General features: G+C 45.7%; 10 protein-coding genes, 1 long non-coding RNA gene, 1 other non-coding gene and 2 pseudogenes across 30 annotated transcripts; 9 read left to right on the top strand and 5 right to left on the bottom strand.

Annotated features, from left to right (window-relative positions):
• The first annotated feature begins 17,353 nt into the window (after positions 1-17,353).
• LOC125629955 (uncharacterized) lies at positions 17,354-22,680 on the top strand. Its single transcript, XM_048835314.2, has 2 exons — positions 17,354-18,896; positions 21,725-22,680. Exons 1-2 carry the CDS (start codon positions 17,880-17,882, stop codon positions 22,127-22,129), a joined length of 1,422 nt encoding a protein of 473 aa, XP_048691271.2. The 5' UTR covers positions 17,354-17,879; the 3' UTR covers positions 22,130-22,680.
• Positions 22,681-49,976: 27,296 nt separating this feature from the next.
• On the bottom strand, positions 49,977-52,161 carry LOC142071233 (heat shock 70 kDa protein 12A-like; annotated as a pseudogene).
• Positions 52,162-57,899: 5,738 nt separating this feature from the next.
• On the top strand, positions 57,900-75,076 carry LOC142070540 (uncharacterized). Of its 2 annotated transcripts, XM_075124241.1 has the most exons (9): positions 57,904-58,232; positions 61,904-61,969; positions 65,160-65,225; positions 67,419-67,484; positions 71,347-71,439; positions 71,969-72,158; positions 73,203-73,313; positions 73,847-73,936; positions 74,753-75,076. In XM_075124241.1, exons 1-9 carry the CDS (start codon positions 58,132-58,134, stop codon positions 75,005-75,007), a joined length of 1,038 nt encoding a protein of 345 aa, XP_074980342.1. In that variant the 5' UTR covers positions 57,904-58,131; the 3' UTR covers positions 75,008-75,076. The 2 variants fall into 2 exon arrangements, with proteins under 2 accessions (XP_074980343.1, XP_074980342.1); XM_075124242.1 differs by lacking the exon at positions 71,347-71,439 and having other exon boundaries at positions 57,900-58,232.
• A 16,006-nt stretch (positions 75,077-91,082) lies between these two features.
• On the top strand, positions 91,083-102,860 carry LOC142070538 (uncharacterized). Of its 2 annotated transcripts, none has more exons than XM_075124240.1 (7): positions 91,083-91,336; positions 92,811-92,900; positions 93,372-93,434; positions 98,752-98,947; positions 100,735-100,845; positions 101,379-101,468; positions 102,536-102,860. In XM_075124240.1, exons 1-7 carry the CDS (start codon positions 91,236-91,238, stop codon positions 102,788-102,790), a joined length of 906 nt encoding a protein of 301 aa, XP_074980341.1. In that variant the 5' UTR covers positions 91,083-91,235; the 3' UTR covers positions 102,791-102,860. The 2 variants fall into 2 exon arrangements, with proteins under 2 accessions (XP_074980341.1, XP_074980340.1); XM_075124239.1 differs by having other exon boundaries at positions 92,796-92,900.
• Positions 102,504-109,591, bottom strand: LOC142070539 (uncharacterized). Of its 2 annotated transcripts, XR_012666393.1 has the most exons (4): positions 109,259-109,591; positions 109,060-109,114; positions 108,605-108,805; positions 102,504-105,161 (listed from the first exon to the last, which is right to left on the bottom strand). It is a non-coding gene; the product is annotated as an uncharacterized LOC142070539 (long non-coding RNA). The 2 variants fall into 2 exon arrangements; XR_012666392.1 differs by having other exon boundaries at positions 109,060-109,591.
• Positions 109,592-122,580: 12,989 nt separating this feature from the next.
• LOC142070698 (U12 minor spliceosomal RNA) lies at positions 122,581-122,730 on the bottom strand. Its single transcript, XR_012666657.1, has one exon. It is a non-coding gene; the product is annotated as a U12 minor spliceosomal RNA (small nuclear RNA).
• Positions 122,731-123,038: 308 nt separating this feature from the next.
• On the top strand, positions 123,039-146,314 carry POLDIP3 (DNA polymerase delta interacting protein 3). Of its 2 annotated transcripts, none has more exons than XM_075124238.1 (9): positions 123,039-123,198; positions 126,415-126,808; positions 131,630-131,704; positions 135,214-135,309; positions 136,510-136,692; positions 137,381-137,458; positions 138,557-138,686; positions 140,036-140,102; positions 140,600-146,314. In XM_075124238.1, exons 1-9 carry the CDS (start codon positions 123,092-123,094, stop codon positions 140,772-140,774), a joined length of 1,305 nt encoding a protein of 434 aa, XP_074980339.1. In that variant the 5' UTR covers positions 123,039-123,091; the 3' UTR covers positions 140,775-146,314. The 2 variants fall into 2 exon arrangements, with proteins under 2 accessions (XP_074980339.1, XP_074980338.1); XM_075124237.1 differs by having other exon boundaries at positions 131,627-131,704.
• A 1,368-nt stretch (positions 146,315-147,682) lies between these two features.
• On the top strand, positions 147,683-155,697 carry RRP7A (ribosomal RNA processing 7 homolog A). Of its 2 annotated transcripts, XM_075124235.1 has the most exons (7): positions 147,683-147,812; positions 149,033-149,175; positions 151,715-151,840; positions 152,097-152,220; positions 153,269-153,366; positions 154,143-154,341; positions 155,154-155,697. In XM_075124235.1, exons 1-7 carry the CDS (start codon positions 147,749-147,751, stop codon positions 155,237-155,239), a joined length of 840 nt encoding a protein of 279 aa, XP_074980336.1. In that variant the 5' UTR covers positions 147,683-147,748; the 3' UTR covers positions 155,240-155,697. The 2 variants fall into 2 exon arrangements, with proteins under 2 accessions (XP_074980336.1, XP_074980337.1); XM_075124236.1 differs by lacking the exon at positions 151,715-151,840.
• Positions 155,698-156,943: 1,246 nt separating this feature from the next.
• Positions 156,944-179,174, bottom strand: SERHL2 (serine hydrolase like 2). Of its 8 annotated transcripts, none has more exons than XM_075124225.1 (13): positions 179,064-179,174; positions 176,126-176,189; positions 175,039-175,188; positions 174,843-174,956; positions 170,763-170,804; positions 169,314-169,333; positions 169,007-169,081; positions 167,118-167,230; positions 166,449-166,528; positions 166,015-166,049; positions 164,085-164,161; positions 160,196-160,286; positions 156,944-157,564 (listed from the first exon to the last, which is right to left on the bottom strand). In XM_075124225.1, the coding sequence occupies exons 1-13, from the start codon at positions 179,172-179,174 to the stop codon at positions 157,445-157,447; spliced, it is 1,092 nt and encodes a 363-aa protein (XP_074980326.1). In that variant the 3' UTR covers positions 156,944-157,444. The 8 variants fall into 8 exon arrangements, with proteins under 8 accessions (XP_074980326.1, XP_074980327.1, XP_074980332.1 ...); XM_075124226.1 differs by having other exon boundaries at positions 156,944-157,555; XM_075124231.1 differs by having other exon boundaries at positions 179,069-179,088.
• Positions 178,781-230,891, top strand: LOC142070533 (suppressor of cytokine signaling 1-like). 3 transcript variants are annotated; one of them, XM_075124223.1, is made up of 5 exons: positions 178,781-178,870; positions 179,162-179,291; positions 182,561-182,656; positions 186,324-188,332; positions 188,921-189,490. In XM_075124223.1, exons 4-5 carry the CDS (start codon positions 187,738-187,740, stop codon positions 189,439-189,441), a joined length of 1,116 nt encoding a protein of 371 aa, XP_074980324.1. In that variant the 5' UTR covers positions 178,781-178,870; positions 179,162-179,291; positions 182,561-182,656; positions 186,324-187,737; the 3' UTR covers positions 189,442-189,490. The 3 variants fall into 3 exon arrangements, with proteins under 3 accessions (XP_074980324.1, XP_074980323.1, XP_074980325.1); XM_075124222.1 differs by lacking the exon at positions 178,781-178,870 and adding an exon at positions 178,916-179,001; XM_075124224.1 differs by lacking the exons at positions 178,781-178,870; positions 186,324-188,332; positions 188,921-189,490 and adding an exon at positions 224,459-230,891 and having other exon boundaries at positions 179,188-179,291.
• A 7,302-nt stretch (positions 230,892-238,193) lies between these two features.
• NFAM1 (NFAT activating protein with ITAM motif 1) lies at positions 238,194-268,079 on the top strand. Of its 2 annotated transcripts, none has more exons than XM_075124233.1 (7): positions 238,194-238,420; positions 245,206-245,559; positions 246,373-246,485; positions 255,841-255,978; positions 259,594-259,680; positions 263,307-263,402; positions 264,863-268,079. In XM_075124233.1, exons 1-7 carry the CDS (start codon positions 238,354-238,356, stop codon positions 264,917-264,919), a joined length of 912 nt encoding a protein of 303 aa, XP_074980334.1. In that variant the 5' UTR covers positions 238,194-238,353; the 3' UTR covers positions 264,920-268,079. The 2 variants fall into 2 exon arrangements, with proteins under 2 accessions (XP_074980334.1, XP_074980335.1); XM_075124234.1 differs by lacking the exon at positions 238,194-238,420 and adding an exon at positions 242,499-242,715.
• A 16,107-nt stretch (positions 268,080-284,186) lies between these two features.
• Positions 284,187-495,330, top strand: TCF20 (transcription factor 20). Of its 4 annotated transcripts, none has more exons than XM_075124218.1 (6): positions 284,187-284,439; positions 419,315-424,945; positions 472,011-472,104; positions 481,727-481,776; positions 485,805-485,932; positions 494,027-495,330. In XM_075124218.1, the coding sequence occupies exons 2-5, from the start codon at positions 419,351-419,353 to the stop codon at positions 485,886-485,888; spliced, it is 5,823 nt and encodes a 1,940-aa protein (XP_074980319.1). In that variant the 5' UTR covers positions 284,187-284,439; positions 419,315-419,350; the 3' UTR covers positions 485,889-485,932; positions 494,027-495,330. The 4 variants fall into 4 exon arrangements, with proteins under 4 accessions (XP_074980319.1, XP_074980320.1, XP_074980318.1 ...); XM_075124219.1 differs by lacking the exon at positions 284,187-284,439 and adding an exon at positions 375,337-375,490; XM_075124217.1 differs by lacking the exon at positions 284,187-284,439 and adding an exon at positions 389,093-389,283.
• LOC142071228 (metallo-beta-lactamase domain-containing protein 1-like) lies at positions 314,209-314,944 on the bottom strand (annotated as a pseudogene).
• Positions 495,331-519,088: 23,758 nt separating the features above from the next.
• LOC142070530 (cytochrome P450 2D14-like) lies at positions 519,089-540,042 on the top strand. The gene is made up of 9 exons (XM_075124216.1): positions 519,089-519,407; positions 523,444-523,615; positions 524,861-525,013; positions 526,478-526,638; positions 526,770-526,943; positions 529,748-529,889; positions 530,904-531,091; positions 532,129-532,270; positions 538,639-540,042. Exons 1-9 carry the CDS (start codon positions 519,195-519,197, stop codon positions 538,815-538,817), a joined length of 1,524 nt encoding a protein of 507 aa, XP_074980317.1. The 5' UTR covers positions 519,089-519,194; the 3' UTR covers positions 538,818-540,042.
• The last annotated feature ends 5,621 nt before the right edge of the window (positions 540,043-545,663 follow it).

The raw sequence follows: 545,663 nt of genomic DNA, 5'->3' as shown, positions 1-545,663 counted from the left end.
TCTCTTCTGTTCCCTCCTGTTTGGAAGAGACATTTGCTATTTTAATAAAAGCATGGAGCAAAGCACTTTGCCTAAGCCTGGCAGAGCTTGGCCAAACACTTCACTAGATCTCAGAAGAGACCTGCAGATACGGACGAGTAGCGGGAACTCAGTGGGTAATCACAGCAGTTTAATAGCAGCTCTAAGTTTCTGTTTAAAAATAGTTGTGAAACTCTCATGCAGAGTTCTTCCTGTTGCCAGTGTTTGCAGCCAGAAACTGCATCTTTTTTTTTTTTTACTAATATTTGCAAATTTCAGTCCAGAATGACTAACGCTGTTATTTGCAACCAAAATGACAAGATACTGCACTTCCCTTACCCTCCCCCTGTATGAAATTTTAAAGTTCCTTGATTTTGCCCCTGTTGGAAAATTGCTGTTTTTGTTTCAAGTGCAAAATGATTGTTCCCGCACATACTGCGAAGGGAGAACAGGGTTTGCTTTTTCACTGACCACTGCTGAACTTGACCTTTTCTGCTCATTTGAGTTCACCCGCAGCCACACACACATGCACCCTGAATCATCCCATGGTCAGCTGTAAAAGCTTGGCCAGTATGTGTTTGTGCAGTAAGTGTTAACTACAGATGGAGCGAAGCTGCACAGTTCGGCTCCATAGCTGGACTTCCCTAAAATCTGGGGATATTTGGATCTGGAGTTTTGGGTCCGATCATTGTACAGATGGAGCAAGCTCAAGCTGCACAGTTTGGATCCTGTTTCAGTTTCAGAAGAGAGGTTTTCAACAGTAGTGATACCCAGTAAAGAGCCAGAGAACTGCTCCTTCTGCTAATATTAAACAGCAATTCATAAGCCAGTGGTGGTGTTGAAGCTACAGTCTCACTGAAGGGTATCATGGGTTTCATCTTTGTAGTTTATTTCATCATCTCCGACCCTAGAAGAGAATTATGGACTTGTGGTTACCACTGGCCCTTGGCTCCTGCATCCTTTATCTAAGGGGAAGGGGTGTCAGATCCTTCCTCAGTCATTAATTGAATTGAACATCTTGAACCTACACAACTCAGCTGGAAGTCTCTCCAGAACAATATTTATCATGTATGGTCCCGGGAAGAACCAGGAAATACAGAAGCACCCATGAAACTGAAAAATATGTTTATAATGTTACAGCCTGCTTTCTTCTTTCTCCTTCTGTAACTGGGATGCTCCAAAATAAAAGTGTCTTTTAAAAAAAATGAAAGCTGGTTTAAGCAAAATAACTAGCTAGATTTTTTCCAACCTCTGAAATGGTTTTAGGTTCAGTTTGAGTTTTGTGTAGTGAGTTCTTATTTTATCTTGCCTAGTTCATCCTTCCCCAGTGATTATTACTATCATTTATCTTTCAGTCTTAGGGTTTTATACTGCCACCCATCATGGCTGTGCCTGAGCACCTTCCACATAAAATCAGTAGCAGTAGTGAAGTCTTGAGTGGATTTAATGGAGTCTCTGGCACATGACTCTCTTTGGGGTAAAAGCTCTGGTTGGGGTAGGATTTTTGTTTTGATTTTTTTAGTTTTTATTTATTTCCTTTTTTTCTTTGATATGGGTTTACTGGGTAGAAGAAGGTATCAGTATTGTTGCTGTTATGTTGGAAAAGCTTCTAATGAGTTATCTCTCCTCCCTAAAAGCTCTGTGCCCCACAGAGGTGAAATTGAGGCTCCACAGGGCAAGCTCACAAATTTGGATGGAACCGATATGGACCCATTGGTGAAATATGTGGAAGACAAATTTGAGTAAGTTTGGTGATCTGAAATTTTATTCCATTTTAGACCCCTACCCCTGAGACCAAACAGTTGTTCATTTTCCTAACGGATCCCTGAGGATTGCACCTTATTGTCTTTTGTCCTCCTTGCCTTTGATTCAGACACCAGCATCTTTTTTTGGCTAGAGGGACAATGTGTGGCCCTCCTTGTCTCCAGATGTCTGCCTTTGCACCATTCCTGAGTCCTAGAAAAAGAGAAGGAGAGAGTGACTAAGATCATCACAGGTCTCCCATATGGCAGGGCAGAGCAGTGGGCTCTAAGCCACCAGGCAAAGCAGATATGTTTTTAACCATATAAGTAAGGTGAAACAATATGATAACTCTATTTTCCTTTCCAAATAATTTTCTGAATAGGTAATACCCCCTTGCGCATCAGCAGGACAGAGGATAAAGTCACCCATCTTGATACAGAAAGGGCAGGTGGTAAACTTATATTTGGCAGAGACTGTGAGTGCAGCTGCCAGGGTAGCATACTCTGTTCCTGCAGCTAGAGGGAAGGGAGAAGCTTGCCTCTCTTAACAGTGACCTCTTAACAACTAATTAAGGGGTAGCAATGACAAGCTCTGAAAGGGAAGGGTGGCAGCTGGGATGCTGATGAGCATGGAAAGGGGTAAAGTGTGGGGGGAGACAAAAGAAGAAGTACCCTAAAGATGCAATTTACGTGGATAAACGCTAAAATGAATTCTCCTAAAAGATCAAGAATAGTGATGAGCAAATTTCAAACAGTTTGGTTCCAAAAGTAAAGTTATTTTTTTCAGCCTCATCTGAACTTCATATAACTGGGCTGGAAATTCGATAAGAACAGGCTTTAGTGTGAGATTTCCTGCAACTTCTGCTGCTGGTCATAATGGGATTACAAAGACAGCAGCCTGTATCCGTGGCATTTTGGAGCTTCCAATCCCAGCTAGACACAGGAATTACAGAGGCAGCCAGGATGGTGGGAGGGGGCAGAGGAGGGGGGATGACTGGAAATAGCTAATCAACCTTTTTCAAACCTGAAACGTTTTTCTTAGATTTTTTTTTTCAAACTCAAGACTTGGTTGATATAGGACAAAGTGATATAGGACTAGAAAGTGATCCATGATACAGAGATTAGAGCTAGATCCAAATTTTACCCCCAATGCAGGTCAGTTTGAATCCAGAGATTTTGTTCAACCAAGTACAATAGGCTAGCTGCAAAGGCCAGATCTAGATCTGGATCTGAACTTCTCCACAGTTCAGATTTCTGGGTTTTGATTTGTTCCCATCTGTGTTTCTTTTATCCAAATTGGTTTGTCCCATCTCTAGTCAGGAAGCAGCAAGCAGGATCAATTACAGGTAGTCCTCAGACTTATGATGTTCTACTTAAGTCGAATGGCACTTATGATGCTTCTAGATTGACTCCCTGATTCGACTTACGACTGTAGGTTTCGAGTTTACAATGCTCGGTCCCACAATGTAGTAGATTTGTGGTTCCAAGATACAATGTTCCGATTTATGATGCAATTGTAAGGAACCAATTGTGTCATAAATCTGAGGGCTGTCTGTACTGTGGTTCCAGATCACAGGAGGCCACCAACAAGAGTCAGAGCTTCACTCAGAGGTGAGTGTTGTGTATTTTTGTTGCTGTTGTGTTGCTATTCTTCACCTGGGGCCAGTAACCCTTCTGCCATCTGTACAGTACATCTGTCACCTTTGAACTTTTTGGGACTCTACAGACACAACATTTCTAGCAAAAAACATAAAGGTGTGTGAAGATAGTAGCCCATGCTTCGGTGCTGAGAGAAAAGGGGATTGTCAGGAGAGAGGGACAAGCAGTGTTGCTTCTCCTTCAAAAGACGTTTATTACCCAAGATTTTGACACACGGGACCTGAACCTGCTCTTATTAAAGTCAACAGGAGTTTTGATATTGACGTCAGTGGATGCTGGATCAGACCATAGTTTGCAATACACATGATCTTTCTCCTAAGTATATATATGTGGGCTAGCGAATCTCTGCACTATCTAAATGAATCCCGTCTAGTGCCTTTATGTATTCAACCTGTGGGATAAATAATCATGTCATGACATTGCATCATTGTATGACCACATTGCATCCTCCCACCACAATGCAACAACACTGCATTTGGCAGCAGCAGCATCACAATGTTGCAAGACCATAAATACATCTGGGACAATAACTGTCCTGTGAGTTGGGCTTGCAGAATAGACCTGTGAGAAGCTGTGACTGTCTCATAACTTCTGGAATGGGTGGCTAACCCTCGTCTTGCATTGTGCATCTTTGCATGGTGGATGATATTTATTTTGTTCATGAATCTGTTTTAGGGAGCTTTCCAGACTGGTCAGTGCAGAACAAATTCATCAGAAGAAAGAAGAGTGTGAAAAGCTGAAGAAAGAGAAAAGACTCTTAGAGGAAAGGTAGGGTATTTGTAAATATTTCCTATAGAGCTTATCTTTCTACAAAGAGCCTGATCCTTCTCCCAACACTGTAACCCTTCTATGCCATCTCAGCAGCTGGAGTATCCCCTTCCCAGATCCTCAGCCTCCATGGGGCAGGTGTACTACTGACCACTGTGAGCTGGGTAATGTGATCCTAGGAAGGGAACTATGGCAGCTCTGTGTCTTTCCCAGTATCCAAGTGCAGATGAAAGAGGCAAGCTCTTAAGGAAAAGTCCAAGTGCTGTTTAGATCATGCAAGGTGCTACTTGTGGAATATTGCTGTGAAAGTGATATTTTTCCAGACAGAAGCTGGCACACCCAGATGCTTACTGGTCAGGGGAAAATCAGTTTGGGGTTGGGAAGTGCAGAGTGGAGGTTGTGTGCTTGTGAACTGCATGGCAATTCGTAACGTATTTCTGGGTTATTATTGATTGTCCCTTAATGAACTAAAGTCCCATTATTCTTTGTGTTTTTCCTTTGTATCTAGCTCTTTCCCTTTTAAAATGAACTTTTTTAAACCCCTCTTCTGGCCCTAGACTGGAGAATATCTTGGCCAATGCAGTGAGAAGCCATAAGTTCTCTGAGAATGACCCCTATCAAGAATCAGCTGTGCTGGAGATGTACGACAGGCCCAGGACACATGAGTGAGAGAAATTCAGATGTACTCCACGTAGCTTCGCCTTCCCAATGACGTATGAAAATAGTAGCACCATAATTAAGGTTTGGCATATTCATATCCTACAACTCAAATATATAAAGTATGGAAAAAATAGTAGCACTGTCAGAGCCAATCTAATGACCTGCCATTTAGTACTTGATCAAGCAGGAAACTAGGTGTGACCCAAGGACCTCTTGATGCCAACTGGGAGAGGGAATCTGGGTACAGGGCTCCCCTGCTTCATTAAAATAATATTATGTATGGTCTCTAATGAAAGCCTGTGGCACACTTGTCATAATAATCATTGTAAAAGGACTGTATGGAGAATATGTGAGGAGTTAAGTATATCTGCTGAAAATTAGTTTCTGTAGAACTTGTAGTTGAAGGCTGGTCACTCAAAGGCAATACACCTTGAGACAAACTCTCCAGACAGGTGGAGAGAGATACTTATCTCTCTGGTAGACCATTGTGTGTCTTAAAATAGAATTCTATTCCCATACTGAGTCAAATGCTCATTAAGAGTTTGCAGAAACGTCAGAAGGAGATTGACAGAGAGAAACAGCGGGGAGAGCTCTGTTTTCACATGAAGATCAAAGGTCTGGCCTGATATATCTGGAGGTGCAGAGGGATGCTCTGGCATCCTTCAGTCTGTGAAGAGAAGCTGCCAGCTGGCTTGATCTTATGAAAGGGGGATCTCAGCCATCGTGGTTGAAAATGCTGGGAAAAGGACTTGGAGGAAGCTATTCTGTAAGAGACAGGGGAATGTCTTCTGCAGTGTTGTGTAGCCAAGACGATTCCAGTATATTAGAGAGAGAAGGTGGGTGAGGTAATATCTTTTATTGGACCAACTTCTGCTGGTGAGTAAGACGAGGTTTTGAGCTTACACAGAGCTCTTCTTCAGATCAGGAAAACTTATTCAGAGTGTCGCCTCTAAATACAAAATGGAACAGATTGTTTAATATAAGTAGTTAACACATATTTCAAGGGACCATTCAAGGTAAAATGGCCCATTAACACCCCTTCAATCATAAGGGAGAAAAGGGGATGGAAGCAACTGTTGGTAGTTGTTAATGGGTTATAGGTTGTTCTAATAAGCCATAAATCCAGTGTCTCTATTCAGTCCATGATTTTTACTGTCTAGCAAAGTTATGAATTTAAGCTCCCAGGCTCATCTTTTGAAAGCGTTGTACAGGTTTCCTTTGAAGCTGAGGACAGATAGGTCAGATATAAAGTGAGTTTAATTTAGGCTCTAGCAGGCATGTTATGTTTTTGTTTTCTATGTAATTATTTGTTTCCAATATTCTTACTTGTCTGTGTTTTGATAAAAATACATATTCTTGTTTCATTATCCATGTATCTAAGTGCTGTGTGTTTAGCAGATTGATGATCCTGAGTTGACTCTAGTAAGCTGGTGTGTCCTGGGAGCAGAGAATTGAGAATTCTAAGAGTGTTCAGTGAATTAGAGGCTGGACGCTCCAGAGGGATGCGTGGAAGACTTGGGGGTTGGTATTTGCCTCTTGCTAACCTGTACAGAGAAGTGAGGCCTAAGGAGGCCTGGAAGGCAGAGCTTCTGTTGCCAGAGTCTGGTGGAGTCGGGGAGCTGACCCACAGCAGGCACAGACAAGATGTCCTCACACTAAGTGCAGGTGGTAAGTGAGATGCCTGGGTAACCTTTGGGAGTGTCACACTTGGGTCGGCTTTACTCAGTTGTTAGCTCTTATCTTCCAGCCCAGCATGGCCTATGGAATGCCATGGAGACTAACTTAATGGTGCTGCACAGTCCTGGCATTCAGACGAGCAGGTTCAATTCCTCGTTGCCATTTCTCAATCCAACTAGGCATTAGCTGAGAGTGTTGCAGCATCTTGTCTGGTTTCCTTGTGACTAGTGCTCTGCTGTGCCACATAGGAGATCTAGCTTTGATTTCTAATTTTTGCTCCGAGTCTGGGTGTATTGGAGAAAAAAATCATCTATTTATAATTAAGAGGACAGCACAGGTGCACAGAAATGCAGTGACTGCTGTCAGAAATGTCTGCACCGATTGTGCAGTGGGAGGTGCCCACCCTAGCAATCACTGAATTGAGGGTTTAATCTCTAGAAATTACTGAGATAATTTAAATCCCTGACTGTTTAAGCATTTTTGCAGGTGGATTCAAGGGGCATTTCTGTCAGTTGAGGGATGTTACCATTGATTGATCTCTCTATTGCACATGAGGCATACATCTTATATGTACTGCACCATGCTTCTAATTTGTTCCTCATCAGAATTTACAGTGCTCTGTTGTTACTTTGCACTGCAGACTGTGTTTTCCATATGTGAAGAAGAGATGTCACAAAGACTGGAGCAAATTTTTGAACTCCTTGAGATTTCATTTTCAAAGGAAACCACAAGCCTCTTTGACAGCCAACAGGTATTTAACATTACAGCACAGTAGGACTTGGAAGCTGGGTAACCTCTTCTGATCTGTCACCTCTCTACAGCCTTATGCACAAGAGGGAAATATCTCAAGTGTACCACAGTTGCAAAAGCTGTTTCAGCTCCACCAGTGGGAGCGATGCTGGAAGCCCTAACGTAGACAGGCAGCTACAATGGAAATAATCTGAGCTAAATTGTGAGCTGTGTGCGACAGGCAGAGCAGAGGGGAGAACTGTGATTCCTTTATGTTTGTATCTGGTGTGACAGGAGAATGGCTGAGTCATATGTAGTGTGGTAGGTCACATGACTGAGAGACACTAATCCTGTCATTGACTGGCTGGAATGCACTTACGAGAGATAGAAACCTCCTTCAAACCCCATGCCCCAGTCTGGGCATTTGCTCAAACCCTGGGAGTTGGAAGTTTCCCAATCACTGTTTGGAAACATTTGTCTCCCAAACAAGGCCGATAATGCGGAAATGGATTATTCCCATTTCATGTTGGCTAACTCAGACTGTTTTGTTTTTTGTTTGGTTTGTAGCTGCCCCTGGGTTTGTAAGAGAGAGAAAGAATCACCTTAAAAATCTCTATTTTAACTATGGAGAAGACTCTTGCCAAGCCACAAGTCTGGTGAGTAAGTACAAGGCCTGGGAAGGGGGGTCCGTTTCCAAACATGTCTATGAAACATGTCAGAAATTTGACATTTCAGTGTTTAATGAAGGCTGAATAAACAGTTGCTTTGTTTCTTCCTAAAATGGAAGTTTACTGACTGCCTTGCCCCGAAACATGGGAGTTTCCAACCCTCTCCTCTGCCAATGCCCAGCACTACTTTTGCTTTCCTTTTCCCTGAAACTGTGTTTCTGAAGAGAAAACACCAGAGGAGGAAATGTTAATGTTTACAGTTTGGGGAATTTCCACTGCTGGGGAAATTCATAATTTGAGTTCAGATTAAGTTTGACAGATTAACCTATTTTATGGTTAGGAGCCAAGACTCAAATGTTGGCTCTCTGAATTCACCATTAATGGCTGGGATGAGTGCTTGGGGAAGGGGATGACGGAGCCACTTAGGCAAGGTAGCATACCCAGAAAATGTCAAAGCAGGGGCTTTGGCACCTTCCATAAAGCTGTGCACACTTCGTTATTTCACTCTACATCCTCCTTCCATTGGGGGACCTCTGGGAATTGTTGGGCCCCTGAGATCACATGGTCCATAGGCAGTTTGGGAGGCCAACTCGATACAAAGGCATAGCAACTGTGAGCGCCAAATCTCAGGTCAGACTGTCAGAAACAGGGCAGACACCCCAAACTGGTGGTTTATTTATAACCAGATTTCATTAATCCAGTAACAAACGTGAACTCCTGGATCACTATATTAATCTTACCACGGAGTCATAGAAAATCCCCTTAGACTCTCCAGCCTATCTTGCCACCTAGACAAACTGGACTTTGTGATAATGGTCACTATACCAAATATCACATCACATTAGTTTATTCCCAATCCCAAAGGATCAGTCACTTACCCCAGACAAATTGGTACTCTGGATCTTACCCAAAAGAATGCTGGCAAGCAATTTTCTAATAAACTAACTGAAGATTTATCAGCTAAGAAAAAGAAATGAGAGGTTAAAGCAGCTAAAATACATTAACAGGTGAGTAAAATTTTGTAAGTCCAAAATGATAGCAGAGATGTAGTCATCTGCTAGTTTTCCAAGGTTACCCAGAATGACTCTGGGGATCTCCGACTCAGTCTTCTTGTTCAGATATTCCACCCTGTTAGAATCCAAAAAGTCCAGAGATGAAGGATCATTCCATTGAATCAATATTTATATCATCTTTCCTCAGATAACAATCTGACCAGTATTTTTACTCATGCCCTGGCCCCTTGCTTTGAAATTAGCATTTCTTATTTCAGGGATATACATCATGTAAATGCCTGCCATTACATTATAATAGGAATAGATAAAGTGAGAATAATACAAGTAACATTCCATTAGTTTTCATGAAGTTCTCACCACCTGAATACACTCTTCATTTATATGCACTTTGATCTAGAGTTATCTAATTACAGGGTATATGTAAGAGCAAACAATAGGATATAGATTGGGAAAACCTATTAACACATGATGAATTAGTCTATACATACTATTACACGTAACATTTCTTTGATAGTCACACACAAGTGAACTGGCCTGATTACACTACAATACCTTTGACACGCCTTTGATTTCTATTTCTGTACTGCAGGCTACAGTAAATTAGCCTGCAGCCCTGTCCTGAGCTCGCACCTGGGTAGACAGTAACATAACATAGGTAATTTTGGAGGCCAACCCCTACACAGACGCATAAACACTCATAGCTGGAATCCTAGAAGCAGCAGCCTAATGGAGGAGCTGGATGAAGACCAGGAGATGACTTGAACCAGCTGAGGATTTGTGAGAGGAGGGACTCTCCACACAAGGTGCAGTGGTGGTTGTTCACAGTGTTAGCTCATTATTTTACTCTATTTGCTGGAAGGGGAGGGAAAATAAATTGGGCTTCTGGAGCCTCTAATGTTCTTGTGCAGGTAAGGATGGGTGTTGCCATCCCAAGCTCCTCCATGACTACTTCTCTCCAAACTAGCATGACAAAATTAATCCCCATTCTATGACACAGGCTTGACATCCTGTGATAAGTTTCCCACCTATGCCATGAACCCACTTTCCAATTACTACTGGGATTGTTATTGTCTGAGTGGGGCTGGCTATCTGTCAGGGTGCATGTAACCAAGATACCCATTCCTATTGGCTTCCATAGCTCACTGTGGACGGCCTCTACATGGTACCCAAACTCTGCCAAGTTTATTAAAGTAAAAAAACAGGCAGTATTAAAACCAAATCTTTTACTGCATTAAACCCTGTAAGTGTCACCACTGGCCAAGGTTGTAAGGTCCCAATTCAGCTCCCATTGCCATCAGTGTGAAGATTTCCATACACTTAAATGCAAGACAGACCAGGCCCTAAATTAGTTGTCCCTATAATGGGCCCATGTCTGTCGGTGGGTGAAGTCAGGACAGATTCTGAGCCCAGATCACCAAAACTCTTGGCTGCCCACTTCTCTAGTATTACAGCTAAATTCTGGCCTAGTCTACGCTACAGAGTTACATCGATGTAAGGCAGCTTATGTTGACCTAACTCTGTAAGCCTCTACCCTAAAAGGTAGTTCCCACCAATGTAAGTTGCCCACTACCTCGACTTAATAACTCCATCTCCATGAGAGGCGTAGTGCTTAGCACAATGTAGTTAGGGCAAGGCAGTGTCTGTATAGACACTGCATTACTTACATAGGTTGTCGGCTGTCAGACCAACGGGGGTGGGGGGGTCTCCACCTGTGAGCACTGCATGAGATTGACAGCTCTGCCTGTCAGCCTAGGAGCTGTGGGTCTCCAGCTGTCAGTGCCCTACAATGCCCCACACAGTTAAGTCAGTGGAAGTGTTCCTGGTGAAGACATGCACCACCAACAGAAGGGGCATAGTGTGGACATGAAAAACCACAGTAATTACTGTGGTGGCTGTATGTCAACCTAACTTAGGTCGATTTAATTTTGTAGTGTTGATTTGCCCTCTGTCTGGGTCACTACTTATCTAGCTCCTATCACCATAGTATCTGAGTGTTTCCTGAGTATTGTAAACTAGAAATAGCAATAATAATCTCTCTCTCTTCTTTTCCTAGCTGTAGGAGAAAAAAGCAAGATCAGCTTGTAGGCTTTGTGTTTGTTGGCTTGCTTGTGTTGGTGGGTGTGACTGAGGAGCAGTGTTGTATGTAGAACAGAGCAAATTTTCACAGGAAACTTTTTCTTTTTTTGGAAACTTTTTTTTTTTAACCTCTTCTATTTTAGGAGTGGGGTGGCTAACCCCACTCCTAAAATAGAAGAGGTTAAAAGCAGCCCTGGAGAGGGCTGTGGCTGGGGATGGCTGATTGGGGAAGCAGCCGCAGCTGGGCCACACCCCAATCAGGCCACAGCGGGCCCTATAAAGGGCTGTCAGCCAGGAGCTAGAGGGAGACTCCTCTAGCTCTGGAGGGAGATGATCCTTGCTGCCTGAAAGCTGAGGGTAGAGCAATGCTGGGAAAGGAGCAGGCTGAGGTATGGAGCTCAGGCCTGGTGACCTAACAGGCTGCAGCCTGATAGCAAGGCCTAAAAAGGTACTGGGTAAGGCAGCAGGTCCAGAACCTCCCTTGCCTATGATGACTGGCTTTTACACTGCAGTCTGTCCCAGGGAGCGGGGGCTTGATGCTGACTGGCAGTAGCCGTGGACTGAAGCAAGGTGGGGATAGTGGGTTGGAGGTTCCCTGGGGAGGGGAGACCCAGAGACTGCGAGGATACTGCTGGGGCAGAACCCCAGGATAAAGAGGCACCGGGGGTCTGGGAGGGACACGGGGCCAGTGGCAAGCGGTACGGCGACCAGCAGAGGGTGCTCCGGTGGCTGGTGAGCTAATTCCCTGTACATCCAGCAGGAGACACCGCAGGGGTGAGTCCCACCCCACTACAGGGGCAATAAACAAAAAAATTTGGCAACAGCCAAACATTTGCGAATACATGTGAATTTTGCCACTTTAATTTTGAATTTTTTAAATCAAGCTCAAAAATTCCAAATGGAGTGTATTAATATTTTCTAACCAAAGAATTCTGATGGATTAGTTTGAAACAACTTTGTTTCATTTAATTTTATTTTTAAATGTAAAAGTCCAAATCAAAATAAAACATTTTGATTTTGTTGAAACAAAACATTTCAATGGAGCCAAAATGAAATTTACTTTTTATTGGTTCATCTTTGAATTTTCAATTTGCTGAAAATGTTGAAGAATTTCATTTTGAACTGGAACAATTTTTTTAATTGTGAAATTTCCCACAAGCCAAAAAATGCATTTTTCACCTGGCTCTACTATGAAGACTCCCATTTACTTCAGTAGAAATTGGATCGTGTCCGAAATCAAGGTTCCACTGCCAGGGCAGCAAATCTCTTGGCCTTCTACTCTGTTTTTGAAAATAGATTCTGTCTGTCCACTTCTCTGGATACCATCAACACATTTAAACACCTCCCACATATTTAAAACTATAAATAGCAATAATGGTCTCTTTTTCAGCCTGCAGGAGATCTGCATTAAACTGTTTATAGAATGGGGAAGTGTGAGTGGGTGAAGGAGGGCACTGTACAAATAGACTATCGTAAGAAAGTGAAGTCAAAGAAATTAGTTTTGTATTCGGTGTGGAAAGTTTGGAAGAGACATTTGCTATTTTAATAGAAGCATGGAGCAAAGCACTTTGCTTAAGCCAGGCACAGCTCGGCCAGAGGTTTCACAGTGCAAGGAGCTAGGTGACAGAAGGAGGGCTTCAGAAGACATCAGCAGGTATGCTGGGCAATGGGAAGTCAGTGGGTAATCAGAACATGTTTAGTAGGAGCTCTAAGGGCTTGTCTACACTGGCAAGTTTTGTTGCCAAAAACTGCCTTTTGACAACAAAACAGCAATAACATACACACTGCAATGTGACTTTTTTTGAAAAAAATGCCTAGATTTGGCAAAAAAAACCTTCCACGCCTGCAAGAGACGTTTGTCTTTGCCCCTTCCTTTATTGTCGACAAGCCGCCAGTGTAGACACCACAGCTTTTTTATTTTATTGGCCTCCAGAAAGTATCCCACAATTCCCATGCTGCCACTCTGGTAAGTGGTTTGAACTCTGCTGCCCTGCAGCCAACCCGCCCCTCCCCCTTGCAAGCTCCTGGAATTTTGTAAGGTTGTCCAGCTTTGGAGCTAAACTGCGCAGCTCCATTCCATCCATAGTTAAGATTTTTTTTCCTTGTTGATATTAGTTTCATCAACAAAACTTGCCAGTGTAGACAAGCCCTGTCAAGGTTCCTCCCCCACTCTGAACTCTAGGGTACAGATGTGGGGACCTGCATGAAAAACCTCCTAAGCTTATCTTTACCAGCTTAGGTCAAAACTTCCCCAAGGTACAAAATATTCCACCCGTTGTCCTTGGATTGGCCGCTACCACCACCAAACTAATACTGGTTACTGGGGAAGAGCTGTTTGGATGCGTCTTTCCCCCCAAAATACTTCCCAAAACCTTGCACCCCACTTCCTGGACAAGGTTTGGTAAAAAGCCTCACCAATTTGCCTAGGTGACTACAGACCCAGACCCTTGGATCTTAAGAACAATGAACAATCCTCCCAACACTTGCACCCCCCCCTTTCCTGGGAAATGTTGGATAAAAAGCCTCACCAATTTGCATAGGTGACCACAGACCCAAACCCTTGAATCTGAGAACAATGAAAAAGCATTCAGTTTTCTTACAAGAAGACTTTTAATAAAAATAGAAGTAAATAGAAATAAAGAAATCCCCCCCTGTAAAATCAGGATGGTAGATATCTTACAGGGTAATTAGATTAAAAAACATAGAGAACCCCTCTAGGCAAAACCTTAAGTTACAAAAAAGATACACAGACAGAAATAGTTATTCTATTCAGCACAATTCTTTTCTCAGCCATTTAAAGAGATCATAATCTAACACATACCTAGCTAGATTACTTACTAAAAGTTCTAAGACTCCATTCCTGGTCTATCCCCGGCAGAAACCAGCATATAGACAGACACACAGACCCTTTGTTTCTCTCCCTCCTCCCAGCTTTTGAAAGTATCTTGTCTCCTCATTGGTCATTTTGGTCAGGTGCCAGCGAGGTTACCTTTAGCTTCTTAACCCTTTACAGGTGAGAGGAGCTTTCCCCTGGCCAGGAGGGATTTCAAAGGGATTTACCCTTCCCTTTATATTTATGACAAGCCCTAAGCTTCTGTTTAAAAATAGTTGTGAAACTCTCATGCAGAGTTCTTCCATTTTTGTGTAAAGTGGTTTCACTGCAAAAAAAAAAAAAAAAAAAAATCCGCCCTTCTCCCCCCCACATACTGCAAGGGGAGAATAGTATTTGCTTTTTTACTGACCACTGCTGAATTTGACCTTTTCTGCTCATTCAAGTTCACCCGCAGTGTCACACACGTGCATCCTGAATCATCTCATGGTCAGCTGCAAAAGCTTGGCCAGCACATGTGTTTGTGCAGTAAGTCTTAACTATGGATGGAGCGGAGCTGCGCAGTTTAGCTCCAAAGCTGGACTTCCCTAAAATTCGGGGGTGTTCGGATCAGGAGGTTTGGGAAACACCGAAGTATCCATGAAACTGAAAAAACATCTTTATGATGCTACAACCTATTTCCTTCTTTCTCCTTCTCTAACTGGGACTCTTCATAATAAAAGGTTTCAGAGGAACAGCCGTGTTAGTCTGTATTCGCAAAAAGAAAAGGAGTACTTGTGGCACCTTAGAGACTAACCAATTTATTTGAGCATGAGCTTTCGTGAAGTGAGCTGTAGCTCACGAAAGCTCATGCTCAAATAAATTGGTTAGTCTGTAAGGTGCCACAAGTACTCCTTTTCTTTTTTCATAATAAAAGTATGTTTAAAAAATGAATCTGCTTTAAGTAAAATAACTAGCTAGATTTTTTCCCCAACATCTGAAATGTTTTTAGATTCAGTTTAAGTTTTGTGTAGTGAGTTCTTATTTTATCTTGCTCAGTTCCCCAGTGATTATTGCTATCATTTATCTTTCAATCTTAGGGTTTTATATACAGTAATATCTGAGCACCTTCCACATAAAATCAGTAGCAATAGTGAAGTCTCATGTGGATTCATGGAGTCTCTGGCACTTCTTTCTTTTTGGGATAAAAGCTCTGCTTACGATAGGTTTTTTTTATTTGATTTAATTAGTTTTTATTAATGTCCTGTTTGTTTTTTTTCTTTGATGGTATGGGTTTATTGCAGTGGTGCTCCAACTTTTTCAGTCATGCCCCCCCACCTTACCATTAATAGAATCTGTCCAATTCCCCCTTCTCCCCACCCCAGCTGCTCAGCTAAGAATTCCTCAGCAGTGGAGCTTGGACTGGGGGCAGAACTGGGGATAGGGGAGGAGCTGGGGCTAGCAGCGGAGCTGGTCTGGGGATGGTGAGGGAATGAGGGCTGGGCTGGGTTCAGAGCAGGGGATGGTGTGAAGCTGTAGATGGGGTGGGAGCTGGTGTGGGGGTGGAGACAGAGTGAGGGCAGAGCTTGGCCTGGAGGCAGAGCAGGATGGGGCACTGAATGGGGTTGGAGGAGGAGCGAGGCTGGGGACGGAGCTGGTCTGGGGGCAGAGAGGGGCTGAAAGCATGGTGCTCCCTCCCTGTTCCCTGTGGGGGCTTGCCCTGGCACCGCTGTGCATCAGTTTGGGGACCACTGGTTTATTGGGTAGAAGGTGGTGTCCGTATTGTCACTCTTACGTTGGAAAGACTTCTAATGAGTTATCGGTCATCCCCAATAGCTCTGTGCCATTGAAAGTGAGGCTGCACAGGGCAAGCTCACAAATTTGGATGGAACCAAGATGGAACAACAGGTGAAAGCTGTGGAAGACAAACTCAGGTAAGTTTGGTGATATGAAATTTTATTCCATTTCACACCCTACCTCTGGGGCCAAACAGTTGTTTGTGTTCCTAATGGATCCCTGAGGTTCACATCATTCTTGTCATTTGTCCTCCTTGCCCTTTATTGAGACACCAGCCCCTTCTTTGGCTAGAGGGACAATATGTGGCCCTCTTTGTCTCCAGAGGCTCAGTGCTCTGCCTTGGCACCATTCCTGAGTCCTACAGAAAGGGACAGAGAGAGGGTGGCTAAGATCATCACAGGTCTCCCACATGGCACGGCAGAGCAGTGATCTCTGAGCCATCAGGGCAAGCAGATATGTTTTTAGCCATATAAATCTTGGCTGTTTAGGTTTTTTTTTCTGGAAGGCTGACTAAGAATTTTGGAAGGGGCTTTAACTTTTGTAGATGTTATTACTTTATGGATATTTTATTAAATCTAATCCCTTTGCATCATTCTCTGCTCGACAGAAGTGAAATGAGTGCTGAACTTGAAAGTGAAAGAAACAACAACTGTTTCTGGAAGAAAAATCAGGTAAGTGGGGAGGTGGTGGTGATGATGATGAAAAATATTGTAATTCTTTCTCAAGTATCTACCATACTAAAGAAGTCTTGAACATTTCCAAATGGGTTTTTCTCCTCGCCAAGTTTACAGAGTGCTTGTAGGTGTTGATACTAAAAGATCAACATGCTCAGTCATTGGACCTAGCACCATTTCTCCTGCTTGGCATCTCTCTACGTGGGTCAGGTCTTGAGGCTGCCACCAACTTCAGTTTGTCCTGAAATGCAAATCTGACAGTGTGATGTAACATCTCACCCTTACTATGCCATGTGATGGCATTCTGAAATCGTGTCATGTTGTGAAACAATATGATGCCTTTTATTTCCATTCCAGATAGTTTACTGAATAGGTAATACCCCCTGATGCTTTATCAGGACACAAGATAAAGCCACCCATCCTAATATAGAAAGGGCAGGTGGTAAGTATGTCTACACTACTGCTTATGTTGGTATAACTTGTGTCGCTCAGGGGTGTGAAAAAGCCACCCACCTTAGCGACATATGTTACACTGACCTAAGTGCCAGTGTGGACAGTGCTATGTTGGCGGGAGAGGTTCTCCTGCTGACATAGCTACCACTGCTCAGGGGGCTGGAGTAACTAAGCTGATGGGAGAACTCTCTCCTGTCAGCTTAGAGTGGCTACATTAGAGACCTTACAGCTGTGCAGCTGCATCGATGCAACTGCACCACTGTAAGCTCTCTACTGTATTCATAGTTATACTTGGCAGGGACTGTGAGTGCAGGTGCTGTGGTAGCATTAGGAGTGCTGGAAAAATGTGCATTGTGGGGGTGCTGAGAGCCATTGAACCAGACTTTAAACCCTGTATGTGATGGAAACCACTTCAAGTCTGGGGGTATGGCAGCAATCCCAGCACCATTAGGCCTTGTCTACACTACACACTTTTGTCAACAAAAGTCAGCAGTGGAGATGTACACACTGAAATGCTCCTCCCTCCGGTGTAACTCCCCTGCTACTCTGATATAATAACACCACCTTGACGAGAGGCATAGGGCTTTTTGCAACGTAGTCAGAGCAACGCAGCATCAGTGTAGACACGGCTGAAGGGTTAATGTTTAGCTAGTCCACCTAGAAGCAGGCGGGGCACACCCTGACTGTTTCGTAGAAGCAATGCACACATTGCTCTATCCAAGGACAAGGGCTAGATATGAACCATGAGAACTTGATAGTTTGGACAGTAATTGTGGGAGGCTTTCTTAGCCTGGGCTCAAGGCCTGAGAACCAGGATTGTAGTATATAAAAGATGCAACTAAGTATATTAATCAACGTCATACATTCCTTTGTGTATCTTTTTGCGGTAGCAGTGTGTAATGCTTAGGGGGGAGAAATATAATAAAAGGAGAAGGTGGAAGGCGGGGGGGCAGAGAACGCCCATCTCAGCTGACCAGCCTGCCTGCTTGCAAAAAGCTGTGTTCTGTCTCATCACTGAACCGCCACAACTGGCGCCCAACGTGGGGCCCTCAGCACTCACCTCGCCCGGCAAGGGTTTCAGACGCGTCACTCATCCGCTTCGCGGATCCCGGTGAGTATTTTTCATTGTGGTAAGTATGGGAAGCTCCCTCTCTGCTTTGCAAGTGCAACACCGCAATGAGCTGCAGTATTTGCTGCGTAAGGCTCAGCATGACTGCCCGGCTCGAGCACTTACTCTCCTGCTACAGGAGGTGTGTGCCAAGTGCCCGTGGTATCCTGAAGCCGGAAGCCTTAAGCTAGCAGACTGGGAGCGATTGGGCCAGACATTGCACAAAGAGCCTCGGGCGCCCGTGCAGGCTTTACATGCCTGGCACCTCTGCCGCAATGTGGTACAGCGTGTCGCCTCCGACAGGCCCTCCCTCGCGAGGATGGTGATCTCACCACGCCCGTCTGCTCCTGCAGCCATCCCCCCTCCTGGCGATGCGACACAGAGTGTCGCCTCGGAAAGGCCCTCTCCAGCACCAACAGAGGGGCTGCCGATCCCGCCGCCCCCATCTGCTCCTGCAGCCATCCCCCCTCCTGGCGATGCGACACAGCGTGTCGCCTCGGAAAGGCCCTCTCCAGCACCAACAGAGGGGCTGCCGATCCCGCCGCCCCCGTCCGCTCCTGCAGCCATCCCTCCCCCTGCTTCACCCCCAGTGCCTCTATTACCACCGCCTCCCTGGCCTTCCCCACCGGAGCCGGTGTGTGATCACCCTCCCCCCGTGGGGCCCCCCGGAGGGTCATCTGCATCTGCTCAGAAGCTTTCGCTGGTGCAACAAATGGTTCACGCAGCGAAAGCTCGATCAGATCTTACAGCGGAGGAGCTGGCTGATCTGGTCTCAGTTTGCCCGGTGACCTGGCAGAATGATGACCAGGGCAACCCCGTGGGCACCTGGACCACTTTGTCATACTCGGTGGTTAGAGAGGTGAGGAAAGCAATTCGTGAGTTTGGCCTGACTAGCACCTTTGTGCGTGGTCTCGTTGAAGGGATAGGTACTGGGTACTCCCTAATCCCTGAGGATTGGAAAACGCTGCTGCGCATGATGTTGTCACCCAGTCAGTATGTTATTTGGCTTAGTGAGTATCGGCAGATGGCAGAACGCCAAGCTCAGGTACATGCAGCGCACGGTATCATTTATGAGCAATTGGCAGGGGAGGGCCCGTTTGCTACTATTCAGATGCAGTCTCAACTCCCTCAGGCCGTCTTCCCCATTATTTCCACCTGTGCCCAGCATGCTTTCAAGAAGGTCCCGGATTCAGGCAAGCCTACCAAAAGCTTTGTCAGTATCCGTCAGGGTGCCTCAGAGTCCTTTTTGGATTTTACCAACAGATTGCATGAGGCTATCCTCCGGCAGGTGGATAACACTGAGGCAGCTCACAAGCTCCTGTTAAAATTGGCAGTTGAAAATGCAAATGAGGATTGCCGCCGTGCTCTCCAGGCAGCACAAGCCTCTGGTATTTTAGAGCTCTCAGACATGCTGCGGGCGTGCCAGAACATTGGCACACAAGCCCACAAGGCTGGAGTTCTGGCTGCCGCCCTCAGAAAAACTGGGAAGGAGGGGAAGCGTTGTTACCGCTGTGGTAAGGAGGGTCATTTTCAGCGGGAGTGCCACTCATCTAAGGCACCAGCCCGACCCTCAAAGAAGTGCCCCAAGTGTGGGAAAGGTTATCACTGGGCTAATCAGTGTTGTAGCGGGTCGGGAAACCGCGCGACGGGTCCCCCCCGAACCCAGGGCCAAACGGGGGTGTTTCCTACTCAGGCAATCGCTCCTCTGCCTTGGAATCCGTAGACTCTATGAGGGCGGCGACTGCTGGAAGTGCAGGGCTTGATTTGATCATGCAGGAGGACACTGACTTTCGGCTGCCAGGGGAGGTCTGTGCCATACCTACACAGGTGACGGGACCTCTCCCTGCCGGCTTTGTAGGTCTTGTTCTCCCTCGCTCACATGCTGGGAAACAGGGCTTTTTTGTCATTCCAGGGGTCATTGATGCTGATTACACTGGCATTATTAAGGTTCAGGTGTGGACTCATCTTCCACAATCGCTCCCGCGTGGACGGTCAATTGCACAATTGATTTTAGTCCCCTATCAGGTGCCAGCTGCCGAGGATCAAACTCGGGGCGGAGGCGGCTTTGGATCGACGTTGTCTCACTCGCCGTCTCACAGCGCGTCTTCTCCACTTGTTGCTCTGACAATGTCAGTCCGCCCCTCGAAGCCTCAGCTAACACTTCTCTTAGATGATGTTCCTTTTACAGGGCTGGTGGACACTGGAGCTGACGTTACGGTGATTCGTGATCTGGAGTGGCCAGTTAATTGGCCTACGGTTCCTTCTAAAGAATTGTGGGGGATCGGGGGTAGTAAACCCGGGCGCCAAAGTTTGTCTTGGGTCACGGTCTCTAAACCGGGAGGCCATACCCTTGCTACTATCCGCCCTTTTGTGCTCCCTGTCCACCTCAATATTTGGGGCCGTGATTTACTTACAAAGTTAGACACCACCCTCGATATTAACATCTGATGGCCCAAAACCCTCCCTCACCCACCGTGCCCTCCGCCTTACCCTTGGTATGGCACTCCTTAGAGCCCGTATGGATTGATCAGTGGCCCCTCCCTCTAAAAAAGCTAAAAGCACTTCATTCGCTTGTGCAGCAGCATTTGCAAGCACAGCGACTGGAGAGCTCCACTAGTCCCTGGAACACCCCGGTGTTTGTTATTAAGAAAAAATCGGGTGCTTGGCGTCTGTTACATGATTTAAGGGAAATAAATAAACGCATCCAACCTATGGGCCCCTTGCAATTTGGCTTGCCAAATCCAAATTTAATTCCTCAAACCGATCAACTTTGTGTGTTAGATTTAAAAGATTGTTTTTTTTACCATCCCCCGTTGCCCTCAGAATTAGCTGCTGTTATTTTGGCCTTTCAACCTTTTGCTGATTGTCCCTTTAATTTAATTGTGGATACCTATTATGTTTATTAGGTAATTGATCATTTACCCCTTGCCCTCATTACCCCTCAGGTTGATGCAGACCTCCTTCGCCTGTTTTTGTTTTTGCAGCACCTTTTTGCCACTTGTCATTTCCCTTATTTTGTTGCTCATATTTGCAGTCATACCCCTCTGCCTGGGCCACTCACTGAGGGCAATGCACGTGCCGGTCGCGCGTTGCGTGGTCAGGTAAATTCCCTTTTTTCTGACCCCATTGAAAGCCAGGCCTTTTTTCATCAGTCTGCCTCTGTTTTGGCCCGGCAGTTTCACATTCCTGCTGATCATGCACGTTCCATTGTTCGTTCCTGCCCCCACTGTGCTGCTGCTGCTTCTACTTTTTCTTATGCCGTTAACCCCCGAGGTACCGCAGCAAATCAGCTGTGGCAGATGGATGTTACTCATGTGCCACAATTCCGCCCCTATTTGTTTTTACATGTTTCCGTTAATATGTATTTAAGTTTTTTTTTGGGCTTCCCCACAACGTGGGGAAGCCACTAACAAAGTTATTCACCATTTGCTGGCCTGCCTTTTTGTTATGGGTCGCCCCTGCCAAATTAAAACAGATATGCCCCAGCCTACTGCTCTGCAGCCCTCCCCACCTTTTGTGCCCGCTGGGACGTCCGTCTTACACACGGAATCCCTTATAATTTCACGGGCCAAGCCATTGTTGAACGTGCCAATCGCACACTCAAAACCTTGCTAGATAAACAATTAAAACAAGGGGAGCTGCGTCTCCGAACCTTAGGAGACATTTAACAACAAATGCATATCCTCTTGTTTACTTTAAATAAGTTAACACTGAATGCAGATCAGCAGACCCCTGCGGATCGGCATTTTCACAAATCTGAGGTACTGGAAAGACCACGTGTCTATTACTGTCAGCTGCCCGATCCACAGTGACTGGGCCCAGTACCTCTAATCACTTGGGGTCGGGGATATGCTGCTGTGTCTCTCCCTGCAGGACCGTTGTGGGTTCCAGCTCGGTGTGTGCGACCAGCACTTAAACAACATGGCATGGCACCAGGGACTGTCGAATCCCATACCAGAGTTTCAGCTGACCTTGGAGGAGACCGCGTTGCCCCCCGAGTCGACAACGACGGGACGGAAACGGAGGAGGCGTAGCGTCCCAAGCCAGCCCGTAACATGGGGAGCAGTAAAAGCATTGGTCGCCGCGGCTCAACGAAGACTGGCAGCAGATCAACAGCCAGAGACTCCTGAGACTTTGTTTGTGGCGATTCTCGCCCAAATCACTGCTAATTCTGTGATGATTGTGTGCCTTTTGTGCCTGCTATTTTCTAAAAGAAGTGTACCCCTTTTAGATGATTATATTGCAGATGTTGAGCTTTTGGTTATTTTGTGTTTGTAATCATTGGGCTTACTTTTTGCTGCTGCTGTATACAATGTATTCTTTCCTTGTTAAGATTTTGTAAAATTTTGCCCTGGAAAGCTCCCCAGGTTATGTCCTTGTCTGTCTGGGAGTTAAATAGCATGACAAAACAAATTGACGGCTACCATGAGATGGCCAAATATTAATAAATAAAAAACGGGGAGATGAAGGGTTAATGTTTAGCTAGTCCACCTAGAAGCAGGCGGGGCACACCCTGACTGTTTCGTAGAAGCAATGCACACATTGCTCTATCCAAGGACAAGGGCTAGATATGAACCATGAGAACTTGATTGTTTGGACAGTAATTGTGGGAGGCTTTCTTAGCCTGGGCTCAAGGCCTGAGAACCAGGATTGTAGTATATAAAAGATGCAACTAAGTATATTAATCAACGTCATACATTCCTTTGTGTATCTTTTTGCGGTAGCAGTGTGTAATGCTTAGGGGGGAGAAATATAATAAAAGGAGAAGGTGGAAGGCGGGGGGGCAGAGAACGCCCATCTCAGCTGACCAGCCTGCCTGCTTGCAAAAAGCTGTGTTCTGTCTCATCACTGAACCGCCACACACGGCGCTTGGTTATGTTGTGCTAATTCGCCTCTGGGAGATGTCCCACAATGCCCATCCTGACCACTCTGGTCAGCCATTTGAACTCTGCTGCCTTGAAGGTACACAGGTATGCGCCTCTCCCCCATTTAAAGGCCTGGGAATTTTTGAAATTCCTCTTCCTGTTTGCTCAGCTTGCAGAGTTCACACAGCATCTTCCCAGCTGACCATGCCTTTTTTCTGCAGCAGACGCACTCCTGCACAGAGTATACTGGAGCTGTTGGATCTGCTGGGTCTGTGGGGAGAGGAGGCTGTGCAGTTGCAGCTTCACTCCAGGGTAGGAACTTTGATGCCCACGAGCAGATTGTTAGTGGCTTGGAGGGGCATGAAAGGGACACACAGCAGTGCCATGCTAAGATCAATGAGCTGAGGCAGGTGTACCAGAAGGCAAGGGAGGCCAGTCATCGCTCTGGTGTAATGCCAAAGACATGCTGCTTCTATAAGGAGCTGCATGCCATCCTCGGTGGTGACCCCACCTACACCACCAAGAGACCCATGGCTACTTCAGTGGGCTGGAGGCAGCAGACTCAACCCCGAGGGCGAAGTGGTGGATGAGGAAGTGGAGCTGGAGGACGATGTGGCACACACGACAGGATCGTCCAGTGGCACAGCAAGTTAGGACCTCTTTTTGACTCCAGAGGAGTCTAGCCGGTCCAAGCCCTTCAGCTCCAGCACGTATTGTTGGATCATATTAAAGAAGTTCTGTATTAAAATCACAAATGAGTTTGATTCCCCAGAGTTTAATCCCAGGGTATTACTAATTAAGAGGTCTCTTGGTTTTTGGTACTGTTTCTCTCCCTCTATGTGTGAAACCTGCAAGCTGCTAATTGTGTTAGTACATTCTAAGACAGAGTCTGTTCTCAAAGCAATTCTTTGTAACAACAACTACTCACACAGAGAGAGACTCAAAGCAATACTCTGTAATAACAGAAACAGCACCCAGAAACTCCCCACCCTTTTGTTGTATTCATCTTGCTTTGTTAACAATTGTGATTAAAATAGTGATGGAGGATGTATGTGGATGGATGCTTGGTGTGGATAATAACTGAATGATCAGGGAGGTGCCAGACTAAGAATCCAGTGCCCATCAGCTGAAGAAGGCGTCAAGTGGAAATAACCAGAGGACCCCCCCCCCCCCGGAGGGCAGACTGGAATCCACCCAACAGCCTCAAGGATGGGAGAACCGAAGAACAAGATAACATCTGGCAGCATGGAGCTGTCAGGAATGTGCCATCTGCTGATTGATTCAGCAACAGCATGATGAAGCAATTCCCATAGACTGGCATAGGAATAAATTCCTATAAAAATGTGCTCTAGAAAGTGAGAACTTTGGGGTCTGATTCTGCAAACCAACTTCCAGGAGCATCAGATGTGCATCTGACAAGGCCCTGCTCCCTCCTCATGTCCAGGCCACCTGGCCAGTGGCTTGGCATGAGCAACTCTAAGGCTGGTAACTATGATAACAACCTTGCAGAACCTGTGTGTGTGTGTGTGTGTTTGTATGAATGAATGTGTGAATAAATATGAGATTGAATGGAATGTTATAACTATAACTGCTTACTATGATTCTTTCTGTATTCACAATAAATGTGGTATTTTGCCTTTTCCCCTTTAATAAGATCCTGCTGGTTTTTATTTTATTGGTATAACATTTTGGTGGAGAAATGCGAAAGGGGGAATATTGGTAAAAAACCTCAGTTATTGTAAATATTGGTGTGCACACCGCCAGCTCTAGTGAGCTAGGCATTTCTATTAGGTTAACCAGACCTGCTGGCCTCCAAGAAGGTAGCAGGGAAGAACAGGTTAACTGGACCTGCTGGCCTCTGGAAAGGTAGCGGGGCACCTGCTGGCCTCTGGAAAGGTAGCGGGGGACAAACGCATAGATTAAGCTATGATTTCAGAATCTAGGCTGTGTCACTTGCTAAGTAATACCAGCAGTGACAAAGAGATTGAAATATCCATGTTAAGATGTTTAAAAGAAAACAGGGTAAGCCAGTACCAGAGGCAGCAATGGAGTCAGAAGGAACTCCAACCTCACCTTTTGTTAAAGAAATTACACCTTTTAAACAAATCCTTCAAAAATGTGGGCACAGTCCTTGGACTAAACAAGCCCTAGCTGGTGTCTGCACTATTTCGGACCTAGAGGATAGATTGGCTCAGTATATCCTCATATACAAACCTTCTAGTGCTGCCAAAAGAGATGCAGCAGCAATTTGGTTGTTGTGGGAGGCATGTAAGGATTCTTCCCTCTGCTTGTCTTCATGTAAAGAGGAAAAGGCACAAACGGAAAAGGGAGCAGACAATTGGAAGGTGCTGGCTACAAATACCCAAAGCCAGCTGAAAATAGTGAAAGAGGCACTCCAGGAATACAAAAAGAGTGAAAAAGTTAACTCTGCAGAGGCTGGAGGGAGGCAGGTAAAGGGGGAGAAGGTCCTATGTACGGCACCCCCAGGCATAATTACAAAGAGAAAAGAGAGTAAAAAAAAAAAAAAGTTAACTCTGCAGAGGCTGGAGGGAATTAAGCAGTTAAACTTTGTATTTCACCCAAACAACTTTTAACCGAAAATGTTAAAAAGGAAAAGTGTTAGAGAAAGAGCATTCTTGGTTTCTTTGCAGCCATTCTGAAAGAAAAATGGGCCCTTTTCCAAAGGAATGTCTGTAAATTAGCCAGGCAAAAATAAACTATCTGATTAAAATCATTTGACTGGACAATTTAGTCAAATTTGATAAAAGAACATAAGAGGGTTCTATTGGAACTTAACTGCCTCAAATGTATAAAAGGAATGTAAGATGTAAAAAACAGAGCAGTGTGGAAGGGATGTTAAGAAAAAGAAAACGTGTATGTATCTGTCTGTGTGTGTGTAAATATGTAAAGTTCTAAGGACCAGTTAGTTTTGTTTTTGTTTTAAATAATGCCACTAAAAATCCATTTGACTCTTTAATTCAAAGTTGCAAAACTGACAGACCTTTTTGCTAGACACAGGTAATTAGTGTTGTTTGGCTTTGGGATTTGGCATTTAACCCTTAAAAGGTAACTCAATGCTTTACAAAATTTAAAATGTTTTTAAGTTGTGGCTGCAGCAGGGCAGTCAAAATCAGGAGAATATAAAAAAAAAATTTGGATTCTTTTTGTTTGTTTGTTGTTTGTTTGTTTTTTGTAACAAAAGAGCAGATGAGAGTTGTAGTAAAAAAAAAAAATTAAAAAAAGACAGTGCCTCTCTGAAGCAACAGCAGGGGTGAGGTGCACAAAACAAAAAGAAGCAATGTTAGAAACACTGAGTCTTAAAATGGCTCTGAGTAATCAGACTGTCACTTTGATAAAGGTACATGAAAACTCTGTAAGCAAAAAAAGAAATAGTGACACCTTATGTAAAAATGGATCTGGATAATGTTATAGAAGTTAAACTATGGAAGGAATGTGCATTTGCCCCAGAACATGTGCAGGGTATATTGTAGAAGGGTCAAAAGAAATGCAAACATACCATGCTACTTAATTAAAATGCTATTAGGGCTCCAAAGGGAGCCACAGTAGGTTGGGTTTTCTTTTTCAGATTGCTGTGTGTTTTGGAAGCAGAAGTTAAAAGTAATCAAAACTCTGGTGAAAGTTGATTGTGTCCCTTTTAAGATAGTCTCTGAGCTGCTGATGGCTTTAAATCCAAAAGCAGGAAGTGTCTGTGAAAATGCAAATTACCTAAATGATAAAGGAAGGAAAGAACTAGCATCATAAAGGAGCTGCAGATAAAGGACACACCTGGTCAGCAAACAAATTGTCTAAATAAAAGGCATGGTATCACAAGATAATTTTAATAAATTTAATGATAATAAGTATCCCTGTAACAACGTATAGTGTGTATGATTTTTGGAAAAATCCTTTAAGGTCGTATGGTAACGATGCTTCTCGGTTATTACCTGTAAATAAAACTTAAAGCTTAACACAGCAGGAAAAACATTATAAACTTGGTCTGCTGTATAAGAAGGAAAATTCAGGGATTTAATGACTAAACAGTGGGATAATTTCCCCATAACCCTTAAAAGATAAAAGCCATTGAAACCTGGCCTGCCTATAGAACAAAAACAGGAAAATGTGGGAGCAATTTCTCTGTTTTGCCTGCAATCAGCAAGGGTGTTTGTAAAAGAAATATTTTAAGCAATAATCTGCCACCCCAAAAGGGGTAGAAATATGTTCTTTTTGTCTTTCAGAAAATCAGGAAAAGCTGATGCCAGCTGAAAAGCAACCCAATACCATGAATCTACTGTCACAATAGAAATTGTGTTCTGTGTTCTATGTTTTGTCTTGTGTTTTGTCTTGTTGCTAGCACTGTTGTGTGTTTAAAAAAAAAATACTGAAGACCTGCAGGAACTTAAAAATAAATTAAGCTTTCTGTCCCAGCTACAGGACAGCCTGATACAAAAACAAGTACATGCCAATGTAGACTTGGTCCAAATTGGTCTGGGTAACCTAAAAGGCCGATGGAATCTTTAGTAATGGCTTAATACTACCACATGGCTTATCCATAAGAAAAAAAAATATTAGAAATAGGAAACTACACAGCCATAGCTATGGGAGGCACTGAAATGCAGATACTTGCACTAGCTACTTTGGAACACAAAATGTTCTGGGTCATATTGGGAAATATTAAGGGTTTGATGCATTTCTTAAAAAAGAAAGAGATCATTGTTTGACACTTATCAATATGAATGGATGCAATATGTTTCCAGTATTGTAAACCAGACTTGTTAATGGGAGAAATTGTTGTCAAAATTGCACACCAACAGTCCCTGGAGGCAAAGGTATTGAAGGTTAACCCACTCCCCATATTACACATGGGATACTTTTGGCTACCCTGGACCTTGAGCCAGTGGGCTGGGGAGGGAGGGAAGCTATTGGACACTAGAGGTTGTACCGAATGGACTCCTCAAAAGTGGGTGTGCCTCACCTTGCCTGTTGCCCCAGAACCTTGTAGTAAAGATACATCACTAGGATCATGTATGTGGCATGAATTGGAATCACAAACTCAAATTGCCTCACAGTACTTTCTCTTTAATAGGCTACATAGAAAGTGACACTGACTATTATAAATCTTAGTGTCAAAAGGGGGATTATGTTGGATCATATTAAAGAAGTTCTGTATTAAAATCACAAATGAGTTTGATTCCCCAGAGTTTAAATTCCAGGGTATTACTAATTAAGAGGTCTCTTGGTTTTTGGTACTGTTTCTCTCCCTCTATATGTGAAACTTGCAAGCTGCTAATTGTGTTAGTACATTCTAAGACAGAGTCTGTTCTCAAAGCAATTCACAGAGAGAGAGACTCAAACCAATACTCTGTAACAACAGAAACAGCACCCAGAGACTCCCCGCCCTTTTGTTGTATTAACAATTGTGATTAAAATAGAGATAGAGGATGTATGTGGATGGATGCTTGGTGTGGATAATAAGTGAATGATCAGGGAGGTGCCAGCCTAAGAATCCAGTGTCCATCGGCTGAAGAAGGCGTCAAGTGGAAATAACCAGAGGACCCCCCCCCTCCCCCCCCCCCCCGGAGGGCAGACTGGAATCCACCCAACAGCCTCAAGAATGGGAGAACCAAAGAACAAGATAACATCTTGGAGCCGTCAGGAATGTGCTATCTGCTGATTGATTCAGCAACAGCATGATGAAGCAATTCCCATAGACTGGCATAGGAAGAAATTCCTATAAAAATAGACTCTAAAAAGTGAGAACTTTGGGGTCTGATTCTGCAACCCAACTTCCAGGAGCATCAGATGTGCATCTGACAAGGCCCTGCTCCCTCCTCATGTCCAGGCCACCTGGCCAGTGGCTTGGCATGAGCAACTCTAAGGCTGGTAACTATGATAACAACCTTGCAGAACCTGTGTGTGTGTGTGTGTGTTTGTATGAATGAATGTGTGAATAAATATGAGATTGAATGGAATGTTATAACTATAACTGCTTACTATGATTCTTTCTGTATTCACAATAAATGTGGTATTTTGCCTTTTCCCCTTTAATAAGATCCTGCTGGTTTTTATTTTATTGGTATAACAGTATGAAGCAGGAGAGGGGAGCTCTGGTGAGTGCTCATTTTTCTTTGATACTGCATGGTGAGAAGAGATTGAGCTCTCATGTACTTTGTTATATGGTAGAGGCGGGATAAGGGACAGAAATTAACAACAGAGCCTGTGCAGCTACATAGTGAGGGTCCAGCAGAAAAGTTTGTTAATGTACATGAGGATGTCTCGAGAACCCTCCATAGAGATCTCTAGGAAACTTTCCTGTAGGTGTTCTGCAATCCTCCGCTGTAGGTTCCTTGGCAGAGCTGCCTTGTTTCTCCCACTGCTGTAGGAAACTTGGCCAGAGCAAGTCAGGGGCCCGAGGTGGCAAGAGCACAGTAGGGTGGGAGCGGGGGTCGGTCCCTGGAGTGAGGCAGGGGCAAGCACTCCAAGATCTCTTTCTTGATGGGTAACAGCTAGTTTAGGCCCCATCATTTTACACGTATAGTTGGGATTATAGTTTGCCATGTGCATTACTTTGCATTTAACATTGAATTTCATCTGCCATTTTTTTGCCAAGTCACCCAGTTTTGTGAGATCCCTTTGTAGCTCTTTGCAGTCTGCTTTGGACTTAACAACCTTGAGTAATTTTGTATCATCTGCAAATTTTGGCACCTCACTGTTTACCCCTTTTTGCAGATCATTTATGAATATGTTGAACAGCACCGGTCCCAATACAGACCCCTGGGTGACAATACCATTTACTTCTCTTCATTCTGAAAATGGACCATTTATTCCTACCCTTTGTTTCCTATCATGTAACTGGGGTGCCTGGGAATGCTTTCAGGATCATCTAAAGATCCTTAATTTAATTTAATGACAAGCCTTTTGTTATCTTAATTACCCCGCCTCTGTTTATAAAAAGAACAGGAGTACTTGTGGCACCTTAGAGACTAACAAATTTATTTGAGCATGAGCTTTCGTGGGCTACAGCCCACTTCATCAGATGCATGCAGTAGAACATATAGTAAGAAGATATTTATACATACAGAGAACATGAAAAGGAGGAAGTACCCATACCAGCTGTAAGAGGCTAATTAATTAAGAGGAGCTATTATCAGCAGGGGGGGAAAAAACTTTTGAAGTGATAATCAAGATGGCCCATTTCGCACAGTTGTCACAAAGGTGTGAGGATACTTAACATGGGGAAATAGATTCAATTAGTGTAATGACTGAGCCATTGCCAGTCTCTGTTCAAACCTAAGTTAATGGTATCTAGTTTGCATATTAATTCCAGTTCAGCAGCTTCTTGTTGGAGTCTGTTTTTGAAGCTTTTCTGTTGCAAAATTGCCACCTTTAAGTCTGTCACTGAGTGATTAGAGAGGTTGAAGTGTTCTACTGGTTTTTGGATGTTATGATTCCTGATGTCAGATTTGTGTCCGTTTATTCTTTTGCATAGAGACTGTCCAGTTTGGCCAATGTACATGGCAGAGGGGCATTGCTGGCACATGATGGCATATATCACATTGGTAGATGTACAGGTGAACGAGCCCCTGATGGTGTGGCTGATGTGATTGGTCCTATGGTGGTGTCACTTGAATAGATATGTGGACAGAGTTGGCATAGGGCTTTGTTGCAAGGATAGGTTCCTGGGTTAGTGTTTTTGTTGTGTGGTTGCTGGTGAGTATTTGCTTCAGGTTGGGGAGCTGTCTGTAAGTGGGGACTGGTCTGTCTCCCAAGATCTGTGAGAGTGAGGGATCATCTTTCAGGATAGGTTGTAGATCTTTGATGTGCTGGAGAGGATTTAGTTGGGGGCTGAAGGTGACGGCTAGTGGCGTTCTGTTATTTTCTTTGTTGGGCCTGTCCTGTAGTAGGTGACTTCTGGGTACTCTTCTGGCTCTGTCAATCTGTTTTTTCACTTCAGCAGGTGGGTATTGTAGTTTTAAGAATGCTTGATAGAGATCTTGTAGGTGTTTGTCTCTGTCTGAGGGATTGGGGCAAATGCAGTTGTATCTTAGAGCTTGGCTGTAGACAATAGATCGTGTGGTGTGTCCTGGATGGAAGCTGGAGGCATGTAGGTAAGTATAGCAGTCAGTAGGTTTCCAGTATAGGGTGGTGGTTATGGGACAGTCGCTTATTAGCTCAGTAGTGTCCAGGAAATTGACCGCTTGTGTGGACTGGTCTCGGCTGAGGTTGATGGTGGGATGGAAATTGTTGAAATCATGGTGGAATTCCTCAAGGGCTTCTTTTCCATGGGTCCAGAGGATGCAGATGTCATCAGTGTGTAGCGCAGGTAGAGTAGGGGCATTAGGGGACGAGAGCTAAAGAAGCGTTGTTCTAAGTCAGCCATAAAAATGTTGGCATAGTGTGGGGCCATGCAGGTACCCATAGCAGTGCCGCTGACTTGAAGGTATATATTGTCCCCAAATGTGAAATAGTTGTGGGTGGGGACACAGTCACAAAGTTCAGCCATCAGGTTTGCCATGACATTATCGGGGATCCTGTTCCTGATGGCTTGTAGTCCATCTTTGTGTGGAATGTTGGTGTAGAGGGCTTCTACATCCATAGTGGCCAGGATGGTGTTTTCAGGAAGATCACTGATGGATTGTAGTTTCCTCAGGAAGTCAGTGGTGTCTCGAAGATAGCTAGGAGTGCTGGTAGCGTAGGGCCTGAGGAGAGAGTCCACATAGACAGACAATCCTGCTGTTAGGGTGTCGATGCCTGAGATGATGGGGCGTCCAGGATTTCCAGGTTTATGGACCTTGGGTAGCAAATAGAATACCCCTGGTCGGGGTTCTAGGCATGTGTCTGTACAGATCTGTTCCTGTGCTTTTTCAGGGAGTTTCTGGAGCAGATGGTGTAGTTTCTTTTGGTAATCGTCAGTGGGATCAGAGGATAATGGCCTGTAGAATGTGGAGTTAGAGAGCTGCCTGACAGCCTCTTGTTCATATTCCAACTTATTCATGATGACGACAGCACCTCCTTTGTCCGCCTTTTTGATTATGATGTCAGAGTTGTTCCTTAGGACAAAGGCTGACAAAGGAGGTGCTGTCAGTGGCACTGCTGTGGGGCTGACCGCCCCAACCTGCTGTGTTCTTGTCCCTGGCCCCTGCCTCTCTCCAGCTGGGGACCAATCCTCCCCCCCAACCCACTGTGCTTCTCCCTGGCCCCTGCCACACTCCGGGGACTGATTTGCGCAGCCCCCTTAAAACCCAGCCTTGGGCTCCCATGCAGTGCTGCCGGTGCCCCTCACTGCAGACCCACATCCCCCTGCTAGCCCAGCCCTGAGCTCCCCCAACACTTTGCCAGTGCCCCCACTCCCAACCCGTAGCCCCTTGCCAGCCCAGCCCTTTCATTTTATTTCTGCACTGAAGTCATTGACAGTAAGACTCATGGTGTCACACTGTCAGTGGCGTATGTGTGTGTGCACGCACTGCAGTCTACTGAAGGCACGGGTGAGGTGCAGAGCGAGAGACTATAAACACAGGAGAACGAAGAAGTCCAAGTGGTAAAGAAAATAATGATGTAAAAACACTGAAGTGGCACTCAGAAACAGAGGGATAAAGCAGAAGTTAAAGATCAGAATGCAAAACTGCGTCGCTTGAGCAGTTACTTCATTAATAACCATAGAGAGACTCTTGGTGATACTACTAATACTACCAGTAGTATTAGTAATGATGATGAGCGTGTAATTGATGATACTAGTATGGCAGCAGGTCCAGTCTACATTGATCATGGCTCTGAAGAACATGCTGATTCTTCTGATGAAATCCTTTTGCCAAATAAAGAACACAGTGATAACCTGCTGCCGCAAAACACACCAGTACCATTACCTTGCTTCGATGCTGCCCTGTGGACTGTTGATGCGCTCACCCAACAGTACTACGTAGACATGGGCCCCAATTTCTGACAAAATCGTGATGGAAAATATGCAATGTCATCAAGACAAGATAAGGACAGAACAAGGTAATCATAACTTTTTTACGCTTTTTTTTATACATTACTTGAGTTTTAGAAGATCAACTTTTTCCAGCAAGAGTTGACAACTATTAATTTTGTGAGACAATTGAAATAAACATATTTTTATTGTCTAAATGTAAAAATGTACATTCTAGGTTGTTCACTACTACACTATGAGCTGCTTACTCTCTTAATGTGCCACAAGTGTGCCTATATTCATCACAAGGTGTATGCGTTAATATTAAAAAGTATTGTTATTTTAGGAAACTCTGTGATACAGCCTTCAATCAAGTGTCCCCAAATGGTGAAACTATTGAAAGGCCCTCACTCATACACTCACCATCGACTGGCTATGTCTTCTGTTTTGTGTGCAAAGTGTTTTCTCCGAACAGCACATCTGCACTAGCCAAGAGAAGATTTGATTCATGGGATCACATTGGCAGACTTGGTGACCATGAAAGTTCTACTGAGCACCAACAAGCTCTCACCACTTATATAATGTGTTTATCGAAGATTCAAACCCTTGATCAACATATAGCAGATGGATATATTAAAGAAAAAAATTACTGGACAGAAGTATTGAAGTGAGTCATATCAGCAATAAAATTTCTGACAACATGAAGTCTGGCGTTTAAAAGGACTAATGAAACCTTTGGCAATCTTAATAATAGCACCTTCCATGGGTGCTTAGAGTTCTTAGCAGAGTATGACCCTTTCCTGGCCTGCCACATTGACAAGTATGGGAATGCTGGTCATGGCACAACTTCATATCTATCATCAACAATCTGTGAAGAGTTCATCAAATTCATGGCTGACAAAGTAAAGCAGGACATTGTGGATGAGCTAAAATTGACTAAGTACTTTTCCTTCAGTGTTGATTCTACGCCAGACATTAGTCATACCAATCAGCTGACATTTGCTGTGTGCTCAGTGTTGAATAACTGTACACCTGTGCAATGCTTCTTGAATTTTGTTCCAGTTACATCGCATACAGTTCTTCATCTGTTTATTGTTATCAATGAAACTCTCTAAGCGACAACCTAAATATCGATTTAAAGGACTGCAGAGGCCAAACATACAACAATGTTACTAGCATGTCTGTAACTTATTCTGGTGTGCAAACTTGGGTAATTGCAGTCAACGAGAAAGAAGTGTACATCCTATGCATGACCCACTCGCTTAACCTATGTGGTGTTGCTGCTGCAGAGTCATGCAGTAATGCAATTACATTTTTTGGCTTTGTCCAAAAACTGTGTGTTTCTCAGAATCAACTTATCGCTGGGGTCTATTGCAAGATTCTCTGAACGAGGAGACATCTAAGGCCAGTCAGAGAAAACTTTTCCCAAAGCACCTGAGTGACACAAGATGGTCAGCTCGAGTGGATGCACTTCACAGTTTATCATGCAACTACAAAAGCTACAAATCTGTGCTTCGGGCTCTTGGTGCAGACACTCTGCAGAATAGCAACACATGAGCAGAGGCAAACTCATTAGTTGAAATGGATCGGTGGGAGATTGCATTTATGACAACATTTTGGAGTAGTATCCTTACAAGAATAAACAAAAGAAGTCAGCTCCTGCAGTCTGAAACAATGGACTTAGGCACAGCTGTGAAACTGCTGAAGTCACTATCTGAGTTTATGGCAGCACAACAGAGAATTTTTGTGGAATACCATGAATCTGCAATGTCTTAAGTTCTACAGCTAATTTTCAGTTAAAGTGGCAACATCATCCAAAGCGTATGGCTGACAATAGTGAAGACCTTTCTGTTGTGCTAACTGGTGAAGAGAAGTTCAAAGTTGAATCATTCTACACCATAGTTGACTCACTTTGTGATGGTGCACCCCATAAGGCTTTATGGAAATATGCTTATGAATGTGTGTGTGTGTATATATATATATGACATAACTGAAATATGTTTTATGCTACATATGCCATGTAACACATCTCTGTAAAGGTTATGATCTACTGAATCTATTCATCCTATTTGTATGCAGGTGTCATTATTGTATTCGATGTTATGAATATTGGCAGTGTACTTGCTTGATTTCTAAGTAGCCTTAGTAAAGCATTCGGTCAGCTTCTTGAGAAAGGAATGTGCAAATTAAGTGTGCAATCAAGAAACACTTAAAGGACAATGAATCTTGGAAGGCTCCAATCCACATAAGAAGTCTACCTGAGGATGTTCAAGGTAGCATGTAAACAATGGCTGCTGCCTGTAAAAACTGAGTCATGCGTGGGCATGTGACTTGCCCATATGACTCCAAAACTCCATCTTTGAGCTGGACTTTGCATAGGAGAGAGGAGGGGGTCTCCACCCACAAGAGAGAGTCTATTTAAGCCCAAGGGAGACTCCTCCATTTTGTCTTCAGCTGGCTCAAGAGAGAGCCTCTCCACCCCCAAAGGATACCTGAAAGAAACTGGGACAAAGGACAGTAACTACAGGGGGTGTGAGTGAGTGATTGGACCCAGACTAGAAGGAGACTAGTCTGTAAAAGGAAGCTTACTGGAACACCTCTGAGGGTGAGGTTTTATCTGTATTCAGTTTTCTTACTGTATTAGGCATAGACTTGCGGGCTTTATTTTACTTGGTAATTCACTTTGTTCTGTCTGTTACTACTTGGAACCACTTAAATCCTACTTTCTGTATTTAATAAAATCACTTTTTACTTATTAATTAACCCAGAGTATGTATTAATACCTGGGGTGGGGGCAAACAGCTGTGCATATCTCTCTATCAGTGTTATAGAGGGCGAACACTTGGATGAAAAGCGCTATGGAAGTATCTACCTATGTATTCCTAAAACAGTTTTATCAGAGTGCACAAAGAAAAAAGCACTCTTTTTACTGAAAGCGTTGTACTATTCATTTCTTCAGTGAATCTGCCATTTCTTACCAAGACTTTTGTCCCCTTTGACTTTGCTGGAGAAAATTTTGCCACATTCTGCAGTAGCCATTTTTGCTGGATGTGCACAACCAATGTAATTAAAGTGGCTTATTGTCGATGTAACTTGAGTCGACTGAACTCTATAGTGTAGACATGGCCCTAGTTCCAGCACCTATGGGTAGCATAGTCTGCTCCTCGGGCTAGCAAGAAGGGAGAGTCTTTCATTACTTAACAGTGACCTCTTAAGAGCTAATTAAGGGGCAGCATTCACAAACTCCAAAAGGGAACGATGGCAGCTCAGATTCTGATGAGGTGGGAAAGGGGTAAACTGTTGGGGAGGGAAAAGAGGCGGTACCCTGAAGATAGAATTTACATGCATAAAATGCCAAAATGAATCCTCCTAAAACATCAAGAGTAATGATCAAATTTCAAACAGTTTGGTTCCAATAAACACCCAAATGTAAGGATGTTTTTGAGTCTTATCTAAACCCCGTATCATCGTCGTCAGCAGCAGCAGCAATCCCTCAAGGTTGAGGATGATCTTTTTCACAGGCTTTATTTTTCATGGCTCCTTAGGTAGCTGAGGAGTCTGATCCTTGAGTCACAGGCTCATTGGCAGACATTGCAGGTGGTGTTGGAAGACAGGGTTGGGCCATGATTGCTGCATGACAGTTGTCTTTCCTTTCTTTTCTGGCATTTTTCTGAGACCAGGGCAAGGTGATTTTCCTCAAAGTGGATGTTCCCGCTCTGACAAGCCTTCACCAGTTATCCCTATCCTGGGCTGCTGTCTCCCAGTATGTGGTGTCGATGCCACATCTCTTGATGTTTATGTTGAAGGTGTCTTTAAAGCACTTCTTTTGGCCTCCCATTTCCTTTCTCCTTTGGTGTGTTGGGCATACAGTGATTGTTTTGGTAAGCATACATCAGGCGGGCGCACACAGTGCCCGCTCCACCTCAGCTGATGCTGGATAATCAGGGTCTCCACACTGAAGATGTTGGCTTCTGTGAGGACATTGACATTAGTGCAATGATCCTTCCACTTTATGTTGAGGATCTTCTGAAGAAAATGCTGGTACCGACGTTCCAGGTTTTTCAGGTGTTTTCTATAGGTCACCCAAGTCTCACAGCCGTAGAGGAGACTTGGGATTACCACTGCTTTATAAACTAAAAGTCTAGTATGTGTTCTAATGTTGTGATTGTTGGACACAAGGTGAGACAGTCTGCCAAAGGCAAGACTGGCACAGCGAATTCTGTGCTGAATCTCGAAGTCTAAGGCTGCCCTCTGTGAGAGATGGCTGCCAAGATAGGCAAAGTAGACTACATTTTCCAGTCTTCTTTGTTGATATAGATGTTCCTTGCTGGGTCTGATTGACCGGGGACTGGCTGGTGGAGAACTTTTGTTTTGCTGTTGTTCAGAGTTAGCCCTAGGCTTTTGTAAGCTTCAGAGAAGCAATTAAGAGCTATTTGTAGATCCTCCTTTGAGTGTGCAACTACAGCACAATCATCTGCCTACTGGAGTTTGGTTATTGTTGCTGATATTACTTTTGTTCTGGCACGGAGATGAGAAAGGTTGAATACCCTCCACATCCAATTGTTCAATAAGTCATTTAGCACTTTCATCAGTGCATATGCACCAACTCTTGACACTGAAGAAGAACAGAAAGAATCCTTCTACACTGACCTTGGATAAAATGTTATCATCCATTCCAAAAACAGATAAGATAATTGTTAGGATATAGGTATTCAGGCCTGTCTGTAAAGGCCTATACTCTAAGAATTTAGGTGTATTCTTATCACTTAGCTAGTTATAGAGGTATAAAAGAGAGAATCAAAATCACTGTCTGCCGGTGTAAGGGCCTTCTCTTACTGTGACAGTCTGAGGCCCTGTGCTTAGGCTAAGATCTTTGGCTAAGCAGCAGAGGCAGCCATAAGCTGGAAAGCGAACAGTCACATCCTTACATTCCAAACTAGTCACATTAAAATAAGGAGCTATTGGGCTGTTAAGCATTATCAGTACAGGATTGTATTCCTATCACCTCCAGAGAAAGGGAAGTGCCTAGAAGATGTGAAAGGAAACTTAGTTTGATAGCATCCTGTCTGGCAAGAACTCACTTATCAATAGCTGGGATGTGAAATCCAAAATTCTGTATTGTTTTGTCATTATAGCTCCACTTTGCTATTGTTTGTCTGTATAATCTCTGTCTGGTTCTGTGATTGTTCCTGTCTGCTGTGTAATTAATTTTTCTGGGTGTAAACTAATTAAGGTGGTGGGATATAATTGGTTACATAATCATGTTACAATATGTTAGGATTGGTTAGTTTAAATTTCAGGAAAATAATTGGTTAAGGTATAGTAGCTAAGCAGAACTCAAGTTTTATTATATAGTCTGCAGTCAATCAGGAAGTGGGTAGGGGTGTGGGAAATGGGAACAGGGAATGGGGGTGGGGAAATTGGAATCATGTTTGGCTGAGGGCAGGAATGGGAAGAAGGACACAGGTGTAAGGCTCTGTGGTATCAGAGCTGGGAAGGGGGACACTAAGGAAGGAAACTGGAATCATGCTTGCTGGAAGTTCACCCCAATAAACATCGAATTGTTTGCACCTTTGGACTTCGGGTATTGTTGCTCTCTGTTCATGCGAGAAGGACCAGGGAAGGAAGTGGTGAAGGAATAAGCCCCCTAACAATAATCCTCTTAGGGGACTTTAATGCAAGAGTTGGACGAGATTCTAATGTATGGAGTAGCACCACTGGGAAGGAAGGAGTGGGCAAGACCAATTCCAATGGCATCCTTCTACTCAGCAAATGTGCAGAGCATGACCTTGTGATCACAAACACAATCTTCAGACAAAGCAACAAGAACAAAACAACTTGGCAACACCCCAGCTCAAATCAGGGGCACCTCCTAGACTATGTCATTGTAAGAACACAGGATCTAAGAGATGTCCAAATCACCTGTGTCATGAGAGGAGCAGATGACTTCTGAACCGACCACCACCTGGTGAGGTCAGTCATGTCCATCAGGATTGCATCGAAACATAGAAAGCAATCCAAATCACACAGACGGCAATACAACATCCAAAGATTTCAATCCTCAGTGCACCAAGGGAACTTCCAAACACTTCTCAGTGAAAAACTGGCCATATGCACACCTGGAAATGACAACACAAGTGTCAAAGAAGACTAGGAAGCCCTAAAACAGACCATCCATGAGGTTTGCAAGGAATCCATTGGCCTTGCTACCCGCCACCATCAGGACTGGTTTGACAACAACAACATTGTGATTACAGCCCTTTTGGACTAGAAGAGAAAAGCTTTCTGAGACTGGCAAAACCAACCACTATCTAGTCAGAAGCAGAGCTCTTTCAATCAGCTCAAAGCTGAAATTCAAAGGAGGATCCGAGAAATCAAAAACAAATGGTGGGAGGACAAAGCAAAAGAAATCCAAACATTTGCTGACAGACATGATATGCTGAGCTTTTTATGTGAGACAAAGACCCTGTACGGACCAAGCTCATGCAGCCTCACACCTCTGAGATCTGAAGATGGCAGTACCCTTCTTAAAGATTAATAAATCCATCAAAGAGCTCTGGAAGGAACACTACCAAAAAGCTTCTAAATTGAGAATTGACTGTGATTGACGACACCATTGATTCCATCCCTCAGCACCCAATCTGGGAAACTCTTGCCAACCCACCAACACCTGAGAAGGTCTTCAAAGCAATTAAACGAATGAAGAACAATAAAGCACCAGGCCCTGATGGCATACCAGCTGAAGTACTGAAAGTGGGGACCGAAACACTGACTAACAAGCTTCACTTGGTGCTCCTCAAAGTCTGGCGCACCGAAGAAATCCCTGCTGACTTACGTAATGCTAACATCATCACCATTTTCAAAAAAGGAGACAGGGCCGACTGTGGCAACTATCAAGGCATTGTCCTCCTCTCCATCACTGGGAAGATCAATCACATCAAAGTTTGGCTGCCCAAGCAAATTTATCACCATTGTAAGACTCCTCCATGGCCTGATGACTGCCTCCATCCTGTGCAGTGGCTCTACCTCTGAGCCCTTTGTCATCCGAACTGCCGTAACACAAGGTTGTGTACTGGCATCCAGCCATTTCTCTGCCTTCTTATCAGCTACGAAAACATTAACCTGAGACCATCTAACACAGGGCACTGGCATCCAATATCAGATTGACGGCAACCTCTTCAACCTTTCTCGTCTCCGTGCCAGAATTAAAGTAATATCGGCAACAATAACCATGTAAACCCCATATAACTGGGCTGGAAATACTGTGAGAACAGGCTTTAGTGTGAGATTTCCGGCAACTTCTCTTCCTGGTCATGATGGGATTACAATGAAATCATTCTCTCACCATGGCATTTTGAAGCTTCCAACCCCAGCCAGAAAAAAGAATTGCAGAGGCAGCTGGGTTTGCAGAATGGACAGGTGAGAAGCTGGGAGTAATGCTAGACTTGTCTTGTTCACATCTGATGGATGATGATGATATCTGTGAATCTGTTTCAGGGAGCTTTTTAGAATGGTCAGTACAGAAAAGTTTCATCAGAAGGAGGAAGTGTGTGAAAAGCTGAAGGAAAAGAAAAGCATCTAGAGGAAAGATAGGGTATTTGTAAATATTTCCTCCAGAGCTTATCCTTCTCCCAATGCTGTAACCCCTCTATACCACCCCGGCAGCCGAAGTGTCCCCTCCCCAGATTCTCAGCCTCCATGGAGCATGTGTCCTACTGTCCACTGTGAGATGGGTAATGTTATCCTAGGAAGGATGTGGCAGCTTCGTGTCTGTCCCAGCACCCAAGTGCAGATGAGAGAAGCAAGCTCTCAAGGAAAAGCCCAAGTACTGATTAGATCACACTAGCTGCCACTTGCAGATTCTTGCTGTGAGTGATATTTTTCCAGACAGAAGCTGGCACACCTGAATGCTTACTGGTGATGCTTCTGAATTGCATGGCAATTCATAAAGAATTTCTGGTTTTATTATTAATTGTCCCTTTATTAATTAAAACCCCATTTTTCTTGACGTTTCTTCTTTGTATTTAGCTCTTTCCCGTTTTAAAATGAACTTTTTAATCTCCTTCTAGCCTTAGAGATTGGAGCCTGTCTGGTCAATGCAATGAGAAGCCACACATTCTCTGAGAACCTGAATGACCCTTGTCAAGAATTGGCTGTGCTGGAGATATACAACAGACTCAGACAAGTGTGCTGCAAGTGGCTCTGCCTTCCCAATGACGTATAAAAAAATTAGCACCATAACTAAGATTTGTTCGTATTCATATCCTAGAACTCTGTCACGCTGCAGGGGGTGGCTCACAGCTGAGAGTGCTAGACTGTCAGAAAACAGGGCAGACACCCCAAACTGGTGGTATAGTCCATAATTAGATTTCGCCAAGCCAGTAGCAAAAGTACACTCCTGGATTACTATGTTAGCCTTATCATGAAGTATTGCAGTATCATGTGGTTTCCTTGTGATTAGCGCTCTGCCATGCCACATAGGAAATCTAGCTTTGATTGATAATTTATTGCTCCAAGGCTGGGTGTATTGGGGGAAAAATCATTATTGTACAATTAAGAAGACAGGACAGGTGCACAGAAATGGAGTGTCTGCTGTCAGAAATGTCTGCACCGATTGTGCAGTGGGAGGTGCTCACCCTGGCACTCAATTGAGGGTTTATCTCTAGAAATTAATGAGAACTTCAATCCCTGATAGCTGCCTGAAGCATTTTTGCACCTGGATTTAAGGTGTATTTTTGTCAGTTGAAGGATGTTACAGTCTCTCTAATGCAGATGAGTCATATGTGTTAAGTGTACTGCACCATGCTTCTTGTTTGGTCCTCTTCATTATTTACAGTGATCTGTTGTTATCTTTGCACCACTGGCTGTGTTTGCCAAATGTGAAGAAGAGCTATTACAAAAAATGCATCAGATCTTTGAACTTCTTGAGATTCCAGTTTCGAAGGAAACCACAAGCCTCTTTGGTAGCCAACAGATATTTAACATTACCACACAGGAGCACTTGAGTAGCTGCAGGAAGCTAGCTAAACTGTTTAGGTCTGCCACTTCTTTACAGTCTTATACACACAAGGGAAATTTTTCCAAGTCCCACTGTTGCTAAAGCTGGTTCAGCTCCATCAGTGTGAGCGATGCTGGAAATCCTAACATAGACAGGCAGCTACAATGGAAATGACCTGAGCTAAATTGTGAGCTGTGAAGGGCCGGGCATGCCAGACAGAGCGGAGGGGAGAACTGTGATCCCTTTATGTTTGTAAGTGGTGTGACAGGAGAATGGCTGAGTCATATGTAGTGTGGTAGGTCACATGACTAAGGGACACTAATCGTCTCATTGATTGGCTGGAATGCATTTACAAGAGTTAGAATCATAGAATATCAGGGTTGGAAGGGACTTCAGGAGGTCATCTAGTCCAATCCCCTGCTCAAAGTAGGACCAATCCCCAACTAAATCATCCCAGGCAGGGCTTTATCAAGCCTGACCTTAAAAACCTCTAAGGAAGGAGATTCCACCACCTCCCTAGGTAACCCATTCCAGTGCTTCACCACCCTCCTAGTGAAAAAGTTTTTCCTAATATTCAACCTAAACCTCCCTCACTGCAACTTGAGACCATTACTCCTTATTCTATCATCTACTACCACTGAGAATAGTCTAGATCCATCCTCTTTGGAACCCCCTTTCAGGTAGTTGAAAGCAGCTATCAAATCCCCCCTGTGACAGGGTGGATCGGCCCCGCACTGGTACCGTGGGGGTTAACCCTTCCCTCCTAGCAGAGGAAGCCCTGCCCCTAAGGCTCTGCTGGGCATGCTCCAACGGGAAGTCAGGTATAAAAGCCTGCAGAGCTGCTCAGTCAGGGCTGACTGCCAAGGAGGTAGGATGCTTGGCAGAGACTCCAGCCCAGGAACTGCTACAGCCTTACCTACGAGAGCTGAAGAGCCAGAAACTTGAACCAGAGGCCTGACACTACCGGAAGCCCAGGGAGTGACGGGTGCTGAGGAGCCTGGAGATCCTGGAGCTGAAAAGCCAGAAACCTGGACCAGAGGCTTGCAGCTTCTGGAACCCCAGGGAGTGTCTGGTGCTGGGGAACCTGGAGACACAGATGCCATATGGACTACTGCTACTGGAGAACTGGTAGGAAGTGACCCAGGGAAGGTAAGGGAGTGGTACATCCCACCATTATGAGGTCAGCGTGTTTCGGTAGGATTCCTCGCTGACCCCATGGTGGACCACTCCAACATTGGCAGGGCCCTGGGTCGGGGCCCGGTGAAGTCGGGTGGGTCTGGGCCTCCCTGCCAGGGGCCACTGCCCCCTTGCTACAGCCCCAGTTACCTGACCCCTGTTTTGCCTCTGAAGGGGGCAGCATGGACTCTGGCCACTAGGCTGAGCTATCCCACCAAGGGAGGGGGAATTAGTTGGACTCTGGCCATTGGGCCACACTGCCCGAGGGGCACATTGCATGGTCTCTGGCCACTAAGCCACATTACCCCCTTCGGGGAGAGGCACTATATGGATCCTGGCCATTGGGCCACACTGTGCTGACTATGGGGGGAGGGTGTAAAAACAGACGTAGGTGTAGAGAGGCAGGGTTACCACACGCTCCCCCCTGACTCAAGGGGTCGACAAGGTACAAAACCTGCCACACACCCCCATTCTTCTCTTCTGCAGACTAAATAATCCCAATTCCCTCAGCATCTCCTCATAAGCATGTGCTCCAGCCCCCTAATCATTTTTGTTGCCCTCTGCTGGACTCTTTCCAATTTTTCCACATCCTCCTTGTAGTGTGGGGCCCCAAACTGGACACAGTACTCCAGATGAGGCCTCATCAATGTCGAATAGAGGGGAACGATCATGTCCCTCGATCTGCTGGCAATGCTCCTACTTATACACCCCAAAATGCCGCTAGCTTTCTTGGCAACAAGGGCACACTGTTGACTCATATCCAGTTTCTCATCCACCATAACCCCTACATCCTTTTCTGCAGAACTGCTGCCTAGCCACTCAGTCCCTAGTCTGTAGCAGTGAATGGGATTCTTCCATGCTAAGTGCAGGACTCTGCATTTGCCCTTGCTGAACCTCATCAGATTTCTTTTGGCCCAATCCTCTAATTTGTCTAGGTCCCTCTGTATCCTATCCCTACCCTCCGGCATATCTACCACTCCTCCCAGTTTAGTGTCATCTGCAAACTTGCTGAGGGTGCAATCCACGCCATTCTCCAGATCATCAATGAAGATATTGAACAAAACCGACCCTTGGGGCACTCTACTTGATACCGGCTGCCAACTAGACATGGAGTAATTGATCACTACCCGTTAAGCCTGATGATCTAGCCAGCTTTCTATCCACCTTATAGTCCATTCATCTAGCCCATACTACTTTAACTTGCTGGCAAGAATACTGTGGGAGACCGTATCAAAAGCTTTGCTAAAGTTAAGGAATAACATGTCCACTGCTTTCCCCTCATCCACAGAGCCAGTTATCTCATCATAGAAGGCAATTAGGTTAGTCAGGCATGACTTGCCCTTGGTGAATCCATGCTGACTTTCCGGATCGCTTTCCTCTCCTCTAAGTGCTTCAAAATTGATTCCTTGAGGACCTTCTCCATGACTTTTCCAGGGACTGAGGTGAGGTTGACTGGCCGGTAGTACCCCGGATCCTCCTCCTTCCATTTTTTAAAAGATGGGCACTGCATTAGCCTTTTTCTAGTCATCTGGGACCTCCCCCGATCGCCATGAGTTTTCAAAGATAATGGCCAATGACTCTGCAATCACATTCGCCAACTCCTTTAGCACCCTTGGATGCAGTGCATCCGGCCCCATGGACTTGTGCTCGTCTAGCTTTTCTAAATAGTCCCAAACCACTTCTTTCTCCACAGAGGGCTGGTCACCTCCTCCCCATGCTGTGCTGCCCAGTGCAGTAGTCTGGGAGTTGACCTTGTTCGTGAAGACAGAGGCAAAAAAAGCATTGAGTACATTAGCTTTTTCCACATCCTCTGTCACTAGGTTGCCTCCCCCATTCAGTAAGGGGCCCACACTTTCCTTGACTTCCTTCTTGTTACTAACATACCTGTAGAAACCCTTCTTGTTACTCTTAACATCCCTTGCTAGCTGCAACTCCAGGTGTGATTTGGCCTTCCTGATTTCACTCCTGCATGCCTGAGCAATATTTTTATACTCCTCCCTGGTCATTTGTCCAATCTTCCACTTCTTGTAAGCTTCTTTTTTGTGTTTAAGATCAGCAAGGATTTCACTGTTAAGCCAAGCTGGTCACCTGCCATATTTACTATTCTTTCTACACATCGGGATGGTTTGTTCCTGCAACCTCAATAAGGATTCTTTAAAATACAGCCAGCTCTCCTGGAGTCCTTTCTCCTCACGTTATTCTCCCAGGGGATCCTGCCCATCAGTTCCCTGAGGGTGTCAAAGTCTGCTTTTCTGAAGTCCAGGGTCTGTATTCTGCTGCTCTCCTTTCTTCCTTGTGTCAGGATCCTGAACTCGACCATCTCATGGTCACTGCCTCCCAGGTTCCCATCCACTTTGCCTTCCCCTAGTTAGAAACCTCCTTCCAACCCATGTCCCAGTCTGGGCATTTGCTTGGAGCTGGAAGTTTCCAAATCACTGTTTGATTTCATATCGGCTAACTCAGACTGTTTTTTTCTGTTTGGTTTCTAGGTTCCCCCTGGGCTGGCAAGAGAGATAAAGAATCACCTTCATCTCTATTTTAACTATGGAGAAGACCTTTTCCAAGACATGATTCTGGTGAGTAAATACCAAGCCTGGGAAGGAGGTTCTGTTTCCAAACATGTCTGTGAAACTCATGGTATTAAAAGACACAACACTGAGTTCTGTGTTGTATTGTCCACTTCTACCAGGGGGCTTGGATTCTCTAGAACCCAAGGATCTTCTTGTCCAACCCCTTCCTCTTTCTTCTCTTTCTGTCCCTCTCAAAGCGGTATATTGTGAAAACCCCTTTGGGTGAGAAGGTCTAGGTGCTCCTCCCTTCACACTCCACGATACCACTCCTTATATGGGTGAGAAGGGGCTGATAGACTGTGTATGTCTGACTTCCATGTTGGGCCATGAGAGGTGGATGTATATTACCTTGTGTTATGTGGAACTAGGACAACAGTAAGTGGGTAAAACCCAAGTTTCAATAACCATATTCTAATGCTACAAGACCAGACTCTGTCCTGTTTCTTGTGGTAAATGTCTTAAAAAGAGCTGCAATGGAGCTGCTTCATCTCTTTGCAGGTGATTGGGCATTTCAAAAAAGTTCTGATTTCTCTGGTCTCCTGCAAAACTGTTTGGATATGGGGGAGAAAAGGTAGAACATGGCAACTGGAATAATGGCAGACTTCTGGCATGCTGAGCCTCAAAACCTAGAACCTTTGTGATGGGAGGTCAGAGAAAATTAAAGATCCTGAGACATGCCTCTCCCTCTACCATCAGTTCTGGCTTAGGAATTCCATTAGTGGTGTTAATCCATATTTTAGAAGCGGCAAAGTGAGTCAAAGGGTGGTGATAGTCTGCTTAGAAATTATCATAACAGCGTCAGAGCATCTAAGATGATAACCACTGTCCTCACTTTTTTTTCAGCCTGCTCTTTCACAGGGAGGACACTGGCTGCTGGTTACTTCTGGCAGCAGGCAGTGCTCCCCGCTACTCCCAACCCACCCACGATAGTAATGAAGAACCATTATGCTGCCCTGGCAATGAGCGATGAGAAATTCCCACAAATGTGCAGGAGAAACTATGTATCCACAAGGCTGGGAGGATCACAGCCACCGCTCCCAGGAGGAAATGTAGGGTAGTGGTGGTTGGTGACTCCCTTCTGTGCGGGACAGATGCACCCATATGTCGGCTTGACATGGCATTCCGGGAGGTATGCTGCCTGCCAAGGGCCCGTATCTGAGACGTTACGGAGGATTGTTGAGGATCATCCAGCCCTCTGACTACTACCCCATGCTACTCATCCATGTGGGCATTGATGATACTGCAAGGTATGACCCTCAGCAGATCAGAAGTGACTACAGGGCTCTGGGAGTACGGGTGAAGGACCTGGGGGCACAGGTGGTGGTCTCTTCGATCCTTCCGGTCAAGGGTAGGGGCCCAGGCAGAAACAGATGCATCCTGGAGATGAATGTCTGGCTGCAAAGATGGTGTTGCCAGAAGGGCTTCAGCTTCCTTGATCATGGGATGCTGTTCCAGGAAGAAGGACTGCTACGCAGAGATGGGGTCCACCTATTGAGGAAGGAGAAGAGCATATTTGGATACAGACTGGCTAACCTAGTGAGGAGGGCTTTAAACTAGGTTCAACGGGGGCAGGAAACAAAAGCCCACAGGTAAGTCCAAAACATGGAGACTTGGGAGAAGAGTCAGAATCTGGGGGGAGCATGAACTGTTATAGCAGGGATAAGGGAGAACATAAGAGGAAATCAAATCAGTATCTTAGATGTCTGTATACTAATGTGAGAAGTGTGGGGAATAAGCAGGAAGAACTAGAAATGCTAGTTTAATAAACCAACTGTGACATAGCTGGCATCAGTGGCAATAACACACATGATTGGAATATTGGTGTAGAAGAATACAGTTTGCTCAGGAAGGACAGGCAGGGAAAAAAGGGAGGAGGTGTTGCCTTATATATAAAAAATGTATACACTTGGACTGATGTTAAGATGAATATAGGAGACCGACTTATTGAAAGTCTCTGGGTAAGGATAAAAGCTGTAAAAAGCAAGGGCGATGTCATGGTAGGGCTCTACTACAGACCACCTAACCAGGAAGAAGAGGTGGATGAGGTGTGTGTGTGTTTTGTTTTTTTTTTTAAAACAAGTAACAAAATCATCTAAAGCACAGGACTTGGTGGTGATGGGGGACTTCAACTACCCACACTTCTGTTGGGAGAAATAACATGGCAGGGCACAGATTATCCAACAAGTTCTTGGAATGTATTGGAGACAATTTTTCATTTCAGAATGTTGAGGAAGCTACTGGGGAAAGGCTGTTCTAGATTTGATTTTGACTGATAGGGAGGAACTGATTGAGAATTTGAAGTGGAAGGCAACTTGGGTGAAAGTGATCATGAAAAGATAGAGTTCATGATTCTAAAGAATGGTAGAAGGGAAAACAGCACAATAAAGATACTGGATTTCAAGAAGGCTGACTTTAGCAAACTCAGGGAGTTGGTAGGTAAGATCCCATGGGAATCAAGTCAAAGGGGAAAAACACCTCAAGAGAGTTGGCAGTTTTTAAAGAGACATTAAGGGCACAAGAGCAAACTATCCCACTGCATAGGAAAGATAAGAAGTATAGCAAAAGACCACCCTGGCTTACCCAGGAGATCTTCAATGATCTGAAACTCAAAAAAAAGTCCTACAAAAAACATAAAGTAGGTCAAATGACAAAGGATGACTATAACACAAGTATGTAGGGACAAAATTAGAAAGGCCAAGGCACAAAACGAGATTAAACTAGTTAGAGATATAAAGGGTAACAAGAAAACATTCTACAAATACATTTGAAGCAAGAGGAAGACCAAGGACAGGGTAGGCCTGTTACTCAATGGGAGGGGGAGACAATAACAGAAAATGTGGAAATGGCAGAAGTGTTAAATGACATTCTGGTTTCAGTTGTCACCAAAAAAGGTTAGTAGCGATTGGACATCAAACATAGTGAATGCCAGTGAGAATAAGGTATAATCACAGGTTAAAATAGGGCAAGAACAAGTTAAAAATTACTTAGACAAGTACATCCTAGAATATTCAAGGAGCTGACTGAGGAGATATCTGAGCTATTAGCGATTATCTATAAAAAGTCATGGAAGACGAGAAATTCCAGAAAAGGGAAAATATAGTGCCAATTATAAAAAGGGAAATAAGAACAAAGTGGGGAATCACAGAGCAGTCATCTTAACGTCAGTACCTGGAAAGATAATGGATCAAATAATTAAGCAATCAATTTGCAGACACCTAGAAGATAATAAGGAGGTAAGTAACAATCAGCATGGATTTGTCAAAAAACATCATGTTAAACCACCCTAACAACTTTCTTTGACAGGGTAACAAGCCTTGTGGGTGTGGGGGAAGCGGTAGATGTGGTATATCTTGACTTTAGTAAGGCTTTTGATACTGTCTTGCATGACCTTCTTATAAACTAGGGAAATAAAACCTAGATGGAGTTTGTCATAAAAATAAAGGGAAGGGTAACCACCTTTCTGTATACAGTGCTATAAAATCACTCCTAGCCAGAGGCAAAACCCTTTCACCTGTAAAGGGTTAAGAAGCTAAGATAACCTTGCTGACACCTGACCAAAATGACCAATGAGGAGACAAGATACTTTCAAATCGGGAGGGGGGGGAACAAAGGGTTGTCTGTCTGTGTGATGCTTTTGCCGGGAACAGATCAGGATTGCAGTCTCAGAACTTCTGTTAGTAAGTAATCTAGCTAGAAATGCGTTAGATTTCCTTTTGTTTAATGGCTGGTAAAATAAGCTGTGCTGAATGGAATGTATATTCCTGTTTTTGTGTCTTTTTGTAACTTAAGGTTTTGCCTAGAGGGATTCTCTGTTTTGAATCTGATTACCCTGTAAGGTATTTACCATCCTGATGTTACAGAGGTGATTCTTTTACCTTTTCTTTAATTAAAATTTTTCTTTTAAGAACCTCATTGATTTTTCATTGTTCTTAAGATCCAAGGGTTTGGGTCTGTGTTCACCTATGCAAATTGGTGAGGATTTTTATTAAGCCTTCCCCAGGAAAGGGGGTGTAGGGCTTGGGGGAGATATTTTGGGGGAAGATGTCTCCAAGTGGGCTCTTTCCCTGTTCTTTGTTCACCACGCTTGGTGGTGGCAGCATAGGGTTCAAGGACAAGGCAAAATTTGTACCTTGGGGAAGTTTTTAACCTAAGCTGGTCAGAATAAGCTTAGGAGGTCTTTCATGCAGGTCCCCACATCTGTACCCTAGAGTTCAGAGTGGGGAAGGAACCATGACAGAGTTGTTATCAGGTGGGTGCATAACAGATTGGATGACTAAATGGGTGACTAGTCTGGTCTAGTCTGGGAAGAGGCAGGATTATTAAATTAGACCAAAGATCCCCAAACTGTGGGGCACGTCCCACTGAGGGGGGGCGTAGAGGAATATTTGGGGGGGCATGGTTTGGGCCCGGGCCCGGGCCAGCCCTGATGGGGCAGGGAGGGAGTGCCACCCGGCTGCTGGCCCCAGATTCCAGCCCCATGCCTGGCCTAGGGCCCCAGCTGCTGACCTGCGCTCGGGGCCCCAGCTGCCAGCCCTGAGTTCAGGGCTCCGCTCCTGGCCCCACACCCGGAATCCTGGCTGCTGGCCCCGTGCCCAGAGCTGTATGCCCAGTCCTAAGTCCCCAGCCCCACCCACGCTCCCCAGCTCACAGTACAGGAGCGGAGCATTTTCAGCCCTTCGTCATCTACATACTTCACATCCTTCTTTTCTGTGCAATAGAAATTAAAAGTCACACTTGTCTTATCTGGTTCTGTAGGAGTGAAAATATAACTGGCAACCTCATCTACCTCTACCAAATCCCCAATTCCCACCAACTTCTTGAAGAGATCTGTGCAATACAGCTCTCAAAAATACTTATCAGCTTTTGAGACTTTCTTTTTCTGTATATCATGGACAGCAATATCAAAAGCCTCAGATATCTTTACTCCATATGTCAGAGCGCTGATTCTCGAGGCAACAATTTGTGGATTGTGCCCAAATAAAATGGTTCCGTTTGCAATAGCTGCCTGAGCTTCCAGTGGACACAGGATATGGTACTGCTCCCTAAAGATCTGATAGATCTCGTCCCTCAGGATAATGCTGGAAGCAAAGCCCCCAACCACTAAAATATATTGGACCTTGGCCATCTCAGCTTGTTGAGGATTTCCTGCAAGGCACCAATGGTTTGTCTGACACTGTAGGCAAAAAAGCTCTTCATTTTCTCATATGTAATTATGATAGTCCTATTGCACCACAGAGCTCCCTCCACACCCTCAAAGAAGAGGGAAATGTCTTTTTGTTTGCATTCTGCCACTTTTGTTAGGTTGTGGTAGCAGTGTATGTAGACCTCATCTCTGCTGGAAGAGCATTTCTGAAGGCCAAAGTCGTACATCATTTGATGGCATTCTGCTGGGTGATTCTGTGCATATTCCTCCCATGCTCCATCTTGGAAGATCTCCTTCGGGAACTCTTTGAAGTTTTCATCCACTGTGCTGCCTCCCCATCCTCCTCCTGATGCCCTATGAAATTCTTTCAGGGATTGGTTCTCTTGGATTTCATGTACTGTGATGTCGATGGTACCACCTAAGCCCCCCAAAATGAGTAAAATTAGTTAATTTTTAAAAAGAAGTTATTGCCTTCACTTTAGCTGAATAAAAGGCTGCTTTTGAAAGAGTCCTTATCTTTACAAAAGTAAAAAAAATCTCACAATTGGCAAATGTGCTCTGCAAATTGGGATACAGAGCTGCCCATTCTTTAGCTTATAATCTTTCCTTGCCCACGGATTCTTAGACTTTGTCTACACTACCACTTTTGTCTGTCGGGGTGTGAAAAAACCCTCCCTCCGACTGACATAAGTTTCACTAGCAAAAGTGCTGGCGGGGACAGCGCTCTGTTGGCAGGAGAGGCTCTTCTGCCCGCATAGCTAACGCTGCTCTTTGGGGGTGGTTTAATTATGCTGGCAGGAGAGCTCTCACCTGCTGACAGAGTGGCTCCACAGAAGACCTTAGAGCAGCACAGTTGTGGCGGCACAGCTGTACCGCCACAAGGTCCCTAGTGTAGACACAGCCTTAATTTCTGCATGCTGTGCAGCAGTGGTTCTCAGCCTTTCCACACTACTGTACCCCTTTCAAGAGTCAGATTTGTCTTGCATACCCCAAGTTTCTTCTCACTTAAAAATGACTTGCTTACAAAATCAGACACACAAATACAGAAGTGTCACAGCCACACTGTTACTGAAAAATTGCTTCCTTTCTCATTTTGTCTGTACGAAATTTTAGTTTGTACTGACTTTGCTATTGCTTTTGATGTAGCCTGTTGTAAAACTAGGCAAATGTCTAGATGAGTTGATACAATACCAAGCACACTGTTGGTGTCCAATAAATAGTTTACTCAAACCCAGCCCAAAGTTGGTAATAGCTGTGAGATATTACTATCTGCTGGAAGTTCAGTGGCCTGTAGGAAATGAGTTGGTAGGTCTCAGTCTAGTACCCAATGGCCAAGTCCCTTCTGAGTAGTCTGCTGAGATGTCAGAACTGAATGTGTGTGAAAACTGACATCTTGTGATACCCACACTCTCTGGCCGAGTTGGGGCACAATGCTGAGCATAGGGTGTCTGTAGGAAGCTTGCACTGCCTCTGCCCATCCTGAATTTGTTCTGCGAGAAACACAGACTTCTGTCTCCCAGGGATGTCAGTCTGTCCTCAGCACTAAGTTCACGTTACACCACATTAAAACGGCTCCCACACCATGCTCGGACGCATCTGTGGTTACTAGGAACGGTCTGTCAAAGTCTGGGGGCCTTAACACAGGGTCAGACATGAGTGTCGCTTTAAACTGGTTAAAGGTCTTCTGACATTCTTCGGCCCACTGAACGGCATTTGCTGGGGGTTTTTTGGTTAGGTCTGTCAGTGGGGTGGTGATTTGGCTGTATTGCGGTACAAATCGCCTGTAATATCTGGCCAAGCCTAAGAAGGATTGGACCTGTTTCTTTGACTTTGGGACAGGCCACTTTTGGAGAGCATCCACTTTGGCCTGTAGGGGGTTGATAGTTCCTTGACCCACCAGGTATCCAAGGTAAGTCACTCTGTTTAGGCCTATTTGACACTTCTTAGCCTTAACAGTTAGTCCTGCTTCCCTTATGCGCTCAAAGACTTTTTGTAGATGTTCCAGGTGTTCTGCCCAGGAATCCAAAACTATATCCACATCGTCAAGGTAGGTGACTACATTTTCTCCCAGTCCCGCTAGGAGACCATCTACAAGACTTTGGAAGGTGGCAGGTGCATTCCGCAGCCTGAAAGGGAGTACATTAAATTCATACAGCCCAACATGTGTGGTGAAGGCTGACCTTTCTTTGGCAGATTCATCTAGCGGTACCTGCCAGTACCCCTTGGTTAAGTCCAAGGTAGAGATGAACTGGGCCCGTCCCAGTTTGTCCAATAGTTCATCTGTGCGTGGCATTGGACAGTTGTCTGGGTGAGTTACAGCATTTAGCTTACGGTAGTCCACGCAGAAACATATCTCCCCATCTGGTTTGGGAACTAGAACCACTGGAGATGCCCATGCACTGCCAGAGGGGCAGATTACCCCCATCTGTAGCATATCCTGGATCTCCCGTTCTATAGCAGTTTTAGCTTGAGGAGACACCCGGTAAGGTTGGTCTTTAATTGGGTGAGCATTACCTGTGTCAATGGAGTGGTATGCCCGTTCAGTCAGTCCTGGGGTGGCTGAGAACGTCGGCACATAGCTAGTGCACAGCTCCTTGATCTGCTGTCGCTGCATACGCCCAAGGGTCATGGAGAGGTTCACCTCTTCCATGCCACCATCGCTTTTCCCTTCGTAGTAGACACCTTCACGCCACTCAGCGTCATCTCCTCCCTGGGCTGTAAACTGATAAACCTTTAATTCTCTGGAATAAAAGGGTTTTAGAGAATTAATATGGTAGACCTTAGGCTTTCGGTTGGAGGTGGGGAATGCTATGAGATAATGAACAGCTCCCAGGCGCTCCTGGACCGTGAATGGCCCTTCCCTCGACGCTTCCATTTTATGGGCCTGGAGCACTTTTAAGACCATGACCTGGTCCCCTACTTTGAAGGAACGCTCTCTGGCATGTTTATCATACCAGGCTTTTTGCTCTTTTTGAGCATCCTTTAGGTTTTCTTTAGCAAGGGCTAAAGAGGTTTGGAGGGTGTTTTGTAGGTTGGTTACAAAGTCCAGAATGTTAGTTCCTGGAGAAGGTGTAAACCCCTCCCATTGCTGCTTCACCAACTGTAATGGCCCCTTAACCTCGCAGCCATATACAAGTTCAAATGGTGAAAACCCTAAACTGGGATGTGGTACAGCTCTGTAGGCAAAGAGCAACTGCTGCAACACTAGGTCCCAATCATTGGAGTGCTCATTTATGAATTTATGTATCATGGCCCCCAAAGTTCCATTAAATTTCTCCACCAGGCCATTTGTTTGATGATGGTAAGGGGTGGCATCCAAGTGATTCACCCCATGAGTTTCCCAAAGGCTTTCCATAGTTCCTGCCAGGAAATTAGTTCCTGCATCTGTGAGGATGTCGGAGGGCCAACCTACCGTGGCAAAAATGTCTGCTAGTGCCTGGCACGCACTTTTAGCCTTGGTGTTGCTTAGAGCTACTGCTTCCGGCCATCAGGTGGCAAAATCCATGAAAGTCAGTATGTACTACTTTCCTCTGGGTGTCTCTTTCGGAAAAGGACCCAGAATATCGACAGCTACTCGCTGAAATGGAACCTCAATGATGGGGAGTGGCTGGAGAGGGGCTTTGACCTGGTCTTGGGGTTTTCCCACTCTTTGGCACACCTCACAAGACCCGACATAGGTAGAAACATCCTTGCCCATTCCCTCCCAGTCAAACGACTTTCCCAAATGGTCTTTGGTTCTGTTCACCCTGGCATGGCCACTAGGATGATCGTGGGCTAAGCTTAATAGCTTTACCTGGTACTTAGTTGGAACTACCAACTGTCTCTGAGGATGCCAGTCTTCCTGGTGTCCACCAGAAAGAGTTTCCTTGTATAAAAGTCCTCTTTATACCACAAACCTGGATTGATTAGAAGAGCTGAGAGGCAGTGGGTTGCTCCGGGCCACCGTCCAAGCTCTCTGGAGGCTTTCATCTGCTTCCTGTTCAGTCTGGAACTGTTCCCTTGAGGCTGGAGACATCAGTTCCTCATTGGATTGTGGACCTAGGCTTGGTCCCTCTGGAAGCAATGTAGGGGATGGGGCTGTTTCCATTGACTGTGAACTACCCTTCCCCTGGTGCACTATGTTGGGGTTCAGGCTCCGGCTGAGCCTCTTGTGTAGGGTTATCTGCTGCTGCCGGTTCAGGTTCGGTGGGGCCCTCTGGTGTTGGGGTTGCAAGTACTGGATTCAGTGCTGGCAATGGTTCAGGTGCTGGTTGTTCCGCCAGTTCCGGTTCTGGGACTGGTTCCGTCTGGGTCTCTGGGATTGGATCCACTGCTGCTGTTGCAGACGTTGGCCTGGGGTCCGGTTCCATCACCTCTGACCGAGTCCTGGTAGAAGTTTCCAGAACAGAGCTAGGCGTGCTTATCCTGGCTGCGGGTGACCATTCCCACCCTCTCGGCTAGTTTCACATGATTGGCCAAGTCTTCCCCCAACAGCATGGGGATGGGATAATCATCATAGACTGCAAAAGTCCACGTTCCTGACCAGCCCTTGTACTGGACAGGCAACTTGGCTGTAGGCAAATTGAAAGAGTTGGACTTGAAGGGCTGAATTGTCACTTGGATCTCTGGGCCGATTAAATTGGGGTCCACTAAGGAAGCCTGGATAGCCGACACTTGCGCTCCATTGTCCCTCCTTGCAGTGGCCTTCTTCCCGCCCACACTCAGTTTCCCTCCGCTCCAAGGGTATCTGGGAGGTATCTGGGCCTGAGGACCTCTGGTGTGATTCCGGTGCAATGAACTGTAATCTGTTGGGGTTCTTGGGGCAGTTGGCCTTTACATGCCCCGGCTCGTTACATTTAAAACATCGTCCAGCTGACGGGTCACTGGGGCGAGGTGGGTTGCTGGAGAATGGTGTGGCAGGACGATAAGGTGTCTGGAGTATTCCCTGGTGTGTAGTTGGGGCCTTGGGCTGCCCCCGGTAGTAGGGTGTGGTCTGAGGGTGTCCCTTCTGGTATCCGCTCCAACTGCGACCAGGGTTGTTCCTCTCTCCTCCCTCCACCCATTTTGTTCCGGCTTGCCCCACCTCTCTGGCAGTCTGGGACTGCTCATATCGATCAGCATAAGAAGCAAGACTTTCTGCTGAGTCCATTTCCTTATCCCATAAACACTGTTTTATTTCCTCCTTGGACATATTCAGGAATTGCTCCTGAGCTATCAAATCATACATTCCGTTAAAGCTAGTGACACCCCTTCCTTGAACCCATTTATCTAACAGATCCTTCATCTTGTTTAGATAAGGCACATTACTTAGTTCAGGCCCTCTCTTAAGGATTCGAAATTTTACTCTGTACGTTTCAGATGTAATTTGAAATTGCTTTAAAACCAAATCCTTGAACTTATTATAGTCAGAAGCCGCATCAATAGGCATCTTATTGAATATGTCCAGAGCTCTTCCAGTCAATTTTGCAACCAATGTGGTCATCTTGTGAGCTTCAGGAATTTTATGGAGAGTGCACAATCTCTCAAAGGTTAGAAAATATTCAGCAATATCACTGGATTCATCATACTGTGGACATAGTCACTCCCATTTGTGGATTGTTGGGGAAGGATGGTTAGGGTTATCCAGTAGATTCCACTCAGCCTTTGCCTTCTCCTTCTCCGCCTCAGCATGTTTCCTCTCTTTTTCCTTCTCCGCCTCAGCATGTTTCCTCTCTTTTTCCTTCTCCGCCTCAGCATGCTTCCTCTCTTTTTCCTTTTCCTCCAGTTCTTTTTCCTTTGCCTCCATAGCTCTCCTGTGGGCAGCCTCTTGGGCTTTTTCCTTTTCCTCCACTGCTTTTTCCTTTGCCTCCAGGCAAATAGGCAGAAAAACCCTCTAGTTGCTCTTAGCTAAAAAAAAACCCACCTCTTCAGGTCTGTGAAGAACTTGTGAATTTCCCTGCAGGAGGTTAACTACACTGCCTTTAGGTAGAGAAAACTCCAGCTCACAAAAGCAAGCTCCCTTTTGTCTCTGCTCTGGCTCCCAGACAGAGACAAAAAAAACTCTAACTGCTTTCAGCTTAAAACCTGTTTCCAAGCAGCCCAAAGGAAAGAAAAAAAATGTCCTTTTAAAATCTGTGCATCTGGTTCAAAAAATCTCAAATTGATCTCAAAATAATCCCCCCCCAAAATCTCAAATTGATCCCACCTCTGCCACCATCTCAAGGTTCCTTCCCCACTCTGAACTCTAGGGTACAGATGTGGGGACCTGCATGAAAAAACCCCTAAGCTTATTTTTACCATCTTAGGTTAAAACTTCCCCAAGGTACAAACTATTTTACCTTTTGTCCCTGGACCTTATTGCTGCCACCACCAAGCGTCTAACAAAAATAACAGGGGAAGTGCCCACTTGGAAACGTCTCCCCCCCCAAAAAGCACTACACCCCCTTTCCTGGGGAAGGCTTGATAAAAATCCTCACCAATTTGCAAAGGTGAACACAGACCCAAACCCTTGGAACTTAAGAACAATGAAAAAACAATCAGGTTCTTAAAAGAGAATTTTAATTAAAGAAAAAGTAAAAGAATCACTTCTGTAAAATCAGGATGGTAAATACCTTACAGGGTAATCAGATTCAAAACAGAGAATCCCTCTAGGCAAAACCTTAAGTTACAAAAAGACACAAAAGCAGGAATATATATTCCATTCAGCACAACTTATTTTATCAGCCATTTAAACAAAACAGAATCTAACGCATATCTAACTAGATTGCTTACTAACTCTTTACAGGAGTTCTGACCTGCATTCCTGCTCTGGTCCCAGCAAAAGCATCACACAGACAAAGAGGACCCTTTGTTTTCCTCCCCCCGCTCCAGATTTTAAAGTATCCTGTCTCCTCATTGATCATTTTGGTCAGGTGCCAGCGAGGTTATCTTAGCTTCTTAGCCCTTTACAGGTAAAAGGACTTTGCCTCTGGCCAGGAGGGATTTTATAGCACTGTATACAGAAAGATGGATACCCTTCCCTTTATATTTATGACAGCACCCATTGCTGATGTAGCAGGGCAGTGTACAGTGGAGTGGTGTACTCATCAGTGGGGTACAGTAGCACCCTAGGAGCCGTAGTCATGGACCAGGGTCCCTTTGTGCTTCGTACTGTGCAAACAGAGCAAAATGATGATCCATGCGTGTCGCAAGAGAAAAGCAGTAGCCACTGTAAGATGTGCTAAAATCAATGGCAACAATAAACAAGGACTTGCTTGCCTTGCTCATGAACTTGAGAGAGGGAGAGACTCATACACAGCCAGTTAGAACAGACTACTGAAAGTGAAACAGTTTTACAGTTAACTCTGCAGTATGAAACCCTACCCCTACTTTTCAATTGGCTGGGTGATCACTGCAGACTCTGATGTGGGGGAGGGGGAGAGCCAGGGCTCTCTGCATAAATTCTCCAAGGAGGAGTCAGCCTAACTCTATTGAGGTTTTGAGCTGCAAAGGATCTTGAAAGCACCAAGGACCTAGTTGGGGCTGCTTTCCCTGCTTGTTTGTGCAAGCAAGAACGTGCTTGATACTTGGAGCTCTTCCCCACACTCCTGTGGATCAGCTTCCATACAACTCCTCTCTCTTCTGTCCCCTCCTGTTTGGAAGACACATTTGCTATTTTAATAGGAGCATGGATCAAATCAAGTTGACTAAGCCTGGCAGAGCTCATGCAGATACTTCACACTTGAAGAACCAACAACAAAGAAGAAAGGCTTCAGAGGAGATCTGCAGGTATGTTGTGGAATGGGAATTCAGTGGGTAATCGCAGCATGTTTAATAGGAGCTCTAATTTTCTGTTTAAAAATACTTGTGAAACTTGCATGCAGAAGAAACTGCATGTTTTTGTTTGCTAATATTTGCACATTTCAATCTGGGATAGAAGAACACAGATTTGCAACCAAAATGACAAGATGCTGCACTTCCCCTGCCCTCCCCCTGTATGAAACCTTAAAGTGCCTTGATTTTGCCCCCGTTGGAAAATTGACATTTTTGTTTAAAGTGGTTTCACTGCAAAATGATTGTTCCCGCACATACTGCGAGGGGAGAACAGGGTTTGCTTTTTCACTGACCACTGCTGAACTTGACCTTTTCTGCTCATTTGAGTTCACCCGCAGGCACCACATACATGCATCCTGTATCATCCCATGGTCAGCTGCAAAAGTTTGGCCAGTATGTGTTTGTGCAGTAAGTCTTAACTATGGATGGAGCGAAGCTGCATGGTTCAGTGCCAAAGCTGGACTTCCCCTAAAATTTGAGAGTATTTGGATCTGGAGTTTTGGCTCTGATCATTGTACGATGGAGCAAGCTCAAGCTGCACAGTTTGGATCCTGTTTCAGTTTTAAAAGAGAGATTTTTCAACAGCAGTGACACCCAGTGAAAAGCCAGAGAACTGCTCCTTCCGTTAATATTAAACAGTAGTTCATAAGCCAGTGGTGATGTTGAACCTACAGTCTCATTGAAGAGTATCATTGTTTTCATCCTTGTGTTTTGTTTTATCTCTGAACCCTAGTGGAGAATTATAGACTTGTGGTTCCAACTGGCCCCTGGCTCCCTCATGCTTTATATGGGGGCGAGGGGTTTCAGATCCTTGCTCAGTAGTAAACTTGTATTTGGCAGGGACTGTAAGTGAAGGTGCCGTGGTAGTATACACTGCACTTGGGGCTAGAGGGAAAAGAGAATCTTGTATACAGTGCCCTCCTAACAGTTAAATAAGCTACTTAAAGGTAGGGTGTCAGCTGGGATTCCGGTGAGGGTGGAAAGGGGTGAACTGTGGGGGAGAGAAAAGAGGCGGTACCCTAGACACGCAGTTCACAAGCATAAAATGCCAAAATGAATCCTCCAAAAAGATCTAGAATAGTGATCAGAAGTGTGTATTGTGTATTTTCATTCCTATTCTGTAAATTGCCTCTTTACCTGGGGCCAATCACCCTCCTCCCATCTGTCTAGTGCATCTGTCACCTTTGAACTTGTTGGTACTCTACAAACACAATATTTCTAACAAAATGCATCAAGCTGCATTTATATGGGGGCAAGGGGTGTCAGATCCTTGCTCAGTCATTAACTGAATTGCAGGAACATCTTGAACCTATAAACCTGAGCTGGAAATCGCTCCAGAACAATATTGGCATTTCTGCTCCTAGGAAGAACCAGGAAACTGAGAAGCATCCATGAAACTGAAAAATATCTTTGTAATGTTACAACCTATTTCCTCCTTTCTCCTTCTCTAAATGGGATTCTACAAAATAAAAAAAAGTGCCTTTAACGAAAAAGAAATCCGCTTTGAGCAAAACAGCTAGACAGATTTCTTTTCCATAACTGAAATGGTTTTAGTGTCAGTTTGAGTTTTGTGTAGTGAGTTCTTATTTTATCTTGCCCAGTTCATCCTGCCCCAGTGATTATTGCTAGCATTAACCTATTTTAAGATTCTATCCTGCCACCCATCATGGTAGTATCTTAGCACTTTCCACATAAAAATGAGTCGCAATAGCGAAGTCTTGAGTGGATTTCATGGAGACTCGGGCACTTCTCTTTTTGGGTAACTTTGCTTGGGGTAGGGTTTTTTATTTTTTTATATATATGTTTTATTAACTTCCTCTTCTTTTCTGTGATGGTACGGGTTTACTGGGTAGAAGGTGGTGTTGGTGCTGCCGCTCTTATGTTGGGAAGGCTTCTAATGAGTTAACTGTCAGCCCTGATACATCTGTGCCCTACAAAGGTGAAAGTGAGGCTCCCCAGGGCAAGCTCACAAATTTGGATGGAACCAAGAAGGAACAATTGGTGAAATCTGTGGAAGACAAACTTAGATAAGTTTGGTGATATGAAATTTTATTCCATTTTAGACCCCTACCCTTGGGGCCTACAACCAATTGTTCATGTTCGTAATGGATCCCTGAGGTTTGCACCGTTCTTGTCATTTGTCCTCCTTGCCCTTTACTGAGACGCGAGCCCCTTCTTTGCCTAGAGGGACAATGTGTGGCCCTCCTTGTCTCCAGAGGCTCCGTGCTATGCCTTGGCGCCATTTCTTGGTGCTGACCCAGTGATGAGCTGTCAAAATCTTAACAACCGGTTCCCTCCTCACCCCACAAGGGGGTCGTTGCCCACCCCCGCCCCCCGGGACTCCTGCCCCATCCAACCCCCCCATGTTCCTTAACACCCTCCCCAGAACCCCTGTCCCCTGACTGTCCCCAGAACCGGGCAGGAGGGTCTCGTGGGCCACCGTAGTGGGTGCCAACCCCACCCCTAAGAGCCAGAGGCGGGGGTGAGGTGGGGAGTCCCGGCGGTGCTTACCTGGGGCAACTCCCAGGAAGCATCCAACAGGTCCCTCTGGCTCCTAGGGGCGGGGGAGCGTAGCTAGGGGGGGAGTGGCCCCTCCCCCAACTGATCACATCAAAAGTGGCGCCTTAGGTGCCAGCTCCCTGGGTGCTCTGGGGCTGGAGCACCCACCGGCAGCTCCCCACCCCACGCCCGGCCCCAGCTCACCTCTGCTTCGCCTCCTCCGCTGAAGCCACCGCCCCGCTCTGCTTCTCCGCGCCCCGCTCTGCTTCTCCGCGCCCCGCTCTGCTTCTCCGCACCTCCCGGGCTTCCCGTGAATCAGCTGTTCGGCAGGAAGCCGGGGAGGACTGAGAAGCAGGCCGCGGCTTCCCACTCAGGCCGAGGGTGGCGGAGGTGAACTGGGGTGAGGAGCGGTCCCCCTGCACGCCCCTCTCCACGGGTTATCTGCTGCGGCGTGGGCTGCCCTCCTCGCGCCCCCCCCTCCCCCAGCTCACCTCTGCCTCCCTGGGCCTGAGCGGGAAGCTGCCGCTTGCTTCTCAGCCTGCCCCGGCTTCCTGCAGGAATAGCTGATTCGCGGGAAGCCTGGGGGGGGTTCAGAAGCAGAGCGGGGCGGCATGTTCAGGGGAGGAGGAGGAGCGGAGGTGAGCTGGGGTTGGGGGTGGGGCGGGGAGCTGCTGGTGGGTGCTCTGCACCCACCAAATTTTCCCCTTGCGTGCTCCAGGGCTGGAGCACCCGTGGAGACGGCGCCTAATGCGCCACTTTTGGCCGGTTAAATTTAGAAGCCCTTTTAGAACCGGTTGTCCCTCGCGGAACAACCGATTCTAAAAGGGCTTCTAAATTTAACAACCGGTTCTAGCGAACCAGCTCCAGCTCACCACTGTGCTGACCCCTAGAGAAAGAGACAGAGAGAGGGTGGCTAAGATCATCACAGGTCTCCCACAGGGCAGGGCAGAGCAGTGATCTCTAAGCCACCAGCCCAAGCAGATATGTTTTTAACCATATAAGTCTTGGCTGTTTCGTTTTTTTGCTGAAGGGCTGACTAATAATTTAGCTTTTGCTTTTGCAGATGTTATTACTTTTATGGACATTTTATTAACTCTAATCCCTTTTCATTATTCTCTGCCCAACAGAAGTGAAACAGAGCCTCTATTTGAAGATATGGGGAAACACCTACAGTTTTTGGAAGAAAGCTTCAGGTAAGTGGGGAGATTCAGGCCTTGATGACAGTGAAAATATTGTGACTCCTTAAATATCTACTATAGAAAAGAAATCTTGAAAGTTTCCAATTGTGGTTTTCTCTTCACCAAGTTTACAGAGTGCTTGTGGGTGTTGATACTAAAATATCAACATGCCCAGTGGCGGGACTAGCTCCATTTCTGCTGCTGGGTGGAATGCCTGCACGGTTGTTGTATGGTTCTTTCCACCAGTCCAGGGAGTGTTTGACACTGGAGGGTCAGGTCCAGAGGCTGCCACCAACTTCAACTTGTCTTGAAGGGCAAATCTGACAGTGTGATGTAACATCACAGCCTTATTTTGAAATGTGATTGGCATCTTGAAATCATGTCATGGTGTGAGGCAATATGATGACTTTTATTTCCATTCCAAAGAATTTTCTAGGTAAGTAATACCCCCTTGCACATCAGCAGGACAGAGGATAAAGCCACCCAGTCTGTTACAGTAAGGGCAGGTAGCAAACTTATTTTTGGCAGGGACTGTGAGTGTAGCTGCCGTGGTACCTGTCAAGGTTCCTCCCCCACTCTGAACTCTAGGGTACAGATGTGGGGACCTGCATGAAAACCTCCTAAGCTGACTTTTACCAGCTTAGGTTAAAACTTCCCCAAGGTACAAATTAATTTTACCCTTTGCCCTTGGAATTTCCACTGCCACCACCAAACTTTAACTGGGTTTGCTGGGAAACATAGTTTGGACACGTCTTTCCCCCCAAAATCCTCCCAACCCTTGCACCCCACTTCCTGGGGAAGGTTTGGTAACAATCCTCACCAATTTGCATAGGTGACCACAGACCCAAACCCTTGGATCTTAGAACAATGAAAAAGCATTCAGTTTTCTTACAAGAAGACTTTTAATAGAAGTAAAGGAATCACCTCTGTAAAATCAGGATGGTAGATACCTTACAGGGTAATTAGATTCAAAACATAGAGAATCCCTCTAGGCAAAACCTTAAGTTACAAAAAAGACACACAGACAGGGATAGTCAGGGATATTCAGCACAGTTTTTTTCTCAGCCATTTAAAGAAATCATAATCTAACACATACCTAGCTAGATTACTTACTAAAAGTTCTAAGACTCCATTCCTGTTCTGTCCCTGGCAAAAGCAGCATACAGACAGACACAGACCCTTAGTTTCTCTCCCTTGTGGAAGTATAATATTGTATAAGGCGACATGCTGGATATATTGTATATGAGAGGGCATGCCAAAACATGTTACAAAGTATCTGAGGGAGCACACGTAGGGACAGTTAGCTTTTGAATGGAGAAGCAATTAAGATAGAGCCAGCACATCTAAGAAGCTGGTCTCAGGGATCTCAAAGGGTGGTGACTAAAATCTTTTTCTTCTTTTGTCTGTAACTTCTCTGTAACTTGTTCTCCAAAAAACTGTATAAATTAAGACACAAGCCCCACTCGGGGGGCTCACTTCTAAATGTATTAGCAGAGCAGCTTTGCTAATAAAACAGAGTGGTCTGATAAATTGTGAGTCTGAGTCAAACTTTGACACCCTCCTCCCAGCTTTTGAAAGTATCTTGTCTCCTCTTTGGTCATTTTGGTCAGGTACCAGCGAGGTTACCTTTAGCTTCTTAACCCTTTACAGGTGAGAGGATTTTTCCTCTGGCCAGGAGGAATTTTAAAGGGGTTTACCCTTCCCTTTATATTTATGACAGTACCATACACTGCTCTTGGGGCTAGAGGGAAGGGAGAATCTTGTATACAGTGCCCTCCTAACAGTTAATTAAGGGGTGGCTTGGACAAGCTGCTAAAGGGAAGGGTGTCAGCTGGGATTCTGGTGAGGGTGGAAAGGGGTGAACTGTGGGGGAGAGAAGAGAGGCGGTACCCTAGACACACTGGTCACAAGCATAAAATGCCAAAATGAATCCTCCAAAAAGATCTAGAATAGTGATCAGAAGTGTGTATTGTGTATTTTCCTTGCTATTCTGTAAATTGCCTCTTCATCTGGGGCCAGTCACCCTCCTCCCATCTGTCTGGTGCTTCTGTCACCTTTGAACTTGTTGGGACTCTACAAACACAATATTTCTAACAAAATGCATCAAGCTGCATTTATATGGGGGTGAGGGGTGTCGGATCCTTGCTCAGTCATTAACTGAATTGCAGGAGCATCTTGAACCTATAAACCTGAGCTGGAAATCGCTCCAGAACAATATTGGCATTTCTGCTCCTAGGAAGAACCAGGAAACTGAGAAGCATCCATGAAACTGAAAAATATCTTTGTAATGTTACAACCTATTTCCTCCTTTCTCCTTCTCTAAATGGGATTCTACAAAATAAAAAAAAGTGCCTTTAACGAAAAAGAAATCCGCTTTGAGCAAAACAGCTAGACAGATTTCTTTTCCATAACTGAAATGGTTTTAGTGTCAGTTTGAGTTTTGTGTAGTGAGTTCTTATTTTATCTTGCCCAGTTCATCCTGCCCCAGTGATTATTGCTAGCATTAACCTATTTTAAGATTCTATCCTGCCACCCATCATGGTAGTATCTTAGCACTTTCCACATAAAAATGAGTCGCAATAGCGAAGTCTCGAGTGGATTTCATGGAGACTCAGGCACTTCTCTTTTTGGGTAACTTTGCTTGGGGTAGGGTTTTTTATTTTTTTATATATATATGTTTTATTAACTTCTTCTTTTCTGTGATGGTACGGGTTTACTGGGTAGAAGGTGGTGTTGGTGCTGCTTAAGTTTGGTGATATGAAATATTATTCCATTTTAGACCCCTACCCTTGGGGTCTCCAAACAATTGTTCATGTTCCGAATGGATCCCTGAGGTTTGCACCATTCTTGTCATTTGTCCTCCTTGCCCTTTACTGAGACGCGAGCCCCTTCTTTGCCTAGAGGGACAATGTGTGGCCCTCCTTGTCTCCAGAGGCTCCGTGCTGTGCCTTGGCGCCATTGCTTGGCGCTAACTCCTAGATAAAGAGACAGAGAGAGGGTGGCTCAGATCATCACAGGTCTCCCGCAGGGCAGAGCAGTGATCTCTAAGCCACCAGCCCAAGCAGATATGTTTTTAACCATATAAGTCTTAGCTGTTTCGTTATTTTGCTGAAGGGCTGACTAATAATTTAGCTTTTGCAGATGTTATTACTTTTATGGATATTTTATTAACTCTAATCCCTTTTCATTATTCTCTGCCCAACAGAAGTAACATGATTGCTCTAGATAAATCTATGGCGGATCGCCTAGAGGCTTTGGAAGGAAGATTCAGGTAAGTGGGGAGGTTCAGGCCTCGATGACAGTGAAAAATATTGTGACTCCTTCTTAAATATCTACTATAGAAAAGAAGTCTTGAAAGTTTCCAATTGTGGTTTTCTCTTCACCAAGTTTAGAGTGCTTGTGGGTGTTGATACTAAAATATCAACATGCCCAGTGGCGGGACTAGCTCCATTTCTGCTGCTGGGTGGAATGCCTGCACGGTTGTTGTATGGTTCTTTCCACCAGTCCAGGGAGTGTTTGACACTGGAGGGTCAGGTCCAGAGGCTGCTACCAACTTCAATTTGTCTTGAAGGGCAAATCTGACAGTGTGATGTAACACCACAGCCTTATTTTGCCATATGATTGGCATCTTGAAATCATGTCATGGTATGACGCAATATGATGACTTTGATTTCCACTCCAAAGAATTTTCTAAGTAAGTAATACCGCCTTGCACATCAGCAGGACAGAGGATAAAGCCACCCAGTCTGTTACAGTAAGGGCAGGTAGTAAACTTATTTTTGGTAGGGACTGTGAGTGCAGCTGCTGTGGTACCATACACTGCTCTTGGGGCTAGAGGGAAGAGAGAATCTTGTATACAGTGCCCTCCTAACAGTTAATTAAGGGGTGGCTTGGACAAGCTTCTAAAGGGAAGGGTGTCAGCTAGGATTCTGGTGAGGGTGAAAAGGGGTGAACTGTGGGGGGAGAAGAGAGGCGGTATCCTAGACATGCAGTTCACAAGCATAAAATGCCAAAATGAATCCTCCGAAAAGATCTAGAATAGTGATCAGAAGTGTGAATTGTGTATTTTCCTTGCTATTCTGTAAATTGCCTCTTCACCTGGGGCCAGTCACCCTCCTCCCATCTGTCTGGTGCATCTGTCACCTTTGAACTTGTTGGGACTCTACAAACACAATATTTCTAACAAAATGCATCAAGCTGCATTTATATGGGGGTGAGGGGTGTCGGATCCTTGCTCAGTCATTAACTGAATTGCAGGAGCATCTTGAACCTATAAACCTGAGCTGGAAATCGCTCCAGAACAATATTGGCATTTCTGCTCCTAGGAAGAACCAGGAAACTGAGAAGCATCCATGAAACTGAAAAATATCTTTGTAATGTTACAACCTATTTCCTCCTTTCTCCTTCTCTAAATGGGATTCTACAAAATAAAAAAAAGTGCCTTTAACGAAAAAGAAATCTGCTTTGAGCAAAACAGCTAGACAGATTTCTTTTCCATAACTGAAATGGTTTTAGTGTCAGTTTGAGTTTTGTGTAGTGAGTTCTTATTTTATCTTGCCCAGTTCATCCTGCCCCAGTGATTATTGCTAGCATTAACCTATTTTAAGATTCTATCCTGCCACCCATCATGGTAGTATCTTAGCACTTTCCACATAAAAATGAGTCGCAATAGCGAAGTCTTGAGTGGATTTCATGGAGACTCGGGCACTTCTCTTTTTGGGTAACTTTGCTTGGGGTAGGGTTTTTTATTTTTTTATATATATGTTTTATTAACTTCCTCTTCTTTTCTGTGATGGTACGGGTTTACTGGGTAGAAGGTGGTGTTGGTGCTGCCACTCTTATGTTGGGAAGGCTTCTAATGAGTTAACTGTCAGCCCCGATACATCTGTGCCCTACAAAGGTGAAAGTGAGGCTCCCCAGGGCAAGCTCACAAATTTGGATGGAACCAAGAAGGAACAATTGGTGAAATCTGTGGAAGACAAACTTAGATAAGTTTGGTGATATGAAATTTTATTCCATTTTAGACCCCTACCCTTGGGGCCTACAACCAATTGTTCATGTTCATAATGGATCCCTGAGGTTTGCACCGTTCTTGTCATTTGTCCTCCTTGCCCTTTACTGAGACGCGAGCCCCTTCTTTGCCTAGAGGGACAATGTGTGGCCCTCCTTGTCTCCAGAGGCTCCGTGCTGTGCCTTAGCGCCAAGCAATGGCGCCAACTCCTAGATAAAGAGACAGAGAGAGGGTGGCTCAGATCATCACAGGTCTCCCGCAGAGCAGTGATCTCTAAGCCACCAGCCCAAGCAGATATGTTTTTAACCATATAAGTCTTGGCTGTTTTGTTTTTTTGCTGAAGGGCTGACTAATAATTTTGGAAGGGGCTTTAGCTTTTGCTTTTGCAGATGTTATTACTTTTATGGATATTTTATTAACTCTAATCCCTTTTCATTATTCTCTGCCCAACAGAAGTAACATGAATGCTCTAGTTAAACGTATGGCGGATCGCCAAGAGGTTTTGGAAGGAAGATTCAGGTAAGTGGGGAGGTTCAGGCCTCGATGACAGTGAAAAATATTGTGACCCTTTTCTTAAATATGTACTATAGAAAAGAAGTCTTGAAAGTTTCCAATTGTGCTTTTCTCTTCACCAAGTTTACAGAGTGCTTGTGGGTGTTGATACTAAAATATTGACATGCCCAGTGATTGGACTAGCTCCATTTCTCCTGCTGGGTATCTCTCTCCGTCAATGGGGGTTGTGCGAACGGAAAGCCTGCTCAGTTGTTGTGTGGTTCTTTCCACCAGTCCAGGGAATGTTTGACACTGGAGGGTCAGGTCCAGAGCTGCCACCAACTTCAATTTGTTTTGAAGGGCAAATCTGACAATGTGTTGTAACACCACAGCCTTATTTTGCCATGTGATTGGCATCTTGAAATCATGTCATGGTGTGACGCAATATGATGACTTTGATTTCCATTCCAAAGAATTTTCTAAGTAAGTAATACCCCCTTGCACATCAGCAGGACAGAGGATAAAGCCACCCAGTCTGTTACAGTAAGGGCAGGTAGTAAACTTATTTTTGGCAGGGACTGTGAGTGCAGCTGTTGTGGTACCGTACACTGCTCTTGGGGCTAGAGGGAAGGGAGTATCTTTTATACAGTGCCCTCCTAACAGTTAATTAAGGGGTGGCTTGGACAAGTTCCTAAAGGGAAGGGTGTCAGCTAGGATTCTGGTGAGGGTGGAAAGGGGTGAATTGTGGGGGAGAGGAGAGAGGCGGTATCCTAGAGACACAGTTCACAAGCATAAAATGCCAAAATGAATCCTCCGAAAAGATCAAGAATAGTGATGAGCAAATTTCAAACAGGTTGGTTCCAATAAACACTCAAAAATAAAGATGTTTTTTGAGCCTTATCTGAACCCCATATAACTGGGTTGGAAATTCTGTGAGAACAGGTTTTGGTGTGAGATTTCCTGCAACTTCTGTGCCTGCTGAGGATGGCATTACAGTGATAGCAGCCTCTCTCCATATCATTTTGGAGCTTTCAATCCCAGCTAGAAAAAGGAAATACAGAGGCAGCCAGGATGAGGGAAATAGCTAATGAATCTTTTTCAAACATGAAAGATTTTCTTAGAATTTTGTCAACTCAAGACTTGATTGATGTAGGACAAAGGTTCAGGTTGTTAACAGAAAGTGATCCATGATACAGAGATTGGAGCTCGATCCAAATTTTCCCCCAATTTCAGACCAATTTGGACAGGGGCCCCATCAGTGGCAGATTAAGCTTTGGTGGGGCCCTGGGCCAGACCAAGTGGGAACTCCCCACCCCTTCCTCCTGCAGTCCCCTGCCCCTCCTGCCAGGGAAATTCGGGCTCTCCCCGCTCCCCCCACAGGAGCGCTAGGCAAGTGGAGCATGTCGGGGCGTAGGTGTGCCCCTTTTTCCAGGGCCCCCCAATTGGCCAGAGCCCCTGGGCGTGGGTCCCCTTGCCCCAGTGGCTAATCTGCCAGTGGGCACCATTTAAAGGGAGAAGGGAGGGCTTCTGCTCCTCCTCCCCCCCCCCCCAGGTGTTGCTCCCAGCTTGTGCCCCTGGGGCAGGGAGTCAGTATTTTGTTTACAAACAGAGGCAAGATTAAGATAAGAAAGGGCTGGTGATTAGATCAAGGATCTGGAAGTCATTAATGAGCCTGTCAAACAGGAATCCCTCGGCAGGGGGTGTTGAAGAGAGAATGCAGGGGTCTCAGAAGAAATACAGTGAAGCCCTCTGAGCCAAGTTTACATTCAGAAAAGAGGGAAATTTGAGGGACGTATGTGAAAAGCAGGGGTCAAAACCCAGGGAAGGGATAGCAGTGTGGTATGGAGAAGTTTTCACTCTACCTGTGGTACTTATGTGGCCCCATCACCATAGTATCTGAGCACCTCACAATGTCTAACCTATTTCTCCTCATAGCCCTGGTGAGGTAGAGCAGTGCTGTTATCCCCATTGTACAGATCGGGCACTGAGGTCTTGTTTGGTCGGCAAAAGTTATGCCGCTTTAATTAAAACTGCTGTTGCATGTCCACACTAGCTCCTTGTGTCGATAGAGTGCATCCACACTTGGAACTCTTGCATCGACACAGAGCAGTGCACTATGGGTAGCTATCCCACTATGCACTATGGGTAGCGATCCCCCAGGCCCCAGCAAGTCTAAGCCAGTCCAGGCGACCCCATTAAATTGGGGTCACGACCCACTTTGGGGTCCTGACCCACAGTTAGAGAACTGCTAATCTAGTACATCTGTCACCTTTGAACTTGTTCGGAATCTACAAACACAACCTTTTGAACAACATCCATGAAGGTGCATAAAGACAGCAGCACAGAGGTCAGTGCTCAGGGAAAAGGGGATTGTCAGGAGGGAGGGACAAGCAATGTTGCTTGTCCATCAAATGATGTTTATTACCCAAGGTTATGACACACAGGACCTGAACCTGCTCCTAACAAAGTCAATGGGAGTTTTGATGTTGACATCAGTGGATGCTGGATCAGACCGCAGTTTATAATACACATTATCTTTCTCCTATATATCTGGGCTAGCAAATTCCTGTAGTATCTAAATGAATCCCATCTTGTGCCTTGTGAGACAAATAATCATGTCATGACGTTACATCATTGTACGACAACATTGCATCCTTCTACTACAATGCAACAACATCACGTGAGGTGGCAGCAGCATCACAGCGTTGCAAGGCCATAAATACATCTGGGACAATAACTGTCATAAGAAAGGCCATACTGGGTCAGACCAAAGGTCCATCCAGCCCAGTATCCTGTCTACCGACAGTGTCCAATGCCAGGTGCCCCAGAGGGAGTGAACCTAACAGGTAATGATCAAGTGATCTCTCTCCTGCCATCCATCTCCACCCTCTGACAAACAGAGGCTAGGGACACCATTCCTTACCCATCCTGGCTAACAGCCATTAATGGACTTAACCCCCATGAATTTATCCAGTTCTCTTTTAACCCCTGTTATAGTCCTAGCCTTCACAACCTCCTCAGGCAAGGAGTTCCACAGGTTGACTGTGCGCTGCGTGAAGAAGAACTTCCTTTTATTTTTTTTAAACCTGCTGCCCATTAATTTCATTTGGTGGCCCCTAGTTCTTATATTATGGGAACAAGTAAATAACTTTTCCTTATTCACTTTCTCCACACCACTCATGATTTTATATACCTCTATTATATCCCCCCTGAGTCTCCTCTTTTCCAAGCTGAAAAGTCCTAGCCTCTTTAATCTCCTCTCATATGGGACCCGTTCCAAACCTCTAATCATTTTAGTTGCTCTTCTCTGCACCTTTTCTAATGCCAGTATATCTTTTTTGAGATGAGGAGACCACATCTGTATGCAGTATTCAAGATGTGGGCGTACCATGGATTTATATAAGGGCAATAAGATATTCTACGACTTAGTCTCTATCCCTTTTTTAATGATTCCTAACATCCTGTTTGCTTTTTTGACTGCCGCTGCACGCTGTGTGGACATCTTCAGAGAACTATCCACGATGACTCCAAGATCGTTTTCCTGATTAGTTGTAGCTAAATTAGCCCCCATCATATTATATATGTAGTTGGGGTTATTTTTTCCATTGTTCATTACTTTACATTTATCCACATTAAATTTCATTTGCCATTTTGTTGCCCAATCACTTAGTTTTTTGAGATTTTTTGAAGTTCTTCACAGTCTATTTTGGTCTTAACTATCTTGAGCAGTTTAGTATCATCTGCAAACTTTGCCATGCTGTGAGCTGGGCTTGAAGAAAAGTTGGGACTATCTCATAACTTGATTCTGGAATGGGTGGCTAACCCTAGTCTTGCCTTGTGCATCATTGGTTGGTTGGTGATATTTATTTTGTCCGTGAATCAATTCCAGGGAACTTCCCAGAATGGTCAGCGCAGAAGAGTTTCATCAGAAGGAGGAAGAATGTGAAAAACTGAAGGAACAGAAAGGAGTCTTGGAGCAAAAGTAGGGGATTTGTAAATATTTCCTCCAGAGCTCATCTTTCTACAAAGAGCCTGATCCTTCTCCCAATGCTATAACCCCTCTGTGCCACCTTGGCAGCCGAAGTATCCCCTCCCCAGATTCTCAGCCTCCCTGGGGCATGTGTACTATTGGCTACAGTGAGATGGGGGATTATGGCAGTTCTGTGTCTGTCCCCGTGTCCAAGTGCAGATGAAAGAGGCAAGCTCTCAAGACAAAACCAAGTGCTGTTTAGATCATGCTAGCTGCCACATGTGGAATATCGCTGTGAGAGTGATATTTTTCCAGACAGAAGCTGGCACACCCGGATGCTTACTGGTCAGGGGAATATGAGTTTGGGGTTGGGAAGTGCAGAGTGGAGGTTGTGTGCTTGTGAATTACATGGCAATTCTTAAAGTATTTCAGGCTTATTATTAGTTATCTATGAATTAAAAGCCCATTAGTCTTGGTATGTGTCCTTTGTACCTAGCACTTTCATTTTAAAATGAAGTTTTTAACTCCCTTCTGGCCCTAGATTGGACCTTGTCTTGGCCAATGCAATGGGAACCCATAAGTTCTCTGAGAATCTGAATGACCCCTGTCGATTATCAGCTGTGCTGGAGATGTACGACAAGCTCAGGACACATGAATGGGAGAAAGTCAAATGTGCTGCACGTGTCTCCACCTTTCCAATGACGTATGAAGACGGTAGCACCATAATTAAGGTTTGTTCCTGTTCATATCCTAGAACTCAAATGTATAAAGTCTTGAAAAAATAATAGCACTGTAGGAAACTAGATATGACCCAAGCACCTCTTGATGCCAACTGGCTGAGGATATAGGGGTACAGGGATCCCCTGGGTTCATCAAAAGAATGTCATGTATGGTCTCTAATGAAAGCCTGTCACGTGACACGTGACATCAGAATCATTGTAAAAGGTATGTATGGAGAATGTGTGAGGAGTTAAGTATATCTGCTGAAAATTAGGTTCTGTAGGACTGGTAGTTGAAGGCAGGTCACTCAAATGTAGCGCACCATGAGACAAACTGTCCAGACAGGAGGAAGGAGATACTTACCTGTCCAGTTTTCAAATTAATTCCAGTATCATCAGTAGCAGACTCCACTCCGAAGCCTCCCTGAACAGGTGATTCATGCTCCCCCCGTGTTGACTACTCAGTTGTTAGCTCTTATTTTCCAGCCCAGCAGGGCCTATGGAATGCCATGGAGACCAACCTAATGGTGCTGCACAGTCCTGGCATTCAGACGAGCAGGTTCAATTTCTCGTTGCCATTTCTCAATCCAACTAGGCATCAGCTGAGAGTGTTGCAGCATCTTGTCTGGTTTCCTTGTGACTAGTGCTCTGCCGTGCCACTTAGGAGACCTAGCTTTGATTTCTAATTATTGCTCCAACGCTGGGTGTATTGGGGAAAAATCATCACTGAGCAATTAAGAGGACAGCACAGGTGCACAGAAATGGAGTGACTGCTGTCCGAAATGTCTGCACTGCTTGTGCCAGTGGGAGGTGCCCACACTGGCCCTCACTTAATTGATTAACCTCCACAGATGACTGCGATAGTTTCAATCCCTGACAGCTGTCTGAAGCATTTTTGCACATGGATTCAAGTTGCATTTTTACTGATTAAGGGATGTTGCAGTCGAATGACCTCTCTACTGCAGATGAGGTTTAAGTCTTGTACGTACTGCACCATGCTTCTAATTTGATCCTCATCGGTATTTACAGTGATCTATTGTTATCTTTGCACTGCAGGCTGTTTTTTCCAAATGTGAAGAAGAGCTGCCACAAAGAACAGATCAAATCTTTGAACTCCTTGAGATTCCAGTTTCAAAGAAAACTACAAGCTTCTTTGACAGCCAACAGGTATTTAACATTATAGGGCAGTAGGACTTGGGTAGCAGCGGGAAGCTGGGTAACCTGTTTAGATCTGCCACCTCTCTACCGCCTTATTCACAAAAGGGAAATATATCAAGTGTCCCACAGTTGCTCAACCTGGTTCAGTGCCACCAGTGTGAGAGATGCTGGAAGCCCTAACGTAGACAGGCAGCTACAATGGAAATAACCTGAGCTAAATTGTGAGATGTGCAGGACAGGCAGAGCAGAGGGGAGAACTGTGATTCCTTTATATTTGTAATTGGTGTGATAGAAGAATGGCTGAGTCATATGTAGTGTGGTAGGTCACATGACTGAGAGACACTAATTCTGTCATTGACTGGCTGGAATGCACTTACAAGAGTTAAAAATGTCCTTTCAACCCCATGTCCCAGTCTGGACATTTGCCCGAACCCTTGGTGCTGGAAGTTTCCAAATCACAGTTGGGCCAATAACCAGGAAGTGGATTATTCCCATTTCATATCAGCTAACTCAGGCTGTTTTGTTCTTTGTTTGGTTTGTAGTTGACCCCTGGGCTGACAGGAGAGATAAAGAATCACCTTAAAAATCTCTATTTTAACTATGGAGAAGACTGTTACCGAGACAAGATTCGCGTGAGTAAATACCAAGCCTGGGAAGGGGGTTCCATTTCCAAACATGTCTGTGAAACTCACGGTATTAAAAGTCACACCACTGAGTTCTGTGCTGTATCGTTCACTTCTACCATGGGGGAGGGATTCACCAAACCCCAAGAATTTTCCTGTCCAGCTTCTCCCTTTTACTCCTCTTTCCACCCCCCCTCAAAGCTGACATTGTGGAAACCTCTTTGGCTGAGGAGCTCTGGATGTTCCTCCCTTCACACCCCACTGATACCACTCCTTACATCAGTCAGAAGGGGCTCATAGACTGTCTATATGTGGTTTCCATGTTGGGTCATGAGAGGTGGACATATACTACCTTGTGTTATGTGGAACTGGGAAAGCAGTAAGTGGGTGGAACCCAAGTTTCAATAACCATATTCCAACTCTACAAAACCAGACTCTGTCCTGTTTCTTGTGGTAAAAGTCTATGTGGGCTGCAATGGAGCTGCTGCAATCACTTTGCAGCTCTTCTTTCTCCCGCTGCCTGCAAAGCTCTGCTTGGATATGGGGATCAAAGGCAGCCCATGGCTACTGGAATTATGCCAGGCCTCTGGTATGCTGAGCCCCAGAACCTAGAACTTCTCCGGATGGGAGATCAGAGAAAATAAAGGATCCTCAGACATGCCTTTCCCACTACCATCAGTTCTGGCTTAGGAATTCAGTTACTGATATTAATCCATATTTAGAAGCGGCAAAGTGAGTTAAAGGGTGGTGGTAGAGTCTGTTTAACAATTATCATAACACCACAGAGCACATAAGATGATAATCACTGTCCTTGCTTTATTTCAGCCTGCTCTTTCTCCTGATCAACAGATGTTTCAGCCACTTGTAAAGTTCACAGCAGAGTGCTACAAAATTTACTGTTTGTTGCTTCTTCAGAACCCGCCCATTAAAGCTGAGTGGCCCACAGAGGAAAGAATCCCAATCTCTTGCATGCAGCATGTGGACAATAAAAACATGGAGGATGGGATGCCATTAAACTTTCTGTGGCCGAAGCTGGTCTGTGGGGAAGAGCTAATTAGAAAGGGTGTAATCTATAATTAAAAGTAATGGCTGTTTGGAGTCAAATTATACCCCTGTGTCAAAAAGCAATAAAAAGCAAGTAAATCTGCAGCCTGGTGGTATGTGTCTTTTTTTTATCCAGCAAATGCCTGGGTTTCAGCTCTTGTAATTTAGCTTGGGGGGGGAAGGGACACACAGGAGAGTGTAGGATTTACAAATAGGGTATTAAATGTTTCCAGATATCTCATGGAAAACATTTTTCTTAGACATACTTTTGCTCCTGCCTGTCTCAAATTGTAGGTACTTTTCATCCCTGATTACTTCCAAGTGTCATTTGCATGAAAACATAATCTCCCATTTTTAAATTATCTGCTGCTTATTCTCCATGGTTGGGAGTCACAGTCCACTGCATGTGACATTATCACAATGTATCTCTACAATAAACAGGATCATGCCTTCTGCTGGAGAATAAGCAGTGGGAGGAGATAAAGATGAGCTGTTAAGGAGCAAGTTTCTTGTTTGCATGAAAATGTCTTTAGTAATTAAGAATGAGGAAAGGGAAATATAAAGTTCCAGGACTCACTGAACTCACCAGGATCACAGAGATCAAAGGCTGAATATACATAAGTGACCAGTTGTAGTAGGTTTCAGAGTAACAGCCGTGTTAGTCTGTATTCACAAAAAGAAAAGGAGTACTTGTGGCACCTTAGAGACTAGTCTCTAAGGTGCCACAAGTACTCCTTTTCAGTTGTAGTAGATGTCAAAGGGTGATTGGAGCCCAGTAGAAATGCAGCCTCACCTCCTATCCGCCCATTACAGCCTAGCTGCTTCTCATGAAGTGCTAGGTTTAACTAATCCTTCCACCATCTGTAACATTTGGTCCCCTATTCCTCAAAAAGAAAAGGAGGACTTGTGGCATCTTAGAGACTAACAAATTTATTTGAGCATAAGCTTTCATGAGTCTATAATTTGTTAGTCTCTAAGGTGCTACAAGTCCTCCTTTTCTTTTTGCGGATACAGACTAACACGGCTACTACTCTGTCCCCTATTCCTGCCTCTCTTCTTCATCCCCAGATTAGATAGGCTGGGCAGAGAGGAGAGTGCGGCTGCAAAGCTGCTATTATAAAGGCACAAACAATGCTCTCAGACCCACCGGCAGAAATAAAAAGTCACAAGGAGTTTCTGTAAAAGTTGTATTTTTTACTAATAGGGGGCGTACTGAGGGGAAAAACGGGGGTGTGGGAGGAGTAAGAGTGTGTGTGTGTGTGTATCAGAGAGAGAGAATCTCATAGCCCAGCCTCATCTCCCTGATCCAAAAGGGCAATATCCCACCAATGCTCTGGAGACCCTGCCAATATACCCGAGGGTCTTCCTAATCCCCAAATTGTGCTGACAGTTTAGCTCTGTGTTTGTGAGTAAGAATTTACCATCGTTAAGCAGCATTTGTACCAGAGTGACAAGTCAGGCCAAGTTCAATGTGTGGTGTGGTTTTTAAATAATTAAATCTAATTTATTCAATCATTTCAACCTTATTAAGAACAACATTCTGATTAATTCTAGGTCCTCCCTCCACAGCAATCAGCAACACTCAGTTGTCCCCTAAGAATCTGAACAGAGTCTGAGGTTACAAGAGGAAAATATATAATGGTTTGTACTCCTACTGCAGTGGATGGGTACCTAAGCCATGAGGTAAGTGGAGAAGTGGGATACCGGGAGGAAACACAAGGAGGAGGGTGCAACAGGAGAGGCCTCCCAATTCATACTGAGAAAGTAGGGCAATCGGCTAGTTATCATAGAATCATAAAATATCAGGGTTCAAAGGGACCTCAGGAGGTCATCTAGTCCAACCCCCTGCTCAAAGTGGGACCAATGCCCAATTAAATCATCCCAGCCAGGGCTTTGTCAAGCCTGACCTTAAAAACCTCTAAGGAAGGAGATATCACCACCTCCCTAGGTAACGCATTCTAGTGCTTCACCACCCTCCTAGTGAAAAAGTTTTTCCTAATATCCAACCTAAACCTCCCCCAGTGCAACTTGAGACCATTACTCCTTGTTCTGTCATCAGCTACCACTGAGAACAGTCTAGATCCATCCTCTTTGGAACCCACTTTCAGGTAGTTGAAAGCAACTATCAAATCCCCCCTCATTCTTCTTTTCTGCAGACTAAATAATTCCAGTTCCCTCAGCCTCTCCTTATAAATCATGTGCTCCAGCCCCCTAATAATTTTTCTTGCCCTCCGCTGGACTCTTTCCAATTTTTCCACATCCTTCTTGTAGTGTGGGGCCCAAAACTGGACACAGTACTCCAGATGAGGCCTCACCAATGCCGAATAGAGGGGAATGATCACGTCCCTCGATCTGCTGGCAATGCTGCTACTTATACAGCCCAAAATGCCAATAGCCTTCTTGGCAACAAGGGCACACTGTTGACTCATATCCAGCTTCTTGTCCACTGTAACCCCTAGGTCCTTCTCTGCAGAACTGCTGCCTAGCCATTTGGTCCCTAGTCTGTAGCGGTGCATGGGATTCTTTCATCCTAAGTGCAGGACTCTGCACTTGTCCTTGTTGAACCTCATCAGCTTTCTTTTGGCCCAATCCTCTAATTTGTCTAGGTCCCTCTGTTATGCTTATATAAAGCACACGAGATCTTTTATAGGGGAGAAGGCAACACGTCACATTTATTGAGAATATAGCAGTTAGCATATGCTTTTCAGTCACACATACACACACCATGCACACTGTCCCGCCCGTCGATGTTATAGTTACCAGTCCGGATCAACCTAGTGGCCAGCTAGGTTGATCAGTGGTAGGGAGGAGCCGGATTCCATTGGTCGTGACACGATGCTCCAGCGAAGTCTTGGCAGGACGAACCCAAAGTTTCATGGCAAGGCACCCGGTTTATATAGTGATTTTCCTTCACTGGGCAATGAGTTTTGCTCCGTCCTGCTGTAATCAATTGTTGTTTGACGAGTGCTTGTTTTCTTTATCACAGTTATCTTGTCCCCATTGATAGGTGCCTGTCTCATCTTTAGAGTCGTCTATCTGCCCTCCTCTAACACTTCAATAGAAGCATGTTGCAGCCTCCTGGTGCTCTTGCGTTTGTCTCTGGTTCCTCCCTCATACATCTGGTTCAGTGATGGCCTTCACATTTATCTCTTAACATGTACATTCCTCATTCACACACAAAACAGAATTAATTTACACAGAACAATTTGAACAGGAACATCAAATTGCAGTGAAAAAGAAAGACAATCATTGCATTCTTTTACTTACTTTAAAATGCTAAACATACAACAAATTGGTGACCTTCAAAGGTCTGTGTCTGCCTTGAAATCAGTCCAGACACAGATTCTGGCTGATGTATTTCTACCAATGGCCCATTAGGCCGTTCCTTTCTGTTGTTCGAAAAGGGTGGCTGGCAGGATATGATCAAATCATACACCAATACATTTAATACATGCTACATTATTATTCTTTATCCTTCATTCTAAATTATATTAATACAAACATAAAATCTTACTACTACACCTCTGTATCCTATCCCTACCCTCCAGCATATCTACCACTCCTCCCAGTTTAGTGTCATCTGCAAACTTGCTGAGGGTGCAATCCATGCCATCCTCCAGATCATTAATGAAGATATTGAATAAAACCGGCCCCAGGACTGACCCTTGGGGCACTCCGCTTGATACCGGCTGCCAACTAGACATGGAGCCATTGATCACTACCCCTTGAGCCTGATGATCTAGCCAGCTTTCTATCCACCTTATAGTCCATTCATCCAGCCCATACTTCTTTAACTTGCTGGCAAGAATACTGTGGGAGACCGTATCAAAAGCTTTGCTAAAGTCAAGGAATAAGACGTCCACTGCTTTCCCCTCATCCACAAAGCCAGTTATCTCAGCATAGAAGGCAATTAGGTTAGTCAGGCATGACTTGCTCTTGGTGAGTCCATGCTAACTCTTCCTGATCACTTTCCTTTCCTCTAAGTGCTTCAAAATGGATTCCTTGAGGACCTGCTCCATGATTTATCTTAGGTGCCTGTACATGAATGCAAGAAGCCTGGGAAACAAGCCAGGAAGAATTGGAAGTCCTGGCACAGTCAAGGAACTATGATATGATTGAAATAACAGAGACTGGGAGGGGTAACTCACATGACTGGAGCACTGTCATGGATGGGTATAAACTGTTCAGGAAGGACAGGTAGGGGGGAAAAGTTGGAGGAGTTGCACTGTATGTAAGAGAGCAGTATGATTGCTCAGAGCTCCAGTATGAAACTGGAGAAAAGCCTGTTGAGAGTCTTTTTGGGTTAAGTTTAGAGGCGAGAGCAACAAGGATGATGTCGTGGTGGGCATCCAGTATAGACCACCAGACCAGGAGAAGGAGGTAGACGAGGCTTTCTTTGGACAACTAACAGAAGTTTCCAGATCACAGGCCCTGGTTCTCATGGGGGATTTCAATCACCCTGACATCTGCTGGGAGAGCAATACAGCCGTGCACAAACAATCCAGGAAGTTGTTGGAGTGTGTTGGGGACAACTTCCTGGTGCACGTTCTGGAGGAACCAACTAGGGGCCATGCTCCTCTTGACCTACTACTCACAAACAGGGAAGAATTGGTAGGGGAAGTAGAAATGGGTGGCAACCTGGGCAGCAGTGACCATGAGATGGTCAAGTTCAGGATTCTGACAAAAGGAAGAAAGGAGAGCAGCAGAATATGGACTCTGGACTTCAGAAATGCAGACTTTGACTCCCTCAGGGACTGATGGGAAGGATCCCCCGGGAGGCTAATCTGAGGGGGAAAGGAGTCCAAGAGAGCTGACTGTATTTTAAAGACGCCTTTTTGAGGGCACAGGAACAAACCATCCCGGTGTGCAGAAATAATAGCAAATATGGCAGGCAACCAGCTTGGCTTAACAGAGAAATCTTTGGTGAGCTTAAACACAAAAAGGAAGTTTACAAGAAGTGTAAACTTGGACAGATGACTAGGGAGGAGTATAAAAATATTGCTCAAGCATCCAGGGGTGTAATCAGGAAGGCCAAAGCACAATTGGAGTTGCAACTAGTAGGGGATGTGAAGGGTGACAAGAAGGGTATCTACAGGTATGTTAGCAACAAGAAGGTGGTCAGAGAAAGTGTGGGAGCCTTACTGAATGGGGGAGGCAACCTAGTGACAGAAGATGAGGAAAAAGCTGAAGTACTTAATCCTTTTTTTGCCTTGGTCTCCTGAGGTCTCTTCCAACGCTAATCTTCTATGATCCTAAACAATCCAATGGCTTCATCCAAGCATTCCAGAGTGCTCCTCAGAGATTAATGAACTAAACATCACAAATACCGCTCTGAGGTAAATATTCTCCACGTTTTACTGATGGGAAGCTGCACCAGAGAGTGATAAATGCCCAGGGCCAAAACTTTCAAACTTGGGTACCTAAAATTAGGCAAAGCAGTGCACAATTAGGCACCTAAGTGGCTTGATTTTCAATGTTGCTGTGCATCTATAACTCCTGCTGCGCCAATATGAGCTGTGGGAACTCCGCACCACTGAAAATGTTAGATGGCTAAATATAGATTCAGATGCCTAACCTTGGGTATGCACATTAGAGAATTTTGGTTGTGGTGACTTTGTATCAGGTCACACAGATCTTCTGACTTTCACTTTTGGGCATTAACCAGGGGCGCCATTTCAGATTTTGAGGGGGGAGGGGGGGCAACTTTAACCTTGATTCCTGGGGCTATTTTCTACTGCATCTAGTCCACAGTCACTTAAAAACTAGCCCCAAAGTAGCCCAATCTATTTATTTAAATAATTTTTTTTATCAACACTAAGGTCTATACCAGGGGTTGGCAACCTATGGCATGCGTGCCAAAAACGGCATGGGAGCTGATTTTTAGTGGCACGCTGCTGCCTGCCGGGTCCCAGCCCCCGGCCCTGCTCAGCCCGCTGTGGACCCCGGCAGGCAGCAGCGAGCCATTAAAAATCCTGCCCCTCCCCCCCCCCTCCCCCCGCGGGAGCAGGGTGAAGAAGCTTGGTCCTGCTGGCTGTTGCTGCAGGGCAGGCAAGCTCCCCGCTCCCGCGCCTCTTCCCCCAGCATGCTGGGTTCCTGCCCCACCTCCTCTCCCTCCCTGCCGCCAGTCAGCTGATGGCCCTTGCGGGGCAGGGGGAGAAGCAGAGTCGCAGCGCGCTCACTGCTCGGGGAGGAGGTGGAGAAGAGGAGGGGACGGGGCCTTGGGGAAGGGGGGTGGAATCAGGGCATATCCACTCCAGCCCCCTGCCGTGAGCCACTCTGGGCAGGGGACTGGGAGCACCCCCATGACCCTAGCCCACACCCCCCTGCCCTGACCCCTGCACCCCCCCACACACCCCAGCCCTCTGCCCTGATCTCTGCACCCCCTCACACACACACCCAGCCCTCTGCCCTGATCACTGTGCTGCCCCCACACACAGTCCTCTGCCCTTACCCCTGCACCCCCCACACACCCCAGGCTCCTGCCCTGACCCCTGCATCCCCCCACGACCCCAGCCCTGACTCCTGCACCTCCTCACACACCCAGCCCCCCTACACCCTGTGCCCTGACTCTTGCACCCCCCACATTCCCACCCCCACCCTGAGCACCAAACGGGAGCTCCTGCACCCCTCCCACACACATTCCCACCTGCGCCCTCGCACCAAATGGGAGCTGCCCAGGTAAGCACTCCACACCCAAACCTCCTGCCCCAACCCTAAGCCCCCTCCCTCATTCTAGCTCCTGGCCAGACCCTGCACCCCAGCCTACTCCTTCACCCCCAGCCCTGTGCTCAGTGCACTCCCACCCTCAGCTCAATGCAGAGAGAGAGGAAGAGAATGGGCTAGAACCAGGGAGAAGGTAGGTACCCACTCTATGTGGGCAGGGCTGGGATCCCAGACTGGCAGCGGGCTGAGTGGCGGCATAAGATCAGCATTTTAATTTAATTTTCAATGAAGCTTCTTAAACATTTTGAAAACCTTGTTTACTTTACATATGACAATAGTTTAGTTATATAATATATAGACTTATAGAGAGAGACCTTCTAAAAAATGTTAAAATGTATTACTGACATGCGAAACCTTAAATTAAAGTGAATAAATGAAGACTTGGCACACCACTTCTGAAAGGTTGCCGACCCCTGGTCTATACCTTTAAAAAGAATCACTACCTAGAGTATAATTAAATGATGGATGTTAGAAGCATAGATCTATAACAAACAAATTTTGGCAGCCAAATCTTACAAATTGTTCACATTGGCTTAGGTTTATGTTCACTGAAGAGTTTATACAAATAATTATGATAAATACAAAGGATTAAGTTGGAAGGAGGTTTCTAGTGTGTTGCTGTAAGGATTTGATAGACTAAACATCACCTCCATGAAATTCACTGATCGTACTCAAGTTTCTGAGATCTCTGCCACCCTCAGAAATACTAAACAGTAAGTACAAAGGAGATAAGAATATTTACCAGCTGGAAGAGGAGATACAGCAGAAAGCAGCAAGATGGCTGCTTGAGGGGCAGCAGCTCCTCAAAAGTTGTTCTGGGAAAAAGGTCCTAGAAAAATGCAACCCTGGGGAGATTTGGTAAAATCAGAGCATTCACAGAGGAATCAGCACAAGCATTTATGTAACAGTCTATATGGCCCTACCTGTTAACCTGACCCCAAACCCATTGTAGACAAAGGAAAGACTCACATAGAATAAATGGCCATGCTGGGGTATTACCATTCCCCCAGAATATAGAGTTGGGGAAAAATGGGAACATTTTAAGTGTAATTTAAACAATATTTGTGATGTGACAGCACATTTTTGTTTCTTGACAGCAGGGAACGATCTCAGATGGTCATTCTCCAGCACTGCTCCTGCAGCCTGAAACTTCCAAAGCTGGTGTCTGTCTGTCTGTGGGGATAGTTATTTCCTGAACGTGCCTGGGACAGCAGCCCCCTCCCCCTCCTGAGCAGCCCTGTCCTGAGTAGCCATGTGTCTACTGGTGTCGCACAAGGGGCTTGCTCCTGCGTTTGTAACATGTAACCATGTGAAGGTGAATAGCAGATCATGATGAAATCTTCAGCAAGCATCTTCTAGCCTAAGCCCAGGGCTTCCTTACCCCCATGACTCCCCCTGAGCCTGTTTGTTTCAGGAAAATGAATTTGAAAAAAGTGCTGCAGAAGCTCCCAGACCTGCTATTCGCTCTGCCAGATACACCTTGTTAGGATATAGATATTCAGGCCTGTCTATGAAGGCCTATACTCTAAGAATTTTGGTGTATCCTTATCACTTGGCTAGTTACAGAGGTATAAAAGAGAGAATCAAAATCACTGTCTGCCGGTGTAAGGGCCTTCTCTTACTGTGACAGTCTGAGGCCCTGTTCTGAGGTGAAGGCCTTTGGCTAGGCAGCAGAGGCAGCCATAAGCTGGGAAGCGACCGGTCACATCCTCACATTCCAACCTAGTCACATGGAAATAAGGTGCTATTGGGCTGTTAGGAATACAATCCTGTCCTGATAATGCCTATCATCTCCAGAGAAAGGGAAGTGCCTAGAAAATGTAAAAGGAAACTTAGTTTGATAGCATTCTGTCTGGCAAGAACTCACTTATCAATAGCTGGGATGTGAAATCCTCACTTCTGTATTGTTTTGTCATTATAGTTCCCACTTTGCTATTGTTTGTCTGTATAATCTGTGTCTGGTTCTGTGATTGTTCCTGTCTGCTGTACAATTAATTTTGCTGGGTGTAAACTAATTAAGGTGGTGGGATATAATTGGTTAAATAATCCTGTTACAATATGTTAGGACTGGTTAGTTAACCAATCATTTTACTGAAATTTAAGGTATAGCTAAGCAGAACTCAAGTTTTACTATATAGTCTGCAGTCAGTCAGGAAGTGGGGGGAAATGGAAACAGGGAATGGGGGTGGGGAAATTGGAATCATGTTTTGCTAAGGGGGGGAACAGGAACAGGGACACAGGTAAGGCTCTGTGATGTCAGAGATGGGAAGGGGGACACTAAGGAAGGAAATCATGCTTGCTGGAAGTTCACCCCAATAAACATCGAATTGTTTGCACCTTTGGACTTCGGGTATTTTTGCTCTCTGTTCATGCGAGAAGGACCAGGGAAGTAAGTGGGTGAAGGAATAAGCCCCCTAACACACCTCTGCATTCCTATTGGCTGAGCAAGGAATAGCCAGTCCAGGGAGGGGAGCGGGGAGAAGAGTGAGCCACATTGCTCCTGGCTGGTGATGGGAGGGTGGGGGAGAGGAGTAAGTGACACAAGCTGCTTGCGTCTCACTCCCGGCTGGGGGGGAGAGAAGTAAGCAGTGTTGCTCCCAGATAGGGTACGAAACGCGAGGGGGGGCTGAAGCCCCTCCTCTGCCCTCCCTAAATGGCGCCCTTGGCATTAACCCTCCAAGTCCTGTGTCTATTGTATTTGCTTGCACAGAAAGCTGGCGTTCCTAGGGCTAGAGTACATTGATGTATCTGAGCTATTTTATTACTTTTTTTATTACAGTGGGACGTGACTACGAACATCCCCTGGTGCCCTAGACATCAGTGTTATCCACTGGTTAAAACAGAAATTCTTTAGGTGTTCAGATACTACAGTGATAAGGGCAGTATACGGGCTTGTCTACACAGGGGTTTAGTTTGCATTGAATTGATGCACTGTATAAGCTGGCTAATAGTGTACCCATGGGACAGCTGTGTCCTTTTTCAGTTCGCATCATTGTGTACACATGGTGGGGTCTTGGTACTCATTAAGGATGTGGCATTTCAGGTGTGTATCCTGTGATGGGTTGGACCCCCCTTCCAGGGTGCCACCTGATGTACTGGGGTCCCACGAGCCCGTCCGTTCAACCAGCGTTGGCTCCCTCACCCAGTCCTGCTGTGCCAGGCCCTCAAGCTTCCTCTAACGCGCGCACACAGGTAGGGACACACCAAGCTGCAAAGGCACACAGACACTGAGATCAACTCTGTGTGGGAAGACTCAGCTCGGGGATTGCCTAGCACTCAAGTACACACCTCCTTTGGAGTGCAAACCCAAAATTATATTGTCTTGCGCTGCCCAGAAAACTGTACAGTGTATGCTCATGAAATTCGCTCCCTCCCTCAATGTGGAGGAAGATTTGCACAGCTTTTCCCCCTCCCCGTTATGAATTGCACAAACTGAGTTTTAGAAAACAAAACAAGTTTATTAACTACGAAGGATAAATGTTAAGTGATTATAAGGGATAGCAAACAGATCAAAGCAGATTACTGAGTAAATAAAACAAAACACAAAAACTAAGCTTAGTACACTAAAGTAACTGGTTAATAGTAGCAAATTCTCACCATAAGTGTTGTTTTAGGCAGATTGCAAAGTTTCTTGAAGGTAAACTGCACTGCTTGCAGCTTCGATCTCCAGGAATTCCTTTCACAGGCTAGATCTTTCTTGCCTGGACTCAGCCCCTGTCCCCCTCCCCCTTTGTTTGTTGAGGTGTTTTCAGAAGTCTTTCTTCTTGGGCGGGGAGAGAATAGAGAAGAACCAAGATTAACTCATTCCCCAGCCTTAAATACGATTTACATATGGTGGGAATCCTTTGTTTTGATTTCTCCCCACCTCCTCCCAGTGGAAAAATACCAGAAGTCCAAGATGGAATTCAGTACCAGGTGACATGATCACATGACCCTGCAATGTCAAAGCAGCATCCCAGGAAGCTTCTCAGGAAGGAGGGAGATTAGCATCTTCAAAGTCCTATTGTTCTCCCTAATGACCCATTCCAGGCTGATTGGATTCTGTCTGGTAGGCAATCCTCAGGTGCAAACACATTTGTAATGGTTATATAGTCAATATTCCTAACTTCAGATACAGAAATGATACGGGCATACAAATAGGATCATCGTATCCAGTAAATCGTAACTTTTCCAATGGTACCTCACGTGACCCATCTTGCATAAAACACATCTTAGTTATGCCATGTTCATATCATAACAATATTTCTGTGAAGAGTATGGGGAGTAGTGTTACATATCCCATGGTCCTCACTTGGTTGCTGAGCTGTGCACATGCTGGGATTTTTCTTGCAGTGCATTGTGGGATACATAGTGGAAGCGAGTGGTATTCTGGGACTGGAGTTAAATTCCACAAATCCCATAAATCTGCTCTCTCCTTCCCATGCTTCCTCTCTTTCTGGGCAAGTTAGTGCCATTTTCGAATTGCTGTCAGCCAGCATGGATGCAACAGTATGTTGTGCTGCTCTACCACCAATACGCAGAGGCTGAGTGGACTTTATATGAGCTCTTGGCAGTGAGTGGCTTTGGTTTTGGATTTCAGCTAAAGCAGCAGCTGCGGGAGGAGGAGGAGGAAGAGGACGACATTGAGCTGTGCCTGGAGCAGCTTCACAAAGTGCTGCACTGTTTCTGGGCTTCAGAAACCAGCATTGACTAGTGGGAGAGAATCATTCTCAGACCTGGCATGACGAGCAGTGGCAAAAGTACAACTCCCAGTTACAAGGCATATGTTCCTCAGCCAGGAGCAGTAGCCTTACTGCCTTTATGGGCATGCAGTGTCTGTGCCTACGTCTGCCACTTGTGAACTGTGAATATTAATCAAACTTTTTTTTCCTATAACAACTATCTCAAACTTTTGAATTCCACACAACTATATAGTATCATTATTTGATTCTGCTGCATTATGGGAGGAAAAGGATGCGGCTGTGCTTGCACCGTATGGCTACCATTTTGAGCATGTGAATGGGGTTAGGGCAAGGGTGGCACTCACCAGGCTGGAGAGATGTGGGAAGGGAGAAGGAAATTGGCAGATGGATATGTGCCCCCTGTGGGATGGGTTTGTAGAGAGCTGATGGCCAAGGATTCAGTATGAGATAGAAGTCCATTGCCCAGCTAGTCCAGCAGCCATTTTGAAAATATTTTCAGGGGTGAAAACTAATGGCATTGGTGAGGGAAGGTGGGACTAGAGTTGCCAGGCATCTGGTTTTTGACTGGAATGCCCAGTCAAAAAGGCACCCTGTCGGCTCCGGTCAGCACTACTGACTACTGCACCCCTTGGCCCTACTCCAGAGCCCACACCCCTAGCCGAAGCCCTCACCCCCTCCTACACCCAAACCCCCTGCCCCAGCCCAGTGAAAATGAGCAAGGATGGGGGAGAGTGAGTGACAGAAGGGGGGGGGGGTGGAGTGAGCATGGGCATGGCCTCTGTGAAGGGGCGTGGCAAGGGTTTCCATTTTCTGCAATCAGAAAGTTGGCATCCCTAAGTGGGGCCTGAAGAATGGAAATGCTTCTAGCTCACATCCACCAAAAATGGTAGCAGTGGAACCAGGCAGGTAAACAGAAAAGCTAGTCATCGATGTCCGCAAAACAGTGTGGTATAGCAGTTGGAGGACTACCAAAGTAATTCATAGCAACAACGTGTACATGAATAGACTGAACTAATGCAATTCACACCAAACTTAGTCCACTTTAAAAGAGGACACCAGAATTCACACCAAATAGAGAGTTGGTGTGCTTTATGGGGTTGCAATGTGTACACACAGGCATTTTTAATCCATACTAATGTGCATTAGCACAGAATAACACCTCCCACCCCCTATGTAGACAAGTCATAAGAACCTGAATAACACTGAGTGCCTTTAAAAGACTTAATCCCAGGCACACACTTCCAGGGGTGTCAGTGACCTCCATAAGTGACCACTCTCCCTTAGACCTATTAAGGAATGGATTTCATGGGCTGGGACACCTAAAATGTGCGGGTGGGGGGAGGAATGGGGAAAGAGATGCAAAATAATAAGAGCCCTTCTGCCTTGCTGCTCCCACAGCACCAATCAAAATAGAATGAGCCTCAAGCAAAGGGCAGCAGGAATGTGACATTTCAGTGTTTAACAAACTGAATAAGCAGTTGCTTTGTTTCTTCCTAAATTAGAAGTTGACTGACTCTCTCGCCCCAAAACATGGGAGTTTCCAACCCTCTCCTCTGCCAAAGCCCATGTGATAAATGAAAGGCGGGGGGGGTCAGCCAGCCAGTTAGCTATAAAATCCCTCTTAGTAGCTGTTAAATTACTTGCTTTACCTGTAAAGGGTTAAAAAGTCTCCCTGTGATGTACAGGTAAAAGGAAGGGAGTGGGCACCTGACCAAAAGAGCCAATGGGAAGGCTAGAACTTTTTAAAACTGGGGAAAAATCTTCCCGTTTGTCTGTCTGTGGTTGTTCTCAGGAGAGGCAGACAGGAAGTAACTATGCTTTAAGAAGCTTGGGGCCAGATATGAAAAATCATTGGTATCATACCTAGAAACTACTCATTTGAAACCCCAGATATGTAAGTAGATCAGGAAATATCTAGGAAGACGTGATTAGGTTTATCTCTTTTTTTATTTCTTTAGGGCTTGTGGACTCCTCTGTGCTAACCCCAAATGTTTTTGTTTTGCTTGTAACCTTTAAGCTGGACCTCAAGAAAGTTATTCTTGATGCTTAATCCTTATAAGTGGTTGTTTTTTTTAAAATCTTGCAATAGCCTGAGTTTCCAGATGTATTTTCTTTCTTTTTGTTTTTAATAAAATTTACCTTTTTTAAGAACGGGATTGGATTTTGTGTCCTAAGAGGTTTGTGCACATGTTGTTTAATTAGCTGGTGGCAACAGCTGATTTCCTTTGTTTTTCTTTCTTTGCTCTTCCCCGGAAGGGAGGGGAAAGGGCTTGAGGTACCCCACAAGTGCGCCTTCCTGGGTTCTCAAAGGGGTTTTGCACTTGGGTCCTGGCAGCACCTACCCATCCAAGGTCAGAGAAAAGCTGTAACCTTGGGAGTTTAATATAAGCCTGGAGTGGCCAATATTAATTTTTAGCATCCTTGCAGGCCCCCACCTTCTGCACTTGAAATGCCAGAGTGGGGAATCAGCCTTGACACCCCAACACTACTTTTGCTTTCCTTTCCCCTGACATTGTGTTTCTGAAGAGAAAGAGAGGAGGAAATGTTAATGTTTGCAGTTTACAGAATTTCCACTTCTGGGGAAATTCATAATTTGGGTTCAGATTAAGTGTAACTGATTAACCTTTTTATGGCTCGGAACTAAGACTCAGATGTTGGCTCCCTGCATTCAGTGATATCTTGGATGAATGCTGGGGGAAGGGGATGATGGAGCCACTTAAACAAGGTAGCAAATCCAGAAAAATGTCAACGCAGGGGCTTTGGCACCTTCCATACGTCTGTGCCCACTTCACTATTGCACTCTTCATCCTGCTTCCATTGGGGGACCTCTGGGAATTGTTGGGCCCCTGAGATCCCATGGTCCATAGGTAGTTTTGGAGGCCAATCCTGCACAAAGGCATAGCAACTGTGAGCGCCAATCTAAGGTCAGAGTGTCAGAAACAGGGCAGACACCCCAAACTGGTGGTATATTCTATAATCAGATTTCACCAATCCAGTAACAAACATGAACTCCTGGATCACTACATTAGTCTTACCATGGAGTCACAGCCAGTCCCCTTAGACTCTCTAGCCTATCTTGCCACAAAGATAAACCGGACTTTGTGATAATGGTCACTATACTAAATATCACATCACATTAGGTTACTCCCAATCCCAAAGACCAGTTGCTTACCTCAGACCAGTTGCTACTCTAGATGTTACCAAAAACAATGCTGGCAGCCAATTCTCTAGTAAACTAACTAAAGATTTGTCAACTAAGAAAAAGAAATGAGAAGGTAAAGCAGGTAAAATACATTAATAAATGAGTCAAATTTTGTAAGTCCAGAACGACAGCAGAGCTGTAGCAATCTGCTAGTTTTCCAAAAGTCCCTCAAGGTCACTACCGGGTTTACAATGGCTCTGGTGGCACCATGGCACCAGGCCCACACTTGGAAGAGGCCCACAAAGGGTTAATCCAGCCCTGGCCACACCTCAGCAATGTGAAGGGTCAGCAACTTCCCAGCGATGGCTAAAACACTCAGCAGCCCTGCTCAGAGTTACCCAGAAAATCAAAAAACCAAACAGTATTAAACTCTAAACTCTATAAGTATCACGGCTGGCCAAGCCAGTAAGGTCCCAATTCAGCTCACACTGATGGCAGTGTGAAGATTTCCAGTGACTTAAATGGGAGTTGGATCAGGTCCTAAATCAGTTATCCCTCTCATGGGTCTATGACTGTTGGTGGCTGAGGTCAGGGCAGATTCTGAGCCCAGATAAGGATTTATTTTGGATTTAATGCTTCTCCAGCCTCCCGCTGCTGGATCATCGGAACTCTTGGCTGCCCACTTCTCTAGCATTACAACTAGATTCTGTCTAGTCCACTACTTAGCTAGCCCCTGTTGCCGTAGTATCTGAGCATCTCCTGAGTATTTTAAACTAGAAATAGCAATAAAAAACTCTCTCTCGTCCTTTCCTGGCTGTAGGAGAAAAAGCTCGATCAGGCTATAGGCTTTGTGTTTGTTGGCTTGCTTCTGTTGGTGGGTGTGACTGAGGAGGGGTGTTGTATATAGAGCTGAGCAAATTTTCACAGAAAACTTTTTTGGGGCAATAAACACCAAAAAATTTGGCAACAGCCAAACATCCGCAAATTCATGTCAGTTTTGCCACATTTTTCATTTTGAGTTTTTTACGTCAAGCTGAAAAATGCCAAATGGACTGTTTCAATATTTTTCTGACCAAAGAATTTTGATAGTTTAGTTGGAAACAACTTTGTTTCAAATGTTCATTTCATTTTATTTTTAAATGTAACAGCTCAAATCAAAATAAAACATTTCAATTTTGTGGAAACAAAACATTTCAATCGAGCCAAAATGAGACTTACTTTTTGTTGATTTATTTTTGAATTTTCAATTTGCTGAAAATGTTCAAGATTTACATTTTCATTTTGAACTGTAACATTTTTTTTTGAATTGTGAAATTTCCAACAAGCCAAAAAATCAATTTTTCACTCAGTTCTACTGTGAAGACTCCCATTTACTTCAATAGAAATTGGATTGTGTCCGAAATCAAGCTCCCACTACCAAGGCAGGAAATCTCTTGGCCTTCTACTCTGGTTTTGCAAAGAGATTGTCTGTCCACTGCTCTGGATACCATCAACACATTTAAACACCTCCCACATATTTAAAACTATAAATAGCAATAATAGTTTCTTTTTCAGGCTGCAGGAGCGCTGCATTAAATTGCTTATAGGTCAGGGGAGTGTGAGTGGGCGAAGGGGGACAGCGTACAAACAGACTATCATAAGAAAGCGAAGTCAAAGAAATTAGTTTTGCATTCGGTGTGGAAAGTTTGGAAGAGACATTTGCTATTTTCATAGAAGCATGGAGCAAAGCGCTTTGCCTAAGCCAGGCACAGCTCGGCCAGAGGTTTCACAGTGCAAGGAGTTGGATCGCAGAACAGGGGCTTCAGAAGAGACCACCAGGTATGCTGGGCAATGAGAACTCAGTGGGTAATCACAGCATGTGTAATACGAGCTCTAAGTTTCTGTTTAAAAATGGTTGTGAAACTCTCACGCAAAGTTCTTCCTGTTGTCAGTGTTTGCAGGCAGAGACAGCATCATTTATTTTTTTTTAATCTGAGCATTTGCAAATTTCAATCCAGGTTGAAGACCACAGATATTTGCAACCAAAAATGACAAAATTCTGCACGTCCCCTATCCTCCCCCTGAATGAAATCTTAAAGTGCCTTGATTTTCCCCCAGTTAGAAAATTGCCATTTTTGTTGAAAGTAGTTTCACTGCAAAATGATTGTTCCCGCACATACTGTGAGGGGAGAACAGGGTTTGCTTTTTCACTGACCACTGCTGAACTTGACCTTTTCTGCTCATTTGGGTTCACCCACAGGCACCACACACACACACATCCTGAATCATCCCATGGTCAGCTGCAAAAGCTTGGCCAGTATGTGTTTGTGCAGTAAGTCTTAACTATAGATGGAGTGGAGCTGCACAATTCAGCTCCAAAGCTGGACTTCCCCTAAAATTTGGGGTTATTTGAATCTGGAGTTTTGGGTCCGATCATTGTACAGATGGAGCAAGCTCAAGCTGCACAGTTTGGAACCTGTTTCAGTTTCAAAAGAGAGGTTTTCTACCGCAGTGACACCCAGTGAAGAACCAGAGAACTGCTCCTTCCGTTAATATTAGACAGCAGTTCATGAGCCAGCCTTAGAAGAGAATTATAGACTTGCAGTTACCAATGGTCCCTCATCCTTTATCTGACACTGGGGTTCAGTGGCAGGGGGTCAGATCCTTACTCAGTCAATAACTGAATTGCAGGAATATCTTGAACCTGCAAAACTGAGCTGGAAATCTCTCCAGAACAATATTGGCATTTCTGGTCCTTGGAAGAACCAGGAAACAGAGAAGCATCCATGAAACTGAAAAATATCTTTAGAATGCTACAACCTATTTCCATCTTTCTCTTTTTCTAACTGACGCTCTCTAAAATAAAGGTATCTTTAAAATACTGAAGACTGGGTTTAAGCAAAATAGCAAGCCAGATTTTTTTTCCAACCTCTGAAATGGTTTTAGATTCAGTTTAAGTTTTGTGTGGTGAGTTCTTATTTTATCTTGCCCAGTTCATCCTGCCCTAGTGATTATTGCTAATCTGTCTATTTTAGGGTTTTATACTGTCTCCCATCCCTTCCACATAAAATCAGTAGTAATGGTGAAGTCTTGAGTGGATTTCACGGAGACCCTGGCACTTCACTCTTTTTGGGGTAAAACATCTGCTTGGGGTAGGGTTTTTTGTTTTGACATTTTTAGATTGTATTTGTTTCCTCTTTTTTCTGTGATGGTACGGGTTTACTGGATAGAAGTGTTGTTAGTGTTGTCACTCTTATGTTGGAAAGACTTCTAGTGAGTTATCGGTCATCCTCAGTAGCTCTCTGCCTTCCAGAGGTGAAAGTGAGGCTCCACAGGATGAGCTCACAAATTTGGATGAAACCAAGATGGAACAACGGGTGAAATCTGTGGAAGACAAACTCAGGTAAGTTTGGTGATCTGAAATTATATTCCATTTTAGACGCCTACACCTGGGGCCAAACTAGTGTTCATGTTCCTAATGGATCCCTGAGGTTCACACTGTTCTTGTCATTTGTCCTCCTTGCCTTTTATTGAGACGCTGTTCCCTTCTTTGGCTAGAGAGATAATGTGTGGCCCTTCTTGTCTCCAGAGGCTCAGTGATCTGCCTTGGCACCATTGCTTGGCGCTGACTCCTGAGAAAGAGGCAGAGAGAGGGTGGCTAAGATCATCACAGGTCTCCCACATGGCAGGTCAGAGCCATGGCCACCCAGCTAGGCAGACATGTTTTTAGCCATATAAGTCTTGACTTTTTCAATTTTTTTGCTGACGGGCTGACTAAGAATTTTGGGAGGGGCTTCAGCTTTTGCAGATGTTATTATTTTATGGATATTTTATTAACTCTAATCCCTTTGCATCATTCTTTGCCTGACGGAAGGGAAATGAATGCTCGATTTGAAGGCGCAGAGAAACGACTAGAGATTTTGCAAGAACGGCTCAGGTAAGTGGGGAGGGTCAGGCCTCAATGAGAGTGAAAAATATTGTGATTCTTTCTCAAGAATCTACCATATCAAAGAAGTCTTGTATGTTTCCATGTGGACTTTCTCCTTGCTTGTGGGTGTTGATACTAAAATATCAACATGCCTAGTGATTGGACCAGCTACAGTTCTCTGACTTGGCATCGCTGTCCATGGTCAGGTCCTGAGGCTGCTACCAACTTCAGTTTGTCTTGCAATGCAAATCTGACAGTGTGATGTAACACCACGGCCTTATAATGCTGTGTGATTTCCATCTTGAAATCATGTCATGTCGTGAAACACTATCATGAATTTTAGCTCCATTCCAAATCATTTTCTGAATAGGTAATAACCCCTTGTGCATCAGCGGGACACAGGATAAAGCCACCCTTCCTGATATAGAAAGGGCAGGTGGTAAACTTATACTTGGCAGGACTGTGAGTGCAGCTGCCATGACATACTCTGCTCCTAGAGGAAAGGGAGAGTCCTGCATTACTTAGCAGTGACATCTTAACAGCTATTTAAGGGGTGGCTTTGACAAGCTCCTAAAGGAAGGGTGGCAGCTGGGATTCTGGTGAGGGTGGAAAGGGGTGAACTGTGGGGGAGAGAAGAGAGGCAGCACCCTAGAGATGCAATTCACAAGCATAAAATGCCAAAATGAATCCTCCAAAAAGATCAAGAATAGTGATGAGCAAATTTCAAACAGGTTGGTTCCAATTAACACACAAAAGTAAGGATTTTCTTTAGCCTTATCTGAGTCCCATATAACTGGGCTGGAAATTGGATAAGAACAGGCTTTAGTGTGAGATTTCCTGCAACTTCTGTGCCTGGTCAGGATGGCATTACAATGACAACAGCCTCTCTCCATGGCATTTTGGAGTTTCCAATCCCAGCTAGAAAAAGGAAATATAGAGGCAGCCAAGATAAGGGGAAGGGATAGCTCAGTGGTTTGAGCATTGGCATGCTAAACCCACGGTTGTGAGTTCAATCGTTGAGGGGGTCATTTAGGGATTTGGGGCAAAAATTGGGGATTGACCGTGCTTTGAGAGGGGGTTTGGACTAGATGACCTCCTGAGGTCCCTTCCGATCCTGATATTCTATGATAAGGGAACAGAGGAACAGCCGTGTTAGTCTGTATTCGCAAAAAGAAAAGGAGTACTTGTGGCACCTTAGAGACTAACCAATTTATTTGAGCATGAGCTTTCGTGAGCTACAGCTCACTTCATCAGATGTATACCGTGGAAACTGCAGCAGACTTTATATACACACAGAGAATATGAAACAATACCTCCTCCCACCCCACTGTCCAGCAGGACAGTGGGGTGGGAGGAGGTATTGTTTCATATTCTCTGTGTGTATATAAAGTCTGCTGCAGTTTCCACGGTATACATCTGATGAAGTGAGCTGTAGCTCACGAAAGCTCATGCTCAAATAAATTGGTTAGTCTCTAAGGTGCCACAAGTACTCCTTTTCTTTTTATGATAAGGGAAATAGCTAAGCAATCTTTTTCAAACCTGAAAGGTTTTTCTTAGAATTTTGTCAAACTCAAGACTTGGTTGATGTAGGACAAAGGTTCAGGTTGTTAACAGAAAGTGATCCATGATACAGAGATTGGAGCTAGATCCAAATTTCCCCTCAGGGGCACCATCAATGGCAGATTAAGCTTTTGTGGGGCGCTGGCCAGAGCAAGTAGGGCCCCTCCACTCCTTCCTCCTGCAGTCCCCCCACCCTCCTGCTGGGAAAATAGGGGCAGGAGCGCTGGGTGGGCAGAGCATGTCAGGGTGTGGGGGTGTCCCTTTTTCTGGGGCTCCCCAATTGGCTGGGGTCCCTGGGCACAGGCCCCCTTGCCTTAGTGGCTAATCTGCCAGTGGGCACCATTTAAGGGGAGCAGAGCGGGGGGGCTCTTGCCACACACACACACCCCTGCCCAAGTTTAATACAGGAGGTTTCTTGTTCCCTGGAGAAGCTCTTCACTGCAGCAGAGCATGTGTGTGGAATGTAGGTTCTTCAGAGGAGGGGGGCTGCTCCCAGCTTGTGCCCCTGGGGCAGGGAGTCAGTATTTTGTTTACAAACAGAGGCAGGGGATTAAGATAAGAAAGGGGAGGTGATTTAAATCAAGGATCTGGAAGTCATTAATGAGCCTGTAAAACAGGAATCCCTCTGCAGGGGGTGTTGAAGAGAGAATGCAGAAGAAACTCAGAAGAAAGACAGTGAAGCCCTCTGAGCCAAGGTTACATTCAGAAAAGAGGGAGATGTGAGGGATGTAGGTGAAAAGAAGGGGCCAAACCGCAGGGAAGGGATAGCAGTGTGGTATAGAGAAGTTCCCACTCTACCTGTGGTACTTATGTGGCCCCATCACCATAGTATCTGAGCGCCTCACAATGTCTAACCTATTTCTCCTCACAGCCCTGGTGAGGTAGAGCAGTGCTGTTATCCCCATTGTACAGATGGGGGCACTGAGGCCTTGTCTACACTACAAAGTTTGGTCAGCAAAAGTTAAAACTGCTGTTGCATGTCCACACTAGCTCCTTGTATCGGCAGAGTGCATCCACACTAGTAGCTGTTGCATCAATACAGAGAGCAGTGCACTGTGGGTAGCTATCCCACTGTGCAACTGGCCTCAGGGTGCTTTGGGGAGGGTTTGCAATGCCTCATGGGACAGGTACAGTGTTTTTCTTAGAATTTTGTCAAACTCAAGACTTGGTTGATGTAGGACAAAGGTTCAAGTTGTTAACAGAAAGTGATCCATGATACAACGATTGGGGCTAGATCCAAATTCCCCCTCAAATTCAGACCAAGTTGGATCCAGAGATTTTGTTCAACCAAGTGCAGTAGGCTAGTTGTAAAGGCCAGATCCGGATCTGGATCTGGATCTGAACTTCTCCAAAGTTCAGTTTTCTGGGTTTATTCCCATCTGCGTTTTTTTTTCTGGGTTTATTCCCATCGGCATTTTTTATTCAACATTGTTTGTCTCATCTGTAGTCAAGAAGCAGCAAGTGAGACTGATTGCTGTGAGTATTGTGTATTTTTGTTGCTATTCTGTGAATTGCCTCTTCACCTGGGGCCAGTGATCCTCCTCCCATCTGTCTAGTACATCTGTCACCTGTGAACTTGTTGGGACTCTACAAATACAACCTTGTGAACAAACTTCATGAAGGTGCATGAAGACATCAGCACACATGTCAGTGCTCAGGGAAAAGGGGATTTTTGGGAGTTAGGGACAAGCAACGTTGCTTGTCCATCAAAAGATGTTTATTACCCAAGGTTTTGACACACTGGACCTGAACCTGCTCTTATCAAAGTCAGTGGGAGTTTTGATATTGACTTCAGTGCGTGCTGGATCAGATCATAGTTTGTAATACACATTAACTTCCTCCTAAGTATAAATATCTGGGCTAGCAAATCCCTGCAGTATCTAAATGAATCCTATTAAGTGCCTTGGTGTATTCAACCTGTGAAACAAGAAATCATGTCATGACATTGTGTCACTGTATGACAACATTACATCCTGCCTCCACAGTGTAACAACACTGCATTTGGCAGTGGCAGCATCACAACATTGCAAGGCCATAAATACATCTGGGACAATAACTGTCCTGTGAGTTGGGCTTTCAGAATAGATGGGTGAGAAGCTGGGACTGTCTCATAACTTCTGGAATGGGTGGCTAACCCTCGTCTTCTCATGTGCATCATTGGTTGGTTGGTGATATTTATTTTGTCCATGAATCTGTTTCATGGAGCTTCCCAGAATGGTCAGTGCAGAAAAGTTTCATCAGAAGGAGGAAGAATGTGAAAAGCTGAAGAAAGAAAAAAGAGTCTTCGAGCAAATGTAGAGGATTTGTAAATATTTCCTCCAGAGCTTATCTTTCTACAAAGAGCCTGATCCTTTTCCCAACACTGTAAAGCAGAGGTGGGCAAACAATGGCCTGCGGGTCACATCCGGCCCACGGGACCCTTCTGCCCGGCCCCTGAGCTCCTGGCCTGGGAGGCTCGCCCCCGGCCCCTCTCCTGCTGTTCCCCCTCCCCCACAGCCTCAGCTCACTGCGCTGCCGGCGCAATGCTCTGGGCGGCAGGGCTGCGAGCTCCTGGGGCAGCGCAGCTGCAGAGCCCGGCCTGACCGGGTGCTCGGTGCTGCGCGGTGGCATGGCTGGCTCCAGCCAGGCGGCGCAGCTCTAGCTGCGCCAGTCACCGGTGCTCCAGGCAGCGCAGTAAGGGGGCACGGAGCAGGGGAGTTCGGGGGGGGGGTGGATAGGGGGCAGGGTGGTCAGAGGGGGGTTGAATGGGAGCAGGGTTCCCGGGGGGACAGTCAGGAAGGAGAGGGGGTTGGATGGGTCGGTGGGGGTTCCGGGGGCAGTCAGGGGACAGGGAGAAGGGGGTTTGGATGGGGCAGGTGTCCCGGGGGGGGTGGTAAGTCAGGACAGAGAGGGGGGTTGGATGGGGGGCTAGGGGGCAGTCAGGGGTAGGGGTCCCGGAGGCAGTCAGGGGACAGGAAGAAGGGGGGTTGGATAGGGCAGAGGTCCTGGGGGGGCTGTCAGGAATGAGAGAAGGCGTTGGATGAGACAGCGGGGTCAGTCAGGGGCGGGGTTTCCGGGGGCAGTCAGGGGACAGTGAGTGGGGGGGGGTATGGATGGGGCAGAGGTCCTGGGAGGGCTGACAGGGAACATGGGGGGATGGATGGGGCAGGAGTCCCGGGGGGCATCAGGGGGTGAGAAGCAGGGAGGGGATAGGGGGCAGAAGCCGGGCCACGCCTGGCTGTTTGAGGAGGCACAGCCTCCCCTAACCGGCCCTCCGTACAATTTCTGAAACCCGATGTGGCCCTCAGGCCAAAAAGTTTGCCCGCCCCTGCTGTAACGCCTCTATGCCATCTTGGCAGCTGAAGTGTCCCCTCCCCAGATGCTCAGCCTCCATGGAGCCTGTGTGCTACTGGCTACAGTGAGATGGGCGACTATGGCAGCTCTGCGTCTGCCCCAATACCCAAGTGCAGATGAAAGAGGCAAGCTCTCGAGACAAAACCCAAGTGCTGTTTAGATCATGGTAGCTGCCACGTGCGGAATATCGCTGTGAGAGTGATATTTTTCCAAGCAGAATCTGGCACACCCGGATGCTCCCTGGTCAGGCAGATATCAGTTTAGGTTTGGGAAGTGCAGAGTAGAGGCTGTGTCTTGTGAATTGTATGGCAATTCATAAAGTATTTCCAGATTATTATTAGTTATCCCTTTATGAATATCCCTTTATTCTTGATGTTTCTCCTTTGTATCTAGCACTTTCATTTTAAAATGAACTTTTTAACCCGCCTTTTAGCCCTGGATTGGAGCCTGTCTTGGCCGATGCAATGGGAAGCCATAAGTTCTCTGAGAACCTGAATGACCCTTGTCAAGAATCAGATGTGCTGGAGATGTACCAAAGGCTCAGGACACATGAATGGGAGAAAGCCAAATGTGCTGCAGATGGCTCTGCCTTCCCAATGACGTATGAAGACGGTAGCACCATAATTAAGGTTTGTTTCTGTTCATATCCTAGAACTCAAATGTATAAAGTCTTGGAAAAAATAATAGCACTGTAGGAGCCAGTCTAATGACTGGCATTTAGGACTTGCACGCTCAAGCAGGAAACTAGATGTGACCTAAGCACCTCTTGATGCCAACTGGCCGAGGACATAGAGGTACGGGGATCCGCTGGTTTCATCAAAAGAATGTCAGGTGTGGTCTCTAATGAAAGCCTGTGTCACACATGACATCATAATCATTGTAAAAGGAATGTATGGAGAATACGTGAGGAGTTAAGTGTATCTGCTGAAAATTCGGCTCTGTGGGACTGGTAGTTGAAGGCAGGTCACTGAAATGTAGTGCATCATGAGACAAACTGTCCAGACAGGAGGAGGGCGATACTTATCTCTTTGGTGGGCCGTTATGTGTCTTACAATAGAATTCTATTCCCATACTGAGTCAAATGCTCATTAAGAGTTTGCGGAGACTTCAGAAGGAATTTAACTGAAAGAGATAAACAGGCAAGGGAGCCCTCTTTTCAGGTGAAGATCACAGGTCTGTCCTGGTATACCTGGGGGGTGCAGGGAGATGCTCTGGCATCCTTCAGTCTGTGAAGACAAGTTTCCAGCTGGCTTGATTTTATGAAAGGGGGATTTCAGCCATCTTGGTTGAAAATGCTGGGGAAAAGCCTGGGAGTAAACTCTCCTGTAAGAGACAGGGGAATACCTTGTGAGTTTAGCTTAGGCTGTAACAAGCATGTTATGGTTTATATGTAACCAGTATTGTTACTTACTATCATTTGAATCTCTGCATTTTGATAAAAAAAAGCCTTATTCTTGTTTCACTATCCATGTATCTAAGTGCTGTATGTTAAGTGGAGTGGTGATCCTGAGTTGACTCTAGTAAGCTGGTGTGTCCTGGGTGCAGAAAATCTGAGAGTTCTAAGAGTGTTCAATGAATTAGAGGCTGGATGCTCCAGGGGGACACACAGAGGACTCAGGAGTTGTTGGGTTTCTCTTGCTAACCTGTACAGAGAAGTGAGGCCTGCAGAGGCCTGGAAAGCAGGGCTTGTGTTGCCAGAGTCTGGGGGAGTCGGGGAGCTGACGCACAGCAGGTAGAGACAAGACGTCCTCATGCTAAGAGCCAGTGGTAGCGAGATGCCTCACAACCCTGCATGCCCCTGGGAAGTGTCCCACTCGTGTCAGCTACTAAGTTGTTAGCTCTTATTTTCCAGCCCAGCAGGGCCTATGGAATGCCATGGAGACCAACCTAATGGTGCTGCACAGTCCTGGCATTCAGACGAGCAGGTTCAATTTCTCGTTGCCATTTCTCAATCCAACTAGGCATCAGCTGAGAGTGTTGCAGCATCTTGTCTGGTTTCCTTGTGATTCCTTGTGCCGAGCCACATAGGAGATCTAATTTTGATTTTTAATTATTGCTTCAAGGCTGGGTGTATTGGGGAAAAAATTATCACTGTGCAATTAAGAGGACAGCACAGGTGCACAGAAATGGAGTGACTGCTGTCTGAAATGTCTGCACCGATTGTGCAGTGGGAGGTGCCCACACTGGCACTCACTTAATTGATTAACTTATAGCTATTAGTGAGATAACTTCAATCCCTGACAGCTGCCTGAAGCATTTTTGCACATGGATTCAAGTTGCATTTTTACTGATTAAGGGATGTTGCAGTCGAATGACCTCTCTACTGCAGATGAGGCTTAAGTCTCATATGTACTGCACCATGACTCTTGAGCCTCATCAGAATTTACAGTGCTCTGTTGTTACCTTTGCACTGCAGACTGTGTTTTCCAAATGTGAAGAAGAGCTGTCACAAAGACTGGAGCGAATTTTTGAACTCCTTGAGATTCCAGTTTCAAAGAAAACTACACGCATCTTTGACAGCCAACAGGTATTTAACATTATAGGGCAGTAGGACTTGGGTAGCAGCGGGAAGCTGGGTAACCTGTTTAGATCTGCCACCTCTCTACCGCCTTATTCACAAAAGGGAAATATATCAAGTGTCCCACAGTTGCTCAACCTGGTTCAGTGCCACCAGTGTGAGAGATGCTGGAAGCCCTAACGTAGACAGGCAGCTACAATGGAAATAACCTGAGCTAAATTGTGAGATGTGCAGGACAGGCAGAGCAGAGGGGAGAACTGTGATTCCTTTATATTTGTAATTGATGTGATAGAAGAATGGCTGAGTCATATGTAGTGTGGTAGGTCACATGACTGAGAGACACTAATTCTGTCATTGACTGGCTGGAATGCACTTACAAGAGTTAAAAATGTCCTTTCAACCCCATGTCCCAGTCTGGACATTTGCCCAAACCCTTGGCGCTGGAAGTTTTCAAATCACAGTTGGGCCAATAACCAGGAAGTGGATTATTCCCATTTCATATCGGCTAACTCAGGCTGTTTTGTTCTTTGTTTGGTTTGTAGTTGCCTCCTGGGCTGGCAAGAGAGATAAAGAATCACCTTAAAAATCTCTATTTTAACTATGGAGAAGACTATTACCAAGACAAGATTGGGGTGAGTAAATGCCAACCCTGGGAAGGGGGTTCCATTTCCAAACATGTCTGTGAAACTCACAGTATTAAAAGTCACACCACTGAGTTCTGTGTTGTATTGTCCACTTCTACCATGGGGGTGGGATTCACCAAACCCCAAGAATTTTCCTGTCCAGCCCCCCCCTTTCCACCACCACCCCCCAAAGGGCAGGTCTACACGTAAAACACTGCAGCGGTGCAACTGTAGCGCTTCAGTGAAGATGCTACTACACCTACAGAAGAAATCCCTCTATGAGAGGAAGTAGCTATGTTGACAGGAGAAGCCCTTCTGTCGACCTAGCACTGACTACACGGGGGGGCTAGGTTGGTATAAATGCATTTCTCGGGGAGTGGATTTTTCACACCCCCTCAGGGATGTAGTTAAAATGCCAGAAGTATGTTTGTAGTGTAGCTGCATATCATGGTAATGCCTCTGGCTGAAGAGCTCTAGATGCTCCTCCCTTCACACCCTGTTGATGCCACACCTTCCATCAGCCAGAAGGGGCTGATAGAGAATGTGCGTCTGGCTTCTGTGCTTTTCCATGAGAGCTGGGCATACATTACGTTGTGCTATGTGGAACTGGGACAACAGTATGTGGGTGAAACCCTGATTTCAATACCTATATTTCAGTTCTATAAAACCAGATTCTGTCCGGTTTCTTGTGGTAAATGTCTATCAGGGCTGAAATGGAGCTGTGTGGTCAGCCTGCAATTTGGACATTTCAAAAATCTCTGGTTTCTCTGGTCTCCAGAAAGGCTTTGTTTGGATATGTGGGAGAAAAGACAGCCCATGAATTTTGTCAGGCCTCTGGCAGGCTGAGTCCCATAACCTAGAACTTCTCCTGATGGGGAGATCAGACTAAATAAAACCCTGGATGTGTCTCTCTCACTACTATCAGTTCTGGCTTATGAATTCCATTACTGATGTTAGTTACTTCATATTTATAAGCTGCAAACTGAGTCAAAGGGTGGTGGTAGAATCTGCTTAACAATTAGCATAAGAACATTGCAAAACCCCTACGATACTCACTGTTCTCACTTTATTTTCAGCCTTCACTTTCTCCTGATCTACAGACGTTTCAGCCACTTGTACATTTCACAGCAGAGTGCTACAAAATTTACTGTTTGTTGCTTCTTCAGAACCCGCCCATTAAAGCTGTGTGGCCCACAGAGGAAAGAATCCCAATCTCTTGCATACAGCATGTGGACAATAAAAACGTGGAGGATAGGATGCCATTAAACTTTCTGTGGCCCGTACTGGCATGTGGGAGACTAGTGTACAAGAAAGCTGTAATCTATGATTAAATGGAATGGTGTTTGGAATTCAATTATACCTCTGTGTTATAAAACAATAAAAAAAAATAGTGAAACAGCAGCCTTGCAGTTTGTCTTTTTTAGTCAGGAAATGCTCAGGTTTTAGCTCTTGTAGCATATGATCTGGAAGGGGATGACACACAGAGACCACTGGTACCTGCTGGCAAAGGGTTCACTGCCTTATAGCAGCAATCCTAACAGGCTTGACAAGCTCACTATACTTTGCACATAGCTTTCATAGTAGTTATCCATAAAGAATGCCATGAGAGATCTCAAATTAAAACCAGGGTTGCACTGGTCATTAATAGGGTTGTGAAATGTATGTACAGATATTATGTGAGGAGTTATGTGCCTGTACTGGAAATATGTTTAGATTCGGTATCAAGGTATGAGTCACCAACCAAGAGGAAGGCAGGTTTTCTTTCAGAAAGGAGATAATGTGTCTTTCTCTGCCAAAATGTAAATTAAGATTGTAATCTAGCACAGTGGAATCCCCATCTACAAAGGAAGTCAACAGAGACATGTGAAGTCAATAGAGAAGAACACACTGGAAAAAAACAAGTGATACCGCCCCTAACTAGAGACAATGAACTTTGGGAGATACAGGGAAAAGACAAAAACACACCCTTTTATCCTGCACCTAGGAAGTAAATCAACAGTAGTTTACATTTGTGAAAACAGGATCTCAACCAAATTTCGCTGAAAAGCTGCAGAAAAGGCTTTGGGTAAAATAAACTTCTTTAGAAACGGGTTTGGCTTGTGAACTTAAGTTTAGTCTCTAGAAAGCATGTATTAATTTTCTTGTATATGTAACCATTCTGTTTCCATTAGCCTTACTCACTAATCATTTGAATCTCTCTGTTCTTTGTTAATAGTTAATAGTTTAAGAGCTTAGTCTTGTTTTTACTATAAATATATCTAAGTGCTGTGGTGTTAAGCAAAGCAGGAATCCTCAGATAAATCATTCAAGTTAGTATGTGCACTGTCCTTTTGAGGACAGCAGGCCTGGTATTTCTGTGAGCGTTCAGTGGATAACGTGCTGGACACTACAGGGGAATGCCTCAAAGGGGCTTGGGCATTTGGGTACACCTATTGCTAACCTGCAAGATTTGGGTGGTTAAAAGGCTACTGGTATTAAGGAGCTGACACCCAGCTAAGCACAAGTAAGTTTCCCTCTCACTGGAGGTGGGGGATGGGGGAATAACATGGTGACTCACAGTCCTAGGCTTTTGCAACAGATCAGCCCCTTCAGTTATACAAATGCTACACATAGTAGGAGGCCCGGTTCTTTTATTTTGTAGCATCATCTGCGTAGGAGACATTTGATTGCTTGTTCCTGGTTAAGACCACTGGGACGAAAATGTTGCATTCCTGCCCTTCCATCAATAACTATGAATGAATGGCCCTGATCCAGCAATCCTTTCTCAGGCAAAACTTGTATTGACTTCAATAGGAGTTTTGCCCAGCTATGTACAGCAGGACTGGGCCCCAGATCATTTAAACACTGGACTTACAATGGATGGTAATGATAAAGGGCCTGAAAAAATCATGTATCTGCTCCAATCAGACAATTAGGGCAACAAAAATGATTAGGAGTCTAGAACACATGACTTATGAGGAGAGGCTGAGGGAGCTGGGATTGTTTAGTCTGCAGAAGAGAAGAATGAGGGGGGATTTGATAGCTGCTTTCAACTACCTGAAAGGGGGTTCCAAAGAGGATGGCTCTAGACTGTTCTCAATGGTAGCAGATGACAGAACGAGGAGTAATTGTCTCAAGTTGCAGTGGGGGAGGTTTAGATTGGATATTAGGAAAAACTTTTTCACTATGAGGGTGGTGAAACGCTGGAATGCGTTACCTAGGGAGGTGGTAGAATCTCCTTCCTTAGAGGTTTTTAAGGTCAGGCTTGACAAAGCCCTGGCTGGGATGATTTAACTGGGAATTGGTCCTGCTTCGAGCAGGGGGTTGGACTAGATGACCTTCTGGGGTCCCTTCCAACCCTGATATTCTATGATTCTATGATTAAGTCAGAGAGTCCTCTTCCCCCCAGAAATGCTCTCCCTCCTATGCAGGTTTCTCAGCATGTGCTCATAAGCTTGGAGATCTGGCTTGGGAAGGCAGTTTATGAAATCCAATGCGAGGAACTAAATGAAAGTGACCAATCTCACTTGTTTGTCTTGTTACTGAAGGGCTGGTAAACGATCGGATTCCCTTTTAATATTCCTCAGCGGGTGCTTGGCTTCTCTGCATGCTCTCTGGGGGAAATTCTTCAACATCCACTTCCAGGAACTGAAATATGCCATCCAGCTCCTTGTCAAAATGCTTTCTAGTAGACATGCTGCTTACAGAAGATACAATCCAGATCTGAAAGAGAACAGAAACATTGGGATGGGAAAGGCCCGAGATTTAAATCTGGATGGGGATAGGCATGGACAAACTGACCTGCAAACCGTCATAACAAACACCATATCTACTGCAATGCCTAGAAGGTTGTGAGAACGCATGGCTATTATGGTTTGGTTTCTCATTTCTGTTCGCCCTGTCACACCTTTCTACTCCTGGAATGCAAAACATGGACACAGTATTATCCACTCAAATTGACCTATTAATTTCTGCATCTAACTTTGGACTCGCCAAGATTCCCATCTTCAAACAAATTATCTAGCATCTGATCTTAGAATTATAAGACAGGACAAGAGTACAATTTCCAAGCCAACACAATGTGCTATTTATTGTGGTGTAACATGCCTTGGTTAATAAAACATAAAATGAAAATAAAGAGGCTGAAGGTTAATCCAAGTTACATTGTTCTTTTCTATTCGATCAGTCAATATAACAACACAGTGACTATTTGTATTTATAAAGCACCTCTCCCCCAAAGTACTACACATTTTAGTGTCATTTAAAAATAGTCAGGGAGGAGCTAAAACAAATCTCAAGGAAGAGTGACTTCCAGAAGATCACCCAAGTGAGAATAAAAATGCCCACCACCTGGTCTGTAGTGGAGGGATCCCTGAAAAGCTGGTGACTTCAGAATATAAATATAACCCAGAGAAAAAGGCTCCAGAATGAGATCTTGAATCTGGCCAGGGTCTGTACCATTAAGAACCCAGATCCCCAGCTGTTGTCAATTGTTGCAGCTCCACTGATGTAATGGAGCAACAATGATTTACACCAGCTGGGAAGCTGACCTAAAATCTTTTAAAAAACTATCTGGGCCAAATTAAACTCCAGCTCCTGCTTTGCAGCGAGTCAGTGTAAAGAGTGCAGGGTGTGCCTAACATGATCATAGCTGCCAACAGCCTTGACCAACAAAAAGTGAAATGGGTAATACCTCAGAAAGACAAGAGGTCCATAAGCCAGTTCAGTCCCCAACATAAGCTGGAGCAGCTCCAAAGTCTGGTCTAACTTATGTCCGAGCAGCAGCTGTCCCCGAGGAACCATTCAGACGCTCAACATAACATAAGAATTAGGGCTGTTAAGCGATTAAAAAACTTAATTGTGATTAATTGCACTGTTAAATAATAGAATACCATTTATTTAAATATTTTTGGATGTTTTCTACATTTTCAGATATATTGATTTCAATTACAACACAGAATACTAAGTGTACAGTGCTCACTTTATATTTATTTTTGATTACAAGTATTTGCACTGTAAACAAAATAAATGCTATTTTTCAATTCACCTCATACAAGTACTGTAGTGCAATCTTTTTATCAAAAAAGTTAAACTTGCAAATGTAGAAAAAAACTGCATTCAAAAATAAAACAATGTAAAATTTTAGAGCCTACAAGTCCACTCAGTCCTACTTCTTGTTCAGTCAGTCACTCAGACAAATAAGTTTGTTTACATTTGCAGGAGATAATGCTGTCTGCTTCTTGTTTACAATGTCACCTGAAAGTGCGAACAGGCGGTCACATGGCACTGTTGTAGCCGGCAAGATATTTACTTGCCAGTTGTGCTAAAGATTCACATGTCCCTTCATGCTTCAACCACCATTCCAGAGGACATGCCTCCATGCTGATGATGGGTTCTGCTCCATAACAATCCAAAGCAATGCAGACTGACGCATGTTCATTTTCATTATCTAAGTTAGATGCCACTAGCAGAAGGTTGATTTTCCTTTTTGGTGGTTCGGGTTCTGTAGTTTCTGCATTGGCGTGTTGCTCTTTTAAGACTTCTGAAAGCATGCTCCACACCTCGTCCCTCTCAGATTTTGGAAGGCACTTCAGATTCTTAAACCTTGTGTTGAGTGATGTAGCTATCTTTAGAAATCTCACATTGGTACCTTTTTTGCATTTTGTCAAATCTGCAGGGAAAGTGTTCTTAAAATGAACAACATGTGCTGGGTCATCATCCGATACTGCTATAACATGAAATATATGGCAGAATGTGGGTAAAACAGAGCAGGGGACATACGATTCTCCTCCAGGGAGTTCAGTCACAAATTTAATTAACACACTGTTTTTTTAATGAGCGTCATCATCATGAAAGCATGTCCTCTGGAATGCTTGAAGGAGCATACGAATGTTTAGTATATCTGGCACATAAATACCTTGCAATGCCAGCTACAAACGTGCCATTGAAATGCCTGTTCTCACTTTCTGGTGACATTGTAAATAAGAAGCAGGCAGCATTATCTCCTATAAATGTAAACAAACTTGTTTGTCTTAGCGATTGGCTGAACAAGAAGTAGGACTGAGTGGACTTGTAGGCTCTGAAGTTTTATATTGTTTTGTTTTTGAGTGCAGTTATGTAATAAAAATAATCTATATTTGTAAGTTGCACTTTCACAATAAAGAGATTGCACTATAATACTTGAATGAGGTGAACTGAAAAATACTATTTCTTTATCATTTTTACAGTGCAAATATTTGTAATGAAAAATATACACTTTGATTTCAATTACAAGACAGAATACAACATATATGAAAATGTAGAAAAACATCCAAAATATTTAATACATTTTCAATTGGTATTCTATTAAGTGCAATTAATCGCGATTAATTTTTTAAATTGTGATTAATTTTGTTGAGTTAATTGCGTGAGTTAACTACGATTAATCAACAGCCCTAATAAGAATATAAGAACATCTATACTGGGTCAGACCACAGGTTCATGTAGCCCAGTAGCCTGTCTTCCGACAGTGGCCAATGCCAGGTGCCCCAGAGGGAATGAACAGAACAGGTAATCATCAAGGGATCTATCCCCCGTCACCCATTCCCAGCTTCTGGCAAACAGAGGCTAGGGACACCACCTCTGCCCATCCTGGCTAATAGCCATTGATGGATCTATCCTCATGAACTTACTAGTTCTTTTTTGAACCTTGTTATAGTCTTGGCCTTACAACATCCTCTGGCAAAGAGTGCCACAGGTTGACTGTGCATTGTATGAAAAAATACTTCCTTTTGTTTGTTTTAAACCTGTTGCCTATTAATTTCATTTAGTGACCCCTAGTTCTTGTGTTATGAGAAGGAATAAATAAATAACACTTCCTTTTTACTTTCTACATACCAGTTATGAGTTCTGCAGCCATACCCACTCCCTCTCCCCACATGTCTCTTCCCTCCCCCGGCACAATATGAAACTTGGGGCTGCAAATGGGAAGCAGTAAAGGCCCATTCTGCAGGCCCTATGCCACTAGCGAATCCGTCTTACACTGGGTTGGTGGAAGCAGATTCCCCAGCGAGAAGATCTGTTTGGTTTTCATCCTCTTTGCTCTGCAGGAGCAGTGTAAAGGAGCCACACAGCAGCCCAGAATCACAGCCCAAGTGTGCCTTGCTACCGTGCACAGGACTCATTACCTTTCCAGCAGATGCCACATCTTCAGAGATATATTTTGACAGACCAGGAAACAACATCTCTGTCATCTCATTTCTCTTTCGTAGGCCTTTGTTCATAACATTAATCTCCTTCCAGAATGTTTTCACTTTTGAAATCACCATCTGGATTCTGGTTAAATGCTTGGATACCTCTTTCAAGTGCTTTATTGTCCCCTAGAGTAGCTAGTGAACAATATGCAAACATAAGCCATTTCAGCAAACAATGATTTGCATAAACATCTCTCTCTTATGGAAAAATAATTATTGAATAGCTAGTTAAAGCTATCCTATCTATACATTTTTTTTATAGGAGAGATCTCATTCTCTACTGCAATTTTTAGGTTTTCAAAGTAATTTTCTATGAAACTTTATGGTTACATTCTTATTAAATTCTGTAGGACTTTTCCATAAGGTACTAAAACAAAATCAGTTCTTACCTATTTGGTGACCCAGCATGCTTTGCAGGAAAGCAGAAAAGAGAGCATTTTGCACCTTTATGAAAAAGAAAAAGAAACAAACAAAGCTGCAAACTAGAGATGTTGTACTAAATGTTAGAGACACAGTCAGTCAATTTAGGGCAGGTAAATCTCATTGCATCAAACTTATTTTAAACTGCATTACAAATAGATGTGTTACCATTACGTTAGATATCAAAGATGAAGCGTCTTCTTTAACTTTAACTCTTCTCTTGCAATGCTGGAAATGCTGGGCTAGAACTTGCCAGCCAGAAAGTGAGACTAACTAGGAAGAAATGTGAGACAGTGATAGATAGCTGGGCCTGAGCAAAAGGAACAAATGGGCAGGGGACATGTCTGACTGAAGCATGTGGTGTAGGTATGGCACTTGTATCAGACAAGACTTGTTTTTTGTGAGCTGCACTTGGTTATTCTAGGACAGGGGCGGGCAAACTTTTTGGCCTGAGGGCCGCATTGGGTTTTGGAAATTGTATGGAGGGCTGGTTAGGGGAGGGGGTCGTGGCCTGGCCCCCCACTTCCTATCCGCCCCCCCCGGACTCCTGCCCCATCCAACCCCCCCCCACCCCGTTCCCTGACAGCCCCCCTGGGACACCTGCCCTATCCGCACCACTCCGCTCCCTGTCCCCTGACTGCCCCCAGACCCCCACCCCTAACTGCCCTCCACCACACCATTCAACCCCTCCTCTCATTCCTGACTGCCCCCCCAGGACCCCTGTCCCATCCAACCACCCCTTCTCCCTGACCGCCCCCGGACCCCTCGCCCCTAACTGGCCCCCCCTGCGACTCTTGCCCCATCCACCCCCCCCGATCCCTGTCACCTGACTGCCCCCCGCCGCCCCATCCAACTCCTCCTCTCATTCCTGACTGCCCCTCAGGACCCCTGCCCCATCCAACCACCCCTTCTCACTGTCCCCTGACTGTCCCCAGAACCCCTGCCCCTGACTGCCCCCTGCTGCCCCATCCAACCCCCCCTCCTTTCTCACTGCCCTCCCCTGGGACCCTGCCCCCACTCAACCCCCTGTTTCCGCCCCGACCCCTATCCACACCCCCTCCCTCTGACCACCACCCCAAACTCCCCTGCCCTCTATCCAACCCCCGCTCCCTGCCCCCTTACCGCGCTGCCTGGAGCACTGGTGGCTGGCGGCGTCATGCTGCCGCCGCCACCACACAGCACAGAGCACCGGGCCAGGCTGGGCTCCGTAGCTGCGCTGCCCAGGAGCTCCCAGCACAGCCGCCCCGAGCGTTGCACCAGTGGCGGAGCCAGGTGAGGCTGTGGGGGAGGGGGAACAGCAGGGGAGGGGCCGGGGGACAGCCTCCAGGGACAGGAGCTCAGGGGCTGGGCAGGAGGGTCCTGCGGGCCAGATGTGGCCCGCGGGCCGTAATTTGCCCACCTCTGTTATAGGACTTGGCAGCTGCAGCTGCCATTTTGAAAGCCTTGTATGGAAGTGTTCTTTCTGATAGAGACTTTACTTCACTCTGCTTTGCATTGTGCAATCCCCCCTAGCAGAGATGTGCTGTAAAAAGTGACTTACCCCAGTATAGATTACCCTGGTGGCAGTACCTGTAGCTACATCTGTGAAGCGACCACATTGCCAAACACATTTGTGTAGCCAAGTCCTGAGCATGGTGTTACTCCTTGGGGAATTCTGCACCAAAAAATTTAAAATTCTGCACACATTATTTGAAAATTCTGCAAAATTCTGTATATTTTATTTGTCACAATAACACATGCCAGTTTCAATTATTTTGGTAATTTATTTCAAAATAATCTGTCAGCAAGTATGTCTGTAACAATACAGAGCAAAAAAAAAAAAAAAGATTCTGGTAATTATTTTTTGGCAAATAGCTTCCTTACTAGGCATGTTAATGCAGAACTTTGAGTACTTCATTTAAATTAAAATACAGAACTGTATTTCCTGCACCTGTCAGAGGTAGTGCAAAGGCTTGGGGGAGTCAGGGGTAATGGAGGCGCTGAAGGAGAGGAAAGGAGCCTAGGAGTGAATCTGGAGGGTGTTCGGTGGGAGAAGGTTTTTTGAGGGGGAGGGGGGATTGTTAGGAAGTTGGGAAGCCTCCCCTATGCAGACCCTGGCTGACCCCAAGCTTCTCCCATTCAGCCAGGCACGTCTGCCCCTGTCCCCACACTCCGCATCCCCATCTATGATGAACTTCTACTCCCCATCCCCAGGGGTCTCTGCAGCCCCCCTCTGCCATCCCCAGGGTCAGCGCTGTCACCCCACTAGCTCCTGAGCCCATGCCCCAGTCTGGCCCCCCATTAGCTGTTCTGAACCCCAGTCTGTGATTCATGCGTCCTGCTGTTCTGGTGCCGTAGCGGCCTCTGGTGGGGAAAACGTGGAACTGCAGCACTTCGTGGGCAAAATGTATTTTAGGCGGGAAAATACAAAATTATTCGGGACAGAAGAATTCTGCGCGTCCGCTGATGCGCAGAATTCCCCCAGGAGTAATGGTGTGCTTGGGACGTGCCCCTACTTCTACACCCTTTCAGGGGCTGCAGCAAACCCAGCTTGCATGGCCAGAGGGTGTAGAGGAGGGAATGGGGCCATGACACTGCTTCAGCCCTTCTTTCTGTGCATCCCTGAGAAATCTGGAGGGAACGCTCCCTCATTTGCAGGGACTACAGTTGTGCCAGACCCTTAAATAGACTCCTTATGACCCCCTCACCCACACTTCCCACACACACACATACTCACGTAAGGGCCAGAAGCAATCTGACCCTAATGCATTTTAAAACTAGCCATGATGGTGGGGGAAGAGGAGATCATAAGAGCAAAGAGAGAAAGTAATGGGTGGAGATGAAATAAGGGGCTAGGCTCCTTGAGCCCCCTGTTCTTTTCTTGTCTGTCCTTTCTTCCTGCCCTTCTCCTGTACTTGCGTTCATGCTCAGTTTGGAGATGTCAGTCTGTTTCTCACATTCCTTCCTCAGGTCAGAGAAGCTGAAATACAAATGTGGCTTCTGGTGAAGCAAATATTGAGCAAGCACTTAAATAAGCAGCTAAAGAAGCAGTGGTGGGACTATTTAGGACAGGGCGAAGCAGTGATGAGCTGCCAAAATCTTAACAACCGGTTCCCTATAAAAAGTTCTGATTTAAGGGATGTACCCCAGTACGTATTTTTTGTACCAACAGGGTTATCATATGTCCTGGACGGCGATTTAAGAACCAAAAAGCCTGACCTGTCTGGGAAAATATTGATATATGTTAACCCTGCTTAAAGTTCTTTTTTTAAAAGATGGGCCTGAACTAGAAATGAGCTCCGTTTCACATGTGTGCTAGGGTGACCAGGTGTCCCGATTTTATAGGGACAGTCCTGATTTTGGGGTCTTTTTCTTATATAGGCTCCTATTACCCCCCACCCCCTGTCCTGATTTTTCACACTTGCTGTCTGGTCACCCTAGGGTGTGCACATGTGTGGGTCCCAGCTGCTCCCTGCCCCCCTCATTGAAGCAGGTGTGCAGGGTTACTGCCCTGGGAACTGCAGGACACCAGTGGATGTGGGGCCAGCTGCAGACAGGGGCATGGGGCAGGGCTAGCTGGAGGCAGGGGGTGCAGGGCTGGCTGTGGGCAGGGCAGGGGGTGTGGAGCTGGCTGGAGACAGGAGGGTGCGGGGTTGGCTGGAGGCAAGGGGGTGTGAGGCTGGCTGGAAACAGGGCAGGGGCTGACTGGAGGTAGGGGCTGGCTGCGGGCAGGACAGGGGGTGCGGCAGGGGCTGGAGGCAGGGTAGGGGGTGGCTGGAGACGGGGGCTGGCTGCAGGCAGGGGGTGTGGCAGGGGCTAGCTGGCGGCAGGGCAGGAGGTGCAGGGGTGGCTGGAGGCAGGGGCTGGCTGCAGGCAGGGCAGGGAGTGCGGGGGTGGCTGGAGACGGGGGCTGGCTGCGGGCAGGGGGTGCGGCAGGGGCTGGCTGCGGGCAGCATGGTGGGTACTCATGGGGAGAGCAGCAGGAGGCAGCCCAGGCCCAGCAGAGCAGCCGGGGACCCACCAGGCAGCATCAGGAGCCCCAGGGCCAGGGGAGCAGCAGCAGCAACAGGGCTCGTGTCCAGGGCCAGGCGGCAGCCCACGTGCCTCCCACAGCGCAGCACCCCCAGCGGCCGGAGGAGGAATTACATCACTTCCCAGCCAGAGCCCATCAAAGCCTCAGCGTCCCGTGCAGGGAAGCAGGTTAACAACCGGTTCTAAAACTGCTTCAAAATTTAACAATTGGTTTGCGTGAACCGGTGCGAACCGGCTCCAGTTCACCACTGGGGTGAAGTATTCAAAACTCTTCATGCACCTAACATGGCTGGTTCAGGGGTATTAAACCCAAGCCTGCTACAGTGTGAGGTGAGGGACAAAGGACCAGATTTTTAAAGGTGCTTAAAGATCCAGAGCGGCACCTAGGCCAGATCCTCACAGATATTTAGGCGCTGAACCTACATTGCTTTCAATTGGCGTTAGGCACCTAAATGCCTTGAGGATCTAGGCCATAGTGGGATTTCCAAAAGCACCTCCAAGGTGCCCTCTAAGCACCTATCTCCATCTTTAGGTGCCTTAATACCTTTAAATGTTTGGCCCTAAATGACTTACTAGACTTGTCTCTCATCCAGCTGATTCACTGCCAAAAGTTTCTAGAGAAAAAGAGCTTACTTTTTCCCCCATCTTCTCCACATCTTGCAGGAAATCTTGGCTCCAGCTGTCCAGCTTATCAAGAACTGATTTTGCCATCTCTATCTCATTGACTTTTATTGCTCTCCTGAGCACAGGAAATAGGGAAGAAATAATGTTCTGGGTAGTTATTGCATGCTATACCGGGGGCGGGTGGGAGGAGGGTTGAGCTCCCAGCAGCAGCATTAGAAGTCAGCTCCTTGTGTAAGCAATACTCATGGTTCAGGATGTAGAACAATCATCTCCAGGAAGGACAAAGAGTTCCTCTCACTGCATCATGATACTGCATGGTGATACTCATTATGATGTTTTTTTAAAATACCTTGAGTTTTTAAATACCACATGGAAAGATCCATATAAAATACAACTCACGTACAAAAGAAGAAGAGACGAAACACTTCAACTGCACATACAGGCAACAATGTAGCTACAACTCTCCTATCCCAGCAGTACCAACTTTCTGAATAAAAACACATATATGTTTATTGCAGTTTCTGTATAGCTCAGAAGCTTGTCTCTTTCACCAACAAACGTTGGTCCAATAAAAGATATTTCCTCATCCACCTTGTCTCTCATATATATTTATGAAATATGCTTCATTTATATGTGTCTGTCTGTCCTCCCAGAGTGTGGCAGCACTGTCTTCTACTGGCTAGAATCCCAGACGTGCTCAAATGGGTTTGAGCCTTTTCCCTAACATAGCTAAAAGTTACACTAACTACAGCGGTGACTTGTCCATAGTGTATTATCATGTTGCCCTCTAGTGATTGCAGCTAGAATTGCAGATAGGCTATAAACCCCATGTTGGAATTATTAATAATATTTGAAATTATTAATATGGGAAACCACCAAAGACTATTTTAAACACAAATTCCTTTATAAAATCCAAAGACCACATGGTACTTATACAATTGCTCTAGACATGCCTAAAAAGCCTAGCTAATAAGCAATTTACTACAGTCAAACAGTAACAAAACATTTATAATCACTTTTTCAAGATAGTTACAAATGGCCTAAGCCAAGGGGTGCTCAGACAGCGTCAATGTGGTCAGGCAGGGATTCACAATGAACCCTTTAAGACTTTACTTTTTATACCCTTTAACAAGCAAGTGATGGCATTTTCAATTATTGACTTCATCTAAAAACCAATTTGAGACAGCTCACCCTTATTTCCAGTTTTAATGCAACTAAAAACTACCACCTGCTGTCTTCCCCAGGCCTTTCCTCCCCTCCTTCTTACGTCCCTACAGTTTTCCCATTGCACCTGGGCTCACATAGGCTTTAACATAGGAAAGGTTGTGTTGCCTCATTTTAAGACTGATTCTTTTTGTTTTATTTAAAACCATGTGCACTCATCCCTACTGGTCAGAGACCTTCTTTTTAGAAACTTCCTCTTATCTCATCTGTTATTCTTTCAACCAGACAGCTGCCCTACTTCATTCCTTCTGGCCTTATCACTTATTATTTTCAAGGCTTTACTTCTACTTGGTAGTCAGAGCCATTTTTTACAAAACATATATATACTTAACCAAACTCTAATTCTTTAATTTCATATTTATCCTACCATGCTATTACTTATACCATTGTGATTATCTACTTTGACCACCTGGATATCACAGATCATAGGACTTCCCTGAATTAATTCTTGTTTGAACTAGAGCATATCTTTTAGAAAACATCCAATCTTGATTCAAAAATTTCCAGTGATCAGGGATGCTGGGACAATTTGTAGAGTGGGGGGTGCTGAGAGTCATTGAACTAAACTGTAAACCCTGCGTATGATGAAAACCACTTCAAGCCAGAGGTGCGGCAGCACCCCTTCCACCCCAAGTTCCAGAAGTTATGCCAGTGATGAAGAATCCACCATGACCCTTGGTAAGTTGTTCCAATGGTTAATTATCCTCACTGTTAAATATTTGCCCTTCATTTCTAGTCTGAATGTATCTAGCTTCAACTTCATAGAATCATAGAATATCAGGGTTGGAAGGGACCTCAGGAGGTCATCTAGTCCAACCCCCTGCTCAAAGCAGGACCAATCCCCAACTAAATCATCCCAGCCAGGGCTTTGTCAAGCCTGACCTTAAAAATATCTAAGGAAGGAGATTCCACCACCTCCCTAGGTAACGCATTCCAGTGTTTCACCACCCTCCTAGTGAAAAAGCTTTTCCTAATATCCAACCTAAACCTCCCCCACTGCAACTTGAGACCATTACTCCTTGTTCTGTCATCAGCTACCACTGAGAACAGTCTAGATCCATCCTCTTGGGAACCCCCTTTTCAGGTAGTTGAAAGCAGCTATCAAATCCCCCCTTATTCTTCTCTTCCGCAGACAAAACAATCCCAGTTCCCTCAGCCTCTCCTCATAACTCATGTGTTCCAGTCTCCTAATCATTTTTGTTCCTCTCCACTGGACTCTTTCCAATTTTTCCACATCCTTCTTGTAGTGTGGGGCCCAAAACTGGACACAGTACTCCAGATGAGGCCTCACCAATGTCGAATAGAGGGGAACGATCACGTCCCTCGATCTGCTGGCAATACCCCTACTTATACATCCCAAAATGCCATTGGCCTTCTTGGCAACAAGGGCACACAGTTTACTCATATCCAGCTTCTCGTCCACTGTCACCCCTAGGTCCTTTTCTGGAGAACTGCTGCCGAGCCATTCGGTCCCTAGTCTGTAGCGGTGCATGGGATTCTTCCGTCCTAAGTGCAGGGCTCTGCACTTGTCCTTGTTGAAGCTCATCAGCTTTCTTTTGGCCCAATCCTCTAATTTGTCTAGGGCCCTCTGTATCCTATCTCTACCCTCCAGCGTATCTACCTCTCCTCCCAGTTTAGTGTCATCTGCAAACTTGCTGAGGGTGCAATCCACACCATCCTCCAGATCATTTATGAAGATATTAAACAAAACCGGCCCCAGGACCGACCCTTGGGGCACTCCACTTGATACCGGCTGCCAACTAGACATGGAGCCATTGATCACTACCCGTTGAGCCCGATGATCTAGCCAACTTTCTATCCACCTTATAGTCCATTCATCCAGCCCATACTTCTTTAACTTGCTGGCAAGAATACTGTGGGAGACCGTGTCAAAAGCTTTGCTAAAGTCAAGGAACAACACGTCCACCGCTTTCCCCTCATCCACAGAGCCAGTTATCTCGTCATAGAAGGCAATTAGATTAGTCAGGCATGACTTGCCCTTGGTGAATCCATGCTGACTGTTCCTGATCACTTGCCTCTCCTCTAAGTGCTTCAGAATTGATTCCTTGAGGACTTGCTCCATGATTTTTCCAGGGACTGAGGTGAGGCTGACTGGCCTGTAGTTCCCAGGATCCTCCTTCTTCCCTTTTTTGAAGATGGGCACTACATTAGCCTTTTTCCAGACGTCCAGGACTTCCCCCGATCGCCATGAGTTTTCAAAGATAATGGCCAATGGCTCTGCAATCACATCTGCCAACTCCTTTAGCACCCTTTGATGCATCGCATCCGGCCCCATGGACTTGTGCACGTCCAGCTTTTCTAAATAGTCCCAAACCACTTCTTTCTCCACAGAGGGCTGGTCACCTCCTCCCCATGCTGTGTTGCCCAGTGCAGTAGTCTGGGAGCTGACCTTGTTCGTGAAGACAGAGGCAAAAAAAAGCATTGAGTACATTAGCTTTTTCCACATTCTCTGTCACTTTTTCCACATTCTCTGTCCCTCATTCAGTAAGGGGCCCACACTTTTCTTGACTTTCTCCTTGTTGCTAACATACCTGAAGAAACCCTTCTTGTTACTCTTAACAGCTCTTGCTAGCTGCAACTCCAGGTGTGATTTGGCCTTCCTGATTTCACTCCTGCATGCCTGAGCAATATTTTTATACTCTTCCCTGGTCATTTGTCCAATCTTCCACTTCTTGTAAGCTTCTTTTTTGTGTTTAAGATCAGCAAGGATTTCACTGTTAAGCCAAGCTGGTCACCTGCCATATTTACTATTCTTTCTACACATCGGGATGGTTTGTCCCTGTAACCTCAATAAGGATTCTTTAAAATACAGCCAGCTCTCCTGGACTCCTTTCCCCCTCATGTTATTCTCCCAGGGGATCCTGCCCATCAGTTCCCAGAGGGAGTCAAAGTCTGCTTTTCTGAAGTCCAGGGTCCATATTCTGCTGCTCTTCTTTCTTCCCTGTATCAGGATCCTGAACTCGACCATCTCATGGTCACTGCCTCCCAGGTTCCCATCCACTTTAGCTTCCCCTACTAATTCTTCCCAGTTTGTGAGCAGCAGGTCAAGAAGAGCTCTGCCCCTAGTTGGTTCCTCCAGCACTTGCACCAGGAAACTTCCAGCCATTGGATCTTGTTACATCTTTGTCAGCCAGGCTGAAGAGCCCATTATCACATTTCTGTTCCTCATGGTCTGTGATCAAGTCAGCTCTTAACCTTCTCTTTGATAAATAAATAGATTGAGCTCCTCAAATCTTTTTCATATTTTCCAATCCTCTCATCATTCTCGTGGCTCTTCTCTGAACCTGCTTCAATTTTGCAACATTCTTCTTGAATTGTGGGCACCTAAACTTGACCCACTATTCCAGTAGTGGTTGCACCAGTATCAAATACAGAAGTAGAATAACCTCTGCACTACTCCAGATTCCCCTGTTTATACGTCCAAGGATTGCCTTAGCCTTTTTGGCCACAGTGTTGCACTGGGAGTTTATGTTCAGCTGATTATCCAACACAATCCCCAAGTCTTTTTCAGAATAGACTGAATAGACTGTTTTCCAGAATAGAGTTTCCCATCCCTTAAGTATGGCCTGTATTCTTTGTTCCTGGCTGCATGCCTTTACATTTGGCCTTATTGAAATACCTATTGTTTGCTTGCACCCAGTTTACTAAGGGCAGGTCCACACTAGAAACTTTCCACACCAATGCAGCTGTGCTACTGTAGCATTTCTGGTAAAGATGCTCTAAGCCAGTGGTCTCCACCCTTTTTATGCCCAAGATTACTTTTTGAATTTAAGGGCAACCCAGGATCTACCCCACCCCTTCCCCGAAGCCCTGTCCTGCTCACTCCCCCCCCCCCCCCCACTGTCGCTTGCTCTCCCCACCCTCACTCACTTTCATGGGGTTGGGGCAGGAGGTTGGAGTTCGGGAGGGGGTGTGGGCTCTGGGCTGGGGGGGGTGGGGATTGTAGTGTCTGGGGCAGGAGTTTGGGGTGCAGGAGGGGGTGAGGGGTGTGGGCTCTGGGAGGGAGTTTGGGTGCAAGAGGGGGCTCTGGGCTAGGGCAGAGTGTTGAGGTGCAGGAGGAGGTATGCGGTGTGGGCTCTGGGAGGGAGCTCAGGGCTCGGGATTGGGGTGCTGCGGACTCCCACCAGGTGGCACTTACCTCGGGTGGCAGCGCAGTGGGGATAAGGCAGGCTCCCTGCCTGCCCCAGCCCGACACCACTCTTGGAAGGGGTCAACACACCCCTGCGGTCTCTGGTGGGGGCACGTGGCCGCGCACTCTCCCTCTCTGCAGGCACCACCTCTGCAGCTCCCATTGGCCACAGTTACGCATTCCTGGCCAATGGGAACTGCAGAGGCAGTGCTTGCAGGCAGGAGCAGTGCGCAGAGACCCCTGCTCCCCCTCCCCCGGGCCCGTGGGGGAGTGCTGGCCACTTCTGGGAGTGGTGTGGGCCCAGGGCAGGCAGGGACCCTGCCTTAGAGGCAGCAGGCACCCCACTACACCATCAGAGATCACGATCAACTGGGAGAGTCTTCAGGATTGACCAGTCAAACACGATAGACCGGTTGGTGACCACTGCTCTAAGCGGATGGGACAAAGTTTTCCCATTGGCTTAATAACTCCACCTCTCTGAGAGGTGGTAGCCATGTTGGCAGGAGAAGCTCTCCCCCCGACATAGCACTGTCTGCACAGGGGGTTAAGGTTGGTATAACTACGTGACTCAGGGGTGTGGACTTTTCAACCCCTGAGCAATGTAGTTATACTGAAGTAAGCATGTAGTGTAGACCTGACCTAAGTGAGCCAGATTATTCTGCATTTAATGATCTGTCCTCTTCATTATTTACCACTCCTTCAATCTTTGTGTCATCTGCAAACTTTATGAGTAATGATTTTATGTTTTCTTCCAGTCATTAATAAAAATGTCAAATAACATAGGACCAAGAACCAATCCATGCAACACCCCACTAGAAACATATCCATCTGATGATGATTCTCCCTTTACAATTACATTTTAAGACTCATCAGTCAGCTAGTATTTAATCCATTTAATATGTACCATGTTGATTTTGTTTGTCTAGTTTTGTAATCAAAATGTCAAGCAGTACCAAGTCAAATGCATTACAGAAGTCTAATTATATTACAGCAACACTTTTTTATCAGCCAAACGTGTGGTCTTATCATAAAAAGATATTAAGTTAGTTTGACAAGATCTAGTTTTCAGAGACCCATACTGCTTGGCATTAATTATATTAACCTCTTTTAGTTCTTTATGAAGTCCTGTATCAGCCATTCCACTATTTTCTCCAGGAGTGATGTCAGATTGACAGCCTATAATTATCTGAATCATCCCATTTACCTTCTTAAAATATTGGCACAACATTAGCTTTCTTACTGTCCTTTGGAGCTTCACCATTGTGCCAAGACTTACTGAAAATCAACATTAATGGTCCAGAGATCTCATTGGCCAGTACTTTTAAAATTCTTGGATGCAAATTATCTGGACTGACTGATTTAAAAATATCTACCTTTAGTTGATGCTGTTTAATATCCTCTTGAGCTACTGTTGGAATGAAAAGTATTTCTGCACCATATAGGAATAATATAATTATTTATTACTTGTATTACCATAGCACCTAACAGAGACCGACCAGGACCCCATGTGCGAGGTGCTACACAAACACAGAACAAAAAGACGGTCCCTGCCCCCAAAGAGTCTATAAGTTAAGTAATACATCAGCTGGCTTCTTCCCAAACACAGAACAAAAATACATATTGAACATTTTTGCCTTTTATACATTATTGTTGGCAATTCTATCATTTCCAGCTAGTAACTGACCAATACTATTGTTAGGATTATTTTGTTCCTAATATACTAAAAATCTTCTTATTGTCTCCATGTGTCCTTTTGTTTCCATTACCAATTTTCTACAATTCCTAGCTTTTAAATTACATTAATAGCTATCAGAATCCCTCTATGTATTTATTTATTTATTTGAATAGCTGCTTTCACTTCCCACTAAGGCAGGTTGGCTTTTTAACCAGTGTATTCTTCTTTCTTTATTGTGGGAGTGTGGGTTGGCTCTGCATATTTAAAGGACCAGCCTCAGAAAGGCACGATGGGAAGAAAAATGTTCCTGTAAGAGAGTGACTCTGCTCTGGAAAGAGTTAGCAGAAAGCAGAAAGTCACCAAGGAAGATGTTCTAAGGAAGAGGCACCTTTGGTGCTGTGCCTGTCATCACTCTCTCCCATGGAGCATAGGGGGATGAAACTTCAGAAATGAGAGGAGTTGTGGAGGGGACATCTCCTACATGATTTCTGAGGACTGTGGGACTGATCCCACTGAAATGTAACAAAGCAGGGTAAACACCCAGAGCAGAAGCTGACCCGGGGGCTTTAGAGACCCCTGCAGCTTCTAATAAACACTGGGGAAGGAAACCTCAGCAAGGTCAGGCTCATAATTCTCCTGTAAGGGCTTGCTGACCAGGCTCCAGCAGAGCCCACTGGTGAAGCACACAGCCATCTCCGCACAGCTCACCTCATCAGCCCCTGAATCTGCAAATTCTAAGAGAACAGCTGGACACAAGTTTTTCTAAGACTCTTAGGAGTGAAAGATCATGTGTCATTGGAAATGCAATGTCTCCTAGACTTACGATAAAAGCTTGCAGAGTTTGGATTTACATTTATGCTTTGCACAGTTATCTCCTTTTTTGTCTGATTGTGAGTGGTTCCTCTCCCCCACAACTTCCCCAAAAATATTTAAAAGTTTATATTGCATCCATTAATGTTTTGCAGTATCTTTCTAGCTGCTGTAACTTATTGTAGCCTGGCTTGCCTAGACACATTGTACAACCAAAAAATCCACACAGCATAGGTGCTGGAACTAAGGGTGCTGGGGGTGCTGCCACCCCCCCTGGCTTGATGTGGTTTCCATTATATAGAGGGTTTACAGTTTGGTTTAATAGCTATCAGCCACCCCCACACACTGTACAAATTGTTCCAGCACCTGTGCCCCACATAACTTATTTTTTCTCTCTCTTTCTTCCTTTCTGGGGGAGCCCTGAGTTTGTACCAATAGGGTCTGTAGGTTATTGATGTATAGACTGAAAATGCTAGGGCTGAATTTAGTATTTTGTTGGCATGTTGTTTATTGTATTTGACAGACTGGGACATAGATTTCATTATATTAGGTTTCCCACTAATACCTCTTGGTTTGAAGTTCAGTCCGTGGAGAAGGCAAATGGAACTGAAACACTTTTAACTGGCAGGCAAAGATCTTCTCCTGCTTTGCTCATTGATCTGTTTCACGAGACTCACACAACACTGGCGTTCATATATAAAACGGGACAGGTCTGTTCATGTATTTTTTTCTTTTTTGTGCTGCAAAATTTTGCAGCGCAGCCCCGGCGGGGGTCCGTGCCCGGATACGAGGGAGCCGAGATAACGAGTTCGCTTCGTTGGCCCCCTAGCCAGAAAGCGCCCGGACCGGAGAACGAAACAGCTTTATGCAGCGCCGTGCCCAACCCTGCGCTCCGCCGCCGCCGCACTGAACCACGAGCGCTCCCTGCAGCGAGCAGCTTGGGCAGCGCGGACGCGCAGCTGTTTTGTCTTTGCCACATCAGTAGGGGGGTGAGATCGGGCAGATCACGGCACCCGGGCATCTCGCTAAGTAGGCGAGTCACCCTGGGGGCGACCTGTGCCCGCGCAAAAATTCTTCTCACATTAGCAGTGAGGACCCGGGCGTCACCCCGGATCGTTATTTTCCTTACTCATAAGTTTAAGGCATACCGAAAATGCGGAGCGGCCGGACGGGGGAGCCGAGAGGGAAGCTTTAACAGTCAGGGTGAGCACGGTGGCAGTTCCACCCCGGATCCAGGTCAAGCCAGGCCGCGGTCGTAGACCCTCCTGAGGCTTCCACTCGTGTCTCCTTTTAGCGGGAGCGTTGTTTTCCAGGTATAAATCCGCCATGGTAACCGGCCCCTTGTATGCAAATGACGAGGCTTCGGCCGCACAGGATCGTGGGAACCGCGGGCCTTTCCTTCTCTCCCTTTTTTGCGGCGCGCGCGCGCCCAGGAAGGGTCGCGCGACGCACCGCCGTGGCCGCGCGGAGCTGGGAGGGGAAGCGGAAGCGGAAGCAGTTTAGTCTCATGTCCGGGCCTCGCTCGCTGCGTCTGGTCTCTGGGCCCCGCGACAAGATGGCGGACCTGTCCCTGGACGAGCTCATCCGGAAGCGCGGCGTGACTGTGAAGGGGAGGTGAGCGCGGCCGGGGGCCCGGGTCGCAGCGCGCCGGGGCGGGGAGCCACCGGCGGGACCCCGAGCCCCACTATCGCCCCGGCCCCGGCCTGTTCCCTCAGCACCCGCCTCCTCCGACTTCTCATTGGCTGAGTCGCTCTCCCCTGGGACTCCTATCTTGATGCTAATTAGCTGGCCTTGCTGTCAGTCAGGGCCGGATGGGGGGATGGAGAATCGGGGCGGGGGCAGCCTGGGGCCGTGCTGCGGGGGGGGGAGGGCGGCAGCTTCTTCGCCGGCACCCCGGGGTACAGCACCCCACCCCCCCGCGCGCGGAACCGGCCTCTCCTGTCTGGGGCCGGCAGCCTGGCCGTGGCTGTGCCGTGGGGGCCACTGAGCCCCTGGCGCGGGGGGCTGCGCCCTCGGGCGAGAGGCGGAGGCTGCCACGGGGTGCTTTGGGGTGCCCTGCCCTCTCCCAGTGCCCACCTAGGCTCTCCTCCAGCTTCCTGCCTCCGCCTGGGCAAGCCCCCTCCCCGCCAGGGCAAAGGGCTTTGCTTGGGGCTTTTATCCCCTGCTGACACTGCTGATCCGATGCTTTCCTCGTCTCTCAGCCTCCGCTACTTCGGCGAGAACTGAACCAGGCTAAGCATAAAGGGTTCAGCAAGTCCACACTAGCTTTGCCTTGCAGCCACACCTGCATACACTGCTTTACGTGTAGGACTTGACATGTACAGTGTTCTTGGGTACCCTGCCTGTCGTTCCCAGCACAGCTCCCAGAAGCAGTGTGACAGTAATGGAAGGACTAGTTTAACCATTTGGGCTAGTCTGCACCCACACTGGCAGGAGTTCAGGCTGAAATGATTCAGACTAAACCGATATTTAGATCTGAAAAATCATAGTCTCCTTCGTATATTTGGTAGCACATATGCAAAACTATTCAGAGTACTTGTGGATGTGAAGTGTGTTATAAGGTAGTTAAGAGGTGAGAATGATTCTTAGCATAGAAAGTTTCAGAGTAGCAGCCGTGTTAATCTGTATCCACAAAAAGAAAAGGAGGACTTGTGGCACCTTAGAGACTAACAAATTTATTTGCTCAAATAAATTTGTTAGTCTCTAAGGTGCCACAAGTCCTCCTTTTCTTTTAGTATAGCAAGTATATCTAGTATAGACAAGACCTATGTGCCCTCTCGATTCTCCTGCCCTATGTGCCCTCTCGATTCTCCTGCCCAGCTACCTTCTTCTCTGGCAGCTTTTGACCTTCCTCTTTGCCTCAGACACTTGATGCCCCTCAAGACCCTGTCCATGACTCTCTTCTCTCTCTCTGTGCTCTTCCTAGGCAATCCAATCTACTTCCATGGTTTTAGTTTGGGGAGAGGTTAGATTTGAACATGTGCTAAGGTGGATGAGTTAAAGTCTACTTTGTCTTGTCTAGCATCATCTTCTAAAACAGGTTAGCTTACACACATTGACTAGTGCAGAGTTTCTCAACCCGTGGGTTGGGTTGCAAGAAATTGGGCTCTCCTCCCTGCTCCAGGCACTACAACCTCTGGGGTCACAATGCCGCTCAGGTTTGGTCCAGATGTCATGATGACGAGAGCCTCAATAGGCCAAATTTGAGTGAGTCGCACTGTAAACCCATGAGCCAGGTCAGAATTCTACTCACAAATTTGGTTCAGTCAGGGGAGTGGGAGCAAACCTGAGCAGCGCTGCAACCCCAGAGGTAGCAATGCCTGGGGCGGAGAGCCAAGCCCAGCCAGCCCAACAGCACAGGAGCTGCCACTGTGCTGTGAGTACTGGGCAGGACCCGACACCCCCTCCCTCCCCCCCCGTGCAGTCAGGATCTGACTGAAACCACCAGAATATTTACTGGGGTGCGACAGGTTATAAACATTTACAGTTGGATCCTGAGCCCCAAAAGATTGAGAACTACTGGGATAGTATATTTTAACACACTTTTAAATCCTAATCTAGCCAAAGCCTTGGCTTTGTCCCTTCATTAATGCTTTCCTGCATGCTCGGAACAGTCTTATGCTGTTTATTACACCAAGCACTTCCTCTCTCTTTCAAAACCCTTCTTAACAGGAATCCTTACAATCTTCATTTGCTCAGCAGTAATCTGTCAACAGCATCCCTTACTTGAACATTTGTGCCTTATCTATTTCTTGTTCATGGTGTCTGACGTAGATGGTAAACTCTCTGATCCAGCTAATATGCCTTACTTGGTATTTGGCAAGCAGAAGAAATTTGTATTACTATATAATGCTGTTCAATAATACAGCCTTGCAAGATTGTCATGAAAATTAAAAAATCTAGGCATAAAATCTGCTTGCCCACTCAAACATTATGAAAGCGATAACTCTTATTTTATTTGTCACAATCAAGCTGTTAAGTAGAAGTTGTAATAACAGGAACAGAGTTATATGGAGTGATGTGGTTACTGGTTTCTCCTGTATTAGGGCATCATTCAATGACTACAGGAGTGATTCTCTACAGAAAAGTGACAGTCATTATACCACCTCCTTTTTTTTTAAATCATTGCTCTCTTGAAAACACTGATTTAACTTAATCCTCAGTACAGAGAATCCTGACTGATTTCAACAGCGTTAAGTAGATAGCAGTCTGTATAATTCTGCTCAGATGCTAACACTGGAATTGGGTGAATTGAAGTGAGAATGGCATAAGCCACTCACACATCCTAACATCTGAGGGTCATGCACTTCAAGAAAACGTAACTTGTGTCTGTCTGACAGGAATTCTTGAAAAGATGTCAATACAGGTTAATCTTGTTTTCTTCCTACCAGGGCATATTGTGTTACAAAGAACATATTGAAGGACAAGCTGAATCCAAAAGCATGGAAAACTGTTTCTGTCCTTTTGGTCCTTGCATGGTTCCCCCAAAATAAACAACCCTTGAAGTCATAAGGGCTTCGATGGGAGCTGCTGTATGCTCAGCATTTATAGCTGCCTAAGTATGGACTTAGGAACCCGTTTTTAAAAATCTTGTCGTTTTGCCTTTTGCATTTCATATATATATTTATATATATAGTTTATAAATCATCTTATAAAACACCTAGGATCTTTAGATTAAATAGATTATTGGAATATCACTCTGCTGCTGTTCTGTATATGCACGTGCATATGCAAGGTTCTGTTTGGGAATACAGAGTTTTGTTTGCACCCACAGAAATGCTTCCATTAATGTTATAACCCACTTTATCAGTCCGAAATTTCTTTTTCCAGACTGAACACCAGGCCAGTATTTGGAGGCATTCGATCTCGAATTGGGATCCAGCAAACTCTTCTAAGTAGACCAACGCCAACCATCAGCTTCCAACGGACATTTGATGCCCGGCAAAAGATTGGCCTCACTGATGCCCGACACAAACTGGGAGTTAAAGATGCTCGGGAGAAACTGCTTCAGAAAGATGCTCGGTTCAAAATCAAAGGGAAAGTGCAGGATGCCCGGGAAATGCTGAATTCCCGCAAGCAGCAGAGCATGCCTGCTGAGAAGGTGACCAAAGTGATAGATGCCAGAGAGAAGATCAGCTTGAAAAGGAGTGCTCCTAGTGCTGCAATTGTAAGTCCAGCTGTGGGGACAGTGACCCCGGCCATGAAGATCACCAAAACAATTCAGGTAGGTAGTTACTGCTATCCTATCACTTGATCCCCACCATCTGTGCTATGACAGGCCAGTTACAATGATAACGGTTGGATAGATGAATCCAAATGATTAGAGAGGAGGAGTGTGGGAACCATAGTGATGAATTTTAACCCAGACACTGAAATAGGCATGCCTGGTTTTATGATGTCTGTGGATTTTTGGTATTCAGAGTGTTTTCTGCAAAATATGAGCTTTCATGTAAGCAAAAGTGATTCTAGTCCTTCTAGTTGCTAACAAAACCTTCTACATGTGACTAAGGCTGTGTTCTGAGTCTTCAGACAGACTGAAGTAGTAACACTGAGAGGTATGAAGCATCCCCATCTTGCCCAGAAAAAGTCTGAGGAAAATATAAGTATCGTCATTAACTTCTACACTGCTGATCATCATAGCAAAACACCCATCTGGACAGCGTGCTTGGATGTTCTGTTAATTGGATAGGACTGTCCGCAAGAATAAGATTACAAGTTAGAATATGCAGTTATTTGCATTTATAGCAGATATCTACATTTTTGGTCTTCATTTCCCCCGTCTACTCTTCTATTCTAGCCCTTTTCCAGCACAAGCTGATGGTGACCTGTTTTAGCAGGAAAGTTCTCGTTTTCAGGAAGTGGCCTAGTTACTTGACAAATGATGAAACTAAGGTTTTGTCCCAGTTTCAATATAACCAACTGATTGGCTTGCCATCTTTCCTCTGCACATTGAACTCTGACTTTACCCCCTTGCCATGGGAACAACCTTTCCCATCCACCCTCAGGCAGAGATGGATTAAGATTTATTGGGGCTCTGGGCACAAAGAACATTTGGGCCCCCCATGCTGCTCCCTGCTAAGGGGCTCTCTGCCTCATGGTCCTCCCTTTCCCCCCCAAGGCCCTGTAGCCTGGCTGGAAGCCAGGCTGCTGTGGGGAGTCCTGGCCCCCCTGCCCAGGGTAAGTGAAGAGTCCAGGACACCCCACAGCTGCCCAGGCTCCCTGGGTGGCTCTTCGTACAGCCTAGGGTGATCATACATCCCATTTTGGCTGGGCCAGTCCCATTTTTAAGACCTGCCCTGGATGTCCTGAGGTGTGTTGTTGTTGGTGGTTTTTTTTTTTTTTTTTTTTTGGCAAAACTGGGCATTTGTCCCATTTTTTCTTGCCAACTGATGATCAGTTGGCAAGAGTAAATGGGATAAATGGCCAGTTTTGACAAAAAGGGACGGAGTGGTGGAGTGGCAGTATTTGGGGGTGAGCAGCAGGGCCCGGGCCAGCCTCGCCCAGAGAGGCAGTGGGGAATTTGCTCATTGGGCTTTGGCTGCCAGCCTGGCCAGCTGGCGGGGCCTCGGGAAAGAGGAGGAGCAGGGTGGCAGGACCCTGGAGGGAGAGGAGAAGCAGGGGGCAGGGCCAGAGTTCCGGTGCTCCTCCGGAGGCCCCCAAATTGGCCGGGGCTTCTGGGCACAGGCCCTCTGGGCCTGTGTGGTAATTGACCACTGCCCTAAGGTAACTTGAATCTCAGCTAACTCTGCTGGACCCCAGTGCCACCTGTCACCTACCAGGCTCCCCAGTGAACTACATGTGTACTGAGTGCAGTGAGTAGACCCAGATGTCACTGTAAAGGAAGTGAGGATGTTGGACAGCTAAAAGGAAAGGAGCTGGAGGAGAGCAGCAAACCACCCCACATGTACATAATAACTGGCACTTACAACCTGATCCTGACCCCTTCTGTCTGCTAAACTGTCATCCTCCCTAGGATGAGCACCACAGCTACCAAAACCTTTTGCTGAATCTCTTACCTGACCACTCTTCTCAACTGCTTCCCATGACTGCTAGGAAAAGCCATTTTCCCCTTGAATTTGGAGGACTGAATAGGACTCTTTTTGGAGCCCATTGATCTGGCTCTTTTCTCAGCTACAGGTTTTGCTTCAGAGCATCCTAACATGCTGCTTCCTTAGAAAGACCAGCGAAATTGCATATTACCTCTGCAGAGTTCCTAGTCCTTGCCAGCCTGGGGAGTGAGAGACTGGACCAAAGAATAGAAGCTGGCTCTCTCACATGATAGTGTGATGCATTAATTACAGTACAGTAAAACTTCCCATAGTCTTTGATTATTCAGATAGTTGACACTTACAGCAATCCTTAACAGTTAAGGTAAAGGAATGTGTACAGAGCTCTCAGCTGTGAGGCATTAGACTCTTGCAGCTGTAAGATTTAAGTGGCTTCTGAAAACTTGGTCTACTTTAATGACTTTACTGATATTTTTGACTGACTCCTCTTGCCCTACAGAGCTATCTGATATTCAGACTAAGTAGCAGTGCAGCGGTTCTCAAACTTCATTGCACTGTGATCCCCTTATGACAACAAAATTACTACATGACCTCGGGGGTGGGAGGGGTGGAGCCTGAGCCCTGCTGCCCCGTGTGTGTGTGTGTGTGTGCGCGCGCGCGGGAGCGGGGGGGAGGAGCTTAGACTTCAGCTTTAGCCCTAGGTCCCAGCAAGTCTAATGTTGGCCCTGGTGACCCCATTAAAATGGGGTTGCAACCCACTTTGGGGTCCCGACCCACAATTTGAGAACCACTGGAATTTTGCATAGTAGAGTTAAAAACTGAACATAAAATCATCATAACTAAAACCACAGAGGAAATCCTACATGTGGTCTAAGATTCTTCACAGGTTTTGCCAAAATTCCTGGCTGTTTGCAAACGCCCCTGCTCACAACCACAAACTAAACTGTCCTGTTCCCATCAGACAGACAGCCATGTTGCCTTGGGATGCAGTCTTGTCAGATCTCCGAAATGAATGGAAGATTGATCATTACCTGAATGAGAGGCCTCCAAGGAAACCTCAAGGTGCTGCAGGAAGTGGTGGTGGTGGTTTAGTAGGAAAGACATTCTCTCTGAATCTGAATCAGTGGTAGAGTATGGAGCTAGAGGGAGCTGTGCTGTTGGAGATGCTCCCTTCTAGAAATGCAAAACTGAGGCTCTGACTGGTTGTGATTATTAAAAGTTCCCATGCTAATTTTGCAAGAGGAGTATTAGCCGCACTGTCCTGGACAAGTTACATACTGCTCTCAAGATGGCTGCTAAACTGTTAAGAGACCCAGGATTCCAGAAAAGGAACCTTCAGTTGTTATAGCAATAAAATAAAAAACAGTAGGATCTTATTAGAGGGGAAAAGGCAAAATGCCACATTTATTGTGAATACAGAAAGAATCATAGTAAGCAGTTAGTTACAGCTATAAACATTCCATTCAATTTCATATTTATTCACACATTCATTCATATATACACACACACACACAGGTTCTGCAAGGTTATTATCATAGTTACCAGCCTTAGAGTTGCTAGTGCCAAGCCACTGGCCAGGTGGCCTGGACATGAGGAGGGAGCAGGGCCTTGTCAGATGCTCATCTGTTGCTCCTGGAAGTTGGTTTGCAGAATCAGACCCCAAAGTTCTCACTTTCTAGAGTCCATTTTTATAGGAATTGATTCCTGTGCCAGTCTATGGGAATTGCTTCATGCTGCTGCTGCTGAATCAATCAGCAGATGTCACATTCCTGACGGCTCCGTGCTGCCAGATGTTATCTTGTTCTTCAGTTCTCCCATCCTTGAGGCTGTTGGGTGGATTCCAGTCTGCCCTCCGGGGGTCCTCTGGTTGTTTCCACTTGACGCCTTCTTCCGCAGATCGACACTGGATTCTTAGGCTGGCACCTCCCTGATCATTCAGTTATTATCCGCACCAAGCATCCATCCACATACATCCTCTATCTCTATTTTAATCACAATTGTTAACAAAGAGAGATAAATACAACAAAAGGGCGGGGAGTCTCTGTGTTCTGTTTCTGTTGTTACAAAGTATTGCTTTGAGAACAGACACTGTCTTAGGATGTACTTACACAATTAGCAGCCAAAAACCAAGAGACCTTCCTCTCAATTAGTAATACCCTGGAATTTAAACTATGGGGAATCAAACTCATTTGTGATTTTATTTCAGAACTTCTTTAATATGATCCAACACAGTTATGGAACGGTGACGTTGTAGACCCTGGGTTTATTCCAGTCTCACAGGGTAACTGGTCAGACTGCTGAAAGGACAAGCTTTACCATCTTGTGCAGTATTAGATTCAAGAAAAACTTCATACTAGAGCAGGGATAAGTTCATGCTTGATCTAGAACAGCACTTTTGAATTACTTTGATCCTTAGCGTGTAGGCTTCTGGGCAATACCATAAAATGTGGTTATATGCACTGTTGCTCCCCACAGCACCAAGAAGGGCAGTCAGCAGACCCTGTCACTTAACTGTGTTTAATATTTATATATGCACAAGTCTGATCTTAGCCCTGCAGGTTTTAAATTAATCTCCCACTAATCTTGAGCCAAAGCACACATAATTGGAAGTTATAAATCCTCTACCTAGGCCTTAGCTCTTAATTCCTTTGCTGTTTTGGCCTGGTGTGTCATGCTGAACGCCTACTGCAGAAAAAAAAAATTGATTCTGCATTATTCTGTTTCTTCCATGCTTCTAACTGAGGCTTTGTCTCTATGTCCTACCATGGTGTATATGAGAGCAGGGGTGTGAGTCTTCTTTAAGTATTCTTGGAATGAACGAATGGCTGCCCTGTTTTGAGACTGGGAATGGCAGATTCTGGTGTTAATACTTTGGTTTCAGAGTAACAGCCATGTTAGTCTGTATTTGCAAAAAGAAAAGGAGTACTTGTGGCACCTTAGAGACTAACCAATTTATTTGAGCATAAGCTTTCATGAACTACAACTCACTTCATCGGATGCATACTTTGAACTGTTTCTTTCCTCTGATACCACAGCAGAAGGCTGCAGCCCCAGGACACTCTCATTCTGCAGGAATGAGGATCAATGTAGTGAACAACCACACACAGAGACAGGTGAGTTCCATTCACTGGCAGTACTGGTACTATCCACTTGTTGTTGTGTGTTTTCCCCAAGGATTAGTAAATGTGACGGGGGCACCTTTCATTTTCCTCTGGGTTCCAGTATCTTGGAAAGAGAGGAATTTGAAAGTTGTTTCACAGCTTGACTCTTGTGTGTGTTCTTGTGAGAAAGGTAGAAGGAGGAGAGGCCTAATAGAGGGGGCATTTTATATTTTAGCTATCTTACATGACAGTTCTGAGAACACAGTGTGGTATTTCCAACCTTTGCCTTTCTGAGTTTTAAAGTTTCTTTGCAGAATCCTCTCCTGTGTTCCTTCCCTCCAGACTCTTGTCATAAAATCATTGGTAATATTGCACCAGATCATGCAGTCCATTTGTCCAACATCCAGCCTGCTAGGCTGAATCTGATTGTGATCTGTTTATAAGTGACCAGGTGCGTTATGTGGGGGGTTCACCTGTCTCAGAAGTTCTGAATACTGGTTCCTGATGAGGCAGGATGCTGGATTAGGTTGACCAGAGTTGTGATTTAGCCGGGTAGTTCCTGTGTTCATTAACTGAGCACACCTCCTCTGGAGGTCTGAGGGAGACATGTGGCACTTTGCGCTGTCCCTTTCTTTACCATATTTGCATTTGAAAGCTTTAGCGCCAGCCAGCCTTGTAACTCTTTCTTCTTCTGTACCCAGGCTCTTGTTTCTTTTGGGGTTTTCCTCTACAATAGCTCTCAAATCTGTTTTTTCCTCTTCATAGCTATGGTAAAACCTTTTCCATGTCTTGGTCATCTCTTGCCTTGATCAGTGTAATTACCTTCTCTCTGGCCTCCTTTGGTCTTACCTCTTAATTTACTCCCCACCCTCATCTGCCCAGAATGCCATTGCTTAGAACATTTCTTTCTTCCTTTCTTCTGGCAATGTTGCTGCACTCCATGAATCCCTTCACCAGCTTTCTCTTTCCATCCATGTCAGATACAAGCCCCTTGTCCTCATCCTCAGTGTTCCTCACAACTCCATCCCTACCAACACTTCTGCTCTCATTTCATTCAACCATCCCTCTTTTTACATTGCTGCTGCATCTCTTGCCTTCATGTTTTCTTCATTACTGCATCTTACGCTTGGAACAGCCTCCCATTTCCTGTGTCCCAACCAGAACCCGGGTCCTCTTTAAATCCGTTCTTTTGCAGATCCTTTCTTCACTGATCTCCACACTTTGTGAACTGTTTCCCTGAGTATAGAATCATAGAACTGCAAGGGACCTCGAGAGGTTATCTAGTCCAGTCCCCTGCACTCGTGGCAGGATGAAGTATTATCTAGAACATTTCTGACAGGTGTTTGTCTAACCTGCTCTTAAAAATCTCCAATGATGGAGATTCCAAAACCTCCCTAGGCAATTTATTCCAGTGCTTAACCACCCTGACAGGATGTTTTTCCTAATGTCCAACCTAAACCTCCCTTGCTGCAATTTAAGCCCATTGCTGCTTCTCCTATCCTCAGAGGTTAAGAAGAACAATTTTTCTTCCTCCTCCTTGTAACAACCTTTTACGTACTTGAAAACTGTTATCATGTCTCCTCTCAGTCTTCTCTTTTCCAGACTAAACAAACCCAGTTTTTTCAATCTTCCCTCATAGGTCATGTTTTCTAGACCTTTAATCATTTTTGTCACTCTTTGGAGTCTCTCCAATTTGTCCACATCCTTTCTAAAATGTAGCGCCCAGAACTGGACGCAATACTCCAGTTGAGGCCTAATCAGCATGGAGTAGAGTAGAAGAATTACTTCTCGTGTCTTGCTTACAACACTCCTGCTAATACATCCAAGAATGATGTTGTGTTTTTTTTTTTATTATTTTTTTTTTTTTGCAACAGTGTTACACTGTTGACTCATAATTAGCTTGTGATCCACTGTGACCCCCAGATCCCTTTCCACAGTACTCCTTCCTAGGCAGTCATTTCCCATTTTGTATGTGTGCAACTTACTGTTCCTTTCTAAATGGAATACTTTGCATTTGTCCTTATTGAATTTCATCCTATGTACTTCAGACCATTTCTCCAGTTTGTCCATATCATTTTGAATTTTAATCCTATCTTCCAAAGCACTTGCAACCCCTCCCAGCTTGGTATCGTCTGCAAACTTTATAAGTGTACTCTGTATGTCATTATCTAAAACCTTGAAGAAGATATTGAACAGAACCGGACCCAGAACTGATCCCTTTGGGACCCTACTTGTTATGCCCTTCCAGCATGACTGTGAACCACTGATAACTACTCCAGTTTTGCACGAACCTTATAATAGCTCCATCTAGGTTGCATTTTCCTAGTTGGTTTATGAGAAGGTCATGCGAGACAGTATCAAAAGCTTTACTAAAGTCAAGATATACACCTCTACCCCGATATAACACGATCCTCAGGAGCCAAAAAATCTTACCGTCTTATAGATGAGACTGAATTAAACCGGGGTAAGTAGAGGAACCTCTCCCCACCCCAGCTCATCTGTGCTCCGCCTCCTCCCCTGAACGCGCCACCGCCGCTCCGCTTCTCCCCCCCTTCCTCCCTTCCAGGCTTGCCACGCCAATCAGCTGTGGGTGGGGGCGGTGGCACAGAGGAACCGCTTGCAGTAACACAAATTCGGATATAACAAGGTAAAGCAGCACCACTCCCCGGAGTACTACTGTACCGCGTTCTATCCGAATTCGCATTCTATTGGACCACATTATATCGGGGTAGAGGTGTACCATATAGCTAACATATATCTTTGTGTTTGAGTTGAATTATAGGCTCTTTAGGCAGGTATCTTGGCTTTGTGTTTTGGAAACAGCCATATGCATTTATGCTTCCCCTTAAAAACAATATTGGCTACAATGAAATGCAAGTATTTGTTTTGGAGTTCTCCGCAGTGTTGAGGGTAGGGATTCAAAGCATCTAACAAATCTTGGAAATGAATTGATCATTCAGCAACAAAGTATGTCCACCTCCTCAGCACAGTGTTTTCTGGGACCAGACAGGCATCTAGTGTGTTGAAGAATACAGTTTATTCAAAAGGAATTTTGGACTCTCATGCATTTGTCAGCCATCTGCTTACCAAAAAGTCATGTACATATGCTTTAGGCTGATAGCTGGCAGGATGCTAAGGAACAGCAGGCACTAAATTTTCACTCTGTTAATGTTGTCCATGAGTCCACATAACGTCTAGAGATTCAGAAATACGTATGTAGCTGCAGTATTTCTGGAGAACTCTCTGTGCCGTGGCATCCCTGAGAAAAAGGTCACAGCGTGAGGGCGTTCTTGTGTACACTTGCTTTTTTAATCAGATTTGTCCAACCTCAGCTCTTTGTCACTGAGTTGTGAGGGCAGGAGCAAGGCACAGAGAGGGGCTGTTGCTACCATCCCTCTGACAGTGAGCAGGTCTGTTCCTGAGGAGGCTGGAGTTGGGGAGAGGAAGGTGATGGGACTGGTGTCATCTAAAGTAAAACCACGCCATTGTGAGACTTCTCTTTGCTTGCTGTTTGTCTTTAGGGCCTGTATGATATGGAAGATGATGATGAAAGCGTATCTCCCCTTCCTAGCAAACAGATGAAAATCACGACCACAAACAGCTTCCTACACAACGCGGTAAGGGAGTGCCTCAACAGTCCCCAGCACACCATGCTCACCTTGGGTGGACACGCAGGCTGCAGCTTTACAGGGTTTATGTTCTTTTGAAGTATGTAAAAGATCCCCTTGGAAAGTGTTTGCCCTCAGCCCCTCCCCTCCCGTCATGCCTGTGCTTCCAGCTTTATCTTGCAGGTCAAAGGAATCCCCTTTGGGCTCCATACAGTTTTACAAGCCTTTTGCAGCCAGAATGACTGCTTACCGTCACTGGCAGGAGATTCCTGCATGTTGGCTTTTGGCTGTCTTCCCCTTGTGGGGAATAGTTCCTTGAACCTGGCTCATCATTGCCTGAGCATGCGAGTAGTGGAAACTTGCTGGTCCCACTGATCCAAGACTGGACAACTAGAGAAAGAGATCCTCTTGCATTGCAAAATAGCAGATTGCTGCCTATCAGCAGGCACCAACCATCTGGGGGAGGGTGGAAAAGAAGGCAAATAGATGTGGCTGTCCTGGCGAGCACAACCTGGTTTGGTCCATCTAAGTCAGTGCTGAATCAATGCCACTGAACTCCTGGAGTTGCCAGCATCTGACTAAGATTTAAAACTGAGCTCCTGACCACTTGTGGTCATTAAAAATTCCTGGATTTTTTTTTGCAAGAGTAGAGATGTTAGTTCCAATACACTGATCACATTCCAACCATGATCATTATATTCTGCTGACCTAAAACTCCCCAAGCAGCCCCCAAATGGAGATGTTATTCTTCACATCTCTTCCTGTGATACTAGGTTAGTGTTTCTGAAGAAGATTGGCCACTGCATTCTATCCCATAGATAGTTAAATCTTAATGGATGGGTGATCTCTGCAGGCAGTTTGCAAAGTGCTTTGGGATCTTCAGGATGGATGATGGAAAATGAAAATCCTTCTTAACCGAGCTTTACTACTGCAATGTGCAAACAAGTACCTTTTAACAATGCTTGTCTGCAAGGAGCGGTGACGACTGTCTTTAGGGCTAAATGCATCCCTGAGTGCTTTAGCTGATTTCCCCACCCAGGGGTGGAGCTGCTGAGAGCCTCCAATAGCTCATAAAGTCATCAGACTGGGAGGGTGTGACAGCACCTCAGTGTGTGTTGGTAACTCTCCTTGGCCATTGTAGCTTGAAAAGGGGTTTCTGCTTGAAAAGGTTACATCTTTCAAGTATGCTGTTATTCACCCTTTGTTTAGGCTGGGCTGAGTGGCAATAAGTTCTCTCTTTCCAAGACCGTCCCCCTCACCAAAGTGGTCCAGAATGACTCCTATACAGCCCCCCCAGCACCTCTCTCTCCCATTCGGACAAAGGCCCTGACAAACATGTCCCGGACCTTGGTGACCAAGGAGGAACCACCAAAAGAACCAGCACCTGTTGAGGTGAGTACAAGAAAAGGGGTCTGCCTTCTAGTGGAGACCTTCCAAACCTCTAAAATCTGTCTAGATGAACTGGATGGAGAGTTTGCCTCCACATATCCCTCCCACACCCTCAACGTGGGATTTGTTACTTAGAGGGTCAAGCCAATCTGGAATCTAGAACCCACTTCCAGGCATTTTAAAGCTGAATCTGTCTATGAATCCTCATTTACTGCTAAACAGTAAGAAGAGGGAACGTGTGGGCTTCCCATCTCGATGCTTTTGTTGAATTTTCTGTCCCCCAAAAGTCCTAGCAGAATCCTTGTTACTAGGATAAAAGTTAAGAAATGGGTGGTTACTTGGACACCAATGATGACTTGAGAGACCAGTGGGATTTAAGGTTTAACTGACTGATTGTTTACACGTGCAGGGCTAAACTAATTGTCACATTTGGGGTTGGGATGGAAAAATTACTTCAGAGACCTATCAGCAGGAAAGATGGGCTTTATCTGTAAAGATCAGTTGGGCTGAGTTTGAGGGAGCTTAGTACCCTCTTAGCTTCTCAGCATTGTTTTCCCTCTCCCTTCTCCCATTTGCCTTCCCTAGGGCCCTATTTGCTTCAGTTTATTCATGCTTTCTCTGCCATGATGTCTTCTCTGATAGGTTTTGATCTGTCCTTCTGCATATGATATACTCTTCTTTGTGTTGGCAGCCGGTGTTCAGCCCTTTGGAAGGTACAAAGATGACTGTGAACAATCTGCACCCCCGAGTCACAGAGGAAGACATTGTTGTGAGTGCCATTTATTGCTGGGCTCTGTGTGGCTAGAATTTCCCCCATGCCCCTCTCCATAGGTTTGATTGCACTAGCCACATTTTGTGTTGGGGTAGGGGTTGGCATTTGTTTTTTTGGAAGAATTCTGAGGGTTCCCTACCTTCCACTTCTTAACCTTTATGCTGAAGAAAAATCCCTTTTAGGGTGCATTGAGACCATCTCTGATTGGCTGGAGAAGTTGATATCAAGGGATACATGGCATTGTTCTTACCCTTCTACTGCCTACCCTCCACAGCATTTGTACATAGTAAGTCTCCCTTGTGCTCCCAGCCCCTGAGCACTAAACATAGGCTCCCTCCTGGCACCCCAGCTGGTTAGAATTTTAATTCATGTTCTTTTCAGAAAAGGAAAATAAGGAAATCCTTTTAATCCCACTTTGGAAAAACCTTCCTCTCTCCTTCAGTTAGACAGAGAGGGGTTACCGGGTTTAACTCCAGGTATTTCCTGTGCTATTAATTCTTGTGCTATGACTGAAGTAGCCTTGAACTCTTCATCCTTCAGTAGTGTTATTACAGGTTGCAAAATAGGTTGATTACTATCAGACACCAAGTACTTATACCAGTGGTGAGCAACCTGCAGCCCATCAGGATAATCTGATTATGGGCCGTGAGACATTTTGCTGACATTGACCGTCCGCAGGCATGGCCCCCCGCAACTCCCAGTGGCCGGGTTTCCCGTTCCCGAACAATGGGAGCTGCGGGAAGCAGTGGCCAGCATGTTCCGGTGGCCCCCGTGCCGCTTCCTGCAGCTCCCATTGGCTAGGAACGGTGAACTTGCGGAGGGCCATACCTGTGGACAGTCAACATCAGCAAAATGTCTCGCTGCCCGCAATCAGATTACCCTGATAGGCTGCAGGTTGCCCACTACTGACTTATACCAGGTAGGTACCTCTAGACTGCTAGCTATTTCACTCCCAGAATCTTGAACTACTCAACTGTGGATGTGGGGGCCCTCTTTCTGAGTTTAGCCCACCCATGATAAGACTGTCAGATCAAAGCAGTAATTCTAATGTGTCACTGACAGCAACCATAGCCATGACTTGCTGTCTGTCCTCAGGAGCTGTTCTGTGTGTGTGGTGCTCTAAAGCGAGCCCGTCTTGTGCACCCTGGAGTGGCTGAGGTGGTCTTTGTGAAGAAGGAAGATGCCATCACAGCATATAAGAAATACAACAACAGATGCTTAGATGGTAAGTTTGAGGCTGGAGTTCAAGGTGGGGTGCATGAATCAATCAAAGGCTTTCCAGCTCAGTGCAGATTTCAGAAGGTAATTCAGAGTCGTCTTGTGCTGCTCAAGGAGAGTGTGTGTCAGGGAATGCTACTGATAGCTGGACAAAGGGGGTTGGGGTTCAGTGCTATAGGTTTTATGTAGGTAGTTGAGTATCTCCACTGTCCATCAGTGTTGTTTTCAAAATCGATTTCTCTAGGGGAGAGGTCTAGCTCAAAGGTAGTACAAGAAAGGGACAGAGAGACTTTTTTTTCTTTTGGACCATATGAACTGGAACCATAAACTCACTGAACCTTAAATCTCACCAAATGAGGGTCAATCCATCCTCAGCATCATATCCACTCGTTATACTCCACACCTGAACGTAGCCATTGTATGAACAACATACCCTCATATCTCAGTGTCTGTACTTTGACCCATTAATCTTTTGCCTCCAATCAGGGATATTGCAGATTATGTATTCCTTACCCCATCCTATTTTAAACCGAACTTCACACCCCTTGATAATCCCCCTTGATAATCTGTACGTAATTCCCTGATAACCAGAAACTTCTACGCTTAAACTCTGTACCATTCACCTTTTTTTTAAAAACATCTTAATAAAAATTTTAAATCTGGCGTCCACTGAAGTTAAGAACACAAAATTATCCCCACCAGATAAAACTATTGGTGCATCTAAGCCAGTATGCTGTCTCCAACCCCAGCCAATGCTGGACACTTCACAGGAAGGCATGGTGTCCCTACTTGTGCAGTATAACGAACCTGTTTTTTGCAAAGGCCTCAAGGCACATCAAAGCATTTCTGAAATCAGGGATTTGCAAAAATGAATATCAGTCTCTGTATGGATTTTGAATAGTATAGTGATTCAGCTAATACAATTTACCTATATATAATTGTAGATGGAAATTTGTTGCTGACTCTAGATGGCTTTTAACTTGCTCTTTGCCCTTGAGCTTGAGGATTGATGGCTCTTGTAACTTTATCCTAGCGAGCAAAGTCATGTAAGATGCAAGCAGCTCAGAACCAGAGATTCTCCTGCATCTTTGCTAAACCATTGCAGCCTACTCTGTAATTGCTCAGCCAGCTGTTATCTTGGTGCTAAAATGTTGTAATTGCATTAACCTCTTATGGTAGCTCTGCTGCTGCTTGCAAGTGCTCTGACTTTGCCATGACTCGAGTGAAGCTACGGTCTCTAATGGTTCCCCACAATTCCCCAACGTGTGGGGCTGCGTCTGCTCACCTCTGTTTGCACGCTAGTCTAATGCTTCTGGGGTCTATGGGGATATGAAATTTGGCTTTGGATTTTTTTAGGGCAGCCAATGAAGTGCAACCTTCACATGAATGGGAATGTCATCACATCAGATCAGCCAATCTTGCTGTAAGTGCTCAGGGTGGAAGAGCCAAAAGAATTTGCAGGTTCTGTTTTGGGGAGGACTTTTGAGGTGAGGTGCAGAAGAAAAATTTTTCCATGGTAAATTTTTCTCACAAGAAAATCCTCTGTATCCCTCTCTCACCTACACCCCTTCAGCTGCATCTAGCCCTGGGTTGCAGATGCTACCTTTCCACTCAAGGAAAACAAGATGAGACTCCTTCCAGAGCCCATCAGTGCTAGCCTGACTGACTGCAGGATTGCTCCTGAGCAATGCAGTGCGTTTCCTTCGCATGCACCTGAGTTGAGTGTGCTGTAGTCTGTTTCCATAGGATCCCTAGCTCCTCCTGGCTCAGGAATGAGAGGCTGGGACAAGGAATCCCTGCATGGCCAAAAGCATATCTTAAGCCACGTACCCAATGTCATGGAGGGGGAACAGTAGCGTCTGAGCCTGCCCTAGACTTATGGTGTGATGTTAACTGTTGTGTCTGTTTTTCATCATGCAGTCGATTAAGCGACACCCCCTCTGTGAAAAAGGAAGTAGAACCACGGCGGTCGAGTGCAGGTGCCTCCTCAAATCCGCCAGCTGAGGTGGACCCTGACACCATTTTGAAGGCGCTCTTCAAATCCTCGGCGGCCTCTGTCTCTGTGCAGCCCACAGAATTCAAAATCAAACTCTGAGAAGAGTGGAGGCGAGCAGTGGACTGGAAAACTTGCTGAAGGCGTGAAATGGGGAGAATCGCGTGGGAGCGCAGGTGTCACTGTGTTTGCCCACCTTGTGCTTTTTTGTTTTCTATGATCGCTGCCTTCCTGTACAGTAGTGTTCCCTCTCATGTGTGTATTTTCTGTTTTCATAGTTGGAGTTTTCTTCCACATTTTTCCAAGAAAATAACCTCCCCCTTCTGCCAGTGAGTTATATTACCAAGCATAGACCCATGTAACTCCCTCGTTTGCTCCACGCCCCCTTGTGGCCAGCTATTAAAAGTGCAACCAGAGATTTTGAGGGAAGGGGAATGATAAACAGCACCTCTTGTCCTCAAGCTAACAACCTCTGACTGAACGGTGAAGCCCCTCTGTTATTGTCGCTTGATACCAGATTTAATTTTTAAAGCTGCTGCATTTGGGGTGGAGCCAGGTGTGATGCTCGGAAGCAAGTGGCGTTTTGACAGTTTTATATCATGTGCACCTGGTAGGATACAACTTCTGCCTGGCTGTTAGATGCTTTGCTGATCAGCAGCTGTGACACTTGGAAGCACTGAGAAGAATCTGGCTCCCCTGCTTATCAGCCGATGGAAGAGTTTTGGCTGGGGGGAGGATATATGCACAGGTGCAGACATACAGCATCTTATCTGCTGTCACAGTTAAGCCTCTGCTATTATCCTGGTGAAGTTCAGTTTTCAGTAACGCACAGAGGGGGAGAAAATAGCTCAGGCTTCTGTGTAATGTGAATATATCAGCTCCTTAGGGTACCCCAAGGTGATCTGCCCTTTCTTCCCTCTTTCTGGACTGACTTCATATGAGAGCAGGGACTTTGACCAGAAACACAAGAAATCGAGTGTTTCCCTTCCCCTTAGGTTGAATCATATCATGTTCTCCGAACCCCTGCTGTCAATATAGGGACATGAGTTTTTTATTGCGTGAGGTGGGGACTGGGAAGTTCCTCTATCATCCCCATTCCAATTTTATGGAGAGGAGTGGGCTGGGGAGTAAGTTATGTACTAATATGTAGGAAGTAATCCTCTTGTCCACCTGCTCTCAAGGAGTATCAATTGTAAAAGGGCTCCATGTGAGCTATGCTTGGCTGCTTTGCAGAACAGCTGCTCATGTACATGGGCTGGAAGGATGGTGGAGGCACTTCATGGCCTCAGAGGGATGGCTGTTGGGAAACCAGTGTAAGGGATACAGCAGAGAGGGGAGCATGGAAACCAAGCAAGCCCCAGGTCGAGCCACAACAATGTACCTTCCAAGCAGGGACTGTTTGTCTGTGATGAGCCATTGGCCACTGGGTGGCACTTGCTGTGTTCCCTTTGTTAGCATAGCATTAACCCAGTGAAAACTGGGAAGTCCAGGTAGCTCTAATTGTATTAGTTTCAATTGTATTATGAGAAAAGAGGGAAGTGAAAACCACCCCAAAATCTGGCTGAAGTTTGAACTTAATCCTTCCAGCTATGAAACTAACCAATTCTGTTCAGCCCTGCCGACATTCCTTAGTGAACTCTGTCCAGTACCATTGTAGATTGAGACTCCATTTCTTGGTGGACCCTGTGTTTCTTTTGCACTCTTGGTTTGTGCAAACTTTGTTCTGTCTGGCGGGTACAAACCATTCCTCTCTCATTTTATATTGCTCGTAGCCATGGAAAGAACTGAGGACTCAACAGAACTTGCTTTTCTGTAGTAATTGTATCTGAAGAATAACTGCAGTTATCGGGGATTCTTCTTGTGAACTGCAGGTGTGTGGGGGAAGGGTTTAAGACTGCAATTGTTCCTCTTTTAGATCACCCATCAGACATCTGTGTTTTAATAAAAGGGGGTGGGAAAAGGGAGTGTTAGGGATTGGAGAAGACTATGTATTATCTGTTTCAGAATAAATGTTTGTTATACAGAGATTGGATTCTAAACTTCTTAAGACACTGGGAAGTTGACAGAGACCAGGTCAGTTGAACTTTGAATCAAGCCTGCTGCTTCAGTGGTAGAAAGAACTTGGGAAGTCTCAAATTAGTAGTGTTGGTTCAGTGATGAATGCCATACATAGTTAAGCACAAGGTGGGGCTCAGCTGAGGCAATTGGTACTAATATGACAAAGCCTTACAGCTTTGGTGCTGAAGTTCAGCCCAGCTCACTATGTCATCAACATTATTACCAGCTGATAGCTGGCTGCTGTCCTATGATGTGAAATGAGATCGGTAGTCTTGGTGTAGTTTTTAGTAGATAGGTATCACACTACCAAAATGACAGGTTTCAGAGTAGCAGCCGTGTTAGTCTGTATCCGTAAAAAGAAAAGGAGGACTTGTGGCATGGTAGAGACTAACAAATTTATTAGAGCATAAGCTTTCGTGAGCTACAGCTCACTTCATCGGATGCATACAGTGGAAAATATAGTGGGGAGATTTTATATACACAGAGAACATGAAACAATGGGTGTTACCATACAGACTGGAACAAGAGTGATCAAGAAAGGTGAGCTATTACCAGCGGAGGGGGCAATGGGCTTTGTTGCAAGGATAGGTGTAGTAGGTAACTTCTGGGTCTGTCAGTCTGTTTCTTCACTTCAGCAGGTGGGTATTGTAGTTGTAAGAACGCTTGATAGAGAACTTGTAGGTGTTTGTCTCTGACTGAGCAGTTGGAGCTTTCATCCAGACCACACCACACGATCCATTGTCTACAGCCAAGCTCTACGATACAACCGCATTTTCTCCAACCCCTCAGACAAACAACTACACGATCTTTATCAAGCATTCTTACAACTACAGTACCCACCTGCTGAAATGAAGAAACAGATTGACAGAGCCAGAAGAATACCCAGAAGTCACCTACTACAGGACAGGCCCAACAAAGAAAATAACAGAACGCCACTAGCCATCACCTTCAGCCCTGAACTAAAACCTTTCCAACGCATCATCAAGGACCTACAACCTATCCTGAAGGATGACCCATCACTCTCACAGATCTTGGGAGACAGGCCAGTCCTTGCTTACAGACAACCCCCCAACCTGAAGCAAATACTCACCAGCAACCACACAACAAAAACACTAACCCAGGAACCTATCCTTGCAACAAAGCCCGTTGCTAACTGTGTCCACATATCTATTCAGGGGACACCATCATAGGGCCTAATCACATCAGCCACACTATCAGAGGCTCGTTCACCTGCACATCTACCAATGTGATATATGCCATCATGTGCCAGCAATGCCCCTCTGCCATGTACATTGGCCAAACTGGACAGTCTCTACGTAAAAGAATAAATGGACACAAATCAGAGGTCAAGAATTATAACATTCAAAAACTAGCTGGAGAACACTTCTATCTCTTTGGTCACTCACTTACAGACCTAAAAGTGGCAATTCTTCGACAAAAAACTTCAAAAACAGACTCCAAGGAGAGACTGCTGAATTGGAATTAATTTGCAAACTGGATACAATTAACTTAGGCTTGAATAAAGACTGGGAGTGGACAAAGTAAAACTATTTCCCCTTGTTTATTTCCCCACCTACTGTTCTTGTAAAGTGCTGGAAATGGCCCACCTTGATTATCACTACAAAAGGTTCTGTCTCTTCTCTTTTCCTCCTCCTCCTCCTCCCCTCCCCGCGCTGGGAATAGCTCACCTTTCTTGATCACTCTTGTTCCAGTCTGTATGGTAACACCCATTGTTTCATGTTCTCTGTGTATATAAAATCTCCCCACTATATTTTCCACTGTATGCATCCAATGAAGTGAGCTGTAGCTCACGAAAGCTTATGCTCTAATAAATTTGTTAGTCTCTAAGGTGCCATAAGTACTCCTTTTCTTACTACCAAAATGGACACGGTCAGTCCACATTATTGGCAGCTTAGAGGCAAATGAATGAATGGAGCTTTGAGACTGAACAACCCTCAGGGTTGAAATATACTAGTGAGACGATGTGGAGAAGCTTGTGTTGCTGCTGTCTCCTCCGTACCTGTTGTGAGAGAGGCCTTCAGTTTACAGGTCTTTTAGGCATCTCTCAAGAGCTCTAAGCTCACAACAAACATTTAATTAAAAGAGTAGATCCTAACTATGCACTGTCAGGCCCTTTTGGCAATTCTCACTTCATGAAGGTCTACAACAGTTGTAACAGTGGAGGGGAAAATATGTTCCAGTGTTCATTTACACGGTAATCTTTTTGGAGCAGGGTCAGCACGGAGCCCAATGGGCGCAGAACCTGAGTAAGGTCTTTCAGTGCTACTGCAATATAAATAAGGCTACAAGAGTTTTTGGGAACCTTAAACAGTAGCACAACTCTCCTGCCTGGCTCGGTAAACTTTTGTCTGTCCTTTTCCCCCAATAATAATCATTTTTTTTCAGGACAGATGAAATGTCTGTAAGGCCACTGATCTTCCAAGTGGTGGAGTGTGTGTGTTTGATGATAACCACAAGAATTCCTGTGCTGCATCCTTACTTTTAAACATCCATATGCTCTGTGGTGGTATATTTACCCAGCCCATCATGGCCTCTTTAGGACAGGAGACTTCAGTTGTCTGCATTGCCACTGCATTGCAAAGCCTCTTTACGTGGATGCTTACCTTCCTTTTCCCATTTGACAAGAAACATTGTGGTCTTTAGCCTGGCTAAGGTATCAGGACTGTGTGGAGCAACAAGCCCAAGAACTGTCACTGACCACTTCACAAGCATGTAAACAGAACCTACATGGTGACAGGCTTTAAAGGTCTATCTTCCTGATAAAAATGCAGCCTCATGGCTCCAAAAGGGTTTGTCATGACCGTGAGTACTGCTTCATGGACACAAACCTGCAGTAACACTAATCCTTTTAGAGGACTGTTGCCCTGTTGATCTAGTTAGTTCCAAAGGCAGCAAGGCATGGTATGTTCTGGTCTGTCTCTGTCTAAAAATGTTCCCCATAGTGAATTATTATGCAGTTAACCAGGAGCTTTCTGGTTTTATACACTAAGCCTCAGCCATAGCTGGAGAAAGGTTACAGGACTAGGTGGATCACTAATCTCCATATTTTTGGCATAGGAAGTTCCTTTACTGTTATGCTGTGAATGTAGACACATGCTTTAATAGTACTTGTTTAAGGAAGAGGTTTATATTAAGAATGGTCACATTATTGACATTGTGATCATAGGTCAAACCTGGGATAATTTAACTGACATGGAAATTTATTTAGAAGGCCCTGGCACACTTCTATTTCCCTACAGCCCAGGAGCTCAAGGCTGACCATTCAGAATGTTCGGGTTATACATATACTGTAATGGAAAGCCTGGGTCAAAGGTGAGTTCTGCTAACAGACCTTATTTGTAGAACTCTAATATAATTAGAAAGTTACCAAAAAAAAAAAAAGCATTTATCATGTGTTACCTGTAAAGGCATAGCAGTGGGGGATCTTGACCTTGGTCATTTCTCAGACTATACTCTAAGTCTAATGAAGGTCACCTTTCCCATGATGTCTACAAGGTGTTCAATCATTTATCCGTATCCAATTTTTATTCATAATTTAAATAAACCACATCTTGCCATCCTTACTGGATCAGCCTGTTCTGTTAATCTTGGTGATTTAGAGAATCTACCCAACTGCTTTAGGCTTCCTATCACAGCTCATCCCTACCTCTCCAAATGGCTCTCATATCTGTGGCAAGCAGAAGTTAAAATGGCTGAGAGAGCGCTTTGACTCGGTCAGTTGAAAAAAATCTCTCTTTTTAAAGAAAACAATTTGTCCCATGGGAGCTGGGATTCTCGCGTTAAAGAGAGTGAGGGAATGGGGCAGAGCCTTAGATTCAGCTGCTCATTTCATAGGATTCCATCTTTTTTATTGATTGTCTTTAAGCATTTTGCCACCTCAGTGATTTAGTATCTTCCAATGACAGGTTAGATTGGGTTGTTAGAGACTTTTAAAGCAATGGTTTGTGTGAAATGAGGTGGTGGTTCAAGTCCAGTTTCCAGTGGCCCAAATCTTCACATCACAACTGTCTGCAAAGATAGGTAACAGAAAATTCCTCTGATCCCTAGGGTTGCACTCCACTGGGAATTGAGACGTGGACAATAGTGGGGAAGACAGAGGAAGAGTGATTTGGAAAGAAGTTGTGTTCCCTGGGGCTGTGCTGCACCTCTTCGGGGGACAGAGAGGTGCTTTTAGACTCCAGGGCTTTACATTTACCTTCTTTCACCAATCAGAATTTTTTTTTTAAGTAAAACTAACATGTTGGAAACAGAAGGGAGGGAGCATGCTGTGCTGCCTACACCTAGAGCTCTAGTGTCTTCCAAATTGTCACAGCTTTTCTATGCAACTTTGGCCACAGTACTTAATCTTCTGCCTTAATTTCCCCATCTGTAAAGCAGTGATAATACTTGGCTACGGCAGGATTGTTGTGGGGCTCAGCGGAGTCCTCTGAAGCAGCAAAATCCCCTGATGAAATTGCCCTAGCATGGAAATTGCTGTAATTATGGAAAGGGCCATGCCAATGCATTCGCTGAACAGGGTGGATGAGGCCTTGTGGGGCAGGAGCCGGTCTGCAGCTGTGTTCCTTCTTTCGCACCTCGGGCGCAGTCAGAAGCGCTGTAGCCAGGACTTTAGGAAGTGGTGGGGGGTGAGGGCCCTGTATTTACCCGACCCCCCCGTGCACGCTCTGACTGCACCCAGCCCCGCGCTGGCAGAAGCCATCACGGCGAGAGGGCCGCGCCTGCCTTAGCAGCACCCTGGCCGCGCGCTCCCGCGCACACACCCTCGCACCCAGGCGGGGGAGCGCACGGACTGGCTCGCTGCGCTCCGAACGGCGCCGTTCTTCTGAAGCCCCGCCCCCTACCCAATCACTGTTTGACGCCGGCTCCCCCCCCCCCCCCCGCCCAGCGCGAGGGGGATGACGCAAACGCTGGCCCGCGAAGGGACTACAGCTCCCGGCGGCCCCTGCGCGCCCCGGTGTCCTGGCCGCTGAGCTGACGTCACCAACCGGGAGAATAAGATGGCGGCCGGCAAGGGGAAGCCTGTGGCTGCAGCAGCGGCCGGGGCACCAGCAGGCTACACGGGTAACGGGCTGGGGCTGGGGCTGGGGCTGTCTGTGGGAGGGGTTTAAAGGGGGGAACGCCTAGCCCGAAACCCCGGGGTCCCCCCGCCCCAGCGTAGCCACAGGGGCTGGTCAGGCCCAGCTTTCCCCTCACGCGCCGCCGGACGCGCAGGAGCCCGCTGGGCCCCGCTTCTTACACCCTCCGGCCCCGCGCCGCCGCCGCCGCCGCCGCCTGGCTTGGGCGCGGGTTGCTCCGCACGCTGCCGTCCCCGCGCCTGCCTGCCCGCCCCGCAGGGCACCGGTCCCGTGGCCCCCTCCCTGGCCTGGTGCCACAGCACAGCTAGAAGCCCCAATGTCATGAGCAGGGATCCCCGTTTTCTGTGATCCCCCCCGGTCCTCTCGCCACAAAAAAATTCTTGGATTAAAAAACCATAAGTCTGTGCCCCCCCCCCCCCATGATTAAAATGAAACGCTGAGCTTAAGTTTCCCTAGCCACGTTATGTACAGGTATCAACTGAACACAATGTTTTACTGATTTATTTACAATTTTTAAACAAGCTGCCGTCAATTATTACAATAAAATTAACAGACTTGCTCTCTGGCCGCCCAGCTCTGAAGGCAATACCATACCAAACCAACTTTATTTCTGTGCTGCTGGCGGCCATGCTGCCTTCAGAGCGGGGTGCCAGACCAGCAGCTGCTGCTCTCCGCTCTGCCTTTGGAGCTGGGTGGCTGGAGGGTGGCAGCTGCTGGCCAAGCACCCAGCTCTGAAGGTGGCACTGCTGCCGGCAGCTTTTCATGCTCTCCTCCCCTCCAGAATACATTCCAGGTACCACACACACACCCCTCCACCACCACCCTGCAGTTTGAGAACCTATGGAATATGTGATACTGGTACTTCCAGTAAAATGTAGTTAATATGTTTTTATTTTTTCACAAAATGTAAAATTTAAAGAGTCTGTAAAAATGCAAATTCTGTATTTTTTCCATGGCAAATGGATTTCTAGGATCCCTGGTTATGAGTAAAGCACTTTGCACCTTGACACACTTTCCTGACTGGTCAGGACTGGTGGGTGTTGAGGGAGATCCAAAGATTTATTTGTGGGAGCCAGGTAGAACCTAGTTAGGCAATGAAGTCAGCAACTGATGGTGTTGCCTCCTAAAATGCTTTCTGGAACTTGATGCTCTGCTGAAGTCAGTTGCTGTAAATTGCTACATCTCTTTAAAAATTGTCCCTTTTAGCCGTTCCAGTTAAGCTTTCTGAGAAGCAACAGTCACCTCACTACCTGTATGTGAAGGAGCACAAAGTCAGAGAAGGCACCGATAATACCTACCCTCCACACCGTACTCTCTTCGTCCTAAATATCCCCCCGTATTGCACAAAGGTAAGTTGTTGGTAGGGTTGCCAACTTTGGTTGGACAAATTTCTGGAGATTTCATCACATGACATAATCTTTGATTCCTGGAGACTCCAGGACAATCCTGGAGGATTGGCAACCCTAGTTGTTGGGCTGGAAGAGTTATGAAAGGAATATGTGAATGTGGTCTTTTTACTGGGGGCTGAAGCATAACCAGAAGAGCAGAGAGGGATGCTGTAACAAGTACCGGAACTCCTCACTTAATGTCGTCCTGGTTAAGGTTGTTTTGTTGTTATGTTGCTGATCAATTAGAGAACATGCTCATTTAAAGTTGCGCAATGCTCCCTTAGAACGGTTAGCAGCTGTCTGCTTTGTCCACTGCTTGCAGAAAGAGTAGCCCATTGCAGCTAGCTGGTGGGGGCTTGGAACCAGGGTGGACTGGCAGCCCCCCTATCAGCACCCCACTCCCCTAAATGCCCCATGCGGCAGCTGCCCAGCAGGCTATTAATTGCCAGGCAGTTCAGCTGTCCCTCCCCCCCACTGCCATGTGCTGCTTCTGCCTTGGAGCTTCTCCTGGGAGCCTGCTTGCAAGAGGGGAGGGGAGGGGAAGAGCGGTGCTAATGCCAGGGTATCCCCCTCCCTCCACTCCTTTATCCCCGGGGACACACGATAGGGCTCAAGATGGAGGGAACTTGCTGATCTACTTAAAAAGGCAGTGTACTCAGAGTGGGGTCAGCATATTTAAAGGGGCAATGCGTCTCTCACACACGTGCATGCACACACACGGTGTGTGTCTCTGTCTCTCTCACACACGTGCACGCACACCATAGCACTTTGGAAAGTGGAGGGAGTGGTGCACTCCAGTGGGATAGTGTGGGTTCGTTAGCATGGGTTCAGTTTCCGCAGGGAATGTTTGCAGCCACTGCCATGCATCTATTGTGTTTCCTCCCTCCGTTTGTGCTGCCTTGTAGAGTGTGAGGCTACATTAACAACAATGTGTTAACCCTTGAGGGCTCAGCCACGTGCTAGTTCATCATTTAGCAGTAAGGCATTCCCTGGGAAATATCCCACCCTCTGACTCCACTACCTCAACCAAGCTTCACAATCATCATTGCTATGTACAGTATTAAATTGTTTGTTTAAAACTTATACTGTGTGTGTGTGCGTGTATATATATTTATTTATTTCTCTGGAACCTAACCCCTCCCCCCCTTTACGTTAATTCTTATGGGGAAATTAGATTCACTTAACATTGTTTTACTTAAAGTACCATTTTTCAGGAACATAACTACAACATGAAGTGAGGAGTTACTGTATGTTAGTACTTGTATGGGAGAGCTGCACGGTCCAAACGGTGGTGCAGGGAGAGGGTGACGATGACATAGTAAAGGTCGTGCTTCCCTCTGAGGCTTTGTCTAGAATAAGGAAAAATGTGTTTTGTTTGTTAGCTATAACCCCATTTGAAATGCCACTTGGGATCTAGTATAGATGCAGTTTAATACCTTTTAAACCCAGGTTAGCTAGTCAAAGACAACCATAGTGTGGAGCCAAAAGTTCACCTTGACTAGCTAACGAGTTTTTGTAAAATCACCCTTTGTCCTCGTTACTAGTTACAGGGGGATCGCTGAAGCCCATGTCTGTCTTTCTTGCCTGTAAGAAAGATAAATTTGCCTGGTGCTCCTCCCATTTTGTGACAAATCCAGTAACCATGGGAAGTTGCCACAGATTTGCCCATGCAACCATCTCAAGGGAGCTGCAGTGCTTCTGGAGCTTATTGATTCTACTAGGGACTCTGTTACACCAGTTCCACAAGGAAACTGGTGTAAGCTTGTTCAATCAGCACAGAGGTGTAGGAAATCATTGCATTTAAAGGTCCAACTGATAGGCCATCTCACTGACCAAAGGATTAGCGGGGCTTCATAGGAGCTGGGTTTGATCTTCATTCCAATATCACTCCTAAAATGTGTCTGTGCTTCAAAAGTTTGTGCATGTTTTTTGGCCACGATGCAGCTACACAGAAGGATAAGCTGATACAGACACAGCTCAGGAGTTCTTGGCACTGTGTTCTGAAAATCTGCTGTGAGCAAATCTTTTCTAACAGTGATGAAAACATGTGAGTCCTGTGCTCACTATAATTTATCCCAGAGCAGTTGCACCACTATTTGAAAACAGGTACAAAACTTGAGTGTGTGCACTCCCTTGTGGGCTGGGGGTGCTGCAGAGGCTAGGTCTGGCTCCCTAGTGGTAGGTGCGCTACCAGATGGGAGACCCAGGCGAGGGGGGCTTGCTCCTTGATCCACCAGTTGCAGGAAACATTGTGAGGCATCAAACTCTGCCTGTGAGGGAAATATCAGAGGGCTTCCTTGTCACTCAGCATTGACAGCTGCAGATGAGTACAGGGAGAGAGTTATAAACCATCCTCAGCTGGGAGGATGGTGATGGCTGCAGTGTGGAATCTTTGCAAGTAGGAGGGAAACAGGTACAGTGGAGTGTGTAGCCTCCATCTCCCGATGGGAGGGCACACAGGTGAGCCCTGGTCACTTTTCTCTTTCTCCCTTGTATTAAGGCATGTCTGTCCAGGCTGTTTTCTTGCTGCTCATCTGTCCAATCTGTGAATGTGTGTGAGAAACCGGGGCCACGAGAGAAACCAGAGGCGTCCAAGTCCAAATTCTTCAATCTCAAGACAGTTCCGGTAAAGCTCAAGGGAGACTCTGAGAGGAGCAGAGGGAAAGGGGGCATGCTGTAGGAGCTAGGATGGGAAGAAACCTGAGGTGTTGGTGGTGAAAGAGGCCTCCTGAGGGATTCTTCAATTTTTTTTAACTATCTCCTGGCAACCCCAGTGCTGGCTGGAGCCTTATTTCTCTAATAAAGCTGCTCGTTCTGTGGAACTGCTCGCTCTGAGGGTGCTGATTGTCACCGACTGTACCAATGTGCTGCCTTTTCCCTAGGGATTCCGAGTGGCTTACGTGGTGTTTAAGAATCCGGCTGGGATACAGGCAGCCAAGTCCCTATCACTGCAGGGCCCTCTGGAGATATCTTCAGAGAGTCACCCTGTGAAAACCGGTATCCGCAGTAAGTCATCTGGTGCTCTCCAGACTTGTCGGGGGGAGGATGTATTGGAGGGGTGTCTCATCTTGGCTATACCCCGTGCCATAAAAGTGCCATCCAGGTTGTGTGTCAATCACCCCTCAACAGTGATTCTCACGTGCCGCAGGTTGAGCTGGGAGTTGTCCAGCTTTTCCCATCCCTTCTCCTTTTGTTCTGCATTCCCTGTATTCCTCACTCATCCCACATGGAGCGTCTCATGCTAGTGGGAGGACTTAGTTCCTGATCATAGGCTCCATAACCAGCTACTCTGGAAGGGGTGGGGAGGTCTACAAGGGAGTTGCAGTTGTCACCCTTGTATGGTGCCTTGGTCACTCAAATGGTTATGCGGCCCTTATCCATAGTCTTTCAGTATCTTCTCTGGTTTGGGGGAGTTGGCCTTGACTTGCTTACAACTGAGAATGAGACTAGTCCCCATTCCTATGGCACCATGCATTGAAAGATCCCAGTGTGCTTTACTGACATGAATGAACTATCCAGCTGGGAGCACAGTCCATGGCAGAGCCAGGATTTCCTGTGCTTTGGCGGCTCCTCCTGCAGATGCTGACATCCTCACTTTATTTAGAATGATGTGATGCACTGTAAGGAGATGTTAGGTCCTCACAGCAGAGGATGTTAAATTTGACCTTTGAATGTTTAGGGCCCTGGCTGGCTTGTGTAGTGGGGCATGAAGCCACTCTGCTCTGACATGGGATTCTCCCTGGCCCTAGATGTGAGTGGCTCTCCGCTATTCTCCTCTCACAGCTGTTTGTTGGCCTGCGTGAAAAGAGCTGGTAGGCATCAGACCAGATCACGGTGAGAAAGGTGCCTAGGTCCCACAAACCACTGTGGCCACGTTTGTCACTCATTGGCTCCCTTGCTGGCTATCTCTGCAGGCAGGCCCTGGAGTAATGACGTGGAGACTGACCCCCTCTCTGGTCCCTAGAGTTGTTCTGTCCAGGGCTGCATTGAGGTATCTTGTTGCGGGTAGGCTCACTGCAGAGGCAGCCGCTGACTTCTTCTCTCCTTGTCTCAGAGTGGATCGCCAGTTATGCAGCTGCAGTGGTGGATCCGGCGGAGCTGAAGGCTGAAGTGGACACCTTCATGCAAGCCTATGATCAGAAAATAGCAGAGGTAGGAAGGGCTGATGAGATAAACCAGGCATGTGCTTTCTTAAAGGATTCTCTGTGCCTTGCAACTCCTTGGGGATTGTCATTGCTGACTGGCCTGTTCCTGTTCGACAAAGCAGCTCTTTGTGCAGCAGCAGGAATGCCTCAGTCTTCCAGTATGTCACATGCTGTCATAGAATCAAAGAATATCAGGGTTGGAGGGGATCTCAGGAGGTCATCTAGTCCAACTCCCTGCTCAAAGCAGGGCCAATCCCCAATTTTTGCCCCAGATCTCTAAATGGCCCCCTCAAGGATTGAACTCACAACCCTGTGTTTAGCAGGCCAATGCTCAAACCACTGAGCTATCCCTCCCCCGTCAGTTTGTCCGTGCTCTTTATCGGGGTAGCTGGCTGGGCAAGGCCTCCTGTTTGGGCCCAGGGTTGCTGTCTCCCAGTTGCTGGCAGGCAGCGCCCAGGCACTAGGTCTGACCAGGTTCCATTACCCTCCCCACAAGCTGTGGTATAGTTACCACAAACACACCAGCTCTTGGATGACCCACTGGCTGGGATTGTAGTGCTCACATCCTCAGCCACTTTGCATCACAATTCTACAGCTCCCCAGAACACCACCCTGGGCCTTCTTGCATGGCAGAGCAGCAGGTGCTGGGATTCTCCATGCCCTTGGGGTGTGAGGGTGGTGTTTGCTGGGCGACAGCCTCAGGAAGCTGTTGTGGAATGGGACCAGTTGGCTCATGACAGGTTTGGACTAAGCTGCATTTTCTCCCTCATCCTCCTCACGTAGGAAGAAGCCAAAGAAGAGGAGGAGGAGGGTGTTCCAGATGAGGAGGGTTGGGTGAAGGTGACACGGAAAGGCCGAAGGCCTGGACTCCCCCGGACAGAGGCTGCCAGCTTGCGGGTGCTGGAGAGGGAGAAGCGAAAAAGAGCACGCAAGGAGCTACTCAACTTCTACGCCTGGCAGCATCGTGAGACCAAGAGAGAAAGTGAGTTGTGTAGGCAGGGGGTGACTATCTCCTTGTTCCCAAACGTCACAGTCTGAACACCCCCCAGTCTGGGTTGTTTGTTTCATCACCAACACTGTGACAGGTGAGAGTGGCCACCACTGCTCTCCCGAATTCCAGGCACAGCTGCAGGACAGCCAGCAGCACCACTTCAGGCTGCGATCCTGTCAGATCTTGGAAGCTAAACGGGTTTGGTTCTCTGGTCAGTATTTGGATGGGAGACCTATGAGGAAAACCCAGAGAAGCGGAGTTGATTCAGATGGTCACATTTTCCCCTTCCTAGTTAATGCAGAAGTAATACCAAGCAGAGTGCTGTGGGGTGCTTGGGTTGCTGTCTGAATGGGACATGATCATGAGATCCTTGCTGTCTTGTTCTTCTTGATTTGATTCCATGCTAGTCTTTGTAAGAACATGTTTGCTATAGCCTCTGTCTCCTTTCCAAATTCCTGTTTAGGTGGCTGTGTTCTCAGTTCCCCCTTGAATTGCCAGTGAATATAATTTTCACTGGCTGCGTACAGGCAACTGTATAAAAGTAAACAGTGTCATGGTCCACCCCAGATGGAACTGCAGCGCAGCGGTAGACAAGTGAGTCCCTGTATATGCAGCACCAAATTCAGCACTGATGCAATGGGAATTGCATCCACTTAACTTGAGTGGCTGAGCCTGCTTGTGCTGGGACTATCCCAGTCAGTAAAGAGCTTTTGAGAGCTGCCAGGGTACAAAGCTCTTGAGAAAGGTAAATTTGCTGCTCTTGGTAATGTGGCCATACCCAACCCCCCTCTTCATCCTTTCAGACATAGCCCAGCTGAGGAAGAAGTTTGAGGAGGACAAGCAGAGGATTGCACTGATGCGGGCCCAGCGCAAGTTCCGGCCATACTGAGCCACTCTGGGCGCTGCCACGTCCTTGGATGTTTCCGCGGAAGGGCACGTTGAAGTTTACAGACGGAGCACGTTGAGGGGCCTCTAGGAAGTGCAGTGACACCGATTTGTTCCCTCTGCTGTAACCTGGGCCCTAAATGGGAAATCCCTGGTGGTTACAAGTGGTGGGTCGGGTGGAGCTCTTCATCTGCTGAACATGCCTCTAGTGGCAGCAAGCCCAGCACAGAGACTCCAATTAGCATGACTCAAGTGCAGTTCACAGGCTGCCGCCCCTCCTGTAACCAGCCTTCATGTTTTCTCTTAGTGCACTGTCTCCTCTGGACACCCCTGTTATACCAGATCCCCCAGTAAGGGACGAGACCCACCCCCACTCCCGGATGACTGCAGGGGGACTGCTGCTGAATCAAAGGCAGCAGAAGTCCACTGTACATGAATTGTAAATAAACTGCCCTTTTCCTATGTGCTGCCCTATTGCCTTTGTCAACCCTCAGCTCGCAGCTCTCCACATGCCTGCTTGAGTGGATGACAGGGCAGGAGGCCAAGCTAGTGTATTGCCTGCCATGGTGAGGCTCCTCCCCCTCCCTCACTGAGATGGGCACTTGTGACTCAGGGTTTGGGCAGAGTTGCTCTTTCACAGAAACTGCTCTTGTTTGGAAAGTCGGGGGAGGGGACGTGAGGGCTGGTGGTTGCAGGGGGAAATGCTCCTGTCCCCCTTAGGCCTTGCCCTGTGGCAGTTTTTCAGAAACAGCTGGGTGTGAGCACTGTGCTGGTGCTTGCAGGCTCACAGGGCAGGTGTTTCTGCTTCCCTCCCTGCTGTCAGGGATGTGGAGCACTAGAGTCCCCCATGGGCCTCCTGCTTGTTGCCTTTAGGGTACTGAGCTACTCTGGCTTTTCCTCTGTTTCAGTAAATTCACAAGAAGACAGTGTCAAAGCATCTCGTGTTTCTGACCAAAGGGCTGGTGCTTGAGGAGGCCTCGCTGTAGAGCTTTGTCTGGGGGAGGGAACCCCTGCAGGCCCATGATTCTCCCCCTACAAGCCCCTCATACCCTTTCTTTCAAATAAGGGTGAATCTGTTTTAACAGTCCAGGTCTCTTTTGGAGTAAGTGGCCCCCTTTATTACAGTTAGGCTATTGCTTGGTTAGTGCATGGGAAGAGTGTGACCTCTTTTGATCACCTCTGGGGTCATTTACAAGCTAATGGATAGCTCAGCTTTGAGTAGATGCTAGAAAATGCATCACAATGGCTGCTGCTCATAGCTTAACTCTGTGTATTCCTACAGGGTTGTCTGTCTCCCTCAAACAATGCCACCCTTTACTCCCCTCGTAATACCAGATTGTGGCTTTTTGCTCAAATGCTGTACTCTCCTCAGATGCCCCTGACACCTGCCTTCTGGGAAAGGGCAAGCTGCAGCAGCCTTTCCCAGTGCAAGAAGTGCTCTGGTGTCTTGGCCCTGCATGAACATTGATTCATGGAACTCAATTAGTCTTGGTATTCTTTCCTCCAACCCCCCCCGTATCTCTTGTAACTTGCTAAGGAGCAGAACCTGCATTGTGCACCCAGCAGCTGAGACTGCAGCTGGTGCCAGAATAAATTCATGTCAGTCCTGGCTAAAATGCTCAATGAAACAAGAGCGATGCAGAATTGTTGTAGGAGGCAGTAACAGGGTGAAGAGAGGTGGAATGTTATACAATATCAAAGAACTCACTTCTTGGGTATAGATATAGTGTTTATGTATATCATAAGCTGTCAGTAGTGGTGCCTGAAGTGCCTGGTTTACCCCTCCCAGTCCTTTCCAAGGCAGCACATCATCAGAACAAAGCAAGGGGGTTTGCTTCCTGCTGATCAGACTGCACCAGGTTTAACAGGAAAGGGGACCTTAAATCCAGAAGCTGCTGCCGTAACCTGTGAAGTGGAGGCATGAGGAGGGACTCCTCCCCATCTCCTTTTGAACACAAAACAATTTGCGCCGCTCTTCTTTGAGAAGAGTCCTCAGCACCTGTTTGCTTAGACAGGTTCTTTTGCCATTCCAAGCCACTGGGCTCAAAAGGATGAAAACCATATAATGAGGAAAACTTTAGGGTCCAGCCAGGTAACGGTGTGGTGTTGTCTCATCTTGCATGCAAGACTATTAAGCTCCTTGTCCTCTTGTCACTGCTGCTGTCTTCCCTGAGAAGCTGGGAGCCAAGCCCTGATGCAGGAATCCAGGCTACAGCCTGGCTTTGGAGCTCTGGTCCCTCTTTAGGAAGATGTTGATGAGCCCAGCCACTACTTCAGGGTCATTCAGGTGGACAAAATGATTACCAGTCACCTTGGCTAACTGGAAGTGCTAGAGAGAGGCAGAGAGAGAGAACACGGAGACGTGAACTGGAGGAAATACTTCTCCACACAGTCTGTAGAACTCACTGCAACAGGAAGTCATCAAGCTAAATGCTGAGGCTAAATGCTTTTCTTGAAGAAAGGGATAACTTCATTAGCAGATGCTGTGGACATGCAAATTAAAATAAGCATAATCATCTCATTCTGCAAGGTTGTCAAATGATAACTGAGTTGGACAGGGAGATGGCTTCTGCAATGAGTAGTACTAAACATGGGGACAGAGGCTGCAGTAGGGGCAGGCAACTGAGGCAGCTGCTTAGGGCAGCAGATTCACCGCATGCCGGGGTGTAATCTGCCCCACACTAACTGCTGCGGTGTGGGCTGTCTGTGGATCCTGCATCCATTATTGGTTCCTTAAAGCACTTTGATCTTGTTAATGTGCTTTGAAACAAGACAAACTGTTAATGCATGTCAGCAGCACCCTGGGCACATTAGCACATGAGCCACAGACCATGTAGCTGGAGGGCTCATCTTAGCCCCTGGTGGCCTGTCCCTGGATGAGCCAAAGAATGAGGGGGCCCCCAGTGGCAGGTATGTGGCACCCCCTGCCTGCCCCTCCTGTCCTAGTCTCCTGTTCCTCTCTATCCTTGGTGTCTACTCCAACCCCAGATACCCCTGCCCGCCTGGGATCCTGCCCCCATTTTCCCATATCCTAACCCCCCCACCATCCTAGCCTTCCTGTCCCTGATCTCCGTCCTATGTAGCTAGCCCATCTTCCACCTGGCATTCTGCCCCCTATCTATCCCAGCTCATCTGCCCCCATAAGCACTGGAGACAGAGGCCAAAGAGCTTGCCCCCTCCCCTGAGGCACTTTTAAAACCTGGCTGGGCTGGAGCAAGCTGCAGCCTGGCCTGGCTAGCCCCTGGGTCCCACTCTGCTTCATGCCAGCAGCTGAACTCTCACCTGCTGGCTGCTGAAAGGGCACGGTGGCTCATCTGGGAAGCAGGTTGGATCCATCACTCAAGGGCCTCAGGATTGCCAGCTGGGAGGGTGAAGTAGGGGCTTCAGACTGGGGGGCTCCCTCAAAGGGTCCAGGATGGTCAGGGCTTTGCTCCCCGAACTTCCTTCCAATTTCCAAGCCCTTGATCCCCTGGGGTCTGTCCCTTTCCCCAGTCCTCCTTACCCGCTGAGGTTTGCCCCACCTCACCATGTCCTCCTACTCTCCCCACCAGGAGTAGGAGCCCCAGGAGCTGCTCCCTGACCCTGTTTTCCTACCCCACCCTCCATACCCCATTTGTCTCCTCTCTATCCTAGTCTTCACAGACACCCAGGTCCTGGCCTCCCAGTCCCACTCATCCAGACTCCAGTCTCCCTTTACTATCCCCCACCATTGTTTGGTCTATGCAGCTCTCCCATACAAATACTAACCTACAGTAACTTCTCACTTAACGTTATAGTTATGTTCCTGAAAAATGCTACTTTAAGCGAAATAAGTGAATCCAATTTCCCCATAAGAATTAATGTAAAGTGGGGGAGGGGGGGGCTAGGTTCCAGGGAAATATATATATCTATACACACACAGTATAAGTTTTAAACAAACAATACAGTACACAGCAATGATACATTGTTCCACCCATGTACTGCATACCCCCACGCCCCGTGCCTTCATGTTGGGAGTCCCCACTGGCCTGGTGCAACTCCCCCTGAAACGTAGGGTTCCCTTTGGATTGACACCCAGAAGGGTTTGCTTGGGGGAGGGCGGATGGATGGACCCCTATGCCACGAGTCCCAGCACACGGTGCTCTCAGCTAGATCCCTAACGCAGGGCTGCTGGTTCCTCAGGATGGGGGAATCCCAGTGCTGGATCCTTCCAGGGCAGCCTATTTATGGAGGAGCACACTGCTTTACGTTTTGCACCGTGGCCCTGAAGGGGGGGGGGGGGTCAGTCAGGAAGTTGCAGGGAGTCACTCCTGTCTCTGCATGGGGTGTCCCCTTTGAAATGTGGGTGCTGTTCCAAAGGAGTCCTTTAGGTCCTACACATCTTTATATCAGACCCTGGGCTGGGGTCACTTACTCATACACCCACCCAGGCCAGGGCTATAGCCAGGCTTAGCCCCAGAGGTTTATCCAATGCATGTAGACGAGACTTTACCTTGTGCCCTTATTTTCAATTTTTGTGCCTAAATGGGGGCTTCCCCCTTGCCCCCCTCACAAGTCCCCTGCTGTGGGCTTAGCCTCATCAAAAATGGTACAAACCTGGCTCTGCCTATGTTAAGGAATTGTAACCATGGGGTAGGCGGAGCACTGATGTAGTGCCTAGGGTGGCAGATTGTCTGACGCACCCTCTGAGGGGGCAGGGGATCTCCTTCATTTGAGGCATCAGGCTGCTGGTGAGGGTGGGAATAACTGGAAGTGGAGAAGGACTTGGCCTCACAGTTGCTAAGTGGGGCAGCCTAATGCTTCAAATAAAGGAGACAACCAGAACGATGAAGGGTGTGAGCTTAAGGCACTAAAGCTAGTCCAGTAGAACTCCCCAGGTGGATGCTTATTTTGGAATAAGAGTGTCCGACTCCAGAATGCTATTTCCCTGTGTGCACAAACCCGCAGTGACTGGGCATGTCTGGCTGGTGCTTGCTCTCACCTTCAGGTTGGACTGGAATGCTTCCTGCAGGGGCTTCACAAAGTACCGGCTCATGTTTTCAGCTTCAGGATTAAATATTCCATCCTGTGCTCTAGAAAACAATCACAAAGTTCCATGTAACACACAGTGTGTCTTGGGCCACATCTCCACAGATCTTAGCTGCTCTCCTTCCCTGAGACGCGAATCACAGAGACAAGACACAGTCAGAGAAACTGAACCAGCTCATCTTGCTTTCCAGAGTCACATATGTGTAGGCTGGGACTGGACTATATGACCGTGTTGTGGACACCAAGGGTTAGACTCACTTAGTTGAGTGAGAAGAGGAAGGACCAAACTCAGGGGTCCATTATCTATCAAAGCCCCTGCTGAAAGAGTGGATTGATCATGGTGCATAAGCTCAGGAAATTACCCTTCCCAGGGCTCAGTTATGTGAAGGTCAAGTTCTTAGGAGAGCCAAGGCCAGGACAGCTTTGCTTAGGGTCTGAAACCCAGCTTAATTGGTGCTTTCACCCAAGCAGCCCTTCCATCTCTCCCTGGTGGCTTCCCCTCCTCCCCCCTTTGTGCACGTGCATGTTTGGTTTTATCCATTAAACAATCCCCGGCATTAGCCTCCTCTGGCCAGTAGGGCACAAGGGGCTACAAGAGCAGCCACTCAGGAAATGCAAAAACAGACAAATTAGAGAGAACAAAACAAACCCCACAAACAAGTCCAGTTTTTTGCAGTTTCCCAGTTTTAACGATTATGGGAGGCTGTAACACTGCATTTCTTCCACAAGGTGGTGCAATGTGAGATTACAAGTCCTCTCCCGCCCCACATTTTCAAGATGTCTCCAGAATGTTCTTGGTTTCTACTGGATCCAGAAGAAACAGCTAGACACTTAAGAACATGTTCTCCTGAGGTAAAAGTGCCCAGGGTTCTATTTCTGTAACAGAAGGAGGCTAAGCCAGCTCTGCAGTTAGTTTCTCCTCCTCCATTTCCCCCCTCAACTTCTAGTGGGGTTTTATTTTATATTTTAAAGAGGTGCTCTGAGGTCCCAATCTGATGAGAGACAGGTTAAGTGGACATGACATCAGCCCTGCAGATCTTGTCCTTTAAGAAGAGGAGCAACATACAGAAGTGAGCAGGGGAATATAATGTTTATAATTTACTCGTTTTGCCTTGTTTAAATTATCATCAATTTATGCCCAGCTGCCTCTTCTTAGAGGAGCTGTGATAAAAGTGGGCAGCTGAGAGCTTTGAGGGAGGCAGTGGTAATAGTTTTAGATTAGTTTTGGGGATGGGTTTTCCAACCCTGGGAGGAGTGGGGATACGGGTAAGCCAGGCTAGCCTCACTGGTGGAGAGAGAATTAGGCAATGAGAAGTAGTTAAAGGCAGAGTTTTAAAGACCTTCTCAGGTTTCTTGATATTATGATATTAAGTTCCTTTGTAAAGCATTTAAGATCTACTGATGATGAGTGCTTTATAAAAGAGGTAGGTATTATTATAAGGAGATCCACTTCCGAGCTAACTCCTTAGTGTCTCCTTCTTGGGTTGCCTCATCCTCCCTCACTATTAGTTGGTACAGTATAATCTATACACTTAGGGCCCAGTTGGGCTCCCAGTGACATGAATATCTCTGTCATACACTTCAAGGGGAGCAGTGCTAGGTCTTCAGTGTGCTGTCTGCCACCTGTTCTACATCTGAGTTTAACACCAGCTCCTCTCCGAAAGCTTCCCTTGTGAGACATTGCCATTGATCACAGCAATAAGCCATCACGGGGGGCACCCTAGCAGGTTATTGCACCAGCCTCAGATGTCTGTGTGTGTCACCTAAACCTGAGAAATGCACTGACACCCTTCTTTCATACACACCTGAGGGTGGCTTATTGCTATTAGCGTAGGGCCCAATAGTGTTATTTAACTTTATTACCCGCACTTTGTGTCTGCATTGCCGTGTTTAGTGCCTCCTCCCCTTATGAAAGAGATCCCCGTAGAAGGATAAGAAAAGAGAGAAACAAACTTTCCCCTACTATTTTGAAAATATTATTATTTGTATTACGGTAGTGCCTAGAGTAAAGTTGATAGTTCATTGCCATAATGCTCTAAGATGCATGCAATCCAGACTGGATGAGAGCTGTGTGCTTATTTTTCTTGTTAAAGGCAGACTCCAGAAAGCAGCTCTCCTACTCAGCCATTTTAGAATCTTTGGTCATTTCACACACACACGCACCTGCTCTTTTATAAATCAGGCTTCTCCCACTGTTATTCCAGCCCACTCATGCGGTGCCAGGGTGAACTGGGAGTTGGGCTGGGTTGGATTGAGAGGAGGAGCAAGCTGGCAGCAGAGAGCAGCAGGTGGGAGTGAAACATACACACCACAGGAATTGAGCAACGTTATACAATGGGTCTTTCCACCACGAGTGCTCCACTGCAAGTATTTCTCTCTCTCGCTCCCGTTTCTGAGCAGGGTAACAAAGGTTACAGCATAGGGCCCACATTAGTGACCCCTTGGGAGCCTGTGCACACAAGTGCACAATACAAGCTTTGAAAGACCCAGTGAGCAGGAGTCTCCAAGAAAGTGGGGAGAATCCTGCAGAAGGGGAAGAAAGCCTGAGCCTTGGGACAAAGGATAAGAAAATCCACCTTTAACAGGAGTGATGGTGGCAGCCCCTTGCATGGGTTGGGAAGTGCAGGCTTCCCATGGGGTAGATGATCAGAAGAAGCATGAATACTACACTGGGGGTTCTCTCTGACAGTCTAGAAACTCTCCCTCCCTGAGTGTCCAGCAGTGCTAGCCAGTTGTGAAGGGCTCCTTGACTCAGCTTCTTCCTGTTAGTAATGAGTAAGGCTGTAAGTCTGTCATGGAGGTCACGGATTCCATCACTTTCGTGATTTCTGCAGCAGCTGGTGCTGGTTCAGGGGCTGCCTGAGCCAGGCAGCCTCTGGGCCAGCAGCAGTTTGGGTGTGTGGGAGGGGGCTCCAGACTAGGGGCAGGGGGTTGGGAAGTGGGGGGGGGGGGTGCTTACCTCGGGGTCGGAGGCTCCCCAGCTCCCGCTGGCATGGCCCTGCAGCTCCTAGCCAGAGGGGCCAGGGGGCTCTGCCCGCGCCCGCAGACCCTGCCCCCGCAACTCCCATTGGCTGGTGTTCCCAGCCAATGAGAGCTGCGTAGCCGGCACTTGTGGTGGGAGCAGTGCACAGAGCCCCCTGGCCCCTCCACCGCCTAGAAACTGCAGGGACATGGGGAGCCAGGTAGGGAGCCTGTGAGCCCAGCCAACCCGCCCCCAGTAGGGGCCCTGGACTGTGTGCCACTGCCTGCCGTGCCCCCCCACCCCCACCCCACCCAGGGGGGGTCCTGGGCCACCACCCCCAGCAGTGCCCCGGACCCCCCTCCCCCCAGAGCCCCCACGGGCCCCTGGCCCAAGTTTTAGTTAGCGGTATATAGTAAAAGTTATGGACAGGTCACGGCCTGTGAATTTTTGTTTACTCCCTGTGACTGTCCATGACTTTTACTAAAAATACCCATGACTAAAACGTAGCCTTAATTATGAGGGATCAGCAAGCAAGAGAGAACTGGTGTCCATGCACTTTTCTGTAGGTGAACACACACCTGCCGTGGAGTAGGTGAAGGAACCCATGGAAGGGGAATGAGGCTTGCTCCAGGAAGTGGGACTACCGCCCTGTCAAAAGCAGCTGAGCAGGGGGCTAGCTTTGTTTGTGTTTGGCAGGGTGTCATGGAGCTGTTATACACCAAGCTTATTTAATTCCTATCAGTATTAAATCCTTAACTCTACCTTCCACACATGGAAAAGGTTTTTATTCACACCTTCCCTGCAGTGCACACACACCCTGGGCGTCGGCACATGGAAAGGGGCCGATGGTAGGTATTGATTATGCTTGTGCTTCACTCACATGATCATTAGGACACTGGCCTGGATTTTTCTCAAGAAGCTCACAAACTGCTCCAGAGTCAGGGGGTCTAGATTGTGCTGCAGATGCAAAGACAAATGGAGACACAGCCATCAGTAAATTCCAGGGGGGTGGGGTTGGGGGGCAATGCACTCCCCGGTTGGCAGGGAATCTGACATTTGACACTACACCCTATTGGCTATGCTAGGGCCTGGGTGGGGCTTACCATCAGTGCAACAGGGTTTTGCAGTGTGGGTCTAGATTGCAGGGCACATACTGACATGCACACTAACTTTAATCTAGCTAGTGTGACTAAAAATGCAGGGAAGATGTGGCTGGATCTAGACTATTCTCAAGTTGCAGTGTGGGAGATTTAGGATGGATATTAGGAAAAACTTTTTCACTAGGAGGGTGGTGAAACACTGGAATGGGTTACCTAGGGAGGTGGTGGAATCTCCTTCCTTAGAAGTTTTTAAGGTCAGGCTTGACAAAGCCCTGGCTGGGATGATTTAATTGGGAATCGGTCCTGCTTTGAGCAGGGGGTTGGACTAGATGACCTCCTGAGGTCCCTTCCAACCCTGATATTCTATGATTCTATGACACAGACAGTGGCGCAGGCTGTACAAGCCTGTCTGGATTCTAAGTATGTATTCGCACCCTAGCCCATGCTGGGGTCTGTGCTGCCGTCTCTTCACTGCCGTTTTTTTGCTGCGCTAGCTAGATTAAAGCTAGCCCAGATCTCTCCATCCAAGCTGCAGGCCCACCATGATACGTGAAAGACCCTTGTGATCTTGTTAGGGCAACAAGGTGTCTGGAGCTATGAAACAAGGCACTTCTTTCTACCCAGTAGTTTTTCAAAATTGCACTAACACCAGTACATCAAAGCCAAGTGCTGTAATATGTTCAAGAATGAGAACAGTCTCAGTTCTGAGCATTTCTAGTGCATGTCTCACATACAAGGCTACCTAGGCCCCAGAGTGATTCTGAGAGATTGCGTGACTAGTTATACCCCATTCACACAAAGTTGTTCGTAAAGAAAGGTTTTAGAGAAAGCCTTTCCTAAAAAAGGCTGGCTGAATCTCTTGCTTGGCTCCGTACCTTAGGGCAGACAGAATAAGGACCGAGGGCACGTCTACATTTAAAATGCGTCAGCGCTTTGATGAAGACGCTCTAAGATGATGGGAGAGAGCGCTCATCGGTTTAGTTAATCCACTCCCTGAGAGGCAAGAGCTACGTCAGTGGCTGTCTATGTTGGGGGTTAGGTTGGTATAACTACATTGCTCAGGGATGTGGAGTTTTCACACCCCTGAGTGACGTAGTTAGTCCGATATAGGTCTGTATTGTAGGGCAGACCTGACTCGTTGAAAGGCAAGACTGTCCAACAAGGTGTAGGATATCTGATCACCCAACTCCTGCCCTCTCCCCCTTCTTCCAAGACAACCCCACAAAAAGGGAAAACAAGCTGAAAAGCTGCCCCTAAGCACCCTCCCACTCTCCCGGAACTTAGGATAGGGAAGGAGAGGACTTGTTCAGTCAGATCTGAAAGGGTCTAACTTGCTCTGCTTAGGAAATCCCATTAACTGCAGTGGGGTTTCAAAGCTGTACAGTAAATTCAACCTATTGGAGTGTAAAACAGTCTCTCCAAGGAAACTTTGCCACTTATATAACTTAAAACTGGGGGGAAAGCACTGAACAAGCCTGGGGCAGGGGTGCTGGAACAATTTGTATAGTGGGGGTGCTGAGAGCCATTGAATCAAACTGTAAACCCTGGATATAATAGAAACCATACCCCTAGTTCCAGCACCTATGGCTTGGGGTTTAGGGTGGTGGTAAATGGAACCCAGATGCAATGTGACCTAAAACGGGAAGGTCTTTTCCCTCTCAGCAAAGGGCCCCGTCAGAGTAAGGGGCAAGAGAGAACGTCAGCACTCACCTTAAGGACTCTCATGTCTCTGTTATACACCAGGCCTGGGAAGAAAGGAGAGAGTGTTATTTACACCCCATAGGGTAGGAATTCACAAGGGGTTCCAGCTCCCCCTTTGCTTTTTAGCTACCCAGGATCATATCTAGGGGGAAGGGGAGGAACGATGGATTGGAGGTTTCTTCTTTTTTCTCAAGTGTTAAATGAATCAAGCCCCATGGCCTGAAGGGAAAGGTGGGCTTGGACCTCAGTTGTCAGGTACAGGAAGCTCCACCCTCCAAATGTAGTCACTCTTTCAAACCTCAGGGGCTCTTCACACCCAGGCTACCCCAGGCCTTGGGCGTAGGCCAGGGAGCAGATGGCACTCCCCATGCCTTTAAGCCCAAAGGCAGCATGGCTCTGTAGCCAGCTGGCCATCACTTCCCTGAGCAGCTGAGGCATCTCACCTCCCAGCACCTCAGTCGCTCCTCGCTGCAGTAAGATCCTCCCACTCTCCTCTGTCAGGTGACTGTTGGCTTGTAATAGCCTGGGGAAGACACAGCATGTGCTGTTGGAGAAGTAGGGGGTGGAAGGCATCAACAGAGAGGATGATAGAGAGAGAGAGGTGGGAGGCAAACAACCTAACTAGGAAGAAGAAAAGGAGTACTTGTGGCACCTTAAAGACTAACCAGTTTATTTGAGCATAAGCTTTCGTGAGCATCCGATGAAGTGAGCTGTAGCTCACGAAAGCTTATGCTCAAATAAACTGGTTAGTCTCTAAGGTGCCACAAGTACTCCTTTTCTTTTTGCAAATACAGACTAACACGGCTGCTACTCTGAAACCTAACTACGACAAGTGACAGTAGTTCAGCTCTTGCACATTAGCCAACATATTCCAGTCCCACAGGAAGCAGGAGGCTGGCAGTGGGGTACAAGCCCCTGCTCAGATTCTGGAAGAAAATGAATTATGGATTTTGAAGGGAGGGGAAAGTACAAAGGGGTCAGCTGCATCTCATGGTTCTGGCCCCCAAGAATTCTGTCCAGGAGAACAGCCACCTACTGCAAGAGCTCTGTGAGAGCAGAGGTGGCACCATCTCCAACAGAGACCAAAGATGGGGCGGGGGGGGGACACCCACCTCTGCAGCGCTTCTTGGGGACTGCGTACTTTAGGGGGCTGGGGCTTGTTCTCCTCCAGACTCAGGAGACTTTCAATCACCTTCCTCTTAGAGTCCAACCATGCGCCACTTTCCTAGAAATCAGAGATGGGGGCAACAGAAGTGATTTTATGTTTCTATAGCACCTTTCACCCTGAAAGATCTCAAAGCACTTTACCAACTACATACAGCTCATCTGAACAACAACCATGGATGCTGGGGTGGAGTGAATGGCAGCACTATACAGCAGTGGAAGTGGTGATCAGGGAAGGACAAATTATTGCCAAGGACACTACTCCTCTTACGAACAAAATACTATGAATTCTTTAGTATCTCACCTCTGACTTGGATGGCTCATCTCTAGAGGGAAGAGGAGAGTTCAACGTCCTTTCCCTACCTAATCCTGGGCCTTTGTCCTGACCCTGCCAGCAAGAGAGCCAATTAGTGGTGATGGTCATTGGTGTGGGGTGAATGCCTGTCCCACTAGGAACTGGAATGAGATCCACCAAATCCTTTCCAATGACTATTTTGGTGACCTATGTGAAAGGAATGGCCCTAAGGTGACATTGTCAAAGGGCCTCAGAATGGTCCCCATCTGTACAACTTCGTGCATGTATAGACAAGTGGAGAATTTACACCTTCAGAGCCCATTTGCGATTAACCTGCACTTCACTGTTGTGTCCAGATGGGTTTGGAACAAGTAAATTCTGCCCTGGCACAAGTGACTGTGAAATTTGAGCATGCAAGGGATTGTGTGCGCAGAGGCTTGGTCTTCACTTAAAAGTGATGTTGGCAAAGCTACATCAGTTGGGGTGTGAAAAAAACCATACCCCTGATTAGCATAGCTATGCCAACAAACCTCCCAGTGTGGACACAACTATGTCGATAGAAGAGGGCTTCTGTCAACATGGCTAATGTTGTCAGGGAGCTGGCGTTCCTACTCTGAAAGAAAAACTCCCATTGGCGTATGCTACACCTACACTAAGTGGCTGTGCTGACATAGGCTCTGTACTATAGACATACCCGGAGAGAGGCTATGTTTCAAAAGTGTTGCCAACTCTCACGGTTTTGTCAAGAGTCTTGTGATAATTCTTGTTTTCCTTAAAACCCCAGCTCCTGGAGCCAAGTGGCTATGTGAGGATTTCAGTCTTTGTTCTTAAAGAAAAGTTTCTAGCCCTTGTGGTTGTGGAGAAAGCTTCAAAATGTGACACACACACACACACACACACACACACACTGCAGTGCAGCCTAAAAACTCAGAAAGCAAAAGGCAAATAAAAAACACCAAATCTATTATTTTACATCATCCCATGATTCTAAAGCCAACCTCATGGTTTTTGGTGACTTGTGATTTTTGAACATTTGGGGTTGGCAATACTGAATCTGATCAGATTGGAACCACTGAACTAGAAATGAAAGTCTTCATGCCCCATCATCAGTTCCCTGAGCCATCCAGCCCTGGGACAGTCTGCTACTGTGTTTGTCCAGGGCCTAGCACAATGGGGCCCCATTTCTGGTTAGCCCTTAGGTACTACCCTAAGGAACATGATTACGAATAACAAACAAGAGCATTGTTTTTTCACTATGAACTCCTGAAGCCCCAGGTGGCTCCAGACATTTATTGTTCATTTAGATCTGTTCTGACCAGCACTGTGCCTGGGGAAAAGATGGGAACTGTTCTAGTTGTCTTACATCTCTCAACCTCTTGTTCCTTTACCCGCTGCAATCGGAAATGGGCCCATGACCTCCTGAAGGGAAGACCACTGAGAAACATGCTCCCCCAGTGGCAGTACAAGGAATGAGCCTTCTGAGGGGGTTTGCTTTACCGTGTCGTTTCTCTCTTCTGTGTCTGCCAAAGGGAAAAATCTAACCTGAGGAGCTGGGAAGAAGCCATAAGATTCCACCAGGATCAGCTTATCTACCATCTCAGGGAAAATGCAGGAGAACTGGAAAGAGTCAGAAATATTGTGAGAAGGAGGAAGAGAGAAGGGTCACGTTCTTAGCTGGCCCAGAATGTACACAATTCTCTTAAGTGTCCTGTATTGGGAGGGGCTTCCTCTCATCTTTGACACAAATTTGTTTCTGTCCCATGCAGGCTGCCCCTTAATTCCCCCAGCCTATAGGAGCCATCACCCTTCCAGCTGAGTCAACCCCATGAATAAAGGCTGCTGTACTCACCATTCCTGCGACACTTCCACCTGTGAGAGAGAGGACCACACTCGGCTTATATACAGTAAAGACAATACAGGGCAACACCCTTCCCCAGAGTGACAGCTACCAGGAGGGTGCCGGGGAGATTTGGTGGGGTGGCCTAGAAGCGCTCACTTGACAAGGAGGCAACAATCTCACCTGAGGTTTGAATCCCAAGCCACAGGTCAGTGAGTCTCCCAGCAGGGGGCACTGTAGGAAATAGGGCAGGGATACTGGCTGTGGGGAAGTTCCCTTCAGACACCACACCCAGTCTGCCGCAGCGGGAAGCCCGGGCTAGTGGGGAGCTGCCAGCAAAAATGGTACAGTGCTTTGGGACCAGGGAGATGTGGTCACAGAAGGGATAGATCAGATCTGGGGTGTCAAACCCACTGGGGAGAGGAACATTTTTAATTATGGTCCGTGGCCTGAGGGATAAGTTATGGGATACTTGATCCCCTCAATTCACAGCATTTCTCCCACCGATGGCAATCAAGGATAGAATATGGACTGTATGTCATAACAGTGAGGATATCAGGAAGTCCTGTTAGTTACGTTCAGCATCACTCAGGGGGAGAATACTGTCACCTTTATGCCTCCATGCTTCCTCCGTGTTCCCTCCCTTTCCTGTTCTCCTTCCCTTTGTATCTCCCCTTCTTTCTCCAGAGCAAAAATGAGAAGAAGGGAGAAGAGGGAGCCGTTCCTTTCCTGCAGCATGTCTCAGTTCCCCCATGAACTTCATACCCACCCCATTTCCCATCCCATCTGACAAAGGGCTAGTCTACACTGGCAACGCGGCAGCACTTTAACGTGCCTTGTATGGTCGCAGCAGAGCGCTGGGAGAGAGCTCGAAAAAAAAAAAAAACCTCCATGGAAGGCGCAGCTCCCAGCGCTGGGGCATTGTCTACACCGGCGCTGTACAGCGCTGAAACTTGCTGCGCTCAGGGTGGTGTTTTTTCACAGCCCTGAGCGAGAAAGTTGCAGCACAGTAAAGTGTCAGTGTAGACAAGCCCAAAGTGATGAGCAACTAAGGAGTTAGTGATATGTAAAGTGTCATCCTTAGGATTTAAAGTTAACATCCTGATGAGATCAATAAGAGGGTTCCAGGAGGTTACACCTCACAGAGCCGTTGTTTCAGGCTCTCTGCCAACTCAGGAAGACAGCAGTGTTGATCAAAACCCACTTTGCATTTTGACTGTTTTTCTTGTACTCAAGAGGCCTAGAGTTCTTTTTAGTCATTTAGTTCTTTTTAAAGGAGTGCTTAGATGATTGTGTGTAATTCGAATGGGGTGTTTGCCACATAATTGCATCAAGTGGGGGGTGCTCGGCATTTTAAGAGAAAATACTGCAGTCTATTCTCTCCCAAAAGAAAGTGATGCAAGTTAATCATTCACCAATGTTTGCTGATGTCAAACTGCCATTGGCACAAGAGTCACTTACCCAAACTGTGGCCCATCAGAGTAAATCGACTCCACTTCAAGGCTAAAAAGATAAAACATTGGTTTCAGAGTAGCAGCCCTGTTAGTCTGTATTCGCAAAAAGAAAAGGAGTACTTTTGGCACCTTAGAGACCAACAAATTTATTTGAGCATAAGCTTTCATGAGCTACAGCTCACTTCATTGGCTGCATTCAGTGGGGAGATTTATATACATAGAGAACATGAAACAATGGGTGTTACATACACACTGTAACCAGAGTGATCACTTAAGGTGAGCTATTACCAGCAGGAGAGTGGGGGGAGGGGAATCCTTTTGTAGTGATAATCAAGGTGGGCCTTTCCAGCAGTTGACAAGAACCTCTGAGGAACAGTGCAGGGTGGGGGTGGATAAACATGGGGAAATAGTTTTACTTTATGTAATGACCCATCCACTCCCAGTCTCTATTCAAGCCTAAGTTAATTGTATCCAGTTTGCAAATGAATTCCAATTCAGCAGTCTCTCGTTGGAGTCTGTTTTTGAAGTTTTTTTGTTGAAGTATTGCCACTTTTAGGTCTGTAATCGAGTGACCAGAGAGATTGAAGTGTTCTCCAACTGGTTTTTGAATGTTATAATTCTTGATGTCTGATTTGTGTCCATTTATTCTTTTACGTAGAGACTGTCCAGTTCGACCAATGTACATGGCAGAGGGGCGAACAAACATTTTCTTTGTTAGGCCTGTCCTGTAGTAGGTGACTTCTGGGTACTCTTCTGGCTCTAGACTATCCCCGATAATGTCACGGCTAACCTGGTGGCTAAACTTTATGATTTTGTCCTCACCCGTAACTATTTCACATTTGGGGACAATGTATACCTTCAAATCAGCGGCACTGCTATGGGTACCCGCATGGCCCCACAGTATACCAACATTTTTATGGCTGACTTAGAACAATGCTTCCTCAGCTCTCATCCCCTAATGCCCCTACTCTACTTGCGCTACACTGATGACATCTTCATCATCTGGACCCATGGAAAAGAAGCCCTTGAGGAATTCCACCATGATTTCAACAATTTCCATCCAACCATCAACCTCAGCCTGGACCAGTCCACACAAGAGATCCATTTCCTGGACACTACGGTGCTAATAAGCAATGGTCACATAAACACCACCCTATGCCGGAAACCTACTGACCGCTATTCCTACCTACATGCCTCCAGCTTTCATCCAGACCACACCACACGATCCATTGTCTACAGCCAAGCTCTGCAATACAACCGCATTTGCTCCAACCCCTCAGACAGAGACAGATACCTACAGGATCTCTATCAAGCATTCTTACAACTACAACACCCACCTGCTGAAGTGAAGAAACAGATTGACAGAGCCAGAAGAAAAGGAGTACTTGTGGCACCTTAGACTAACCAATTTATTTGAGCATAAGCTTTCGTGAGCTACAGCTCACTTCATCGGATGCATACTGTGGAAAGTTTAGAAGATCTTATTATACACACAAAGCATGAAAAAATACCTCCCCCCAACCCACTCTCCTGCTGGTAATAGCTTATCTAAAGTGATCACTCTCCTTACAATGTGCATGATAATCAAGGTGGGCCATTTCCAGCACAAATCCAGGGTTTAACAAGAACGTCGGGCGGGGGGAGGAAAAAACAAGGGGAAATAGGTTACCTTGCAAAATGACTTAGCCACTCTCAGTCTCTATTCAAGCCTAAATTAATTGTATCCAATTTGCAAATGAATTCCAATTCAGCAGTCTCTCGCTGGAGTCTGGATTTGAAGATTTTTTTGTTGTAATATCGCAACTTTCATGTCTGTAATCGCGTGAACAGAGAGATTGAAGTGTTCTCCGACTGGTTTATGAATGTTATAATTCTTGACATCAGATTTGTGTCCATTTATTCTTTTACGTAGAGACTGTCCTTTTATCTGTTGGAGAATGTAATGCGCGGGGGGAGAGAAAGAATAAAGGGGAAGGTGGAAAGCTGACAGGCAGAAGCCTGTTAGCAGACGAGCCGTTTGCTTGCTAAAAGCTGTGTTCTGTCTTGTCATTGAACCGCCACAGTTCTTGACGGCTTGTAGTCCATCTTTGTGTGGAATGTTGGTGTAGAGGGCTTCTACATCCATAGTGGCCAGGATGGTGTTATCAGGAAGATCACCGATGGATTGTAGTTTCCTCAGGAAGTCAGTGGTGTCTCAAAGATAGCTGGGAGTGCTGGTAGCGTAGGGCCTGAGGAGGAAGTCTACATAGCCAGACAATCCTGCTGTCAGGGTGCAAATGCCTGAGATGATGGGGCGTCCAGGATTTCCAGGTTTATGGATCTTGGGTAGCAGATACAATACCCCGGATCGGGTTTCCAGGGGTGTCTGTGCGGGTTTGTTCTTGTGCTTTTTCAGGGAGTTTCTTGAGCAAATGCTGTAGTTTCTTTTGGTAACCCTCAGTGGGATCAGAGGGTAATGGCTTGTAGAAAGTGGTCTTGGAGAGCTGCCTAACAACCTCTTGTTCATATTCCGACCTATTCATGATGACGACAGCACCTCCTTTGTCAGCCTTTTTGATTATGATGTCAGAGTTGTTTCTGAGGCTGTGGATGGCATTGTGTTCTGCACGGCTGAGGTTATGGGGCAAGTGATGCTGGATTAAATACAGCAGCAGTGATGTTTTGCAACTCACCATTTCCCTACACACAGGGACCTAAAGAGAGCCTTTCTGATGTTTTGCTTCCTCGTCAGGAAATAGGATGGATTAATAGGCCAGGTTTAGAGGGACCAACCTCCTCCTGCCTCAGCTTCTCACTGCCTGTGAGCTGGTACCAGGCAGTTCCCTTTGGCTCACAGATCTCAGCTGCCACAGCTGTTCCCATTTGGGGCAAGTCCTTGGGACCATCAATCAGACAAAGGAGCCTGGCTGCGTTCTGCACTGTAGGAAAAACGAGCCTCTGAATGCTCTCCTGTGGAGTATTCATAGGGAACAGGGCAGATGGGGCCGTGGTACAGGGGAAGGACTATTACTCTTAGTGAAATTCCATGGCATAATTCAGCATGCCAGGATCCTAAATCACATGATGCATTTTCATAACAGCCCTTTAGGTTTGTGGAAATCAGCCTGGAAGTTACAGCCCCATCCATCCTGCTCCTAGAAATGTGCCCTGGCATGTTCAAGACAGGGTTTGCACTGCAGCACTTCAAAGGAAAGTGGTGTGTGCTCCTTCGTCTCTGGGGAGATGGATGGTGGCACTGAGCAGCAGACAGCTGCTTTTCCAGTTCCACTACCAGGCAGGAAATTGGACCAGGTGGCGCGGAGGATTTGCAGAGTCCTGGTCACGCCTGCTTTTGTTTATGGCTGACCCTGTTGTAAAACACAAAAACTGACTCCATGCACCCACTGATGAGCCACAGGGAAAGGTATGGTAGGAAGAATTTAGAGACTCTTCTAACACTGGTCTGAGCCGGGGAGCAGAGCACAAACTGTTGAAGCCTGGGGGCGGGTTGGTAAGAGGGAGTGAGCCTGGCAGTAAGTACACAGATCCATCGGACACATCAGCAGGTCAGTAACTGCTGCTCTTACGGGGTTTTATTTCTATCACGTGGTTTCATGTTTCTCACTCTGGAGAAAGTGTCAGAAACTGGGCTCTTCATCCAGGCTGCGGGTGCAGAGCGCCACTCTTGGGTGCTGGTGGACCTCCAGCTCTTGAGAAGGGACCCTCTTGTGCCTGCACCTTGGTTGCTGAGGGGTCTGGCTCCTGCTACAGTCAAAAACTCAGCTCCTGACTGGGGTCCCATGGTGCCTGGAGCCCAGATAAGCAGCATTATCCCCCCTCTGCACCTAGTGCACTTTCTGGATGAAGTGCTCTTTGAGGGAGCCTGGGGCTCAGTCTGGCTAAAGCCAAAGTCAAGAAGGAGTCTGGCCTAGGGGACTATCCGGAGGATGGATCATGGTGAGGCCAGGAGGAAGCAGAGGATAACTGGTCACTGCTAGGGTGCCTGGGGAGGAGGGGACAGGAAGCAGGAGGGGAAGGGGAGTCCTTTTTGGATATGGAGCCAGGAACACGAAGCTCCCTGCCCTGCGAGTCCTCCCAGCCTGCTCACCTGCTGTCACCCTGCGGACCTCGCTCACATAGTCCAGGAAGTGGTAAGGAAAGCCTGCGGGCCGATGGGATGACAGGCCATGGCCCCCAAAATCCATGGCCATGTAACAGTAATCTGAAAGAGAGGCAGGCGAGACAGTAAGTCACAGAGTAGCCTCCCTCCCCACAACAGCGAACCAGAGGCTGATCTGCCCCACCTTTAGGGAGCAATGGGATGAGTCTGTTGAAGGTGTTGGCATTGTCCAGCCAGCCATGCAAGCAGAGCATGGGATGGCCTTGCGGGGATCCCCAGGCCTTGGCTGCAATGTGGCCCCAAGGAACTGGGAACTTCATCTCCGAGACCATGCCTGAAATACAACATACAAACGCAAATTACATCACCCGAACGCTGCAGCCTCATTGCTCAGTTTGGGTGCTGTGAGAGTCATCACTCAGCGCTCAGAACAGGTAAAGAGTTACACAGGTGCCAGCTGTTAGTCACCTAGCAAACTCCAGCCTTTGCTTATACTCCACACCTGAACATAGCCATTATATGAACAACATACCCCCATATCTTAATGTCTGTACTTTGACCCGTTAACCTTTTACCCTAAATCAGGGATACTGCAGATTATGTATTCCTTACCCCATCCGATCTTAAACGGAACTTTGCACCCCTTGATAATCTGTACGTTATTCCTTGATAACCAGAAACTTCTATGCTTAAACTCTGTACTGTTCACTTTTTAAAATCATCATCTTAATACAATTTTTAAAACTGTTTGCCACCCCCACCCCACGAGCTCTTGGCCTCTCCCTAGTCCTTGCCCCACCCAGGGCATGTACCGCCTTGCACTCATGTCCCTCCTCTTCCTCCCACATCCCAGCTCCCCCAGTTCCACCAGCTGTCCAGTGGGTGATGAGCTGGACCCAGGATCTTACTCCTTTTAATCACAGAGGTTATTTCCTGAGCTATTTTGGGGTTTCTTTCTGGTAAGTTCTGACCCCCAGAGGCCTTTCCTTTGGGATTCCCCCTCCTCTAGGTCAGTTGCAGCTGCCCTGTCTGATAGCTAGCACCATCAGCACAACTGCACCTTCCAGGGCAACATGCCAGTGATGCTCCTTAACTGCCAGGAAGGGGAGGGGTTCACGATAAAGCAACAGAAGGAATTCCCCTCTCCCAGTCCTCTCCTGGCTCTGCAGCACCTGCTAACCCAGCTGGCCACAGACACAGAAGATCTGGAGTGGGAATCAAACCTGGATCTCAGCAGTAGATTCCCCTTGGTTAGCAACACAGAGACCTACCTGCCACTGGCAGAGAAGACCATTTCAGCACTGAGGGCATCTCGTCTTCTCTGTCTCCTGGAGCCTTAGAAGAAAAGGGGAACACAGCCTACTAGAAACAGTGAGCAAGGGGAGGCAGACCCAGACCCTTCTCCTTCAGCACTATAGTTGCTCCAGAACCTGATGCCAGATTCCTGGAGTCTGTTCCACCTCCCTCATGGACCTTGTCACAGAAGACACTCCTGTCACACAGTGCTTATTAGCATCTCCAAGGAAACAGCTCCCTATTCATCATCCACCATGGGCTCCTCTACCATAGACCCTATCCGCCATGGCAAAATCATCACACCTCTGGACACAATGTAGGATACTTGAATAGCTTGCCATGCCAATGAAGTCTCATTTAATTGAATTCAATCAGCTGCTTCTGCGAAATGGCTGTAGATGCTGAAGATCATGAGAAATGTCAGAGCTGCTGCATGAAGAAATCCCACAACTAGAATAGCAGGAAGTAGTGCCTGTAAGGATTGAGGGGTATTGACAGAGCCAAGGCTGGTATTGGCCAGTCAGAGAGAGGCTATGGGACCAGACTACCTGACTCGGCATGGTAATCTCCATTAATTTCAGAGGCTCTATTACCTCTGCTCTCAGGATCCCCTGATCATTGTTGCTCCCCCATTGCTGCCACCTCATCTGGGCTCTATGCGTGGGCTGGGAAGAGGCTTTCTGCTCTCTCCACCCATTCAAGAGCATATCAGAGCAGAGGCTGCACTTGCGTGAGGAGCCCAGGCCTTTTAGGCTTAGCCCAGGCCCCACGCAGAAAAGTGATATTGGCATAGCTACACTGGTCAGGGGGTCTGGAAAAACCACACCCCGACCAACATAGCTATACCGACAACACCCCCAGTATAGATGCAGCTATGTTGACAGAAGAGGGCCTCTGTCAATGGAGCTAATGTCATTCAGGGCGGCGGTGTTCCTACACTGATGGAAAAACTCCTTCTGTCGGTGTAGGCTGCATCTGCGCTAGTGGACTATGCTGACATCATTACATTGGCATAGTCTCCACAGTGTAGACATATCTTCAGTCTGAGAAGTCAGAGAGTGGTTCAGCCCCACTTACCAGCAAACAAAATATTCTATAATATTCTTGCGAGGAGAAGGAAAGCTTACTGGTATAGAGATACTGGCACACCGTACCAGCAAAGCGCTCCTAGTGTGGCAGTAGCTCTACTGGCAAAGCTGTTACCAACATAATAAAATCGCCCCATGAGTGAAACAAGCTATACTGGGCAAGGCACACCTTTGCTGGCATAGCTGCACCTAGCCTAGGGACTTCTCCCAACCCAGCTATGTCAGATCACAGCTCTTCACACTCCAGACTAACAGCTGTGCTGGCAGAAGTCCCTAGTGTAGAACTGCCCCTAGAGTAAGACACTTAAGGCCAGAACATTTGCTGGTATAAAGCAAACATGCAAGTTTACCCTCACTGCAGACATGGCCCTTAAGCTTCAAGAAGCCAGACCGCTTGAGACAAGGGACACACAGCCTCTCAGCACTAGGGTGTTGGTCCAGTTCCAGCCCCTGGTTGGATGCATCCTTGACCAGGGCTGTACTATAAACTTTTGTCAGTATAGCAATGTCAGTTAGGGGTGGGATTTTTTTTGCAACATTTCTATTCCACCAAAAGCCCTAGTGTAGAATCAGTTATATTGGCAAAAAGTGACTTTACCAGGATAGCTGATTTCATTAGTGCCAGCGGCATACACTCGCCTGGCAAAAAACGCTCCCAGCCAATATAAGCTAGGTCTGTGCGAGGAGGGTTTGCTGGCATAACTATAGTAGCGGCAAACCTTTTCTAATGCAGATTAGGCCAAAGTCATTCCCAACTTGTTTCACAAAAGCTCTCTGGTAGGATCTGGTCTGATTCCCAGCAGGACGAGTCCAAATAACAAACCCCAGCCTCCTGCCCATCTGTCCCCTGCCTTTGCAGTCTCCGCAAACAGGCCAAGGACTGAGAGCGCCAGGGAGAATGAACTGACCCCTTAGCCGTGGTCCCTCTGGGCTGAGGCACAGTGGGAAACTCCGTTGCTACCCACCCAGCCCTTATTTATCCTGGAAACCACAAGCCAGGCTTTCGCTCTGGCATCCTCCCCAGGACTAGCCTCACTCAGTCAGTACAAAGAGGAGATTTCTAAAAGGAGGAAGCTAGGTAAGAACCACACCAAGGGGGAAGGAGATCAGAAGGCACCTGTGCAGCGGCTGCTCACATACCTCCAGGAGTCCACACAGCTGCGTCAAAGCCACAAGCAGCTGCACAGGCCGAGGCCTGAGTCGGCTCGGTGCAGAGAGGGGAGGACTGAGACAGCCGCTTCCTAGTAGTTGCAGCCGGAACCACAGAGACGGTGCCCTCCCCCTGTGGACGCAACGCTTAAAGGGACCTAACCCTGCCCCTTCTCCAGCGCTCCTCGAGGATGTAAAAGTGATGTACAGCAGGCGCGGTGATAACCGGGCCTTACGTTTCTGTGGCCCCGTCCTTGCTGAAGGGAGCCTGCTTCTCTGCGCACCGCGTCGAACGGGGGCGTTTCTCCCGCTGCTGAAACGCGGCCACCGCGGCTCCGGGCTGCGGCCGCTGCTCTTGAAGAGCGCGCCGCGAGCGCCGGGCAGGGCGCGAGGGAAGCCTGCCGCAGCCCGCGCCCGCTTCAGGGGAGGCGGCCCCCGGCCGAAGAAGAACTGAGCCCGGGCAGCAGTAAGACCCCCGGGCAGGTGCCAACGAAACACGGTCCCTTTTATGCAGCGTCGTTGGCGCTGGGCCAGCCCCAGGACATGCGCGAGACCGGGCGGGTGAGGGGATATCTTTCATGCGACCAGCCGCTGCTGCGGGTGAAGAGCTCCGGGTAAGCGTGGACGCCTTTCCCGCTCACCAGCAGCAGTTAGCCCGGGAAGTAAAGGAGATTACCTCACCCCCCTTTGCTCCGTAATTAGCCCGCTTGTGACTGCAAGGGATCAGCCGCGCGGCGTGTGTATCGCTGTGTTCTGATTTTAAACTCTTCCCAGGAGCGCGCCCCATCGCCCAGGAACAGCCACCCCTGCTGACTAGAAGCACAATGGCAGCCAAAGGACAGCCTGGCCTGCAGCACCCCCTCTAGGACACACCTGAGACCTGCAGCTTCACGGCTCAGACATGGTTGAGTCATTATACTAAGTAAAACTATTTCCCCTTGTTTATTCCTCCCTCCCCGCACTGTTCCTCAGACGTTCTTGTTAACTCCTGGAAATGGCCCACCTTGATTATCGCTTCAAAAGGTTTTCTCTCCCCCCACCCCACTCTCCTGCTGGTAATAGCGCATCTTAAGTGATCACTCTCCTTACAATGTGTATTTTTTCATGGTCTGTGTGTATATAAATCTCCTCACTGTATTTTCCACTTTATGCATCCCATGAAGTGAGCTGTAGCTCACAAAAGCTTATGCTCAAATAAATTGGTTAGTCTCCAAGGTGCCACAAGTACTCCTTTTCTTTTTTCAGAAATGTCTGCACTTTGACAGCAGAAGACTGTGGCCTGGTCTACGCTACATGGTTAGGTTGACATAAGCTGCCTTAGGGTGACCAGGTGTCCAGTTTTCGACCAGAACACCCGGTCAAAAAGGGACCCTGGCAGCTCCGGTCAGCACTGCCAACTGGGCCATTAAAAGTCCAGTCAGTGGTGCTAAGGCAGGCAAGTCCCTACCTGTCCTGGCTCCGTGCTGCACCCTGGAAGCAGCCAGCAGCTCTGGCTCCTAGGAGGAGGGGGCATGGGACTCCGCACACTGTCCCTGCCCCAAGCACTGGCTCTGCACTCCCAGTGGCTGGGAACCATGGCCAATGGGAACTGCAGGGGTGGTGCCTCTGGGTGAGAGCAGCATGCACACCCACCCGCCGCGCCTCCACCTAGGAGCCAGACCTGCTGGCTGCTTTTGGGGTGCAGCATGGAGCCAAGACACGCAGGGGGCCTGCCTTAGCCCTGCTGTGCTGCTGACTGGGAGCCACCCGAGGTAAGCCCCTGACCCAACCCTCTACCCCAGCCCTGAGCCCCCCGAAACCTGGAGCACCCTCCTGCACCCTAAACCCCTCCTCTCTGGCCCCACCCCAGAGCCTGCACCCCCAGATGGAGCCCTCACCCCCCCCCGGCACTCCAACCTCCTGCCCCAGCCCACAGCCCCCTCCCACACCGTGAACCCCTCTGCTCCACCCCCCAGCCTAGAACCCCCTCATACGCCTCAAACCCCTTATCCCTGGCCCCACCCCAGAGCCTGCACCCCCAGACAGAGCCCTCACCCCTCTGCCCCCCAACCCCCTGCCCAGCCTGGAGCCCTCTCCTGCACCCTCAACCCCTCATTTCTGGCCCCACCCTGGAGCCCGCACCCTCTCCCGCACCTCAACCCCCTGCCCCAGCCCAGTGTAAGTGAGTGAGGGTTGGGGAGAGCAAGCCACCGAGGGAGGGGGAATGTTGTGAGCAGAGGGCAGGGCTTTGGGGAAGGGGTGGGGCTAGGGTGTTCGGTTTTGTGCAATTAGAAAGTTGGAAACCCTACCAGAGTCCCTTGGGAAGGATGGCCCTGAAGCCTGGGGGCCAGGTATTGAATTAAGATGGCATTCTGCTTGTTTGCTAACCTTTGTTATAAAGGAATAATAAACCCCCGTGAGACTGGGCCTGGCAGTGCATGCTTGGAGTTGGGCAGTGGTGGCTGCCTGTGACCCCTGGTACCAGAAGTGGGATCTCAGCCCACCCCTAGACTAAGGGGAGAGATGGAGGAGGTGATGTGCCTGTTAGTGGCAGGGCAACTGCAGCAGCTGACCCAGGCTCTGCTGATGCAGTTGAAGGAGAATCAATAGAAACAGTAGGAGGCCCATTGGCAAGAAGTCCACTCCAAACAGCAGGTGTGGATACAGAAGCGGTTGGGCCATGCCACGCCTGGTAATGCAGTTGGTGATGGGACTGGGGGCCAGTTGGCTCTGGGCCTGGCGAAGCTCAGACCAAAGGATGATCCCCAGGGTTTTCTCTGGACACTTGAGTGGGTGGTAAAGGCAGCGGACTGGGAGGATTTGACTTGGGCAGCCTGCATAGCACCGCTCCTGACAGGTGAGGCACAGGCGGCTAACCAGGCAGTGAGCGATGAACAGGCAGACTCCTATCCAGTGGTGAGGGCAGCCATCCTAGACCGGTTAGGGCTGACTCCGGGGGCTTATGGGCACAGGGTCCAGGTAGAACCGTTCCTGCAAGGGGCACAACCGCGGGTAGTGGCCCAGAAACCACGGGACCTCGTGACGTGGGGGCTCTGCCCAGAGACCAGTTCAGTGGAGAAAGTTCTGGATCAGGTTGTCCTGGAACAGTTCCTGAAGGTTCTACCTGGGGGTGCAGAGCTGGGTGGGGCACTTCCAGCTGGCCTCATGGGGGGAAGCCATGAAGCGAGCTGAAGCCTTCTTTGAGGCTGAAGGAGACAAGAGGCCAGGGCAGTATGGTAAACCGAGTGGAGTTCACCAGGGGTGACCCATGGAAGTCCTCAAGGGGAAAGACCCCAAGCGTCCTAAACATTGTGTGTGGGGGGGGGGGCGCGGCGCACAGCACCTACAAAGGATCTGGGGAGCCCTGCAGTCTACTGGAAATACTGGTGGAAGTGGACCACGGGGCTCTGTGGTTTGCTTCGGGTGCGGTCAATCTGGGCATATTAAAAAAAAAATTGCCTGATTATGGAATGTGATACCTCAATTGTTACTACAATGGGCCCAAGCGGTGGGGGTCAGCTCCAAAAATCAGAGGGCTCTGCTGTGGGTAGTAGCAGTTAGGGTGAGAGGAACTGTAGTTAAGGGACTCATAGACTCAGGTTGCGAGTGTACTCTGGTTCAGGAAGACCTGGGGAGGTTGAATAGTCTGGATTGACACCTACCTCCCAGTTCTTGTCTCCTGTATTTATGTCGAGACCCGCATCTATCCCACTGCAGAAGTTGATGTGGAGGCATGTGGTTGGAGAGCTCAACTGCATGTCAGGGTAGCCAAGGGCCTGCCTTGGCCCATAGTTCTGGGGAGAGACTGAGTGGGTTTCTCAGACCTCCTGCAAGAGGGGCTAGGACACCAGCCCAAGACCAGGGGGTGAGGGGTCTGAGGCAGACTGGGAATGGAGTAATGGGGCTGGGAGCCAGAGTAAGGATGACAAAGAGGGACTGAGAGGGAGAACATGATTTTCCCTGACCAGCCTAGGAAGTGCCATCAGGAGTTGGACAATGTAAGCAATAAATTGACTGATGGTCAAAATCCCTTTCCTAATCCTATCTGGCCAAATTATGGGGTCCTGTTATACAGAGTTTCAAATTACCGCTAGATAGAGGCCTTGATATGAAGAAGGGGATGGTTGTTAAATTTAGTAATCACTGTACTCCAAATATTTTTGGCTGCCACAATAACTGGAAATTGTTCTTTAGGGAATCTGTATTAATCTGAGTGCATCGCAATGGAGAGGGGTTAAGGAGCAACCAATTCTGCTTCCCGCTGGATTCAATCCAAGGCTCCAGCATGAGGTAACAAGCCATTGTGCTGTTTGGTTAAAAATTATTGCCTAATGGTAAAGTTTGAAGTTGGGAAATGTTAACCCACCTGTATTGACGGGGCTGTAATCTTTGTAAGGATGTTCTGGGCTTCTTACCAGCAGCCCCCAAGAAAGACCTGAACATGTCAATTTCAGTAAAAAAAAAGGAAGGAACATGGATGGGAAGTGAATTTAGAATACAAAGGATCCTGGGAAGGGCATTCATTTTGTTTTTCCCCAAAGGGAGAGGGGTAGTGCCTTCCATTTGTTTAAATCATTTTCTGAGTGCATGATTAATGGGGCTAAGTTAACCTTGACCAGGGGTGGCCAACCTGAGCCAGAGAAGTAGCCAGAATTTACCAATGTACATTGCCAAAGAGCCACAGTAATATGTCAGCAGCCCCCCATCAGCTCCCCCCCACTCCCAGTGCCTCCCACCCACCGGCAGCCCTGCCAATCAGCACCTCCCCCTCCCTCCCCACACCTCCCAATCATGTTTCATGGTGTGCAGGAGGCTCTGGGGAGGAGGGGGAAGAGCAAGGGCATAGCAGGCTCAGGGGAGGGGGCAGGAAGGGGTGGAGCGGGGGTAGGGCCTGTGGCAGTTGAGCAGCGAGCACCCCCCGGCACACTGGAAGGTTGGCGCCTGTAGCTCCAGCTCCAGAGTCAGTGCGTGTACAAGGAGCTGCATGTTAACTTCTGAAGAGCCGCATGTGGCTCTGGAGCCACAGGTTGGCCACCCCTGACCTTGACTATGTTCTTAATTTCCTTAAGGAACAAGATGCCAAGATATCTGAGGTTTGTCTGTTGCCATCTAAATATCCCTATAGGAGAGCCACTTCCAACTAGATCCATTGAGATCATAGAATCATAGAATATAAGGGTTGGAAGGGACCCCAGAAGGTCATCTAGTCCAACCCCCTGCTCGAAGCAGGACCAAATCCCAGTTAAATCATCCCAGCCAGGGCTTTGTCAAGCCTGACCTTAAAAACCTCTAAGGAAGGAGATTCTACCACCTCCCTAGGTAACGCATTCCAGTGTTTCACCACCCTCTTAGTGAAAAAGTTTTTCCTAATATCCAATCTAAACCTCCCCCACTGCAGCTTGAGACCATTACTCCTCGTTCTGTCATCTGCTACCATTGAGAACAGTCTAGAGCCATCCTCTTTGGAACCCCCTTTCAGGTAGTTGAAAGCAGCTATCAAATCCCCCCTCATTCTTCTCTTCTGCAGGCTAAACAATCCCAGCTCCCTCAGCCTCTCCTCATAACTCATGTGTTCCAGACCCCTAATCATTTTTGTTGCCCTTCGCTGGACTCTCTCCAATTTATCCACATCCTTCTTGAAGTGTGGGGCCCAAAACTGGACACAGTACTCCAGATGAGGCCTCACCAATGTCGAATAGAGGGGAACGATCACGTCCCTCGATCTGCTCGCTATGCCCCTACTTATACATCCCAAAATGCCATTGGCCTTCTTGGCAACAAGGGCACACTGCTGACTCGTATCCAGCTTCTCGTCCACTGTCACCCCTAGGTCCTTTTCCGCAGAACTGCTGTCTAGCCATTCGGTCCCTAGTCTGTAGCTGTGCATTGGGTTCTTCCGTCCTAAGTGCAGGACCCTGCACTTATCCTTATTGAACCTCATCAGATTTCTTTTGGCCCAATCCTCCAATTTGTCTAGGTCCTTCTGTATCCTATCCCTCCCCTCCAGCGTATCTACCACTCCTCCCAGTTCAGTATCATCCGCAAATTTGCTGAGAGTGCAATCCACACCATCCTCCAGATCATTTATGAAGATATTGAACAAAACCGGCCCCAGGACCGACCCTTGGGGCACTCCACTTGATACCGGCTGCCAACTAGACATGGAACCATTTATAACTACCCGTTGAGCCCGACAATCTAGCCAGCTTTCTACCCACCTTATAGTGCATTCTTCCAGCCCATACTTCCTTAACTTGCTGACAAGAATACTGTGGGAGACCGTGTCAAAAGCTTTGCTAAAGTCAAGAAACAATACATCCACTGCTTTCCCTTCATCCACAGAACCAGTAATCTCATCATAAAAGGCGATCAGATTAGTCAGGCATGACCTTCCCTTGGTGAATCCATGCTGGCTGTTCCTGATCACTTTCCTCTCATGCAAGTGCTTCAGGATTGATTCTTTGAGGACCTGCTCCATGATTTTTCCAGGGACTGAGGTGAGGCTGACTGGCCTGTAGTTCCCAGGATCCTCCTTCTTCCCTTTTTTAAAGATTGGCACTACATTAGCCTTTTTCCAGTCATCCGGGACTTCCCCCGTTCGCCACGAGTTTTCAAAGATAATGGCCAATTCCTTCAGCACTCTCGGATGCAACTCGTCCGGCCCCATGGACTTGTGCACGTCCAGCTTTTCTAAATAGTCCCTAACCACCTCTATCTCCACAGAGGGCTGGCCATCTCTTCCCCATTTTGCGATGCCCAAATCTTCATTTGAAGATCTTCATTGCTTCTGACATATCACAATTTATCTTGTAGCCAGAGAATTTACCAAAGTTATCTACTGTTGGTAGGATATTCAGAATAGATTGATCTAGATTTTTAATATATAGGAGGATGTCATCTGCATATAGAAGGATTTTTGTTTCCTGAGTGCCTGATTTGATCCCTTGAATACCTTGGTGTTCCCTAATTAGGGTATGTCTACACTACAAAATTAGGTTGAATTTATAGAAGTCGGTTTTGTAGAAAGCATTTTTATACAGTCGATTGTGTGCGTCCCCACACAAATGCTCTAAGTGCATGTAGTCGGCGGAGTGTGTCCACAGTACCAAGGCAACTGTCGACTTCCGGAGCATTGCACTGTGGGTGGCTATCCCACAGTTCCTGCAGTCTCTGCTGCCCATTTGAATTCTGGGTAGAAATCCCAGTGCCTGATGGGGCTAAAACATTGTCGCGGGTGGTTCTGGATACATATCGTCAGGCCCCCGTTCCCTCCCTCCCTCCGTGAAAGCAAGGGCAGACGATCGTTTTGTGCCTTTTTTCCTGAGTTACCTGTGCAGACGCCATACCACGGCAAGCATGGAGCCTGCTCAGCTAACCGTCACCGTATGTCTCCTAGGTGCTGGCAGATGCGGTACTGCATTGCTACATAGCAGCAGCAACCCATTGCCTTGTGGCAGCAGACAGTACAATAGGCCTGAAAACCATCCTTATCATGTCCGAGATGCTCCTGGCTGCCTCGGTGAGGTCGGTCAGGAGCGCCTGAGCAGATATGGGTGCAGGGACTAAATTAGGAGTGACTCGACCAGGTCATTCTCTTTAGTCCTGCAGGCAGTCCTATTGTACCATCTTCTGCCAAGCAGCCAGGAGATGTGGATGGCTTGCAGTCCTTCTGCACCGTCTGCTGCCAGCCAAAGATGTAAAAGATAGATGGAATGGATCAAAACAAGAAATAGACCAGATTTGTTTTGTATTCATTTGCTCCCCCCTCCCTCCCTCCCTCCCTCCATGAAGTCCTGCCTGAAATACCAGAGGGAGGGATAGCTTAGTGGGTTGAGCATTGGCCTGCTAAACACAGGGGTTTGAGTTTAATCCTTGAGGGGGCCATTCTGTGTGACAGTTGTTTTTGTTTCTCCTTGATGTAAAGCCTCCCCCTTTGTTGATTTTAATTCCCTGTAAGCCAACCCTGTAAGCCATGTCGTCAGTCGCCCCTCCCTCCGTCAGAGCAACGGCAGACAATCGTTCCGCGCCTTTTTTCTGTGCAGACGCCATACCACGGCAAGCATGGAGCCCGCTCAGATCGCTTTGGCAATTAGGAACACATTAAACACCACGCGCATTATCCAGCAGTATATGCAGCACCAGAACCTGGCAAAGCGAAACCGGGCGAGGAGGCGACGTTAGCGCAGTGACAAAAGTGATGAGGACATGGACACAGACTTCTCTCAAAGTATGGGCCCTGGCAATGCAGGCATCATGGTGCTAATGGGGCAGGTTCATGCCATGGAACGCTGATTCTGGACCCAGGAAACAAGCACAGACTGGTGGGACCGCATAGTGTTGCAGGTCTGGGACGATTCCCAGTGGCTGTGAAACTTTTGCATGGGTAAGGGCACTTTCATGGAACTTTGTGACTTGCTTTCCCCTGCCCTGAAGCGCATGAATGCCAAGATGAGAGCAGCCCTCACAGTTGAGAAGCGAGTGGCAATAGCCCTGTGGAAGCTTGCAACGCCAGACAGCTACCGGTCAGTTGGGAATCAATTTGGAGTGGGCAAATCTACTGTGGGGGCTGCTGTGATGCAAGTAGCCAATGCAATCAAAGATCTACTGATATCAAGGGTAGTGACCCTGGGAAATGTGCAGGTCATAGTGGATGGCTTTGCTGCAATGGGATTCCCTAACTCTGGTGGGGCCATAGATGGAACCCATATCCCTATCTTGGCACTGGAGCACCAAGCCAGCGAGTACATAAACCGCAATAGTTTTCAATAGTGCTGCCAGCACTGGTGGATCACAAGGGACGTTTCACCAACATCAACGTCGGATGGCCGGGAAAGGTATATGAAGCTCGCATCTTCAGAAACTCTGGTCTGTTTCAAAAGCTGCAGGAATGGAGCACTCTGGGATAGCTCCCGAAGGCCAATACCATCTAATTGCGTCCACAGTACCCGAAATTTGACCCAGCAAGGCCGATTTCAGTGCTAATCCCCTTGTCGGGGGTGGAGTAAGGAAATCGATTTTGAGCCCTGGTCTACACTAGGACTTTAGGTCGAATTTAGCAGCGTTAAATCGATGTAAACCTGCACCCGTCCACACAATGAAGCCCTTTATTTCGACTTAAAGGGCTCTTAAAATCGATTTCCTTACTCCACCCCTGACAAGTGGATTAGCGCTTAAATCGACGTTGCCGGCTCGAATTTGGGGTACTGTGGACACAATGGAGCTATCCCAGAGTGCTCCATTGTGACCGCTCTGGACAGCACTCTCAACTCAGATGCACTGGCCAGGTAGACAGGAAAAGAACCGCGAACTTTTGAATCTCATTTCCTGTTTGGCCAGCGTGGCAAGCTGCATGCAGAGTTCATCATGCAGCCATGACCATGCAGAGTTCATCAGCACAGGTGACCATGATGGAGTCCCAGAATCGCAAAAGAGCTCCAGCATGGACCGAACGGGAGGTACGGGATCTGATCGCTGTTTGGGGAGAGGAATCCGTGCTATCAGAACTCCGTTCCAGTTTTCGAAATGCCAAAACCTTTGTGAAAATCTCCCAGGGCATGAAGGACAGAGGCCATAACAGGGACCCGAAGCAGTGCCGCGTGAAACTGAAGGAGCTGAGGCAAGCCTACCAGAAAACCAGAGAGGCGAACAGCCGCTCTGGGTCAGAGCCCCAAACATGCCGCTTCTATGATGAGCTGCATGCCATTTTAGGGGGTTCAGCCACCACTACCCCAGCCGTGTTGTTTGACTCCTTCAATGGAGATGGAGGCAATACGGAAGCAGGTTTTGGGGACGAAGAAGATGATGATGATGAGGAGGAGGAGGTTGTAGATAGCTCACAGCAAGCAAGCGGAGAAACCGGTTTTCCCGACAGCCAGGAACTGTTTCTCACCCTAGACCTGGAGCCAGTACCCCCCGAACCCACCCAAGGCTGCCTCCTGGACCCAGCAGGCGGAGAAGGGACCTCTGGTGAGTGTACCTTTTAAAATACTATACATGGTTTAAAAGCAAGCATGTGAAAGGATTACTTTGCCCTGGCATTTGCGGTTCTCCTAGATGTAGTCCTAAAGCCTTTGCAAAAGGTTTCTGGGGAGGGCAGCCTTATTGCGTCCTTCATGGTAGGACACTTTACCACTCGAGGCCAGTAACACGTACTCGGGAATCATTGTAGAACAAAGCATTGCAGTGTATGTTTGCTGGCATTCAAACAACATCCGTTCTTTATCTCTCTGTGTTATCCTCAGGAGAGTGAGATATAATTCATGGTCACCTGGTTGAAATAGAGTGCTTTTCTTCAGGGGACACTCAGAGGAGCCCATTCCTGCTGGGCTGTTTGCCTGTGGCTAAACTGAAATGTTCCCCGCTGTTAGCCACAGGGAGGGGGGAAGGTTGAGGGGGTAGTCACGCGGTGGGAGGAGGCAAAATGCAACCTTATAACGAAAGCACATGTGCTATGTATGTAATGTTAACAGCAAGGTTTACCCTGAAAGAGTGTAGCCACTGTTTTATAAAATGTGTCTTTTTAAATACCGCTGTCCCTTTTTTTTTCTCCACCAGCTGCATGTGTTTCAATGATCACAGGATCTTCTCCTTCCCAGAGGCTAGTGAAGCTTAGAAAGAAAAAAAAACGCACTCGCGATGAAATGTTCTCCAAGCTCATGCTGTCCTCCCACACTGACAGAGCACAGACGAATGCGTGGAGGCAAATAATGTCAGAGTGCAGGAAAGCACAAAGTGACCGGGAGGAGAGGTGGCGGGCTGAAGAGAGTAAGTGGCGGGCTGAAGACAGGGCTGAAGCTCAAATGTGGCGGCAGCGTGATGAGAGGAGGCAGGATTCAATGCTGAGGCTGCTGCAGGACCAAACCAGTATGCTCCAGTGTATGGTTGAGCTGCAGCAAAGGCAGCTCGAGCACAGACTGCCACTGCTGCCCCTCTGTAACCAACCGCCCTCCTCCCCAAGTTCCATAGCCTCCACACCCAGACGCCCAAGAACGCGGTGGGGGGGCCTCCGGCCAACCAGCCACTCCACCACAGAGGATTGCCCAAAAAAAAGAAGGCTGTCATTCAATAAATTTTAAAGTTGTAAACTTTTAAAGTGCTGTGCTTAAAGTGCTGTGTGGCATTTTCCTTCCCTCCTCCACCACCCCTCCTGGGCTACCTTGGTAGTCATCCCCCTATTTGTGTGATGAATGAATAAAGAATGCATGAATGTGAAGCAACAATGACTTTATTGCCTCTGCAAGCGGTGATTGAAGGGAGGAGGGGTGGGTGGTTAGCTTACAGGGAAGTAGAGTGAACCAAGGGGCGGGGGGTTTCATCAAGGAGAAACAAACAGAACTTTCACACCGTAGCCTGGCCAGTCATGAAACTGGTTTTCAAAGCTTCTCTGATGCGTACCGCGCCCTCCTGTGCTCTTCTAACCGCCCTGGTGTCTGGCTGCGCGTAACCAGCAGCCAGGCGATTTGCCTCAACCTCCCACCCCGCCATAAACGTCTCCCCCTTACTCTCACAGATATTGTGGAGCACACAGCAAGCAGTAATAACAGTGGGAATATTGGTTTCGCTGAGGTCTAAGCGAGTCAGTAAACTGCGCCAGCGCGCCTTTAAACGTCCAAATGCACATTCTACCACCATTCTGCACTTGCTCAGCCTGTAGTTGAACAGCTCCTGACCACTGTCCAGGCTGCCTGTGTACGGCTTCATGAGCCATGGCATTAAGGGGTAGGCTGGGTCCCCAAGGATACATATAGGCATTTCAACATCCCCAACAGTTATTTTCTGGTCTGGGAATAAAGTCCCTTCCTGCAGCTTTTGAAACAGACCAGAGTTTCTGAAGATGCGAGCATCATGCACCTTTCCCGGCCATCCCACGTTAATGTTGGTGAAACATCCCTTGTGATCCACCAGAGCTTGCAGCACTATCGAAAAGTACCCCTTGCGGTTTATGTACTCGGCGGCTTGGTGCTCCGGTGCCAAGATAGGGATATGGGTTCCGTCTATAGCTCCACCACAGTTAGGGAATCCCATTGCAGCAAAGCCATCCACTATGACCTGCACATTTCCCAGGGTCACTACCCTTGATATCAGCAGATCTTTGATTGCGTGGGCTACTTGCATCACAGCAGCCCCCACAGTAGATTTGCCCACTCCAAATTGACTCCCGACTGACCGGTAGCTGTCTGGCATTGCAAGCTTCCACAGGGCTATCGCCACTCGCTTCTCAACTGTGAGGGCTGCTCTCATCTTGGTATTCATGCGCCTCAGGGCAGGGGAAAGCAAGTCACAAAGTTCCATGAAAGTGCCCTTACGCATGCGAAAGTTTCGCAGCCACTGGGAATCGTCCCAGACCTGCAACACTATGCGGTCCCACCAGTCTGTGCTTGTTTCCCGAGCCCAGAATCGGCGTTCCACAGCATGAACCTGCCCCATTAGCACCATGATGCATGCATTGGCAGGGCCCATGCTTTCAGAGAAATCTGTGTCCATGTCCTGATCACTCACGTGACCGCGCTGACGTTGCCTCCTCGCCCGGTATCGCTTTGCCAGGTTCTGGTGCTGCATATACTGCTGGATAATGCATGTGGTGTTTAATGTGCTCCTAATTGCCAAAGTGAGCTGAGCGGCCTCCATGCTTGCCTTGGTATGGCGTCCGCACAGAAAAAAGGCGCGGAACGATTGTCTGCCGTTGCTCTGATGGAGGGAGGGGCGACTGACGACACGGCTTACAGGGTTGGCTTCAGGGAGCTAAAATCAACAAAGGGGGTGCCTGTACATCAAGGAGTATTTCAGGCAGGACTTCACGGAGGGTTCCAATAAGAAATGGTGCACCTAAGTTATTGTTCTTATTGGAACAAGGAGGTTAGCCTGGCCTCTGACTGATACATGGCTAGATTTACCTCGCTGCACCTTCTCTGTGAGTGACTGCAGTGTGACCTAGAGGAATGAGTCCCCTAGACAGGGGAGGAGGCAAATGAGTACAAAACAAATCTGGTCTATTTCTTGTTTTGACCCACTCCATCTATCTTTTACATCTTTGGCTGGCAGCAGACGGTGCAGGAGGACTGCATGCCATCCACATCTCATGGCTGCTCGGCAGAAGATGGTACAGTACGACTGCTAGCCATCCCCATCTCTTGCCTGCCTGGCAGAAGATGGTACAGTACGACTGCTAGCAGTCCGTATCGCCTGCCCGCTCACCATAAGACGGTTCAATAGGACTGACTGCAGGACTAAAGAGAATGACCTGGTCAAGTCACTCCAAATTTAGTCCCTGCGCCCATGTCTGCCCAGGCGCTCCCAGCCGACGTGGCCAGGAGCACCTCGGACACGACGAGGACGACTACCAATCGTATTGCACCGTCTGCTGCCAGAAGGCAATGGGTTGCTGCTACTGTGCAGCAAAGCCGTACCACGTCTGCCAGCACCCAGGAGACATAGGGTGACGGTTACCTGAGCGGGCTCCATGCTTGCCGTGGTATGGCGTCTGCACAGGTAACTCAGGAAAAAAGGCGCGAAATGATTGTCTGCCCTTGCTTTCACGGAGGGAGGGAGGGAACGGGGGCCTGACGATACGTACCCACAACCACCCGCGACAATGTTTTAGCCCCATCAGAGTGCTCCATTGTGACTGCTCTGGACAGCAATCTCAGATGCCCGATTGTTTGCCGTTGCTCTGACGCCGGGAGGGGCGCTTACAGGGTTGGCTTCAGGGAGCTAAAATCAACAAAGGGGGTGGCTTTACATCTAGGAGTATTTCAGGCAGGACTTCATGGAGGGTTCCAATAAGAAATGGTGCACCTAAGTTATTGTCCTTATTGGAACAAGAGGGTTAGCCTGGCCTCTGATTGATACATGGCTAGATTTACCTCGCTGCACCTTCTCTGTGAGTGACTGCAGTGTGATCTAGAAGAATGAGTCCCCTAGACAGGGGAGGGGGGGAAGCAAATGAGTACAAAACAAATCTGGTCTATTTCTTGTTTTGATCCACTCCATCTATCTTTTACATCTTTGGCTGGCAGCAGACGGTGCAGAAGGACTGCATGCCATCCACATCTCATGGCTGCTCGGCAGAAGATGGTACAGTACGACTGCTAGCAGTCCGTATCGCCTGCCCGCTCACCATAAGACGGTTCAATAGGACTGACTGCAGCAGGACTAAAGAGAATGACCTGGTCAAGTCACTCCAAATTTAGTCCCTGCGCCCATGTCTGCCCAGGCGCTCCCAGCCGACGTGGCCAGGAGCACCTCGGACATGACGATGACGGCTACCAGTCGTACTGTACCGTCTGCTGCCACAAGGCAAGGGGTTGCTGCTACTGTGTAGCAATGCCGTACCGCATCTGCCAGCACCCAGGAGACATAGGGTGACGGTTACCTGAGCGGGCTCCATGCTTGCAGTGGTATGGCGTCTGCACAGGTAACTCAGGAAAAAAGGCGCGAAATGATTGTCTGCCCTTGCTTTCACGGAGGGAGGGAGGGAACGGGGGCCTGACGATATGTACCCGGAACCACCCGCGACAATGTTTTAGCCCCATCAGGCATTGGGATCTCAACCCAGAATTCCAATGGGCAGCGGAGACTGCGGGAACTGTGGGATAGCTACCCACAGTGCAACGCTCCGGAAGTCGACTCTAGCCTCAGTACTGTGGAAGCGCTCCGCCGAGTTAATGCACTTAATGCACTTAGAGCATTTTCTGTGGGGACACACACACTCGAATATATAAAACCGATTTCTAAAAAACCGACTTCTATAAATTCGACCTTATTCCGTAGTGTAGACATACCCTGAGAGTCCTTTAAGTTGAAAAAAAGGGCTTTGTCGTGTGGACGGGTGCAGGGTTAAATCGATTTAACACTGCTAAATTCAACCTCAACTCCTAGTGTAGACCAGGGCTTAGTAGTGCAAGTAGTTCTAATGCTAGATTGAACAGAAGTGGGCAGAGGGCATTCCTGTCTAGTTCTGCAAAACAGATCAAAGGTGGGAGATATTGTGCTATTCTTTAGGATAGGGGAGGTGGGGTTGGATGTTAACAGCTGAATCCATGATTTCCCCAACCCAAATTTATCCAGGGTAAGGAACAAATATTGCTAGATAAGGCTTTCTTTGCATGAGTGAAATGATTGCATGGGAATTTCTAGAATGTTGGTGGAATGCCATAACATGAATAAACTGACGTGTTATCTGAACCATGCCTTTCTTTTAATAAATGACACTTGACTGGGGTGAACCGTATCACTTGTTACTTTTTCAAGCCTCTGTGCCAGTATTTTTTAAAATGTTTTTATATCAGTATTGACAAAAGAGGTGAGTCTGTAGCTAGTAGACTTTTGTGCATCCTTACCCAGTTTAAGTAGCATAGTAATTTAGGGCTTCCCTCATAACTGGAGGTAAGATACGTTTCTTTAAGGCATCTTTGTAAATGTAGAACAGCTTAGGGACCAGAATTCCTTCGAGACTTTGATCACCTTCTATCAGTAGTCATCAGGGCTCAGGGTCTTGCCTGGACTAATTTTCTCCATGGCCTTGTTTATTCCCTCTGATTGCAATGGAGAGGCCAGCCTGGCTGCTGTTCTTCTGAGATTTGTGGGAGGTTAAGAGTTTTAACAAAAGTATTCAGTTCTTCTGCGTCAGGTGGTAAATCATTATTGTAAAGAGCCCGGTAGAATTTCAAAAATTTATCATTGATCTCTTTGTGATTAGCAATAACCTGCCCTTGTTCTGATTTGATTGATACTATTTGGGACCTTTGACCTCTCACTTTTAATGTGTGTGCAAGAATTTTCCCTGCTCCCTCCCCCGATTCCCAGTATGTTTGAGTCTAAAGAGAGCAAATTTGGCTTGTGCTGAAGTCAATCTATTTGCTTCATGCCGAAGATTGACTGTGATGGTAGTTTTATTGCTACATACTCATGGTAGTGTAACAGAATTGATGATAACCTGTACAAATGTGAGTGTCAATAAAATCCCACAAGTGCAGGGGGGATTATTTAATATTAATATAAAAGTACAGTGCCTATGCAACTCACATGGAAAACTGATCTGTTCTGTATTCCACTTAAAACTTGTGAATATTTTTTTGAAGCCTGCATACAATTCCTTTGTCTGCCACTTAAGAAACTCTAGTGCCTGTCCCCGTATTTTGTTTCCCTCTATCAACCAGCTATTTTAGTGTAAACCAAAGTGCAGAGACAGTTTTCAGAAATGTTGCTGTAGAACAGAAGCAGTTAGGGAAGAGTGGAATTACCTGGTTTTATATTGTTTTTAACATGTAAGAACGTTCCGGTGACACCATTTTCCTTTAGTATATTTTGTTAATTAATTTGGGTTTAGACATATTAGTAAATATAAAATGCACCTTGTGAGTTTTTTGGTGGGTTTTCTTCTGTGGTTCTTCTGGGAGAATTCTTAGGGCTGTATGATTCTCTTTGTGTAAAGCACTTTGGGTCTATGTTAGTCTGAAATGTAACGCAGAAAAAGGCCCCAATTTTCCATTCTAACCAAGCTCCACTCAGCACAGGAATGGAGGTGGAGGCAAAGGTGGCTTTATGCCAGCTTTGTGCCTCCTTTGTTTTGTGGTTGTCTGGGAGCCTGCCTGGCCCCAAGATAAATAATAATAATTTAAAAAAAAGACCTCAGGGTGTCACACTGTGCCCTCCCCAAATATCAGTCACTATATACAGGAATAACAACTAAGCATATTAGCCTGACATTTCTGCTGAAATGATCAGCAGTGAAATAGTTAACAATATTGACATTTAAATAGTCATCACTAGGTTTTAGAATCAACAGCTTGTTTACATGGATTGGAGCAGTTAACATTTCTGAGCTAGTGTTTCAGGCTGTCTGCACACTCAGACATATATCACTAGATCATTTTACCTTCAGTTTTTTGCAACTGACAGGACAAGAGACTTAATTGTGTTCCAGAATCTAAACTTTCATTTTAAAAAAATATCATGTGGCTATATTTTAAAAATGAGGAAATGTCACATTTTATAAAAGGCCCTAATTAGATTTGCTTAGCACTCCTCTGAATGACTGTGTCTGTATGTCATGTAAAAGTTCCTAAATGGAAGACCACATAGATTCCCAGGCCAGAAGGGACCAGATCATTTAGTCTGATCTGTATAACACAGGACTGAGAACCTCCCCACAGATTTTAATCCCTTCTTGTTTAAAACTGTATCTCTAAAAGGGGCATCCTGGGTGACGACCTGATAAGGGGTGTGAGGCTTAGATTATCCAGTTCGCGCAAGAAAATCTATTAATTGAAATTCATGTGAACTGCAATCCACAAGATGTACACAGCTCCAGTCAGTACCCACTTTGGTAGCTCTCTCAGGCTATGTCTTCACTGCAGAGTCATCTTGAGTTACCCACACTCAAGTTAGCCTATCTTGAGAATGGCCATGGTGAAAAATAACATCCAGCAGCACAGAGCAATTGGATTAGGAGCACAGGTTGGCTGAGTCCTACTGCATCACTAGTTTGGATGTAAGGAACACTTGAGCTTCAAAATATATCCCCTGGCAAGCCAGCTAGTTTGAGTTTAAAGCACCATTTAACTTGACCTAGAGAATGTGTGTGTGGACAGGAGTCAGATTGGGGCAACATGTGAGTTCTACTTCAAACTCACCCCTCACTGAAGACACGTCTTCACTCTCTGCCATTCCATCTGAAAGCGGGTGCTGCAGATCAGGACTGAGGTCCATTAAAGGAACATGCATGGGGTCCAGACTGGAAAAGCAGGGGGTGCTCTAGGAAAGGGTTGAGATGCCTTGGCAGAGCTGTATGCTGGGACTAGGGGGAAGAGTGGGCTAGCAGGGGTTATTGCAGGACAGAAACGAGATGAATTGGTAGGGCTTGCCATGTAGGAGACTTTAGAAGAGCAGCCTCCCCCATTACCTGTTGTACAGCCCCTTAATATTTCTCCTTCTTCCTAACCCAGCTTGTAAGTGATCCTGGATGCTCTATGATGCTGTTCAGCACTGTCTTACATTCATAGACAGAATTACCTCTTGCCCAGTGCTTGCAGCGTGAGAATGGAAGTGCACAGCATGTGCTGGCATCCTTTCCTGGTCACTGCACTGTGGGTGGTGTGCAAGCAGCCTTCACTTTCCTGGAAAGCATGTCTCTTTTTGTTACTGAGAAGTGACCTACTCGTGGAGTGGGAGGGGTGGGGCCGGGCTGCAGCTTCACTGAAAGGGGCCAATGAAATGTGCCAGCGTTTCCTGCAAGAGTAGAACTAATTCAGCCTCAGTTTGATTCCAGCCACAAAGTTTTGTCCTTTTGTTTTCCCGAGGCTTCATTCCTTGAACTGTGAGCATCCCTCAAAGGAGGTTTTGCAAGGCAGCATCAGAGAGGGGACCCTGTAGGGGAGGGTATCTTACTGGAAAAAGGACCTAAGCTGTCTTCTTCACACTGGGGCTTGTGGGGGGCAGTCACACATTTCCTAGTTTGGATAGGATGAGCTCACTGCATTCACGAGGGGCTCCTTGTATCCCTCCATTTCACCTCCTGCAAGCTGCCTTTGTCACTCTCCCATCCCTGTCTATTTCAGTGACTCCCTGCAACTCCTCATTCCCCTCCCCCATGGCAGCAGTTCTCTGTGCCCCCCTATTCCTCCATACCCCTTCTGCCACATGTCAGAGGCTCTGTGTATTCCCCACACCGCCCTGCACCCATTCCATTGTCCCACATTTCCCATTCTCCATGGCTGGGGCTCTGTGAGCCTCCCATTTCCCCCATTGCTTCCCCATTCCTTCTCCCATGACCCCCAGGTTCCCTTTATTCACCTCTGTGTGCCTCCCCATTCCCCACTTCCATCCCATTTCTCCCTTTCCCACATGTCAGGGGCTCTGTGTGACCCCCATTCCACCCTTCCCCCACATTCCCAGGTCTCTGTGCAACTTGAATGTAGGGCCTCACTTTGCTCAGCCAAAAACACAGTGTATTTAGAGCTATTGCAATCAGCAATCTGATTTCAGATAAAACCCTTTGGACCTAAGACCTAAGGATTCTCCTGGGGAGGATATATTTTCCTTGTATTGTATTTTAGAATGTTTCAGGGATAGTGGGAATTAATCCCCTAAACCTGCAGCCTGCAGTGGAATGGTATGTTCTTGGTCTGGTGTCTTGGAGAAGCTATTTTATTATGAAAATAAATGATGATACAGGCCCAGTTTTTGTTGAACTAACTCTTTTGCATTAGCAGCTTTTCATCGCTACCCTGAACATCCCAGAATACCTTATTCTCAGGATGCATGCACTTTCTCCAGAGGTGCAGTGTTGGGCTGGAGTTAAAAGGGGTCACACATGGCGGTGACAAGGGCCTGTCTGCTTATCTATTTTATTTCGAAGGTGCCTTTCACCTCGGTACCTAAGCACTGAAAAGAAGTTCTGTAAAAAGCACAAGTCTCCCACATGAGTCTCCTGGTTTCAGGGAGTGTTGTTTGGTTAGTGTCCCTCTTTCTTTTTTTTCTTTTTTTTTTTAAGTAAATTATTACTTGGGGAATACTTTAAAAGTTAATCTTACATTTCAGTCTGAAAGTTCAGGCTTTGTCTCAGTCAACTCTCCTGTGACAAGAAAGGGATTCCATAACAGTGGGTCCAGTGCTAAGAATGCTCTGTCTCCTACATCTGAGAGTCTTATTTTGGGTCCCTCCAGCTGTAGCATCCCACTGGAGAGCATATAATGAGGTCATCTCTGAGGTACCTAGGCCCCAACATATTACGGTCCTTGTACATTATGACCAGGTTTTTGAAATGTGTGGAGCAAATGGAGTCAGAACACAGATGTAATATGTCTGATGAGCCTTTATTGCTTACGAGGTAGGCTGCTGCAGGGTGTCCCAGATTCAGTTTTTGTGTGGTGGTGAGCTCAGCGCTAGAATAAGTGAGCTGCAGCAGTGGTAAGAAAGTGAAATCCACTGCTAGAGGTTGCCAGGGAAGATATAGAGGAAAATTTAATCTGAGAAATCACCCAGTAATGGCTACAACTATCCACAGAGGAAAATCTCTCCTCTTGACCACTCTTCAATTTTGCATTTGAAAAGCAGGAATACTGTGCCCAGCTTTCTGAAGATGCCATCCATGAATGCCCAGACAAATAAAATTCACATGAAAAAGATGAGAACTTCTTAAGGTGCAGTCATCTTAAACTTCTGATGGCTGGTGTTCAGCACATTATTTCAACCTTGTAGAGACAGAAATAACATGTGCCTTTTTATTTTTGAGGAAAAATCGTTTATGAAATGAATCACATGGTGAGCTGTTTGTTTAATGTTATAAAATATGTGGGTTTTTTCCCCACTCTTTTTAGTGTTTGTTTCTCCCCAGAGAAAAAAAAACCCACACTTTTTTGGGGGCTTGCTCTGTCAGTGCCCTGTAACTGTTACCTGCAGCACCCATTCTTATAATGGTCTTAGATTCCACACAGCTCTGCCAATGACCTCACTTCAGACCAAGAGCAAATTGTTAGTGCAGTGCAATCATAGGACACCACAGTGACTGGCCAAAGGAAGAGCTGAATTTGGAGAAACCCAGAGAAGAAAGAGTGAAATTACAGGAGCTATACAAGGTCTGCTTGTGAATCTTCGGGTGACAGAAGAGCAAATCAGCAATCACCATTAAACTGGCAGCTGCAAATTTGAGCAGTTGCTGTCTGTTCCTGTTCTTCTGCCCAATATCAAACTTCCTGAGTGTCCATGCTCAGGTATCATTATCCTTTCCTACCCATGCATTAAAGTCACCCAGGATGATCCTCTCAGAGTTTCGTTAAGGACTAACTGCAGTTGCTAGTAAAAATTATCTGCAGCTGCATCATTGATCATTGGCCTTGATGTTGGTGGTACCATGCACTGCGATCATGGTAAAATGGCCATGGCTGGTACAGAATTGGGCATTGATAAGTTGCTCATTAATCACCCACAAACCTTAGAATGCCCATGGGGCACTGGGTGAAAGTACAATGGCCATCCCTTGCTGGAACAATCCATTGGGGGAGCCCAAGAACAGGAATGCACAGGCCTCAATTGTCTTTTCACTGCTTCCTGGTCAGTACACTTCAGATAAAGCAAAGGTCTCAATGGTCAGGCTTTTCAATCCGTTGATGAGAAAAGCTTTAGCTGTTTTGGACAACACTCAGATGTTCCAGGTTCCAATCCTACATTTGCCACCAACATGTAGGAGACTGACTCATGTGGACACCAGATGTTCAGTGGTGCAACAAGATTGCCGGTGATGGACATAAAATGAATAGCCATCCAGACCACCTTAAGGACATAGCTAGAGACCAATGGGGGGAGGGGGATGGCACAGGGCACAAAAGGAGGTCACATCCCTCTGGGATTTGCCAGGATGGTGATGATGAAAGAGAAATGAAGGGACAGTCTCTCCCTAAACCCACCATTTTGCATGCTATAGTTTGCCCTCATTTTCTTTCTGGAAAGATGACAAGTATGTAGAGCTGATATCACAGCAGCTCTGTGTGTAGGGGGCCACCAATATTTAACTGAAATAACTATGCAAAATCAAGGGCAAAGTTTATTGACACTACCCCACAGTGTTATATTCAAAATCATACATCTGTATCACACCACAGGATCCTTTGCATGGACACCGTTGAGATAGAGGACAGAGAGTGTCCTTTGTGGAGTTGGGGTATGTCTACACTAAAAGCAGTATCGTGACACAGCTGTAGCGCTGCAGTGTAGATGCTTACTACAGCGACAGATGCGTTTGTTTCATCGCTATATTAAATCCACCCCCTCGACAGGCCGTAGCAGGGCTGACGGAATAATTCTTCCATCTACCTGGCTGCATCTACAAGGGGGGTTGGGTTGACCGAACTAAGGTGCAGAGGGTGTGACATTTTCCACAGCCCTGAGCAATGTCGTAGGTCAGCCCAAGTTTTGGGTGTCGTAGAGCAGGCCTGGGATCAGGATGCCGGGCTACCAAGCATGAGATGGTCAGGGGTCACCATTCCCCTCTGTCTGTGTGCTCCCAAGCCCCCACTGCCTGCAGCCACAAGGGACCCCCTGAACGCTGTAGTATAGCTGTGGGAAGGAGGACGGCTGGATGGTGCTGGGCCCCTGGCCACCGCAGGTGGCATTATTTTTGGCCCCCTCTTAGGGGTCTCTGGAGGGGGAATTACTGCCCGCGATCCGAGCAGCGGGGCCAGCGTCTGTCCAGGGCTTGGCCTGTGCAGCAAGCCCTGGGTCACCCCACAGAGCAGGAGGGGCCGGAGTCAGTCACCCCGCAGCCTCCCCCTCGCTCCCGCCTTTCCCCGGCTGCGGCCGAGCTGCTCGGCGCGGGCGGGCAGCAGAGCGGGAAGGGGCTCCCTCTCCCCCGCGCAGGGGGGGCTTTTTCGTTTGTGAGCCGGGCTGGCACTTGCCGGCGGTCCCTTAGTGCGCGCGGCCTCCTTGGAACCAACGAAAGCGAAGGGCTGCGAGCGGTGCGCAGCCAGGCGCGCGCCCCCGCCGTCGGTACCCGAGGCAGGCGCGCGTGCGGGGGAGGCTGGCGCGCGCCAGCCGGCAGCCCAGGGACGCTGCTGCAGCTGTTGGGACTGGCGTCTCGCTCTGCCCCCCAGCGCACACCCCTCCGCAGGCGGGACGCGCCAAGCAGCTGCCGCCGCCTTCCCGTGACTCAGCCCCGCGTTCCTCGCTCTCTCTCCTCTGCGCTCAGAGCAACTTTGCTAGGGGACTCGGCTCCTAAATGCTCCTTGGCGGGTTTCCAGCCGCACTTTTGCACCTGGGCAACTCTCTGGGACCGACTTAGGAAACGGGGGCGGGAGAGAGGGCCGGACGCACCCACCCGTCCCCCCCCTCCGCCTCTTGTCCCGGAGAGAGCATCTTCTTCCCTTGCTTGCAAACCCGAAGTGCCCTAGCTCCCATCCCTCCTCCCGGCCCCCGGCACGGGCGAGCCAGCAGGAGGATTTGGCGTGCATCCCTGGCCCAAGTGCACGGGCTGGCCCCCGCCTCCAGTAAGTAACGCAAAGCCTCCTTTGTTACTTTCAAGTGGCTCGAAGGGGGTTTCTCTTCGAGAGGGGGAGGAGTGGGAGGGGAGTGGGAGATTGTGGATGAAACCCGGCAACTTGGGGTGGAGAGACAAACTCTTGGCTGAACTCCAGGGTCTAGTGCTGCTTCTCCGCCTGGAAAGTTGCACCGATTGTCCTAAAGTTAAACCGAGTTAGCAGCTGCTTCCTGCCCTGATACCCCCCCCCCCCCCAAAGAAAACTCCTTCTCCAGCCTGCAAATCCATCTGGGAGCAGAGCCCCACGTTGCAGCGGACGGTGTCCGAAGCAGCTAGCCACAAAGGGCGTAGATCGCTGGCAGGTCCTAGCCTGCGCGGCAGGATCAGCATCCGGGGCTAGTCATCAGAGGTTCGCTCCTATGAGTCCATCTGGACTGTGGCAACCTGGAAAGTGGAAGGGTTCCCCCGGCCACCCCCTCCCCCCCTCTCCAGGGAAAGATGTGCTCTCTGTTGTTACCCTTCCCGACTCAAACAGGCTTGAGTCATTGAGGTCTCCAACCTGGCAAAAGATGGATGCCACGCAGTGGGCTTCCCCCCAGCTTCTCTGCTGAAACGGAATTTAGCGCTAGTTGCTAGATGGACAGTCCTGGAGAGCAAGTTAGCACAGGCACGGCCAATGCCAGCTACAGCCAGTCAACAGCCATCCTGATGCTGCAGCCTTGGTCTGAAGGTACCAGCTCTGGTGGAGACGCAAAAAATCAACGTAATCTTTAACCAACACTGAATTTTCTTTTAAAAAATGAAGAAAGGGGAAGATAAAGGCAGCCTCTTAAAAGCTGTGTTATCATCTTATGTCACCACTTGCTCTGTCCCGAATTCTAGCTGTCAGTTTTGCTACTTTGCTTAGAGAGTCCTCTTGTTTGTTGCCACATGGCTAGAACACAGGTGGTAGGTGCTAGGAGCTGCTACCGTTGCTGCTGCTGCTGTAGGGGGCTACTGATTTTGGTTTGGTTTATTTTTGTTTTTCAGAAAAGTAGTGGTTGATTTTATTCTAAACTAAAGATATTTAAAATTGGTGTGAATCTGTGGATTGGAACCAGATTTGAAAATTAGAAAATGCTTCAATTAATATGTGTTCTTTGGTGTGGGTTTGGTAGAGGACCTGAACAATTGTTATAACAGCATTGCCAACACCAAGCATTCAAAAAATCATGAGTCAGACCTCTAAAAATACTGAGATAATTGTAAATCTTGGGTTCTTCTTTTTTGCTTTGTGCTTTTTGAGTCTTTTGGGCTCGCTCAGGTCACATTTTCGAGCTTTCCTCCAGAACCACAAGGGCTAGAAATTTAATTAAGAAAAAAGAAAACTGAGGTAATCACTCAAATGCAGGAGCTGTGACTGTAAGAAAAATATCAAATATCAGAAGACTCAGAAATAAAATATTGAGAATTGGCTTCTTTCACCCAAAGAATATAAAATATTTTACCCACTTTACAGACTTTAAATAGCAGGGTCATTTTCGTTGGCACGGAGGTGCATTCACCTCTGGAATTGTAAGTGTAATATAACAGTACACAATGTTGTAGCACTTGAATAATTTGCCAACTGGAAATTCTTCCTATATAAAGGCAGATTGTAATTTTAAATTGGAATTTGCTTAGAACACCAGGGCTGCTGATATCCCTACTCTTGCAAAAAGGTGTCATGACCAACATCTTGTTTCTATTGTTTATATGAAAAATGGCACTTGTAAGCAATACCAGGTTCCTTACTCTGTTGTCACCCTCCTTGCACTTTTATTGTGAATTTCACTATATTTATTTTTTACTTAATCAAATGCTTCCAAGAACTCAAACTTGAGAATCTCAGTTTTCATCTAAAAATAAATAAATAAGCCCCGGTTCAAAGAAAAGCTTGAAAACAGGACCTGGATGCACCCTGAAGGCAAATGAAAAGAATCCAACATTTTATCATTATTTTAAATAAATAAAAAATCATGATTTAAAAGCCAGTCTCGTGATTTTTGGAGGGTGTTTGACTTGTGATTTTTGAATTTTTTATGGTTGCCAATTCAGCCCACTACCATTCTGGGATTATTAGTTCATTACCAATTTAAAGGGTACAGCGTAATTTATTCCATTGCCAGCTTCACTCCTTGCAGCACTCTGGAGAATTTAAAGTGAAATCCAATCACATATTGACCATGTCCAACCCTGTTTAGCTCCTGAGATGAGGTGAGATCAAATATAACTACAGTTTTCTGACATTTCCCCTCTAATGCCAGTCCGTCAGAAGAGAGGACGCAGTCCTGTCTGTATTACCAAAACAATCATGGCTATAGCCTGGATCCTGCAAACACTTAGCATGCATGCTTTAAGCATGTTCAATCTTTTTGAGGTCAAAGTGACTATACGTATGTTTAAACTTAAGCATGTGTGTTAAATGTTTTGTGGGGCAAACATTAAAGTATAAACTTGGTCTGGGTTGAACTAAGTTCTAATAAGATTTGGCTAGCCATTGTGGATGAAGCCAAACTGTGTTTATAAGCATTTCTGTTTTTGTTGTCTTCATCAATTGGATATTTGGCTTCAGGAATGATTTTTAAGTATGGTTTTGGTCTTCTCCAGATCAATAGGTGCTGATTCATTTTTATGCTGCTCATCACTGTGCTAATGATATGATTAAATAACCTGGCTCATCCATAACTGACCTTAAATATTGTTGATTATGTATGCAAGTCTTTCATTTAATACTCCTGAGGGCATTCTGCACCAAAATACTAAAAATTCTGTGCCTAAAAATTCTGCACACAATATTTTAAAATTTGCAAGTTTTATTTGTCCATAAATAAATGCAGAGCCTCCAGCATGGGAGTGGGGAGCATAGGCCACTGGCTGCACGAAGGTGGGAGATCACCCTGAGTCGTCCCCCCCCAGCCCCGGACACGGACTCAGGAGTGAGGCTGCACCTGACCCTGACACAGCACAAGGCCTGGACCTGCCCCAAAAACACCCTGGGGCCCTGCCCCTCAGAGGCAGGTGCACCAGGTGTGGGGCAGGCAGGCTCAACCAGGCAGGATCCAAGTGTTGGGGGTGAGAGAATTTTGTGTGGGAGAATCTCAGTGCAGGCAGCTCCATGTGGGGTGTAGGTGTGGGCGGATCTGGATGCACAGGGGCTCATTGGGGGGGTTCCAGGTGCAGGGCAATGGGACTCTGCAGAGGCTTCCAGGTGAAGGTGGTTGGGGCTCAGCTGAGGGGTCTGGGTATGGGGGTGTCAGTGGGGGGGGGTTGGGTGCTGGGGGAGTGGGACTTGATGGGGTTGGGGTCTGGATGCAGCTAATTGGGGGTCAGCGGTGTGGGGGTCTGGATGTGGGGATTCAGGGTATACGGGGTGGGGCATCAGAGTGGGGTTTGAGTGCAGGGAGCTCAGTGGGGGGTGGTCTGGGTGCAGGGGTAGGGGTCTGAGTGCAGGGGGGCTCCAGATACAGGGGTTGAAGTTCAGTGGGGTGGGGTTTGGGTGTGGAGGGTTACGCGGTTTCTGGGTGTACGGGATGAGGCTTGGCGGGGGTGTCTGGGTATGGGAGGTCTGGATGCACGGGGGTTGGGTGGATGAGGGAGCAGCTCCCTGTACAGTGACCCCTCACCCCACAGCTGAGGAGCGATGGGGGCAGGAAGCACAGGAGGATGCTGAACTTCCTGGTGGAGGTTTCTGGGGGTGGTTCTGACAAAGCCCCAGCCATACCTTGCAGGGGAAGAGGAAGTCCCATCCTCTCCTGCCTCCAGCCCAGCTGGGACTAGCAGCTGAGACCAGCTCAGGGTAGGAGCCACTGGCTGGGTTGTCTCCAGCCCCATGGTGATTTACCTCTCCACCGGCTGCTCCAGATGCCTGAAATGATGTACCTATGCTTCTAGGGAGTAGATTGTGAGTGCTCTTGCAGCTTCCCTGTCAGAAAGTCATTTTTCTACTGGGAAGCAATGAAATCTGCGGGGGACATAAATTCTGTGCACATGCAGTAGTGCAGAATTCCCCCGGGAGTAATTTAAGGCTGTACTAAAAGCAATATATAAACTGCAGCCTTCTCCCAAGGCACAGGAGCCTATGTCACAACTATTGAACCTTTGTGTCTTGAAAAGCAGACATGAAAGAACAACCGCGCCTCTCTCCCCACCAAAAAAAAAAGTTGATCTTATGAAAGCCTCCAAATGTACATATCTCTGCTTCTTTAACAGAGTTGTCAAACCCATTTTTGGAGAGGGCCAAATTCTATTTCTAAATTATGGATTGGAGCCTACATGTAGGAGTATGTACCATCCTTTATCCACTGTGAATTTCTTGCAGGTGTCAATGGGATATTTGCACAAAGATCTAAGGTAGAATATAGCTTGTAACTGAAATGTTAGTTATCTCATTGATACTGAATGTGGCTGCAATATTACTCACAGAAAATATTCGCACCTTCATGCCACTATTTCTGCCCTATGTTTCTCTCCATTTCCATTTTTCTTTCTGTGTGTGTGTCTGCCTTTCTTCTATCTGCATTTCTTTCCCACCAGTAACTCCCAGTTCCCCCCACTACCAGACACTCCCTATCCTAACTTTTCTCTCACCCATTCCCATCTCATCTTGGTAAGCAATAAAATAGATATTGCAGATATTAAATGTACTCATTAGACTTCAAGATCATCACCTCAGTTGGATTAATTAAGGAGGTCACATTTTATCAACCATTATTTCCGGAGCTTTGCAGACTTAACAAACAGCATTGCATAAGTTACACATGGTTAGTGTTTGTAAACCATGAGGGCTGGAAATGTATTTTTTTAAATGAAAGCTTAGATTGTGTGGAATCTGAATATGCCATGCGGGCCACCTAAATATCAGATGTTCGACACTTCTGCTGTATAAGAAGTATTTTTATAAATGAATATTTACTTACGAGACCATGCTGAAATTATATATTAATTTGATATATGAATGCATGTGACTAAAGACATAAGCTAAAGCTAGATTATTGGTTCCTACTACCACTCTGCACATGTACATCACTGCTGACCTGCAGTATCCCTACTATTGCTACTACTACTAAGGAGTAAAGGAGAATTGGCAGTGTCTCAAGGAGGCAATATTAAAGGCACTACAGCAAATTATTGCAATGAAAAGGAAAGGCAGGAAGAATAGTGAGAAGCCAATATGGCTCCATCAGGAACTTTTTAATTGCCTGGAAATCAAAAATGTATCCTACAAAAAGTAGAAACACGGACAGATTGCTACGGATGAGTACAAAAGAATAGCAAAAACATGTTGAGACAAAATCGGAAAGACTAAGGCTGTGTCTACACTACTAAATTATGTCAACCTAACTTACATCAGCATACACCCACCACAGTTATTTAATCGCATGCTTGGCTTCTTGTGTCAGTGGTCTTTGTCCTCACCAGGCATGCTTGTGTCGATTGTATTGTCAGTGTGGGGTATTGTGGGATGGCTCCTGAAAGCCAGTGAGAGTCAATGTAAGCAACGCAGTGTCTACACTGACACTGCATTGACCTAATTACATCTACTATGACTCTACGCCACATGGGAAGATAGTGTTACTAAATCAGTGTAGATAAGTGATTATGTCAAAATTTATGTGAAAGCATATCCACAGCTAGGTTGATGCAAGGCAACCTATGTCGACCTAACTCTGTAGTGTAGACCAGACCTAAGGAACAAAACAAGTTTTACCTAGCAAGGTACATAAAGGACATTCAGAAGAGGTTCTACAAATACATTAGGAGTGAAAGAAAGACAAAGGAAAGGGTAAGGCCAGGTCTACACTATACACTTCAGTATAACTATGTCGCTCAGGGTTATGAAAAATACACATCCCTGAGTAATAGTTATACCGACCTTAACCCAGCCCCCGCCATGTAGACAGCACTGTGTCAGTGTGGGAAGCTACCGCCTTTCACGGAGGTGGATTTATTAATCCAATGGGAGAGCTCTCTCCTGTTGGCTTAAAGTGTCTTCACCAGGAGTGCTACAGCAGCTGCGTCGATGCAAGTTTGTAGTATAGACCTGCCCTAAGTCGACTAGTTAGCAGGGAGGAAGAGCTAATAACTCATGACATCAAGAAGACTGAGGTTTTTAATGCTTATTTTGCTTCAGTTTTCACTAAAAAGGTTAATTGTGACCAGATGCTTAGCACAATTAATATTAGCAAGGGGGAAGGAACAAAAGTCAGAATAGGAAAAGAACAGGTTAAAGAATATTTAGATAAGTTAGATGTATTCAAGTCAGCAGGGCCTGATGAAATTCATGCTAGGGTATGACCTCGCTGAAGCAATCTCGGAACCATTAGCAATTATCTTTGAGAATTCATGGAGGACCAGGGAGGTCCCAGAGGAGGGAGAAGGGAAAACAGGGAACTAAGAGGACCCAGGGAATTATAGACCAAAGTCAGCCTAACTTGGATACCTGGAAATATACTGGAACAAATTATTAACCAATCAACTTGTAAACACCTAGGCCCAGATTTTTAAAGGTATTTAGGCATTGTTGTGCTCAGCATTGCATTGCAATGCCTAACTGATTTAGGAACCTAAATCTCATTTTCAAAAAGGATTTCAAAGGTCAATGAGATTTAAGCCCCCTAGGTGCCTAAGTCCCTTTGAAATGATATTTAGGCTCCTAAATCAGATAGGCATTGCAGTGCCTAAATGTCTTAAAAAATCTGAGCCTTAGAAGAGAGTAGGGCGATAAATAATAGCCAATAGTCAAGAACAAATCACGCCAAACCAACCTCATTTTCTCCTTTGATGGGGTTACTGGCCTAGTGGATAGGGAGGAAACCGTAGACATGATGTATCTTGATTTTAGTAAGGCTTTTGACACAGTCCCACATGATATTGCCCTAGTTTGCTTATGAGAGTTTGGTCTAGATGAAGTACTATAAGGTGGGTACACAAATGGTTGAAAGACCATACTCAAATAGTATTTATCAGTGGTTCACTGTTGAACTGGGAGGGCATATCTAGTGTGGTCCCACGGGGGTCAATCTTGGGTCTGGTACTTTTCAATGTTTTCATTAATTACTTGGTTAATGGAATGGAAAGTATGCTTATAAAATTTGCAGATGACACCAAGCACTTTGGAGGACAGATTAGAATTCAAAATGCCTTGACAAATTAGAGCAGCGGTTCTCAGACTTCATTGCACAGCGAGCCCCTTCTGACAACAAAAATTACTACATGACTCCAGGAGGGAGGGCTGAAGCCTGAGCACACCCATGCCCCTCTGCCGCAGGCAGGTGGGGCCAAAGCCAAATCCCAAGGGCTTCAGCCCCGGGTGGGAGGCCTGTATCCTGAGCCTTGCTGCGCAGGGCTGAAGCCCTTGGGCTTCAGCTTTGGCCTCACGCGGTGGAGCTCAGGCTTCAGTCCCAGACCCCAGCAAGACTAAGCCAGCCTTGGTGACCCTATTAAAACAGGGTCCCGACCCATAGTTTGAGAACCGCTGAATTAGAGAATTGGTCTGAAATTAACAAGATGAAATTCAGTAACTATAAGTGGAAGGTACCACACTTAGAAAAAATAAAATACACAACTACAAAATGGGGAATAACTGGATAGGTGATACTACTGCTGCAAAGGCCTGGGGGGTGACAGTGGATCACAAATTGAACATGATCCAACAATGTGATGGAGGTGCAAAAAAGGCTAATATGATTCTGGGGTGTATTAACAGGCGTGTCATATGTAAGATACGGGTCGTAATTGTTCTGCTCTATTCAGCACCAAAGAGGTCACAGGTGGGGTGTGTGTCCAGTTTCGGTCATGACCCTTTAAGAAACTGGGAAGAGTCTAGAGGAGAGCAACAAAAATGATAAAAGGTTGAGAAAGGTTTCCTCCTGACCTGTGAGGAAAGATTAAAAAAAATCAGCATGTTTGGCCTTGAGAAAAGGAGACCCCAGGGGAACCTGATAATAGCCCTTAACGTGGTTGCAGCGTGTTGTCGAGGATGGTGGTCAATTGTTTTTCATGTCCATGAAAGGTAGGCTAAGAAGTAATCTGCTTCATTTGCAACAAAAGAGATTTAGGTTCGATATTAGGAAAAACTTGCTTAACTATCCTTATTGTTAGAACTGGAACCAAGGGAGGATGCAGAATCCCTGTCATTGGAGGTATTTAAGCACTGATTAGACAAACAGCTGTCAGGGATGGTCTCGGATGGTTTACTTGCCCCTACCTTGGTGTGGTGGCTGGACTAGATTATCTCTCAAGCTCCCTTGCAGCCCTACATTTCTATGATTCTGCCTTATTTTTGATCAGATCCATCTATTAATTCAGTTTGGGGCCTTTCTTAAACCAAAGATGTCTGGCACAACTGGTCCTTGTTTATTATGTATTGTGAATAAGTGTCCAAAAATGACCAAGATGAGACCTTTCAAACTCATTTACAGCCATGACCAAACACAGGATTTGAACCCAAGTCTCCAGAAGAGAAAGTTTTAAGAAGGTATAATCAATAACTACTTTGAATCCTAGGTTATATCCAGTTGTTCTGTATCAGAATCATAATAGTTCAGTTCTTGTAAACTAGCTTAAATGAGCAAAAGGTGTCGATTTTTGTGTGTGTTATTTAATGGCAAAATTTGCTTGCATTTCATTTAATGGCAACATTTGCTGTGTTGTCTTTGGAGAGTGCACAGCTGCCCCTTTAAAGCGTGTTCATTTTCCTTTCCTTTGGTGGAGAGATGAAAAAGTCAGTATGCACTTCACAGGAAATGAAGTATGATACAAATTTGCAGACTGCACATTTCCAAGAACTACTCTCAAGGTATTTCGGTAACGCTCATTTTCTGTGTTCCCCCTTCCTGCCCTCCCCTCAACAGTTCTCTTATGCTCTCTCATACTCATAAACATATGTAACATACTATATAGAGGATCAACTTTCCATGGTTAAAGTTGCAACCAGGTTCCGTTAGCTTTGTATTACCTCCCTGAGAATTTTTGTTAGCAAAATTGGGTTAGATCAAAAATTACCAGGTTTACTCTGAAGGCTTTTCTGCAAACCTGATCTCAAATTTTGATTTGTCCAACACTTTGTGATTCTCTAGCTCAAAAACAGCTTGTTACTACTCTGTCGTACTTTCCACATAATTAAATCATTTTGAAAACTTATGTCCCACCTATAGTTGAAGAAAATAGATTATAATTAAGCAAATTTACTCAAATTATATTTAATTGTAATTGTTGTAGGCCCCTGTTCTTGCAGTTTGAACTGCATAGGGCGGGACGCTTCCATGAGCATGCAGTCTTACTGAAGTCAGTGGGGTTCTACACGGGGGCATGGATCTGCCCTTGAGGAGCCAGTTGCAGGACTGGGGCCATAGTGTATATGTGTGCTCTTACACTTTTGGAGAGAGCAGTAATGGTTCTCCTATTCATCAGTGTAACAGAGATTTTCCCTTATTCTCAAATGGTAGAGGTCTCTGCTTTTGGCCCTAAAGGAACAGTGTTCTAGCTCCAGTTTTAGACTTAGTCACTAATTTAGTAATTGTGTGCATATTTCTCAGCCTTCCAAGGCCCACATACAGGAGACAATGTGTGACCAGGAACCAAAGTGAGGAGGACGCAAATATATGAATGCAAGAAACTGAAAGTACTGTGGGATTTATCCCTTTAATGTAAATGACTTTCAATAACATCAGCTTCATGATTATTTTTGTTGTAAGCAACTTTTGAAAGTAAGTGATGGGACACCAGATTTGTGTGGAATGTAATGTACAACAGGACTGAAGTAAGTGCTGCCCCTCAAAATGTTGGAGAGGTCTGATTGTGTTTTTGTTTGTAACAACTGATTCACTGGAGAATGGTACATAACTTTCTTTTTACGATAGTATGAAGAAAAGTTGTCTAAGTTATTGATATAGAGCTATTCAGTAGCAACTCCGTAATTGAGATTGAAATAGGGATCCTTTATAAGCCCTGTATTCACTTCCTTAACTTTGCAAAGGAAAAGTATGTTTGTGATCATTATCAGAGTACACTGGAATTCTTACGGGAAGTTTGAATGTTTAAGTGATGGTTGCTTAAAAGTGACACTTAAAAATCACTCACTATGGAGCCTCTGGTCTGCTCTACTTTAAAATCACTTGATTTTAAAACTTCCAAATAGCTAAATACTATTAAACCAGGGCATAAACTGACCAATAAAATTTTTGTTACCAAAAAAAAGGCACAAAAATTGGCCCTATGGATTGGAATGGTGAGGTGTGCTTTATGAAATCTTCCCAGACTGATGGGTATTTAATAGGGTTTGTGCAGGACAAGCAATGAAGAAATGAGAATGTTGGGGACTGCGCCAAAAAAAAAGTATGCATGGGGAGAGCAGTTCTTCTGTCAGTTTTAAAAAAAAGAACAGGAGTACTTGTGGCACCTTAGAGACTAACCAATTTATTTGAGCATAAGCTTTCGTGAGCTACAGCTCACTTCATCAGATGCTCACGAAAGCTTATGCTCAAATAAATTGGTTAGTCTCTAAGGTGCCACAAGTACTCCTGTTCTTTTTGCGGATACAGACTAACACGGCTGCTACTCTGAAACCTGTCAGTTTTAAGTTTACCTTTCAGCTTCATTGACTGTCCTCTTCTTGTTGCATTATGAGAGCGTATATAAAGAACTGCCTCATTGATTTTATACCTTCATTGTCTTGATATTTCCTTCATGCCCCTTCTCACCTGTCTCTTCTAAACAGTGCTAGTCTTTTCTGTCCCTCTTCTTCTGGAAGTTTTTCTGTGCCTTTTCATCCCCGGTCTCTGAACTCCCCTCTATCTCTTCTGTATCCTTTTTGATCAGAATTGAACACAGTATTCCAGGTGAGCGGTGAGGGCACATTATTGACTTTCTTAATGTCATTACATCCTCATTTTTATTTTCCATTCCATTTATTATGCATCCTAGCACTTTGGTTTGCTTTTCTGACTGCCTCTGCACATCAAGCAGATGCTTTTTTCATTGAGCTGCCTACAGTGGGGGTGGGCAAACTACGGCCCGGGGGCCACATCTGGCCCGTCAGACATTTTAATCCGGTCCTCAAGCTCCCGCCTGGGAGCAGAGTCAGGGGCTTGCCCCACTCCACAAATGCTGGGGCTCCTGAAAGCAGTGGCATGTCCCCACTCTGGCTCCTATGCGCAGGGGCAGCCAGGGGGCTCCACATGCTGCTCCTGCCCCAAGCGCCACCCCTGCAGCTCCCATTGGCCGGGAACCACAGTTAATGGGAGCTGCAGGGGAGGTGCCTGCAGACAGGGCAGCACGCAGAGCCACCCGGCCAGAGCCTGCACCTCTGACCCCCTCCCACACCCCGACCCCCTGCTCCAGCCCTGATCCCCCTCCCGCCCTCCAAACCCCTCGGTCCAAGCCCAGAGCACTCTCCTGCACCCCCAGCCCCATCCCAGAACCTGCATCCCCAGGGGGAGCCCTTCCACTCCCACCCCCGCAGCCCCGCCCCAGCCCAGAGCCTCCTCCCACACCCTGAACTCCTCATTTCTGGCCCCACCTCAGAACCTGGACCCCCAGCTGGAGCCGTCACCCCCTCCCGCACCCCAACCCACAATTTCATGAGCATTCATGGCCCGCCATACAATTTCCATACCCACATGTGGCCCTCGGGCCAAAAAGTTTGCCCACCCCTGGGCTACAGTGTTGTCCAGATCTTTCCTGAGTTAGTACAATTAATTTAGAATCCTGTAAGTTGTATGAGTAGTTCAGATTTTTCCTACAAACATGCATTACCTTGCATTTATCAACACTGAATTTAATCTGACCTTGTGTCGCCAATTTACCTAGCTTTGATTGTTCCTTCTGAAGTTCCTCTCTTCTGTGGTTTTAACTAACCTAAATAATGTTGTCATCTGTACTGTTTGCCACCTCACTGTTCACCTGCTTTTCCAGATAATTAATAAATATATTAAACGGTATGAAACCTTGTGGCATGAGGCTAACTGCTGTTAACCTTTTCCCATATTGCAAATTGACCACTTATTCCTCCTCTTTGTTTTCTGTCTTTGCCTGTCTGTAATCGGTGATGATATACTTTAACGCTCACCCCGTGACTGCTTTATTTTCAGAAGTAGCCTCTGGTGAGGGACTTTAACCAAAACTTTTTAAAAGTTAAAATAAATTATGTCAACTGGTTCTCCTTTATCCACTATCTTGTTGACATAGCATTGCAATAGATTTCTCAATAAATTTATCTGGTACTGAAATGAGGCTTACTCTTCTGTAGGAGTGCCTTTTAAAAAAGATAATATTTGCTATCTTCCAACCCTTTGATAGAGTAGCTGATTTTAATGAGAGTGCCTGTTTGTGTTTGCAGCTGGTTCTTCCACTAGTTCCTTCAGAATCCTTGGGTGTAGACCGTCTGGTCCTCATGACTTGTTTTAATTTTAATCAGTTTGTCTCAGCATCTCCTCTCTTGATACCTTAATGTCTGATAGTGCCTAACCGTAACAACTGGAAAAGAATAGATCTGGGGGAGGTATCTCTTTTACATCCTTGATAGTGAAGACTGATGCATTTAGCTTTTCAGCAATGTCCTTATTCTCTTTAATTGTGCCTTTTACTTACTAGGAGTCTAGTAGACCTGATTATTTTCTCACAAGTTTCCTGCTTCTGATCTACGGAAAACACTTTTGTTTTTATATATCTCTTTGCTATTTGCTGACCCAATCTCATCATAGCTACCCTAATCTCAGTGTACATATTGCCTTCTGTAGTTTATTGGCTTCACTAGGGTTAGATGCCATCTTCTTAACGATTACTTAGATTGTGAGCACACTGGGGTAGGAGCCATCTTTTTGTTGCATGTTTAGTACATTGCCTAGCATTGTGGGGTCCTGATCAGTGACGGGGGCTTTTTGGTGCTACCACAATACAAATAATACCTGTTTGGCTTGAGTGGCCTCTTGAACCTTGCTTTTTAGCCATTTTGGTTCCCTTCTTGCTTCCTTGTTTGTTTAGGGGGTTGTATACTTTAGTGACTGTATTAGGGTTGCTTACAGGGTGGATAAAAATCAATTTTTTTTATTTAAATCGGATTTTTTTGACAAAATGCTTTTTGAGGAAAAAACCCATCTAAAGATAGTTTTAATTAAGATACGTTATAGCTCAAAGATATCTCATCATGGAATAGGGATTATAAATTCTAATTCTATTGTATGAGACAATATAGTCATGTAATGTTTGAGAAAAGTTTTGTAAATGAGTTCCAATAGTTCATGAATTAGGGACCCAGTTTTATGGGGTTCCACAGGCTTCTGTATAGGTTATTTAGGTTAATCTTTCTATCTACCCAATGGGACTCAGTGTTCAGTCTAGAAGGATACCATCAGAGATGCTTAGTTTTGCAGTACTCAAACTGTGGATTTGTGTCTCCAGAGGTAACATGCTTGTTAACAGCAAAACATATTTTAAATAAATAAATAATATATAGAGGTGAGAAATAACAGACCTCAACTCTATTGTCCCTCTGCAAATTTGTGTACACAGAGTCAATCCTTTACCTCTCTCGAAAAGTGCAAATTTCAAAAAGCTCAATGAATAGAAGATTGTTGGGGGCAGAATAGCTCTGGATAAGGAGAAGAAGTCTGGAGATAAATGTGAGAAGCGAGGGACATATGCTTGTTTTGTTAAAATATTATATGTTTGCTGTTGAAGAAAAAAAATCCGGAATACTTAACTTTGTTGTTTTAGTTAAATAAAACAATTTAAATGTCTGTCTGGTGGTAATCTCTTCCTAATACAGCAAGGCAAGAAACCCCTCCAAATATTAATGAATAACCTGTTGAATTGGAGATAGTTTACCTCTCAATGACTTCGTAACTATCTGCTTCAATTACCTTTGGTAAATGAAATAACCAAACAATCATTCATTTTCTGATATAGCTATAAAACTAATCTGAAAAGTTTTCAAAATAAATCACTGTTTAAAAATGTATAGTGTGTACCTTCTAAAAATGAAACCTACATCTATCTCTGAGTTGCGAAGAATATGTATTAAGGTTATAACAACCAACAAGAATGGTTTTATGTAGAAAACCATGATTAAATTGAGTCTTCCTGACTAGTGATTTAAATCATGATTTATATCAATTTGATTTAAATCAAATCCACCCTGGTTGCTTAAGTAACCTCTATGGTGACTTTGACTTTCAGGGCTTTTTTTTCAGCTTCCTTTTCATGGAGAGGGCAGGTGGACAGGAATTCCCCTTTCTAACGCTTAGTGTGTCAATGCAATTTTTTTATATGCTCCCTCCTTTGAGGATATTGAACTTAATTATATTGTGATCCCTATTACTTAGGGGCCTAACTATTGTTTCTTCTTCAATCCACTCCTGTGGGTTACTTAGGACTAAGTTAAGGATATCCTCTCTTCCTGTGTGCTTGTAGGACTAACTGTTCCAAGAAGCGACTATTTAAGTGTCAAGAAATTTTCTCTTAACCTTTCCCATTGTAACACTTGACCAGTTTTGCACCTGGGTAGTTGAAACTGTCTGTTATGACTAGTTACCTCTTAGATCTCCCTCAGCACCATTCACTCAATATCCTTTTTCTGATCAGTGGGCCAGTCGTCTCACCACGCTGAAACCACTAACAGCCTGTTACTTCTCCAGAAGTTATTTCTGTGGTCTCAAGCTGGCACAGCAGCAACTGAGCCCCCAGTGAGATGGGGACGGTGCCTGCATGGGGTTGGAGTAAAGAGGATTGAGCTGCATCAGGGGAAAGAGAAGGAGAAGGGGTTGAGGAGAGTCTGGCAGTCAGAGGGCAGGTGAATGGACGTAAGTGATGTTATTCATAAAAGTACTGCACTGGGGATAGGGGTGAGACCAAGGGAAAATGCACTGCTGCACATGCCTTGGTCTGAGTGTGTTGTCTGTTAGTGTTCTATTCGGATCTGTGGTGGTTAAATTATGACAGACAGACAGACACACACACACACAATTGGCAACCCTTCCAGATTTATAAAGTGGTTTGGGGCCCTGCTATGAGAGGTCTACTGGAAACTCTGTACCAGGAGGGAGCCAACTTCTCCCCAAAATGTTAGTTAATTCTGTGCTGTCCCACCCCACATCTATCCATCCTCCACCCCGTCCCACATCTGCCCCTTACACCTCAATGCACCTCTGCTTCTCCTGCATCTCCAGTGGCTCTTCACCCCCTCTACCAGGCCTCGGGGGGAGCTACAATGGAGTCCCCTCTCACCTTCCCCAGGACTGGGGCACGGGGCAGCTCCAGAGCTTATTCTTCTCCCCTCCACCTTCCCAGGCATGATGTTGCAGAGAGAGATGGGAAGAGGAGGAAGAAGCTGACGTTTTTCAATGGAGAGAGGGGGAGCTAAGCCACCCTGAGCTTCTAGGTTGTTTCTGCTTCCTCCTCCTCCCTCCACTCCTGCAGGAACGGGTGTCAGCTGCTCCTCCCCCCACCCTCCATCCTCCACCAAAAACTTCCCTGTGCTCCCAAGTGAAGGGGGAAGAGCTATTTTCTTCCTGCTGCAGCTCTGTCAGCTGCTCTTCCCCAGGGGGTGGGGAAGACAGCCAGTCAGAGCAGTTTTCGTCCAGGCAGCGCTGAAATTTGTGTGAAGGTTGGAGCTTCTTGCATCACAAGATAAAATCGCGATTTTGGCAACACTGCAGCTGGCCAACTACCAGAAAAGGCAGGCTTGTTAGCCAGAAAGGCAAGCAACAATTCAGTTTTTTAGTCAGACTCGAGTAGGCTAAGTAGCAGCTGTTAAAGTCTCCTAAACTTAGCATCAGCCAATATGGCTGCTGCAAAACAGTTTGATTTTTTAAGAGGGAGAAAAATAATTCCAAGCTGTAGGCCAGAGTTAAGTAGTCCAAAGGAAATTATTTTTGCCAGAAAGGCAAGTGATAATTAAATTAGACAACTAAACCAGAGCAGGTTTGTAGTAACTAAACTGGAACTGGTTACTTACAGCTCTTGCAAAACATGTTTTGGCTTTTAGGAGAGCGATGGCCTCTCTGGTATTTTGCAGTTGCAGGGTTGTAATGAACCCGGCTGTAGCTGCTAGAGCCAAGCAGCTTAATGAAAAGCTTTCTGATAAGAGCAATCCTTTTGCAAGGTCTGTAGAATTGATTCCTTCCCTGTACGTGATCATTCTGCTGCTGATATATAATGCATGGAAGCAGGAAATGTCACTCTCTCTACACGTGGCTTCTGTTACTAGATTGCAATATAAGGAGAGCTATACATTTGCTTCCTTGCTAAACACTAGTTGTACAGTTAGTAGATGCAATTTCAGTTTTGAGTTTTTCAAATGCCCCGTAACTTGCCAATCATAATGGCCTTAACCAACAAACAATAAATAAATGGCCTCATTCTTGAATCAACCTATGTTTATAACCACAGAGTGAACAACAGAGAAAGGGCAGGCCTAAGACTTTGCAACTGTCTTAAAGAAATGAATGGCAGTTAACACTGTTAGCATAACAGTAACACCACCTTTAGCTACGTGCAAACCTTTCTGTGTACTATGCAGCCTAGGTTTGTTTGTGTCCATCCGCTCTCCATCAACCTTGGTTGGGTCTCAGTTGTGTTAGTGCTCGTGTGGACAAAGGAGATACTACAGTATTGTGGTAACAGTTTAAATAAGGTTAGCATTATGTATAAGTATAAGTAGGGGCATAGCGAGCAGATCGAGGGACGTGATCGTCCCCCTCTATTCGACATTGGTGAGGCCTCATCTGGAGTACTGTGTCCAGTTTTGGGCCCCACACTACAAGAAGGATGTGGATAAATTGGAGAGAGTCCAGCGAAGGGCAACAAAAATGATTAGGGGTCTGGAACACATGACTTATGAGGAGAGGCTGAGGGGACTGGGATTGTTTAGTCTGCAGAAGAGAAGAATGAGGGGGGATTTGATAGCTGCTTTCAACTACCTGAGAGGTGGTTCCAGAGAGGATGGTTCTAGACTATTCTCAGTGGTAGAAGAGGACAGGACAAGGAGTAATGGTCTCAAGTTGCAGTGGGGGAGGTTTAGGTTGGATATTAGGAAAAACTTTTTCACTAGGAGGGTGGTGAAACACTGGAATGTGTTACCTAGGGAGGTGGTAGAATCTCCTTCCTTTGAAGTTTTTAAGGTCAGGCTTGACAAAGCCCTGGCTGGGATGATTTAATTGGGGATTGGTCCTGCTTTGAGCAGGGGGTTGGACTATATGACCTCCTGAGGTCCCTTCCAACCCTGATATTCTATGATTCTATGATTAATGTGGATGGAGCGTGTGGTAACCATTAAAGTATACAGCCCTTCACTTGGCTCATTCCAGATTGGACTCCCTTCCAGCTTCACTCTTGGGCTCTCTATTGGAACGCTCCTCACCCTCTCGCTGCCACCATCTTGCATGACTCATGATACACTTTTATGGGATCCAATTATAACCCTTGCTGCTGATACAAAAGTGCAAGCTCAGCATTCTGACTGGACTTCAGATTGCATGAAATACTTTGTAATGGATTGCCATGCTCCAGGGGACTTCTGGGATACCTCCTGGGCAGCAGAGAATTTCCCCAGTGGGTTGTGGGAGTGTGATCCCCTCCTCCCATAAATATATTGAGGCCTTTCAGAATTGCCCAGAGTTCAGCCTGGAGCTGCTCTGGGAACTCCAGAATAGATACCCAGAAAGCACTGCAGCTACACTGATTGTGTAGCACTAGTGCGGACATGAAGCAGAACTACAAATCAGCTAAATACACCTCTTTTGTATGGGTGCACTTCATGGCGTGGACTATAAACATTGCAAAGCAGTCCAGTTAAATAGAAACAATGAAACTCCATAGTGTAGACAAGGTCTTAGGGAAGTGCCTCAGAAATATGTATAGAAAGCTAGGTTTATTTTTCTGCCTGTTGATGAATCCACTAACAGGTCTGTAGCTGAGCAAGTCATTGTACATTGTATTTTTGGGACGTGTGCTCTCTTTGCTGACATAGCAGCCTTGGTAACCGGGCCAGCAGAAGGAATGAAAGACAGCTCTAGAGGTTGTGGGAATCAAGGCAGAAGAGCTCAAATCAAAATTGATTGGAGCTGCATTCAGATGGTTCAGTAGTGAATAAGGGCTGTTCAAATGGCATACAGAACAAATTTAGACAAGATGCTTCTCATGTTAGGCACTGTATCAGTCACCACTTCGAGCTTGTTGTGGGAAGCATAATCTTTGAGATCCTGAACAATTTTTAAAATTAGTTTGAAGACACTTTCGGTTTTCACTATTTAAATTCCAAAAGACAATGACCATCTCAAAGCTCTTCCTGATGCCTCTGAGGCGACTGAGAGCTATTTTGGAGGTATTCACCATGTACACTGGGTTGCTAGTCAGGCCAGAGCACTGTAGGCACTGATAATCAAGATATCATTTGACTGTCGCCAAGTGACATACCCTGGGTACAATCCAGACTAATGAGTAGTTGTGTCACCCCTGCCCTCTAACCTGGGGTGCCCTTTACAATGCTTTGCTGCTGTAGCCTCCAGTTTGGACTGCTCACAAACACTCTCCAGCATGCAAGTCACTCCCAGCTATGTCTGTGTGAGCTGCAACCAGCCAACCACATCTGGGCTCTTGCCAGCCTTGGTTATGCAGGGTGACCCCAACCCACCACAGGTTCTAGAGTTTCTCCCAGAAATGTATGTCCTGTACTGTCTAGCCTTCTCCTGGACAATAGAAACTATATAAAGTCAAGTATCAGCGGGGTAGCCATGTTAGTCTGGATCTGTAAAAGCGGCAAAGAGTCTAGAAGGTGCCACAGGACTAACAGACATATTGGAGCATAAGCTTTCATGGGTGAATACCCACTTCGTTGGATTTCCGACCAAGTGCATATTCGCCCACGAAGGCTTATCTGACCAAGTGCGTATTCACCCATGAAGGCTTATCCGATGAAGTGGGTATTCACCCATGAAGGCTTATGCTCCAATACGTCTGTTAGTCTATAAGGTGCCACAGGACTCTTTGCCGGTATATAAAGTCAGTTATTCCTTTAATAGAAATAATATGCACACAGCTTGCCACCTCAAATGGAGTTTCCCAGACACTTCAGTTCAAACACACTGAATTAGATAAAACAATATAACAAGTTAATTAACTACAGAGAGATTTTAAGTGAGAACAAGAAATGGGGCATAAAAATCAGAAATGGTTGCAAGAAAAATAAAGATAAAATGTCACCGGTGCCTAACGTAACAAACTCTGTCAAATTCAAAGCAAGGATTTCTCACCACATGCTTTCAGTAGTCTTAGTGACCAAACTTAAGTATGGACCCCTTCTCCAGTTGAATTGCTGCTTCCTTTGTCCCTTCTGGTACAGTGAATCGATTGGGCAGAGAGAGGAGGTGGGTCCATTCGGGTATCTGCCCCTTCTTTTTACATCCTGTCCCCCCTTTGAGAAGCATTTCCAGCTGGGAGCAAGGTGACAGGCAGTCTGTGTGGAAGGGAACTCCATGCTGTTTCTTTGCCAAGATGTAGATATTTTTGCCCCTGCACCCCTTTTCCCTGCCAAAGAATGGCCACTTCCCAGGTAGTGGTCCATCAGCCTTGTTCACACCTGGCTGAGGCATCAGCTTGTCCTTCACCTCTGAGGAACTGGTTTGGCCATTCTCAAGACTTCTCTGGAAAACATACTTTTAGGCTATGTCTACACCAGAGACCTTACAGCAGCACAGCTGTACCAAGGCAGCCGCAACGCTGTAAGATCTCCTGTCAAGCCGCTCTATGCCGACGGGAGAGAGCTCTCCTGTTGTCAACATAATTAAATCACCCCCAACAAGCAGCGGTAGCTATGTCGTCAGGAGAGCGTCTCCCACCAACATAGCATTGTCTGCAGCGGCGCTTCTGTCAGTGCAACTTGTGTCGCTGCGGGGGGGGGGGGGGGGGGGGAGGTTTCACACCCCTGAGTGACATAAGTTATACTGACAAAAGTACTAGTGTAGTCATAGTCTTAGTAATGATCTCAGCTTACGTTTGTAACTTCACATGTAACGCTGCTACGTGCATTTTGCCACGTGTTATTTATCAGCAGATTGGGTTTTTAAGTGATCTCTCACAAGGTATACTTTGTACAAAGATGATTACAGTTGTGTGTAAGGTGTGGACATGGGTACATTCCGTCACACACCATTTGAAATGTACTGCAGAGCATGAGTCTGGACTGATATAGATCAAGATGGGCAAACTTGGGACCCGCTGTATTTCGCTGTTGGACTTGCTCACCAGTTTGACTGATGTCTCTTACTTTTCAAGGTGAGAAGCTATTCTTACTTGAGGCTTTGCAAAAGTTAGGAAGTGCTGTGCTGGAACTCTTGGAAATGGATAGTCCTGGGCCTTATGTCCAAAAGCTTATCCTGATGGATGGCAAATTGAAAGAGGTAAGCATTTTGGGGAGTTTGGATGTAAAGGTGCAGAAAAATCAGATCTATATGCGTGAAGCTGCAATTTTCTTTGCTTTACAACCTGTACCCTTGAGGTCACATGTCGTAGCTGAGCTGACTTTGCTAAACTGCTATTTGGAGGTCTTGATTTGGCCAAAGGGAACGCAATTGAAAGAAGTGAGGTTCTGGCCTTGCCTCCTCAACTCAATGCTGTAGCTACATCCTGGGAAGCAAACAGTGGTAGTAACACATTTCTATAGTACCTTTGATTTCAAAGCACTTTACAGACTGGGTATATCCATTTAAGTGTGTGTGTGTGTTTACTTTGTCTCCTCTGTGGTGGTGAGTTCTTATAATGCAATTTTGACTATATTATTTGCTTTTTGCCCATTGATCAATCTCCTCTGGGATTTATTCTGACATTCCAAATCTCCGAAGCAGCTTCCAACAGCTGACTTTATTTAATAAATAAATAAAAATCAACCTGCCAGTGGCTGACTTCTCCTTATCCTCCCTCTCCCCCACCAATAAAAGTGGAATTTCGTTCCCAAAATGACACACAGCTGAGGTGCAGGATAGATAATCAGTCCTGTACCAGTGATGGGTTAAAGATTCTGGATTTCACACGCTTTCAGGACTAAAAAGTGAATCTTTCTCCCACTGTAAAAGTTTCCCAATGAGAGATCAGATGGTAAAGTCACAGTTCTATATCTAGAAAAGTTCCCTTTGTTACTGCCACGGGTGGTGGTGCTGTGTCATTGTTAACCACAGTGAGAAACATTAGTGGGAAAAAGGCTAGCGAAGATGGGGCCTTAGTGGGCCAGTGTCCACATCCCCAAAACCACCACGACAACTGGCCGTAGTCCTTTGTTGGTAGATTCAGCAGAAGGACAATGGACGATGGAGACTGAACTCCTGTACCCTCCTCCAAAGCCCACTCTTAGGTAAGGGGTAAGACCTGTTAGCAGGGCCATGTGAAACAAGCTTGGCTCCTGCTGCCTGTGTTATACCTTTTCCCCCTGCTGGAGGACTTCAGGCTACATAGCAGTCAATCTGGTACAAGTACCAAACTAAATAAATTAAAGGAGGGTTCAAAATAATCAGCAAATTGAGTGATGTGATTAGCTGAGCTTTAGAACAGTGACTACTGTAGCAGGCTTCACGGGGGTTATGTTGGGGTTTGGCTTGCCTGACCAGTCTGAGGGAATGGAAAATCCCTGTCTTTTGACTGAAGGAACATGGACGTTGGTTTTTGTTGCTGTAGTACTGTGGTATGCCTGAGATAAGCTATGAAGTTTCCCAAGGTGAAGTAAGAGGAAACTGAAGCATGTCTCTTCCCCAGTGCATAGGCTGCTTGGGGGCAATTCAGTCTGCTCGCATGCTTGCCTTCTCCCTCTCATTTTCTGTCAGAAAAAGAGAGAGTGACTGGGTTAATGGAGCACGTCAGAGGATTGAGGGCAAGGTTTTGGCGGTGAGTTACTGACTCGTATGCCTGGGGAAGTGGTATGTAACAGCTCAGACTTCTCATACAGAACAAGCCTCTGGCTCAGGCTGTGGTTTTTATGTTTATATATGTGTATGTGTGTGTATATATATATATACAAACACACACACACAGTATATATATATATATTTTATAATTGTAATAACTTAGATGGATTGATGTCTGCAGCAGCGGGCGGGTGCAGGAATCAACACTGCTAAATATAGGGAACCTGATAGGAACACAGAAACAGAAAGAGACCATGACAGTGAGAAAGAGAAGTATTCTTATTCCAGTGGCAGAAGGAGTAACAAGCAGACAATTAAAAATAGATTATCAGGATATAACTTGTTAGGGCAGAAGCATATGATCTGGAATTATTCAACAGGATTCATGGAGCACCGGGGAGAAACACCCCAGAGGCTGTGATACAGGAGACTCTCAATGGTAAGGGGCTGGGGTTGGGGAGAGGATCATTACTTGGATTCCAACCGTACCTAGCCGTATAAATGGGATTAAAATCTAACTCATGGTGATTCTGACCCACATGCTCAGGGTTAAACAGATCATCAAATATGGGAGGTAGGTTAAATTCCTGCCTACACAGGGCATATTTTTGGGGACTGGGGCAGAGAGCTTCACCTTCTTCTGTTGTATTGAGCAGGGCTATTCTATAATTCAGTCACTGATTACAGGGGCTTGTGGGTATTGGTGGGAATCAGTCCTTCCCGGCTCCTGTTTCTTCATAGCCATATTGGTCCTTGAAGAAGAAAGTGGAGGCAGATATGAAAAATCCTTTGATCAGCCATTAAATGATAATGAACAAGATTATTTCCTGGCAAGGAAAGATCCCATCTTCAGACCTACGGTTATTCTCTAACTTGTGGGAATGTGTTGGGAAATTCCCAGCAGTGTGCTTTATTAGATTAAGATAGTCTGCCAAGGGATGTGGTGAAAGCCCCTTTGCTGGAGTCATTTAAGACTAGAGTAAGCAGATTGTTATAAGGAATAATCCTGCATTGGCTGAGGTGAGAGCCAGGGTGGAGAGAGTATGAGTTACTGAACAATTTTTTTATCACTGATTTCTGCAGCTGTATAAATTCTGTGTACCTTTTCCTCCCATTAATGTCCTTGCTCCCCAGTTTTCTTTGTATGAAACTTTATCCAATTAGAAAGACACTAAAACTCCTATCTGCCTGCCTCACTTTCATTCTCTTCTCCAGGCTGGATGCAAAGAAGAAAGTGTATTAAAGATAACATCTTTCTGGGATCCATGGGCCCTTTGAGAGATGATCAGAGGGAGGCCGGATGATCTACTGAACGCACACAAGAACCTTTCTGTTCCACAAAGTCAGCATCGGAGCACTCCCCACCCTCCAGCTCCATCCAGGTTACCCACTCATTACCGGGCCTTCCGCAGCTGTGAGTGGGAGGTAGTGGAGCGATCGCTCAATATCCTGCAGGCCAGTGGCTTCTACTGGGGTCCCTTACCTGTGAGTGAAGCACACGCCAAGCTACAGCAGGAGCCGGTAGGGACCTATCTGGTGCGGGACAGCTCACAGGGGAACTGCCTCTTCAGTGTGAGTGTTCGGATGCCAGAAGGCCCAGTCAGCCTCCGGATCTCCTTCCGGGAGGGCTACTTCTGGCTGAAGGACTGGTTCTCGGACTGTGTAGTTAAGCTGCTGGAGATGGTGGTGGCAGGAACCCAGGCCAACCCCCTCTACTGTGATGAAATGGGGGAAACCCCCTTGGTGTTCTCCAAACCCCTCTGCAGGAACCACAGGGTTGTGCCCAAGTTGTAGGAACTTTGCTGTCAAAGCCTGGGAGCTTACAATGAGAAAAGGGAGGAAGGTCAGAGATTGGAAGAGGTACATGGGAGGGGCAGTTACTTTTCAGTGTGGAAAGGAACAAGGCATAATATCACCTGGAATGCACTGCCTATGCAGAGAGGGAGATAGCTGCATACATGTGGCAGGCAAAACTGAGCGTGTGTGACACACTAACTGAATGTGCCACTGCTGTTGGATTGTACTGGGGTACAGGTGTGGGGGGGTAGCTTAAACCTGCTGACTATGGGAGCCATGTCCTCCTGAGGTAAAGGTGTGTAGCTTTTCCCTGTGGCAGAGTAGAACTGCCACAATCCAGCACTTTTTATTCCAGTTGTGATGCATAAGCTTCAGAAACACAGGCATTGCCTGTCCTCCCAGCACACCCGTCTTCTCCCTGTATTCCAAAGTGCCTAAGCTATTTCTTGCTGAAAAATCTCTCCTCGTGGAAAGGTCCAGTTGAATTTCAAAGACTTTGACAAGCTCCGATTCAGTGTCATCAGGAATTGTACACTGATCTCTGATACCAAAGCAACTTGTGTGTGTGTGTGTGTTGAGAGAGAGAGAGAAAGATTTCACAACCAGCAGCCTTCACTTCCCTGCACCATGGAAATACATAACATGCTACTTCAGAAATACAAGAAATGACTGTCTAATATTTGCACTGGAGGAAACAGTTGTAGGCATGTGTAATAATACAGTTCCACCAGCTTCTGCATCACTTGTATTGGAAGCTGGACTGCATAGCTTCATTTTTTAAGGGCAGCTGGGCTATACTCTAGTGGGATGATAATATATTTCAGCCAACTAAGTCTTGGTTTGGAGAGTCCATTCTGCTATTGATTGTATGAGCAGATGTGTCTAAAGCACCATAACGTGCGGTCATCTGGCAGTATGCTGCTGCCCCCTGCAGATCATCATTAAAGGAATACTCTAAAAAGTTAGGTTTTTGTCTAAAAGGGATGGAGGAATGGTTTATAAAACTTACTACTAATAAAAATGTTTTCAAAATGTCTTTGAAAGGAGCTTTCAAAAATGTAATAATTCTCCTGCAGTGCTGGAAAACCAAACAAACTAGCATTGGGCCAGTACATAAAAATCAAAGGTTCACTGGCCATGCTGAGTGAAGTGAAAAACAAAACAAGGATTAGTTAGGAACAGTAAATTTCATTTCTGGTTTTTTTTAGTGTTTTAATCTAAAATATAGGTACCACAAAGAGGACAGTGTCTCAATATATAAGGTCTAGATTTCAAATATTGTATTTGTATTGCATTGAATAGTATGCTAGGTGCCTCAAAGAACAGCTAGTTATACAAGGCCCGGACGCAAAGAATACACATTATAAATGTCACAGCTGGTGAGGGTGAGAATGGACATGGGGATTAGACAGAATTATGAAAATAAGGTCTGATAAAGATTGGGTTCATCTGAGTGACATCAGCATTTAAGCGGTGTCCCTAAAAATGTACCTATGAAAACAGATGTTTCTGTGCACAGATGGCATTGTGAGTGTGTAACTTCAACATGTGGATTTCTGTGTAACTTCAGAGCAAATGTTTGAAAATTTGGTCCATAACTTGTATTGGAACAGTTTCCTTTTAAAAGAGAAACCAACTTAAATTGCCTCAATAGCAGATACAAAGTTAAATAACCAAGTCTGTGTTGACAAGTAGACTGTATGTTCTTGGTACCTTTTGAGGTACATCTCTTCTCTTTTTAATGTCTCAGAGGCAAGGTGTTCCTCTGATAAATAGCTTACATTTTTTTTTTCAGCACTAGCTCTAAATGGCAAGAGTCCTAGGCTGCTGCCCACTTCAAAGTGAAAAGAGGAACTAGGCCCTGCCCCAGGCCCTACAAGGATTTTTTAAAAAGAAACTTATTCAGTGAAATTGGCATGACAAGCTCCTCAACAGCACAACCAAAGTACTCTGTCATACCGCAGGTGGGACTGATGGCAAAGTAGATGGAGAGGCAGGTGGGTCAACAGGAGGCAGTCAATGACCGCAGTATTTTGTGCCATTTTAAACTTCTTCATCAGTGTTCCCAGTCTGTAGGCGAAGCCTCAGACACTCTATTTCTGTGCATTGCTGCAGAACCACTACCTCTGAGCTCCCTCCTCAACCATGAATGCCACCTGCCTGCCCTGTGCTGTGCATTCCCTTACTCACCTCATCTCTGGAAGACAGGTGGGATGTAGTCCTCTCTACCTACGTGGTATTTCACTCCCCTCCTTTGCCCCACTGCAAATGCAACACCTGAAGTGTGCTGGCTGCCTTCCTCTATTTACTCCATGCACTAGGAAAAGGAACTGACTTATTTCTTCAAAGTTCACAGCTGTGCTCAGGAATGGCTCTGTTTTACAATGGTTGTGTAACACACTGAGGGAAGAGCTATCGCATGCCATTGCTTTGACCCAGCTGTGAACTGTTCTTATCCGATTGTTTGGCCTAAAAATGAGCACCTTGGGTTGTGTAGCTAACAGCTCTTGAATCATTCCATTGTTAATGGCCACGATTGCTCTATTTGAAAATTACATTAAGGATAAATAAAATACTCTAGCTCCTAATAAAAGGATCTTTTAGTTAGTTTTAATGTTCGTGCTTTATACCTAAACCACACAGCACATGCTTAACACTCTATTATAAATAGCTTAATCGGTGCACACCCCATAGGAAATTGGTTTGAGCTCTATGAATGACAACTAATATATAAGTGCTAAGTATTTTTTATTATTAATGTCTAAAACAAGGATGATACGCATGTCTGTCCCAATTAATACAAAGACAAAGGTCTCTCAGAACACAGCGTGGGACAAAGAAACCAATTTTGGGAGAACTATGGTGTGGAAACGTATTGTGGCAATTTGGGTGTAAAGGGTTTTGGAGATGGTGCTTTCCCTCCCCAGGATTATAGAAAAACTTTTTAAAACTTCTGGAAAAACATGGACTAAGTAAGTAAAACCATAACTGTTTGCTTGTGGGAGTGTTTAAATGTCTGTCTGTCTCTCTCTCTCTCTCTCTCTCTGTAAAGTGTGTTCTGTTAAGAAGGATTTTGCTGCTGACACTCAGTGGGAGATATTTCTGTAAGACGCATTGAATGTAGATTTGTCTATCCCCACCCCAAGAAGGAGAAAACATCTCCTGACATGTACCCTAGTGCCTCTTTGGATGTCTGCAGGTCTGTAATTTCTTTATAGTAGTCTCGTTATCTACTACCCTCAAAACCCTGTTCAGGGAGTAGGAAAGCAAGGTTGGTTCAGGTTTCTGACTGGCACACCTCAGTTTGCTGAGGCAATTATACAAACGCACATATGGATTTTTAATGTGTTCTTGCTAATGGTAAAAGTTTAAAGTTGATTGAACTCATAAGAGGTTCTGTGTATCAAGCCTTAAAGTGCTCAAGTTTTAATTCCAAACAAAGCATAAGAAACTGGAAGTTCCTAACGGATGGGATTACTAACCTGGCTCTCACCAGCTCTCTTAATAATGCTCTTGAGTCTTAACCAGTCATGTTGTAATTTTCCCAGAGTCCTTGGCTGAAATTTGTTAGTTGTCTCCCAGTGTGCACATGTGCAGCAGAGGACCCCCCCCCAGCTGATGGCTTTTATGTTATCACTACCTCTGAGAAAAGAGTCTGTGTTCATTATGAACCCCCCTCACCAGATCAAACTCCACCTAGAAACATTGAGTGTACACAAACCCCCACATCTTATATATTGCATAGCATTAGGCGTGATGAATGTTCAGATTCCTGAATGGCCCCCCTATGTTATCAGAATTCCAAATATAATTTTCCCTACACATGCAATAATGTCTCAGATTTGACCTCTCGCGATGTTACCAAAACTGTATGTTTGCATTGGTATTCCTTGTAATTTGCTAGAATTGATCATTTACAAGGATAAACTCAGGTACTAGACTGTATTGACTTCTTCAGTTTAGTTTAGTTTACACCAAATATACCAGTTCCTTGGATGTGTAACCCCATTAGTGTTGTATACTTGTATACGTAGACTGATGGAATCTTCTGTTTGTGTCATGTAATTGCCTTACAGGAAGAGGGGACACATTAGGGAAGATGTGGAAAGGAGAGAATAGGTGTCATAAAGAAAGACAAAAATGGGAGCTGAGACAGCCATTCTGACTCACGATTCCCTTCTGGAGAGTTGTCTGAGCTTTCAGGCCACTACACCTAGTAGCACTATTGTCAGAAAAATCTAATTTTGATTCAAGCTAAATAGTTGAGTTCCAAATGTGACTTCTCTTGAATTTGTTCAGACGGGAAGGAACTGGATAGCACAAAAGAATTGCAGATGTGACTCCCAGCCCTTTACCTCTGTCACTGATTTGAGTCCAGGTCCAGGTCTGTAGTGACCTAAAGTTGTTACCATCTGCTTTTCTGAACTGAGATGTGGGGGTTTCAGTCTAGTTCCTAGCAGACAAGCATGGAAATAGGCTGGGGGAAAATCATATTGCCTGGGATGGACAGACAGTCAAGCTTCCTATCTGTTAGACCAGGACAACAAGGGATGCTGGTGGCAGGCTGAGTAGTTTCAGGAGCAGCAGCTTTGATCTGTGCCAGTCAGAGGGGAGAAGAACAGGCCTAATTAATGTCAGCCACAGTAAAGCTAGACAGCTTTACAAACGTGTGGAGGAAAAAGGAGAATGCCTTGTCAATGGTTTGCTTTCAAAATGCACTAATGCATCAGATCCAGAATAAAATGACAGCACATGCATGTTTTAACAAAGCTTTTAGCCGCCTGCTTTTCAGGATATTGTTCTTGGTGGCGATATCTTAGATTTTGGCTTGATCCAGATCTCATTGAATCAATGGAAGGACTATCACTGATTTCAATGATCTTTGGATCAGGTGCACTTTGCAATAAGACAGTCCTGGTAGAAAGTGGGTTTTCCATCATACATTTAATCAAAACAAGCCCACACTGCCACTGTTATAAATAACAAATTGTGCTTGTGGAATTGATGGAGTTATACATGAATAGCTCTCATGTAGATGTTTTTCAATCCCCTCACGCTATTCTCTTCTGGCTTTAAGGGTGGGAGAGGACCTGGAGCAAAACATGGACATGGTAACATTTTCAGAAATGTCCAAGTGACTTAGGCTCCAAAGTCCATTAGGATATGTCTTTCCCAAGGAAAATGTAGGCCCTAAAAACTAGAGAACAGAAGTGGGAAGCCTGGGCATAATATTCCAAGACAGAACAAGTGCAATTCAGAGAAAAGTCTTTAGCCAGTCACATCAGGACCAGTATTTCAGTGTAACTTACTCAAGAGAATGAGTCCACAATCTGGAAACTGGACAACCACATTTTCTAGTCAGGGAACCAGCTTTTGAAATCTTATCTGCCTGTGGCCAACTGAACAGAATTTTTTCCCCAGCCTGTGTACACATCAGGCAACTCATAATCACAGATGGCAGTTAACGACCCCACTCTTGATAGTCCAGTAGAGAGGCCAAGGATTGAATGGGCCACTGAAACCCAGCTTCCCTAGAGGTGGCCCTTTACATCAATGCTGAGGCATAGTGGTGCGGGGATACAGGGTGCGGGAGGGGGGTGGGGCTTAGAACAGCTACTGTACAGGTTGAGCTATACCTGGTTGGGCATAGAGAAGATTCCTGCACCAATTTACTTAAAAGATAAGACCACTCACTCTATCTCTTGTATGGATTAAATCTGAAAGGACACTTCCCTATGATGTAAGCTAATGAATGTGACGTTATGAACTCTGGGCTGAGAACAGTTCAGTTTATATAAACTATATTTTGTATATTTTTAAAATTAATAAAAATCCTCTTTCATAAAAAAAACACCACTCAGTGTTTGCATTTGTCTCTTAAAATTCATGAGAATAAGTTAGAATTGAATCTACTTCATTATGGCCCTGATTCAGTAAGGTATATAAGCATACAACGAGTTCCATTCAAGTCAATGACGCCATTGACTTTAATAAAACTCCCCATATATTTTAATATTTTGCTGAATTGGGACCCATAGCAGGAACAAGCCAACCTAACACTCTCAGATGAGAAATACATGTAAAATGGTTCCTGTTTCATCCAGAAGGATCCCAAAGAGCTTTATGCATTCCTTCTCTCTCTCATTACACATAGTGTAAATCCACACACACCAGGTCCCTCATCTCTTTCTTTGAGTCTTGTTTTATACCTCTGAAATGATTAGTGCTGAATTCGTCTGTTAGAGCTTACCTACCAGTTGGGGATAGGGCTAAGATGTTCTTGAATTAACTTCATTTTTTACTTTTACTTTCTATGCAGCTATGCTTGTTACTTTCTTACAGTAAGTGCAGGATATGAACCTGTCTGTACAAGTCAATCTGTTTAAAGTTCCTTCAGCTGCAGATTCTCAAGGCAGAAGGCTTCCCTAAAAATTTGATGATGCACAAAATTATTTCTAAATGGACAAGACGGTTCACTTTTTACTTCTACGTTTAGATCAAAGAATGTATCCACCTAGAAAGGTGGTAGCTGTTTTGACCCTATAGATGCACTAAGTATAACTGCAGTGCATTATTATTACTGTTTCTTCTCTTTCTCGGGAACATTTTTCCAGTAGCATGAAAAACTTCTTAACTGAATTTTCTAATGTGTTTTCTGGGTATTCTGTCATTCACACTTTCTAGGCTGTATGAGCTGGGCATTGTCAACGGTGTTAATAAATATTATCTGTGAGTGCATCATATTTCACACTATATCCTCTTAGTCTCTCCTTGGTCTTCACTACAATAGACCTTTTCCCCTGAAATTTACTATTGTTGCTACCACTGGTTCAACTCCACCAGTGGGAGCACTAGTGTAAATACAATGCTGAGGGTGTTTTACTACTGTGTTGTCTAACCCTGCTCACAGGAGGGCCACACAACACTGTGCTTTAAGTGCAAGTGGCTGCTATCTCGTTTATGCTAGTTTTCCCTCCACATTGCTACCACTGGTGGAGTGGAAAAGGTGAGAGAATTCAGCAAATATTTCCTATCTTAGGCAAGGCCATAGATCCAGAGATGTGAAACCTCAGCTGTCCCTTACAGTTTCCAGAAGTGAAAGTCCTGAAAAAATACGGTATTGAGGAGTTTAGCAACTGCAGATTCAAGTCTAGAGTCATATATATCTGGGTAGCATGCATCCTTGCTGCTGAAATTTGCAGGTCCATCCTACTCCGTGTAAGCCTATTCCATGCAGGGAAGTTAAAGGGTCTCCCACATTTATTTCAGTTATAACAATTTTTTGATCACTGCAAATTGTTGCTGTGTCATGCTATAAGGATGTAGACATTGCAATGTAGATGTACAATTACTTTGATGTTGTTAGGGCAAACACTGCTAAGTGCTACCTCTATAGGGGTTTTGTCACAGCAAGGAAAGTCCAGGGCTCTTTTCTACCCCACTTCTCTGGACATGGCCACTGACTAACTTAATATGATGAAAGACATCTCTGCTTACATGGGTTAATATATTAAGCACTGTGGGAGGTACTCTGCCAATGCATCTCAGTCCTTATCTGCCACACCTGCTCTGTTCTATAATCATTCTGGCCTTGGAAGTTAGGTGCTTAAATACCTTCTAGGATCTGGGCCTCTCTCTGACCCTGATGCAGTATGCGCTTAAGTGCTATGCTGAATCTGAGCCTCTGTCTCGGGTTTCACATCTCAAAAGCATTTTGTTTCTATTCACATAAGGTCCAAAGCAGGACAGCAGGAAAGGACTATGTGGTTTGAACAAATGCAGCTGTATTTCTCGAAGTGGGTTTCTTCTCTGTCTCTTTCCCCCTCCCCCACCCCTCAAACAGAGCATTTTCATCTTAAGTCAATGAAAGTAGGGCAGAGCCTAACCACACTTTGAGCTGACTGTGTTTTTGTATTCTGGGTAATTGTGATCGTTATCTGTACCTAGAAAAGATTTAAACAATTTATAAACCACAGCTGGGCAGAGATAATGAAGGATGTACTGACGGGGTGAGGAGGGGTGTCCCCAGAGAGCTATTAGCTGACAGGAGGGCTCTCCTGTGGCTGTAGAAGGATGAGATGAGATGGCGGGGGGGATCTGAACAAGGGGCTGTGAGGCTGGGGGAGAAGGGTTAATGAAAGCAAAGTCTTAACAAAGTTTTATTGAGTATGGTATGTGTAAGCAGGGGAATAGTCCCACTATTGTGAGGAACTTTCTTGGCTTCTGCACTACCCCGGTGAAGTGAGCTAGCGAAAGGATCTGAGTCCTCACTCCCACTTCCTTTACCCAGTGGCCTCCCTGCCCTTGAGGACTCCCCTTCCACTCTCCTGTCTGGCAGAGTCCTTGTAACCCCAACAAGGCTGGGCCCAGGATTCCTGGGGGGCTCGACCCCCAACCCTGCTGTGGTCACCTAGGACAGGGGCTAGGGTGTCCCCACTCCGGGGTACTCTCTCTGCACTGGGCACTTCTCTGACTCACTGACCATTACATACAAGGTAAAGCAAATGCAAGTTATTTAATCAACAATTAATTTTAAAAAGAATAAGGAAAAATGGGAAAGATTAAAGGAAACACATCACCCCGCTCTGTGGCAGGGAACACAAAACAAACAGTGTCTCTGGAATGTCCGGGCAGTTCACAGTCTGTCCTTGTAAGTCCCAGGCCTCCTTCTCAGGCCCTGGCTGTGCTGCAGGGATGCTGTGGGTTGGACACTTGCTCTGGTGGTGGCCACAGGCTCTAGGTGGCAGGGCCCTTCTTCCCAGCGTCGCCCCCCGCCCTGTCGGGGTTACTAATCCCCCTTTGAGTCTGGCCTGCAGAGCCTCCTGGCTCAGGCATCTCCCTGTGCAAGGGTCCCCCTCGCTCTCCCCAGCTGCTCACCGCACCCAGCTCCGGACTGCTCCAGCCCCAGCTCCACCACTCTGTCTCTGCTGCTCTGCCTCCAGCTCCCTGGGCTGCTTCTCTGGCCCCTCTGGCTCTGGTTGCTACAGCTCTGCTCCCAGGACAGGTCTGCTCTCTCTGGGCTGTGCCTCTGGCTTTGGGGCTGCAGCTCTGCTCCCAGGACAGGGTCTGCTCTCTCTGGATCTGGCCCAGCTCCGCTCCTCAGCTCAGCTCAGCTCGGGCCCCTGCTTTCTCCTTAGCTCGGCCCCACTCTGTCTGACCCAGGCAATTCAGCTCACACGGAGGACGGGACCTCCCTGGCCTCCTGATTAGCCTGCCCGCCCTGTCATTCAGGCTGACCTGGAGCATTGGCCTCCCCCATTGTTCCTGGGGGTTGTCAGTCTCAGGGTCCTGATTCCCCATCGACCCTTCCCCCTTTTTAGTACTGGGAGCTAGCAACTAAAACGCCCCACTGAATGTTAGTAAGGGGGCAACAGTCCCCTTACATATGCATTAAAATATTGTGGCAGGGGCTTGAATCCTGGTAAGGAACAACAATCCCTCCATGCACCCTTTCTTGGTGAGGCTATTTCTCTGTGTGAAAAAGCACTCTGCCTCACCCACTACAACACTTATTTGCTGTTTCAAATACTATTGGATTTTATATCTAACAATAGCAGCCATTTAAAACCAAAAGACTTGTTTGATTGGGTAAGCTCAGACGTATTTGTTCACTGTATTCTGATACCTTTTTACTCTTAGACACCAGAAGATACTAAAAGCCAAAATCCCCTTTGCTAGCCAGATCTGCTTGCCTAGTGGTTAGTGCTCTGCACTGCCTTCTGGAAAACCTGGCTTCCATTCCCAGCCCTTGTCTCTTGCTTCCTGAGATGGGCACTCTATATGTGAATTATACATTCTCCTGTATCATCTGTCTTTCCTGTTATGAGAGAATTGTACAAATGAAAATATTTTGAAAGGTTTACTCCCATTGCCATTCTCTGTAGCCACAGTCATAAGTGTTTGTGATAGGGTGCATTTGATCTTTGTGGCTCCGTAATGGGAGCCCCCTGGACTTACTGTTCTCTGCCCCAAGAAGCAGTGAGCTGAGAGGAAAAGACCAGTGAAGATGGGTCTTCCAAACTTGCCTAGAAAGGACTCTTTGGAGTGGCCATTTTGGAAACCACAGAGACCTGGTCAATCAGGCCTCTGTTGGCCCAGATAAAAGGAGATGACTGGCCTCAGCAGGTTAGTTCTTGGTGGGGATCAGAGGAGTCAGCAAGGGTTGGAGCCTGAGGCCAGAGCCCAATGTCCTGCAGCTGGAGGATGGTGCTAGAGGATGGAGCCTGCAGCCAGAGCCTGCTGCCCTGAGCTGAAGCCCAGAGCCTGAGCCCTACCGTCCCTGGGAAGGTGGGGGAACTCACCGGCTGCCTGCTCCTCCAGCACTGTGCCCTAGGTGACTCCAGAGGGGGGCAGGGCCCAACCCCTGATGGTGGCCCCAGCAACCAACACCAAGGCAGGGCATCCAGGAGCACCGGGGAGGAGGAGGCACTACTTTGCCCTTCCCACCCCTTCCAATCACAGCCTAGGAGGCTGTTGTGGCCGCAAGAAAAGCCTCTGGTGGCTGCATGTGGCCACAGTGGCCGCATTTGAGAAATACTCATTTAGACACATAGCCCAGCTGTGAGGGCCCAGAGAGAGCTCTGAGTCAATGATGGCCAAGTTACGGGCCTGAGTGAAAGGTTGAGTTGCCAGTTTTGGTTGGAGGTATTCCTGGAGCTTTCATCACATGACATAAAGATTAATCTTTCATTGAAGGTTAATTCCTGGAGACTCCAGGACAATCTTGGAGGGTTGGCAAACGTAGTGACAGGCAGGATGGTGGTATTGTCCACAATGATTGAGAAAGGAGGTAGTGGCTGGGGCGGGGGGGTTCTTAGGGGGAAGATTAGGAGCTCTTTTTTAGCCATGTTGAAGTTGAGTTGATGGCAAGACATCCATGAGGAGATGTCAGGGAGACAGGCTGAGATTTTAGTTTGGACAAAAGGAGACAGGTGTGGAACACAAAACTATGTTAGTGAGTTGTCAGTAGGGAGTTGAATTTGTGTTTTGCAGATGAGATTACCCAGAGATAAGTGATTTAGGGCTCTTCTAGATGAGAAATTTGCACCATTTTAATTTAAGGTGTTGTTGTTTTATACCGATTTAGTTAAGCAAAAATCGGGAGCAGGGGGGACGACTTAGTTCCATTTAGTTTAAATCAATTAGGAATCAGTTTAAGCTAAACCAAAATAAGTGTGTTTACACAGTGCTTTGCAGCAGTTTAACTAAATTGGTTGAAAACGTGATTTGTTAAACCAGTTCAACTTTCTTGCGTAGATGAGGTACAGAGTGTCCACACAGCTGGACTGTCATTAATGTAGAATTGGAACCTCTGGCTCTTTTTGACAACTTGTATTTATACATGCAACTCTGTGTCTGCCCTCTGCAGGATCAACCTCTCAGCCCCCCGCCCCACTGTCTTCCCCCCAAAAAAGCACTGCTCAGCCACACACACTTCTTCCACCAGGAGACCATACAGCCATTGACTCAGGGCCAGATTCTCAAAGGTAATAGTAACCTAAAGATGTAGATAGGTGCCCCGTGGGCTTCAGTGGGAATTTGGTGTCTAGGTGCTTTTGAAAATCCCACTCGGTGTTTATCTGTATATCTAGGCACCCCATTACCTTTAAAAATCCAGCTCACAGTGGTGTGTCCTCTCCTCCTGCCCAGTATCACCCCACTGGCCTCTCAGCCAGTAATGTGAGAACACTAAATTGAGTTAAGTACAATCCAAGTAACTATTTAGCGAAGACTAGGCCTCAGTTAATCAGTTAAGGAAATAGATTGTTCGCCCAGTGCTATTGGGTAACTCTGGTATAGTTTCTTAATCCCAGAATATGGGGTTGGGCTTTGGGAGTAATAGGGAAGGTTTAATCAGCTTTTACCATCAATTCCTTCATCAAGTAAACATATCAGTAAAGCAGATCTTCTATTTTCCCTTGCCTGCCATGCCTTGATATCAATCAGGGGAATTTGTGACTAGGGACTCATCTACACTAAAAAGCTTTGTCAGTATAAAAATGTCATAAAAAATCATACCCCTAACCAACGCTGCTATCCTGGCAAAAATTTCTAGCAAAGACCTGACCTAGAATGAGTGAGAGAAGTGCTTTTCCTCTTCTATTTCCCATATTTTGTCTAATGTGTGAACCATTGCAGTAACATCTACAGCTTGATAAGTAAACATTTTTGTTCTTTAAATTGCTGATTACAGTTCTTTAGCATTATTTTTTGCCTTAAGCGTATTCTAGTTGTGCTCTTTTTCTCTGGGGTTCTAGCTCTGGTGCTGGTAAGTGGAAGAGCTGTTCAATTCCAATAGAACTTTGACTGTAGAAGACAAAATACAGATGTCACATCTTACATCCTGGGTTATATAATTCTGCCAAAGCAAGATGATGGGAGATAGGGGAGGAGAGGAAGGGAGAGGGAAATCAGCATAGCCTATACTTTACAAAAGTTTTTCTCTCCCACTGACCTGTGTGAGTTTGGCATTTTACCTTGCATGAAATCCAGATACTGTGCAAGGTACAAAGCTTTTTATTGTATTAATAGAAAATGCTTTTATGTGTATGAAAGTAGAAGCTTAATGTTAATCTGTCCTGAGGTGAAAAAAAATTCAATTCTATTTACTACATAGGATATAAATTGTTTATAATATTACAAGAACCAAAGAGGCAAAATTTAAAAACCTATAGGAAATCCTATTTTGTTTGCAGAGGGAGGTCTCATAAAACACCAGAGAACCTACACAGAGAAGACTCTCAGCACAATAAATACCAGATACTAATTGGCATTTCTGCTCCTCTTTCTCTACAATGCGTGTGCTGCATGCAGGTTAAATGGAGTTTCTCTGGTTTTAGTGCGGTCTTCATAAGACTTTCAGTTTTTCTCTCGCTGTTTACAGTATTTCCAACCCAAAACGTTTAAAAAAAAATCATGAATTAAAAAACAAAACAAAAAACTCTCTCATGATTTTTAAGACAATGTGCATTCTTACTTCTAGTTTCTGAGCCTTTAATGTGCAAGTGCTTGGATCACATTTATAATCCTCTTCCTGCAACTGTGAGAGCTAAAAACATCCTTTTTTCGTAAATGAAAACTGAGCTGCTCATGTAATCACTTGTCTCCAGGAGCCGGGCTGTAAGTACAATACCACATAGTGTTTGACTGTAACTCTACTGTTTGTTCTTTGCAGAGAAAGATGGCTGAATAGCCTTGGAAAGGGATGTGTGTGTGTGTGATCTCATATCATCCACCCCCTCCCTTAGCCCCGACATTAGCAAAACAAGAAGACCAGAGGCAGAATTATCCTCGCAAAGAATAATTCCCTGAAGATGCATTATAACATCAGGAAGGAGAAGGGCAACTGTAGGTTTTTTCACAGGTCTGAAGGTGGGCTGGGTGAGGAATCTTTGCTGTTTGATAAACAAACTAAGGATAGTGTGTGTGTGTAATGTCATCCCCCTGAAGTGCCCTGGCTAGGCCTCACTTTCTGTAATGCCATAGAGTGTAATTTCATATTTTGCTCATATAACCATATTGAGGCTTAAGGAAAAGGGACCACTGACTAAATGAACCATGTTTTTGCAGAGGTGACTAAGATAGGAGGGGGGAAGGCAATAGATTTATACAGCTACCTCCATCCCCAAAACTAACACACACACAAAGGAAAAAGTAGACGTTCTGTAATAGGGCACCACCTGGTGGTTCAATGTGCACCACTCAGAGAGATGCAAAAAGGCTTGTCTGGCCTCTGCCATGCAAGATTGTTCTCTCTGGTTCATTTCCTCCTTTCCCTCCTACTGTTTGTAACTCACTGCGTCTTGTTCCAAATAACACTGTAACCTCTTTGGGGCAGGGATTGTGTGTACATGTGTTTATACAGGGCTCTGAAAAATGGGGTCCCTATCTGATTTGGGGCCTTAGGGTAAATGATTATGATAATAAGAGCAGTGCTGTATCCAGTTCTGTTTTAAACATCCCATGCCATGAGGTTTCCATCACTTCCTTACGGTCACAACTGACCGTAAGCTGATCAAGCGCCCCACATTTGACTACATTGTGGACAATGTAATTTTTACATGGAAATTCCTAAATTGTCTCCCTAGAACTGATCACTGCTCATCTAGTCCAGCATCCAGCAAAGGCTCTACCTAATGCTTCAGAGGAAGGGGGAGGAAAAATCCATAATACAGCTGGCTAATTTACACAATGCTTTCCGACACAGGAGGGGAAACCTTTCCTTCCTGATCTCGCTGCAGAACAGTTAATGCCCTGAAGCATAAGGTTTAATCACACTCTGTGCCAACTGGTGATGTTCCAGATCAGGGAGGAATGAGATGTCAAACTTCATTTTTTTTAAAGTGAAGAGTAGCTAATTGGGGCACGCAAACAGAAGGGTAAGAACAAAAACATTAAACATATGGACAATATTCAGCCTCACACTAATGCTCTGTATACTTGTTTCCTGTAGATCAGTCTAGGGCTACGTAGGTAGTGTCAAGCTGCCTTCCTCCTGCATCAATATAACAAAGCTCACCAACCTTCCACATTTCCCATAATCCTTGTGGACTCTGGGGCTAATGCCGACAGAACCGTCCCTGGAAGATGTCTGCCTGTGAAGTGAGAGAAGTAATGCTCAGTTCTTCATTTGGCACATACAGGTTACACCAGGAGGATTCCTGAGGGAAGCTCCAGGGGGGAATGATGTGAGAGTGAGGGATTGTAGCAAGGGTGGTGAGAAGGAAGCCCTGAGGCTACATGATGATGATTCACATGCCAGGAGCCTTTTCAGTGGATCAAGACAGAAGGAACCAGCATGGGAAATTTCTGAGAGGCTCATTTTGCTAGCTAAGGAGATTACAGAACTGTATCCTCCCTTTCGCAGGCGGTGTCTACCCCTTTTTGTCTTGGCATTTGCCATTGTTGCTGGTGGTCATGCTAGTGTAGACAGGATACTGGTGTTTTTACTGTGCCATCTCACCCTGCCCAGAGCCGATCTAGATAACGTGGTGGTAAAAATGCCAGCAGTGGCCTGGACCATGTCTGTACTGTCACGTCCACCACGGCTGCCACCACAGGGAAGCTTTAGACCTTTTCTACACTAGACTTTATTGCTTAAAATAATCTGAATGCACTGAGATGCGGGCATGGTCTCGGGCCCGGGTTTAGAGGAATGGGGAATCTAGCTGGTTTGTGAAATTACAGTAAAGCTAGGCTGTAGCTGTTTTGGAAAGCCCTCTGAAATGTTATCAGCCAGAATCTGCAGTCAAGCTTGTTAAGCTGTTCTCTCTCCTCTCTACACCAATAGTTGCTTCTGTTCGTTGTGGCGTTAAATGTGACTGCAATAAAGAGACTTTGTTGTGGTCTCTGCAGAGCTGTTTTGCTAGCATTCGACTGATCACTTGAATAAAAGACTTCACCTGGAAAGGTGTGTATGTACTTGCTGGTGCATGTACATCAGATTCAGCTAGGAACAGGCAGTTCTAAGGGGCTCAGATCTTGCATAGAGTAGGTGTTGTCCCTGATCTGCAATACAACAAGCTTTTCTGCTAATGATTTTTTACTGTGCGGACAGCAGGCCCCTGTCATTCCAACAATCCTGGATCCATTCAAGCTATGCACAGAAACAGCACCACATCAGTCTGGACCATTGGGCCAGTCCTGGGTTGTGTCTCAGGAAGTGGCCTATACCTGATGCTTCAGACGAAAAACAAACCCATAATGTACCTGGCCAATCTGTGTAATGCTGTACCATAGGGGCTGGGGGAAGAGTGGTTGCTTTCTAATCACGCTACAGATGGCCAGCTCACGCTCTGAAGAGTATCTTACCTACAGAGCTTCACGTATTATTGATGGTAGCAACGTTACCCAGCACTTGGCAGTTTTGGATTGTGCTGTCTGGGTACAATCTTCTGTTAGCAGAACCTTCCTAAGTGGGCTCCACAGGAGTTTTAGGGGGAACCAGACTGAATAACCTCACACCCACCACTGGCCTGATACAAAAGCACAAGAGTCCCATACTGCCCCCACCCCCACCCCCACCCCGTTTAAACCTCCAGGGCTACAGCCCAGTTCAAAATTCCAGAAGCAAATTGAACTTGAGAATAACATTCAAAGGTCCAGGCTCCTCTGGTGCTCAAAGGAATAGACTGTTACCTTGCAGTTATTAGCCGCTGGTAGTCATTTCAAAGCCATTTGTTTTCAGAAAGCTGTACCATAGCAAATTGCAGCACGGAATTTATTTCCTGCCCGAAGTGCCTCTAAATCCCCCAGATAATTCTCATGTGCAAGCTCTTTTGAAATGGAAGATATAAATATATATATTTCAAAATTCCATATAGTGATATTTCTAGGACTGCATATTTAGGGTGGCAAAGAACTTGTTTGTAGACGGGTGTATGTGTGTGAAAGGATGTTGACCTAGCCACCCCACAAACCCACTCTACTTAATTTACTCATCACTCTGAATTCCTGAAATCCATAAATGCTGATGAGAGTTAAAACACATGATAGACAGAAGCAGCATGCACTGTCCTCCAGAAACACATCAACGCTGGAATACACAAAGGTATGCGGGTACCACGAGGATAAAGATAACAGAAAGCCACTGCTATTCAGCTGGGGCACCAAAGTTCTTCCATGAGGAGGTGTCACTCCCACCCCAACCAACAATCTCAGGACTCACTTCAGGCTGGACAGATGCTGTCAAGTGTCACTCTGACCCCACATCTGCACAGGGCTGGTGCTGTCCAATCCAGGCCTGCATATTAGAAATACCAAATGGGCCCCAAGTGCCTTGTTACCACTCTTGATTGTCCTTGCTGCTCAGCTGTAAGACCTCTAAAGAGTGATTTTCAGCTGAGACCAGCCCAGTGCAGCTCCTTTCAGCTCGTGGGGTGGGGGGAAAGGGGCCTTCATTCTGGCTAATCTGAACCAAATCTCCTCTGGAGGAGTGCAGCTGCTGTACCAGCCTTGAAGAGCATGTTGGGTCATTGCTTTTCCCCTCTCCACATCTGTCAAGGGCTCTAAGTGTTACCCAGGAGAAATCTTTGTACTCGGGGAAGTGCAGTGAGTGATACTGCTCCCTGTATGGGTGCTCAAGTTGGGAGGGAGACTCCTTCCTTTTTTGCACCTGTGCAGGGTTGGGCACAGTATGTTGCTAAAATAAAGGGTGCTTAAGAGCAAATCTCACTAATGCAACCCATCAAAATCAATAAAAGTACCCATAAAAACACTACATAGTACATCTACAGCCACATCTGCCTTCCTATCTATTGCCAGTGCCCCAGCCAGCATGCAAAGTACACTCTGCTTCCCCATCACCCACTCCAGCCAACACACAATCCTAGCGAGGGCTATATATAGCGTGGCCATCAATTGACTGAAGTAACACCAGCATAGCAGTTTACACCAACCACAGAGGCAGGGAGGAGTCCAGCGGAAAAGCAGAAGGGAGCCGTGACTACCAGGAACCGTCTGCCTGTTGCATTGTGTTTCCCATCCTGCTGCCTCCCCACCTCTTCCCTTGCAAAAGGGACAGGAGAAACGACATCTTAGTTGTGGAGATACCTGACCAAAAACATCTCTCGTCTGTTGGTGCGTCAGATCTGGTTGTTTTCTTACAGCCTTTGACCCTATCATGGTCTCCAGTCTAAATGCCATCTTCCTTCTTCTCTGGCTCCTTCAGCGTGGAGGTAAAAAGTTCTTTTTGTTCCTTTTGTTTATGTTCTAATTTGGTTACATTATGGCATTTTTTCAGCTGGTGTCTTGTTAATTTCCAGAGAGCCCCCACTAGTAACTTGCACATTCCTGCTATTTCTGTCTTTTAAACATTCTTTCTTTTAAGAACTCATAAAGAAAACCCGGAAGGGAGGGGGACTATGGAAGTAGTGCTGTGTAACCTACATTAAATGGTTCAGGTCCTCTGTGGCAAGTTCTTCTCAAGCTAAGGGCTCCAGGGATTAACAGGAGGGTAGGTATCGGCCCTGCATCGTGACAGTGGCACTTTGCAATGGCTTGTGTGAGAGCCAGGTTCATGTAAACCTTGGCATTGTTATACAGGGTGAACTGAAGAGGAGGATGAACGATCATGTCCTAGACTCGAGAGTAGGGCCAGAAGAGGCCACTCAGATCACTGGTCCTCCCATACCACTTCTGCATTTTGGATGATCCCTCATTACATCCCTCTTTCTCACATAGTATCTAACCTGCTCCTGACTCTGCCGTGACAATACCCTGAGCATTTCCCTTGGGAGTATCCCACAGCTCAGTTGCTTTTATGGTTACAAACGGTTCCCAGTGCAGTAACCTAAACTTTCCCTTAACTTCAGCCCATTGCTACTTCTTATGTCATCTGCAGAGGCCTTTCTTTCATTGGCATGCTTTACCTTGAAGTTGTTTGTAGACCACAATCATGTTCTCCCTCCATCACCCCACCCCCCAAACTCTTCTTAGCGGTTTGTATTTAGCTCCTTTCATTTTGGGTTGTCACTTCTGAAATGTGATGGTTAGAGAATTGTGATGTTTGTGTCACAATATGGTGTCATAACATGATGCTGTCACACCAAGCTCAGAATACATTATGGGACTCTTTTAGGGTCCTACAGCAACCCTGTTTGTAGAATGCAAGATGTCAGAGAATCCTCTCACAACCAGGAAAGATGACCACTCCACCTTTCTCTTTAGATCTCTATCCTTCAATTCATGTATCACTGAAAGAATCAAAATTCCTATTGCATAGAGAGACTTGTCCATAAGGTTCTGACTCACTGTCCTAATGAGGGAAGAGCACTGAGGTACAGGATTCACAGCGCCTCATCTCTTTCTAGGCCAGTAAAGGTCAGATACAGTTTGGAAGATGATGCAGGTTGTCTGTAGAGGAAAGGGCAGCAGCTGCCCTGAATCTTGAGGGCCCAGTTTCAAGTTAATCTATCCACAGAGTCTAAGTACAGCGGTGACTAAGGTCTCTCCTGCCCCCTTACTTATCATGGGAACAGTGACAGGAAATTAGCTCCACTGGCAAATGGAAAGAAAAAGCAGTTGGCTAGAGCTGTACTGATGATTTTTTGATAACTTTTAAAATGCTTTTGACACTCCTCCGCTCCTATTGTTCTCTATTCATTATTATGTCAAATGCTTTGAGATGGGAATTGCAGGTGCTAACATAAAGAGATCAAAGGTTGTCTAGTGTTTAGAACTTGAATCATGATGTCAAAGGGACGGGGGCATATACCCTGTGAAATGGGCTGTCTGTTGGCATTTTCACACTATATGGTGTTCCCCTTTAGCTTTTTTTTTTCTTTATGCTAAACAAAAAAGGGAACAAGTCTAGAGACAGCATCTCCCCTTTGCTTCTGCAGCCTCTGTTGTAACTTCCTATGGAGCACCACTTGGTGAACTGCAGCAGCAGATATCCTTCCAATTGCTTGACAACAATCATGGGAACTATTTCCCCTCTCTCTTAAAGAGATACTATCACGCATGGCTACTTCAGGTCTTCACAGTTCTGCTAATAGTTCCTGTGTCTTATGTGCTGACTCACCCTTTGCTTTGCTGTTTAGAGTGGCAAAAGTTCTGAGTGATGAAGCTGCATCCTCTTAATGTTTTTCATGGTCTTAATACTGGCATGCACAGTATGTGCCATTTCCTTCCTCGCTCTCACACCCCCTTGTGCCCAAATACACATTTGCACACTGACACACACATTTGCACACTGACCCAGAGGCATGGGATTTTAGAGGATGCATTATACAAAACATCAAACCAGAGTTAATTTCCACTTTTGTCAGCCATAACATATTCTCACATACTGAGTAATCAGTCCACTTCCTTCCTTCTTCCCACTTTCAGCATGCTCGAGTTTTAGAGAAGAACTCACAAAGAAAAAGGGGAAGCCTGGGATTGCAAGTGTATCTAAAACCACACAATATTTATCTAATGGACTCTAGACCACACAGGAGTTGCCTTGCCAAAACATACCAGTGGTCTATGTAGTCCAGTGTCATCCTGTCTCTGACAGTAGTCAATCCTGGATGCAGCAAAGCTGGGTGCAACCCCCGTGATAATGCATCTAAGTGTGTGTGTGTGTGTGTGTGTGTGAAAGAGAGAGAGAAAGAGAAAGAGCACGAGTGTGTGTTTGGGGATGTTGTTACATCAAATGCTAATGATTATCTCCTATTGTCTAGGACGGCAGGTTGCAGGACAGAAGGTCTCTGTAAAACAAACCCCCCTGATCCAGGTTGCTTTTGCCAATGAAGAAGTATCTGTGAACTGCCTGGTCAGCTACCCCTACATGAAGGAATACACCACCTTCACGATCCATTATTACTGGGTGAACTCACAAGGCAAGACCGCCACAATCAAAAATTCTTTAGTATCTGAAGCAATCCCTCCTGGACGGACGAACCAGACAACAGAGAAGGATTACCCACATACAATTGGGCCACCAGGAAACCCCTCTGCTACTGGCACCTACTACTGCGAGGCCAAGTGGACAAGCCTAACGATAACAGGAAAAGGGGTATTCATCCTTTTTAGAGGTAAGCTCCGACTGCGCCTCACCTAGCCAATGAGAGATTAGAAGAAGAGGTTTGAAAGGCAAAATCTTGCTGGAGTTTTTTGCCCTTTTTTTCTTTACATCAACAAGGTAGAAACTCGTAATACCTAGCACTTGGGTAGCACTTTTCATCCACAGTTGTCAAAGTGTTTTACAAAGGAGGTAAATAGCATTATCCCCATCTTACAGACGAGGAAATGGAGGCACAAAGAGGCTAAGGCCTGGTTTACACTACAAAGTGTTGCCAACATAGAGTGCCACCTTACTCTAATCCATACAAAATGCAACTGCAGATATCATCTTCTTTGCCTGCTGTTCTGACCACATAACCTCCTCTTTGGATCTCTCCACTTGCTCCCTGTCTTACACCATTATCAAAGTCATTCTTTTAGCCCTCACTTTCAAGACCCTTTCATGGCTTTGCCACCCCCCGCTTATCTACGTCTGTCACATGTCCCTGTTTCCTGTGCTCCACCGTACCATCCGTGTCTTCCCCAGTCTACTTCTCCCACAGAGAAGGTGAGGTGTCAGTGGCAAAGTTGGAGGGGTTGGGAAAACTTGCAAGGACCTACCTGTACCTGATTCTGTCCATCACTATCAGTCTTTGTTTTTGGGACCTTTCACATTCATCCAGGATGTGATTTAAAAGAAAACATGTATTAAAAGATATGTTCTTCAGAGCTGCTTGTGAGTTTTAGCCCTCTGACAGCTGTTGAATGGAAAACTTGGGGGTAAAAATGAATAGTGGGTTCTCACCACCACTCATGCCATGAATCATTTGCCTTCCTCCTCACAGACACAGGGTACAGAGAGCCCTCCCCCAGCACGTGGAAATTTCTCATCGCTCTTACCACTATCCTCACCATACTGAGCATCACTGAAACAGCTCTGCTGCTGTGGAAGAGAAAGGCAAGTCCTAAGATAAGTATTACAGGCGCATCTGGTAGTGATGCCTGTAGCTAAGGTTTCTTGACACTTCCCATTATAAGACCCTGTTTTTAGTAGTTAATAACTTTACCAAACTTTAACTGTTTGGACTGAAATTTTCCATGCTGAGAGTCCACCTCAGACTGTTGGTTTTTTTTAAGTTTCAGCAAAAATGGTTCAGCCATATCAGAGAACAAGATGAAGGGTACATATATAGTTTTGCTCATGTTAAAAGTGACTTGTGTCAACCAGACTGTGTGTGCACTATCCCCAAAGAGCAACTGAGCATGCTGAAGCCCAGGGCTGCCAGGCTGAGCAGGACTTCCCCTGCAATCGCTTCTCACAGCACCAGGCACAGGAATTCAGAGCTCAAAAACTCTCTCTCCTATGCTCCCAATGCTCCCTCACTGCTGGTGCCCAGGCAGTGTGGTGGAGAAGCAGCCAATCTGGAATGCAGAAGGGCAAGAGCTAGACCCCTGGGGAAGGTGTGCAGTGGAGGAAAAAGAATGGACAAGGAGCCTTGGGTGGATATTGGGATTGGCTGGACAAGAAGCCAGGGAAAAGGGGTGAGGGACATTGCGGGGTGTGTGGGGGAGGTGGGATACAGGAACTAGTTGGGCAAGGAGACTGGGGCAAAGAAAATGAAGGGAGACTGAGATGAGAAGCCCAAGGAAGGAGACTGGGACTGGCAGTTAAGGTCAGGGAAGACTGGAACTCCAAGGAGAAGACTGGGACTAGGATGAAGAGGTGGGGACAGGAGGAAACTGGGATATGGAGCCAGGAGGAGGAAGAGTCAGGGCTGGGACAGGAACAGACAACTGGGGATGGGGCAGAAGGGGTCAGGTCTAGGGGGAGCAGGGGCATAAGAGTCTGTGCTCATTGGAGCGCACCACTCTCCAGAACCTAGAACGGAACCTAGAATTCCTGAATCTCAACATTCCTCTGCTGCCGCAAATCTCTGTAACCCACAGGCAAAGTGTGTGTCTCATCCACCTCTGGTGGCTGGTCTAAATAGGGGATGGCAATCTACTACTGCATTCAGTGATGCTGCTAGCTCAAGTGGCAAAGATCTGTGCTGTGGACTTACTACTTCCAGTTCTTCTGACAAACCGTGTGGGTATCAATATGATTCCACATGACGAAATTTCTGGTTTTCCACTTTGCTTTTTTTAAAAACCTGGGATGTTATGTACAAAAACCTGCAGTAAAAACATTATTAATGTTGCAAAGTCAAGCAATTAAAACTTAGGAAATGCCAGAATTAAGTTTGCCTATGCATCCTTGAATTGGGCCACTTATGTGTATGCCTTATGATAGAGTCTTTAGTTACATGATTACATGCTATTTTTTCCATTGGACCTCTGCCTCATCTCAGCACAGGATGGACAGTACTTACTTAATGAGCAACTATTCAATATTTTGGTTTCTCTGCATTGTTCAAGGTGTGGCCCTAGGCCTTATTGCTGCTACTCAAACACTGCTCTGCAGATGAATTATTAATTTCCTTATGGACTTTTCTGTGGCATTTATAACTATAGTGTCATGATCCAGGTCCTAACCCCAGGTCTACAGGGAGGTCATCACTCTCTTTCCCGCCATTTATCAGCTTGCTGGGATCAGCTAGACCTGGCTTTCCTTGAAGCCCAGCTCATCTAGGAGGCTCCACTCTGAGCCCCAATTGTTGGAACGCTGGGCCTCCTGATTGGCCTACTCTCCCTACTTAAGCCAGAAGGAGGAACAGGAACTTGGCTGGTACAACTGGTCTCCACCCTGCTTTGGATTCCCTCTCCCTGTACTACCTGCACTTGTCTCCTGGTCCTGACCTTCTGGTTTCCTGACACAGCATGATTCCTGGCATAGGCATCAATTCCGTGAGTGCTCCAGCCCTGGAGCACCCACGGAAAAAAATTAGCAGGTGCTTAGCACCCACCGGCAGCCAAGCTCCCCTTCCTCACTCTCCCCCACCCCCCAGTGCCTCCTGCTGCCAGCAGCCCCGCCGATCAACTCCTCCCCCTCCCTCCCAGCACCTCCAGCCTGCCGCAGATCAGCTGTTCTGTGGTGTGCAGGAAGCACTGAGAGGAAGGGGGAGGGATAGAGATGGGGATGGGGTGGAACTGGGCAGGAAGAGGCAGGGAAGGGACAGAGTGGGGGCGGGAAGAAGCGGGGTGGGGTGAGGGCTTAGGGGAGGGGGTGGAGTGGGGGCAGGGCCTGAGGCGGAACAGGGCAGGAAGAGGCGGGGTGGGGGTGGGATTTGGGGAAAGGGGTGGAGATGGGGCAGGACCAGGAGTGTAGTGGGGGTTGAGCACCCACGGGGAAACTTGGAAGCTGGCACCTCTGATTCCTGGTATATGACCTTTGGCTCTTCACCTTCTGGCTCTGAACCCTGGTTGGTGTGGGGACCTAGCCCTCCTGCCCTACATTAACTACTAGGCATGCCCTTCTCTGATATTCACCCAAGGAACTCAAGAAATTGCTGAACTACTAATGTGGTATGTAACCTATCACTTAAATCAGCTTCTGTACCAGTAGCTAATATGGAGGATAGCTAATGTGATGCCAATTTTTAAATCTCCAGAGGTGATCCTGGCAATTGCAGGCCAGTAAGTCTAATTTCAGTACGAGGCAAACTGGTTGAATCAATAGTAAAGAACAGAATTGTCAGACACATAGATGAACATGATCTGTTGGGGATGAGTCAGCATGGCTATTGTAAAGGGAAATCATGCCTCACCAATATATTATAATTCTTTGAGGGGGTGGACAAAAACGATGCAGTGGGTGTAGTGTACTTGGACTTTCAGAAAGCCTTTGACAAGGTCCCTCACCAAAGGCTCTTAAATAAGCAGTCATGGGCTAAGAGGAAAGGTTCTCTGCTGGATCAGTAACTGGTTAAAAGATGGGAAACAAAGGGTAGGAATAAATGGTTGGTTTTCAGAATGGAGAGAGGTAACTAGCAGTATCTCCCAAGGATCGGTATGGAGACCAGTGCTGTTCAACATATTTATAAATGATCGGGAAAAAGCGTAAATGGTGGGGTGGCAAAATTTGCAGATGATACAAAATTACTCAAGATGGTTAAATCCAAAGCAGACAGCAAAAAGCTACAAAGGGATCTCACTAAACTGGGTGACTGGGCAACAAATTGGAAGCTGCAATTCAATGTTCATAAATGCAAAAGTAATGCATATTGGAAAGCATAATCCAAATTATACATACAAAATGATGGGGTCTAAATTAGCTGTTACCACTCAGAAAGAGATCTTGGAGTCATTGTGGATAGTTCTCTGAAAACACCCACTCAATGTGCAGCCGGAGTCAAAAAAGCTAACAATGTTAGGAATCATTAGGAATGGGATAGATAATAAGACAGCAAATATCATAATGCCCTTATATAAATCCATGGTACACTGACACCCTGAACTGCATATAGTTCTGGTTGCCCCATCTTAAAAAAGATGTATTAGAAATGGAAAAGGTACAGAGAAGGTCAACAAAAACAATTAGGGGTATGGAACAGCTTCCATCTGAGACGAGATTAAAAAGACTGGGACTTTTCAGCTTGGAAAAGAGAAAACTAAAGGGGGAATAAGACAGAGATCTATACAATCATGAGTGGTGTGGAGAAAGTGTTATTTACTCCTTCACATAACCAGTGTCGGGTTTACAATGGCTCTAGTGGCTCCATGGAGCCGGGCCCATACTGAGAAGGGGCCCCGGCCTGCTCTGCTTGCACTGCGCCCCAAGACCCTGCTGGCTCCCCCCGCCCACCACTTGCTCCTCTTGGCCTGCCTGCCGGCTGGCCAAGACCTCCTCTCCACTCCCTGGCTGCACCCCCTGCTCCTCTCAGCCCGCTGGCTGGACCCCAGTGCACCTCTGGCTGTGGCCAGTCTCAGCTTCCCACCATCTGCGGGGCCCCACCTGTCTCCGTGGAGCTGAGCCAACTGGGACTGATGCAGAAGCCTGGCCAGTCTCAGCCAGGTGTAGGGGGAGAGACAGTGTGAGCAGCTTGGCTGGGCCCCTCCAGGCAAGTGCGTCTTGAGGGAGCCAGGCCGGGGCAGGCCCTGGCCTGACTGATCATGCCATTCCCGAGGGGCTGGAGCGATTCCTGGCCCTGGGACTGGCCCTGGCTGCGCTGCCGGCTCAGCCTGGCAGACACAGTCGCCTCCCAGCAAGGCCGGTAAGTGCAGCCAGGAGGCAGAGCTTGGGGGAGTGGGTCTGTGGGGAGCCTGGGGGGGGGGGTGCTGGGCTGTGAAGGGGTGAGGAGGATCTGTGTGTGTTGGGGCACTGGGGGGGGGGTAGTGGGGGGTGTTGGGCAGTTGTGGTGGGGCTGTGGGTAGGGGTGGTGTTGTGCAGGGCGCTGTGCATTTGTGGGTGGGTCTGGGGGGGTGCTGGGCATAGTGGATCTGGGGGGCCTCTGGCCATAGGGAGTTGGGGAGTGTAGGGCGGGGGGGGCTCTGTGTGGTGTGGCATAGGCCCACCCCTGAGGGAAGGGGCATGCTGGCAGCACAGGGCCGGGCAGGCCACTGTGCGGCTGGCAACTGCCGGTTTCTAAATAATGCCCTAGCATTGGGTAGAACAGGGCTGCCCCAGCCATGCCATGCCCCATTGCCTCTGGCTGGCCCCTCACTCCAGAGACTGACCTCCCCGCACCATGCTCCATTGCGTTCATGGGGGCCCACAAATACTTTTTGCGCCGGGCCCACAAAAGGTTAATCTGGCCCTGCACATAACATGAGAATCAGGGATCACCTAATGAAGTTAATAGGTGGCAAGTTTAAAACAAATAAAAGGAAGAACTTCTTCACACAATTCAGTCAACCTGTAGAACTTGTTGCCAGGGAATGTTGTGAAGGCCAAAACTATAACTGGGTTCAAAAAATAATTAGATAAGTTCGTGGAGGATAGATCCATCAATGGCTATTAGCCAAGACGGTAAGGGATGCAACCCCTGCTCTGGGTGTCCCTAGTCTTTGATCGCCAGAAGCTGGGAATGGGCAACAGGGGATGAATCACTTGATCATTGCCCTGTTCTGTTCATTCTCTCTGGGGCACCTGGCATTGGCCACTGTCGGAAGACAGGACACTGGGCTAGATGGACATTTGGTCTGAAGAAGTATGGCTGTTCTTATATTCTTATTCATAAGCTCTTATGAACATGGCATCAAATAAATTAGAGAAGGAATGAAGAGCTCACCAAGACAGGCTGCCAAGGCAACAGCTCTTGAATCCTGGAGTACCACTCTTGTCATAATGCAGTCAGAGACAGATTATTTTTCTGATTTAAAAAAATGACAATTATTAGACATTAATGGGAGAGAGAAATCAGGGGTGAGAACCTCTCCCCTCCTTTAGCCCAGTAAAGGGACTGGAATGAATAAATGGACACTAACAGTCTCGCTTCCAGTCAGAGCAGGATTTCCCCAGGACAGGAACTGCAGAAGACAGCTACACACATGTCTTCCAAGGACACCCTCACAACTCCTGGTGTGGAGGTCATGCTGATGTGGGGCTGGTAGAGGGAGGGGCATTGCAGGGACAGGACTTTAGGGGGCAGGACTGTAGCATGCAGCTTTGCATAGCATTCAGGAGGTGACAGGCAGCTTTCCAAGAGGCCCCAGCCTCTCCAGTCCCCAGAGCATCCCAGGATTGGGAAGGCTGAGAGTTCTGTGCTGTGCCTTTTACAGTTTGTCTACACATGAAAATTAATCCGGAATAAGGTAAAGTGTGACTCCAAAATGGATTAAGTTAATTTGGAGTAAGGCAGTCATTCTGAAATAAGAGCATCCACGCATGGTGTTAATCAGGAATAGCTATTCTGGAATAAGTCCACTGTAGGCAAGTGTCACAGACTCCAAGTCAGTGCAGGAGGGAGCCCAGAGAGCAGCATGTAGGAAAATTGTCAGGCTTTTCATTTTCCATTGTAGGCAAGTATGCTTGATGTTTTTTATCTTGTGGGACTGCTCCTCTGCCTCAGGACTCTGCAGTACCACCTACCTCAAAGGTTCAAACATCATGAGATACCTTCTTCCCCCTCAAAAATCATTGGTTTGAGATGGAAAAAAAATAGATTATTTTTTTTTGTTTGTCTTCTGATTATTCCAGTGTTGATAATTCACGGATTTTATTGTGAATTTTGCAATATGCAGTGTTTTGCTTAAAACCCAAGCTCTAGGAGTTATGTGATTACATGAGAATCTCATCTTTCACTTTTTTAAAAAAATGTAAGTTTCTAGCCCTCAAAGGTTGTGGCATTTGAAAATGTGGAAACCAAAAGAACCAACATTTTTATTATTTTTAATCTCATGATACTTAAACGAGTCTCATCTTTCTGAGCACTTGAGGTTGGCAATGCTGTTTAAGCTTTAGAGAAGCTGCCTGGTCACAGTCCATATGTGAGATCATTTCAAGTTGAAAATTCAACCTAAAATTCATCACATACACACACATTACGGTTGCCAGTTTTGGTTGGAGATATTCCTGGAAGTTCTATCACATGACATAATATTTAATTAAAGATTAATCTTTAATTCCTGGAGACTCCAGGCCAGTCCTGGAAGGTTGACCACCCCCCACCCCCTTCTAAGAAGGAGACTTCACTTTCTCTCCTCTTTATCTCGGGGTGGCACTCATCACTTGCCTTTCTCTGTTCACAATTTCCTAATCCCAGCATTGCCTGCCCCAAAACAGTCAAAAATAATGAGTCAGTCCTCTCTTGATTATCCTGTCCTCCTATATTCACTACTCCACCCCCACCGCATCTGCCAGTGTCCTTCCTTGTGCCCTGTACTCACCTCCTCTTTGCATGGCCCCTCCCTGCCTCCTGACAGCACATACCTTTGCTAAAATGTAGCCTGACTTTAAGTCTCATTGGAGACACTGGAAGGTGGTGGCCCTCTTTTCTAGGGGCAACCTCACTGCCACCTGCACAGGCTGTAGGGAAATGGTAGCCATCTTAATTAAGAGCAGCCTGGCATCAGGCCCAACTAATGGGGTATGGGAAACAGCAGCCATTTGGGGAAAGGGCAAAACTTTGCAACGTTGCTCATGTTCATCCCTACATGACAAGAGGCTTCGAGTCAAAATACCCAACATGAGTCTCACAACAAAAATGTGATTGCTGGCAACTCTCTAAAGTCACAATCTCCCCCATCGTGTCCTGTGGGGCCTCAAGCAAGGGAGCAGCCTGTGTGAGGCTACGGCCTTGCACCCTGTGCCTCATCAGGGTGCTCACCTAGCTCAGGCCTCTCCGATGTCTCTGTCTCTCTTGCCCACCATGTGCTGTGAGGCTGCCAGTTTGTTTCAGGCCCCTGTGAAATCACTGCCTTTCACCCTGTGTCCTGTGGGTCTGCTGCCCTGACTCCAATCTGATTAATCACTCTCTTTTCCACGCACCTACCAAACTACAGGCCTTTGGCCTGAACTTCAGGCCCTTGGGAGATTGTTCAGGCACTCAGGACTTTTGATGCAGCCACAGCTATCAATCTTGTGAATGCCAGATAGTAGTGGGCACAGAAGCTTATCATCCTTATTGTGTGTATAGAGAAGGAGCTAACCTGCATTTTAAAAAATAAACCCCAAAATGTATCAAAGCAGTGCTGATGCTGGGTTTTTCAATAACAATTTGTTCTGTGTTTTGTGCCTTATGAGAACTAAATGAGGGGTTTTGTGTATGTTTGTAGGTATTTGATTGGTCACTTGCAAATTATTGTAGAATTTCAAATAAATAGGGAGCAAGCTTCTTTCTCCTTTTGCTTTGGCTTCTTTTTGACTAAAACACCATGACTTCACAAGTGATTCCAGACCTCCCATTCGGATCTATACTGACTCCCCACTTTAGTTTGTCTAGTTACGGGCCTGCTGATGCCTCCGTACCCCTGGGGCCTCACCTCATAGGCTATACTGCAACTCAGACTGGAGCCCAGAGGGTCTCAGAGCCCAGGCTCCAGCTTGAACCCAAATGTCTTCACCACAGTTAAACAGCCCCGTAGCCTGAGCCCTGCGAGCCCGAGTCAGCTGACACAGGCCCGCTGAGGGTGTTTAATTGCATTGCGGACACATACCCATAGAGGTAGTGACTGTGAATGGATGTGAGATGCAGACACTGCCCCTCCTCCTTAGCAGGAAAAATGCTCTGTCCACATCGCAACCAAAATAGTTAACCAAATGGAGGGAAAATAAGCACAGGCTGGACTAGCACCAAGGCTGAGGACAAGCCCCTTCCCCTTACTCCAGAGAGTTTAGCCAGATGTCTTCCTAGGGGGAAATGTCAAGACTTGCTGACATCTCCAGATTTTGAGTTGACCTACTGATTATTTATTTTTTAACACCAGAAGGGACCATCTAGGCTGACCTGCTGTATAATGCTGGCCATAGAATTTCTTAACACAAGTTCTCTAGGCTTGAAGATTTAAATGTTTATCCCTAATTACTAATGGATTGGAAAGTAGCTCATCATCCTCATGTGATATGAGACAAATGTCATCCTGCTTCTTTCCAAATACAGGACAGAAATACGTTTCAAATACTTCTGCCTTTTCTGCGTTGTTATGAACAATTTTGCTCAGTCAGGAGAGTACTTGTGGTGATAGTAGTGGTTTCCCTTCGCCATGTTGGTAGAATGACACTCTTCTTCACAAGAGGAAAACCCCTCCACAAAGTCATGAATCAAGTGAAGTAATATTGCCTTTTATTATGCTGCATCTTACATTTTTGTCCTTTGTATACACAACCGCGGAGGGGGTGATGACCTTGTCAGATCTCACAAGCTAAGTGGAGTTAGATTTGGTCAGTATTTGAATGGGAGATCTCTACGGAAAACTCATTTGCTGAAGGAAATGGTGTTGGTGATTCCAGAAGAGGTCATCTTCCTTCAAGTCAGTATTGGACCAATGCCTCAGTGTATTACTGACCAATAAAAAGTCTCTTGGTACTCTTCTCAGGGTTGTGATGTTAGCACTAGTTTCCTGACCAAGTCTCGTTTTAAGTAATTGCATTCTGCCCCTCTAACATTCCCCCTACAGGTACAGCTGGGTAGGGCTGTCTTTATTTCCTGTGCCGTGAAATAGGTGCAAGCTGCATCACAGAGATGCCTGTATTGTAGAAGTCATTTTTGTGTAAACACAGTCTGGTTCACAACATTTTACACCAGTGTAACCCAGCTGATTTCACTGGTTTACACTGGTGCGAGAGGAGGGTCGAGCCCACTGTTTTCAAAGTGGTCCTTTGTGATGAAAGTGCTATAGAAATGTGATTCACTAGTTATCACTGATCATGTGTTAAGTACAAGAATCATGCAAACATGTATTTCACATTTTGGAATGTTGTGTGTTTACAACAGATCTGTCATTTAGTGTCTTGTCCTAAGTTGGTGGTGTGTCGTGGGAGATGCCCAGATGTCCTCCAGAGATGCCCAGACCTGAGCACAGGAACCCAACCCCCTTCAGGAAGCTCAGAACCATCTGGCTCCATCTACACTGTGAGTACCACCAGAACTACCCCCATCCCCAATGTGGCATACAGCTAGACCTCCATGTGTACACCAGCATGGCACCATGTAAAAATAGGGTGATCTGGGGGCTGGAGGAGAGACACAGTGCACTCCATTCACCTCAGTATAAGGAAGGATTTGATTCCAAAGAGAGGGTTGGTGAGGAGGCGAGGTATCTTCTTATGCCGTCTCTTCTCTATAACTTTTGCCTTCTGCTCAGAATAAAATTGAAACCCTTTTACCACTCCTGAAAGTGGCCCAGGGCAGCTGTTTCCATTCCCCTAGCCTGGTGGTTGCAATGCATCTGTTTACCCAAGGAAGGGAAGGAATTGCTTAAGATGGGCGGCAGGGCAAATGTATGGGGGGGAGTAAAAGGGTGAAAGTGAGCAGAGAAGAATATTGGCTGAATATCAGGAAACCTTTTCTGAGCATGAGATATATAATGGAGTGGAAAAGTCTCGCCAGGGGAGAGATGGAAGCTCAGTTGCATGAATAATTTGTGACTGGACAAAGCTCTGGAGAATGTACTGTAGGGAATGCTAATGCACTGCCAAAAAGGGTGGGATGCTGATGTGGACAAGAGGATGGACTAGGTCTTTTCTAGCTCAAACTTCACAGGTTCTTATGAGGCCAGTAGGGTTTGGTTTGGTTTGTTTTTTAATTTTTGGAATTGAGGTTTAAAAAAAAGCATCTGGAAATACCAGGGTAATAATTTGGGGGAGGGAAATTAATCTGATAAATCTTTTACTTTTAGAAATAAATTTCTTTTTAATTCAACTGTTTAGTAAACATGGAGAGTTTTTCTGTAAAAGTGGATGATTTCTGCAAGGAGGTTTTAAAAAAAAAATCCCAATTCAGTTTTCGCTCAGTCAGCGTTGTCATGCAGCCTCAGCTCCATCTTAATTACACGTTCCATCATGTTGCCTCTTTCGAGGTGTCTACCCAAAGTTTAAAATAACAGTGTTTTAAACCCTGGGCCAGCTTTGTGAAGGTGCCCCAGGCAAGTGTTGGTGGACATGATGGTGCAACCCCCCACCCCGTTGCTCCTTCTCCATGAAGGGCTAGGAACTGACCGGGCTGGTCCCCAAAATATAGGTGGGATTATCTTAGAATGGGGCACAGCTAATTTCCCTGAGAGATGCACTCATTTAGTGTCTCTTGGGAAGCTTTAGCAGCTGAGGTTCCTAGGGAACCTTGGGCAGAATGTAAAGGTGCCATTCACTGAGATTAAAGCCTCCTCCAGCCTAGCTACCTAAGGGTGCAGATTGCACTCCTGTTCCCTGGTGCCTGCAGGTGTGACTCTAGCTGATCTAACAGGACAAGGTAAAAAGGAATGTTTTGGGGCCTGAAGCACCACCTTTGGTCCCATCTACGCTATTAGAAGCTAGTGTGGTGCCGGAGCTGGTTACCGCACAGTAGCACACACAGCCTGATTTCTCTGTTGCAGAGGCAGATTAGGGATTTGTGGGGTCCTAGGTCAGAGCAAGTGGGGGCCTCTCTCCACCTTTTCCGCCTGCCGCCCCCCCCCCCGCCCCGTCGTCGTCCCGCCAGCACTCCTGACAGGGAGCTGGGTCAGGGCGTGGGGGCTTCCCCTGCCCGCCTGGTGCTCCTGCCGGGGAAATGGGGTTGGGGCACAGGGGCTTGCCCTGCCCCGCCAGCCTGGCACTCCTGACAGGGAGCGGGGTCTTCCCCTGCTCTCCCGCAGGAGCGCTGAGCGGGCAGAGCGGGTCAGGACATGGGAGTGCCCATATTTCCAGGTGCTCCCCAATTGGCTAGGGCCCCATTGGCCCAATGGCTAATCCACCACTGCTTGGTTGCTGAGAGAAAAATGCACAGGGCAAGAGACTCTCTGTGACCAGCAGCTGGAAAGGAACGGAGAGCAAGGAAGAGGAGAGGAGAGCACCGTGTGCGTGCACATGCATGCGTGTTGGGTTCCGAATGAGTGGACAGATTAAATAACTGTTAATGTTTGCTTCTTTGAAGGGGCGAGTCGGGGTAGGAACCACATGATGCTCTGCTGATTTTGGCTGCCCTGTCTGTCTCAGGGCCCCTTTGCAGGCTGTTCATCCCCCTACCAACACGCTCTTCTTTAAATCATGATCACTTTGAGCTTGATCCAGAGGGGTTCTGAACGTGTGTAATTCCCAGGGAAATGAATGGGGTGATAGATGTGCAGCGCCTCCCAGGATCAACCCCAGGCACTTGCTTTTTCTCTTTGCTGTATTAAGAGACATGACAGTCTCATTCACTTTGCAATGCCCCCCTAACAGCATCTGCCCCTCCTGCCTGCCTAAGCTCCTCCCACCTTCTTGTTGCCAGAGAAACAGCCGCCTTGGCAACCTGCTGTCATCCTTGAAATACACATGGAAAAGTCCTCCTGATTGTTTTATTAGATCCTCCGGGCAGATCTGGAGCATCATTCAGTCTGACATGGATCTTTAGTGACACGATTATCTGAGGGACAAGGAGATGCTCACATGTGTAGCATGTGTGTGTGTTTCTGCATGTACCTGTGTGTGAGCATTCAGGGCAGAGCTTAAATTCTTATAGTATATTTCCCAGATGCCTCTCCCCCCCCAATTCAGGGCCCCAGCTTCAGCTCTGGGGCAGGGAGTCTCGGGACTTTAGCCCCATTGGGTGGAGGGGGGGTGGCAGGGCTCAGGGCTTCTGCCATGCAGGGTGCTCTGGGTCTCAGGGCTTCTGCCCCATGGGGTGCCCTAGGGCTTGGGGCTTCTTCCCTGCAGGGCACCCAGGGCTCGGGGCTTCTGCCCTGCGGGGCACCTGTATTGGGGCTTGGGGCTCCAGGCTTCAGCCACAGAGCCAGCTCGCAACCCCCAGAAATTTGAAAATATTTACTGGAGCTCTACTCTGGACAGCTCTGGCTGAATTTAAGCTCTGTTTCAGGGGGAGTGTGTGGGTGTATGTATGTAAGTGTGATTTAGAGTGTGTGTGTGTGTGTGTATGTATCAGTTCCCATATTATTTCTGCATTTTAAGGAGGGAAAAATAGTTCCCGATTTAAAAAACAAATGCAAATTGTCCCCTTATAAGTGACTGTGAAGTTCCTACCTTTGGTGTCCTGTTGGGCATCAGGACATCAGCTCAGCCACTCTTTCCATTCCCAAATGCCCAGCATGATTGTGATTGAAACCTGGGAGTGATGTGCACACTAGTGCCATATTGTACCATTCAGAGCTCATCTTGCTTGCAGGTTCACCTCCTGTCCCACTGAGCAGTGAATGTCCCCCATAGTGGAAGGTCTTATTCTGCACCGTGCGAAGAATTTGGAGTAGATGGAGGCAGGTGGGAGGGGCCCTGCTTTCTTTGTTTTTCTCCCTAGGATATAAATCTATCTCATCATGTCTCCATGATTCAAAATCATGACAAGGTTGCCCTGTGCAGTTAGGGCAGGAAGCAGTTTCCAGGACTTTTGCAGACTTCAGGATCTCTGGCAGACTTTGGGGACACAGGCTTTAGGCTCATCAAACTCAAATTTAGGACAGATGGCAATCCCTGATCACAGCAGGCAACTGTGCATTTTTTCACGTCCATGAACTGCGTGTTTGTGATGTGACACAAGCCCTCTTTCCTCTCCCCGCTCTAGTGCCTAGAATCTCACCAAGCTGAGGTCTATTCTGTCCTTGAGAATAACATGAACAGCTTGTCGCTTGAGACGAATCCCACTGCTACGGTAAGTTTCCTCTCAAGTAATCCTGACCCTGTCCTGCTGGGGGTTCCCTTTGAAATTGGGCCTGGCATAGAAACCACCACAGAGCTGCTGTGCCTTTACAAAGGCAGTAAATCTAACTGCTGCTTCCACTCCTCCTACCCAGAAAAGGAAAGGCTGAGTTCCTCCCGCCCCTAGGCTGGGCTTATGCATGTTGAATCTTTCTTCTCTCTGGTTAAACAGTTGTTTTGTCAAACGTTATTAGTTCGGGGAGGCCTGGCTGATATAGATGCTGCAATGTGAGATTTGCTCTGAGGCATGGTGGGAGATTTGAGATCATTTCTGGCAGTGGAAACCTCCCTGTATGCAGACCAGACCAGGCCTTCATGGAATATGGGCTGGTACTGGCCTCCAGTATGGCCATTTTGGACTGCTCAGGCAGGGCAAAGATCAGACAGCTGAAGATTCGTCCTGCATGGAGAAGTCCTTGTATATTGGCATGGCTGGGACACTGCTGAACCTAGCCATCCCCGATTGGCAAAACAGCCCTCTGAAGGCCATTACCACGGGCCAAAAGTTTAAAGAAGCTCTGAGACTGCCCTAACTTCTGTCAGGGTTGATGCAACCCCTGACAGCCGTGGGGATCAGGGAAAGGGAATCTACAGCCATGTTTAGCCTCCTCTGCATTCTGGTCCTACACCGAGTGCAGGTCGACCAGCCCTGGAAACTGGGCTCAGGGTGTTCTAAGCCCTATATATAATATGTGTTTTCCCCTTACGGTCAAGATGAAAAACATATTGCGTGAAATGCTTCTTGAGCAACTGCTCAAGAGATCGACAAGAGTCCCCTACTTAACAGAAGTGATGGTCTAATAAAAGTAAAGCAGAATTATTCCCTATATGGTAGGGGACATATTGGAGCACTCTCAAAATGAGGGAGTGCCTCTCTTAGGTGGACTCTCATGCAGATTTCCCTGTACTGTGTGGTTTTTGTTTGTTTTTGTTGTTTTGGGGTGGGGGCGGGTTATGAACACATTGGATTCAATGACTTTTCCCAGTTGTTGCTGTTTATTATTGTCAGCGGGGTGAAACCCCTGCCTAATGGTTAGAATCTCTGGTGGCAGCCTTGCCTAGTGGTTAGGGGTAGGGGAACCCAGGCCCTCCCACTTCACCAGGTTCCAACCTAGGGCACTCTTGGTCACCACAGGGAAGGCATCCACTTTGTGTGGTCCAGTTAACACCCTCCCCTGGGTCTCTTCCTACCACTGTGTCCCTCCTTGGGGAGTGTCATGGCTTGCAGTTATCCCTGTAACCTGGTCCGTGGGCCTTTGCAAGCTAAGGAGTCGCAGCTTCATGCAACCACTCTCCTCCTGGGACACTTTCCTGGCGCAGTCCCTCCATCACAGTGGCTGCAGCCCCACCTCTCTCTCCACCCACCAGCCTATTGTGCTGAAGAGACTCTCTCTTAAGGCCCTCCTCCAACCGGAGCATGCCCAGCACGCCTGCTGGGGTGGAGCTTCCTGGGCGCAGATTTGTTCCTGAACCCCTATCTCTCTCCAACGTGAGGTTTGTCCACCCCATCACAATTACCATTTGCACTCAGTTTGGAGAGTAAAACAAGGTTTGGTGAGTTTTGCCTCATTTGCAGCTGGTTTCACTTTCTGCTTCTCATGCAGATTATGTGTCCAGGATCCATTAAGTAAATAATGTCTCACATTACCTACAGTAGTAGAACAATAAGGACAGAAAGGAACAACAAAAATAAATCATGCTAGTACAGTGAAAGGGCTCTTGTTTACAAACTACCTCCAGTCTGATCCATTTCTACCTTCAGAATCCAGTTAATACCAATTGTTTCCCACTGCCAAACTCTTTGCAATTCTGTGTCCAGAATCTGCTGGGCATTCCAGGTGCTGTAACTACACACACCTTCACCACAGTTCTTAAACTTGGCATTGGTCTGTTTGTATTGCAAAGATATGAGGGAAAGTTTTTGGTTATAAAAAACAACACCACCACCCCCGATTCATTAATTTTATTAAAATTATTATTGTAACCGAAGCATTTCTATTCATATTCTCTTGTCTTACTAAACTTTTTAGGCCTGAACATTCTTGGGAAGTTGAAAAGTGTAGTGTGGACAGTGCCTAGGGGCTGAATCCACTGCTAGCAACTGTAACAGTGGCCCTCCAACTGCATAATGACTTTGAACATGGCATAATAGAAGCTGCTATATTGGATCATACCAATGATCCATCTCATCCAGTATCTTGTCTCCAATAAGCAGCAGCAGCAGCAGCTTCAGAGGAAGAAACCCTGCAGTAGGCAGTGTGATGGGGCAAGGCCAGATGGCTATAGTAAAGTAATGGGAGACAGATATATTAGCTACAGGCTATACAAATTCCTGTTACCAGGATAAGCAAATGGCAGCTGCTCCAAGTCAATTAAGACACCTGGGGCCAATTAAGATCTTTCCAGAAGGCAGGGAGGACAGCTAGGTTGATTGGGACTTCTGAAGCCAATCAGGGGGCTGGCTAAAACTAGTTAAAAGCCTCCCAGTTAGTCAGGTGGGGGCATGTGTCAGGAGCTGTAGGAGGAAGCTGCGCTGTTGTAGAGACTGAGCAGTACAAACCATATCAGGCACAAGGAAGGAGGCCCTGAGGTAAGGGTGAAGTGGATCTTGAGGAAGTGGGGGCTGCTGTGGCGAAGTGGCCCAGGAAATTGTACGCATCCTGTTTCTAAAATGTCAGCTACCATTGCTGACACTATTAGGGTCCCTGGGCTGAAACCTGGAGTAGAGGGCTGGCCCGGGCTTCCCCCTTTACCCCCCAATTAATCACTGAGACTGGGAGACCACAGAGACTGTGCAAGGGAGGGTAGCTTCTCCTCACCTCCCTTACTGGCTTATGATGAAAATGGCTCAGTAGGCTGTGACCCTTGCCTCTAGAGAGAGAAGGGCTACGTGGGGGTTCACAGTGAGCCGCTGAGGCTAGTGAAATCAGCCAGGAAACGCGAGACCCATGGAGACAAGAACAGAGCTTTGTCACAGCAGTTATGGGAAAGTTTTCTCCTCTCCCTAAATAGTTAGAGGTTGGCATATGTCCCAACGCTTGAATGGTCATATCCCTTCCAAAACTCTTGTTTACTTAAAAAATATATTTACTGTTATAACATTGAATAGTCCAGTTATCCATAGAAACGTCTGGTATGTTTTGGAATCATGCCAAGCTCTTAGCCTTAGTGATATCTTGTGGCAGTGAGCTCCACAGACCAATTGTGCACTGTGTGAAAAAGTATCTCCTTTTATCACTTTTACATTTTTACCACCTTTCAATTTCATTTTTGGCCTCTTGTTCTTGTGTTCTGAGACCAGAAACACAGGAGATTCCAACTTACCTTTTATCCCATTCATTCTTTGTTAGACTTTAATCATGACCACTCTTCTTTGGGCAATGTGAGTGATTCAGTCAGGGAGCTGAAATACTGTGTACACATCATGGTGCTCTTCACTAAATATGGAGCACTCAGCATGTTATCGGAACCCTGGTACTGCCACATGCGAGCCAGTGAATTTGGAGGTTAGAGTGTTTGGAGAGTGGATGCTAAGGCAAAGTGACCTGTTACTGAGTGATGTGGGTATGTCTCTTGTAGCTTCAAGACATGATCATCTCACAGCCAGACAGGGTTGAAGGTAGAAATGAAGACTGTGGGAAAACAGGGAAGAAGAAAAAGAAGAAGAAAGAAATGGTAAGAGCCTTCTACAACCCTGCCGTCAAAAGCAGCCCCATACCTTGTGTTCAGCAGATCACATCATTCAGAAAGTAAAGAACTGAGCATTGTAGTGATGTTTTAAATCTCACCTTCACTTATCATGTGTTCTGTGTCCAGACTCAGCTCTGTGAGGGGACAGAGATGGAGGGGAGGTTCTCTAGCAGGCGCAATGTTAGCAATGGAATGGGAAGGTTTGCATTAAGGAGCTCCCAGCTGCTTACGTGCCAGCCTCTGTCTGCAGTGAACACAGAGTGACTGAAAACTGGATAAACATGGTAGGCCAGATTAATCTGTGGTGTAATTCCATCAAAGTCAATGAGGATAAATTTGACCCAAAATGTCTATGGCCTTCCCTGTGCTAGAGAATTTGATGTGCTGCCTACCGCTGCAGTCCGTAGCTCACGTAACACATCACATGCCCACACATAAAATTACCATCAGTACCGCACAAGTATTTGTGCTGCTATTAGGACGGGACTTGCTTTGAGCAAGGCTGACCACTGTTGCTGCATTGGCACTGAAGAGTCTTAGATTCACCCACCGCTGCACTAGCTCTGGTGCAGTTTCATCAATGCTAGTAATAGTGGGAAGGCGAGTAGAGAGTTAGGTGCCAGTGATTTTTGCCACCCTTTCCGGTAATTCTGCTCAAGGTAGTCCTAGACAACATGACGATAAATTCCAGTGACTGGTTTAGACCAGCACTCTCACTGTTGCTACCACCAGCCCAGTGGCTGTGTTTGCAAGGAATGCTGTATGTGGATGCAGGCATGAATGCACCCATAACTGGAAGGCTGGTGTGGGTGCACTGCATCACTGCAATATCCACCAGTCCAGCTAGTAATGAATAGGTCAGTTCTCTGGTGTACATGCACCCTTTGGAGAGTCCACACTTTGCTTTTTTTGTCAAATGTTTCCCACTGATGCCACAGAGGAAATGCTAGTGTAGACAGGACTTCATGCAGCCACTGGCATTTCAACTACTCAGTTGTCTAACCTTGCTCACAGCGACAGCAGGAGTATGTGACCCAGTGCTGAAAATGTCCATGTCTGTCGGTGCCTTGTCTCTGCAAGATACAGTGGTGTAGAAAAGATCCAGCTATTGAAGAAACAGAATTGGGAAGGTCAGGGAATTCCTCTTTCACAGAATCCAGACTGATTTATTTTTTACTTTTGGAATAACCGAGATCAATCCCCCTTCCCAGGCAGATTGCTTTTTTGGAACAGTGGAAAATAGGAAGCACCTTTATGCCTGGAGCAGGGTTATTAATGTTCATCTCTGGTGGAGCAGCATTCCGCTGGCTGAGTAAATTCCATTCTGTGGATCACTAGTGGCCATTGCTAGTGGAAAGAGTTGCAGAGGATACTTCTTAAGAATCTATCTGGCTTCTTTTCAATAATTTTCCTCCATTTCTTTTTTTCTTTTTATCATTTTGTAGAAATCTCAGCAAGAAACTCTGGAAGAACCCTTTGATATCCTGTATGAGAATATCTAAGGGAAAAGACTGATCGTGCTTGGACTATACATCTCTGAGTATGAGGGAACTGCCCCTCACATCTTTAGTATCCATCTGAATGCTCCAGAGACTCATGGCACACTGATGGCAGAGCCCCATCCTCGTCTCTTTCTAATCTGTTCTTTATGGACCTCAGAATTCCTCTGTTCTGATCTCAGGGTGGCCCAGGCTGCATGGGTGCTCCTGCAGAGAATATTGCTTTCAGTTATTTATAAGTCTGACTTTTAGAGATCGTTTTAGTCAAGATCTGTGCAAGTTTCCCTCATGCAGCTATGCCGATGCATTTGAGTCTTGCTCTATAGCACTTGTTGTACAATACAGGGACCCCGCTACTTTTTTTGACAGTGCACCTCAATCCTGACCTGCAGCCCATGCTATCCCACTCCTAGCTCTCTCCTGTCATGCCAATATGAACTTGATATATGTCTATTGAGGACCTGATTGGGAGCCAAGGCCCCCGTCACCGCGTTCCCTTTCTCAACAACTTCAAGCTGAAACATGCTGATGCGTAAAGCAAAGAGACCTGCTAGCCCTGTACTGTAACTGCAGATGTACAGTACAGCCCTGTGCTGCTCCAAAACAGTCTGTCGGATTCAGCTCTGCAGGGTGAATATTTTCCTTTGAATGCAACCAACGGAATCTGGTGTGGCGGGGCAGCAAGAAAAGAGATGCAGAAAATGAAGCAGGAGTCTTCCCTGCCTGTGGCTCATTGGTGATGTTCCTCCCGAGATAAATTATTTGGAGACAGGGCTTGCAAGAGTGGCTGCCCTGCTGGTGTCTGTCCTGTTTATAACCCTGTCCTAGGCTGATGTCCCTTCCAGGAAGGGTGTTTAGAGGGAGAGTTAACATTCTTCTTTTTAATAGGTATTGTTATATAGTGTGATTGGTTTTTTAAGCCCTGGCGTGGGCAGATGTAATATCTTGGGGATAAATCTTCACCCCATTGAAGTCAGTAGGAGTTTTGCCATTTATTTCAGTGGGGCCAGGATGTCAATCCTGGGGTTTAGGATGGTATTTTAAAAAATGCAACTAGACCAGCTTATCAGACGCACAATATATGGAGCAGAGGCCCTGCGTGTGAATTTTCCACCCAAGCTCTTATCCTTGCCATCACATGGATCTAGCCCAGAGGTGGCCAACCTGAGCTTGAGAAGGAGCCAGAATTTACCAATGTACATTGCCAAAGAGCCACAGTAATATGTCATCAGCCTCTTATCTGCTCCCTGCCCTCCAGCCCCCAGTGCCTCCCTCCCCCCCCATGCCTCCCGCCTGCCATGATCAGCTGTTTTCCATGCTCAGCAGGCTCTTGAGGGGAGGGCACAGCACATTTGGGGGAAGGGGAGTGGGGGCCGTGCCTGGGGCAGAGCAGGGGGTTGAGCAGTGAGCACTCCCTGGCACACTGGAAAGTTGGTGTCTGTAGCTTCACCCACGGCGTCGGTGCCTATACAAGGAGCTGCATGTAGCTCTGGAGCCACAGGTTGGCCACCCCTGATCTAGCCTATCAGCTGAACTTACGCTCATTGTAGTTCTGATGGGAAAGGAGTGACATTAACTATATTGTATAACTTGATCAAAACAGTGGATCAAACTGCTGAAGATGTTGTACCTCAGCTTTTCTAAAAACAAAACGAAAATCTGTAGAATAAGCTGAAAGGAATCATACAAATCTCTTTAAAGAGGAAAATCAAATTAAAACTGATGTGAAGGTCATAGAATCCTCTCCAGTTGTAGATAATGCTGCTATACATCAAAGATGGAAGGCTATGGAAAATGTTTTCAGGATCTCCAGGCTTCCTATATTATGTTTTAAGAGATAATGTTCTTATTGCTTTGCTCATTTATTAGAAGAAATTTCAGATGTGGAATCTGTACTTTCTTTAATGATAAATACTTTTCTCTTACCAATGTCTAGAAATTCATTGACGAAAGGACCCAGTAAAACTGTTTTTCCATTTGTAAATGCTTTTGATCATTTTGAGACAGAATTTTAAAACAAATGTTTTTGGGGTCACCAGGTTTTAATGTTTCCTGAGTTGACATGGGAAACATGAGTTAGAAAAAAAAGATTCAGACTTAAAAAATTTGCAAAATTGGTGCAATTACAGTAAAAAAAAAATTCCTTGCCAAATTTTGAGTAATGTTGGTGATAAATGATATATTTTAATTGATTACAATGTGGCAAGAAAATCTTTAGAACAAGCTGATAGATTAGATGGAGTTAAAATTTACCAAAAATACCCACATTTGTAATTGTTTTAAAGATGGCATTTTATAAGCACTAAATGCTTTATGTACAACTGGAAATTTCTTGAAAAGACTCTAATGCAGTGTTGATAACTGCCCTCTGTTTGGTCAGTCTTGTTTGTCATTTTCTTTTATGCTTTTTCCCCACTAATTCACTATATTTACATCTGACCAACTATATATATTATATAGTTGGGGTTATCAAAAATTATAAAGTAATTGAAAGAAAGGGCTGTAGGATAGCATAATTCCCTCATTCTGTACTATGGTTCGAAGAAGGTAGGCAACGGGTTGGAGGCACAATGACAGATTCTGGCTAGTTAAGAAAGACAATGTGAACACCAGAGAAAAGATGGAAGGTCTTGCAGTTTAAGCCTGATCCAAAGCCCACTGAAGTCAATCAGAGTCCTTCCTTTGATGTCATTGGGTTGGGGATTGGCCCATTGAGAGTAGAGGATTGTTCAAAAAAGGCGAGACCATTATGAAGATGTGGAGCTGCAAGCCAGAAATACCCCTTTAGCATCACCCACTACCGAAAGAATGAGACACCCCATGGAATCAGAGTGTGTCAGAGGGAAGGATGGATAAGGAGGAGAGTGTGTGGGGTAGGTAGTGTTTAAGACACAGACGTTTTCCAGGGAGACCTGTAAAGAAAGGCCTCCCACCAAGGGAAAGAAAGGTTATTAAAGAGCATTTAAATAGCATTGGTATGATGAATGTGGTGCAGAGAAAATCAGTAATTACATGGCTTTGTATTTGTACCTAACTGTCTGGTGGGTACAGGGGATTAATACTATTTGTCTGTATTCCACAGGAGGAAATAAGTTAGTTTTTAGTAACTGTCAGACAGCTTAAACAAATGAAATAAAAAAACAGAGCCATCAGCCTCCTGGAATCTGGTTTTATTGGCTTGTTGTGCTTCTTCCACACACATTTTTGCTCTAAATTAAATGATTGTTTTCCCTTCCGAAACATGTCTCTAGGCCAGGGACTACTGGTGATAGCTGGGATCTTTTCCCTAACCATAACACTAATATGCATCTGGATTTAGCTTATAACAAGCACGTGCACTTTGGTTCCCTGGTACTAGGAACACTTGAGGGTAAGGCTCTGTTTGCAACTAGGGAATTACAGAAAGAAGGTGGGGAAATCTCATGTCAAACTGAGTATTGGATTCAGTAGGAGTTGTACTCCCCGCCTTCTTCATAAAGGAAGAATGACTGTCCTGTATGAGCTCTAGTCATATTGAAGGTAATATTCCCCTTCCCCCACCCTTATGAGTGAGCCATCAGCAAATGGTCACCTTATATCGTGAAGCATGTACTTTGATTGCCTTTATATCATTGTCTTAGCCTGCATAGCTACACATATAGTTAATGGTGCTAAAACGATCTAGCCCCTGTTTAAAAATCCTGCCACAACCCCTTTCAGTGACCTTCTGCAACAAATTCCAGTTTGACAATGCAGAGATTGGATATATTTTTGGTATTACTTTTTTTTTTTTCTGCAGCATACAAATCTTTTTACTGTACCATCTTTTAACAAGCTCACGTTTTTATTTTGCCCTTTATCTGTAATCAAGAAACACAAAAGTCATAACAAATAACTATGATAAAATGGATGGTCCAAGGTTTAAGGTTTTATTTTTTTCCTTTTCTCTTCTTCGACAACACCTGTATTACCATAGCACCTGGCTGTTCTGCGCTAGATGATCTGTCAAACAATATCCCAAAGAAACAAATAGATTTTACTGTTAGGCACGTTTAGCCCACTCCTTCAAGATACTGGGCACCTTCTATGAGAAGCTTGCAGGCTGAGGGCCATTGATGGGAAACTGTGTGATCTTGTGGGTGATGGTTGGGTACAGTGATTCATGGCTTTGTAACCTCCAGGCTGAAGACATCCTTGAATACTATGAACAGGTTGCACCCAATGCAGTGTCTGTGGCACTATGAATCTGCATGTTCACTCCCGACAAGACAATGACCCCTACCTGCCATGAGTTGCACTAGCTGTCTATTGCTTAGTGAATGAGATTCAGGCTTAGAAGTATTTAAAGGCTTATGTATGAGGACCTGTCTGCCTTTGAGACCTTCTGTGTCTCTCTATTCCTTTTAGCCCGGTGCAATGAGCGACTTGAATATGCTGACCATCCCTACATCCAGTCTGAAGAGACCAAAGGCAGGCTGTGGGATCTGGACTGCTTTTCCCATCTGTATTCATTGGAGCACATCTATGCTACCCACCTGGGCTGGGGTCAAGACTCTCTTATTCCCTTTTGGTTTGTTTGTTTAACATGCACATTTTGCCCCCCCCCCTCCCCCCCGCAGACTTTCACTGTCCAGTAATGTGACCCTCACAGAAAAGGGGATTTAGGAACGGCTACACTTCAAGCCACCAGATGGTGCCTTTGATCCCCAGTGCATCTCCTGTCCATCCCCTTTATCTTTCTTTACCCTCCCACAGCCCTGCCTCACTATCTCCAGTCGTAAAATTATGTTTTGGGCAACCAAGAAACTGAGTCAACTTCTGTGGTTGGAATTTCATGACCAGAAATAACAATCACAGTGAGGACAGTAATAGGAGGTTAACCAAACCCCATGCTTCAACCTGCAGAATAAGAAGTGAATGCGGGGTCAGAAAGGAATTCCCTCCACCCACCCACCCCACGGATAGCACTGTGCATTTGTCCAGATGCTAGGTGTGTGTAAGATAGCAGTGGGGCAGGACTACACAGGTTCACCTTCTTCAGAAGCATCACATACTGGCAACATCATCATCAACCACAGGCCTATTGCACTTTGTCACTGCATTGTCTGTCCTATGGAAGTGGGGTACGTGATGGGGGGGAAGGGGATTTCTTACAGATAGCATCATTATGACAAACTGGAGACTGAAATGCAAAACCAACGGGGCATGAAAGTCCAAAGAGAGCTGCATCCAGATCCCTCCACTGGTCCTAGAATCATGGCTGGTGAGTGCAGGGGAAAGGAAGGGATGTCTTGTCCTAGGCTTGGAGCCATTGTTGTGAGGCAGGATATAGGTACAGAAAATGTCCTCTGTGTGTCTGCTGTACAGACTGCAAGGAAAATCCTTTCCAATCTGAGTGGTTTTTCTGCTTGAGCCTGGTCAGAAAACCCAGTTACTGACACCTTTGTCCTCTGAGGTTGTTTGATGGCCAAGATTTACCCTTATTGTAGGGGTCTATCACTGAGCTAACATGCACTAAATAAAAAGGAGGGTACTCAGAATAAAAAGCAACAGCAAGGACCCTGTGCCCCTGTATTCCACCTAAAAGAGAAGGGGGTGAACCTGAATTCTCCCATGAGCAATATTCTGCCTTTTCCAGGTGTTGATATAAAAACATGCCTGGTAGTGGGGCAAACGAATCCCTACTTACTGTCAGAGAGAGAATGACTCATTGCTGCTTTCTTTTAGAGATGAAATACTAATGCAGATTATCATTAATGACTAACGTTTCTATAGTGTCTTTCATGATTCCAAAGAGCCAGGCAGACATTACAAATGATATATGGCAGGGCTTGTATCACCTGCTCCTGAAATGCAGAAGCCACCTCTGGGGTGGAGTACGATAGCTGTTTAACAGTGCACAGCACCGCTACACGAGAGTTTACAATAGGAAGTGAAGAAACAATGCAAGTTGTAGGGCTACATGTAAGTGGCCCTTGTTATGTGGGAGGATTGTCAGACTAGATTATCAAATGGTCCCTCTGGCCTTCAAATCTGAGAATATCATAGGTAATTAAAATGCTGGGGGAAACTTTAGGGAGCCATAATGTAATTGCCCAAACAGGAATATGGCCAGCACAGTAGCACTAACACCACTGCTTTGGAAAAAGTTGGATCTTTGAATGACCAAGAAGGGTCAGGGCCTCAGTTTTATATTCCATCTGTCTAGCTAGGATTTTTTACGACCCTCAATACCATGGTCTCTGAGCACTTTCAAGTAAGCTGGCACCTAAGGCATCTCTAACACAGTATTAGGGCATTAGTTCAGTAATACTGTTCGGTACTTTACAGACGCAACACCTTTCATCCAAGCACCTCTAACTGTCCTACAACATTGGGTGGGTGTTATTTCAGTTTCATAGATGGGGAAACTGAATCACAAGGTAGTGAAATGTCTGCCCCAGAATTGTACACTGGGAACAGAACCCAAAGGTAGAGTTGGGTACAGAATCCAGGTTGTCTGATCCTCATTCCCCTGTTCTAATAACTAGACTATGCTGCCTCATACTGGCTTAGAAGGACGTATTTTTCCCTGCTGAATCGCCCATGTCAGTTCTTGCAGCACTTTGTTTTTTCCTTTTTGGTTTCTAATTCAAATATTGATTGGGATCAATTCTGCTTATCTTAGATTTGTAAGGATCACCTGCTGAGATAGTGTAGCTGCAGGTAAAGACACAGATTTCCTCTCCTGGAGTATTCCGCGTTTTGGCGTTGAGGAAAAGAGCCAACATTTCCACAGAGGTTCAAATACGCATGGTGTAATTCCCCAAATAAATAGACATGGGTTTGGAGAGAACAAGATGAATTCTAGCACACATCCCCCAAAAATCTCCTTGATTGTGAGGCAGTCCCTAACATGCAAAGAGTATTAGTCAAAGAAAATGTCTACAGTAATTGTAAGCAAATGTCTGCTTTTCAGTCACACTTTCACCATCTGCTCATTTAAAGGGAACACTGTCAAGTGGTTTTAATTCCAAATTTAGATTCTTAAAAAAAAAAAAGGGAAGGGAGATGTTTTACAGAGCTAATGGGTGTGGAAATGTTTATTACATTTTTAAAAAGTAACATATAAAGGAAACCACAATTTCAAGGTGCAGTAAATCCTCCTCTGCCAGGTTGGTTACCCAAACACAATAGTGCTATGCTAGTGGATGAAAAATAGAAAGTAAATCTTTCCAGTCTGGTTTCACTCTCTTACCTGAGTAAAATGCAAAAAGCGAACACTAGATTTCAAAATGAAATCCATTTTAATAGAGGGAGTTATAATCCCACTAAAAATGACTTAAAATAGCTTTTCTATCCGCAAAAATCACAATCTCAAGGTCAGATATCTTGGGTTCATCCAGGCCTAGAATGAATGTCGTCGGTGACTATCCCTGGATACGAGGATGTCTGCCAGGGGGAAAAAAATCACTGATGAGACTTAAGATGGCTGAGGAGTCCAATCCATGCTCTTCAGGTTTTTCCACATATATGACAGATGGTTTCTTGCAGGGGTGCTAGAACAATTGTTATGGGGAGGTGGGAGTGTTGACAGTCATTGAACCAAACTGTAAACCCTGTATATAATGGAAACCAATTCAAGCCTAGGGTTCCTGCAGCACCCCCAGTTCCAGTACCTGTGGTTGCTTGGAGAGAGCACAACTGCTGACTGGGAGGCTGTACATTTCCCTTCCTCCTCTGCCATTTCTCAACCTCTTGAGCAAGGCGATTCTCTTCAAAATGGGCTGAGGCTTGATGTATGATATTATGCCTTTGCAGTCTAATGCCAGCTAGCTCTTAACAATTCATTGGGTCAATGCATCCCTTCTTAAGATATACTATCAGAATGTTGTTGTAGCATTTCCTCTGTCCCCCACGGGTCTGCTTACCATGACTATGTTGAGAAAAGAGGACTTGCTTCATAAGACGAGTATCAACTACCCACACACAATGGCCAGCCCAGCAAAGTTGATGTTTCATAATCTTCACCTCAACGCTGGTGATGTTAGCTGCAGAGAGAATGCTGGTATGGGTGCGACAATCTTCCCATGTGATACGGAGAATCTTCCTAAGGCAGCATGTTGGTACCACTCCAGATGCCCTCCTTGGACTGTTACCTTGTGGTGGTGGAGAGGCTTGTATATTCCAATGACCCTCAAAACTATGTTGTTCAGAGTCTTGTACCACTGGTAGGGCCACCCTTGGTGAACAGTTGTGAGGTGAGGTTCCAGATGAAGTGCGGTCCAAACTTCTCAAGACTCCCATGGCAGAACAGGAGTACTCGAAGAATAAATGTAGACTCTCCCTGGAAAGGGGGTTATATTCCCTGTTACATGGTATAAATCTCCCATTTCTAATCATGGTGGGTCACAAGAGATCAGCCCTTGAATGTGTGACTAGTCTTGAACTTCTAGAACTGAATACATCCCATCCTGGTACTCAGACCAGAGATGGGAAGAGGTCACATTCACAAGAAAGAAAGAAACTTTTTTATAGCAGATTGATTATTTTATTAAATAAAGGCAACTGTTTGAGATTGCTGAAGGGTTTGGAATGTTAGTCTGAGGAAGATGGACAAGTGGGCAGAGTGCAAATGAGGCAGCCAAAGGTGCATGAAAAATTGTGGAACCATGTGATACGTTAAATTACAAGGCCATGTGATATATTTATCATTTGACCATCTCTATTCCATATGTTGGCATGCTTATTTATGTAAGAGGTGGTGAGAGCCATATGATACATCTAAATAAATAAATCAGTCCCTGGAAGAGTTTGAGCTTAAAATCAGTCCTTAAAATTATGACTTTTATGTATAGAAAAGCTATTTTAGGGATGGTTATGCCTCCACCTGAACCCTATGCGGTTCGACTAATGGTAACCAATGCACCTGACTTTAGAAGTGGAGATATATATAAATATATATATCCCAATAAAAATAAACTTTTAAAATCTCTTTAGAACATTTGTAGAATATTTTTTCTTCAGTGTGTGGCATTCATAGAGCAACCATTGATGTGGTGTGGTGTGGTTTTTGCGGCACTTGATGGATACCCCACAGCATCATGTATTTTCCTGCACTTATTATATATAAATAAGAATATATAGTGGTGTGGTGAGGTATAAATGGGCTATTAGTATGCATTCAGGGTGGCTTTATTACTTACACATGTATTTTTTTTAAAAAGACATCTTTATATTAGTGCTTTAACTAGAGAATATTAAGATTTGAGGTTTTGTCCATTTGCATAAATTCCTGCTGCCAGATGCAATGAATTGTTTGTCAGAGGTGAGTGGAGTCCAAATATTACCAAAGGATTTGTGTTTCATGGTCTGTGGATTCAGAGTGATCATCACAGCAACAAGAATAAATGATTGGAGAGAGGTTATCCATTCCATCATTGCTTCTCACACTAGGGGGAGGGTTGGTGACCTCGAAGGGGAACTTCAGCAATAAAAGGTTAAGGCCAGCATCTGGTCACAGACTACATAGAATCTGGCTACCAGTGAAAATTAAAAACAACGGCAGCATTCACTGACCTTTCTTCTGCATATGATACTGTATGATGCAAAGATCTCCTGCTGAAAATATCATTCACTTTCTCATACCAAACAACCATCAGATTCATCACCAAGATGTTGAGTAACAGAAGTTTCACTGTACAACTTGGTGAATCTGCCAGTAACTCATGGAGATTGAACAACGGCCTCCCCTAGGGATCCATTTTAGCGCCCTCACTGTTCATTCTCTATACCAGCGACATTCTGATCATGCTGTAAATTCAACTATGTAGATGACATTGAGCTAACAACGCAAGCATCCTCTCTGGATGCCACAGAAAAGGTCATGAACAATGACCTCAGCACATTTGAGATGTATTTCAAAGCTTTGCAACTGAAATCCAACACTTGGAAAACACTCGTCTCTGCCTTCCACTCAAGTAACCATAAGGCCAAAGTGCAGTTGAAAGTGGACTTTTGTGATCTGCCTCTTTCATATTACCATAATCCATGGTGCACTGGACTTACCCTCGATCAGGCGCTGAGCTATCACCAACACCTTGACAATATCAAAAAGAAGATAAAGACAAAGATTAACATCATCCAGAAGAAAAGGAGTACTTGTGGCACCTTAGAGACTAACCAATTTATTTGAGCATGAGCTGTAGCTCACGAAAATAAATTGGTTAGTCTCTAAGGTGCCACAAGTACTCCTTTTCTTTTTGCGAATACAGACTAACACGGCTGTTACTCTGAAACCTGTCATCATCCAGAAGCTCACTGGCACATCCTGGGGATATGATGCACACACACTTTGAACATCAGCATAAATCCTGTTCTTTTCAACAGCAGAGTATTGCGCATCAGGTTGGTGCAACAGCTCCCACACCAATCTCATTGACACTGAAATTAATGCCATGCTCACGATTGTTAGCAGGCATCTCAAATCAACACCAATACCTTGGCTTCCAGTTTTGGTGAGCATCACACAACCTCGGGCAAGATGCTGCTGTGGGCATCATGCAACATCATGCAAGACACTGCTGTGGTCCAGGAGTACAACAAGATGCTGTCCACTCTGGACCTGCTGATACACCAAGACTTCAATTTGCTGCCACACTGCTGACTCAAATCCAGGAAGCCTTTTTGGATCTACGCATCAATGCTACAGGCCAATGGAAAGGACACCAGCACTTGCTGGCTCGAATCATGGGCTGCCTGTGATGTCCCAAGAAAGACCTGATTGAAGATCCAATGAAAGAAGTCCCAGGATTCTGCGTCCCTTGTAGGCAGAGAACTGCACCCAGCTGTGTTCAGACAACACACAGAAGGTGTGGTGCTCTCTTACACAAATGGAAAAATCAAAGAATCACCAAATTGTGACTGTGGCAAAGTACAAACCATGTGACACATCATGGACAATTGCCCCATTCATGCTGACAGTGGTGACAGAGAGTGGGGATCCATCAGCTACCCCAGAAGCATAAGAATGGCTTTTGAATCTTAAGATTTAATTATTCTTCCAGCCCGTTGCTTTTCAAATTCCATACGAAAGAAGAGGAAAAATGGTAAAAGGGTTTTGGCATACTTTATGACTACAGCTTCCTGCCTCCAAAGCATTGGGTACTTTACTTTGTTCATGTCTGACAGTTTGCATTAAGCATGGTGTGTAGTCCAATGACCTTGTGCTCTGTGTAGGCATTCTGTATGCCCTGCATGGTTATTTTGGGTACATACAGTAGTATCATGAGGTGTGTATAGGACTGAGGTATACAGCTCCTTAAGCATTCCATTTGGCAACAGGAAGATACAATTTGGTGTGATCCATTCTCCGCATTTTCCCTTGATCCTTGGCATCTCCTGGCTGACCCTTCATGACCCTCTCATTCACTGGTGAGAACAGAAAGTCATCTTCCTGTCTGAACTCTGCCAACAGCATGACCCAAATATTGCACCCAGACCCAAGAAGGCTCAAGTAGGGGTAGTTGCCCACAATCTACACCTACTGGGGAAACTGTGGAACTGCCCCACAAGTACCATGACTACACTGACGTCTCTGAGAAGAAGAATTCAGAAAACTTCCCTCCAACATCAGGACTATGACTGTCCTATAGAACTTCCGCCAGGTGCAAAGATACCATTTGACTGGATATATGCAATGTTGGAGTCTGACTGGTGGCACTGCGAGAATATCTCCAAGAGAACTTGGCCCACAGGTTCATCCACAAGTCAACCTCACCAGCCGGTGCTTAGCTACTCTTTGTAAAAAAGGATGGCAGTCTCCACCTCTGTCGATTATTGAGCCCTAAATCAGATAACAATCTGGAACTGTTACCTGCTACCTCTGATCCCTGAGCTGTTGGACCATGTGGGGGCTGCCTAAACATTCATGAAACTGGATCCCCAGGGAGCTTACAGTCTCCTCCGTATCCAAGAAGGCGACGAATGGAAGATGGCCTTTCAGACCCACTACAGCCACTTTGAATATTTGGTTATGCCATTCATACTGAATAATGCTCCAGCAATGTTCCAGCATTTCATTAATAATGTGCTACAAGATCTGCTGGACCAGTCTGTGGTAGTGTACTTAGATGATCTATTGATATTCTTGGATGATCTGGACCAGACCACTCACAGCTGCACAGTCCTGACGAGACTATGACAATGCAGTTTGTACACTAAGATAGAGAAGTGTGCATTTGATCTGACCTCAACAGGGTTTCTGGGTTTCATCCTGTCCCCAGAAGGCATCAAGATGGATCTGCTCAAGTTCTAGGCTGTCTGTGACTGGACAGCCCCCTGCAACGTGCATGACCTACAACACTTTTTAGGCTTTGCGAACTTCTACTGGAGGTTTATTTTGGATTTTCCAAAACAAGCCAAGCCCCTCACTGCCCTACTCGAAAAAAAACGCCAAGTTCCACTGGTCATCTGAGGCCCAGCATGCATTTGAGCAACTGAAGCTTGCCTTCACCACTGCTCCAGTATTGGCCCACCCTGTCACGGAACAAACTTTTGTTGTGGAAGCCAACACCTCTAGTACAGCGATCAGGACAGTTCTCTCCTGAGCAAATACAGCATCCCATTGCCTACTACTCAAGAAAGCTCACACCTGCTGAGCAAAACTATGAGATCCTGGGCGAGGAGTTCCTGGCAATTAAGACTGTCTTTGAAAGAGTAGCAACATTACTTGGAAGGGGCCCATCATCCGGTCCAATTGTTTACGGATCACAAGAACCTCGAGTACCTGCCAATGCCAAGGCCCTGATGGGCCCTATTCTTCTCCCGATTCAACTTTACCCTGACCTACCACTCTGGAACCAGAAACAGCAAGGCCGATGCCTTGTTCTGAAGATATGGTTCTGATCCACAAGGTCCCAGTCTGGAACCAGCCCACATTCTCAAATCCCATAACTTTCTTAACGCAACTCACTGCCATCTCCAGAATTCCATCCAAGTTGGACATTGTCAAGCCATGCACGACAGCTGGGGGTGGGTGGGAATTATGTTTGTGAAGGACCACATCTATTTTCCCCCCGGGCCTGTGACGGTGGCAGTTCTCCAACTCTGCCATGACTCCAACTTGGCAAGACACTTAGGGTGATAGAAAACCCAACAATTAATGTCTGGTTTCTTCTGGTGGCCTTGAATGCACTCTAAGATCTTTATAGCTTCCTACCAGGTGTGTTCCCTCACCGAGATCCCTTGCCAGAAACTCTGCAGTTTCCTTCAACCTTTGGACACCCCATCTCGGCCCTGGGAAGCCATTTCCTTGAACTTTGTGATGGAACTACCAGAATCCAGTGGTTCTATCACCATCCTGACAGCAGTAGATCGCTTTTCTAAAATGGCTCACTCTTATTCCCTGCACAGGTTTATCCTCTGAGAAGGAAAGTGCCCAGGTCTGAAACAATATAGTTTGTCTTCATGGCCTCCTGCATCATATCACCTCTGACTGGGGACAGGGGCGGCAGAAGCTTCCTAAAAGTGGGGGGCCACTGGCGCCCGAACCGTGCCCCCCATGCCATCCCTTCTCCCCGAGCCCACACATCACCCTTTCCCCCCTGAGATCCCACCCCTGTGCTATCCCTTCCCCTGAGGCTCCATCCTCATGCTACCTCTTCTCCTCAAGACCCCTCCCCCATCACTCGTCCTTACAGCTGGTAAAAAGTGGAGGGGCCATGGCGCTCTGGCCCCCCTATTCTGGTGCCCCTGACTGGGGACCACACTTTACTGCCCTCTTCCGGCACAAGGCCCTATGTTTATTAGGAGTCCATGTGCACCTGTCCTCTGCCTACCATCAACAGAAGCAATCAGATCCTTGAACAATACTTACGACGCTACATCAACTATCACCAGGATGACTGGTCTTCACTGTTACCATATGCAGAGTTCTCATATAATAATGCAGACCACACATCCACAGGCCACAGCCTCTTCTTTATCAACTATGGGTAGCACCCAGATTCCACCACAACTACCCATATCCTCCCCCAGTCCATCTGCCTTGAACTTAGTAGAACACATCCATCGTATCCAAGAGGAGTTGGAGACACCTTGAAAAGGCAAAGGAGGACTTCTAAATATATGCGGACAAACATAGACACTGGGATCCACTTAGTCAGTATGACCAAAGGTGTAGCTTTCAACGGAATACATCTGCATGGACAGACCCTCCTGGAAACTAGGCTTGTGTACCTGGGACCCATGAAGCCCAGCCCCAGTTTGAGCCTCTGCCGCTGCAGTCCAATTGGTGGAGTCCCAGAGCAGCTGATTGGCCTGCTGGCCCTTCTTAAGATGGAAGCAGGAACAGAAAGCTGTTTGAACAACTTGTTTCCACCCTGTTCTGGACTATGTGCCTCCCCTTCCCTTGGCTTGATTTCCTGACATCCTGAACTGGTGGACTCATCTGATTTGTGGTTCTGACCTCCAGTTTGTCTCCTGTTTCTAACCTGCTGGTATCCTGACCCAGCTGATTCTTGTCTTGTGACCATAGGCTCTGGTTCTGAAGACTGGCATTGGCCACCCATGATTGGGCTGTGACAGTGGGATTATTTTTTAATAATTTTCTCAAGTACTTTGCTCAGTTCAATTTTAGATGGGTCAAGTAATGGAGCTTCCACCTCTTCCTTAGGGATGCTATTTTACAGCCTAATAGACTGTTTCCTTTGCTTAGTTTCATCCTATAACTCTTCCTGATGTTTCTGCACCCTTGATACTTATCCACAGTTATCATGATGCTTCTTAGTTCTCATTTGGCCAAGCTGCACATACCCAGGCTTTCTGCATAAATTAATCCTTTCCTGGCTTTTCTTTTAATTCCCTCCAACTTGTCAACATCTTAATGGTAGTGAGCTGTCCTGAACAGAACACATCCTCAAATTGTGGACTCACCAGTGTTGTAAAAACCTGGACTATTTCCTATGTCTCGTGAGACGAAGACTCAAATTAAATTAGCTGGATGGTTTTTGCTGCTCTATCAAATTGCAAAAATATATTAAATCCACTGTCTCTGTTACTGCTTCCGCTACTGGAGCCCAAACTATTTCTTCCCGCTCCCCTGCCCCACTTTTTAATGGCTCATATGTTGCATCTACCATCCTTTCAGTCAAATTGGATTGGATGGGACTCCCTTTTGGGGGTCCATCAATGCCACTGTATATATATGAGCCAACTTCTCCTCCCACCCGCTTTTTTTTAAGCAAAATATCTTTTTTCCACTCTCTCCCTCCAAGCTTTCCTACTCCACTGAATTTCAATGCCATTAAAAGGTGTAGCTCTATGTCCCCAACCGTTCAAACACAGACCTGTATGTTCTTAGTCTGTAACAGGAGGTTTTATGCTTCACATAGCAGGGGTGGGGGGTGTTAAAACTCTTTTTCTGGAGAATGGAAAGGGTGAATATTTCCCCACAAATGTTTTATCTCAGTTGTCAGGAATGCAGACAAGTTCCTCCAAGTTGAAAATGACGAGTGGGTGCCACAGTGAAAAACTTGCTTGTGCTTTCTCAGGGGCCAGCCCAAGACTGTGAAATTAACTCCTCCAGGAACTAAGGACCATCACAGACCTCACTACCTTCTGCTCCAAGCGCAAGGTGCATTGCTTCCACCTAGCCTTCTCTAACCTAAACACAAATCTGCATGTACATTTGGACAAAACCCACACCTTTACCAAAACAAAACACACCACTGTATACACAGTTCTCACTCTGGGGAGAGGATGAGAGAAAAAATGAACCACATGTGACAGATGTTAGTGTAAGTGGAGGATTGGTCCCACTATTAATTGTGAGGAACTTTCCGGGTTTATACCCTACCCCGGTGGAATTGGCTAATGAACGGATCTGAGTCCTTGCTCCCACTCCCTTTACCCAGAGACTACACCTGCCTAACCTAGAGGACTCCCCTGCCATTCTCCTGTGTGGCAGAGTCTTTGTAACCTCGACAAGGTTGGGCCCAGGATTCCTGGGGGCTTTACCCCCAACCTTGTTGTAGTCATTTGGGACAGGGGCTAGGGTGTCCCCACTCCAGGGTGCTCTCTCTGCTCTGGATGCTTCCCTGACCCACTGATCGTTACATACAGTTCAAAACAAATACAATTTATTAAATAGCAATTAATTTAAAAAATAAGAAAAAAATGGGAAAGGTTAAAGGAAAACACATAACTCTGCTCTGTGGCATGGAGACATCACAAACAGCAGTCTCTGGAATGTAAGGGAAGTTCATGGTCTGTTCCTCACACGTCCCAGGCCTCCTGCCCAGGCCCTGGCTGAGCTGCAGGGATGCTGTGGGTCGAACACTTGCTCTGGCAGTGGCCACATGCCTTCAGGCTCTAGGTGGCAGGACCCTTCTTCCCAGTGTCAGCCTCCTGCCTTCCCTGTCGGGGGTTATGATCCCTTCTCCAAGTCCGGCCTGCAAGGCCTCTTGGCTGAGGGGGTCACCCTGCACTGGGCCCTCTGCCCAGGGTTCCCTTCGCTCTCCCCAGCTGCTCACCACATGTAGCTCTGGACTGCTCCAGCCCCAGCACTACAGGTGCTCTGCCTCCAGCTCCCTGGGCTGCTTTTCTGGCCCCTCTGGCTCTGGTGGCTTGCTGCAGCTTTCCTCCCAGCACAGGTCTGCTCCGTGGGTTGCCTCTCTGGCTCTTGCTGATGCTCTCCCTAGCTCAGGCTGCACCTCTGGCTCCATTTGCCACAGATTTGCTCCCCAGCTCAGCTCAGGCTCCTGCTCTCTCCTTAGCTCACCCCACTGTGGCCCAGGCAATTCCAGCTCACACAGAGGATGGGGTCTCCCTGGCCTCTTGACCCCCTCATTAGCTTGCCCGCCCTGTCAATCAGGCTGACCTGGAGCATTAGACTGTCCCCATTGCCTCTGGGGAATGTCAGTCTCAGGGTTCTGATTTCCCACTGACCCTTCCCTTTGGTACTGGGAGCTAGTCAACCAAAAACCCCCATTAAGTTTTAGTAAGGGACCAATAGTCCCCTTACATTAGTCAGTATGCAGTGTTGTTGTAGCCATGTTGGTCTCGGGATATTAGAGACACAAGGTGGGTGAGGTAATATCTTTTATTGGACTAACTTATGTTGGTGAGAGAGACAAACTTTCAAGCTTAATTAGAGCTCTTCTTCTGTTAGTCCTATCACTTAATGCACTACTGAAAGTTTCTCAGATACAATGGAATGAGGGCACCATAAAAATCTTTATAGACTAGAACAGAATTCCATTCCATAGCTGAGGGAATCTGGCAGGATCAGTTAAAATGGACAAATAATTAAACGGCAGAAGAAAGTGTTTTCTTTCTCTCCCATTTAGGTTTCACAATGCTCAGCTATGATGGTGTTTGAGAGAGAACTTTTTTTTAAACCATTCCCCATTGGAAGATGTAACTGTGTTTTATTTACATTATAGTGGTATTTGGTTTTATGGTCTCTGTGGCAGGGTCCAGGCCCATGCCCGTGCAGCAGGATTGAAGCACAGCAGCAATGTTATGTAAAGTAGCAGGGAAACCCTCTTCAAGGGTTTCAGGTTTCTCTGGTGCAACCAAAATAAAGACAGACTAGACAAATTGGAGGATTGGGCCAAAAGAAATCTGATGAGGTTCAATAAGGATAAGTGCAGGGTCCTGCACTTAGGACGGAAGAACCCAATACACAGCTACAGACTAGGGACCGAATGGCTAGGCAGCAGTTCTGCGGAAAAGGACCTAGGGGTGACAGTGGACGAGAAGCTGGATATGAGTCAGCAGTGTGCCCTTGTTGCCAAGAAGGCCAATGGCATTTTGGGATGTATAAGTAGGGGCATAGCGAGCAGATCGAGGGACGTGATCGTTCCCCTCTATTCGACATTGGTGAGGCCTCATCTGGAGTACTGTGTCCAGTTTTGGGCCCCACACTTCAAGAAGGATGTGGATAAATTGGAGAGAGTCCAGCGAAGGGCAACAAAAATGATTAGGGGTCTGGAACACATGAGTTATGAGGAGAGGCTGAGGGAGCTGGGATTGTTTAGCCTGCAGAAGAGAAGAATGAGGGGGGATTTGATAGCTGCTTTCAACTACCTGAAAGGGGGTTCCAAAGAGGATGGCTCTAGACTGTTCTCAATGGTAGCAGATGACAGAACGAGGAGTAATGGTCTCAAGCTGCAGTGGGGGAGGTTTAGATTGGATATTAGGAAAAACTTTTACACTAAGAGGGTGGTGAAACACTGGAATGCGTTACCTAGGGAGGTGGTAGAATCTCCTTCCTTAGAGGTTTTTAAGGTCAGGCTTGACAAAGCCCTGGCTGGGATGATTTAACTGGGAATTGGTCCTGCTTTGAGCAGGGGGTTGGACTAGATGACCTTCTGGGGTCCCTTCCAACCCTTATATTCTATGATTCTATGAAATCTCTGCTCACGCTCCCTTCATGCAGCTGAGCAGTGTTTAAACACCATGGCAATACAAAAACAGCAACAGCTGTGTGTCTAAAAAGCCCTGCTCTTTCTTCTATGCCAGCAGCCTATTCCTTCCTGAAAGCTCCACTCTTTGTAGACATTGATCCCCACTAGACTCAGGCGCAGGTAGGAGGCTTTCGGTTTCCTTGAATTACCCTCAGCTCAGATGGGACCCTGAGAAACATAGCCAACTGACCCTGCTGGGCTTTCACCCCTCAAAACCTACACCCTGTTTTGGGTCTGTGCTGCCCCCCCCCCTTAAGAGTACAGAGCCTATCATATCTGTGAAGGCAACTGTGACAAAAGAATGAAAAGACATTTAAAACCTGGGCACTTTTTCAGAGGAGGGTTGCAGATTAGTTCAGTTTGGCTGAATCACTAAGATGTTTGTATTCACAGAGATCTTTGCCACTCTTTGAAATCTGGTCCTTTCCCCTAGGAATTGAAAAAGCAAGGGCCCTCGGGAGGCTCAGCAGAACTGAGGGAAGTGGCCCAGTGGTGAGGCTGGGGAAAAGTCTGATTCAGCCTGCAGTGTTCATACTACAGGTTTCAGCTGTGTAGAAGAGAACCAGCTCTCAGCTGCCTGCGAGGAGCCTGCCAGGGTCCCCCAGCAAAGCACAGACCCCCTCCTTCTGGTCCCAGGATGGGAAGGAAGCAGGAGGAAAGGGAGGATTCAAAGAAAAAGAAATCAGACAAAACACTCTCCTCCTACTCCTCAAGGCATCACTATGAGATGTCAGAACCCTAATCAACACCAGCTCCAGGCCCCATCCTCCCAGCCCCAGCTGCCATGAGAGCCAGGCCCTGCCAGCAGCAGCTCCTCCTCCTCCTCTCTGTCATCAGCCAGTCTGGCCTGACACATTGAGCCCAGGCTGTAGAGTATTGTCCTAAAAGCAGAAAGAGAGAGAGAGAGAGAGGAGAGGAAGGAAAGAAAAAAAAAAAAAAGGAGAAACAGAGAAAAAAAAACCCCACTCACTCAATCACATGACCTGACAGGATTTGTAACCATTTCTTTTTGTGCCACAAAGAATGTTAAATACATATACTAAAGCCCCACAAAAGGAAAGGAGCTAAAATGGGACAATAAGGAAGCCTTGCAAGGTAAGAGCCTTTTCAAAGAAAGGCTGTGACTTTCTAGGGTAGGGGGAGGTGTTCATTTCAGGCTACACCACTCTGCCAGGGGGGGCTTGTTTAATTTCACATGGCGGCTGGTTTGCCAAGGGTCATCAGCAGAGGAAAAGTGACTAACGCAGGAAGGCGATTGCGCTGGTGCGACCCCAATTCTTTATTTTCTTAAATTCTGCTTATCCTGAGTGTGTGTATGTTCCTAACCGTCTGGAGAGGTAGATGTGCAGGCTTCATTTTCTTAGGAGGATACTACAGCCCTTGCCCCAAATATATTGCCTTTGATGTTGTACTGGCGGAAATGGGAGGTGGGAGCGATTAAAAGCTAGTTTCTAGGGGAAAACAACATCAGCTGGGGGTGGGGTGGAGGGCAGATTAAGCTGGAAATAGTTAAAACAACTAAAGCTCTTTAGATATGGAAGATTTTTTTTTGTCAGACTTTTAACAGCTTGGAGGAAGGGGAAACTGCATTAATTTGTGTGTTTGTTTGAAATAAATGGCTTGTAAAAGGAAACAGCAGGTCTGGCTTTTTTTTTCTTTGAATTTTCGTTGTGTGGTGTTTGTTGTGGTTTTAAAAAAATCCCAAATGTAACCTGAGCTCTTCACCTCCCCCCCCCCCCCCCGAGAAAGGGCTTTGAAAAATGACTGTTTGCTGAAATGTATTATTGAAGGCAGGAGGAGGGATGTGGTGATGGGGGAATCTGTAGCTCTCACATTTCACATTCTTTAGCAACCTTCCCTTTTCTTAAGTGTGCACGGATACATATGCACACACACACCACAGAGGTTTTCAGAAAAGCAGCCCCAGTACAGTTAACCCTTGGGAATTCATCTTTCTTCTTCTTACCATTTGGTTTCAAAAAAATGTCAGCATCCTGCTCCCCAATAGAGAAACAGAAGGGGAGGAATGGGGGTGGGGAGGCAATGCAATCTGTTTTATAAGGGGCACCGGGAGAGAAAGTTTGAATCAGGGCAGTTTCTGTACAGTAAGAGGGAAAACTGGCTGCTGAAAGCTATGCAAAGAGCTGGATGATATTTTTTTCCTTCCCTTGATATTTTCCATATGGTTCCACTCCTCTTGCATGGATTCCTGTCAGTCATGTGGCTACTGGGTGTCTCTCCGTTCAACAGCCTTTAACCTCCATTTGCTACGTAAAATTTTGTAATGATCAACAAATAGTTAAAGCTTAATAATAGTAATTAATACCTAGCTCGTCTATCTTTGTGTTGTGATTTGCCTTTTTATTTTTCTTTTGTTGCACCCAAAAGGCTTTTATTAACCAAAATTTCATGCTTTTCTGAATTTTGCAAAGGATTGCGTGGCAACTCTCTCTTCTTTATAAAGCTTAGTCCAGATTAAAAACTGCCTCTATGAGGCCTGATCAACACCTAAAATTTTCAGGTCCACCTAACTATGTCACTCAGGGCTGTGAAAAATCTTGTGCCCTTAGCAGGGTAGTTAGGTCAACCTAACCACCTGGTATAAATGCAGCTAGGTTGACAGAAGGATTCTTCTGTCAACCTAGAATAGATCTGCCTCTTGGAGAGGTGGTTACCTAAATTAGTGGTTTTCAACCTGTGGTCCGCAGACTATGTCTAAGATTACCAAAGGGGTACACAAATTAAAAAAGGTTGAAAACTACTGACCTAAATCAATGGAAAAAACCCTTCTTGCTGCTGTAGGAAGCATTTACAGTCCGGTGCTACAGCAGCACAGCTGCAGCACCGTAGCTGTGCCACTGTAATGTAGACATACCCAGAGCCACATCGCTGCTGGCTGTAGGCTTCCCTCCCCTCGCCCACTGTGATTTTGAAGTTGACAGACAAGTGGTGGGTGTGCATGTGTGACACGTTCCCTGTTGCGGGTTTATGACTGGACCCCTGCTGCGGATGGGGATAGCAGGGTGGTCTGACCCACGGTGGTCTGAAAATATCTCAGCAGAACTTGCTCAGGAAATTTTGTGAGAGCTTGCGGGGGGTGGTGAAGAGGGTTATGAGGAGTTTGTGGGTAGGAAGAGGGGACTGTAGGGAGGCAGGCTGGTGAGGATGGGCCTGTGGGCAATTTGTGATTGCTAGTGAAGAAAGAGGGCAGAGTTTGTAACAGAGGTTACAGAGCTTTATGGGAATAAGGGGTGTGTGTGTGTTATAGGAAGCCTGGGGGAGGGTAGCAAGTCTTGTGGAAAATTGTCAGTGTTCTCTTCCAGCTCTCGCTCTCTGCATTACCTTAAAGCCTTGTGTACTGTATGAAAATAACTTGCTCCTGGGCACCTTCCTTGACACACCAAATAGTCACCTTTGCTGAGTCTTAACAAAACAGCCTGATTATACCAGCCCTGTCCAGCTGGGAGTGTTTCTGGGCTGCAAGAGCTTTCCCTCTGCCGCATGTGTGTGGGAGGTTTGGGGGTTACTTTGGAGTATTCAAGGCAGGAGAGAGAGGGAGCCTCAGTTCCTTTCTGCAGGAAAATGTTGAACTGGACCTGGATGGGCTTTTTCTCTTATCTTCAAATAAATAAATAAATAAATAAATAAACCCCAGGAGATAGAAAGGGTTAAGGCCCCTTCCTCTGTCCCCCTCCCTCTTTAAATGTAGGAAATGGATCAAAATGGATGGCCATTTTTGATGATAGGTTGTGGTTCCAGTAACAGGAGATTGCTCTCGCACAAGGGGAAAGCAGTGGAAAGAGTGCGGCTAGTACCTTCTCATACTTGAATATCTCCCTGGATGTTTCACAGCTCTTCTCACTGAAAATTTTGGGGTGCAAAATGAGAGATTACTTGGTATTATCAACACCAAGTGTTCAAAGAACATGAGTCAGCCCCCTTCCCTGCCAAAAATCATGATTGGCTTAAAAATGCTGACACTTTAAACGAGAATGATTTTGGAGTTCTTTTTGTCTTCTGAGTGAGCCTTTATGACTCACATTTTCAAACTTTTCTCTGCAACTGGAGGGCTGGAAAGGTAATTTTTTTATGAAAGCTGAGATTCTCATGCAGCATGGCTCCAGGTAAAACAGCAAATATTGGAAGACTCAGGATAAAGTCATGAGTGTTGGCAATACCGATTTTTCTCTCTCTCTCTCTCTCTCTTCCTTTTTGCTAGCTTCCTACACTCTCAGCCCTGCCTGGAAGAGGTTCTCTTTTTGGGGGAGAAGAGAATTCACTCTCCCTAGCCAATTCCGTGTCTGCAGATTAGTACCAACTGTGATTATGGCTTTTTGATGTAAGCAGTTATGTTGCCAAGGTCTGGATTGCGATCCCCTAGCTCACTTTGCACAGGCTACTAAAGAACCATGAGAGTCTGATGACTATGGCTGGTTATTTATTTGCAGAAAATGGGAGAAAAGTCCTGATTTATTGCCGGAGATGGGGATGGGGAACACACAAAAGTAGTATTTTCTGGTTTTTTTTTTAATTAAAATGATTTATAAACTTATTACTTATTTCACTGGCCACAAACTTGTAAAAAAAATCATAGTGGAGTCTTCTTCAGAACTGGTGTAGCTGGGTTAACAAAGATAATGGGAGAGTCTCCTTGCTGCAGCCCTCTTCCACTGCTCTGGTGATGTAAAGGGGCCTTAAAAGTGGTGGAACAGTCCCCTGAGAATTCTCTCAGTACAGAAGTACTCCTGTTCTTTTCTCAGTACAGAGGCAGCATAGGGCTGATATAGGCAGCTTTCTGCGTTGTCTCTGATGTGCTAGGGGTAGATGTGGGCAGACAGCAGGAATGGCTGATATAATCTGGCTATTCTAGGCGTCGGAGGAGCCCTTAAGGGAGCCATGCAAGGCTGCTATTAGTTCAACTTGCATCGGGGGCCATAATGACCCACAGAGAAGACCAGAATTAGCTTTGACTCCTGTACAGTGCAGATTGTGGCCCATTGACTTTCTACGGGAAAAATCCCTAGATGTCCATTTGTTATGAGAGTTATAAGAGTGACACATACAGCATCAATAATGAACTGTTGGTCACTGCTGGCTTAGCTAGGACTGCTTGACACTGTGATCTAGAGGGGAAAGGTTCTGTATCCCATAAATAGATCTCCCTTTAAGGCAAATTGCAAAACATCTGAAAATGTGTTAGAAGTTTGACTCTTCTCAGTAATAACATCAGAAACAACTTTTTTTAACGTTACCCCCCCCCCCCCCCTCAGAGACTTGGCAAATAAGTCAAAGGAGAATTAATTATTTTTTTGCACAGTTTTAAAACAAAAGAGTTAATTCCACATATACCATTCTGTTAACGAACTGGGATTTTAAGTAGTTTCTTCATTTATTTAAAACAGCTTTGCAGTTCACCTTTAAAATCGCTTCCCACCATATGGCCTAATCATTTCCCTGTGCTACACTTTTTTCTAATTATCAAACCCATTTGCTTTAAAATAGGTGTTTTTAATTTCACAGCCTTGTCGTCTTCTCCTGCTTGATCTTACCCTGAAGCCAGGAGGCTGAGTCTGTGACATCACATTCATTCTCTGTGGCAACAGGCAGTGATTTACTTTTTTCAATTTAATTAAAAAGCAGCTTTCAAATTCTAGGTATCTTATATATTCTGTCACTGGGTGACTGTCCCTTTAAAGGGAGATCGGTCCAGTTTCAGTTGTGACATATTTAGCCTGCTTATCCAGGTGGAGAGAATGGTATTGCCAATCTCAAGAGATCAGAAATCGTGAAATTGGCCCCCAAAATCATGAGATTTAAAAACCCATCAGATCATATTTTTTAATATTCTTTACTCATCTGCCAGTGTGTGTGTGTGTGATAATTTCAAGTTGAAAAGTCAACCTTAAATGCACCACCTCTCCCTGGCTGCTCTGATGGAGGCTCCATTTACCATTTCCTCACCCTTAAGACTGGGGAACTGCCATTCCTTTCCTATTAGTGTCCTGACTCCCTCCCCTCCTAGTTTACCACCCATTTTTAATCAAAGGAAATAAGTAGTTCAAGAACTACTGAGCTAATGAATGCATCATGGTTCACGCTTGCAGATAAAACTTATTTTACTTTTTAGAGTTGATGAGTCACAGATACACATATTAAAGAACTTTAAACTTTATGTCAATCATTCATATAAGCCATAATGTCACAGTAAAACAATATGGAATTGGTTTAGCCTTTTGCAAGAATCAGTCCTTCCCCCTGTACCCCATTCTCCTGTAACTCCTAAATCTGCCTCCTGATTCCCCTCACCCTCCCCATCCACCTTTCAACAGTGTCACTGCTTCTCCTCTCAGTGCCTGTGTCCTGTCCAGCCCCCTGGCCCACAGAGTGGCAGCCATTTGCCTGTGGGCATGACTCCAATCTCACTGGAAACAGTGGGAGGTGGCAGCCGTCTTTATTAAGGGCAGCCTTGTTGCCACATGTATGTAGACTGTAGGGAAATGGCAGCCATCTTGCTGGCATCAGCCCCATTGACGGGTAACAGGGGATGGTGGCCATTTTGAATGAGAGAAGATTTGTGAGTCAGGCAAAAAAACACCCCAAAGTTGCCAGAGCCAGGATAAAATCACAAGAGTTGGCAACACTGAATAAATGAGCAAAGTCACATGACAGGCCAGTCATGTGATGACATCGGATCTTCTGGGGTGGAGATAAGAACAAATTCTGTGTAGAATTGGAGGGGGAGAAGAGATGCTCCAATAGGATGCTCTGGGAGTAGTATCTGCTTGGTAGAGAGCAGGGGGAACTCAAGAAAGAAGCCAAACCCTCAGAAAGGAGGGGCTGGACTCTGCTTGTGGGGGGTGGAAGACTCTTTCATGTTTGTTTTGGATTTGGATATGTTGGAAGGGGTGGACTTGTTTCTTTAATGATTTAGCTGGAGGGCCAAATCACTGCAGCAACCAGTCGAAGCTGGAAGGTCAGGTGATCCAACCTGAGTGAGGAGAAACTGCGTCAGTCGCTAGCCCAAAGCCAGGCCAAGTAGGCAGTCCTGCTATACCCACAAATAAAAATTCTTCTCTCTCACCCTGTTCCTATCCTGTTTGACTCATCCCCTCTGGAAAAACCTAGGAAAAGAGCACCTGATAGCATATCCTGAAGTTCAAGAAATCTGGGGAAGTGCTTGGAGGTGAGTTCTGGTGTCCCAAAAACTTCACTGAAAATGTCAGACTGCCTATTTGAAGTAGGGAGCTGTTGCTCAAGCATGTCTGCTGATCTGTGGTTTTCTTGAGTAATTAATGTGGTTTCTAAGGTAGCCAGGACACAGACCATTCAGGGCTTTTAGGTCAGCCTCAACATCTTAAACTTCACCAGGAGAAGCTACTGTAGATCATGGATAATGGATGTCATTCATGTGCTCCCTGCACAATATCCTGCTTATCAGGTGGGCAGCTGCAGTCTGCACCAGTTGCAGTTCTAAACAGCCTTCAGGGAGTAGTACTGAACTGTAAGATCACTTCAGGATTGGGTAGCAAAAGACCTCTAATTTGGGCACTAATATCTGCAGTTGCTGCAGTGGAAATGTGGAATGGCAGGACAGTTACTTTTGCTATAAGCATTCTCATGTTTGTTGCTTTCTCTGTGTGACAGTCCATCTTTAAGATTTTGCATATCAGAATCCATGGCTTTCAAGTCTTTCTGAGGCCAGGTCTGCATTACAGACTTCTGATGACACAGCTGTGCCACTCAGGGATGTGAAGTGGTATGATCCCTGAGTGACATAACTGTGAGCAGAAGTCCCTAGTTTAGCGACAGCTGTACCAGCAAAGCTGTGCTTTTATCGGCATAGCTTGTTTTGTTCATGGGGGGCTGTTTTGTTCTACTGCTGCAAAGTGCAGCTTTGCTGCTACTACTGCATCCACAGTAGGAGAACTTTGGTGCGATAGTGCAGAGGTTCTCCAACGGTGGGGGTGTGGAATGTATTGGGGGGGGGCGGCACATGAGAAGCTTTAAGAAGAAAAACTTGTGCATGTTCAAAGCTGGGTGGCCAGAGAGTGGCGGCTGCTGGCCAGGCGCCCAGCTCTGAAGGCAGCACCACCACCAGCAGCCTTAGAGAATTAAGGGTGGCAATGCCATACCAACAGAGCCCTGCGCGGATTCAAAAATGTGTATTCACATCTGAACTGTGATCCGCAGACAATTTTTGCAGATATCTGTGGATTTGCAGGGCTCTATGTACCAATCCACCCTTACTTCTCTGCAGCTGCTGGCAGCGGCACTGTTTTCAGAGCTGGGCGCCCAGCCAGCAGCTGCTGCTCTCTGCTCTACTTTCAGAGCTGGGTGGCTGGAGAGAGACAGCTGCTGGCCAGGCGCCCGTGGGAGAGGGGACATAAACTACTACAGATACAAAGAAGGTGAGGCCGCAATCAAGTAAGTTTGAGAACCACTGCTAAAGTGTACCAGTAAAGTGCTCTTAGCATAGATATGGCCCTAGAGTGATATATCTAGGCTGACCAGGTGTCTGGTTTTCGACTGGAAAGTCTGGTTGAAAAAGTGACCTGACAGTGTCTGCTCAGCTCTACTGACCGGACACCCAAAGTCTGGTTACTGCAGGCGGAGAGGCACCGGGTCATCACCGCACCAGCCTGTACTCATCTGGTGCAGCCTCCTACCTGCGCCGGGCAAATGCAGCTCCCAGCCCCGGCACTTCAGGCGAGTCCCTCCTGACCCAGGCAGAGGGGAGTGTGAGAAGAGGGGTGAGAAGAGGGGGAAAGCAGCAACTGACAGAGGGAGGAAGGAAGAGAAGCGAATGGGGGGTGGGAAGAGGTGGGGGAAGAGGTGGGGCAGGGGTGAGGCGGGGCAGGGCCTTGGGGGAAGAGGCGGGGCAGGGGAGGTTCCAGCATTCCTGCTGGACTGTCTGGCATTTAAATATTACAAAGTTGGCAACCCTAGATATATCTGAGTGAGAAATGGATCCCTTCAGATTTAAGCAAGTCACAAAGTGCAAGACTGGAGTGTCCTGGGATTTTGAGTGCTCTAATTTATTTGTACACAGTTTAACACAATAGGGCCCTAATCCTAAATGGATTCTCTGGGCACTACTGTAATGCAAATAATACTTTTTTGGTAGCCAGGGCAGAGGAAGTGTAAAGGGAATGGTGGGGGGCATTGGCAGTAAGAGAGGAGATGGCAAGGTAAGGGAACTTCTGTTAGGGGAGGCAGAAGGGGTAGGCGGAGGATGCTGGAGGTCAGGTGAATTGGTATCAAGCCTGGAAAAACTAGTACTGAACTATCAAAATAGGTGCATCTAGAGGGGACAGTATCACAGCATTGCTGAGTACTCCCCACCCCCTTTTCTGTGGAATTATTTTCCCAAAGAAGACATTTCAAGTGGCTTAATTCTCAAGCTAAGTGGTTGTCTCTTTTGTATTGTCTGTAGTAGGAACTGGACATGGTTTAATCTGCCTTTTCAAACCATGTAACTAATAGATATGTTCTTCTCTGGATTGTACTAATGTGAAAGAAGAGAACTTGGCCCTTAAATTCTATGAAACTTTCAGGAGTCGATATGCTCGGAAAAGTGACTCTAAAACTAGACCATCTTACTCAGCAGAGCTGCTTCCTGTGCATATTCAGAGTCATACATAGGTGCTGACTTTAATGACAGAAGTAGGTTTTTACTCCTGTTAGCCCTGCAGAGCCCATAAAGCTATGACAGAGGGAATTGGATTCTCTTTTGGCTTGTTCATTATCATCAACAAAATTATCAGCAAAATTCCAGTTGCAGAATCTTTAATTCTGGTGATGATGCATACACTGGAATGACCCCAGCTGAGTTTGCAAGGCTGGCAGTTAGATACACTATTTTTTTAAAAACAGTAAACTGAGCAAAATTGATGTAGAAGTCATTGAAAGAGAAACATGAAACCTCAAGATGCCATTTTAGTCACTTAAAGTGCATTATTGCATTTTAAAATGATACACTCAGTTCATGTTCAAATTGTAACACCCCTCATTCTTTATTATGAATGTTATTTGCATACATGTGTGGTCTTTGTGCCACACCTTTGTGCCAAGAGTTCATCTGCTCCTGTTGCTTACCCATACCTGGAGTCAGAAATCCACTCTAGTAACATCAGCCTTAATTTCTGTACAGACTATTTTGTCATCTATAAAATAGGGAAAAATACCTTGCAGGGTTGCTGTGGAGATAAATTGATTGTCTGTAAATTGCTTCTAGGGATAAAGAACAAGAGAAGGAGGGAAATACAGAAAATGGAGGATGTAGTACTATGGATTTTTTTTCTAAATAGTCTATTTTTCCCCTATGAAGAGAGCTGTCTGTTTTTTCTAAGCCTATCAGTGTGAATGTTCACAGGGTAAGAAAAGTTTGTCACCACTAATATGCTGACTGTGAAATGTATTTTTAAGTTTGTAACTATAGCTGGCATTTCTGAGCATAGTTCTGATGGTAGCCATCTTGCTGAAAAACAGTAAAAGTAGTATAGTGGGACACCACTAGCTGGAGAGCCCAATGAGATTATAAAATACTTATGGTTATGATTAAATCACAGGGTGCCACTCGTTTACATTCTCTTTGAGCCTTCAGCCTGCATAACATTTCAACCATATGGTTGCCTTCAGCAATGCCAACAGTAGTTAAACCTTAAAAACAAAAAACTTCACATTTTAATTTTGGTGACAAATTCTTCTCACTGCAGACTTCGCAGGACTAAGCAAATTGAGAGCAGGTTTCCATTCTCTTGCTCTCGCTCGAAAATTAAGTCATGTTAAAGCACAACCTTATTAACCCTGTTAAACATGACTTTTCAGTGTGTGTAGCTCATGTTCTAACATGACTTAATTTTCTAGCGCAGACAAGGCTGCACCGGTCATTGATCTGTGGGGAAACCCCTTAAGCCCTGAGTTTTCTCCTTTGAAAACAAAGGCCTGTTTAAACTAGAGAACTGAACTGTTGGTAATTGAAGCAATGCACAAGTGTAAGTACCAATAATGCTGTGAGTCCACACTAGCCGTGGGGTACAGGTTGATAGCAGTTTTACCCCACATTCACACTACTGCTGTGTTGCTCGGTCTTCTGGGTGCCTCTGCTACAGTTCCTTCTGTAGCCACCTGAAGCAGTAGCTTCTGAAATATTTTGATAGACCGTCTGACAGCCCAGTAGAATTATGGGAGAAGAGGTCAAACTTCCAAAATTTCCCAGGCAATCCCATAAACTCTCAATGATCACCATAAGTTCCTAGCCTCTTTTTCAAAATGGAGGCTAGGGTAAAAGCTTGTCTCTTGCTCCTGTGTTTCTGCTGTAGTGTTTGGAAAGCAGTTGTGAGGCATAGTGGTTGGGTGTTCAGGCAGTACCTGCTGAGACACTGAGACCAACTCTAGAAGTTCATGGTGTTTAGGATGCAACTGTCAAAACCACCGCCAAACTGCCTGAGTAGGTGGCTCTGTGCTGTGCTTGCAACTGATCACCAGGTGGAGTGGTGCTTTTGTGTCTGGACCATGACCACAGCCTGGTGGGACTAGATTGTTCATCCCAGGTCTCAAGAACAGCAAAAGCAGCATTCATTAAGGATGAAGATGACAATTTTGCTGGATCTCTGTGGTGAGCTAGCCCTGAAATGGTAGTGCCAGACTGCAAGGATAAGCTCTCCTTGTCACTGAAAAGCAAGTGGCGATTGCCCTGTGGTGACTGTCTGCCCTGGGTAATTATTGGGCATCAGCATGGGGTTGAGAAGTCCATGGGGGTGCTGTTGTGATAGAGGTTTGCAGGGCAGTATGTATCAGCAGTGAGTCATTGGGTGTGGGGGACAAAATCTAAGTGATTAATGTGCTGGAGCTCACTAAGTGAGTTAAGCAGTGCAGGGGATGTTAATGGATCCCATGTGCACATTTTGTGTCTCCTTTCTTGCCCAGGAGTATGTTAAGAGAAAGGGTACGCCTCAGTGGAGACAAAGGCCTTTCTGAATCATTGGGTGTTCATGGATGTCTGTGTAGGAACGGCAAGCAAAGTAGAACTTTATTCCCACTGAACAGCTCTGATGTTGATGGTATTTCTGTCCTCACTTAACTCTGGCTGAGCCTTTGTAATCCCTTTAGGATGGCTGTATAAACCTCTGCCTGATCAAACGAGACACAGATTAAACCATATACTTGGATGGTGCAGGAAGATGGTTGTTAAGAGTGTGCATTTGGAAGACAGGAACCATGGTGGAGGTGTTTGACCTGCAATGAATGTTCAGTGAATAATTTTTGATTATTTGTATTTGCCTGCTGCATTTTGCATAAAGTGAAAGCAAAGATGATGACGTCAATGAACAGTGAAGTGCTAAGGCAGTGCTAAGACCGGAATTAATTTATGCACATCTGGACAGACAAGTGGTCACACCTGAGGCTGTTAGCACAGGCTTCAATTGCCATGCTGCATAAATTAGAAATGCTCCGTGCACTCACTTTCAAACTGGTGATGGGGAATTGAGTATGGAACAGTGAAATGAATATAACTTGGGATTTGTAGTGTATAGTGAATCACTTCATGCTGTGATGCAGCTGGATTTGTTTTAATGTATGAGACCTAAATTGTCTGTCTTTGTATGGTGAGGAGGTTTATGGAAGAGTGGATTATTGCAGTGCTTTTCTTTTCTGGTGGCAGGATTATGCTTCGGATGACTTTATAAGGGTTTTGTGCGCCAATAGTGAGAGAGATGTTGGAGGAGTGAACTGATGTATTGATATTAAATAATAGTATCACTGATGTGCAAAGTACAAAGAACGTTTGATTTCAACAATAAATTATTTTACATGCTGACAAGCTTACAGGACATGCAAAATATAACATATATAAAATGACAGTTGTACAAGAGCAGAGGCAATATAGATCTTTTCTTAGTAGCACTTGAAGTGCCTTTCATTGGGATGTACATTTTATTGTCCATTCTCTTGCATGTGGGTAGAAGAGTGCTTGGGAAATGATTGTGAGGGAGTTGGGAGTTGGAGGCAGTCCAAGAACTATTGTCCTGATTGATGCCACGGGTATTGGGTAGGTGGAGCAGGTACAGGAGCAGGGACCCACTGCTGGGTCAAAGTCACTTTTTCTTGTGCCTTTTACGTAAACAGATTCTTTTAGAATTTTCTGTCCTCCATTTTGCTTCTCCTTCCTGTTCAAATAGAATCCTGCATAACTTGCTTGTTGTCCTGCCTCTCCATGAGCTTTTCAGTACTGCCTTTCACAGGTGATCCTCATCTTGTGCTCTTTAAACTGGTACAAAGCTCTGAATCCTGGTTTGTGTCTCTATGTATTTCTATGATCCGGTTCTCTTAACTTTTCTTCTTCCTGGACCTCATTGCTGTGGAGTTAGTCTGCATACCTTCCTACCTGTTCTGGAACATCCGTATTGCTGGAATGCACACTACAGTGAAATACAAGAAATCAGAGTGGATCATAGCAATGCTCCATCAATCTCTTGGAATACTCAGACATGCTATAAAAGTAGCAGTTTTAGTTCAGTTTTGAATTCCAGTGCCGACTGTTAAGCCACTCTGTTTGTGGCATAGAAATGCTCAGGACATATTAGAAGTCACAGACATTACAGTAAGAAGATAGGGTGGGGATTACTTTAAGGTGAAAATGGGGCTGATGAAGAGGGAAGGAGAGGACCATGTGGTGGTCACTGCAATAGAGCAACAAAGATGGCTTATTACAAATCCTCGGAAGAACATCTCTTTGTGGAGGCTCCCAGCCAGGGAAGAATTCTTAAGTCTGCTTTGCACTGCTTCAAAGATATGAAATTGGATGAATCTGATTAGCAATGCTTTTCATGGATTAAACAAAAAGTTATTGCAAGCAGATAAAAGCACCATGCTACGAAGGCACCATAGCCAAGCGTATGTGTTGACAGATACAATGTAACATAACTGCCATGGCCATAGAGCCCAGTTTGTAATTTCTTGCAATAGAAACTGCTTCCTTTTAAATTGCAGTTTCTGTTTTACCTTTTAATTTGTCTCCTTCCTGCTTGTCTGCCATTTTGAGTCTGGTCACGTGGCATAGCTCATCCAGCTGGTATGCACGCCCCGCTGGGTGCTTCCACCCTGAATGGAAACAATGGCTCCTGCAGCCAAAAGGAAGGGGAAAGGGATGCCAACTTGAGAATCCCAGTTTGGTTCCCTCATTATTACCAAGAATAGGCAAAGCAGCTGCTGCTCATGCTGTGCTGGCAGAGGGAGGGAGGAATAGTGGGGGGAAGAGAGATGGGTACTGCTGCTCTTGTCCTTTTTAAAAAATGCAATTTAATAAAAAACACTAATTGTGGAGTTTATAGGAACCTGCAAAATTTTCCCCACAGCCTAAAAATCATCCCGGCATCAGTTCATCTCGTAATAAAACCTGTATAGCAGCTGCACAGGGCTTTTCCTGCCATGCTGACCTGGCCACTGCCTCTGCTACCCTGTCCTGCTTGTCTCTCCCCCCACATCCCAAAGAAAGGTCTAGCTCCTCTCCCCTTGGCTGCCTGGTTCGGGGAGTTGCTGTTCCTCTTCCTCTTTATTGAGCCAGGTGGTACTTCCGTGCAATGCTTTAGCACGATGGGCTGGATGGAAAGGTGGGTCTTGAGGATTTGGTTCAGCTCATCATAAAGCTGCGGAAGTCTTCTTGCTCTGACCAGATCATTTGTTGTCCCAGGACCTCCAGTCTTTTCATTTTCTCACAAGACCTTTTGGTGTTCTTGGTGATGCCCATCTCTCCCAGATGATGTTGGTTACTATGAAAAGAGTGCACATCTTAGCTCCATGGTTTGTGCAATGCTGTTTATACACGTGACGGACTTACCGCCAGTTTGACACCTGTGTTGGGGAGTGCAGAAAGCAGATCAGACTGGCCAGCTAAGCAATGACAGATATAGATTGGTAGTGGAAAGTTTGCATCATTGGGGCTATGCCAGCCATCTTCATCCCCACTTTGGTGGAGACTGGCACAGTGAGGGGCAACATGAATCTTGTCCATATGCTCAGGGTTTAGTTGATCGCCATATTTGGGGTCGGGAAGGAATTTTCCTCCAGGGCAGATTGGAAGAGGCCCTGGAGGTTTTTCGCCTTCCTCTGTAGCATGGGGCACAGGTCACTTGCTGGAGGATTCTCTGCTCCTTGAAGTCTTTAAACCACGATTTGAGAACTTCAGTAGCACAGACATAGGTGAGAGGTTTTTCGCAGGGGTGGGTGGGTGAGATTCTGTGGCCTGCGTTGTGCAGGAGGTCAGACTAGATGATCATAATGGTCCCTTCTGATCTGAATATCTATGAAACTATGGTCTTGCTTAAAGCAAATACCAAATACTAAATTCTAATTCTAAATACTACAGATGACAATTTCATAACTCAAAAAGTGTTGCAGCCAGCATGGGGGAATTCTATATTAGGCCTTGTCTTGACAGATAAAGAGGAATTCATCACAGAACTAAAAATTAATGATAGCTTAGGTACAAGTGATCCTGACTTTATCACATTTATTCTGTTTGCACATTATAAAGTCCAAACCAGTACAGTTGGTGCTTTAAAAGGACTAGTTGCACAAAGCTGAAAACAATTATGAGTCAAAGCAGCTGGGAGGAAGAATTTAATCAGAAAAATGTGAATGATAATTGGAAAGCCACAATCAAGGAAGAAGGCCATATTGGTTAAAAACCAACTTGGTTTAGAGGAGAAGTGAAGGCAGAGAAATCTATGGCTAGCACAGTGAAGGACAATAAGGAGTTTTTAAACTATATTTTGAACAAAAAGAATTCTAACAAAGGTGTTGGTCCCTTACTAGATGGAAATGGTAGAATTCTCAAAAATAATGCAGAAGAGGCAGAAGTGCTCAATAAATATTTTTGTTCTGTATTTGGGGAAAAGAACAGATGATGTAGTCATATCAGTCTTTCAATTTCACTAGTATGTCAGGAGGATGTTAAACAGCAGCTACTAAAGTTAGACATTTTAAAATCAGCAGGTCCTGATAAATTGCATCCAAGAGTTTTAAAAGAACTGGCTGAGGAGCTTTCTGGACCGCTAATGTTGATTTTCAGTAAGTCTGGGAACACCATGGAATTTCCAGAAGAATGGAAGAAAGCTAATGTGTCAATATTTATAAAGGGTAAATGGGATGACCGGAGTAATTATTGGCCTGTCAATATGACATTGACCGCAGGCAAGATAATGGAGCGGCTGATACAGGACTCAATTAATAAAGAATTAAAGGAAGGTAATGTAATTAATCAACATTGGTTTATAGAAAGTAGAATGTGCCAAACTCATTTGATATCTTTTTTTTTTAATGAGATTAAGTTTGGTTGATAAAGGCAATAGTGTTAATTTAATATACTTAAACTTCTGTAAGGTGTTTGAGTTGGTACCACATGACACTTTAATCAGCATGGAATACACTCAATGGATTAAAACCTGGCTAACTAGTAGGTCTCAAAATGTATCATTAAATGGGGAATCATTAAATGGGTGTGTTTCTTGTGGGGTCTCACAGATATCAGTTCTTTCCCTTATGCTATTTAACATTTTTATCAGTTATCTGGAAGAAAATATAAAATCATCACTGATAAAGTTTGCAGATGACCCAAAAATTGGGGGAGTGGTGAATAATGAAGAGGACAGGTCACTGATACAGAGCGATCTGAATTGCTTGGTAAGCTGGGTGCAAATAAACGATATGCATTTTAGTACATGTATACATCTAGGAACAAACCATGTAGGCCATTCTTACATGATGGTGGACTCTATCCTCGGGTGCAGTGACTCTGAAAAAGATTTGGGGGTTGTGATCGATAATCAGCTGAACATGAGCTCCCAGTGTGATGCTGTGGCCAAAAGGGCTAATATGATACTTGGATGCTTAAACAGGGGAATCCTGAACAGGAGCAGAGAGGTTATTTCACTCCTGTATTTGGCACTGGTGCTACCACTGCTGGAATATAGTGTCCAGTTCTGGTGTCCACAATTCAAGAAAGCCTTTGATAAATTGGAAAGGGCTCAGAGAAGGGTATAGAAATGATTAAAGGTTCAGAAAACAGGCCTTATAGGGATAAACTCAAGGAGCTCAATCTATTTAGCTTTAAAAAAAAAAAAGTTAGGGGATGACTTGATTACAATCTTAAAGTATCTACATAGGGAACAATATTTAACAATGGGCTCTTCAGTCTAGTAGAGAAAGGTATAACATGATCCAATGGCTGGAAGTTGAAGCTAGACATATTCAGACTGGAAAAAAGGTGTACGTTTTTAACCATGAGGTTAATTAACCATTGAAACAATTTACCAAGGGTTTCTGTAGCTCACGAAAGCTCATGCTCAAATAAATTGGTTAGTCTCTAAGGTGCCACAAGTACTCCTTTTCTCTGTTATTGGACATTTTTAAATGAAGTTTGAATGTTTTTTGAAATCAGCTCTAGGAATTATTTTGGGAAGTTCTATGGCCTGCGTTACACAGGAAATCAGACTAGATGGTTACAATGGTCCATTCTGGCCTTGGGATCCATGAAAAGCTAGTGTAATACAAATGGTGATTGTGATGCCTGCATGTTGCTGGGGGCACTATTGTGTGTGGATGTGAGGCATGTTCCAGGTGTGTTAGGGAACCCACATGCTGGTTAACATGCCAAATCTCACTAGCATAGACCCCTGAAAACTCACCTTTTGGTGAAGGAAAAATTTCAGGAGCCATTTGCAAAAGATATGGGGGGAAAATGAGAAATGTTGAGAAAGGAAAGTACCAGCGCTTCTTAAAAAAGTTACTCCCCCTCAAAAAAGTGCACGTGAGTATTCTTGTAGAGTTTGAAGGGCACCATTAGGCCACCTAGTCTGACTTCATGTATTATACAGGCCATAGACCTTCGCCCAGTTATCCTTGTATTAAGCCCAATAACTCATGTTCGTATAAAACCTGGTAATAAGCACAGGCAGGGTTATTAGTGGAGCCAAGTTTTGCTCAATAAGGTCCCCTGCTTGCCACTCCCTTAAGACTGAGTAGCCCTGATTTAATCCAAATACACTATCTATGTGTCTATGCCTTCACTATTGGGTATTTGAGAAAGGAGAAGGTATTGATAGCAGAGAGAAAAACTGAGAGGTGGAGATTATTGAGGTTCATTGAGCATAGTAAAGACTTCCACCTCCAGCCGCTTTGTACCCCTTTAATGGCTGGTCCGCATAAGAGGCTTAGAAGAGTATTGCTGCTTTCATGTATAGAATTTAGTCCTTTGGCTCAAGTGGTAGAGGTTCATGTTTTTAGTGCTGATGGGCAAGGGTTCAAATCTCGCTGTCCAGCCTAGTGGAGTCAGTTACAGAGGCAGTGTATTTGGGGAGCAAAATCAGTTCTGAGGAAACTAACAGTACACACAGTAGTAATGCACTTTCCCACTAGCACAGTCTGCTGTGAGCCTGTCATACTTGTCCCCCCCAGTACATTAGCTCCACATATAATAGCGCATCAAATTCAAAGTCTTGGTGCTTAGGGTACCTAAAAGATTGCCTAACGTAGCAGGGCAAGGACTGTCGTTGATAACACAATTCCCGGTACAGTAAAGGTCTTCTCTGCAGGAAACACAACTTTCTCGGGTGTTGGGGCCAAGACTGAAGTCTTGCAGGATCTAAGGTCTTGCTGGTCTTATGTGCACTGAAATCTCAAAAGCTGTGAATTAAACTGATTTAGATATTTTAGTGCAAGTCTGCGTATGGACACTCTCCTTTCAGAACAAAGGTTGCTACTAACCGTATCTGTTCAAGTTTGTCTGTAGAGCAGGCCTAAGAACTCCTACAGACATCACTGCAGAGTTCAGGAAGGGGCTCAGAGACCATGGTGATAGATGCAGTATAAGAACTGGAATGGAATTAGCTAGGCTGGGAGAATGGGAAGATGGTGGCTTTCACCTTTAAATCACAGATTGCCAGCCAAGCAGTGAACTGAAATGGCTTTGCAGTCTCATTCCGTTTCCTAGTGCATAGATATATCATTTGGTACCCTGGTTGGCAGTTTCAGCAGAGAGGTTGTAGAGACAGAACACCTATCCTTTTCCTAGAAGTGGGGTGGACTTTCAAGGTCAGGAGTGAGGTTTGAGGAGGGTGCAAGAAATCAGTATCTCTCAAACCTCACTCGTTTTAGTCCCAAAGTTCCCTGTGTCCTACACAGTTTTGGTATCCCTTTGCTTCTTTTTTGAATATTATTTGCATCAGAAAGGCTCTTGAAACTGAGTTTCTTGAGAGAATTCACTAGGGAAGGAACTCCTGACAGCAGTTTCAATTTCCTGCATGAAAAATTGTGTCCCCCTTGTTTTGGGTCTTTGTCACGCATTTCAGCCCTGGCAGGCTGAGAGGTACAGGGGAAGAATGTGTGTGTTATGAGCTGCTGTTGCCTGTGCATCTCTTCTTGGAGTAAGTGGAGGCCTTAAGTCTCCAGGGGATGCCAATCTGGAATCTTTCACCTGTGCTAAATACACAGAAATAATATAAAAAAATAACACAAAGGTGTCTCATTGTAATGATAACTGCAGAGCTATGCACTCATTTTCCTCATGTAGGACACTTCTACAAGCATCAGTCAGATATTTAGAGCTTTCTAACTGTTTGCAAGTGTTAAGGGAGAACTGAGTTCCTTTCTGGCATGTAACAAGCGTCTGTGTTTGTGTCCCAAATGTTCCTACAGTTCCCTAGCTGCGTGCAGCTTTCTCCAAAACTAAACTTTATTTCCTTGTTTCTCTCCTTGCTTCCCCTCCCATGAAGGTAGGTGACAGGGTAGTTTTGGTTTGTACACATCACTACCCTTTCGCAGAACAGCTCTTGCACAGTTGGAAGGGAAGGTGGATTGGAATTGAAGAGGAGAGAGAACACTCCTTAATCAAAATGAAAATGGGACCCTAGGAACAAGGCTGAAGAGCAGGATAAGTGTAGGGCCTTGTCTACCCTAGAGAATGGAACAAGTTGTATTGTACCAGTTTAAGCACTCTAGCCATGCTGAATCATGCTGTTTAGCTCTTGCAGATTTGCACTATGTCCACACTAGCACTGTCCTACACCATTTCAGTTGCACCACCTTCTGGGTAACTCTCCCACAGTTCCTGGAACAGCGCCCAAAAGCGTGCTGCATTCTGGGAGATTTTGAAAGGCCACCCGTGAACTGTGGGAGAGCTAGTTGAAGATTTCAACTAGTCTGCATCCACACAGGTGTTGAAGTGGTTCAGAGTCAAATTAGTATTTGGCCTTACTGAAGCACAGTTTACTCCAAACTGTATTTAGTAAGCATGTAAGCTGTTTGGAGTGCTTTTGTGTGTGCGTGTCAGCTATGTTACAATTGTTCTAGGGAGAGTAAATGGTATCTATATCCACTAAAGAAACTCTCTGTGTTATGGCTAAAGAGAGAGTCCTCTAGAACAGTGGTTCTCAACCAGGGGTATGTGTACCCCTGGGGATATGCAGAAGTCTTCCAGGAGTACTCAGTTCATCTAGATCAGCATTGCTCAGCCTGGGGTTTGCAGCCCCCGGGGGCATCACAGGACCAGTTTAGCAGGGTCACAAGTGCAAGGCCGGCATTAGGAGGTGGCAAACAGGGCAACTGCTCAAGGCCCAATGCCACAGGGGCCCCTGTGAAGCTAAGTTACATGCTTCTGGGCTTGGGCTTCAGTCCCACCACATGTGGTTGAGGCTCCAGAACAGGCTCATATCTCACACTGAAATACGAGTACAATCTTTACATTCCAACCTAAGTTCCCTGTAAGCTGCGCGGCCACACAGCAGCTTATTTAGCGCCACGCAGGTGCTCAGGGAACCCGCCCAGCTGGCCTGTCGCAGCCTGGGGGGGGAGCGCCCCTCCCCAGGCCCCAACCTGCTGTGGGAGGGGGGTGCCATAGGTGCCAACTTTCCCTCTAGCCGGGGGTGCTTGACCCCCCCCTCAGTCCCCACCTTGCCTCTTCCCATCCTGCCTCTTCCCTGCCTCCTTCCCAGAGCATGCCCTGTCCCCGCTCCTCTCGGAGCTTCCTACACGCTGCGAAACAGCTGTTCGTGGTGGGCGGGAGGCGCTGAGCGGGAGGGGGAGGAGTTGGTCAGCAGGGCCGCAGGCCATGAGAGGTGCTGAGGGGGGTGGGGGGAGCTTGACTGCTGGTGGGTGCTGCTGAGCAGCACCCACAAATTTTTCTCTGGGGGTGCTCCAGCCCTGGAGCACCCATGGAGTCGGGGACTATGGGGGTGCCCCAACTCCAACTCAGCCCCGGGCCTGCCAGGGGAGGGGTGGCTTGAATCCAGCCTCGGCCTGGATCAGCCGTGGCCGAGGCACCCCTCCCATCCCCTGGCCCCAACCCAGCCCCAGCCCAGACCTGCTGCGGCCAGGGGAGAGGCACCTATCCTACAGCCCCAGCCATGGAGCTGCTGCGGTGGGAAGAGGCACCTCTCCTACGGCCCCAGCCATGGAGCTGCTGCGGTGGGAAGAGGCACCTCTCCCCCTGAGGCCAGGTGCTGCTGTCAGGAGCGAGAGCTGGGGGGAGTCCTCTCTCCCCACTGTAGCCCCAGAGCACCCTCCTGCACTCCAAACCCCTCATCCCCGACCCCACCCCAGAGCCTGCACCCCCATCCAGAGCCCTCACCCTGTTCATCTCAACCCTCTGCCCCAGCCCTGAGCCAGTCATCCCCGGCCCCACCCCAGAGCCTGCACCTCCAGCCAGAGCCCTCACCCGCTGCACGCCAACCCTCTGCCCCAGCCCTGAGCCCCCTTCTATACTTCGAATCCCTCAGCCCCACCCTAACCACATGAATTTTGTTATGTGCACCAATATGAAGGTGATGTGTCATGCCTCACCTCCATATTGGTGCACATAACAAAATTCATTCTGCACATGTGTGGGAAAAATTAGAGGGAACACTGATTCCAACCAATTTATTTTATATGATAAAAAGGAGAAAGTCAGCAGTTTTTCAATAACAGTGTGGCTGTGACACTTTTGTATTTTTATGTCTGATTTTTGTAAGCAAGTAGTTTTTAAGTGAGGTGAAACTTGGGGTACACAAGACAAATCAGATTCCTGAAAGGGGTATAGTAGGCTGGAAAGGCTCAGAGCCACTGCTCTAGAATCATTATGGAAAAACTAGATTCTGTTGTGGAGCTGTTTTTAAACACAGTGATGAGCAAAACTAGTTTGGCCTGAAAATTGCCAATTTTACTCAGAAGGATAAACAGAATTTTTCTGCACACTTTGAAGAAAAGCAGTCAAATTGTTTGAGTTACAGGTCACTACAAATTATCCTCATTAGAGATTTGAAATTTTGTAAAATGCTTTTGTGTTGCTCTATCTCAAATACAGCATGTTACCACCTCTCCAAACTGTCCATATGGCTGAATGTCCTTGAAAACCTATACATACATTTGAGAAACCAAGTGGTAATTAAGCTCAGTAAAGATTGTTGCATCTAATTGTAATGGTTAAAGTGTGTATTTGAGCTGTTTGCCCTCTGGTAGCCAGTTACAGGGTAGAAAGAACATAGCATCCTCAAAGCTTCAGATCCTGGAGATAAAGGACCAGGGTCTTAGTCCTGGTCAGTGGCGCTGGAACAGTTTTAGAGTAGGGGTGCTGAGCTGTGCCCCCCCTTACCATGTCCGTGCCCCTCACTTCCACCTAGAGCTGGGGCCGGGAGTACGGCTGAGACTGTGAGGGTGAAGGTGGGCTGTATGGCACCATAGTAAAAACTGAAAAATGTTTCATGACCATTTTATTAGATTTAACTCTGTTGGTGTTTTATAAGACAGGGATCTATAAAAGCTACGTAGAGGTTGAGTTGAATCTAGAAGTCGCTGTTGTAGATTTTTAAGAATCAAGTCTGTGTACTTTTTCAGTTGTCTTAACAAACACTTCTTGTCCTCTTCACTTAAGGATTCAATATAAATGCCTTCATTAGTCAACTTCTGGACTGAAGTCTTTGCTTCTTCCAGTACTTTTTCAATGGATAGTTCTCCGATTGATCCAAATGTAGCTTCTATTGCTGGACAAAGATCTACTACTGTTGTAGCAGATGCCTGGATGGCATTGTTTAATGACCCAAGTGGTTTCAACAGTAGACTTCAGAGAGAGAATGGCAGTAGTCTTCTCTGAATGTAGTAGCAAAAGTAATCCACCAGCCTCACTACTTAGATCCATCCCATCTTGGTAGATACTTTCCAAAGCCAGTAATAACGGCTGGAGTAATTTTAAGACAACAGCCAAGGATCGCTCATGAGAAAGCCAGAGGGTTTTCCCAGGTTGGACTAATTTGAACTTCAGTCCCAGTGTATCTTCTATATTTTCCAAGATATTCAGTCTTTTTAGACTCTTGCTGAAAAAAGAATATAATGAAGACATTGAATTTATAGCTTTTTTAATGTCTTTTGAAGATTCTGCAGCTCATACTAGTGCTAGTTGGAGTAGATGGCCTCTGCAGTGTGTATAGGAGAGATTAGGGTTACACTTTTCTCTGAGCAAAGCTTGTACTCCACCACATCTTCCAGAGAAGTTTGCAGCTCCATCAAATGCACAAGCAGCCATCTGTTTGGGGTCCAATTGTCAAGCATTTAACTCTAAGATGTGGGTTGTCACAGATGCAGCTGATGTGTCTTCTATAACTTGAACATCTAGAAATGCATCTGTTGGCCTACCCCTGACATCAAGATAATGTACACAATGACTTATACTTGATGCCCATTTGCATTGGTGCATTCATCAGCCCTGTATGCAAATTTTTTGAATGTGGTAAGAGAGTTCTTCACTTTTTCAACTGTTGAGTCTTTCACTGTTGCACTGCATGCTTCTAGCCAGTCAGTTGAGTTCCCTGCAGAAAGACAGTGAGCATTTGCTGGTCTTGTTCGGAACCAGTGTTCAACTTCAGGATGAACAAGTGACAATGCGCTTAACGCTGGCCTCCAGTTTGTTGTGTGTGGTATCTCTTGCTTAAATAGAAAGTAGGATGCCACAGCCATGTTTTTTCGCATGAACTTTGTTGTGTCTCCAGCATTCTTAACAGCCTCATACTAAGACTTCTAAAATTGGCTTTGAAAGTGGGCTTATAAGGCTTTCTGCATGTTGATGCACTCCAGAGGTCTGGTGTTTTGCAGCCTTTTCATGTAGTTTGTCAGCATTGGCTTTGCTGATCGGTTTGACAAACTAAGCTCCTCCACTTTTACCAATTATAGCATTGGGAAGCTTTTCTTCTTCGTAAGCTTTTTTGCAAGAGGTGCACCAGTAGCCATCTTTTGTAACTTCAATAAATGGGAACACTTTGACCGACAAACATCAGGAAATGCCTTTAGGTTTTGGAGACACTGTTTCTTCAGTAGGTAGCTGTATTTGTGCTTCGGGCTGGTCAGATGAAGATATACCACTTGAACCTTCAGATGACATGTTGAGATATTCTTGGTTCTTGATGTGTTCTTCACCTTGGTTAGTTTTTGAGGCCTTTGAGTGGAAAAATTATTGCATTGTTTTTTGTCTTTTCATTTTCACTTTGACCTGCAACATATAAAAGAGATATGAATAAAGTCAATGTTTTGTTAGGATAATGGAAATTTAACATAAGGATAATGCAAGTTACACCAAAACACATAACAGGTCTAGATTTCTAAAAAAATATAATTTAAAAAAAAATGTATTTAATTTAAATTGACTTTTGAAAAGTGAGCCATCATGGGATAGGAGGGAAGTCCTCTCAAGGATCAGTAACGGGTTAAAAGGTGGGAAACAAAGGGTAGGAATAAATTATCAGTTTTCAGAATGGAGAGAGATAAATAGTGGTATCCCTGGGGGATCGGGACTGGGATCATTACTGTTCAGTATATTCATAAATGATCTGGAAAAATGGGTAAACAGTGAGGTAGCAAAATTTGCAGATGATACAAAAGTACCCAAGAGAGTTGAGTCCCAGGCAGACTGTGAAGAGTTACAAAGGGATCTCACAAAACTGGGTGACTGGGCAACAAAATGGCAGATGAAATTCAATGTTGATAAATGCAAAGCAATTCACATTGGAAAACAGTCTCAACTATACATACAAAATGATGGAGTCTGAATTAGCTGTCAACACTCAAGAAAAATCATGGAGTCATTGTGGATAGTTCTCTGAAAACATCGACTCAATGTGTAGCAGCAGTCAAAAAGCAAAAAGAAAGGGATAGATAACAACAAGACAGAAAATATCATATTGCCTCTATATAAATCCATGGTATGTGTACACCTTGAATACTGTGTGCAGATCTGGTCACCCCTTCCCAAAAATATATATTGGAATTGGAAAAGGTACAGAGATGGGCAACTAAAATTATTAGGGGTATGAAACAGGAGGAGAGATTAAAATGACTGGGAATTTTCAGCTTAGAAAAGAGACGACTGAGGGGGATATGATAGAGGTCTATAAAATCTTGACTGGTGTGAGGAAAGTGAATAAGGAAATGTTATTTAATCCTTCACATAACACAAGAACTAGCAGTCACCCAATGAAATTAATAGGCAGCAGGTTTTAAAAAAACAAAAGGACGTACTTCTTCACACAACCTAAAGTCAACCCGTGGAACTCTTTGCCAGGGGATGCTGTGAAGACCAAAAGTATAACAGGATTAAAAAAAGAACTAGATAAATTCCTGGAGAATAGGTCCATCAATGGCTATTAGCCAGGATGGGGGGGAGGGATGCAACACCATGCCCTGAGTGTCCCTAGCCTGTTTGCCAGAAGCTGGGAATGGGCAACAGGGGATGGATCACTTGATGATTACTTGTTCTGTTCATTCCCTCTGAAGCACCTGGCCTTGACCACTGTCGGAAGACAGGATACTGGGCTATATGGACCATTGGTCTGAGCCAGTGTGACCATTCTTATTTAAAAATTAATTATAATGATAAAAATGTTTAGTACAGAAACTCTCCAACATAATGACCTCTCAAGATAGCAACGATGTGAGATAACAACTTTGGCAAATAATGCATTTAAAAAATCTTGGCCTGCTAGGAAACATATTTAGACTAGTATACCCCTTATATCCATTCCCAGTCACAAATCTAGCATTCTGGAGCAAAGTCACTAAAATATAGTCCAACAAATAAATGTTTATATAACGTGCCCCTCACTTTTCCCTCCATCGCACCCCACTCACTGGTGTTGTCCTTGGTCAGTGGAGACTCGGAGTTCAGAAGTGCTTTTACATGAGTACACCTCCCAGGTGGGGGGCAAGAAGGCACCTTGCTCATTCCTCCAGCTGCTCACTGTTCGCTCAGTCCACTGTTGTTTGTTGTGCCACCATTCACTCCACTTCTCTGTTGCCAATGGCCCTGCGCCATCACCTTCTGCTGCCACTGTGACCTCTGCGAGTTGGTCTCTTGAGGTTCCACCCAGCTCTCAGTGATTTCAGCTGACCTCTCAGTGGGGGAACCTCACTGCTAGTGCAGACTGGGCCGTCTCTTCCACAGAAACACTGTCCCACAGCAGGTCTAAGCACTTAGACCTGATCATCAGTGATTTCAGCTGCAGTGGTCACTTAACAGAACAAAAGACTATCTATGGAGCCTAATCAGCTCTGTCTATAACAGTGGAGTGGGACAGGTGGGGCCACCCTCTCTCTTGATGCCCTCGATCAGCACAGGCTAAGTACAGTTCTACTGCCCTTTACTCCTACAATAAGAACAACAACATTTCATTCCCCACCTCTGCCCCCGCATTCAAGTGATTTGTAACCCAACCCCAAAATCTATCACTTGGGCAACATAGCTCTGTTTGCTGGATACCTAGGTAGATTAGGTGTGACTGTAAATACAATCTGGTCCTGAAGCCTTTACCCTGGCTGTCAGGGAGAGCTCATTTAGACTTTGCTTACAAATCATAATTTGAAATTATTAGGTTGGCCAACATCACTGAAATGAATGCACTGACATGGTCATAAAAAACAACTGTATAAGGAAGCTAGTCCATGTTCATACTTTTCAAATCTATTATACTTTTTCAGATACACTTATTTTATGATACACTGTATATGCTTTTAAAGCATGTATTAATGTTTCAATTTCAATTCACATTTCCAAACAGTTCACTAAATTGGCATGTAACTAGTTCACAAAACTGGGGGGGAGGGGTGTTGGGGAAATTCGGAGGGAGGGTGTAGGGAAATCACAGGCTGGGACCCTAGGCCAGCAGTGGAGCCCCCGGGCGTGGGGCCAGCAACCTGGACCAGTGGCTGGGACCCTGTGCAAAACCTGGTGGTGCTGCAGCACCCCGTGCACCTCTAGTTCCTGTGCCTATGGTCCTGGCTTTGCAGATTTGTGTGCTTCGTCTAGTATGTAGGTGTACGTGCAGCAACGGAGTTGTTGTAGACTGGCACTGATTTCTTCTGCAAAGTAAGGAGAAAATGGAAGAAGCTGAACTGCAGGACATTTTTTAAAACGTTACTCTAAATATGGAACTATTCAGTAGATTGCAAACATAATTCTTTTATAAGAGTCTATGCTCTCCCTTTGTAATTTTGAACATAGAAAGTATTGTGGTTATTTTATGGGTACATTGGAACTTTTTCTTGGAAAGTCTGAAGGTAATTGTTCAAACCATTTTAAAGTTGTGGATGCTTTAAAATGACACTTTCAGTGCCCACCATTTTGGGACCTTCGTTGCTTGTCAAATTTGAAACTTTTGTATGCTCTTTGGGGACGGTACTGTCATTATTATGGGTTTGTGCAGCACCTAGCAGAATGGTGCTGGTTGAGGCCTTGAGGGCCTAGGCTAATATTAAAACAAACCTGAATCTTGTAGTTTGCTACAGCAGTGGGTGTTTTATGGATACCCCGATGGGAACTTAATCAAATCTGTGCAGGGCAAGGAGAAGCAGAGGAGAAATCAGAACAATGCAGATCACTCCTCAATTCTACAGGGCAGGAGACCCTGTGGATCCAGAGAACAAGTGACGCTCCAGAGCTCAGAAGACTAAGGAGGGGAAACCAGGACTGTGCAGAGCTCTGCAGGGTGGTATGAGCTAGGGGCAGCCACAAGCCCTTCAAAGCTCCTTACGTCCAAGTTTCAAGGGCAGGTGTAGGGAACTGAGGATCTCGTGCAGTTCTCATTTTTAAAAACACAGAGAAATTAGAGAAATCTTCACTAGTTCTAGGTTGCTGCTAACTACACATTCCAAGGACTTGCACAGTTAAAAACCTCACACCAACCTCTACTTCAGTTAAAAGGATAGAAACAAACAGTTAAGGTGAAGTAGATAAATGTTCAAATACTCTCCGTTTATACAAGCTCTTAAAATGTAAGAATTTGGAATCACTGTGGCCCCATATCTCTGGCCATTTTCAGCCTACAGATCAAATTCTTACACCCCCGATGTCAGATATGTTGTGATGGTTTTTAACTATGAACTAACTGATGTAAGTTAAGGCTATTACTGTGCATGTAAAGCTTTGTGTAAACACACAAGCTGTACTGGTATAGTTACAGTGGTACAACCCCCACCCCCCACTGTGGATGCAGTTATACAGGAATAAATGTGTATTTATACCAGTTACAGCTTATTCCAATATGGGAAGAGGTGTAAACTGTACCAGTATAAGGCACTTAGGGTAGGGTTGCCAACTTTGTAATTGCACAAAACCGAACACCGTAGTTCCCCCCCCTTCCCTGAGGCCCCACCCCCTGCTCACTACAGGGGGGCTCACTCTCCCCCATCCGCACTCGCTGTCCCTGGGCTGGGGCAGGGGGTTTGGGCGTGGGAGGGGGTGAGGGCTCTGTATGGGAGTGTGGGCTCTGGGGTGGGGCCAGAAATGGGGGGTGCAGGGTGAGGGAGGGGGCTTTGGGCTGGGGCAGGGAGTTGGGGTGCAGGAGGGGGTGAGGGCTCCGGCTGTGGGTGTGGGCTCTGGGGTGGGTCTGGGGATGAGGAATTTGGGGTGCAGGAGGGGGCTCCAGGCTGGGGGTGGGACTGAGGGATTTGGAATGTGGGAGGGGGCTGTGGGTTGAGGCAGGGGGTTGGAGTGTGGGAGGGGGTGAGGGCTCTGGGGTGGGGCTGGGGATGAAGGGTGCAGGGTGTGGGAGGGGGCTCTGGGCTGGGGCAGGGGGTTGGAGTGCAGGGGGGGTGAGGGCTCTGGGCTGGGGGTGCGGGCTCTGGGGTGCAGGAAGGGGCTCTGGGTTTGGGGGGCTGGGGGTTGGGGTGCAGGTACACTGGGGGATACAAGCTCTGGACTGAGGGTGCAGGCTCTGGGCTGGGGCTGAGGGATTTGGGATGCAGGAGGGGGCTCTGGGTTTGGGAGGGCTAGGGCAGGGGATTGGGGCTCAGGGTTGGGGTGTTGGCTTACCTCGGGTGGCTCCTGGTCAGCAGCGCAGTGGGGCTAAGGCAGGTTGCCTGCCTGTCCTGGCTCCATGTCGCGCCCCGGAAGCAGCCAGCAGGTCCGGCTTTTAGGTGAGTGGGGGGGGAAGCAGGAGGGTTCATGGCGCGCACTGCTCTTGCCCACAGCACCACCCTCCCAGCTCTGATTGGCCAGGAGCCGGTGTTCGGGCAGCGTGCGGAGCCCCATGGCCCCCCCGCCTGGAAGCCAGAGCTGTGGGCTGCTTCTGGGGCGCAGTGCGGTGCCCCAGGACAGGTGGGGACTAGCCTGCCTTAGCACCACTGACCGGACTTTTAACGGCTCGGTCGGCAGTGCTGACCGGAGTCGACAGGGTCCCTTTTCGACCGGGTGTTCTGGTCAAAAACCAGACACCTGGTCACCCTAACCTAGGGGTAGTACAAAAATCACCCTCTTAATTAAGAGTTATACCAGCACAAAAACTGTAAGCAGACCAGGCCTAAGATTTTGTTTTCTGTTAATAAAATTAGGGCTGGGAGAAAGAACTACTTTACTGGATCATATCGACCCTCACCCTATTCAGTGCCCTGCACTATGTTCTTCACTGCTTAGTTCAGCTTTTTAAAGGAATCAAGGGTTGGGGCTTTTGCCTTTTCCCTTAGGAGACTCTACCACAGTCTAATTGACTTCACTGGCAGGAAGCATTTCCTGATGATATGCTTTAATTTTGGGTGTCAAACTCTTGGCCCATGTGATGACCTCTCTGTCTGAGCCTGCATCAGTACAAGCATCTTCTCCTACAGTAGCTGTTCAGAATTTCCCTCCTTTGGCATCTGAATCTGAGTCCTTCCCATATTGTCAAATATTGCTTAGGGCACGAACAAGGCTCCTTTGGCATCTGCTGGATGCCTATTTCAACTGCAGGTAGCTGGCTCTATGCTTCAATCCCGCTGAGCTTAGTGCAGCTCCAAGAAGCAGTTGCAGGGGTACAGAGCTGGGAGGTGGCTGCCTGCACTAAGGACCTGAGTTAGCAGTCCTGGGGCACTGGTTACATAGGATTGGATTGTAAAACCTGGGCCTGTTGGCAGGGAAGCAAGTCTGAACCAATGCAGTGTTGTCTTTTTGGCTATGTCTGTACTAAAAATACAACCAAGTGAGAGGAATCTGCTATCACACAGTAGTCCCCTGACCTTGTTACAGCACGGTTACCACTTGTGGTGTGGACAAGAGCTAAGCATGTCCCTAGAGTCAGGCTAAAACTGGGTTCTCAGTTCCCTTTAAGTCACTGGTATTGTGGGCTGTGTTCCAGGCACAATGACATCTGAATCTGAGAGGGTTGGGAGGGCAAACCAGGAACTCTGTGTCTGAGCGGCTGTGGAAGAGGCAGGCAGGCAGCTCAGCAGTAAAGATCCAATCTAAATGAGGGGTTGGGGTGTGAGTGAGTGGGGAAAGGAGGAGTCTTAATACAAGTTTAAGTGGTGGTTCTCCTTGCAGTGTCTACACTTAGTCTTTTTTTGGGGGGGGGTCGCCAAGCTCTGTTTAAGTTGGGCTCAGTGGGTCCCAGGGTGGCATCTCACCCCCTGTCTGCCCTCCCCCACGGGGCTGCCCTCCACCCGCAGCACCCGGAAGGGCGGCCCGTGGCCGGGGATCACCACGTCGGCCAGGGCCAGCGCCCGCCGGCGGCTCCACTCCTGCTGGGTGGGGTCCTCACTCAGCGCCGGCCAGGCGGCCTCGTCCTGCTCCTGCTCGAACAGGTCCCCGGCCACCAGCACCGTGCCCAGAGCTGTGGCCCGCACCAGCACGCTGGTGTGGGCGGCCATGTGCCCGGGCGTGGGCAGCACCTCCATGTGGCCTTGATCGATGGGGTAAGGGGCACTGCCCCCCCAGGTTATGGGGCAGGTAAAGCCCCTCCCCCTGGCTGAGGTGGAAGCCCACCAGCAGCGTGGCCCCGGGGAAGAGGTTGAGGTTGCCGGCGTGGTCGGAGTGGCCGTGGGTGCAGACCACGTGGGACACGTACCCCCGGGCCATCCCCTGGGCCGCCAGCAGCCCCAGCAGCCGCTCCCGCCCCCAGGGCCCTCCCCGAGTCCACCAGGGTGAGCCAGGGGCCCCGCAGCAGCATGAGTGTGCCATCGGCCCGCGTGCCGCCCGGCTATACCCCTCCTGGGAGAAAGGCACCAGCACCGAATAGGAGGTGCTGGGGATCAGGGAGAGCCCCAGGGGCACCGTGCGCAACGGAGGGGTTGTCGGGTGGGAGTGGGGCTGGAGGGGGCGGTGGGCATCAGTCATTCTAGGCAGCCAAAGATTCCATATTCCTGCAGCTCTGCTGCGTTTCTGGAGGCAGCTTGGCGTGGGGATTGTTTGGGGAGGAAGGTGCTGAGTCTTTTTAGGCAGGATGAGGCCTGAAGCAGCCTCCCTTCTGCTTCCAAATACCTCCATTTCGTTCCTGCCCTCATTTACCCTCTTCTACCATTATCCAGCAAGCCTGTCTCCCTCAGCTCCCATCCCTCCCCAGCCTGTTCCCTGGCCACCTTCTGCTCCTCACCCCTCAGCCAGTGAGTCTCTTGTTTTTCCTTCACAAACAATCCCCACCCCCAGGCCACCTCAGGCTCTCCTGTCCTCTTCCTCCCCCCTAGAGTCCCTCTCCCACACTCCACCCCTGATTCCCTCCAGCACCAATCTTCCTACTCACTCCTGGATGTACCCAACCTACCTTCCCCCTGTTTCTGCAGGGCCTAAGGGATAGGTTTTGCCTTCCCCCACACTTGAGAGGGAAATAAGTGACTGTTTCTCACTGGTGAGCATCACTCATGGAGATGCACAAAACTTGGCAGCACTGTTGCTAGGCTTTGGATTTCCACTTTCTGAAGGATTTCTGCTTGGCTCAAGTAATCTCTTACACCAGGTGGCTAAATAGCGAGGTTCAGCTCTTGCCTTCCATCTTTGTTTTTGTTTAGGGTCATGCATGCCCTCTATGGCTCAGCTAGAGTCACTTAAGTAGCCTTTCTGAGGCTGTGACTATGCTCGGAACGCCTTACTAGTATAGAAATATCAGTATAGCATACTAGCAAAGTGCTCCTAGTGTGGGCGTAGCTGTACCAGCAAAGCTGTGCTTCATACCATTATAATAAAACCACCCTGTGATGGGCTCCCCGGGGTGGAGCCTGGAACTGGGGTACCACTGTGCCCCCTTAACTCTCCAGGATGGGCTGTCTCTCACAATGCTTTGCTAGTGACAAGCAGCAAACCCCTCCAGGCGCTGTTATCACTTAGCATAACAGCATGTGGAGCCCTACACCCAGCTAGACTGCCTGAATGCTCCCAGACCCACTCACGAATCACGCAGAGAAAGGCACCAGCCAGTTCTCCCCAGCCTTGCATCCAGAGCTGTACCGTGGAGCCTGATCAGTGTAAAGTGTATTACCCAGTCCATCTCTCTCTTAACGGGGAGAGGACATACACAAGCCTTTATAAACTGAGCTGAGATTTCCCAAGCACTTCATCCAAAACGCACTGTTCTAGGTAAAATGTAAAACAGAAAGATAGATTTTAAGCGATTATAAATGGTAGGCATAAAAGGTCAGAGATAGTTACCAAAGAAAATAAAAGGTAAGTGCACAGTCTAAATCTTAAACTTTATTACACTAGGCAGTATTTAGATCAAGCAGTTCTCACCCTACTGGATGTAACAGTCTTAATACACAGGCTTTTCTCTCAAGCCAGGGACCAGTCTCCTAAACTGAAGTCTTTGTCTTTCCATCAGTTTTGTTGTTTCCAGCATAGGTGGGGGAGGAGAAAGGCCTTGCAAGGCATGATGTCACTGTCCCATATTTTATACCAGGGGTGGCCAAACCATGGCTTCTGAGCCGCATGCGACCCTTTTACAGTTAAAGTGCGGCTCACAGAGCTCTCCACACCCCCTCTGCCCCCAGTCTGGTAGGTGGCTCTGCGGTGGGGGTAGGGGCTTCTGCCAGAGATGACTGGTGCTTCCTAAGAGTGGGGGGAGGGGCATAATTTAAATCCCACCCAACATCTTGAGTCACGCCCCCCCTCTTACCTTCAGCTGCCCCACCTTGCAGCTCCTAGCTGTTAGGTCCCTTTGGAGAGGCAGCAGCAAACAGCTGGGAGCTGCAGGGAGGGGCCACTGATTTAGCTCCATAGGAAGAGGTAGCAGCAAAAGCAGCAGCTCTCCCTGCAGTTCCCAACTGTTTGCCACTGCCTCTCCCCATGGCTACAGCTCCCAGCTCACCAGCTTCAGCTGCTGCGGTGCAGGGAGGGGGCCCAGTGGCATCATGTGACTGAGCGAGGCATATGCCCCCCCCCACATGCATCACCTCTGGCTTCTGCCCAGCAGTGTGGGGGGGATCTAGTTGCTTCAGCTGAAGATCCAAGCCCTGGGAGTCATGCCCCTGCTCTTGAACTTCTGAAGATTGTTGTATGCAGCTCGGAGGATCAGTAAGTTTGGCCACCCTCTGTTTTATACCCTCAGTCCATGTGTCTGGAAAATACTAGCCAGACATGGCCTGGTGGGTTGAGCAATCCCCCTGGTGTGGTCTTGTGCAACAGTCATTGAATTGTAAATCCCTTGATTAAATCTCCCCTGCTGATTAATGGTCATTGAGCACTGTCCTGGGAGTGGTTTACCTTCTTTGTATGCCCCTAGCAGATTTACAGCATATTTCAGTAAAAACTATACAGCAAAATCTCATAACTTGATACACACTAATGATATATGTATTTTGACAGAACAATGGATTTCAGCAGATCATGACCTCACGTACGATATCTTACATGGGGGTTCCAGGGTGCTGTTTTGAGGTACAGAGTGACACATATGAAACAAGCCATACTCGTAAAAGGACAACTCTACTGGTGTAGCTGCACCCACCCTAGGGACTTCTGCCAGCATATCTATACCAGTTAGGGATCACACCTCTTCACACCCCTGACCAACCTAGCTATGCTGGCCAATGTCTGTAGGGTAGGCCTGTTTAAGGATTATTTACTTCTTAATTTAGACTTCAGGGCCTCTTTGACTAGCTTTCCTCTTATTTTGGAAATCTCCATTTTAGTGGCCATTGCTGGATACTTCAGAGAAGGGTGTGAAAATCGTCATAAGTGTGCAATACCCTATAGTCGGGGAAATGTCTTCCTGATCCCATGGGATCACATTTTGCCCTAAAGCATGACCAGACCTCTGCCTGCAGCATTACTGAACCAAGTCTCCTGGAGATATAACGTGGTGCCCTTTACCGTGTCAGTTGATGACTGAAATATCCTGACCCTATGATCTGTAAGACACATTTATCCTGTATGATCTCTCCTGAGTCCCTCATTGAAGTGAAAGGGTCCCTTAATGGTCATTCCCCATCCCTTCCCTCATCCTTCCTTTCTGCTCTCACACTCCTTCCCCGCCTTATCCATTCATATACTCCTAACCACATTCTACCCTGGGTTTAATTTTTCTTTAATATCTTCATTTCTTTAATGACAGCAGTAGCTGCAGGTTGTTCTCTGTGGGAGCTGTGGCATGTGGCTGTGCTTTAGGTAATGAGACCTGATGAAAGCCTCTTGTTCCTGTATCAAGATTCCATCCTTCTCTGTATTTAAAAAAACCTCACAGGCTGTGCTGGCTATATTAATATATTTTTAACGGCTTGCATGTGGCTATCGGAACACTTGCTTGTCTATCTTGAGAGAAGCAGAGCAATTCCCCCCTGCCCACTCATGCATCTTTGGCTGAAATCAGCCAGGAATTGAAATAAGTGGTGGAGGGGAGCAGTCAGATGAGAATTTCCCAGAAATTCGGGTAGTAAAAAAATGAAACCTGCCATTTCACTCCTGCCAGGGGTGGGTAGGATTCCAGAGACCCTCTCCCCCCTACTCACCCCAAAAATCTCTCTCTTCTGAAATGTTCCCCTGCCTGTGATCAAGGGAGTGGCTGTCTCAGACTGTAGCATTTCTACCAGTGGAGGGGTGAGACTTCTCTAAAAATAATTACTGCATTTCTGAAGTGAAACAAAAGAATTTATGCTGTAATTGAGAGCTAGGAGGGGGAGGGAGCTGACAGACTCAATGCAAGTGTGTTCTAATGCTGTGTGTCAGTGGTTTGGTAGCCTAGCGTATTAGCACACTAGCTTTTTGTCTCTTAGGCTAACATGCTGCTTAAGCTGCAGGTAGAATAAGCTTGGTGGTCTGAGCCTAAAGCATCTTTTTTTTTTTTTTTAAACTGCTTTTCTGCTAGAGACACAGCTAGCCACGTGTCGAAAGCTGAGAGGCCAAGAACTGCAACAGCAGAGCTTCAAGTCAGGACTGACTTGTATTGGCAGACATCTGTGTGGGGTCCATAAATGGCAAGGCAAAAGATATTCCCAAGTCGGAGCTGAGGTGCACTGGTGGAGCTGTGCGGAGCAACTTGCACAATGAGCACGAGATCAGCTTGTGAAGAATTAATGCCGCATATAACCTGTGTCAGAGAGAGGGAGCAAACGGCAACCAGCCTGGTCTCACTCACGCGCTGATTAAATAGAGCTGCCAGGAGAGGTCAGCCCTCGTTGACTCGCTGACAGGTTGGCTGGAAGGCGTTATGATATAGTAGGGAAGGGATATTGATCAGTTTTACAAGAAAACAACCCCGATAGACCCTCTCTAGCCCTAGGATAATTGGGGGAGTGGTGGCTGGCATTAAAGGATACCACCCTCCTGCTCTTGTAAAATGAAGAATAAATGTGCTCTATCCTGGGGGTGGAGGGGTAAGTAGAAAGCTATTTAGGTATAGTCTAAATTCCTCCTTGTTTGCTGCTGGCAACCACGAGCTCCTCTGCAAGCAGTTGCTGTTCCATGTCTGTATTTGCCCCTGATGTTCAGTGATGGGTTTAGCTGTCTATGTGCCTCCCCCCAAACTGATACAGGGACTCTCTGTTCATCTAATGTTGAGCCTGAGCATGCTGTTAAGGCTGCTCCCTGTTCCCTCAAGTTGAGGAAACCAATGCATAGGCAGGACTTGCTAGTCCTGGGCCTACTGGCATATCTGCTTCTTGTGAGCCACTTATGCTCTCAAAAAGAGAAAGGTGATGGTGAATCACTGTGGGGACAGAGATAGAGGAGCTTTGGCTGCCTCCTTGATTCTCTGAGCTCATGCCACCCTACTGTTGAGGTTGTCCTGGCAGCTAGCAGGACTCTGTGGATGCGGGGTTTGGTTTGTTGCCCTTGAGTGTCTTGGATTCCGTAACACACCCTGCTCTTGATGAGTGGTCCTTCTCTCTCTTTGCCTTTGAGGATGCTTCATCCCTGGGTCTGCCTGAGGTACCCCAGCAACAGCAAAAGGGTTTGTTTTGTTTTTGTTAATGTAAGTGCCTGGGAAAGATGCTGGACTGGTAGCCCTGGAGAAACGCCACACAACCTGCCCTCAGCCAATGTGCTGTCTGCCTGCTCTGGGGCTACATTGTCCCCCACCCACTGTAAAAGCTGTGAAAGAGGGTGGGGGGACTGTTTGTGACAGAGGTGGGCAAACTACGGCCTATGGGCCACAGCCGGTCCGCGGGACCATCCTGCCTGGCCCCTGAGCTCCCGGCCGGGGAGGCTAGCCCCCGGCCCCTTCCCCGCAGCCTCAGCGCACTGTGCTGCCAGCACTCTAACCCGCCGCTCCTGCCGGGCAGCACGGTGGTGTGGCTGGCTCTGGCATGGTAAGGGGGTGGGGAGCGGGGAGGTCCCAGGAGGCAGTCAGGGGACTGGGAGCAGGGGGTGGTTGGATGCGGCAGAGGTTCGGGGGGCGGCAGTCAGGGGATGGGGAACAGGGGCAGTTGGATAGCTGTGGGAGTCCCAGGGGGCCGGTCAGGGGGTGTTGTCATAAATATAAAGGGAAGGCTAACCACCTTTAAATCCCTCCTGGCCAGAGGAAAAACCCTTTCACCTGTAAAGGATTAAGAAGCTAAAGATAACCTCGCTGGCACCTGACCAAAATGACCAATGAGGAGACAAGATACTTTCAAAGCTGGAGGCGGGGGGAACAAAGGGTTCTCTCCGTCTGTGTGCGGCTTTTGCCGGGGCCAGAGCAGGAATGCAGGTCAGAACTCCTGTAAAAAGTCAGTAAGCAATCTAGTTAGATATGCGTTAGATTCTGTTTTGTTTAAATGGCTGATAAAATAAGTTGTGCTGAATGGAATGTATATTCCTGTTTTTGTGTCTTTTTGTAACTTAAGGTTTTGCCTAGAGGGATTCTCTATGTTTTGAATCTGATTACCCTGTAAGGTATTTACCATCCTGATTTTACAGAGGCTGTTCTTTTACTTTTTCTTCAATTAAAATTCTTCTTTTAAGAACCTGATTGCTTTTTTGTTGTTCTTAAGATCCAAGGGTTTGGGTCCGTGTTCACCTATGCAAATTGGTGAGGATTTTTGTCAAACCTTCCCCAGGAAAGGGGGTGTAGGGCTTGGTGGTGGCAGCAATAAAGTCCAGGGACAAAAGGTAAAACAGTTTGTACCTTGGGTAAGTTTTAACCTAAGCTGGTAAAAATAAGCTTAGGGGTTTTTTCATGCAGGTCCCCTCATTTGTACCCTAGAGTTCAGAGTGGGGAAGGAACCTTGAGAGGTGTGGATAGGGGTTGGGGCAGTCAGGGAACAGGGAGCAGGGAGGGTTGGATGGGGGTGGGGGCCAGGCGGTTAGGGGCGGGGGGTCCCGGGAGGGGGGAATCAGGGCACAAGGAGCTGGGGGGGGGTTCGGATGGGTTGGGGTTCAGAGAGGACAGGAAGTGGGAAGGGGCGGATAGAGGGCGGGGGCCAGGCTGTTTGGGGAGGCACAGCCTTCCCTACTCGGTCTTCCATACAGTTTTGCAACCCCCAAGTGGCCCTCGGGCCAAAAAGTTTGCCCACCCCTGGTTTGTGATGAAACCCTCCATGAGGAATTTCTCACTCTGATTGTCTTGAATCATTTCTGGTGATGGTGGTGGTGGAATGGGTTTTCGAGCAAGTGTAGAATGTGCATTTCCCCAGGCCCTGCCCTGACTTCAGCCCCCTACCCACACACACACTGCACAGAGAGCACTCCACAGGGTTCAGAAGGAAGAACAGTGCTACAGATGCATCCAAGCCTCCCTTCGTCTTATAGGGGTCATGATCCATGGAGGACCCATTCTTGAGCAGAGCTCATCTATCCACTGGAGTGAAAAGTATTAGGGATGAGATGGCGGCAAAATAATTGCTGTCTCTTAACCAACGCTATGCTCTGGGACAAAGAGGAGCCTGTTCCTAAACCTGCTCACTTTTTCTGGCTGTAGCTAATAGCAGGTAACTCCTTCACTTATCTGTTTTCTAGCTGGTTAAGTTGCCATATCCTTTCTCAGCTGGGTTGATGAAAGTTGTTTGGGATGTAATCACGTTTTCCGAAGGAGAGCAAGTCGCAGGCTTACGCTCCAGTAGTGATGAACATCATGGAGGATGAAGGTTTGGGAGATTCCTTCTCACCCCTTTCCCAAGGAAGCTCAGTTCCAGGGTAGTATCTATGTTTCAGTGAGATCTCCTGCTTCTTTAACCCAATTTTCCAGCTGGGCCTGAGGGAGGCACTGGAAGGTACCTAAGAGCATGAGCAAACGTGACTCTGCACAGGATTAGAACCAGAGATACACCTGGCTTCCTGCCTTGTGAACGTTGGACTATGTAGCTGTCCCAAACTCAAGTGGCCAAGGATAATACACCCAGCTAACAGGGCTAATCTTTTGACTTTTACTTAGTTTTATAATAATAAAATCAGATGGAAAAGACCTAGTCCATTTTTCTGTGGCCAATGCAGCCCTCCCTGTTCTCTACTATACATTTTCTAGTGTCTTGTCCAGTTTATAATTTTCAAGATGACCTTCAGAGGGATTTTTTTTAATTGGGCTTGTACCTGCTTTACTTCTTTGCAATGGATAAAGAAGGCCTGAGAGGATTTTAATTTTTTTCTGTTTACCTTAGAAATATCAGGAATGTCCACTCTGGTCTTACCTGGCATTGTTAGAGGACCACTGAGGAGGTATGATGGATAGTTTTTTTCTGAGCTTTAAATCCCTTTATTGAAAGTATGAGGGTGTTGAATAAAGACAGCCTTTCTATTCAAACTATTAATTAGCCATTGACTCTGCATAGATGATAACAAAAGCAAATAAAACCCCAAAGAATAGGGAAACAGTCCGAACACAACCCCTTCCCTTTTTAATAGCTCAGCTTTCCATCTCTTGCCTTTTATGAGGTCACCATTTCACTGGTCCTTCAGTTATCATATTCTTCCAGCCTAGACAGAACCTGAATTTCTAATGCAGGGGAACAAGCAGAAAAAATGTTGTAAAGAACAAAACAAGCCTTTAGGCCTTCTTTGTACACTATATAACAAAGAAGGAAACAAGGGCATAAGTCCAGTTTGTTTTGCAGGTGACCTTTAAAAGCCCCATACAGTGGGTCTTTCACCATAACAACCCCTTGGGAACTAAAATCTATTTCCTTATCAAAATGTTTGTATTCTTCTTGTTCATAACTTTATAAGCATGGGGCTATGCATACTGGTTTCTTGCTTTTTGGGTTGTTTACTAAGGCAGACCTGCTGATGCTGATTTAATTTATAAGGAAATATGGGGGTGTTCTTAAAAGCTAAAAAAGTATCTTGCTAACTCTGCAAGCAGATTAAAGTTATGTGTGTGTGTGTGGGGGGGGGGGGGGGGGGGGGGGGGGGGGGGGGGAGGCGGAATCTCCTGACCTCGATGGTGTAACTCCTGTTTATAGAAAGGGAAACGTGAGTGGGGAAAGGCAACTGGTGTGTGTCCTCTTTTTGATGTCTAGGAAGGGCATTCCACTGAAATAGTGATAAGATTAGTTTGTTAACTTAATAACCCTTCATCCAGGCTTCTCCCTGCACCCTCTCCCCCTTCCTATTAGTCTTTTCCCTCTCTTTCTGTCTCTTAAGTGCCGTTGAGGGATGTGGGGAATTGTAGTCTGTAAATCGCATCCAACAACTCGACCTGGCGGTGGCTGCTGTTGCTAAATCAGCCAGCTGAGCACCTGCTGTCTTGAAGCTAACAACTGAATAGTGTGCTATTCATTTTTAAAGTGATATTGTCAAGATAAAAATCTCTCTATGTATGTATGTATAAACCAGTCCTCCTTTGAGTTACAGAATAGCACGTTTAGATTAGTAAAACCAAAGGAAACCATAGCTTTTCACCATAGCTGGAGGGATGGCCTCCAGCATCAGGTATGAATTACCGAGAGACTCCCTGCAACCACAACTTTGAATCCCAGCAGGCTTGACTTAGCCCTGCATCTTGAGGTCGATAAATTGACTTCCATGCAGCTTATTATGTGGGGCTCTTTCAGATGTGACCTTATTAAAAACTGAAGTCTTCTGTGGACATGAAAAATCCCATGGGAGTTTTCGTAAGTATAGGGGAGTTGCTGCAGTGTCCATGGCAAAATTCCCTCCCCCCTCTGAGTGTCATGTGCTGGTTTTTTGTCTGTACCAAGTCCAAGATGTGGCTACACTGCATTCCTGGGTGAAGTGATTAGGACTTAAAAAATGTGCCTAACATCGGCTAGTCCAAGGACTAAGGCAACTGGCCAGAGAGAGAGAGATGGCACCGTGGCCCTTGAAGTTTACAGTAATAAATAGTTGTGTACTGTACTTAAGTGTAATCTATTGCTAGTCAAATTCCTGCTTAGTAATAATAAAAAACCCACTCACTACATCTCTTTTGTTCTGGTTAGAGCTTCTTTCACATTCTGGCTTCAGTGCATTTTTTTTCTTTCCTGTCATGGTGTATCTTTTTATGAATTGCCATCAGTGTCTGTTTCCTCTGTCTCTCCTCTTTGCTAACTTATGCCATCATTCCTTCTCTCTTCCCACCAAGCCACTTAAGGCTGGCACTTTACAGCGCTGCAACTTTCTCGCTGAGGGGTGTGAAAAAACACCCCGTTGGTGCTGCAAGTCTCAGCGCTGTAAAGTGGCAATGTAGAGCTATTCCCCTCGTGGAGGTGGTTATTTTATAGCCCTGGGGGAGCTCTCTCCCAACGCTATTCTGTGACTACACAGCCATGGCAGTGCTTTAATGTTGCTAGTGAAGATGTGCCCTTAGACATAAAGTTTAGAAGTGTTACCAAATATTTAATGGCTAGAGGACTAAATTGACTAACCACTGGCTGATATGAAAAGTGGGGGTATGACCCACTGTCCAGGTGCCCAAGACAGACACTAACTCCTTCTCCCTCCCCATCAGCTGTTGGGAAAGAGGAGAGTTCTGGGGATTTTACTAGAGTGCTATCCTTGGAGCCCAACTAGGGAGTCCATTTGTCAAATTGCTTCCAACCAGAGGTGTCAGAAAAAAATTGAAGGATCCTCTCCATGCCCCCAGGCTCCTGTGAGAAGGAGCATTGTTTTTCTGTTTTTGCCCCATCCCACCCGAGAGCATCAAGCCTGATGCACAGATGTGTAGTAGGTCTTTGCTACTCTACCCCAACACAGCTTCTGCTTTTTGGATGCTCATCTTGTCCCCAGTGAACAGGGAGAAGAAAGATGGTCTAGCCTGGGACTTGAGAGACATTGGTTCAATTTCCTGCTCTGCCAGAGGCTTCCTGTCTGAGCTTGGGCAAGTTACTTGGTTTGCTGCACTATCTGTAAAATGTGGGTAATACTACCGACAGGTGTTGTGGGGGTAATTAAAGTTATTTTCGGAAGGTACTCCTGAGGGCATTCTGCACCAGAAAATTCTGCGCACAATATTTTAAAATTCTGCAAAGTTTATTTGTCAAATAAATGTGGAGGCTCCAGCATGGCATTGGGGAGCGCAGGCCACTGGCTGCACAGAGATGGGAGATCACTGTGCAGCTCTGCCCCCTAGGACACAGACTCAGCGGTGAGGATGCACCCAGCCCTGACACAGCGCAAGGACCAGGCCTGTCCGAGAAACATCCCAGGGCCCTGTCCCTCTGTGCCAGGTGCACCAGGTTTGAGCAGGCAGGCTCAGCAAGGCAGGCTCCAAGTGTGAAAGGGCTTAGTGTGGGGGGATCCAGGTGTGGGTTGAGAGGGTTCTGTGTGGGGCAATCTGGGTGCAGGTGGCTCAGTGGGGGATCTGGGTGTGGGAGGGATCTGGATGCACAGGAGCTTGTAGTGGGGGTTCTGGGTGCAACAGTAATGGGCATCTGCAGGGGGGCCAGGTGAAGGTGGTTGGGGCTCAGTGAGGCGGTTCTGGGTATGTGGAGGAATAGAGCTTAGCAGGGGGTCCAGATGCTGGGGGAGTGGGGCTCAGTGGGATGGGAATCCATATGCAGCTGGTTGGGGCTCAGTGTGGTGGGAATCCGGGTTGCCCGTCGGGGTGGTCCAGGTGCAGGAGGCGTGGAGCTCATCCGGTGGGGTTCTGGGTGCAGGGGTGGGTGAGGCTCGGTGGGAGGATCTGGGTATGAAGGGGTCTGGATGCACAGGGGTTGGGCGGATGGGGGAACAGCTTCCTGTACAATGATCCCTCCCCCTGCAGCTGAGCAGTGATGGGTGCAGGAAGTGTGTGTGGGAGGAGAGGAGGGGAGTTTGCAGAGCTTCCTACAGGCAGGGGAGAAATCTGGGAGTGGGTCTGGCACAGCCCCAGATGCCGTGCAGGGGAAGAGGAAGTCCCGTCCTCCCCAGTCCAGCCGGGACTAGCAGCTGAGCCTGGCGCAGGTTAGGAGCCACCAGCCGGGTCTTCCCCAGTCCTGCCCCACAGTGATTTACCTCTCTGCTGGCTGACCTGGGCACCCAAAACATACTGCTTGGGAGGGTTGCATGACCGCACTTGTGGCTTCCCTTTGCTTCCCCATCAGAAAGCCATGTTTTCTGCAGGGAAGCAAAGAAGTCTGGGGGGGACATAAATTCTGCGCATGTGCAATGGCACAGAATTTCCTCAGGAGTAGTAAGTGGGGACATAAGATAGATAGCTCCAGTGCTGCCTCTGCTGTTGCTCAGAGCTTCCCAAGAAGCAGCAAAGTGAAACTGAAGAGCAGCAATGGAAAACTGATAACTGCTCAGTTCTCACTCTGATGCAGCTTGGGACAACTGAGCAGCAGAAGCGGGGTTGGGGCTGTCTACCTGGAGACTCAGGGAAGATGGTGCTGTATCAGTTTATGCTTCATTCACTTTGTGAATTTTTTCTAGAAACTTTTTTTTTTTTAATGAAAGCTGAGGTTCAGTAGAAGTTGATGTCACTGAATTAAGAAATCTTCCTCCTCTTCATAGACAAGTGGAGTTTCCAAGTCTTTATATATATATCGTTTATAAAGCATGCTGGGATCCTTCGGGATGAAAAGTGCTATAGAAATGTAAGATACTAGTTATGTATATATGTTTCTATTTTTGCTCTGGAGCCAATTTGGCAAGTGAAACTGGTCTCCTCAGTTTCATATCTGCTTCTCGTATACTAGCATGATGCTTTTTGCTTGTGTTTTATAACATTGAAATAATTTTTTTTAAATTGACTGAAAAATATAATGAAAGTACGTATATTGGTCTTTGGAAAGATGTTTAGGCCCATTATTTTGCTATAGGAGAAAACTACTTGACAGTGCATGCCCTTTTAAAATCCACTGCTTAGTTTCTGAGGGGCAGAGGCGAAGAGATAATGTATAGGTCTTGCAGGAATAAAGCTCATGTTTTGGGTTCCCCTGCTGTTCTGCAGCAATAGCTCACTGACTGACCCTGTTAGCAGAGCTGTTCTGTCATTGCTGGTGATTCAGCTGTACAGACACAGAAGTGAACTAAACAAATAATGTGAAGTTAGGGGACATGGTGCGAATATAGCCATAATTGCCAGATGGAAAATGGCAAAATTATGGAGGAGATGGGAGGGAGTTCTCATGTGGCACAAGGATAAAATAATCTGAGCTTTTTCCATGCTATCCATTTTCTAGTGTAGCAGCAGCCCTGGGAATAATAGGTCTGAAAAAATCCTAATATAGGCAAGGTCTTATAGCAGGGTTGGTGGCTTAATAAGGGACACTTCTGAATCACTAGTGAACCAATCCATCAACCTGGTGCTTGAGGTGGGGAGCAAGGGCACTGTATTATTTATGGTACCATTTTATGGATGAGATGTAAAATCAAGGCCTTGATCACTCGATCAAGAAGGATCCCTCTTCACTTTTCACAAGACTGGGGGGCAGTGACCCCTATGTTCTGGCCAGGTTCCAATTAATTACTTTCTCCCGGTCTAAAATTCCCCCTGCAGTTTATATAGAGAAGTTGTTATTCACTTCCCCTTCTAATCACTTGTGTGTAATGTTTCTGGCATAGAACTGATGCATCCTTTCAACACAGAGATGAGGGGAGTGATTCTTTTATTTTCGGTCTTTGCTATAGCAGCTGTTTCACCCAGTGTCAGTAAGTTATTATATTGCAAACAAAAAACAAACAAACCCTGTTAGCTCCTGTTCCCTTCAGCTGCTGTTTCAGAGCAGGTCTCCCCTAAATCTCCCAAATTATAAGGGTGGGCCTCTCTCTCTCTCTCTCTCTCTCGGAATAAGAAGAATGTGTCAAGCTCTCTGGCTGGGAGCCAGGACTCTCTGTGGAACTATAAATCGACCTGTCAGGGAAGGGGGGGGGGGAAAGATTAACGTTGGCCGTCTTCATTAGTGGGTCCCCTGAGGAAACTGGGTCTGCCATGAGCCGTGAATGAGACCAGCTGAGAGAAAGGGGGAGTTTGCAGTTTTTATCACTCCCCTCAGAGACCCCCGGAGGAGTGGTGGTGGTGGTGGTGGTGGGGAAGACAGTAATAGGGATAGGAGGATATAAATGATGGAAGCTGGAGCTTTGCAGCAGAGCCCTTGCTGCCTTCTGATTGGAGGAAAGCGTAGCTGGCTGCTGTTCCTCTGCGCCAATCAGTGACCCGCATGCCCATGTGTGCGGCTTGAGTATTTAGCATGCTAATTGGGAGCAGGGAGGAGCTAGCTCAGTGGCAGTGCAGCGCCCTGCTACGCTAAACAAGTGCTAGTCATTGCCTTGAAGAGACCTCCATTATATAGGTTTTTAACAAAACCAGAAAGGAGCATTTATCACAAGCAGCATAATTCTTCCTGGACAGTCTTTTTTTTTTAAAACAGTCCAGATAATTTCCCCTACATTTTATTCCCTCGCCCACACTGATTTTATAAATAACTCCTTAAAGCTTCAAACCACCTGTTTCTCCCCCAGCTCTACCGCCATTGTGGTATGGGTTTGTGCACGAGAGCACAGGCGTGTGCACGGGCACACACGCACGTTAGCTGGTGGTTGTAGGTAGCTCTGAAGTCCATGGAAGACTGAATTGTGATCGGGCGTCTAGCGGTAAAATCTGGTTTAAGCTGGTAGTTCTCTCTCTCTGCTCTTTTTTCTTTTCTTTCTGGTGAAAGATACAGGCTTGGTGGCTCGTGATGGTTCTCTATTCACGGAAAAGGTGTGACATGTGCATTGGCAATGCAAGCTGCACACGCCCCACCTCTGCCAGTGCCGAAACCCTGACTTGAGGGGACCACAGAGAGGGAGGTTCATTACCTCTGGCTAAGGCTACGTTTTAGTCATGGGTATTTTTAGTAAAAGTCATGGGCAGGTCACGGGCAATAAACAAAAATTCACGTCCCGTGACCTGTCCATGACTTTTATTAAAAATATCCGTGACAAAAATTTGGGCGGGGGCTGCCCGAGGGTGATGTGGGTGTTGGGAAAGGGTGGCCTGGGTGATGGGGAGGGCAGGCAGTGGCATGCGGCCCGGGACCCCCACTGGTGCTGGAGGGGGAGCAGGCAGCAGTACGTGGCCCAGGACCCCCACTGGTGTTGGGGGGGCCGGCAGGCTCTCTACTTGGCTCGCGCCTCCTTCCCCCCCAGCAACAGCAGAGTTTGGGTGTGAGAGGAGGCAGGGGGTTGGGTCACAGGATGAGGTGAGATGAGCTCTGGGCAGTGCTTACCGGGGGGCTCTGCAGAAGCGGCAACATCTCCTTGGCTGGGAACCGTGGCCAATGGGAACTGTGGGGGCAGTACCTGCAGGTGGAGGCAGCACGCAGAGCTGCCTGGCCACACTCCGCCTAGGAGCTGAGCGCGGGGGATGTTGCTACTTCTGGGGATCTCCCCAGGTAAGTGCTGCCTAGAGCCACTCACCCTGTCCCATGCCCCAACCCCCTGCTTCCTGCCACACCCAAACTCTGCTGGGCGTGGGGTGTGGTGACCTGAGACAGCCCCAGCAGCGGCCAGTGCGACTGGCACAGGGGCTGCCTGAGCTGCCCCTGAGCCAGGCGCACCTGCCACTGCAGAGGTCACGGAAAGTCACGGAATCTGTGACTTCCGTGACAAAGTCGCAGCCTTACCTATAGCCCACATGATCTCTGCCACCTCTGTATTGTGACATGGGAGTCAATTATTGTCAATTGTGCTGATAGTTCTTATAGACACAGACCTGGCTCAGGAATGAACTGAGCCCTGATGTGTTTTTTCTTCCCAGATCTCTGGGGCAGGGGATTACTCTGGAGAGTGAGGGAGCTGAAGAGCTAGAACTGCTGGTGTAATTGTGCTGTGAGAGAGAGAGAGACTGATGCACTTACTCACCTCCGTGAGACCTAAAGAACCCAGCAAGCAGTTACAGGGACATCTGGGGTGGATTTTTTGCTCTGTGGGAGCTGTCATCCCAGCTCTCTCCCCCCCCCACAACATCAGCCTTACCCCCATCATCTCACTGCCCCCAACAATAGCAAAAATTTACATTTATATTATTCCTTGAATCCCAAGCCCTTTGCAAACATCACTGATACAGAAATTACTTCTCCACCACTGAAATGCTTATAACACCATTTTGGTGTGTGTTTCTATTTACTTTACAAATATTAAATCTCTCAGTTCTCCTTTGTGGTAGGTAAATATTATGACTCATTTTGCTGGAGAGTAAATGAAGAACAGAGGAGCGAAGGTGAGGGTATGGTTTTTGTTTGTTTGTTTGTTTGTTTTTAAGATTCAACCACAGTTACAAAGTCCCTGACCCAAGGAGCTTACAGTCTTAGACAAGTAAATGATGAGTAATGACAACATTTTGGGAAGGAATGGGCACCTGAAGGCAGGAAGAAGAACAGAAAGCAGGAAAATAGAAGCTGCTATTTGGAAATATTATTTACAAAGAAAGCACTAACTGGTATGGAAAAGTGATGTTCACTCATCACCTGGTGAATCCATGGCAGAACTGTTGGTGGAAGCCAGGAATTCTGCCTCCTAGTTCCTCATGGCAGCCGCTACTCTTTCCTGTTGAACAGAGCATAACTGGGGATTTGGCCATGACACTCCCACAAAAAGTACCAAGGTATATCTAATGAACACAAGTGAACAGATTCTCAACTTCATATTTCATAAGAAAGATTACACCTTCAGCAATGTAGTGTCCCTAAAGCCATGGGTTCAGTGTCACGGGTCACAAGTGTCAGCTGCTGAGGCACTGTTACAGCTTCCTGCAGAACCTGGGTTTCACTTAGAAGTCTCCAGTTCAAGTAATGACCAGGCCTAATTCTGCTTAGCTTGATGGCTGACAAGAACAAAGCCTCTTGTGGTCTGCATCTGCTTGCGGCCAGTGAGAGGCTTTCATTTTCAGGGAAGTTGTGTCTTGATGGAGGTATCAGAAGGTTGGGGGAAATGCAACCCATTCTGGGGTGTGCAGAAGTGCAACAGTAGTCTAAAAGCAGTGGCTGTGGACTATTCCTGTGAGGCTCAAAATGTGGTTGTTTTACAAACACCACTTTAGAAGCACCCAGCTGGCTCTGTTCGGACCACAGCTATCAACATATGGGTGGTCAGAGAGGTGAAAAAGCTCAGATACTGCTTTGCTGTTCGCTTGGTCCCCTCCTCCCCGCCATTACTCCTCCAGAAGGTGGGTTGTGTGGCTGGATGTTGAAGAGGGGTGTTGGTGGAGTTGAAGGTGGGTGGGTAGAAAAGGTTCTGGGAGTCCCTTATCTCGACACCATTCTCTTATTCCAGTGAGGGAAGGAAGGTTTTTGGTTTTGTTTTTTTCAGCTAAGACTTTTGAGTTCTCAATAACAAATGATTTTGCTATGCCTCATTTGCATATTGTTGTTTTCAAGCCTCTGCATCTTCTTTCTTCTCTTCTTTCCTCTTTCCCTCTCCTCTTCCTTCCTCCCCCTCTCTTTCTGGTAAATATCACTCCCAACCTCTCAAATGCTTCCCCCCCACCTCCTGCATTTCTTTCATCCTTTGTTCCCCATTTGCCAATGCCTGGGAGCAAAGAAAGGAAAGGGTACCATCTCTCTGTGAAATACAGAAGGGAGAAATGCAGGCAAGCAGAGTTATCAGCCTGGCAGTGTGAGGCTGAATCTGCCTCAGAAACGCACAGAACATGCTTTTAAGACAGCTGTTGGAACGCTCAGGGTTCACCTCCTCCATTATGCAACATTATGGCTGCAGTCCTGCCAACGACGAATGGGGCTCCCCTTCAGAATAGTGCTCTTGGCCTCTGTTGCTCCAGGGGACTGAAACCAGAAATCATACCCAAGCCTCTGTGTGCTAGCATAGAATACTGATAAACTACTGGGCAGGTTCTCCCAAGTGCTGGTCCCACTGTGAATCAAATGTGGGTCTCCCACACAGGAGTGTAGCTAGTCCTCTGAAATGAGTGCACACGCTAGATGGTACATTACACCTTCTCCTTCCTGGCCTCTCCTCTCCCCCCACATCAACGGTCACCATAGTCTAGGGATCGGCAACCTTTGGCACACGGCCCGCCAGGGTAAGGCCCTTGGCGGGCCGGGTTGGTTTGTTTACCTGCCGCATCTGCAGGTTTGGCTGATCGCAGCTCCCACTGGCTGCAGTTCGCCACTCCAGGCCAATGGGAGCTGCGGAAAGTGGAGGCCAGCACATCCCTCGGCCCACGCCGCTTCCCACAGCCCCCATTGGCTTGGAACGGTGAACCATGGTCAGTGGGAGCTGCGATCAGCTGAACCTGCGAACGTGGCAGGTAAACAAACTGGCCCGGCTCGCCAGGGGGCTTACCCTGGCAGGACGCATGCCAAAGGTTGCTGATCCCTGCCATAGTCTCTCAAAATCAACAAGTCATTAGTTTGATCTAACATAGTGAATGCTGTGAGACAGAGATCTAGCAGTGTGTTTAAATATCCTGGCGAAGAATCAAAATGCTGTTCTCCTTAGTAAATTTAAAATGGTTGCCTGCCTTACCTATTCTCTTGTTGGGCAGTATAGAGCGCTAACCCTAAAGCCAGCCACTTTTCATATTCTGTGTTTAAAATGTTTGTTCTGAAAGCTGATCCCATTTTCTTACACCCCTCCACCCTTTTATTTGGCTGTTTTGAGTGATGATTTTCACCTCTCCCAAGGGAGGAGCAGAGGTTGGAAAGGCAGCTTTATCCTCCATCCTCCTTTGCTCTTTGTTCCATCTGTTTTTACCTTCTTGTGCCTGTTGCAGCCCTTTGCTTCTCTAGCCTTGGAGAAGGAGAAATCTTGCCAGTGGAACAAGTGCTTTTGTTGACCTGAGGCTGTGGGTGAAGGATTCAAGTGAATGTGGGCCATGCTGGTTTTTACACAGAGTGGCGTCTTTCTGCCATGAGACTTATTTCCCTGGGGAATCCTGTTTTGGAGGCAGCTTTAAGTTTTCCATCTATTTTTGCTTTACTTTTTTTCTGGATCTTGATCTAACCCATATTTCTGTCTGAAGTGACCTGTAAGTATGTTGAGTAAGGGGAGGGGGTGAACCATTCTGAGATTTGCAGGGAACGAATTATTTTTATGGCTGTGTCCTGCATCCTGAGTGGTTTACCATGGGCAGAGGCAGAAAGAGAGCACCAAATGTAATTCATATTTCACAAAATTGGATGCACCCAGCATGACATGATGATTTTGCCCCTATAGAATAAAGAATAGAGCTGGATGTCCTCAATATCTGAAAGACACCATATCCTCTTAACTCCTCTCTTAACCATCTAATGTTTGAGGCCATGTTGAACAGAAGAGGTGCCTGTGGAGATCCCATGGTGCAGATTAGCAATTGCCCAGTATTACCCTCTGGAATCAGATACCATGGTGATGATCAGGGTGTGAGATTACACTCCATATTCTTTATGAAAATATGCTTATGATATGGATATGACATAACTGAGATGGACTTTATGCAAGATGGCTTATGTAAGATATCATCGGAAAGGTTATGATTTACTGAACGTAATTATCCAATTTGTATGCCTGTATCATTTCTGTATCTGAAGTTAGGAATATTGACTATGTATCTGTATTTCAAATGGGTTACTTTAGGTGTCACCCCTGAACTAGCCCTTCAGGTACAACAATGAGAAAGCCAGACAGTGCTAATGGCCCATTAGCAAAGACAAAGGGCTGTAAAAGAACTTAGTCCTCCTGTGGAAGCTTGAGACAGCCTACAAGCATCGGCTACCACAGCCATGCAGAGACATGGGTCCGAGTCACCTGGTACTGGATACCCCTCCCCATCTTTTGGAATGTCAGTGTTTTTCCACTGGGAGACAAAAGGTTCTCACCTTACACAAGACCTGTTTAAAGCAGGGGAGTGACATCATCGAGGTTCTCCTCTGCCTCCCCACCCAAAGAGACACTGAAAAACACCTGGAAGCAAGAACTGAACTGTGGGGAGAAGGGTTGAGCCCAAGCTGGAAGGGCGTCTAGCTTGTGAGTAATAATACCTGAGGTCTCAAGCTGCAGACCAGTGCAGCTGCCTTTTGAGACTTTCTGTAATCTGCCTGTAACAATATCTAGGGTGAGAAATTACTATTTGTAACCAATTTCTTTAGTGAAGCAAGTTTAGTTTTCGTGTTTTGTTTATTTGCTTAGTAATCTGCTTTGTTCTGTTTACTATCTCTTTAACCACTTAAAATTCACCTTTTGTAGTTGTTAAACTTATTTCTTGTTTATAATAAAACCCCGTTTGTGCAATTCATAATGGAGGGGTGGGGGTAAAAGGCTATGCATACCTTCGTCCACATTGAGGGAGGAGGCAGATTTCATAATATACCTTTGGGTCTTCACTCCAAGGGAGGTGGACACCTGAGTGCTGAAGTAAGTCCCTTAAGCTGAGTCTTCCTAGAGCTGATCTCAGTGTCTGTGTCGTTCTGCAATTGGTTGTGGCTCTGCCTCTGTGTGTGCTGGGGCAGGCTTGATAGCCTGGCTCAGCAAGACACGTAAAAAGGGTGCCCAGGCTGGCAGAACAGGCGGGCTCAGTGGTATCTCAGCACATCAGGTGGCATCTTAAAGGGGAGCAACCCATCACAGAGGGTATGGAATCTTAGCTAACTCTCTTATGGAATGGAACCACTTTGAGCAGTTCTGTTGGACTGTGTTGTAGTCCATAGCCAATCAACAGTATTGAAGGCAGCTGACCAATCTAAAATAATCAGCATGGACACTTGATTTTCATTTATTGTTAGAGGTCAATCATTAACCAGCAAAGTCTGGTTATTAACTGTACTCAATCCTAAAAACAAACTGACTGGGGCCCAGGAAATAGGAGAACTACAGATGCTGCCAGAGTTGTCTCAGTCCACCCTTCTTAATGACTTTGCTTGAAAAAGGAAGACTTGAGAAAATACCTCATGGTGGGAGATGCTTGCCTCTGTTAGTGGATGCAAAGAGCTTGGATTAACCTGGTTGTTCACCACCCGAAATAATTCCCATGACTGGGACTCTGGATACTATGGTGAAGGTGAAGAAACCTTTCTTTGCTTCCTGCACAGCATAGCAGAAAATGTCTGAGGAAACATAAGAATTGCCATACTACTCAGACTATTGATTCATGTAGCCCAGCATCATGTCTCTAGTAGTGGGTGGTACCAGATGCTTCAGAGGTAGGTGCAGGAAAACCCCACAGTGTACAGTTTGGCATAACCAACCCAGAAAGGAAGTTTCTTCGTAACACCCCTCAGTTAGTGCCTGTCTTATACCCTGAAACATGAGGATTAAATTAATATCTCTTTATATTTTTTTAAATCTAATGTTACTGTGGATGTTACATTAGCCATATAAATATCTAATCCTGCTAAGCTCCTGCCCTGTTTTTCTCAATTGTATAAATTATTCATTGTATCATTCTGTGCATCTACCTCCTATGGTGGTGAAGACTGGTTCTTGGAGCCATCATCTCAGATGGTCCAAGCCGTGCCTGCATTAATAGAACTTCACTTGTCTCTAATATCTCAAGCAACCAGGGAGTCCCAGGTCTCCTGACAGAATCATAGAAATTAGAGATTAGGATGGGGAAATCCTTGTCTGTCCATCCATCCAGTTTAGGTTTGTATCTTAAGGCACAGGAAATAGTGAACCAGTTTCAGTGTGGCTACAGCATAGATATCGTTCACCTTTTTCTGTCTATCCCCCTTCCTTGTGCTTGTTTAGTACAGATCTCGTCTCTGCCTTGCAACACGATCTCCTCTCTGTTGGTGCAAAAGCCTTCTGTGCAGCCATTGCTTTCTGGAACAGATTTCCCGTCTCTCTCTTTCTTTCTCTGCTTTGTTGGTTCTCCCTTGTATTTCAAATCTCATTTGAAAACATTTTCTCTTCCTTTTCTTATGCCTCTTAATTTCTCTCTCCCTTTGCTGTTTTAGAGAGAGAGCGTGGGATGAGAGTGAGTGTGTGTGTGTGTGTGTTTTAGAACTGGTTAGAAATCTTTTGACTAAAAATTTTTTGTCAGTAAATAACAATGCATTGAAACCAAAATGTTTGATTTTTCAATAACAGTTTAATTGGGAAGGGTGTGTATCTGTCCACAACGGCCAGCAGCCTGGCGATTAGGGTACTTCCCTGGGTTGTTGGAGACCAACATTCAAATCCCTGCTCTTTGCCTGATTTGGAATATGGATTTGACCCTGGGTCTACCACATCCCGGCTAAGTGCCCTAACCACCAAGCACTAGAGTGAGTCTCAATTTATTTATTTAATTAAATTAAAAAATTTCTAAAGCTCTTTGTCACATCAGAATGGAAATAAATTCCAAAACTTTGGAAATCACTATGGGATATAATGTGTAAGGAAAGTACCAGGATTTTTTTTTTTAAAAAAAAAACTGTATTGTACTTCTGCAGGTCAGAACTGAGGTACATTGATAGAGTTGGGGACAGAGGTAGGGTGAGGGGACATGATTTGAATAGCAAGTTGTGCTATTAATTAAAAGATGTATGAAGAGCTTGAAAAACATGATGAGTGGTAGAAGTGCTAAACTAAACTAAAGTGCTAAATTAAACTGTGGATGAATATTAAGCTGTATTTGTGAAGCTGTGGAGGCCCTAAGAATGGCACAAGAGCAGTTGCTGCAGGTGAAGATGGAGTTGCACTAAACTGTGTGGGAAGTGGACAGCATTGGAATGACAGGGGTTCCTGCAGGTCAGGCGTGAGATGCACTGCGGTACGGTTGGTACACAGTGCCTTCCAATGTTCTGCCTGGCTAAATTGTGTCTAGTTGGCTGAGTGAAGTGAGGTCTGACGCTTAACTCAGAACTCCTGCTGTGGGGGAAGAGAAAGGGGCAAGGGGGAATGCACACACAGCCCCGGGAGTGAGGGAAAGGGTGTTGGGAATTTCAGGGAGTCCCTGAAATAGAGGGGATGGGAAGGTGGCACACAGGGAGCTTGTGGGCGTGGAAATGGGGGATGCAAGGAGCCCCTGACAGGTGCAATGATCTCAGCCTATGCAAGCTACAAAGTGCAACCCTCTAGTTAATTTCTCTTTCAAAAACATTAACTTTTGTTTAAAAAGCTATTAACCCCTTAGTGCCTCTGTCTCCTTACCCCCATCCCAGGAGGTGATTGTTGCCAGGCCCTAAGTGAGGCTTAAGAAGGTCTTTTGAGATGGGGAGAGTTCACTTGCAACTGAAAAGAAGCATAAATGCATTTGGGAGAGAGGAGAATAAAGCCGTGTTCAAGGAACATGTGTGCATTGGTAGTAATGCATTGCAAGGTGCCTGGCTATGCTGGATTCTCAGGTGCCTCAGGTGCTTTGGGATGCTGAGATGAGAATAGCTTCATCCACCCAAAGAGGAATGAAGAGCTATAATAACTGCTCTTCCTGAAGGGAGTTACTGCTATTGTAGGTCAGCAAAATGATGGACTTACTAGGCTAAGGAGTAAGTTGTAATTCAGTGCTGTAGTATTAAAAACCCCACTTATATTAATACAGCCATTATTAGGTGGCAATTATTAGATTCACAGAAAGCAGGAGATTTTAAATGTGCGCAGTAACTTGGACATGTTATACATACATTTTGTATAATGTTATGTTCTTATGCCTTGATGTAATGTACATTGTGGCTGTACTATAGATAATGTGGGGAAAGGCAACTTTATATTCCGTGACTGTTTTGTATGTAAATTCTCATTCATAAAGTACATATGTAGGATTTTTCTGTATGGTTTCCTGGAGGGACTTGTTTTTCTAAACTGGGAGTAAATGCAGAGGACTTTGGTCATACATTCAAATGTAGCAGTGTTTAGTTCACAGTGTAGAGCTCCAGCTGCATGTTAGGACATGACTTACCCCTTCATGTTATCTCCATATGTGCAGATTGTTTTAAGTATATGGACTTGTCATCAGATGGCAATTTTGGGTCACTGCTTATCTGGGCTGGATTCAAACCATAACTTGGGGAGAAACACTGTTTATCGTATTACCAGCACTGTGCACCCCCAATTATGGAATCCTGTAAAGACCAGGAGCAATCTTGCCTTTAACGTAACAAATTTAAACATCTGTATATTTTAAAAAATCACCTTTTTCCTTGTGGAGGCTGCGAGTTTCACAGATTCTTGCCGTCCCACCTCCTTCAGAAGAAAACTGTATGTGAGCCACCTGGTCCTCAGTACAGTCACCTGGGTGGCCGCTCCAGCTGTCTTGAGTTTTAGGAGATGCCAGACCAGTTCATGGTTTTGGGGAGACCATCCAGGCCGCAGTGATTACCAATCACTTGCCTATGGCTAAGGCTTAGCCTACACTAGAAAATATTTGCTGATCTAACTATACCTACAAATGCTCTTAATGTAGTCCCCTAAGTGAAATGAAATAAGCTATTAACAACAAAAGCATTCTTATGCTGGTATAACTGCCTCTACACTAGGGCTTTTATCAGCATAGAAATGTCATTTAAAAAAAAAAAAACAAAAAACTGCATCTCTGACACTGTTGTACCATCAAAAGTTTCTAGTATAGACTTGGCCTAAGGCTTTTATTTGCTGAGCAGCCAATTTGGTTTCTGACTATAAAGTGAGGGCTGATAGGAAGGAAGCTGGTCTAGTGAATTAACCACTGGTCTGAAAGCCTAGAGAACACTTGTGTTCTATTCCTGGCTCTGATACTGACTTCCTGTATGGTCTAGGCCCAGTCATTCAAACTGTGTCTCAATTTCCTCATAAGGAAAATACTTTGATCTCAGAGAGGTACTGTAGCTGTTAATTAGTTCATCTTCTCAGGGTGCTATATAAGTGCCAGATATTAGTATTAGAGAGCCAGGGGAGGATTTTAATGAGACAATGTATGCAAGTGGGAGCAAAGGTGATAAAGAGATGAGACTGTGGGGAGCAAGGGACCAGGTAGCAGCAAGGAACAAGGAGGAAGAGATGAACCCATATAACACTGGAAATAGCAAGGAGTTGGGCATCAGAGAATGTGTGTTGATATGGATGAGAGAATAAAAGAAAAGGAGATGCTGCTTATCAAAGAAAAGGAGGGAAAAAATGAGAGTCTGGGGAGTGGTAGAATGAGCCGAAGTAATGGAAGAAGGGAAACCCAACATTTAGGTTTAGTGAATTTTATCTAATTTATTACACTTCTTTTATTGTACTTTTCCAGCAGTTGTCCTAAGGATGAGGCAAAATGATGGGATTTTAAATACTTAATATTATTGGCTATGCTGAATTCTATAGTTAGAATAACTCAAAGGGAAAAAAGAAAAAAACTTAATAATTTACCTGTAGATGGTGCCCAGTAGCCCCCCAACACCATGATTTCTCTGAGGAACAGTCCCTTGAATAACTTTTAAATGTTAATTATTTTGCATGGACCTGTGATAGGGGTGCTCTGCAGGCAGGGCGGCCTAGAGGTTAGTGCACCTAGTGATTTCCAGCTCCTGGTTTCCCTGGCAGAGGTGCCTGGTTCCTGGCCTTACATCCTCCACATGCATCTGGGCCTCAGCCTTTAAGGAAGCATGGTAGGGAGGCCCAGACCCTCTCTCTTCATGGGGTCCCAGCCCAGGGCTCTATGTGAAGCAATGTTGGTAGCGTCCTTCTGGCAGAGAGTGTAAGTCAGAGATCCCCCCTGGGGGGGGGGTGGAGGAACATTTGTGGGGAGGGATGGGAGCATCACCCAGTCCTGGTCTGCCCCCAGCTATCCTCCGGCCCTGCCCCTGGCCACAGCTTCCAGTCCCCCGCTCGAGGCTTCTGCACCCAACCCCAGCTCCAGTCATGGCTTCGTGGCCTGCCTCCCGCCCTGGCCATGGCTCTGCTCCCAGCCCCTGACTGCGGCTCCATTCCTGGCTCCGTTCTGGGCCCCATACCTGCCACCAGCTGCTGCCCCAGCCTCTGCCCCTTTACCCCCGTCTGTTCACCTCCTCCCCCAGCCATGGCCCCATTCCAGGCCCCAACTTTTGGGAGGGGGCGATAGACACCTGGATAGGGGTAAGGAGGGGCGCGACCATGAAAAGTTTGGGGACCACTGGTCTAAGTCTTCCTACCTATGGCCCTTCAGTTTGGGGCATGGCACCTACAGTCCAAAGAGTCTGTACTGGTTTACCTAGAGTAGTGCTCCCTTGTGGACCTTTTGCAGCATCCTGCTGTGGCCTCAGGTCCCTCTGGGTGGGGCAGGTATAAGATGGGGGGGCCTAGCCCCACAATGTCTTTACAGTCAAATGGTACAGTTCATTCGCTGCTGCGTGCTCCCCAATCTCCGTCAAGAACGCAGCGCTTCTTCCTGGTGGCTGTTCCAGCTGTCCGGCTTGTAGTCACACTTCCCTCATGTAGAGAGGCAGAGCTGTCTCCTGCCCCTTTGCTAGTCATCCCTGAAATGAGCCAGATTCTCGCCTTTTCTTCCCCCTCCAGGCCTGGCATTGGCTACAGGCATAGCAGGGTGAGGCAGGCTGGGCCCATAGGCACTTTTTTTAACCCTTTTTATGCTGGTATGAGGTTTCTCTCTTCATCACACATCCCCCCCGCCACTTACGACCCCATTTGGGGTATGTCCTGACCCCATCAGTTCTCCTGCATCTCGCAAAAAGAAATCTGCGTTCAAGTGGGCTCTTCCAGCCTGGTGTTGGACATGGAAGGAGAAAGGCTGGAAGGTACCACCTCATAATTCGGGGGTTAGTGTTCTTCATGGCATTAAACCACCATAGTGAGGCTTGGCCTGTGACTAAGGTGAAGTGAGTGCCCGGCAGGTAGTATCAAAGTGAGTCTATAGCTCACTTCACTGCCAGCGCCTCCATTTTGATTACAGAATAAGCCCTCTCCCTTGGGAACAACTTTGGTCTAATATAGAGTATGGGATGCTCACTGCTTCCACTGCCTGGGATAAAACAGCCCCTAATCCCACATCCAAGGCATCAGTCTGCAGTAGGAATTCCATGGTGAAGTCGGAGCTATATAAGACCAGTTCTCAGCAGAGCTGGGCTTTCAGCATTTGAAAAACCTCTTCACAAGTCTTGCTCCACTGGAACTTCTTTGGGCTATTATTTTTAAGGAGATCTGTGAAAGGGGCTGCAATGGTCAAGAACCTAGGAATAAATCAGTGGGTTATAAACCAGCATATCTGTTTCCTCGAGGAGAGCATAGGACATGTCTGGAGGGCCGGACCTTACTCACCAAGACTCTCACGGTATCTTTCCCCAAAATGACAGGTTTCAGAGTAACAGCCGTGTTAGTCTGTATTCGCAAAAAGAAAAGGAGTACTTGTGGCACCTTAGAGACTAACCAATTTATTTGAGCATGAGCTTTCGTGAGCTACAGCTCACTTCATCGGATGAAGTGCATCCGATGAAGTGAGCTGTAGCTCACGAAAGCTCATGCTCAAATAAATTGGTTAGTCTCTAAGGTGCCACAAGTACTCCTTTTCTTTTTCCCCAAAATGTACCTGAGATAGGTTGTCTCATTCTTGGCAGGTAACATTTAGCAGGGTTTGCTGTCAGGCTGGCTCCCTTGGGGAGCAGTTACATGTTTTAGGTGGTCTTGATAGTTTTGACGGTAGATTAAATTGTCTAGGTAAGCAATGGTGTAATGGTTATGGGTGTGGAGGGCACAGCTTTAGTCGTTGGAATGTGGCTGAGCCCTGTGTAACCAAAAAGGCATTGTCCAGGACTGAAAGAGACCAAAGAAGGTGGAAAAGGCTGGTCTCCCCGCATCCCCCCTCCAGGATTCAGGTGTGAGGGGGATCTGTAATATCCCTTGGTCAGATCCAGGGTGGTAACGTACTCTGCCTCACTTAGCTCCTAGCTGGTCAAGTAGTTCACCAGTGTGAGGCATAGGGTACTCATCAAATTTTGATATTGCGTTGACTTCCCTGAAATCTATGCAAACATGGATGGTCCCATTGGGACCAGCACTACTGGGCTTCTCTAGTTGCTAAATGGCTGTTTGATTACTCTCAACTCTAGCATCGATCTGGCGCTGTTACTTCATAGTTTCCCTCAATTTCTGGGGAAGAAGTAGTGGGTTTTCTCTGACCTTCAGTTCAGGTTCAATCTGAAAAATTATGGGTCATTTAAATGGATCCACCCAGGTTGGGTAGAGAACACTGGGGAGAAAGTGTTGATCAGCTGCTGGGTTTGGGTCCTCTGTTCTGAGTTAAGTTGCTTCTGATTTTGACCATCCCTAGCTTTGAGGTTTCAGCAGCCTGAGGGCCTAATTTGGGATCTGGTAGGTAGGGGACTATAAGCAAGCTTTCTTGGGCTTTCCATGGTTTTAAAAGATTCTCGTGGTAGATTTATGGGAGCTTTTGCTTGTCTGGTTGTGGGATTTTGTAATTCAACAGCTCCACCCATTGTTTCACCTCATATGGTCCCTGCCAGCAGGCTAGCAGCTTTGATACAGAACTGGGCAATAGCAAGAGAACCTGACCACTGGATTGAAACATCCAGAGGCAGGCCTTTTTATTATAGGCTGCTTTCTGGGTGCTCTGGGCATGTAAGAGGTTCTCTTTGGCGAATGAGCGTAAAGCTTCAAGCTTCTCTTGCAAGTTAAGGATGTACTGTACCATGTTATTGGCTTGAGGTGGTTGTTCTTCCCACATTTCTCAAATGAGGTCTAAAATCTCTTGTGGTTGATTCCCCTAGAAACAGCTTGAACATTGAGAAGCCAGTAGAGGATTGTGGTACCTCTCATACAGCGAACAGAAGGGCAGGGAGCAACTGGTCCCAGTGTCAGACATCCATAAGAACAAAGCTCCTGAGCATAGTTTTTTTGTAGTATTCTGTTGAATCCAAACTGTCTGTCTGGGGCTGGTGGATGAATGTTCTGTGGGTCTTGAATTTCAACAATTGACACAGTTGCCTCATTGTCTGGGACAAAGTTTGTTCCCTGATCTGTTCTGATCTCCCACAGTATCCATAAATTCATAGAGCACCGTGGTATAGCTTCAGGGTATACTTAGTCTACCACTACTAAAATGAACTGGTAGCCTGTGGTGCTCTTCTCCATGGGACGGATTATGTCCAGTGCACTCAAAAGGTATGCTGTTGCAGCCGGGCCCTTCTCTGGATATTCAGAAGGTCCCCTCTATGTGGGATCCCCCTAGTTTGGGAACCAGCAATATTCCCTTCTTAAACTCCACTGGGTCAGTAGTCCCTTGGATTGGGCTCCAGGTTGACCGCTTCGGACTTTTGGTACAGGATATCCATTAGCTCCTCAATCCTTGGGCTCTCCTTAGTCCAGGTGAGCAGGGAGTGGGTTGAAGCCCCTCAAGTTGTAGGGTTCCAAGGCCCACTTTCCCATTTGGTGGTGTGGGGCTCGTCGCAGAAGTGTTGCTGGAATGTATCTTCTGAGATGTCCAAGACATCAAGAATGGCTGCTTTGACCTCTGCATACTCTTGGGCCACAATGGGGTCCAAGGCGTGATACGTGGTTTGCGCCACCCTGGTGAAGTATGGGGCCAGCAAAATAGTTCATTGGTCTATTCGTTCATTGGTCACTGGACTGCCATAGCCACTTGCTCAAAGGTTCTGAGGAAGGCTTTGGGATCCTCTTAATAAGCCTGAGAGGGGCAGGAACTGGGGCTGGGTTGAGGTTTGCTGGCTCTGCTGTAATGGATGGCAGTAGCATTGTAACCACCCGTTGTGCCAGCTCCTGCTTCTGGTGAGCTGCTCGATTACAGATCAACTGCTGCAGCTACTTGACCATTATTCCCCCTGACCCTACCCGACTCCCTTATGTCAGGACTAGGGCATCTGCCCACATTCTCCACCAATTCTGTGATAGGGTGCTCAGAGGGCAGGGCAGGTTAGCAGTTAGCACACCTGACTTCCAGCCACTTGCTTCCATGTCAGAGATTCCTGGTTCCTAACCTTACACCAGGAACCCTCCATATGTATCTGAGCCTCAGCCCTGAAGACGGTGTGGTCAGGGGGCCCAAGCCCTCACTGTCCACCAGGTTCCAGCCCAGTGCCCTGAGTGAAGCAGCACCAGCAGGGTTGTCCTGGCAGAGTGTCTAAGTCCACTGCCCTGGGCTACTTCCTACCCCTTCAGTTTGGGGAATGGCCCCTATAGGCTAAACAGTCTGTAGTGGCTCAACTGGAGTAGCACCCCTTGTGAACCTTTTGCAGTGCCCTGCCATGGCCTCAGGTCCCTCTGGGCGGACATAGGATAGGAGGGACCTAGCCCCACCGTGTATTTATAGTCAAATAATACAGTTCACTCACTGCTGCATGCTCTCAGTCTCCTCTGCAGTCTCTCTTGGTCAGGGATGCAGTGTTTCTCCCCTGTAGCTTTCCTGATGATCAGATCTGTAGTGATGCTCCCCCCATGTAGAGAGATAGACCTGCCTCTTTGCCAGTCACCCCTGAACTGAGCCAGGTTCTCTCCAGGCCTGACATTTGTGGCAGGTATTGCGGGGTGGACCTAGGGTTGCCAACATTGTATTTCAAAAATAAGGAACTGTTTTCTTAGCACCCTTGCCCCACCTCTCCTTCTGATATTATTAATTACTAATAATAATTAATAAGAGGTATTCACCTTCATTCGCCAGGGATATTTTTTGCTGCTTTTTATAGCACTCAGTAACTCTCGATCTTGTCGTACAGAGATGGAAAAAATAAGGGACATCACTTGTAATAAGGGACTGTTGGAACCCTAGGCTAGCTGGACCCATACGTTCTCTTTAACCTTTTTTCTGTTGGTGTGAGGTTTCTTTGCTTCATCACAGGACACCTGGTGGTTCTCAAATTGTGGTCTATGGAGCACTTCCAGATATTCTATGGAGCTGCTTTGGTCACATTGGTAAAGGATCTATCTGTCCTGAAGCAGTAACATAACCTGGTGGTAGAGCTAGTCAAAATTTTTCAAATGAAAATGTTTTAAATTAGAAAAACAGCCTTTCAAAATACTAAAAAAAAAAAATCACAAATGTGACTCTCCAATTTTTTTGTGTTGTGAAAATATTTGACTAAACCTGTAACTAAAAAATCTAGCTTGTGGCTTCTCGTTTTTGGTAGTCTTGTTAGTCAGTTATCTGTAGTTGTTTTCCTTCCCTTTTGCGTTCAGTCATTGTTTGTCTTGTGAACATCTGTGAGGACCAGGTGGCTCATTTGTTTTGGTTGAAATAGGTTGTGGGAGTGGGGAGCAGCTAGTCCAGCTAACCAGTTGGTTTCTTTTATTTTATTTTGGTATTGATTGTAACTTTTCAGGTGTGATTTTTTAATTTGTTGCTTTAGAATACTCAGCTTAGCTGGAAAGTGGAAGCTTTCTCAAAATCAAAAATAGTCTTTGGTTTTGAAAAATTTCCATTTAAGAATCCAGATATTTCATTTTCAAAAATTAGCAACTTCACATTAAAACAGGGTAAAAATAGAGTGGAAATTTTCAAAAAATCTGCCTGTTCAGTTCCAAAGGAAACAGAAATGATTGTGCAGTAGGTTGTTTCTTTTGACCAGTTCCATCTGCTAGTTGTTGTCCAGTTCAGAACTCTAAATTGCCAAAAGCAATTTTTAAAATACCAAGCCTCTCTCCCCCATCCTGCACGACTGCTTTGTGTCTCTTTTGTTTGGGTTTTTCTTTGTTGTTAATTGTCCCTTGTTGTTTCTAACACTAAGTTGTTGATAAGAATTATAGTTTTTTTTTAAAGCTATCTGAACACAGATAAAGCATCTGAAAAATTACTGAATTAAAAATATCCTCTCTTCCCTTCACTCTTGTATATCTCAAAAATGTCTGCCAGACTTTTAAAATAACCTTTGGACTTGGCACAAATTTCTGCCCAAAGGATAATGTGTTTGAGGGTTTTTTCCAGAAAGATATAAGCATCTGAAAACTGTGCAAGTGATTTCATCCATAACTACAGGATTTTGAGAAAACAGTAATTCTTTATGCAGCGTATAGGCACCCAGAAGAATTTGTGGTTGCACAAGGTAGTGGAGACAAATGCTGTGGCTGACTTTCAAAAGGAGGCTGATTAGCTTTAAGATGCCTAGTAACATTTGTACTCATGTCTGCCAACATTAATAATAGAAAGGTGCTCAAACCTCATGCTTCAGAGCATAAACTGACCAGGAAAGATTTTTCATGCTCCCTTCCCCCACCAGCCTCCACTGCACAGTTGGCCAGGTGCATTATATCTTCTGAAGCATCAGATACAAGCCACTTTGCAGTTGATGGGTGATCCACTGCAATAACTCCAATATTCTGTTCTAGGTTGATATGCTGGGGGGAAAAGAGTCTCTTCATTTCCTTCAAACAGTGACATAACTGTGAAATCCTCCTAAAACTGTAGCATCTCTTTTCCCCTTTGAAGTGTTTTTTTTGTTTGTTTGATTTCTGTAGAAAACTGGATTTACCATTAAATTATTGTTCTTCAAATGTGTCATACGCATTTTAAAAGAGCATTTAATATATATCTATATTTTAGTGGCTTATGTGTTTGAATCCCAAACACTTAGGTGAAAAAAAAAAAAGTAAATTTATATATTGAACTGCTAACTGGTGCTGAGGCCTTGTGGTTTCCATGGTAACTGGGCTGGAAATAGCTCCATGTGACATCAGCATGGTACAGGTATAGTCAGATGCAGCCATTTCCCCCAAACAAGTGAGCACAGTGGGTACAAACATTGCTTCTGTCATTAGCATATGCAAATATACTGACACTGCAATTAACATATGCAAATATTTTAACAACCTGCAGTGGCAGGGTGGTCTCTCTCTCTCTCTAGAGTACAGAGAAAGAATTCATAATATGTGCATGATAAATATATGGATTCTCCTGCAGGTAATGAGAGAATTCCTCCTCTCCTCTCGCTCTCTCTCTGAATTTCCACTATTAACCCTATATTTTTCTGTGGCGTGTAACTGTGGTAAAAGGGATGTATACCTACGCAGGCAAGAAAAAAATTCAGAGCCAGGGTTGGAACTCCATTCTTGTTATCTATCTTCTCATGTTTTCATGCCTGGTACTGTGTCCTAGCTTAATGGACACTCTTAGATTAAATGTCAGGTTTCAGAGTAGTAGCTGTGTTAGTCTGTATCCACAAAAAGAAAAGGAGGACTTGTGGCACCTTAGAGACTAACAAATTTATTTGAGCATAAGCTTTCGTGAGCTACAGCTCATTTCATCGGACGCTCACGAAAGCTTATGCTCAAATAAATTTGTTAGTCTCTAAGGTGCCACAAGTCCTCCTTTTCTTTTTTCTTAGATTAAAGTAACTCATACAGTATTAAAGATGCCCTGCAAATAATTTTTAAACAATTGGGGTTCTACCTTTTTTTGGGGGGTGCGGGGGGCTTCTTTTTTAATGGATAAAATAGGCCTGACAGGCTTTTGGGATTTTGTTTTTTATTTTGCTTCTTTTTTACTATAGCAGTATCAGGAATGTAAACTCTTGTCTCTCCTGTCACAGTGGGATGAGTAAATTAAGTTATTAATGTGAGCACTTCATTGAAGGGGCCAGGGTATTGAATCTTTAAAAAAGGCATCCTCTATTAGTCATTTAAGTTACGTGGGTTTCACCAGAAAGAACCACTAGTCTGATTAAAAAATTATTGTTTTATTATTGTCAAAATTGCAGTCGAGATCCGTAGCCCCATTGCACTATGTGCTGTTCATACTCACAGTAAGGGACAGTCTCTGTCCCCAAGAGTTTATAATCTAAATAAATGAGATAAAGTGAAAGAAAGGAAGAACTAATGTTCCTATTGTACAGGTGTGGAAATGAATATCCCTTTTCCCAAGATTTCAGCCAAAGATGGAAAAGACCTGTCTGATCATCTGATTTATCTCATGGCCAAAACACTAGCAAATGTATGATACTCCTTGTAATACATTTTCTAGTGTTCTTTCCAGTCCAGTTTTAAAAGTCCCAAGTGGCGGGATTTCGTCCATCATTCTGAAAAGACCATTCTTCTTCAGTTGATTGCTCATATTGATTCCAATTAGGTGTGCAGGCGCCGTGTGGACAGTCATCGAAAAGTTTTTCCCCCTAGCAGCACCCGTCGGGTCAGCTGTGGAGTGGCGCCTCCATGGTGCTCAATATATAACCCTGCCGACCCGGCACCCCCTCAGTTCCTTCTTGCCGCCAGTGACACTCATTGGAATTGTTGTGTCTTGCTTTGCAAGCTCTCCTTGTTTTCCCTGGCTTCTATTGTTTGTATTCCATAGTTGATTAGTTCATAGTTAGTGTAGGTCTAGTTCAGGAGTCGGCAATCTTCGGCACGTGGCCCAGCAGGGTAATCTGATGGTGCGCCGCGAGACATTTTGTTTACGTTGACCATCTGCAGGCACGGACCCCCGCAGCTCCCCGCGGCCAGTGGGAGCTGCAGGGGGCTGTGCCTGCGGACGGTCAACATCAGCAAAGTGTCTCGTGGCCCGCAGTGGGTTACCCTGATTGGTCGTGTGCCAAAGGTTGCCGACCCCTGTTCTAGTTAGTTAGTTTAGCTGTTGGGTTTGGGGGTTTACCCTCCACCCTGACTGTGTTCTCTCTGAGGGACTTACATGCCTAAGTCCCAGAAGTTCAAGCCCTGCAAAGTTCTGCAACAAGTCGAGGCCAGCAGGCGACCCCCATGACGCTTGCTTAAAGTGTCTGGGGGAAGGACATCAGTCCAAAAAGTGCAGGATTTATAAGGGTATTCGTTCTCGAACCAAAAAGGAGTGGGACTTTAGGCTGAAGCAGCTCCTTATGGAGGAGGCACTTAGACCGCAACCTGCATCGGGACAGGCCCCGGCACTGAGTTCAATGATGCGCAGTGCCCTGTCGGTAGTTGCAGAAGTGGCACTGCAGAAGGACTCTGGTCGAGACCCGCAGCACCGCTGCTCCCTGGCACCGAAGCCTGCGAGAACGTCCCAGCACAGATCCTATTCGCTGGCACAGAAGCGGCATCGGAAGCAGGGGAGGAGTGGTTCCCCAACTTCGGGACCCACCCCCTCAGAGGCGGCCAGTGGGGCGCGTCCCAGGAAGGAGCCTCCCCAGTGCCAAAAACTTTGGAGCCTGCACCACTGACTTCGGCCCTGTGAGGGGGACAGTCGAGTCCAGTGCCGTTGGACTCCCCATGCCAGGTGGTGGAAGAGGTAGAATTGCCTTCCACCTCAGACACCTTTGAGGCTGCAAGAAAACTCATTGTGATGACAACACTGAGGTCTTCAACCCCCCATGCTAAGCCTCCGATTCCGCAATGGACGGCACTGTCCCAAGGAAAGCCAGTGATGCTCTGCACCTTGACTCAGATTGCAGAAGCAAGGCACCGCTCGGAGTCTCGGCACCGTTCCCACTCACGGCACTGATCCAGATCTTGCCAGCACTCCTGCTCACAACTCCTATCGCCTTCACGCAGTAGGTCCCAATCTCGGCACCGTTTGTATTGGCACCAATATGGCTCTATGTGCAGACCCCACTTGCAGGGCTGCTCCAGATCACGATACAGATCCAGGTCATGGCACTGCTCCCCAGCCTCAAGGCACCACTCCCTGGCACAGCTGTGCTCGGCACTGCCATGGCCATGGCAGTCTTGGTCCCCATCTTCGGGCATGGAGACGGGGTCCAAACATTTGCAGCAGCCCCGGCACAAGTTGGTGCAGGATAGACTGGAAGTGGGTGCAGGGCCATGGCCTGCGCACTGGCATGGACCAGCGCAGTGGCCATTTTGGACCCCATGGGCGTACCATCAGCCTCAGGGCGCACAGTCCGAGGCTTCACACTCGGTGGTGTCCGAACCTAGACGGCTGGAGGCAGCGGCCAGTCGTCCCATCCCTAAGGGTGCAGAGGAGTCAGCGATCACACCACCTCCCCTGGAACCAACCCCAGTTCCTGAGCCAGACCCTGGAGTGGCTGGCACGGAACTAGAGGCAGGACAGGAGGTCCATGAGGACCAAGGGGGTCAGGAGGACCCAGTTCCCCCACTAGTGTCCTCGTCATTCTCCCTGGACGAGGTGGTGGCGGGCACCTCTGTTGCGGGGCCGCCCTCTATAGATAGCCGTGCCCACCAGGAACTCCTATGCAGGGTGGCACAGGATATGAACCTGCAGGCCGAGGAGGTCGTAGAGTCGGAGGACCCTATGATGGACATCCTGGCACCAGAAGGACCATCCAGGATCGCTCTACCCCGCATCAAAACTATACAAGCCAATGCAAGGACCATTTGGCAGACCCTGGCCTCCATCCCTCCCACTGCTAAGGGTGTGGAGAGGCAATACTTTGTACCCTCGAAAAGGTATGAGTACTTGTTCACACACCCGCAACCTTGCTTGTTAGTAGTTGCTGCAGTGAATGAAAAGGAAAGGCAGGGACAGCAAACCCCACGGCCTAAGTCAAAGGACACCAAGCAACTGGATTTATTCGGACACAAAGTATACTTCATGGGGGCAATCCTGAGCAGATACAATTTTAACTCCTGGAACTCAATACTGAAGTTTAGGGAGCTGGTACCAGCAGAGTCCAGGGAGGAGTTTGGGGCAATTGTCAAAGAGGGCAAGGCAGTGGCACGGACCTCATTACAGGCCTCACTGGACCCTGCGGACTCTGCAGCGTGCACCTTGTCCTCAGGGATAGCTATGAGGCATAACTCATGGCTGCAGGCTTCAGGGCTCCTGCCCGAGGTTCAGCAAACTATGCAAGACCTACCCTTTGATGGGGTGGGTCTGTTTGCTAAACAGACTGACCCAGACTGCATAGCCTCAAGGACTCCAGGGCGACAATGAAATCTTTGGGTATGCATACCCCGGCAACCCAACTAAAGCCCTTTAAGCCCCAACAGCTGCAACAGCAGTCTTATCCTCCTCAGCCGAGGCAGGATTTCTACAGGCACAGGGGTAGGAATGGCAGGCACAAGCCCTCCCACCCCCCGTCTGGATAGGGCCAGAGCCCAACATTGGGCTCAAAACAGACATTTTGAAGGTGCACCCGAGGACAGAGCACCTGTCTCAACGCCAGATCCAACACCAGATCAATCATCTGTCCCACTTCTACCATGCATGGTTCCAAATAACATCGGACCTCTGGGTCCCTTTGCACCCTAAATACTCGTTTCTTCTGCAGTGCCCACAAAAAATTAATGAACATTCCAAGTCTCTGAAACCTTGTTAGTCCCCTTCTCGTAACTGTTGTTCTTCGAGATGTTGCTCATATCCATTTCAATTAGGTGTGTGTGTGCCGCGTGCACAGTCATTGGAAAGTTTTTCCCCTAGCAGCACCCGTCGGGTCGGCCATGGAGCCCCCTGGAGTGGCACCTCCATGGCACTCAATATATGACCCTGCTGACCCGGCGCCTCCTCAGTTCCTTCTTGCCAGTTACTCTGACCGAGGGGAAGGCGGGTGGGTTTGGAATGGATATGAGCAACACATCTCGAAGAACAACAGTTACGAGAAGGTAAGTAACCGTTTTTTCTTCTTCAAGTGCTTGCTCAAATCAATTTCAATTAGGTGACTCCTAAGCATTTCCTGCCATTACTAACACTGTTAGGTCCTCCAGCAACATTGGTAGCTGTAGCATAGATGGAGTGTTGCCTTTCTAATTCAGTGGCCAGAATTTTCCAGAGCTCGGCATCCATAAGCATGTTGGGTGCTGAGCGCTTCTGAAAATCTGGCTCCAACTGTGGGTGCTGAGCACTATAAAATTCTGTTCTTGAGCTCTTGGAAAATTTAGCCCTGTGTCATTTAGACCTATTCTGAGCAGGGTTAGATGATGTGGTGCTTGAAAAGCTGGCTGCAGCTCCTCTATACCAAGGCTCCCAGTAATGCTAACACTAATGGAACTAAGCCACTGTTGGCAATGATGGGAAATTTTTACAAAACCTCCCTGCTGTGAACGAGTCTGAAGTTGTTTCTTAGTACATCCTGTCTTCTATGCATCTTCCTTTTAGCTTGTGCGCTCTTTGGTCTAGCGATGGGCTCTGTTTTTGCATTTTGTACTTTACAAGCATATTGTTAGTGCTATATGTATAATAATTCCACAGCTGAATGGTTCTGCTAGATTCATCACAAAATATGCTGATCACTCAGCGTTAGATTCAGTGGGAGATATTCAGGTTGTGAGCCATGGGCAGCTGGTTGCTGATGTTGGAAATTAGAAGCTGGATTGTCTCTCTCAACCTTTGTCTTCCCCATTCCTCAAGATATACATATAGATACCTTCCCCTCCCCTCGCCCTTTGAGTTGCAGGGGAGAAATAGTTGTCACTGTGCACTACCCAATTCCCCCCGTGCTGTCTCCTTGTCTCTGTGGACTGTGCTCTGTAGGTCTACGGTCTGTACAGAGAATTGAGAAGAGGTGGGCTGGGGGCAAGTGGGGGGAAGCTGCGGGGACAAGCATCATCTCCTCTGTAGTAATTCGCTAGAAGAGACAAGTGCAATGTTGGGCTGTGTTGCCATTTCCACTGAGTCCTCCTCACATCCAACGGTCCCAGGGAATGAGATGTCCCTGGCTTCCGTGGAATTGCACTACTAGGGATAGGAGCCCGCCAGAGGTCAGAGCAGCTGTTTAAACACCCCAAAAATGACAATTCATCTTTGCCCTGCCCAGAAGAAGGAGGGAAAGAGGGATGGGGTGGAGTGTGGTAGTTGAGGAGAGATGGAACAGATGGTGTTCTCTGGGAGACAGCCTGTAGGGAAAGAGTCAGGCAGAAGGAAGGAGTTGCAGCCTATTTAAATTGGCTGCCACCATGTTAGTGTGGCCATTTTAAGCAAGTTATCTGACTTGCTTCTAAGGATGTAATTTGAATAAATATGAATCCAGCAAAAATGTTAGTTTCATGTACAAATCTGTTCTGATTTGGAGATTCAACTCATTCCTAATAATGTGTAAAGTGCTGTGGGATGAGAGGTGATACACTGTAGAAGTGCAAGATTTGAATTTTTTATTTATTACTGACTTGGCAGGGTGCTTTTCATATCACTAGTGGGGTACAATTTTGATTAGATTTTTAAGCTGAGTATCAGAGAAACATTGCTTGTCTGTGTTTCTCTTCCCTTCCTGCTCCTTCTTTCGCTGATAAAGACTTAGTGCCACTGAAAGATGCTGGGTTGATAATCCCTGGAGACTGAAATGGTACAGTCTGGGCAGTGCCAGTGAAAGCTTCCCTACCAGTCTGCCTACACCTTGACATGGAGTGGGCCACCTTTAGAGGCAAGAGGGCAAGTGGAGTTCTGTGGCCAATCCAATTATTGGCCTCTGCTGAGAATGTTAAAAAGGATGCTAATCAGTGCCAGTTGTGGTGTTGGTGGTTTGCAGTCACTTGTCCATGAGGAACTGGACTGAAAACCACTAGACTCATTTTACATGACCCTCCAAACTGTGAAGAGTGATAGTAACAACTCTTGCTCATTCCCAGCCGGGGCTGGATTTGAAGTAGTGACTTATAAGCGAGAGCCATCAACAATGCTGTGCCATCCATTCTCCCAGTGGTGACAGCCTCTTCGAACGAACGGACATCAGGAAGGAACTCCACTCTAGAGGCGTCTTGTCAGGTTAGAGTTGAGGTGCACTGGCGAGGGGTGGGGCATGTGTCTCGGTGTTTATATGACCCTCATCACTGTACTCGTGGAGCCTCTCACAAATGTTAATAAACTTATCCTTGCACTAGCAGCAGCGGCAGTCAGAAAAGCTAATAGTCTTTAGGAACTAGTAGGCATTGGATAGATAATAAAAAAGAAAATATCATAATGCCACAATATAAATCCATGGTAAGCCCATACCTTCACTACTGCATGCGGTTCTGGTTGCCCGATCTCAAAAAAGATATATTAGAATTGGAAAGGTGCAGAGAAGGGCAACAAAAATGGTTAGGGGTATGGAACAGCTTCCATGTGAGTAGAGATTGAAAAGACTGGGACTGTTATAACACAGCTTAGAAAAGAGATGGCTAAGGGGGGGATATAATAGTCTATAAAATCATTAATGGTGTGGAGGAGGTGAATAGGGAAGTGTTATTTATGCCTTCACATAACACAAGAACTAGGGATCACTGGATGACATTCATAAGAAAAGGAGTACTTTTTCACATAACACAAGTCAACCTATGGAACTTGTTGTTGTGAAGGCCAAAAGTATAACTCTGTTCAAAAAGGAATTAGATATGTTTGTGGAGGATACGTCTATCAATAGCTATTAGCCAGGCTGGTCAGGGACACAACCCCATGCTCTGACTGTCCCTAAACTTCCATCTGCCAGAAGCTGGGACTGGATGACAAGAGATGGATAACGTGAAATTTCCCTGTTCTGTTCATTCCTTCTGAAGCACTGGGCATTGGCCACTGTCAGAAGACAGGATACCGGGCTAGAAGGACCATTGGTCTGACCCAGTATGGCTGTTCTTATCCCTGTGAGGTAGGGAAATATTATTACCCCTGTTTTATGGAAGCACTAAGAGGTGAATTACCTTGCTCGAGGTCACACAGGGAGTCTATGACAGAGTTGGGAGCTGAACCCAGATCTCCTGATTCCCAACTCCAGGTCTTAAGAAAGGATACTCTTGTGGTTCCTTACTGTGTGTGAGTGAGCTTGTGCTGTACCTGTTCTGGAGATGAGCATTGCCAGTGTGGCACTCTTCATTGGCACTAGATTTACGTAACACTTATAAAGGGGGTTGAAAGAAGAAAAATAGGCTGTGGAAGAAAAATACTTCTCCACTGTGAGCTGTTGTAGTTGTACTGCGGAACACATTTAGTGTGGGGCATTTGGCAGAACCAAAGGGTTAACCTAAACCTGGTACTGGCATAGCCAAATTGCTGTTGATGGGTAGTGCTTGGACGGGAGGATAGGTGAATGGAAAGAAAAGCCTTGGAGCTATCAGCCTCTAATTGCCCACCTCACAAGCAACTGGACTGGCTGTTGGAGGAGGGAGGGTTAGAGCCAGGAAAGAGACTTGCCTGGGGCCTGTTGGAGGTAAATCCGTAGTCCCTTTTCTTAACTGTGAACTCCTTTTATATTTGAAGTGGGAGGAGGAAAGGGCCAGGAGTGAAGGGGCTGTAGACAGCTGAGAGTTTAAATCTTTAAGACCACATGTAACATAAGAATGATGTTTGTCTCTTCCTACTTTCAAGCAAAAACAGTGTCTGCATCACAAAACCAGCACACACATTGATACTACTTTCAGTTTGTGCAGGAGAATGTCCAGGACACTGTCGCGGGGCAAGTGCGCAGCATCCCCTCTTGGCACAGGGTAATTACTCCCCGCAGTCGCATCCTTACAATCACCCATTGTCTTGGGGTTGTGTGGGCTAATGGTAAAAGTCAATATGGCCACATTCTCTCTCCAGGTTGTATGGCCCAATGGCCAGAGTCAGGGTGGCAGCCCCTTCCCACAGGGCTGTGGGACCCAGTGTCCCAAGTCAATATGGCTTCCCAGTTCAGTTGGGGTGTATTGCATAGTGGTCAGAGTCAGTGTGGCCGCCTGGCTCAGCAAGGTGATACAGCCTAGCGGCAAGAGTCAGTAGGGCCATCCTCTCTCAGGGCTGCCTGGCCCAATGGCCAGAGTCAGTATCACCACCCCTCCTGTGGGGCTGTGTGGCTTAGTGGCCTGTCAGGGGAGTGGGTGGCAGCCAGGTAGGGGGGACCTGGGCCCTTCCTGCTCCACCAGGTCCCACCTCATGGCCCTGTCAGTGAAAAGTATGCCTAACACCGTGTCAGTGGGGAGTCCACCCAAAACATGCTGACTCCACTCGCCACCACAACTAGTCTCCCTGAGCTACTTCTTACACACTTCCTGATGCCGTGGTCTCAAGGCTCCTCAGGCAGTGCAGCTCCCAACAGCTCCACCACTCCGTGGGTGTCCTCCAGAATCTCAGCATCCCTGGCTTTCTTTTCTGGGGCTTCTGAAGTTCCTGAGCTGGAGCTTGTAGTGTGCATCCTCTTTCTTCAGCTGTCAGCCACAGTTGCCAACTTTCACGTGGTAAATAAGCACCCTGACTTTCACGATAAGCCAAAAATCAAGCTAATCCCATTTCAAAACAAGGCCAACACAAGCCAGTCCCTAAGAACCCCAACACTCTATGTGACTAGATCCTCTGGCATGCATGGTGGGGCCTCTGTGCAACCCAACTCTCTGCACCCCTTGTCCCTGCTTTCCAGGAGCTGATTCAAAAAAAAAAAAGCAACAAGCCAAAAACTTGCCAACAAGCAACGCACAAGCCAGTTAAGACAGAAACAAGCCCAATTTCTGCATTTTTTTGGTGAGTTTGGCATGTCTGGCATCAGCCCTGAATGAGCTGAGCTGTTGCCTTTTATACCTAATCTCCAGCCAGAGCATGCCCAGCAGGGCCTTGGGGGTGTGGCCTCCTAGGCCCAGAGAGTGGAGTTAACTCTCGCAGTACCAGTGTGGGGCGAGTTCACTCCATCACAAACACAAATGTGGGGAAGAGGGTGCAGGTCAGTATTGAGGGGCATTGGCAGAGCTGTGTGTGGTGCCAGGACTGGAATAGCTGGGGGTGCTGTTGGTTGGGTTTGATGAACACTGGCAGAGTTGGCAAGGTGGGATTTCCAGGACTGTGATAGCTGGGGTGGTGCAGATTAGGTATGATGTGCACTGACAGAACTGGGGAAGGGGGATCTCCAGGACTGGAATAGGCAATCAATGACTAATATGGAGTGGACCTGGGGAAAATGAGGGCAGTGTCTCAGAGGAGACAGTGAGGTGGCCCTGTGAAGCTTGTTGGTTTCTCATAGTACTCCCAGATTTCCAGCTCTCATGTTTCTGTGACCAACATCTGCCTTCCCACAATCATACATATACTGTTCAGACAGACAGGTCAAAGCTCCCTGCTGGTAGACTTGAAGTGGGCAGCTGGGCATTCTCACCTCTGTCCATGGCAGTTCCACTCTGTGTTCCACACTGACTCATTCTTGGCAGTGCTCCATGTCTCCCAGCTCCCTATTTTGGTTATCACCCCCCCTCCTGGCCTGGCAGGCATTTTATTCCATTTTGTGATCGGGGGAGTGACGAGAAAGAAGGGGTTATCGGAAGGCAGAGAGGTGAACTGTAGAGGATTCGCTTGGACTGCAAATTGGTTCATTCAAAGAGACTTGCTTCTCATCTCCTGTGTCAAGCGCATGTTTAAGCTTGTGTTAGTCTTCTGGACACCTTCCCGGTGAGTTTTCCAGAGAATGAGTACAGATGAAATCCAATTAAACAGAGATGGATGGGGGTGGGGGTGGGGTGGAAGTACAGTTGAATTTGAAAGTGGGAGGAGGGATATAGATTAACTGAAAGAAATGAGACAGGCTGGTGTGTGTGTAATGGGGAAGAGATTCATTCTAGGATCAGAAGCCTCAGCTGGGACACCCTCCCTAGGCCAGGGCCAGGAACCTTAGGAAGTTTGTTTGCTCTTTGTTGCTGTTGTGGTTGTTTGAGAGCCAGAGGGGAGCAGCAGGCATGTCTCAGAAGTGATTAATCATGTATGGCAGGGCTAAGAGAGAAGAATATAGTGTGCACACACACACAAACCTTCCCCTGCCCCTGAGCCCCTCCATCTGAGCTCTGATGAGGTTTTTCCTTCTGTTCTGAAATCCAGCCCTGGAAGCGAGCAGGATGAAGTAGCCAGATTTAGACAACACTAATTCTGCTCCTTTCCTTTTCTCACTCAGGGTCTGAGGTTTTTAGAGTTTAGAAGCTTAGGCCTGGGGAGGAAAACGTGGAAGAGAGGAGTTGGAATAGTCCAGGTGAGGGGAGAAGAACCACCTGGTTGAAGATTTCAGCAGAAGGGGCAGAGAAAAATATTGAAGTGAAGAACAGGTTCTGAGAGTTTCCCAGTGCAGTTGGATAGGTGGAGACAGAGCACAGCACAGCCAAGATCACTGCAGATCTCCCACCACTTCCGTATTGCAAACCCTAAGCATCCAAACTTAAAATCATGAAATTTAAAATAATAATACTTTTTGGTTCTTTTTATTTGCCTTCTGGTTTTTAAGTCTCTGGGGTTCATATTTTCAAGATTTCCTTTACAACCATGAAAGCTAGAAACTTACTTTTTAAATGAAAGCTGAGATTTTGCATAATCACAGGACTTCAGGAGCTGAGGCCATGAGAAACACCAATCCTGAGAGGTGGCAATGCTGCAACATTTAACCAGCTTCTACTGTCTCTTATCTTGTTCCCATTGCTTGCAACGGTCTGCATACACCTTTCCCCTCAGAATTCCCCCTTCAAATGTCTGCAAAGCTTCCCCTGCATCCTACCTTAAGGTTAAGGCAACATTTTCATCAACTCTTAGTTGTTTACAAGGGATGCTGTTAAAGTGTGCTTAAAACAAAAAAACCCCAGCCATGTCACTTTTGTTGTTTATAACAATTTGCTTAAGAGATTCAAACTGAAAGAAAGCTGTGTCGTATTTTTTTACTCAGTTACATACACTGATCTGTAGAGTTGTTCATGAGCCCTTATTCATGCACATTGTCTCTTGTGTGTTGGCAGAGCTGTTTGGGGCTCCCAGAATTAAAAAGGCAGGGTGTACTTGCAGACAGGATTGAAATGTGTTAGTGAAATTATAATTTGATGAGGCTGAGAAGTGGAATAAACACTCTCCCCCTCACTTTACACTCCTCCCTTTGAGGCCTTCCACTCAGTAGTCATGGAAGACAGCACAAAACAGGATTGGACTCCTGAGCTAGTCAACAGTTCTTCTTTATCAGCTGCTGTTGTGTGAGGGGGCAGTCCTGGAAATGAGCAAACTTCCTCCAGTGTTGCAAGCCTAGGGGAACCAAGTCGGTGCTGGAGACCCAGATAATGCTAGCCCAGTCCTTGTAGCATGTTAGCTATGTGGTGGAACACCCGCTGATGGCAATATGTCATCCTAAAGGTCTAGCTCTTCCTTTGCTTAGTTTAGAGTAGTATTTGGTGAGATGTGGTGCCGTCAGTGAGGTGGGAGAAGAGAGCTTTTTATTTCTCCGTCTCCCACCTGAAAACAGCTGACCTTTTTAATGTTTGGTGCAGTCGGGACTTGGGTGAGCTGAACAGCAGCTCCCCTGAGGCTCTGTGGAGGGGTTTCTCTGCACTGCAGGAAGGGGCCCTCTGTTCATTCCGAGTGAGAGGGTGTGCGGCGTGCAGTAGCAGAGGAGGGGGGCCTGCATACCTGAGTAGGGTTGCCAACTTTCTAATCGCATAAAACTGAACATCCTTGCCCTGACCCTTCTCCGAGGCCCCGCCCCTGCTCACTCCATCCCCCCTCCTTCCGTGGCTTGCTTTCCCCCACACTCACTCACTTTCACCGGGCTGGGGCAGGGGGTTGGGGTGCAGGCAGAGGTGAAAATAAGCTGGTCCGGTACAGCGTACTGGAAAGAGCCAGTACACAATGCCGGACCGGACCAGCTTCCCCAGGCTGGAGCTTTAAAGGGCCCCAGGCTCCATGCAGCGGCCGGAGCCCCTGGGGCTCCCCGCAGCGGCCGGAGCCCCCATCCCTTTAAAGTGCTGTCCGAGCCCCGTTGCTGGAGCCCCGGGGTAGCAGCGGAAGGGCTCTGGCCACACTTTAAAGAGCCTGGGGTTCCGGCCACTGCGGGGAGCCCCGGGCCCTTTAAAGCGCCCCTCGAGCCCCGCTGCTGGAGCCCCGGCGTAGCGGCGGCAGGGCTCCGGTGCTGCTTTAAAGGGCCAGGGGCTTCGGCCGCTGTGGGGAGGCCCATGCCCTTTAAAGCACCCCCCCCCCCAACCTCCGGGACTCCTCACAGCGGCCAGAGCCCCCGGGCCCTTGAAAGCGCCACCTGAGCCCTGCTGCTGGAGCCCCGGGGTGGCGGTAGCAGGACTCCGGCGGTGATTTAAAGGGCCCGGAGCTCCGCTGCGGTAGTGGCGGCCAGAGCCTGGGGCCCTTTAAATCGCCCCTGAGCCCCAGGGTTCCCAGCTGCAGATGCAGCTGGGAGGTCTGGGGGTGATTTAAAGGCCCCAGGGCTCCCAGCCGCAGCCGGAGCCCTGATTTAAAGGCCCCTGGGTATTTAAAGGCCCCACCTCTTCCAGTTGAGGCCATGCCCCCTGCTCAGGACTTCACAGTACTGGTATGTCCTTTAAGTTACCTTCATCACTGGGTGCAGGAAGGGGTGCAGGCTCTGGGGTGGGGACAAAAATGAGGGGGTCAGAGTGTGGGAGGGAGCTCCAGGCTGGGACAGGTGTTTGGGATGCAGGAGGGGGCTCAGGGCTAGGGCAGGGGGTTGGGGTGTGAGAGGGGGAATGGGCTATGGGCTGGGCGTGTGGGGCCAGAAATGAGGGGTTCAGGGTATGGGAGGGGGTTCTGGGCTGGGGCAAGGTGTTGGGGTGCAGGAGAGAGTGCGGGGTGCAGGCTCTGGGAGGGTGTTTGGGTGCAGGAGGTGGCTCAGGATTGGACCAGGGGGTTGGGGTGCGGGAGGGGGTTTGAGATGCGGGCTCTGGTAGGAAGTTTGGGTGTGGGAGGGGGCTCCTCGGTTCCTGGCCAGTGGGAGCTGCGGAGCTGGCGTTCGAGACGGGGGTAACACGCTGTGCCACCGTGACCGCCTCTGAGCTGGACATGCCAGCCATGAGCTGCACGGAGCCAGGGCAGGCAGGAAGTCTGCTTTAGCCCCACTGTGCCGCTGACCAGACTTCTAGCGGAGGAGCCGCCACCGTCCCTTTTTGACTGGGCATCCCTGAGGCTTAAGGAAAAACAAGAAAGGGGCAGTTATTTTTTTCATCTTTTGTAATCAAGAGGCAGAGTGTAATATGGGGAAAGCAGGGAGTAGGGCTGGAATGCTGCCATAGCCTTTTTCACCCAGCAGACAAGGGGGTCTGTCCCACTCATTTGTCTACTTTTGGGGAGCAAGAGGAAAGTGTTGCGTGGGGGTGTGGATTGATAGTGTTCCCAAGTGACGCTCAGATACGATGGGGAGGAGTGCAGGATAAGTGCGAAGCTAGACAAAAGCACATTTTTGCAGTAGTGGGTTGGAGGTAGTGGCTGCACAAAGCAAACATGGGGGCTGTTTTCTGCGCTTAGTGATCACTCACGTGCAGCCTCTATTATTAGAACTCTGTGTGCTGAGAGATGGAGATTTGGCTGGGCACTGGTATCCCCATGTGTAAGGAAAAAAGCCTCTGGGATGTTTAATTTTCTGTGGGGGTGACCACCTACCAAAGGCAGGGTGGAGGGGAGCTCTATTTAACGTAATTTCTCCTTCGAAAGGTGGCATCTCTGAGGCTGTGCTGACCTGCCTAGGATGCTCTCTGGTGTAATGTGAGCTTTCAGATATAACAGAGTCGGGGCTGGCTGCCAGGCTGCCTTTAATTCCCCCAGCTGGTGAGCAGGAGGTCTGTGGCGGTTGCCGAGGCGATGGCGAGAAGCTGTGTTAGTTTAATGAAGCGATGGGAAGGCCGCTGTTTATTTCAGCGGAGTAGAGGGTGCTCTCAACTGCCAGTGCATTCATTGGTGGGGGTGGGTGGCAGCCAAAGGTTTTACAGGCAGTGTGTACCTCATTTCCCCATTCCGACTTCTCTGAAACACCCTCCCAAGGGTTTGGGAATTTGTATTGGAACACTCTATGATTGACACCTGCCATGGGTTCCCCTCTCCCCAGTGCATATGTCTGTCTGTTCTCCTCTCCTCAACTCCCAACAGAAAGTCTGTTTTTATCCATCTTGTTTTTATACCAACTCCCCAGCCCCCCCCCCCCAGCATGCTCTTTTCCTGATCAATAGTGTCTCCTTTCCTGAGTGATTCCTCTACCCCTGCCTCAGTCATGACTTTGGAGATAAGCCCTCTGACAAGACACAGTCAGTCCTTGCCATATGTGCAGAGAGGACATTTCTCCCTAGAGCTTGTAGGGCCCTTTCCTTTCTTAGCCCATATGGGGGCATCAATTACCAGTTTGGATTTTGAACTTACCCTCTGGTTTAAGAAGATGAAGACTTGGAGCATCAATGTCTTCATATTAAGAGTGATCCACAAAGGAGGAAAAAAATGCTTTGTAATTGTGGCTTTTAATGGATCTTTTGGTTTTTTTGTTTTAGTTTCCCCCTCCCTGTGTGTTGTTTGCAGTGCAGAAGAAATTTCAGGTTTTGTTTAACCTCTTGTTTGGAAGATTTGATGGACGATCTGAGTACTGGTAGGTTCTGACATCAGGGCAACAATACAATGAAACTTCATTAACTGACATGTGAAGTAACTTTTATTCAGACCCTTTAAAACTCTGGGGAATTTAAATAATTAACAAACAATAAAACAAGCATTTGGGAGAGTGAGTGCTTTTCGTTTGTTTGTTTGTTTTTAAGATTCAGCTCTTGTTGCCCATTCAATTAAGGGCTGGGAAAACACCCAAGCCACATCTCTGAATCTTCCAAGAAGTCCTTCAGCAAAAACAGGGAAGAAGAGACTTGTCTCCTGCAAGCAGGAAAAAAAAAATCCATCCAGATCTTATTTTTACATATCATAAAGAAGCAAAAAAGAAACACAATTGATTTATTTGCCTCCCTCCTCTCCCCCATTTTCCAGTCACCATTAAAGAAGTGGGTTCTAGCCCACGAGAGCTTATGCCCAAATAAATTTGTTAGTCTCTAACGTGCCACAAGGACTCCTCGTTTTTTTTTAATTGGGACTGTATTGCATGTCAGCCTTGCATGCTAGCACATCACACCTCCCGCTCTCCTGTGGACAGTAGCTTTTGGTCTCAAAGTGCACAGGCCTCCTTTCTCCTGTGTTTGCCAGATATCTGTTACACCAAAGTGCCTTCTGGTTCCATGAGCACCACTGTCCTGTGCGAATGTTCAGGCTCCCTGTGCCACGGCTACTGTGTGTGTGGTGGGGAAATGAGTCTCTTCCTCTGCATAAAAGCTGCATCAGTCCAAACTGTGCCTACTCCTGTTGCTAGCCTCTCCTCTGTCCCCATTCTCGCTTTGTATGTGTGAGTCTTTAGCACTGTGCACTGTCTGGTAAATAAAAACCTTTGAGGGGAGATTTTATTGAGTTAGCATTTGTTGTTTTGCTAGGCTAGGGGGGAGTGAGAGAGAGATGGATATGTCCCCAGAGAGAGCTGCACTGATGAGGGGTGGGGGAAGCAAGAGGAGGAGGAAGTGGGGGCGTGATTGGCAGGTGACTGCCAGCTACAAAGAGATGACAGCAGCCGCAGCTCCTGCAGTCCCAGTTGAACACTGCACTGCAGGTACTGGGTTAATGGGTGGGAAGAGGAATATCAAGGTGAGTGGGTGGAGGGAGGGTGCTTATGTAGGGGAGTTGAATTCTGCTGAGTGCCAAGATAAAGAGATGATTCTCGTATATTTTATATATATATAAAAAATATATTTAATCGTTAAAGACTTTTGGTTCTCCAGAATATCTTCCTTCATATAAACAAAAAAGGAAAAACAGCTTCCTCAAACATAACTGTATTCTACCTACAATCATTACCCCAAACAGTACTATGGTATTCTATAGAAATGGCCTGAAACGCTATACTGTTTTTGACCATTGCTTAAGAATACTGTAGTGTAGCTTTCCTTTTTAAGGGGAAAGAACAGGACCCTCGGCCACTGCTCCCTTCGCTCCAATGTTACAAGGCCTCATTGCTGAAAATGGGGTAATGTTATAATCTAAGCCTTGCCATATTCTTGCTTATGTTCGTGGTTATCCTACTATAAAATTCAGGGACCCTTTTTGTGGGGTTCAGCAAAGATCAGAAGGTAAGACTAGACTGAAATCCTGGCTAGCATCTGCAGAATTCAGCCTTGCCACTATCTGTTGCTTGGTAAGGCATCTGTTTGTGAAGAGAGTTGAGGATATGAGCTGCATCTGAAGATAAAGAAGTGTCTCATCTCATGTTACAGTGGACAGGCCTGTAAAGTGATGGATTAGATTAGGTTGTGGAAAGAGGATAGCCCTCACCTGTCTGGGTTAAAACAAAAAATCTTGGAAAAAGTTTTTCAGAGCTTGTCCTATATCACAGAGCACAACCCTTTCCAAAATGTGCAGTATATTCCTCTCTCCTCCCTGCCAGGACTCTCCTGAGAGCCCTATCCAGCAGTTACAGCATTCTGAATTTATCATCACAACCAGGGCTGATGTAACCACTAGGTGAACTAGGCAGCCGCCTAGGGTGCCAAGATTTGGGGGCACCAAAAAGCGGTGCCCCCCAATTTTTTTTACACTGTTGCTTAGGGGCAGGTACCTGTTTAGTCTCCAGCGCTTGGGCCGCGCCAGGGCTAGCAGCCTCTTCACCTCGAAGTCTCCCCTGTTTGCCTGGGGCCCACTCCTCCTCTCAGGCTCCTGGGATGCTGCTGCTGCGGCAGCGGCCGCCGCGGAGGAGACACAAGGGGCTGGGGTCGGCTGGGGCCCCGCACCTGCCGGCCAAGAGAAGCAGGAACCAGGGGCCGCTTTGGGGGAGCCGGGGGAGTGCTGGAGACTGACAGGTACCTGCCCCTAAGCAATAGTGTAAAAAAAAAAAAATTGGGGGGGCACCGCTTTTTGGTGCCCCCAAATCTTGGCGCCCTAGGTGGCTGCCTAGTTCAAGTTGCAAAGTGGCAAAGGCTCTGAGGTGAAGAGGCTGCTGGCCCTGGCACGGCCCGAGCACTGGAGACTGACTGGTACCTGCCCCTGCCCCATCCCGGCACCACCGGCCCCCCAGCCCAGTGAGTGTTACCTGCCCCACCAGCCTCAGTGCCCTGCCCCATACTGTGAGCCACCCCAAGCTCACTGTAACACCAGCACCCCTTGGCAAAGGGCCACCTGATCTTCACAAACAGCTGTCACCACAGGCCTGACAAACTCACTGCACCCCACACGTGTCTTTCAGGGCACTTACCCACAAAGAGGAACGTGGAAGGGATCTACACAAGGCTGGTAACTTGTCAAGAGTGAAAAGAAAAGGAGTACTTGTGGCACCTTAGAGACTAACCAATTTATTTGAGCATAAGCTTTCGTGAGCTACAGCTCACTTCATCGGATGCATACTGTGGAAAGTATAGAAGATCTTTTTATACACACAAAGCATGAAAAAATGGGTGTTTACCACTACAAAAGGTTTTCTCTCCCCCCACCCCACTCTCCTGCTGGTAATAGCTTATCTAAAGTGATCACTCTCCTTACAATGTGTATGATAATCAAGTTGGGCCATTTCCAGCACAAATCCAGGTTCCCCCCCCGGAAATGGCCCAACTTGATTATCATACACATTGTAAGGAGAGTGATCACTTTAGATAAGCTATTACCAGCAGGAGAGTGGGGTGGGGGGAGAGAAAACCTTTTGTAGTGGTAAACACCCATTTTTTTCATGCTTTGTGTGTATAAAAAGATCTTCTATACTTTCCACAGTATGCATCCGATGAAGTGAGCTGTAGCTCACGAAAGCTTATGCTCAGATAAATTGGTTAGTCTCTGAGATGCCACAAGTACTCCTTTTCTTTTTGCGAATACAGACTAACACGGCTATTACTCTGAAACCTGTCAAGAGTGAGAATCTTTGTGAGATGTGTGCATGGGTAATATTGAAGGAATAATGTATTTACCTTAAAAGTCTGCTTTACAGTCTTGGAGTAAAAATTAGTCACCAGGGGATAATGGCCCTTTGGGGCAAGGGGAATTTGTCACCCTGCCTAACCTGGCTGGTGATGCAATGCCAGGCTCAATTGGTTAGCTTTGCACAACAGTAAGACTTTGAATGGGACACCATCAGAGGCAATGGCAAACAATTGAAACGCCTTAAAGGTAAAAAAGAAACATTACAACAGCCATTACCCGTTCTGACAGGCTGTTTATATTGCTAAGTTTACTAGTTTTTGGAGGTTGTCAGGGTGGGGTGGTGCAAGGTGGAAGGTTCGCCTAGGGCACAAAATATCCTTGCACCGGCCCTGATCATGACACAGCATCAGGGGTTGGTGGTGCATGCCAATATACTGTAATGGCACCTCTCTGGATCTGCTATCTTGTTTCCCAGAATATCCGCTTTCATTAATTAAAAAAAAAAAATCTCTCGAGCTGTTACGGTTGTGAAGAAAACCTCAAAAAAGTGAATGAAGTGTAACCAGTACATAGATGTCTATGAGAGTCTGCAGAGAGCAATATCTCTGAGAGGTGTGAACTGCCCCATTCGTCTTGGTGAGTGGTTAAGTCAAACATCCAGTGATTATTTAAATGTCAGCATTAATAACTTTAATTCTTTCTGTAAGAGAGGAGAGTGCGGTATTGCACATCTGCATACCTCATTGTGAGTGATAGCTCATTGTGGTGGCACAAGCAGGTGACATTTGGGAGATGGTACCTTTTCTTTCCCTCCTCTCCCCACTCCCAGTCAAGAAGACACCATGCCCAAGGGCCAATGGGCATATTGAAGCCCCACCAAGCAGGAGCCAAACTCAAGGAACCCAGTAAAGATCAGAGTGTTCACAATCATATTTGGAACACTATATTTGCACACAATCTACAGTGAGCAGTGTCTCATTTTGGTGACTCACATGGTCAGAACTTACTTTGCTGGTGAAGTTTGGGAGAGTACTACTCCTCCCCCTACCCTGCTTCTCATTGCTCTGGCATTAATATTCAATGATACATTTTCTCCATCTGAGATGAAGTACAGTGCTGGGAGCCAGAAGATTTGGGTTCTGTTCCAAAAAGTGCTTCTGACCCTCTGTGTGACAAAGTCAAGGACAAGACTACTCGCTGAACCTATCCATCTCTCCATCTCCCCATCTGTAAAATGAGGATGAGGATGCTTACTCACCCTTGTAAAGTGCTTTGAGGTCTCTAGATGAAGTGCAGTATAAATGCTTAATATCAGTATTATTAATATACATCAGTTGACTTAAAAGATGTGCCCCTGTCAAATCTTACAACTGATATTTGAAATTTTGGCAAGTTTGAGGGCAGGGGATGGCACAAATTGGGCGTCAGAAGACATAGGTTCTATTCCAGGCTGTGGCACTAACCTGTTGTGTGACCTTGGGTAAGTCTGTTTACCTCTCTGTGCCTCTATTAGAGGACCGGAGTCATAGAGATGGGATGAAATTTAATAATATAAAGTGCAAGGTCATTTACTTAAGGACTAATAACAAGAATTTCAGCTATAAGCTGCGGGCTCATCAGTTGGAAGTGACAGAGGAAGAGAAAGACCTTGTAGGATTTTTGTTAGTTGACAGCAGGATGACTATTAGTCACCAATGTGATGTGGCTATGAATCCTAGGATGTATCGGGTGAGGTATTTCCAGCTGAAGTATTAACGCCATTGTACAAGGCATTGGTAAAACCTCATCTGGAATACCGTGTTCCGTTTTGGTCACCCATGTTCAAGAGAGATTAATTCAAACTGGAACCAATACTGAGAAGAGCTACTACGATGATCAGGGGAACTAGTGAGCCTATTTTATGAGAGGAGACTAAAACAGCTTGGCTTGGTTAGCCTAGCGAACAAAGGCTGAGAGGGGATATGATTGCTCTCTCTAAATACATAGGGAGGGTGAGGAGCTGTCCAAGCTAAAGGACAGCATTGGGCACAAGAACAAATCAATGTAAACTGGGCATGAATAAATTTAGGCTGGAAATTAGAAGATGGTTTCTAACCAGCCAAGGAGTGAAGTTCTGGAACAGCCTTCCAACAGGAGTAATGGGGCAAGAAACTTAGCTAGTTTTAAGATGGGGCTTGGTAAATTTAGGAACTGCATAATGATAGGGTTGCCTCCAATAGCAGTAGATGGACTTGACGATCCAGGCTGTCCCTTACCGTACTCTGCTCCTAAAGCTAGGAATAAGAAGTCTTCCTCTGCAGTTGGCTACTTTTTGTTTAAATGATTGGGCATCAAGTGGCTTTATTTGATTGTTTGTTTGTACTGCTGGCATTACTGGGGAACATTCATTGGCTGTCTAGGGTGACTTTCAGCAAGTTGCTTTGCCCTCCCCCCCCCCCCCCAGCAATATTTTCTTTTTCCCTCTTCTCATCTTATTCATAATCTCCTGAAGCCCAACAAGAAGCCTTCAGGGTACATGTGCCAGTGAGAGAATCTTGAGCTGTGGAATTAATATTCCTGGAACATAACACCAGCAGCATGCACATGCTGAGGAGAATATTAGAGCTATTAGCGGTGGGAGTTTGGAGTGCGTGCAACATCTAGATGGAGAATTCAGTGTGATTAATCTGCCTCTAAGCAGCAGCATTCGGGCTCTGGGAATTCTGGGGCTCATTCAGAATTGGAACTTTTTTTTTAATTACCTTTCCACATCAACAAAACAATCAGTGTGAGAAAATAAACCCATTGATTCCTTGCTCTCTCTCTTCTTTTGGATGAGACATACCCTGAACACTCACAATCCCACTAGCTCCCATGGCACTTTGTACAAGTGAAGAGGGGCTTTAGCCCCAGTGTCCTGGTCAAATTCCAAGTCCACTCCTTACGTTTTGGGCCAGCCTAAAGCACCCCTGCTCTAATTTCTGTTTGATTTTTTTTTTTTTAATTTTCCCCTTCATTCCCCCTCACTTAATGTTATTGGGTAGCATGATTGGCACAGAACGTCTGCCACGTTGCCACCCTAACATTGGCTGCATATCTGTGGTGGTTGGGTTGACAGTGAACCTCAGGAGAGAAAGGGCTGGAAGACTGTTAAGGCTTCTCCTATGCTGTTAGAACAAAAGTTATAGTGTTTACAAGGGGAATACAGACAATATAAAAAGTATAACATATCTATGGGACTGGACAGTTGTCTCTATAAGAACATAAGAAAGGCCATACTGGGTCAGACCAATGGTCCATCTAGCCCAGTATTCTGTTTTACGATAGTGGCCAATGCCAGATGCATCAGAAGGAATTAACAGAACAGGGGAACTATTGAGGGATCCTTCCCCTGTTGTCTATTCCCAGCTTCCATCAGTTAGTGGCTTAAGACACCCAGAGCATCCCTAACTATCTTGGCTAATAAGTCATTGATGAACCTATCCTCCATGAACATATCTAATTCTCTTTGAACCCAGTTATACTTTTGGCCTTTACAACATCCCATGGCAATGAGTTCCATAGGTTGACCGTGCCTTATGTGAAGTAATACTTCCTTTTGTTTGTTTTAAACCTGCTGACTATTAAATTTCATTGGGTGACCCCTGGTTCTTGTGTTATGTGAAGGGGTAAATAACACTTCCTTATTCACTTTCTCCACACTATTAATGATTTTATAGACCTCTATCATAACCACCCCGTAGTCGTCTCTTTTCCAAGATGAAAAGTCAGTCTTTTTAATCTCCCCTCATATAGAAACTGATCCATATCCCTAAATCATTTTTGGTGTCCTTATCTGTACCTTTTCCATTTTTAATATATCTTTTTTGAGATGGGGTGACCAGAACTACACACAGTAAGTATTCAAGGTGTGGGCATACCATGAATTTATATAAGGGCATTATGATATTTGCTGTGTTATTACCTATCCCTTTCCTAATGATTCCTAAAATTCTGTTCGCTTTTTTGATTGCCTCTGCACACTGAGCAGATATTTTCAGAGAACTACCCACAATAACTCCAAGATCTCTTTCTTGAGTGGTAACAGCTGATTTAGACTCCATCATTTTGTATGTGTAGTTTGGATTATGTTTTTCCAAGATGCATTACTTTTCATTTATCAACACTGAATTTCATGTGCCACATTGCTGCCTTTGTAACTCTTCGCAGTCCACTTTGGACTTAACTATTTTGAGTAATTTTGTATTGTCTGCAAATTTTGCCACATCACTGTTTCTCCCTTTTTCCAGATCATTTATGAATATGTTGTGTTGCACAGGTTCCAGTACAGATCCTTGGGGGACTCCGCTATTTATCTCTCTCCGTTTTGAAAACTGACCTTTCCTACTCTTTGCCCCCCCCCACCTTTAACCAGCTACTGATCCACGAGAGGACCTTCCCTCTTTTCCCATGACTGTTTACTTTGCTTAAGAGCCTTTAGTTAGGGACCTTTTCAAATGCTTTCTGAAAATCCAAGTGTGCTATATCAGCAAAGAATTCTAATACAGCGGTTCTCAAACTGTGGGTCAGAACCCCATTTTAATGGGGTCGCCAGAGCTGATATTAGATTTGCTGGGGCCTGGGGCCAAAGCCCAACGGCTTCAGCCTTGGATGGCAGAGCGCAAGTTATAGGGCTTTGGCCCTCCCACCCAGGGCAGTGGGGCTTTGGCTTTGGTTGGTCCCCCCTCCTAGGGTCATGTAGTAATTTTTTTTGTCAGAAGGGGGTGTAAGTGCAATGAAGTTTGAGAACCCCTGCTCTAATAGAGAGGTATGATTTCAGTTGACAAAAGCCATGTTGATTCTTCTCCAACATATTGTGTTTATCTATGTGTTTTGTTTGTTCTGTTCTTTACTGGAGTTTCAACAATTTGCCTGGTATTGAAGTTAGACTTATTGGCCTATAACTGTCATGATCGCCTCTGGAGCCTTTTTAAAAAATCAGCCTCACATTAGCTATCCTCCAGTTATCTGGAACAGAGGCTGTTTTAAGTGATAGGTTACATACCACAGTTGTTAGTTCTGCAATTTCCTATTGAGTTCTGAGGGATCTTGGGTGAATAGCATGTGCTCCAGGTGACTTATTACTGTTTAATTTATCAATTTGTTCCAAAACTTTCTCTGTTGACAGCTCAATCTTGGACAGTTCCTCAGATTTGTCACCTAAAAAGAATGGCTTAGGTGTGGGGATCTCTTCTGTATCCATGCAAAGAATTCATTTATAGAGCTCTGCAAATCCGTGGATATCCACTTTATGTCTGTGGATCATATTTGCGGATTGTGGATCAGATGTAGATATAAATTTTGTATCCACACAGGGCTCTTTTCATTTAGCTTCTCCACAATGGCCTTGTCTTCCTTAAGTGCTCCTGTATCACCTTGATTGTCCAGTGGCCCCACTGATTGTTTGGCTGGCTTCCTGCTTCTATTGTACTTTTAAAAAACATTTTTTTTTGCCGTTAGTTTTTTTGCCTTAGCTAGTTTCTCTTTAGATTCTTTTTTGGCCTGCCTTATTTTACTTTTACACTTGACTTGCTAAAGTTTATGCTCCTTTCTATTTTCCCTTCTAGGATTTGATATCCATTTTTTTAAAGAGTGCCTTTTTGCCTTTAACCATCTCTTTTTTTTGCTCTGCTGTTTAGCCATGGTGGTATTTATTTTGTCTTCCTACTGTTTTTGTGGGTATCTATTTAGTTTGAGTCTCTATTATGGTGTTTTGAAATAGTCTCCATGCAGTTTGCATGCATTTCACCCTTCTGTCTGTTCCTTCTAATTTCCGTTTAACTAGCTTCTGAATTTTTGTGTAGTTCCCCCTTTCTAAAGTTAAATGCTGTTGTGGTGGGTTTCTTTGGCATTTTCCCCCTGACACGGATGTTAATTCTAATTACATTATGGTTGCTATCACCAAGTGGTTCAGTTATATTCACCTCTTGGACCAGAATCTTCATTCCATTTAGGACAAAATCAAGAATTGCCTTTCTCCTTGTGGGTTCCAGGAGAACTGCTCCAAGAAGCAGCCATTTAATGTGCCTAGAAATGTTACCTCTGCATCCTTTCTTTAGGTTATATATACAGAGTCAATATGAGGATAGTTGAAATCCCCCATTATTATTTGTTTTTCTTCCTTTTACAGCTTCTCTAATCTTCCTGAGCATTTCATAGAATCATAGAATATCAGGGTTGGAAGGGACCTCAAGAGGTCATCTAGTCCAACCCCCTGCTCCAAGCAGGGCCAATCCCCAATTTTTGCCCCAAATGGCCCCCTCAAGGATTAAACTCACAACCCTGGGTTTAGCAGAGCAATGCTCAAACCACTGAGCTATACCTCCCCCCAAATTTCACAATCCCTGTCACCATCCAGTCAACTGATCACTAGTATATTCCAGGTTTCAGAGTAACAGCCATGTTAGTCTGTATTCGCAAAAAGAAAAGGAGTACTTGTGGCACCTTAGAGACTAACCAATTTATTTGAGCATAAGCTTTCATGAGCTACAGCTCACTTCATCGGATGCATACTGTGGAAAGTGTAAAGATCTTTCTTTGTGAGCTGTAGCTCACGAAAGCTTATGCTCAAATAAATTGGTTAGTCTCTAAGGTGCCACAAGTACTCCTTTTCTTTTTAGTATATTCCAGCTACTATACTCTTATTGTTCGAGCATGGAATTTCTATCCATAGACATTCTCTGGTACAGATTGATTCATTTAAGATTTTTACTTTATTTGACTCTGTGCTTTCTTTCCCATATAGTGCCGCTCCTCCACCAGTGTGGCCTACTCTTTTATTAATATATATTTTGCACCCTGGTATTACCGCGTCCCATTGGTTATCCTCATTACACCAAGTTTTCACAATGCCTAGTGTATCATTTAATGCCAGGCACTCTAGTTCACCCATTTTAGTATAAAAACTTCTAGCATTTGTGCATAAGCAAATTGACATTTTGTCAAAATTCAGTTGCTTGCCTTCATGTGTTATATTTAAATGGGACTCCTTTTATGTTTGACTGTTCCTTACTAGCTCCTGTACTTCACCAACTTATTTCCTATCCTCTTTACTAAAATCTAGAGTTCCCCCTTTAATAAATTCATCCCTAAGGGATGTCTCCATCCAAACTCTGTGTTCCTCTGCACCAGTCGACTTTTCCCTGAAAGGCCATTTAGAACAGCGTAGTAATGGTAGGGATATACAGCAGATCGTCCAATTCCTAAATCATAGCCCCCACTACTAGAGATAGGAGGGGTTCTCCCTCTGCCCATTGCAGCCCATTTAACACTGCACTGGCATACAGGAGTCATAAGAGACCCACTGCCAGCAGGGGAAGAATTTCCCCATGGCAAAAACCATGCCTTGAATGTGAGTTGAGAGTTCCTGCAGTACACACTGCTACAGGGATTCTGAGTTGTTCCAAGATGTGGAGCAGCCTATAGGCAATAATCTAGAAGTTCCCATAAGTGAGACCAGCTTCTGGTTGGAAGGGGCCACACCAGTCCCCATGACAATCTAGAATTCTAGGGGTGTACAGGTTGCCTATAGCTACCTTTATGCCCCCTTCTCTTGGGCTACACCGTTCTGTGCTGTTAGCAGTACACTTCCTAATGAGATAGTTGAGTAGTTTGGATTCCATTCCATATTGGCCAGTGGTGAATATACCCATTACCCGGGGATTGTTTCTATTCTACTTCCCATTCCATGCACTGATCTCCCTCCTCCCCACTGAAGCGTGGCAGGGATTTGTTATACTTTTTATATTGTTTGTGCATTCCCCTTGTAAACACTTTCACTTTTGTTCTAACAGCACAGGAGAAACTTTAACATTCTTCCAGGGAGGGTCAGACAATTCTACAGCAGTATCTTTCCCCCCACTTTCCCCTTCCCACCTTGTGGAATGTGCTCTGGAGGTCTGAGCTGGAAAAGAGGTGGAAACTGTGGGGTGGGCACATAAATGGGCAGGTCAGGAGGCACCTATATATTGTCCCTCCTCTGGCCCTGCAAAGATGCTCAAAAAGAAGATAGTACAGCCTGGAAGTATATTATTTTTTCCACAGGGATCCCAGGGGCACCTGCAGCCAAAGGGAATCCCTGATTGCATCACTCTAGAATCAAGAAGCAGGGGAGGGCTGCTAGGGTCCTGATATGGTACTGAGGGACATGGCTTCTGTATGATACCCCTGATTGGGGTGTACTCCACAGCCTATTCCATGAGAGTCAATCTTCCACTCCTCTGCAAAATGGAAGAGGGGACACTGAGACTTACCCTGGACTGTCTAGGGCAACGTTTTTTTGTTTTTTTTTTAAATGTCCTTACTTGTTTACAAACCCACTTTTATTATTTAAAGTCAAAGATCTGAAGAAGAGCTCTGTGGAGCTCAAAAACTTCTTTCACCAACAGAAGGTGGTCTATTAAAGGATCTTACCTCACGCACCTTTTCTTTCTCTAAAAATTTTATAAAGTGATTTTATACAGTGATTGCTGTTTAATGTTTACATTTCATGTGACTCCAAACTAGTCTCTGTAATCTCTTGGTGCTCATGCATTAGACCATTGTGGGTGAGACTGGGTTTCCTATGCTGGAGGAAAAGACTTAAATTTAGAACACAAATAAAGCAAAACAATATATGCATATTTTTTTTGGTTCCTGAAAATATCTGAAATCATACTAAGTTTTGACCTTTTAATACTGACTTGGTAAGCAACTCTTGAAAACTTCCATGCTCCTACCTCTGTTTTACAGCTAGTTTTGGTGCCACTTGGTCCTTGGATAGTTCATGAATGTGATTTTATAAAAGCATATATGCTAAAGCTGCTTGCCCTTTCTAATCTCTATTGCATCTCCTCCATCTATCCCTCAGGCAGGGAACAAGAGCCTCTTCTGGCACTCCAAGTGGCTTCTCCCAGGCCTAACCCCACATATAACTGTGTGGATGTATCTCAGTCCTGACTTGCAGCACCCCCTGTATTCCAGTTAATAAGAGTAAAGCGAGTCAGCTCTTCAGATGGAAGAAGCCGAACATGCTAATTAATATTATTCCAGCCTGGACCTATAGCCCACTCCTACAACATCTTTGCCATTACACTTTCAATCCTAACCTGCAGTAGCCTCTGTTAAACCATTGTTAGGACCTGCCCTGTTCTGCCAATGTACCTCAGTCCTGACCTGCAGTATCCCCTGCTTTTCCCCAGAATGCCTCCCTCCGAATTCCAGCCCTGAGCTTTCAATACCCCCTAGTGCACCTTGATCTTGACCTGTAGCACTTTTCTCCTAATCCAGACTTGATACCCCACAAGCAGTTCTTTCAATTTACTTCAGTCCTAAGAGGGTTTCCAGGGTGGGTACATGGCACAGGAAGATCACATTTTGTCCAAGCACCTCCTACTACTAGTCCCGTTCCCCCCACTCAAACCACCTTGAAAAGATATTTTCATTGTGGAGCAAACTTTATTTCACAAACAAAAAAGAGCACATTTGATACAAGTGATTTCCATAGCCAGCCATTTCATCTGTTCCCTTTGTTACTATAGCAGATATGTGTAATGAATAAGAGTCTTTTCCCCTCCCCTCTCATATTCCTCCCTGTTCTAGCCTGCAGTGAAGTCACAATCCAGTGTTTGTAGACTCCATGTGATGTCACAGACTCAGCCTTGTGACTTCACTTGCAGGCTCAGGCAGAAGGTGCAGACGGGGCTGAGAGAAGAGGAAAAAAGCCCCCTCCTCTTTACTCCCACCCTCTTGGTTTATAAAACCAGTAGCTGAGATAAATCGGAAGGGGGTGGGGAGAAGCAGCAGGGAAAGCTGAGAATCATGCCAGAAAGGTACAGTAAATTGGCTTTATTTCTCTTCTTCTTGAAAGTTTAGAGTGTAAAATTGCCCTGCAAAGGCCAGATCTTGCAGACCACACGCGTGTGTGTGCCAGCCAGTGACGCTCTGGCTGTACGGTGCATTCTCTGATAGTGTGTGTGGGGAGGGAGGCAGTGAGGGATGCAGGGTAGGGGCAGGGAAACCGCTTAATACCATTTCTCAGCGGAACGCAGCTGGAGTCCTATTTGGCTGGTCACAGTGAGCCTCTTTCTTGTCCATTTCAAAGGCCCCAGCTGCTGGCTGTTCCTTGCATTCTGTCTCTAGCTTTGAAACCGACATAAATGGGTTATTGGGTTTGTGGCTGCGGTGTTTTTTTGTTGTTGTTGTTGTGTGCGTGTGCTTTGCAGGTTCAGAGTGGTACCGGAGAAGAAGGGGGAGGGGGGGCTGGTATTTGAATGTGGTGGGTGTATACATAAGGAGGGAGAAGGGCAGGGCCTCAGGGTCATATTCTCAAGAGCTGTGAGACATGATTCCTTTTTAATATCTCCATCTTTTTAACTGATGACAGCAAAATAGCATGTAGGTGCATCAGCAAAGAACTGCCTCAAAATGACAAGGGGGAGGGGGCTGGTTAACTTGCAGCTCCCTTTAGCAGTTTTTTCTGTGTCCAATTTGCCATTCATTTGAGATTTTGGACAAAGAAGGGGCAGTGGGTGGGCTGCTTTGAGTTTTGTGATATAATATGACTGGAGCGAGAGAGTAGAATGCAGACAGTTAAGAAAGGAGCGAGGTCTTTGCTCATTCAGTCTGTTCAGGAAGCCGTCATTTTGTGTTAGTCTCTGTGTCTGGAGGAGGAAGGATGGGGAGAGAGTGACAGTGAAAAGCTTTATGACATTGCGTTGTTTCTTTATTTATTAAATACACACTCAAGGGAAAAGGGACTTCCAAGGAAATCAGCAGAGAAGGGTATCTGGCTAAAAATGACCCTGCACTGACTCACATTCAACTGGACTCTTATTGACAGTGATGTAGTGTTTTTGTTCTATTTTTAAAACGAAGCGCTGGAGACAGAAGGTGCATGAAGGTGCTATGCAAGCTCCTCTCTACCACAGCACCTCATTCTGATGACCAGCAGCATTTCTCCTATTCCATTCCTATACCCTGATCGGCAGAGCTGTGTTAATCTCGTCCTGACAGTCTGCAGCATCCCTGCTATTCCATTTTCTGGTCCCCAGTGTGCTTCAGTCCTGATGACCTACAGCACCCCGTGCTTTTTTACAGCTGGACCCTCATGCACCTCTGCCAGTACATCTGAGTCTTGATGAACAGCACCCCCTTGCACTTACAGACTTGGTCTTTTGAGCAGAGATGTATAATTAATTGTGGAGCATTCTTGCAGTCTAAACAGACAGCTGGATTATCAGAAGAGATGCACCTACTGCATGGTTCTGAAAATATGTAATTCTGCAGACATTTAGGAAAGGCTCTGCGAACCACAGTTTGAGAATCTCTGTGCTAATGTAACTTCAGTGGTGATCGGAGACAGGATTTGAATCCAGGTCTTCAGTGATGAAAAGCTATTGCACTGCCCCCTCTGCATAACTAAATTTCATCTTCTCTTCCCCACTCTGGGATGCTGATATAACCCCTCATATGTCTTTCCATCTCTGCTCCTTTCCCTGGCATTAAAAGGGTGTTACTGGCCTCTCAGGGGAGTTGTGAAGATTTGTTAGTTTGTAAAAACACTTTTGCTATCTGAGTGTTGTGTTGGTTCCTCTGAGCCATGACCAGTTATTAACACAGAAGTGGAGCCTGGAATCCTACCTCACCCCTCAGAGAATGAAGTCAAATGACCCATCACTCCCCCAGGAAATCCACAGCTCCCTCATTTCTGCTGTTTATCCTAAACGACAGAAGACAGGTGCGACAGAAAACCAATGCGTGGCAAAATCTAGGTGGGGCTGAGTAGTGTATCTGCTGTAATCTGTGTGTGGAGCCACAATGTGATTTGAGGGAAGAGAATATTTGAGGATGTGATTTAGCAGAGATTAGATCTGGAAAAGAGCTTAAACCTTGTCCTCTCCTTTGGCTAGTGCAGGATTGTTCCCTCCCGTATATTCCTCAGGGCGTTGTCCAGACCTGTTTCAAATGACTGAAGTCATGAGGCTTCCACCACTCTTTTGCTTTTCTATGAATTCCCTTCAGTATGCTGACAGACATTCCTCAATATTGTACCCAGGGGTTACCCCCATCCCATATTGGAAGGGCAGAGGATTCGATCCCTTTTCTAAGCAAAGGAAGGTTGCCAGGTGTCTTCTGCCACATTCATACACTGCTGTGAGGGAAGGAGGCAGGCTCCAGCTGGGCAGAAGATCTCAACAAGAGGCTAAAAGCATTTGAGGTAAGGGATTTTCCCTCTCTGAGGAGGGGAAGTAATCAGGGAGCACATGCAAGGATCTTTCTGAGAGCAAGAGAGAGCCCTGGGCAGAAGATGCCTGAATCCCCTGGAGAGCCTCCAGTGGCTGGTAAAGGGAAACTGAATAGATTTCCCCCCCCTTATTATGAGAGGTTCTCTTGCTGCTGCTGCTGCTGCCACCACCATCACCCATTTCCCCCCTCTCCCCTGTCCCTTCAATCCTGAAGAAAAAGACTTAGGCATGAAAAACATCCTTTTCTTGAGATACAATGCTAGCTAATTCCTGAGGTGGTCACTACCTCTTTTCAGAAATGTTAGCAGAGCAAGACACAACCTTGATCACCTCAATGAATGAATGAATTTTATCATAAAAGTTGTGAAGCAGAGCCATCATCTGGAAAGAGCAATCCCTCCCGCCGTTCTTTTTCCCCACTGGTGGACTGAATGGCTGCATCACGAGCTAGAATTCTGTCTTATAAGCATCGTCCTTGGGAATATGCCTCCTCATAAGAACGGCCATACTGGGTCAGAACAAAGGCCCATCTAGCCCAGTATCCTGTCTTCCAACAGTGGCCAAGAGGTGCCCCAGAGGAAATGAATAGAAGAGGTAATCATCAAGTGAATCCATTCCCTGTCACACATTCCCAGCCTCTGGCAAACAGAAGCTAGGGACACCATCCCTGCCCATCCTGGCTAATAGCCATTGATGGACCCCTATCCTCCATTAATTTATCTAGTTCTTTTTTGAACCCAATTATAGTCTTGGCCTTCACAAAATCCTCTGGCAAGAAGTTCCACAGGTTGACTGTGTGTTGTGTGAAAAAATACTTCCTTTTGTTTGTTTTAAACCTGCTGTCTATTAATTTCATTTGGTGACCCCTAATTCTTGTGTTATGAGAAGGAGTAAATAACACTTCCTTATTTACTGTCTCCACACCAGTTATGATTTTGTAGCTCTCAATCATATTACCCCTTAGTAGTCTCTTGTCCAAGCTGAAAAGTCCCAATCTCCTTAATCTCTCCTCTTATGGAAGCCATTCCATACCCCTAATAATTTTTGTTGACCTTTTCTGAACCTTTTCCAATTCCAGTATAGCTTTTTTGAGATGGGACGACCACATCTGCACGCCGTATTCAAGATGTGGGCGTACCATGGATTTATATAGAGGCAATATGATATTTTCTGTCTTATTATATGTACCTTTCCTAATGATTCCCAACATTCTATTAGCTTTTTTGACTGCTGCTGCACATTGAATGGATGTTTTCAGAGAACTATCCACAATGACTCCAAGATCTTTCTTGAGTGGTAACAGCTAATTTAGACCCCATCATTTTATACGTATAGTTGGAATTATGTTTTCCAATGTGCATTACTTTGCATTTATCAACGTTGAATTTCATCTGTCATTTTGTTACCCAGTCACCTAGTTTTGAGAGATCCTTTTGTAGCTCTTCGCACTCTGCCTGGGTCTTAACTATCTTGAGTAATCTTGTATCATCTGCAATTTTTGCCACCTTACGGTTTACTCCCTTTTCCAGATCATTTATGAATATGTTGAATAGGACTCGTCCCCATACAGACCCCTGGGGGACACCACTATTTACCTCTCTCCATTCTGAAAACTGATAATTTATTCCTACCCTTTGTTTCCTATCTTTTAACCAGTTACCAATCCATGAGAGGACCGTGCCTCTCACTTCATGACAGCTTACTTTGCTTAAAAGCCTTTAGTGAGGGACCTTGTCAAAGACTTTCTGAAAATCTAAGTACACTGTATCCACTGGATCCCCCTTGTCCACATGCTTGTTAATCCCGTCAAAGAATTCTAGTAGATTGGTGAGGCATGATTTCCCTTTACCAAAACCATGTTGACTCTTCCCCAACAAATTATGTTCATCTATGTGTCTGACAGTTTTGTTCTTTACTATAGTTTCAACCAGTTTGCCTGGTACTGAAGTTAGGCTTACCTGCCTGTAATTGCCAGGATCGCCTCTGAAGCCCTTTTTAAAAATTGGCGTCACATTAGCTCAGGGGTGGCCAACCTGAACCTGAAAAGGAGCCAGAATTTATCAATGTACATTGCCAAAGAGCCACAGTAATATGTCAGCAGCCCCCCATCAGCTCTCCCCCACTACTCTGGCTCCCAGCGCCTCCCAGCCACCGGCAGCCCCACCAATCAGCACCTCCCCCTCTCTCCCTGCATCTCCCGATCAGCTGTTTTGTGGCGTGCAGGAGGCTGGGGGGAGGGGGAGGAGCGAAGGCATGGCAGGCTCACAGGAGGGGGCGGGAAGGGGTGGACTGGGGGCAGGGCATGTGGCAGAGCCAAGGGTTGAGCAGTGAGCACCCCCTGGCACATTGGAAAGTTGGCACCTGTAACTCCAGCCGCGGAGTTGGTGCCTATCCAAGGAGCTGCATATTAACTTCTAAAGAACCACATGTGGCTCCGGAGCCACACGTTGGCCACCCGTGCATTAGCTGTCCTCCAGTCATTTGGTACAGAAGCTGATTTAAATGATAGGTTACAGACTACAGTTAGTAGTTCTGCGATTTCACATTTGAGTTCCTTCAGAACTCTTGGGTAAATACAATCTGTTCCTGGTGACTTATTACTGTTTAGTTTTTCAATTTGTTCCAAAACTTCCTTTAATGACACCTCAATCTGGGACAGTTCCTCAGATTTATCACCTATATCATCCTCGAGGGATGATACATGCTTTCTCCCTACCCTGACCTGCACAAAGGTCAGGTCCGTATGTATGTATATATATGTATGTATGTGTATATGTGTGTGTGTATCTATCTATCTAATGAGTGTGAGTACTGGGTTCAGGTCAGTGGTGCTGGTGGTTGTTCCTAGGACTGAATTTTTATTATTTCTGATCACTGGTCATTAAATCATTTGAGCTGCAGTGTTTTTTTTTTTTCTATCCTGGCAAGAATGGAATTCTGGACCTTAAACTTGGCTAAGACCTGTGCAAACTCACTGAGGGCTTAATTTGAACTGTAGCACCTCTTTTACTGGTGAAGATGCATGAGATGGAAAGACCCCCCGGGGCTCAACATTCAGAACCTTGACAAAGACGGCAGTACTGGCAATTTAAAAACAAACAAGAAACCCAACATTGAGCTCATGCTCAAATAAATTGGTTAGTCTCTAAGGTGCCACAAGTACTCCTTTTCTTTTTGCGAACATTTTCCCTGTAGACAAAGTCTAATGGTTTCATAAACCTTGAAAGAAAAGTTAAATATTTGTCCCTCAGCTGTGACTACCTCTTCTCTCAAACTTTGCTGGGTCATTAGAGTCCCATGCACCTAGAAAAATGAATTCCTATTTTCATCTCCAAGAGAAACAGTAATGGCCTATAGAAGCAAAGATTTATTATCTTAAAAATTAAGTTCAGTTAACTTAATTGGACTGTTTGTAGATCCTCTTGAACCTGGAAGTAGGAACTGCCCAGGATGTTACTAACAGCCTGGGACTCTGATCTATGTGTAGGTAATGCTTCTAGGACAGTAGGTAATACTCATATTTTAAAATCAGGTCATTCTGATTACTGTTGCTCCATGTTCCTACTTCAGTTCCAGCACAATCTTAGAAGACTTTGTTGCTAAACTCTTAAGAGTCAGGGATTAATGGTTTTTGAAAGTTGAGATTAGTGGCTTCAATACTGCATTGTTTCTAGCCCTTGCAGTTCTTGATATAGCAGATATTAAAATCAGTTGAATTGGAAGTTGTTGGATTTGAGGTTTCTTGTGAAGGGTGGGGGAAGATAAGGCATAAGGGAAATCAGAATATGATGATTTGGGGCGGGAGGGGAGGTGGGGGTCCAGTGTTTCATGAGTCACCAGAGCTATAAAATCCTGCTATATGTCATAACAAAACTGCAATTCATTGGTGTGTAACATTAGTTTCTGTCCCTGGAGGTTCCTGAGATTTATTGTATATCTAAATAGTCCTTCAGACCAGGCATAAGTACGGGCCTCTTACCAGACAAGCCAAGAATACCTTCAGCATCCAACAGTCCTGGTCCAGTCCAATCCACCTTGCTTACCCTCCACCTCCTGCCATAAGCCTGTCTCAGATGCTTTGTAATTTACCTAAACTTCTGTAATTACATAGAAGTGGGGAGTCTGTTATATACCAAGAGATCAGTGACGTGGAGAACCAACCCTACACCTTCTAACAGAAAAAATACCTCCAAAGAAGTTTTTGATCATCTGATATTCAAAACAACTCTTGCATACATGTGCGAAGAAACCAGTGGGGGAATGGAAGTAGGAATCTAATCTCCACTGTCTCTAAAATTTGAGATCCTATGTTATGGGGATTTAAAAATGGGGAGATCCTGTCAAGTCTGGAAATTCCCACTCCCCTGTGGGCAGAAAAACAACAACAAAGAAAACCCCTGTTAAAGGCAAACACATTTTAAAATCCCCTTCTATAAAACGTGTTCTGGCAAGGCAGAGTTGGTTTTCATAAGACTGTTTTAAGAGATGGGTGGTGGTTCTAATATTTTCTTCTTTTACTATTTTGATATGTTTAGTGATTCAGATAATGAGGATTTATTGATATAATGGTCTCTTCTGCCTCGCTGGAGAATGTCTTGCCAGTGAGCCATAAATTTTGTATGGCTTAGTATTTTAAATTCACACACTTAAAACATCTTCATGGATATGGGATAATTTTCCCTCAAAAGTTCAGCTCCTCTTCCTAGAGTCAGATTCCTTTGTCTGCGACATCAAAACCACTTCCACAGCAACCGAATTCTGATATTGCAAATGGAGGTTTCTGACAAGAAGTGAAGGGAATAAGCAGCAGAAGCTGAACAGATCTGAAGGGGGGAAAAAAATCTTATTTTCATATGCTAGTTCCTTGTAAAAGAGAGATGGGGTGAGAGGAGTATTGAAATATAAAGCGAGAGAAGCAGAATTCTCTTCTATATTTCAGTATTTGACTTTTTTTCCTCTCGTGACACCCACATTCAGCCACTTGTATCAGCTTCTCCTTAGGTATGCCCCAGAATTCTTCACTCTGGCTGATTTGATATTGCAGCAATTGGACTGCAGGCCTCAGCACTGTGGCTTATGGAGGTGCCCCTGGTGTCTGAAGGAGAGCCATTTCCAAGTGGTGGACCAAGTCATGACCACCAGGTTGAGACTCTCTGCTCTACATAAAATATTTCCACGAAGAAGCTAGACTTTTTGACTAGTATCTTTTAGGGAGTCTAATGCCAGTGAATTAATGAGGGAGGAGCCCTCCAGGCTCTTACCACAGAGTCCTGAGAGAGATTGAATACTGCCCCTCCCACCAGTGGTCAGATGTAAGACTTTTTAGTTGAATCACTGTAAAGAGAGTAGAAGGAAGAAATGGGAATAGTGCTAGAAAATACTAATGAATGCAGCCATACTGATGTTTGTCTCACTTCAAGACAGACAAACTGCTGTTGCTTTGAATTTGCCTAAAGAATTAGCTGTCTCACAACTAGTGTTTCAGTCCACGGTAGTGTGGTCTATATGTGACTAATCTTGCTGGCCTCTTTTGTATTAATATCTAGTTTTTTCTCTGGTGCCCGTGCCCATCCCCATAGCATCTAAGTGCTATAGATAAAAGTTGTACCAGTGACATCGAGAGTGTGTATGCTGCATAGTATAGAGTGAAAGGGGAAATAATTTGATGGGATAAAGATGCTATTTTGGAGAGGGAATGCAGTGTATGTGCCTGGGAGAAATCTGTATGCTCCGGTCTCTGTGTGGAATAACATCAGCCTGCCAGGTGCTGCCAGTTCAGCACTTTTCAGCGTCAAACTTTTTCTCCAAAAACTCCACCTCAGAGAATCTCACCAACCACCTTCAGAAATCCTCTCCTCCTTAGAAACACCTGTGTGGTCTGATGTCTTCCAGTCCACAGACAGAGGGAGTTGCTGAGAGTAGTTAGTGATATTTTTATAAAATGAATCCTTTAAGAGGCTGATTTTGATGCTGAATTGGCAGCACCTGGACGCTGATGTACTCTAGGTACAGAAAAGGCCCAGGAAAGACAATATCCCCACCCTGTGCACCTCAGCCATGATCTGGCACAGCCACCTTTTAAGGTACAAATGTGTTAAACACCATTGTTTCTATCCTTTTTCTCCCTATAGATGGATACCCATGACTTTTGCATGTGGTTGTGACACCCCCCCCCCCAGCTCTTAATATATGTTACTGGAGTGTGGTCATGACTGAGTAACTTCTGACCCATGGCTAGATCAGAATTGGTGACCTCCATGTCTAAAGGAGACTATCTCATCTGCAGTTGTCAGTCCTCTCAGGGTCAGAGGGAATTTTCAAATCCCCATGAGAACTTGTGTCCTGTGAGAGACAGGAATGGGATTTGCAGGGTAAACCTGATACTGAAGTAGCAGATGGAACCTGAGAATACTGAAGTGACCAGTGCTATTTACCCTGTGAACTTTGATGGCTGCAGAAGCAGGGAGAAATTTACTTGAGCTTTCAGTGACTACTTAAATGCCTTTACTTTTCCCAGGATTCTTTGAGTCTCCATGCTAAAGGGTTCAAATGTTAGCTGTCACGTTGCCTCTCATCCCACCCTCATTTATATACAAGTATTCTCAAACTGAGGCTTCCTGATGGGGATGAGGAAAAAGGAATGTATGGAGAAAGAAGCAGGTTTTGGAGGGTAATAAATGGAGGGAACGGGAGATGCCATTGTGTGTCTATAGTTGAGGTTGTGTAGACATTTGCACCAAAAGCAAATGGACTTAGGTCTTTCTTATGTATGAATAATATAGTATATCCTCTCTATGTACAGCACTTATTGTTGGAGTACAGAATGAATTTTCTGAGAATTTACAAGCACATCTGTTGATTAGTTTGTTATATTAATTTTAAGATGGCCCCTTAAGAATTTCTTTTTGGCTATACCTAACAAATCTCTCTCTCTCTCTCTTTTTTTTTTAAACTTTGAAAAGTGACTCGCTTCAAGTATAGATGGTTACTTATGGCCTTGATCCTGCAGTTAGATCTGCACAGGTGTAGGGTTTCAGCCACATGGATCTGATTATAGGACTGGGGCCTAAGTGTCTTAATGGGTTTAATTTTTAATTAGTTCTATTAGCCATAATTATTTCTATGTTGAAATTATTGTAGTCCAATGGTTGTCATTCAGTGGATTCTGCAGAATCTAAGATTTCTTTCCTCTAAAGAAAAAGAATTGTAGCCCTCAGTTGTGAAGAAAAACTTTATACACATCAATCAAATGTAAATTGATGCATGGTTGTCTTCCTGAGTGTTCAGGCAACCTAAAATAATATCACTGAGGAGTGAACTGCCCCATTCAGCTCAATAGGATCGTTAACTCTGAAACCTAAAGATCACCATTTAGAAGTCAATGTTGTTAACTACTTACTTGCTGATTATTTTAGCAGAAACAACCTGCTGATTTGATAAATGAGGCTTTGACACTTGTTATGAAATCTCTCATGGATGAGCAGCATAGTGTCAGTAGTTCTTGGACTTAGCATACCACGTCTAAAACTCAAAAGTACTTGCCATATCACCTTGGTAGGTTTAATTAGCATAATTACAACGGATACTTATTCTAATACTTTACTATAAACCAACCTAGTTATCACCAGTTGTACATACACTATGTCACCAGTTCTCAAACTATGGTACATCATCCCCAAATTTACTAAGCACATACTCTTTTTAAGCACAAAATGAATTTTATAAGAATAAGTAAATGTGTTGATTAGTTTGAGTTGCAAACGTTTAAAAATTACTCCTCCTTGTTTCTTTTGACGCATCTGGTAATGGCCATTGCTGGAGAGAGGAATTTCCATGTGGAATCAGACCAGTGGTCCCCTAGTGCAGTATCATATGTTCCTAATTATTTTTTTCAGTCTAACTTTTTTTGCATCTTTAACCAAGAAATTCCTGATTTTTTAGAAGATTATAGATTGTTTATATGTTCATAAATCAAAAATATGCACACCATACGTACATTAATTTTTACAAGAAATCAGCCTAAATAGAAAGTTATCTTAAACATCATGGCCTATAAATAGCTTTGTATTTTATGTATTTTAATATCTATACAAAAAAAAAACTATCCTCCACTCTAAACTCTCAATCCATTAATACCCCTCCCTCAAGATAACAGCCCTTATCATGGTCTTCCATCTCCAACAGCTTTTTAGCATCCTCTGAAGGCCAACAAGATTTGGGCTATATCATACCAGGGAAAGGTAGGTTCCAAAGTGGAGGGTTCCTCATGGTGAACACACTGCCAGAAGCTGTATCACAGGAACTCCAGCTTGAGCACCTCAACTAACCACCCTTGTGGCAGTATCACTGGGAGAGAGGCATTTCTCATGGCATTTTTTTGCAAACCATTCAGGGGTTTATAGGTGAAGTCATTAAACTGTATCTAGAAACCAATAGGTAACTAATGCAGATCAGAGCACTGGTGTAATGTGTTTTTGGAGAGATTCTGTTTCATAAGATGGCTCCTGCCTTCTGAACAAACTGCAGTTTCCAGGTAGTTCATGTAGAGAGCATTGCAGCAATTTAATCTGAGGGAGATAAGGCATCATAGATCACAGCAGAAGGTTTGCATTAGAAAGGAACAGTTGCATGCTCCTGACAAGTCAAAGATTGTGGGAGGAGACACCTTACCAGAAACTTTTGCTATATGATTAGGCATGGGAGAATAGATTTTTATTTTTTATATAATTTTGATGGATAATATCAGTTTGTATTTAAGCATTTCTTATTATTTTTTCCCCTATTTAAATTTTCACTGTTGCAGGAAATTTTGGGGGCGGGAGGCAGACAATTTTTAATGACAGTACATGTTGAGATTCAAAAAGTTAAAGATTTATAACTGTTAAATCACAAATTGTCAACATCACATGTCAAAACATACAAAGTAAATATCCTTAAATCCAACTCCAGTAAGTTCTCAAGCTGCATTTTTCTTACTTCACCTGCCTGGAAAAAATATTTCCATTAATAATAAAAATTTACATCAGTTTGTGTATGTGTACAGTTAAATTGACTTTGACTAATAAAAATCTAATTCTTCCTACCATATACAGGGTGGTCTAACAGCAGCTGTAGATTCAGTAACACCCCCCAAATTGCTAAATTGAGTGACAAATGGTAGGCACTTATAATCAATAAAGTGGGGTAGATATATTTTCTGGTTGCCTCCTCCAATCTATTGCCACAACTTCAGTCTTACTTAGACTGCACTTCAGCCTGTCTCATGTAGGCCCCAGTCTCACCTATAATCACTTTTGACAGAGAATGCATTGTACAGTGTAATTTTGAAATTTTTACTGGCTGAGCTATAAGCAAGGGTCTACTTCCAGAGTAAGGCCTACAACAAGGGATGAGGGTCTTGTGAGCAGGGCTTGGGGAAACTTAACTGAAACCATCGTATTTGCTCTGTAAAACTCCTTCTAGAGAGATTTAAATGATTGAGTTTTCTCTGCTGAGTACTTAAAGATTCTCTACCTGACAGTATTTTGCATTTTCACATGAAAAGCTATGAGTGGCAGATGGAGGAAGCTAGAGTGTCTCAAAGCTTCCTTCACTGACATGCAAATTCTAAAGGGAGAAGATGATTATCTGACAGGCTTTGCATCCGTGCTTCCCAGCTGGCCCTTCCACTAAGCTCCATGTTTCAGTCCCCTACACTAGTATGCTAATTTTTTGTACACTAGGAAATACCCACACAAAACCTTGAACTTACTGCTCAAGGTGGGGAAGTGCACTTAATCACCCTTAAATTAAAGATTTGTATGGGATATTACAAGAGCATTTAAAAATTGTTTATTTCAAATTGTTTCTGAAAATAGTATAGCACTTGTGAAAGTGAAGAGCTGATACTACAGGCTGAAGTCATGTATAAAGCGGATAGGCTTTATGTAAGTTTCCCCCCTTCGCTTTCAGGTCTGGTGGCGTACATTAGATCTGAATTACACCCTACCTGCTGCTTCCTGGGCTCTCTACAGCTGTACTACTGTACTGCAGTGTTGCTCTGCAGTACCTTGCTCCTTAAAAGAGCACTGTACTTTTGGCCAAAATTTAAGGGTTAATGTATAATGCCCTCACTAGAAAATGTTACTGACCACTTTTGATTCCAATGAAAATGCACAGAAGTGAGTAGTCCAGCTTTCATGTTCCAGCTGAGTGAGGTACAAAAAGAGACCAAACAGCATCGATTAGATTCTAAAGTGACTCAGAAAAATCAGAGCTTTAAAAATTCCGTAGTAATGTCACCTTAGCACAACTTACAAATGGAAAATTGAAGTTATTTTTGTCAGGCAAAGGGGCAGCAGCAGCAACTTAGTTGAAGGGCCTAGACCTGGCCCCAGCCCAGCCTTACTGCATCCCCTTTTCATTGGGGGTTAGCGCTGGGAGCGGTGCTTAAGGAAGACTTTGCAGCAACCTCCAGTCCTGAGCTTTACTGCGGGCCTGTAAAGCAGGCCAGCACCAGTAAACGCTGCTTAAAAGGTCACTCTCACATGGTGCCCCAGCCTGTGCCCGGCCCCGGGAGCCCTGAGCGTTAGCAAAGGGGCAGAGCCTTGGGAAGGCAGGGACGGGGGAACTGCTTGCAGGGCGCTGAAATGGGACGGTCCGGGCTTGCTCCTAGCCCTGATTTCTCTGTGCGCGGGGCAGCCGCAGAGCCTTGCCCGGCACACCCCCGTTTCCCCCAGGAGCTCCCAGCGATTAGCGCCGCTGCTGCCGCCGGGCCACGTGCGTCTCGTCCTCTACCGAGCCACCTGCCCCCACCCAGGGCAGGGCTGGAGCCCGGGCTGGGCTGGGCGTCCATTGGGGGCCGCTGCACGTAGCGTGAAAAGCACCAGCCGCCTCTGCCCCGGGGGCCACCGGGTGGGGGTGGGGAAGCTGGAGAGAGGAGCCTGGCGCGGAGCTGCGCTACAGCCGCCGTTTGCTGGAGCCCTTCACCCGCGGGGAAGTGGCACCAGCTGCCCCGAGCCAGCGGTGCGCCCGCCGGGTACTGGGTGACGCGGCCCCTTTAAACAAGCGCGTGAGGGGGGGGGGGTTGCAGCCCCCACGCCCAGCACACACCTCGAGAGCGCGCGCGCACGCACGCGCCGCCCTCCTCCTTGCCCGGGACCTGCCGCCGCCTCGCGCTGCTCCCGCTGGCGCGCGCTGTTCCACCACCTCCCCATTGGCTGGGCGGGGTCAGCTGACCCTGTGTTATTTCCTGTGTGTGAGGGGAGAATGGAGCGAGAAACCCCCGAACCGCCGCCGCCGCGGAGCCCCCCCCGGCCTGGAGCGGGGCCCCGCCGCCCGCGCCACTGAGAGACCCCGCCCCGCGCTCCCCCCTCCGCGCGGGGGAGGGAGGGTCGCAGGTAACGGATCCCCTCGTTGCTCCGAGGGGACCCTGCCCCGGGGGTGGGGGAGGGGGCGTGTGCGCGTGGGAGGGCGGTGGCGGGGCCCGGGGGGGGATGATTCACAGCGTGCGGCCCAGTGGCTGTTAGTAGGGCCCGCCCCGCTCCCCTTGGCTGACGATAAAAACCCGGTTACAAACAGGGGTGCCCAGGGACTCGGATTCGGGGCGGGTGACGAAGTAGGAGGGGGTAGGTTGAGGCGGGATGGGAGGAGATAGGAAGGTTCTTCTGGTCTCACCCTCTTCAGATTTAGTAGACTAGCTTCTTCGTTCAAAAGAGAAAATTGAAGTGTCCCACGCCTCTTTACCTTCTGACCCCCAATAATTATTTGTTTTAAGACTAGTGAAGTTTGAAGTGGGGGGTGAATGTGGTGTTGTGCTAGGGGGTGTGTGTGTTAATGATTAAAAAAGAGAGAGAGATGCACACTATATGCAAAGCAGAGGAGATGGGGTGACTGTATTATGAATACATTAAGCATGTAGTTAGCAGCACCTTGTTGCCTTCTGGATGGGCAATCTAGAACCGATCACTCACAAGGTCTCATCAAAACAATGGGACTGGACTTCTCTGAGGAATGAAGAGCATACTTCCTGAGTGTGTTGTGTTGATGCCTCTCCTTTTAGCTAGAAGTTGTATTTACAGTGGTGCGCCTGCCGATTACTGCGTGGTGTGGCCCCTTTAAACAAGCGCGTGGTGGGGAAGGAGGTGGCTGCAGCCCCCATGCCCAGCACACACCTTCTGTGATCTCTTGTCACAGAAAGTGCCTTATTCTCTACCCACCATGGGAAAGAGAAAGTTATAATGTATTAAATATGCAAGGGATAAGATAGGTGAAGATATCTTTTATTGGACCAACTTTGTTAGTGGAAGTTACAAGGTTTTGAGCTACACCAAGCTCTTTCTTAGGTGTGGGGAAGATCTGCTTCCTTTCCCAGACCTTAAGAAGACCTTTGTGTAGCTCAAAACCATGTAGCTTCCATCAACAAAGTTGGTCCAATAAAAGATATTTCATCACCAACCAACATTGTCTTTTTCATATCCTGGGACCAACGTTGCTACAACACTGCAAACGTTAACTGTGCAAGTTAGGTAGGTAGATTGTATTGGGATTCTGTTATTAAAAGGGTGCAGTGTGAATCAACAAGTGATCCATTGTGGCAGAGTCAGGGGAAACTTTTCATCCAGGCAGCTTTCCCCCATGCCTTCATGGTTGTTCTCTATCCTTTTCCATACTCAGCACAACACTGGTGTCATGCCACGTTTGAGTGTAAATTGGCCCACAGGCACTGGCTTCCTTCCGGGGGGAGGGATAGCTCAGTGGTTTGAGCATTGGCTTGCTAAAACCAGGGTTGTGAGTTCAATCTTTGAGAGGGATCTGGGGCAAAAATTAGGGATTGGTCCTGCTTTGAGCAGGGGGTTGGACTAGATGACCTCCTGAGGTCCCTTCCAACCCTGATATTCTATGATTCCTATAGGCCCCGGGGGGATGCTTAACCCCCTGCTCTGCCACAGGCCCAGCCCCCTTCCCTCAAGCTCCCACCCGGCCACTTCCCAGCCCTGCTCAGTCCCTCCCCCAAGCACACCCTGTCCCTCTCCTCCCCCTCCCTTCCAGTGCCTCCTGCATGCTGTGGAACAGCTGTTCTGCAACATGCAGGAGGCACTGGAAGGGAGGGGGAGGAGTTGATCAGTGGGGCTGGTGGGAGACTCTAGCGGGGAGCTTCGCTGCCTGTTGGTGCTAAGCACCCTGTAACTTTTTTTTTTTCTGTGGGTGCTCCAGGGCTGGAGCACCCACGGAGTCAGTGCCTATGAACTGGCCTCATCTTTAGCCCTCAACATGACAACCCTTCCAGTATGATGGGGGCGGGAGGGCAGTTTGACTAGGCCACACCCTTGCTCTTTTTCTGATGTGTCGTTACTTGCTCTTTTATTTAAAAAGAGGTTGGGGGCTTAGAGATTTGGGAATGGTATGCTCATATCCTTAGCAATTGAAACGTTACAATCTGCTGACTCATCAGTGGATAACTGTAATGAATTATTTCAGAGTAGCAGCCGTGTTAGTCTGTATCCTCAAAAAGAAAAGGAGGACTTGTGGCACCTTAAAGACTCAACAAGTGAAAAATGTGTTAGTCTCTAAGGTGCCACAAGTCCTCCTTTTCTTTTTGTAATGAATTAGTGGTTCTTAGTACATTTCCTAGTGGGCAGGTGCCCACACCGCAGTCAGATCTTTTGGCCAGTCTCAGTTAAGACTGAGTGGGATAATGGAGGCTGAACTCCTTTCAAGTTCGGGTTCTGATGCATCATCTGGGCCTTGTGTGAGAGAAGCTGTTTTCTTTTGGGGACTTTCAATATGGCACCTTTCACCATCACAGGTTTTTGGGGTTTTTTTTAAAGAGTGGTTTTGAATTTTTCCGTTTATTAAAAAGCTTATTGCACCTACCTTTTTTTTGGTTGAAGAGTTCTCTGAACCCAGCACCTTAAATGGGTTTTCATATTTTTCTAACACAACTTGGATTATATGTATCTGTATTTTTGTCTGCTGTATCTTCTCAGTAAGGTCACTTGACATGACAAAAGAGGGGCAGTGACAGCTCTGTTGCTCTGTAGAAGGGACTGTGATGAGAAGAGGGTGTTTGGCTGGCAGGCTAGTCATATATTCCTTGATTGATAAACTTTTGTTAATGGTCTGAGGAAAGCAGAATAGCATTCAACCATTTCAGTAAACTCCAGGCCTTCAGAAAATGGATCACTTGTTTACCCATGGCAATGATTTGCAAATCTGATGTTACTTCTGAATAGTATTATGATACCATCGCTTAGATCAGAGTGTGTGACTCGCAGCTGTATAATCCCAGTAGGTGAGGATGACGTTTGGGTGCCAGCACTCTTCCATGTGATCTTGGAGAATCTGGTAGCCTTGTGTACCTGCTGTACTCTCAGACTCAGGTATCTGTGAGAAACCTTTGGATATTCTGACAAGTTAGGTTCTTCCCAACTGGCTGCTTATACGTCCTGATAGTGCCCCATTGCATTTATTTCTCTGGTAGAAAAAGTTAAGTCTCTGTTTGACAAAATGTAAATTTGGACTTTGATCTTTAAATCAGGTTCCAGGGGCTTTAGGAATGATGGGACCTTTGTTTGTGCTAAAACCTGCCCTTAAATGAACCTTTATGGTCCCTGGGCAGATTATAAAGGAAAGTCCCCAATGCGAAGAGACCAGTCCCCTGCAATGGAGCATCTGAAGAGAGATTCTTTTTAAGGTGACCTAAAAACCAGAAAAGTAATTAGGTTTGTGCTTTTCTTGGTGCTTTGATACATAAAGAAAGCCTGCAGGGTGTTTGTAAGCAGGGTTTAAAATAAATTTTAGCTAAGGATTATTAGTAATGTCAAGTTTTACCTCTGATGGTGTACTCATTGGAGGTCTTATGTGTGTGGGGAGCTGTCTCAGCCCTTCATTGGCTAGGTGAAGATGTCCTTACATAACTTTTCTTCCAGCTCTTTGAAAGGATGTTCAGGTTTGTTTAATCTATTTAAAAGTAACATCATCGGTTAATTCAATTTCACTCATGATGTCTTGGTTCTGTTAGTTCTCCAGATATCTATAGTCTTCAAGAAAAACAGGGATGGGTAAGACCTGTTTTTTTTCCCTAAAGCAGAAACAAATCCTTTCATGTGTCCTTTCATGCCTTTATACATTATTAAAAAGAAAAGCAGTGCATGGTCCTATTATTTTTTTCCTTCGCAGGTCATCTTTAACTAAAGCCCTTGCAGAACTAAATGACAATGGGTGCTCTTCTTGGAGGGCCACTTCGTAGAATTTGTACTACACAATTCCTGTTGCTCCTGTTGCAGCTTGAAAGTTACTATCTGAAATGAGGGTATAATATGTAATCGCCTCAAAGGGTTTCATACTGCTTGCTTGATTTCCCTATAATGTGAGACTGTTGGGTTGGGTATATCTAGGCATTTATAGCTGGCTCATGCATATCTCTAGGGTGGCTTTTTAATTAGAATGTATATTTTAGAAAAAATCTTTAAACTAGTTCAAGTAAACTTGATGCTTATGAAAGGCACTGGACTAAGAGTTTGAGCATGAAAGCTTTTAGGTAAACAAAACAACCCTGGCTTTCCACCACCATCACCTAACAGAGTCGGCAGTGCTAGTTTCTCCAGCACCATTGTGCTTCTGACCTGATCATGAGAGGATTTATTTTTATGCTGTTTTGTCCTATGTTTGGCCTTTTCTAACGCTGAAATGTTAGGGGCCATGCAAGGATCTAAGTAGACTGCTGACTACTGCCAGTTGCAGTAGTGGCTTTTGTGAAGTAGACTTTATCCACAAGTAGTTACTGAATTGAAATCAACCATCTCTTCTCATTCAAGTCGTCAAGCTGTCATCAATGGCAGTATTTTAATCACAATTATTCCATGTTGGATTTAAGTCTTTTTGAAAATTTTACTGTTTTAGATGTGGACTTTTTTGTAATACTTTGGTAAATATGGCTTAAAACGATCTAAAATATTTTAGAACGGTTTTGTTTTGATATCCCTTTTCAAGAGAATTTTTATATAATGATTTTATGAAGTAAAGAGTTAATTATATGGGGAGCTAAGCAGAATCTAAACCATGGGCTGTGTACATATCCCTCTTAAACAGTGTTGCTACTGTGAAGAACGAGCACAACATTCCCTACTTTTGACATCTTGAATGGCTGTGTACAACTTAGCTGACTTTTCTCAACCCTAAACTGCAGTACCCCTTGCTCTCCTAGTCCTGGGTTCCCTCGCAGCTCTCCTGTTGGACCACAGTCTTGACCTATAGTATCCTGCGTTGTTCTGGTCCTAAACTTCCATGGACAATTTGCCAGTACATCTCCATGCTAGTTTGCAGAGCCTGGCTGTTCCACTCCTTGCTCTCTTGAGCTGATCCTGTCAATTATATTAATTTGCTATGGTTTTGTAACATCCAGGGTTGGGTACTAAGTTGAAACTTGCCAAGTTGCTATGAGTGATCTAAACACTAACCCAATATGTACTTGGAACATGGACTCAGTGAATCTTTCAAGAATTTCCCCCCCTGCACTAGAAAAAATAGAGGAGTGCTGCAGAGACAGTATGCTGAACTCTGAGGGTGCAGTGTTCCTTGTGTCTGCTTGGTGAGTGTAGGTATAGAAAGAAAGTAGAAAAGCTTGTGGTCTCAGAGAACTTTTTCCAGGAAGAATAGTGTCTGCAATTCAGGCTTTAGAGTTGGGTGGTGCTTATTGGGGATGTGTGGGAGAGTGGATGGAATGTGAACAATTTATTATTAATCTAAATCTAGAAATACTTTAGCATGAGAGCATTCATTACATTACCGTATCATGTTATGTAGTCTTGTCTTGGCATAGTTGCAAATGCATTGTTTTCTATGTAAGCTGATTTTCTTCTCGTTTTCCTCTTTCTTGTAGTGTGTTTTTACAGTTACCAAAATAACTTAAAAAATCAGTGTAAATAAAGCCATGAAGACTTAAGGCTGAGGCTGACCACTCATCCTAAATTCATTCTGTTTTTCTTGAATGGGGCAAAAATTGTTTGATTCTATGGGGGGAAAAATAACACTGCCCATCTTAATTTGCTCTCCCTCAAACTGGAGTAAGAAATGCTAGAGGGACTGGCAAGCACCTGCTTATGAGATAGTTTAATGGCAGTGAATATGGGACACTTTCCCTTCACTTTTGTTCCACTAGGTTAGTGGGGAGGGTGAGGAAAGAGTTGAAAGGTTCTTCTTCTCCCTAAGGGCTTTGTTTGAAATCTGTTGAGACTCAATCTGTCCTAGAATAGTTGTTCCATTTGAAAAACCCTGATATTTTACTTGGCTGTGTTTCAAATATAGTAAGTGGAAAGAAACAAGTAAGGTGACTCTTCCTCTCTCCATTCCGTCCACATGGTGTGTGTGTATGTATATCTATCTGTCTATCTATCATAATGTCACACACAAATGGAATACATGATTACTTGATGTAAGGGTTTTATCATCCTGGATTAAGGTGTCACATTACTGCTGTGTGTCAAATCCACTGTACAGGCCCTCAGGATGAGTGTCAATAATAGGTATGTACAACGCCAGAATGTACTCTTTTCTACAGCTGCTTTCCCTTTCTCTCTCATCCCCTATATATTTTTTTTCTTCTCCCACTTCCCCACACAAAATAATTTTCATTACTCTCCAGATTCTCCTCACTGCTTTGACTGTGGGTAGGGATTATTTTACCCCTCCTTTTTTTAGCATCCTGGCTCCTGTAGTTTTGGAGTAAGTGTGGTGGCTGTGCCCTTCTGCTCCTTCCTCCACCTTTTTTTTGAGGGGGTCCCCCTAATCACTAACTTCAGGGCTTCCTCTGCTCACACATTCTAAGCCACAGAAAGAAATTGACATGATTCTTGTCAGTTTCATTTTGAAACCTGTGGACAGCTATGAAACTGACAAGAATCTGCTCAGTCTTACTCTGCTGCACTTTGGGCTTACAAGCTCCAATTTTGTTTTGTTGGCCTTGCTGAGGAAGCAAAACTTATTTTTTTTTGGTAGGGGAGGGTTGGCTGGAAAAGCAAAGATGTATAAATGAATAGGTGTAGGTTTCCAACACTAAAATAGTGAAGAGATTAACTAGAAGCTCCTCCGAGCAGGAATATGAGGCCTAATTGAAAGCCTATTTAAGTCAGTGAAAAGGTACCTATTGACTTAAGTGGACATTGAATCAGGCTCGCAGAGAGCAGGCAGGGAGAAGAAGCTCACCCTCATAGACTTATAGATATTAAGGTCAGAAGGGATAATTATGATCATCTAGTCTGACCTCCTGCACAATGCAGGCCACCGAATCTCACCCACCCACTCCTGCAATAGACCTATCACCTATGTCTGAGCTATTGAAGACCTCAAATCATGGTTTAAAGACTTCAAGATGCAGAGAATCCTCCAGCAAGTGACCCATGTCCCATGCTGCGGAGGAAGGTGAAAAACCCCCAGGGCCTCTGCCAATCTACCCTAGAGGAAAATTCCTTCCTGACCCCAAATATGGTGATCAGCTGAACCCTGAGCATGTGGGCAAGATTCACCAGCCAGATACCCAGGAAAGAATTCTCTGGAGGAACTCAGATCCCACCCTGTCATAAATATAAAGGGAAGGCTAACCACTTTTAAATCCCTCCTGGCCAGAGGAAAGAACCCTTTCACCAGTAAAGGGTTAAGAAGCTAAAGATAACCTCGCTGGCACCTGACCAAAATGACCAATGAGGAGACAAGATACTTCCAAAGCTGCAGGGGGGAAGGGGAACAAAGGGTTCTCTCTGTCTGTGTTGTTGTTTTTTTGCCCGGACCAGAGCAAGAATGCAGGTCAGAACTCCTGTAAAGGGCTAATAAGCAGTTTAGTTAGATATGCGTTAGATTCTGTTTTGTTTAAATGGCTGATAAAATAAGTTGTGCTGAATGGAATGTATATTCCTAGTTTTGTGTCTTTTTTGTAACTTAAGGTTTTGCCTAGAGGGATTCTCTACGTTTTGAAACTGATTACCCTGTAAGGTATTTACCATCCTGATTTTACAGAGGTGATTCTTTTATTTTTTCTTCAATTAAAATTCTTCTTTTAAGAATCTGATTGCTTTTTCATTGTTCTTAAGATCCAAGGGTTTGGGTCTATGTTCACCTATGCAAATTGGTGAGGATTTTTATCAAACCTTCCCCAGGAAAGGGGTTGTAGGGTTTGGGAGGATTTTTGGGAGAAAGACGTTTCCAAGTGGGCTCTTTCCCTGTTATATATTTGTTAGACGCTTGGTGGTGGCAGCAATAAAGTCCAAAGGCAAAAGGTAAAATAGTTTGTACCTTGGGGAAGTTTTAACCTAAGCTGGTAAAAATAAGCTTAGGGGGTTTTTCATGCAGGTCCCCACATCTGTACCTTAGAGTTCAGAGTGGGGGAGGAACCTTGACACACCCCATCTGACATTCCATCTCAGGCCATTGGGCCTATTTACCATGAATAGTTAAAGATCAGTTAATTGCCAAAATCATGTTATCCCATCATACCATCTCCTCAATAAACTTATCGAGTTTAATCTTGAAGCCAGATAGGTCTTTTGCCCCCACTGCTTCCCTTGGAAGGCTATTCCAGAATTTCACTCCTCTGAAGGTTAGAAACCTTTGTCTAATTTCAAGTCTAAACTTCCCGATGGCCAGTTTATGTCCATTTGTTCTTGTGTCCACATGGGTACTGAGCTTAAATAATTCCTCTCCCTCTCCGATATTTATCCCTCTGATATATTTATAGAGAGCAATCATATTTCCCCTCAACCTTCTTTTGATTAGGCTAAACAAGCCAAGCTCCTTGAGTCTCCTTTCATAAGACAGGTTTTCCATTCCTCCAATCATCCTAGTAGCCCTTCTCTGTACCAGTTCCAGTTTGAATTCATCCTTCTTAAACATAGGAGACCAGAACTGCACACAGTATTCCAGATGAGGTCTCACCAGTGCCTTGTATAATGGTAGTAACACCTCCTTATCTCTACTGGAAATACCTACCCTTTCTGCAGCTCAGTGAGAGAGGAGGATCTGGAAGCTCTTAAGCTATGGCTATACTAGTGAGCATACAGCGGCGCAGCTGCACGGATGTAGCTGTGCTGCTGTAAATTCTCTTGTGTAGCCGTTCTAAGCTGACTGGAGAGAGATCTCCTGTTGACTTAATTAACCTACCCTCAGCGAGTGGCGGTAGCTACGTCGGCAGAAGAAGCTCTACTGACGACCTAGTACTGTCCACACCGGTGCTTAGTCAGTGCAATTTAGGTCACTTGGTGGCTTATTCACACCTCTGAGCAACGTTAGTTATATCGACAAGTGGTAGTGTATACATACCCCTAGTCAGAAAGGAGGAATTGGGAAATTAATTATCTTGCTTACACACAAGGAATATTTCTGCTAACTAAGAGGCTTTGTTAGGGCTTGTCTACACATAGTTATTCCCAATTCCATGGATGGGCACTTTTATTCCAGAATTAGAGTCCACACATGGAGTTAATTAGGAATAGCTCTATATGTAGACCAGCCTTAGTTAAGGACTGCTTATTTTTGTTTTTATCTTCTTGCCACTACCTCTCACTTGAATTTAGGCTTCTAGATAAGAGATTGAAGTGCATGACGTCCATGGTAGCATTCTCTGAAATGCTTCCCCTTCCACATGCAGGGTCAGTTAGACAGAACTGCAGGGTATCAATGCATGGATGAGACGATGTTGTAGGGAGGAGGGGTTTAGGTTTATTAGGCACTGGGGAACCGTTTGGGAAAGAAGGACCCTATACAGACAGGATGGGCTCCACCAAAACCAAAACAGAACCAGATTGCTGGGATGTAAAATTAAAAGGGTCATAGAGGAGTTTTTAAGCTAAGGGCTGTGGGAAAGCCAACAGATGAAGAGGAGTGCACAGTTTGGACAGACATGTTCTTTAGGGGAGGCTTTATTAAAGGGGATATGTGACATTCCCCTGGTGTTATCTGGACTGTTGGTCTGCTAAGTCACTCCAATCCTTGACCCTGGGAGCCAGCCTTACCATGCTCTGCTGTGAGAACCCCCACTCCCGGGCTGTTCACCTACTGCCTCTGGCATGTAAGCTGGTCCCAGCTACGTGAGTGAGCACTTTTGTCCAGCAACTGCTTGGATTGTGCAACTGAATGACACTAGCCGATATCTCCGGTCTCAGACACAACCCTGTCTTGCAGTGTCCAGTTACTGCAAGACAGTTACCTCTGTCTTGCAGTGTCCAGTTATGTCCGCTGGATGCTGCAAGCTTGTATGAGTTCATCAATTTAACAAAGAAATTGGTATGTACCAGGCTTGTTATCCCAAGAGGAGTCTCTGACCTGCTTCAAACCAAACGCGCTGCTTCAGGTAGAATAAACAAACAAATTTATTAACCACAAAACATTGACTTACAATCACTTAAAATCTAAGCACAAGAAGTCAGATTTGGTCAAATGAAATAAAAGCAAAATGCATTCTAAGCTGATCTTAACGCTTTCAGTGCCCTTACAAACTTAGATGCTTCTCACCACAGGCTGGCTGGTTACTTTTTAGTCAGGCTCTCCCCTTTGATCAGTGCTTCAGTCACTTGGTGGTGGTGTCTGTAGATGGAGGCGGAAGAGAGAAAGAGCATGACAAACATCTCTCCCTTTTATCGTGTCCTTTCTTCCCCTTGGCTTTTTGTCCTCCCCACCCCCCATTTCAGAGTCAGGAGAGCATTACCTTATCGTAGTCCCAAACTGACCAACGGGATGGGGGTGACTCACTTGAGAGTCCAACATATCTTTTGTTGCTGCCTAGGCCAGTGTCCTTTGGTCCTGTGAGGCTGGGCTGGGTTTGTGCCATATGTGCCCTGATGAGGTGTGAACTGCCCCTCTGCTTCTGGAGAGTTTTGCCTGCGCTTGTTTTAGGCTATGAGAGCACATTTTCAGTCTCGTAACTATATGCATGAAATTACAACCTATAACATTACTATAATAACAATGCTCAGTGCATCATGAGCCTTCCAAAGACACCTGACATGACAAACTTTGCATTGGATACCACACAATCATATTGTAAGGATGCACATGGGGGTGCAGGGTGTTCGCCTGAGATACAGAGTGTCACAGGATACTGTATATCCTACTAAAGAGGAAAGGAGAGAAGTTAGTAAAACACACATAGGAATGGAAAAGAAACCGATGAAAGAGTTCCATTCAATTATATCACATAATGGCAGACAATTAAAAAATGACAAATTTTGTAAGTGTTTGTATACAAATGCTAGAAGTCTAAATACCAAGATAGGTCAACTTGAGTGCCTGATATTAAAAGAGGATCTTGATATAATAGGCATTGCAGAAACTTGGTGGAATGATAATCAATGGGACATGGTAATACTGAGGCATAAAATATATAGGAATGACAGAGTAGGTTGTACTAATGAGGGAATGATGCTATATGTGAAGAAGGCATAGTAAAAATCTTAAATAAATCAAACAGTACCATAGAGTCTCAATGGCTAGAAACTACATGCATGAATAATAAGAGTACAGCACTAGGAATATACTGCTGACCACCTGACTAGGATAAGGATGATTGTAAAATGCTCAGGGAGATTAGAGAGGCTACAAAAACAGAAAACCAAATAATAATGGGGGATTTCAACTATACCTGTGTTGACCAGGAACCTGTCCCCTCAGGATGGATGCAGAGATAAAATTTCTAGACACCATTAATGACCCTTCTTGGGGCAGCTAATCCTGGCACCCACAATGGGAGAGGCAGTTCTTGGTTTAGTCTGAAGTTGTGCATGGGATATGGTATAAGAGGTGACTATAGCTGAACCATAATGTATTTAACATCCTTGTAGGGGGAAAAATACCAATGAAACCCACAGTATTTAAATACTAAGTATTTAAATACTTAGTATTTAATACAGTAGTATTTAGTACTCAGTAGTATAGGAAAAATACCAATGAAACCCACTCAGTAGTATAGGAAAAATACCAGTAGTATTTGAAACCCACTCAGTTATTCATTACTCAGTAGTAATGAAACCCACTCAGTAGTATAGGAAAAATACCAATGAAACTATACTCAGTAGTATAGGAAAAATACCAATGAAACCCACAGTATTTAAATACTAAGTATTAGTATTTAATACAGTAGTATTTAACTTAAAAAAAGAACTAAACAAAAGTGAGGAAGCTATGGAAATTAGAAGGAACAGTCACGAGTGACATGCCTGCAAGCTGTATGGAAACGTTTTAAAAACATCTTAATAGAGGCTCAAACTAAATGTGTAGCCCAAATTAAAAAACATATTAAGAGGTCCAAAAAATGCCACCATGGCTAAACAAGAGAGTAAAAGAAAACATTAGAGGCAAAAAGTCATCTTTTAAAAATTGGAAGTCAGACTCTACTGAGGAAAATGGAAAGGAACATAAACTCTGGCAAGTCAAGTGTAAAGCTATAATTAGGCAGGCCAAAAAAGACTTTGAAGACCAAATAACAAGACACACCAACTAACAAGACACACAAACTAACAGCGAAACTTTTCCTTAGTACATCAGAAGCAGGAAGCCTGCCAAACAATTACTGGGTCCACTGGACGATCAAGGCACAAAGGAGCACTCAAGGAAGACAAGGCCATTGCGGAGAAGCTACATTAACTTTTTGCATTCGTCTTCACTGCAGTGGATGTGAGGGAGATTCCCACACCTGAGCCATTTGTTTAGATGACAGAGCTGAGTAACTTTTTCTGATTGAGGTGTCAGTAGGGAAAGTTTTGACAAGTTTTAACAAATCGATAAATTAAACAGTATGTAGTCACCAGCACCAGATGGTATTCACCTAAAAGTTCTGAAGGAACTCCGGTACGAAACTGCAGAACTCCTAACTGTGGTATGTAACCTATTGCTTAAATCAGCTTTTGTATCAGATGACTGGAGGATAACTAATGTGATGCCAATTTTTTTAAAAGGTTCCTGAGGCCATACTGGCAATCACAGGCCCATAAGCCTAACTTCAGTACCAGGCAAATTGGTTGAAACTGTAGTAAAGAGCAGAATTATAGGAAACATAAATGAACACAATTTGTTGGGGAAGAATCAACATGGCTTTTGTAAGTGAAAATCATGCCTCACTAATCTATTAGAATTGTTTGAGGCAGTCAACAAACATGTGGACGAGGGTGATCCAGTGGAGATAGTACACTTAATCTTTCAGAAAGCCCTTGAGATGGTCTCTCACTAAAGGCTCTTAGGCAAGCTAAGCAATCATGGAATAAGAGTGAAGGTTCTCTCATGGGTCAGTAGCTGGTTAAAAGTCAGGAAACAAAGGGGAGGAATAAATAGTTTTCACAATGGAGAGGTAAATAGTCGGGTTTCACAGGGATCTGCACTGGAACTAGTGCTGTTCAACATAGTCATAAATTATCTGGAAAAAGGGGTAATCCAGCGAGGTGGCAAATTTTGCTGACAATGCAAAATGACTCAAGATAGTTAAGTCCAAAGCAGACTAAAGAGTTACAAAGGGATCTCACAAAACTGGGTGACTGGGCAACAAAATGGTAGATGAAATTCAGTGTTGATAAATGCAAAGTAATGCACACGGGTAAACATCCCAACTATACATACAAAATGATGGGGTTTAAATTAGCTATTTCCACCCAAGAAAAAGATCTTGGAGTCATTGTGGATGGTTCTCTGAAAACATCTGCTCAGTGTGCAGCAGCAGTCAAAAAAGCTAACAGAATTTTAGGAACCATTAGGAAAGGGATAGGTAATAAGACAGCAAATATCATAACACCCTTATATATATTCATGGTATGCCCACACCTTGAATACTGCATGCAATTCTGGTCACCCCATTTCAAAAAAGTGTATTAGAAATGGAAAAGGTACAGCGAAAGGCAACAAAACTTATTGGGGGGTATGGAACAGCTTCCATATGAGGAGAGATTAAAAAGACAGGGACTTGTCAGTTTGGAAAAGAGTCAGCTATGGGGTGTCTATAGTAGAGGTCTATAAAATCATGAATGGTGTGGAGAAATTGAATAAGGAAGTGTTATTTACCCTTTCACATAACACAAGAACCTGGGGTCACCCAAAGACTTAATAGGCAGCTGATTTAAAACATTTCAAATGAAGTACTACTTCACACAATGCCCAGTCAATCTGTGGAATTCATTGCCAGGGGATATTGTGAAGGCCAAAAGTATAACTGGATTCAAAAAAGAATTAGATAAATTCATGGAGGATAGGTCCATCAATGGCTTATTAGTCAAGATGGTCAGGGATGCAACTCCATGCGCTGGGTGTCTTAAACCTCTAACTGCCAGAAGCTGGTAGTGGATGATGGGATGGATCACTCAATAATTGCACTGTAATGTTCGTTCCCTCTAATGCATCTGACATAGGCCACTTCTGTTCTTGTGTTGAGGCAAGGTAGTTAGTTTATCAATTTTTCCTTGATGCCTGGGGCTGTATAAGGAAGTGGGGAGAAGCACTGCTGCCTCTTCATGTTCCCTGTTCTAACAAGCCCCTAGGATCTTCCACTGTGCCTACATCACTGGTTCTCAAACTTTTCTCTGCTGTAGCCCGCCTGGAGCTCCAGGGGCTCTTCACTCCATCTTCTGGCCGGTGACTGCAGGAGGATAGGGCAGGGGCAGGGGGGCCAACAGCTTGCGCTTTCAGGAGGGGATGGGAGAAGAGAGGGAGTTCGAGTTCTGATTGGTTGCTCCTTCCATGGAGAAGGTGGGCCAGTGAGGCAGACAGCCAATCAGAAGGTGGCTTCCCCCATTTTAGTTTTTAAAAAAATTCTGTGGCACACCTGTTGGGCCTGATGGGACACCAGTTGGAAAACACTGCCCTACCTCGTAATGAGGGTATGATGATATACTCCTTATCCATGCTCTTCATATTTTCTTTCTGGACTGGGCTGAAAAAAGCCCTGGTCCTCACAAATGGTCCCTCTATTTTTTTTCCAATGTATGGAATGAATGACTCTCAGAGCTAAAGTCTAAAACCTGTGGACCTGACTTTCAGAGGTCAGCTCTTGTTGATTTCACGTGAAGTCTAAGTATCTGGCACTTCTGAAAATCATGCCCGATGAGCACAGTCTCTCCCATTCTTATTTCCTTTCCACTTACTTACCAATTTATCATTCCTCTCCATTGACTGAGGCTTGGAATACACTTACAACTAATATTGGGGTAGCTGTGTTGGTCAGGGATATGAAAAATCCACATCTCTGACTTGCATAGCTATGCCGACAGAACCCCCAGTGTAGATGCGGCTTTGCAAACAGAAGAGTGCTGCTTTCAGTATAGCTAATGTCTTTTCGTGAGGTGGTATTGCTACACTGACAGAAAAAAGGCTTCTATCCATGTACACTCATCTATACTAGGGGGCTGTGCTGATGTAGGGTTTATGGTGTGGACATATCTTGTCTCATTCTTTCTCCTCTTGTTTTTCATACCTCTGATTATTACCTCCCTTCTCCCACTCACTCTTTCACTGTCTTCATTGACAGATCTTCTGTCTGAGTGAGAGAAGATGAGCATACTGCTCATGGGAAACCTGCGGCATGAGTTTGGGATGGTCAAATTACTTTGGTCTCTCCTTGTACATTGGACCAGGGTAAAGAAACCTCTGTGCAGGGGTGGATGTGTTTTTAAAGTGGGCAGGATACAGTATTTTGTTTCTTAGTGCCCTTGTTTTTTTCCCCCTCATTCCTGTTACCTAAAGCCACAGCCTGGCTTAAACTATTATGGAGCTTCTTTTGGGTGTAAGTTGTGCAGTATTTAAAATGTGTATATACAGACCTGCTCTAGCTTCTGATTGAGCAGTGGACTTAGACAGTGGAGTTGGATAGGAAGCCAGAAGAAGGACGGCATGTGCGGGAGCACAGAGAACTGGAGGATGCATGTGAAAGCAGGGGTGCAGAGGGGAAAAAACTGAGGGAAACATGGCTGGCAGAGAAAGATGGAGTCTTTTTTATTAATGTTTAAAATATTTTAAACATTTAAGTTTTGAGATGAAACTTTTAATCAGTTCACCTGGACCCTCATCAGCAATATTATGTCACACTACCACAGTTGCACTCTATTCTCACATTTCACAGTATCAAAATTCTTCAAGAGCCTTCTTCACACCCTCCAGTCAGAGACCCAACTCTCATGGGACCTCAGTGTCCTTCTCAAGCCTCTTCTAAATTGTTGTCTGAGTGCTCAATATATTACCTTACCATCGGATCAGTATGGAGGGTCACTTCACTCCAAGCTCTTCTGGGTGGACTGCCTTATACATATTTTCACTGGGACAAAGTAGTGATGAAACCACACCTCAAATTCCACCGTAAGGTGGTCTCAGAATTCCACCTGAACCAATCTATTACCCTGATGGTATTCATCTCAAAGGGACACTCAGTGTTTGGAGAAGACAAGCTCCATACTCTGGAGGTTTCCAGAGCCTTCTTTAGGCCTGTTGAGATAATAGAGTTTTTTAGGCTCTCTTCCCACCTCTTTGTGGCCATACTAGGCACATTAAAAGGTCAAATTATCTCATAGCAGAGAATCTCTTGCTGTGTGGAAATATAGTGGATTACCGCTATCAGCTGGCTGTTGAGCCTCTCCCTCAGAATGTCAAGGCACACTTCCCCAGGGCATAGGCCTAATCTTCTGCCTGCTTCAGAAATGTGCCAGTCTTTAAAATATGCAAAGCAGTTACATGAAGCAACCTGCTAACTATGCACTTGACAGGGTAGCCAGGATAGATGCAAAGTTCAGGAGAGCGGTAGTTCAATCGGTTTGATATAGCTATAACTCTTCACTCCTAACATCCAGGGAGGATATTGCTTGCCAGTCATCTACAGTGGGATCCACACTGACTCCTGAGAACAGTTTACTTTCTGGTAAACTGGTTCTTTGAGATGGTGTCATTAGTGTGAATCCCACAAGCTACCCTATATTTCTGCTTTTTGGAGGTCTTAGCAATATGGACTTTTGAGTTGTGAGGGAACTGAGACTGGTTGATTTACACACTTTCTTTTAATAAAGTAGCAGTGACCATCATACTTTAAAGATTAGTGTAGATAATTTTCAGTCAACCAATTGGGTGGACCACCATAAACTTGACTATGGACCACTAGTAGTCTTCATCTCGTGGGTTGAGAGCCACTGACAACTAATATAGTTACTGGTATAACTTTGCAAAATCTACATAGCTTACATAAACCTACAATCAATAGACATATTACAGGTCAATCGTTGCAGTTAATAAACTTTTTTCCCTCCAACATATCACTGTCTGAGAACTGATAGAATTCTGTCCCTAATGTACCCTTGTACTCAGTTCCTTTTATTGCATTTAATATGCAAAATCAACAGTATACATTGAACAATACACTTCCTGTGCAGAATAAAACAAGGGGGCAAATCTAAGGTTGGGTGTAATTTGCTCAGGGTGACAGTGAGTAATACCCACCTGCAGAAGTGAAGAAACAGATTGATAGAGCCAGAAGAGTTCCCAGAAGTCACCTACTACAGGAGAGGCCTAACAAAGAAAATAACAGAATGCCACTAGCCGTCACCTTCAGCCCCCAACTAAAACCCCTCCAACGCATTATTAAGGATCTACAACCTATCCTGAAGGATGACTCAATACTCTCACAAATCTTGGGAGACAGGCCAGTCCTTGCCTACAGACAGCCCCCCAACCTGAAGCAAATACTCACCAGCAACCACATAACAGAACCACTAACCCAGGAACCTATCCTTGCAACAAAGCCCGTTGCCAACTGTGCCCACATATCTATTCAGGGGACACCATCACAGGGCCTAATAACATCAGCCACACTATCAGAGGCTCGTTCACCTGCACATCCACCAATGTGATATATGCCATCATGTGCCAGCAGTGCCCCTCTGCCATGTACATTGGTCAAACTGGACAGTCTCTACATAAAAGAGTAAATGGACACAAATCAGATGTCAAGAATTATAACATTCATAAACCAGTCAGAGAACACTTCAATCTCTCTGGTCACACGATTACAGACATGAAAGTTGCGATATTACAACAAAAAAACTTCAAATCCAGACTCCAGCGAGAGACTGTTGAATTGGAATTCATTTGCAAATTGGATACAATTAACTTAGGCTTGAATAGAGACTGGGAGTGGCTAAGTCATTATGCAAGGTAACCTATTTCCCCTTGTCCCCCCCCCCCCGACATTCTTGATAAACCCTGGATTTGTGCTGGAAATGGCCCACCTTGATTATCATACACATTGTAAGGAGAGTGATCACTCTAGATAAGCTGTTACCAGCAGGAGAGTGGGATGGGGGAAGGTATTTTTTCATGGTTTGTGTGTATAAAAAGATCTTCTACACTTTCCACAGTATGCATCCGATGAAATGAGCTGTAGCTCACGAAAGCTTATGCTCAAATAAATTGGTTAGTCTCTAAGGTGCCACAAGTACTCCTTTTCTTTTAGTGAGTAATAAAGGAACATGTAGCAATAGGGTACTGGTTGGATCCTTTAATTCATTGTTACCCAAATTTTTGAAAGCTGAGGCCCACCCCCGCAGGAAAATGAAACTAGTTGTCACCTTGCTCACCTCATTGTGTTCTTAAAGGCCTACTAATACTTTAGAAAATTTAAATTGTAATTTAAGATCTATTCTTAAATTCTTACTTCATGGAATTGTGTTTTCAGTATTGGATGTTAAGAACTAGTTGAATACATGTCATTTTTTTAAAACTAAAAGTGTTACATTTCAAGCTTACAACAATATTACTTAACATTTTGAATGGTAATTGTTTAGTAATATTTTTTCTAACAAAACATCTCTCACAGGTGGGCTCTAGTGTGGTCCTTTGTCTTGGCTTCCCTTCAGCGGGGCTCAGATACCATGCTGGGATCCTTGGGCTGGAGTTGTTTCTTGATTTGAGGGCAAAAAGTAAGTGGTCATGTTTCCCAAGCCCACCTACTTGTGGCACCAAAACGAGCAGTGACAGAGTAAGCCGTATAGAATTTCATTCATATTTTGAGCAGTGAAATAATTAACAAGGTTGATGTGAATGGGGCAGTTCACACCTCAGCTGTTTCAAATTCTGCAAACCTAGCCAGACGGTGCATTTTGTCTTCCTGAATCTGCAAATATTCTATATCAGTAGCAGTAAGCCGTGAACTATGCCATTTATTCCAATGAGATGTTAACTCTAAGGATGATAATTAAAGTCAACATTAACTGAAAAGTCCCCACATTTTAATAATCTTCCCCTGCTACCTACTATGTTCTTGTACAAATGAGTCACAATAGTTAGAGTCCAGAGTTTAAAGAAAAGTTGAATGCAAAAAAAGTCTTCCTTACATGACACATACAGCTTTGTTAAGTGTAACCAGACTCTGATATGCTCCCTCTTGAATTCTCCTTTGACATAGTTACAGCTAATGCAAGTCAAAGCATCCCTATGCCACCATTTTTAGCACAGCTGTTTTGGGCTGGGCTTACATCAATGTATTCTGGGAAAATCTGGGCAACTACCCAACTAACTAGTGAAGTCGTTGATCAGTAGAGCAGAGAGGTGTGTGGATGTATGTGGCTTTTTTTGGTTTGTTCTTAAATACAGTACCTTTTGAGATGTCCTTTCACATACTGACCTTGGCAGTAAAAGGACTGACTAATTTAGGTAATGAGAGATGGATGGCCAATCTCATCTTCACAGCAGAATTGTTAGAACATGGTTAAATCCTGTATATTACAGCCATGATCATAGGCAAGGTCAAAACATGGTACTTACACATAAGCTCAGACACATGGAAGGCAACGATTTAGTCACGGGTATTTTTAGTAAAAGTCACGGACAGGTCACGGGGAATAAAAAAAAATTCAAAGCCTGTGAAGTGACCTGTCCGTGACTTTTACTAAAAATACCTGTGATTAAATCGGGGGAGGCGCATCTGGGGCCCGTGGCACCAGCTGCTGGGGGCTACCAGCCGCCCTTAGACCGTTACCAGGGGAAGCCTCTGGGGGGAAGGGGTGCTGGCATCCAGGGCTAGGGGTGCCAGGGGCCGCTGGAGCAGCTGGCCCCTGCAGAAGTCATGGAGGTCACGGAAAGTTATGGAATCCGTGACTTCCATACAGACATGGAGCCCTACTTGTGTTAATATGTTGTATGTAGGGTAAGTATTACAATTTGTTTATAAAGTTCAGTAAACCAAACCAGACCCACAGTGTAGATGAGCTCTAAGATACATTTTTGAATCTTCTCATATCTTATACTCCCTAGGGCTATCTTTTGGAGCAGAGTTCAGATTGTAGCTTAGGTCACTCTACATCTTACAGCAAATAATTTAGTAGTATTGATAATGGGGCAAGTTGCTTCTCTGCACATAAATCATGAATACGAAGACCGTATGCTTTCATAAATTATTCACTGATCATCCACCAGTTAGTGGTTTTCTTTTTTTTTTTCCTTTGTTCCTCCCACTCTGAATTTTGGCTGCTGGGTATTGGGGGAGTGTATTGAGGAGAGGAGGGAAGTGAGGTTAACTTGTTAAAGGTAGTCTGTCAAATCAAAAGTGACATGCCTGAATGAATGTGATGCTGTGGGCTATAAATACATATGGCAAATGGTGAGCCTGTACTGACAGGGCTGGATGCACCTGGGGATGAAGGTATATGTCTAATCGTGGGTAGAGAGCTGTATTGAGGATCGGTTTCTCACTATGAATAAAGATAAATGGGCAGGGTAGATATGTAACACTACAGGTGTAGATATGTATGTGTGCTGGCAGTCAGAATGCTAGTAAGGGTGAACTTGATGGGAAGGGGCATGTGTGGCTGCCGGTAGAGGTGGTCATGTGTCAAAAAGGGGTGTAGCTTGTTTGTGTAAGATGGACAAGTGAGAACCCCAGCTGGATACAGATCCCGGGGCAGGAGTACAGATCTGGGGCAATGGATGTGCAGATGGATGTGAGCTGTGTGGGAGTGTATTTGATTGTGTGGGAGTCTGCAGTCAGAAACTGGTATGTCATCCTTTTTGACTTCCTGCAAATAGAGAAGGAAGTGGTAGCTGAGATTCACATAATAGGTAAAGCTGGATCTGCTGAACAGGTGTAGTGATATGTGTATAGATTATTGTACCAGGTGTATGTTTTGGATTTTTAAAATGGTTCCAGTTAAGTTTTATCCAAGCCAGTATAACCCACCCTGTAGCAGGGGGAAAAAAATATGGAATTTATAAGCCTCTACTTATGTAGAGGTGGATAGCTGTAGTCTGCCTGGATGTGTCTTCTCTAAAGGATTCACCTGTGAAATAATCCTTTGGCCTATACTCTGTCAGGACAACATTTAGATGCAAGAACAGTGGTATCATATTGCAAGAATAACAGGAACAGGTAGTATGTTTCAATTAAAGTATTGTTATGGAGTAATTATTATTTATTTGTATTACCATTGCGCAGAGGTAGTCAATAGGCAGACCGTGGGCCAAATCCGGACCGCCACACGATTTTGAATGGACTGTGAAATCTTTTTATTTACTGATACTTATTGTTATTATGGTGTGAAAAACGTTTCTGCAATCTGGACCTTGACCAGGAAGTTTGGAACTTGACAAAAATAATTGATTACCCCGCTGTAGCATCTAAGGAGCTGTAGACCTGGACAGGACTCAATTGTATTAAGTGCTGAACAACCACAAAACAAAAACATGGTCCCTGCTCCAAATTCATGGGATTAAGACTTCTCCCACATATCCTTACCTGTTCCTAAATAAAACCCAGTATAGTGCTGTTCCTTTTCATAAATCTGCTAATTGTATGGATCAGCTAAATAATCCTGTGAGAAATGCAGGATGGGTTTTATGCAGAGGCAGAGGATTCTGCTTAAAAGGACACCAGACTCTTTAGTCTGAATTTTTTATGTCTTGTTGTTGGTAAGATTCAACTTCTGTTTGCTTTGTTCATTTGACATTACCTTGTGTGTAGTTTTTCACTGTTTCTCTCCTATAGTCTATTCACTGACAAAACTTGTCTGGTGGCATTGCATGCCCTTCCAGAATAAACTCAAACTTGTGAAAACCTGGAAATGAAGAATTCAGGTACACTCCCAAACAACCTTAACTGGGGCAGGCAATAGCCAGTAGGAATTATTTACATGCACTTCATCTGAGTTCACTGTGTTTGGTGTAATTGTAGTGAATGGCAGAGGGGTTAGTTGGAGCAGCTTGGCAGAGCTGTGATTGTGATATGAGGCAATCTGTGGGGTCCATGCCTCTTTGTGGGGTATGAGCCCCTCTGCCTGATCCCCACATGTGTGATCAAAGGAAAGAGGTACATGTGTATCACAAGATCCACTGTGTCTCATTTCAGTATTGTGGATTGTGTCAGTAGCAGGGCACAAGGTGGTCTTGCCAGGCAGAGTGTCAGCAGTTGGGGGGGATATGAGGTATGGACTCTGAGTTTAGTGAAGGGTAAGTGAGAGTGTGTTAGATGGCATAGTGTGCGTAAGAGTGAAGGGGTTGTAAAATTTGTTAGATAGGGGATTTTTCTGTGGAGGAGAGTGAGTGTCAGGCTGATATAAGTAGCTCCTGTTCAGTATAGTGTGAAGGCAGAGTGCAAGCGTGTGTGTTAGGGCATATTGGGGCGTCACTCAGAGGGCAGAGTTACAATTGCATGGGTGTGTACACCTTTATTCTGTATTTCCTGGTTTTCAGACATTTCATAAATTTGATTGGAAGGGTGGGAAGTACCACTGAACAACCTTAACTCGGAATTAACAAGATTTTTTTGATGACTTCCCTGGAGTTTTTTAACAGAGAAATGTTCTTGGAGTTAGTGGTCATTAAAGTGGTGGTTGTTGTGTAGGTTTGCAGTTAAGATACCTCTGTGGACAGATGATGGTATTTACATAGTACATTTCATCAGTAGATCTTAGAACACTTTATCAAGGAGGGAAACATTCTTCCCATTGAACAAATGTGGAAATGGAAGCACAGAGGTGAAGTGACTTGGTGGAGGCTCAATACATCCATCTGGAGCAGTGGTTTTCAAACTTTTCAAGCTGTGTGTCTCTTTCCAAATAATGTAATCTTCCGTGTCCCCTCTTCTGAGATAGGCAGAAGTGGTGCATGGGGGGCATTCAGGGTCATGTGCCCCCCCAGATTTCTGCCTTCCATTTAGCAACAGCTTCTAGAGATTTTCAAACTGTGGGTCGTCGTCCCCCCCCCCCAGGGGATCACAGAGGAATGTTCAGGAGGGCGAGCAGTGACACCAGGTGGCTCGGGCCATCCCAGCATGTTGTCTGCAATCACAGGATTTTTGTTGCATACCCCCAGAGAAGATGGGTACATACCCCAGTTTGAAAAACCACTGATCTGGAGCATAGGTGGGTGGTGGCAAGGAGAGGAGCTAAAACTTCTTTCCAAAAGCAGGGCTCTGATGGATCCTGGTGCATGCATAAGCGGGGAGAATGTGGGACTGACCGGTCCCCCCTGACCTGAGTGCTACCTCTCCTTCCCTTAAATCCCCTAATTCTTCTTCCAGTGTTTGCTCATGTCGATTCCAATTAGGTGTGTGCGCGCTGCGTGCACAGTTGTCAGAAAGCTTTTCCTCTAGCAGCACCCTTTGGGTCAGCTCTGGAGCCCCTTGGAGTGGTGCCTTCATGGCCCTTTATATATGACCCTGCCGACCCGGCTCCTCCTCAGTTTCTTCTTACCACCAGTGACAGTTGTTGGAACTGTGGCACCTTGCCTTGCAAGCGCTCCACGTTTCCCTAGCTTCTATTCAGCCTGTTTGTATTTTGTCGTTTAGTTCTTAGTTACTATGGTTAGTTAGCTGTTGGGCTGGGGGTTTTACCCTCCACCCAGACTGCATTCTCCTTGGGGGACTTACATGCCTAAGTTCCTGAGGTTCAAGTACTGCAACAAGTCCATGCCAATGTGTGACCCCCACGACACTTGCTTAAAGTGTCTGGGGGAAGCACACCAAGCAGACAAGTGCAGGATTTGTAAAGGGTTTTGCCCCAGAACAAAAAAAGAGCGAGACTTTCGCCTCAAGCAGCTCCTTATGGAGGCAACACTCAGACCGCAACCTGCATCGACGCGGCAAGACGTGGCACCGAGCTCATTGGTGCACAGTGCTCCAGCTCCAGTGTTAGAAACGGCACTGCGGAAGGGAGAGACCGCCGCTCCCTGGTGCCAAAACCAGTGGGAATGACCCAACACCGGTGCCATTCCCTGACGCGGAAGCAGAAGATCTCCGAATCAGAGACCACCCCTTTGGAGCTGGCCAATGGGGCATGTCCCCAAGAGGAGCACCCAGTGCCAAAGTCTTTGGAGCTGGCACCGTCAACTTCGGCTCCACAAGGGGGAATGTTGAGTCCGGTGCTGTTGGACTCTCTGAGTCAGGTCATCGAGGAGATGGAATTGCCATCCACCTTTGAAGCTGCAAGGCACCTTATCACCATGACAACACCACGGTCCTTTGGGCCAAGTCTCCGGTACTACAACGTGTGGCAAACGGGTGATGCTCTGTCCCTCAGCACCGCTGCTCCCAATCACGACGCCAGTCCTCGTGTCGATCCCCGTCACGCAGGAGGTCCTGCTCCCGGCACCAGTCATCCTGGCACCGGTCAATGTCCTTGCACAGATCCCGATCTCGGCACCGCTCCCGTGCCTCGCGGCACCGCTCACCAGTCCAGGTCTGCTTGGCACCGCCCTGGCCATCGCGGTCCCTGTCTTCGGACTCAGAGATGGGGTCTAGATACTCAGAGATGGGGCCAGCACTGGGCAGGGACCGGCGCAGTGCCCATTTTGGACCCCTGGGCGTACCACCAGGCCCAGGGCGCCCAATCCAAAGGTTCCTGTTTGGTGACCTCTGAACCACGGGGGCTGGAGGCATCAGCCAGTGACCCCACCCCTAGGGGTGCTGAGGAGGTACCGGTCACTCGACCTCCACTGGAACCAACCCCAGTTCCTGAGCCTGATCCAGGTGTGGTTGGCCCCAACAGAGAGGCGTTACAGGAGGCCCCTGGAGACCAAGAGGGTCAGGAGGACTTTCTTCCCCCATTAGCCTCCTCGTCATCCTTCCCGGACAAGGCTCAAACATTTCAAGCCTCAGCAGCAGTGCTCCTATCCTCCTCGGCTGAGGCAGGAATTTTATAGGAGAACGGGCAGGAATGGCAGATGAAAGCCTGCAAACCCCCCGGCAGGCCCACGGTCTGACTAAACCATCATCAGGTTCCAAGCAGGCCTTTTGAAGGTGTGTCCAAGGACGGCGCACCAATCTCAATTCTGGATCCTTCCCCGTCTTTCTTGAATTGTCTGTCCCACTTCTACGTGCTTGGTCCCAAATAACTTCGGACTGCTGGGTCCTCTGTATGGTTGAAGTGGGATATTCTCTCCAGTTCTGCTCCTGCCCTCACTCCCACCCCCGTTCCCCGTCCCTTTTTAGGGACCCTTCTCACGAGCAACTCCTTATCCAGGAGGTGCAGGCGCTCCTTGCCATGGGAGTGGTGGAGGAGGTTCTTCAGGAGCTCAGGGGCAAGGGATTCTATTCCTGATACTTCTTAATCCCCAAAGCCAAGGGGGGGTCTCAGACCCATTCTAGATCTGCGAGGACTCAACAAGTTCATGATAAAGTTGAAGTTCCGCATAGTCTCCCTGGGCACAATTATCTCTTCTCTGGATCAGAGAGACTGGTACCCCACCCTCGACATGAAAGACACGTACTTCCATATAGTTATTCGGTCCACACACAGGCGATTCCTACTCTTTGTGGTCGACCACAAACATTATCCATTCACAGTCCTTCCATTGGACCTCTCAACAGCGTCCCGAGTGTTCACCAAGTGCATGTTGGTCGTGGATGCTTTCCTCCGTTGGAGGCAGGTGCAGGTATACCCCTACCTCAATGACTGGCTGCTCAGGGGCCGCACCGAGGGCAGGTGGAGTCTCAAATCTGATCAGGTCCACATTCGAGAGACTGGGTCTCCTCCTCAACTTGAGGAAGTCAACCTTGGAACCAACTCAAAGAATAAAATTCATTGGGGCGGTGTTGGAGTCGGTTCAGGCAAGAGCACTTTTGCCAGAGTCCCGATTCCAAGCCATCACGGACATCATTCAAGGCCTCCAGCAATACCCGACCACTACAGCAAGGGGATGCCTGCGTCTCCTCTGTCACATGGCAGCCTGCACTTACGTGACCTGGCACGCCAGACTGAGGCTCAGGCCTTTACAGCAGGCCTTTTGGCCTGAGGGCTGCATCAGGTTTTGGAAATTGTATGGAGGTCCAGTTAGGGGAGGGGGGCATGGCCTGGCCCCCATCCCCTATCCAGGCCCCACCCCCACCCCCCCGCTTCTGGCCCCATCCAAACGCCCCTGTCCCCTGATGGCCCTCCCGGGACCCCTGCCCCATCCAACCCCTCCTCTCCTTCCTGACTGCCCTCCCGGGACCCCTGCCCCATCCAACCAACCCTTCTCCCTATCCCCTGACTGCCCCCTGAACTCCTGCCACTGACTGTCCCCCACTGCCCCATCCAACCCCTCCTCTCATTCCTGACTGCCCCCCTGGGACCTCTGCCCCATCCAACCACCCTTTCTCCCTGACCGCACTCGGAACCCCTGCCCCTGACTGCCCCCCTGCCGCCCCATCCAACCCCCCACTCCTTCCTGACTGCCCATCCTGGGACCCCTGCCCCCATTCAACCCCCCTGTTCCCCACCTTCTGATTGCCCCGACCCCTATCCACACCCCCACCCCCTGACCAGCACCCCGAACTCTCCTGCCCTCTATCCTGCCCCCTTACCGCACTGCCTAGAGCATCGGTGGCTGGCGGCGGTACAGCCCGCTGCCGCGCTGCACAGAGCACCAGGTCAGGCTGGGCACAGGACCAGGTCAGGCCGATTGCTCTATGCCTTTCCCCCGTTCCCTCTCGTGCACAAGGTTCTACTCAAGGTCTGGAGGGACAGGGCAGAGATAATTCTGGTAGCCCCAGCGTGGCCTCTACAAGATTGGTACACCACACTCCTAGAACTGTCAGTGGATGCACCTGTTACATTGCCTCTCCTCTCCGACCTCATCACTCAGGACCATGGTCGCCTTCATCACCCCGACCTGCAGTCCCTCCACCTCACGGCTTGGAAGCTGCTTCTTCAAGTGCTGTCCCTGTGGGTGCTCCATTCCAGGTGACGGTGCATCCCGGCGCCGTTGATCGGAGATCTTCGGTAGCAGTGCCCGGTTGGGACGCACGCGTCCAGCTGCTGTCTCGTGGCGTCGTTAGGTTCTGTCTGAGCGCGTGCATCTTGCACCCTCCCTCAGTTCCTTCTCAACCGTCTCAGCTGAAGACGGGACTTGGGGCAGTGCTAAACCTCTTTCCTGGTCACTGAAGAAAATAAGTAAAAATAAATAGAAATAGTTAGATAGAAATATCCCAATTCTCTCTCTTCCTTTAGAATAGTTGGTTAAGTGTTTTTTTGTTTTTTTTGTTTTGTTTTGTTTTTAACTTTCTCTCACGTTCGTCTCCCATTGAGCCTCTCCCACCCAGAAAGAAAAGGAGTACTTGTGGCACCTTAGAGACTAACCAATTTATTTGAGCATGAGCTTTTGTGAGCTACAGCTCACTTCATCAGATGTATACCGTGGAAACTGCAGCAGACTTTATATACACACAGAGAATATGAAACAATACCTCCTCCCACCCCACTGTCCTGCTGGTAATAGCTTATCTAAAGTGATCAACAGGTGGGCCATTTCCAGCACAAATCCAGGTTTTCTCACCCTCCACCCCCCCACACAAATTCACTCTCCTGCTGGTGCTAGCCCATCCAAAGTGACAACTCTTTACATAATCAAGTCGGGCTATTTCCTGCATAGATCCAGGTTTTCTCACATCCCCCCCACCCCCATACACACACAAACTCACTCTCCTGCTGGTAATAGCTCATCTAAACTGACCACTCTCCAAGTTTAAATCCAAGTTAAACCAGAACATCTGGGGGGGGGGGGGTAGGAAAAAACAAGAGGAAACAGGCTACCTTGCATAATGACTTAGCCACTCCCAGTCTCTATTTAAGCCTAAATTAATAGTATCCAATTTGCAAATGAATTCCAATTCAGCAGTTTCTCGCTGGAGTCTGGATTTGAAGTTTTTTTTGTTTTAAGATAGCGACCTTCATGTCTGTGATTGCGTGACCAGAGAGATTGAAGTGTTCTCCGACTGGTTTATGAATGTTATAATTCTTGACATCTGATTTAAATGGACACAAATCAGATGTCAAGAATTATAACATTCATAAACCAGTCGGAGAACACTTCAATCTCTCTGGTCACGCAATCACAGACATGAAGGTCGCTATCTTAAAACAAAAAAACTTCAAATCCAGACTCCAGCGAGAAACTGCTGAATTGGAATTCATTTGCAAATTGGATACTATTAATTTAGGCTTAAATAGAGACTGGGAGTGGCTAAGTCATTATGCAAGGTAGCCTGTTTCCTCTTGTTTTTTCCTACCCCCCCCCCCCAGATGTTCTGGTTTAACTTGGATTTAAACTTGGAGAGTGGTCAGTTTAGATGAGCTATTACCAGCAGGAGAGTGAGTTTGTGTGTGTATGGGGGTGGGGGGGATGTGAGAAAACCTGGATCTATGCAGGAAATAGCCCGACTTGATTATGTAAAGAGTTGTCACTTTGGATGGGCTAGCACCAGCAGGAGAGTGAATTTGTGTGGGGGGGTGGAGGGTGAGAAAACCTGGATTTGTGCTGGAAATGGCCCACCTGTTGAACACTTTAGATAAGCTATTACCAGCAGGACAGTGGGGTGGGAGGAGGTATTGTTTCATATTCTCTGTGTGTATATAAAGTCTGCTGCAGTTTCCACGGTATACATCTGATGAAGTGAGCTGTAGCTCACGAAAGCTCATGCTCAAATAAATTGGTTAGTCTCTAAGGTGCCACAAGTACTCCTTTTCTTTTTGCGAATACAGACTAACACGGCTGTTCCTCTGATCCCTGCTAAGTGTCTCCACTGTCCCAGTCTGAAAACCAGGGCTCATCATGACAGAGACTTGTGGCTGAAAATGCTCCTGATGGAGAAATCTCTGCAGCTGCCTATGGAGACGGGCACAAGTAAACCCTCTCCTTCCTGCTAGGTCGGAACCGACCAGGAGCGCGGCTTCACCCTCTCAAGTGAAGAGGCAGGAAGTCCCAATGTCTCTGCATAGAGACCTTCAAAAGGGTAAAGGCTCTCCTGCAAGATGTCTACCCTCGGTGCTGATAGCGCCAAAAGCCGGTGCCTCTGACCGCCTCAGCCGTGGCTCACGCGGGGCGCAGAAGCAGGGACCCGACTTCCCACAGTGGGAAGCTCTCCTTTTGAAAACCTGTAATATAGTTAGTAGTTACTTAGTTACTCTTAGTAGTAGTTCTCAACTTTTCATTAGTCCCAAATTGCACTTAGCCGGGGGACAGGGCATGCCCCAGTCCCCAGGCTTTAAGCCCTGCAATCGGCCTATGCCTGTCAGCGATCCACATACCTGCTGCCTATGGTGCTTACGAGTCTTTTAAACCTAGGATGAAGGAGTGTGAGAGTCTGAGGTCTTCGTTAACTTTATCCAAGCCAATATAAACCATCTTTTTCTTGGTGTGGGGTGAAGCTATAGGCTGCTCCTTAAGTAGAGCTGGATAGCTGCAGTCTACCTGGACCTGACTTTCTATCTGTTAGAACTAAGCAAGCTTTGGTTGGGAGTCTAGGTGGGGGAATACACTTACTTTCTTGGAGTGCTGCTTCTCATCCATGTGTCGTCATAGGGATGCTTTGGTATAGTGAACAGAGATGTATTTGGGTGAGTTGTTGACTGTCCCTCTGCAGTTTCCCAGATAATTTTGATTTTAGGGCCTTTGACCTTGTCTCATTTACATCTGGACTGACTTCTATTGGGGGATGTTTGGAGAGAGGCTTCTGGGTCTCTGGATATTTTTTCTTACTATAGGTCTCAATAGTTTAAGATAATTTATATAATTTTTGTCATTCGTTTAGACTTCCACAGTTGTAACAAAATACAGTTACTCTACTCTGAGTGTCTCCTGGCCTGTAGGGGTTAATTTAGGGGTGGAAGTCAGCGTTACTGAAATAGGAGTCATTCTCCCACTTGAACTAGTTTAGTGAAACATTTAGTCCTTCTGGGGGACATAACCCAATTGCTGACCATTGGGAGGAGCCTTTATAAAATGCATTAACATTGGAATGCTGCTATAACTGGATAGGGAATGATGAACACCTTTGACTTCTGAGCACAATGGGAATCCTATTTCCTCCGTTACCAGGGTGGCTAAGGTGGTAAGCATTGATAGAGCTGCATGGTAGGAGAGGTGTAAAATTTGAATTACTGCTAAATACGATAGTTTAATTTTACTGATGATATGACTGGGAGACGTGAATTTTCTAACTTTTTTCCTTTTTTTTCCCAGGAGGGCTTTCGAGGGGTCATTCTGGTGCTGAACAGCATGCAGTCCTTTCGGGAGCAAAGCAGTTACCACGGAAACCAGCAGAGCTACCCACAGGAAGTGCACGGGGCATCCCGCCTAGAAGAATTTAGCTCCCGCCAGCAGGCCCAGATGTTCCAGAGCTTTGGAGGAAGTGCTGGCAGTGGGCGCCGGGGAGCAACAGGAGCATCTGCAGCGATGGCTGGTGAGAGCTCTGGGCACCAGAGCTACCAAGGTTTCAGAAAAGAAGCAGGAGAGTTTTACTACATGGCCTCCAACAAGGATGCAGTGGCAGCAGGTGGGCAGCCTCAGCGCAGGCCGTCTGGACCAGTGCAGAGCTACGGGCCACCCCAAGGAAGCAACTTTGGGAGCCAGTATGGGAGCGAGGGACATGTGGGCCAGTTTCAAACACAGCATTCAGCCCTTGGGGGTGTATCTCACTATCAGCAGGATTTTACTGGTCCTTTCTCTCCAGGGAGTGCCCAGTATCAGCAGCAGGCTTCCAGCCAGCAGCAGCAGGTGCAGCAGCTGAGACAGCAGCTCTATCAATCCCATCAGCCTTTACCACAGGCATCCAGTCAGCCTGCGTCTAGCGCCTCCCACTTGCAGCCAATGCAGCGTCCATCTGCCCTGCCTTCCTCTGCTTCTGGGTACCAGTTACGAGTGGGTCAATTCAGCCAACACTATCAACCTCCTGCTTCTTCCTCTTCCTCTTTCCCCTCCCCACAGCGTTTTGGGCAGTCTGGGCAGAACTATGATGGCAGTTACAGTGTGAATTCTGGTTCACAGTATGAAAGCCATGCTGTAGGTTCTAATTCACAGGGATATGGGACTCAATCTAATTACAGCTTTCAGACTCAGCCAATAAAAAGTTTTGAGCAGTCTAAGTTGCCCCAGGGTGGGCAGCAGGGGCAGCAGCAACAGCACCCCTCACAGCATGTAATGCAGTACTCAAATGCTGCCACCAAGCTTTCTCTTCAAGGTCAAGTGGGACAGTACAGCCAAGCTGAAGTCCCTGTGAGATCACCCATGCAGTTCCATCAGAACTTCAGTCCTATATCCAACCCATCTCCAGCTGCCTCGGTGGTCCAGTCTCCAAGCTGCAGCTCTACTCCATCTCCTCTCATGCCGAGTGGGGAAAACCTCCAGTGTGGGCAAGGCAATATGTCAATAGGCTCTAGAAATCGAATTTTACAGATGATGCCTCAGCTTAGCCCAACACCATCCATGATGCCAAGCCCCAATGCTCATGGTGGAGGATTCAAGGGATTTGGGCTGGAAGGACTTCAGGAGAAGAGACTTACAGATCCAGGGTTGAGCAGCCTAAGTGCTTTAAGCTCTCAAGTGGCCAACCTTCCTAACACAGTCCAGCACATGTTACTTTCAGATGCCTTGGCACCTCAGAAAAAAAGTTCCAAAAGGTCATCATCGTCTAAAAAAGCTGACAGTTGCACCAACTCAGAAGGTTCTTCCCAGGCAGAGGAGCAGCTTAAGTCTCCCCTGGCAGAATCCCTCGATGGTGGCTGCTCTAGCAGTTCAGAGGACCATGGAGAGAGGGTGAGACAGCTGAGTGGCCAGAGCACTAGCTCTGACACTACCTACAATCGGGGTAACTTAGAGAGATCCAACTCGTCACCAGCACAAGGCTCTCAGAACGAGCCAGCCAAACTCAGTACCAGTCCTACAGTTAGGGAAGATGTGGGTTCCCCAAGTGAAAAGGAAGTCCTGATAGCAGTGGAGGCCACCCCAAAGGTGAACGAAAAGACAGTTGGGGTGATAGTCTCTCGGGAGGCCATGACAGGCCGAGTAGAAAAATCAGGTGGGCAGGATAAACCTTCACAAGACGATGCTCCCCCAGCTACCCAAGCGCCTCCTGGTGCCAGTGGAATGAAAGAAACTGGGCAGGTGTTACCACAGTCAGAGCCTCAAGGAGGGAGCAAAGGGAGTAAGAGTGGGGATAACAATACTAACCACAATGGAGAGGGAAACAGCCAACCTGGCCATGCAATCATTGGCTCAAGTTTTCCTGGCAGAACAGAACCTTCCAAATCACCTGGCAGTTTGAGGTACAGCTATAAAGACAACCTTGGGGCTGGCATGCAGAGAAATATTGGTGGCTTTCCTCAGTATCCTTCAGGTCAAGAAAAAGGGGATTTTCCAGGGCACAGTGAGCGAAAAGGCAGGAATGAGAAGTTTCCCAGTCTTCTGCAGGAGGTCTTGCAGGGTTATCACCACCATCCAGACAGAAGATATGCTAGGAATGCACAAGAACATCCAGGCATGGCTGGAAGCCTGGAAGGAGCCATGAGGCCCAACATTCTAATTAGTCAAACCAATGAATTAACCAATAGGAGCCTCCTAAATAAAAGCATAGGGTCTCTCCTGGAAAGTCCTCACTGGGGCCCCTGGGATAGGAAATCAAGTGGCACAGCTCCTGAGATAAAACAGATCAATCTGGCTGACTATCCTATCCCTAGAAAGTTTGAGATAGAGTCACAGTCTTCAGCCCATGAAGGGGGAACACTCTCAGAAAGAAGATCAGTGATCTGTGACATATCTCCATTAAGGCAGCTTGTCAGAGATCCTGGGCCTCACCCAATGAGCCACATAGGTGCTGAGGCCAGAAGTGGGAGGAGTGAACGTCTCACTCCTGGTTTAGGCCAGTCAGTCATCCTCCCTGGTGGCCTGGTGTCCATGGAAACAAAGCTGAAGTCTCATAGTGGGCAAATAAAAGAGGAAGATTTTGAACAGGCCAAGACCTCAGCCAATCTCAACAATAAAAAATCAGGAGACCATTGTCATCCTGCCAATGTCAAGCATGAGTCTTTCCGAGGCAATGCCAGCCCTGGAGCTGCAGCCCCTGATTCTACTCCAGACTATGTCTCCCAGCAGGACAGCAGATCAACACAGCTAAGACGAGCACCTGGAAGAATGGGAAGCAGCAGAGAGGGCATGAGGGGTAAATCACCTTCTCAATATCAGGATCTGGCTGACAAACTGAAGATGTCACCAGGCAGGAGCAGAGGCCCAGGAACAGACCTCCACCACATGAATCCACACATGACACTGTCTGAGAGGGTCAGCAGGGGTTCTTTGCATTCTCCCTTTCCCCAGAACTCTGAAGGCTCATCTTTGGCTTCAGCATATCACACAAACACTAGGTCTCATGCTTTTGGTGACCCTAACCAAAGTTTGAATTCCCAGTATCATTACAAAAGGCAGATATATCACCAGCAGCAAGAAGAATACAAAGATTGGAGCAGTTCTGCACAGGGTGTGATTGCTGCAGCTCAGCACAGGCAGGAAGGGGCAAGGAAGAGTCCAAGACAACAGCAGTTCCTTGAGAGAGTAAGGAGTCCCTTGAAAAATGACAAGGAAGCAATGATGTACATCCAGGCTAGCTCTTACCATGATACTGGAAGCCAAGAAGCTGGGCGCTGTCTCATGGGGAGTGATGGTACGCAAAATAAATGCACCGAATTAAAACATGGTGGCCAGAAGATGCAGCAACAGGAATCGGGTTGGGATCTCTCCCGGCAGATCTCTCCTGCCAAGAACAGTGGGCCTCTAGGAGCGACCAATCAGAAAAGGTTTTGCTCTCAAGATAGTGATGGGCATAGGCGGGAGGAATCTGCAGATTTGCCCAAACCTAGTAATGCGATGCTGAGGCTCCCTAGCCAAGAAGACCAGTCTCCTCAAAACCCCTTAATTATGAGGAGGAGGGTCCGTTCTTTCATTTCTCCTATTCCCAGCAAAAGGCAGTCACAGGATATGAAGAACAGTGGCACAGAAGATAAAGGGCGACTGCTTTCCCCCTCAAAGGAAGGAGCTGACAAAGCATTTAACTCCTATGCACACTCATCTCTAAGCCAAGATGCTGGCAAGCCACTCCCAAAGGGAGACTCCTCCAAGGATCTCCAAAGTCCTGACAACAGGAATTGCCCTGCTGTTTCCCTCACAAGCCCAGCTAAGACCAAAATATTGCCACCACGGAAGGGGCGGGGATTGAAACTGGAAGCTATTGTTCAAAAGATTACATCCCCCAACATCAGGAGAAGTGTTTCCTCCAACAGTGCTGAAACTGGTGCAGATGCAGTCACCCTTGATGACATCCTGTCCCTCAAATGTGGACCACCTGAAGGTGGGAGTTTGGTAAGTCATGGACCAGAGACAGAAAAGAGAAAAGGGGAGACTGTGTCAGATCCAGTGGGGCAAGTGAGCCAGGAATTGACTAGTGAAACATCTCTGCCAAGATCTTCAGAAGAGTGGCACAGCAGTGGGGATGACAAAGTCAAGAAGGAGACACCTGAAGTTGCTAGTGTCAGTAAAGAGGTATCTGGGGCCAATGTGGCCACACCACCTTCACAGAAGTCTGTTAGTCAAGGACGATCAGATGGATCCTTAAGTGGAGCTGGAACTCTGATGTTTCCTGATGCAAAAACAGTTTCTCCTTCCAGTGTGTTGACTTCTGAACCAAACCCAAAGTCTGAAGAAAAAGATGGAGATGTGACAAATATTTCACCTAAGCCAGATGGCTTCCCTCCAAAGGGATACTTCCCCTCTGGAAAGAAAAAGGGGAGGCCTATTGGTAGCGTAAACAAGCAGAAGAAGCAGCAGCAGCAGCCGCCACCTCCTCCACCACCAGTGCCACTACCACCACAGCCATCAGAAGGGACAAGAGGTGGAGAGCCAAAACCTAAGAGACAGAGGAGGGAGAGGAGGAAACCTGCCGCACAACCACGAAAGAGGAAAACTAGACGGGCCGCTCCAATTGTGGAACCTCAAGAACCAGAGATCAAGCTGAAGTATGCTACCCAGTCGCTTGATAAAGCTGACACCAAGAACAAGTCCTTTTTCCCATACATTCATGTGGTAAACAAGTGTGAGATAGGCGCTGTGTGCACAATCATCAATGCAGAGGAAGAGGAGCAGAACAAGCTGGTGAGAGGCCGAAAGGGACAAAGGTCACTGACACCCCCTCCTAGCAACACTGAGAGCAAAGTTCTGCCCACCTCAACTTTCATGCTGCAGGGCCCGGTGATAACAGAGTCTTCTGTCTTGGGGCATCTGGTTTGCTGCCTGTGTGGCAAGTGGGCCAGTTACCGCAACATGGGAGACCTCTTTGGGCCTTTCTATCCCCAGGATTATGCAGCTACGCTGCCCAAAAACCCACCTCCCAAGAGGGCCTCAGAAATGCAAAGCAAGGTCAAGGTACGACACAAAAGTGCTTCTAATGGCTCCAAGACTGATACAGAAGAGGAAGAAGAACAGCAACAACAGAAAGAACAGAGAAGCCTGGCTGCCCACCCCCGCTTTAAGAGGCGGCATCGCTCTGAGGACTGTGGTGGGGCCTCTCGGTCACTTTCAAGGGGAGCTGCTTGTAAGAAAGCAACCACTGAGGGTGGCAGTGGCAGTGAAAAGACTCCCTTGGACTTAAAAGCCCCTGTGCCCACTTCAGAAGGTGGCCCTGAGCTGGAGTTACAAATTCCTGAACTACCTCTTGACAGCAATGAATTTTGGGTCCACGAGGGTTGTATTCTCTGGGCCAATGGAATCTACCTGGTCTGTGGCAGGCTCTATGGGCTGCAGGAAGCTGTGGAAATAGCAAGAGAGATGGTGAGTGCCAAAATTTATTATGTATTGATGGATGAAACATTTTTCCTTTTGCAATCATATAATTTTTCTCTCCCCTGTAATATGCTTTTTTCTTTCTGCTATACCTCAAGCATCCATATTTCCTCTCTATATAAATCTTCAGTAGTTCCCTTTTGATGGAGGGTAAAAATCCTACCTTAAGTCACCTAGTGAAATTTAGTTTGAGCTGAGATTTTTAAAGCCACCTGGAGGATTTGGATGCTCAGTACCTATGAATTTTAATGATAATTAGTTGTCTAAGGGATTTGTATATCCATGAAGATGTCAGCCTTGTTCTTTATCCAGTTTCTATTAAATACTGATACATATCCTATAACCACAAAACTGTAGGTGGCCTTTGTAGTATGGAGGCCATCTAGACTAGCTAGTGGTGCTGCAAGCCTGGATCAAGGTGTATTGTGTGTATTGATGAGCTTCGAATAGAGTACTGTCTAGTCCTTATTGGCCAGAAAGATAGTTGTCAGGATGTGAGGTCTTGGGGATATCTATATAGATTCCCAGGCCAGAAGGAGCCACTGGGATCATCTTGCCTGATTTCCTGTGTAACACAGGCCGTAGATCTTCCCTGAAATAATTCCGAAAGTATATCTTTTTAGAAAAACATCCAATCTTGATTTAAAATCTGCAAGTAATGGAGAATCCACCAAGAACCTGAATAAACTGTTCCAGTGGTTAATTACTCTCACCGTTAAAAACTTATGCCTTATTGCCAGTCTGAATTTGTCTGTCTTCAACTTCCAGCCGCTGGATTGTGTAATAGCTTTCTCTGCTACATCGAAGAGCATGTTATTAAATAACTGTTCCCCAGGTAGGTACTTAAGGACTATAATCAAGTCACCCCATAACCTTTTCTTTCTCAAGCTAAACAGATTGAACTCCTCATGTCTGTCTTTACAGGGCGTGTTTTCTAATCCTTTAATCATTCTTGTGGTTCTTCTCTGAACCCTCTTCAATTTATCAACATCCTTCTTGAATTGTGAACACCAGAACTGGACACAGTATTCCAGAAGCGGTTGTACCACTGCCAAATACAGAGGTGAAATAACCTTTCTACTCCTAATCATGATTCCTCTTTTTATGCATCTAAGGATTACAGTAGCCCTTTTAGCCACAGCATTGTACTTGGAGCTCATGTTCATCTGATTATCCACCCCGACCCGCAATTCTTTTTCAGAGTCACTGCTTCCCTCAGTATTCCTCCATCCTGTAAGTATGGCCTGCATTCTTTGCTCCTAGATGTATACATTTACGTTTAGCTATATTAAAACACGCATTGTTTTTGCTTGCACCCAGTTTACCAAGCAATGAAGATCACTGTGAATCAGTGACCTGTCCCCTTCATCATTTAACACCCCCCTCACCAATTTTGCATCATCTGCAAACTATCATTGATGATTTTGTTTTCTTCCAAGTCATTGATACAAATGTTAAATAGCGTAGGGCCAAGAACCAATCCCTGCAGGACTTCATTAGAAACACATCTGCTCGATGATGATTCCTCAATTACATTTAGAGACGTATCAGCCAGTTTTTAATCCATTTAGTGTGTGTCATGTTAATTTTATATCATTCTAATTTTTAATCAAAATGTTATGTGGTACCAAGTTAAATGCCTTACAGAAGTCTAAGTATATTACATCAATACTATTACCTTTATCAACCAAACTTGTAATCTCATCTAAAAAGAGTATCAAGTTAGTTCAGCAGGATCTATTTTCCATAAACCCTTGTTGAGTGGCATTAATTATATTACTCTCCTTTAATTCTTTATTAATAGAGTACCATATTATCCACTTCATTATTTTGCCTGGAATAGATGTTAGACAGACAGTCCTATAATTACCTGGGTCATCCCATTTACCCTTTATAATATTGGCACAACATTAGCTTTCTTCCATTCTTCTGGAATTTCCTGGTGCTCTAAGATTTATTGAAAATCAACGTTAACAGTCCAGGAGCTCCTCAGTCAGTTCTTTTAAAACTTTTGGATGCAAGTTATGGACCTGCTGACTTTAAAAATGTCTACCTTTTTAGTAGCTGCTATTTCACATCCATCTGAGATACTGGTAGAATTGAAAGAGTATTCTCATCTAATTTTGAGACTCTGTCGTCTGTTTTTTTCCAAATACAGAACAGAAATACTTATTGAACACTTCTGCCTTTTCTGCAATGGACCAATGCCATTGTCAGGATTCTTTTTGTTCCTAATATTCGTAAAAACTCCTCCTTATTGTCCTTAACTCTGCTCACTATAGGTTTCTCTTTGTGGTCCTTTGCTTCCCTTAACAATTGTCTACAATTCCTAATTTGTATTCATTACTATCAACTTCCCTTTCTGCCATTTGTCGTGTTTTTTTTTTTTTTTTAATAGCTGCCTTCCCTTCCCCTCTAAACCAGGGCAGAGTTTTAATCAGCATGGGCTTCCTCCATTGTGGCTTGTTGGGCATCTAGTAAATTCTCAGTTATTCACATTTTTCTGAGTTGGTTCTTCCTCCCAGCTGCTTTAGCTCATAATTGTTTTCAGCTTTGTGAAATCAATCCTTTTAAAATACCCAAGTGTGCATGTATATTGTGCGCACACGTACGTACGTGTGTGTGTGTGTGTATGTATGTATGTATATTACTGGTTTGGACTTCATTCTGCTTGTGCAATATAAATGTCAAGTACCTAAACTGCCATTAATTTTTAGTTTTGCGATCAGCTCCTCTTGAGGAGGTCTAATATAGAATTCCCCCACGTTGGTTGCAACACTTTTTGAGTTAGGAAATTGTCATCTAGAATATTTCGAGTTCCAAGGATGTCTTAGTACTGACAGCATGAGATATCCAGCATGTCACTCAAATTGAAATCCCTCATGATCCTGCAGCTTTTTTTCCCTACGTATTTATCGGTAGGTGCGTAAAGTGCTGGTCATTCTGTTCCCTAGCGTGATTTGGTGGTATGTAGCTGTAGCAGACACCAACATTAAACCCGCAGTTTGTGCTTTATCTGTTAGGATGCTGAACCATAGGCATTCGAGGTCATTTTCTTTTGAGTTATCAGTGACTCGGAAACAGGTAATGTCCATTTTGATATAAAGTGCCACTTCCCATCCCCTTTTGCCCACTCAGTCATTCCTAAATAGGTTATAACAATTGATTTTCAACATTCCAATTGTGTGACTCATCCCACCAGCTTTCAGTAATACCAGCTATATTGAATTTGTGCTCAGAACTGAGCAATTCTAATTCATCTTGTTTGTTACCCAGGCTCCTAGTATTGGTGTATAAGCAATTATTTAATTGTCTATCTTCATGTCCTTTGGATCCTTAATTAATTTGGTTCTCAGCATCTGGATTCTTTGCTAAATGAGTGCTCAAATCTTTCCTCTTTTTACCCTCCCATTTTATTAATTTAACGCCTGCCTGACTCTTCCAGCGAGTCTGTCCTTGAGGAGGTTGGTTTCCCTTATCCTGAGGTGGAGACCATTCAAACTATGCGGTCTCCTCTGACCACAAAAGGTGGATTCTCTAAGCTTCATTCTCCTCTGTTCTTAACTCTTTTTTGCTTTCTCTCCCATTGAAAGCTCCACCCTGCCATCTTCCAGTCCTGTCTGACTCCCAGCATCCACTCATTCTGCACCTGTTCACACACTATGATGGAAGTCTGAGAAATCCCATGACTAGGCTGTCTTCCTCCACTACAGGTTCATTTTCTGCTTTAGTTCTGCCATCATCTTAGCTAAACAACTCTACTTCTTCACCTTAATTCAATCCCACACCTGCAGTCCCAGCCACCTTTGTCTTGCTCTTCAAGCCCTCCCCTTCTCCCGCCTTCCCGTATCTCTCTGCATAGGATCTCACTGATTTCTTTTGTGTGTGTGTGTGTGTGTGTGTATTACAAAATACAGTGTGACTTCCCCCTCACAGCTCTTCTGCCTTCCATACCTACAACTCTCTCTCCTTTGTCACAGACCCAGAAGTTTCTCATCTGTTCTTCTCCTTTTTAACCCCTCCACTTGCTTCAGTGATCTTTTCCTGTCCCATCTCCTGATCTTCCTCTCACTGACTTTCATCCCTCTCCCTTACTCTTCCCTTTTAACATCTGATCTCTGGGTCTTCTCCTTCACAATACAAGCATGCTTTAGTCTCTCCCATCTTACAAAATGTACTCTTGATCCCACTTGCATCTCTAGTTACCTCTCCGTCATTTCTAAGCTCACCAACGTGCTCTCCTACAGTTGTTATCTGGAGTTCCTCTTCTCCAGATATGTTCAAAACCCCTCCCACTGGGCTTCTGCTCCTTGCACTCCACTGAAACTGCTCTTGCGAAAGTTTATAATCTCTTTCTAGCCAAAGCTCAGAACTAGTACTCTGTCAGTCTCCTTTACCTGTCAGATGACTTTGATAACATCTACCATGCTCTTTTTCTTAAAATCTTGTCCTCCCTTGGCTTCTGTGATTCTGTCCTCTCCTGGTTCTCCTCCTACCTCTCTAATTGCTCCTTCAGTGTGACCTTCAGAGGATCCTTTTCATCCCCTTTACAACTTTGTGGGGGCTCCACAGGGCCTGTCCTTGGTCCCTGTGATGGGTTGGACTCCCCCACTTCCTCCCCAGTCCGAGATGCCACCTGATGTGCTGGGGTCTCACTGATTCCACCCGTTCCACCAGCCTGGGTTTCCTCAACCTATCCTAGCTGTGCCAGGCCCTCCAGCCTTCTACAGCGCACACACACAGGTAGGGACACACCCAGCTGCAAATGGACGCAGGGACACTATCAGCTCTGTGTGGGAGGAATCAGCTCAGGGATTCACCCCGCAATCACGTGCACACTTTCTTTGGGGAGTAAACGCAAAATAATATTGTATTGTGCTGTATAGAAAGATCTGCACAGTGCAAGCTCATAAAAATTCACACTCTTCCTCAGTGTGGAGAGAGATATGCACAGCTTTTTACCCCCCCCAAATATATATTGCACAAACTGGGTTTTGAAATGAACAAGAAATAAGTTTATTAACTACAGAAGGTAAATTTTAAGTGATTATAAGGGATAGCAAACAGAACAAAGCAGATGACTGAGCAAATAAAATAAAATGCAAACTAAGCTTAATACCCTCAAGAAACAAGTTACAAAATGTAATTTCTCACCTTAAATGTTGTTTTAGGTAAGTTGCAGAGTTTCTGTAGCTTAGAGCACCAGTTACTTCTCTTTAAAGACTGGACCCCTGTCTCAGCCTGGACTCAACCCTGCCTTTCCCTTCAGGTGTTTTAGTAGTTTTCGGGCTTGTCTACACTTACATTTTATAGCGCTCTAATTTGCTGGCTCAGGGGTGTGAAAAATCACCCCTCTGAGCTCAGCAAGTCTGAGCACTTCAAAGCGCTAGTGTAGCCATGCTCCCAGCGCTCGGCGCTAATCCGCTTGTGGAGGTGGATTACCAGGAGCGCTGGGAGAGCTCTCTCCGAGTGCTCGCGCATGACCACACTCTCGCTTCAAAGCGCTGCCGCGGGAGCGTTCCAGCGATAGCGCTTTGAAGTTTCCAGTGTAGCCATGCCCTTGCTTCCTGGGCAGGCAATGGAGGAGAGCCTTGATTGCCTTCCTTCCCAGACTTAAGTAGGATTTACATAAGGTGGGAACCCTTTGTTTCCAGTGGAAAAATACCAGCAGTGACCAAGGTGGTAATCCGTACTAGGTGACATAAACAGATAACCCTGCAGTGTCAAAGCAACATCCCAGGAAGCTTCTCAGGAAGGTTGGAGATTAGTGTCTTCAAAGTTCTATTGTCCTTCTTAATGGCCCAATCCAGGCTGATTGCCTACTGTCCGGTGGGCATTCCCCCAAATACACACCTAGTTGTAATTGTTACATAGTCAATATTCCTAACTTCAGATACAGAAATGATATAGGTATACAAATTGGATAAACACATTCAGTAGATTGTAACCTTTCCAATGATATCTTACATAGCCCATCTTGCATAAAACATATCTTAGTTATGCCATATTCATATCATAACAATATTTCTATGAAAAATATGGAGTGTAGCATCACAGTCACCATCTCTTTTTTCTCTCTCTCTCTCTCTCTCTACATGTTATCTCTGGGTAATATAATCCACAAACACAACTACTTCTTGACAGGTTTCAGAGTAGCAGCCGTGTTAGTCTGTATCCGCAAAAAGAAAAGAAGTACTTGTGGCACCTTAGAGACTAACAAACAATGCATCCGATGAAGTGAGCTGTAGCTCACGAAAGCTTATGCTCAAATAAATTTGTTAGTCTCTAAGGTTCCACAAGTACTCCTTTTCTTTTTACAACTACTACCATCACTATGTTGATGACTTAGAGCTACGTCAGTCTTCTGTCCAGGCTAAAATCTTATTCTGTCTGGCATCTCTTCATGGATGTCTAGCCATCAGTTCAAGCTCAATGTGGCTAAAACAGAGCTCCTAATTCCTTGCTACTTCCTTTCTCTGTTATTGTCCACATGGCCCTCAGTTCTGTAACTGGAATGTGATCTTCAACTCAGATCTCTCCGTAGGTCCTCACACTCAGGCTGTCTAAATCTTGCTCATTTCTTCTGCATAACATCTCAAAGATACGACCTTTCCTATTCACAACTACATCTCTCATCTAGGCTCTCCTTATCTCGCATCTTGACTAGTGAAACATCATTTTCTCTGGCCTTGGCAAATGCATTATTGCCCCATAGATAGGCATTCAGAATGCTGCTGCAAAGATCCTTTTTCTAGCCCATCACTTTGTATCCGTTCATTGGCTCCCTCTTCTCTTTCACGTCAAACAATAAACTGCTCACTTTCAAGGCCTCCTCTTCACAATGTGTTCCTCTGCTACTGCTCATCCCTCATTCACAATAAAAATGTAGACTCCTACATCAGATTGGCCTATGATTCAAGTCTCCAGTGCTCATTTGTTAAGGTTGTTTTATTTTGTTTTGTTTTTTGTTGTTTGTTTTTTTTTTTCAAACCAGCATCTTTGTGCTTTCTTCCATGCTGCCCCTCATGCTTAGGAGTTGTTCCCTGTAAACATCTGCAAAGTTACCTCATTATCCTCCTCAAAACCCTCCTCTAAACTCTCTCTTGCTGTGATGCCTACAAAAAGCATGACAACGGTTGGGCTGCTGGTATGCTAACACTGCTGTGTATCATGCTGACCAATATTGTCTCATTGTTTCCACGCAGAGTCAGAGTTTAAGGGCAGAAGGCGCCACTAGATCATCTAGTCCAGTGATACTCCGGCCTCAGAGGTTCAGGAGCCAAATTTGCCATTTGCATAACTCAAAAGAACCATGGTAGTATGAATTCATTGTTTCATTCTCTCTCTCTCGATATAGATATTTTCACAGCAAAATGACTGACCAAGTATTAGTATTTTATCAACTACAATTGGTTACTAACATAGTAAAAGCCTCCTGACTGGCTAATAACTTAGATTGGTTAATAATTAAATCACATAGTGTTTTAAAATAATGTGCTGCAAAGAGCTGAAAGAGACACGTTTAAAAAGCCACTTGCAACTCTGGAGCCTTAATCTGTCACTGATGTAGTCTCACCTCCTGTATGTCACAGGCTATCAACACCACCAGCACCTGCACAACCAAAATTAGACCAAAGTATTGCATCCCTCAGGAGACTAGATTTCATGCCACACAGAGAGAATAGGAGGGACCGAGATGTGCCAATGCCTGAGGGTCCCTGCACTGGTAGGGAAATCATTAAATGAGAGGGATCTAGATAATTCTCACAAATGACCTGCATTCATGCTGCAGAGGAAGGCAAAACCCACATGAGGTCAATGTGACCTGGGAGACCATTCCTTCCTTACCCCACATATGAGCAAGAACCAGCCAGCCAAACACCTGACAGAGAATACTTAGTGCCACGTGAGAGCCCTGGCCCTCTCTGTCTAATATCCTGTCTCCAGCTGTGAATACACCTGATGCTTCAGAGGAAGGAGTTAAAAGAAAAACAACAAAAAAAACCTGACCCCTGCTGGTGACCAGCTGAAACCCTGATGTATGAGCTTCTAGGAACATAAGACACAAACCAGCATTGAGCCTGCTCCTACAATCTCAAGCAACGTAGTCATACAATTGCACTCATAAATTTGTCCGTATCTCTCTCAAAACTAATTAAGTTGTTGTCCCCACAACTCCTATTAGGAGATGGTGCCAGCATTTCAACCCTCTAATGGTTAGGAATCTTCTAATTTGCAGCTTGAATTTGTTCATGTCCAGTTTATATTCATTGTGCCAACATTTTCCTTTAGATTAAATAGCTCTTAACCCTTCCCTGTCTATATCCATCTGTTGTCTCTTGTCTTTATGTTCAAATTGTAAGCTCCCAGGGGTAGAGGCAGTCATTTTGTTGTGTGTTTTGTGTGGCCTCTAGCACAACGGGGGTCCTGGTCTGTGACTAGCGCTCTTAGATGGTCTAGGTAGTACAAATAATAACTGCCCTTTCCCCTTCAGCACCATTGCAACTACTAGGACAGTAACTTTTTCCTTAGCAGTTTTTTTAACCTGTTGTCCTATTGCAGTAAAATTGTAATGCCAAACTGTTTCAAGGAAGCAGTGCATCCTCTCCCATTCAGTATGGAGAGGATTACACTCAACGTGAAGATTGGAAGGAGAGTATTGAGAAGTGTAGGAGCCACAGGGCGTCCTCAGGCATTGGAAAGGCTCAGTTGAACTAGGCTTTGTCTTGCTGCCTGAGGACAGCCTCCTAGCTCAAACAACCGTTATCTTACTTCCTATGCCTGGTGTGTATATTCTTTCACTCTTCCCTACTCTAGCACATTTTCTTTCTCACCTCTGACATGCAGTTCGTTATTCTTATAGTATCAAAGAAGAGAAGAGACAGGTAATAGTAATGGGGGATTCGAGAAATATAGATAGTTGGGTTTGTGATGACTGGGAGAACCTCCCTGTGAATTGCCTGCTGGGTTCAAAGGTTGCGGACCTCTCGAGACATCTAGACAGACTTATGTGCAGTGCTGCAGAGTAGCCAGTGATAGTGGTACATGTAGGTGACATGAGGGAAGTCTTGGAGGCCAAATTTAAGCTGCTAGGTAAGAGTTTAAAGTCCAGGACCGCCATGGTACCATTCTCTGAAATGCTTCCTGTTCCACATGCAGGGCCAATTAGACAGGGAGAACTGCAGGGTCTCAATGTGTAGATGAGATGGTGTTTGGAGGAGGGATTCAGATTTATTAGGAACTGGGGAACCTTTGGGGAAATGAGGAGCCTGTGCAGGAAGGATGGGCTCCACCTAAACCAAAACAGAACAAGATTGCTGACATGTAAAATTAAAAGGGTCATGGAGGAGTTCTTAAGCTAAGGGCTGTGGGAAAGCCAACAGGTGCAGAGGAGTGCACGGTTTGGACAGACACCTCCTTTAGGGGAGGTTTTATTAAAAGGGCTACTCTATATCCTACTGAAGAGGAAAGGAGAGAAGTAGCAACTGAAGGAAAAACAGTCAAACAAGTCCCATTCAATTACATCACAATGAATGAAGGCAGATAACTAAATATTGCCAAATTTTAATAGGTCCTTCTATACAAATACAAGAACTCTAAATATGAAGATGGGTGAACTTGAGTGTCTGGTATTAAAAAAGGATAGTGATATAATAGGCATCACAAAAACTTGGTGCAATGATCAATGGGACACAGTAATATCAGGGTACAAAATATATAGGAGTGGCAACATGGGTCATACGGGGTCGGGAAGTGACACTATATGTGAAAGAAACCATAGAGTCATAGTAAAAATCCTAAGTGAATGAAACAGTACTATGGAATCTCTATGGCTAGAAATTCCATGCTTGAATAATAAGAGTATAGCAGTAGGAATATAACACTGATCACATCTCTTGTCGATTTCACTCTTGATTAGTTGGTGGCTTCCTGTGCAAATAAACTTATATGTGAGATACACAGTGATCAGACAGATAAGCAGGGATACTAGAAATCTGTTTGACTCAGAAAAATGTGAAATTCATGTTTTTTTACAGAGAATCTTTAGTTTTTACATTTTGTGAAAAAAATAAAAACATTAACTTTTAACTAAATTTTACTGATTCACTTATTCCATATTCAACCCCTCTTGTGGTTGATTTTTGAATGCGCTTTAAATTTACATAGCTAAACATACTCCAATAAATTGCTTCCAGTGTATGAAGGTTACTCAGCGGCATATAGGGGTTTGTGTTCTAATGCATCTCAAATTTCACTTCAGCCTCCACACATGAGAATAATTAAAGCTATGAAAAGATGCTGAAAACTAAAAATCACCCCTAAAAACAATGTCGTTGAGTTTGGCAAGGACAGATTTCACGTTGATGGTAATGTGCTGTTCTTTATTGTATCCAGCAAGTCTGTAGATTACATTTGGAGGCAGACAATTGTAGAACACATGGAAAGTGTTAAAACATTAACTGAATGAAAGGAAATGAAAACAAGAGGGAGACTGAAACAGCAGGGCCCTCTGCAACAGTAAAGGAACAGTGCATTGTGACTGGATCATTTCAGCATTTTACAAATGTAAAATACACCCATAAAACATTGAGTTCAACTGATACCTGCACATATTGTGGCTAGGCAAACTAAAGTTCAGTGTTTCGTTTTAATTGTGGAAAAATGCGGATTTTTGTTTTTTTTATTTTTTTTATTGGAGAATCTGTTTTTTTATCACAGAAAACTAGGATCCCCACAGGTAAGTGTCTCCAACCCCTGCCTGAACAGAACCTTTTTGAGGCATGTCTTCTTGTGGTGACCTGCATTTAATTTCAAGACTTTAAGAACATAGTTTCCAGTATAGATACATAACTTAAGTATTATCTACACACACTTCATAATGATTAGGATGATCAGAGGGTTGTTGGCACTCAGTAGATCTTCCATTCCACGCTTTGAACTATTGTGCATATGTTGACCCATAGGATTCCTGTAAAGCTCTGTGCTCCTCTGTGCCCTTTGCCACTTTCTACAAAGAGGTTGAATTTTGTAAAATCAAATGTATTTAAAGCCTCAGATCATTAGAATAGTTTCTACAGATTTCCTTTTAAGTTCAAATTAAAACAATTGTTCCTCTGCCTGACACAGCCTGCAGTGTGCCACTGCAGAAGTAGCATGCCTAGCCCTGTGGCCATGGAGTCATTTTAAAGCAGTAGCTCCTTAAGCTCTTGACTCTCAAGTCTGTTTTCCAGAAATTAAAGGTATAAATTGCCCAGCCCCTCTAACAGTTCCTCTCTTTCACTGAGGAATATTCACAGAACTAATCCACTCCTTTTTTACCATTGCACAGAAGTTTGAAGGGTGGGATTTTTCAAAGTCACTGTGACTTAGAAGCACAAGTCTGCATTGACATTCAGTGAGACTTGAGCTCCTTAAGTTGTTTAAGCCCATCTAAAAATTCCAACCTTATTCTGTATTGTAAATTGCTTTAAGTATAAACATAGGTAAATTTATTGATAATTTTGACAGTTGAGTTGTTTAATGTCTGGATCACTTTGGCGTTGCCCATTATGGCAATCCAGTCAAGAATCTGAGCTTTAAGAGGGGTTTTGCTTGCTCTGCTAAATTTACTGCTTCTCATAGGCATAGCTTTCTGCCGTACCTAATGGGATGGACAGCCCACCAAGAGCTGCAATGTTTAAGTCCATCTCAAAGAAGGTTCAGAATGATTGTGGTGACATAAGAGACACTAGGAGTCCATGAGTCAAAGAGGTCTCAAGGGCTTTTCAGGCCATGAAGTATAGCTGCTAAGCTTCCTTCAATACTGAAGCACTGACTCCGTACTAGGCTGAAAATCTGCGACTTGTGACCAAAGCATTTTTAAGTAGCCATCTAGATGCCTTCCAAACCCTTGGGAATCTACATATCTCAAATAGAGCCACAAAATGCACCTTTTTGTTGTGGCTGTTATGGGGGATCACTTGGTGTCGAGGAAGGGCCATAACAGAGCTTGTGCTGTTAGATCTGGCCAGGCCTAAATAACATCCTTGTAAGATGGGATGGCTTGGAATATTTCTTCAAGTGCTTGCTCATGTTGATTCCATTCTAGATGTGTGCGCACCCATGTGCACCGTCGTTGGAGATTTTTGCCTTAGCCAGCCCTACAGATATTGCAGTGGCGCCCCCTTGAGTGCCAGCATATTAGGTGCCACTGGCTATAGGCCCTCTCAGTTCCTCCTTACCACCCATGATGGTTGGTTGGAGCGCCTTGTCTTGCATTGTAAGAGTGTTAGCGGTTCTCAACGATTCATTGTTATCTAACCTTTGTATATAATTCTTAGGTACTTAGTCTTTAAGTTAAGTGTTAGTCATGAGTTTAGTAGTGAGTCCTGGCTGGGACTTTGCCCCGGAGTGGGGCATGACCTGTTCTCCAGGCTTCAAACCGTGTTCCTCATGCAACAGGCCAATGCCTATTATTGACCCCCATGACAGCTTTCTGAAGTGCTTGGGGGAGTCCCATAGAAAGGACAAGTGCAGAACCTGTAAGAACTTTTGCCCTAGAACCCAAAAGGAGCAGGATATCTGCTTCAGGACTCTCCTCATGGAGGCTGTGCTTCATCCTGCGTCGGAGCCCTTCTGCTCAGACCCCATGCTGAGCACCTCGGCATCGGTGCGGAGTGCACCACCAGCACTGTTCCCCCTCACCGGTGCCTAAGAAGTGGCAAAAGAAGAGCCCCCCGGCACTGGAAGGGAAACAGACTTTGGGCAAGGGACCTGTGTCAGGCCATGTGCCCGCCCTGGGGTTTCACAGGGGTACTGCTGTGGTTGGATACCGCCCTCCATCTCCCTCCTCCCTCCCCCCCCCTCTCCCGGGATTGAACTCCTGGGAGTGGCAGGGGACCCTGGATTCTCCTAGGGTTCTTGTTGCCCAAAGCGATCCCAGTGGCCAAAGAACAAGCAGGCTGACCGGCACCGCACACCCTGCACCAGGGGCTGGACTCAGCTAAGACCCCAACGCCTAAGGGAAAGCCGATCATGGCACCACTGCCCCATAGGGCAGTGGAGCACCCTCGGTCTCCGGACTGCAGGCGTAGATCACCATCTCTGTGGTCTTGGCCTACAGTCAGAAAACCCAGGTCCCCGCCGCCACATTCTCCTTCTCCAAGACATGGGACGCTGCAGTCAAGGCACTGGTCCCTGTACCACTGGTACTGGTGAGCTTCCTGCCAAAGATCGCTGCTGTGCAGGTCACCTTCACACAGATTGTCTCCCAGATATTGGTCCCTACTGGGGTAGGGTCACTCTCTGTCACAGCACCGGTCTCCATCTCCCCCCCGCCCCCCACTCGTCAGGCAGGCACTGGCCCTCACCTCACCAGTCACTGACCAGGGTCAGGCGAGAGACTCAGGTCTCGACGGCTCTGCCCTGGTCACCAGAAAGGCAGTGGACCGAGTCGGACTGGGAGTTCAGCCCTTCGCCAAGGAGGAGGGGTGATTCTCTGCTGACCTGCGAGACAGGCGCAGCAGTGGCATGGCAGCAGGGACAGTGGGTTGCTCAATGGCCATACTGAAACCCGTGGGGCGTGCCCGTGATACAGGTCCCATATTTCCACCAGTCCTCCTTGGCTGCCTCAGACAAACAGCCCCCAGCATCGCTGGCACCAGAGTCAGAACACAGTACTGAATCTGACGTTGGGGCAGCGCATCAGACTCCAGCACCTAAGCAGCTGTCCCTGGAGAGGGAAGAAGAACTTGCCTGACCCCAAGCGGTGCAGTCGTCATTGTTGTCCCCGGACGAAGCGACGGTGGGTCCCTTCCAAACAGGTAGTCCTCCTGAGGACTTCAAGGAGAACCAAGACTTCCTTAAAAGGGCGGCTACCAATTGAGGAGGTCTCAGAGGAGTCTGATGACCTCTTTAACATTATATCCTCCTCCACCCCAGCCCGTGTCGAGCTGCCCGTCCGCTCAGTGGTCCTTAAGATTGCCAAATCACTGTGGCAGATCCCCTGTTCCATTCTGCCTACTTCTAAGAAGGTGGAAAAGAAGTATTACGTCCCTGCAAAAGGGTTCGAATATCTGTACTCGCACCCTTCAGCGGCATCACTGGCCATGTCCGCTGTTAATGAAAGGGACAGGCAGGGCCAAGTCAGTGGCATGCCAAAAAACAAAGATGCCAAGAGACTGGACTTATTTGGCAGAAAGATTTATTCAGTGGTCAGCCTGCAATTTCGGGTGTCTAACCACCAGGCCCTGTTAGGCGGGTATGGTTTTAACCAGTGGAACTCCCTTAACAAATTCAAGGACCGAGCCCAGCAGTTCACCGCTTTAGTGGACGAAAGCATAGCGATAGCAAGAGGAACCCTCCAAATGGCCTGGGCCATTACTGATTCAGTGGCCAGGGTGGTCGCCTCCATGGTGTCCATGAGGTGCAGTCCTCTGGGTTATCCCAGGAGATGCAGGCCACTATTCAGACCTCCCATTTGAGGAGGTGGGGCTCTTCTCTGAGCTCACAGACTCAAGGTTCCATGGCCTTAAAGACTCCCGTGCCACCCTCCACTCCTTGCACCTTCACACTCAGCAGGCCAGGAAGCTGTTCCGTCCTCCACCTCCACAGTCTAGATCCTGGGGAACTCCCCTGCTGAGTGCATACAGGAGAAAAGTTAGAGACAAAGGGTCTAAGTGGCGACACCTGTTGTCTTCCCATTTGTCTGCTCAGCCTGGGCCTTCAAGAAACCAAGGAAGCCAGAAGCAGTCATTTTGAGGATGCGCTTGAGGACAACTCCCCCGTCACTTCGCAGGATCCACCTTCCCACTCTTTCTTCAACCGCTTCCGCCCCTTCCGTTTGGCCTGATCTCAGCTGACCTTGGACCGTTAGGTGCTCGAAATAATATTCTCAGGTTACACCCTGTAGTTCGTGGCCGACCCTCTCCGTCCTTCATTGGGGACCCTTCTCATGAGCAACTCCTTGTCTAAGATATCAAGAACGTCTTGCCTCTGGGAGTGGTGGAGGAGGTCCCTTGGGACATGAAAGGAAAGGGGTTCTACTCCCGCTACTTCCTAATCCCAAAAGCAAAAGGGGGCCTCAGACCCATTCTGGACCTGCATCACCTCAACAAGTCTCTCAAGAAGTTGAAGTTTCGCATGGTCTCCCTGGCCTCCATCGTCCCCTTTCTGGATCCAGGAGACCGGTACGCCGCCCTCGACTTGAAGGATGTGTATTTCCATATTTCTATTTTCCCAGGGCACAGGCGCATCCTTCATTTTATTCTGGGTCAGTGCCATTTCCAGTTCACGGCAATGCCATTCAGTGTCTCGTCTGCCTCATTAGCGTTCACAAAGTCTGCTGTTGGGCAGCAGAAAGCCCTCCACCAGAGCGACCTACCTGGCCAAATGGAAGTGGTTCTCCTGTTGGACCTCAGATGAAGGCGTTGGGCCCGGGCGGGCCTTGCTGCAGTTGATCCTGGACTACCTTCTGCATCTCAAGCTTCAAGTCTTGTCCCTTTCATCTATTAAGGTCCATTTGGCGGTTATCTCAACCTTTCATCCGCTGCTTGTGGGCAGGTTGGTTTTCGCCCAAGACATGACTGCCAGGTTCCTCAAGGGCCTTGAGTGCCTCTAGCTGCACGTCAGGGACCCCATCCCTCTGTGGGACCTGAATCTTGTGTTGTCCTGGCTCATGGGACCCCCCCCTTTGAGTTCTAGCTTCCTCTTCTCTCCTCTTCCTTTCCTGGAAGGTCGTGTTCTTGCTCGCAATAACGTCAGCCCGCAGGGTGTCTGAGATTAGAGTCCTTACCTCAGAACTGCCCTATACAATCTTTTATAAGGACAAGGTCCAGCTGTGGCCACACCTGGCCTTCCTGCCCCAGGTGGTCTCCCAGTGTTTTCCCAAGCTGCATAAGTCGGAGGAGGAGCATCGGCTGCATTCCCTTGATGTCAGAAGGGTGCTAGCCTTCTACATTGAAAAGACCCAGTTGTTCCGCAAATCGACAATTGTTCATTGCGGTGGGCAAAAGGATGAAAGGTTGTCCAGTATCCACTCAAAGAATTTCTTCTTGGATCACTGCCTGCGTTGGTTGCTGCTCCAATTAGGCCAAGATGCCACCTCTGGCAATCATAACCACCCATTCAGCCAGGGCACAAGCCTCTTCAGCGGCTAATCCGTACTTGAAGTTGGTGTAAGCCAAACTCATGGAAGGACACTAACTTCTTGAGGACTCTGTTCTCAGAACCACCTCATATTGAAAGTCTCATTTCTAGCATCAGTTACCTTGGTCAGGAGGGCTTTAGAGTTGCAGTCAGTAATAAGTAAAACCTTTCTGTGGAATGTGATATAAAGGCAAGGAGGTTCTTACCCTTCTCCATAAAATTCTGACTAAAACTGATTTGGAACTTCATGTCCGTCAATTGATTGCACTTGTCTGCATTATGTCAAAAGTCCCAGTGCTAACTTGGGGAGGTAAGATTGTATACTTTGGATGTGAGAGTGGTTGGCTGTTACTTAAACAGAACCAAACCATTCAGAAAGTCACAGTGGGCTCTGGAGAAAGTTATCAAGGTCAGGCCATCTTGGCTTAAAGAACTGAAGAAAGCCGTTCATTCGCTCATGTTCTGTAGGTGCTAATGTTCCTGTGCCTGAATGCCTCATTTTCTAATTGAGGCAATTGCTGTCTCTGGCATGTGTTTCCAGTGTGCCTTTATTTGGAAACCTGCAGGTTTGTTGCATATAACTTGGTTCACACCTTTACAAATCACTATTCTCCTCACATTGTGTTGAGAACAGATGCTGGTTTCCCAAGGGTGGGATATCTCTTGCTCACTTCCTCAGGAAAGACCCTAGTAACTGGTCTCCTAGAGTATGTGTATGTGGAGCCAATAGGAAAGTGGGGGTTACTCACCTACAGTAATCTTTCTTTTCAGATTGTATTGCTTCCCTAGAGCCACAATGACTCTTTCCCTTCCCCCTCTTACTTTGGAGCCCTGCTGGAAATAGGTCTCTGCAGGTAGAGAGGAACTGTGGAGACCATTGTCAAGCTATTTGTATCCTCAGATTTCAGAATGCAAAACTTGAGGAAAGTGCATGCACTAGTCCAGCTTCCAGATATTGCTTTAAGATGGTTCCATTGCTGTATGATGTTTGGACATGAGACTCCTGTGTTGTGGCTCTGTGGCAGCAATACACTCTGAATACAAGAGTTGCTGAAAGTAACTTCCTTTTTAAAACAAGCAAACATCCCCTTGCAGTATTTGAAACCTAAATATTACAGTACAAGAATCTGAAAGTGAAACTTAATTTTGTATATTTTTCTGTTTGCACACAAAGATAATAAATGACAGCAACCTAGATTTTTAAAATTCTCTCACTTAAAAAAAAAAAGTATGTTCTGGACATATGTAAAGAAACTTGTCTGTTTACAACACATGACTTTTAAATGACTTAAGTCACTGAAATGTACTTCAATCTGTTACTTCCACTTTTTGAGGGTTAAGGGAGGAATGAGGATTGCACAGAGAAAAAGGCCAGTCTTGGTCTCCTAGCAAAAATTTGGACAGTTGGCCATCTGACTGAACCATTTTTTTTCTTAATTGCTGTTTGTTAGAAGGCCCCACCAAGATAATCTTGTACAATCATTTTAGGGCTGGGTTCAGCTGGAATCATTGGCTTCTGCCTTGAGAAATCACATACTCCTCAATGTCCTTCAGAGACACAAGAAAGGGAACGCTTGTATCTGCTACCTCTCTGATCTGTAACAGTAAGGGGCACAGACAGAATGAGTAGGACTGATGGAGGATTGTACATAAGGAGCACTCCTGCTTCCCTCCACACCCACCTTTGCATGGAGAATCTGTAACAGGTTAAGGAAACTCCTCCTGAGTGTTGGCAAAAACAATAGGGGGAGCAAGAGAGAGCTTGGGAAAATCACCTGTGATCTCCATCTCTTTCAACAGTGTAGAGGATGCTCTACACCCCCAAGACGGGAGACAAGAGCAGGGTCTGAGAAAAAGCACCTGTGTAGTGCCAGCTACACTTTCAGTGGTTGAATTTATTATTACCATTGGTTGTGGTTATACGCTCAGCCATCAGAGGGTGAAGTCCTTTTGTTTTGGGGGAGCTATCTTCAGTAACTGAACGATGTTGATAGGTTCCCCCAACCACTCTCCTGGGTGAAAACCTAAAGCACATGATAACTTCATCTTGAAGGATGGTGCATGGGAAACTGGGGGAGGAAATTCTGTGGTGTGGGGTATCAGATGGGAACATAACTATGGGGAAGAAGAAAGGAAGTGTGTAAAATTATGAATAAAACTGATGGGGAGAGGGAAGGAGGGCCAGGGCAGTAAAACTCTGCTTTATGTATCTTGAACAGCCAATTCCTTCAGAGATGCCAAAGTGTAGGTGGAATTCTCTCTTCTCTTTAGCTGTGTGGTTTTATATTTTAGTGCTGTCAAGTGTGTGAAGTGAGAAAAGTGAAAAGAAGGTTTACTGAAAATACAGCTCTGAGGAAGAATAGGATATCTAATCAGTTATGTTAGTGGTAGCCCGGGACACTGGAAACTTGTGTGTACAGAATTCAGTTTATGTATGTTCCACAGACTTAAGGTTTGCCCATGGATTCTGGGTGTCCCTGGTGTTTTATGCACAATTTCAGCTTCTATTTTAAAAATATGGAAAAAGTTTATAGCTCTTCTGATCGCAAAAAAACTTTTCCCGATATGAGCTGATGCCTTGTCTGTGTTGGAGGTTTTTTAGACAAAACTGCTGAGTCTTAGTTGTTTGACTAAACAAACTCAGTAACTCTAAAGGTGAACTGCCCCCATTCATCTCAATGAGGTGTGCATTAAAGGGACACAGCCAAATTCAATGCTACTTCTATCTAAAGTTTTTAACCTATTATTGTGGTAAGTAACACCTAATATTACTATAACTAAGAGGCTAGAGGAAATAATGCCTGACTGACTAACTGGTTTTGACCTCTAAAGCCAATAGCCTAGAAGCTAGCTACTTGAGAGACAGTTTCTCCCTGTTCTACACGACTGCAGTTAAGATGGAGCCCCTTTGGAGCTACCAGGGTGTTCTTGGGTGGGTTCTTCAACTCTGAAATATTGTTCTGTTCTCCCTCCCCTCTCCTCAAATTCTATTACATTTAGGTCATGCTGCAAAACCATTCTATTCTCCCTAGTTTTTGGAGATGGGAAAGAATTTAGGATGGTTAGGTGTAGGAGAAGAATTTCTTTTCAGTCTTCATTTTTGCCTTGCTAGTGTTTTGATTAGAGGGATTAGACAGAATTGTTGGCGTTAAACTAATTTACAGCTTTATTTACTTTTATGAAATATTTTCAAGGGTCACTAGAGTTTTGGAGAGATGATTTATCTTTTTATAAAAATTTGACATTTTAAATTAAAAATACCAGATACTCTAAGAAACAAATGTTCTCCAGATTCCGTTATTCATATTCCACACTATAAAAATAATAATCATAATAAGTGGTAATCCTGATTATGGCTGAAATGGACAGCAAATGAAAACTCTTCAAACATTAGAAAGCAAAAAGGGTTTTAAAAATACTGTATTGAGTAGTCCTGTGTGGGAGAGCCAGACTAAAATAACTGGGAGTGCTGCAGGTCTGAACTGAGGTCTTTTTGGTAGTGTTTGTTTTTGCACTGTACAGTTAAATATAGGTCACAATTTTGGAAGTATTGGAGTGATTCCAAAGTTAAAGTTGCATCCAGACATCCATTCTAAGCTTCATTCTTTAACCCCTCTGTGTTTCCATTAGATGAAGTGATTTATCTGAAAATGTGTATTTAAAATATGTTAGAGGAATTTCTCTAGTTTGGAAACTGAAAGATTTTAAAAAATAGTATAGTTAGTATTAATATTATAGTGGCACTTAGAGGCCCCACTATGATTGAGGGCCCATCGTGCTAGGCACTATACATAGTAAAAGTCAGCTACTGCCCTGATGAGTTTACAATCTTAGTAGATTAGACAATACAAAGTGTATGAAAGGAAATATTATCCCCATTTTACAGAGTCTTCTCCAAGAACGCACAGGAGTGTGTGGCAGAACCAGGAATTGAACCCAAGTTTCCTGAGTCACCGGACCATTCTCACTCTCCCCCTCCTTCCTCAATCCAAAATTCAGTGTTTTTTTAAATTCTGGATGTGTCATTCTTTGGTCACATATATAAGTTTTTTAGCTTTACAGTAATTTTCATGGGAAGTTAGAAACAGAAAATGTTAATGAATTGTCATTGTTAGGATTGGACCTCTGCCAGTTGCTTAATGATTAAAGTTTTAATTGCCTGATTACAGTTTTCATTACTAAGCCATTAGCACTTAATAGCAGTCTGGTTCTGCTAGGACTTAGGGGCAACCAATGTGGGCTGAGGCATGTAACTGAAGTTGTGGGCACAGAGCTGGCCAGGGTGAGGCTCTGATGGGCAGGAACCCTTAGATGCTAACGGACCTATTGTAATCCTATAGAGTACAGGTCCCCTCCTTCAGACCTCAGCAGAAGAAGAGTGGGTTAGGAGCAAGGAATGGAGGGAATCATCGAGAGGAAAGAGTTCAGAACTGGAGCTGGGCTGTAAATTAGGTATTGCTTTGTCCAGTCCCAGGAGCAGGACCAGGGAGCCAACAAAATAGTCATCTTTCTAGAGCAGCAGTTCTCAACCAGGGGTCTGAGACCAGGTTTCAGGGCTCCGCCAAACAGGTCTGGCATTAGACTCATTGAGGCCCAGGACAGAAAGCCCACACTGCCCTGACCCCACCAGCTGGGGCTGAAGCCAAAGCCTGAGCAGCTTAGCTTTTTGCCCTCCCCCCGGGTGTGAGGCCCCATGCCGTTGCCCTGCTTGCTTCCCCCTAATGCCAGCCCTGGCTTTTATATGCAGAAAAACAGTTGTTGTGGCACAGATGGGCAGTGGAGTTTTTATAGCATGTTAAGAGGGGGGGCACGCTCAGAAAGAAAAAGGTTGAGAATCCCAATTCTAGAAAAAATGCTGAACAGTGAGCGAAGAAACCTTTAACTGACACTCGGGCTTTCCTTGGTGTAAAGAGCTGCTCAAGCAAAGCAGTGGGATCCAGTTTGCACATTAAATCAGATTGGAAAAACAAAAATCACTAAAGGAAATACCAAAATAAACCTTCAGTTATAGTTGATTGCTAAATGCAGTTCAAGAGAAACAGTACCATTAAATACATCATTTAAAAAAAAAAATTAAACCATAGAAATTGCAAGCTAAGGCTATATAAATAATTCCAACATGAATTTTGCTACCTAGTTCCCATAGCACTGCTGCCTCAGCTTTCCAGTTCACCAGATAGCAGCAGTGCTGGAGGCATTGTTTCTGTGCTGAGGCACCAGTGCACCAAAGTCTCTCCTGGCACTGTTGCCTTTTTGTGCTGGTGAGCTTGTGCAAATTGCTGGAGGAGCCTTTTAAGTGCATTGCCTCTTCATAAACATACTTTCCTCTTCCCCTTCAGGACCATCCCAGCTAAAGGCCCTTTTTTTCTCCATAGCTTCATACCACATCCCTAATGTCTCTGATGCACGCACAGTCCTTCTCCCAGACGTGCTTCTCTATTACATTCTGCTTTTAAATGTTGATCTCTGTCAATGTCTGAAAAGGGCTGATTTTTCAGTACCCCATCTATTCTTTTCTCTATTTCCCCTTCATAACCACCTCCGTTCCACAACCCCAAGCCATGCACATCCACGCTTATCCTGAATAATTGACATGCAACCTTAATTCTGACCATAAATAAAATACATTAATGTGCAAACTTATGATGATTTCAATTTGTAATGTCTACAGACTGATTGATTGATACCAAATTGTAGAACAAATCCTAAAACAGCTCACTTATTCACACATTTTTCTGCAGTGTCTAGGAAAAGTTGTCTTGCAAACGCCTTTTGCATTCTGACACCATATGTATCTTACTCATACCAGTATAAAATTATGTAAAATATAATGGGCAGTCTAACCAATTCCAGACCGATTATCAAAATATAAGAATATCTAACCATTAAATATGATCAGTGGTGAGGGCCTACCTGTTGATTGTGAGAATGAGGGTGGAGTTATGTTGGGGCCGGAAGGGAGGTTAGTTGTGGTTGAGAAAGGGGAATTTATGTGTGGAGTGTAGATAAGATTTTGAATGACTTGATGTCTTATGTTGCAAACAAAGAGCCATTAAACTGTATACTTCTAAACAAATAATATAAACACATCAGTTATCCAAATGTATTATTAAAAAAGCATTGGTCTAATTCCCATTAAAATAAAAGGAAAAAATTCTATTGATTTCAATGGAAATTTGAATTTCACCCTAAAATAGTAACACAAATCCAGGGACAGAGTTAAGATTGTCTGGACGTTGGTCACTAAGATTATAACTGTTTAGTTAGATTTATGTGGAGTACAATATAAGTTCAGTACTCTTGTTGTTCTTGACAATTTTTAAAGAACACAATAAACAGATCCATCAGTTGTGCTAGATCAACTCAAATATACACTGGCAACATAAATTATTGAAATTAATAGACCCCACACACTATTGTCTGAGTCCCACACCCAGCCCTGCCCTGTGCCCATTTTCTGACATGCAAAAGAGAAAAGGTGTGCTTTACATTATGGCCTGAAGGCTAAAAGACTCAGACTTTTGTGGAGCTGGGGAGGAAGTGAGCTCCAAAGGTCTGGGGCCCTAATAGAGGGTGGCCTACCAGCTGTCTCCTCCCCTTGTGTCAAGCAGGCTTCAGCTCAGGTGTCTCTGCTGATTGTGACTGTGGCAATATGTCATGAGGAATGGTAGTCTCTTAGGCCAGAGCAACACTAGAGAGTTTACAACTGTGCCAATGCAGGCTCTCTAAAGCAGCCGCTCTAAGCTGACGGGAGAGAGCTCTCCCATCAAGTTAGCTATTCCTACCCCGACATGAGCCAGTAACTATGTCCCGCTGACATAGTGCTGTCCACACCAGCACTTATGTCAGTGTAACTTGTGTCGCTATGGGGAGGGGAGGAATTAATTCACACTCCATAGCAACATAAATTATGCTGACATACACTGCAAGATAGACATAGTCAGACAGGCAGGCCCTAGACTATTTAGAGATTTATAAAGCAACATCTTAAAATCCATCTGGAAACAAGAGACAGCCCTAGAAAGTCATAGAGCTCAGGTTTAAGATGCACTGGGAAAGAGACCGCACAGCTGTTGAATTCAGCATGAAATACTTTCCTAAAAGATTTAAGATGTAGCCCAATGTAGAGAGCATTGTAGTATCTAATTTTGATAAAGGCATGGATGATAGTTGCAAAGTCCACATCTGGAAAAAGACGCATCCTGCTAACCATCCATAGATGGGGAAAAGGCTGACTTGGCCGTAGCTGCTCCCTGATCTAGTAACAGCTGGAAGTCTAACCAGACCACCTGGATCACAAACCAGATCAACCAAAGGTAGGCACACATTCTCAATCAAAGGGGCTGAAATAACCCCACAATCTCTTCCAGTTACTTATCCCAGCCAACCAGGTCATTCTGGTTTATCTGGACGATGTCTCAGCCTTTATCCATGCCCAAGTCTCTCTGCCTTCTCTTTGGGTTTGGAGTTTAAGGATGATATTAGAAGTCCTTTATGTAACCTTAATTTGTGATTTCCTTAGCTTTTAATATTTAGGTTTTGTAACGTTTTCTCTTGACTTGTGCTTAATAAACTTAACTGTAACTTAATTAAGTTTTGTTCTGGAATAAGTGTCTGTCTACTTCACGTCAGTCTTCTTTCCATGGCTCTCCCCCTGACAAAGTATATTCCTGTTCTAACACACATATGAGGCTTTTATATACCCCAGCTTTTCCTGCTCCTTGAACACCTTCTTTTATCCTTTCCATTAAGGAGGTGTCAGGCCTGCTGAGATTAAGGAGGTTATTGATTAGTTAAAGGAGTCTTTTGCAACTTCAAAGAGGATTTAATAATGAGAGAAAAGGGAGGGGAGAATCACGTCATGAACCGCGGTAGCAGGGATTGTACTTCCTTCTTGAAAAAAGGCATTCGTGTGTCAATGTGACACTTCCAAAATGAGAGGCAGCTTTATTCACTTGTTTGAGTGGGGAGCTCAGAGCCAGGTAATCCTCAGACCTGTAATTCCTGCTCTGCCATGGACTTGGTGGGTGGCCTTTGGTGAGTCACTTAGTCACTCTTTTCCCTATCTGTCACAGGTGTTGTAGAGATTAGCTAATATCTGCAGAGAACTTTGAAAATTAAACATACTATGTGTTCAGTAATTATCAAAAGATGTTTAGGTTGTAATACTAGGAGCAGCTGCTAAAAGGGCACTAACGAGGACCTATGCTTTTTAGCTGTGTAGGTGAAATAAAGGGAAGAAATTGGGACACTTTGTCTGGAAGACCAATAGAGAATTCGCAGTTGTGGTATAGGTACTATCCGGTAAGCCACCTCCTTGGCCCCACCCTCCTGGCTGTGTCATTTGTGCCTTTGCATGTTACTCATCACCTGTGGGTGCTAAGCAAGGAAAAGCCCCAAACCAAGTGTTGGGATAGGTAATCTGATGTTTTTTCTGGGTATTATTTAGCAACCCAAAGCTAACAGATTTTCAGGTAGGACATGAATGACTTTGCAAGATTTCTCTCTATAGAACTCGATCCAAAATCTTGGTGGCTTTCAGCATAGCTTTAGACTCTTACTCAGGTCTGTAGTCTAAATTTCAGTTTGCCCTCAGGCTACTCAAGTGATTGAGTTTTAATCCATTGGATGAGGGGTCCATCTTCATCTGTGACATTTGCCATGGCTATCGGAATTGATGGTGCAGTTGATGACAGCTCTGGGCCTTGTCTGCTTTAAGCTTTTAGTTTAAAATTTCCCATTACTGTGCTACGCCAGTGCACCCTAACTTGTAAAAACACTAGAGCTTTGTTCCATAGAGCCCATCACTTGTTACTGCTGGTGGAGCTGCTGTGATGGGAAACATGAAGAAATAGGTTAGAGTAGACAGAGCCATGATTCTCTCTGTTGATCTCCAGCACAGTTTGACAAGCTTGTGTAAGCTCTCACTAGTTCAAGTTGCTCCTCTTGTCAGCAGTGGAGAGGTTAGCATCTAGGCTTTAATGTTAACCTGTTGATGAGTGGAGCTGTTGAAGTCTCACTTGATGCATATATTTCAGTCTCTTTGCAGACATGGTACGGCAGTGCATTGGTTCACTTTTGGAAGTTTATCTTTGCAATGTCAAGAATTAAAAACATACTTTTAAAAACAAAAGCTTTAGGGTCTGTACAGAGCTAAGTCTTTAAAGAACAAAATGTACATCTTTTCAACACCCAGGAATACCATTTTTCTTATATTTATTTTGAATGTGTAGTCAGTCTTACAAATCTTTACCACACAAATACCAAAAATGCAATATTAACAATTGCAATAATGAATGGTTCATATTTGGATTGAGTCATTATAGTCAAGTTTATCTATTGGGAAGGGGATAATGTTAGAGGAGCAGCCTTAGGTGTGTTGTTTCTCGGGGCTTTTTTTTTTTTTAAAAAAACAGTTCTGTCTCTACTCATTAACAAGCCACAGCAAGTCGTCTTGTAGTTATTAATATTTTTAACATCCCAAATGTGATGGGTTTTTGTTTGCAGGTGTGCTCTGAGTATTGTATAAATGGCAACCAAATACTAAAGTATTTATTTGTCCTCTGTTTTGCTGCATTATATTTTTCTTTAACGATGATCTCCTGAATTTTTTTTGAACCATTCTTCTAATTTGGAGAGGTTTTCCAATGAGAGGTTTTCAATAATGCAGTAACTATTAACAGAATTCTTCTCTTCTTTGTGTCACCATTTCTGCTACTGTAACTCCTCACTTAACGTTGTTTCAAAGTTACGTTGCTGCTCGATTAGGGAACATGCTTGTTTAAAGTTGTGCAATGCTCCCTTATAACGTCGTTTGGCTGCCTACACTGCATGTACAATTTTGAGGAAGAACAGCGACTTTACAAGGGATCATTGCACAAGTTCCTCTTCTCTGCCTCTTCCCCCTCCCTCCCAACGCTTCACCCACTGCCAAACAGCTGTTTGGTGGCACTTAGGACTTTCTTGGGGGGGGGGGGGGGGGATGCGGTGTGCTGTGGAGTGGGGGTGGGAAGAAGTGGGCCTGGAGTGGAGTGGGGACGGGAAGAGGCGGCCTGGAGCATTCCCCGGCAAAGTCAGCGCCTGTTCTTCTCCAGGTAAGCTGCCACTGATGCTGCAAAGGTGCTTCCTAGCGTCCTTGCCTGTACTGTACTGTATATGCCTTTTGTCTGCCCCCCAAAAATTTCCTTGGACCCTAACCCCCCCCCCCTTATTTACATTAAATTTTGTTTCAGAGTAACAGCCGTGTTAGACTGTATTTGCAAAAAGAAAAGGAGTACTTGTGGCACCTTAGAGACTAACCAATTTATTTGAGCATGAGCTTTCGTGAGCTACAGCTCACTTCATCGGATGCATACTGTGGAAACTGCAGAAGACATTATATACACAGAGACCATGAAACAATACCTCCTCCCACCCCACTCTCCTGCTGGTAATAGCTTATCTAAAGTGATCATCAAGTTGGGCCATTTCCAGCACAAATCCAGGTTCTCACCCTCCCCCCCCCCCCCCACACACACACAAACTCACTCTCCTGCTGGTGGTCACTTTGGATGGGCTATTACCAGCAGGAGAGTGAGTTGGGGGGGGGGGGGGCGGAGGGTGAGAACCTGGATTTCTGCTGGAAATGGCCCAACTTGATGATCACTTTAGATAAGCTATTACCAGCAGGAGAGTGGGGTGGGAGGAGGTATTGTTTCATGGTCTCTGTGTATATAATGTCTTCTGCAGTTTCCACAGTATGCATCCGATGAAGTGAGCTGTAGCTCATGAAAGCTCATGCTCAAATAAATCGGTTAGTCTCCAAGGTGCCACAAGTACTCCTTTTCTTTTATTAAATTTTGTGGGAAAATTGGATTCGTTTAACATTTCACTTAAAGTTGCATTTTTCAGGAACATAACTACAACATTAAGCGAAGAGTTACTGTACGAAACCCCAGCAGGGTTACCAAGTGATTTGCTAATAAATGTTTAACTATTGGTTACAAATCACATTCTAGTACTCTTTTTAATAATTGGACATGTCCACTACATATAGATCGATCACCTTTTCCCTCCACAATTTCTCTGATAGCTATCTCCATCCAATCTATATATATATCAGTAGTTCAACCTATTTATGATTGTTGGCCGCATATGCGCTCCCTCTCATATTCTCTCTCACACACACCCACCCACCCCTGTATGGCTGTGAGCATGTCACATGGGACTGTGTGCTGATTGGTCTGAAAGTGACCCGCGAACCACAGGTTGAGAACCACTGGTATATAACCTTTTTTTAAGCTTGCTGGTGTCAGTTTGTATTGAAAGAGATGTTCTGTTGTACTACAGATTGAGGTTGCTGGATTTCTTTGCAAAGTCAAAGCCTATGCCGCCTGTGAAATTTGTCCACCCATAGCATTTCCCCATTGTCATAGATCAGGGGTGGCCAAACCCTGGCTTGCAAGCCGTGTATGGTTCTTTGACTCTTAAAGTGTGGCTTGCAGAGCCCCCCCATTCTCTGCCTACCAGACTGTGGGGGAAGCTCATGGCTTCTGCCCTGCTGCAAGGTGGTGGAGCTAGAGGCTTCTGCTAGACATGACTGGTGTCTGCTAAGAGTGAGGGGCACAATTTAAAGGTCCCCTCCACCCAACAGCTTGAGTCATGACCTCCCCTCCCCCTCATATGCCCCCCTCTTACCCTCAGTGGCCCCTCCCTGCAGCTTCCAGGTGTTAGCTCTGCAGGGAGAAGCAGCAGCAAAAGCAGCAGCTCTCCCTGCAGCTCCCAGCTGTTTGCTCTTGCCTTTCCCAGGGTCGTGGTTCTCAGCTTGCTGGCTCCAGCAGCTGCCATGCATGGCAGGGGGCCTGGCCACACTATATGACTGAGTGGGGCCAGCAAACTCTGGCAAAAATCAGGGCGGGAGGGGGCGCAACGTGACCCCATGTGCCCCTCCAAGAGAGCACACCTGTTGGGACTCAGGGCTTCAGCCACACAGGGAGCCCTGAGCCCTAGCGGGTGCCTCCTGTTGGGCTGGAGTCCCAGCAGGTGCCTCCCAGCTCTCGAACTTCTGAAGATTGTTGTAGGCGGCTTGGAGGGTCAGTAAGTTTGGTCACCCCATCATACTGAATATTTCTTTGCTGGAAAAGTTGCCTGCAAAGGGTAAAATGTTTAGTTTCCTATTCATCCAAAGGTGTTTTTTTGTATAAAATAGTTTTTCTACAAAAAGTTGAGAAACCATGGTGCCTAACTTGAAGCTACTAGTACCATGGGAAGTTGGCTAAATTAAATTTGGTTTTTGCATCTTTTAAAAAAACCCTCAGAAAAATATCTGCTTTAAAAAAAAATCAACTCTGCGTATTCCTCGGCTCTCCCAGTGTTTTAAACTCTTTAGTTCATTATTTTAGTTAGTTTGGATGCCATTAATGATGGTAATGAACTTGCATCTCTAGTTCTATCCCATACCCCAAGGGTAAGCTTTGCCAAAAGTAGGTATTCATTTTTGGAGGGCATAATTTTTTTATTACATCATGGGAACAGCAATATGCACACTGTCATCGTCATCTTGTTCAGTAAAGGCCTATTGTTTGGCTGGATTACAGTACTCCCAGTTCTACTCCTTTGAGCTGGCTGGGTTTATCTTGCCAAATAATATTTGGAACAGCTAGATATTCTGCTTTATGGGTCTATATAAAGTAGCTGTGTTAAGAATTTATGTGGAATAAGAAGACCAAAATCATTCTCTATGTACCTGCTATCTAGTGATTATAAAAATATTTTGAAATAAGAAAAAAAATCCTAGGTAAAATACTCATTTTGACTCTGACTATTCTCTCTGACGTGTAAGATTGCATTCTTCCCCAACAAACAACCAGTTTTATTTAATTTGCTAAAATAATGGCTTGACATCTTAAATTGCATGTGTCTTCTAGGTTATTTGAGATTTGAGTTCCCAGGTCCCTCTGTAGAATTTCTTGTCCTTTAATATCTAAAATATTTCTGGAGGGAAGACTTTCAGTCTCTATATATTTATGGCCAGCATTTCAGGTTCTGCATAATTTACTGCACAACCATTTTCTCTCCAGAAAATCATAAATTCCTGTAGATGATAATTTTAGGTAAATGCTTTGGTTAGATTAAAAAAGTATAGCTTTATATACTTATGATACCTTGTAATATGTTCTGGCAAGCTTTATTTCCATTAGTAAATTAAGTTATTCCTCATTCTTGGAAGGCCTCTGTGCATTGCCACTTGGGGACTTCTGAAACAAGGCATCATCAGGGCTGCCAGCCCTCCAAGTGGGAATCCACAGAGGCATCCCTTGAAAAGCAGTAGTTGTCAGTAAGTAACCCTTCTTTATGTTCTGTGTAAATGGCTCCAAGGCTAATGCAAAAAGTAAAGTGGACATACCTGTTTGGTTCACCTGTATCACTCTAACAAAGGAGACTTAACCACTGACTCTCAAAGATGGTTTTAGGCTGGTATAAAAAGCAGTAATTCATTTCAGGAGGGGGGTGACCCAATGTCATTGTATGACAAAACTTTAAATAAAAAACCCCATCTATCCTAAACAAAGCCTTCTCTGCATCAAGTGAAAACAAAAGACTCATCCCCTTTTTATCTGACTGGTCCTATGAATTATTCCAAGTACTCTGAATATTATAGACAAATGTCTGATCCTTAATAAATCTAGTTTGATGTGAATTTATATAAACTGGTAGCATGGATTGCAAATGGGTAGCTAATATTTTTCTGTCCTTCAGCAATGATATGAATCTATAAGACCTACATGAGGTAATGTTTTTTCCAGCTTCAGGGAGAACCAAAACTGTACCTCACTCAATAGATGGAGGCAGTCCTGCCCTGATAGAACAGTATTAAAGTTATATCCATCAAAGAATCTACTAATACCTCCTTAAATATTGTGTAATATTCAGCTGGAAAGCAGTCAGGCCCCTGGAGTTTTGCCGTGTTCTTACTTGCTATTGCCTATAAAACTACTACTACATCTAGAGTTTCTTTCTCAGTCTCATGACAAGCCTACTACTTTAGATTTTTTTTAATAACTGCAGAGCCTGGAATATCTGAAATGTACAGTTGACGGGAGAAGCATATACTTCATTATGATGTCACTTTTGCTGATTATTTTTAAATGGTAGAATGTGCTCCTCTTGAATCCTTTTAAGCCAACAACTTAACACACACATCCTTTTTCATACTTTTGTATGCCTGAGGGCTTCTTCAGTCATGTTGGTAATTAACACATTCACTTTTCTCCTTATACTGTTTAATTGTTGATCTATCTTTTGAGTCTGCAATTTTGTTTTAATTTTTCTTCTGCTTTTTCTTCTAAACTCTGAAGTTATACTTGTCTGCTTACCACTCACTACTGCTTTACCTGCCTTCTGTAGGAGACCTCTCCTTATTATTATCATCATCATTTTTATTTGAATGTTTTGAATATGTCTTCTTTAATTGCTGCAACTTGATACTTGTCCTAGAGATCAAACAATTCATTTACCAGTAAGACTACCTTTTGGATCCATCTAAAATACTAAATATTACTTCCTGTGGAGCATATTCTGACTAGGGTGGTATGACAAAGCTCTGTCCTTGCCTCCATGGGTCCCACATTTCCTGGTGGATTTCGCTAGCCTCAGAGGCTCACTCTCCATGTAACCCTTCTCTAGAGACAAGGGTCACAGTCTACTGAGCCGTTTTCATCATAAGCCAGCGAGGGAGGTGAGGAGAAGTTATCCTTCCTTGCACAGTCTCTGTTGTCTCCCACTCTCAGTGATTAATCAGGGGGCAAAGGCAGGGGGGGGGGGGGGAAGAACCCAGGCCCGCCCTCTACTCCAGGCTCTAGCCCAGGGACCCTAATAGTATCAGCTATGGTAGCTGACCTTTTAGAATGTACAATTCCCTGGGCTACTTCCCCCACAGCAGCCCTCACTTCCTCAAGCTCCACTTCACCCTTACCTCAGAGCCTCCTTACTTGTGCCTGATATGGTGTGTACTATCAGTCTCTCCAACAGCACAACTTCCTCCCATAGCTCCTGACATGGACACCCACCTGACTAACTGGGAGGCTTTTAACTAGATTCAGCCAGCCCCTGATTGGCTTCTGGTGTCCCAATCAACCTAGTGTTCTCCCTGCCTTCTGGAAAGTTCTTAATTGGCCCCAGGTGTCTTAATTGACCTGGAGCTGCTGCCATTTCACTTATCCTGGTACCAGGGATTTGTTTAGCCGGGAGCTAATATATCCATCTCCCACTACTTTTCTATAGCCATCTGGCCTTGCCGCGTCACAGGTGGATTTAAATAACCAATTTAAATAATGGTTTTTAATCTTTGGTTTTTTAGTTCTTTTCCTAAAGCCAGGTTAATTCTCATTCGTTCATATAACCATTAAATCATTAACCATTAATCAACCATGTTGTTGATTTACAACAAAATGTAGTCTTTACTAAATTTGGTGTACACTTTGTTAACCTGGAGGATATGCTACATGCGCATTTATTTAAGCAATTATGTAGCTTAAGCTCCTTTATTCAGTCTTAACTTTTACATTTTTTATGCGTGGTGACACATTTCTTATTTATTAGATGGTGGGGTTTTTTTTACTCAGGATTTGTGTCAACCTGCATTTGAATGGAAATTGGAATTCAGATTAAAATTGTACATAAAAAGCATTTAACATTTTTTTGTTTTGTTTTTTTAAAAAAGCCAACCTTAAAAGGTGCTAGATACATAAGAAAAAAATAAGTTTATCAAAACATATTCTGCATTTAAAACTAAGGAAGTATTAACTATAGTTAGTGAATTGACGGGTTGTTCTTGGTCACCATGAGCCAGACTTTCAAAGGTATTTAGATGCCTAAAGGTGCCTAGTGGGATTTTTCAAAAGCACCCAGCTTCCATTTAAATCAATGGGAATAAAACCAATGAGTTGGGTGCTTTTGAAAATCCCACTAGGCACCTTTAGGCATCTACATACCTTTCAAAATCTGGCCCTACTATCTTCAAATTCTCAGATTAATAGCTCTTCCATCTGGCTTTTACTCATAAGTTGGAAGAGAAAAATAAATTCCCCTGCCTTTTCAACTCCCATTCAGTTTCTCAACTTTGTGTGAACTAGTTCACATGAAGAAGCTATTCTTCGCCCCGGTAGCTAAACTGAAACCATAAGTAACCAAAGCAGAAGATTTTTTGCACAACAAAAACAATGAGGAGGATTTGTGGCACCTTAGACACTAACAAATGTATTTGGGCATAAGCTTTCGTGGGCTAAAACCCATTTTTGCTGATACAGACTAACACGTCTACCACTCTGAAACTTTGCACAACAGAAACTGAAAGTACTGACATTTGGACAAATGTAAATGCCAGCATTTGCTTCATTGTAAAGGCTGAAAATAATATAGATATTTACTTAATGCAATGTATGACATCGTAACATATTTATAAAGCTTGAATTGACCTAAAAATTTAAAGATGTTTTCCCCTGATTCTGTATATGATTTAAAAAGTAGCATCCTTTAATATCTTTAAAATTTACAATGGGTTCATTGATGCAGCATATTTTATTTAATTATTTTAATAGTTTATAGTAAATTTAGGCCTTAAATGGGTTGCCGTAATTTCAAATCTATTTTTTAAACGATTTTTAAAAGAAATGTGTATTTAAATGTTTTTAAAAATCTGATTTAAATTTTAAAAAAATAATTTTTTTATTTTTAAAAAATAGATTTTCATCCATCCTGGTTCTGACCATGTAAAATAGTGTCAATTCTTGCATATTTTGCCACCTTAAAAAGAATTTACAAATTAATATCAGTGTTATTCTAATACATAAATGAGTATAAATAAAGTAAATAATCTTGTTACCCTGAGTGCAACCTTCTCCAACAGTCAGAGAGATTGATAATTATAATAGGTTAGCGCTGAATCTTTTTCCTTGTCTGTTGTTTTCTTTCCAGTAAGGATTTGGTATACAATTTGAAGTCTCTTCCATGTATAAAAATTTCCCCACTCCAAAGTATTCCAGTATTTTTAAAAACCCATTATCAAAAGGAAAATGGCTTTTTGGGGGGAAAAATACAGTAAACTCACTGTTGTTTACAGGAACTGGATTATTAAGATAAATCATCACTTTTTGAGTTGAAACACTTCAGGTTTAGCAAATACTATGCATTTCCTTTTTTTTTTTTTTTTTTTTGAAGCAAAAAATATGTGCTGAAACCAATTCTGTTGCACCCACAATTTACTCCTCCTAAAAATGAATTTCTTGAAGTAATATCTTTGAATTGTGTGCTGGATTGCTTTTGTTTTTCTGCCAGAGATTTTCTTTTTGATGACATTTTCAGTACTTTGACAATCAAAGACATAACCTTAAAAGGCAGAGCCATTGATTCTTATTTGGCTTATTCAGAAACTTTAAAATTGTGTGGGCTGGTTTTTGTTTTGTTTTTTGGTACATAGCCATTGCCATGCTACCTGGATCTGGCTTTGTCCCATCTCAAATAGATAGTCACCAAAGACTTTCTCCTAATCTAATTCCCAAAGATGGTCTGTGAAAAGGTCAATTACTGGTGTGAATCCTTATGTGGCAAACGACCTCTCTTACTGAGTGTGGTGTTCCCACAATTGTGTATCATCTTATGATATAATTTCTGTTTGTAAACTTAAGTAACTCTTTCCTATTTTACTAATTCCCTGCCTACCCCACCATTTCCCTTCCTGTCCTTCTTTTCTTTTCCTACCCTCCTTTTCTTGGGTTTCACCATCTGCCATGACTTTACTACCACTTTTATCAGTTTTACCTCTGGAGTGTATTCATGCATGTTAGAGCCTTTGTTCCCTATACCAAGAGTCTGGAATATAGTTTTCTCACCTTTGGAGTATCTTGATAATAAGCTTGATCATGGAAGATGAATGTGAGTTTAAATGGAAATTCCCACCTGTAGTGAATTTTGGCCCTTCTGTTTCCTTTTGCAGTTTTGGTCAGCTCTCCTCTTTTTTGCAGACTAAATAATAATGTACAGTTGTGTCTATTCTTTACTGGACCTAAACACAGCAGAAACACAAATAAGGTGCTTTTCACTTCTTGTCTTTTTTATTGTTTCTTTTGCTTTTTATGGTAAAAGGTGCTTGTACAGCAGTTCTGAAGTAAATTTAAAAATGATTTTACATATAAAAGGCCAAATAATAATGAAAAACATATCTGCAAATATGTCCAAAAATTTTCTCTTTCAGAAACAGACAAAAAATCAATCCAATACAGTAATAATGATAGTGAGAACAAACATAATCCTGTTATATTATACTTTACTAATACACTGTGATAATGAAATTAAAGTTCTGAGTTTTAACACATCCATTGTGTGGCTCAGACTACTTGCAGAAGTTCAGGAGCTCTTTGAATGGAAAGTCTGCAAGGTCACATGTCTCCTGTGAAACTGGAAGGGAAGCTTCTAGGTTAGCATTAGTGGCTGGCGGTTTCGGTACTTGTTCTTCAGAAAATGCAGTGCACTGAATGTCCTGTCACACAGCACAGTAGTAGGAAACAGGGACAAGAAAAGCAAAGTAATGTTAGTTAGGGGCTTGTAGGTGTCCTCAAGCAGGTACACATTGCTCCAGAAGTCCTGTACTGTAATACTGGGCTGACTGAAGTATGTTTTCATTCTTGCATCATTGCGCATTTGCAGCATGAGGTACTTGAAATTGCTTAAATCCAAAAAGTCAAAGGAAACAATTGGTCTTGCAATGCAGTTAGTTTGCAGCCAAAAAAACGTGAACCGGAATTGCTGAATGGGTCGGTCATGAAGGTATACTGACAGAAAAAGTTTCTCTGATTGAATTGATTTTTCAGGATCCTCCGAAAGGATACTCGGGTATTTGGTTATAGCTAAGCTGACCTTTTGCTGCACTTTCTCATCCTGATAGATGAGAAACTGATTAAGCACTTAAAAAAACTGGCAAGTCCTTTTCCTCTTCTAGGTGCTGGACAATGTCAGTGATTGTCATTCTGAATGTATTAATTACTTTAATGCTGTCAAATATCGTTAGCTGAGGTTTCTGAAGTTCCAGATTCAAGGAAGCAAGCTTTGGTAAAAATTCTTTCAAAAAGAGAAAACAACCATGTACTTCTGGATATTGTAGCTTTTGGGACAGTTCTGGGGAAACTGTTCAAAACCTCAACAAGCTCTTTCCGGAGCTCAAATGGTCTTTGTACACTGTAATTAAAATGAAGCCACAGGACCAGGTTGTAATTCAGCAGCACCTTATGTGTTTCGCAGCTCATTTTGCACAGAGTTGTGAATCTCTCCCTTTATTAGTGCTGCTGGTGTTGAGCACGTTGATGCACTTTTTCACTACAGAGTCAACCTCGTCCATACTTTCGATTGAAGCCTTTCTGACAAGTACTTCTTGAGGGGCAAAACAGTGAAACAAAAAGGGTTTGCATGCATTTTTCTTGGTAGCAGTTCAGCACCCCTGCTTGTGCAGTTTGCACAGTTGCTGCCCCATCAGCTGTCAGGCCACACAGGTTGTCAAAAAGGTAATGCGGCACTCCTCCATTCTCACCAACAACTGAAAAATGTGTTTGCCAGTTGGCCTAGCACTAAGGCTCATCTGACATAAAACGCCTTCCAAATAACAGGGCGATCACAGTCAAAAAAAGAGAATAAATATGATTCCCTTGGGACATCCAGGCTCTCATCCAAGCACAGGCTGTAGAAAGCTGCAACTTTTTCAGCTATTTCATTTTGTAGAAAATTTGCCTGATCTCTTGTGCTCCTCTGTAACATGTCGTTTCTCAGTAGTATCTCTCTGAAAATTGTATTTTCTGCTTACACGGCCAAAGCAATTTTCATCACAAGTTCTCTGTTGCTAAATGCTTTCCTTGTTTTCCCCAAAGGTAGTGCAACTTTAAAAGTAGCCATCTGTATCTGATCCACTTTATTCAAAAAAATCTCTGAGCCATCGCTGTTGTGTTCTGAGCTCGGTTTTTGCATCATGTAACAGTTCGCGCCTCTGAAATTCACTGTTGTAGTTCTGTTCAACAGCCCTGCATGAGTGCTATCGTGACATTGCGTTGCGTAAATTTTAATTTGTAAAATTTATTTCTTACAAACAGCACACACTGCAACCTGTGTGGAAATGGAAATGGATAACTTCAGAAACATAAGAAACTACTTTTCCCACTTGTCCTGAAATGTTTGTTTTTCTTCCTTCCACATTCTGCTTTTCTTAGAAGCAGGTGGCTTCTCCAGAGCCATCTCTGAATCACATTCAGGGTCATGTTCTGGCACTGATTTTTTTAAAAACTTTCCGATATCAATTTATGTTTTTAATTCTTTCACCTTCTGCTAAGAACAATCTCAATTTACCCAGACACCATGCAATGATGTTGGCCAGTAGTTGCTTATGGTGCTATAGAAGCATGCGATGTAAGCATAGTGGTTAGCCAATGAATATGCTTTGTGACTTGAAAAAAACTGCATCTATGTAGTTTAGCTCTGCCTGTGCTGTATTAATATTTAGAAGGGAATGAGTGTGAATTATGATTTATGGCAATTACAAGGCAACTTTAAAACGTAATATCTCAGCAATTCTTGGGATGCTTTGACGCATAAGCATAGTTTGACTTCTGTATTTGGGGAGCAGGTCGGGGGGGATTTAACCTGGGCCAGCCTTACAGGTGGATGATGTGGGTGACTGCCCAGGACACTGTGGTTGGGGGGCACTGTGGTCAAGAGGCAAGGAGTGGGGTGGGCCTGGGGTGTGAGGCTGCAGAATGAAGCTTAGCGGGGGAAGGCAGCAGGGAGTGGGGAGTCAGAGGGGGTCAAGGGTGCCAAAATACAAGTTTGCCCATAGTGCTATTTTGTCTAATGCTGGCCCCAGGGCTGAAGGCCAAGCCCCTCTGCCCACAGAAGGTGGGTCAGGAACTTACAAACTGTCTGCTGAGTCCAAAGTTCCTTCAGCATTATGCCCCACCTGTCTCCAGAGGTGCTGCCCGGAGACCTTCAGGAGGCTGTGCGGTGCAGGGTGCTGACCCTTGCTGATGGTGCCAGCAAACACCAAGGCGGCGCATCTAGGATCAACAGTTGGGTGCTTCCGGGTGGGGCTACTGGTTTACCTCCTACCAACCCCCCACTGCCCAGGAGGCTGTTGTGGACACACACAAATAGGCTGGTGGCTGCATTTGAGAAACACTGATCTAGATGTTCACTAGCCTTTTTCTTAATCAAATTCTTGTGCTGGCTGTGGTGAGATTTAACAGTTAAGTTTCTGGGTCTGTTACCGACCCTGATGGCGGTAGGGAGGGAGGATAAAGCCCTGTATGCATTGTCTATTTTCCCCCCTTCCACAGAGCTCAAATTTAATATGTCCTTAATCAACATTTGTACGTATTGAATAGCATTTCCATTTCAGCTTTTTCAGGCACCCCTTTCATACTAATACTACTTCTTTCCCTTTTCCACATCATCCATTTTGAGCTGCAGCTGTCTTTCTGCTCCAGCAGCCTTATGCAGCACGGCAGCTCTGAGTCTGCCTGCTGCTTCTCCCATTCCACTTTACAGCACAGTAGTTCTGTCCGCTAAATCAGTGACTATCTTTTTAATTGCTGAAATCTTGGAAACTAAATCAGTCCTTAATTTCTTCAATTCAGAGTTACTCTCTGATTCTGCTTGAGCCCAGATGAAAATACTTGTTTACAGCTCCCATCCTCTAAAAACAAGGCCTTTCCAAAGTCTTTCTCATCCCTCCCCGCGCCCCCACTCAATACCCCTTAACAACGACCTCCCAAAATCATTCCACCTCCGTTCCCCCAATATCTCTTTAACAATAACTCTTCACCTCTTCATGGGGCAGCAGTTGTTTGCTCATTATTCCCTCTTAGCTGGCTGTGATGAAGCCTCTCTTCATAGTCTGCTTCCCTGGGAACAGGACGCTGCTGCTACTTCTGTTGTCATTCCAGCTTCACAGAGGGTAGCTGGAGAGAGGATGACTCTAGCCAGCCTGCCAACTGACTAACCAGAAGTAACCAAAAGAAGACCTCCCCTCATGATTATTTTATTATTATTATAATTCTAATTATAATTGGACTTAGATGCCTCAGTGTTTTATGCACTGTGCAAACATAGATAAGATACAGCCTCTGTCTTCAGTAGCTTACAGTCTAAAAAGACAAGACAGAGGGTGGAGTAAAGGGATATATCACACCTAGTGAAGGTGTATATCCATCATGTTAGTGCCACAAGTTTTTGTATTATAACAGTGGTGGGAGAGGAGGGAAAAATGAAGGGATAGCTAAAAGGAAGAACAGAGGAAGTGAGGAGAGGATAGTGAGGGGACCAAACGATGGTGATAGAAGGGAGGAAAGTTATTTGGAGCGGGGCATGGAGGGCATCTGGAGTGAAAATAAGAGTCTGAGGGCGGGGCCAGGATTAAGCAGCCAATCAGCTGAGAAGAAAGCATGTTCAGGGTAAAAACTGTGAAAAGCATAGTTTGACATCAGTGGAGGTGCCTGCTTAAACTACTTCTGTAGATGATCCCCAGCCGCTGGTGGAAAGTGTAGATGAGGAATCAACTGAGAAGCACCAGCTTGCAAGGCAGAATCAAAGAAATCACTCTTTCTGATTCCCCTCCGCCCTCTGGGCTCAGTTCCTTAATTTTTCTCACCTTCTTCACTGGGGCCCTCACTAAGTTGTCAGCTCAGCATTTTGCCTGCTAGCATGGAGGCAAAGGGAAGCAGCTTTTGGCCTGATCCTCTTCTGTGGCAGCTAGGGTCACTTCAGAAGACAAAAGTATTGTACCTGGTCAGGAAGAGGAAGGTGGCCAGAAGGCCCAGGGCAGGATCTTTTGGTTTGTAACCTGTATGTAGAGGTGCGACAAAGTATTTTTGACAAATAAGATGAAAGCAGAGGGGGTGTGTATGTGTATGTGCAGGCGTAACCCCTTCTACCACAGTCAAAGCCACTTCACTTAATAGTGGAGGAACCCAAATTGCAGGAAAAATTAGTATCGGGTAGTTCCTAATTTGAAATATTGAATGAAACAGAGCAGAACTCTGGTGATTCTGCAGTACAGTGGGTCTCAACCTTTTCACACTACTGTACCCCTGAGCAGTGGTGAGCTGGAGCCGGTTCGCATCGGTTCACTAGAACCGGTTGTTAAATTTAGGGTTCTAAAAGGGCTTCTAAATTTAATAACGGGCCAAAAGTGGCGCCTTAGGCACTGACTCAGTGGGTGCTCCGGTGCTGGAGCACCCATGGGGAAAATTTGATGGGTGCAGAGCACCCACCGGCAGCTCCCTGCCCTGCCCCATGCCCGGCCCTAGCTCGCCTCCGCCTCCTCCCCTGAACGCGCCGCCCCGCCCCGCTCTGCTTCTCTTCCCACCACCCCATCCCGGCTTCCTGCGAATCAGCTCTTCGTGCGGGAAGCCGGGGGGCTGAGAAGCAAGTGGCGGCTTCGCGCTCAGGCCCAGGGAGGCAGAGGTGGAGCGGAGGTGAGCTGGGGAAGGGGGAGGGGGGCGAGGAGGGCCGCCCGTGCCACAGCAGGTAACCCGGCGGGGGGTGGGATGCATGCAGGGGAACCGCTCCCCGCCCCAGCTCACCTCCGTCTCCCTGGGCCTGAGCGCGAAGCTGCTGCTTGCTTCTCAGCCCTCCCAGGCTTCCCTCGCGAACAGCTGATTCGCAGGAAGCTGGGGCGGGGAGGCGGAGAAGCAGAGCGGGGCGGCGCTTGCAGGGTAGGAGGCGGCGCGGAGGTGAGGTGAACTGGGGCCGGTTGCGGGGCGGGGAGCTGCTGGTGGGTGCTCTGCACCCACCAAATTTCCCCCATGGGTGCTCCAGCCCCGGAGCACCCACAGAGTTGGAGCCTAAGGCACCACTTTTGATGTGATCAGTGGGGGGAGTGGCCGCTCCCCTGGCTCCCTCCCTAGCTACACTCCCCTGCTCCTAGGAGCCAGAGGGACCTGCTGGATGCTTCCTGGGAGCTTCCCCAGGTAAGCACCTCCGGGACTCCCCACCACGCCTCCCGGCAGGTCCCTCTGGCTCTTAGGGGAGGGATGGGCACCCACTACGGTGGCCCACGAGATTCTCCTGCCCAGTTCTGGGGGCAGACAGGGGAGGGGGGTGGATGGGGCAGGGGTCTGGAGGGGTGCATCAAAGAATGCGGGGGGCGGGGATGGGGCAGGGGTCCCCGGGGGGACGGGAATGGGCCACGACCTCCTCGTGGGGTGAGGAGGGAACCTGTTGTTAAGATTTTGGCAGCTCATCACTGCCCCTGAGTCTGATTTGTCTTGAGTCCCTCAAGTTTCACCTCACTCAAAAACTAGTTGCTTACAAAATCAGACATAAAAATACAGAGGTGTCACAGCACATTATTACTGAAAAATTGCTTACTTTCTCATTTTGTCTGTATGAAATTTTAGTTGGTACTGACTTTGCTAGTGCTTTTTACATATATGGCCTGTTGTAAAACTAGGCAGATATCTAGATGAGTTGATGTACCTCCCAGAGGTATGCGTACCCTTGGTTGAAAACTGCTACTATATTTGTCACCCTGTTGTTCACACTTCCAGATTGTGTGTTACTTCACATTGTCAGGTGGAGACTGAGCTGGAGCTAGAAAGAGTCGAGAGCTGTTAATAGCATGGTGAGGGAGAGGGATGTATGTGGCTTTAATATTTGTTATAGCATTGATAACTTAGTTCAAGAGATTGGGGAGTGTCTTTCCCGGATCTAACTCTACCCTCCCTTCAACCTACTCCAGGTGAGACATACTATTTTGTCAGTGAAATTTTAGTTGGTACTGACTATTTTGTGATTCTAGCTGGATTGTGGGGGAGGGGCCTGTTAACCAATCATTGCTGCTTTGTATTTGAGCCAAGAGTTGGCTAGATACTTGGCAGTAATTACCATTCATCAGCCCTTCTCCCTGGGAGCCTTGTCCAAGTGCTGGTCTTCAGCTTTTGAGAGCAGAGGTGGTTAAGCAGACTGCCTAATGAGCAATAGGAATTTATCTTCCCTTGAGAGCCTGTGTTCTCTCTCCCTGGCTAAGGATGGCATAATTCCTTTGAAAGTGGCTAGCAAGCTACTACCTGGTGACTGTCCACAAGATGTGGTTTAAGTGAAAACTTGAACAGAAACTGAAGAGCTTAGTTTGTGGCAGTTTGGCACAATTCATGTGTCTTCCTGTACAAATTCCAGTATTTGTTTATATCTTGTTTTTAGTATTTTTTAAATTGTAAAATGCACATTTTATGTGCTTGTGAAAATGAGGGTGTTAATACTGGCCATAATCAGACATAGTGCAAGCAGGAGCTGTACATACTTACATCTTTCATTGCGCCTCAGTCCTGACCTGCAGAACCCACTGTTCTTTCAGCTCTCTGTTTCTCCAAGAGGTTGCCAGTCATGGTTTGTGTTTTTTTTATTTTCAATAATGTCTCTGCAGAATTAGGCTGAAACCATCTAGCCATCTCTATTCACTTACTGCATGTTTAAAATAATCTAGAGGTACTCTGATACCATGTGTATGTGATATAAGAATCTCCCTAATAGAGATTTATGGGTCATTTTATGTCTGTATAAAGTTACAGGTAATCAACTGTATTTAGTCTCTTTCTGATGTATGAAGGGTAGGGAACTGGAAAGAAATGGAGAGTAGTTTGGTGTGTGTATGTGGTTCCTCCACCCTCCCTTGAAAGTAGCAGATGGTTGTGGGTCCCAGGAGATAGAGGAGATGGAGTTATTAGACTGTCAGTGGATTGAGAAAAGCAGCAACATCTGCCAGAGTGGAGACTTGTTCAGCAGCAGCAGAGTGAGCAGTAGATGATCTCTGCCTTGAACAGTCAATGGAATTGCAGTCCATTGGGGAATTGCTGTTGTGGGGGTTGTTGCCGGCAACTTTCGTAATAATCCAGTTGGTCAGGCATAGAAGGGAGATAAAGGGCCGATTCCTGCACTTCGGCCTTCTCACTTTATTGAAATTTCTTACCTCTATTTATCCATCACTAACACAACCTTAGCGTGAAAAAGTTCCTGACCCATTCTGAGCTGGGCTGGTCATGTAACTGAACAAAAAATGGACACATTGAGCATTATGGGAAAGACACATGCTTCAAAGTGCTCTGGGCTTCTGTGATGCTGCAGCACCCTTAGAAGAGCAGGATAGACTGGGCTGCAACTATATAGGGGGGATTGCTACAAAATATAAAGGAATGTTTTGAAAAAGGCAACATACTGTTTTATGGGGTTTTGAAGTTACTTTTTTGTCTGCAGTTAAATCGCACAATACACTCTTCAAAATATTCCATTTAGTTTGAAGATCTCTTTCCACAACTTCAGCTCATTCTCAGCTGTTCCATCTCCTCTGCTCTTATTGATTGTGCTCTGTACAAGAAAGATCATTGTGTGGAAGAATATATGTGGGAATGCCCTCTTTTATTGCTGCAGAGCTATGGCACTTCAAAGGAGCAGGCAAGGGTGGAAGGGCATGTGCCTCAAAGGAATAACACTGGACATTCAGAGCTCCATTCAAGAAGAATGGCTGACTTGGGCTATGCCCTAGTAGAATTATTAGCCTTGGTTGGCCATGTCTAAAAGTGAGAATGGAGGGGGTTGAGGTGGGGGGTGGAAGAGAGCTGTGTGATTCAGGACTCCTGAGGAGGCATTTTGAGCATAACTGCCATGGGTGAAACTAGGACTGGTGTCAGTACTACTTCCGGGGGAATTCTGCACCAAAAAATTAAAAATTCTGGACACACTATTTTAAAACTCTGCATATTTTATTTGTCAAAAAAACACAATATAAATATGCCAGTTTAAATTATTTTGATACTTGCTCACAGGTATTTTGTAATAAACTATGTCTGTAACAATACAGACACACAAGATTCAGGAAATGTTTTTTGACAAATAGATTCCTTACTAGCCATATTAATACAGAACTTTGAGTAATAATTCATTTTAACTACAATCCAGAAACGTATTTCCTGTGCCCCTCAGAAGCAGTCAAAGGCTTGGGGGAGTCAGGGGTAACCACTGAGCCATCCTGTCCCCATGTGGTTCTGTACCCCCCACTCCCATTCATACCCCATCCCAGTCTGTCCTCACCCACTAGCCCTTCTAAGCCCCAGTCTATGACACCACCACCCCCCCAGCAGCACCATGTGCCCCACACTGTCTTCCCTTCCCAATATCCTGTGCCTCCTGATCTGGCCCTATGGGCAGGGCGCTGTGAGGGATGCAGCCTCTTCTCTTCCCTATCCACAGCGGGGGCTGCTCTTGCCTGGGTGTGGCTGCTCTCTCTTCTGGTGCTACAGCAGCCTTCAGTGGGCAAAAGGGGTAACTGCAGTACCTCTCCAGCAGAATGTATTTTCTGTGGAGAAAAAAAAATTATGCACTAGACATGACTTCTGTGCATGCACAGTAGTGCAGAATGCCCCCAGGAGTACAGTACATATGATTCTCCTGTGGTTGACTTTACAGGCAGGACTTGATAGTTTGCCAGAAAAAGCCATTTGCTACATGTTGAGGCTGGTTATAGTCCCATGAGTAAGTGAATTACAAAACTTGCCTAGAGGTCCAAGCACTTAGATATAGAATTAAAGTTCTAGAATTTTTACCTTTGGAAACCAGGTACTTTTTCTTTTTCTGACAAGTAAAAGTAAGTTAGTTGGCTTTTTTATCCTGGACCTCAAGGACATTTTCTTATGTCATAAATATTGTACTAGTTTTTCATGATTGGGAGTTGCTGCTTAAAAGACACCCAGGAGTTGATTTAGTTAAGGATACTGCAGATCAGGATTAAGGAGCATTGGCATAAGTGAGAAGACTGGATTTGTACAAGTCATGAGAACTGGCATCTCGGACTTTCCCGTTTATTACATCTGCTTTGATTCAAAGAGGCACCTGGCATATGGTTGGAGCTGATTTTGCTTTTATACTCGTCATTTACATGTTAAACTACATCCTTCATTGTCTGCATGGCATGGTGTGGAGAGCAGTGAATACCTTTGTCAATTTTTTTCCTGATTTTTTTTTTAAAAGGGTGTTATACTATAACCCCCTGCTTACTATAGAGACAGGAACTTTTCTGTGGATCAGATCTGAGACTTACTTGGAAATAAGACCAGTTTTAGATCTGTATCTATATATAGTCTGCGTTCAAAAAACAAATTTGTTACGGTCCAAATTTCAGGTGATTCTGACCAATTGTTCAAGCACTTATTTTTGTAATGCTTTTTGCCACATTTTATCTCTAAAACTGAATTTCCTGTGTTTGTTATGGGTTTATTTTTCATAACCGTAGTGTTCTTGCAGGTATTGGGGTGGATTTTTTTGTTGTGGTGGTGCTTTCAACCTTAAATGGAATCTGTGCTAGCCACATGACTGGTCCTTTTATAAAGAAGGGAAATTTTAGCCTGTCAGAAACAAGCTTTCTTCAAAAGCTTACATTAGTTTATGCTTTTGAAAAACACTTCCTTTACTTATAAAGTTGCTCTCTGAATGAAATACACAGTAGGCCTAATTCTCTAAAGCCATTAAGGCTGCAGTAAGTCAGTGAATAGCTCACACTCTGTTGCATTCACACCCATCTGATAAAACGATTAAATATATGAACCAGTTGAGATATTAGGAATAAATAATGGAAATTAAAAATGGTCATCAGATAAGTTCTCACACTCTGAAAATAAATGTAAAAAAATTAATTGTGTGACTAATTGCACTGTTAAACAATAATAGAATACCATTTATTTAAATATTTTTGGATGTTTTTTACATTTTCAAATATTGATTTCAGTTACAATACAGAATACAAAGTGTACAGTCCTCACTTTATATTTATTTTTATTACAAATATTTGCACTGTAAAAAAAAATATATTTTTGAATTCACCTAATACAAGTACTATAGTGCAATCTCTTTATCATGAAAGTTGAACTTACAAATGTAGAATTATGTAAAAAATAAATAACTGAATTAAAAAACAAAACAGTGAAGTGGGCAGCATTATCTCCCATAAATGTAAAGTTTTGCTTTGTTTTTTTGGTTACATAACTGCACTCAAAAACAATTTTACATATTTAAGTTGCACTTTCATGATAGAGATTCACTACAGTACTTGTATGAGGTGAATTGAAAAATACTTTTTCTTTTGTTTATCATTTTTACAGTGCAAATATTTGTAATAAAAATAATATAAAGTGAGCACTGTACACTTTTTATTCTGTATTGTAATTCAAATCAATATATTTGAAAATGTAGGAAAAAATCCAAAATATTTTAATAAATTTCAACTGGTATTCTATTGTTTAACAATGTGATTAAAACTGTGATTATTCGTGATTAAATTTTTAAATCGCAGTTAATTTTTTTGAGTTAATCACATGAGTTAACTGCAATTAATCAACAGCCCTAGTACAGTAACTCCTCACTTAATGTTGTAGTTATGTTCCTGAAAAATGCAACTTTAAGAGAAACTACGTTAAGCAAATCTAATTTCCCCGTAGGGAAATTTGTTTTTGCCGGACAAAAGGCATTATATACATATACAGTATAAGTTTTAAACAATTTTAAACAAGCAATTTAATACAGGTGCTGTACTGTGGTTGGGAGTTGCCCCCGCTTTACCCCACACAGGCACAGCCCACTGCAGACAATGAGACAGGCAAGGAGGCTGAAGGTACTACTGTAGGCTAGGAAGCACCTTGCGCAGCTGCAGGGGCAGTTTCTCCTACTGTGCAAGCACAGGCACCAACTTTGCAAGGGGCTCAACCCCCGCCTCTGCCCCGGCCCACCCACTCCACCCCTTCCCCCAAACCCCCACCCTTGCCCCGCCTCTTCCCACCCCGCTCCACCTCCTCCCTAGAGCATGCTCCTCCCCCAGACCTCCTGAACGCCGCAAAACACCTGATTGCTGTGGGCAGGAGGCAGGGGATGGGGGAGGCTGCATGCCGCCGCCTCCTCCTCCCCTGCCCCAGCCTCCTGAATGCCTCAAGCCAGCTGATTGCCATGAGCAGGAGGAAGGCACTGATCCGCAGGATGCGCCGGCAGGTGGGAGGCGCTGGGGTGCGCTGTTACAAGTTGTGCAATTCTCTCTTATAAAGTCGCTGCTCTTCTGGAGAATCCTGCAAGCTGTGGACAAAGCAGGCGGCCAAACAAGGGAACATTGCCCAACTTTAAACGAGCGTGTTCTGTTATGGAGCAGGGACGTAACATCGAAATAACGTTAAGCGGGAGGAAGTTAAGTGAGGAGTTACTGTACCAACATCTTTGTATCATTGAAGGCCTTTATTTTGGAGACATGCCATTCTTGTGACATTGCTGTTTTTTCCCCAGTGGCATTTCCCTTAGCACCAGGTATACCTCGTCTTTATCTTGTGTGACAAAATGCTCAGGTTGGCCTCAGTCCTCTTGGATTGACATGTCAGTGGTAATGAAGATTTGGCCAGATGAATCAGGTAGTGATTTTTATACCAACTGGGGCCCCTAATCCATTCTCTGTACTGCTAATTCTCATTTTAAAGTTGCCACAGACACATTCAAGTCTTCATACTGCAATTCCAGTGCTGAGGTCATCATTGTGTTATGAAAGAATGGTGTCCTAGTAGGTGCAAGGAATGTTGAAAGTTCTGTTAATCTGGTAGAGCCGTCTGCTGTTTGACAGTACATTAAGTCCAGGTACCACTGCTGTGCAAAAGTATGTTGTTCGAAAAACTTCTTTGTTTTACCTACTGGATGGTGGGACCCATTATTTGATGTTTAAAGGGGATGTAATCTAAAGAGTGATCTTTGGGACCTGGTGGTTCTTGATACATTTTGAGAAAGTAGTGCCTGAAACTGCTGAAGTTTGTGTGGTGGAAATACCAGGAAAAGGTGTGTGGAGGGAGGAGATAGAGGGCTCACCAATTTGCTAATATTTCTATCTTTCCATCCCTTTCAGAAATGTTCCCACTGCCAGGAGCCAGGAGCCACCTTAGGCTGCTACAACAAAGGTTGCTCCTTCCGATACCATTACCCGTGTGCCATTGATGCAGGTAAGAACAAATAAGATTAATAATATCTTACACTTATAGGACACATATTGCCCCCAAAGTATCCCAGAGCACTTTACAAACTGCTGTACTCTGAGTCTCGTAACCCACCATGGGAATACAGTAATGGAAGGGGTGGAGCATGGCAGCTGATAAAACAGTGCGCAGCAGCACTTTGGAACAAGTTGGATTGAGAAATGTAGAAGAATCTTCTTGAAACGGCAGAAGGAATTTTAAATTTATAGAATGCAGCTAAAAAACCTGGAATTTAGCCAAGACATGGGAGATAAACCCCCTTTCCCTGTGAAAAATGTACAGGCTGTTTAAGGACTCCCAATAATCAGAACCTCTGATTTTTCATGTCTTCTGAAGAACAGCACCTCCTGCAATGACATGCTCCTTAACAGTACAATTGGGCATTAGCCCAGTAGATTCCAAATGGAAAGTGTCACCTGCTGAGTCATAAACGCCACTTCCAGCAGCACCTCATTTGTGCACACACAAGACTCTTATCCAAGCACTGACATTGCTCAGTTCTGGTCAGCTGTGAAATATCAGCCTGGGTGGTATAGCTTTTAGAGGAGGTGCTTCTTTTGCTCAGTGATCAGAGTACTAGTGCTATCTGTGTGTGCAGTTGTCCTTATGACTGTAGTGTCTGGTGTAAACGTAGATTATTTAGAACAGTGGTTCTCAACCAGTGGTCCAGGGACGTTGGGGGAGGGGGCAGGTTAGAGGAAGTCTGCCAAAATAAACCAGAGAGCAGGGTTGGTGTTAGACTCACTGGGGCCTAAGGCAGAAGACAGAAGCCAAAGTCCAAGCAACTTAACTTTGCTGGGCCCCCTGTGGCATGGGGCCCTGGGCAATTGCCCTGCTTGCTATCCCCTACCACTGGCCCTTGCTTTTAATCTACTGGATATGCAGAAAAACAGTTGTTGTGGCAGAGGTGGGCTGTGGAGTTTTTATAGCTTGTTGGGGATTATGGGGGGAGATCAGAAGGAAAAAGGTGGAGAACTCCTGATTTAGAAGACAGAAGTAGGGTTGGGCATTTGAATGGTCCAAAAGTTATTTATCAAATATTTTAAAGCACTAATTTATTAGAACAGTAAGAATGGTAACGAAGAAGAGTCAGACCTTATGGTCTCCAGTAGACTTGCCCTTAGATACATATGCTTAATTATAAGAAACAAGTTACTTAACTGAGTTATTTTAACTCGGAAAAATGCAAAACAGTATTAAATGAAGTTGTAAAAAAATGAAAGAAGGGCGCCATGATTCAATCAAAAAGGTAAGCCACTGCCTACATCAGGGCATTCTTGCTGGAATATTTGATGATATTTGACCAAGGTCAAACAATAGATAGTCAGCTGACTTTATTTTACTGATTGATTGACCAGCTTGCCAAACCTATACAGGATATTTCGTTGCAGGGGAAGAGGTGAATTTCCTGAACTTCATATCTTCCTGTGTATGACTGTACAGCACCTAGCACAATAGGGCCCCAACCTATTGGTCCTCTACGTGCTACCACAATGTAAATGCTAAATAATAATACAGAATTAAAATTGCCGTGGAATTCAGGGTTGTTTGACATTGAATTTGATCCAGTTATGCTACACAGTAGATGAGGCCTTGACACACACTTTAAAATTACACACCAAAAAACTATGTTAAAAGGACTTTATTAAGATTACAGAGTCAAGCAGTCAGGAAATGCCTGAAGTAAAGTTGCCTGTGCAATCATAATGCAGCTCCTTTGTGCATATGCATTATGATACAATATTTATTTTCGAGATCATACTGTTTTTTTCACAGGACCCCTACCTTATTCAGTGCACAGAATTTATGGTGCTCATTTAATGAGTAGCTATTCAATATTATGACAGGTTTCAGAGTAACAGCCGTGTTAATCTGTATTCGCAAAAAGAAAAGGAGGACTTGTGGCATCTTAGAGACTAACCAATTTATTTGAGCGTAAGCTTTCATGAGCTACAGCTCACTTCATCGGATGCATACTGTGGAAAATACAGAAGATGTTTTTATACACACATACAAAAAGAAGGATTCTAGGTGGACTCCTCCTGAAGGTCAAGACAGCAGACCTGACTTCTACATAGAGTGCTTCCGCCGATGTGCATGGGCTGAAATTGTGGAAAAGCAGCATCACTTGCCCCACAACCTCAGCCGTGCAGAACACAATGCCATCCACAGCCTCAGAAACCACTCTGACATCATAATCAAAAAGGCTGACAAAGGAGGTGCTGTTGTCGTCATGAATAGGTCGGAATATGAACAAGAGGCTGCTTGGCAGCTCTCCAACACCACTTTCTACAAGCCATTACCCTCTGATCCCACTGAGAGTTACCAAAAGAAACTACAGCATTTGCTCAAGAAACTCCCTGAAAAAGCACAAGATCAAATCCGCACAGACACACCCCTGGAATCCTGACTTGGAATATTCTATCTACTACCCAAGATCCATAAACCTGGAAATCCTGGGCGCCCCATCATCTCAGGCATTGGCACCCTAACAGCAGGATTGTCTGGCTATGTAGACTCCCTCCGCAGGCCCTACGCTACCAGCACTCCCAGCTACCTTCGAGACACCACTGACTTCCTGAGGAAACTACAATCCATCGGTGATCTTCCTGATAACACCATCCTGGCCACTATGGATGTAGAAGCCCTCTACACCAACATTCCACACAAAGATGGACTACAAGCCATCAAGAACACTATCCCCGATAATGTCACGGCTAACCTGGTGGCTGAACTTTGTGACTTTGTCCTCACCCATAACTATTTTACATTTGGGGACAATGTATACCTTCAGATCAGCGGCACTGCTATGGGTACCTGCATGGCCCCACAGTATACCAACATTTTTATGGCTGACTTAGAACAACGCTTCCTCAGCTCTCGTCCCCTAACGCCCCTACTCTACTTGCGTTATATTGATGACATCTTCATCATCTGGACCCATGGAAAAGAAGCCCTTGAGGAATTCCACCATGATTTTAACAATTTCCATCCCACCATCAACCTCAGCCTGGTCCAGTCCACACAAGAGATCCACTTCCTGGACACCTCAGTGCTAATAAACGATGGTCACATAAACACCACCCTATACCGGAAACCTACTGACCAATATTCCTACCTACATGCCTCCAGCTTTCACCCTGATCACACCACATGATCCATTATCTACAGCCAAGCTCTGCGATACAACCGCATTTGCTCCAACCCCTCAGACAGAGACAAACACCTACAAGATCTCTATCAAGCATTCTTACAACTACAATACCCACCTGCGGAAGTGAAGAAACAGATTGATGGAGCCAGAAGAGTTCCCAGAAGTCACCTACTACAGGCCTAACAAAGAAAATAACAGAACGCCACTAGCTATCACCCTCAGATCCCAACTAAAACCCCTCCAACGCATTATCAAGGATCTACAACCTATCCTGAAGGACGACCCAACACTCTCACAAATCTTGGGAGACGGGCCAGTCCTTGCCTACAGACAGCCCCCCAACCTGAAGTGAATACTCACCAGCAACCACACAACAGAACCACTACCCCAGGAACCTATCCTTGCAACAAAGCCCGTTGCCAATTGTGCCCACATATCTATTCGGGGGACACCATCACAGGGCCTAATAACATCAGCCACACTATCAGAGGCTCGTTCACCTGCACATCTGCCAATGTGATATATGCCATCATGTGCCAGCAATGCCCCTTTGCCTTGTATATTGGTCAGACTGGACAGTCTCTATGTAAAAGAATAAATGGACACAAATCAGATGTCAAGAATTATAACATTCATAAACCAGTCGGAGAACACTTCAATCTCTCTGGTCACGTGATTACAGACATGAAAGTTGCAATATTACAACAGAAAAACTTCAGAAACAGACTCCAAAGAGAGATTGCTGAATTGGAATTAATTTGCAAATTGGATACAATTAACTTAGGCTTGAATAGAGACTGGGAATGGTTGATTCATTATAAAAAGTAATCTATTTCCCCTTGTTTATTCTCTTCCCCCCCCCCCCCCCCCCGACTGTTCCTCAGACGTTCTTGTTAAACCCTGGATTTGTGCTGGAAATGGCCCACCTTGATTATCATACACATTGTAAGGAGAGTGATCACTTTAGATAAGCTATTACCAGCAGGAGAGTGGGGTGGGGGGAAGAAAACCTTTTGTAGTGATGAACACCCATTTTTCCATGGTCTGTGTATATAAAAACATCTTCTGTATTTTCCACAGTATGCATCCGATGAAGTGAGCTGTAGCTCACGAAAGCTTATGCTCAAATAAATTGGTTAGTCTCTAAGGTGCCACAAGTACTCCTTTTCTTTTTATTCAATATTATGTTTTCTCATTGTTCAGTGTGTGACTCTAGGCCTTATTGACTGTACACTAGTCAAACTCTGCTCTGCAGACAGAATTATTAATTTTCTCTTGGGTTTTTCTGTGGTGCTCATCACTGTAGCGTGAGTGTTCCACAAATGCTAATGAATTTATGTTCATATCACCCCTGTGAGATGTGGAGTGTTATCCCCATTTTACAGATGGGGAACTAAGGCACAGAGAGATTAAGGTAAAAAATGTCCACTAATTTTGGGTGCCCAATTTGAGATGCCTAGGACATTATGTTTCAGGGTACTCAGCATTTTATGACACTTCATGTGTTCAAAGCATAGCTTGCATTGACATCAGTTGCAGCTGTGGGTTCTCACCCGTTCTTCAGATCAGAGCCCAGTATCTCAAGCTGCGCACTTGGAAAATGAGGAATGCTCAATTACTTGATCATGCGTGAAAAGTCTGGGTTAAGTGACTTGCCCAGCATCACATAAGAAAATTCTGTGGCGGAGGCAGGTATAGAATTCAGTTTTCCAGGGCAGCATTCAGCTGACCTAACCATGAGTCCATCATCTTTCTTCCTGCTATCCTCTGCCTCTTTCCCTGCACACCTTCCAGCTTCTGCAACATGAAGGAGGGATCCTATAAACAGTCTCCTCCACTACACAACCCTGATTCATCACAGAAGCTGTGCTGTGCTGTGCACTGAATGAACATGGGTTCTGTGGAAAAAATTTCATCATGTAATTTAAAGACTGTCACATAACGCATATGCACAAGAAGGCCAAATTTGGCAGCCTTACTGCTGGCATTTCCTAAAATTTTTAAATACTTCATGTTCTTTTAACATAGTTTTATGTGTAACTTCCTAGATCTTGAAAAAACCAAAATTCCATCATGTGGCATCATAGTGACACCCATATGTTGTTAGCAGGATTGAAATCTAGATCCACCACACACATACTTTCTCTTTGAGCTAACGGGGTAACTGAGAGTAGTGGTAAATTGTCATACTCTCTGTGGACCTGTACTAGAGGGGGATGAGATACCTTGCAAATGGGTTTCATAGATATTTGTAACAGAAGAGGAATGGTGAGACTCTGGAGTCTTGGATTCCATTCCAGGCTCTGTAGGCAAGTGTGCTTTACTGGATATAGAGTCTTCTGCCCATTTCCCCACAAGTGATTATTTCTGCTCCATCTCCTCCAGCTAGTCCCTGTCCCAGTCCTGTATCTTCTCCATCCCTGGTTCCTTTTACCAGTTCCATTCTCCTCAGCTAGCCAGTCCCAGTTCCTCCCCTTCTGGTTCCTCAATTGATATGTTTCTTTCCCTCTCTCTGGTTTCCAATCATCATCCCCAGCCCCCACTGGCTCCTAGTCCAAGTCTCTTTGCCAGCCAGCCCCAATTTCTCACCCAGCTCCTCATCTGATCTGTCTCCCCTCTGCATTATTTGTGTTTTTAAAAAACAATTCTAGGAATATTTTTGGTAACAAGCATGTTTGATTTTTAAACTAAATACTTCCCATCGTTTATAAGTATTTTAGTAGCAGATTAAATTTTGGTATTTGAACTACAGAGAAGAACAAGTGTAGCACAGCTACCTTCCTCCTTTTAGTGTCCGAGTCCATTATCAATAAGCAACAAAAACAGGAATTGAATGCTAATCATAAGACTTTGTACTAATATACTGGATGACTATTATTTTTATTTCTGGTCCTTATAGCTCAACAGGGGATCAATTTGCTGGGGGATGTCCCTTTAGGAACAGTTAGTGCTCTGTGCTTCTGCACTGAAGATCAGTTTTCAGTCCTAGATCACTAGCCTGGTCCTGAATAAACCACGTTTTGCACCACTGTTTCTGATTGGCTCTTGAGGAAGGCACATGGTTAATAAACCTGCTCCAGCCTGTACGTATGAATGCTTTTATATATCCTAACTCAATCTTGTGCTTGATCTCCTTACATACAAAATAATCCTTATCAAAATAAGACATCCTTGTGTGCAAGAGAGCTGAACTCTAGCTCTCCAAATCAAAATTAAACAGTGCCACTTAAATAATTTCTGTATGAAGATAGGACAAAGACAATGGGGAAATCTAAGTCTGTTGAAAAGGCAAAGAAATTTCTACCCAAATCTGAGGAGGCATTGGAGCATGTTGAACACTTCAAATATTGGGGTGGCATGACTACAAGGAAAGCCAAATCGACATAGAATTGGACTCGTGGCTACTGCTCTAACGACACTCAGCCACATTTAGAGAAGCAAAGGTATTACTATGAAGTATAAAATGAAGTTGCTGCAGTCTCGTCTTCAGCATCTTGCTTTATGCATGGTAGATGTGGATGCTACAGAAACAGAACATCGACACTCTCTGCCTTCAAAGTGAAATGCTACAGGCAATTGCTGCATGTTAGCTATACATTGCACACTACTAAGAAGGAGGTAATCACCCAGATGTACAGCATAACTGAAGTGATATCTGATATCAATAAGATGGTAAAAGGAAACTTGAGTTTGTGGGACATGTGGTTTGGGTGAGTGGAGGAAGAATGGGAGCAAGTTTTGCAGGGACTGGTGCCGAATGCCATGGTCAGGGGGCACCTGTGGTGAGTGTGATTCAACGATGTGGCTGACTGGGTGATATGTGGAATGGCATGTTTCACGAGGCTGTGTAAGGACGTGTGGAGGAAGATTGCTTGCCCGTGACTCCTGTGTGTTGTGTTGTGTTTACTGTTCGTTGTGATGTGACTTTATGGTGCTTTTCACTATGGTAATAATAATAATATGGAAATGGCTATTGTTAACGTTTCATCTGTGTTTAGCTTTCATCTATTCAGATTTATAAAGAATCACTGACGTCTGAGATAACTTAGTCCTAGAGACATCTCCATGGAAACAGGATTCTTGTTTCTTGAGATTTCGCATCCACTCCCTCTATTTTTTTTTCTTTCCCACCTGGAGTCAAATCCTGATTGTTACATCACAGTTGTCTCCACAGCATCCATATTATGTGATATCACAAACAAAGGATATGTACTCTATAAACAGAATAACTAGCAAATGATGAACTCTTAAGGGACAAAAGTCCTCTTTGCTTGCAAATATTCTTTGTGAAGGGTAACAAACCAGAGAGAGAGACAAAGTACAAGGAGATATAAGCATAATTGCTTGTTAAAATTATCCTTTGTTGTACATTTTTCCTGACTCTTCCATGCAGGAAAACCTCCTCAAACAAGGTGCATGGCTGCCTTTTCATCTTCCTCCTTGAACTGATCATAGCTTGATGTATTGTTGTCTTGCTATCTAAAATTACCTCTTGGAGCTGATTTTTAAAGTTTACTTGACTGGGAAATTAAATGTGTTACCTTAGGTCACCAGTTAAAACCCAGGCCAAGTTGGTAGTAAGCAAAAGTTTTTTCCATCTTATGAATAGTCAGTGGCTGTTGTGAAATGAGCTCAGGGTGTCTCTCCCATTCCAGTGTGGAGATCAGCATCCCTAACCTTTAACACTAATTACCACAGTTGGCATTAATTGGCTCCAATGTTAACATTTATGGTAAAAAAAAAGACAAAGAATGAATAATAGATATTGAGCTTTTCTCACCCCCACACGTGGTCCAGATCCAGGGCATGAGGTGTCTTGACAGAAAACAGTGTGTGGAAGCTTATACTGCCCCCCTCCACATGTGCCCTTCCCATCTGGGGGATGAATGGAGGATTCATCTGTCACCAGTGCTGAATTCGCTAGAAGGAGAAAACATCTTCTCTTTTCATTATTTTTGGGTTTGTTCTGATGGTTACAGTGTTGTACAAAGATAATTCATGGTACAGTCTCATTGTGCAAAATTCCTATCTTTATAATGAGACAGTCTTTCCTATAGTTTTGAAATTGAAATTTGAATTTGAAATTATTGCCCTTAGCGCAGGGATAAGGGTTTTTATTCTCTCTCTTTTTTTAAATCTCTGAAGTAATGAAGCCTATTGCATGCTACTTCCTTTTGACTCAGGCCAGAGGCATTGATCTTGAAACTGAGAAGCATTTCTTACCAGCAAAGCAAACTCTGCTTGGGTGTCTAGAAAGCGTTGCCCTGGAGCCCTAGGTGCTGTCTGTTTAAGCTCATCTAGCAGATTGGAACAGCAGAGAGCCGTAGTTATGCTACATACTTTAAAAAGTTTTTTAATTAGCAAATTTTATTAACCACTGCGATACATGCTGGCAATCTGGGGACACTGGAGAGGACATGTGGTCATAAATGCCTTGCTGAATTTTTACACTGATGATCCACCAGAAATAATGAGATGCTGGCTGAGTAACATCAGGTATTTGGAGGTGATGTCAAAAGTTTGACCAAGAGTGGGGTAGCACCATAGATGACAATACCTAGCAGATGCAGCTGAACCCCCGATGGAGAGGGCACTGCTGCTTCAAGATTTGATTGTGAAATGGAAATGTGGGGCTCTTGGAAATCCCTAAGTAGAAGGCTGGAGCGCCAAAGTTTGCACTGCCTTGTTGGCTTTAGTGCACCCTCTTCTATGGATATAGCACTTACAGTTCCAGGAGCTGTTAATGTAGCACCTGTTAACAATGCTAAAGTCACTTTTAAAAACAAACTTGATCTGTTCTAGTGTCCTTAAAAAATGTGAAGTCATTAAACTGTTTCCTAGATTAGTGAAGCTTCACATTTACAGAGTGTGGAAGCAGATCCAAGAGCAATATGAATGACCCTGTGGTATATCAAGCATGGTGTCAATGAACAAAACTTGATCACTAGATTTGGGGTTGGAAATAAGTCACAAGACACACACCAACTTTTTTCTGCCCCTGATATTGCAGGTACTTTGTGATAAACATGAGGGGAAGTCCCTTTCCTCTGAAACATACAGCAGGGATAATATGCTAAGATGAGATGAGTGTATCTGGTCTTTCCTGTCTTTGTATTTCTAAGGGTTAGAATCCATGAAGCCAGGAGAGATTTGTGGGTTTGCTCTGACTTTTACTCATTACTCAGCAATGAGGCATTTGGGGAAATTTGGGCATGGCATATTGATTGCAGTAAGGACAATATCACTCAGGTCTCTTGATAACTTAATTTACTAAAATATTCCTGAAACCCCTTTCCTCCAAAAAAAACCCTTCTAGTAATTCTAGAAGAGATCTCTGAATACATCTATCTGAAAGGTATGATGAGTGTACACACATTATGCAAGGTATACTTTTATAAATAAAATAATCAAATTGCTGTCTGTCTTCTCCTCTAGATTGTTTACTAAACGAAGAGAATTTCTCAGTGAGGTGCCCCAAGCACAAGGTAAGAGGAAACCTCTTCCCTGCTAGGTCCATTCAGTGCTATCCTCCACTGGGCTCTGTCTACATTTGTTTTAATGAAGTAATTTATACCCAGATAACGTGTTTGAGAGGGAGGAGATGCTTTTAGATGAAGCCGTGTGGGTGGGTTGTTCTATGGGGAATGCATTTTTGGGGATGAGTTTCTACCTAGAAGAATACAGATTGCTTAAGAAGATATGTGAAGCCTACTGTATGTCTTTGCTATTTGCTGTCTGGACCTTCAGAGAGACTATATGAAACCCAGCCTAATTCCCTATCTTTTATGGTACAATCAATACACTACTACTTTTTGAGTTCTGTACTGCAACTTTTTGGTGAAGGTTCTTTCTGGGATTTACCAGGAATGCAAGAAGGAAGGAAAAACATCTCATGGAAAAAAATTCACTCAGCTGTTGGAAGCAAGGACTTGCCAGAAATAGAAGCAGCTTGTCATAGTTCAGCAGTTACCAGGTTGAGTACAGTTACTCAGCTGCTTCTACTTCCCTCACATCCTCAGTACAAGTTACTGAAGCATCCGCCTGTATAACTAGGAGATCGAAAATGTCAGGAGGAATGGCGTTTCTAGTGGCTAATAGAAATCTATTTAAATTGTATGAGAGTATAGACAGCACCACTTGTAATTTAGATTTTGGGAGAGGGGGATTCTGCTCCTTAGCACTTGCAAGAATGCTTCAGAGAATTCAGGTTTCAGTTACTCCATTCAGGTACTTGTCAGCAGCTCTCTTCTGCTGTGCCTTGGATTAGACTGACATCTGGTGGCTTCTGGTATTTTTACAAGGTAGTTCTGAAAGAAAATCTGTGTAAAGGAGAAAAGTATACTGAGCAAGTGGTTTTACCACAACAAGCTATTTTTATGTATTTACCTCCACACTTCTTAAAAAATAGTGGTGGTTTGTTTTTTACGTTAGAAATTCAAATCCTGTCTAGCCTGGAAGACTCTAGGACATTGGTTCTCAATTTGTAAGCAGTGATCAGCCTCCCTTTTTCTCATCCTTTCATTTAAAAAAAAAAAAAAATTGTAGTCCTCATGGTTGCAGAGAGAACCTCAGAAATGTGGAACAAGCATAAAGCAATGCACTAGTGCCTGCCTGAATCTACAGGCAACCTGAAACAGTAACTGAAAGGTGTGAACTGCCCCAACAGCTGGATGAAACTGGTGTGGTCTTTTCCTGACAGTTGTCTAGTGTGATTGTGAAGGATCTGTAACACAAGGATTTCCTGGTTTTGCTGTCCACTGACAAGACATATTATAGCAGCCATTCTCAAACTATGGTTTGGGACCCAAAAGGGGGTTATGACCCCCATTTTAATGGGGTCACCAGGGCTGTCTCGGACTTGCTGGGGCCTAGGCCTGAAGCCCAACTTCCACCACCCAGGGCCGAAGCCAAAGCCCGAGCCCACCACCCGGAGCCTGGGCCAAAGCCAAAGCCCCTTGGTGGCAGGGTTCAGGTTACCAAGCCCCTGCCTGGTGCTGAAGCCCTTGGGTTTTGGCCTCCCCACCTGGGGCGGTGGGGCTTGGGCTTTGTCTTGTTGTGTGTCCTCCCCCTCCCCGCCCTCTGAACTGGGGTGGCAGGGCTCAAGTGGGCTCAGGCTTCAGTCCCCCCTCCTGGGGTCAGGTAGTAATTTTTGTTGTCAGAAGGGGGTTGCAGTGCAATGAAGTTGAGAACCCCTGTGTTATAGGGTTAAAAAAATTAAAATAAAATAAACTTCTAAAGTTTTCCAGCATTCAGTTCTTGCAGATAGGTTGAGTTGGAAGTGCTGTACAGTAACTTCTCACTTAAAGTCGTCCCGGTTAACGATGTTTTGTTGTTACGTTGCTGATCAATTAGAAAACATGCTTGTTTGAAGTTGTGCAATGCTCCCTTATAACGTTGTTTGGCAGCTGCCTGCTTTGTCCACTGCTTGCAGAAAGAGCAGCCTGTTGGAGCTCGCTGGTGGGGGCTTAAAACCAGGGTGGACCGGCAACTCCCATATCAGCTCCCCTAAGTTCCCTGTGCATGGCAGCCACCCAGCAGGCTATGAATTGCCGGGCAGTTCAGCTGTCCCTCCCCCCACTGCCATGTGCTGCTCCTGCCCTCTGCCTTGAAGCTGCTCCCGGGAGCCTCCTGCTTGCTGGGCGGTGCAGGGTGGTGGTGTGGGGGGTAGGGACGGAAGAAGGAAGCTAATATCAGGGTGTCCCCCTCCCCACATCTCCATGAGCAGGGTGGGGAAACGACAGGGCTTAGGACAGAGGGAGCATGCTGGCAGCAGCTGCTGTCTCAACTTCCTGGTCTACTTAAAAAGACAGTCTACTTAGAGTGGTTCAGTGTACTTAAAGGGGCAATGTGCATCTCTCTCTCACACACAGGGTGTGTGTCTCTGTCTCTGCCTGCCATGCTGTCTCCCCTCCCTCCATTCGTGCTGCCTTGTAGAGTATGAAGCTACATTAACAAAGTGTTAACCCTTGAGGGCTCAGACAAGTTCTAGTTCATCATTTAGCAGTAATGCATTCCCTGGGAAATATCCCACCCTCTGACTCCACCACCTCAACCAAGCTTCACAATCATCATTGCTGTGTACAGTATTAAATTGTTTGTTTAAAACTTATACTGTGTATGTGTATATATATGTGTGTACTTTTTTTTTGTCTGGTGAAAAAAAGTTCCCTGGAACCTAACCCCCCTATTTACATTAATTCTTATGGGAAAATTGGATTCGCTTAATATCGTTTCGCTTAAAATCGCATTTTTCAGGAACATAATTACAACGTTAAGTGAGGAGTTACTGTATTAGTATTTGCAATGATGGTCCCCAAACTTTGATAGGAAAACATTAAAACACAGCTGCCTTGTGACTAGAATGCAGTCTGTTTTATAAGCTATATGAACACAGTTCAGTTCCCTGGTAAGCTTTGAAGGGACAGGGGATGGCAGTGGAACTGAAACAGGTACGTGATGAGGTTGTGAAAGTGTGACATTTACTAACATTAAGCCCAGTACAGATCTTTTGCCTATTTTATGGGAAGAAATTGGCATTCGTCATCTGCAGCTTCTCTTTCACACTGAAGTTCGTTCATGGTACAGTTTTGAGTCACTTGTTTGAGCTCAAGAGAGAATGGAAGGATTTTCCTTGCTTGAATGTGGCTCTGCCCTTGCTGAATGCTTCACTGATCAGCATTAGTTTGCTCCAACACTGATCAGCATTAGTTTGCTCCAAATCTTCCTGGGAAGAAATACATGGTTTCTCAGCCTGGGGGTCATGACCACCTTACCCTTCCAATATTGTAAATGGGAGGGTGGGGAGGCTAGCGAGAGATGGTTGAGGGGTGATTCTGATATGGAAAAAGGGGTCTTGATGTGGAAAAGGCTGAGAACCACTGTGTTAAAATGACTCACTGGAGAAAAAGTTAAACTGTGACTTTGAGAGAGCCAGAAGGGTGAAAGTTGAGTAATTGAGAGAGGAAGGGACTTTTAGTTAGACTGTTTAAAGCTCTTTGCTTTTTGTTAATGCCTATGTAACCTCAGTAGCTAATTAACACCAGACACACCATCTCTTTAACTGAGGTTTGAGAGCTAACTTTATAAATCCTCTGACCCATCCAGTAGGTGCTCCAGCAGAGCCAGGGATGGCCATGCTCAACATTCCTTATATTTTTAGGGTTGAGTAACAGTGTTGGGGAAGAGAACTTTCAAGCCTCTTGTATAGACCGTAAAAGGGCAAATGCCCAATGTTTAAGAAATCCTTTGCAAGTCACCTTTAAAGGGTTTTATTGAGAAGTTTTGCTTTTTCTTGTGAAATTCTGTATATATTTTTTAAAATTTAATACCAAACTCTCCACTCTTGCTTAATGACAACTCTTGTCATGGGGAAAATCCTGTCTGAAAATCTGAATAACTCATTCCAGTGTACTGACTTTTCTTTCTCTCTTTCATTCTCTGTGTGCCTCTCTTTCCCTCCCCTGTCTCTTGCTCATACCTCCCTGTTCCTCCTCCTTCTGGTTTCATTCATCAGCCCCTCCTTCCTTGCTCTCTTCCCTCCTTGCAGAACAAGATGGTGAAAGGCAGTCTCAGCACAGAGCAGTCGGAGCGGGGGTGAGGGGGGAAGTGTGCTCCTGGGAATGGAAATAAAAGCAAGCACAGGTGAGTTGGGGGGAGGACTTCCAGTTCCCCCCATGCCCTCTCTTCACTTCTGTGGGAGAAGTTGGGGCAGTTTGTACACATGCAGAGATTGGGATTGCTTTGATTTTTGTCCCTCCATTTTGTTCAGGCTAGCAGTTTCATTTTTGTATTTCTTTAGCAATTCCCTCTGTTTACAGGTGAAGGGCAAAGCTTAATAACTGACCTCCTCTACTGTTGCTGGATTTCATCCAACTCCCATATTCAGTACCAGAAACGTCCATTCGTACTTTTCTCTTCCATGTGCATCAGAATCTGGCAGAAATTTTTCCTTAATTTTATGGAACCTAAATAGTGAACTTCCAAAAACCAACAAACAAACCAAAAAACAACCCTACCACCTCACTTAGATGTAGGATTGCCACCTTCTTAAACTTAGTACTTTGGAATAAACTAGTCTTATTGTCCTTGCAGTTTTGTAACATGGATGTTACCAGGTCAGAATTTAATTGCATTGATATTTCAAGATGATTATAATTGTGCAGTGATTATAGTCGTGCAGGCCTCTCACTTTTAGGATGCAGGATACCTCTACCCAAATTGGTGCAAGTGGTGATTCTTACTAGGGGCCTGTTACACTCTCCCTCCCTCCCCCCACCCACCCCAAAGCCCTTTCTCCTGCCTGTCCAACCAGACTGGAGCTGAAGTAGGTAGAGTTGTATCTGTGTGGCCATAATCTCATGACTCTAACGTTTATCCTTGTATTTACTTCCTTACTATTGTTGGTTACCAAAATGCAAAGCTATTGAAAAATGCATCTCCTCATACCCTGGCTCTGCAGAATATCCATTTAGTTATCTAGTTAGCTTGCAGATCACTATAAATATGCAGAACACCCAAAATCAAAAGTCATTGCTATCTGATGGCAGTTGGTGACCTAAGGCCAGATCTGTACCACAGACCTTTATCGATATAACTATGTCGCTCGGGGTGTGAAAAATCCACACTCCTGAGTGATGTAGTTATACCAACCTAACCCCCCATGTAAACCAGCACTGTGTTGACGGGAGAGCTTCTCCTGCCAATTATAGCTATTGTCTCGGGGATGTGGATTAACTGCGCTGGTGGGAGAAGCTCTCCTATCGGTAGTGCCCTATGAAATTCACGGTCCATTTTGGTCTATTTCACAGTCAAAGGATTTTTAAAATAGTAAATTTCATTATTTCAGATATTTAAAACTTGAAATTTCACAATATTGTAACTGTAGGGGTCCTGACCCAAAAAGGAGCTGGGGGGGGTCACAAGGTTATTGTATGGGGGGTTGTGGTACTGTTACCCTTACTTCTGCACTGCTGCTGGTGGTGGCGCTGCCTTCAGAGCTGGGCGGCCGGAGAGCGGCAGCTGCTGGCTGGGAGCCCAGCTCTGAAGGCAGAGCTGCTGCCACCAGCAGCACAGAAATAAAGATGACATGGTATGGTGTTGTCACCCTTATTTTTGCCCTGCTGCCTTCAGAGCTGGGCACTCAGTCAGCAGCTGCCTCTCTCCAGCCACCCAGCTCTGAAGGCAGAGCGCAGAAGGAAGGGTGACATGGCATGGTATTGCCACCCTTACTTCTGTGCTACTGCTGTGGGGCGTTGCCTTCAGAGCTGGGACCCCAGCCAACAGCTTCCGCTCTCTGGCTGCCCAGCTCTGAAGGCAGCACAGAAGTAAGGGTGGCAATACCGTGACACCCCCCCTCCCCACCACAAATAACTTTGCGACACCCCTCCCCCCTGCAACTTCCTTTTGGTCAGGACCCCCAATTTGAGAAACACTGGTCTCCCCCTGTATAATATAGGGTAAAAGCACATAAAAGACCAGATTTCACAGAGGGAGACCAGATTTCATGGTCCGTGATACATTTTTCATGGCCGTAAATTTAGTAGGGTCCTACCTCTCGGTGTAGGAGCCTCTTTGCTAAAGTGCTAGCAGTTGTGCCACTGTAGCGCTGTATGTGAAGACAAGCCATAAATGAAATGAGTTTGCAATCTGAGTCCTGTTGGAGCAGGTGTCCCCAGTCACCCTCGAGTTGGCACTTGACCTCATTCCGTTGCTCGTTTGCATTACCTGGTCTTGCTTGCCTCTGTTCGTTTTCCCCGATTCTGCAGATGAGAGTTGCTCTTTTTTACTTCTGCTGCCTTATCTAACTAAAGCTGTTTCCCCCTTCTTGACTCGCTTCTCTTCCCAGCCGCTTCCTGTTAAGTCTTGCCTTAAAACCTTCCTTATTTCTCTAGTCAAGTGACTACAAAGTGTTTTTTGTGGTATTTTATATGAAGGAAGTGAGACTTAATAAATTGTTTTTTATTTTATATGTGCAACAGCAGAAAACGGCTAGTATTTGGTATTAGGACTGTGATGTGGCTGTTGGCTTGGTTTAGCTCAGTTCTTCTTTGATTTTTAGTACTCTTACATTCTGAGACTTTCATTAAAGAAAAATAGCTATTTAGACAAAATTAACCATTAATATTTATTGTCCATTTTTCCTAAATAGTAAAGCTCATCAAGATTTTTCTAATTCAACTTTATTTTTGTTTTCCATAAAGTGTAAATGATGGTGTGGTTGAGAAATAATTGGATAATGGTCTAGCAGAGTGTATTGCTAGCGTCTTTTACAGCTCTGTAAACTTGAGCAGACATGGAGCTGGCTTCTTTATGATAATCAGGGTGGACTGTTTAAATAAAAGCCATTTAAATTACTGATTTTAATCATATTTTAAATCATAAACCAGGAAATCTTGGTTAAAAGAATAGATTTTAATTTTGTTTTGCATTTGTACTTTTTAGTTGTTTTGCTAAAGAGAGGTTGATTCTCACTGGCTGGTAACCATTAAAACATGCTGATTTGCAACTATATAACCTTTACATTAAAATTGGTCCTTCTTTTTCCTAACCAGGTGGATACACTGTATCTATACACACTTATTTAAGCGGTTATATAGCTTAACTTGCATTTATTGAAATTCTTAATTTTTACATTTTATGATAGAAAATGATTGATTGATGCATTTCTTATTTATTAATTTTTACTTGTTATTTGTATTAAGCTCTATTTGCATGGAAATTAAAATGCAATTAAAACAGCATTTTACATGTATTAAATAGAACCACCTTAAATGTGCTTGATACTTAAGGAAAAAAAGTTCATCTAAAAGTTTATTAAAACATGTTTTAGAAGTAAAACTGTCACATTTATTAAAGGGAAGTGTTGTCTATAGAAAGTAGATTGAACTGATTGTTTCTGGTCACTATGCCATTAAAGATTTTAGAACTAGGAGATCTTATCCTCTCACACCTAGTTCTTATTCATAGATTGGAAGAGGAAGACAGTATTTCCTACTTTTTCAATTCTGACTTGATTTCTTAACTTTGAATTAATTAGTAATTGAATTGAACTAGTTGAATAAACTGAAATGAGGAAGATATTCTTTACACCTGCAGACGTGGCTCCTGCTCTCAAAAGTTGTTTAGCAGTACGGCAAAGTCTGGTTCCAGGCCTTAATATAGGTTGTGAGTTTCAAGTTTAATTTTAAAAAACAAACCTGTATTTAATTTAAATAAAAAAAATTGTTCTTAATGATTTTTAAATTATTTTTATCCACCCTGATAACTGTTAGATCTTTGTTTTATAAGACTTAAGGAGTCAGTGAACATTAATGTGCCCTTAATTTTTTTCATGTGGGTTTTTCAATTTCAAGTTGCTTGACTTGTGTGTTCTTAGAGGAAAGTCACGGCATAGTTTTCCAATGTTAATCCCCTCTCACAGGGCAGTCTACTTTGAGTTTTATGCTTGATCCGTTTTAAGTTCCACGAGACAGATACCTGTCGTCTTAGCTTTATAAAGTGCTTTGTACAGCTATGGTGCTCAAAGTATTATTATTAATAATAATCATTGTATTTTGTTCCTCCCCTCCTTCTAGAAGTTCCTCCAATAAGGAAACAGTGAATCCAGGGCATTTGCCCTTGCTTTTGACAAGCGCTGTTAGGTGAGGGGGAAGATTAGAGTGAGAGAGAGGGGGAAAACGGTTCTTTTAACAACTTCTTTCCCTTTCCAACTCTGCCTCTACCTCTCCCCTCCCCCAACATTCTTCTGCTCCCCATGGGAAGTTGTGGGCATGCCTCTCAACCATCCAACCTGCCAATGTGAAAAATACGCTACCACAGTGTGTGACAAATGACACTGGTGTTTTGTTGAATGTCACACCATAAACAAGAAGTATCTGTTGCTTGTGGTATGACATACAACAAAACAAAAGTGTTCCACTTTTAGGGTCAGGTATATGTGGGGTCCCTTTCCAGGCTTCTGGTGGATTCAGGAATGGGCTCTCTACATAGGCTTTTCATGGGGCACCAGGGTGAGGGCCTGAGTGATCCCTGCCCAGACTGCTCCCAAATTAATTCTTGCAACATCCCCATACAATTAATGAGGCCCCCAAATGTATGTAGCCTCCCATATTCCAATCATGCCCATTCACACACACTGCTGATTTGCCATCCTCCTCTGTCCCTCCCAAGGGGCTGCTGTTGGTGGTGATTCTCTTTCTCCCCTCCCCCTCCCCCCCGTACCCCTTCCCTCCAAGGAGTATAGAGAGGCCAGTGAGCTAAAGACTGAAGCTGCTCAGGAAGAGCCAGTGTTAGATTTTGGGAAGGAGCCTAGCCCTAGACATTATTCACAGGGGGGAACAGGGACCACATCAGGCTCTTAAGCTGCAGGGCTGTTTTTGCTCATTTTTCCTCCCCCTCCTGTGTAAGCCCAGCAGCAGCCTCTCCTGTCTGACTACTGCAGATGACTCATGGGCAGCTTCCCTCCTTCCCTCATAGGCCTCTTTGCTTCTGGGAGTAGAGGAACAGGGAGTCCAGAGCTGCAGCTTGAGAAGCAGCTGCTTCCACTACCAGCCAGCAGCCCCTGTCCTGCAAACTACCACCTGATAGGCAGTGCATTGGGCCAGAGAGCCTGAAGTAGATCTAATGTAGAAGATAGTGCATAATGCAGTGCAGGTCAGAACTCTGGTTATAGGGCTGCAGCCTTTGCTAGTTGCCTGGTTTCAGGGACTCTCCAAGCGGCCTAGTCTACATCTCACAGTACGCTCATTTATATATGTGTGGGTCATGGTCTTGTTACCCACTACTGTCTTCTCTGGAGCTTGTTAGTTCTTCCACCCTCATGGGTATTTTTGTTGGAGGAATGGCAATAAATAGTCTCTCCACGTTGGGTATTTGTTTTGGGAAGTGGAAGGTTTATAGTACATTGCTGCTATTCCTGTTTTGGTGTAAGTTGAGATTCCTGCCTCTCAGGCCAAGGAAGCTCTAACTGGAGGGTACAAGGCTAGAGCCTGATGATGCAAGCCCCCTCCTGTACAGCTTAGTGAAAATTATTAAATAACTTCTACTTTTAACCCATATAGTAGGGCTTGTATATGGCTACCAAATCTGGTTGGCCAGTGCTAGGCACAGGACCCCAAGGAAAAGAGGGAGGTGATTTAAAGCATCTTTTTGCTCCTTCAGCCCTTGGAGCCAGTTTAGCCCTTAGCAGAAGTAAAAGCGGCTTCCGTGCTCCTCAAACCTCGGCTTGCTTGTAACTGCCTGCTAGAGCTGTTCTACTGACCAGGTGTCACTGGAGCTAGATGCTCCCTCAGCGCGTTCCCTCCCACCCCCAAGATGCTCCCTTATGCGAGCATGGGAGGGGGGAGAAAAGCGGGGTGTTGCAGAGCTGATTATGCCTGCTGAGGATTCTCCTCCATCGCTAGAATTTCCAGCAGCTTTGTTGGGCCATTTTTAGGGCCACTTTGCACGGGAGGAGGGGTGCGTAGAGGCCAGACAAGGAGCCACGGATCTGGCCCATAAGCTCTGAATAAAAAGCCTAGTGTGAAAGTATGGAGTAGTATGAGTTAAGGCGTCCTCAAAACGATGACAAGGATTTGAGAATCCCCCAGGAGAGAGGAAAGGGGGATAAAACCACGAGTATATGAATGCTGTGCCTGAAGCTGGGTGTTGCATTCTCCCCACCTCTTCTCTTCTCCCAGATACTTCTAATTTGGAGATACTGGTGTCTCTCCCCACCCTTTTTCAGTAGAGAATGTCTTAAGGATCCTTTCCTCTAATTTGGCCCTGCACTCCCTCCCCTCCAATCAAAGCTATTCTTGTAAGTTTGAATAACTGTGATATGCATGGTAGTTTAGGGAAACTATCTTCCCACAGTGGGACAGATGTGTGTCCCTTTGCTGCTTTTGGTGGAAATGGCTGTAAAGTTGTCTGCTAAAATAGAAGGATTGGCTGTTGGTGTGGTTGGAGTTTTTTTTCTTTGTTTTTGGCTGCTTTCATTCTGATCCCAGTAAGGGAAAAAGGGGCCTGCACTCTAGTGCTCTGGATCAAGTTCAGGAATGGCAGTGGGTTGTGTGTCTGTTTGCTGCTCCTCTCTTCCTGAGCCAATTTGCCCCTAGAACATTTGTATCAATTCCAGATACGAGTGACTGTGGGTGAGTGTGCCTGGTGCTCTGGATTTTTTCCAGGAACAGGGGGTGTCTTTATATATGGTGAGCCTGTTCCTTCCCTGAGTCAGTGCCTAATGCGCTGGATTGCTTCCAAGCATGGGCAAGCCACAGTTGTACAGAAGCCAGAGGCAGCAGCATGGACTTGCTACTCCTTCAATAAGGGCTTACAGTTGCACAATAATGAATACCAACAAGTATTAGCTGCCTGAGCTGTTACTTCTAGGAATTTCCCTCTCTCCTTCAATGATATCACCTCTTTATAGTAGTTTATTTTTTACATACTTGCCTCATGTCTTTTTGTTTGCTCTTAGCCTTGTATTGCTGCATGTGAAAATTTTAGCAGTAAAGTAGTATGCTTGCTGGGATGGGATCTACTTTGTGTGCTGATACCCAGAGTAGCTTATCTTTTCATAGCACAGCCAGCAGGGCGTTCTGGAATTCTAACTGCCAGTAGTAGGTGTGTTTTGTGCATGCACCCGTAATGCTATTAACTGCAGTACATACGTTCAGCATAAATTGTGGTTTTTGTTTTTGACTTGAGCTCATTTATGAAAGGATATACGAGTGTTACGTGAGCTACAGCAAAGGACTATTCTTGCAGAATAACTTAATCTTGGGTCTCAGGAAGGAATACGATATTTAAATCTTTTAAGTTTTCTTAGCAGTGGCAACTTGTTAAGGGAGAGCGAGGTGTTTCCTAGAAAAATTAACAGGAAGTGTGGCTTTAATTGTGGAGAATTCGACTCCTGTTTTGAGCTACCTCAGTCTCAACAATACTTAAACTCCCGGAGTTCTGTATCTTTCCTCATGGGATTTCTTGATCTGTACAATTGAAATACTAAACATCCTAGAGAAGGACTGGCCATTCCAGAGTTTGAAGTTTTGCCTGAAGACATGCCAAGTCTGTTCCTTACACTAATCTTACGTAACCCTGCAGTCTGCAACCTACTACAAGAAAACAGCATAAGGAAATGTAAACTATACACAAAATGTGGCTCATCCTCCCTCTAGTGAGGACTGGTCACTTCAGGCAATTAATAACTGGATATGGAACCTGTTAACTCAGTCATCAGTTCCATTACAGTCCCAGATTGGTATTGGTTGGAAGTTGTTACTATCTGATGGCTGGTTGGTGATCTGTCTGTATGAAATGTGTTGGAGTCTCAGTCCAGTTCCTAGTGGGCAGGTGTCACATCACAGATCCACCATCATAACTGATCCTAATTGGGCCCCTTTGTTGCTAGTTTCCAGCAAACAGACTAAGGATTAATGATCTTCTCACTGCAGGAAGTGGTTCTGTGTTATAAGGTCTGTGGCTTGGTGATGGTAGGGAAAACGTATGCTCTTGCGGCTGCCCATGCTGTACCCCTTCAGTAGCTAAATAGATTACAGTCTCCAGGGCTTGTTAATCCGATACCTTTCACCACATAAAATGTGTTGTAAAGAAATAACCACGATCATGCTTCTGTGAACTTAGCTCTTGGCATTACTGCTCTGACAGGTTGTTGGGTAAGCTGCTGTGAAGTCCTGGTGGCTGTTACAAGGGTAACCCTAAGTATACTAATATTGCTGTGTTCACTTTGTTTTGCAGGTTAGGCTGTTGAGATAAAAAGCAGTGGACATTCATGACTGAATGAAATCTCTCCCACTGTGCAGCCATGCCCCCTCTTGATGTGCCTGCCAATGCCAGCACTTCCTTCATAAATTCTTACATCACACTCAAGACTGATGACATCACAGAATATGACCAAGGAGTCTGAACCAGCTGTTTCCATGGACACAAACTCCATAGTGACAATGGGGAGGGGAGGGAAAAAAGAGGAAACAGGTGGGGGGAATTAAAGAGGGAGGGATAAAATATATATATATATATAAAGATCTATTTTTTAGTCTTGGAAGACTTTGTTTTAAATGAAAGGTGCACTATCCCTTTTTATGCATTTGATTCAATATTAAAAACACAGATAAATTCACAATTTCTTCTAACTACAGTAAACATTAAGTCCAGAATCCAAATGAGGCTCCTGAACTATCCCTCTTTTGTTGAAAAGGGAGTGGAATTTGCATTCCACTAACCAGATTTGTCTCCCTCCTCTTCCCCCCAGCTTCCGGAAGAAGAGCTCAAGACTTAAAGAAAATTTTTTTTAAAATCCTCTTTCATTACAGAACCGTCTGTGGGATAGAAAGGGGGATTGGATGGCTGCAGGCAATGAGTTGTTCATATGTGTATGTGTGGGGAGCGAGTTTACAATATTTTCTTTTCAAGAAACACTATTTATTTTGATTAACAATAGAAGCTTGAAAACATCTGACTCCTAGGTCATGCGACTTGTGAAGTAAAAGGTAGCTGCTGCTAGACAAATACACCCCCCCCACCCCCATAGATGTCTGCACCGAATGGTGGGTGTGGGGAGGGTGTTTCTGCCATTCATGGTAATGATGAACACCCCTAAATCATTCCAAGAAGCTGCCGTCTCTTTTGAAAGCAGGCTAGAGGAGGATGTTGGTTTGTCTGCCAGGGTGGGAAGTTGAACAGGAAGTCTGAATGTTGATGGAATCAATGTGTGTTTAAATTGTCCAGGAAAGTTCAGTTAACCCTTCTTTAGTGTGTGGGTGGGTTGTTTCTAGGTTTTGTTGTTTTTACCGACGGAAGGGAGAATGTCAATTTAATAGCCTATACCATATGGTTATTTTTTTGTAAATTGTGTAATTTTTAAACATTTGAGTTTAAAAAACAAACAAATTTTCTCTTGTTAAGGCCTTAAGAAGGGGTTAGTGCATCTTTCAGGGGTCACTCTGCCATGGGAATAAAATAGCTGTTTCACAAACAGTTTTATATAAAAAAAAAAGCTTAAAAAACAAAACAAAAAACTAATAAACTTCATTTTAACCTTGTTTCCTTTTGTTTTGTGAATGTAACTTGGTTTGTTGAAAGGGATGGGGAGACATGCTAACATTCAGCTGCCACATTTTGGGTTGTTTGCCTTCTGTCATCTTCGTGTCTTTCCTTCGCTAATGAGATTTCCTTAACCATCTGGACTGGCCAAGGAGGAGGGAGACAGTGAAGTTTTTATTATTAGGATTTATATGGTGACTAGGCATAGCTAGCCAGTAGGATCACTTGACTCCCTGAACTCACAGTTTATGTGCAGTAGTATTACACTACCTGCCTGATCTTTTCTTCACCCATAGGATGGTACCGTGCTCTGATGACTTCACACACTGTGGTGCACAGGGTGCTGTGGTAGTGGGAGCTGGTCAGCATGACTTTGGATCTAAAATGGGGTTGAGGAGGGAGAAAATCCTTTTAAAAAATGATGTTGTAGGTGCCTGTTTTGCTGCTTGCATTATGGAACATTCAGCATAAAATTAAATTTTAGCTTAATTATAATACTTCTATTTTAGCTCTATTTGGGAAAAAATGGAGACACTTGACAGTCAGGGCCAGATTTCCAGTTCGGGACGTCTTACCGCTCTAAAACTGTGTGCAACACTAAGGTTAGCTGTGGGGGGGCGCTGAAGATGCTGTGCCTGGGGTGCGTAAGGGATAAGTCCAGCTCTGTTGATAGTAATTAATTTATAGAAGTTACTGTCTTTGATATGTATTTGGAAAAATGGGGCATTATAAAAGTCCTCAACTTACCCCTTATCCAGTAATAGGCACTGAAGTCAAGCTTCTGCTATTCTAGGAAATGTTTGTGACGTCTGTAACCAGTACTGAAAAAACTTCAACTGCCTGTGTAGTCAGAACAAAATCATTTTCCACGTAGTGTGACTGAGTAAATGCTTTCTTTCAAATCAAGTGAAATTGGCGTTCTCTAGTGTCTGTTCTACTCTACGTATCCCAAAACATTGTGTTACATGGATTCCATGCATTATATTTCTGATGAATTTGCTGAGCAGTAGTAGGTCAGCAGACAGGAGTGTGATGAAACTTCTGAGGGTGACACTGGTGCTTCTTTTCTGGCTGCTGAATGTGGGGCTCAAGGGCAGCCAGGAGGGGAAGGGTCCATGGCAGCTGGCAGGATGGTTGGAAACCTGGAGGAGAGCATTAGAGGCAGCTGTTCCTGGTGGCTGCCCAGGGTGACTGAGCTGAAGATTCCAGCGTTGCCTGTATGCAGATGGATCGTGTTGATTTCAGAGTAACAGGACTCATGTACATCATGTAAATAAAACAAATTACACCGGACCTGACTCTGAGACATTGTTTTCTTTCCAATGACAGAAACTGCAGCAAGACCCTGAACTCTGCCACCACTTGGCCAAAGTTCAATACTGGTATCAGAGACAGGGTTAAATTTCTAAGAAGAGAAAATGTGAGCTGGTGTTCCCATTGAATAAAGATGGAAAAAGTCAGTGCGGTGCTTACAGAAATCAAAGCTATCCAAGAAGCACTAAGAACAGGCCAGGAGGAATTAAAATGGTCTGGAGGCTTCTCAGGAAGGTCTGAAATATGCCCTGAAGGCAGAGATCAAATCCAGACATTTGGAAATAAAAACTGTATTGAACAGAAGCTACAAAGGGCCTGAGGGGATTTTGGAACCTATGTATGAAATGCTCAGTTTGTTTTGCCAGCCCTGACTGAAGAGATGAACAGCAGCTTGATTACCATAGACCAAATTTTTTTTCAAAGAAATAGAAAAACACCAAAAGGCTTTGGTCAGCTTGGAACTTGCTTAACAAAGATGAGCTGCAGCAAACACTCAGGGAACATGATGAACTGTCTAGAGAAGAAAATCCAGGGCTTACAAACCATATTAAAGTCAGATGCTTGGATGAGGAAATGAGCAAACCAGGCAATTTGGATAAGACATTGATGCTCTGCTGTATGGGGATTTGCATATCAAGGTCTTCAAAACAAAACCAAGGATGCCATTTGAGGTTGTGGAGTGTGTGTGTGTCTTGCTGTGCAGTGCAGAAGGCAACTACTGCTGCATAAGGTTGTAGCCGTCCGATACAAGCCCTGTAGGTACAGATCTGTAAATATGCATGATGGGGGGGGGGGAGGAGAGAATTGTGGTTGGATTCATGATACTTTTGAATTATTTGAAATGGTATTAAATTTGTTTTGTAAAACAAAGGAGATTGGCAGTAATGAAAAAAGGAAGTAATTCAATTGAATGATGGTACTGTGAAAAGATTGGCCACAAAAAGGATCCTTATAAAGTCAAAGGAAGACGGTATCTCAAGTGCCTATGGTTCGACCCTCCCACAGAGCAGGAAACAGGCTGACACCAAGCTACAAGGGGAAAGCTTGACCGCACAGGAGGTAACCCCACAGGTTTCCTTTAGATATGGGCAGTTAATGAACAGCATTGGGAGTTTGGCTATTGAATGTGTAATAGAGACTATGCTGTGGTGTAGCTGTGTAGGTCCCAGGACATTAGAGAGACAAGTTGGATGAGGTAATACCTTGTACAGGACCAACTTCTGTTGGTGAGAGACAAGCTTGCGAGCTTACATAGAGCTCTTCTTCAGGTCTAGGAAACTGGATTTATGGTTTATGACAACAATCTATAAACCATTAATACCCTCCCTCCCCCAAGCTGCTTCCCTCACTCTCTTCCTTTCCTCCCTATGACTGGAGGGGTGTCAGTAGGCCACTTCACCTTGAATGGTCCCTTGAAATATGTTAACTGCTTATGCTAAACAATCTGTTCCATCTTGTATTGGGTAGTGACACTGTCAGTTTCCCAGACCTGAAGAAGAGCTCTGTGCAAGCTCAAAAGCTTGGTCCAATAAAAGATATTACCTCACCCACCTTGTTGTCTCTAATAGGGGCATGTCTACACTTAAATGCTGCGTCAGCACAGCTGTACCATTCTAAGCCAATGGGAGAGAGCTCTGCTGTCGGTTTTGTTAATCCACCTCCCTGAGAGGCGGTTGCTATGTTGGTGGGAGAAGCTGTCCTGCCATCAAAGCGCTGTCTACGGGGGGGGAGGGGGGGGAAAGAGAGAGAGGTTAGGTTGATACAACTACATCATTTAGGGCCCCTGGAGTGATATGCTTGTATAGGTCTGTAATGTAGACCAGACCTTATTGTAGACACTGGCTCAAATGCAATGGTTATCAGACCAGACATGCTAAAAATGCTAGGGAACAGAGGATCCAAAAATCAAACAACCAAATTAGGCTCAAGTAGCGAGAGTGACTGGGGAACCACACACCTGTCCAAAAATGGGGAAATTGGGTTTAAATGTTGCATCTCTAGAATTGGAGCAAGATGTCTAGATAGCTGAGTGTGGGGATGAGCTGGTTACTGACTTGGATTTTACTATAGCTAATAGATGCCAGGAAAGGTGTCCTTCATCTGCCATCTGAAAATTCCTTTTCAGTTATGGCTCATGTTTTGGAGGTGACAGATTATATGTAAAAGCAAGTTGTCCTTCTCCTAGGTGTTGAAAGTATAGTAGCAATCCATATGTTTGGGATAGCTCCCTAGGAAGGGGAAAAGGGGAATGGTTGAGAACTGCGTTGAGACACAGGGTCTGTGGGGAATTTAAGCTACTAAAATTCTTGTCAACCTGAAGCAGAAACAAATTCCTGTTCAGCTGCTGAATATTTCTGACAAACATCAAATAGTGGAAAAAGAAAACCACAATGGCAAACCTGGAACCAGAGAATCTGGTTCATACTAGCCTAGAGAGACACTTTAAGGGAGAAAGGAGTGGAAGGTGATTTTTCCATTGTGTGTTTAGATGTTGTTCCCGTGCAGTGTTGTACGTTTAAATGAGCGGCAGAAAGATTTGAGAAACTTGCTTGTAAGGAATTGAGATTTTTTCTCCCATTCCAGAAAAGATCAGCTAGACAGCACTGACAGCACAAGACTAATGCTGGAGGAAGGCAGCTCATCAAACAAGCGCATCACCACTTACTGATTTCATAAAGAGAAGGGTCTTTACAGGTCTTTAGGGAAGTGTATCTGGAAGATCTAATTGAAATTTCAAGTAGACCTTGGGCCAGATCTGTCTTTCTGGTTAGGAAAAAATATGGTAGCATTAGATTTTATGTGGACCATAGAAAATTAAGCATACGTCTACACAGCAGTGGGAGGGTGTTTCCCAGTATGGTTAGGCAGACACACCAGAGCTCTAGTCAGGCTAGGGCTCTAAAAAATAGCCGTGCGGCTGTGGCTGCATGGGTGGCAACTTGGCCTAGCTGCCTGACAGGCTGTTGTACTCAGGCAGCTAGCCCATGGACCTGCAGCCCTGCTATTTTTAGTGTGCTCACTTGAGCAGAGCTAGCGTGTGTCTCTACCTGAGCTGGGAAGCACTCTCCTAGCTGCTGTGCAGACTTTCTGTAGCTGAAAGGATTTTTATCCTTTGCTATGAATGGGATAAGATCCTGGATGATGCAATAACAGTACCTAGATCTTACACAGTGGCTTTTACCAGCAGATCTCAAGGCATTTTACAAAGGAGGTCACTATCATTATCCCCATTTTACAGATGGCGCAAATAGCACAGAGAAGCAGGTTAAATCTGGCTTTCTTCACTGGATCTTGAGAGTAGTTGTTGACAGGTGGCAGTAGATCCAAAATGGCAAAAGAAGACAACCGCCTTTTTAGCGGGACAAGAACTGTGGCAAGTTAAAGTAACGGCTTTTGGCTTGTGTAATGCCCCTGCCACCTTTTGAGAGGCTCCTGGTGAGGATATTGTGTGGCATGCCCCTTTCAGCTTTCCTGGATGATATCCTGAGGCATGCTACAATTTCTAATCCAGAATTGATATATTTACTGATGACCTGTGATAAATTTGAGTGCCGATTGGAAATTGAATCCAAAGAACTGTGAGTTGTTTCAAAAAGTTACCCTGGCTCCGGCACACAGTCAAGGAGGAGGGCATTTCCACTGACAGGAAATTGAGTCAGCACAGAATGGATCAGCTCTTCAGATGCTGACAGATACAGAGTTCTGTAGGGCTCTGCACCAATTACAGAAGGTTAAATTGTGGGTTTGCGAAATCCCATAGAATGGGAGTAGAAGGGAAAATATTTCAGCCCTCACTGATTGTGAATTGGTGCTTCTATCTTAGCCTACCCACGTTACAAAAACCCCTTTTGGATTAGACACACGTGCTCATGAGTATGGATTGGGGGCTGTACTGGTACAAGAACTTGAAGGATTTGAAAGGGTCTCTCTTCCAGCAGAAAGTCTAAGCACTCACGTTGAACATGGACTGAAGACCCCAGCATACCTCTTGCATGCAGTTCCAGAAGAGAACAAAAGAAATTTGGATCATTGGACTATGTAGAAATGCAAAAGCCAGAAACACCCAGTACACAGAAAAGGAAGAACTTGCTAAGGCTGTCAGCAACAACTGCTATTGATTGGCACAAGTATGTCAATAACTGGAACAAATCCTGCTCTGCCAGTGACCCCTGTGCAAATGCCTGGCGCATTGGATCAACCACAGTGGGACACCCAAACTGGGCAGGGTGTGATTGGCTGACCTGGGCTTTGAGCTGATGGTATATGGCAGCCCTCTGGCACAAGGATCTTCTAGTAGGTTAAATATGGTAGGGAGGATACATCCTTTTCAAAGGAGAGGGCAGTGTGAAGAATCCACCAAGCACCAGTAAGTCAGCAGAGGGCAAATGTGATGAGCCTGCTACTGCTCTTGTGGCTCCTGCCTTAGGCCGTCAGGCAGCCATGTGGGGAAGGTTGAGGAAGTTGTGAGGACAGTTGGAGACGTGAAGAGTTTGTGATGGAGTCAGCTGTTCCTGGTGGCTGCTCAGGGGATTCCAGAGTTGTGTGCGGGTGGGTGTATGTCAGTTTAAAACTAACAAGATTTATGCATTGTGTTGCTGAGAACTCCCACATTGTGTAAACAGATTACCTGAGACTTGACTCCAGGACATCAATTTATCTCCAACAGAAATAGGAAACTGCTTCCGAAATGCTTCAATTTTGCTTTTTCTCTTCCTAAACTCACCAATATCTTTTCTCAGCTGCTCCTTTAGGGTTTGCCTATTCGCACCAATAGTCTGATAAGAACGCAAATCACATCTGCAGTCAGGAATCCCAGACGCACATCACAGCTACTGGTAACACCGCTGCAGCTTCTACATGTCACCTAGAGATGCCATGTTTAAAAACTGTATGCCAATGTTGGTAGCATGACACAATGCTGCGTTACATTATGACAGCACATGGCAATGATGAAATGTGGACACCCTGAAGACCTTTTACAATTTAGTTCAGGGGTGGGAATGAAACTGACCAACAATGAAACTGACCTATTGCAAAGCCCCCAACTCAACCACTGCCCAGCCTAGGCACAGCATACTGACAAACGTGGCAGCGATTTTGCACTCAGCAATAGCTTACGCAGTATTTGAGAGACACTTTTATGGATGGAGGAAATATTGACCAGGCCTCCTTGGTGTTTTCTTCTCCTTTTTCTATACCCCTCTCGTCAACATGCACACAGCCTACTCTTTTTGCTTTGTTTGGGAAGCTGCCACAGATTCTTTTAACTCCACCTGTATTGTAGCCACCAGAAAATGTAAAGAAGGAAGCTTGTGTAATGTCTCCATCACAAGATGAGAGAGTATTTTTTTTACCATGTACACCAGACTACTGAATAGCTTTTCTCTCTGGCTTCCTAAATCTCAGTTAGGAGATCACAAACACTGCATACAATGACATAACTTTTAATTTCACAAGGACAACATTTTTAAAGTTATCATTGGTCCCTTTATTAAACACTTCTAGAACTCTAGCAGACTGCACCACATGGGTGAGTGATCAGACTATGTGTAAAGGGCCTGATTTGGGACATCCTGGAATACCCCAGACCTGGAGGGTGGGGTGGAATGGAACACTTCAGTGCTTTGATTCTAAAAATAGAGCGACTCTATCTCAGGGGTCTCAAACACGTGGCCCGCAAGCAGCCCATGGAGTTATTTGCTGTGGCTCACCAAGCTCCCCATGCCCTCCGGAGTTATTTCCTGTGGCCGCCAAGCTCCCTTCACCCGCTGCCCCCCTCTTTCCCAGTGCTCCGCATCCCCACTCCTCTGCCTCCCTCCAGGCACTTCCCGCTGCCAAACAGCTGTTTGGCGGTGCTTAGTGCTTTCCAGGAGGGAGGGGGGAGGAGTGGGGAACCACCCACTCGGGGAGGAGGTGGGGCAGGGGCAGGGAGGGGGTGGAGCTGGGGTGGGGACTTTGGGGAAGGAGTTGGAATGGGGGCTGGGAAGAGGCGGGGCAGGGGCGGGGCATCATGGAAGGGGTGGAGTGGGGGTGGGGCTTTTGTACCTTTATATGAAAAGGTGTCAGTGATGCAGCCCCCAGGCCAATGTACTAGTCCTCATGTGGCTCTCATGGTGATTTGAGTTTGAGATCCCTGCTCTATCCTCTGCTCTGTACAAGACACAAGAATACAGACAGCTACTGCCCTGAAAGAATTTACATCCTGCCTACTCAATCTTCTTAGATTGTATCAGGACCCCAGAGGTGGAAAATATTTTTATTGCTTCTTTTGTTGTCAGCATTGTGGAAGAAATGAGTCTTAGAAGGGAATTGTATGGGAGGGTAGTAATTGCCTTTTTAGTATTTATTGCACTTGAAATGGTATGCAGTGCCTGGGTTTCCTAAACCTGAATGGCTTGATCATGGGCTAGTTTGCAAAGTCTTTTTCCAAGGTCCCTGAATTTTACATCCTTGGCAAAGGTTTTTTGAAACCTAAACTATGGCTTAAACTAAAGAGAACAAGAATTATCTGGGTACTGAATATGGAAATTGCTGCCCACACCACGAAACCCACCACTATTTAGCACCCCTGTTTGGCACTCTCAGCAGAGGCCAAGGACTAAGTGACCCCTGGAGATTGGTCTCTTGCCCCAGAAGTAGACCATTCAGAACAGAAGTTAGGCACACGGGGAGCCAGGGGGAGGAGTGTCAGGGGGAGTGTGTACTATTGCAATCTCTACCTGCCCTAGGAATAGAAGACTTCAGTGTTTTGGGGTTGTCCCTTTTGTCTTTGACCTGCTTTGAAGGATTCTATTAGGAGGGGGCAGATGTGAGGAGTCTTGAAATCTTATCAGACCTCCTTCCAAACCCCCCCTAAAGAAAGAAGTGTCCTCTTTTCCTCTCCTCCAATGTTTATCGGGCCTACCTTGCATTCAAGAGTAGCTATTGCTTTCCTACCTCAACATTGTTTTGCTTCAAAAAATAACTTGTTTGTAACTGTAAATGTTTTATCAGATAGGTCTTGTAGAGCTATTCTTTGGGGTTTGTATCATGCATGTTTTTGACACTCTTTGCAAGACTAAGGATGAAACCAGTCCAGGCTTATTTGAGTGGTCTGTACTGTCTTGTAGTATGCAATTTCTGCCTGCCTTTTTCTCCTCCACGTGTGGGAAGGAATTCTGCTTTTGTGGTCCATTCTTAAGAATGGATTGGAGTGCCTTTTGCTCTGTAGCAATGGATTAATTGCAGAATGATACCCAGCTCCTTGTGTGCACATGCATCAAAAGTATGAAGAAAATTGGTCAAGCAAGTCTATTTTCATTGGTCAACGTCTGTGGGTTATGTGGCTTTCAGTGGAGCTGCCATTAATGATCAACCTAGATGTATAAAATATCAATAAATGCCCATACCATGCTCTGGGAACTGTTAAACCATTTAGATTTTACAATGCAGAATTTTGTGAAATGAACTGTTCCTCACACTCCAATAAATACCCACCAGCAGCCGTACTTTTTTTATAAAACCCTTCTATAGCAAGCAATGGGTGACCTGCTCCAATGTCCATTAGACATTAAAAGCCTGTTTGAAGTACGTCTACTTTTTTTTTTTAAGCAGAATCAAGCAAATAGCAATAGAGGGAATTGCCTCTTTGTATCTCCCATATTCCCGTTTGGCTTACTTGTATAGCAGCTAACTGTTTTAAGAAGTTGTTTGTACAGCAGCCTTTGTTCCTCATGCCATTGTCATGGAGGACAATTGTACCTGGTGATTTTGAAAAGCCATGTGACTAGCAGACTGTCCGAATCGGAGAGCGTTATTGAGCACTGGTGATGAAGAGGAAGGGAGTGAAAGTAGCCTAGAGAAGATGACTTAATAGGTCATTTCTATCTCTTTTCCATGACCCTATTATCTCTTGTAATGCTTTGTGCGCGTCTTCATGTTTTTCCAAGTAATCATTTATGTTCCTTATTAGGTCGTTCCTGTATTTCTCTTGCACTATATGTTTTTTTCAACCAGCTCAGGCCACTCTTCATACTTCAGCATTAATCTGTCCCCACAGGGGGGACTGATGAATTCCCTTTTGGCAGCGGATATGGGAGACACAAGCTCAGCTTTCCCAAGCTCCCTGAGATAACTCCAGGAACCTCCACTGTCAATTTCACTTCTTCAAAGCCAAAAGTAATAGAATCCCCAGAACCTATCACCTCGCTATGTGAAGGTCACTTCCCCCAGAATGGAAGTCCATTTCGACATTGCTAGACCCACCCATTATTTCTTGGACAAACTCTTTGAGTTTTTATATTTGCTTTTTTCTTCCTTGACATTTTCAGGATTTTCTGCTCCAAAAATGCTTTTCTGAATGCTCCAAAACTTGTCCAGTGGCCCTTTGACCCACAGTCAGACCTTAAGCTTCAAGGTTATCCAGAAGTTCCTGCACTACTTGGACAGAAATACGAAACTGCTTCCAAAATGCTTCAATTTTGCTTTTTCTCTTCCTAAACTCACCAAAATCTTTTCTCAGCTGCTCCTTTAGGGTTTGCCTATTCACACCAATAGTCTGATAAGAACCCAAATCACATCTGCAGTCAGGAATCCCAGACACACATCACAGCTACTGGTAACACCGCTGCAGCTTCTACGTGTCACCTAGAGAAGCCATGTTTAAAAACTATGCCAATGTTGGTAGCATGAGAATACGATGCTGTGTTACGTTATGACAGCACATGGCAGTGATGAAATGTGGACACCCTGAAGACATTTTACAATTTAGTTAATCCCTGAGAGCACCTTACCTGGAAGCAGCCTTCCAAATTAGGCCCAGCCAGTGCCAATAGCAACAGGTGACTACCCTAAATTAGGGCCCCACTCAGTAGGTGTTGAGTACCTCTAATAGGTACTGAGCATCCTCAGTTCCCATTGAAGTCAACAGTTCAGGCTGCTGATCGCTGCCTTGGCCAAGCTCTCAGAAAGGATCCTTCAGAATTTCTTTCTTACTAATCATCTCCTTGTCCTGGTTCATTCAGCACCTATATTAAATGCTTATTGACCCGCTTGCTGCTCACACCTTATTTCCTGCTTTGTAATTAATTTAGTGTTTGGATCATCACAGTAGTTACCAAAGTTGTTCTCTTTCTACAGACAGCACAGGCTTCTCCAGCAAACACTCTCTGCTAACATGCCTCAGCTAGACTCTAGAGGCAGCCCACAAGAGGGAAAGGAGAGTTCAGCCTCCACGTTCCATCCTTTGCCTCTCTGCTGAGACCACTAAAAAGAGATCCATTTAATGCTTACTGTGGTGTGGTGGCTTTTGTACCGGACTTCTCTCTACTAGCAACTGGACTGAGACCATTTCACACAGGCCATTAAAGAGCTGTAGAGCAGCGACGGCTTTCTGTCACTGCTGACATGGGCAGTATCAGGACCAGTGACCCTAGAGGTCAGAGGCTGCGTGACCCAATCCCTTCCATCACCTAGGGGATCCTCGTATCTGACCTAGGCGTGGAAGACTTGGAATTCCATTTCTACCCCCCTAGCTCCCACACACCGCCGTTGGCTTCTCTCATTGTCCATTCAGTACAAACAAAACCTCCGTTCTTATCTGTCCAGCTTTGTTCTCCCTTTCCTATTTCTTCCTCCTCTCTTCACCAGTTGAGGAGTACTGCTTACTACTTGCATTGTTAGAGCTGCTTATAGCATACTACTGCTGCCACCCTGAGCTCTTAAGGTGACAGTCTAGCAGAAAACACATCCTGTAAATGACAGGTTTCAGAGTCGCAGCCATCTTAGTCTGTATCTGCAAAAAGAAAAGGAGGACTTGTGGCACCTTAGAGACTAACCCATTTATTTGAGCATGAGCTTTCGTGAGCTACAGCTCACTTCATCAATGCATCCGATGAAGTGAGCTGTAGCTCACGAAAGCTCATGCTCAAATAAATTTGTTAGCCTAACTTGTAGTTATTTTACAGGGTGTATAAAGAAAAGGAGGACTTGTGGCACCTTAGAGACTAATGGTGGGGAGGGTGAGGTAATTGGGTTCCACCACCTTTCCCCTCCTGGAGGATGGTTCAACTGCTTAAAGTTGTCACTACATGGCAGCTAATCAGTAGGCTTTACCCAATGAGCAGGTTGATCTCAATCCAGTTGCTGGTATATAGGCATCCTCATCGCAAACTGGGATTAATTGCCCCACATTTGGCCTTCTGAGTGCTGGAGAGATGGAGTTACTTGAGCTCTGGGGACTAACCTCTCTTCTCAAGCCTAGAGGTAGTCTCTTCAGGACATGGTTGTGGCAAATTGGCAGGGGAAAGAGCTGGGTAAGGTCATACTGCTCCCCCCCTGTGCTATGCCTATTATGGGGGTAAATATTGAAGTGTAGACGCAAAGGTTCCCAGTGTGGCACTTTTTCATCTGCTCTAAATAATAAAGATATAATATTAATGAAATATGATGAATACATAATTTCCTTCCCATCGACCTAGATGCATTTTGCTGAATGCCGCTAAGAGTCTGTAAGTAGTTTATTGATCTGGTCTGCAGTTCACTTGATTACATGGTCCTTTTGGGAGCTTTTTCCTCTTCTAAATCCTTGCCACATTTTTCACACACTGCAGCACATCCAGCGTTTCCGTCCCCCCGCTGCTCCCTCTCCACAAAACAGCTGCATTGGATTTCTCAAAGGTTTGAGGCTAGTTGGTTTTCTTTTGGGGCATCTGTAGTTATGGATTCCAGTCCCCCTGTGGACTTGGGCTTTGCTGATGCCGCAGTGTGATGCTTTGGGGAAGGGAGGAAGGACGATCAGTGGTACCCACATGTACAATACTTACCCAGCAGAGTGTGGGGAACTGAGAGGTCTGGTAGGCTCAGGCTTCACACTTGCAGCATACCTGATATTTCCAGAAGCCCTCTGTAGAATTAGGCTTCAACTGGAAGTAACATGGTAACCTAAGGCTCATACAGACCACGGGCTGTGCCATGTATTCCTTTCTCCAATGTGAGAGAGTGCAGTGAGATACAGCTACCTCTACACCACTAGATGGCGCTGTTCCCTGTATAGTGTGTTTTAAGGCACTAGATGAAAATTATATTCATCACAGAAGTATGTGCTGAGTGAACCCATATTATGAAGTGCAGTTAGGACATAAGGGCCTAATCCAAAACACACTGAAGGCAGATGGAAAGATTCCCCTTGAGATCAGTGAACTTTGGAACAGGCCATAAATAAGTATAAACTAATCACTCAAACTGCTTAAGGCCTCTGCTGTGCCTGAATGCCTTATGCTGGGACATTGCAAATGCCAGCAAACTGAGAGGTAGAACTGAGTTAGCCCACAGGGGCCTAGGTAAATTGAGTGTATATTTGGGAGACAGGTTTATTTTTTTTATGCATAGTGTGGCTTTCAGTCTCCATATTTAATTTACTTACTAACACAAAGAAAGCTTTGAAAGCATTGGGTGAGACCTATTTAGTAATTTTTAAAGCCTTTAGTTTACGCTCAGATGCTAAATGCCCATACATAGTGAACACTGATTAGTGAGAGCAGTTGGTTGGCACATGTCTCCGTGGTTAGCCTGATTTTTGGTTAATTTCTTGTCGGTGGGGGGAGGGGGAGGAGAGTAGTGTCAGGCAAGAAGAAGAGCCACTGAAGCCAAAGGCAGGTGTTGCACGGCTGTAGCTTGAAGCAGTTATCAGATACCATGTTTAAAGGGCGCTTGCAAGATTTCTTTTTTTTTCTTTTTTTATCTCATTTTGTTTTTTACATTTGAAACTCAAGTCTTGTCTTTGCCTGAAAGAGTCTATCTTTGAATGGCAAATCTCACTAACTGAGCAGGGCAACTGTTGTTCTGTGATGTGGCTGCTCCCTATGTAGCCCTGACTGTGTCAAGCCAGCAGATGGTAGCTAATTTGGACACAGGGTTTTTGCACTCATTTCTTCCTCGTCCTCCTGTCAAAGGTGTTGGCTTCCCCATTTCTGCTTGACTAGAAGCAGCTGCAGTGAGTGCCTCTGCGAAAGTGTCATCTGATCCAAGCCTCCACAAAGTCTCCCCTTCAATTAAGGTCCGAGAGAACTTGCAATCTACACCTGAGACCAATGTTCCCTCTAATTTTTGTCAGGCTGTGTGTGTAAAAAATTTCTTCTGTGCAAATTGTTGTGCGCGCAGTGTTTCGCCGTGTGCACGGGGTTTAGGATCTGAGTGCACACGCACATGCGCACAGCTTAGAGGGAACAGTGCCTGAGACCTCCAAGGAGTTCTCCAGCTGAACCATGGATGATCAGCCTTGACATGCCTGATACATCAAAGGGGAAGAAACAAGCAGGATGTAAAACAAAATATCAAAAATACCTTTCAGGCCTCCCCATCCCAAACTAGTCGTCCTTCTCAATCTCCCAGGGATGAACTTTTTTTTTTAAAGCAGGTCACCTCTAAAAAGAATTGGGGCTTCATCTGCTGAGTCCTCACTGTCATATTTTGCCCCTAGAAAGGAGGTTTTTTTAACTGTCTCATCCCCTGCTTTCCCAGGAGCTAGTCCCACCTCCCTGAATAAGTCCTGAAAAGTACAGCTCCGTTTTTCCAGCTCTTCAGCTGTTTTCTTTGTAAGTAACATGTGTGCTGCCACCTCTGATGCCAGGCTTTGCACTTGGCATCTTCCATTTCCATCTCAGATGTTGAACAGCAGCGAGGATTAACAACCACTGGAAGAATTTACAGAGGATTCTGCTGGATTGTCCATCACTGGAAATTTTAAAGTCAAGATTAGCTATTTTTCTAAAAGATCTGCTCTAGTTCAAACAGGAATTAATTCAGGGAAGTCCCATGATATACAGGAGGTCAATGGTTGCTTTTGGCTTTATAATCTATGCAGGGATGAAATGCATTATGATACAGCATATTGTTCTTTTAAAGATGAGTACAGGGCAGACTCTTCCTTTTCCTCATTTTATGTCTTATTTCCTCCTAGACCTCAGCAAGAATACAGAAGCCCCCTTGAACACACTAGATACTATTCAAGCCCCCTTGAATATACTAGGTCCTATACAAAAACAGCCAACCTTTGGGATAACGATTTTACCTTTTCCTCCAGTCAGCTATATAGGGCCAATGTAGCCTTGCCTACAGGAGTAGTCCCATTCAAACCAATGAGGCTAGTCACATGGGCAAGTGCTCACCAGCAGGGATAAGGGCCTCCAGTGTCCCTATCCATGTTTCTAAGAGCGTTTCAGATTATTAAAGATGAAAGTGTTTCAAAATAACCTATTGACTTTGCTCCATGGATGCTGTTTGTGCAGGGTTTTCACTTTGCTCTGCTGGGACTCTGTTTGCATAATATCTTCTATGGGATCAGGGCCCTAGCATGTGATGTAGGAAACTGCCTGCACCAGTGGGACAGAGTGCTGAGGCCTGGCGAGTGGGTCGCACTCCCATCACTGCAGCCTCAGTTAGTTTCCCAGTAATGGCTGATTGAGCAATGAGCTTATGAGATGGAGAAGCTGGCATGGTGAGGAACTAATTAGCCCTCATCTGGCTAACCCGATAAAAGCAAGGAAGAAAGTGACACCAGGGGAGGGTGACAGAGCTCATGGAGCCCAGGCTGAAAGAGCATCCAAGACACTGAGATCTCTTTTTCCCCCTTGGGCCCTGATGGAAAGGGACTGAAAGACATAGGAATTAAAAACCGTGATGTGGCACTGTACTGGCGTTGGCAGAACTGTTTGGGCTAAAATACTGAGTGGCCGCTAAAAGGAAGAGGGTCAGAGCAGTTTCTGTGATACACGGGGGCTTGTCCTGGTATCTAACCCTCTCGCTCTAGAGAAGGATGAGGTGATACCTGCACTAGGGCAGGCATGCTCACTCCATATACAGATAATGTTGGCCAATATCACCATCCTGGTCTATATAAGCAAACAGGGAGGAGTGAGATCTTGTTCCCTCTGCCTGGAAGCTGTCAGACTCTGGAACTGGTGTGCTCCAGGAACCGAATCACAATACGGGCTGCTTACCACCCTGGTATGCATAACCCTCTTGCAGGCAGACTAAGCAGAAGCTTGGTGACAGACAGGAGTGCGAGATGCACCACACAGGCCTAAGTGAGATATTTACACAATGAGGTACACCGCTCTGGGATCTTTTTGCATTCTTAACTAATAGGAACTTTCCCCTATATTGCTCCAGAGGCATCACGGGTCGCGGTTTCCAGGGCAATGCTCTTCTGCTATTCTGGATAAACTATCTCAGATCTCCCTTTCCTCCCCTTCCCCTACTTCCACAAGTCATAGGGAAGATACGTTGCGACCGTGCCAACATCGTTCTCTTAGCACCCTGCTGACCCAGACAGTTCTGGTTCATGGAACTTCTAATGATGTCGTCCTACCCTCCAAACAGGATTCACCCATTCCTGGACCTCCTAACCCAGGACAGGGGGGGAATCAATTACCCAGATCCCTACCTCATGGCCTGATGTTTGGAGGGCGTCAGAAATAGACCACTCATGTTCGGCCCCTGTTCAGACTATTCTCAACCAAAGCAGAAAAGATTCTACTAGAGAACCTGCTAGCTGGCCCAACGGCGATACATTTCGGCCTGGGCACAACTCCACCAACATTCTCCAGCCACTCCAAGCATCTTGGTTGTCGTAGACTATCTCCTGTCCCCAAAGACCTCAGGTGTCTCTATTAGCTAGTTTCGAGTGCACCTAGAAGCGATTAGTGCTTCCCTCCCCCTGATAGAAGGACGTTTTGTCTGTACTCATCTAGCTGCAGTACGGTTTATGAAAGGCCTAATTTGGACTTTCTCACCAGTGATCAAACCTACACCTCAGTGAGAACTTAATCTCATTATGTCAACACTTTCAAACCCATGGTGACATGTTCCTTGACCTACCTATCGATGGAGGTGGCATTCTTAGTGGCTATCACTTTGGCCAGGAGGGTCAATGAGCTCAGCACCATCGTGGTGGACCCTCCTTATACTATTTTTCACAAAGAGAAGGCTTCTCTGTGACTACACCCCAAGTGTCTCCCCAAGCTTGTTTCTAAATTTCACATCAATCAAAGTATACACTGACGTGTGTTTTTTCCCAAACCCCCATGCTTCTGCTGAAGACAAGAGATTTCACTCCTGCAGTGTCCTAACAGATAAAGCACAAGATGGGGTATTAGTTAGTATCTACTAATGACCACCAAAATCACACCAGGGAACAGGGTGACTTGCTCCTTATGCACCTATTTGTAGAGGGAAAAAAAACCAAAACTGAGTGATCATGAGGGACTTCAATCTGAGACACGTATGCTGGAGGGCTTATGCTGCCAGTACTAAAAACATCCTTGGAATTTCTAAACATTATTTATGACAATTTCCTAACTCAGAAAAAAGATTACAGCCAACATAGACCTTGTCCTAACAGATAAGTTCCTCTTTATCATAGAAATTAGGTCCAAGTGATCATGATTTGATCACATTTATAATATGCAAGCAGAATAAAGTCCAGATCAGTACTATATACACTTGGTGCTTTCACAAAGCTGAAAACAATTACGAGCCAAAGCAACTCGGAGGAAGAATTTAATCAGAAAAATATGAATGCTAATTGGGAATCATTTAAGAACACCATACACTAGATGCCCAAAAAATCTACAATCCTGCAACTGAGGAAGAAGACAGGGTTGATTTAAAAAAACGGATCTGGTTTAGAGGAGAAATGGAGGCAGCTATAAAAATAAAATAATATATAACAACTGGAAGAAATTGGAAATTGATAGTAGTTAATATTAAAACAGAAATTAGGAATTGTAGAAAAGTGCTAAGGAAAGCAAAGGGATGCAAGGAGAAATCTATGGCCAGCAGAGTTAAGGACAATAAATAAAATTTTAAAAAATATATTAGGAACAAAAAGAATCCTGACAGTGGGACTGGCCCATTGCTTGATGGAAATGGTAGAATTATTAATAATAATGCAGAAAAGGCAAAAGTGGTCAATAACTATTTCTGTATTTGGGGGAAAACATATGACACAGTCTCATCATTAGGTGATAACACTCTTTCCATTCCACTAGTATCTCTGGAGGATGTTAAACAGAACCTACTAAAGTTAAATATTTTTAATTCAGTTGGTCCAGATAACTTACATCCAAGAGTTTTAAAAGCTCTCGTTGAGAAGCACACTGGACCATTAATGTTGCTTTTCATTAAGTCTTGGAGCGCTAGGAAAGTTCCAGAACATTGGAAGAAAGTTAATGTGCCAATTTTTAAGAAAGATAAACAGAATAATCCAGGTAATTATAGGCCTGTATAGACTTTGATCCCCAACAAGATAATGGAACAGTTGATATGGGATTTGATTAACAAAGAATTAAAGAAGGGTAATGTAATTAATGCAATTTAACATGGGTTTATGGAAAAATCATCCTGTCAAATTAACTTCATATCTTTTTGTGATGAAATTACAAATTTGGTTGATAAAGGTAATAGTATTGACATAATAGACTTAGATGTCTGTAAGGCTTTTGACTTGATACCACAATGTTTTGATTAAAAATAACTAGAATGATATAAAATTAAGATGGCACACATTAACTGGATTAAAAACTGGCTAACTGATAGGTCTCAAAATGTAACTGTAAATAGGAAATAATCACTGAGCGGGGTGTGTTTCCAGTGGGATCTTGCAGGGATTGTTTCTTGGCCTTACGCTATTTAGCATTTTTTTTAATCAATGACCTGGATGAAAACATAAAATCATCACTGATAAAGTTTGCAGATGATGCAAAAATTGGGGGAGTGGTAGGTAATGAAGAGGAGTGGTCACTGATTCAGAGCAAATTGGATTGGCTGGTAAACTGGGTGCAAGCAGACAATATATGGTTAAATGTAAATGTCTACATCTAGGAACAAAGAATGTAGGCCATACTTACAGGATGAGGGATTCTTTCCTAGCAAGCAGTGCTCTGAAAAAGATTTGGGAGGGGTATAATCAGCTGAACATGAGCTTTCAGTGTGATGCTGTGGCCAAAAGAGCTAATGTGATCCTCAGAGGCACACACTAGGGGATCTTGAGTATGGGAACAGAAGTTACTTTACCTCTGCATTTGGCACTGGTGCAACCAGGGCTGGAATACTGTGTTCAGTTCTAGTACCCACAGTTCAAAAAGGCTACCGATAAACTGGAGAGAATTCAAAGAGCAACAAAAACGATTAAAGGGTTAAAAAAACTTCCCTTCTAGTGATCCAGTAGAACCTCAGAGTTACGAACGCCTTGAGAATGGAGGTTGTTTGTAACTCTGGAATGTTCGTAACTCTGAACAAAACATGACGGTTGTTCTTTCAAAAATTTACAACTGAACATTGACTTAACACAGCTCTGAAACTTTACTATGCAGAAGAAAAATGCTGCTTTCCCCCTTTTTTTTTTTTTAGTAGTTTACATTTAACACAGTACTGTATGTATTTGCTTTTTTGCCTCTGCTGCGGCCTGATTTTCCATTTCCGGTTCCAAATGAGGTGTGTGGTTGACTGGTCAGTTCATAACGATGGTGTTCATAACTCTGAGGTTCTACGGTAGACTCAAAGAGCTCAATCTATTTAGCTTAAGAAAGAGAAGTTTAAGGGGTGACTTGATTACAGTCTGTCAGTATCTACATGGCGAACAAACATTTAACAGTGGGCTCTTCAGCCTAGCAGAGAAAGATATAACATGATCCAGTGGCTGGAAGCTGAAGCTGTGTAACCGATGTAGAAGGGAGGTAAGTCTGACTTAAAGTATTTGCACAGACCATGAATTCCTATCCTTGCAAGAGACAATTGCTGGATTTTCGGTATGAACCATTTAAATTGGGGTGGGCAAACTACGGCCCGCGGGCCGGATCCAGCCCATCAGGGCTTTGGATCCAGCCCACAGGATTGCCACCCCCATGGCGCTGCAGGCAGCATGCCGCTCCCAGAAGCGGCTGGCATCACGTCCCTGAGGCCCCTGGGGGGGCGGGGAAGGGGGTACTGTGCATGGCCCTCGCCTGCAGGCACCACCCCCCACAGCTCCCATTGACCGGGAACGGGGAACCGCAGCCAATGGGAGCTTCGGGGGAGGTACCCGCAGGCGAGGGCAGCGCGCGGAGCCCTCTGCACTCCCCCCGGGGCTGTAGGGATGTGGTGCTGGTCGCTTCTGGGAGTGGCATGGTGCAGCACGGGGCCAGGGCGGGGAGCCTGCCTTAGTGCCGCTGCCACCCTGGAGCCTCTCCAGGTAAGCGGCGCTGGGCCGGAGCCCACACCCCGAACCCCTCCTGCACTCCAACTCCCTGCCTTGAGCTCCCTGCTGCACCCCTCCTGAACCTCAACCCCCTGCCCTGAGCCCCCTTGTACACCTCGCACCCCTCCTGTGCCCCAATCCCTTGCCCTGAGCCCCTTCCTGCACACCACACCCCCTCCCACACCTTGCACTCCCTCCCGCACCCCAACCCCCTGCCCCAGCCCTACATTCATGGCCCTGCATGCAATTTCGCCACTGAGATGTGGCCCTTGGGCCAAAAAGTTTGCCCACCCCTGATCTAAATACTAAATGAGAAATTATAGTAGGATTCATTTTCTTTCTGTTAGGAATGCAGGACTAGTCTTTACCGTAAGACAGTGATGCGCGCACACACAATTAATAATTTCAAATGCCTTTTTAACGAATAACACTCCAAAGATAAACTGTTATTGCACAGCAGTTACAATGCACCCTCCCTGGACTAACTAATATCACTACTGGGAAATTTGTTGTTTTCCTTTAAAATGAAGAATATAACACAGGACTTCTGACAATTGGAGACCTTCAGATTTACATAGGCTCACCCTGGGTACTATATTGACAATTCAGTAAAACATTTTGTTGTCCTACATAATGAATAGTTTCAGCAGCCACACTACTGAGCACAGACACACCTTCAAATCAGAAAGGAAAAAAAACGAGACGATTACTGAAGCTGTCAGGCTCACATGCTGGCTTTGGTCCTATTATGTAATACGCCTCACAAAGACATTTGGCCTCCTGTCTGTGATTCCTCCTTAATGGTGTTTTCCCAGTCTCAAGCCCACCGATTTCTGTACAGTTACAGGAAATTGGAATGAAATCCAACCCACAGATTCAGTCTGGGTTACCTCTGGCAGCTCTATCTTCTCCCTGCAGGGCTGGGCTGGATCTGACTGGTGCGCTACCAGTCAGGGCACAGGGCCATGCCTTGTGGCTCAATAATATGTATATTCACACAAACGCAATTGTTCTACTTACTTAATTCTAAGTTTGCTTCCTAGAATAAGAAGAGTAAGGCAGCCCTTTAGGCAAGTAGCAAACTTCCTTATCCTCTTACCATAACCAACTGCTATATAAACAATACTTACTGTCCTCCTTGGCAGGGCTGGCCCTAAACAAATAGTGCCCCAGGCGAGGAGCGTCTTTGGTGCTCCCCCCCACCTCCATTTGTTAAACTTTTGAATACCTTATTTTTTTGTTGCATTTGTAGCCCATTTCACAACTTGGATGCACGATTTGCATGCATGATTTATCCCTGTCATATAAGATGATAAATTTGCACACTAGGATCTCTAAATCTATATTTATTCATGCCATATGTAAGCAAATAAAAATGGTTTCCTCTAAGTTTACAGAAACCTTTTAATTTTAAGAATAACTGAAATGTACTAACATCAAGAAATTGAACTGTGCACCAACACTGGGTGGGGCAGTATTAAATAGGGTTACAGCAGATGACAGCCTTAGACCGTTAACCCTTGTCCTTTAGTTTGAAAGGTTGCTTTTCTCGCCTTTTCCCTCGTGAACTGAAGCCCAGCGTCTGAGAGATCCAGAGACTGGACAATAGTATTTTCAAGCGATAAAATATCAAGTGGTGTCAGTCTCTGGTCAGCCACTGTCCATCACAGATAAGTTATAATGAGTCTGAGCTTCAAAAAGCTGCGCTCACCATTTGCATCTGTGACTGGCAGCATGATCAGAATCCTCAAAGCTATCCACACATGAGGAAAAGTGTCCTTCAGCTCTGCATCAGGCATGAATTGGAGAACTTGGAGTGGAGAGTGCTTCCAGCATGGCATAATGTGATGGATGTTGTCCAGTTTGACATCGAGACATCCAAACATCTTTCATGTGTCTGTCTGGTGAAGGTCCGTACAATTGTTCAAGAGTGTTTTTCTGTCTGCTGGCAGCTTACTAAGGTCATACAAAACCCCCAGGTCTTTTCATGATGCTTCATTTGTCCAAACCTTTCTTCAGTGAACACTCAAGCAGTGTCAACGAGTGAGGGGAAAAAAAACTCCACCTTGAATTTTTCTTCCGAGTTTCCCATCACCTCATCTCTGGCCTCAAAACCAAACTGTCTCTTCTTCCAGTGAATACGAGATTCTTTGAAGACAGGCTCAGCTCCTAAGTTTTCCACTATTGCTTTAGCAGCAGTGATGGCATCTTCAAATCTGTTGTCTCTGTAGGCCACAATGAAATCAAGGTAGCTCCTCGTGGTTACGATGTCCATCGAATGAGTTTGTAATGCCTTGCTTACAACGTTCACTTGGAACAGGGTATCATGCCAAACCAAAACTGAGACCAGAAATTTGAAGTCAGTGATCTGGTTTGCCAGGCTTTGTGCCTCATGTCGGATTCTGGCCTTGGCAGTGGCAGCAAGGACGGAGGGATGGCATAGGAGCCACAACGTAGGCTGTACCCCTAGGAAGATGGTCCTATGGCACCTTCGCCTGCTCCACTCTTACACATCACCCATGGTGTGTCATAAAATAGGGGTGCCATATCCTGAGAGCTGGGCCTTGTATATTTGTTTTAATCAGTGTTAAAATCTGAACATTACAGGCCAATTTAGAAATTTAGAGCAAAAATTTTAAAAATGCAGTAATTAAAATGATGCAAAAATGAACATGTAGAGCACACTGAGGGCCAGATTCAATACTTGCATCAGCTTTACCATCATCAAATAGCTCATCCGTGGGCTTATTCCTGATGTACACTGGCGTGCGTAAGAGGAGAATATGGCCCATAATGTGCTAAGTGAGGCCCTAATCCAGCAAAGGATTTAGCACATGCCTAATGTGAAGACCATGAGGAGTCCCATAGTCACACATGCTTAAATGCTTGATTGGATCAGATCCTCAGTCTCCAATGTAAACAGTTCTATGCTGTACATCATGTTGGCACCTAATTGTTTAATTCACGAATGTAATGAACTGATAAGACTTGGACATTCTGGTGTGTGTGTTAGAATATAGCTATGCGGGCCTGCCTGTAAAGGCCTATACTTTAAGAACTTCGGTGTATTTTTATCACTTAGCTAGTTATAGAGGTATAAAACAAAGAATCAAAATCACAGTCCGCCTGTGTATGGGCCTTCTCTCACTAAGAAAGTCTGAGGCCTTGTTCTTAGGCTAAGGCCTTTGACTAAGCAGCAGGGGCAGCGAGCCATACGCTGGGAAGTGTATGGCCACATCCTCACATTCCAAACCAGGCAAGGCAAGGCTCTGCGGCGTCAGAGCCAGGAAGGGGGCACGGGGTAAAGGCTCTGAGGCATCAGATCCAGGAAGAGAACATGGGAACAAACTCTATCAGCATACAGAGATACTCCCAATTGGTGTGAAAGGCTTCGGAATATGCTTGTTTGGAAATTAACCCCAATAAACATCGCATTGTCTGCACTTTGGACTTCTGGTCTTTTGCTGCTTGCTGTCTGCCTGACAAGAACCAGGGAAGTGGGAGGGTGAAGGGAAGGCCCTCCAACAGTGTTTTTTACAAAACCGTGTCTATGGCTTGTTTCCTTCCTGTCCATTTGGGCATCTCCTTGAAATCCCCCCTCCCCCTTTAACAGGCAGGAAAATCACAAAGTTTGCAGAAAGCTATCGAAGCGTCAAAACCATGACATTCTTTGTGGAGAAGTCCCTGAACAGAAGCAGCATATGCTGCTCGGGGCTCTCCAGTGCTCAGCAAAAACTGGTTACTAACCAACCACGTGAGGAGAAACCCTGATGGCAGGGTGACCAGATAGCAAGTGTGAAAAATCCAGATGGGGAGGGGGAACAGTAATAGGCGCCGATATAAGAAAAAGTCCTGACTAGCAGGACTGTCCCTATAAAATGGGGACATCTGGTCACGCTAGGTAAGGATTGCTACTTCTGAATACAAGGGGCAATTCGAGCCCTAGGAGAGACTCATCCTTGCATGTGGACCCAGCCTGACAGCTCCCACAGGCTCCAGGGGCTCCTCTCTCCCTCATGTTACACACTGCAGATGCTGGAAATGGAGCTATGCCCTTTCCCTTTTACAGAGGTTGGGCCACCCTTCACGACCACTCCCCTGCAGTTTGTATGGTCTGGGCAGAGGAGGGGCTACAGAGCAATTCTGGACAGGCAGCTCCAAGCTGTGACAGTAGCAAGAGCGGGGCGGGTGTCTGAGCAATAAACCGGGAGGGAGAGAAGGGGAATGGGCGGAGGAAACTCGGGAGGCAGAAACAGCAAAGAGTGAGAGAACAGGAGCAGGAAAAAGAGGCCGGAGGGAGAGCTGAAGGCACGGGGAGGAGAGCAAAGAGAGATCATGGAGCTGCTCCTGTGGCTCTGGTCCCAGCTTCGATCCTGCGGGAACAACCTCCCAGCCCTGGGCATAGCCCTCACAGTCTTCGCTCTGCTGTTTGATTTCCTGAAGCGCAGGAAGCGCTGGAGTCGCTACCCACCAGGGCCGAGCTCTCTGCCCTTCCTTGGGACCATGCTGCAGATCGACTTCCACAACCCGCACGTCTCCTTTACCCAGGTCAGTGCCAGAGGGGCTGGAGAGCCCAGCGTGCTGGGGAGCGGGGCTGGTGGTTCGTTAATGCAGCTGGTGTGGGCTGGACGGGTTATTTGACCGGCCCGGGGCTTTTCCAAGGCAGGAGCCGTCAGTGCCCCCGGGGCGGGGGGGCCCTAAGGCTCTCTGCTTCTCTGCTTCGGCCTTGCTCTGGCTCCAGACCCCAGAGGGCAGCATTCCACTCCGGAGTCCAGCCCAGTTCTCTGCAAAGGTTGTGATAGCGCTGGAGGAGTGTGACCCCCACTGCGCACCCCCCACCCCGGACACCACCACCACCACCCCGACTCTTTACCTTCTCCCTGTAATTTCAGTTGGAGACATTGTAGCGTGCTGGGCTGTTGCGCAATATTAGCACTGTTAAACAGCTGCTGCATTCCCCCTCAGAGGTGGGTGCACTCAGTGGTGGGTGAAGTGGTCCCTTTATGTACCATCCGTATCCTCTGGGATGAAAAGGGCTAGCGAAAGATTTATCGTATATGAAAATGCATTTGTCTCTGCTCAGCTCCCTCCGTTCATTCCAAAGTTTCTCTGCTTTGGGGATGTGGAGGCAGGGACGACAGCTTCCTTGTAAGTCACCAGAGATGATTGAGCGTCTGAGCGTGGAAACCGGGTCTTGTTTTCACCATGTGGTAGAAAGAGCATTTGAGTTTCCAGATCAAATCGGATTATGACAATGCTAGCAACAACACTTTTGACCTGCAGCTGTTTTAACTCCACATTTTTAGTAACAACGTATTATTCCCTTTCTGTCCTTTTACTTACAGAATCTTAGAAATTAAAGGTAGAAATGGCCTATTCTTATCTACCCTTCTCCCTTCTCGTGGTGTGCCCCTGAGGGCTTTATCCATTTTTAATAACCAGCAATGAGGCTTTCATCACTTCTGCTAGGACACTTCCCCAGTCTAATACACCTCTCGCTGAGGTTGTTTCTTGCTGTCCAGAGTCAATTTTCCATTATTTAGTCTCATTGCATTACTCCTTCAACCAACCTTAAACGATTTCCCTCTGTCCTTTCCATTTGCACCTTTCAGATACTTGCAGGCATCAATCATCATCCCCTTCCTTAGATATTTGACCAGTCTATATATTTACCTCATTTTATCTTTCCTCATGAATCAACCCATCCAGCTCCCTAATCTCGTTGGCTGATGCCCATGTGGCTTTGAGGAAAGTTACTGTAGAAAAGCAGGAACACAATACGTTGTGCTTTGTGTTTTTCATGTACACAAAAAACAAGTACTTGTGGTTTTTCTCTCCCTAAATTCTTGGCCCAGAAAGGCATTTTCTCTTGTATGAGTGGACAATCCTCAAGAAATCCCACAAAAACCTGAAAATAGGTTAAATTTTGAGCCTAAACTATTTGATGATTGTTTTAAACTGTTCTGCTTTGTGCTCTGCAATGCTTGTCTGTCACCAGGGTGCAGTGGCCCTGGTCCTCGCTCACATCAGGCACACTCTGTGCTGGCGGAGTGGTGCAAAGTAGCCTCAAAGCTAGTCTAGCCAGCCACAGCGCATTCAGCCAGGACAGAGGGATAATCCAAAAGCAATTCCTATGGGATGCTTTCCTGTAGCCCGGGGCATGGGCCACGGTTTTCAGTGCCCTGCAGAATCCCAGCTGCTGAAATTGCCTATCATGGTTCTCGAAAACTGCTACAATTTAGAAAGGCCTTCAGGCTAATCTAAATTACTGCAGGGGAACGGGACTGGCCTGGCACACATGACCAGGAGAGTCCAGAGGAATCTTAAAGAACTTTGTACTACCCTCTCCTGCGTTGCACCACACAATTGTTGGCTGCGGGAAAGGATCAAGGTTCGTAATTACAAAACTCAGATTTGCAGCCAAGAACTTAGAAGCATGACATTCTCAATGAAGTTTACCTGGTTTGCTTTGGTCCAAGACCTGAAAGTTGCTGGGCATGAGCTGAACACCTGCAATTCCATAGGTGCCCCCTCCTCAGGTTTCCCTTGAGTGTGGAAAAAGGGCAGGACTTTTATGCGTCCCCTTTGTAGGCATGTCTGGTCTACACACAGTTTTTGTATCGAGTTAATAATTTCAGTCAGGGATGTGATTTCTTCCCCTACCAAAATAGTTGAATCAGAGCTGCATTAGGGCACTAGTCAACGCCCTAACATTTCCCTTTGTCTGAGTGTCATTGCCATCTGCTGTAATGCTCAGAACAGCATTGGCTAGGATACCGTCATAGTTACATTACATTTCATAGCGGCAATAAGCCATCTCCTGGCGAATGTATTTGGGGTAATGCACCACCCACATAGGTTAAGAGGTGGGGCAAAGAAACGGTCACGCTTTCGGGAGTGGCTCATGAGTGAGAGTGCTCCCCTCACTGCCCCGCTGTCAGAGCTCCGGTGGCGCTTAAAAGGGTCCAGGGCTCCCCGCAGCCCTTTAAAGCACTGCCGGGGAAGCCGGTCCGGTCCGGCACGGCGTACTGACGCTTGCCGGTACGCCGGACCGGCTTACTTTCACCTCTGCCTCCTGGACAGGAGTGCTGGAACCTCGGTAGAAGTGTGTGGGAGAGCATGGGGCTCTGCCCCCTCTGTGACCCTATCTTTCCTCTCTTCTTCCCCCCAGGCTCTGCCCTCTCTGTGGCCCCACCCCCTGCTCCTTCTCTTTCCCCTGAGGCCCTACCCCCTAGCCAGCCTGGAAGCCCAAGCCTGGCTGTGGTAAGAGCCACCCAGGGAGCCTGGCCACAGTTGAGAGCCCCCGGCCCCCTCTGTTCCGGCACCCCTGCTCCTGGATCATTGTAACAGTCTTACCATGGAGTCACAGAAAGTCCCCTTAGACTCTCCAGTCTATCTTGCCACTCAGACAAACTGAACTTACTGATAAATGGTCACCAAAAAAAATCACCCCACATTCAGCTTATTCCCGCTCCCAAGAGACCAGTCACTTACGCCAGATCAGTTGGTACCCTAGATCTTACACCAAAGACAACACCTGTAGCCAATCCTGTAATAAATGATCTAAAGGTTTGTTAACTAGGAAAAAGAAATTACAAAGTTAATTGCAGGTTCAAGCAAGCAAACATATACTCACAGATGAGTTACCATCTAAATCCTAAGAGTGACCAAGTTGCAGTGATGTGTCTATTCAAAGTGTCTTTTGGGGCAGACCCAGCAGGCAGCCCTGGGGATCTCTAGCCCTGTCAGAGTTCAGACAGCCAAAGAGATGGAAAATTTTCCTGTGACTTTGTTTTATTTCCTTCATTCAGCTTCCAAGTCCACAGAACAAGCTTCCTTGCACAGAGCATTTCCAAGGGGGGATAGGGCCATTAAGCAGTCCTTTGTATTGCAATGTTCCTTGAGCCAGCTGATTTTGATAGCCCTTCTGGATGGGGTGGGGGAGGAGTCCTGTGCCTGGTTCACAAGCGCAGGGCGGACATTTGCAAAGTTATAAAGCAAAACGTATAGATTTTCTTGTGGCGTGGAACACCGACATTGCAAGTGAGATTAACGCCTGCTGCAACTCACAAGCATTTCATAGCCTAAACACGAAATACATTCTTGTAAAACTAATACCTACTTTGAGCAAATTAACATACGGGTGACCTGGTCTGGTCTCCAGCTATGAGTTTGTTAGTTCTTAGCTAGTGCCTGCAGCCTGGGCAAGTGCTGGCACCTCGTTTGCCAGCATCACAGGAAACGCCCTCCCCCACCCCCAATCCCTTATGTCAGTAATTTTTATTTTGTGTGTATCTGTAGGCAGCACTGCTGTACCCTCTGTGGTAATATCAGATTTCATAACCGAAGCAAGGTTGGGCCTGGTGAGTACTTGAATGGGATATCGCCTAGGCAAAGCCATGTGCTGCAGGAAGCGTTGTAGGAGGCTGTCTGTGTCAGTGGTTAAACCAGTGCCACACCAGGAACAATGTACGCTTGGGTCTGTTATCCTTGAAGACACCAAAAGAGGTCCTGACCTCTGGTAGTTGTTAAAGACCCCATCTGGCTTCCAACGAGATATTTTCCCCTTTTCTTTTCTTGGCAGCTGAGTAAAAAATATGGAAATGTCTTTAGTCTTCAGAACTGCTGGACTAATCTGATAGTAGTGAATGGATTCAAAGCAGTAAAGGAAGCATTGGTCCAGAAATCAGAGGACTTTGCTGACCGACCATACTTTCCTATATATGAACACTTGGGTTATGGAGAGAACTCTGAAGGCAAGTACCTTGGAAACTAACATAGTTCTCTGGCAGCATTGCAGGGGGACTGGCTTTATCATTTGAGCTCCTGGAGAGGTTGAAGGGGACTTAGCGAGTGAGCTGGAGTCTGCCCCTGACGCTCCCTCTCGCGAGGAGGAAGTCAGGCGAGATGGGACTGGGGACTCTCCTTCCCAACTTCAGCGCTGCAACAACTACTAAGACAGGGCCGTTCTGAAATGCTCAGTGGGATGTACATGCCAATCAATACCGATTGGCCGCCACTGTCAGAACTGGCGGAGTCCTACCCCTCACCATATGTATGCACCTTCCTCGGCTTGTAAAAAAAAATAACCTCCTTCCAAGGAACCTCCAGGACCCAAGAGTGAAAGTGGGGGAGGGTAGAAAGAAAAGCAACCTAAAAGGGAGGCTTGTTGGGCTGGAATCCTCTCGGGTTATCCCAGAGCACTTTCATTAGAAAGATTAGAGCTGGACAAATATCTATAGAGTCACATCTTCTCAACCATGGGCAGTATGTGAACCCCCCATTTGGGGAGGCTAGTTCCCTGCCCTGAGCTCTCTACTGCAGCTGGAGAAGCCCTGCCCAAGCCACCGCCGGCCTGAGCCACCCCGAACCCTGGCTGGCTGGAGGAGCTCTGAGTCCTCCCGCGGGCCTGGGGCCAGGGTGGGGATTATTCGCAGAAGTTTGGGGAGGCTTAACCTCCTCCAGCCTCCGTTACGCACCGCCTATGTTCTCAGCTCACCCTGGCCCATACTCTGGCCAATGCAGGAATGCGCCCTATAGTATGTTCTCCAGTGCTTTCTCCAGTCCAATTTTAAATGACTCGTGGTGGGGAATCCTTGAATTCCTTTGAGAGACTATTGAGTGGTTTAGTCGATCTAATCATTGGGAAATGTTTTCTGACATCCAGCGTGAGCCTAACACCCTGAGGGTATAGCATGGCTTAGCTCCATTGATTGCATCCGGTTATACGAGCTGTGGATCTGGTCCTGAATTTCATCCCCTTACTCCTAGCTATACCTTGGACCTCCCTGAATAATCCCTCTCCTTCTGCACTAACCACCTACACCTATGAAGGCTGCAATAATAGCTCCCATTAGTTGCCATTTTGGCCAAGCTATACTTGGTTCCTTTTATCCTTTCTCAGAAGCCAGTCCCTCCAGCCCTATTTTGTTGCTGTCCAGTGAATTTTGTATGGTGCTTCCCAGAGGTTATTATGTCTCTTGTTTGTTAATATTTTCCAGGGGTGGTGCTTGCAAGATATGGTCATGCGTGGAAGGAGCAAAGGAGATTTGCACTCTCCACCTTGAGGAACTTTGGGATGGGAAAGAAATCCTTGGAGCACCGTGTGACCGAGGAAGCTGGATTTCTATGCTCTGCGATCAGTTCTGAAAAAGGTTTGTGGCATCCAGGGAGATGGGGCAGGGGAGCCGTGTAACTTCCATAGATAAGGAAATGAAAGGGTAATATGACTGATTATGAAGGAAGGAATAATAACACAGTATCTCACATTTCTACATAATCCCTGATAGCCAGAAGGATACTAAAGTGCTTTGGAGACCAGACACATAGTGATCATTCATCCAGCACAATCATGAAGCCACCTGTGGGGTCGAACCTGACAGCTGTTTTAACATGACAGTTTGTGATGGGAAGTAAAAAAAAAAAAAAAACCCCGACACCTCCAATTGAATGTGCAAGGGGAATTTTAGGTTGGTAGAATGTAATTATCTCAACTGGAATCTGGTGAAGGCATCAACACTAAGACGCTTCCAAAACATGCCATGACGTCTTTAAGGACGTCACTTTTATGCCTCAACTTAAAAATGTCTGTAGCAGCACAGTAACATCTGTCTGTACACAGGCGGCCCGGGTTCAGTCCCGAGGCAAGGAGATGAGTACTGTTACCTGCACACAATTCTCTGTTACTTGCACATTCTGGGGGCACCCACTTGACCCAGTTCTTAAGGCTGAAGGCGTAACCCTCTTAATTTAGACACCCACCCATACCCCAATCCTAGGGCTCAGGGCATACCGTTTGGGGGTTTGCAAGACCTTTTACCAGTGAAAGAGCCTTACACAGTAATAACCTCTATTTATTAACAATTACCAAGCAGAATACACATGGTAAGCGTACAATGCTGTGCTCACCAATCCTGGTCAGGCAGGATTTCCCTGTTGGCCATGCAAGGGCAGTCTCGTCTGGATTCCGCCACCTTCACTAATTTAGACCTAGCAAAATTAATTATGTAACAGACAAAAAGTGGGGACCATAAAGATTAAACAATAAAGAAATGGGGACCATAAAGATTAAACAATAAAGAAATGAGGATTTCACAACCAGAACTATTGATAAGTGATTTCATGCCAGAGAGAATGCTATCAAACTAAGTTTTCTTTAACCCTCTTAAGATCTGTTTCTTTATCTGGTGATAGTGGGTGCCATTAGGACAGGATCGCCTTCTTAACAGCCCGATATTACATTGTTTTAATGTATTTTAGATGGAATGTGAGGATGTGACTTCCTACTTCTCAGCTAATGGCTGCGGCTCTCCTAATATGGTTGCAGACAAAGGCCTTATCCTGACAGTACCACTGACTGAATCCGCAGCACAAACCTGCAATTCTTAAGTTTTCCATGGTGGTCTCTCTTCCAAGTCTTGAGCAGGCCCAACCCTGTTAGTCTGTGAGACATCTTTAACTTCCCCAGCTTACATGAGCATGGACTTTCAACTCGTTGTTCCATAAGAAGTCTTGAAATGTTAGCGGCTCTTGGGCTCAGTATGTTCCATGCAGTGAGGGGCAGGCTGCAATGATGCTGTGCCTCCTAATGTCTTTGGTTGGTCCTGTATGTTTTTCAGGTCGTCCTTTTGATCCACATTTTCTTATAAACAACGCAGTTAGCAATGTGATCTGCTCCCTCATCTATGGTGAGCGCTTTGACTATGACAATAAGAAATTTCAGAGGTTGTTGCATTTGATTGATCAGGCCTTGAATGAAGAAGCTGGATTCCTGCCCCAGGTAACTCAGCATGTATGATTTGGTCAGTAAGAAGCTGCCAATTGATTGATCAGTAAGATTGTATTTTAGTGATTCTTTTCTGGGAGCCATAGGGTGTGGTTCTCTCTCTCTCTCTCACTCTGTTATCTTAGCTCCTTGTCGTAGTACCTTGGCTGCTGCGCATCCCTGGAGTGACACAGAGCATCTTCCGATCCCAAAAGGAGATCCTGGACTTCACAAATGAGCTTCTGAAGGAGCACAGGATGACCTGGAATCCTACCCAAAAGAGAGACTTCACTGATGCTTTTCTACAAGAGATAGAGAAGGTAGGAGGAGAGGGGCAGGTGTAGATCTCTTTGGCTCTGTGAATGTATTAGTGATGGGAACACTCCCTGTTAGCTTCCCTTGTTGTCAAGTTTACAAGCAAAATCCTATTGCTAATAGAACTGCTATGAACAGCTTGCTATTCTATTTCTTCTGGTTTTCACTTATCTAGTGAGTTTAATGAGTTCACGCTCAGAAATCAGCTGAAGAATAGGCTGAAACAAGGAAACGTGTTACTTTTGACAAAATTTCATTTCGAGAAAAATGAAAATGAAACATTTTGATAGGCTTGAAACATTCCGTTTTGAGGTTGTCAGAACAGCACTGCAACAGGGTCGGGTCAAATGGCTACAGGAGAGTAATAGAAAGCAGATATATAGCCCCAGGTTAAGTAGGTCCCTTTTCCCTGGGTAAGGTAACAGGGAAAGTTCCAGAACAATCAGGAACCGTCTGGAGACAATTAAGACAGACAGGCTGATTTGAACACCTGCAGCCAATCAAGAAGCTGCTAGAATCAATTAAGGCAGGCTAATGAGGACACCTGGGTTTAAAAAGGAGCTCACTTCAGTTTGTGGTGCCCATGTGAGGAGCTGGGAGCAAGAGGCACTAGGAGCTGAGCGTGAGAACGCATACTGTTGGAGGACTGAGGAGTACAAGCATTATCAGACACCAGGAGGAAGATCCTATGGTGGAAATAAAGAAAGGGTTGGGAGAAGGCTATGGGGAAGTAGCCCAGGGAGTTGTAGCTGTCACACAGCTGTTCCAGGAGGCACTCTAGACAGCTGCATTCCACAGGGCCCTGGGCTGGAACCCGGAGTCGAGGGAGGGCCCGGGTTCCCCCCAAACCTCCCAACTCCTGGTCAGACACAGGAGGAGTTGACCTGGACTGTGGGTTCACGAAAACGGCCAAGCTGAGGGCTGCCGTGAAGCTCCAAGGTGAGCAAATCCGCCAATAAGCGCAAGACCCACCAAGGTAGAGGAGGAACTTTGTCACAGCACATTTCAATTTTTCATTTAGAAATTACTTCATTTCACTTTTATTTATTTTATTTTATTGTTTGTTTTCTTTTTATATTATTTTTATTTTTATAGTATTTTTTAAATTTTGATTAACGTGAAACCGTTTTTAAAAAACTTTCATTTTGTGCGAAATTTCTAAATGTCAGCTACTTCTTCTGAGTCGTAAACAAAGCAAATTACATTGTAATTGGCTCTTAAATAGCATATTAGTGATTGCCCATGTGAAGTCTAAGTCCAAATTTACAGAATTGGTCTGAGAAAAATCGAGATAAGAAACCCCTAGAAAACAGACACATAAAATCCACAGCATTACAAAAGATAGCCGGACTACTTCGTGCTGCGATCCTGTCATATCTTGTACGCTAAGCACGGTGGCCCTGAAGAGTACTTGGTGGGGAGACTGTTGGTTCAGTAGGTAGCACTGAGGTCCTGTTCTCATAGAAGCTACCAGGGCAGGAATAGGGCCTGTCAGATTGTTATTCCCAGGTACGTATATGAACTTTTGGAATCCTGATGTTAATTGGTTGGCTAGCATGTTGGCTGCACCCTGCTCGCTACTACATGGAATTTCTGACCTGATCAAGTGAGAGTGATCACACTGACCTCTTGAGGTTGCAGAGGCACAAATGTCTAAGACTGACTGGAGACCCTCCTTTAACTCTGGTGGCAAGAGACTGTGGGCAGAGTTTCCAGCATGTATGCTGAGTGTACTGAGCAGCATCAGCCAGTGGGAGTCTGCCGTGCCATGGGTACTCCTCCTCCGTCTTCGTAAACTCTTCCAGGTGCCTTTGGCAGTGGTACTGGAACTGGAACTGGTACTGGCTTGAAGCAGTAATAACACAGACCAAATACATGGTTTCCAGCATCAGCACCCCCACTATAAACATTGTTTCGGCACCCCTGGACTTTGGTGGGTCAGAAAATGCCGCTGAAATGTCCACCAGCGCCTCACGGAAACTCTGCCCAATTCCTGACCCAGGCGTGACAGCGCAAGCAAGAAAAGTTCTTGAAAAGGGGCCTCTTCCATGTTGCTCGGCAGGCAGTGTTGGCAGGCTGGTCACGCTTCCTGTAACGTGCAGGGTGGGCATGAAGCTTCCCCACAGTCAAAGGCTAGAGCGGCCACACTCTGGGGGGGTGCTAGGGAGTCTGGGATATGGTTGGTTTGACTCGGGTCTGCCTGCTACTGTGTGGATGCCAGAGCCCCAGGTTCACGCCTGGGCTCGAAAATTCTTAACGTAGGGTTGATAATCAGCATAGACTTCTGCAGGGGTAGTCAATAAATTTTTGTCAAGGTCCACATTTCTTGGTCAAGGTATAGGCAAGATCCAGACTGCAGAGAGAAAAAAACCAATAATAATAAGTATATAAAAAGATTTCAGGGTCTGTTCAAAAGCATCTAGCAGTCCAGATTTGGCTTGCGGTCTACCTATTGACTACCCCGGTGTAGATGCTCAAGCCCATGGTTCTCTAACGCAGGGTCAGCTGAGTGAAGTGTCCCGAACCCTGGGCTTATATTGCCTGTGTAGACATACCCAGTGTTTTTGGAGGAGAAGGTCCCGAGCTTTATTCCTGATGAAGTCTATGATGTGTGGGACAAATTGTTACTTTGAAATGTATGTGACCAAGGAGCCATTACAGCATGTGTTGTCATATGCATGTGTTTTGCTGCACTCTGCAAACAATTCAACCTTTCAATCTGAGAATATGAATTACCACTATCTACAATTCTGCTCCTCTCTCCCCAACAAAAATCTAGGTCAAATCTTGCTCTCCTTTGTTCCCTTAGGCTAAAGAGCATGCGGGGAGCAGTTTCAATGACAACAACCTTCCTATGGTAACAGTTGACTTGTTTACTGCTGGCACTGAGACCACTTCCACCACCCTGCGCTGGGCATTGCTGTTCATGCTTCTCCGCCCTGACATCCAGTGTAAGCAAGGGGACTGGTGGAGATGTGACCGGTTCTCCCAACCCTGCATCTTCCACAGAGAACTTCTTAGCATCTGCTGTCACCTTTGTGTTCTGGGGGTATGAAGCTGCCGTAGCAGCAGTCACAGCAGTGATTGGGGAATAATTCCAGTGGAGCACTCTCTGAGGGGGAGAGCAAAGACCTGTGGGAAGGGAGAAAGGAGAGAGCAAGCCTCTGTTCAAGATTTCAGTGTCAGAGGGAGCACTCACCACTTTTCTTCATGACAAGTGCACTTTGAGACCCTTGTAGCTACTTGGTAACTCTTCCTTCTCTTAGGGTCTCTGCAGGGATAAATGCTAACCTGCTTGAATGTGCTAATGCCAGAGGCACAAGTGGGTCAAATAGAGTATGGATAAGGTGGGATGTCTCGACCAATGAGCTTATTGGCCTATAGAACAGAGGATGACTATGTAAGTTGAGCTGAGTAACCGAAGATGAGTGTGCTCTCCTTCAGCTCCTAATTCCGCATTTCTCTCTTTCCTACTGTCTATGCGGCTTGCCCTGCCCCCTTGCCCTCAGCCAGGTAAACCCTGCCTCCCTTGCACTCTTGCTTTCAGGTGCTTTCAACAAACATATAAGACCTGATTGTGAGGTCAGGAATTAGTAGTCGGGAAGCAGAGCAGTTCATGTCTGGGGTATCAAAGAGGCTTTCTGGTTGTGTGAAGGTGAGAGAAATCAGAGGTTTGTCCACCCCCTCTCCTCACTGCTGGTTATCTTTCCTGACCCCTGAAGAAGTGCCCCAGACACTTAAAGCACCCACTTCCTAGAGATGACTCGCTTGTAAACTGCTCAGTGATTGGTAGGAAGGTGGCTAACAAACTCACCGAATATAAACCCAGCGCTGTACAAATAGACAGACCATTCCTGCCCCACAGGGTTTAAAGCCTAAGGGTAAATGCGTAGGTTCCCCATTTTTATGGTGTTGATGTACATCATTATGTTGCATTGAGGAGGATGTAAAGTGTCTTTTTCCAGGTAAAGTCCATGAGGAAATTGATAAGGTGATTGGCAGGGACAGGTCACCCCAGATGGAGGACCAAGCGAACATGCCTTATACCAGTGCTGTGATCCATGAAACTCAACGTTATGGGGATATCGTTCCCGCTGGATTGCCTCACATGACATACCGGGACACCGAGCTCCAAGGCTTCTTCATTCCAAAGGTATCTATGGCCAGGCAGGGGATGCAGACCTCCTCTCCCCTTGCAGACTTATGTCCTGCAGCTGCAGACATTCCATATGTGAATCTCCCCAAGGTTCCATGCAGAGGGGGATGGAGCACCAGGCCCTGAATCACACAACCATTGGCGAGTTATCAAATGTGCAGTTTTAAAAGGCCTTGGGCTTCAGAGACAGCCTTGTTTATGTGGTTAGCTCCATCTTGAACAGGTCTTTGGATATCTGAAAAAACAACGAATTGAGCTAAGACACTACTAAGGATTTCAATCCTTACAGGGCAGACTGTAATTTTGCCTTGAGCACCTTCTAACATTCAGTACATCTGCTTGAAGGTGGAGAAAGGTAATGCTGACTGACTGTATAGAAACTACCGGCTAGGTCAGCAGTTCAAATCCAGAACAGTAGCAACTAACATTCTATTATCTGAAGGGTGTTCAGAGGCCACTGTGCATCTCAGTCCAGTTCCAAATGGACAAGAGACAATGACAGGCAATTACTGCCTTCTTTGGTGAGAGTCTCATTGGAGAGACCAAAGCCACACAATACTCAATTCCACTTTCGCCCTTAGAGGAAGCTCCTCTAGCTCAGGCCTGAGGCATGTGAGAGGGGAAAGATCTCGCTTTTTCTGTGAAGACAATGAGAATTGCGGTTTGGAGTCTCTCAGTCAGCACACTCTTACCAGAGCTAAAATTAACTTGAGAAAATATTTGAAGCAACTGGGGGAGTTCATCTCCTGAACCTCATTAGACCATGAAAACACCCCTTGCATACTCTTAGTCTAGCTAGCATGCAATGGACAAGGGCTTCAGAGCATATGCTGTGCACTGGCTGGGGCCTTGAAAGCGTCCCACTCCATTGTGCTATAAGATTATACAATGAGGTACCTGAGCTGGGTTCTGTGCCTTCCTCTGAAGCGTCCTACAATGGCCACTGCTTGAGATGGGATATTGAATGCAGAAGGACTGGCCTGTTCTGGCGTGACAATTCTTATGTACCCTGTTCCTTCTCTGGGGTGGATCAGGGGACGACAGTCATCACTAACTTGACCTCGGTGCTGAAGGATGAAACGGTTTGGGAGAAGCCGCACCAGTTCTACCCGGAGCACTTCCTGGATGCAGATGGGCAGTTTGTGAAGCGAGAGGCCTTCCTGCCTTTCTCTGCAGGTAAATCCAAGGGGAGGAGCAGCTGGCAGAGGCCATCCCTGTGGAAATGAGACACAGTGCATGAGATGTGACCCACTATAGTTATGGGAAAATGAGTCTCCTTTAAAGCAAGATGTCCCTCTCATCATGAGAGCAGCTTCCTCAAGGGGAAGATCAGTGCAGTCTGTGCTGAGCTGGGCCTGTTCTTCATGAGCATGCTGCATCTCCCCAGAGAAACTACTTCATACTCCAATAGACACAGGGACATACTGAATGCAACACATTAATCCCTTCTGCACTCTAACAGAAAACCTTAACTACAAGCCCAGGAATCTGTTAAAAACAATGTGCACGCAGGTGAGGTGTGTGTTATTGGGAAAAGGATGAGGTCGTAGTTAAGGCTTTCTGTTAAAGCATGATCAAAATTGCTGTGTCCCACATGCTTCTTTATCTGTTGCAAGGCACCCTGATCAAAGGAAGGTGTTTGTTAGTGGAGGCTCTGGGACCACTGCAATGGGGTACATGGATCAGTCGGGGATAAAGGGAAGATGAATGTTCCCAGTTTCCCGTATGCGCTCAACTCACCAGAGAGATGGGAAGAGTGAAATACTGATTCTCTGATACACACCAAAGGAGGCCAGCTGTGGCTTGTGGAGGATCTGTAGGGTCTGTCCTAACCCCTCTGGACACCACATCAGCAGCAGTGGGAAGCCTGAACCAGTGGGTCACTGCCTCTGCCAGGCTTGTACGAGTGCAGCCCAGGAGTCCCAGCAGTGTGAACCATGAGGACTTCGACAGGAGGGTCTATGCACTGAGCAGGATTATAGCTTTCCACAGAACCTTTCCCAGTGACTGGTTGGTGCTCTCTAGGTTTGTTTCAATGCAGCCAACCGTTTCAGTGGCAGAGAGGGGTTGAGGTCCCATCAAAGAAAAAAATGTGACACAAACTTAGTTAGGCAGCTTCTAACGCATTTCCAGGATACTCTGGTATTGGCTCAGTGGGTACATCTACACTTCAGACTGGGGGTGTATGTTCCAGGTTGGGGACACATACCCACGCTAACTCGGTGATAGCATGTAGGAGTGTAGCCACTGCAGCGTGAGCAATGGGAGGGGCTGGCTGCAATGAGGATGATCCCGTCGAAGATGGTAGGTACCTACTCAGGTGGCTAGCCCCTCCCACTGCTTGCACCCCCATGGCTACACTTCTCTTTTTAGCACACTAGCTAGCTCAGAGTTAATGGAGGCACGTCTCCTTGAGCTGGAGCTTACACCTACCGAAGTGTGGACGTATCCTTGGTTAAAAGCCACTTTTGTTTTTCATTTTATGATTTTATTTTAGCCTGTAAACAGGTAATTGAGCAGCCAACTTCCATTTGTGCCAAATTGCAGTGCAATCAGAGTTTCCCTTGCACCCTTTGTCAGTGCCTGCCTTTCACTCTCTCTGGAGCAGCGGTTCCCAAAGTGCAGCTCACAACCCCAAATGGGGCCATGCCATCAGCACATGGGATCGTGGCAATCCTTTGTGTGCAGAGGACGCCATTTTGCTCTGTACAGCAAGACCTCACATGCACCATACGTAGGAGGTCACACCGGGTGGGGGACACCATTTTGTAGAGCAAAATGGCGTTCTCCAAAGGGGTGAGCTCACACTTACGGTGTGTCTGAGATCGTGCTGTGCAGAGGACACCATTTGGCTCCTCCATGTAGTCTGGGATTCCGGACAGAAATACTTCATTAAAACGGGGTCACTCCGGAAAAAAAATTGGGACCTGCTGGTCTAGAGCCTCACAGAATTCAAGAATGGACTTTTGTTAGCTAGCTCAGTATTTGTACTTTAGCAGCACAAAGCACAACACCTCTGCCTTTCCTATTTGCTCAACAGCCACACTAGATAATAGTGTTGCCCCTTTCCAACGGCTGAATGGCTATTTGAAACTACAGTAAAGAATAAAATTGTCAGACACATAAACGAACATAATTTGTTGGGGAAGAGTCAACATGGTTTTTGTAAAGGGAAGTCACACCTCCCCAAACTACTAGAAGTCTTTGAGGGGGTCAACAAGCACGTGGACAAGGTTCCTCACCAAAGGCTGTCATGGGATAAAAGGGAAGGTGCTCTCATGGATTAGTAACTGTTTAAAAGATAGGAAACAAAGGGTAGGAATAAATGGTCAGTTTTCAGAATGGAGAGAGGTAAATAGTGGTGCCCCCCAGGGGTCTGTACGGGGACGAGTCCTATTCACCATATTCATAAATGGTCTGGAAAAGGGGTAAACAGTGAGGTGGCAAAATTTGCAGATGATACGGAAGTACCCAAGAGAGTTAAGTTCCAGGCAGACTGTGAAGAGCTATAAAAGGATCTGTCAGAACTGGGTGACTGGACAACAAAATGGCAGATGAAATTCAATGTTGATAAATGCAAAGTAATGCACACTGGAAAACATAATCCCAACTATCCATGTAAAATGATGGGGTCTAAATTAGTTGTTACCACTCAAGAAAGATCTAGGAGTCATTGTGGATAGTTCTCCGAAAACATCCACTCAGTGTGCAGTGGCAGTCAGAAAAAGCAAACAATGTTGGGAATCCTTAAGAAAGAGAGAGATAACAAGGCAGAAAATATCATATTGCCTCTATATAAATCCATGGTGTGCCCATATCTTGACTGCTGCGTGCAGATGTGGTCGCCCCATCTCAAAAAAGCAATATTGGAATTGGAAAAGGTCAACAAAAATGATGAGGGGTATGGAACGGCTTCCATATGAGGAGAGATTAATAAGGCTGGGACTTTTCAGCTTGGAAAAGAGAAGAGTAAGGGGTGATATGATTGAGGTCTATAAAATCATGACTGGTGTGGAGACAGCAAATAAGGAAGTGTTATATACTCCTTCTCATAACACAAAAACTAGGGATCACCAGATGAAATTAATACGCAGCAGATTTAAAACAAACAAAAGTAAGTATTTATTCACACAACGCACAGCCAAGCTGTGGAACTCCTTGCCAGAGGATGTTGTGAAGCCAAGACTATAACAGGGTTTAAAAAAGAACTAGATAAATTCATGGAGGCTAGGTCTATCAATGGCTATTAGCCAGGATGATATCCCTAGCCTCTGTTTGCCAGAAGCTGGGAATGGGTGCCAGGGAATGGATCACTTGATGATTACCTTTTCTTTTCATTCCCTCTGGGGCACCTGGCATTGGCCACTGTTGGAAGACAGGATACTGGGCTAGATGGACCTTTGGTCTGACCCACTATGGCTGTTCTTATGTTCTTCAAATTTCAGGGCCCTGGGGACATTCCAGTTGGAAGTAGAAATTGATGGAGTCAGGTATTTTCTTTGATGCAGTCTTGTTTATTTATAAGGAATGTACAAAGTCCTGCTCCTCTGAACTCAGGAGGAACCAGTAACAAAAGGAGCAGTTTCTTGGCTTATGGCCCAAAGCCTCTTTTGCCAACAGACCCAAAAGCTTTTCTCTAGGGTCTCACTGTGCTCACAGGCTATTACTGCTTGTCCTTCTTGCTTTTGTCTCTGCCTCTCTCTGTTTTTGTCTGTTCTCAGTTTGTGTGTGTTCTCTCACAGACTCACAACCCCCTTCCACTCCCCCTCATCCTGGTCACAATACCAAGTGGAACTCCCTACCCACCTGATGCTAGTTTCTGGGTGGATTCTATTCGGCCTTGTATTAGGTGTGGCCCCTTAAGTATTTCTTACAACTATCGTAAGTGACAGGCATGTTCACACATGAGTTTGAATGGGGTTTTGAGTCAACCCATAACAAGGTGTGACCGGGGTACCAGGAGTGGGAAGGCATGCTGACATTGCTCAATTAGGGCAGACTGCAAAGAATGGGGCAGACAATCCCCAACAGTGGTGGTTATTGTAATACTTAGATTCACCAAGCCAGCAACAAAACAGCTTCTACAATACAATACCTTACTGGTTACCCAGAAGCCAAAATACAGTTCCCTGAAAGCAACCCACCCTTGAGCTCCCACCCAGACACCCAAGTCAGATATGATGAGGATTACTGAAAATCTTGTTCATCATGTAGAAAGTTTACCAATCCCAAAGGATCGGACACATTGGCCATCAGGTTAATGAATATCTCAGATCTTACCCAAATACACACTTACAGCCCGTTCTTATGAACAAAACTAAGATTTATTAAAAAAGAAAAAAGAGAGAGAGTATTGGTTAAAAGATCATTATACATACAGCTATGAACAAAGTGCTTAGGTCAGTTTCATAGTAGAGTGGGTGAGCGCTAGAATTTCAGAGAGTCCTTTCCAGAATCAGTTTTTCAGGTTCTTGTCCAAAGTCCAATATCCAAGATCAGGGTGAGTCAGAATGGAGCTGGAGACCTCAGTCTTGTGACTCAAACTTCCCCTGATGAAGGTTAAGCAGATCTGAGGTAAGAGGCTCAGGGCCCTAGAGTTCTTTTTATAGTTGTCCAGCAGCCTCTTGACAGCGTGCAGTCCTTGGGTGACCAGTAGTGGTCTTGAAGTAACCTCCTATTTCCTAAGCACCATTGCTAATTAGTTACATGAATTAATGTAAGGCAACTGCCCATTTCCTGCCATTTACAGGAAGTTTACTGCATACTTCAAAGAGAAATGAAGACAGTGCTATTACTACATTGACAGTTCATCTAAATGTTAACATCTCCTTTTGATCTCTGACAGCGATAGACAGGAGCCCTTTGGTTACATTGTCAACCTCTAACAATAGGTATCTAAACCAGAGGTGGGCAAACTATGGCCTGCGGGCTACATCCGGTCCGCAGGACCGTCCTGCCCAGCCCCTGAGCTCCTGGCCCAGGAGGCTCGTCCCCAGCCCCTCCCCCACTACTCCCCCAGCCACGCAGTGATGCCACCACGTAGGCAGTGGGGCTGCAAGCTCCTGCTGCTCTGAGTGTCATGGAAAGCGGGTGGCGGCACACGTGGTGGGGTTGGGTAGAGGGTCCCGGGGGGCAGTCAAGGGACAGGGAGCAGGGGGCGGTTGGATGGGGTGGAGGTTCTGGGGCAGACAGGGGTCGGGGAACAGGGGGAAGTTGGATAGGTGTGGGAGTCCTGGGGGGCCTGTCAGGGAGCGGGGGTGTGGATAGGTTGGGGAAGTCAGGGGACAGGGAGCAGGCGGGGGGAGCTTGGATGGGGGGTGGGATCCCGGGGGGGTGGTTTGGGGTGGAGGGAGTCCTAGGGGCAGTCAGGGCACAAGGAGCGGGGGGGGGTTGAATGGGTCGGCGGTTCTGAGGGGGACATTTAGGGGGCGGGAAGTGGGAGGGGGCGAATGGGGGAAGGGGCCAGGCTGTTTGGGGGGCACAGCCTTCCCTACCTGGCCCTCCATACAGTTTCACATCCCGATGTGGCCCTCGGGCCAAAAACTTTGTCCACCCTGATCTAAATGCACAACAAAATAATCCTTATCTACTAATACGTTTCTAAAGGTTGAATCTGGGTCAATTAGCTGGCTAGTTGTGTAACCCTTTGTGGTCCTGTGTCACACAAGGTTTCACCCAGCTCATAACATGGTCTGACCCGTAACTCATTCACTTCAGGTATCAGCTCATAGACCTCAAAGTTTCATTTGACTATCTTCAAAGGGAACAGTCCAAAGAGGAAGATGGGGGTGTTGGTCATTAGGAACCTTTATGACAAGAGAAGGATTTTGCAGTGGCTGCGGGAGTAGATATGGGACCAGTGAAGTCTTTCGGGCTGGCGGTGAGGTGATCCTGTTTGTACGAGTACTGCAAAGGCTTGCTGCAGTGGTTTAGCCTGAGATGGGTCATTGGTGAAGATGCATCACTTGTATTTGCCTCGAGTCCAGAAAACCAATGTCCCCAGATCGCACTTGAACCAGAATCTCCTGCCTGGTAGCATGGGCATGTTGTTCCACCTCAGATTTCTCTATCCAAAAGGCATTTATTTGCCCATTTAGATTCTAGAAGGCAAGAATTCCACAAAGAGCATATGGGACAGATCGTCAGCTGGTGTAAATTACCACAGCTCCTTTTACATCGAAGGAGTTTTGCCAATTTAACCAGCTGCAGATTTAGCCCTGTGCATTAGAGTGTCTCTGACCCTTTGGAGTCAGGCTGACTAGGCAGTAATTCCCCTTTCCAAGCTTCTGGTCCTGGCCACCGTCAGAGACAGGGAATTGGATTAAACAGAACATTGGTCGGTCTGGAGAAGTATTTCCTAGTTGTTCCTGTTCACACAGGGTCTGGGAATAGGGAGACTCAGCATCTGCTGCATATGAAGGCAGATTCTCTGTTCACTCCAACCTGTGGGTGCGCAGTACGGGTCTTACTCCTTCAGTGACTAGTCATTTACATGTGATGTTGTATCCTCCTCCTCCCCTCTTTTCTGACTCCCACGCTTGCAGGTCGCCGTGTTTGCCTGGGGGAACAACTGGCCAGGATGGAGCTTTTCCTCTTCTTCACCAGCCTCCTGCAGCACTTCACCATCCGTCTCCCTGAGGGCCAGGCCAGGCCTCGAGAGGATGGACACTTTGCTGCGACACTCAGGCCCCACCCCTACCAGATCCAGGCCGTCCCAAGATAAGTGCTGTTTTCTGCCAAGTTCCCCTCATATATTTTAGGACCGCTGTAGTGCTCAGCTGAAAGATGCTCCTACTCCAACGGAGCAGCTTCTCCCGTCGGCGCAGTTAAGCCACCTCCCTGAGAGCCGTTAGCTGTGTCGATGGGAGAAGCTCTGATGACACAGCGCTGTCTACCCAGAGGTTCGGCTGGTATAACTATGTCGCTCAGGGGTGTGGAGTTTTCACACCCCTGAGCGATGTAATTATACCGATATAAGCCTGTCGTGTAGACCTGGCCTTAGTGTTGTGTCTGCGGCTCCCCGAAGCCACGCCATGGCCCCTCTCCGGCTCCTACGCACTCCAATGGGAGCTGCAGGGGCGGTGCCTGCGGATGGGGCAGCGTGCAGAGCCGTCTGGCCATGTCTCGGCGTAGGAGCTGGAGAAAGGACATGCCACTGCTTCCGAGAACTGCTTGAGGTAAGCGCCGCTTGGAGCCTGCGCCTCCTGAGCCTCTCCCCACGCCCCGACCCCTTGCCCCAGTCCTGATCTTGCTCCCTCTCTCGAAACCCCTCGATCCTCGCCCTGAGCACCCTCCTGCACCCCAAACTCCTCATCCCCTGCCCCACCCCAGAGCCTGCACCCCCTCCTGTACGCCAACCCCAATTTTCTGCATGCCAACCCCAAGCATTAATGGCTCACCATACAATTTCTATTCCCAGATGTGGCCCTCGGGCCAAACAGTTTGCCTGGTATAATTCCAGTTTTGATCTTATCTTTTGCTCTTTACACAAACGTAATATGAAGGAACCACATGTGTACAGTGGGGTCCAAACCCGTGTTTATTGGAAATACGCAACGTGCCAGGCATTCCTCCACCTACACACTGCTGCTGTGGTTGGGTTCTGGCAACTTCTAAAAAACCAGCGCATGGGGAATGGAACAATAAGGCTCACAAACTATTTAAAGAGATATTATGCTATGCTCGTACACGACACCTTCCTTCTTCCATTATACATGTTCCTTTCACTTTCAGCCCGGAAAAGGGTTAACACAGTTTCTTTGGAATAGAAACCTCTTCTGTTAGAGTAAAGCGACTATGGGAGGAATTGCCACTAATTTGCCTCAAAATATTGTGTTTTTTCCATGATAAGCCTGTAATTTGCCCTTGCAAAGGATTGTTATAATTTGAGTGATGTATACAAAATAGTAAAATTACGTTAATAAAAAAAGGACTATTTTATTCTTTAATGTTTATTTCTTCCTGTCTCTTTCGTTCTTGAAAATTTCTTGCTGCTGGCGCTTCATATCAAGTCCACGCTCTATGTTACTGTACGAAGGAGATTTGGGCTGTGTGACTAGATGGGTGTTACCGTATGGACTGTAACAAGAGTGATCAGGAAAAGTGAGCTGTTACCAGCAGGAGAGCGGGGCGGGTGGGGGAGGAGGGAAGGGGAACCTTTTGCAGTGATAATCAAGGTGAATAACTTAGGCTTGAATAAAGACTGGGAGTGGATGTGTCATTACACAGAGTAAAACTATATCCCCTTGTTTATTTGCCCTCCTATGGTTCTTGTAAACTGCTGGAAATGGCCCACCTTGATTATCACTACAAAAGGTCCGTCCGTCCGTCCCCCCCCACCGCCCTTTCCATCTGGGAGTCTTAAGGATCCCTCTGTCCATCCCTACTCTTTTGGGTATTCCCCCGTTGCAGCTGACATTTGTGTGTCATGGATGAGACAGGATTCCCTTTGAACTCCATTAAGACTAGTCCTTCCTTAGGGTGCTGCTGACTAATGCAGAGGACTTCCTGCCCAACGAATGGAACACATTGCCTCCAATGCAGTAACGTTTACCAGCATACAGTCACATTCCTAGGTGTAACAGGGTCAGCACCCACCTCTCATGAGTGTCATCCACTCCCAGTCTTTATTCAAGCCTAAGTTATTCAACTTGATTTTCACTGCAAAAGATTCCCCCCTCCTCCCCCCACCCCCCGCCCCACTCTCCTGCTGGTAATAGCTCACCTTTCCTGATCACTCTTGTTACAGTCCGTATGGTAACACCCATTGTTTCATGTTCTCTGTGTATATAAAATCTCCCCATCGTATTTTCCACTAAATGCATCCAATGAAGTGAGCTGCAGCTCACGAAAACTTATGCTGTAATAAATTTGTGAGTCTCTAAGGTGCCACAAGGACTCCTGTTCTTTTTACAGATACAGACTAACACTGCTGCTACTCTGAAACCTGTCATTACACTAGGTATATAACTCTTTATTTAATATTGTAGGCAGGGCCAGCCCTAGACCAAATGGTGTCCCAGGCAAGGAGAGTCTTCGGTGCCCCCCACCCCCCTCCCCGCATTTGTTAAACTTTTGAATACCTTATCTTTTATTGCATTTCTAGCCCATTTCATGACTTGGATGCACAATTTACATGCACGATTTATCCCTGTCATATAAGATGTTAAATTTGCATCTTAGGATCGCCTGGGTTGCCTGCCCCTAAATCCGGCCCTGATGCAGGAAAGGCAGTGCTGAATGGACACATGGGTTCATTGTGGATGCCCAGTTGTATCCTTCTATGATCTCAGCCACACTGGTCACATACCTATGGGTGCACGCTGTATAGTTACGCCCACCTCCATTACACCAGCACCCACTGTGGACTTCCCAGTCCAGTAACTCTCCAGGTTAGTCAGCTCTCACGGGCCAATGTCCATGCTTTTGGTGGTGGGGATAGCTCACTCTGGAGGTCTCATTCTGAAGTTCTGCAGCAAATTCTGGATATTCTGGGTCTCAAAACTCAGTCCCACCAGTCTTGGCTTGGGGCCATGGTCTGGACCCAAGAGTGGTGAGGATCATCCTTAAGCTCCACATGGAGCCGGCATTCCTGGAGATGGTAGGTACACATTTAGTGCTGCTTATTGTTGTGTAAAGGCCCAATTAGCATTCCAGGAACACTGAGTAATAAAATAAACAAATAAATCTTTCCACCTTGAAGTGCCTTATGCACCTAAAGTCTGACTGCAATGCTTTTGCTGTGTGTCCAGCCCATTACGTTCTCCTCAGCCTGTATTCAGTGATATTGCAAGAGAATTCGAGCAAGCAAGGTCCCAAAAGGCAAACTCTTCTCCATAACCTTGAGTAGTTGTGTGTTTTGGCTTCTGTGCTAGCTTTGGTTATGGTGTCATGCCTCGTAAGAACATAAGAACGGCCACACTGGGTCAGACCAAAGGTCCATCCAGCCCAGCATCCTGTCTGCCGACAGTGGCCAATCCCAGGTGCCCCAGAGGAGTGAACCTAACAGGTAATGATCTAGTGATCTCTCTCCTGCCATCCATCTCCACCCTCTGACAAACAGAGGCTGGGGACACCATTCCTTACCCATCCTGGCAAATAGCCATTAATGGACTTAACCTCCATGGATTTATCTAGTTCTCTTTTAAACCCTGTTATAGTCCTAGCCTTCACAACCTCCTCAGGCCAGGAATTCCACAGCTTGGCACTGCACTGAGTGAAGAAGAACTTCCTTTTATTTGTTTTAAACCTGCTGCCTATTAATTTCATTTGGTGGCCCCTAGTTCTTATATTATGGGAACAAGTAAATAACTTTTCCCTATTCACTTTCTCCACACCACTCGTGATTTTATATACCTCTATCATATCCCCCTTAGTCTCCTCTTTTCCAAGCTGAAAAGTCCTAGTCTCTTTAATCTCTCCTCATATGGGTCCCGTTCCAAACCCCTAATCATTTTAGTTGCCCTTCTCTGAACCTATTCCAATGCCAGTATATCTTTTTTGAGATAAGGAGACCACATCTGTGTGCAGTATTCAAGATGTGGGCGTACCATGGATTTATATAAGGGCAGTAAGATATTCTCCGTTTTAGTCTCTCTCTCCCTTTTTTAATGATTCCTAACATCCTGTTTGCTCTTTTGACTGCCGCTGCACACTGCGTGGACCTCTTCAGAGACCTATCCACAATGACTCCAAGATCTCTTTCCTGATTAGTTGTAGCTAAATTAGCCCCCATCATATTGTATGTATAGTTGGGGTTATCTTTTCCAATGTTTATTACTTTACCTTTATCCACATTAAATCTCATTTGCCATTTTGTTGCCCAATCACTTAGTTTTGTGAGATCTTTTTGAAATTCTTCACAGTCTGCTTTGGTCTTAACTATCTTGAGCAGTTTAGTATCATCTGCAAACTTTGCCACCTCATTGTTTATCCCTTTCTCCAGATCATTTATGAATACATTGAGTAGGATTGGTCCTAAGGCTGACCCTTGGGGAACACCACTAGTTACCCCTCTCCAGTCTGAAAATTTACCAATTATTCCTATCCTTTGTTCCCTGTCTTTTAAGCAGTTCTCAAGCCATGAAAGGATCTTCCCTCTTATCCCATGACAACTTAATTTACATAAGAGCCTTTGGTGAAGGACCTTGTCAAAGGCTTTCTGGAAATCTAAGTACATAATGTCCACCGGATCCCCGATGTCCACATGTTTGTTGACCCCTTCGAAGAACTTTAATACATTAGTAAGACATGATTTCCCTTTACAGAAACCATGTTGACTTTTGCCCAAGAATTTATGTTCTTCTATGTGGCTGACAATTTTATTCTTTACTATTATTTCAACTAATTTGCCCGGTACTGACGTTAGACTTACTGGTCTGTAATTGCCGGGATCCCCTCTAGAGCCCTTTTTAAATATTGGTGTTACATTAGTTATCTTCCAGTCATTGGGTACAGAAGCTGATTTAAAGGACCGTTTACAAACCATAGTTAATAGTTCTGCAATTTCACATTTGAGTTCTTTCAGAACTCTTGGGTGAATGCCACCTGGTCCCAGTGACTTGTTACTTGTTCAGTTTATCAATTAATTCCAAATCCTCTTCTAATGACACTTCAATCTGTGACAATTCCTCAGATTTATCACCAACAAAGGATGGCTCAGGTTTGGTGCTCCATGAGTTCACAAAATGCAGGCTCACCAGAGCAGTCATGTGGAAGCTCTTATGTTTGTTATGGAGGCTTGCAGTAAAACCCTGACCTACGAAATCAGTTGGGGGTTGACCTTGACTTCAGTAGGTCCAAGATTCCCAGACTGTAATTTCATAGTTAAGAATGAACTGAGTTTTTTGCTTAAAGCAGAACTTTAAAGTTTAAAGCTAAACCTCTTTACTATGTACGAGGAATACAATGTACCTTCGCCAAATTTAGGGCACTGAGTACTGTAACCCCTCGGCCAATGGCATCGGCAGCAGCAAGGGCCAGTGCCTTCTTTCTAGATGATTTGCTACAATTTGCTTAATTTTGACTCGGGTTCCCACTCAGTAATCTGGGCTCCTATATCCAATCTAGGCGCCTTTGATAGGCAAATCCATACCTGCTTGCTCTACCACCTCCTGCTATAACAGTTTCAGTAGCTAGGACAGAGAGACCTCACCAAAGTCTTTAGGCCAGTGTAGACGGATGCTGTAGACTCCTCTGCTTCCACCATAGTCCCCACAGCAGCTCTCAGTCTGCTTGCAAGCTGTAGGTGAGACCAGTTGCCACTTTGCTCCACTCACTGCTGGCCAGGTGACCAGAACTGCAGAGGGGTTCTGTCCTCCACTTGCTCTATGACTAGAACCACTGCTGAGCTCTGCCCATATCAGGCAACTGTAGCTTTCTGCTCAGATTTTATTTTTTGTTTTGTTATGGTACCAGGGGAATCAGTGATCTAAGAGCCCCCTTAGAGTTCTTACCCCCTACGAAAGCAGTCCCAGCAATTAACCAGGAATGGACAATCTCTCTTTTTTCTGGAACTTGGGCTCCTTCTGTCCAAGGGCTCTTACCTGACCTTGGCAAACATCAGTCTTCTTCTGGGTGACCCTGTACTCAGTCATTGTTCAGGCTTTGCCCAGATCGTTCCCACCAGAGTAATCTCCAAAATATGGGCCGCAAGTTCAAAACTCAGCCAAGTTATACCCCTATGTCCCCAAACTATCTGAAGTTCATATGTAAATGTGGTGCTGCCTTGCTCAGTCCACTCCTCTTGCTCTCCAGCAGAGAGCTGACTCTGTTACCTTCCTTCTTTCCTAAGCTTCAGGCCACAGGGCTGACCGTACTGACTGACTTCTCTGAGGATTTACAAGTCAAATTGTTAATTAGTTAATGTTAAAATCAATCAAAAGTGAGCTTTTAAGGAATGCAGCACTTTGGCTCACCTTTACTTTGACTGAACGATCCTAATAACAGAGTAAGACAGACATTTCTATGTCGTTAAACCTCCTAGAAAACACGTGCATAAATGATTTTGAAGAAATTAGGTTGTAATTAAGTTATGTTATTAATGATTGATGTTCAGTTGTTATAATTCCAGTCATGGATAACTCAGATCCTTCTTAAGCAGTGCCACTGTGATGGTTAGATACCACAGGGATGAGCAGCCATATCTTAAAAACAACAACCCGAGAGAGTGCTGTCAGAGGGAACAAACCCAATCAAACCTCTTCCTTTTTAGATAATTCTGTTGCTGAAGTGGAGCGGTGGAGAGAGTGGGAGGGAATCAAGAGTCCTCACCGGTACATTTTTTGGCTCCAACTATAACAAGATCGGCCCCCAGCTGTGACTCCTCCTACAGATTTTGTGTAAAATTATGGCTTGCGTAAAGTGGGGACAGGCACACCTTCATCACCACTCCTACGAGGTCTGGGAAGGAGCTGAAGAGAAACAATAACTACACAGCCCGGCACTTTGCTATTTGTAAAGTCCTGTGTAGGCTTATGGCACTTCATTCTTAGAAGAGAGGGCGTGACTAGAATAGAATAGCTAGCAAAATAGATAAAAACAGAGGGAAAGGAAGAGAGGGATGGGGAGA

Source organism: Caretta caretta, chromosome 1 (genome assembly GCF_965140235.1).
Source record: "Caretta caretta isolate rCarCar2 chromosome 1, rCarCar1.hap1, whole genome shotgun sequence".
Classification (NCBI taxonomy): Eukaryota; Metazoa; Chordata; order Testudines; family Cheloniidae; genus Caretta; species Caretta caretta.
Note: the sequence above shows the minus strand (reverse complement) of the source record. Positions and strands in the feature narration are given on the sequence as shown.

Excerpts from the sequence above, each read along its gene's own strand:
- TCF20 (XM_075124218.1), top strand. The coding sequence starts at position 419,351 with ATGCAGTCCTTTCGGGAGCAAAGCAGTTACCACGGAAACCAGCAGAGC. Across the intron at positions 424,946-472,010 it reads TGGAAATAGCAAGAGAGATG|AAATGTTCCCACTGCCAGGA; the intron begins GTGAGTGCCAAA and ends CATCCCTTTCAG. Across the intron at positions 481,777-485,804 it reads TGAGGTGCCCCAAGCACAAG|CCCCTCCTTCCTTGCTCTCT; the intron begins GTAAGAGGAAAC and ends TTCATTCATCAG.
- NFAM1 (XM_075124233.1), top strand. The coding sequence starts at position 238,354 with ATGCATTATAACATCAGGAAGGAGAAGGGCAACTGTAGGTTTTTTCAC. Across the intron at positions 238,421-245,205 it reads CAGGTCTGAAGGTGGGCTGG|GACGGCAGGTTGCAGGACAG; the intron begins GTGAGGAATCTT and ends CCTATTGTCTAG. Across the intron at positions 246,486-255,840 it reads TGCTGCTGTGGAAGAGAAAG|ATCTGTCATTTAGTGTCTTG; the intron begins GCAAGTCCTAAG and ends TGTTTACAACAG.
- RRP7A (XM_075124235.1), top strand. The coding sequence starts at position 147,749 with ATGGCGGCCGGCAAGGGGAAGCCTGTGGCTGCAGCAGCGGCCGGGGCA. Across the intron at positions 151,841-152,096 it reads TCAATCTCAAGACAGTTCCG|GGATTCCGAGTGGCTTACGT; the intron begins GTAAAGCTCAAG and ends CCTTTTCCCTAG. Across the intron at positions 153,367-154,142 it reads ATGATCAGAAAATAGCAGAG|GAAGAAGCCAAAGAAGAGGA; the intron begins GTAGGAAGGGCT and ends CTCCTCACGTAG.
- LOC142070538 (XM_075124239.1), top strand. The coding sequence starts at position 91,236 with ATGGAGCAAAGCGCTTTGCCTAAGCCAGGCACAGCTCGGCCAGAGGTT. Across the intron at positions 92,901-93,371 it reads TCTGTGGAAGACAAACTCAG|GGAAATGAATGCTCGATTTG; the intron begins GTAAGTTTGGTG and ends GCCTGACGGAAG. Across the intron at positions 100,846-101,378 it reads GCATCTTTGACAGCCAACAG|TTGCCTCCTGGGCTGGCAAG; the intron begins GTATTTAACATT and ends TTTGGTTTGTAG.
- LOC142070540 (XM_075124241.1), top strand. The coding sequence starts at position 58,132 with ATGGATCAAATCAAGTTGACTAAGCCTGGCAGAGCTCATGCAGATACT. Across the intron at positions 71,440-71,968 it reads AAAGGAGTCTTGGAGCAAAA|ATTGGACCTTGTCTTGGCCA; the intron begins GTAGGGGATTTG and ends TTCTGGCCCTAG. Across the intron at positions 73,937-74,752 it reads GTTACCGAGACAAGATTCGC|CCTGCTCTTTCTCCTGATCA; the intron begins GTGAGTAAATAC and ends GCTTTATTTCAG.
- POLDIP3 (XM_075124237.1), top strand. The coding sequence starts at position 123,092 with ATGTCCGGGCCTCGCTCGCTGCGTCTGGTCTCTGGGCCCCGCGACAAG. Across the intron at positions 126,809-131,626 it reads AGATCACCAAAACAATTCAG|CAGAAGGCTGCAGCCCCAGG; the intron begins GTAGGTAGTTAC and ends CTGATACCACAG. Across the intron at positions 135,310-136,509 it reads ACAGCTTCCTACACAACGCG|GCTGGGCTGAGTGGCAATAA; the intron begins GTAAGGGAGTGC and ends CCCTTTGTTTAG.
- LOC125629955 (XM_048835314.2), top strand. The coding sequence starts at position 17,880 with ATGGGAAGCTCCCTCTCTGCTTTGCAAGTGCAACACCGCAATGAGCTG. Across the intron at positions 18,897-21,724 it reads TGGCAGAACGCCAAGCTCAG|GACCGTTGTGGGTTCCAGCT; the intron begins GTACATGCAGCG and ends CTCTCCCTGCAG.
- SERHL2 (XM_075124225.1), bottom strand. The coding sequence starts at position 179,174 with ATGGGGCGCGCTCCTGGGAAGAGTTTAAAATCAGAACACAGCGATACA. Across the intron at positions 167,231-169,006 it reads GCTTCTTCCCAGCTCCTCAG|GAAAGTGGCGCATGGTTGGA; the intron begins GTTAGATTTTTC and ends TCTGATTTCTAG. Across the intron at positions 160,287-164,084 it reads GCCAGTGTCCTAATGATCAT|AGCACAGGATGGAATATTTA; the intron begins GTGAGTGAAGCA and ends ATTGTTTTCTAG.
- LOC142070530 (XM_075124216.1), top strand. The coding sequence starts at position 519,195 with ATGGAGCTGCTCCTGTGGCTCTGGTCCCAGCTTCGATCCTGCGGGAAC. Across the intron at positions 525,014-526,477 it reads TGCGATCAGTTCTGAAAAAG|GTCGTCCTTTTGATCCACAT; the intron begins GTTTGTGGCATC and ends TATGTTTTTCAG. Across the intron at positions 526,944-529,747 it reads TTCTACAAGAGATAGAGAAG|GCTAAAGAGCATGCGGGGAG; the intron begins GTAGGAGGAGAG and ends TTGTTCCCTTAG.
- LOC142070533 (XM_075124223.1), top strand. The coding sequence starts at position 187,738 with ATGACCATGCAGAGTTCATCAGCACAGGTGACCATGATGGAGTCCCAG. Across the intron at positions 188,333-188,920 it reads AGGCGGAGAAGGGACCTCTG|CTGCATGTGTTTCAATGATC; the intron begins GTGAGTGTACCT and ends TTTCTCCACCAG.